The sequence below is a fragment of the Venturia canescens genome, chromosome 4 (genome assembly GCF_019457755.1).
Source record: "Venturia canescens isolate UGA chromosome 4, ASM1945775v1, whole genome shotgun sequence".
In the NCBI taxonomy this organism is placed as follows: Eukaryota; Metazoa; Arthropoda; class Insecta; order Hymenoptera; family Ichneumonidae; genus Venturia; species Venturia canescens.
The window spans coordinates 1,373,005-1,868,221 of record NC_057424.1 but is presented as its reverse complement, the minus strand read 5'-3'; the positions used below and the strand labels follow the sequence as shown (position 1 = coordinate 1,868,221).

At 35.9% G+C, this 495,217-nt stretch overlaps 12 protein-coding genes, 3 long non-coding RNA genes and 2 pseudogenes across 29 annotated transcripts; 9 read left to right on the top strand and 8 right to left on the bottom strand.

The window, feature by feature from the left end:
• Positions 1-10,324: 10,324 nt before the first annotated feature.
• LOC122410259 (E3 ubiquitin-protein ligase MIB2-like) lies at positions 10,325-13,942 on the top strand (annotated as a pseudogene).
• A 7,993-nt stretch (positions 13,943-21,935) lies between these two features.
• LOC122410257 (E3 ubiquitin-protein ligase MIB2-like) lies at positions 21,936-26,223 on the bottom strand (annotated as a pseudogene).
• A 13,871-nt stretch (positions 26,224-40,094) lies between these two features.
• LOC122410255 (uncharacterized) lies at positions 40,095-45,375 on the top strand. The gene is made up of 3 exons (XM_043418398.1): positions 40,095-41,062; positions 41,206-41,376; positions 41,454-45,375. The coding sequence occupies exons 1-3, from the start codon at positions 40,665-40,667 to the stop codon at positions 42,772-42,774; spliced, it is 1,890 nt and encodes a 629-aa protein (XP_043274333.1). The 5' UTR covers positions 40,095-40,664; the 3' UTR covers positions 42,775-45,375.
• LOC122410256 (uncharacterized) lies at positions 42,893-45,052 on the bottom strand. 2 transcript variants are annotated; one of them, XM_043418400.1, is made up of 3 exons: positions 44,928-45,052; positions 44,614-44,833; positions 42,893-44,421 (listed from the first exon to the last, which is right to left on the bottom strand). In XM_043418400.1, the coding sequence occupies exons 2-3, from the start codon at positions 44,821-44,823 to the stop codon at positions 43,222-43,224; spliced, it is 1,410 nt and encodes a 469-aa protein (XP_043274335.1). In that variant the 5' UTR covers positions 44,824-44,833; positions 44,928-45,052; the 3' UTR covers positions 42,893-43,221. The 2 variants fall into 2 exon arrangements, with proteins under 2 accessions (XP_043274335.1, XP_043274334.1); XM_043418399.1 differs by lacking the exon at positions 44,928-45,052 and having other exon boundaries at positions 44,614-44,847.
• Positions 45,376-62,462: 17,087 nt separating the features above from the next.
• LOC122408788 (uncharacterized) lies at positions 62,463-78,082 on the top strand. 4 transcript variants are annotated; one of them, XR_006260534.1, is made up of 5 exons: positions 62,463-62,504; positions 74,753-75,643; positions 76,312-76,734; positions 77,358-77,644; positions 77,877-78,082. It is a non-coding gene; the product is annotated as an uncharacterized lncRNA (long non-coding RNA). The 4 variants fall into 4 exon arrangements; XR_006260533.1 differs by lacking the exon at positions 62,463-62,504 and having other exon boundaries at positions 75,098-75,373; positions 75,470-75,643; XR_006260535.1 differs by lacking the exon at positions 62,463-62,504 and having other exon boundaries at positions 75,099-75,643; positions 76,312-76,486; positions 76,554-76,734.
• Positions 68,878-74,697, bottom strand: LOC122408783 (BTB/POZ domain-containing protein 1-like). The gene is made up of 6 exons (XM_043415820.1): positions 74,270-74,697; positions 72,032-72,718; positions 71,781-71,940; positions 71,122-71,279; positions 69,533-69,767; positions 68,878-69,231 (listed from the first exon to the last, which is right to left on the bottom strand). The coding sequence occupies exons 1-6, from the start codon at positions 74,509-74,511 to the stop codon at positions 69,070-69,072; spliced, it is 1,644 nt and encodes a 547-aa protein (XP_043271755.1). The 5' UTR covers positions 74,512-74,697; the 3' UTR covers positions 68,878-69,069.
• A 1,068-nt stretch (positions 78,083-79,150) lies between the features above and the next one.
• On the bottom strand, positions 79,151-90,618 carry LOC122408789 (uncharacterized). 7 transcript variants are annotated; one of them, XR_006260541.1, is made up of 11 exons: positions 89,961-90,618; positions 89,508-89,851; positions 88,454-88,635; positions 85,632-85,875; positions 83,894-84,100; positions 83,506-83,689; positions 82,666-83,044; positions 82,360-82,554; positions 81,116-81,378; positions 80,317-80,432; positions 79,151-79,314 (listed from the first exon to the last, which is right to left on the bottom strand). It is a non-coding gene; the product is annotated as an uncharacterized lncRNA (long non-coding RNA). The 7 variants fall into 7 exon arrangements; XR_006260536.1 differs by having other exon boundaries at positions 80,317-80,435; positions 89,961-90,617; XR_006260537.1 differs by having other exon boundaries at positions 80,317-80,435; positions 82,898-83,044; positions 89,961-90,616.
• Positions 90,619-91,001: 383 nt separating this feature from the next.
• Trs23 (trafficking protein particle complex subunit 4-like protein Trs23) lies at positions 91,002-92,154 on the top strand. Its single transcript, XM_043415825.1, has 2 exons — positions 91,002-91,265; positions 91,573-92,154. Exons 1-2 carry the CDS (start codon positions 91,091-91,093, stop codon positions 92,049-92,051), a joined length of 654 nt encoding a protein of 217 aa, XP_043271760.1. The 5' UTR covers positions 91,002-91,090; the 3' UTR covers positions 92,052-92,154.
• Positions 91,982-451,487, bottom strand: ry (xanthine dehydrogenase rosy). 3 transcript variants are annotated; one of them, XM_043415814.1, is made up of 23 exons: positions 450,975-451,487; positions 450,822-450,896; positions 400,121-400,266; positions 397,274-397,331; positions 396,859-396,955; positions 396,538-396,773; positions 326,211-326,461; positions 151,093-151,234; positions 150,846-151,013; positions 150,616-150,692; positions 149,781-150,172; positions 149,587-149,700; positions 148,903-149,044; positions 148,527-148,823; positions 113,510-113,632; positions 109,985-110,340; positions 95,710-96,076; positions 95,277-95,422; positions 93,535-93,841; positions 93,198-93,440; positions 92,702-92,956; positions 92,385-92,552; positions 91,982-92,263 (listed from the first exon to the last, which is right to left on the bottom strand). In XM_043415814.1, exons 3-23 carry the CDS (start codon positions 400,235-400,237, stop codon positions 92,219-92,221), a joined length of 4,101 nt encoding a protein of 1,366 aa, XP_043271749.1. In that variant the 5' UTR covers positions 400,238-400,266; positions 450,822-450,896; positions 450,975-451,487; the 3' UTR covers positions 91,982-92,218. The 3 variants fall into 3 exon arrangements, with proteins under 3 accessions (XP_043271749.1, XP_043271751.1, XP_043271748.1); XM_043415816.1 differs by having other exon boundaries at positions 451,026-451,487; XM_043415813.1 differs by lacking the exons at positions 450,822-450,896; positions 450,975-451,487 and adding an exon at positions 429,788-429,812.
• On the top strand, positions 233,640-236,632 carry LOC122408786 (uncharacterized). 2 transcript variants are annotated; one of them, XM_043415822.1, is made up of 5 exons: positions 233,640-233,748; positions 233,971-234,022; positions 234,439-234,575; positions 234,661-235,847; positions 235,929-236,632. In XM_043415822.1, the coding sequence occupies exons 4-5, from the start codon at positions 235,514-235,516 to the stop codon at positions 236,630-236,632; spliced, it is 1,038 nt and encodes a 345-aa protein (XP_043271757.1). In that variant the 5' UTR covers positions 233,640-233,748; positions 233,971-234,022; positions 234,439-234,575; positions 234,661-235,513. Both variants share the same exon structure in this region, with proteins under 2 accessions (XP_043271757.1, XP_043271758.1).
• On the bottom strand, positions 250,946-273,532 carry LOC122408782 (uncharacterized). Of its 2 annotated transcripts, none has more exons than XM_043415819.1 (2): positions 272,827-273,532; positions 250,946-253,000 (listed from the first exon to the last, which is right to left on the bottom strand). In XM_043415819.1, exon 2 carries the CDS (start codon positions 252,998-253,000, stop codon positions 251,066-251,068), a length of 1,935 nt encoding a protein of 644 aa, XP_043271754.1. In that variant the 5' UTR covers positions 272,827-273,532; the 3' UTR covers positions 250,946-251,065. The 2 variants fall into 2 exon arrangements, with proteins under 2 accessions (XP_043271754.1, XP_043271753.1); XM_043415818.1 differs by lacking the exon at positions 272,827-273,532 and adding an exon at positions 256,668-256,917.
• LOC122408781 (uncharacterized) lies at positions 421,665-425,699 on the bottom strand. The gene is made up of 5 exons (XM_043415817.1): positions 424,841-425,699; positions 424,550-424,736; positions 423,723-423,859; positions 422,450-423,637; positions 421,665-422,368 (listed from the first exon to the last, which is right to left on the bottom strand). The coding sequence occupies exons 1-5, from the start codon at positions 425,208-425,210 to the stop codon at positions 421,665-421,667; spliced, it is 2,586 nt and encodes an 861-aa protein (XP_043271752.1). The 5' UTR covers positions 425,211-425,699.
• On the top strand, positions 431,646-435,565 carry LOC122408929 (uncharacterized). Its single transcript, XM_043416057.1, has 5 exons — positions 431,646-432,011; positions 432,103-432,230; positions 432,320-433,526; positions 435,094-435,185; positions 435,415-435,565. The coding sequence occupies exons 1-5, from the start codon at positions 431,646-431,648 to the stop codon at positions 435,563-435,565; spliced, it is 1,944 nt and encodes a 647-aa protein (XP_043271992.1).
• Positions 436,119-440,568, top strand: LOC122408926 (uncharacterized). Its single transcript, XM_043416051.1, has 5 exons — positions 436,119-436,296; positions 436,568-436,687; positions 436,887-436,903; positions 439,889-440,272; positions 440,353-440,568. The coding sequence occupies exons 1-5, from the start codon at positions 436,119-436,121 to the stop codon at positions 440,503-440,505; spliced, it is 852 nt and encodes a 283-aa protein (XP_043271986.1). The 3' UTR covers positions 440,506-440,568.
• Positions 440,659-445,795, bottom strand: LOC122408784 (zinc finger MYM-type protein 1-like). Its single transcript, XM_043415821.1, has 4 exons — positions 445,777-445,795; positions 442,077-444,692; positions 441,482-441,919; positions 440,659-441,386 (listed from the first exon to the last, which is right to left on the bottom strand). The coding sequence occupies exon 2, from the start codon at positions 444,485-444,487 to the stop codon at positions 442,724-442,726; it is 1,764 nt and encodes a 587-aa protein (XP_043271756.1). The 5' UTR covers positions 444,488-444,692; positions 445,777-445,795; the 3' UTR covers positions 440,659-441,386; positions 441,482-441,919; positions 442,077-442,723.
• Positions 445,800-449,781, top strand: LOC122408790 (uncharacterized). Its single transcript, XR_006260543.1, has 5 exons — positions 445,800-446,105; positions 446,224-447,457; positions 447,613-448,186; positions 448,336-448,619; positions 448,742-449,781. It is a non-coding gene; the product is annotated as an uncharacterized lncRNA (long non-coding RNA).
• Positions 451,488-474,648: 23,161 nt separating the features above from the next.
• LOC122409511 (uncharacterized) lies at positions 474,649-475,331 on the top strand. The gene is made up of 3 exons (XM_043417142.1): positions 474,649-474,780; positions 474,879-474,965; positions 475,055-475,331. The coding sequence occupies exons 1-3, from the start codon at positions 474,703-474,705 to the stop codon at positions 475,265-475,267; spliced, it is 378 nt and encodes a 125-aa protein (XP_043273077.1). The 5' UTR covers positions 474,649-474,702; the 3' UTR covers positions 475,268-475,331.
• The last annotated feature ends 19,886 nt before the right edge of the window (positions 475,332-495,217 follow it).

Sequence of the window (495,217 nt, the reverse complement as noted above, 5' to 3'; positions counted from 1 at the left end):
AATGTTTTGATAACTTTTTGACTTTCGATCGAATAATCTATACCCGAGCTTGCCAAAGTACTTTTTTAGTCCTTGAGAGCGATATTTGCATTTAATACAGCAGTAAGTTGAGTAAACATTTCAAATCGTATACTTTTCAGAACGCCTTCGAAAAAATCGTCCAAGTTTCGCATCAGAGTTTTAAACAATCCTTCAAGTGATATTTATGGCAAGAGCCTGAGCCTTTTCTGGGGATTTCTTTTAAAAATCGAAACTTACGAAATAACTAGAACATAAGATCGTTTTCCTCACTCCATTGATTTCAGTCTCAGTGTTTACCGAAGACTTACCAAACATGGCTCATGATAAAATTCATCAACGGGAATGAATAATACACCGAGCGATACGACAATGATCGTTCATTGTATATCCATTGTCAAGCATTCTCGTAAACGAATACAGGATTGATAGGTACGACAAACGAGATTTACGCATAATCGAATTTAAATAATTACTATTCCTGATTTATTATTTAACATAATAAAAAAACAATTATCATATTGTATTTTCATCGTTGTGTTTTGTTGGGTTCAACCGCTTTATTGATAAATAATTTATACAATGCGCAACAAAGATCACCGCTTCCCAATTACACTTTTCACGAGCATTCATCGTCGCTAATATTATCAGTATTACTATATATATTGCTTGAAATTCTTTTCTGATTCGAATGCACAGCTGTGGCCTCGTATTCCGGATGCCCGGAATCCGCTACCCGAACTAGTCAAATCAAGTACACCTTCGGGTATCTCCGTCGAATCTACTATTGTCAGATTATCGACAAAACAGCGGTGGCGCTATCTTACATCACTTTCAAGAGTTACACGATTCTCGCTTGTTTTTTGGCTCAAATGATTTTGGCTCAAATGGTTTTGGCCCAAACGAGCTGTAACCAAAATGAGTCGTACTGTAATTAAAGAGTCAAAATATCAATGTACTACTTGTCTCGAGACTCTACCACTCTATCGTGTTTTTTGATACTTGAACGCGATGTGAAAAACATAAATTTTATAATCATAGTGAAACGTGGACTCGCATCTTAGCTGTCCAAATATTCTAGACGGTTGTTTTTTTCGACGGTAAGTAACGCATTTAGTTTATTTTGCACATGTGCTATAATGACTACATATTCAATGGAAAAATCCTCGAGTGAATGCCTACCCTTGACAGGCTTCTAACAAAAAAGAAAGAGACTTTAGGATGGATAATGGAGTATTTACCATGTGCACGTTAGTCTAACCATGCAACGAATTCAATATTCACTTTTTTTTCTATTTTGGGTTACAGTTTGATTTAGTATCATTAACCTAAAAATTTTGGAAGGAGGCTCAATTAATTATTGATTCAACTTTTATCAGTTAAATCAATAAATTAAATTGAATGTTGAAGTTATTGTTTCAATTCAATCATTATTGAATGACACGTTCATATGATGCTGAAAAACCGGCTGAGATAAGGTAGTTTGTCATTTTTTTACAGCTTTTGTATTGACCATAAAATAGAAAATAAAAATGAAAGAATTCATTAACTCATCGCTCATTAATAACAGATTATATTATTAAATTCAACATTCTAGTTCATGAACTTTTGAAGGGAAAAATGTAAAATTTTTTTTATAAATTACTCCCCTGGAAATTTCAAAAAACATTTCTTAAGGTGATGAGCTACTAGTTTTGTGTCTGTAATAAAGTAGATTGACGGTTTTAAACTTTTTTTTTCCCCTGGTACCAAGTATGTTTGAAAAATTGTGCACCTATTTGCTTGTTTCACTCACACTCACACGTCTAATAGATCACCTTTAAAAATGTAAATTCTAAAGTGCGATCAATACTTTTTTTCAACCAATTTCTAATTGACCTGAAAACTTTTTTGCAGGCTGTTATTTACAGACTCAGGGGCAATCCAAATCCTTTATTCATTGATCTGAATATGGCCATTATGGGTGGATTCAAAGAGCCAATTTTCCATGGGCTTTGTTCTTTGGAATTTGCTGCGAATCATGTTATTTGCAAGAATCAAGCTCCATATAGATCCCATACACATACTGTGGCTGAAAAACTCATATGTATCAATCAGATTCAGGATTCTGAGATGTTCAATGGATGGATTTTGTTTCTTCATGTCATCTTCCGTTAATAGCTTCTGGACTGATTAACAATGTACCACCTGAACAAAAGTAAGACTTTTTCTCCTTATGTATATCTAAATTGAAGTGGGACACATTCAGAAAAAAAGTTGACATTACCCATTTATCAAATATAATGTATATGATAGTATTCAACAGAGTTAAGAATACAATTTGTTTTATATCGCTCCGGATGGACAATTTTGATGTAGAATGAAGCAGAGAACAATTGATATATGGGAAAAAGATTCTCAATCATTAGGAACTCATGTATTTTATAGATATGCTGGGAGTATGTAGCTGGAATTGAACTTTGTTTAGATTCATAAGATTGGCGAATAATATACACCGATATCTTGTGAATCTAAACAAGGTCCATGATATATACGCTGTATATCTTATGGACCAAGTGATTAATAGGACATTGTAAAAAATGCCCGGGCAGTTTGAAAAATGCTCAATATGAAAGAGCAACGTAATAATAAATATTGAAATAATCAAATTGTCCGGGCATTATTTATAATGTTTATCACTTACGGAGCAGATTAATAAAAATCAGGTTTTATTACTGTTATTTTTATTTTTTAAACTTCGACTTAAACTTAAAACTAATCAAAAACAAAAGATCCGATTGACGTTCGCTCGTAACCGTCGCAGGCTGTGATTGGTCAGCGTGTGTCACGCGTAAAAACTGGACATTATGAGAAATGTCTCAATTTATTACTCGGTCCATAACATGTATATGTGTCATTCCCTGTACATTCAACGACGTTGCGACGGTGACCCCTTCGATTTTTTTTATTTTTTAATACGTTTTTATACATGTAAAAAGAAGTCTTTAGTTACATTTTTAGCTCGTTATCTACACCCATTCCAGAATTATCGATTTTTGCTTAAAAAATGTATATATTTGACTATAATTATGATAATGTCACTTAATACTGATCATTTTTTTTAATTTTTAACGCTCTTTCTAACTAAAAATTAAAAAACGGAAAAATAGTTTGTTTTTATGCTTTTTCGGTTATTTTTAGTCAAAAAGTTGATTTTTCGTTCAATGGAACACTTTTGACTTTTTTTCAAAAAAATTCACAAAATTCTACTTTAAAAAACAAAATTTTTGAGCTTCAAATAACTTCTAGTATAAAAAAATTAAAAAACATTTTTTTCTGTTTTTCGAGTTGTTTTTTTCTAAGATCACACAATGCCTTCAATCAGTCTCAAAATACATAACTTTGCTCTTAAATTTTACATCTTACTTCATTCACTATCATTACTGACTTTCTTTTTTTCTTATTATTTTGAATACAATGCGCTTTTATTTCCGTTGATCTAAAAAATCTTTTTAAATTAATTGTGTTATCAGTATTCGGTGGGGCAGGATAAATTTGTAGTGTGTTGGATATGGATTTAGCACTTGTAAAAGAATTCAACCATTTTTTTCAATTGATTGATACTCAGTTTTAGACGAAAATTTAACTTCAATTTAGGAATTACGTGATCTTAGAAAAAAAACAAATCAAAATGACAGAAAAAAAATAAATTAAAAAATCTTTTTGACCAGAAACTATTTAAAGCTCATTTAGCAATACGGCTGAAAAATTCTGTTTTTTAATGAAGAATTTTGGGACTTTTTTGAAAAAAATCGAAAGTGTCCCATTGAACAGAAAACCAATTTTTTGACTAAAAGTTGCCGAAAAAGCTTAAAAAAGAATGATTATTCCGTTTTTTAATTTTTATTTAGAAAAAGCGTTGAAATTTTTTTTAAATGACTCGTATTATGTGAAATTATCATAATTATAGTCAGAGATCAAGAGACTCGGTAGAGTCTCGGGACAAGTACATTGACAGCCCTGTCTGCTGGCCCGAGGCTCTCGCCGAGTATACTTTCTTTGAATAAAACGATTCGCCGTGGTGGGGGGTAAAATTGGCAAGTGATTTTTTTGAATTACCGAAGTTATGAGTCATCTGAGGCTTTGAAAATTGAACTGAAGATTAATTTATAAATTCTCTTTCGATTCCACCCAAAATAAGCATGATCAGTGGCGTAATTGCTGAGAAAAAACTTTGTACGGGCTTAAGATTATGCAAAAGTTACCAACACATTCAAGAATTCATGCGTCTGTATTTATAAACACCATCAAAGGCACTTTGATGCTCTTGAGTTTCTGATTCGTTGGATCTGACGACATCCATTTTTAGACGTTGTGATTGGTTGTTGAAATTAGTTGCTGATGATTGGAAATCTGACGTCAACTTCAGAACGTAGAACACGGCGCAGCACAGCTGGTACCAGCAGTCATAAATTCGATCGATATACATATAGTATGTACAAACCATGTGTCAGTTTTTGATCGTATGAACAGAGTTTCGACATTATGAAGTGCGTGCGGGATAAATAAAAAAATAACTTTCGTCATCTAAAGAAGGGGGAGAGTACAATTTCCGAGGCGCCAAGATTTGACGATTGATTCTTTATATTTTGACCATTCTAAAACGAATTACAAGAATAAAATTTTTGCGTATTCGGCTTCCTTAAGGAGTTATGACCATTTGAAGTTGAAAAAAAGTGTTTTTTTGGCTATTGCTATATTTTTTCGAAATATAAAATAGAACTAGGGAAAAAAGGTTGGGACAAGTACATTGATGGTCTCTTGTTTCTGGATGACATAGAAAAAAGATTCAGAACCAGGAAAAAAATTCTATAGAAATAATAAACGAAAAATTGAAAAGTTCAAAAAAATTCAACAAAAATATAAAACAATCGAAAAAAATTCTGTAAAGAAAAATAAAAAATTAAAAAGAAAAAATCATAAATATTGAACAAATTGAAAAATGTACTATCCACGTTACATGCAGTATAAAAATGTATGATATCAATTGGAGGCCAAGTTTTTATTGATAATTTGGAATATTTATCGGACAAATTGGAAACTTTAATGAAATTCATGATGATTATTTTCACGAAAAAAGTTAATGAAAAAAAAGTCATAACGGAAGTTACGTGCAGTACTAAAATGTATTATATCAATTCGAGGTCAAGTATTTATCAGTTATTCGAAATATAATCTCCGGCGACAAATGAGCGTTGAGAATCCTTGTCGGGCTCACAACGTTTTACCAAAATTACTAAAAAATTAATGGAAATAAAATCATTAAAAATTCACATGAAAGTCATTCGTTACTTCAACAAGGTACACACTTTACAGAATCGATTCCCCTCCGACTTTCAGGATCTCCTGGTATTATTCAAAACATTCAACTTCGATTGGATCGGTACAAATTATGTTCAAATACGTCTTAAACGTACTTGTTCGACCCATCACTTTTTATTTAAATTGCTCATTCGAAAACAAATCAAAAACGAAGTTAATGCATGTGTTAATATTAAGAAACAGTAATTCCCGAGAAAATAATTTTCCTTCGAATCGCTCTTGTCAAAATGAAACGAAAATGAAAGATGAAGTTGATTAATACATTTATATTATATGGAGTCATAATTCACAACAAAATCATTTTTCTGCAAATTCCAGGAATCCACGTGTCGTACTCGACTAGTGATATTTATCAAAATGTGTACGTGACTATAGAAAAAAAACATTGCATGGCTGAGTAGGTTCGAAAATTTCTAGTAATGCGCCTGATTATTTCTCATTTTCATTGGTTCTTACCGAATGGTATGTGTTCACTGAAGAAAATGAGAAGTGGATATTGCTATACGAACTTGCGAACAATCAAGTTCAAATTACTTGGAGATATTATATTTATTTTTATCCATTTTATTATATTTGTCATTATAGAAGAGCCCTGATTTTTTGTCGAATGAGCAATTTGAATAAAAAGTGATGGGCCGGACAAGTACGTTTAAGACGTATTTGAACATAATTTGTACCGATCCAATCGAAGTTGAATGTTGTGAATAATACCAGGGGATCCTGAAAGTCGGAGGGGAATCGATTCTTTAATAAAGTGTATACCTTGATGAAGTAACGAATGACTTTCATGTGAATTTTTAATGATTTTATTTCCATTAATTTTTTAGTAATTTTGATAAAACGTTGTGAGCTCGACAAGGATTCTCCACGCTCATTTGTCGCCGGAGATTATATTTCGAATAACTGATAAATACTTGACCTCGAATTGATATAATACATTTTAGTACTGCACGTAACTTCCGTTATGACTTTTTTTTCATTAACTTTTTTCGTGAAAATAATTATCATGAATTTCATTAAAGTTTCCTATTTGTTGGATAAATATTCCAAATTATCAATAAATACTTGGCCTCCAATTGATATCATACATTTTTATACTACATGTAACTTGGATAGTACATTTTCAATGTCTTCAATATTTATGAATTTTTTTGAACTTTTCAATTTTTCGTTTATTATTTTTATAGAATTTTTTTCCTGGTTCTAAATCTTTTTTCTATGTCATCCAGAAACAAGAGACCATCAATGTACTTGTCCCAACCTTTTTTTCTCTAGGGGAAGTTTATGGTTTGATATCACGCCTTTTTTCTCAAATGTTCCTCATTTATGTTATGACGGTTATAGGATTTTAGTATAAATTTCTATGAATTATTTGCTTAGTACATTTTTATAGATTTCATTCTCATACGAACATTTTTTATGGGATAATCTTTTGCATGAAATTATCAGCAAATAAGGGACCATCAATGTACTTTTCCCAATCTTATTTTCCCTAGGTATGATGTTCGACTTATAAAGTTGGTTTCCACCATAAAAGACCAATTTTTCGTAAAAATTGTATTGAAAATATTTCGTCACAAGTCTGCTCTTGAACTTTGGCGATTTTTTTCCTTATACTCTAATATGTTATGCCTATTAGGAACTAAACAGCATGGAGGAATCCGGGATGAGGCCCGCGAAATGAATTTCGGTTTATAATGTTTGTTTCCACGTAAAAGACCAATTTTTCTTCAAAATTGTACTGAAAATATTTCGGCACTGGTTTGGTCTTGGACTTCGGTGATTTTTCTCCTTGTCTTCTAATATGTTTTGTCTATTGGGAATCCAAGAGCATGGAGAAATGCGTGTTGTGGGCCATAATATGATTTTCGGCTTATAACGTTGGTTTCCACGAAATAAGATCTATTTTTCGTTAAAATTGTACTGGAAATATTTCGTCACAGGTCTGTCTTTGGACTTTGGCGATTTTTTTCCTTGTACTTTAATATGTTTTGTCTATTTGGAACCCAAGAGCATGGAGAAAAGTTTGTTGCGGGCCGAGATATGATTTTCGGACTATAACGTTGGTTTCCACGAAAAACAACAAATTTCTCGTCAACATTGTACAGAAAATATTCCGTCACAGGTCTGTCCATGGAGTTGGGCTATTTTTTTTCTTCTACTCTAATTTTCTATGGTTATTGGGAACCCAAGAGAATGGTAGAAAGCGGGTTGGGGACCGAGATATGATTTTCGGCTTATAACGTTGGTTTCCACGAAAAAGGACCTATTTTTCGTCAAAATTGTACTGGAAATATTTCGGCATTGGTTTCTTCTTCCACGTTGGTGATTTTCCCCCTTATCTTCTAATATGTTTTGTGTAATAGGAACCCAAGAGAGTGAAGAAATGCGTCTCGTGAGCTGTAATATGATTTTCGGCTTATAACGTTGGTTTCCGCGACAAAAGATCTATTTTTCGTCAAAATTGTACTGAAAATATTTCGTCACCTGTCTGTCCTTGGCCTTTGGCGATTTTTTCCAAGTCTTCATACCAAGAAAGGACTGATGTAAAGATTTCCTTAATAGAACAGATTTTATTTATCCCTTTTCTTCAAAATTCAAATGAAAGATAGATCAAATTCAAGACACGAAAAATCCAACAGATTTGCCCACTTTAAATGTCGCTTTTGCATTCTGAATCTAGAGATTTCATTTCATCCAAAACGTGCCCTTAATCAAATATATTTCCAAAGTTTGTAAGTGGCCGCTGAGGTCTAATTATCCACAGTTTGATAGTTGCTGAAAAAAAGTACCCGAAAACTTCTAACATTTATTATGCCAGAACTCAAAGCAGCAAAAAAAACTAAGCGAACTTAATTCAACAAAGCAACAGAATTCCAAGACGTTTAAGGTGCCTGCATTGGTTTTGGAGAAAAACCATTTCAGGACAATTCAGAAATTAATTTAGAAATTCGAAAACTCACAATGGAGTAGAAAAAGGAAAATTGAAGTATCTAGAAATGCGGAAGACTTTTGTGATGAATTTTCTAGATTACATGATACGGTTGAAGGAAATGATTTGAATGATTGGCACACATGCTGCAACACAGAAATATCAAAGTTTGGAAGTATTTGCTGTATATCAGTCATACAAACTTCAATACTATTTGAAAAGGAACACTTAAAAACTTGCCGAACCAAGTTCCATTACATATTACCATAATCAAAGATAAGGGGTGATCCGTCGCATATATATTTATCCACAGAAATTTCAGAGTTCGCCGGTATCTGCTGCGGTTCAATGTATCTGCGCAATAAGCTTCGAAGACAGCAATTTCCAATCTATCCATAAATGAGCAACTGAAGACTTTTATAATCAATTTTTTTCTTCATATAGATGTTACAGTTAGAGTCAAAATGTAAAATGAATGGCACAGTATTTAAATTGTATAGTTTACAGATTTTTGCAGTATTTTAATGATCCGAATCTACAGCATTATAATGAAAAGTTGTCAAAACTCATGATGTTACATTAAAATGACATAGCGCACATTGCATTCAGTAATTCTGTAAGTTTCTCGGGATGTTGGTAGGCATCATATTTGATCGCATCCAAAACTGAGCAACAGTAGACTTATCGGAATGAATTTTTTTTATAATAATTCCATATTTGTAGTTTGCAAAGTGGAAATACTCAACATACATGTCATTCTATAAGTTTTGTTATCAAAATTTGTGTTTGCATACCGCATTCCTAAGATACGACTTTTCATATCATTAGCAAAAAAAGCATCCAAAGGCTTTCTGGAAAAGTTTCCAAATTTATCACTCGACAGACCTAATGGGAAAAGAATAACTACACACTATACCAAGACCAGATTTTTTTTTGAAAATCTGATTTACAAAATGTGCAATTCAAGATCATGGTTAGAAACCTCTTTAATCATGTTACCACAATCATCATGAAGGAGTAGAAAATCATAGAACACATATTAGGGAAGGAATTAATAATATGAATCGATCCGCTGCAAACTGAGCGGGTGAAAACAAGGATTGGAGAGGGCAGAGCCAAACTGAATATCAAGCAAAATATGGGGATGTTTAAAAATAATGACGACCCAAGAAATAAATTAGAAAACATTTATTCAATTAAAGTTTCTAATATCATTCTAACAGTTGCGTGTATTTTTGTTCTATTTATTCGTATATATAACCTATGTACACATGATATTTAACCACGCCACTGACAATTTATTCGCACTGGACAATATTTCTGGTACTCTGGTTTAATTGAAGGATTATTTCAGTTAACACTTATTTCCAATCGAACGAAATAATGAAATCTTGAAGTTTCGTTGACATATATGCATCGCGCATTTTTTATATTCTTTTTCACACACACATCACAGACTACATTTACGCGGCCGCTTTGATACCGGTTTAATATATCACAAATAACAAAATAAATAGTAATATGCACTTCTTTAGATGACGAAAATTATTTTTTTTATTGATCCCGCACGCACTTCGCAATGTCGAAACTCTGTTCATACGATCAAAAACTGACACATGGTTTGTACATATATATATGTATATCGGTCGAATTTATGACTGCTGTTACCAGCAGTTCTGTATAGTTAGCGGAATAAAACAACAATTCTTATTTTTTATTGTTGCTATATCTTGGGAATTATTCTCGCAATTTTTTGCCGTTATTATTATAACGTTCAAAAAATTATTTTATTAATAGTAAATTAAAAAAGATTGGGCGTATAGTTGGCGGAAAGTAACTTGAAAATCGTTTATTTTTTACAAAATCAACCAGAAATTATCTGGGAAATGCATGTGTAATATTGAATAATTTATGAAGTGATTTTTTTATCACAATAACGCGAAAATTGAATCATTGAATCAATGGATTTTTCTGGTGTACCCAGCTGACCCATCTTCCATATTGGATGTACGTGTAGGATGCGCGCACTAGTATGCGTGTTTCTTTAACTCGCCATTTAATACCGCTCATACATTAAAACTCACTACTCAGTAATCGATTCGGAATATATATTGGTGGAATGGCGGATTAGAATATCAATTAAATAATCCCTCTTGGTGTGAGATTCGAGCTTACAAACTTTATCTCTACGTACGTAGTCATACTCGAAGAAATAAGCATCGATTATTCACATATTTGACATTTTTGTACCGTGACTGTAGACCGTGCTGCGTGCTATAGACGATAATCCGAAAGCTGTTCAGTCATAAAGTGGTCATGTGCAACTTAACTTTTAAGCGTATCGTCGTATCAAGTAATATTGTGTTATGCTGTAACTAATCATCGAGCATCGAATCAACAAAAGGTAATAATTTTGTAATGTATGCTATTGATATATGATTTCAAATTAAATGAGCGATATTTCAATTTGTTTCCGGATAGCAATGTGCTCCGAAAATATACAGAGAAGATTGCTGATTGAAAATTCTCCGAGCTAGTGTTCCGAAAATATCGACCGCATGGTCGACACTTTCGAGCTAGTGCTCCGAAAATTTTCAATCAGCAATCTTCTCTGTTTTATACATTTTCATGAAAATTAATGCATCAATAGTTAATTATAGTGTCGCTAACGAAGAAAGCAATTCAAAATATGGAATAAATAGCATATCAATATTGCGTAAGAAGTGTAATTGAATATGTAAACTTGGTGTCGAGCCGCTACCACGTCTTTTGATTTCATGATCAAAATGTGTATTTTGCGAGCCCATTATTTATATTATAAAAATGCTACATATCTATTTCAATTTTTATGTAATTATTTCATTTTCTAATTCTTGACTTATCCTCTTCATCTAAGATTATAGTCCCTGCTAATTGAATTAACAGCGAGAACATTTCAATCATTCCCATAGCTGTATGAATTTGACTGGAAAATCATAAAATCCTGTTTAGATCCTCTACACGAGAACTGGTTTTGGTTACCATGAAGATAGGCTGCATCGTCCAAGATAAAAAATGGCATTTTGTATCCTGAAATCACTCATGGACACCAGTCTTTCCGAATGAAGAGACATGTATAGAGAGTAGCATAAAAATGCCGAACACAAAGGTAAGTACTGTAAATCCATTCGGGGTGGTCTTCGCGGACACAACAAACTCCTTAACTGCTAAGTGTTATCTATAAGAAGTGATTCAACATAAAGATATCTTGTCAAAACCTGTCAAAGAAGAAAAATTAGTGTTGGGCATTGGGGGTCCTAAGCTTGGGGCCACTATAACCGAAGCTTTGGTCCAGAATTATAACTGGGGCGCTGACATTTTTTTTGGCAAATGCATTACGGGGAAAAGTTATACTCAAATTCAAAAATCACCCACCTCCTTGACGGAGGTGGCTAGTTTCAATTTTATCAATTGACAGAGGTACTTTATATTAAGATAAAAGCAGTTCCTGAGTAATATTTTCACTGTGCAAATATCTGATAGACTCTGGGGTAAAACAAAAAATAAAACTACAATGAATGAGTTTGTTGTATTTTCAAAAAGAATTTTGGACCATTCATCTAATTTGCATTCTAGGTTCTTGGAAAAACGGAGAAAGTAATCAAGATTTGTCCTGACGGCCATTTGCGAGTTACTCTAGACGGTCACACAGGGACATTTAATCCATTGAGCTTTATGCGTGTCACTTCGAACAGTGAATCAGGCAATATATCCAGTGCAGCGAGTAAAGCAGGTCGTGAAAACCTCTCAGGTAACATGGATGAAAGTCATACACAAATTTAAAAATTTTGTATTCATTCATTCATTTATTGAAGAACGCGTGCATGAACTCATGTTTTTCAGGTGGTTCCTTATTTCCATTTAAACGTGCTGCCCGAGAAATGGAAAAGCTGATGAAAGATACGGCGAAAGGGGAAGCCAGAGTTTCAGCACTTCGTGAATACCTTCGAAAATATTCCGGAAATGTAGACGCAAGACCCAGCAGTCTGAATGGTGAAAAAGAAACGGCTCTACGAGTTGGAGCCCATCAAGGGCATCGTGAACTTTGCGTGATATTACTGGATGGCGGGGCGTCCTTAAGGGTCGTCGATGAAGACAGCGAGCCTCCTCCATTTCATTATGCAGCGTTCGGGTACGTTTTTCTTCGTTATATATAATAAAATCGTTATGAATTCTTCATTTACTTGTATTTTCAAGAAAATATATGAAAACATTTTTTTTTCAATTTTTCCAGAATAATTCGAAAAAAAGTTCAATTTTTATTTCTTTATAATCGGATATAATATTTCACTGAATTTTAGGACTAAAAAATATAGTTGTATCGTTTGGAAATAACTTTTTGAAATATGTGTAGAAATGAACCGGAAGTGATGGAATTTTTACTGTCTCCTGGTGCGCCGAACGATGCGGTTAACAACGGTCGCTGCAGTTCCCTTCACGTTGCCGCTAATAAACAACATTCCGGTTGCGTTCGTGTTCTACTGTGTCACGGCTGCGACGTAAATCTTCAGGATTCGTATGGCGATACGGCTCTTCACGATGTTATTGGCAATGATACGCTTGACATAATAGATGTTCTATGCTCTTGTGAGAGAGTCAACTTTACGTTACGCAACAAACGTGGCTTTAACGTTCTGCATCCCGCCGTTCTTGAAAAAAATTCTCAGTAGGTCGAACTTAAATAACTTGAACGAGGAAACATAAGAATTTGATATTTTTCTCCATTTATCAATGATTTGTAATCGAAGAACTTGGGTTTTTGTAATTAGAAAAACAATTCATATATTGCGCTTAGTCAACAAAATTGTATCATCCGAGAGAGGAAGAGAGAGAGATCACAATTTTCGATGATCTGTCGTTTAATTGTCCATTTTTTAAAATAATTTTGATGAAATACAATTTAATTATTTATGAAAGCTCATAAAAATGTATGGTAATTATTATTTGCAGTGCAACGGAACGGTTATTGGCGCGATGTCGATATCTCGTCAACGTTAAAGAAGAAGATGGTTTCGCGGAATTGCATTTAACCGCTCTGAATGGACACTGAGGAGTTTCAGCACTTTCGCTTTTGAAAGGTGATGGTGGAGTTCGTGTCGATTTGCGTAACAATTGACATCAAACCCCTCTTCATCTTACCGTTTCTCAGAGTTTCGTTAAATTGTTGCTGAAACACAAAGCTGACATATCGAGTACAGATGAGGAAGGTGATACGTTTTTTACACACATAGCGATTGAAAAAAGTCGCCATCAACATGCAATTCTTTTCCAGTACCCGATGGCAACAAAGAAACAACGGTGATTTACGTTGTATGAATACTTTTCAATTGGTCCCATTCTTCGTCCAAATTGGTTTTTTATATTCTACTTTTTAGTTTTCAAAGTTCATGAAACTGTTCGTTGAATGTCTTAGAACTTTGATAACGTTATATTAATCCTTCCAAAAGTGCTAAACGTTCCACTGTACAATACTGCAATATTTATGAGAACCCGGTACCTTAAATTTCAGAAAAGAAAATTATGAATAGTTGACAGATTATTCGTTACTCCCTTGCAATATTTTTTTTATCTCTTTTTCTATTTGTATGATTTATTTCGATAGATTTGACAAGAATTATTGAGACGAAATGCGTCAACGGAATCGGCACTAGCGTGTTTTGTGGTGAGCATCGACATGAGCGGTCTTCTCCTCGAACGTGTGAATTTCAAGGAGAAAATACCGTCGAATCTCTTGCCTCCGGAGCAGCATACACCCGGAATTAGTAAGCTTCTAATATGATCATTTCGTCACTGGCGAGAACGGAAGCCAGAATCTCAGTCATTCGTGAATACATTCGAAATTATTCCGGAAATGTAGACGCAAGACCAGCGGTGTCTGTGTGGTGGAAAAAAACGACTCTATAAGTTGCATCCCATCAAAGGCATCGTGAGTTTTGCGTGATGTTACTGCATGCCAAACACAAAGGTGAGTACTATGAATTCATTAACTTTTTTTCGATTCTGCCTTGCCAAAATTCAGTAAGAAAGAAAAATTGTAATATTTTAGAAAGAAGTAAGAAAGTGGTATGTACTGGGGATCCTAAGCTTGGGGCCAGTATAACCAAAGCTTTGTATATTTAATAATGCGATCATACCGCGACTTTTTCGAAAATCATTTGAGGAATTTCGAAACAATTTTCACCACTTGCTCAAAGACTTGACTGCCCAGGGCTTTCGCATTGCTCAACTCTGATTTCGCTATAGTTAATATCCAGAGCTATGGTCAAGTCCAATGTCAGCTGTGTTGACAACATGATTATGCAGAGAATTACCCTCTTGGAGAAATTCGACAAAGATGAAAATGCATTTAGCATGCGTATAGAAAAAGATGTTTACATTGCTCTTCGCACTTGAAAGTTTCCTTGCTAGTGTATCTATAAAAGGTTTTTTTTTTCAATATATGTCAAATGTTTTCTAGAACATGAATATATAAGTACCAGCATTTTTTTTAACAATCAAATAATTTATTTGTATTTTTTTTCAAAAATTATTAAATTGTTTGGAAATAATTTTGAAGATCTACAATTTCAAAAATATCAATCTTAACAAATCAACATAATAATTATTTACTGAAATGTGCACGGTAGATTTTGTAAGGTTAGGGCGGGAAAATGTAACAAGATTCGATAGAATTCGATGTTTTTCGTGGAAAAAACAATACAACATTGGGGCCGCGGTAGTTCAGTGTTTTTCGTGGAAAATATATATATACTATACAATGGTGGCTACGGCAGTTCGCTGTTTCTTGTCGAAATACCTGTAACTGAAGGGTAACATTAAAATTGCTTGTGATTCGTACGGTGAACGTGGATTATGGATTGTAAATCGTAGAAAAACAGATTGTGTAATTACGAAAAACTGTCATTCTTTTATGATCATAATTAAAATGATGAAGTGTGCAAGTGTGTCAATTTTATATTGCGTTCCAGTAGCAGTGTATTTCCAAATGCTGGAGTCTCAAGCAGGTCGTGGATTACATTTTCAGAAAATCTGAAAACTCCTCACCGATAGCAAAACTGTCTCGTCTTCTCAATCTAGTCAAGAAGCAAAAAAGGTGAGAATTATTTCTGACATGAAGTTATTAAAATATGCTCATAATTTTGAGACCTGTTGATATAAACATGCAATCGGCAGTAAATTTTCTTTTGAGACGGTAAAAATTGGATTTTTCATAACCAACATTTTTGTTATGGATATATGAAAAATAATTATAATTGAAATAGTGCAGTGTTGCATTGTGTAAGTGTGTCAATTTTATATTTTGTTTCAGTACCATTGTATCTACAAATGCTGGAGTTTCAAGCGGGTCGTCGATTAGATTTTCAGAAAATCTGAAAACTCCTCACCGATAGCAAAACTGTCTCGTCTTCTCAATCTAGTCAAGAAGCAAAAAAGGTGAGAATTATTTCTGACATGAAGTTATTAAAATATGCTCATAATTTTGAGACCTGTTGATATAAACATGCAATCGGCAGTAAATTTTCTTTTGAGACGGTAAAAATTGGATTTTTCATAACCAACATTTTTGTTATGGATATATGAAAAATAATTATAATTGAAATAGTGCAGTGTTGCATTGTGTAAGTGTGTCAATTTTATATTTTGTTTCAGTACCATTGTATCTACAAATGCTGGAGTTTCAAGCGGGTCGTCGATTAGATTTTCAGAAAATCTGAAAACTCCTCACCGATAGCAAAACTGTCTCGTCTTCTCAATCTAGTCAAGAAGCAAAAAAGGTGAGAATTATTTCTGACATGAAGTTATTAAAATATGCTCATAATTTTGAGACCTGTTGATATAAACATGCAATCGGCAGTAAATTTTCTTTTGAGACGGTAAAAATTGGATTTTTCATAACCAACATTTTTGTTATGGATATATGAAAAATAATTATAATTGAAATAGTGCAGTGTTGCATTGTGTAAGTGTGTCAATTTTATATTTTGTTTCAGTACCATTGTATCTACAAATGCTGGAGTTTCAAGCGAGTCGTCGATTAGATTTTCAGAAAATCTGAAAACTCCTCACCGATAGCAAAACTGTCTCGTCTTCTCAATCTAGTCAAGAAGCAAAAAAGGTGAGAATTATTTCTGACATGAAGTTATTAAAATATGCTCATAATTTTGAGACCTGTTGATATAAACATACAATCGGTAGTAAATTTTCTTTTGAGACAGTAAAAATTGAATTTTTCATAACCAACATTTTTGTTATGGATATATGAAAAATAATTATAATTGGAATAGTGCAGTGTTGCATTGTGTAAGTGTGTCAATTTTATATTTTGTTTCAGTACCGTTGTATCTACAAATGCTGGAGTTTCAAGCGGGTCGTGGTTTACATTTTCAGAAAATCTGAAAACTCCTCACCGATAGCAAACATGTCTCGACTTACTTCTCAATCCAGTCAAATAGCAAAAAAGGTAAGAATTATTTGTAAAATCGAGTTATAAAAATATGCTGATAATTTTGAGACCTAATGTTATGTTAAAAACATATAATCGGCAATACATTTTTTTTCGAGACGGCAAAAATCGTATCTGTCATAAACAAATTTTTTGTAATAGATAAATGAATGAAAAAAAAATAATGGATAAATAACTGAACGAAAACGATGATAGCATATGTTTCAAAGTTTACTTTTAATAGAAATATAAGATGAGATTCTACAAATATTAGAAGGCATGATTTTATTTTCAAGGGTCGACCGCCTAGCGTTTCCGACGAAAAGATTATTTTATTAATCCAAAAGTACATACAGTACTTTTCAACAAACACTTTGCCGTCCAGTTCTGCACAAGTATGGAAAGACATGAGCAACGAACTCATGGGGAAATGGAAACCACACTCCGTATATACGCACGTCAGAGACAACAAAAAAGGACATCTTGACATTGCTCGGGAGAATTTGAAGGTCCACCTAAAATACGAAAAGCCAAAGACTGTTCTGATCAACTATAATTGCACTGATGAACTATCGGAGGATTCTGATGATGAATCAGATGAATGTTATATCCCCGACGACTACGTCAATTCTGACCCTGACCGTGAGCAATTCTGTTTAGTTTTGTCACAAACAGAATGGGAACAAATAAAACCGGATGAGACTTCCAAAAGCCAGGTCAAATTAAAACCCTGGGTATGGGCTAATGTTATTTTCAAAGCATTTTGGATTCAATATAAATTGCCTTGTGCGTTTCTTGGGCGAGATTCGTATATAAGGAAAGGTTTTTTCGACCACAATGACAATAATATCGCAGGCTCCGGTGAATTTTATTTAAAATTTATCGGGTATTGCAAACTCAAAGAATGTGGCAACAAAATTGTTGGCATTGCTCACGAACAACCAATCAACGGCAAATTAACCCTGATCGTCGAGACGCGAGATACTCGTAAAACATACCACGACGTCGCCAAAAGGCCTTTGAATGGTCCCGAAAGGGTACGTACTGGACGCGAACTCAAGCGAAAAATGCCTGTTGGGCATCGTCAAAAATTACTAGCAGAGACAATGGAATATGGTGAAAACGAACCACCATGGATTCAAAAATCTAACATCTATAGACAATCGAAAATGGAATATAACCAGCAAGAACTTGGCAATAAGAATGCTGTGAAAACCGATATGATTACAAACATCCGCAATATGCTGTTGAATCGTTTGTACAACAGTGCTATCCGCGAAATAGGAGCTAAAACCTTTTACGTTTTTTATTGCACTCCCGAACAAGTTTTCGTCGAAAAGGAGTATTGCCGAGTGATGAAACGATTTTCGAAAGTTTCCTTGGATGCTACGGGTAGCGTGGTTAAAAAATTTGAAAAATATCCTGGGTGCAAAACTGGCCACATATTTTTGTACACGGTGACAATCAACTTTGAAGGCAAAACTCTTCCCGTTTGCCAAATGTTATCAGAAAGACACGACGCACCTTTTATCACGTTTTGGTTGAAAGATTGGATACGAAGATGTGCGGCTACCATACCAAACGAAGCTGTGTCTGATTTGGGGCGTGCATTGTTGATTGCCATGGCCGACGCTTTTAATCGCATGACACTGAAAGAATATATTGACGTTCTTTTCAAATGGGCAATGCTAGACCACGAAGGACCGCAACCGTTCAATACATTCATCAGAGGGGATGTTGCTCATGAAATGGCGGCTGCCACCAGATGGGAATGCATAAAAGCTTTACGTCATCCAGCAATTAAGAATTTCTATCTTCGTACCATCGCACTTATGATCGACTGTCAAACGGTATCAGATTTTGAGTACGTCTTTCGGCTCACTTGCATCGTTGCTTTGCATCAGAATCTAAACAACAGCATAGATCTTTACGGAAAAAAAATATCAATTCTTGAAGCAAGAAGTTTTTTGGAAGATTTGATGTCTGAGCGAGGAGAAATCATCAATAAATTGGAAACTTCGGCAGGAAGCTGTGACTTTGAGGAGGACGTTGAAAAAACTTTTAATGCTGACGACGAAAATAACAAAAATTTGAGTACAACTCATCAATGGATAAAAACCTTGATCGAGCAATCCACACCTCAAATTCAGCAAAGTATCAGCTGCAAAGATGTCAATGGTTTTTATTTTGCGGAGTTCGTATCTCCGCTCGAACGATTTGGCAAAGAATTTCCCATTTTGACGGCAGCTTGCCTTCCTGGTAAACAGACTCATGCATCATCGGCATATCAAGAAAGATATTTCTCGGAATTGAAAAGAAGAATTTTTGAAGGGATTCCTTTGCCGTGTTCCGTTAACAGATTTTTAAAAGAGCACATTGATGATTTACAGTCTGGAGCTAACGAGGTAGCCGCTAAATTGAAGCATTTCAATCATAAAAACACACCATCGCAGTATCCAAATCGAATGGAAAATCAATTCGAACTAGTTTCGAAAAAACCAGCTTATACTACTCGATCATCTGATACAGAATCATATCCAATCCCTAGAGAAATTGCTCCAGTTTCATGTTTCACCGAAATTTCTGAAGAAAATAAATCACCTGCCTTGTCTTTTCTTGTAAATAATTCTTGCTTTCCCGTGCAAAACTCAACTCCGGTTACCTCTGGAATAAGTGAATCAATTACAATTGATCCAAGCTCAACTTCAGGATTGGTCAATTTAAATCTCGGCACAATGAGTCCGTTGTACAACAAAGCTAGCACTGTAAATGATTCAGACTTACAAAGTCGTGAAACATGGAAAGGGCTTTCCAATGAGGATAGTTTTATGAAGCATTTCCAAGGATTTGAAAATCTAGAAGAATTCACGGATATTGAAAACATTGCCTCTGACGTATTCAATCCTGAAAGCAATATTGACGAAAAATTTCATCTGGATGATTTTTCAATTAATCCACAAAACTCAGAGAAATCTCTAACGCTGGACACATCACTCCTCGACCACGACTATTCTATTCCAACGCCCGAAAAAAAATCGATTGAACTTATTGACGAGCACAAGTCTCCAAAAGCAGCCAAACAAAATAAACCAAAAAAAAAGGGATTTTATTTTGAACCAAATTTGCACATAAAATTCCTCAATGCAAATTACGAACTTGGAGGAAAAAAAGGTTTTTTGTTGAGAAATGGAACTCAGATAGGAGTAATGAAGATTGATAAAATCGCCGTAGATCTTCAACAAACCTGTGGATTTGATGCCATCGTGCATATTTTACAGTTTGGCGCGATCTTCAATCCAAAGTATCATCAGACGATTAGGGCATCTAATAATTGCGCAATGCAATTTCTCTGTAAATTCATCGAGAAGGGCCCAGTTGTAAAGGTTCTTCAAGATCGCGTCAGGCTATTGACTGAATTTTACCCACTCACAAGACATCCTGAAGCTCCGTCGATAGTCCCATTCAAGCTGGATGCCGAGGATTCCATCACAACGATATGGAAATATCTTTTTTGTTCTCGAGAACCCACCGAGCCCAGCGCAACACAATTTGGGGAGTGCAACAACCCATCTTGTATCCGATCGATACCCAGCGATCTCCCATATATCAGCGTGAACAGCAAAACGATTAATAATTCAGGCATTGGAAGATTGCAGGAAGCAATTTCATTCCCTAAACATTATAATATTACCTGTCGACAAAAAGGGTGTAAAGGAACGGTTACGGAGACGATACGCCCAAATTTCCACATCTTCATTGATCTGGATACGAGGACTACTCTGGATCCGGATAAGAAATTGAAATGTCAATTGGTGGACGTCCCAATATCTCTGACGTTGAGTAAACGTGATTATCGGTAAGTTCAATAATATATTTAGATATCGTTTTACTTGCTGATTAAAAATACATGAATATATGTTTATTTTTTTCAGGTTGATCGGTATCATCGAACACATCACTCATCACTTTATCGCCTATTGCCGAAAACCGACAGGTGAATGGATCGAATGTGACGATATGGAAGTCAGTTTCAAAGGGAGTGACGGGACGAAAAACGTAACACCGGTTGGCGCAATTTACATTGCGATTTGAATTTGACTCCTCCTATCCCAACAGTTCGAAAGTTGGGGTTTCCGATCAATAGAACAAATCAAACTATTCAACGATAACGCCAATTGGTTCCACATGGGCAGACGCAGATTTAAATATCGATCTCAATAATCTTAAAAATGCGCATAATTTTCGATACTTTGTGCGGTCTACTATTTAATTTGTTGTTTTCTTTTCAAATTCAACTATTGTACGATATACACAGTATTGTACAGTTAATCGTTATTGTTATTCGTACAGTTATCATTTAATTGAGAGCGCAAACAAACCCAACAAACTGCGATAACAGTGAAAGTATGAGAAAAAATAGTAAATTGAATGAAATAGGTTAAGAAACGTGAATTACAAACATGCATTCACCCCGTAATGTTTACATTTCCTGTAAAATCAGTTACTCTGGTTCAAGTAGCTGCGTTATATATTTCTCGTAGGTTGTACATATTGAAACTGCAAAAATGAAACAGGAAAAAATGGGAAACAGGAAAGCGAAGGAAAAGAGGAAATAATGTCAAAGAAAGAGTTCCGTTTGATCCTCAGTTGAAACATTGCGCTTATGTACGTTCAACATAAATTTTTCATCCTTCTCCTCAACAGTTCAAAAACACCAATGAAGCAAAACAAAAACGCAAGAAAATCGATTAACGAAAAGAACCCCGTTTTCACATCCATGATAGTTTGCACATTTTGTTTGCGGTTTGCGGTCAAATCGAGCGCGTATCAAAAACGTGTACAGTGTACTCATAATCACATAAGTGCAATTAATCAAGGTTATCGTTGTCAGCGCCATTAGAAATTTTTCTACTTTTACATGTAAGAATAAGAAACAGAACCCAAAAGGAAGGAGAACAACAATGATAAAGCAGACGAAAGCATGGATATATTCGGAACTAATAATAATCAAGACGTGAAATATCGTACTTGATAAGTCAGGTGTAACGAATACAAAAAAACAAAGCGCAAAAAATTGATGAAATGAGCATGGGCTGTACGAAACAAAAATACAGAGCAAATAAAAGAAAGAAAACAATAATATACAGTTTAAACATTAAATATTTTTAATGATCTTGTACTTATGGATAAACATGTAAATACATTAATAAATTATCGTATAAATATGTTGGAGTCTCTATAATTTTTTTTCTTCATTAAATGCTCATTGATATTAGAAATAAAATAAGTTTATATTATTCCATCCCGATCCCACACATTATGAAGCAAAAATAATAACAAAAAAAATTAAGGGAACTTTTCCGCTAATTCACTCTTGCATATGAATGATACGACGTGTTAAATACGTCCTCACTTATTTAGAAAGATCTCTGAAATTGACTAGACTACCGATCAGTTTCATCAACGAGACCGCACAGACTCGAGACGAATCTTCATCCACGGAATTCCTTGAGGTCTCACTGGAATCATCTTCAGCATTTGGAGTCTCCTTGATCGTCACAGCTTCGATCCGATTGTTGAGAGTCCTCCATCCATTGCGTTGTTTTGTTTGCTTTTGGCAAAAAATGATCGTATAAGCTCACTAATTCCTGATGTCTGCTACGCTGCTGGCAAGAAATTGAACGGTATTTTCTCCTTGGAATTCACACGTTCGAGGAGAAGACCGCTCATGTCGATGCTCACCACAAAACACGCTAGTGCCGATTCCGTTGACGCATTTCGTCTCAATAATTCTTGCCAAATCTATCGAAATAAATCATACAAATAGAAAAAGAGATAAAAAAAATATTGCAAGGGAGTAACGAATAATCTGTCAACTATTCATAATTTTCTTTTCTGAAATTTAAGGTACCGGGTTCTCATAAATATTGCAGTATTGTACAGTGGAACGTTTAGCACTTTTGGAAGGATTAATATAACGTTATCAAAGTTCTAAGACATTCAACGAACAGTTTCATGAACTTTGAAAACTAAAAAGTAGAATATAAAAAACCAATTTGGACGAAGAATGGGACCAATTGAAAAGTATTCATACAACGTAAATCACCGTTGTTTCTTTGTTGCCATCGGGTACTGGAAAAGAATTGCATGTTGATGGCGACTTTTTTCAATCGCTATGTGTGTAAAAAACGTATCACCTTCCTCATCTGTACTCGATATGTCAGCTTTGTGTTTCAGCAACAATTTAACGAAACTCTGAGAAACGGTAAGATGAAGAGGGGTTTGATGTCAATTGTTACGCAAATCGACACGAACTCCACCATCACCTTTCAAAAGCGAAAGTGCTGAAACTCCTCAGTGTCCATTCAGAGCGGTTAAATGCAATTCCGCGAAACCATCTTCTTCTTTAACGTTGACGAGATATCGACATCGCGCCAATAACCGTTCCGTTGCACTGCAAATAATAATTACCATACATTTTTATGAGCTTTCATAAATAATTAAATTGTATTTCATCAAAATTATTTTAAAAAATGGACAATTAAACGACAGATCATCGAAAATTGTGATCTCTCTCTCTTCCTCTCTCGGATGATACAATTTTGTTGACTAAGCGCAATATATGAATTGTTTTTCTAATTACAAAAACCCAAGTTCTTCGATTACAAATCATTGATAAATGGAGAAAAATATCAAATTCTTATGTTTCCTCGTTCAAGTTATTTAAGTTCGACCTACTGAGAATTTTTTTCAAGAACGGCGGGATGCAGAACGTTAAAGCCACGTTTGTTGCGTAACGTAAAGTTGACTCTCTCACAAGAGCATAGAACATCTATTATGTCAAGCGTATCATTGCCAATAACATCGTGAAGAGCCGTATCGCCATACGAATCCTGAAGATTTACGTCGCAGCCGTGACACAGTAGAACACGAACGCAACCGGAATGTTGTTTATTAGCGGCAACGTGAAGGGAACTGCAGCGACCGTTGTTAACCGCATCGTTCGGCGCACCAGGAGACAGTAAAAATTCCATCACTTCCGGTTCATTTCTACACATATTTCAAAAAGTTATTTCCAAACGATACAACTATATTTTTTAGTCCTAAAATTCAGTGAAATATTATATCCGATTATAAAGAAATAAAAATTGAACTTTTTTTCGAATTATTCTGGAAAAATTGAAAAAAAAATGTTTTCATATATTTTCTTGAAAATACAAGTAAATGAAGAATTCATAACGATTTTATTATATATAACGAAGAAAAACGTACCCGAACGCTGCATAATGAAATGGAGGAGGCTCGCTGTCTTCATCGACGACCCTTAAGGACGCCCCGCCATCCAGTAATATCACGCAAAGTTCACGATGCCCTTGATGGGCTCCAACTCGTAGAGCCGTTTCTTTTTCACCATTCAGACTGCTGGGTCTTGCGTCTACATTTCCGGAATATTTTCGAAGGTATTCACGAAGTGCTGAAACTCTGGCTTCCCCTTTCGCCGTATCTTTCATCAGCTTTTCCATTTCTCGGGCAGCACGTTTAAATGGAAATAAGGAACCACCTGAAAAACATGAGTTCATGCACGCGTTCTTCAATAAATGAATGAATGAATACAAAATTTTTAAATTTGTGTATGACTTTCATCCATGTTACCTGAGAGGTTTTCACGACCTGCTTTACTCGCTGCACTGGATATATTGCCTGATTCACTGTTCGAAGTGACACGCATAAAGCTCAATGGATTAAATGTCCCTGTGTGACCGTCTAGAGTAACTCGCAAATGGCCGTCAGGACAAATCTTGATTACTTTCTCCGTTTTTCCAAGAACCTAGAATGCAAATTAGATGAATGGTCCAAAATTCTTTTTGAAAATACAACAAACTCATTCATTGTAGTTTTATTTTTTGTTTTACCCCAGAGTCTATCAGATATTTGCACAGTGAAAATATTACTCAGGAACTGCTTTTATCTTAATATAAAGTACCTCTGTCAATTGATAAAATTGAAACTAGCCACCTCCGTCAAGGAGGTGGGTGATTTTTGAATTTGAGTATAACTTTTCCCCGTAATGCATTTGCCAAAAAAAATGTCAGCGCCCCAGTTATAATTCTGGACCAAAGCTTCGGTTATAGTGGCCCCAAGCTTAGGACCCCCAATGCCCAACACTAATTTTTCTTCTTTGACAGGTTTTGACAAGATATCTTTATGTTGAATCACTTCTTATAGATAACACTTAGCAGTTAAGGAGTTTGTTGTGTCCGCGAAGACCACCCCGAATGGATTTACAGTACTTACCTTTGTGTTCGGCATTTTTATGCTACTCTCTATACATGTCTCTTCATTCGGAAAGACTGGTGTCCATGAGTGATTTCAGGATACAAAATGCCATTTTTTATCTTGGACGATGCAGCCTATCTTCATGGTAACCAAAACCAGTTCTCGTGTAGAGGATCTAAACAGGATTTTATGATTTTCCAGTCAAATTCATACAGCTATGGGAATGATTGAAATGTTCTCGCTGTTAATTCAATTAGCAGGGACTATAATCTTAGATGAAGAGGATAAGTCAAGAATTAGAAAATGAAATAATTACATAAAAATTGAAATAGATATGTAGCATTTTTATAATATAAATAATGGGCTCGCAAAATACACATTTTGATCATGAAATCAAAAGACGTGGTAGCGGCTCGACACCAAGTTTACATATTCAATTACACTTCTTACGCAATATTGATATGCTATTTATTCCATATTTTGAATTGCTTTCTTCGTTAGCGACACTATAATTAACTATTGATGCATTAATTTTCATGAAAATGTATAAAACAGAGAAGATTGCTGATTGAAAATTTTCGGAGCACTAGCTCGAAAGTGTCGACCATGCGGTCGATATTTTCGGAACACTAGCTCGGAGAATTTTCAATCAGCAATCTTCTCTGTATATTTTCGGAGCACATTGCTATCCGGAAACAAATTGAAATATCGCTCATTTAATTTGAAATCATATATCAATAGCATACATTACAAAATTATTACCTTTTGTTGATTCGATGCTCGATGATTAGTTACAGCATAACACAATATTACTTGATACGACGATACGCTTAAAAGTTAAGTTGCACATGACCACTTTATGACTGAACAGCTTTCGGATTATCGTCTATAGCACGCAGCACGGTCTACAGTCACGGTACAAAAATGTCAAATATGTGAATAATCGATGCTTATTTCTTCGAGTATGACTACGTACGTAGAGATAAAGTTTGTAAGCTCGAATCTCACACCAAGAGGGATTATTTAATTGATATTCTAATCCGCCATTCCACCAATATATATTCCGAATCGATTACTGAGTAGTGAGTTTTAATGTATGAGCGGTATTAAATGGCGAGTTAAAGAAACACGCATACTAGTGCGCGCATCCTACACGTACATCCAATATGGAAGATGGGTCAGCTGGGTACACCAGAAAAATCCATTGATTCAATGATTCAATTTTCGCGTTATTGTGATAAAAAAATCACTTCATAAATTATTCAATATTACACATGCATTTCCCAGATAATTTCTGGTTGATTTTGTAAAAAATAAACGATTTTCAAGTTACTTTCCGCCAACTATACGCCCAATCTTTTTTAATTTACTATTAATAAAATAATTTTTTGAACGTTATAATAATAACGGCAAAAAATTGCGAGAATAATTCCCAAGATATAGCAACAATAAAAAATAAGAATTGTTGTTTTATTCCGCTAACTATACAGAACTGTTACCAGCTGTGCTGCTGCGCCGTGTGCTACGTTCTGAAGTTGACGTCAGATTTCCAATCATCAACAACTAATTTCAACAACCAATCACAACGTCTAAAAATGGATGTCGTCAGATCCAACGAATCAGAAACTCGAGAGCATCAAAGTGCCCTTGATGGTGTTTATAAATACAGACGCATAAATTCTTGAATGTGTTGGTAACTTTTGCATAATCTTGAGCCCGTGCAAAGTTTTTTCTCAGCAATTACAACACCGATCATGCTGATTTAGGGCGGAATCGAAAGAGAATGACCCAATTGGCTTAAACTTCAATTTTCAAGTTGCTAAATGGCTCCTGAGCTTCGTAATTCAATAAAATCACATGCCAATTTTACCCCCACCACGGCGAATCGTTTTATTCAGAGAAAGTATAGTCTCGGCGAGAGTCTCGGGCCAGCAGACGACAGGGCTGTCAATGTACTTGTCCCGAGACTCTACCGAGTCTCTTGATCTCCTGTTTCAATTTGCGTTCATTTGTTTATTTGGCAGTATAAGCGAACATTGTTACAAAATATAACTTCAATTCATTGGGGAAAGTACGATTTCCGATGCGCCAAGATTTAACGATTGATTCCGCACACACATCGAAAGTGCTTCAAACCCACCCAACTATTCCGTACACACACCGAAGGTGCTTTAAACCCACCCAACGATTCCGCACACACATCAAAGATGCGTCGAATGGAGAAATGAATTTCAACATTTTTATAAATTAAAAAAAATGCGCCTCAACGTTACAAACCCTATTGAGTGATGTTCCGGACCCACCCAAAAATCAAAAACAGTATTTCTAACGAGTTTTCGACAAATTTTCAAAGGATTGTGATTCGATGAATTGTGATTTGACGAATTGTGATTCGACGAATTGTTTTCGACGAATTTTCCCCAAATCACCGTTCCACCCCCTTAAATTTTTTATTTTTTTTTAATTTTGATTTTCATTTTACTGCAAAATAGTATCATTTCCGATAAAAAAAAGGGCGCTACATGGTCCAAATTAGGGAGCATACACATCATAATGATACTTCAACTTTCAACCCCCCGTTTCACCCCCTTAACCCATTAACGCCTGACTTGACCAAAATTCTTCGCTAGTTTTGGCCTAATATTTTGCATCGAAAAAAAATTCTAAAAATTATTGCAGCCATCTTTCCTAATGTTCTCAGATCCGCTCTAACCGAATCCGCGATCAGATTGACATAAAAAACAGTTTAAACAATAGTTTTTTAATGTTTTTCAACAAAAAACGTGAATTTTGCTGGTCTATTTTTTTTCGAAACGTCAATTTCACTCCGATAAAACTGTAAAATAATGCTTTGAACTATCCTATCGTGGTCATCGATAGTTGCTCTTGAGACATACGTGGTTGAAAATTTTTTTCCGGTCTCAAAAATAAATATTTTTGCGACGTCATTCGCGTAACTCGTTACATGTATTTACTCGTCAAGAATGCATCACAGGAAAAAAATAAAAAGTACAAAAGTTGTTTTATTTGTTGAGATCTTTTCAATGATTGTCCCAAAAATGGGGCCCGATAAAATTTTGGGTCCGGTGAGGCCCAAATCACGATTTTTCATAAAAAATACTCAGATTTCATGAAAAGTAAGTTTCACATTACCCGGAGCTCCCCTGTTGGTGGTCCCAAAATTGGGCCTGCTATGAATATTGGGGCCTGTAGGGCCCAAATAATGTTTTATATGCCAATTTTATTCCTATTAACGTAGAACTTGACTTTTCGCATGATTTTTTGTTCTACAACTATGAAATACGAAAAGGTAGTCCATACTTCTCCTAATTCAGAATTTTTGAATGCTCTTAGCCGTTGCTGAATATAACGTTGCCCGGTTTTCACCACGTGGAGGTGAGCATTCGTTGAAAACCTTCGTTTTTTTTGTTTTTTTTTGTTATTTTTTGTTTTTTTTTCCTATTTTTGGATTTTAGCTTATCATTTTCCGACTTTTCTCTTGAAGAAAAGAACCATTAGTGTTTTTTTTTGAAACAACAACAAAAACAAAAAAAACGAAGGTTTTCAACGAATGCTCACCTCCACGTGGTGAAAACCGGGCAACGGAAACTTTAATGAAATTTTAATGAAATCGGAAACTTTAATGAAATTCATGATAAGTATTTTCACGAAAAAAGTTAATGAAAAAAAAGTCATAACGGAAGTTACGTGCAGTACTAAAATGTATTATATCAATTCGAGGTCAAGTATTTATCTGTTATTCGAAATATAATCTCCGGCGACAAATGAGCGTTGAGAATCCTTGTCGGGCTCACAACGTTTTATCAAAATTACTAAAAAATTAATGGAAATAAAATCATTAAAAATTCACATGAAAGTCATTCGTTACTTCAACAAGGTACACACTTTAAAGAATCGATTCCCCTCCGACTTTCAGGATCCCCTGGTATTATTCACAACATTCAACTTCGATTGGATCGGTACAAATTATGTTCAAATACGTTTTAAACGAACTTGTCCGGCCCATCACTTGTTATTCAAATTGCTCATTCGAAAGCAACGCAGGGCTTTTCTATAATGACAAATATAATAAAATGGATAGAAATAAAAATATCTCCAAGTAATTTGAACTTGATTGTTCGCAAGTCCGTATAGCAATATCCACTTCTCATTTTCTTCAGTGAACACATACCATTCGGTAAGAACCAATGGAAATGAGACATAATCAGGCACATTACTAGAAATTTTCGAACCCACTCAGCCATGCAATGTTTTTTTTTTCTATAGTCACGTACACATTTTGATAAATATCACTAATCGAGTACGACACGTGGATTCTTGGAATTTGAAGAAAAATGATTTTGTTGTGAATTATGACTCCATATAATATAAATAGATTAATCAACTTCATTTTTCATTTTCGTTTCATTTTGACAAGAGCGATTAGAAGGAAAATTATTTTCTCGGGAATTACTATTTCTTAATATTAACACATGTGATAATGAAAACCTGCGGGCTGAGCTCTATTATTACCGCGTATCACTTGTAACATTTTTATTTATTTTTCGGTATTTCTTCAGCATAACATTTAAAAAGAAACGAAGGATGGCGAATAACAGTTTTGATTCAATTATATTTTCTTATTGTCCTCGATTAAATATTCCAAGCGATCTCACATAAATTAACCGTCGGATTCACACTCTCACTCCTCACACACACATATAGACACGCCTCACAATACTCGTGTTCGGGATACAAGTTTATAATTCGGAGAGAAACTTATCTTAATGTATCGCTCTCGGTGAATCGTTGGCTCCTTCCACTCCGGGACTCGGAAAAACCTCGATGACAGTAAAAATAGGCAGGATCTCGGAAGGATCGATCTCAGTTGATTTTATAGGCTGGCCACACCCGATGTCTTACGTCTTGGATATTTCGTCCTTCGTCAGACAATCCTGTATTGTACACGTTAGTCCGATGACGGTCCCGGAGCGAAAGAGGACGAACGCTCGCTTATTCTCATTTTCTCGATGGGAGAGGAGCGCTAGCTTCCCCATTCTCATCTCAATGACGAGAACAAGATCAATACGATCGATGTCACAAACATCGATCAAGTTCAATGGGTCGAAACGTCGTCTGGCGCGAATACAAAATTTTCACATCTCACAATTTCCCCCCTTTTCGAGAGAGAGTCTCCCAGATAAGAACGAGAAAACTTGCAACTTATTTCGTTACTCAATTACATCAATTCATTACAACTTAATATCGAACTTCGGACGGTCCGAACCGGACGGGTCACTCGTCATTCATTGTCACACTCAACCACACAAATACACACATAAAATCACAATGCTTAAACAAACTTTGAATCGCATACTTTTGACGTCATTCTTCACGAAATAATACAATAAACTTTCGTCGTAGGAGATCATCCATCATGAAACCCAGAGTGGAACCATCTCTAAAAGAAAAACTAAAACTTATGATTCAGATCATTGCACATCAACATCAATCATGGAGAATGTTCACGATACTTACGAAGATTCCACCGATTATAAGTTCCAATTTCTTGTAAATTTCTTTTTGGATCAGCGAGAATAAATGCATTCTCACCCATCTTTCAAATAATTTTATATGGCCCCTCATAGAGATGGAAAAATTTCTTCGTGACGCGATCTAAGGCGTTAGACAAGTGTCGAACACGCAGTAGGACAAGGTCCCCTACGTCTAATACGATTTTGGACACGGGTCCTTGTTGCTTTGACCTGTTTCGGAAGGCCTTTGTCAAATTTTCCCTAGCTAACGTAATTAAATATTCGTAAGAGCGCTCAGGAGAGTCAGGAAAACCCACGATTTTTGCAATTCTGTCTTGCACCGGTCTTCCGAAGTGCAATTCAAGAGGAGAAATTCCGGTACTCTGATGAACCGTTATGTTAAGAATTTCTTCGATTTTTGGAATAAATTCTACCCATTTTATGTGTTTCTCGGAACACCACGTACGAAAGAGCCGGCCTAACTCCCTCATGACTCTCTCCGTGGGATTCGATTGTGGGTGACGAATCGAACTGTACAAAACTTTAATTCCTGCCTGTTCAAGATCCCTCATCCAAATTCCGGAAGTAAATTGGGTACCGTGATCCGAGAGAATTCGATCCGGAGCCCCGACTTTCGGGACGAAATCCTTCAAAATTTTGTTTACGCACGTTTTAGCCGTTGCTTTTCGAATCGGATAAAGTTTGACATATTTAGAAAAAACATCCAACGCAACAAAAACGTATTGCAACCCTCCTCGTCCAGTGGGAAGGGGACCATAAATATCCACGCTGATTAAATCCAGCACACCTTTGGAAACAACGCATTTATGCTCTCCTTCCATGGAAAACGTCAAATATTTGACGCGTTGACATAGGTCACATTCCATAACAAATTTTTTTATATGAATTCGCATTTTTTTCCAATAAAAGAATTGCTTTATATACGACAACGTTTTGAAGACTCCCGGATGTCCTAGCTTTACATGAATCTCCTCGAGGAGCATTTGCTGAACCTCCTTCGGGATCACGATCCTCCACGACGTCTTTTCATTCTCACGGTGAAACAATATATTATGGTACATAAGAAAATTGGATGAAGGAGCTCCAGAACGACATTTCTTAATAATTTTCACCAGAGCGTGATCTTTGACCTGCCATTCGCTCATTTTTTTGAAAATACGAACGAGACCCGAATCGTAGTCCAGCATGGCAACTGTGACTAGCAATGTCGCTTCGTCGTTTTTCTCAGGCAACAAATATTGAGATAAACTCGCAACAGTGAGCTTTCGCTCCTCTTCTTCATGGAAAGATCCATCCGGATTTCTACTGAAAAAATCCGCGACTACGTTATCCACCCCGCGACAGTGAGATATTGTAAATGAAAATTGCTGTAGAAATAAACACCATCGAGCGATACGTGAATTGCTAAAAGATATGGAATTTAGAAATGTCAGACACTGATGGTCTGTTATAATTTTAAAACTAGTTCCAATAAGATAAACGCGAAATTTGTTTACAGCGTAGACGATAGCAAGGAGCTCCTTCTCTGTCGTGGTGTAGTTCACTTCACATTTTGTAAGGCAACGCGAAACTACACTCACAACATTATGATTTCCTGCATCGTCAAGCTGATAAAGAATGCCGCTAATACCACGATCACTTGCATCTGTCTGAACTCGAAAAGACGAGTTCGGAAGGACATGTTTAAGCGCAATACATTTCGTAAAATCCGCTTTTAAATTCTCAAATGCGTTCGCATGAGAAGGGGTCCAATTCCACTCGACATCCTTCTTTAGCAATTCTCGCAACGAAGCGAGGGATTCACTGTGGCGAGGGTTGAACTGGCGGTAATAATTACAAACACCTAAAAATTGTTGTAAATGACGTTTGTTTTTCGGTTCCGAAAATTGAAAAATGGCAGACAATCGCGATGGATCAGGAACTACCCCACGTTCCGATAATATAAAACCCAAAAATGGAATTGATTCACAAAAAAATTGACATTTTGACATTTTCAACGTAAAATTATACTTCAACAACCGCGTGAAAATCTCTTTTAGTACTTCGAGATGTTTTTGTATCGTTTTAGTTCCTATCAGAATGTCGTCGATATAACACGAAATATTTTGATCCAAGTCTTTACCCAACGCGAAACTTAGCGATCGAATAAATCCACTTCCCGCCGTCTTAAGACCGAATGGAATTCTACAAAATTGATACAGGTTTGATCCAAATAAAAACGCGGTATAGGGCCGAGATTCCACATGCAACGGCACCTGCCAATAGCCATGTGTGAGATCAATTTTTGAAAAATACTTTGACCCATGGAATTTTTGTAACAATTCTGAAACTAGTGGCGGAGACTCTTGATCGTCGTTTATTACTCTGTTTAAATGTCGTGCATCAAGACAAATCCTCACTGACCCGTTGTCTTTTTTGAAAATTCTAAGCGGGTTACAAAATTGACTCGCCGTCCTTTCAATAACGTTATTTTTCAGTGTCCGGTAGCGCGAACCCGTGTGGAGGTCTGGTCTCTGGACCGCCTGTATTTGTTGTCCAATAAGGATTATCGCGTCGCCGACTACGTCGCCTGTATCTTTCCTCTCTTGTTTTTCTGTCTTGGAATCTATTCGAATATTCGTTTGTATTGATGCTGTTTACTTTAATTTCGCCGTTTGGCCTGTGATAATAATTATTTCCCGCTCTTTTATTCTCACGATCTCTATCCCTACGTAAGACATCGAGATTTCCTAGAGTTTGTATAATCATATTAGTATCTGTAAAGTTTAGCGTTGCCAACGTTTCTTTTACCCACGGAGGATACTGTTGGACGATGTTATAATTAATCTCAAATTCTGAAAGTTTCGGGATGAAAAAGCGAGTTTCGGCCAGCTGTTCGTAGAAATAGGCTTGCAAAGATTTTATACTACTATCGCATCTTTTTTCAGACCACTGCTTTTTGAATCGTACTCGGATCGGAATTGAATAAAATTCCTCCAAAAATTTAGCTTTAAATTCATCAAAGTTTTGAAAACTCTCCTGCAATCTGAACCACGAGGCCGCCTTTCCCTCCAACGCATGCTCCACGAATACCATTTTTCGCCCTACTGGGACATTTTTTACCTTTAGAAATTTTTCCATATCCTCTAAAAATTGTACCAGGTGCACTTCTATTTCATTATCGAATTTGGGAATTTTCATATCAACTTGTATACTGTGAACATTACTCACGATCGCGCTGATGCCTTCCGTCATGCTTCGTGCGTTATTTTGAACTTGTTCTTCGTTTCTGACGGGAGTCGTTTGTTGTTGTTGTTTTTGAGCCTCTAGGGTCGCCTTTAACTGTTCCAATCTTAACCTTTCTTGATGGATTTTCTCCCATTCGATCTCAATCTCATTTGGTTGAGATGAGTCATCTCGCCGTTCTCTGTCTTCACGCATTTTCTTATTAGCTGTAAAGTTCAATGAATTAAATTTTCTTTTCGACGCACGACCGGAATTTGTTATATAAATCGTGTCCGACGTATCTTCCATCAACTAAGATACTACTTTGTCGGTCTGTAACACTGTACTCTCATTACCAAAAGAAACCAAAAAGGAAACGAACGACGTAACGAACTATCTACTACATTAATTGACTTTTTACTGATTACTTGAACTGGTGTTTTATTATTAATTTCGTGAGGATTCAGGCCTCATTGTTGGGCGCCAATTGTAACATTTTTATTTATTTTTCGGTATTTCTTCAGCATAACATTTAAAAAGAAACGAAGGATGGCGAATAACAGTTTTGATTCAATTATATTTTCTTATTGTCCTCGATTAAATATTCCAAGCGATCTCACATAAATTAACCGTCGGATTCACACTCTCACTCCTCACACACACATATAGACACGCCTCACAATACTCGTGTTCGGGATACAAGTTTATAATTCGGAGAGAAACTTATCTTAATGTATCGCTCTCGGTGAATCGTTGGCTCCTTCCACTCCGGGACTCGGAAAAACCTCGATGACAGTAAAAATAGGCAGGATCTCGGAAGGATCGATCTCAGTTGATTTTATAGGCTGGCCACACCCGATGTCTTACGTCTTGGATATTTCGTCCTTCGTCAGACAATCCTGTATTGTACACGTTAGTCCGATGACGGTCCCGGAGCGAAAGAGGACGAACGCTCGCTTATTCTCATTTTCTCGATGGGAGAGGAGCGCTAGCTTCCCCATTCTCATCTCAATGACGAGAACAAGATCAATACGATCGATGTCACAAACATCGATCAAGTTCAATGGGTCGAAACGTCGTCTGGCGCGAATACAAAATTTTCACATCTCACACACTCCAGCGCATAGGTGTCGCGCCGACAGGCGCCTGGGGCTACACTGCCTCACGTGGGACAACGTCGCCGAACGAGAAAGGAGTAGTGCGTTTCGGGTCTCGGCAAGAGAGGACACGTATGGCCTTGAGGTTCCGGTTGTGTGTGCGACAAGGACACGTAGTGAGTGGGTCGTATCTGGGTGTGGGTGGCGGTTCCGTGGCACCGACGGTTTGTCCGACGGTATAGGCTGTGTGCCTGTTGCATTAGGGCCACGCGCTCGGTATACTGACTCTAAATAGTGTACGCGTCTGTGTGACCGTCCGCCATCTTGCGAAGCGCCGAGTCGCCATGCGGTACGCGAGGCGTCTTCTCCGATTCACATCTCAGCTCCGATTCTCTCTCTTTCGCGGTGAAATTCTACTATGTCATCTAGGCATTCTAATCCAACCTTTATATTATGTAATTTAGCAAATAAACTACTGATTTTCACGTATCCGCTTAAGAACCTGTACTATTTGTTCCTTATTAAAATCAGAAGTGGGATGATTTCCCGTGTACGGGGTCATCTGAATGCCGAGTGAGAGAGAGTTCGAGAGATTTGCGGCCGAACGTTATTCGACAATGGGACTCAACCGCACGAACGGTACGCCGAGTCGGTACGCGCCGGGTCGAGGGACATTTCGCGACGATTCGACACAGGTGAGAATGCCGGGACAACAAAATGGCGCTCCGGAAGTGCGTACAGGTGTGGCCGGGCAAGCTCGTCTCGACGACACGGCGAGTGTCGTTGGCTCCGACGCCTCCACGCGGGGTGCCCGCCCGAGAAGTCAGGTGGAAGGAGCCACCGAACGAGACCGGCTTCAGAATCTTCGTGATGAAGTCGCAAATATGGGCGAACCGCAGGCGCACGAATCCAGCAGAGAGTCAGAGCTACGAACCGATCCCGCACCACCAGCCGGCCAATCATCGATAAACGAGGGCTCTACACAGCCTCAGTTGATACAAGCGGTGGAACGGTTAGTTGCCGACGGGCATATGGGCTCAGTGGCACAGTTAATTGCGTCGCTACTTACCGTACACGGCCAAGGCGTACCTATGGCCGCAAATGCCGCCGCAGTGATTCCATCTTACCATGTAATACCGGACCTGTCTGGAGACTTGGACAAATTTTCAGGTGAGGACGACGGCATTCGGGCAAAAGAATGGCTCGAGAACTTGGAAGCGATGGGAGATTTGCATCACTGGCCGGAGGATTATCGGCTGGCAGCCGCTCGACTAAACTTGCGGGACGGAGCTCGTGATTGGTCGAGAGCGCGACTGGCAGAGTTGAGAACGTGGGGTTAATTCAGGGAGGCTTTCTGTGACACGTTTATTACCCGCGAAAATCGATCTGCCAAGTGGGCGCGTATGCAAGCACGAAAGCAAGAACGCAATGAATCCCTCACGATTTATTTTCACTCGAAGGTGAAATTATGCAAAGCGCTGGATCTCACCTTCCAAGATCAAAAGGAAGAAATCTTGGCTGGGTTACAATCTCGAGAGTTGTTCCAAACAGTGTTACCGGGAATGCACGCGAAACGGAAATCGTAAGTGCTACAATTGTAAGAAGCCGGGTCATATAGCGCGCGCGTGTACTGAACCCAAGGTCAGAACGTGCTACACGTGCAAAAAACCAGGGCATTTGAGCCCACAGTGCCCCGACAAACCTAGTGAGAATCCGGGAGTGAAAACGGTTAATCGCGCTAACGACTTAACGGCGCGAAAATATTTGAAAAACGCAATGATTAACGGACGAATGTTAACGGCGTTTATTGATGCCGGGAGCGCAGAATGTACCATTCGCTCGTCAACAGTGGTACGCGAAAATCTAACCGTGACGCCATCCGCGATTTCTCTACAGCCATTCGGGCCGCCGGAAAATGTGGTGTCAAGCTTAGGAATGGTGAAAACAAACATGACAATCGACAATGTGGAAGTGAAAGATATCGCAGTGCAAGTGGTGCCGGACGACCATCAAGTCGTTGATGTTCTTGTCGGAAGACCGTTCACGGATCACGAAACTGTGAACTATTTTAAAGTTGGCGATACGTTAACGTTCTGCTATGCAAGGAAGGAGGAAAACAACAATGAAGTGCTGGAATCTCCGATCGCGAATTTAATGACAATAGACTCAGTGTCGATTCCCCCGAATTCGATGTGCTTCATACGAGTGCGCGAGCGAGACACGGAATACTCGCTACCGGTAACCAACGCGAGTGCAGTCGAGCGTGTGATCAGAGAGGGGGTTACGACGGTGCGAGGAGAAGTGTCGCGCGTGCAAATGGTGGGGCGACAACGAGCAAACCCGCGAGATATCACGACTGACCTGTTGCAAGTGGGAGAGGGGCAATCCGGACGAAATGCGACAAGCTCTGTGCTCCTTATTGCGATAATTTCGTGATTGTGTAGCTGTGGGGTTACGTGACCTCGGGTGCGCGACGAATGTGGAGATGACAATTAAACTCAAAGAGGGGGCACAACCGGTGTGTAGTAAGCTGTATCGAACGTCGGACGGGGAACGGGCGAAAATCAGGGACATTATCAGCGAATGGAAAGGAGCGGGTATAGTGACCGAAACGCAATCACCGTACGCAAGCCCCGTGTTATGGCGTTAATGGCGAAGAAAAATGGAGAGTCCCGCCTCTGTGTGGACTTTCGGAAACTCAACGCGATCACGGAGCGGGTACATTTCCCTCTTCCTAATATCGACGATCACCTGGCACAAATACGAGACAGTAAGCTGTTCATTGTTCTGGATTTGGCCCACGGATATCTGCAAATTCCGCTGACGGCAGAGGCGAGGGAAAAAACAGCCATCATCACCCCCGAGGAAGCCGTGGAGTTCACCAGAATGGTGTTCGGTCTAATGAACGGCCCCGCTTATTTCTCCAAAGCGATGCAGCAAGCTCTGGGACCACTGCGAGATAGTGTTGCCCTATTCTACTTAGACGATATCCTAATTCCAGGAAATAGTTGGACAGATCTGGCTCCGAATCTTCGGCAAGTGTTATCGGCGCTTCGTACCGCCGGGTTTACAATCAAACTCGAAAAATGTCGGTTCTTGTTCGATAAGGTGTCGTACCTCGGGCACGAAGTTTCCGCAAATGGCATTGAGCCCGGACGAGAAAAGGTGGGAGCAATCCGTGAGTTCCCTGCACCAACGAGTGTGCATGAAGTTCGTCGATTCCTCGGACTCACAAGCTATTTTAGGAAGTTTGTACCTCGATTCGCACAGATTGCCCAGCCAATATCCAAACTACTTAAAGCGAACGCTCCGTTCGTATGGAAGGACGAACAGCAACGTGCGTTCGAAACACTAAAAGCCAATCTAACGAAGCCACCGGTTCTGCAGACGTTCGACCCAAGGGCCGAAACGGAGCTTCACACGGACGCCAGTGCAGCCGGGCTGGCGAGAATGTTGCTGCAAAAGGACGCAAAAGGAAGTATGAGGCTGGTGTACGCGGTTAGTCGAAGAACTTCGGTCCCGGAGAGTCGGTACCACAGCAGCAAGCTCGAGTTGTTGGCAATTGTGTGGTCGGTGACGCGGCTCCAGTCGATGCTGGCGAACCTGAGCTCCACCATTGTGACGGATTGTCTGGCTCTCAGCTTCCTGAATACCCAAAAGTCATTGAATCCACAGATCATCCGATGGAACGACCTCCTCAGTGAATATGACTACAAAATTGTGCATCGTGCTGGAACAAAGCTAGCACACGTGGACGCGTTGAGTCGAGCTCCCAGCCAAGCCTCGGAGGAAAATTATGCACTTGGTGTGTTTTCGATCCACCGCGAGGAGGATATCGTGTGTATATACCAAAATCTGGACGAACAAGTGAAGCGCAAGAAGGAAATACTAGACAAGCCCGTGTCGGCGCGGACTCGAGACGGAAAGGGGTCTGTCGCGGATTATGAACTAGTGCAAGGAGTGCTCTATAAACGAAAGGACGCTAAATTACTTTTCGCGGTGCCGAAAAGTATGCGTAAGAGCTTAGTTGTACGTTTCCACGATTTGAAAGGACATCAAGGTACGGAACGTACCGCGGCAAGAATTCTGGAACATTATTATTTCCCAGGATTACGATCGTACGTGAAACGGCATATTCAGTCGTGTTTTCAGTGTATGGCGGGGAAAGCCCGACCAGGGCCCCAGCCTGGAGAACTACATCCAATTCCACCCGGATCACGTCCGTTCGCCATAATACACGTCGATCACCTGGGCCCATTCGTAACTAGTGCTAAGGGAAACAAATACGTGCTAGCCATTGTGGACAATTTCGCGAAGTTCGCGACTATACATGCGGTTCGGGACACAAAAACCGCGAGTGTGTTGCGAGTGTTACGGGAATTCGTGAGTGATTACGGGCCGCCCGATCGGATAATCTCCGATCGAGGGACAGCGTTCACGTCGAAAGCATTCGTGGAGTATTGTCGGGAAGAAGGTACCAAGCACACAATGAACTCGCCTCGACATCCGCAGGCCAACGGCCAGGTCGAACGCCTAAACGCGACGCTAGTACCGGCCATTCGAGCCAGTTTAGAGGAAAGAGATGGACGCACCTGGGACAAGAAACTTCGGGAAATCGAAAACGCGTTGAACGAGATGAGGAACGCGAGCACAGGAAAGAGCCCGTTCGAGGTCGTGTACGGGTACGTCCCACGTCGACATGAGGGTGAGTTAAAGCGTCTACTCCCGGAAGTTGACAACTATCGCATGCCACAAATAGTGCAGAGCGAGGCTCGAGAAAACATTCTACGAACCCAACGGACAATGAAAAAGCGATACGATGCCGGTCGTGCGCGTAACGTCCATTTCACTCAAGGAAATATTGTTTTCATGAAGACCGCTCCTGTTCAAACGGGCGAATCAACCAAGTTACATGCCAAATATAGAGGGCCACTCGTCATCACGGATTGCTTACCGGGGGACACCTTCCGCGTCGCTGACGTCCAAAGTAATGGACAGGGCCGACGATATGCGTCGACAGCGCACGCGTCACAACTTAAGTTGTGGCTACCGCATCAATCAGACTCAGGCTCAGAGAACAGTGACACCGACGACGTATCGGCGGACCAGGAGCCCCCGCGACCTGTCGAACCAACGAGCAACGAACATCACTCCGGGCTCGGAGTTAGTGTAACCGCGCGATGTGAGCGAGTGTGCGACCCTAGTGAATCAAGTGCGGCGTTCGAATCGGATTACACGATGTCCCCGACGTCTAGAGGACTTTAACGAACTTAGCGAGTAATGACCGAAACGAAGCGGTCAATAGTCATAGTCACAATTCATTCATTCCTTTTTTTTCTCGTTTTTTCTCCTCTTGGGGAGAACTCACAACATTGTTCTAGTTTACATTATACAATCGGAAAGAGAGATAAATACAGTATGCCTCCCTTAGCGTCGCAATTACGGCGCGGGATAAAGTGTGGCACGAGAGTAAACAACGACGAGTGATCATCATGAGAACTTAATCAAGGGACCTCCGGGTGGCCTCAACGTGTTTGGACGCTCTCGAGGACGAGCGCGAGGTAGCGTGGGCGAGTGATAATGAAAACCTGCGGGCCGAGCTCTATTATTACCGCGCATCACTCCAGCGCATAGGTGTCGCGCCGACAGGCGCCTGGGGCGACACTGCCTCACGTGAGACAACGTTGCCGAACGAGAAAGGAGTAGTGCGTTTCGGGTCTCGGCAAGAGAGGACACGTATGGCCTTGAGGTTCCGGTTGTGTGTGCGACAAGGACACGTAGTGAGTGGGTCGTATCTGGGTGTGGGTGGCGGTTCCGTGGCACCGACGGTTTGTCCGACGGTATTCGCTATGTGCAAAGGGGCGTCAAAGTGGGGGAATAAGACTCACAGCGCTCGGGGTGGTCACATCGTGCGATTTTTGCACTTAAGTTTGACGTTATTTGTCATTGCAAGAGTATCAAATATCATTTTAAGTGTTATAATGGCATCAAAAAAGGTACCCGGGTGTACTTGTTGCGTAGTTGGTTGCAAGAACAATTCATTGAATGCACCAGACACGCATTTTTACGTATTTCCGAGTGCGCCGCACAAAAAGCCTCAACGAGATAAGTGGATCAAAGCGGTTAACAGAAAGAGGTTAAGTGTTTGTTGAAATTTAGCCCAATTCGTTGCGCGACGAATCGTCATGCAATCGATCCGAAAAAAATTGAAATAAAATCCTGTATTATTTTCTCAAGATTTTTATACCTTAGCCTATCAACAATTTTATATGCTTTTAGTTTGGATAGCTCTGAATGGCGACCAAAAAAGCACACTCGCATTTGTAGTCAACACTTCATAGGCAGTAATAAATCGGACCATCCGTTGAGTCCAAGTTTTGTTCCATCAATCTTTCCAAATTCCCAAAATGGAAAAAATGAAGAAAAAACTTTTGCAAGCGCAGTACGAAGGTATGCAATACAAATTATATAATAAAATTAGATCTGTGTGTAAAAGTTCAATTTCAGTGATTCATTGTTATTGTCAGGTTTGATCGGAGTCTTCGACGTCAGATAAAATCAAGAAGCAAGCAATCTTCCAATCCAAGAGCGGAAGGATCCGGAACCCAGAATTTTGAAAATGAAGAGTTATCACTATCAAACAAGCTGAGCGATCATTCAACATCTTTGCGAACGGATCAAGAAACTCAAGTAGATTTTCTGGAGCTGTCGTCTACTTCTTTTACATTTGTGTATAATCATCATGCATCAACAAAACCCTATTGCAGCGAAGCTGGAGTACAAGTTAGCATCCCGCTGGTTATAAGTAAACAAAATTACAGTTCCGCTGGGAAAGAAAAGAAGGATTCATGTTGTGGAACCGATATAGTTCAGAAAGATGTTTGTGTCGGACCAGACACTGTAAATAAAAATCTGCAAGTAAAATGTGATTCAGGGTTCCATGGATTTTCTTCTATCACCAGCAATCAAGAGTTACTTGATCTCGCTGGTGTAACATTTGACACTTTTAATTTATTGTTAAAAGTTTTAGAGCAGAACCGATTGAATAATCCAAAAATACTCAACGATTCAAGAACACCATTGAGGGATCAGCTATTGATTTTTTTATTAAAAATGAAATGTGGGATTACATTCTCGGCATTGAGTGTTCTTTTTAAGGTGCATAGAACCACGGCTTCTAGAATTTTTTTCTTCCTTTTACGTCATTTAGCCCATTCTTGTAAAAATTTTGTGATTTGGCCCTCTAAAAAAATTGTGCAGTCCACAATGCCTACGGATTTTAAAGAAAATTACGGAAACTGTCGCGTTATCATTGACTGCACAGAGTTCAGAGTAGAACAACCTTGTACAGTTGAACATCGTGTACACTTGTATTCACAGTATAAAAAGGGTTTCACAGTAAAAGTTTTAATTGGATGTACACCCGGCGGCTACATTTCATTTGTCTCGAAATGTCATGGAGGAAGAACGACTGATGCGCAAATAACCACTGGAAGTGAATTTTTAGAATTACTCGAACCAGGTGATGTAGTTTTAGCTGACAAGGGCTTCCCAGGAGTAAAAACAGCATTAGATGCAAGTGGCAAAGGAACATTACTTGTAATGCCACCGTTTCTCCATAACAATCATTTTTCTGCTGAAGAAGTTGCTGAAACGTATAAAATCGCTCGCCACAGAATTCATATCGAGCGGATTATGCAAAGAATTAGGATATACAAAATATTGGACAAATTGTCTTTGAGAATGCTACCGCATTGTGACGACATAGTTTTCATGTGTTGTGTCTTGGTTAATTTACAGCCTCCGATTTTGAAACCAAGTGACGATGAAGAAACTCTTCAAAAGTAAAATTTCGTGTAATAATAATTGACAATAATATAATTGTCAAACATGTTAAATTTCATGACGAATTGTAAATACATTAAAAAAAAAATACAAACAGTTGTTGTTCAATAAACTCCGGATGTTTTTCTTGTACCAACGCGATTTCTTTAATTTTATTGCATGTTATTTCATGTTACAGCAAAGTCTTTGGTTAGTTACTCAGTAACAGATTACAAAAAATACGAAAAACCGAAATAATTTTGTTGCATTATATCACTAGATTTTTGAATGTATGCATAATACTTATTCTGAACTATTTTCTCATCACAGTTCAAGCCTTACACATTATATAAATAAAACTATCAGGTAATATTTTTCTCTCATATTGAACTTTCTAAAAATATATCTTTGGGTGATACAATATAAATATTTTTGTTTGGTTTGATAACAGCTTTACGTCGAGAAATGAAGCTATTTTGGGTTGATATTTTCTTTGTCGCTTTCACACAATTTTTGTAAATAGTGGTTGAAGTAAAATGAATGTAGTTTCGGTATCAAACCTTTTAAAAAGGAATCATCTCTTGACACAGGAACAACACAACCTTCCTTTGGTGACCATACAAACAAATCACAATGTGACAATCCTGTTACGTACATTTGCATTTGGCACTGTGTATAGTATTGGTGTGTTGATTTCAATTCTACGTTATTATTCACATCAACCAAATATGGGACATTGAAAGTGTTTAAGATTTTATCATAAACGGGTACATTTTTGCACGAATAAGGACACTTGATCTCTACTAATTTCGTTATACATCCATCTTCTATCACAACTCCGTCAGGAGACGCACTTAACCATGGCTGAGCCTGTAAAACAACTGTACCAATGATTAAAACCTGAACATTTAATAATGTTTCATAATGCTCTCGAGCAATTTTTTCCATTTTTTGGCCATATTGCATCGCGGCGTACGATTTAGTGTGAACTACATTTAAAAAAGCCTCTATCATCTTAACAAGATTGCGTTTTGTTCGTGTTTTGATTGCGTGAGCTTTACTACTCGCAGTTATTCTGAGTTTTCTAGCCATGAACCAATCAAAGCAATTGCTTTGATCAACAGTTCTAATGCACAGCTCAATGATTTCTTGTTGACTTAATTGAATATATTTTTCATAAAAAGATTTCACTGCGATGCTTGAAAAGAAACATTCTTGGACGTATAATTCACTCTCTTCTGCAAATATGATTAAATTCATAACGCAAGTTTCCCAAGATAGCTCATTATTTAATGAAGTTAACCGAGTTACGTTACATAACATCGTTTTCTCATTAATCGCATTGTCTTTCAGACGCTCTTCAGCGGCTAAGATCAAACCCAATGCACAAGGGTGCGTTACATCGGATAATTGCACTACATACGGAGAAGCGTCTACTAGTTTCATGACGTTTTTAGTTTTAAACTGCTCCGTGATGATAATTCCTTTCGCATACATTTCTTTCCCGAGTTGATTTCTCGAAGGCCTTCCCCATTTTTGGTTCAAGCTCGTTTGTGTTGCACTTCGATCCGAATTAATATAACATATCAAAGCGCAAATATGTTTACATTTTTTCCCAGCGGCTGATACACAATCGCACTCGACGTTTGTTATATTGCGATTATTGTCAATCTAAAAAAAAATAAGTATTTATGAGCGTGCGAATTAGCTGTAAGAAATATAAAATTAGCAATTAGCATTAGCAAATATCTGTTAATGAGATGTAAATGCGAGTATATAAATAAAAAAGTTTAACATTAGGAATATCATTTTCAAGTAATATTATATAGTGAATAAATCAGGAATTTAGAAGAAATATCTTACCTCTAATTGCACCTTATATGGAGGTAAAGTAACAGAAGTCTGGCGGATTACGTTACACCGTATGATGGATGAATTTATTTCGTGGTAGAAACATTCTTCCACCTGGACCACGTGCGTTGATGTGAGGGCAGAACCTTTTTTTAATGTTGCTGGATTAAAGTCGATATAATGTTTGATTGTCTGGAACCCTATCCGTAGACATAAATCCATGACTAAGTAGCTGCAGACACACATCGAGGTTATGGTTAGCTGTCAATATTCAATAAGCAAAAATCACATGAAAGCAGCCCTTGAAAAGCAAAAAAGGTACTTACTTTTTTTATTGAAAAGTGCCAGAATCTTTTTTGTTTTACTAATTTGCTTGACATTCACTACTTTTTTAAATATTGCACTCTAAATATTTATTTGCTCAATTTCCCCATACAAACGAACGCAGTGGCCGGCGTTACGAAAGTATACATAATTCTCACAACTGCCACTAGCAGCGCTGCCCTCCCTTTGCACATAGCGAATAGGCTGTGTACCTGTTGCATTAGGGCCACGCGCTCGGTATACTGACTCTAAATAGTGTACGCGTCTGTGTGACCGTCCGCCATCTTGCGAAGCGCCGAGTCGCCACGCGGTACGCGAGGCGTCTTCTCCGATTCACATCGCAGCTCCGATTCTCTCTCTCTCGCGATGAAATTCTACTATGTCATCTAGGCATTCTAATCCAACCTTTATATTATGTAATTTAGCAAATAAACTACTGATTTTCACGTATCCGCTTAAGAACCTGTACTATTTGTTCCTTATTACATGCATTAACTTCGTTTTTGATTTTTTTTCGAATGAGCAATTTGAATAAAAAGTGATGGGCCGGACAAGTACGTTTAAGACGTATTTGAACATAATTTGTACCGATCCAATCGAAGTTGAATGTTGTGAATAATACCAGGGGATCCTGAAAGTCGGAGGGGAATCGATTCTTTAAAGTGTGTACCTTGTTGAAGTAACGAATGACTTTCATGTGAATTTTTAATGATTTTATTTCCATTAATTTTTTAGTAATTTTAATAAAACGTTGTGAGCCCGACAAGGATTCTCAACGTCATTTGTCGCCGGAGATTATATTTCGAATAACAGATAAATACTTGACCTCGAATTGATATAATACATTTTAGTACTGCACGTAACTTCCGTTATGACTTTTTTTTCATTAACTTTTTTCGTGAAAATACTTATCATGAATTTCATTAAAGTTTCCAATTTGTTCGATGAATATTCCAAATTATCTATAAAAACTTGGCCTCAAATTGATATCATACATTTTTATACTGCATGTAACTTGGATAGTACATTTTTCAATTTGTTTAATATTTATGATTTTTTTTAAAATTTTTTATTTTTCTTTAGAGAATTTTTTTCGATTGTTTTTTATTTTTGTTGAATTTTTTTGAACTTTTTAATTTTTCGTTTATTATATCTATAGAATTTTTTTCCTGGTTATACGAGCTAAAAATTTATCTGAAGACTTCTTTTTAGATGTATAAAAACATTAAAAAATCAAAAAATCGAAGAGGGTCACCGTCGCAACATCGTTGAATTGACATGCAATGACCGATATACAGATTATTTGAAATCTTAGTATTTTAAACGTAAACCCTACAACAGTGTTAACAATGACTTCAACAATCTTGTTAGCACACTATTTTAATAATACATTACGTACTCAATTTCTGGAGAACAGAGAGCATGTTTTTCTCATGAGGGAAACGTTCATTTAATAAAAACCTCAAAACGAAGAAATCTTTCAAGATACGCGTTCTTGTAGGATAAGGCATATGGGACACCTTAACTTTTATGATAAATTACAGATTACGTTATAAATACGTTGGACAATCATCGATACTAAAATTCAAATTGTCCTAACTCATAGTAAAACTAACGGGATTTTTTTCTTCGGGCGCTAAAAAAGGATATAACCTGAATCATAAATTGTACGTATTTTAAACTCTTCCTGTTTAATAAAACTCAGAAATATTTTTAGAACATTTTTTCATAGCGCCGAGTATTATTTAAGTTTATTAAGACCGTATGACGCATCTACATTCTTTTCTATATTCAGTGGCTTGTAACTATCTAGATACCACATACCTCCCGCCAAAAAAATCTGTTCGGTAAAACATTGTTGCATTTTTCCGCATCGTGTACAAGACTAGAAGTGTTCGTGTTCTACAGTATTTTAGTTCTCAATTCTACGAAATGCTTTACGAGATATAATTTTAATCGATTCATTAGTCGGATATTCGCTTGTATAAGAATGTATATATATCAAAATCTGTTGTATTTCTTGAAGTGCTTATCCCACATTGTTTACTTCTAAAGATTTGACGGTACGAAATAATTTTTTCTTAAACGCGATTAGCGGCTCGGACAGAAAATATGCATCATAAATAAATGTTTCATTAACAACATTATTCAGTTTGAATTCAACGGTGGATGGAATATTCGACTCACAAAAACGGATTTGAGGAGAAATGTGATTCTATATCATGAACCACTGCCTAAAAGATAACGTGGTGTGGATTCTGGTGTACATAAAGAAAAATATCGTTTAAACCGTGTATAGCAAGTATTATTGATGTTTCAAGTTTTTATTAACAATGTCAATTTATTATAGAGTTTTGTTTTGTTCTTTATACAAAAGATATTGAAAAGATACATCACCGCATATACAATTCTACAAAACAAGCAATAAGATAAGAAAGACATCAAATGTAATTTTTTCATTGCGATCAAAATCTGTTTGAGGAAAATAATTTTTAACGTGTATACACAATGAAGAGTGTGTTCTTTTTGAAAACAAAAAAATGTCTACTATATCAGTAGCAGTAATTGTTGCATTGCTTTTTCTGAATGCTTCAGATCTTTTAGTGCATATTTATTGTACATTAGATGTTGACAATGAGATAAAATATACATAACCATTCTAATTAACGAACATGCATATACTCTTAAATATCCACACCAAAATTTATCAAATCAGAAAAGACAATATTATTTCGTTATCGATGAAAGTAGCAACTGAGTTCAACAATTCCACACTCATGTGATCTGTATCAAAATGTGTTTATCGACATTATTAAGGAGTTTCAGTACAGAAGTCAAAATATTAAGAAATTGATGAAATTTGGTGATAATGTTCTTCAACATCAAGTGCGAAAACTCAAATTTTTTCAAAATTTTCTTCTACTTAGTTATCGAGTAATTACGCATTAAAGCAGATTTCTCATGCCCGGAATGTATACCTATATATATGGAAACGCTATGCTTATACACGTAAACTTTAGTGATCAATTACTCGATAACTGTGTAGAAGAAAAATCTTAAAAAATTTGTGTCGTCAAATTTGGCACTAAAGAATATGTTCACCAAATTTTATAAAATTCTGAACTTTTTGAATTTTTTAATTTTTTTAGCATGGATTAGCATGGCAACATTGTATCGCCTGTACCGAAACTCCTTAATGTTGTAATTTTTTTCAATTGATTAAATTATTTCATCCATAGTTTTGATCGATCCTATTAATACAAAGGAAACTTGGAATTTGCATGCAGTCTAGCCTATTTATTTTCGTGTTTTTTTTTTTATTATAGGAAAATGCCACCTCAAAATCGTATACCAACATAGGATGCCATCAACTTGATCATCAAATATATTGACCACTTTCGAACTGATCAATTTCCTGCTTGGTCCAATGATATCTGGAAACAAATGACTAGAGACATAAATGGAAAATGGAATGCGGAATCTGTGTACACGAACGTTCGTAACGACAGAAGAAACATTTTGACGGAAGCTAGGAAAAAAATGAATATTACTATTCAGATAAATGCTAAGCAGAGCAATTATTTCCGTTCATCCGCAGAATCTGAAAGTATCGACACTGAAACCAATAGTGACAATTCAGTATCAGAATTCCTTGAAACGGAAATATTCGACTTGGTCCTCACGGAGGAAGAATGGATGGCCATAAAACCAAACGATGAAGAATCCATCGTGCAAGCTTCATCTAAAAACGTGAAACCCGCGTTAAAACCAAGGGTATGGACAAATATAATTGCAGAGGCATTCTGGCTCCAATATCGAATGCCCTGTGCTTTTGTATTCAAAAGAGCTGATGTTGCTTTATCGCCATTCGGCGATTCATATAACATTAAAACCATAAAAAAAAACTTAGAAACCGATGCCTGTTTCTTCTTATTTGATTCGAACAGCGAAATCAATTGAAAAAAAATTCATCTTATTTACGTGCAGCATTAAAATTTATTATATCAATTCGAGGCCAAGTATTTTCTAATGAATTAAAAAAAGTTACCACTTAAATTACGTGCAGCACTAAAATTTGTGATATCAATCGGTGGACAAGTATTTTATTAGTAACTCCAAAGTTCAACATTATGGAATTGTTCTAAGAAGCTTTTAAATCCAAGAATATCACATGCAAGCTAATCATTTCTTGCTCTATGGTGGCAGAGACTTATAAGAAAATCGATTCTTTTCAGACTTTCAGGAGCTTCTGATATTATTCACAATATTCGACGTCGATTGGATCGTTACAAATTATGTTTAAATATGAGTTAAAAGTACTTGTCCGGCCCATCACTTTCCATTAAAATTGTTTATTCAAATAAAAATCAGGGCTTTCCTAGAACTGATGGAGCACAAATATTCATGCAGAGGGAATTTAGAAAGTTATCTTCAAGTAATTTTCCCTCAAGTGCACTAATTTAATAAGAATGGAAACGAATTGTCCTGTATTATACAAGGGATGTTTTTGTGCATCGATAAATAAAAAACATTTTGCACATTAAATATGTTCAAGTTTCCAAAAATAAGTCACCAGTTTGTATTGGAATGACGGCAATTTTTACTTCTCACTTCTTCCAGCGAACGAATTTCATTTGGTATAACTAACCTATACTATTATTAAGAACATTAAACTAATAATAAATCGCATTTCAATACATTTTTAACCGGATTCTGCCGTACAATTTCGTTTTTTTATGATTGATTTTTATTTCAATAAATAGTGTTGGGCCGGACAAGTACTTTTAACTCATATTTAAACATAATTTGTAACGATCCAATCGACGTCGAATATTGTGAATAATATCAGAAGCTCCTGAAAGTCTGAAAAGAATCGATTTTCTTATAAGTCTCTGCCACCATAGAGCAAGAAATGATTAGCTTGCATGTGATATTCTTGGATTTAAAAGCTTCTTACAAGGAAAGGTTCTCTGCTGACGTCCTTCGATTTTGATGAAATTTAAAAATGTTATTCTACATCAAAATCTAAAAGACACGTATTTTTTTTTTATCGGCGGAAAAACGTTTCTAGGGGTTGAAATCACCCTTCAAAGTTGAGACCTCCGAGGGGTACTTTTCAGGTTTCACCTATTTTCACCTGAGATAATAGAATGCACCCAAATGGATAATTATCTTAATGATAAACGATGAAAAATGCAACTGGTTTCATATCGGAGGGTTGCATAGGAAAAAAGTTATAGGGGTTGAAATTCACAAAATCGTTATAACAAAAAAAGTATTGCACCTATCTCGATGAACTTAATTGCATTTCGAAGAGGGCAAAAAAATAGTAGATACGGGTTTTTGCGTTTTTCTCGCAAATCAAGTTAAGGGGGTGAACTACCCCTATATATGTTTACATCAAATCTCAATAAAACGGCAGTAATTTTTTGTTTTCCTTATTTCCTTTGGTCGTGATACGTTTTTCCTTATTGATAATTCTGACTGATTTATATTTGGCAATGAGGTAACACAGGCATACGATGAGAGCTTACACATATTCGTTTCGGTAGATAAGACCAAGATTTGGGATGACGCATAGAAAAATTGCGTAGTCAAGTAAAAAAAAAGAGAGCGTACAATATGCTTATACCTTTTATTGATAATATGTCAACAGCAATAAATAGAAGCGAATATATAATCGTATGCTCTATTAGCCGTTGTAAGTACTGCAGTAATGATAGTCATCGAAAAAGTGTTTAAAACATAGCGACTTTTTACACCAGGAACAGCGAACAATAGCAACATTTTCACATCCTGGAACTTCACAATGTGAGTTGCAAGAATCTCCAAATGCAAAGTCTACAGGATTTTCAAAATTGGCTGGTTTTTCTTCAATATAACCACTTTTGTACCAAGAATATTTGAAAAGATCGATATAACGTGGTGACGACAGTTGGTTATGAACGAGTGACTGCAGCTTTATGATATTATTTCTCAAATGCAAATCAATATTATAATTCATCAATAGACAAGTATCAGAAAAATGTCTAACAAAATTTTTCCATACTCGGAATCCAAAAACATCGAGGGGTTGGATTTTTCCGGTAGTTCCTTTAGGTATAATCATTACTTTGACATCTCTATTTGAAGGTTTTACATCAAGTACAGCTTGGGGACAGTGTCCAGTCCAAGAATCAATCAGTAATAAAGATTTCGAACCAATTTTCGGGAAAAACACATGCTGCAACCAAATTTTGAAATGATCTGAAATTAGAAAAACGTATTTTTTTCATTCGAAAAAATATCTATACACAAACAGTGGGTGTAATTTATACCTGAAGTAAGCTTCCCAGACTTGGATACTTCTATGTACACATTATCTGGTCTGAAAAGCGTTTTCTCCACTATTGGACCAATCTTGCCGGTTGGTTCTTTTAAAACCAAAAATAGAGGAGATAGCAGTTTGCCGTCAGCTGATATAGTCGGCTGAATCGTATAACTGTGGGTCGTAGATGAGACTGATTGTACAAGACATTGTACTTGCTTTTCTCCTTCGATTGCTAAAGTTCTTCCGGAATGCATTTCTAGCTGGAAGCCACTCTGATCTGCGTTGAATGTATTTGACAATTTGTATGTTGCAATATTTTGCTTTACGTCAAAGACAAATTTTTGAATTTGTTGTTCCAAGATTTCTCCATCTTCAATTGTTTTGGATGTAATGAACTTATTAATTTTTCTCGATACGATACGATGAGCCGCTTTAAATGATTTTATCCACTTAGGAGATGCTTTGAAACGAAAATCAGAATGCCCTATTTCTTTTTGAGCATGTAAGGCCCATTTTTTCAAATCGGAATCGTGCACTATTAAACCAGCATCCACAGCAGCTTTGAAATTTTCCAAAGTGTAACTACAAATTCGTGCTAATTTTTCTTTGTACGTCCCACCCTTGTTCGAATTGTGTGCCCACCGCTGCAACTGTCGTATAAACTTTTGTTTAACACTGCCCAGACTTAAATTTCCTTTCTTCCCGCTGCGCCAATACTGAACGGCCCTTAATTTGTACTCGTAAGATAAATCTTCGTCATCACGAGTGCATGTATCAGGCGGAAGTTCTGGTTCATGCAAGGCGTTTGCCCACTCCTTATCTTCAACAATTTCCATTTCCCAATCCTTGAACGGTTCTTCAAAATCCAAAGAATTTTCTTCTACCATTTCAAAACCACTGTATTCGTTCATTGCAGTCAACAAAATATTTTCAAAGTTTTCTTTCAACTGTATTTCATCGTTATTCACTGGCGAATCCGGTAAATGCATGACTTCAAAAGTTGCGAGAAGCATTCTAATAACGTTCAAAGGATTTATCTTCATTTTGATTAATACTTGCAACTTCGTTTTAAATAGTCTCGAATTGTAAGGCACTTCTTTCGTGTAGAATAAAAATAACCGACTGTGGTGAATATATTCCGCGATCGCAGTTTTATCACTGCTTCCGCGTCGTATTTCAAATCTAATTTTGGGAGCGAGTCACAGACTGAACAGAGATGACTTCCAAATAACACCGTCAAGTAAAGGGACGGGGGGGGGGAGTTGATGATAACTTGAATTGATGATAACTATAGAAATGTGTCAATATTTACCGAATTTTTGTGAAAAACATAAGGAATAGATATTTTTGGAATTTGTCTTGGGGGTTATTCAATATTAACTAATAAAAAAAATTGTTATCTGTAGAAGTTATCCCATTTTTCTTGCTCAATTAGGTAAAATCCATTGTTTAAATAAATTTTGAATAGAATCTTCTAAGTATAACTAGAAGAGTCAGATTGCCTTCAAATGAAAAATAAACCATAAGGATTGGACGCATACTTTAGGTTCTATAACTTTCACTAGTTATGAAAATGTAATTTCGAGAAAAATCTATCCATCATTTAAGATGTAAATATTGAAAATGTGAAGGAAAAACGTATCACGACCAGAAGAAATAAGGAAAACAAAAAATTACTGCCGTTTTATTGAGATTTGATGTAAACATATATAGGGGTAGTTCACCCCCTTAACTTGATTTGCGAGAAAAACGCAAAAACCCGTATCTACTATTTTTTTGCCCTCTTCGAAATGCAATTAAGTTCATCGAGATAGGTGCAATACTTTTTTTGTTATAACGATTTTGTGAATTTCAACCCCTATAACTTTTTTCCTATGCAACCCTCCGATATGAAACCAGTTGCATTTTTCATCGTTTATCATTAAGATAATTATCCATTTGGGTGCATTCTATTATCTCAGGTGAAAATAGGTGAAACCTGAAAAGTACCCCTCGGAGGTCTCAACTTTGAAGGGTGATTTCAACCCCTAGAAACGTTTTTCCGCCGATAAAAAAAAATACGTGTCTTTTAGATTTTGATGTAGAATAACATATTTAAATTTCATCAAAATCGAAGGACGTCAGCAGAGAACCTTTCCTTGTTAGAACAATTCCATAATGTTGAACTTTGGAGTTACTAATAAAATACTTGTCCACCGATTGATATCACAAATTTTAGTGCTGCACGTAATTCAAGTGGTAACTTTTTTCAATTCATTAGAAAATACTTGGTCTCGAATTGATATAATAAATTTTAATGCTGCACGTAAATAAGATGAATTTTTTTTCAATTGGTTTAGCTGTTCGAATCAAATAAGAAGAAAGAGGCATCGGTTTCTAAGTTTTTTTTATGGATGGAATTATCAGCAAACACGACACCATCAATGTACTTGTCCCAACCTTTTTTTCCCTAGGGGAAGTTTATGGTTTGATATCACGTCTTTTTTCCCGAAAGTTCCTTATTTATGTTTTGACGACTATATAATTTTAATTTTAATTTCTATGAATTATTTACGATTTAATACTTATAACATCGGTTTCCACGAAAAAAAGACCTATTTTTCGTCAAAATTGTACTGGAAATATTTCGTCACATGTCTATCCTTGGACTTTGGCGATTTTTTTCCTTGTACTCTAATATGTTTTGTCAATTAGGAACCCAAGATTGGAGGCCGAGATATGATTTTGGCTTGTAACATCTGATTCGTCGAAAAAAGACTGATACCGCACACTCAGTATACTAGTGAAGAGTATTATACACGAATGCTGTAGGATTGTAATATATTTGATATTTTCTTACGGTTCGAAATCATTTTCGTTGTGTGACTTAAGAAGTTTTGTTTACATTTTTTGTGGTGTAATAAGAAAACGGGCGATCATCAATGTAATTGTCCAAATTTTTTTTCTCCGAGTGAGGATTTTTACGGCTTGATATCAAATCTTTTTTCTATGGCAGTTCTAAACGACAAAAAATATTCTTAAATAAGATTTTCTAAAGTTAACCAATGTTTCTATTGTGATATTTAAAAATAAGTTTTCCAATGATTTTCTTTAAGTTTTGTATAATTTATAACAGTTTGATATTCTTCGAATGTTTGAAGTGATACCCTCAATTTTGCAACCATTTCGAACGTGTCCATAATTTTGTGGGATTAAAATCATATTCCGTAAGGTTTTTCAATATTTTGTATCATTGTGGAATTTTCCCCCGTCATTTATAAATTTTATTTTCAATAGTTTTGATGAAATCATTGTGAATAAAGAAAATATAAATATTTTTCAATGAAACGAATTTTTTGATTGATTTTCCTTAAAATTTGACAGAAGGAGAAAGAAAAAAATATATACAATGTTCACCAAGTCCACCAGAATTCGCAATTTTCACATATGTTTATTGAATTCTAATGCTAGCAATTTTTGTTTCATTAAAAAATGTGCTTCCAAGGACTTTTTCAAGCAATCTTTTTCATTCGTATTATCATACCCAGAGATAAAAGTTGACACACCCACGTTGATGCACAAAATTTTTAAACTCTGCATGTAGCCACCAAGGGTCAACCGGACAAAAGACAAACTATGAAGGGCGTCAAGACCAACAGAATTGTTTATTTATTAATATGTCCATTGCATTTTGAAAACATAACTTCTTATGTCATTCATAAATAGGCCATCGCTGACTTCTTGTATCATTTATCATTATTTTGAGTTATTTATTACTAGTAATCCATATCGTAATTCTATAATTCTTCTACAATTTTTATTAATTGTAAGTATCCATATTTCATAATCAAAAATAGGAAATGCTAATACCTAGCGTGCATGTCAATACACAGAATTTTCAAAGTTTGCAAGTATCCGCTGCGATTTATTCATCTACATTTTGATACAGAAAGAAAAAATTACCACCGACTCATAAAATTCATTATGCCAAAACTAAAAGGAAAAAAGACAGCGCACTTCAAAGTGAACAGAACTCAAAATTGTTTCATGTATCTTCGTTTATATATTGCAGTCGGAACCAAAAAGTGAAAAGATTGGCACACCTACACTTCACAGAAATATCAAAGTTCATAGGTATTCGCTGCATGCCAGTAATACAAACTTTGGTGCTATGGGGCAAACCACTTCAAAATTCCATGAACCACATTCTTGAAACTTATTATGTCACATTCAAGAAAAAAAGTGACAGATACGCTGCATGTTGAAGCAAGCAAAATGCTGTATTTTTGTATGTCTCCATGGTTATACGCAGACAAAATATTTGATCACATCCAAAAATTATCAGTAGTAGACTTACACACATGAATTTTTCAACCCATGATGCCAATCGCAAACATTGTCTGGAAATACTCAACATACATGTCGCTTCATGACTTTGTCGCACTTTAGAGGTGTTCATTGCATTTCGAAGATACGAATTTTGATATCATGAAAATTAACCATAATAAATTTCCAAATTCATTATGCAATAAGTCAAGTGAATATATCCATGCACTTACATGGCCCAAAGATTTTTCTAAAACTCGGGTGTATAAAAACAAGGAATCATGAAAACTTTTTGTTATGAATTTTCCAATTTATTGAAATCAATATGAGGAAATAGATACGGAAGTCACTCGAATTGTCTAGAGAATGAATAGAAATTGGTATGGATATACTGTAAGCTAAGGAGGTGGGAAAAAGGGCCCGGTGAACACAGCCAAACGAAATGAAAGAAAATATGACAACAATACATTGAATTAGACACTTTTACTTGACCAACGTTTTTCAAACTTTATTTGCATTCATTTACATACAACCACGCATATTTTTTCTATAATGTAATTACACAACATAAATTTTCTGTTTGGAAAGAACGTTTGAGAGGTTATAATGAGCGAAAGTTTATTTTTCTCACATAACTCCCGTTGAAAATGTTTAAAGAACCAGAATCAGGATTGCAACAAAATTATGTCATAAATAAACGTAAAATCAAAGAATTTGTACAAGGAGAAATTTCCCAATACTAATATATGTCCTATATAACAAATACTCGCGAACCGATTGCGATGAGGGTAAACTAATACCCACATGGTTTTCACAAAACTTACATAACATTTTTTTTATAGTCATATAAGAATTTTGAATCGAATTCATACAGATCGCACTGTTTCTCCGAAATTTTATCATTTAGATCGCTGTTGCTATTAATTTGATCATACCATCAAAAACTGACAGATGGTTGAACAATATATCACGCCATGAAGTCACTATATATCTGGTTTTCGTAATGCACTGCATGTATGACACCACATACCACTATTTTGAATAAAATAAATACATATTGAACACTTGATTAAATGAAAAATATTTTTTTTTTCACCCCGCACTTCGTAATGTCGGAAATCCGATTATTATAACATCAAAAGCTGACAGCTGACTGATGGGCCTGATGGGATTGTATATACAGTGAACGACAAAAGTATTCATACAGGGGATAAATTTTTAAAAAATAAGAAATAATTTTTCAAATTGATATATTTATTCAGATGTGTGATATCCCATTTCATGTCCTGATAGTAACGCTAACATATGTATAAAATCGAATTTTTTATCTGGCGTTTTGTAGCTAATATTTCAAAAAGTTACCATTAGCGCGAGGACAAAAGTATTCGAGCACTATAAGTTTATGATGCAACATTGTAAACAATCACGTTCGAACAGGATTTTTCGGCATGGACTGGGTGTCAGTGAAGATTCTTTGTTCAGTATTAAACGCATTGTCCGTTTAACGATCAGTTTCATCGTTCTAACTTCGAAGTATGGGGCGAAAAAGTAACGAAACGAGTTTAAGTGAAAGAAAAATAATAATGAATTTATATAAACAAAACAAGTCTTATGCAGACATTGCAAAGATCGTGCAGAGAAGTTGATCAACAGTGCAAAGTATAATAAAAAAAATTTTTGGATACGGGAATATTGAAAAATTTACACAGAAGTGGCCGACCACGAAAACTGTCTTCCCGCGATGAACGAAAAATTGTGCGACGAGTAGAAGAAAACCCCGCAATAACTGCATCAGAACTTGCGTCGGAGATCGAAGAATATGATGGAAAAAAAGTACATCCTAAAACCATTTGCAAAATTATACGACGAGCCGGGTACAATAGTAGAATTGCTAGGAAGAAATCCTACGTTAGCGAGGTGAATAAAAAAAAAAGACTAGCCTTTGCCCAGGAGTTTGTAAATTACGATACAGAATTTTGGAATAATGTAATATTTTCGGATGAATCAAAATTTAATATTTTTCACTCGGATGGTCGTTTGAAAGAAGTGAAGAAAACCCAACACTGAATTGGATTCAAAGCGTACGAAGCATACGATCAAACATGGTGGTGGGAATGTTATGGTATGGGGGTGTATCGCAGCATCAGGTGTTGGAGAATTAGTTATCATTGATAAAATTATGGATAAACAGTTGTACCTCACAATCTTGAAAGAAAATTTGAAAATAGCTGCCGATAAACTAGGAATGAAACCGGGATATTATTTCCAACAAGATCAAGACCCCAAACACACGGCTTACATAGTGCGTACGTGGCTTCTATATAACGTTCCTTATATTTTGCCAAGTCCACCACAATCACCGGACTTGAATCCAATAGAGCACGTGTGGGCTGAACTTCAAAAACGTGTACGAAAGCATCACATTACATCCAGAAGTCAACTAATAGAGATTTTGAAAGAAGAATGGCACAAAATCCCACCTGAATTTATCAAAAAAGTAGTAAATTCTATGCCTCGAAGGTTGCAAGATGTTATCAAGCAAAAGGGCCTTTCCACAAAATATTAATAATGTGTTTTTCGTAAAAGTTGCTGAAGTACGAATACTTTTGTCCTGGTCGTTATAACTTTTTTCAGTGCTTACGCCTTATTAAAGAGGAGTTGAAAGATTTTTCACACACAGTAAATTATGTCAGAATATAAGTAAAGAATAACACTGCACACATTTGAATAAATATAAGAATTCAAAAAATTATTTCTCATTTTGTTTAAATTTATCCTCTGTATGAATACTTTTGTCGCTCACTGTATAGGTATATATTCATAAACTTTATTCCGCTGGAACGGTACAGCGAGTATCCTGACCAATCACAACTCATTATTTCTGTAGCTGGGATCCCGGGACTCGAGCTTCCATAGAAATGGGTTATAGCTGGCATCAAGAGGCCTTTGATGGTGTTCTGTACAGACACGGTAAATCCATAAATGTGTTAGTAACTTTTGCATAATCTTGAGCCTGTGCAAAATTTTTTCTCAGCATTCACGCTACTGATCGTGTTGGTTTCGTGCTCATTCGAAAGGGATTTTGAAAATTAGTCTCCAAACCAATTTTTGATTTATAAAAAAATCTCCTGAGCTCTGCAATTTTAGAAAATCACATGCCAGTTTTACACTCACCACCGCGAATCGTTTTATTCAGAGAAAGTAACTCGGTGAGCCTCGGGCCGGCAGACGACAGGGCTGTCAATGTACTTGTCCCGAGACTCTACCAAGTCTCTTGATACGTAGGAAATGCAAATGTTCATCATGCGGAAATGATTTTCATGGGTATGCCGAAAAAAAGTTGAGCGAGAAGGGGATAACAATTCAAGTAAAAACACGAGACACGCGTATGAATTCACATAAGATGACAAAACGATGAATGAACAGCGTCGTGAAAAAGTGAAAAAAGAATTGAAAAATGAAAGCTCTTCAGTATGGAGGAAACGTTACGCGAGAGAACATATGCGTGTTGGCGAGACTGAGCCTTTACAGTTACCTAGTGAAAATGTTGTACGTCAAGCGAGGAAAGAAGCGATTGATGATCAATACGGTATAAAAAAGTCTGATAGACAAGACATCATTAAGACAATTAAAAACATCACACAAACTCCAGAATACTATGGCTTTATTCGCAATCTTGCACTTGATCCGTTCTTTATGTTCTACAGGACACCAGCTCAACTACACGCATACAAAGAATGTCACCGAATTAATAAGAAAAACTCATTAATTAAAGTAAACGCAACAGGAAGTGTCGTTCGTAAAGTGGATCATGAAGACGGTACACGGTCCGCTCATATTTTTCTCTATTCTATTGTCATCAATTTCGAGGGAACCACGATTTGTGTTGAGCAAATGCTGTCGGAGCAGCACAATGAGCCGTTTGTCGAATATTGGCTGAAAAAGTGGGTGCTGAGCGGAGCGCCTTGTCCAAACGAAGCGGTGTGTGACTATTCCCGAACTCTACTATCTGCTCTTTGTCAAGCATTTAACGGAGAGTCATTAAAAAAGTATATTGCGAAACATTTTGATGCCATGCTGAATGATCTTCCTGGAACAGTGAGGCCGACAACGCTTTGTCGCATTGATGTCGCCCATGTCATGTGTGCAGTGCGTCAATGGCCGTGTTTTCACAAAAGAGCTCTGCTTGAAGTAAAAGGATTCTACCTTTTTTGTGTTGGACTTCTCATAGATTGTAAAACTTTGAACGACTTTGAAGAAATTTTGACTTTGACTTGTATCGTGGTACTTCAAAAACACGACGACGGCGGCATCAATCTGAGAGAAGCAAAAACAACGAAAGAGGCTCGGCAAAAGCTTGAAGATCTCATTGCTTATCGAGATATAGTTGTCAAGGTTCAAACAGTGACTCAGTGCGAATCACAAACCAAAAATGAGTGTAAGACTGAAAAAAAAGACATGGTTGAACCAGAAAACGTCAGTGAGTTCGATACATCGTCCAATACTGGAGATCGCCTCAACGCTTGGCTCGACAACATTGTTTCTAAAGCAAAAGAAACTATGCACGGCGGAAAAGATTTAAACTCTTTTTATCAACCGATGTTCCTTGAAAGTTTGGTGAAACTCTGTAGAGTATTCCCATTGTGGAGCAGCGTAGGATTAGGCTACAACGCATTTCGCGCCTCCTCGAGTCATGCTGAGGGATACTTTAACGACCTGAAAACTAGGGTGTTTGCAGGCTTGCTTCCTCTTCGAGTCGACAAATTTATAAAACGTCATTTAGACGACATAAAAGGAGCAACTTTGCTTTTTTCTCCGAACATCATTGCTTTTTGTAATACACAAGCAAGTGAATCACCAATTACTGAGTTCGGTGCTCCCGCCACAAAAGATAGCATCGACAACATTGTTGAAATCACCACAAATGATTTAGGGCAACCTCTAATTGATAAAAAAAAGAACTGTTTAAAAACTGAAAAAAAGAATTGATAAAAAAAAGAAAGGCCTCAGAAGAGCGATATGCACAGCAAAAATTCAATGATTCCCACGAGGTTCCCAGTGATGAACTTCTTGAAATTGATTCAACCACAGTGGTTGAAGAGGAGAGCATCTCCTCGACAGGAGAAATTGGTTTCCTCAAACACGATCACTTGTACAGCAAATCAGAGGAATTAGAAAATACACAAAGCGTAAACAAAAAGCTTGACCACGACGTTTTCATATCAGAGGTACAATTGACGTCGATTGAGTCTCTGGAAGAAGAACAAAAAAGTAAGGAGGGCCCAAAAAGCAAGTCGGTAACAGCTATTGTGGATGAATCCTCGAATGTCAAAAAAAAGGAAAGTATTTCAACAACTGCCCGGAAATTCGGCAACGTAACAAACTGCTGGGAACATCAATAAAGCCGTCGATTTTATTGAATGGTTTCATTTGTCCACAAGTCAAAATCGAGGCAAAATCGTATTTTATTCAAAATACCTGTGCTTTCGATTCAATGATTCACATATTAATGACGGCTGCAATCGATAACACGCAATATGCCTATTTTCTAAAAAAACTCAAAAAACGCCACTCTACAATTCGTGCATTTGTTAATCGAAGAAAGTATCTAGACGGCAACTTTCGTTAACAGAGCACGGATATTCCAAAAAATGTCAAAAGTCGACATACTTATGAAAACGAATGAACGAGTAATATCGTACAAGATCGATGCGACAACTAACATCGCTAATATGGCTCAAAATCTATTAGCTTCCGTCCCCAGTATTTCGAGGACGATCCTATGTCCTAGCTGCGGAACGTATCCAAATTCGGGTATATCGATAGCACCAAATCATCGAATTATTTTAAGGCAAGATTTCGGGGCCCTCGAAAAAACTTTGGACTTTCACTTCACACTTTTCAACGTTTCCTGTCAAACTAATGGATGCACCGCAAAGACAACGGTTACAAGCGAAATGAATGAACACTTATTCATCGAGCTAGACATTCGTGCGAGTGTTAAGTTTTCAGAAGGCTTACATTGCATGTTAAAAGATATGCCATACAAACTTCAATTCCAACAGCCGAATAACGTGATTTCAAACTACATGTAAGCTAAATCAACAGGTCTAATGAATACCGTTGAATGTTTTCTGTAGGTCATTCACTTGTGTGATTGTGTCTTTATTTACTTTTCAGACTCGTTGGAATCATGGCTTATTTACCCGGTCATTACATAGCGTACTGTCGACGATCTGCTGGACACTGGCAGCTGTTCAACGATATGAACGACAAGAGCAAATCTATTATTGCTTGTAAATCCAGTACGGACAGTGAGCCTCATTACGCTGTGTACATCCATTCGAACGAACTGAGGGAAAAATAATTCTCTGTCACCGTGGAGTAACGAATGACTTTAGCTTTCATGTGATTTTTTTGGATTTAAAATCTTCTCAGAACAATTTCATAATGTTGAAATTTGGAGTTACTCATGAATTACTTGTCCCCGAATGATATCATGAATTTTAGTGTTGCACGTAACTCAAGTGGTAACTTTTTTCAATTTATTAGAAAATACTTGGCCTCGAATTGATATCATAAATTCTAATGCTGCAAGTAATTTAGATCGAATTTTTATTCGATTGATTTTCTTGTTAGAATTAGATAAGAAGAATGGAGCATTGTTTTTCAAAATGTTTTCAAGTGCGATATTTCGGTTTTTTATTTCTCATATTTTATTTGAATTTTTTTCACTTTACAAAATAATTATAGATTCGTATTTTTTTTTCAATGTGATGTTTTTTCAGGGTTTGTGAAATTTTTTTCGAATTGTTCTGTTGAAATTATTTACAGTTGGTTTCATAATTTTTTTAAGGATTTTTTTTACATTTTTCGTTTTATTCAGAGATAATATAGTCTCGGCGAGAGCCTCGGGCCAGCAGACGACAGGGCTGTCAATGTACTTGTCCCGAGACTCTACCGAGTCTCTTGATGTACTTGTCTCAGAGTCGCTGCCGCGTCTCTAGAAACGCTGTCGCTCCGGTAAAGAGTCTCTGGCAGCAAACTTGTCATATATATATGTCGTAGTATGCATGATAAGCATCATTTGATAGAAAAATAATTGAATGAAGCGTCGAGCGAGATTCGAAGAGCATTGAAATTACGTTGCTAAGCAACGAAAAATAGAACGCTCGAGTGAAATCAAAGACGTTCGAGAACGAATCGAACAGCCGTCGAGATCACTACGCTTCATAAATAAATAAAATGTTTAATTGAGTTTGTTTATCGAAATGTAAATCAATAAATTTAATTATAATAATTTCAAATAGTGACTGAATTATAATACTTCAATAAATAAGTGAACAAATTACGTGAATGTGATATTTATTTTTGTGCCATTCTCCGACATCAGAAGTGGGATACGCATCTCCTCTCATACAAGACAATGACTAATAAAGAAGAAGCAAGATGGAGAATGATATTAGAACAACAAAATCAAAACTTTTTGGCACTGTTAGAAGCAGTGAAAAATCTAACAACAAACAACCGTATTTTTTTACCGGAATTCAACCCTGATGTTCCGAATACTGATGCTCAAGCATGGATTTCAACCGCTGATATATGCATCGCAGATAATCCTCTTCAAAGCGGACAATTAATGATTGCACTCTCTCGAGCCTTAAAAGGACAAGCTTCAACTTGGTTATCACAAGTTTCGTTTCCTGGGATAACATGGGATGAATTCAAAGAAATCTTTAAAGCACGGTATGATTGTCCCCAAACTACAGCATCATTTTTAATTAATTTACAAAATGGAAAACCTTCTGAAGGCGAGTGTCTCGCGGCTTACGCTGCTTCTCTGATGACATCATTAATGTCTCGTTGGAAGAATATGTCAAACGAACAAATTGCTGTATCCACCGTCCTAGCTCACATCTCTCAATTGGAACCACGAGTTCAACGTCTTGCTTATACAACGGAGATTGAAACAAGAAATAAATTACAACAAGAATTGAAAGCAATATCGTTCATCAAACGAAAATCATCAACATCACCTATCGAACGTGAAGGATTTGAAAACAAACGAACTAAATTCACACCATCGACTTCAATCATCAAATGTTATACATGTGGAAAACCAGGCCACAAACCTTCGACGTGTCGTATGAAAAACATCTACCGAAAAGAAGATCAGCGACAAAGGACTTCACAGATCGAATCATCTAACAAGAACACGAACGACAAGACAACCATCACATGTTTTAAATGTCAAGCCATCGGTCATTATGCTTCGTGGTGTCCTAAAACCACCAATCAACATAATAACACTGTTACTGGAAAGACTACTGAACGACGAATAGATATGTGTAATATCAATGGATCTTCAAGCAATCTACGGCATTCGAGTGAGAATTTTTCATTTCACTACGATTCAGGTTCAGAATGTTCGCTTATTAAACACTCCATATCATGTCAATTTAAAGGAAAAAGATTTAATAATGTTGTTAATATGACTGGAATTGGACAAACAAAAGTTGAAAACACTTCACAGATATTAAGTGTAGTTGAAATAGATGACATAACTGTCGAGATTCTTTTTCACGTTTTACCTGATCATTATCTACGTCACGATATTATGTTAGGTCTAGAAATTTTGAATCAGGGATTATCTATATATATGACATCTCAACAATTAAAAATAATGAGAGCCCCTACTGTCAATATGTGTAATATCATAAAAAATGTCGAAATTAATTTTGAAAATATTGATACAGACATATCAGAACAACTAAAACCAAAATTGATTACAATTTTCCAAAAATTCGAAATTTTTTTTATTAATGGAACACCTCGTCAACCTGCTCAGACTGAACCAATGCAAATACGGTTGAAAGACCCAAATAAAACAGTTTTTCGACGTCCTTATAGATTATCAACAGAAGAACGATCGATTGTACGTAACAAAATTAATGAACTCATCGATGCAAACATTATTCGTCCTAGTTCTTCTCCATTTGCGAGTCCCATATTATTAGTAAAAAAGAAAGATGGTTCTGATCGAATGTGTGTCGATTATCGTGAATTAAATGATAACACTATTCCAGATAGATATCCACTTCCTCTTATATCAGATCAAATTAATAGATTACATGGAGGTAAATATTTCACAAAGTTAGATATGGCTAGTGGATTCCATCAAATTCCTATTCATCCGGATTCAATTGAACGTACCGCGTTTATAACACCAGATGGACAATTTGAATATCTCACTATGCCATTTGGACTTAGAAATGCACCTTCAGTATTTCAAAGAAACGTAAATCAAACACTAGGAGAACTAAAGAATACTTTCGTAGTTGTATATATGGATGATATTCTTATAGTTGGAACGACTTTTGACGAATCTTTAGATAGATTAAATCAAGTCCTTGATGTTTTAACCAAATCAGGATTTTCACTGAACAAAAAGAAATGTTCATTTTTAAAACAGAAAATAGAATATCTTGGTTATGAAGTAAGTAATGGCGAAATCGGACCTAATCAAAAGAAAATAGAAGCGCTCATAGCCTTACCTCCTCCTCAAACTGTGACTCAATTACGTCAATTCATTGGTCTAGCATCATATTTTCGTCAATTTATTCCCAAATTTTCTCAAATTATGGGTCCTTTATACGCATTGACAACAATTAAAACAAAAAATCTTGATTGGAAACATTCACATGAAACTATCAGAGAAAAGATCACATCAATTCTAACTAATGAACCAGTTTTGATGATTTTTGATTCTAATCTTTCCATTGAATTGCATACCGATGCTAGTTCAATAGGTTATGGTGCAATTTTAATGCAGAAAAAAGATAATAGATTACATGTTATCGCTTATTTCAGTAAACGAACAACAATAACGGAATCAAAATACCATTCGTATGAATTAGAAACTTTAGCGGTTGTGAACGCAATAAAACATTTCCGTCATTATTTATACGGACGCTCATTTACTGTAATTACAGATTGCAATTCATTACAATCATCACGTAAAAAGATAGATCTCACTCCTAGAGTACATCGATGGTGGCCCTTCTTACAAGCATTTGATTTTGAAATAATTTATAGAGATGGAAAATGCATGAATCACGCAGATTTTCTTTCAAGAAACCCCTTACCCAGTTTATCGAATCAAACTTTTGAAAAAATTATAGAGAAACGAGTAGATATTAATACTCTTTCAGAAAATTGGCTATTAGCAGAACAACAACGTGATCGTGAAATTACACAGATAATCAAAGATTTGAATGATAACAAAATTAATGAAGAAATAGCTAAAACATATGAACTACGCTCAGGAATTTTACATCGTAAAATCCAGAGAAACGGTAAAACACGATGCTTACCCATAGTACCTCGAGCATTAAAATGGTCAGTTATTAATAGTATACACGAAAGTATAATGCATCTTGGCTGGAATAAAACACTCGAAAAAATTTATGAACAATTTTGGTTTGAAAACATGTCCAAATATGTTCGAAAATTTATTGATAATTGCGTTCCATGTAAAATTTCGAAATCACATTCAGGAAAAATTGAAGCTGAATTACACCCTATTCCAAAAGTCCCAATTCCTTGGCACACTGTGCATATTGATGTTTCAGGCAAACTGAATGGGAAAAATGAAAAAAAAGAATACGTTTTTGTTTTAATCGATGCTTTCACGAAATACGTGATTTTAAATCATACATTACGAATTGATACTAATAGTAGCATTGGAGCATTAAAAATGAGTATCTCAATGTTTGGTCCTCCAACACGCATTATTGCCGATCAAGGTCGCTGTTTTGCAAGTACAGAATTTCGCGAATTTTGTAACAATCGCAACATAAAATTACATCTAATTGCTACAGGAAGCTCTCGTGCTAATGGACAGGTGGAACGTGTTATGGGAACCTTAAAAAATATGTTAACTATTGTAGAAGTGAAAGAAAATCATTCTTGGAAAGATGCCCTCCCAGATATACAATTAGCACTCAATTGTACAATGAATCGAGTCACTAAATTTAGTCCCTTAGAATTAATGATCGGTAAAGTTACTAGACCATTAAACCTAATGTTGTCTGATATTGACGAAGCAGAAATCGATATTACCGAAGCAAGAACACAAGCTGTAAATAATATTAAAAAAATATCGCAATATGACAAAACTAGATTTGATAAAAATAAATCAAACGTAAATAAATTTTCAATAGGTGATTTTGTTCTATTACAAAATGAAGAACGTAATCAAACTAAACTCGACGCAAAATACAAAGGACCTTACAAAATTATTGAATTATTAGAAGGAGACAGATATGTTTTGAAAGCTCGTAATTCGAATCGGACGTATAAATATGAGCATGATCGAATAAGAAAGATGCCTGAAGGTTATGTGTTTGAAAAAGAAGATGAGATTGATAAAGTGTAAACTACATGCATTGCTCAAATTAATAAAAAAAAAAAGAGTATTGATGACACAGTTTGTAGCCGTAGCTCAATAGAAATCGGTATCTCTTCAATGTAGACCGTGAGTGCGCGGTGTGCGACTGTAAATCAGTTAGACAAAAATAAAAGTTGGTATCACTGGATGGAAGTGATTGTTGATGATTAATATTACTGGATGGAAGTCTGGTAATAGTAATTCGAAATGTTTAAAAAAAAAAAAAAAAAAAAATGAATTTTAAATAGTCGCCGGATAAAAGCGATTTACATATTAATTGAGCCATTTGTTTAGTGTAATAAATGAAATATTCAAATGTAAAAATATAAAATTATGTATAAAACGTTGCTTATTACATTATAAAAAAAAAAAGTTTCATTTATTTTGTCAGGATGGACGAAGAATTCGATACTCTCGCTTAATTTAATTTACAGATAAATCACACGAGGACGTGTGAACTGTCAGAATGGCCGTGTCGTAGTATGCATGATAAGCATCATTTGATAGAAAAATAATTGAATGAAGCGTCGAGCGAGATTCGAAGAGCATTGAAATTACGTTGCTAAGCAACGAAAAACAGAACGCTCGAGTGAAATCAAAGACGTTCGAGAACGAATCGAACAGCCGTCGAGATCACTACGCTTCATAAATAAATAAAATGTTTAATTGAGTTTGTTTATCGAAATGTAAATCAATAAATTTCATTATAATAATTTCAAATAGTGACTGAATTATAATACTTCAATAAATAAGTGAACAAATTACGTGAATGTGATATTTATTTTTGTCCCATTCTCCGACATATATATAAATGTACTCGTCTCAGAATCGCTGCCGCAACTTTAGATAATTCGAATTATCACTGAATACTTAGCCTCGAATTGATATCATAAATTTTAATGCTGCACGTAACCTAGATGGAATTTTTTTTTTCAATTGATTAGCTGTTAGAATAAGATAAGAAGAAGAGGGTATCGGTTTCCGAAATGTTTTCAAGCGCAATTTTTCGGTTATTTATTTTTCACGTTTTATATGAATTTTTTTCACTTTCAAAATAATTACAGATTTGTATTTGTTTAAATGTTTTTTTCATGCTTTGTGAATTTTTTTCGAATTGTTGTATTGAAATTATTTACAGTTGGTACCATAATTTTTTTTTTACACTCTTCGTGATATGATTTATTTATTTGTCTATCAGAATCAAATTAGGAAAATGGGAAATCGGTTTTTAAAATGTTTTTAAGCAAGATCTTCGGGTGCTGTCGAGTTGTAATGTATTTGAATTTTTTTTTGAATTTTCATTGCGAGGTTTGAGAATTTTTATTCACATTTTTGAGGTTAATGCGAAAACGGGCGATCATCAATGTATACTCATCCGATTTTTTTTCCCGAGATGAGATTTTCATCATTTCAATAATTCATATTCTAAATAATTCTAAATTTCTTATACAAACTATCATACAGATAGAAAAATATGTAAGGAATCCATAGCGACAATAAAAATAAAGCATTACTGAAGCTTTTACCTTTTACTATATAACCGCGATTTCTCAGAGGTCTGGATCAGTCCAAATTTCGAGTGTCCTAATTTGCGCCACTAGACAATACAGTCAAGCTATGGGAAAACCTCAGCATTTCAAATTACCTTGCAAGAGCCCTGAAATCGTTCAATCATTCGAGAAAATTTCAACACATTCTTATAAAAATTGTAAATTACTAGCCACAAACGCGCAGACAATAACGAAAAAATTTTCTTATTTTTCAGAATCGAAACGTGAATAAGCATAATAATAAACTTTGTCTAGCAAAATTTGTAAATATTCAGAATTTTATAGTAAAGTAGTCCGAGAAGGAAACAAACGAAAAGGATAATCAAAAGATTAATGTATGCACTTCAAAGACTACTTTATTCAGAGTTGAGAACAATTACAATATATACTAGCTCGTCTTCAACATTTTGGCCGTTGCTCCCATGGATAACTCGTACAATTAAATATTCAACCACAGGATATTTACAAATTAGACAGGAATGCATTTTTTAGCGTTTCATTATTTCTTCGAATGGGAAAATTCACATCCATCACGTGTAAAATATCAGTTCTGGTATTTGGCCATCTTCTAGTGAGGTCCCATTGTTATCACCAGCTGCGAAACTGAACTGGAATCTTAATTTTTCTTTTCCTGAATCACAGTCCACGGTCACGCGACGCAAACCCTTCGTTCCGTAGTGAGAATCTGGACCCTGTTTCAACAATGATTAAGTTCCCTCACAACCTTGAACGATTTTTGAACACATTTCGAGCCCAATTACAGGACTACTATATATTTTTAGCATGTTTATTTGGGTTTGTTTGGACTACTATATATTTTTAGCATGTTTATTTTAGATCGTTTCTGCACAAAAATGAATACGATAACGAACACAAAAATAAACCATCGTCATGATCAGAATAACATTCAAGGATGACTAGGCTTCGGAAAATAAAAAATCGAAACGTTCTGCAGTAACAGAAATTGCTATGGACAATTAACGTCTAACAAACCTTGAATTTCGCGGAGGCAGTGTAAATGGTGTTCGCTATAATTTCGACAGGTTCCTTGAACGTCAAACGATACGTATAGTTCGATCCATCACAACTAAAACTCGTTGCATTCGTAGCAATAATTTTCCCCGAGGCCGTGTGAATGAGCTCTATCAAAACTTCATATTCTGCGGGTCCGTATGCACTTCCGTAAACACCGTAGCCAATCAGAAATATCCTTCTATCTACGCTGAAACTAGAAAAAGTACTAATAATCATTCATGAACGAATAAAATATCAAATACGTACAGCGTTAAAATATACACAAGCCAAAATCGCCTTTAATTCCTTTCTTTAAATTTGCTCTAGCAAATTTTTCTTTTGCGTTTTCTCAAAACTTCCTGTAATTTTTCCGAGTTTTCATGATCAGATATGACTATGCACCACTGGGTGGTCCTTATTTTGGGTTGAAATTTTTTTTTTCGAATTCAACCCCCAGTTTAACTCCAAATTAATAAAAAAAAAGATGTGAAAAAGCTGCGGCCTGTGAGTTGACGGAAAGGGATGCCGGCAAGCACGATTTGAGGAAGAAAAAGCAATTCATGTTACAGTGACGTTATTTTTCCATGTGCAAGTAGTTTTTTTTGTACAAACTATTTAGTTACTCTTGTAGTAATGCAAGGTTATCGAAATCATCAATCAAATACGTCAGAAATCAAGAATTTATCAAAACCACAAGATGAGGTGTTAAGATTTTAAAGCTAAACTGATTAGAAAATCACACGTATAAGTGTATGATTTTTTTTCCGTGAAATTTCTTTCACAATAATATCTTTGCAGGAAAATGAAAATTTCAATACAAGAGCAAGACGATGAATAATTCTTCAACTTTCGAATATTTTTATTTTCCGAACAGTAAGTTAAGTTTTTTTCGCTAGGCTATTTCGTTTTCAATTATGCTTCGATACTTCAGCTATTTTTCATCTTCTTCTACTCACCTGGATGTACCAAAATGGTAATTGTATGAAACCCTAGTGATAAAAAATGGAAAACTAGCATTTATGAGAAGTTTGATTCAACGATTCTCAAAAATTTCATATAACGAAAGAGTAAATGTTTTATGTCTCAACAAATATTAATCTGAGCGATTGAGTTTATGAGACTTTTTTTGTAATAAATTGAATTTCCTACAAGTTCGTCATTCACATTTTTTTCATAAATCCAGTCACTTATGAAATAACGTCAAAAAAATGAGAATTTTTTGCAAAAATCAGATTTAGCAACCTGTACCATCTTACAGGCGCAGATTACAGCTACGTCATCATAGGCACTTTTGTAGAGTATTCAATCCTGAGTAAATCGCGCCTTGATGCAATATATCATACAACGCCGCTGAGATATAGATATTTCAAAAAATGAAATCAAAGTTTTCACATTTTTTCTTTTATTCATTTAGAGTCGAACTGGGGGTTGAATTTAAAAAAAAATTCAACCCAAAATAAGGACCACCTTAATGCATCACTCATCATTCTCTTAACTAGGGAAGAACGAAAAAATTTGAAGTTGTATGTATCCTTGGGCTGAATACTAATCATATATTATTTACGAACCGTATTCGGTCACTTGTACCACTATATCCCCACCGACGATCTGTATGTTGAAACCTAGATACTGTCAATTCTTTGCCTAACCGTCGACATCGGGGCATAGCTTCGAACCCGACTGGAGGTTTCGGATTCACAGTAAAATATAAAAACAGCGAGACTACCTGCGGAAAGACAATATTTATTGATATTTCTCATATATAAACAGAGTTTAAAGAATTGGACATTTAAGGGATTTCAAATGTATAATGAATTGCCCGAAAATATAAAAAATGCAAGAAATTTAGAAACTTTTTAATGACTGATGATAAAATGTGTGAAAATAGAGGAAACGCGAGAAAAGAACCAATATTGAAATTGAATTGAATGGAAATAAATATTAAATAGATATCTACATAATATGTATTCACCAGGGAGTACGCTGAATAAATTCAATTAATCAATCATTGTAAGGAGTATGTTTTTGAGTAACTGTTATTGGTGGTGGCGATTTCGAGGTTTAAGATTAAAAATAAAAGCAATTACGTTTTTGTTATCCTGCATCATGACACTAACCCAAAATCTTTTATTTAGATAAGTAAATAACTTTGGAATTGATTAGATGCTGTGAAAAAGCTGTTTTCGAAAGTAAATGATCATTATCACTGTTTATTGTAGAAAATTACTTCTCTGTCGGTAAGTAACCCGCTCTGTGCTGGACCAGCAGCAAATTCTTCAACAGACATAAGTGGGAATCGAACCAGAGCTAAAGCTCGCCCGAGAACGGATCTCTGGTTTTCAGGAGTCACAGGCAATTGTTGTCTCACACATTCAGCTTCTGACCACCTGAGAATATCAATAATGCAGTTGAAACCTGTACTAATTTTCTTGACAACATTGGTAGGCATTCAATTACCAATATTACTATTTTCCTTACCTCACAACAGCTTGGAAAATTCTGGATTCTCTAATTCGTAAAGTGTCTCGTTCGAGGACAACCATCAACGTATCTATATCAATGTCAGTGAATCCATCAGCGTTCAGAGCATCAGTTGTGAATTTGTCAATTGTATCCAGGCATACAGAAGCAAGTTGAGGCTCGTCAAAGAGTCGAGCTTGCGTCAGAAGCATAAAAGCATTATCGCTTGTTAAATTACTGCGAAGAAACTCAACACAGTGTTTTTCCAATGGAGACACAGCATATTTCTTAGCTGTGTACAAAGTGGTCATAACAGTTTCTGGGCCAATATGCAATTCATCAGTGTATAAAAAAAGCAACACAGCTAAAAATGCAATGGGCTCAACATCAGGAACTTCAATTTCTGGTGATGCAGTGGCCAGTGTTCCATTGAACATTGCATCAAATACAGCGCTACCCGAAGACAGAACCAATTTGTGTGCTGGTATATGCTGCTGCTGAGATCCTCGTCCAACGAGAAATTGAACATCTGATAGAATTTTATTGTTGAAGAGAAACGCAAATCTTTCCTTTATGGTAGCTTTGCTACCTTGCCAATTGTAAACTGCCACATCAGAATAATGAACTTGAGCATTTTCCAGTGGTAATTCATTGGAAGAACGTGTCTCCGGATGCAGAGTATTTATGGAATTACTGGGTGGGCGGCTGAAAATCAATTTTACTCATCATCATAATCTGGCAATCTAGGAAATGAGCTGTATAATAATAATTTATATCAGAAAGAATAATCTGAACAATAAGTTAAATTTTACTGATAATACTACAAATTTTACTAACTAAATAAGTTAATTTTACTAAAAAGATGTTACTGAGAGTAATTAGTTATGGTGATTACTCATCATTTGAAGAATAGCATTGGAACAATTATTTCTAACCATAAATTATTTTTGAATAGTCACTCTTAAAGCCCATTTGTTTCGTTAAACAGATAGATTGGATAGTCAAGTTTCATTGTTTGTCTCTTGTTCTGATATTATTCAAATTACATAATGTAAGTTACAGTTTCTGTAATCGAAGATTTTGGTTCATCATCTTGATTTGACAATTTGTTGAGATACCCATTTCTTCTCTAAGTGCTTCCTTCATTCAAACTGTAGTTGGTTTTACCCGAACTTTGAACATTTCCATCTAATAATTAGAAATTGATAAATTCCAACCCAAAAACTGGAAGTGATGTCAAAGTTCTTACCAAGACTGAAAGCGTTATTTGGGCAAAACCAAACTTTCAGTTTAGGTTCAAACTGTGACATCACTTTCAGTTCATGGACAGATCAACTGAAAACTTGGGTTGGCGTTTATGAATTCCTATCTAATTTTCAGTGGTATATGGCTGCCAGGATCGTTATAGTAATTTGAAAAAGAGACTATATTCATATGGTCATTGTATATTTACCATCAGGCTATTTGTTCAGATTTTATATTGCTGACAATTTTTATTGTGTGTACTTTGGTCATTTGACATTGGTTTTGACAAATTTATTTCATGTATATTCATTTCTCGCTATCATGAACAGTTTTTATGAATATTACTTGCAATAGTTGACAATTTATATAAATATCTGCTTTCCTATGAATATGAAAATACATCATTATTTCAGACGACTATATTTATTTTATTAGTCTGGTTATATTGTTTTTTGTCTTTGCATTGATTTTATCTGGATGACTAAATTTATGTTATTTGTCCAAATTTGATTTGGACTGAAACAGTATAGTACTATTTAGTATATAAATTGTCAACTATAGCAAAAGAAATATTCAAAAAAGTTGTTTACTGTTGTGAGAAATGAAAATGCATGAAATAAATTTGTCAGAAGCAATCTCACATAACAAAAGTACACACAATAAGAATTATCAGCAATATAAAATCTGGACAAATAACCCAATGGTAAATATACAGTAACTGGATGACTATAGACATAGCCTTTGAAAATTGTATTAATTTAAGGTGAAATACTTTTTTCAGAAATAAATTCACTCGAATTCGTTATCTTAAATAGGAATCATTTTTGGATTGAAAAGAACTGAAATTAATTTTTCTTGATATATCAAATTTTTATTTTCACCAAAATAAATGGCCATACAGAGCATGAACCCGAATCTTATTCAAAATTTACAGTAGTCCTTAAAAAACGAGTCTACAATTCGAACAGTGAACATTGAAAAGTTCACAACCTAATACAAAAATATCCTTACCTGTCAGTGCTTGTTGAAGGGCATTCTCCACCTCTTCCCAAAGATGAGGATGTGTGATCCTCATCCGTTCCAAACAGAAGGGCTCGTCTTGCTCGAGAAAAAACAAGTATATTTTGTAAATTTTGAGGTGGCGGAGAAACGTCGTCCCCGTCGCTCTGATTTCCGAGATTTCCCTCGGGCTGTCCCAGAGTAAGGTCCTGAGTTCTTGTTACAAGATTTGATACATCTTCACCGGAAGACATTTTTATCCACACTTACAACGATATTATTAAAAAATCTAGGCTCTCCCATTTAACCGTTGAATCGATTCTACAGTGATTTTTTTGTTTGTTCAATTTTACATTATTTTGCCTCCCAATCAAAAACGAACGGTGAGGAGGCGAAATGTGTTGCTGAATTGAGAATGTATACATAAGTCAAGTTCTATCAGATCAACCTCCGTGAAGTTGGCCACACCGTCGATCAGTTGTATGGTGTGACGAGACCTCCGTTAACTTGGCCCCCCCATTTAATTATTTTAAACTTTCGTTAATGCAAATCGTTTGAGAGTCGTTAGAGAGAGTATGAGAGAAAAGAAAAATTGTTTGAGAGTAATTATTTTTTTGGCAAAAATGATTTTATTTTTTGGCGTGAAGCTGGCCCCCATTTTTTTTATCTCCTAGAATAATGGACTTGGACGTTTCATTTTTTTTTTAATCGCTTGAAAATCGTTTGAGAGAGATTGAGAGTGAAAGAAAATCGTTCGAGAGTTAATATTTTAATTGATATTAAATTATTTATAATTAGTTGATTTAACCTAGGGTCCCTAGAACGACGCACTTCCGGTGTGCGCAGTGAGTGTGCGCAGTGCAGTGCAAGAAAAAAATTTCATGCTGCAGAACGCAGATATCGGCAACGAATATTTCCATCTAAAATGGATGAAAATACAGACTACAGACCCGGGAATAGTCGTTTTTCATAAACTTTTCAAATTCAATTTCAATATTTTTACGCAGTTCCTGACTCGATCTGACTAAGAATGCAGCAAGTGCATTTGCGTGTAAGACATCTGCGTCCCAGCGTGCTCGCCGCAATTTTAGCTCCCCACGCCAGGGAAGCCGAGTGGTACCGAATTAATCATCATGCCTTTCGTTGCGAATATTCTCCGAGCTACGCTGGCAATTCATGAGTTGCCTAAAGACTATACAGGTCTTTTTTTAGGATGTAGCAACACCGATTGCCCTTCCAACAAAGCTCTCTTGAATGAGTGTTGTGACAATCCGTGCGTTGTGAAAATTCATGCATTGGACAACTCGAATTCTCGACTCGATTTACAATCATGTGCTTCTGATCCACCTGGATACATCGGTGATATCGATTCTGGCTGTACACCAGGTGAAAAACAAAACATTTAATAAATTGATTGGCTTTGCGCTCATGAACTTGGATTAGTCGAAAGAACTAGACTTTTTGTTAGGAGGCAAGAGCAAAGTTTGTGGAGTAATATTTTTATTCAATGATAAATCGTTTTTTTGCCTCGAGCGGCTCTTGATAATTACAAATTTTAGATTAGAAAATCATTGGATATGAAACAAGATGTTCAAGTGGTTTGTCTCATAAGCAGCCACAGGTTGGGAGAGGAGCAGGTTATATCAATAATTCAATAAGTTTGAGTCGGAGCTAAACGGTAGATTATTACATGTAACGTGGAAGCAAGCAGTCTCTTGGTAAATAAGCTCAAAAGTCTTTCAATCACCCCTGTGTTGTTTCGCAAACCCGATCAATTTTGTCCCCCCCCCCCCCCCCCCCCCAGTCTCCCAGTTTTCTCTCTTGCTCTTTGCACGTATGTACAGTGTAATATTGAATTTGCACAATTGAAATGCCATGAAACTCGACGTTTTTTTTTCGAATAAATTAAATTGCAAAGACCATTTGCAATTTAATGTAAGAAAACAGTTTATTGTATTCAATTAACTTTCAAACTTGAGAACAATGATGACAAATAGCAGCAAAACATACCAAAATTTGGAAACTGAATTAATTGTGAGAATTTGGTTTTACAGGTGTGAGAAAAAGCTCGTTACTGCTGAGGTTTGCGGACAACACATTCAACAGTAGTTACCTAACGATGATAGATGTTGACATCAAAATAAGGACTATAGAGGTTAAAGGAGACAGGGTGAAGCTGTAGGTATGGGACACCACAGGACAGGAGGAACTCAGGACAATAACGTCAATGTAATACAGGGGTACGCATGGCGTAATATCATTGGTTACGACGTTACCAGAGGTGACTCGTTTGCAGATGTCAAACGATGGCTACACAAGATTGACCACAACTGCAATACAGTCAATAGGGTTCTCGTGGATAACAAAATCGATGCTTCTAACCAAAAAGTTGTACTGACCGAGGATACTGAACGTTTTGCCACTCTTTGAGAGAACTCTTTGAGATCTCTGCTAAAGGCAACATCAATGTTCAAGAGGTATGTATATATTGAATATGTATATATTTTGTCATTTTCTCGCTTTTTTCGAGATAATCTTTTCTAGGCTGTTGTATGATCGTATAGGATTTTTTTATGAAATGTCCTGCAGTCGTTTATGTTAAATTGATCACAATCAGAACCGATGATAAAAAAAGTGAACTCGAGTTTCGAACAGAATTTCAAATCAATAATTTAACTAATACTTTTTTACTTGTATGAACTCAAATCAAAACTTTTGAAGATGGAGAAAAAGTTGTGGCATTTGCTGTAACTCTTGAAGGCAGATTGAAAAAAAAAACTGGATTTTCGTTCCTGAACTTGACTTTCTTTTTTGTTGATTCAAGATTTTTTTCATCAGTACGCTCTCGGCCTGGCATAAGTAGAATGTTTGCTAATTCATTTGTCAATCGGATCGATGAGAAAAAAAATAGTATAAATATAGACCAAGTCCGCGAGATTTGGCGAAGCGCTTGAAAGCGCTCCAATTGTTCGATGAAATAATTAAATGGCATCCCAGATGCGAGGAATCCGACGAATCAGCTGAATAGCGGCTGTTATACCGTACAAATGGAACAAGACGATCGGCCAAAATTCATATTGACATTTCATGATATTTCCAGGCGATCCAGAGTAATTCGACGACGACGTCACTATAACAGCGGCAGAGTTATCGGCGACTCCAACGGCAATGAGAACCGCGAGTGGTTGGACCGGTGGCTCAACGAGATTCAATCCAGAGCAAAATGCAAAAGCCGCGACGACGGGGAAAAACGGAGCTCGAGGACGAGGGAGTTATAGAAACAGGAGTCGGAGCGAGAGAAAACAATACACGGAGACGACCTGAACGACGAGCCAACGAATCCCATTGTCGAGCGGAAAGACAGAGAGGAAAAAAAATGATAAAAATGTAATATAATTTTTTCAATATTCGCGCATATCTTACATATAATGTATAAAAATTCATACGTACATAAATAATTGATCAACGGGTATAAATAACTCTATCTGAGTTATGTCATCGTTCCGAAAAATGCTGCTCAGCACTCGTCTTTCATATACCAATATCGCGAGCAAAATTCAAGATACAGTTGGACAGCTTCTTATGGAAAAATTCACGTGAAGATTTTTTTGTGTTTCAGGATGCGAAGCACTATGACACATTACGAAAAATGTATTCACCTACGAGAAAGTCACCGAAAATAATACCGATGGATACTCCAGTTGATGCGCAAGTGATAGACGCGTCAGTGGGGGCAATGGAAACTTGAGATCGACAACTTTTTTCCTTTCGATTCTATGAATATGGATTGATCTGTATTTTTCAATAAACTTGTAATTCATCGTATTGATACATATAAAATCATAACACCGTTCCCCTTCCTCTGTCGTTTGATCTTCCAGCGAAAATTCATTCGAGAAACAAATTCGATATAACAAGACTGAACTCCAATGACGGAAGTGAGTCTCATGCGGTGACTTGTTTGCACGATAGAAAAACTATTTTTTTATAATTCAAATAAAAACTTATTTTAAAAACTAAACTAAAAATTGCGTTTTCACACCTGATCCAAAAACCACTTTCTAACATATACAACTCTCGAAAGTTTTATTCGACTTGAATATTTTTAGTTAATGCGTAAAAAAGCATTTCTACGTTCCGTTTTTCACTCAACCACCTCGTCCAACGGTTTCAAACTATCAACTGAGCCTCAACGTGCTGAGAAAACCTGGAAACCCCCAAGAAAGAAAACAAGAAAAATTATAGAAATATTGCGCAAAGGGAGTCGTTTGAAAAGTAAATTGGAATATACGTCTCCAACATCAATTCGCAGCGCGAAAGCTTCAGGAAGTTACGGTATGAAAGATAATGAGGAAACTATAGGAACGAGAAGAATTGCGAGGTTGAGGATAGCTGTACATTTTTATCTATAGACTCTCAATTAACAATTGAGTGAACTTTTCAGTGTGAATATGAGATTCCATATCGGAACTTAAAACTTCAAATTCCATTCAATCTGGATTTTAATTACATGTAATTTAAAGTGAACGTTGCTCGAGATTCTCGGAGGAAAACGTTGAATCATACCATCCCAATAAAAATCATAATGTAGTCGTCTTGAACAAGTGCTAACGAATTCCAGGCCAAATAAATTGCTCTGCACGGGAAATTTTAGTGCGGTGCAATTTAGAGGCAGGGAAAGTCGATGCATCGAATTACCAATGCAATTTGGCTGAAAGTAGCCGGAAATTTTTTCGCCCTTCAAAATAAAGCCGAAGCCGATAAAGCAGTATGAAAAATGAAACAAAATCGAGTAGATCGACTAATCGTTAAGCAACTGATGCCACAATCACTTCGCTGATGTAAATTTGGATTTAAAAAAAATATAATTCTGAGAATAACTGAAATAAATTATTAATTTCTTTTATAATTTATTTGACCCTCTGTAGTGCCAACGTGAGCCGTAATTATTCAAATCCAGTCATACGATTTTTCTTACAGAAATAAACTGGTAGTAACGGCGGTGAGTTTGATTCAGATGAAAATCCGATGGTTTCGTGGATCCGGATGAATTGAATCTAAACAAATCGAAAAGAAAATGAATTAGAAATTAGAGAAAAAATTTTTCGTTTATTTTATAGAATTCGTCCTAAAACTAAACAAATACAAAAATTATTTATGGCGTGGTTGAAAAAACGCGACGTATTAACAATTCTTTTGTTCCGAAATTATTATTAAATATAACATTTTTCAAATGACTTATAGCGTCGAATTGCTTAATTTAAGGTACATCCAACACACCCGCATCCACCCTCTATCAAATACATCGGAATACGATTCGAAGTATTAAAAAAAAAAAATTATCAATGTCCAAATTTCAATGTTTTAATAATGGAAATCTAGATACTCAGAAAAGATTGAAATGATCCGCGAGAATGAGAACTTTGCAACGAAGTCAATTGATCGCTATTTGAGAAATCTCAGAAATTGACAAAATAAGAAGGTGGAACAGAATTCCGGGAAAAAATATGCAACGACTCAAAAAGCTATGTATATATATATATAACATTCAATATATACTCCAACTCTCCATGCACCCAACGCGAATTCCCTAAAAAATCGTTTTATCGCAAGCGTTTTCGCCGAATTGTACGATACATTGTATGGTGCACCACATACACCCATCTCATCGTCGAGGCGAGCTCATTCTCATGCCTCCCGTTGCACAGTTAACGGCTTAGCTTCTTTCAATTTTGTGATTTTCTGATTCATATCCATTTTTTTTTTTAAATTATTTTCGTGCTTGAACTTTTTATTTGTGATTTTTATTGTTTCGTGTATGGTGCACCAGTGTTCGTACTCGCGGTTGGAACAAGCGAATTTGCAATGCCACGGAAAGCCGCTGTCACAGTGGAAGAAGCTGTAGACAGCTTAAAAAAATTTATTTCATATTTTTCAACAACCACCCTTCCTGCATATAGTTCATCAGTATGGACGGAAATCAGTGACAATTTGCAAAAAAAGTGGACTCCCCATCATGTTTACAACAGTGTCGTACAAGATCGTCGTAAAATACTCACAATTGCACGAAGTGAAATGGGCATTTCGATTCCGTCGTACAACAATTGCACGACTGAAGAATCCGATAATGGTTCTACTTTAGAAGAATCCTACGAGTCTGAAGTAGATTCTGAAACTTCTGAAAGTGAACGCGAAAATGGACAAGTTTTTACCGTATCATTAACCAGCGAAGAATGGCACACAATGAAACCCAAAGGTATGCATCCACTTCATGTTAATATTACTTTAAATTTAAGTTCAATGACGGAATCGAGGGCTCTAGATATTTGGAAAAAAATAAGATTAAAAGAAATATTTTGAAAACAAAAAAAAAAGCAAAAACTTTCCGCGAAACGAACTTTTCGGAGCCGATTGGAGGGAGGTAGGTCAAGTTTTGGCACTGTGTGCGAGCAGGACGCAAAATGTAGTTTTCATCCAAGAGTTTTAGTTCGCGATAAAAATTTCAGGCGCACATTTACAAATACGAATCTAATCCGGAATAAGCAAACGCGTATTGATGCGCGTCGGAACTTGATTTTCATTTTCCTTTTCTCAATAATTTTTAACCAAAACAGTTTCAATTCGAAAGGCTGTACTTTCGCATAGCTGTTACCTTCAATCTAGCTGAAATTTGGTATGGAACTTCTTTCGTATCTTAGCCTTGACCATTCAGTGTTTTGTTACGATAAAATATTGAACAAATTATTATTTGGCGAAAGCACATCCTTACAGAAAGTTTGAAATCGGAAGAAAAAAGGAGGAGCTGAAAATCTAACAAGAGAAAAACCACGTGGTGTAAGAATTTCAAATGTACATTACCCAAGTTTTGGTGTTGGTGAGAGCACCGGCATCCACATCGTAGATAAATTCTTTCGCTGGTCCAGTAACCGACGCCCATAATAAAGGCTCCTTTGACCTATCCCAAATCACTTTCTGAGTTGAGGTTAATTCCCGCGTCTTCAATTACGACGACTCTTCGTATGATATGTTGACCCGTGAACACGTTCAACCCGACTTCTGCTACGATCGCGCCGTAGATCGGGTATGGCTTCAGTTCGAGCTCCTTCGTTGCCGGCGCTATCCTGTAATGAGATTTACCGAATATTTTATCTCGCAATAATTCGTCGTTCCTCGTATGCGCATTTTTGTGCTTTTTCCAACTCTCATTTGTGACGAGAAATAACGGGTTTCAAACGAGTATGTCGGTGGTTTCTCATAAAAATCGTAAAAATTGAGAATCGACAAACCAGAAAATGACGAAACGTATATGTAACGAGCGTACAAATCTACGTCGGCCGCATGAGCGGCCATCATCAACACCATCCAACTGGCATTTTTCTATTTTCAGTCTGATGGACTCGAGTCGTTTCAAAATTTCTTTGTATGCCATCATCGTTGTCTGGGATAGAATATATACGACGGGTAAAGAAAGCATGTTAAGGTGCTATGAATAAGCAGACAGCAAGTAAACCCGCAAGAATGAATAACAACGTTAATAATGAATGAATATATACATTGGTGCATAATTCGCTCGTTAAACTTCCTCCTGTCACTGAATTTTTCGGAATTATCATGTTATTAGTGGGTTTAACGGAAACTATGCACAGATCAATCCTTAAAGTATGAGCGGCGATTTGGGCAACCTTGAAAGAAAAAAAAATGATACTTTTATTACAGAATAATAAAATTGGAACTGATCTTACATGGGGGTGCATCATTTATTCATTTATCTTGATATCTTCGTACGAATTCCCTAACCACATTCTAGACCATCATGCACCACCGAATATCATTGAGTAAAATTATCTTCAAAACATCAGAGGATCCTTCATCACTGCGAACGGTATTCTCTTCTTTTTCCAACGATTTTTTTATTGTAGGGAGAAGAGAATGAATCTTTTACTCGCTCCTCTCGCTAAAAAACTTTCCGCTTAAACCGATATTTTTTTTTCTAATAATGTATGAGGTTAGAAGTTTCAATTCTCCAAGATATGTATACTCTTTGAGGTTTGCGATTATAAAAACTGGAGAGCGGCGAGAGGTATAGGAAAAGAAAGACATACACTGTTCAAAATTTCAACTGCTCGCTTGCGAACTTCGTAACCTGAAGATTTCTTCATATCCTCGATCATGGATAGTAGAGCTTCCTTATCCACCGAATTCATGTTCAATATGCGCACTTCCAACGGATTTTTTTCCAATTTTTCGAACTATATATTCTATTATGCTCTTTGCCATTGCGGCTCCCTCCGTAGAAGCTGAAAAGAGCAAAGTCTCACTAGATCAATGAATAATTAATCAATAGACGCGCGGATGATTTGAAGCGTGTTGACAATAGACAATAAACGAATGAAATATTGAGTGCTAACCAGGTGCTCTTCGAAAGATATTGGATAGTATCCTGATTTTCACTTCGCACTCATCATAGTTACATGTTTCGAAATAGTAGCAAGTGTAAAAGTGATAAACGAGAAATGGTGCGTGTAACTCGTTTAAAGAATAGCCGGCATTTCCCCAATGCACCGAATTGAGATATTGTATGAGGCGGTTGTCGTCAACGCCGACCTCGCAATCCTGTTTCATCGAGTAAAATTTGCCCACCTTGTCCACCGTTACTCGATTGTCATGATGAACCGAACTGGTCGTTTCAACAGGTGCCCTACAAGTGCGCACGCGCACGATTCTTGAGTCGATCGCGAGGTCTTGACGTCGTAATCGCCCTCCAAACGCATTACGTTGACGTTTATGCTAAAATACGTTTTTTTTTATATATGAGTATAGGTCGAAATGACACTTGATGCGGCCGCTTGAAAATTTTGGCCGAACAATTTTGATTTTTATTGTTTCAATAAAAAATACGGCGTTGTTCGTTCCGGTATGAAACAAAAAATGAGCACGAATTGAAATATTGATTGCGCAAGAATGAATGAAAAAACTAGCTGACATATTTATCAAACGGTTCGCAATTGATTATCAATGGTTTGGTGAAAACGATGTTGAACCATTCGATGGAACAAAGTCGATTTGTCCGAGTTCACCATAATATTTCATCATAATCATTTTCCATCAAACGATACTTGGTTCGATAATAATATATGATGATAACTTGGTACACGTATATATATATATACACACATATACTTGTCAGCCAGATCGACGATGACTAAAAAGCAAAAACGGGCGGTCATATTATCAATAGAAATAGCTACCTGTTGTTTCGAACAGCGAGGCAAGAAGCTGTCGAACCTTTAGTTAAATCGAGCCACTGCGAAGCGGGATAAACGTCAATACCGTCTTCCGTCGGTATGCAAACGCAACTCTGCGGCTCCATCGTGAAGTGACACTGAGATCCTACCTCGGGTGTACCCTTGATAACGTGCTTTGCATCGTTCCCTGTGAATGATAAATCAAATTTTATCATTTGCCAAAATCATATGGTGATGCGAGCGTTATTCGAGCGTTTGCCAAAAACAATCGAACGAAAATTATGATGAAGCAAGCGAAACAAAAAAACTGTTGCAAACTTTGGAATACGTGAGGCAGGCCTTGATAGAGAATACGAAAAGTACAAAGAAGAGAAGTAGAAAAAAATGAGACCTTTTCGCTTCGCTGACATGTGTGCAGTTTGGAACAGTCGAGTTTTATCACCCGAAGCAATAGCGTCCTTAATTGTTACAATCGCTTTTTTTTATTAGTGTCTCTGAATTTGACTGACTTTGATTAGTTTCGTAGCCTCGTTCGCGAGCGCCTGAGTTTCGGCGACTACAACACCGATCGGTTGACCCGCGTACTCGATCTCCTTATCTGCAAACAATGGGAAATAAATGAATCAACAGTTTATACAATTTATATACAACAAGACAAACTATGGAAATTTAATTTCCATTCGCGATTCAATTTTTTTCGATATATTTTTAGTATGTTTTTTTTTTTAATACATTTTTTGTATAATTTTTTTAGAATATTTTTAAATTTCAATTGAGCGAACAGTATGGAATAATTTTAACGTTAGAATCTGGACCTATAATATTCATGGCAAATTGACATGAACAGATTATTATGTTCAAGCAATGAATTTATTCGTATTTGTTCCCAATTGAATTGACATTATTTTCAACCATACACAAATGATTAAACCTAAGATCATTTTATTTGAATCTATGCAATCATTTTTCTGTTGTAGATTCTTCCTCCACAACTAATAGTAAACGCAGTTTGCGGAAAAAAGTCTGGACGAATATAATCGCAGTTGCCATATCGCGACAAACAAAAATACCGTGTGCGTATGTTTTCAAACGAGCCAGAGTTTCGTCGGCTGAGACGGGTAAAGCAAATTTCATTACCATTTGGGGTAAATGTAAGGGGAAAGTCTGCCGAAATGAGATCAAAGGGATCGTTGAAAACGAACCGGCTGACGACGAAGAAGTTCTCCTGAAAATCTACACGCGAGACACTCGCAATGAGAATAACATTCACGAATCGGTTAAACGTCCGCTGAATGGAATGCGGCGTATCGACGTTCAAAGAGATTTGATCCACGAAGGAGCATCGAATTACCGAAAACGCCAGGCAAGGGAAGAAATGGTACTCGGGGATGCAGAACCTCCCTATCTTCCAAATGCAACTGTATTGCGACAAGCTGAAAAACAGTGCGTCGATAGAAATTTAGGAATTGACCCACTTGATCGAAGAGATCTCATAGGAGCAATAGAAAAGTTGTCAGACCGACCAGAATTCGCAGGAGTCATAAAGGATATTGGGTCACGACCTTTTTATGTCATGTATCAGACTCCTTCCCAGTTACACGCGTACATTGAATATTGTAAAAATAACAAAGACAGCACTGTGATCATTGATGCAACAGGTAGCTTGGTAAAAAAAATTGATCACAATAACAATACCAAATCTGGCCACATTTTTCTATACAGCATGGTGATTAATTTTGACAAGCTTCCGGTATATCAGATGTTATCAGAGAAGCACAAAGCAGGATTTATCCATTATTGGATCTATGTATATGGAAGCGACCACTATTAAACCAAAAATAGCAATTTGCGATTTTTCAAGAGCTCTACTTCTTGCAATGTGTCTTGGCTTCAATAACATAACTCTAAAGAGCTACATTCAACAATGCTTTGAAAGCTTACTTGCAAACAAACTGTTTCGGATTGCAACTTATATTTTTGTGGATGTCGCACACATTTTACACTTCATTGCTGGATGGGAATGTTGGAAGACTGTCGTACACTTAGAAATTAAGCACTTTTTTCTGAGATGTGTTGGATTAGTTATCGAAACGTCCGACTTGAAGTCGTTCGCAAAAATTTATACGTACCTCTGTACAGTAGCTGCACAAAAATTTTCTGACTCCCTAGTCAACATTTCGATCAAGAATGATATGCCAGCAGCAGCCGATTTGACGAGTGTATTGACAATCAGGAACTGCCTTGAAGATTTAATTGGAAACAGGACTGATCTCAAGAAACTTGAAGAACCACATGCACCTGAGAAGTCCAATTATGTCCAGTTGGATGAAGATGTTGAAGAATTTCCAGGTGATGAATCCAATCCTGAAGAAACTGAAAGCATTTCAACATGGATTGAAAAACTATTGACGATAGCCACAAATGCAAAAAAAGTAGGCACCGAGATGAATGTTTTCTATTTGCCTAGTTTTGTAGCATCGTTGAAAAAAATTGCGGTTCTTTTTTCCATTTGGACAAATGTTGCAATGCCTGAACGCAGAAAAAAACATGCATTGTCGGCTTGTGTTGAAAGCCACTTCAGTGACTTAAAAACTAGAGTATTCCCCAGTGGACCACAGCGGGTAGACAGTTTTATTGTCACTCACATAAGAGATATTATTGGTGGAACGCTTCTCTTTGTTGCAAACACCCAAAAATATCAAAAGAAGTCACAGGTATTAGCGGACATGGCTATTCAAAATGTCTCCACCTTTTCGGAGGTCGACTCTCAGGATCCAATCAACAATTTCAATGACTCCGATTTGATGACCTATGAGGATTGGAGAGGAAAGGCATCGAAAAGTGAAGTGATCACTGGTGACGACAACGATGAAGAGCTGAATCACATTGAAGAAGTGATAGATAAGTGGGATCACTCTTACAGCAAGATCGACGTAGACTCTTTGGATAAATCCAAAACAGAGAATCCAGAAATGCAAGCAGCTAATGAGAATGACGAAAAACAAAAAGGAACTTATTTCACATCATTCCCGGAAATTAAATATGTCAATAGCCAAATCAACCACAAATCTATGACTAGACGTTGGAACAAAACTTTTTTCAGAAAAATCGTATACACACCTCGGGCAGGAAAAAGTAAAGCCTCAGACCACATGTTTGTCAGCCTCGGCCGACAATTACATGTGATCTGAGACTTTCCTTATTTTCCTGCCCTAGGTGTGTAATATACTATTTCTTGGAAAATGGTTCGAAGATTCAACAGTCGGTGAAAATGGACGGCAAATGTTACTTCATCGAATCCACCTGTGGATTTGATTCATTGGTGCAAATTTTAATCTGCGGAGCCATAGACCATTCCAGTTATGCATCGTCGATCCGGAACTCAAAGAATAAAACACTTTCCTTCGTTTCACAAATTTTAACAACTGGTATAACTAAAAATACCTATGTCGACCGAGCAAGACTTCTTTCTCAGTGGTACGCGGCAACACTGAAAGTTCAAACCGAAAAAAGTATCATCTCGTACACAGTGAGTGCATTTGACAGCATTGACAACTTAGTCAAAAAGGCCATGTCGTGCGAACCGAGTGTGCGTGTGATCGAACGGTGCAACGAATGTTTCGAAAACTCAAATTCCAGTAGTCAAGATCAATCATTGGTGTCGATTTCACCGAATCATAACGACATAAAAAAAAGTGGGTTCGGCGTCTTGGGAGCAGCTCTTCGCATTTGCCCGCAGCTTTCGAAAAAATGTCCTGATGAGAATTGCTGTGGAATAATCCACACTTCGAATCGAATGGGGATCCGCGTTTTTATTGAAAGCGATGTTCGAGCGATCTTAGAAGATCCGCGTGGAATAAGATACAAGCTGACCAATATTCCGAAATTTATTCAAATTCCTGATTCCAACGGAAATCAGGTGCAATACCGGTAAGAAATTTTGTTATATAAAAATGATAATATTATCCCTAACATGATTTTATCCCACTTAATTTAATTTTGATGTATTTCAGACTGATTGGTATTGTTGCGTACGAACCAAACCATTTTACTGCGTACTGCCTCCGAAACACATCAAAATGGGAACTGAACGACGATTTACAAAAAGCTAAAATTAATAAACCGCCGAAAACAGAAATCGAGCCACATTTAATCATTTATATTCCGACGGAAGTGTAATTCGTCCGCAAAATAATTTGGGTAATTCGATAATTTTTCAATATTTTCATTGGATGAAAGTACTTAAAAATTTCGATTCAATCTCAATTCTCTTGATTAAATAATACATTAATTAAACGAGATTTCGACTAATTTATTTGGAAAATATTTATGTATGTTAATGTAGAACCAAAGTTTCATTGGCTTCGTCGTGGTTGATAAGCGAGTTGCAGCCAGCCGAAGGGAAGAATTACGTGCCTTTATGCTCGAATCAAACATTGGATACCGGAGCAGTACATTCATTTGTCGAACAACGCCGATTACATAAAGTGATATTTCATTGACCAATTGGAGCGCTTAGCCAAATCTCGCGGATTTGGTATAAATTTATACTATTTTTTTTCTTATTGGCCCGATGAATTAGCGAACATTCTACTTATGCCAAGCCAAACATATGGATGAAAAAATTCTTGAATCAACAAAATAGAAAGCCGAGTTCAAGAACGCAAATCCAGTTTTTTTTTTCAATCTGCTTTCAGGGTTACAACAAATGCCACAATTTTTTCTTCATCTCCAAAAGTTTTGATTTCATACTGGTTCAAAAGTATTAGTTAAACTATCGATTTGAAATTCTGTTTGAAACTTGAGTTTACTTTTTACCATCGGTTTTAATAGTGGTCATTTTCACATAAACGATTGCAGGACATTTCATAAAAAATCCTGTACAATCATGCATGCCTAGAAAAGAATCTCGAAAAAAGTGAGGAAATGACAAGACAAGACCAGATAATACCTATTGAATATTGGTAATGCCAAAGAGTTAAATATCTATTTAGGTGGGAAAACGTTCAGTATCCTCGGTCAGTACAACTTTCTGGTTGGGAGCATCGTTTTTGTTATCCGTGAGAACCCTACTGACTATATTGCAGTTGTGGTCAATCTCGTGTGGCCATCGTTTGACATTTGCGAACGAATCTGAAATACAAAAAACGATCTTTACGTAAATTTTCCCATAATAAACAATTCAATTGCATTTTTAATTCTTTTCGCAATGTTCATTATTTCATTTACTTTCAAACGGTTTGTAAATGATGTTGTCAGAGTTTTGGTGCAGCTGCAATCGTATTTCAATAATGAGAAATATCGAAAAATGTATTATTTATTTTTACATAACATTATTATATACCTTTAGAGTATTGCTTTTTAACGACTGGATTAAAAGCTTTAGGCTGTTTTGAAGGTAATACCAAAAAATAACGATATTTCTCAAGTTTAATTCAAATACACGTAGTTTGACTGAAAAATTAACTTTTAAATGTGTGACAGAGACAAAATTCATACTTTGAAATCATTGAATTTTCTTTCGCCGTCTTCCCTCGTTTTTTCAATTGTTTTCGAGTGTTTTATGATGGGAGAGATCAGGATATAGATGGGGAAAAGAAATTCTTTCCATGAGCTTACTCTCAAAGTATCATATAGAACAAAAAAAAATGATTTCATAGAGCGGATGAAGATAAAAAAAAGGATGCACGATGTTTGTGATCAGTATGAGGTGCTCAAGCTGTTCATCGAGAAAAATTTCAACTTATGAAAGAGATAGAAAAAAAATTCAACAAGGAAAAACATAAAAAATCAATCGTACGTTTCTCAACTAAATCCTATAAAAACGAAGGATTTGAAAAGTACAGATTATATCGGGAACGTGTAATTAAGTAATGACTTTATCGAATAAACACAAAGAATTTGTCTGATTGTGCGTATGACAATAATTCCTGTCTCATTATCGATCCGGAAAAAAGTTATGGAATTATATTTTATCAGTGATCGAAGAGGTGAAAAAACCTTACCTTTCTCGGTGGAGGTACAGGATTGCCGGCAATACCATGATCGGAACACATGGAGCTCAAAGATTCGTTGTTTCAACCGTTGCTCCATCTCGATGAGTTTGACATCAAAGGCACTGGTGGTGGTGGGTTTCGTAGCCTCTGTAGAGTCGAGCTGTTAACTTTGTCCATTTCTGAGTAAAAGTGAAACGTTGCACTTAGTCCGCACAAATCCACAGCGAGACTAACAATTCGATCGTTGATCAGTCAACATCATAATAAATAATGAGTGTACTATGACTGCTGGTAGAAGAATCTCCGCTGGGTAATCTTTTGTGAGGTTAATGCAATAACGTTCCACCAATGTCCTGAGGCGGCAATATAACGATAATAGTAAATTAAAAAAAAAATAAAATAAAATGAAAAAAAAATAAAATTCTGCGTAGACGAATAATAAACGTTTTAATTTTTACTCACCGAAGTGGGAAGAGGTGTTGCAACGTCGACGTTTCTCGCATAAACTTGCAGCAATTGTTGCAAATCACGATTGTTTACCGCATGCTCGAGATCCGAGAGAAGATCGTGCTCGTTGGCACACGTTTTCATTACGTCTTACCCTTTTGTCCACGTATTTCACGTAGATAAATTGATTTCAACCGTCCCTCCTTTTCCATTTTGTCAGCATTTTTAGCGGGTGTAACTTGCGAGTGGATGAGGCCAGCCTCTGCGTACTTGGTGTTGCTTCTTTTCCTTTTCGATTCGCGTACTTGGTCTCGTAATCTTTCGATGCTTTTTTAAACGGCTTTTTCAAGTCGCCCTTGACGCCTCTCAAATCCCCTTTCAGCACAGAGTTCAGTGGGAACATGAAGAGTTGGAGAGGCGAGAGGGTTAACATAAACAGCGGAGACGATACAGATATAAAATTGTACAGGTTCAGAATACAATATCAGATGATTTGCGTAACGAGTTTATCACGAACTCAATAAAACGCGATATGCTGACGTAGCTAATTCGCGCGTCATGATTAATGAGTAATATACCAATAATGGGCGATAAATGCACTGTATTGACAATTGACATCCACAAAAATATAAGTTGCAATCTGCCGGTGTTCACTCTCTGCGCACACTCACTGCGCACACCGGAAGTGCGTCAGTTCTAGGGACCCTAGGTTAAATCACCTATAATTATAAATAATTTAATATCAATTAAAATATTAACTCTCGAACGATTTTCTTTCACTCTCAATCTCTCTCAATCGATTAAAAAAAAATGAAACGTCTAGGTCCATTTTTAAAGGAGATAAAAAAAATAGGGGCCAGCTTCACGCCAAAAAATAAAATCGTTACTACGAAAAAAATAATTACTCTCAAACAATTTTTCTTTTCTCTCATACTCTCTCTAACGACTCTCAAACGATTTGCATTAACGAAAGTTTAAAATAATTAAATGGGGGGGCCAAGTTAACGGAGGTCGTGGCGTACCCTCAGCAATCTAAAATCATTCGGCCAAGTTCATGGAGGTGTCTTCGCATGGCCTCTAAATAGAGAAGAAGTATGTTCACGAATGTTCAATAGTTCAATAGGTTCAATATAACAATAAAGACAATGGTAATATACAGTGTTTATATAGTTTCAAAATCAGGAGGTTTGATATTTAATCATGATCACAATGTGCCGAAAGTCGAAAACGAAAAAGTATTTTCGTATCCATTGGATATCAAATTGGCCTACGAGAATAAGAAGATTGTCGTTGCTTTTGGACAAAGAGATGGAATAAATGGTATATCGAAATATTTTTATTTGCGTAAATTCAAATTATCGAAATCCGTAACTTTCAAAAGTCTGATGCGATCCAATTCCCGGTTAGAAATACTGTCAATTGACAAAGAACTCAAGCTATCGGAATTAAATACTCAGACCTTAACCTCTATCCAAAATACAAACTTTCCAGGTTCGAACTAGATTTTTTGACATTTAACTGTTTAAAACTCAAATCATCAAAACTCCACGTTTCACGATTCGTTGGACACGTTAACGTTTGATCCGTTAAAAAAAAGTCCAGATAAATGAAATCTTTTTATTTATAGTTGGTCACGTATTAACAGCCGTAAATGGGAGTCCTGTAATCAGCCGTGAGCTTGAGGATGGAAAAGATGTACTGGAAATGTTGGAGCAGCAGAAAAATTTTCCAATTACATTGAGATTTTGTCGAGCAAAAATGACCACCAATGAAAAAATATTTCTTGCTTCAATGTTCTATCCATTATTCGCAATAGCAAGTCAATTGAGTCCTGAGCCACGGTGCTCCGGAATCGAAGTACTGGAGTCTGATACTTTCAGACTGTATTGTTACCAAACCTTGACAGGTGTAAAATTTATGCTTGTCGCTGAACCATCGCAGTCTGGTATGGAAATTCTCTCCAAGAGAGTTTACGAGCTTTACGCGGATTATGCATTAAAAAATCCATTTTATTCATTGGAAATGCCTATCAGATGTGAACTTTTCGAAACGAATTTGCAAGCTTTATTGGATACAGTAGAGAAATCTGGTATAAGTAGTGTTTAATCGTTGCATACTTCATTAAGTAACAAAATCCATAATTATAAACGCATAATTCAAATTTGTAATATATATTTGAAAAATATATTAACTAGCTACGATAAAATAATATTTTGTACAGCAACGCTTAACTATACAAAAATGTGATTTGTTTTTCCCCAACTCATTTCAACTCAAGGGATAATGTTCCAAGATTTCTTGTTATCTGGTACCGGAAACTGTTGTGAAAAGACAAAAATTAATGAGAATACTCATTCAGAAAAAAAGTAATTCCAAATCTTCTCTGATTGATTTCGTATTGAGATGTGTTTTAATACAGAGGTACCAAATTTGTCTCACCTTTGTTGTTAAATGGTCAGTACATCCCATGCGAATACGGGCAGCAGTAGCCGGGGAGTCTAATCTAAAGAGCCTTGTAATGTTTGCGTCGTTTCGAGCTGCTTTGATTGCTTCCTTAATGGCAAAGAATGCTGAACATGCGAGAAATAGGGGAGGTTCTCCGACAGCCTGAAATAAGTTTGATGCCACTCATTTTCAATTTTTTTTTATGTCCACTCTATGGCTATAGTTCATAGAGATCAAGAATTATAAATGTTTTCATAAAAAATTTCCACTGACTTGTCTAACAAATTTATTATCGACACTTTTTTTTATACCTTTGATGAATACACAGCTCGTGGATTTGAAGCATTTTTCAACAGAGAGACGTTGAATTCTTGAGGTATGTCTGTAAAACCAGGAAGCTTGTAAGCTCCAGGTCCTCGACTATACATTGTTCCTGTTGGCGAGTAAATAAGCTCTTCAAGGGTAAATAATCCGTAACCCTGCATGAATCCACCCTCAACTTGGCCAATGTCTATTGCCGGGTTCAGGCTGTTCCCTAAATCCATTACTATATCGGTCCGCAATACCTACATGAAACAAATTCCCGAAAACTTTCGGATTACCATAAATCACAACTTCCTAAGAATAACTAACAATGGTGAATTCAAAACATTCAATTGTTATGCTTCAAAAAAATTAATCGTTCCGTTGAAACTTGATTCAAGCTACCGAAACTATTCAGTTTAATTACAAACATAAAAAATGTTAATTTTCTCAATAAAGCAATGCTGCACACAATGTAATACAATTTTTTGGGGAACTCCAAACCTGGTGATCCCCAGTCAAACAATCAATCTCAACTTCGGTGCAGGCTACTCCATAAGTGTAATAATTGAAAGGATGTCCAGAATTTGTTTCAAAAGAATATCCAATATCGGGTGTTTTATAAAAGCCGGTTGCTGACAGACCGATCCGTTCGAAGTATGCTTTCGAGACCCACTGTTCCCAAGTATCGTCTGGACTAGCATCGATTATATGTTTTATCCGTTTCATTATTTTGTTACAGGCATTCTGAATATTTGAATCATAAAAAGAAAAAAGATTTAATTCATTTCAAATATTTTCTTGCAATAAAAAGTGTTTTTTTCATGCTTTTTCAATTTACCATTACAGCCATTCCGTTCAAATCTGATCCAGCACTCGCTGCAGTTGCTGAAGTGTTTGGTACTTTATCAGTCGCAGTTTCTGATATGTGAATTTTGTCAGGATTCACCTTCAGTATTCTACTCGCTACCTGTATCATTTTGGTATGCAAGCCCTGTCCCATTTCCGTTCCTCCATGACTTATCAACACAGAACCATCCGTATAAACGTGCACAAGAGCCCCACTTTGATTCAAGAATAATGCTGTAAAAGCTATTCCAAATTTCGTTGGTATTACTGCAATTCCCTTTTTCTTGTAACGATGCTCTCTGCAAAAAAGACAAATTCGTCGTGGCTTAATATTCCTATATACTAGAGTGATGCCAAAATATCGATATTTTTTTTTCAATGGAATTATATTGGAAATTACAAATGAAATACTTGTCCACTGATTGATATCATAAATTTTACAACTGCACACAATTTAGATGGTAATCTTTTTGATTCACGAAATTTTTCTCAAGTTCCTGATGTGTCTTATAGAAGTTCCGATATATTAAATACTTGTCCTCGAATTTATATTATTGATTTTAATGCCGTACGTAATTCAGATCGCAACATTTTCAATTTATTTAGTTATTCTTTTATTAGAATGAGATGGAAAGAATGTGGCATCGGTGTTTAAAACGTTTTCAAGCGAGATTTTTTTATTTATTACATTTATAATGTTTCTGACGAGTGGTGTCTTTGACGTTGTTAACATTTCATTTGAATTTTTTTTCTGTATAATGTTTTTTTCTGATTTAGATTTTTATTTTAATAGAATGTTTTTTCCTGATTTTTTTTTATGAAATTTGATTTTTATTTTTATTTAATTTCCTTATTTGTAAACTTTTTTCTCAATTGTAGTGTTGAAATAATTTTCGGAGGGTTTATAATTTTTTTTATTCAATAATTTTTTTCATAATTTCTATAAAAACTTTTTGATAGTTCGTTGGATTCCACGAAAAAAGACCTATTTTTTGTCAAAATTCTACGTAATTTTAGCGTAATTTTTGTGAATATAAAATAAATGTAACTTAGAAAATTGTAATAGGTTTATTCAACAAAATGGTCATCCTGTACAAAGGTAAGTAGCGCTGGGAAGTTGAAATATCCTCGAGTTACTTACTGGGAATTTTCTGTATTTGGCATAAATGGAAGTTAGGCGTGTTGAGAAGTTGCACAAAGGCAAGTTACACCGGGCAGTTGAAACAAAGAGTTTTTGAACGGTGTCGACTTGCTACCCTCCCACTCATAGACTTTAATTATGAACTCATACATCAATTAAAAAAAGCGACCTCGAAAATAGGAAATGATACATGAAATGATATTTTCCATATTCTTATGGAAAATAAAAATATGCGGTGGGCCGGCCGAAATTCTTTTATTTCGGGCTGTCCTTTCGGCTAGCTTCATCATTTGGCATAATAAGAAGAAAAATGCTTGTAGAGCCCGAAAAAAAATATCGATTTATTTCGACACACCCTAGTATAGATATACCGTTGACGACTATAAAATGGCGAATATATCTATATTTTATGCTAAATGACACGATGGAGAATCGCCCGGTGTCCTAGTGAAACTCTGCCGCCTCTGAATGCCAAATATTGGAAATCAGTTTTCATCGTTCAAAGATATTCCATTTCGGTTCTGATATTTTGGGAAACAGACAAAACCTCAGTATCATTGATGAATAAACCTTGATTTACGAAGCAGACTTACTTGTTGTATACTTTTATCGCTGCCGATCTCTCAGCATAATTGGCCGATGATATACACTCGATCCAACACTCTTTTAAATGGCAATTTATAAGAGTTTGATTGTAGTGCGTCGTGTCACCTTCTTTGTAAAGATTCAGCTCTGACAACTACAGAAAAATAATTATGATGAAAAATGAAAATTAGTGGGAATAATCATTAAAATTTTGATAGTTCGACTTATCAATCCATCTTATCTTATGGATTGATAATTCGAACAAATGAAAAGTTTGTACAGTTTATATAAATATTTGGGAGCAAAAAAGTTTAGACATTGAAAAAAAACAATTAAAGTTTATAACTCTGATCGTTCAAGAAATGAAAAAAAAAATTTTATCCCACAAAATTGTTGATTTTTCATAAAAAAAATAATGGTTTTTTTCTGTATATGACCTACTTTTGCCATTTCAACTCCAAGATAATTGGCAACATCCCACATGATATTTTCAGCGGCGAACATTCCTTGAGGTCCTCCAAATCCCCGAAAAGCTGTGTTCGATGGCAAGTTGGTAATGCATCCATATCCGTAAACATTGGAAACAGGTACTTTGTAGGCGTTCTCAAAGTGGAACATAGCACGTTCCAAAACCGAGTGTGACAAATCCATGGAGTAGCCGGCATTATTGTATATATAAATTTCGACAACTTTGAGGAGACCCTCCTTGGTAAAACCCACTTTATATTTGAACATGAACGGATGTCGTCCACCGCTTATCATCATATCTTCATCCCGGTCCAACATGCAACGTACCGGTCTTCGTAATCTATTCCACAAATCCATTATGCCATTATTTTTTAAACCTTTCTTGAGACATACACTCCCGTCCAAAAGTTTGGGTTCATTAGTCGAAATTTTTACCCACACTAAAAGTTCGATAGTTCTGTCAAACATCAACGCAATCGAATTTAATATACGTCATTTTGAAGGGAATAAATTGAGCTTCAATTTACGACCTCTTAAGTTTGTTTACGTTTTTTTTTCAGCTGGCACGTGCTTTAGAACAGAGCTGTTTTTTGAGACATTTTTGGCCTTTGTAAACCGGCTGCCAATGTAGTAGAATTTTTTTTTTGCTACTTTTCTCTATGACAGCTTTGAAGGGGATAGAAAAAGCTTCATTTTTGTTTTTTAAAAAATATCGTACGATCTTTTTTCGCACGGTTATCTTAATTTCAGCAAAAAATGAGAAGTTTCAGAAATTGTGGCGTATTTCGAAAATTTTCGGGGTTTCGAGAAAATGTCAAGAGGGTAAAAAGTTGTGTCGATTTATAAAAATCTTGTTCTAATTATTTTAGATTTCGTTTTTGAAATTTTTGTTTTTAATTTTTTTGGTCAGGTCTCGACTGATAGTAACTCGAGAAATACGGGGATTGGGATAAAATTTTAGTAGGGAAGAAAGTTTCAATTTGAAATTTTGAACTCACTGAAACTTTTTTCAAATTTTATTGTCGATTTTTTCAAAACAAGTGAGGTACTTTTTTTTAGATTTCATCGCGATCCCCATATCATTTCGATAGAAAATATTATTCTCTCAGTCTCTTACCGTATTACACCTGTTTCTTATCGAAAAAGCCGCTTTTGGCTTTGAGGACTGCGTTGACGAGTCGGGGCATTCGCTCGAACAATGTGGTAATTATGGCTCGATCCAAACCGCCCAATCATCTTCAAGCTTTCACCACAAATCGCTGGCAGAAAAAGGGCAGGTTGTTCTAACTTTTCGATCAAGCCCCTCCCATAGAAGCTCGATCGGTGTATCGCAGTCCTCAAAGCCAAAAACGATAAGAAACATCGATAAGAAACAGATGAAAATAAGGTAAGAGACAGAGAGAATAATATTTTCTATCGAAATGATATGGGGATTGCGATGAAATCTAAAAAAAATACCTCACTTGTTTTGAAAAAATCAACAAAAAAATTTGAAAAATATCAGTGAGTTCAAAATTTCAAATTGAAACTTAGAGCATGGATCAGTCGCCTAACCACACTTGGAGTTTTCGAAATCGAAATTCTTTGACACAGCTTGACAGATTAAAAAAAGGCTCGGTCAGCCTACGCTGAATGATGGCAAAAATCGACTGACAGAGCCTTTTTTGAATCGGTTAAACTGTGTCAAAGAATTTCGATTTCGGAATTTGCAGCTATCTCTCTCGCACTTACGGTTGCGATATACCGACTGATCCATCCTCTTAAAATTTTATTCCAAACCCCGCATTTCTTAAGTTACTATCAGTCGAGACCTGACCAAAAAAATAAAAAATAAAAATTTCAAAAACGAAATTTAAAATAATTAGAACAAGTTTTTTATAAATTGACACAACTTTTTACCCTCTTGACATTTTCTCGAAACCCCGAAAATTTTCGAAATACGCCACAATTTCTGAAACTCCTCATTTTTTGCTGAAATTAAGATAACCGTGCGAAAAAAAATTGTACGATATTTTGTAAAAAACAAAAATGAAGCTTTTTCTATCCCCTTCAAAGCTGTCATAGAGAAAAGTAGCAAAAAAAATGTCTATTACAAAGGCCAAAAATGTCTCAAAAAACGGCTCTGTTCTAAAGCACGTGCCAGCTGAAAAAAAAACGTAAACAAACTTAAGAGGCCGCAAATTGAAGCTCAATTTATTCCCTTCAAAATGACGTATATTAAATTCGATTGCGTTAATGTTTGACAGAACTATCAAACTTTTAGTGTGGGTAAAAATTTCGACTAATGAACCCAAACTTTTGGATGGGAGTGTATATGGGATAATGTCCGAATTGGAGTGGGCGTGTAATGGCAGCGTTAATACTAGTTCCATAAAATAATACATTAATTAAGGTCTAGTTTGATTTTTATTTGAATGAGCAATTTGAATGAAAAATGATGGGCCCGGCAAGTACTTTTAGCACATATTTAATCATAATTTGTACCGATACGAAATCGACGTCGAATATTGTGAATACCAAGGGATCCTGAAAGTCTGAGAAGAATCGATTTTCTTCTAAGTCTCTGCCACCATAGAGTAACAAATGACTTTTCCCTTTGATGCGATTTTTTGGTAACTTTTTGATTCACTCGAACTTTCTCAAGTTCCGGGTGCTTCCCGTAGGAATGAATTTCTCACGTTCTATTTGAATTTTTTTTTCCTTTACAATATAATTACGGATTTTTATTTTTTCTAAATATAATATATTTTTAATGATTTGTGAAAGCTTTTCTTAATTGTATTTTTGAAATTATTTACAGTTGGTTTCGTAATTTTTTTTAATACATATCATTATGTTTGTAATTTTTTTCATTCGTCATCCGATATACTCGTCACTTTTGCATTTATTTGACAACGTTTTGTTCATTTGAACCAAACGTTTTTGATACATGAACAAGATTTAGCAGATTCAATTTTTTTTATTCATTCCGTTTGAAATGGTTTTTTTTATAACCTTCAGTAATAAATTGGCCATTTGAAGCAAGTTTCGAGAGAATAGATCAAACAACTTCTTATAATTTTATATTACGAGGTGCGGAAATGGGGGTTTTGTGTACGCGAACCGTACGCAAAAACGTCCATTTACGTACCGCGTGATATGAAAAATTTTTTTAAAAATTATAAAAAAAATTATTTTATAAAAAAAAATACAGAACAATTCGAAAAAAATTTCACAAATCTTGAAAAAACTTTATCTTTAAAAAAAAACTAATCTCTATCTATTTTTTAAAGTGTCGGAACTATCAAATAGCAAGTAAAAGTAAAAAACCGAAAAATGGCGCTTAAAATCATTTTGGAAACCGATGCCTCATTCTTCTTATTAGATTCGAACAGCTAAATCAACTGAAAAAAATTCCATCTAATTTACGTGCAGCATTAAAATTTATTATATCAATTCGAGGCCAATTATTTTCTAATGAATTGAAAAAAATTACGATTTCATTTACGTGCAGCACTAAAATTTATGATATCAATCGGTGGGGAAGTATTTTATTAGTAACTCCAAATTTTGACATTATTAAATTGTTCTAAGAAGCTTTTAAATCCAAAAAAATCACATAGAAGCTAGTCATATGTTACTCTACGGTGGCAGAGACTTATAAGAATATCGATTCTTCTCAGACCTTCAGGATCCTCTGGTATTATTCACAAAATTCGACGTCGATTGGATCGATACAAATTATGTTTAAATATGTGTTAAAAGTACTTGTCCGGTCCATTACTATTCATTTAAATAAAATCAATCGTAAAAAAGTGGAATTGTATGGCAGAATCCGGTTAAAAATTTGTTGAAATGCGATTCATTATTAGTTTAATGTTCTTAATAATAGTAGATAGATACGGCCATTCTTTCATGCCCATACGCATTCTAATTTATCCACGCGTCCCTTTCACTCGTTTGTCAGAACACTCATTTTTTTACCAAATGGGCAGATAATTGGATGAATTACACAAGTACTGAAATGGATGAACAAAGAAGTAAGCTGTGTAAACATTGAATTGAGAAAAGAAAACGCGTTGAATAGGAAACATTTGAAGTAATGAATTTATCAGTCGAACTGGTCGAGAATGAATATTTTTCTCTGTGTACACAGCGCAAGATCTCACGTCGAACTACTCAATAAAACAGTTGGATGGAAAAGGGATGGCAAATTAAAAAACAATTCCATTAGAGGATCATCCAGTTTTCTTCAAATATATGGACGGATGAGGCATTCCTTCGCCGAGCTTCCATTTGAAAACCATGCACGCCAAGCTTGTGTGTAATGTTGAAAATGAATTTGTGCAGTACATCGTATAGATACAATGCATGCACTTGTACGCGTATTTATGCTTTTCTTTATAAAAGGTTCTTGTATCATATTGTGTAAAACGTTTTAAGTTTATAACCCCAGCTAGCATAAAAACAGATGATAATCTCTTAATAATTGCAATTCATTCACTGTACTTGGCTACGTTAGAAAATGATCTAATTTTTTTTTATTTTCAAAATTCAGAATTCCTACAGGAAACATAATTCATTCACTGTATATGTTACAATAGATTTCATATTTTTTCACAGTTAAATTTTTTTTAAATTTATTCATTGACAATGCAAATATAGAAAATCATTTAAAATAACGGTCACGACCTTTTAATACTTGGCGTGCCTTTTTTACTTTTCGAAGTTTTAATATTTATTGATTTCACTTCTTTTTGCGAGCCGTGACAACTATATAGGAATCGTATTTCATTCACTGTATTTGTCAACTTCAGAAAACGAATATATATTGAAAAATATGAAGGCATCCACTTAGACGTCGAAAACCCTATAGTCGCCAACCTAGACATGGAATACAATAAAGCCGTCAACCAGATATCGAAAACCATGCAGTCGTCAATCTAGACATCGAAAACCATGCGGTCGTCAACCTAGATATACTTAGAAAAACTCACCGCCCCATCGGAAACTATGGAGCCGTTGACCTTTATACCGGAAACCATAGACAAATTCACCTCAACATCGGAAACTATGGAGCTATCAACCGGGATAGTGAAAACTATGAAGTCGTCGATCTAGTCCACGAAAACAATGGGGAAACATACCTGGACATTGAAAACTGCGGAGCCGTTGATCTAGACCTCGAACAGCATGGAAAAACATACCAAGACGACGAAAGCCATGAAGAACTATTTCCTAGCCATCGAAAACCATAAAGATGTCGACGTAGCCATCGAAAACAATGGAGCCGTCGACCTAGACCATGAAAACCATGGAGAAACATATCCAGACATCAAAAACTATGGAATTCCTGACTTCGCATCGAAAATCATGGCGGAATATACCTGGACCACGAAAACCATGAAGGAACATACCTGGACATTAAAAACTATGGAGAAATATACCTGGACATCCGAAACCATGGAGAAATATACCTAGGCATTGAAAACTATGTAAACACATACCTAGACATCGAAAGTTATAGATCACGGAAATGATGGAAAAATATACCTAGAGAAAAAAAACTATATAAACACAGACCTAGCCATCGAAAACTGTGGAGTCGTCAACCTAGACCACGAAAACCATCGAGAAACATACCTAGACATCGATAACGATGAAGCCGTCGACCTCGACCACGAAAACTATGAAAAAAAAACGAAAACCATGGAGGGATATACCTAGACATCAAAAAATCATGGAATAATACACCTGGACATCGAAAACTATGTACAAACTGTGACGGGGTTTTTCGTCACTGCTGGCTGAAATGGTTAAAAATAAAAGGGGAATAAAAATGAAATAAATAAGGAATCAGTATTTAGTAGAAAAAAATGATAACAAAAAATAGGCTTTATTTCACCAATTTGGGCGCCAGTTAGTTTTTACAAAAAAGTAACAAAAATAAATCAGGTCGATCTCTTCGGATCTCGAATGTTAACAACAGAGGACTCAACTACTACGGCTAATGCGGGGGGAAACGTACAGAGCGGGGCTAGCTCGGAGAAAGAAAAAGAAAACGGTGGAAAATGGCTCAATGCTTTTGAGACTCAAAATCTTCGGGTCGATGGGCACTTGTCGCTCAGGCGTCTTACATATACCCGTGAGGTTGCAAACGATAAAAAGAAACAATTACAATAATGGTTCGGCGAAATACGATGCGCGACTCGACGACAAAGCCGGTGGGCTAGGAGCGGGGGGGGGGGGGGGGTAGATCACGCTAAAAAGGGGCTTAATACTAGCACCACAGCACTCACTCGCATTTAACGCAAAAAGAATAATCTCCAAGATAAATCACAACCAAGGGAGAATCGATCACGAGCCAGAAGGGCTCGGGGAAAATTCGACCATGAAAACGTGACCGGCGAAATCGAGACGCGATCTACGACGAAGATGGCGAAACAACCACGTGTCTTCGTCGCAGAGTCAAGAGAGTGAAAACGACTTACTTGGCGCTGAGATTATGCGTCGTACGGTTTTTCGGGCTCAAGATTGCCGCTATGGTCTCCAAGGATCAAGCCGGTGGTCGTTGGGACAAAATAACTGGGGTCGAACGAAACAAAACTACAAGTCAGATTGAAAGTACTGGGAACTGGGCCGTGGTACGCACGCCGGAATCGTGATGGAAGTGAGTGATCTCCGTGCTCGCTCGTCGTTCTTCCTCGTTGCGCATAAATTATTGATTATTGATCCTTGCGCGCGCCGATGATCATCCAATCGGACTTTTCTATCTCGCGCAGGAGTAGCGACTCGGTGACGAGGGAGGGTGATGAAGGAAAAGGGCTAACGACGAGGGCTATCGATTGGCGATTGATTGCTTGACGGCGCGGTGCTGTTATCAGCCGGCTCGATCGATGGCGCCGCCTGGACGAAGCTCGGCCTTGGGCGCGAATTTTCGGTTCACTAATTCGTGATAAGAGCGGGGCTGATGCGTACCGGCCGGAGTTAACTCGGCTCTTGCTCGGAACCTCGACGCCAGGGAACTCGTACGATGATTTTCTCGAGTTGGAGACAATTCCTTCTCGAGATGACGTTCGATGATATTGATCGGTCCCATGACTCGGTTCTACTAGCCTTTATCCGATGTTTCAGCCTCTCGGGATTCGGGGAAGGGCTTTTTACAAGTGGGAGGGAATTGCTCGGGGCAGGGTTTGACGGGGACTCTCGTTCAGGAGGAAAGGGGGATCGTAGTCGGTGAATTTCACGAGTAGACAATTGCGAGCGAGTGCCAAGACGGCCGAAGAACTTATGGCTAATAATAATGGCGATACAGAAAAATGACTGATTAAAATAACATAAGAATATGGTGTGATGCGCAATTAGTTGAAAATGCCAGAAAAATATAGCGATTTTTGACGCTTCAAAAGTGAGTGAGCGGTGTGGTGGATTCCACCACGACGCGGGGCGTTGCGGCTCTGCCACAATGTCACAAAACATACCTAGCCGACGAAAGCCAAGGAGAAGCATACCCCGCAAATGAACAGTATGAAGCTGTCCACGTAGGCATCGAAAACCATGTAGCCCAGGCAACGAAGCAAAAATAAAAATAATAAATTCGAAAGCGTTGAAATTTGGTGACAATGTTTGTTTTGGCTTACTATTGAACGTGTTAAAAGTCCTAAAAAATTAAGGGTCCGCAATCGCCGCCAGCTTAGAAAAAAGGTGCATTTTTTTGGTTTTTTTTATATAACTCCTTAATTATCGTATTTATTGAAAAAATTGTTATTACAAAAGTTGGAGAGCATGAAATTTCCTTTAAAAAAGGTTTCATTCATTTTTCCGTCAAACTAATATTTTTCCGAATAAATGGACGACGAGCGTTGAGCACATGGATAAGTTGCTTAAAAAAACCTCTCTGCGAACGTACACTTACAACGGAAAAATCCTAATAGCATGTGCCATGAAAATTTCGATTTTCAGTCAGATTTCAAATCGTTATGGTCTGCTGAGGGTACTGTCGTATGTTTTTGTATATATATATATATATATATATATATATATACCTATATATAACCGGTGGCACAGGTATACGAGCATGATCAAAATATAATAATAGTATAACATCGAAGGACGACTCCAAACGTTTCACGGTCGATCAATTCTCTCCAACTTTTGTAATAACGATTTTTTCAAAAAATATGATAATTAAGGAGTTATACAACAAAAACAAAAAAATGCACCTTTCTTTCAAGATGGCGGCGATTCCGGACCTTCAATTGCTCAGGACTTTTAACACGTTCAATAATAAGCCAGAATGAACATTGTCACCAAATTTCAAAACTTTCGGATTTATTATTTTTATTTCGTGAAATTTGGCATTCGTTGCCTGGGCTAATGGAGGAATCTACCTAGACGACGAAAACCATGGAGAAACATATTCAAACATGGAAAACCATGGAGGAATATACCTGAACCACGAAAACCATGATGGCACATGCCTAGACATTGAAAACCATGGAGAAATATACCTAGACATCGAAACCTATGGAGGAATTATCCTAGACCACGAAAACCTGAGAGAAACATACCTGGACATCAAAAACTGTGGAGCCGTCGACCTCGACTGCGAAAACCACGAAGAAACATACCTAGTCCACGAAAACCATGGAGGAATCTATCTAGACCACGAAAACCATGGAGAAACATATGCATACATCGAAAACCATGAAGGAACATGTCTAGACATTGAAAACCATGGAGGAACATACCTAGACATCGAAAACTGTGGAGCCACATCATTCTCGACTGTGAAAACCATGAAGAAACATACCTAGACCGCGAAAACCATGGAGGAATCCACCTAGACCACGAAAACCATGGAGAAACATATCCATACATCGAAAACCATGGAGGAATATACCTGGACCACGAAAACCATGAAAGAACATGTCTAGACATTGAAAACCATGGAGAAATATACCTAGACATCGAAATCGATGGAGGAATTATCCGAGACCACGAAAACCATGGAGAAACATACCTGGACATCGAAAACTAAGGAGCCGTCGACCCAGACCTCGAAAACCATGAGAAAACATACCTAGACGACGAAAGCCATAGAGGAATATGTCTGGACATAAAAAAACTATGGGGTCGTCGACCTAGACATCGAAAATCGTCGTCCAGGATTTTATATTTTTCTATTTTTATTATTTATTATTTAATTTTATTTTTATCATTATATTTTTTATTTTATTATATTATTATTATATTATATTATATATTAATGATAATAAAATATTAATTATAACAATCCTTTATTATTAATTAATATTGTAACGTAACCTCCTCCTGAGCGACCGAATCGACTCGAACCCGAACATAACCTCAAAAAGGGGCATCGCGACGCGGCGCGATGTTTTGACCGAGCGCGTACAACGACCGATGAGACGCGTCACTGTTGGCCGGCGGCGGCCGTACTGGAGGGCAATACAAAGGCCCGATACAAGCGGCGGAGCACGACACTAGCGGCGCCGCGTATTAAAAACTCGAACTATTATATTTTTTTGTTTTGTTAATTAAAATTCAACGCGATTTCGTAAAATATTGTAACTAGGCTCAAATGAAGCGGAAAATTATAACGAATCGAAGAAAAATAAGGAAAAGATTATTTCTTTTAGAAAATTGGTGTCAATTCAAATAAAACAAGACGCGTGTTTATGACGCATGCGCGGATAGAGCGTTAATGGGCTATAGGACGCGTACGTGACTTTTAGCAATTGTAATTATTCGAATCATATTAAAACAACTAACAATGTTAAAAAATGAAGAAAATTAAATAATAACGGATCAAATCGAAGTTTTTGTTATTGAAAATCGGAACAAGCTGAAAATCATAAAAAGCGGTAGTCCGCGCATCGTATGTTAGCCCGCGCAACCAACGGGCGGGCGTGAATCATGGCAACGGGCCAATCAGAGAAGGCGTTAGAAATAGATGCGCAGAACCGATCCAAAAACCGAAAATTCGGCGTTTGATGATTTTATGGTGGGGACACGGTTATAAGAAGCGCTGCGCGACTCATTCGGCAGGCAGTCCTTCCTCAAAATTCTGACTCGGAACAAAAAGGCTGACCTCAAACATCCTTCTTGATTTTGGCAAGCAACCTAACCTATTATCCTAATTTTTCCTGGATGCCTGGAATCTCGGAGAGATTCGGTGACGTTTCAATCCCAGAGTCCAGGGTCCGCACCTAACCTCTAAACTTTCCAAATTTCCGTTGCACGGGATCTCGGAGCGATTCGGTGACGTTTCAATCCCAGAGCCCGTGGACGGTAAATAACCTAACCTTGCAGATGCTCAGGATCTCGGAGCGATTCGGTGACCTTTCAATCCCAGAGCCTGGGGTTTGTTCCTTAACTTAACCAATTTTTATTTCTTTTTGCTTGCTAGAATCAGGGATGATTTTTCTTGTAAATTGATTTGTAAATTTGTAAATTCTCTTTTTAAATTCAAAGTGGAAACTAATCGAGTCCGAGTCAAACAAAACCGAGATTTCTGTAAAATTTGTAAATCTTGTAAATTTTAAATAATTAAAAAGGCCGCGGTACGAATTTGAGGTTATATCGCGTCAAACCTATAATAATTTCTTTTATTGTATAAAATCGAAACACGATGGAATTATCGAAACTATTATTTTGAAAATAGGCGAAAAACGCGTAAATTAAAAATTGTTTGAAACGGCGAGTGAAACAAAATTTTTCACAATTGGCGAGCGCGAACGCGAACATTTCACGACCACAAATCAAAAAACGAATTTATCCTGTGAAATCAATCAAAATTGAATAAATCGGAATTGTTAAATTCTTCAAAATCTAAATTCCGCGTTCTCACGTTTCTTTCATACCTACTCCTTTTAAAATTAAGGTAGCTCGAACCGACGCGTGGCGGCGTTCAGGCCAGGTCGGCAAGAGCGTTACGTTACAATATTAATAAATAAAATATATTGTAACAGAACAATCACACACACGCACGAGCCCCGCGATCCCCACCACCGAGCACGTACACACCCTCCCGTACGCGCTATGCTCAGCGCGTCAGCTCATCGTTGCCCAGCAACGAGAGAGATGAACGATCCGAAAATCCAGATCGATCTAGATATCGCCGCCAAGAAGACACTCGATGTTGTTCATCACGGATATAAAAGGCGAGCAAACTGGACATACAGGAAGTCAAAATTCCATAATTCCAAACTACATAGTCTCTTTATGATCACTGCGTATCAGCATTGCGCCTGACGCCTAGTGAAAGATTCCTCGAATTCCAAATGCCGAGTGATCGTATCGCACGATTGCCTCGCACCGTCCCGTCCTGTAGCATCGCCGAGTATTGTACTAGCATCGCGTCTAGCGCATATTCGGTGCTCTAAAGAAAAAGGAGCAAGTATTGCACGATTGCCACGTTCTGTTCTATCCCTTTAGCATCACCCGCATGTGCAAGCATTGCGTCGAGCACATACCGGGTGTCCCGAAAGTGATAGGGTGCACGTAAGCGTGTAGACGATTACGAGCACCGACGCTTTTTTCCCAGGATACGGATTTTATCATCTTGTAAGGTGTTAAAGGATCCGAGGGTCCACCTGTGTTGTCCCCTGAGCACGCCCGGCTCATAAAATCGAAAAAACTCGATTCCGTGTACTGGCATAGCGTCCAGCGCAGGAGGAAAGTTCTAACGATATAACTTAGAATTAACGAGGCCTAGAGGACAGCGATTATCCTGTAGAGATACACGGTAAAAACTCGACCTCGGCCCTTATGCAACTAACTAAAAAGATATCATTTTCTGACAAGAGTATCTCCGTCTTTGGCCGCTACGGACCGGCGAAGTCCCGCTTAGATGAATCTGGATCTTAAATCCCCAAAGAAAAATATTCCCATCTCTTTATTTTGACTTTTGTCTTTGGCCGCAGTGGACCGGCGAAGTCCCCATTTTCAGAAGCTATCAAGCTACCAATCAAATTTTCTACGAGGCTCGCCTTTCGCAGCCCTCGCACTCAGTAATCCATTCGTATTTTTTCAGATTTCAAAAAAAAAAGCCGATGATGAAACTACCCAAAGAAGCGTTTATTCGTGGAAAGGGAATCTGAGGCATCAAAAAAAAAAAAAATTTATTATTAAATTAATTCGAATAATAAATCAGTCAAATCTAACGATAAACGCCCACACACCTAAAACAAAATACCCCCGTCATAACGATAGAGTCCAACACACGAAATCCCGTACTTCACTTTCACTCATAAACTCGAGAAAAAACGTAAAACGTTTCAATATATTATATAAATATATATATGTTATGCGTAAACCAGGTGCTGGTATTGCCCCCGCTGTGCGCACTTTCTCTGTCTCTCTCGCTCGGCGACGCGCAGGAGAGGGGGTAGCCGCGTTCAGCGTACTGTGTGACAGGAGAGCCGAGAAATGTATACCAGGCTTGCAAAGGCCGTAAGTCCGAACGTAAACATGCTCAACTTACGCCTCTCTGTCTCTAAGAAACAAAATTTATCGTAAAGCGTTCGGTTTCAATTTTCTAAAGAGACATATCTCGGGAATGGCTGAATGGATTTACTCCCAACAAAGACCAATGGAAAGGGAAAAATCGAAAAAAAATTCTCACCAATTTTCAGATTTTTTAATAATATGGTTTGTCCGCAAGCGCCGTTTGAAAACTCTGTGACGTCATAAATCGGCATATTCGCGTATATAAGAGTGCGGCAGGGCTCGCGCTGGCTTTTTCTTTACGCGCTGCTGTTTTTCCTTTTAATACTTGGCGTCGAGCCGCTACCGCGTCTCTTGATACGTCAAATCCTGAATGTGTTAGTAACTTTTGCATACTCTTAAGCCCGTGCAAAGTTTTTTCTCAGAAATTACGACACCGATCATGCTGATTTTGGGCTCATTTGACAGAGAACTTCTTAATTAGCTAAAAGTTCAATTTTCAAAGCCGTACATAACTCATGAGCTTCACAATTGAAGAAAATCACATGCCAATTTTACCCCCACCACCGCGAATCGTTTTATTCAGAGAAAGTATAGTCTCGGCGAGAGCCTCAGGCTAGCTGATGACAGGGCTGTCAACGTACTCGTCACGAGACTCTACTGAGTCTCTTGATATATTCTGAACAGTCAAATTGAGAAATAAGAATATCAGTATTATTGATAATTTCGCATCTTCGTACGCTGTTTTTTCTCCCTTTCGCTCTACCTTCTCCACAATTTCGATATCCACACGCTCGAAGTAAGTCCCAGGGCTTCGACGTGTCCATTAATGTACCTTTCGACATCGAGCACACTCTATATCTTTTGTTCTTTATTCTTCAGTACTACACTTTTTCCACAGCACTACACTGTACATCCCTGCACAACAAGACTTTCCCTTAAATCTATTACATATACAAAATGTCACTTTCTATTATGCTTCTTCGTTTTTCTTTCCAGAAACTAATGATTGCGCACATTTCGATAAACTAAATAAATTTTTAAAAGCTTCTTACTCCTTTATTTCATGATCGATTTTCATGCAACAAGGCTCAAAATGGGTGTTTTTTTCATTTCTGTTGGGCTGACATTCGCGAAATTAAGATTAGATGGATATTTACTGAGTTATTCTGCAATTACTCAGATGGTAATACGAAATGCAAAAAAAAATCAATATTTCAAAAAACCCTCATGTTCTTTTTTCAAAGAACAACCTTAAGGACCGATCGAAAAATTCGAATGTGCTAAGAATTTTCGAAAAAAGGGTTAGATAAATCGAATGCTCTAAGTAGTTGTGACGGGATCATCGCATTAGCTGATGTTTGAATTCCTAACCGCTTTCAATCTGTCATATCAATGCAGAAGATTCAAATACAACCCATTGTTACTAACGTTACTCGACAGATCAATGCCTCCCACGCGAAAGTCGTGCGACATTGACTACAAAACAAGCGACAAAAATATTTTAGCTCTGAATGCGAACGAGAGCCCCATCTTAGCTCTTATGTCAGACAGCATTGAGACGGCGCACATCATCGTAGCGGGCTACCTTCTCATTAACTTAAAAACTCAATTTCAGCTAAAAACTATGACTGCCTGCATTGGCCGGGTAATGTAGGCGGTCATTCGCAATTTCTCTTGACGCTCGTATAAATGCAACACTGCCGTACATTAGAAAAGAGTAGTCATGGGCAACACGTGAAGGAAGGGAGTGAGGAAAGTGTAAATGAGATCAAATCAGTGAATCAATATGACAAACCGGTGAGCAGCGAAGGCAGCCGGTAGAGCGACCAACATTCCCCTGGATTCTTTGCCTCCGAAACCGCCGCCAAGACGTTTAACACGAACGTTAATCCTGTTGATTGGTATATGAAGTACATGGGAAATCAATTTTTGGATTTCCGATGGATGCTGAGTGGACGCATATACTTCCAACTCGTCAACTTCTTTGGGAATAACGAGAGATGAATGGGTTTCGAGATAAAAATGTTCCTGTCCACCCATCCGTACTTCGTTTTCGAGAATGTGATCCGATTCAGTGAAAGCTTTTTCAGTGTCTCCTTTTACGATTCGTCTTGGTGAACCAGGAATAAAAGAACTTGCTTTTATGGCATCCTAGTCAAATATTGTCCACAAAAAAACATTTCAACTAACGTCAATACTTCGATATGAGTAAACAAATAACTCTGCAAACTTAAAAACATTATATAAATATTATCTAAATCGAAGGTAATTATGCAGTTTGGTTACTTTCCCGAAAATCGATGCAACAATTATTTTTTTCTCGAAGTTGTTGATTGGACTATAAACCCATTAACGCCCAAGCGTCCCGATTTTTTACCAAACTTTCAACGCGATTATTTTTTATATTATCTGCGTTGAAAAAATTATGTTTTCAGATATATCGACGTAGAATTTTATGCTCTTTTAGAATATTGGCTCAAAATTCTGATTAGACATGAAGAAAAAAAATATGGTCGATTCAAACGTGAAAAACGTGAACGTCTTTGAAAAAAAACTTTTTTTGTATTTTTTTTGCAATGTTACTACAAAAAATTCATACTGTAATCATGAACAGGGGTGATCGCGATAGTTGAAGTTTAACAGGAAATGTTCATGTAATCATTGAACCACTCCCTTTTACAATATGGCGGTGAGAACGCAAATATTCTACAAACACATAAGAATTGGTTAAAGAATACTCTCAAATTAAAAAAAAAAATTTAGAGATGATTTCTGGTGTTCCAAAATATCAAAAAAATTAAAATTGCCAATTTTTTTTTTCTTAAAAAATTTGAGGGTATTCTTTAACCAATTATAAGATACTCTTGTTCCCAGATAATTTGTGCAAAACTCAATAGTTTCCGAGAAAAAAAATTAGTTTATTTTTGTTGCATACTTACGTTCTTGGCGTCATATTGTAAAAAGGAGTGGTTCAATGATTACACGAACATTCCCTGTTAAACTTTAACTATCGCAATCGCCCCTGATCAAGAGACGCAGTAGCGGCTCGACGCCAAGTATTAAAAGAAAAAACGAGAGTTCATGATTACAGTATAAATTCTTTGCAGTAACATTGCAAAAAAAATACAAAAAAAGTTTTTTTTCAAAAATGTTCACGTTTTTCACGTTTGAATCGGCCATATTTTTTTTTCTTTGTGTGTAATCGGAATTTGAGCCAATATTCTGAAAGAGTGTAAAATTCTACGTCGATATATTTGAAAACAAAATTTTTTCAACACAGATCACATAAAAAATAATCGCGTTGAAAGTTTGGTAAAAAATCGGGCCGCATGGGCGATAATGGGATAAGTGATATTCCGTCGGGGGAGGCTAACATTTCCCATAAAAACTATAAGTTATGGAATTTTGAAGTTATTGAAAAAATATGATGAAATAGAGCATATTTGAATACTTTAGAGTTCACAACAGGAGAGGTGGATACACACACATGCGCACACGCATGGCGCGCATTGTTTGTTTTTGGAAGCGAGCTATGGTGCTGTTGAATGAAAAGAAGGCGACAAACAGTGTATATATGTCGAATGATAAAGTTTGTTTTGATTTTGACACTTACAGCAGTCTTTTCTTGCATTAATATTTTTTAAATAGATGACTATCCTCAATTTTCTTTCTATCGTAAACATTATTACACGTAGCTTGAAAATGAATTGCGTCAATTGCTCCTACGGATTACGTCAATTTCATCGATTGTGCGAGAATTCCGAACAATTTTTACAAGCACATGGTGCAGTGTTTCGTGATATGAGGTATCCGGCTTGTGGTAATTTGGAACGCCGAAACTTTAATTTGTCGATGTCAAAAGAAACGAAAAGTTTCGAAAGGATTTTTCCTTTCGTTTATTACTAAGTTTATTACTAAGTGTTTATCACCAAGTGCGATTTTTTTATCAATTCGATTTAATACGTGTTTTCAAAATATCACTCTTTCTCTGGAGGAAGCCTGCGTCTTTATCGGTTATTTTATATCATTAGAATCCCTCCGACAAGAATTTATCGAAAGAGAAATGAATATGAGCAGCCACACTGTTGTTGACTGGTCGAATTTTATTCAGGAGGCTTTACTATATCGACAATTACTATATACTATATCGACAATTCCGAAAAGGAGCAGGTATCACGGTTGAAATCGATGAGGCGAAATTCGGCAAGCGAACACACAACCGTGATCGAATCATAAATGGTCAGTGGATTTTCGGTGGATTCGAACGTGAATCACAGAAGATATTCATTGTTGCTGTTCCAGACAGGACTGCGACGACGTTACTGAAAATGATAAACGAACATATTTTCCCGGGAACCACCATCATATCAGGTCGCTGGGAGGCTTACAATTATCTGTCATCGGAGAGTATTAAACACCTTAAAATGAATCACTTACTAAATTTTGTTGACCGCGACACTGGCGCTCATACCCAAAATATAGAGCGCACGTGGAGGAAAGTTCGAGCAAACGTCCCACGATATGGCTGTGTGAATATCACATGGACGGATATATTGCAGAGTTTTATTCCAAATGGCAATTTCCAGACCATCGTGATCAATTCCAGGCATTTTTTAAAATGATTTGGTGCGAAATCATCATCGTTTAAATACAACGGTCTTTTTTAAGGCCACATGTATTAACGTACTGCAGTTCAGAACACTTTTGGTGCGCGCGCGCGCGCGTATGTGTGTGTGTGTGTGCGTGCGTGTGTGTGTGAAAAATCGTTGAGTGGGTTCAGAGCACTTTCAACGTGTGTACGCGCCCGCGCCCGTGTGCCCACTTGTTCTATCATGAACTCCAAAATATTCAAATATACTCTTTTTTTATTACTTTTTTCGAATAACTTCAAAACCCCATAATTTATGGTTTTCATGGGAAATATCAGCCTCCCCCGACGGAATTTCATCAATAGTAACTAATTGAAGCAATTTATGCTAAACAAAAATTCGCAGCATCGATTTTCGGAAAAGTAACTAAACTGCATAATTACCGAAAACAATATTTCGTATGCAATAGCAAAATATCAAATAATTTCTATATTAAATTTACCTAAAAAATTCTTCAACTGAAATCTCATAAAAATCGATCAACTGAAATGATCAAAAATCATTTCAGGAAAATGATAGTTACCAGGAGAAAATGTTATAGTCAGAGCATGAATTTCCATTGAAAGAAACACATTGAAAAATCCATTAGAATTGATAATGAGATATTCTTCTTGCATTATGTTCGAGTTTACGATTTCATAATTATTTGATTTTTAAAATGATAAAAATACCTCAATCGTGACGATGATGGGTTGAAGTTCTTCGTACTCGACATGGACCATTCTCGCTGCTTTCTGTGCAGTAGATTGATTAACAGCCACAATAGCTCCCACGGATTGTCCTTGACTCGTGACCTGAAGATTGTTAATTTATCGCTCCCTTTATAATGTATTTCCTATAAACTCGTTTTTCCATGCATCATAAAGTTTTATCAGGTTATAACAGGCCAGTATACATTAATGTGGCCGCAATTCAGGTCACATTATTTTTAAGAATTCCTTTGCGAAAACATCATCAACATGAATGAAAAAAAAATGTATACCAAATTTGGAAGCGCTAGAACAATTTCAACGGCGACCTCAAAGATTTCAGGTTTTAAGCGCAGAACATATGTACTTATTGAACTTGTTACTTAATTTTACTTTCTGCCTCACATAAGAATCACGATACAAATCTGAAATTTAAGACACTCAATGTTTCTATTTAAGGGTACGAAACGGAATTTTCAAAGATTTTTCCGAAGATTATTTCTGTGATTTTAACCTTTCAAAGGTAACCATATTTTTTATTTTTTTAAGTACTTTTATCACTATCAATTGAAGCACTTTTAAACGTCACTTCAATGCATCTAGACAACTTTTGATCCGTAATCAACAGTGTCCACTTAACAGCAACTCATCCAAATCCGAAATTGCGTGACATTTCATCGATGAAGCGGTTCAATCAAAGTCCCTCTGCCAACCAATTATGACAAAAAATGAAAATTTTGAACATGAGATCGGATTGAAACTCGAGAAGTGGTTTAGAAATAGCTGTCTAGCAGAATTCATACGTGAAAAACACATTCAGCGAACTTTTCATGACACTTTTTTCAAAAAATTTTGTCGTAATTTGTTGTTCTTGATTTGGATTTAGAAAAAACAGACCTTAAAAATTGCTACTTTTTGCCTAATTTTGAAAAAATACTGATAAAAAAGGGTCTTTACTAAATTTTAATGGCACGATTGAAAAGAGCGACTTCATAAATTGTAGATAAGATACGTTAATCATCAAGCTGTCGAAAGTGTTTAAAAAACGTATCCCAACGTTGGCAGAGGGCCGTTGTTCGAACCGTTTTATCGATGAAATCTCACATAACTTCGGATTTGGATGATTTGTTGTTAAGTGTACACTGTTAATTACGGCTTGAAAATTGTCTAGATGCATTAAAATGATGTTTAAAAGTGCTTCAATTGATCGTGATAAAAATACTAAAAAAAAAGTCAAAAATATGGTTACCTTTGTAACGGTTAAAATCACAGAAATAATCTTCGGAAAAATCTTAAAGAATTCCGTTTTTTATAATGATTATTATGTGAGGCAGTAAATAAAATTAAGTGACAAGATCAATAAGTACATATATTTTGCATTAAAAATTTTTAATCTTCGGGGCATCCATTTAAATTGTTCCAGTACTTTCAAATTTGGTATACATTTTTTTTATTCATATTGATGACGTTTCCGCAAAGGAATTTCCAAAAAAGTGACCTAAATTGCGGCCTCCCCCCCTAGCATACATGAGATTTTTTTCAGATTTTTCAGATTTTGGGATATTCAAACACAGTTAACAGAAAAATTTGACTCGCTCTGATAGTTTATAAATGTATCGTAAACGAAGTCAAAAACGGCAAATCCAAAAACTCTGGTGATCGGTTGATAGCTACTGGGGTTATATGTTATCTGAGTTTTAAGTTCTACGGACAGGAAACGAAGGGTTTATTTTTGAGAAAAATACTATTCGATAACCGCAAGTGGCATCGCACGTGGAATGGTCCCCTGAACTTACAATTAATTAAATAGTTTGGACACGAGATTCGTAATTTTTTTTTTAAGGAGTTTCGGTACAGGCGATACAATGTTGCCATCCTAAACCATGCTAAAAACATAAAAAATTTCAAAAAGTTCAGAATTTTATAAAATAAGGTGAACATATTCTTTAGTGCCAAATTTGACAACACACATTTTTAAAGATTTTTCTTCTACACAATTATCGAATAATTTATCACTAAAGTTCACGTGTATAAGCATAGCGTTTCCATATATATAGATATATATTCCGCGCATAAGAAATCTGCTTTAACGCGTAATTACTCGATAACTAAGTAGAAGAAAATTTTGAAAAAAAACTGTGTTTTCGCACTTGATGTTGAAGAACATTATCACCAAATTTAATCAATTTTTTAATATTTAGACATTTGTACCGAAACTCATTAAGTGGGTTTTTTTTTACTACGATTTTCGAGCGTTACGAAAACGATCATCAGGTGAGGCGAATGGTCAGGATACGTAGTAGGGGGAATTAGGAGCCATGTTAGTGGCGAAGCCTCTTATAGAATGAAACGATTCAAGTTCTTTTATTTCAAGAATATAAAAGGTTTTATTCTAGATTTGGAAGTTGGTTCGTGTGCTGGACTCTATCTTGTACCAGACGGGGAAAACACGAGATAGTTCTCTCTGTGGCTTAGATTTATTATATATATTTTTTTTTTGCCTCAAGCAGAACCAGAAATATTCATTGTTATTTAAAAAAGTTATAAACAATTAAAAGTGAAAAAAAAAGTAAAAAAAATTCAAAAGTCCGCCAATTTGTTTTTTTTCATTGAAAATGTTTCATTCTACTTGAGGCCATAGCCAATTCAATACAGAACATGAAACCGTTTTGTTTTTTGCTTTCAGATAATTCTTTTCTAAGAAATGATGTCATCCATCTACGAATCAGACGAGTTTCAGCAGCCATTTTCAGAACCGCCATTTTGAAAAAAAAAAAAATTTTTTTCAAGTAATTTCATGTATGTGCTTTCATATGTAAAAAAATTGATTACTCAACGTGTTTTGTACTATAAATAAAATGTATTGAAAAAAATTACGTTTTTTGGAGTAAGCTGGCCTTAATTATTCTTGTTTTCTTAGTCTTCGTACATGTTTCAAAAACTTTTATGGTTAAAATCAATTTTCAAAATTATAGTTGAGCAATTGAGTTGTCTCATACATATCAATGTGCCGATAAAAAAAAAACTTTTAGACTCTATATCGGTAATATAACTACTTTTCTACTCGGTGGAGTTATCGATGAAGTAGTTTAGTTTGTTGATTCTTGTAAAAATAGATATTGGTGTTCCTCAGTGTGTATTGTTTTATTGAAATATGATTTTCATCAAATACTGAAAGTTATTTTTAATTTTTTTTCTCAGAGTTTCGCTGGCCATATTATTACAAAAAATATGAACAAATATTCTTTAACAGACTAAATTTAAGATAAACACAAATTTTTCGCCAATCTTTTCCAATAAAACCATTAAATCCGCTATAATGTACTGAAAATGGTCAAATTTGCGATAGATTGAACTTTGACCTCTAATAAATTTGAAACTATTAAGTTTAACGAAAAATCATAGGAGACCTTTTTTGTAGAGCGTGCAATTTTATACAAGAATATGTGAAGACACTTTTTATAGGACGCACGATGGGCTTGCAGTAAGTATCAGAATGTGCAAAAAAGAAATTTCCAATGTTATTCTTATGGAAAATAGAAAAGACACCAAAAAAAAACTTTTAAGCCTGTTTGCAATGGAAAACAAAAAAAAATTTTTTTTTGAAACGCCCTAATATATATTGAAGCGAAATACACTATTAGAACACTTTATTTCTTTCTTTACTTGACCACATGGCGCTTACGAGTGTTTATATCGGCGGCCATGTTGGAAAACTGTCACTTTGCGAAGCGGCGCTCGGGAAGTGAGGCGCTCAGCGCTGCCAACTCAATTTCGCTTCACCAAAATTCCCTACACTCGCAAAATTCTTGATTTTATTCAATTTTAATTAAACAAACCTTTTCTTGTTCAGAAAATTAATGCGGATTCTTAGAAGAACTTATTTTGAACAAATTGGTGAAGATTTCAGAGTAAAATCATTTAAAAATTTAAGAAAACTTTTCTTTAATAGCTCGAGCGTGCACAGTGCGCATGCGCGATGACCTACTTTCAACAGGCACGTGCAATAAACGTAGTCGGGAGCAAACAATGAATTAAAATAAAATAAAAGTGTTGTTATTCACAAAATTAATAGAGAATGAAACAAAATAATGGGGAAAGTTATAAAATGAATTAAAATTAATCAAAAAACTGTTTTATTGAATTATATTGAATTCTTGCACATGCGCAGTGTGACTACAGCTCGACTCGGCAAATTGGGACCCACGCGGGGGAGTTAGCGCACCAATCACAGAATTTAGAGTGGGAGTCCCTGGTTCGAGATTAAGTCGCGCAGCGAATTAGAGAAAGGGATAAAGTCCAAAAATATTATTATTATTATTTCCTTTGTTTCAGAGAGTATAAAAACCCGAGCGCAGAAGCTCTGGTAGCCAGTCTCGTCTCGAATCTCGCCACGCTAGACTCGCTTACGCAATAAGGCTCTCTGAGCTAACAAAGAGCCAGTTTCGTCTCGAATCTTGTAGAGCTTGACTCGCACTCGCAAATATCAAACGCCAGTCTTGCCTCAGGATCTCGCCACGTAAACTCGCCATAATAGAAGCGAGAATAAAGAAACATAAAAATTTTTGGCTCATTTCATAACAGCTCTAAAAACAAAGAGCAAAATAACATCACTAAAACACCACTCAGAACTCAAAAATAACACCTTTCCTCTCTCACGCTAAGAGGGCCGGGTTCATTCGATTTCGTTTGAACTCAAGATTCTTAGGTGAGATTTTCCGATCTATCCAGGAGGGCCGGGACAGTTCGATTCCGTTCTGTCTCAAGATTCCTGGTAGATTTCCAATCCTTTTTCTATCCAAGAGGGCCGTGGCCGTTTGATTTCATTTGGACACAAGATTCTTGGGTAGGACTCCTACCTTTCCACGCCAGAGGGGCCGGGACAGTTCGGCTTCGTTCTGCCTCAAGATCTCTGGGTGGATTCTTTTCCATCAACGAGTCATTGTTTTCTGAGTGGTGATTCATTCAACTAATCAAACTAATTCATTTTCAATCAAATCTGAGCATTTTCTTTATTCTCAAAACGAGACAATTTCGAGTCAATTATTATTTTGAACTACTTAAATTATTCAAAACCAATTTAATTCACTGAAAACAATTTATTTGAATTATATTGAGTCAAAAGAGTGAAAAAGCAAATAAAATTCACTCGTCACACTCAATTTGTATTGTATAGAGTCAAGAAGTGAGTTCATAAAATTAAAAGCTCAATAAAAATAATTATTTAATCGATCAAACAAGCGTTGGCGAGATAATAGTCATTACAATTTCGAAAAATTAGATTATTGCGAAATTTCAATAAAAATCAAGTATTGTCAAGAAAAATACCGGAAACAAAATTTTCATGCAGAACAGAATTCATTTATTTTTGTAATTTGATCCGTGAATATTCAAAATTCAATAAATAATTTGTTATTTTCAATTTAATTTCATCACACTTTTGTTTTTCTTTCATGCCCGCTCTTCTTTATCATAAAATTGCTCGAATCCACGCGTGACGGTGTGCACTAGCACAAACGTACCGTTACAATATATAATATATATATATACATATAGTCTGGCAGTGAATAGCGAAGCCGGCATTGGGGGGTGGGTGAGGAGGAGGCTCGTAGCTTATGAGGGCAGGCCATGGGAGGTGCATTAAGTTACATGTTCCCGCTTAACATGCTTATTACGATGCGTCATTTCAGGGCAACATTTTTTTTCAGGTGCTCACTCAAAAATCTTCAGTTTATACATAGAAAAAAATTGTCGCGAAAGGAGAACGTTGTTAAAAAATATTTATAGGTTCATCATTGGCCTTATAGTTTTCCCATTTAAATAACATTGAAAATGTGTTTTCTTTCATTGATGTCGATATTTCTCAGTCCAATTTCATATTGTGGGGTTGTGTGGGTGAGTTTTTGTAGGAAATTGAATTGGCTGCAAAAAAAGTCCTTTGAGAAAAAACGTTCAAGTCAACTGTTTCCGAACTATTACTATTCAAAGCGAATTTTAGATAAAAACATCTGTTTAAATCTACTTCGCGACTGATTTTTCAAAGATACCGTAAATGAAAATTTTATATGAAATTGAATTTCCTTTTGAGCAAGTCACGTGAATTAAATTTTTCGATTCAACCTTTCACCACTGACGTGAGCTCAAGATATATTTTACGGATAAATGTTCTAGGAAATTTTTCCACAGTCATAGAATTTTGTTTTAATACCTATTATAATGTTAAGAATATTGAATGTACGGTCTTGTAATTCTGTTTTAATCCAAATTTTTAATTTCAGATTCAGATTCGTAGTTAGTTACCCGAAAAACTTTTAAGTATCCAGTTTCACAATCATCAAAAAAACTCTGTTTTTTGTTCACCATATTATATCGGTGAACTGGAGTTTCCGAATTTTTAATCTTAATCTCTAATGAGCAAAACCAAAAGTCTTCGAGTACTGAATTTTATAAAAATCATCAAGAAAATTTCTGTATTTTGCACTGTCGCATAGCAGCGCTATCCTGCAGTACGCCGCACCCAATTTACTCGTAGAGCAGCGCTAGTTTAACAAGTGAGTGCAACGCGAACTGTGCGACGCGAGCGTCCCCAATGGAAAGGATTTATATTAAAAATATATCTAGAATTGTATGAAAAATGTATTCTGCATATATAAAAAATATATATTTTTTTAACTTTCATACAAACGAATATATGAATCATGTATTTATTTTATCGATGATTTCGCTGATTTCAGTATATTAATTATGTTTTTTGAATATATTCCGTTGCTATAACTGATAGATTTTTTTTATACTAAATATATATTTTTGATAAATTTGAAATACATTTTGTTTTCATTCTGAATGAATATTTTTTACATGAAAATGACTATAATAATCTATCGAAAATACGTTTTTTTTATACAAAAAATAAATTTTTTTTATATTGAAATTGCATTTTTATTCTATTGAACTTATATTGATTATATATCAAATATATATGATCAATGTACAAATAATATATATTTTTGATATTTACATACAGTTTATGGTGGCATGTTAATTTTTATACAAATCACAACATTGAAAAGAAATGTCCACAAATTTTCAAGCTTAGGCAGTAATGAAAAAACATAACATCTTGAATACACTTGAAGCAAAATATAACTTTATTCATAAATAACTTTTTTTTCCAATACGTATTTTTAGGATCAACTGAACGGAGAACTTTACACAAACATACAATACCATTATAATTTTTAAGACAATCAATATATTTACCATATAACATAACCCTAGGAAAAAAAGGTTGGGACATGTACATTGTTGGTCCCTCGTTTGCTGATATTCCATCATGTCGCGTCCGCCCTTCGATACACGGACGGATCATATATTTAATATTAATTTTTTATCGCCGGTTCGGGGTGAACTCGTGCGACCGCGGGCTTTTTGATGTGTAGAGCTTGGTTAGGTTGTTCTCAAAATAAAGACTCATTCGCGAAGCAAAGCGACGGGTTTTTTATTGTTTTTATTAAAAGATGCGCTGCTGCGGATCACACAGAAGCGCGTGACAATACAGGGATTATTGTAAATGTGCTTGAAAAGAAAGTAATGCCAAGCGGCGTGCGTGAGATAGAGCCGAGCGGCTAGTCGACGCGTAGAGCTGCTTTTCGTACTTATGCAGAGAGAAGACTAACTGTAACGCAAAGAGAACGAAAAATTGGGAAAAACGCGGGGAGACAGAGGTGAGCGGAGAAGAAAGGATATAGGTGGAATTATCGCCGATAATACTCGTAAGGAGAGGCTTCGGGCGAGACACTTTGTTTACATTTGGCCAGCGTGACCAGAATGCGAAGAAATGAGAGCGCTTGGAGTTTAACATAGAGCACGAAAAATTACGCGCATTAATAGTTTTTCTATTCAAATTCGAATATACATCCCACCTCGTTCCGACGGAACGAAAAGAAATTTTGAGGGTATAATTTTCAGAGTGACCCAGGAGTTACATAATTCTTTGCCCGACATAGTGAACGAACTTAAAGCTAACAAAATGACATGAATTCCCGACATTCGTATTCGGACTTAAAACTAGTTTAACGAAATGAATACATAATATTTGTTTCGAACTTATAATATAAATTTTACAAAAAAAATAATACCCGACATTATTTGCGAGCTTAAGGGCAAAATAAACGAAAGATAAACGCGAGGTAACGCATTACGCGGAATCGCTCGCGTGCAGAAGGGGACAGACTTTAGCGATAGGGCGCTTGAGCTGGGTCTTCGCGGTTTGCAATGTGACGACGCGTACGAGACCGTCGGGGCCCGGATGGGTAGCGACAACCCTGGCTAACTCCCAACAGCACGGGGGGAGCTGCTCGTTTTTTAATAGGACAAGTGCATCGACTTGCACAGATCGCGATGCTTTTTGCCATTTTGCGCGTTGCTGTAGCGTATGTAAATAATCGTGGCTCCAGGCCTTCCAAATGTGTTCGCGCATGGCGAGGACCTTTTGCCAGCGAGACAAACGATTTTCATTGAGTTCGAGCAGCGATGGCTCGGGTACGCTAAGTAAGGGTCTACCGATTAGAAAATGACCTGGAGTGAGCGCGTCGAAATTGTCCGGATTGTCGCTCAAAGGCGCGAGGGGGCGTGAATTTAAACACGCTTCGATTGCGCATAATAACGTGGAAAATTCGAGTTGAGAAAGCGTGTGAGCGCCGACAACTCTTTTCAAATGATGTTTGAAGCTTTTGACGCCAGCTTCCCAGAGGCCGCCGAAATGAGGCGCGGAAGCGGGGATGAAATGCCAGCGGATCCCGTCCGTTTCGAATTTTGCATGTAAATCGGGATTTTTAAGTGTAGAAAGGAAAGCGCGACGTAGTTCATTGTCGGCTCCTTGAAAGTTCGTACCGTTATCGCTGTACATGTCGGAGGGAAGACCGCGCCGGCTTACGAAGCGTTGAAAAGCGGCAATAAAGCCGGAAGTCGTGTAATCGTCGACGTATTCGAGATGAACTGCGCGTGTTGCGAGACATACGAACAGTGCAACGTAGTACTTGCGCGATTTTTGTCCGCGTCCGACAAACGGAGTAATGTGAAATGGGCCAGCGTAGTCCACGCCGCAATGAGAGAATGGCGGCGAGGGGTTGACACGTGGGGACGGAAGGTCGCCCATGAGTTGACTGGCAGAGACGGTGCGTTCGCGAGCACAGTTTAAACATCGGTTTATTCGAGATTTGACGAGGGATCTCGCGCCGAGAATCCAATAATTTTGTCGTAAGAGACAAAGGGTCAGCTGTGGACCGCCGTGTAATGATCGCGAGTGCGTTTGGTCGATAATTAATTCGCTGACATGATGACGCGGTAAAATCAGCGGATAGCGCTCGTCATACGATAAGAACGAGTGGCGCAACCGCCCACCAAGACGCAACTGGCCCTTTCCGTCGAGGAAAGGGTTGAGAGCTTTAAGATCGGTCGCGCGAGGCAGTGGCTCTTTTTCCTGTAGGGCGCGAATTTCCGCGGCGAAATGTTCGTTTTGAATTTTTCGTATCGAAAAATCGCGCGTGGCTTGGACACTGTCGGTAAAATTCGCTGGGGGTACGCGATTCGGATCGCGTTTTTGTGCTCGAAATTTGTTGAGCCAGAAAAATAATAAGCCGGTGACGCGGAGAAGTGTGCTCCAGCTTGAGAATTTTGATGAAAGGTCCCATTCTTCTCTTTCGTGAGCGACATGTATCGTCGCGGACGCGCGCTGCTCGCTGAGCGCGAACTTTTTATCGACTGCGCGTCCGGAAGCACAAGGTCGAGCGCTTGGCCAATAGGCCGAATTTTGACGAAGCCACGAAGGGCCTGACCACCAGAGTGGGTGATTGATTAATTCGGAAACGGGAATGCCCCGAGAAGCGCAGTCTGGGGGTTTTCGCCCGATGAGACGTGATGCCATTTTACTTCTGGCATTTTCGTTTGGATCTCTGAGACCCGATTCGCGACATACGGCTTCCAACGCGACGGATGCTGCGTGAGCCAGGAAAGGGCGACGGTGGAATCGGTCCAGCCGTGCATCGGAATTTTTTCGATTTTGAGAGCTTCCCGTACGTACTCGAGAAGCCGAACGAGCAATACTATTCCGTTCAATTCTAGTCTTGGAATAGCAACGGTTTTTAAGGGCGCGACTGTAGATTTTGCCGCGATTAACGATACTGAAGTGTCGGTTGGCGATTTTAGAACGCGTAAATAGACGACTGCGGAATACGCGCGTTGCGAAGCATCCGCGAAGCCGTGTAGTTCCATCGCGCAGTGAGATTGGGTTAGTCCGATCCAGCGAGGAATTTTTAAGTTTGAGAGATCGGGAAGCTCATGGCAATAACGCTCCCAATCTTCTTGAATTGATTGCGGGACATCGTCGTCCCAGTCGATTTTTGCAAGCCACAAATCTTGCATGAGTAGTTTGGCCTGGATAACAACGGGTGCAGCCCACCCGAGGGGATCGAATAGTCTCGCAATTAGCGAGAGAATTGTGCGTTTTGTTGTGCACGATTTCGGTACGGTACCGACTTGAAAACTGAATGCGTCTTCTTTCGGGGGCCAGGTAATACCGAGGACCTTGAGAATGGCCGAATCTTCTTTCGAGAGATCAATTGCGAGTTCGTGTCCGGTTGACGGAATATCGGATAATAAGTCGATATCATTTGCTGCCCACTTGCGTAAATTGAACCCACCGCGGTTTAATAGCGAGACGATTTGAGAGCGAATCGTTCGCGCCTCATCTTGATCATCTGCTCCAAACAGAACGTCGTCTACGTATGGCGAGTGTCGAATAACGTTAACCGCCTCGGGAAACGACTGACCTTCGTCGTCGGCTAATAAAACGCGATTAGCGAGAAACGGAGCGCAAGCGGTACCGTAGGTGACAGTGAGAAGCCGATAACTTTCGATTTGACTGGATTCCTTTGGGTGCCAGACGATATGCTGATAATCGACGTCGTCGCGATGCACGATGATTTGTCTGAACATTTTTTCGATGTCCGCGAGATAAACAAATCTGTATCGGCGCCAGTTGCATAGGACGGCGCCTATTTCACGTTGTAATTTTTGACCGATATGTAAATGGTCATTGAGGGACGTACCGTTTGACGTTTTGCTTGATGCGTTAAAGACGACGCGTACGCGAGTGGTCGCGCTGCCTTCGCGTATTACCGGATGATGCGGAATATACACGGGTTTGTCAATTTTGTCTGGGCTGTTAACTCGCTCCATATGTTTCGTCGATTCGTATTCTTCTAGAAATTCTAAATAAGCGAGTGCGAGTTCCGGTTTTTTCTGTAACCGTTGCTCATGCTGAGCGTATCTTGAGAGAGCGATATGGTGACTGTCGCCGATATCTGGAGTAGACCCGGTACGAAAAGGCAGGCGAACGATATACCGACCTCTTTCGTCGCGCGAGTGCGTGTTTACGAAATGAATTTCGCATTCGGTTTCCTCTGGCGTGAGGAAGGTTTGAGTGGGAATTTCTTCTATTTCCCAAAATTTACGTATGAGGGCGTCGCTGTTCGGCTCGATTGCGCAGTGTATTGCGGAGGAACGTGGCGTTGAATGAACGTGAGCGCTCCCGATTGGACCGGAGATTATCCAACCTAACGTCGTGAGTTGCCCCGTGGGGGAACCGTGAGGACTTTTGCGTAGTGGCCCTAGTAACAATTGTCCGTAGAGATCCGCACCGATTAAAATGTTTATCGGCTCCTTGCTTGCGGGATTGGGATCCGCAAACTGGAGGTCCTTGAGATGAGACCAAGAACTGATTGCACACGAAGAGTTCGCGGCGTAGCTCGTGAGACTTGGGAAAATGAACGCGATCATTTTCAGAGATGGCGAGTTTTGTCCGTAACATGATTCGAGCGAAATATTCACGTAGGACGTGGCGCGAGTCGTTCGACCGTTTCCGAAAACGGTGATCTCGAGATCGGCTCGATGACGCGAGGTGCGTAATTTTTGAGCGAGCGACTGAGTTATGAAGCTGTGCGACGAGCCTTGATCGATTAGAGCTAGTGCCTTGATAATTCGACCTTCCGATGTTCTGAGTCGTACCCAGGCGGTAGCGAGAAGCACGGAAGTGAGGTTGTGTCGAGAGGTACACGTGGTGGCTCTGACGGTTCGTTCGCTCGGTAGCGATGACGATGCGCCTTGCGGCGCGTGAGTACGGATTGACCGCGACGAAAGAGTATTAACGCTTGCTGCGTTATTTTGCGAAGTGTCGGTCTGAGCATCAGACATGACTGTAGCCTTGGAGCTACCTTGACCGGCGCGATGCAACGAGGTGTGATGCGCTTTTTTACATTCTTTACAGCGATATGAGCTCGGACACGTATTCGGAAAATGCCCGCTCTTTAAACAATTGAAACATAATTTTTTGGTTTTCGCGAACGTGAATTTTTCGTCGAGATTTTTCTTTTGCCACGTGGGGCAGAAAGAAAGCGTGTGTTGTCCCGAACAGTCCGGACATTGTCTGGCAGCGGCAGTATTTACATTCGCTTTGTCTTTCGACTTGGTCGAGTTACTGGGCGTATTATTCTTACTGTTGTCAGTTTGAAGGGGCGCTGCGAGGCCGCGTATTCTTTCGGTTAAGAAATCTTTCAATGTTTTGTACAAAGGAAATTCGGTTGACGCGCCGAGACACTGGTTCCATTCGTTACGCGTGCGAGTGCTGAATTTTTGCGAAAGAATATAGACTAACAGATCGTCCCAATGTTCGATGGGGCGTTTCAAATTTTTCAAAGCCGCTAATGACGCATTGGTAGTATCGCGAAGCAACTTGAGAGTAGTCTCGTTTTCGACTTTCATGACAGGTAAATTCGTGAAAGCGTGAATATGCGCGAGAATTAAGGCGCGGTCGTTATCGTATTCGTCTAAGAGTATCTGCCAAACGCCGTCGTAATTGGCGTCGGAGACGGTTATATGCTCGATCATACGAGCCGCTTCCGCTTCAAGAAACGAATTTAAATAATGAAATTTTTGACTTGCGGCTAGGGACTCATTATCGCCGACCAACGACTTGAAGGAATCTCGAAATCCTTCCCACTTTGTAGCCTCGCCGTTGAACTTCGAGATCTCGAGACGGGGAAGAACGAAGGTGGATGTCCTATGATGCTCGCAGGTGATCGTTGACTCGTTCGCCTTCGATTGTTGAGAACGACTGGCGTTGGTTTGCTTATCCAGGAGGTCCGTGAGTTGGTCCAGGGACTCGTCGTGATCGTTTTCTGCTTTGAGCAGTTCCCCGTCCAGAAAATAAATGTGCTTGGACGTTGTTTCGTCGGCCCATTGATGAAGTCGTACGTCCAGATTGTAGCATCTGGACCAGATCTCTTTAAGAGATGCGATGCGCATTCGTGTTTTGCTCGCAGTGAAGCGATCTTTGCCAATCTTGCGGTAATTGGGCACGATTCTTCGAAGTTGTTCGAAGTTCGCCTGTTGTTCGACTAATAATTCCGCAAACGAAGACATGGTGAAAATGTTCAAATTCGAATAAATGTACGAATTATTCGAGCGTCCGGTTTATTTAAGCGTTGTATGTAAAGCACTTTACACAAACGTGGTGATGCGCATACGCGAGAATGTTCACGGTAGCGCGATGTACAAGCGTACAAAGGCTCGCAATGCGTGCGAGAGAAAGCCAGAGTTCGTCGCGATGAGCGCGAGCGAGGAAGAAAGCACAGAGGTTCACTTTAGTACCCGTATTGTCGTTGTGTCAAGATCGTAGAGCACTGTACACTCGCACGATTCCTGAAAAGTATGAAATTTTATTTTCTCGAGCTGAGAAAGCGTCGTTGTTCCCGAAACGAGTGCCGCGTACAGAGTTGAACGCGAGATGTAAACAAAGTCAACCTTGAACGCGTACGTACGATTGCCAAATAAAGAGTCCGCGAAGAAGCACGTTTCACGAAATCGAAGTGATCCGGCTCGAAGGACCTTAAATATGTCGTGTCCGCCTTTCGATACATGGACGGATCATATATTTAATATTAATTTTTTATCGCCGGTTCGGGGTGAACTCGTGCGACCGCGGGCTTTTTGATGTGTAGAGCTTGGTTAGGTTGTTCTCAAAATAAAGACTCACTCGCGAAACAAAGCGACGGGTTTTTTATTGTTTTTATTAAAAGATGCGCTGCTGCGGATCACACAGAAGCGCGTGACAATACAGGGATTATTGTAAATGTGCTTGAAAAGAAAGTAATGCCAAGCGGCGTGCGTGAGATAGAGCCGAGCGGCTAGTCGACGCGTAGAGCTGCTTTTCGTACTTATGCAGAGAGAAGACTAACTGTAACGCAAAGAGAACGAAAAATTGGGAAAAACGCGGGGAGACAGAGGTGAGCGGGGAAGAAAGGATATAGGTGGAATTAGCGCCGATAATACTCGTAAGGAGAGGCTTCGGGCGAGACACTTTGTTTACATTTGGCCAGCGTGACCAGAATGCGAAGAAATAAGAGCGCTTGGAGTTTAACATAAAGCACGAAAAATTACGCGCATTAATAGTTTTTCTATTAAAATTCGAACACATCAATAAAAAAACTTTGAAAAAAATTATTTTTAAAAATTGTAAAAATTATTATTTTATAAAAAAAAATACTGAACAATTCGAAAAAAAATTCACAAATCTTGAAATAACATTATGTTTAAAAAAAAAAAATCTGTATCTATTTTTTAAAATGTCAAAAGAATCAAATAACAAATAAAAAATAAAAAACCGAAAAATCGCGCTTGAAATCATTTTAGAAATCAAGGCCTCATTCTTCGTATTTGATTCGAACAGCTAAATCAATTTAAAAAAATTCCATCTAATTTACGTTCAGCATTAAAATTTATTATATCAATTCGAGGCCAAATATTTTCTAATAAATTGAAAAAAGTTACCACTTGAGTTACGTGCAGCACTAAAATTTATGATATCAATCAGTGGACAAGTATTTTATTAGTAACTCCAAATTTTGACGTTATTAAATTGTTCTAAAAAGCTTTTAAATCCAAAAAAAATCACATGAAAGCTAGTCATTCGTTACTCTATGGTGGCAAAGACTTATAAGAAAATCGATTTTTCTCAGACTTTCAGGATCCTTTGGTATTATTCACACAATTCAACGTCGATTGGATCGATACAAATTATGTTTAAATAAGTGTTAAAAGTACTTGTCCGGCCCATCACTTTCCGTTTAAATTGTTTATCCAAATAAAAATCAGGGCTTGTCTAGAACTGATGGTTCACAAGTCACAAGTATTCATGCAGAGGGAATTGAGACAATTATCTTCAAGTAATTTTTACTTAGTTGCACTAATTTAATAAAAAACGGAAACAAATTATTCCGCAATATACAACGGATTTTATTCTGCATCGATAAATGAAACAAATTGTACATAATATATATGTTCAAGCTTCCAAAATAACTGTCCAGTTTATATTTAATGATGTCAATTTTTACTTCCTACTTATTCTTCCAGCGAACGAATTCCATACGGAATAAGAACTAACCTATACTATTATTAAAAGCATTAAACTAATAATGAATCGCATTTCAACAAATTTTTAACCAGATTCTGCCGTACAATTTCGTTTTTTTATGATTGATTTTTTATTAAATGAATAGTGATGGGCCGGACAAGTACTTTTAACACTTATTTAAACATAATTTGTATCGATCCAATCGACGTTGAATTGTGTGAATAATACCAAAGGATCCTGAAAGTCTGAGAAAAATCGATTTTCTTATAAGTCTTTGCCACCATAGAGTAACGAATGACTAGCTTTCATGTGATTTTTTTTGGATTTAAAAGCTTTTTAGAACAATTTAATAACGTCAAAATTTGGAGTTACTAATAAAATACTTGTCCACTGATTGATATCATAAATTTTAGTGCTGCACGTAACTCAAGTGGTAACTTTTTTCAATTTATTAGAAAATATTTGGCCTCGAATTGATATAATAAATTTTAATGCTGAACGTAAATTAGATGGAATTTTTTTAAATTGATTTAGCTGTTCGAATCAAATACGAAGAATGAGGCCTTGATTTCTAAAATGATTTCAAGCGCGATTTTTCGGTTTTTTATTTTTTATTTGTTATTTGATTCTTTTGACATTTTAAAAAATAGATACAGATTTTTTTTTTTTAAACATAATGTTTTTTCAAGATTTGTGAATTTTTTTTCGAATTGTTCAGTATTTTTTTTTATAAAATAATAATTTTTACAATTTTTAAAAATAATTTTTTTCAAAGTTTTTTTATTGATGTGTTCGAATTTTAATAGAAAAACTATTAATGCGCGTAATTTTTCGTGCTTTATGTTAAACTCCAAGCGCTCTTATTTCTTCGCATTCTGGTCACGCTGGCCAAATGTAAACAAAGTGTCTCGCCCGAAGCCTCTCCTTACGAGTATTATCGGCGCTAATTCCACCTATATCCTTTCTTCCCCGCTCACCTCTGTCTCCCCGCGTTTTTCCCAATTTTTCGTTCTCTTTGCGTTACAGTTAGTCTTCTCTCTGCATAAGTACGAAAAGCAGCTCTACGCGTCGACTAGCCGCTCGGCTCTATCTCACGCACGCCGCTTGGCATTACTTTCTTTTCAAGCACATTTACAATAATCCCTGTATTGTCACGCGCTTCTGTGTGATCCGCAGCAGCGCATCTTTTAATAAAAACAATAAAAAACCCGTCGCTTTGTTTCGCGAGTGAGTCTTTATTTTGAGAACAACCTAACCAAGCTCTACACATCAAAAAGCCCGCGGTCGCACGAGTTCACCCCGAACCGGCGATAAAAAATTAATATTAAATATATGATCCGTCCGTGTATCGAAAGGCGGACACGACATATTTAAGGTCCTTCGAGCCGGATCACTTCGATTTCGTGAAACGTGCTTCTTCGCGGACTCTTTATTTGGCAATCGTACGTACGCGTTCAAGGTTGACTTTGTTTACATCTCGCGTTCAACTCTGTACGCGGCACTCGTTTCGGGAACAACGACGCTTTCTCAGCTCGAGAAAATAAAATTTCATACTTTTCAGGAATCGTGCGAGTGTACAGTGCTCTACGATCTTGACACAACGACAATACGGGTACTAAAGTGAACCTCTGTGCTTTCTTCCTCGCTCGCGCTCATCGCGACGAACTCTGGCTTTCTCTCGCACGCATTGCGAGCCTTTGTACGCTTGTACATCGCGCTACCGTGAACATTCTCGCGTATGCGCATCACCACGTTTGTGTAAAGTGCTTTACATACAACGCTTAAATAAACCGGACGCTCGAATAATTCGTACATTTATTCGAATTTGAACATTTTCACCATGTCTTCGTTTGCGGAATTATTAGTCGAACAACAGGCGAACTTCGAACAACTTCGAAGAATCGTGCCCAATTACCGCAAGATTGGCAAAGATCGCTTCACTGCGAGCAAAACACGAATGCGCATCGCATCTCTTAAAGAGATCTGGTCCAGATGCTACAATCTGGACGTACGACTTCATCAATGGGCCGACGAAACAACGTCCAAGCACATTTATTTTCTGGACGGGGAACTGCTCAAAGCAGAAAACGATCACGACGAGTCCCTGGACCAACTCACGGACCTCCTGGATAAGCAAACCAACGCCAGTCGTTCTCAACAATCGAAGGCGAACGAGTCAACGATCACCTGCGAGCATCATAGGACATCCACCTTCGTTCTTCCCCGTCTCGAGATCCCGAAGTTCAACGGCGAGGCTACAAAGTGGGAAGGATTTCGAGATTCCTTCAAGTCGTTGGTCGGCGATAATGAGTCCCTAGCCGCAAGTCAAAAATTTCATTATTTAAATTCGTTTCTTGAAGCGGAAGCGGCTCGTATGATCGAGCATATAACCGTCTCCGACGCCAATTACGACGGCGTTTGGCAGATACTCTTAGACGAATACGATAACGACCGCGCCTTAATTCTCGCGCATATTCACGCTTTCACGAATTTACCTGTCATGAAAGTCGAAAACGAGACTACTCTCAAGTTGCTTCGCGATACTACCAATGCGTCATTAGCGGCTTTGAAAAATTTGAAACGCCCCATCGAACATTGGGACGATCTGTTAGTCTATATTCTTTCGCAAAAATTCAGCACTCGCACGCGTAACGAATGGAACCAGTGTCTCGGCGCGTCAACCGAATTTCCTTTGTACAAAACATTGAAAGATTTCTTAACCGAAAGAATACGCGGCCTCGCAGCGCCCCTTCAAACTGACAACAGTAAGAATAATACGCCCAGTAACTCGACCAAGTCGAAAGACAAAGCGAATGTAAATACTGCCGCTGCCAGACAATGTCCGGACTGTTCGGGACAACACACGCTTTCTTTCTGCCCCACGTGGCAAAAGAAAAATCTCGACGAAAAATTCACGTTCGCGAAAACCAAAAAATTATGTTTCAATTGTTTAAAGAGCGGGCATTTTCCGAATACGTGTCCGAGCTCATATCGCTGTAAAGAATGTAAAAAAGCGCATCACACCTCGTTGCATCGCGCCGGTCAAGGTAGCTCCAAGGCTACAGTCATGTCTGATGCTCAGACCGACACTTCGCAAAATAACGCAGCAAGCGTTAATACTCTTTCGTCGCGGTCAATCCGTACTCACGCGCCGCAAGGCGCATCGTCATCGCTACCGAGCGAACGAACCGTCAGAGCCACCACGTGTACCTCTCGACACAACCTCACTTCCGTGCTTCTCGCTACCGCCTGGGTACGACTCAGAACATCGGAAGGTCGAATTATCAAGGCACTAGCTCTAATCGATCAAGGCTCGTCGCACAGCTTCATAACTCAGTCGCTCGCTCAAAAATTACGCACCTCGCGTCATCGAGCCGATCTCGAGATCACCGTTTTCGGAAACGGTCGAACGACTCGCGCCACGTCCTACGTGAATATTTCGCTCGAATCATGTTACGGACAAAACTCGCCATCTCTGAAAATGATCGCGTTCATTTTCCCAAGTCTCACGAGCTACGCCGCGAACTCTTCGTGTGCAATCAGTTCTTGGTCTCATCTCAAGGACCTCCAGTTTGCGGATCCCAATCCCGCAAGCAAGGAGCCGATAAACATTTTAATCGGTGCGGATCTCTACGGACAATTGTTACTAGGGCCACTACGCAAAGGTCCTCACGGTTCCCCCACGGGGCAACTCACGACGTTAGGTTGGATAATCTCCGGTCCAATCGGGAGCGCTCACGTTCATTCAACGCCACGTTCCTCCGCAATACACTGCGCAATCGAGCCGAACAGCGACGCCCTCATACGTAAATTTTGAGAATAGAATTTTGGCCTCGAATTGATATAATAAATTTTAATGCCGCACGTAAATTAGATGGAATTTTTTTCAGTTGATTTAGCTGTTCGAATCAAATAAGAAGAATGAGGCATCGATTTCCAAGTTTTTTTTTATGGATGGAATTATCAGCAAACACGATACCATCAATGTACTTGTCCCAACCTTTTTTTCCCTAGGGTATAGATATACAGAATGCCTGTTCGCTATTTTAGGCCTTCTAACTCTTGAGCCCCACTCGCGGTCGGCCTAGCAGCTGGAGGAGCCGACATCGTTGAGCCAATCAGAATGCGTAGAGGCACAACTCTACTACCACTAACTACGTCAAAACGCGTATACGTATACGTCGAACTCGTGATGTGTCGGTAACTTTTGCATAATCTTGAGCCCGTGCAAAGTTTTTTCTCAGCAAATACGCCACCGAGAATGCTGATTTTGGGCTCATTCGACAGAGAACTTCTTAATTAGCTTAAAGTTCAATTTTCAAAGGCGTACATAACTCATGAGCTTCGCTATTAAAGAAAATCACATGCCAATTTTACCCCCACCACCGCGAATCGTTTTATTCAGAGAAAGTATAGTCTCGGCGAGAGCCTCGGGCCAGCAGACGACAGGGCTGTCAATGTACTTGTCCCGAGACTCTACCGAGTCTCTTGATATACTTGCAACAAAGACCAATAGAAAGGGAAAAATTGAAAAAAATTCGTTACCAATTTTCAGGTTCTTTGACGAAATGGTTTGTTTGTGAGAGCCGTTTGAAAATTCTGTGACGTCATAAAACCGGCATATTCGCGTATATAAGAGTAGCGGCAGGGGTCGCGCTGGCTTTTCTTTTGCGCTGCAGTTTTTCCTTTTAATACTTGGCATCGAGCCGCTACCGCGTCTCTTGATATCATTTTCATGTTTTTCCAATAATATGACTGTCTTATTCGCTCGTAGGTTTTTGTCTCTCCTTTATGTCCTCCATTAACGGAGTCATGATTTTCAGCTATGATCAAAGGACGTTCTGTTTCAGGTGTGACTGTTCCGGCACAAACAGTTATCTGATAATCTTCCTTTCCAAAGTAAGCACGAAATATTTTCTCAATTAATATCCATGAGAAATTTCCTAGTCCATTCCCAATTTTCGATATACTGAAATTCTTTACATTTAAAGCTTTAGTAGCTTGTTTCTGAGCTTCTACTGCTAATTCGATATTTTTCATGAAAATTTTATCATCGAATTTTTCACGTATGAATAGGTGAAAAATATAATTTTTCTTGTTTCTAGTTACTACTACTTGACCTAATTCTGGTTCCTCTGCTTTCAAAGTCTGCAAGTGGAATTCTCCTGAATTCATCAAATCTCTTCCAACAGCAGTTGTCAAAATACAATCTGCAGAAATGAAATTTATCTTGTTATCATCTCTCATCATTATAGTATCAGTGCTATTTTGGATAATGGGTCTCAATATTGATCTAGGATTTGTGATTAGAATAGGAATTTTTTTAGGAAAACGTGGTCCATTACACAATTCTTTCTTTACTTCTGTAAAACTTTCGTTTTCTGCAATTCATCTCTTTCTTGTCTTTGTCAAATCGTCTTGGCCAATTTCACATTTCTCACACTCAATACGTGGTGAAGTCACGTCTTCCCGGGGCATCGATCCTTTCCATGTTGCGTCTGGACCCAAGACGTTTATACTTCGCAAGAGGCCTGCGTTCCCCTCAACGGAACTGCTCCCATTAGGGTTCGCTCCTAGAGTTGATACGCTTCCTCTGCGCGCACCTGTCCGAAGGATGTGCAACTTGAGGTACACACTTCCCTGTGAGCGGGCTTCACCGCCGCAACACAACTTTCCCCAGGGGGAGCTCTCATACATTGAGATATATAACTACTCGCTGAGGCGACCGAACCACTCGCATTTGAGGGTATCACGCGTCCCTCAAACGAGCCTCCATTACGGGAGCTTTCTTTGTCCGTCAAGTCACTGTTACTGTCCTTTATCAACTCAAAATTTCTCACTTTCTCTTTACACAGGAACACACGTTCAACCAAAAGGTCGTCTTCAGGGAGTTCGGATTCTACAGCGGGTAACGGATCATGCACGATCAGCACCCGATGATCAGTTTCCTCAGGATATTCAGTGGAATCTACAGGATTTCTTGAAAGTGCGTCAGTATTTGCATTTAAAGAACCAGGCTTGTAATCAAACTCATAATCGTACTCACTGAGCCATATTTTCCAACGAGCAAGCCTTGAAGCAGGGTCTTTGAGATTATGAAGCCAGGTTAATGAACGGTGATCAGTAATCAAGGTAAATGTACGACCAAAGTCATAAGGAAGAAACCGTTTTACAGCGAACACTACAGCCAATAATTCCTTTTCAGTGGTGGAATAGTTCATCTCTGCGGCATATAAGGTACGGGATGCATATGCAATCGGGAGATCTTTACCTACAGGTCCTTGGCTCAATACAGCGCCCAAGGCATATCCGGATGCGTCTGTTGTGATAACAAATGGTCGAGTTAAGTCAGGGTACTGCAATAATGGTTGAGAGCATAGAATCTTCTTTATTTCGTTAAACGAATTTTCTTGTACCTCCCCCCCACTGAAATTTAGTCGTCTTTTTCAACATTATCGTTAAAGGTTTTCTAATTGTGGCAAAATTTGGAATAACTCGTCTGTAATAACCGGCTAACCCCAAAAGCTGTTTAACATTTTTGCAGGTTTTTGGACTAGGGAAATTCATTACTGCTTCGACCTTTTCCGGATCTGGTTTAACACCGTCTTTTGTAATAATGTATCCAAGATACAAGACTTCTTTGCACAAAAATTTACATTTCTCTGGCTGAAGGACAAGTCCAGCATTCTTTAATCTTTCCAACAACCTTTTCAGTTCTTTAAGAGAATTTGCATAAATAACAATGTCATCCATGTAAACAAATAACTCACTACCCTGCAGTCCTGACAAGACTTGATTCATCAATCTTTGGAAGGTAGCAGGAGCATTCTTCAAGCCGAAGGGCATCCTGTTAAAGTGAAAGTGACCGTATGGGGTAGAAAAAGCTGTTTTAGGTCGATCGGCTGGCTCTACTTCAATCTGGTGAAATCCAGAAGCGGATGAGGCATTCCTTCGCCGAGCTTCCGATTGAAAACCATGCACGCCAAGCTTGTGTGTAATGTTGAAAATGAATTTGTGCAGTTCATCGTATAGATACAATGCATGCACTTGTACGCGTAAACTGTTTTAAGTTTATAATCCGAGCTAGCATAAAAACAGATGATAATCTCTTAATAATTGCAGAATCATTCGAGAAACCTTTGTTGCTCTGTGACGTTTGCTGGAAAATTTTTCTGAATAAGTGAGGGATTAGGGCTAAAAGTGTACACGAATGAATTCCACAATAACCTTAATTCATTCACTGTACTTGGCTACGTTAGAAAATGATCTCATTTTTTTTTATTTCCAAAATTCAGAATTCCTACAGGAAACGTAATTCATTCCCTGTATATGTTACAATAGATCTCATATTTTTTCACAGTTGAACATTTTTTTAAATTTATTTATTGACAATGCGAATATAGAAAATCATTTAAAACGACGGTCACGACCTTTTAATACTTGGCGTGCCTTTTTTACTTTTTAACCGTATACTTGTTCGACTATGGCTTCACCAAGAAAAATTCCTCTACCAATAAATAAGTATGGCAGATACCCTACTTTTAAATCCCTGTTCTCTATGGGCACAGAAATAACTTGACACGTTCGAGGTTCGATGCGAAAAATCTTATACGTGCGAAAGGGAAATGTTCCCAGCTTCGTCTCTATAAATTCTTCATTTATGCGGATTACCGCGTCATAGTCTTTCAAAAAGGTCATTCCTAGCAATCCATCCTGTCTGATACCAAAGTTGTCTGGGACTACATGGAATTCGATGACTGCATCTCTAATTTTTACTCGAATGGAACCTAGTGTTTCAACAATTCCAGGGCCTATGCCACATAAATCGATTATATCATTTTTAATTTCCACGAGTGGGTTAACATTTTTCTTTTTGATCAAATTAACTTGGGCACCTGTGAAATCTTCGCTATTCAAGGTTACAATGGGTGTCGAAGCCTTTTGTGCGTTAATTGTCAATATAACCATTTTAACGAGCGCATTTGGTTTTGTTTCCTCGAAGTCGCGCTGACTCTTCGAGTTATTTTCTAGTTTAAAGGCTCCTTTGGGTTCTTCGATTTTCCGAATTTCATAGTCTGTTTTACTTCGGACCGGTTAAGTGATTTCTCTTCTACGCTTTCTTCGGTTTCACGTTTTTGAATTTTATTCTGTGGTTTATTTCTATTGTAACAATCGCGAGCAAAATGACCTAACTTCCCACAAACATAACATTTAGTTTGGTTATTCGAAATTTTCTTCAGACATCCGCGAGCAAAATGGTTTGTTTCCCCGCAAATATAACAACCTGGAAGGCTCTGCTGAGTTTGACCGTGTTCTGATGATTGGCCTGTTTGTTTTGGACCGCGTCCCATATATCGATGTGACCCACGAGACGATTCTCCGGCATGCTCTGCTTCACAAGAAAATACGCGTGAATTTCTTTTCGAACGGTAGGTATTAAATCTATCCTGAGATGGAGTTTTAGTATTTTTCTTCGTTTCCTCATTATCTGTCAAAGTATTATCGCAACGAAGTCCCTTTTGGTAAGCAACCTCCCACTCTACTGCTTTCGCAAAACTCATGGCTTCTTGAAGGGTTTTTGGATTTTTTATGTGAACTCTTAACTCAAGGTCTCCTTTCAAACCACTTAAGAAATTGACAATTGCGGACGCTCGAGCTGCGTGAATCATTCCAAATGAAATTTCTGGGGCGTTATCATGCTCAATCGCGGTGACCAGTCTATTCAAAATTTTCCGTACGCGAACCCCGTATATTTCAGTAGTCTCTTCAGTTTTCTGTGTTACGGTAGACAGCATCGCTGTGAGGTCCTGAACGTTTTCGTGAGGTGAAAATACGGCTTTTAAGTCATTCAAAAGGTCTTCTAATGAATTGATCTCTTGGTCTTGTAAATATAGGTCCGCATCACCACGCAATCGAGATCTTATCATACGAACCAGTAGGGGCCTTTCTCTTTCTATGATAGATTCTTGCGCGAATAAACAATCACGAGTAAATTTTGAAATCGGAATATTCTGACCATCATAAAATTACGGTAAAAAGTCTAAAGCAGATTTGAAACTCATATGACTTCCGTTTGATTCAATTCCAGGAAAAGAGTGAGTTAGCGACGAACTCGTTGAAAGTTGAGAATTTCGGTAAAGGGGTTGGACATTCCGATCATTCGTCGAAACGACTGGTAACATAGTTCTATTATTCGACATTACGCTGTTTCGTGTGTTAGGAATCATGTTCAATCTACCCTGTTCACCGTTTGTTGGTACCAAATCTGATGTTAGATTTAATGGAACATTTTCTATTTGATTTGCGCTACCGTTACTATTATTCGAAGTAATATCACCATCTACACCACTTTGCGAGTTCTCCGATGCATTAGTGTTATCTCTACCTAATGGTTCTCCGTTATTCGTACTTCCATCGATATGATCGGTTATTTTAATGATTGTTTTCTTAACTGCCAATTTAATGCAATAAACGGAATGAATTTACTTTGCTCTTTGTAATTATGGCTGTCAAAATTTCATCAATTGCAAATTCGAGAGGAACGCGTTACATCAATCGACTTGGTGACACACTACTTCAGATGATACAGTGATTTAGAGTCGAATTCGCTGCTCTTCCTCTCGTGTTGGTAATTCAGGCCTCTGCGTCGATTCGGTACATTTTCAGCCCAGCTATTCGTGTCTTCCTTCCTCTCGTACTGAAGTTTCAAGCCTCTGCCTCACTTGCTACGTCGTTGGTCCAGCTAGGTGTCTTCCTTCCTCTCGTACTGATGATTCAAGCCTCTGTCTCACTTTGATACGTTGTCGATCCAGTTACGTGTCTTTCTTTGTCTCGAACTGATGCTCGTATTCTCGTTCTCTATCCAATTCCAATAGTAGACGGTAAGCGTATTTTCCGTCTCTTTTCTACGCGTGTGTCTACGGTTGCGTAAGGGTATTTTTACGTGGTCCTTCTCTGCACCGTGAACAACCTCGGTATATATATACACTCATATACCCTCTGCCTCCGGGTGAAAAACCATGCCTAAACCCTGGAGGAAGGTCGCGGCAATTCAACTTCGATAATCAGCGGTAAAATTGTTCGTATTTCTGATTCGATATCTCACAGTAATGTCCGTATGAATAACAATAACGATTTAAATGTCACAGTTCTTACAATTATCGAATTAGTCACAATATTTGCATGTCTATTTCCTATATCTTTCACTTGATCCACTTTAATTCAGTTCAGTCACTCCGAGCGGGAACGCTCCGAGCGGGAACTATAGTAACTATTATTTCGAATGATTTAGTTTTGGGTGGGTTCGATTGATAAGGAGTTGAAACTCGCCTTGCGAATTTCTCTTCAATAACTCAAGACAAAGATTTAAATGTTTGATGAATATATTGGCAAAAATATGGATCTTGACTCTTCGGCTGACAACAATGTTCTTTCTAATTCTATTCCGTTCGACTTTTAGTCTCATAAATCTTTTGGTTCTCACGCGCAGATTCTGTACGCTCCGCTCATACGCGGACCAATCACGCTGGTTTTCATCCTCCCACTCATTCAATTCTGGAGTCTCGCGACCCACGCTTCGGTTTCACACGCTCGCTTCGCAACCACACAATGCCCTTATTATTCTAGGTCCTTAGCATAAGAGTGACGAAGGATATGTCCTAGCCTAATATTTATAAGATGGAAGTGGGTAAAAGTATCGTATTGGGATATTAAAACTATTTATATAAGAAATCAAAGAAAGCCTTATTTCGATACATTTCAACGTATGGAGGTTATTATAATGTAAACTATAAGAATGAGTTAGTCAATACGTTCATATTTCTTATCGACTGGCGGTTATTGTTTATAGTATACTTATATATTAGTCACCCAAGTCCGTCACGTTCCTCTCATTTATTAATATTGCGATGATCAAATTATCAAATCAGTATGAAATGCTAAAGTACGAAATTCGCAAATTTGCGGTCCTTACCGCAGAAATCAGAGCACTCTGGTGACGAATTACGCATTCGTCACAACACGGAATTCGGGCGCGATCGACGCGACGTGTGGCGCATGCCCACGGCGCGTCTTCATCGATCTCCATATTGATTCATTAGTCTTTGATCCGGTCGTTCAGCGTGCTGACGTGCTCCGTGTTCTTCATATTTCCCTTTGGCAACATTTCACTCATTTCGGATTCTTTTCTAAAAATATTGTGCTCATCGCATTCGGAACATTATCGGATACAATTTGACACGTTTTTTGGGACCTCTAAACACAGGATTACTCATATATTTTGGGATTATCTTTCGGGGAAGCGCGAGCACGCGTCGGCTTTCCTTTCGGCATCGTCGAACGTGTGTTCGATGACGACGACCGGGTCACTTCTCACTTGTTACTTTTCACCGGGCTAATATTTCGGGCCTATCATTTATTATCGGGACATTCCTTCACTGTTATTTTACGATCGACATCAAATAAAGCACCATCTTGTTACACATTTTACACCGACCTGCATTGCGTCATTAATTCCCCCACCAACCCCAGATCTTCACGCAACAGATAGAAACTTTATTGCCAAATGACCATTCATTTTTTAACTGATGGAGGAGATATTGTGTTGTGTCCGCGAAGACCGTCGCGAAGGGACGAGTTATCAAGGACGAGTATTTAACCTTTGAAGCGGCAATGACGCCATGTGGCGCACATTTTTTCTGGGCCCAAAGCGGCAATGACGCCATATGGCGCACATCGATTATCTCGTGATTAAGTCAATCAATTATCACCAAATTTGATATTCGGGGGTTTCTGGGATCGCTGATTACGAATCCGCTCTCAAAATTTCGAAATTCAAAATGGCGGATCCAATATGGCGGCCGAAAATGCAAAAATTCATTCGAATCGGATAAAAATTGGTACTCGGGGGTTTTCGGGGTCGCTGATTACGAATCCGCTCTCAAAATTTCGAAATTCAAAATGGCGGATCCAATATGGCGGCCGAAAATTAAAAATTCATTTTAATCGGATAAAAATTGGTACTCGGGGGTTTTTAGGGTCGCTGATTACGAATCCGCCCTCAAAATTTCGAAATTCAAAATGGCAGATCCAATATGGCGGCCGAAAATGCAAAAATTCATTCGAATCGGATAAAAATTGGTACTCGGGGGTTTTCGGGGTCGCTGATTACGAATCCGCTCTCAAAATTTCGAAATTCAAAATGGCGGATCCAATATGGCGGCCGAAAATGCAAAAATTCATTCGAATCGGATAAAAATTGGTACTCGGGGGTTTTCGGGGTCGCTGATTACGAATCCGCTCTCAAAATTTCGAAATTCAAAATGGCGGATCCAATATGGCGGCCGAAAATTAAAAATTCATTTTAATCGGATAAAAATTGGTACTCGGAGATTTTTAGGGTCGCTGATTACGAATCCGCCCTCAAAATTTCGAAATTCAAAATGGCGGATCCAATATGGCGGCCGAAAATCCAAAAATTCATTCGAATCGGATAAAAATTGGTACTCGGGGGTTTTCGGGGTCGCTGATTACGAATCCGCTCTCAAAATTTCGAAATTCAAAATGGCGGATCCAATATGGCGGCCGAAAATTAAAAATTCATTTTAATCGGATAAAAATTGGTACTCGGGGGTTTTTAGGGTCGCTGATTACGGAGTATACAAATTGAAAATAGAAGATTCTCTATGACACATATGAATTGATCATGTAAAATTTTTGCAATGGCACCTTTCTCTTCATATTAATTTTATATTAACCCTGAGTTTTTCAAGTTTTATATGTGAATAAATGTAACACAAATACTATTCAAAATTGACCCGTGCATGGTCGGCATATGAGATATTAATTTCGAATTATAAATTTTGAGGGCGGATTCGTAATCAGTGACCCCGAAAACCCCCGAGTACCAATTTTTATCCGATTCAAATGAATTTTTCATTTTCGTCCGCCATATTGGATCCGCCATTTTGAATTTTGAAATTTCGAGGGCGGATTCGTAATCGATGACCCCAAAAACCCCCGAGTACCAATTTTTATCCGATTCAAACGAATTTTTTATTTTCGGCCGCCATATTGAATCCGCCATTTTGAATTTCGAAATTTTGAGAGCGGATTCGTAATCAGCGACCCCAAAAACCTCCGAGTACTAAATTTCGTAACAATCTGAATACTTTTTTTTTCCCGCATTTTGAGCACTATGAGGCGAATTGGTTCTGCCGCTTAAAAGGTTAAGGGATTTAGGCCAAAAGAGCTGAACTCCAACTCGATACTTTTACAACAAGTTAATAATAAGTTTATTTAAGAAGTTACAAATTCGAGGTTTTATTGCCTCGAGACCAATCATTACAATTCTCGTCAAAGGCTGTCGAATTTTGGGTTAGTCGATAATTTTGTAGATTTGGGGGTTTCCCCTTCTCGTGCGAATATAACCTAGATTTCCTTCTGGAAGTTTCGATGTTGACATCGAGGGTCGATGCGCTCGTTCGGGAGCATCGATATTTCACCATTGCTGCGTTTGCGCTGAGAGTGCTTAATTTGTTTTAATGAGTGCGATGTACGGGCACAACAATTGCCAATTGACTAAAATTTTTCAATTGATCCAAAATGTTCTGTCCATTGACCATATATCAAGAGACTCGGTAGAGTCTCGGGACAAGTACATTGACAGCCCTGTCGTCTGCTGGCCCGAGCTCGCCGAGACTATCTTTTCTCTGAATAAAACGATTCGCGGTGGTGGGGGTAAAATTGGCATGTCATTTTGTTTAATTACGAAACTCCTGAGTCATCTGAGGCTTTGAAAATTGAACTGGAGATTAATTAATAAATTCTCTTTCGATTCCACCCACAATCAGCATGATCGGTGGCGTAATTGCTGAGAAAAAACTTTGCACAGGCTCAAGATTATGCAAAAGTTACCAACACATTCTAGAATTTATGCGTCTATATTTACAACACAATCAAAGGCACTTTGATGCTCTCGAGTTTCTGATTGGTTGGATCTGACGACATCCATTTTTAAACGTTGTCATTGGTTGTTGAAAAATTAGTTGTTGATGATTGGAAATCTGACGTCAACTTCAGAACGTAGCACACGGCGCAGCACAGCTGGTAACAGCAGTCATAAATTCGATCGATATACATATAATAATGTACAAACCATGTGTCAGTTTTTGATCGTATGAACAGAGTTTCGACATTACGAAGTACGTGCGGGATCAATAAAAAAATAATTTTCGTCATCTAAAGAAGTGCATATTACTATTTATTTTGTTATTTGTGATATATTAAACCGGTATCAAAGCGGCCGCGTAAATGTAGTCTGTGATGTGTGTGTGAAAAAGAATATAAAAAATGCGCGATGCATATGTCAACGAAACTTTTCAAGATTTCATCATTTCGTTCGATTGGAAATAAGTGTTAACTGAAATAATCCTTCAATTAAACCAGAATACGAGAAATATTGTCCAGTGCGAATATATTGTCAGTGGCGTGATTATATATCATGTGTACATAGGTTATATATACGAATAAATAGAACAAAAATACACGCAACTGTTAGAATGATATTAGAAACTTTAATTGAATAAATGTTTTCTAATTTATTTCTTGTGTCGTCATTATTTTTAAACATCCCCATATTTTGCTTGATATTCAGTTTGGCTCTGCCCTCTCCGATCCTTGTTTCCACCCCATCAGTTTGCAGCAGATCGATTCATATTATTAATTCGTTCCCTAATATGTGTCCTATGATTTTCTACTCCTTCATGATGATTGTGGTAACATGATTCGAGAGGTTTCTAACCATGATCTTGAATTACACATTTTGTAAATCAGATTTTCAAAAAAACATCTGGTCTTGGTATAGTGTGTAGTTATTCTTTTCCCATTAGGTCTGACGAGTGATAAATTTGGAAACTTTTCCAGAAAGCCTATGGATGCTTTTTTTGCTGATGATATGAAAAGTCATATCTTAGGAATGCGGTATGCAAACACAAATTTTGATAACAAAACTTATAAAATGACATGTATGTTGAGTATTTCCACTTTGCAAACTACAAATATGGAATTATTATAAAAAAAATTCATTCCGATAAGTCTACTGTTGCTCAGTTTTGGATGCGATCAAATATGATGCCTACCAACATCCCCAGAAACTTACAGAATTGCTGAATGCAATGTGCGCTATGTCATTTTAATGTAACATCATGACTTTTGACAACTTTTCATTATAATGCTGTAGATTCGGATCATTAAAATACTGCAAAAATCTGCAAACTATACAATTTAAATACTGTGCCATTCATTTTACATTTTGACTCTAACTGTAACATCTATATGAAGTAAAAAATTGATTATAAAAGTCTTCAGTTGCTCATTTATGGATAGATTTGAAATTGCTGTCTTCGAAGCTCATTGCGCAGATACATTGAACCGCAGCAGATACCTGCGAACTCTGAAATTTCTGTGGATAAATATATATGCGACGGATCACCCCTTATCTTTGATTATGGTAATATGTAAGGTAAATGCAAGTTTTTAAGTGTTCCTTTTCAAATAGTATTGAAGTTTGTATGACTGATATACAGCGAATACTTCCAAAATTTTAAATTTCTGTGTTGCAGCATGTGTGCCAATCATTCAAATCATTTACTCCAACCGTATCATGTAATCTATAAAATTCATCACAAAAGTCTTCCGCTTTTCTAAATACTTCAATTTTCCTTTTTCTACTCCATTGTGAGTTTTCGAATTTCTAAATTCATTTCTGAATTGTCCTGAAATGGTTTTCCTCCAAAACCAATGCAGGTACCTTAAACGTCTTTGAATTCTGTTGCTCTGTTGAATTAAGTTCGCTTAGTTTTTTTTGCTGCTTTGAGTTCTGGCATAATAAATGTTAGAAGTTTTCGGGTACTTTTTTTCAGCAACTATCAAATTGTGGATAATTGGACCTCAGCGGCCACTTGCAAACTTTGGAAATATATTTCATTGAGAGCACGTTTTGGATGAAATGAAATCTCTAGATTCAGAATGCAAAAGCGACATTTAAAGTGGGCAAATCCGTTGGATTTTTCGTGTTATGAATTTGATCTATCTTTCATTTGAATTTTAAAGAACAGGGATAAATAAAATCTGTTCTATTAAGGAAATCTTTACATCAGTTCTTTCTTGGTATGAAGACTTGGAAAAAATCGCGAAAGGCCAAGGACAGACAGGAGACGAAATATTTCCAGTACAATTTTGACGAAAAATAGATCTTTTGTCGCGGAAACCAACGTTATAAGCTGAAAATCATATCTCGGCCCCCAACCCGCTTTCTACCATTCTCTTGGGTTCCCAATAAGCATAGCATATTAGAGTAGAAGAAAAAAAAAAGCCAAAGTGCAAAGACAGACCTGTGACGAAATATTTCCAGTACAATTTTGACGAAAAATAGATCTTATTTCGTGGAAACCAACGTTATAAGCCGAAAATCATATTATGGCCCACAACACGTATTTCTTCATGCTCTTGGATTCCCAATAGACAAAACATATTAGAAGACAAGGAGAAAAATCACCAAAGTCCAAGACCAAACCAGTGCCGAAATATTTTCAGTACAATTTTGAAGAAAAATTGGTCTTTTACGTGGAAACCAACATTATAAACCGAAATTCATTTCTCGGGCCTCATCCCGGATTCCTCCATGCTGTTGAGTTCCTAATAGGCATAACATATTAGAGTATGGGGAAAAAAATCGCCAAAGTTCAAGGGCAGACTTGTGACGAAATATTTTCACTACAATTTTTACGAAAAATTGGTTTTTTATGGTGGAAACCAACTTTATAAGCCGAACATCATACACAGGGAAAATAAGATTGGGAAAAGTACATTGATGGTCCTTTATTTGCTGATAATTTCATGAAAAAGATTATCCCATAAAAAATGTTCGTATGAGAATGGAATCTATAAAAATGTACTAAGCAATTAATTCATAGAAATTTATACTAAAATCCTATAACCGTCATAACATAAATGAGGAACTTTTGAGAAAAAAGGCGTGATATCAAACCATAAACTTCCCCTAGGGAAAAAAAGGTTGGGACAAGTACATTGATGGTCTCTTGTTTCTGGATGACATAGAAAAAAGATTCAGAACCAGGAAAAAAATTCTATAGAAATAATAAACGAAAAATTGAAAACTTCAAAAAAATTCAACAAAAATAAAAAACAATCGAAAAAATTCTGTAAAGAAAAATAAAAAATTTTCAAAAAAATTCATAAATATTGGACAAATTGAAAAATAAACTATCCAAGTTACATGCAGTATAAAAATGTATGATATCAATTGGAGGCCAAGTTTTTATTGATAATTTGAAATATTTATCGAACAAATCGCAAACTTTAATTGAAATTCTTGATAATTATTTTCAAGAAAAAAGTTAATGAAAAAAAAGTCATAACGGAAGTTACGTGCAGTACTAAAATGAATTATATCAATTCGAGGTCAAGTATTTATCAGTTATTCGAAATATAATCTCCGGCGACAAATGAGCGTTGAGAATCCTTGTCGGGCTCACAACGTTTTATCAAAATTACTAAAAAATTAATGGAAATAAAATCATTAAAAATTCACATGAAAGTCATTCGTTACTTCAACAAGATACACACTGTAAAGAATCGATTCCCCTCCGACTTTCAGGATCCCCTGGTATTATTCACAACATTCAACTTCGATTGGATCGGTACAAATTATGTTCAAATACGTCTTAAACGTACTTGTCCAGCCCATCACTTTTTATTCAAATTGCTCATTCGAAAACAAATCAAAAACGAAGTTAATGCATGTGTTAATATTAAGGAACAGTAATTCCCGAGAAAATAATTTTCCTTCGAATCGCTCTTGTCAAAATGAAACGAAAATGAAAGATGAAGTTGATTAATCTATTTATATTATATGGAATCATAATTCAACCTTTTTTTCCCTAGGTAACATCCAATTCTAGAAAAATTTTTGGCCAATTAGTGGATCGTGCATTGGTGATCCGGGCGATACCAGCGCCTGATTTTGATGGTCTTCGAAAACCATGGAGTCGTCAACCTAGACATCGAAAACCATGGACCCGTCGACCTAGATATAGAAAACCATCGAGCTGTCGACCTAAGCGTCGAAGAAGATGCTCACGGACGTATCGCATTCTATGTATGCGTAAATCAGGCGCTGGTATCGCTCGAATCACCAATGGACGATCCACCAATTGGCCACAAATTTTTCTAGAATTGAATTTTATATGGTTAATTGACAGAACATTTTGGATGAAGTGAAAAATTTTCAATTGACAATATCTCCTCCATCAAATGGAAATTGGTTGGTCAATTGGCAATATTTCCTCCACCAATTGAAAATTTTTCGTCAATTGTAATATCTCCTCCATCAATTGGAAAGTGGTCGGTCAATTGACAATATCTTCTCCATCAATTGGAAATTTTTTGTCAATTGGTAATATCTTTCCATCAATTAGAAATTGGTTGGTCAATTGACAATGTAATTTGTAATAATTAATGATTTTTAATTAATTAATAATAATAATTTTTGCAATGTGTATTTTTATCAATTTAAAAATGAAAAATGAAAAATTTTTTTTTGCCGATCTCTGCTCTTACTGTTGTATTCAAAATGAGTACGACAATTTACATTAGTGTATGAAATTTCAAATAAATCGTAGGATATCGCCTTTTCGGAATTACACCTCATTATTGTTGATTACTATGAGTATAAGCACGAGAGAATTGAAAAACGAATTGAGAGAATCGTTTTTTGGTTTTCGGGAAATTTTATTTTTACGAAATTATTTTTCTGAACAAATGTTGTTTCAGGAAATTATTTTCGGGGACATGTTTTGTCGGGGAATTTTATTTTCGGGAAATTGTATTTTTGGGACAATGCTTTTTCGGGAAATTGTATTTTTGGGACAATGTTTTTTCGGGAAATTGCTTTCGGGAAAATGTATTTTCAGGAAATTGTATTTTCGGGGAATTGTTTTGCAGAGGTCACTGATTACCTTCGAAAAATTCGTAAAATTGTATAGTTCGGAATTTTACATAACCTTAGAAAAAAATGTTACTGATTTTTGGTGGAACTTAGTTTTATAATAAAAGGAAACTTCTGAAAAAAATGATTAATTCGGAACGGGTTGGTTTCAACCATTGGTCGATTCGACATGGAGTCGAATCGACCTTACATTAGCGTCTATTACATTATTTGAGTTAAGTAGGCGATTTTTTTCAGCAAGGCTGGATGCTCTGGAAGTCGACCAATTTCAATTTGTCAAACTGATTTTTACAGTAGAAGTGTTCAGCCACGAAACGTGGATCTTCGTTTTTTGTCCAAATGATGAGATATAGGTAAAAATCGGGCGTAAAGATATGAGCAAAACGGCCGAGCACATTTTTCATCTATTGTCAACGAGATTTAAAAATGTAATTTAAAAAAAAATCTCATGATCCTGAGATAATCTTTAACCCTGATAAAACTTTTTAAAGTTAAACAATTACCGTTTTCGAGACGAAAACTTCTTCGTCGTGCATGACAGGACCGACCCATCTTTGACGTTCTGGAATATCTTCAGCACTAAAAAATGCCACGACGCCTTCAACGGCCAATGCTTCCGAGGGATCGATTTTGACTATATTCGCATGTGCTTTGGTCGCCAGTACAAGTGCCATGTACAATTCGTCAGTAAATTGAGGAATATCGTCGCAATAAACTGCCTCACCTGTTGCCTGCTTGTAAGCACTAGCGTGCACGATTGGTCTTCCAATCAAATCATCAGGGTTTTGGTTCTTTGATGACTGGTTATGAATTAATCATTATTATCATTATGAAGGACTTATAAAGAAAATTTTTCACTTTTCTCGTTCCTTTACGTACCACTTGATAATATTGCGAGCTTTTCGGTATCACGTAATGAAAACTTTCCGAAGCTGAAATCAATTCCCGAGGCAGTGGTTGAAGTCCCGGTAAATTTCGATGCATTTGCTTCATTATTTCAATAAAAGCCTTGAAGAATAAACTGAAAGAAATTATATTTCCTTGTTTATCGGCCAAGAATGAGAAACAAATCGAATTCCCATGAAAATTTTGTAGACAAACAGAAAAATTCTAGAAAATCAAAGAAATGTTTTTCAATAAATCTGCTGAAATGAAGTTTTTTTTTGGTCTTCATTTTGTCAAAACTTGTAAAAAATCCCCAACAAATAAATTTTACTGTAATTAAATTTTTCATTAGTTAAGATGATGGATCAGTCGGTAATCACACCTCGAATTTTTTAAATTGAAACTCTTTGACATCGTTCGTCCGATTAAAATAATAAAAATGTCATCGTATGCAGCACGATCGCAAAAATCCGATGACATTTTTATTTTTTCGATCAGACGAACGATGTGGAAAAATTTCCTTTTCAAAATTTGCAGCTATCTCTCTCGCACTCACGGTTGTTATTACCGACTGATCCATCATCGTCTCTCCACCAGGAGAGACAAAGTCATCCTCGCCTCATTTTTTTCTTCATTATCATGTTTTTTATTTTTTTTTTATAATTTCACATTCATAACCTGAGCGTCAAGGAACGACGATAATGAACTTGTCCTCCTGGAACATTGTCAGGCAAAGGGAATTCTTCGACTAGTGACTGGTAAGATGATTCCAACATTTCATTATCCCATTTTCTGAAAGAATATGGAAAATAACGATAATAAATTAGACAGCTCGGACGGTTTTTTCCGATTTTTTAAAAACTTTCACGTACTTTCCGACCATTTGGCGACACGTCTCAACAGCCAATTTGGTTGTGGGTGCCATCCCGCCATAAGCCAATCGAGCTTCCACGATTTCATTCGTTTCAGGCTTAAAAGTTACGTTCAATGCCATGTTAACAATTGCAATATCATCGTCGCGTCTTTTAGCTTGTTTGTAAGCAACAAAATATTGAGAACTGTTGGTATATGGAATTTCAATGGAAACCAATATCTCGTCCGATAAAGCAACGTTTCGACGATAACCCACGAAAAACGTATGGTCTAATAAAACTGTTCTCGTTTTTCGAATTAGACTCGAAAAAGTCAATTTTGCATTCGCAGCCATCAGCACAGGAACTTGATCGGATATCGGACTTCCGGTCATTATGTTTCCTCCAATCGCCTAGATTCACATTTACTTTATTTTACTCATGAGTTAATTGATTCAAATTATAATTTCAATGAAAAATCATTCTTTCCGCAATGTGAATTTCACCTGAAATTATATTTACTTCGCTTTGTTTATAATTTCATTAATGAAAATAGAATTTTCGAATGAGAAAGTTAATTTTTCATCAATTTATAAAAGTAAAAAATTTCGAAGGAGTATCAAGATTTGCAAATTTGCTTTCGTCTACTTAAGAGGATGGATCAGTCCGTATATCGCAACCGTGAGTGCGAGAGAGATAGCTGCAAATTTCGATTTCGAAAATTCCAAGGGGGGTTAATCGACTGATCCATGCTCTTAATTCTGAATAATTAACAAAAACTCCAACAATCATTAAAATGCACGGCTCCTTCAACATTTTTTAAATATTGATGGATTCTAGGATAGGTTATACTTACTGCCACGTTTCTGATTTGCTTTCCAGCAAACCAGTGCATCATGTTCGCCACTTCCAAAAATATTCTTGTTCGAAATTCTACAAATTTAAAGAAAATCATATTCTTTGCGTGAATAGAATATAGCAAGAATCGCAATTTATTTCAGTCGCTATATTTATCGAATGACTTGAAAAAAAATTAATAAACAGATGCAAAGAAAAGCGATGGGAAGAATGTTCATCTTTTTTAACCTGGTTCTATTTGTACTTGTTTTCTGAGCGCTTCTTCCATTTCCGTAAGAGTGACGCTTGCACCGATATGTATTGCATTGCTGAGTTTCGTAATTTCTCGCATTTCCTGGACTTGCATAGGATTTATCAATATCGGATACGTTAAATGTTTGAATTTTACTTCAACGCCTACAAAATAGAAAACTCATGTAATCTTTCAAATGACTTTCATACAATGAGTTGAAGAATAGGAAAAAAGTTTATTTACCAACTTCTGTGTTTCCAACGATCACTTTTGCATTCGGATATTTTTTCTTCAGAAGTAAAACTTGTTCGAGTATTGTTGGTCTGTACCAAGTAACCTGTTTTCCTTTGATAACGAGATATTGACCATCTAATTCCGATGAGAGCTAAAAATGTATATTTTTACCATTACGATCTCTTTTTATTATCCGTGTAATCGAATCTCGACATGCCTCAAATTTAAAACAACGTTCTGGTGAATCATGATGTGATAGACATGAAAAGAACATTGAAATTCTCATAGTTCGATTACGACAATCTCTTTTTTACATTTTATCAAAGCTTCTTGTGTCATAAGCAGAGATCGGCATCAATAATTTTTTTGCCACTAATTTTGATAATTATTGTCAATTGATTAAAAATCAGTAATTATTTCAAATTACATTATCAATTGAACAAGTAATAGGAAATTGACAGAAACTTTATTGCCAAATGACGATTCATTTTTTAATTGATGGAGGAGATATTACCAATTGACGAAAAATTTCCAATTGATAGAGAAGATATTCTCAATTGACCAACCAAATTCCAATTGACGGAGGAGATATTACCAATTGACGAAAAATATCCAATTGATGGAGAAGATATTCTCAATTGACCAACCAAATTCCAATTGACGGAGGAGATATTACCAATTGACGAAAAATATCCAATTGATGGAGGGGATATTGCCAATTGACCAACCAATTACCAATTAATGGAGGAAATATTGCCAGTTGACGATAATTTTTCAATTCATCCAGAATGTTCTGTCAATTGGCCATATAAAATCCATTTCTAGAAAAATTTTTGGCCGATTGGTGGATCCTTCATTGGTGATCCGGGCGATATCAGCGCCTGATTTACGCATGCATAGAATGCGAAACAACGGTGAGCATCTTCTACGACGCTTAGGTCGACGGCTCGATGGTTTTCGATGTCTAGGACGACGGCGTCATGGTTTTCGATATCTAGGTCCACGGATCCATAGTTTTCGATGGCCAGGCATATTGTCTGCATGGTTTTCGATGTCCAGGCATATTGCTCCATGGTTTTCGATGTCCAAGTATATTCCTCCATGGTTTTCGATGTCCAGGCATATTGCTCCATGGTTTTCGATGTCTAAGTATATTTCTCTATGGTTTTCGATGCCCAAGCATATTGCTCCATGGTTTTCGATGTCTAGGCATATTTCTCCATGATTTTTAATGTCTAAGTATTTTTCTCTATGGTTTTCGATGTCCAAGCATATTGCTCCATGGTTTTCGATGTCCAAGTATATTCCTCCATGGTTTTCGATGTCCAGGCATATTGCTCCATGGTTTTCGATGTCTAAGTATATTTCTCTATGGTTTTCGATGCCCAAGCATATTGCTCCATGGTTTTCGAAGTCTAGGCATATTTCTCCATGATTTTTAATGTCTAGGTATACTTCTCTATGGTTTTCGATGTCCAGACATATTGCTTCGTGGTTTTCGATGTCTAGCAAGGAAAGTCACCTTAGTGTACCCCCACAACCTGGGTTGAAAAAATTACATTTTGTAGTTCACATCAAAGTATAAACCGTCACAAAAAATTAGCTGCCCACTCGCATATTTAAGGGGTGAAATAATTCCTCAAAATCGATCGTTTTTTCGTTTTTCGTTGATATCTCCGTAACTAAAATAGATACGGCAAAAGTTTAAATGGCAAATTTATTCATTTTTTAGTGCTTTGCAATAATATATAATCGTTAATTGTATAGCTTTTTATATTCATTTTAATTTCATAAAAAAACGTGTTTTTTTGTACATTTTTCTCTACTTTTCCATGGTAAACCTAATTATTCCGATTCGAAATTCAATCATATCAATCTACATTGGTTTTTTTCCGACACAAGCGCTCATTGAAAGGAGTCAATTTTTTCAAACGCAACATTTTTTATCAATTTCAACTTATAACATCTTTTCATCAAACTATGAGGTGGGTTTCTTAAAATACGTTTTATTTTTCTATCATATCCTATCTATTGTGTTAAACAGTGATACATCAGTAAAAGATAAGGCTCTATATAATCTCATTGTTATCACATTTAAGTTAGTTTTAAAGCGGTTCCCGTTCACTAAAATTCTCTGATCATAGGTATGCATTATTGAGTATGTATTGAATACTACGAACTTTTATAAAAATGCATATCAATCCAATGAATGTCATACATATTTTGTCGACTTATTTTATGATGATGAATTTGCCCGAAACACCGGTGAATGAAAGTGAAATGAAATTAGCCAATACCATTAAAGAGTTTTTAATTGAAATCATAAACGAATACACGGGAATCGAAATTGAAGAAGACGAAACTCTAAACTTTCAAGAACAATTCAAACCCCGTGAGCCTGAAAGTGTAGAAGATAGTGAATTGGAATGGGATTCAATTTCATTCAATGAAGCCGATGGATCTCATTGTACAAAAAATGAAGATGAACTCCCATTTGATTACAAGAAGAAAGCTGTGGAGTATTGGAGAAGTCGAAAAATAAAAAATTTAAATATTCGTACGGTGGCACATCGTTTAAGAAAAGTAATTTCTAAAACACAATTAAAGCATTGAGCTCATCAAATAAATAAAGCTGGGACTTATAAAGAAAAATTGAATGAAATATCTCAATATACTTTAAATCGCTTCATTAAAGCAACTGAATGTGGCAAGTCATTAGGGTGCTTTTTTTTTCAGCAACATTTTTTTTTTTCACTCCTATCTCGCCTTTTTGTAGGGAATACCTTAAAAAAAAATCCCTGAAAATTTGAGCCCTTAATATTAATTTTAAGTACTCGACCAAGGCGTACAAAGATTTCCCCTTTAAAATACACGTAAAGTTCGATTTTTCTTCTTAAAAGTTCTACAGCTCAGAGGCATTTAATGGTACAACCTTGGTCGATGAGCGGATTTATTCAGAATTAAATGCTCCACAAAAGTGTCCATTGTGGCGTAAGTGTAACTCGAACTGGCGAGGTCGTAGAGGTCACTCAACCCAATTTTTTCATGAAATTCTCGTTTTTTTGCCTCTATCTCGTAAATGACAAGAGCTACAGAAAAAATGGGAATGACAAACTTGGAGGAAATTCAATTTCCTACAAAAAAGTATTCAAGCACCAAATCGCTAACATCGATATTTCTTGAGATATTGGGCTTTTAAGTTGAGGTAGTATGGAATTTTCATGAATTATTGAGCTAAATTGTATAAGTTGTTAATTTATTATTCTTTATTGTCACTTAAATCATCAAATATTTATTTGTTAAGTTGCAAATGATTAAAAAGTTGAATAACTCAACGTTTTGAAACTGAAATTCGAAAAAAAAAACATTTTCAAAGTGCTTAGATTTTTTTTTTTACTTTTCACGAATTTTTCAATTGATTTTCCCCTGATTCTTCGAATTTATTTACCAGTCATTGAATACCGATAAAGTTCTAGTTGAAAATATCTTATATATAAGCAAGACAAGATATATAGATATAAAATAATATTGAAATATTTTGCGTATATACAACATATTTTCAACTAGAACTTTATAGGTATTCAATTACTGGTAAATAAATTAGAAGAATCAGGGGAAAATCAATTGAAAAATTCGTGAAAAGTGAAAAAAAAATTTTTAAGCACTTTGAAAATGTTTTTTTTTTTCCGAATTTCAGTTTCAAAACGTTCAGTTATTCAACTTTTCAATCATTTGCAACTTAACAAATAAATATTTAATGATTTAAGTGACAATTAAGAATAATAAATTAACAACTTATACAATCCAGCTCAATAATTCATGAAAATTCCATACTACCTCAACTTAAAAGCCCAATATCTTAAGAAATATCGATGTTAGCGATTTGGTGCTTGAATACTTTTTTGTAGGAAATTGAATTTCCTCCAAGTTTGTCATTCCCATTTTTTCTGTAGCTCTTGTCATTTACGAGATAGAGGCAAAAAAACGAGAATTTCATGAAAAAATTGGGTTGAGTGACCTCTACGACCTCGCCAGTTCGAGTTACACTTACGCCACAATGGACACTTTTGTGGAGCATTTAATTCTGAATAAATCCGCTCATCGACCAAGGTTGTACCATTAAATGCCTCTGAGCTGTAGAACTTTTAAGAAGAAAAATCGAACTTTACGTGTATTTTAAAGGGGAAATCTTTGTACGCCTTGGTCGAGTACTTAAAATTAATATTAAGGGCTCAAATTTTCAGGGATTTTTTTTTAAGGTATTCCCTACAAAAAGGCGAGATGGGAGTGAAAAAAAAAATGTCGCTGAAAAAAAAAGCACCCTAGCAAGACATACATGATATTGATTTGCAACGATGGACTTTGACCGCACATAAAGATTTCATGAATTCCGATGCACGATTCAAAGCAAAACTTTAGAACTTTAGAAAACTTTAGAAGACTCAAAAAATCTTGCAAAAACGGTTGAAGAGTTTATAAATAACGTTAAATCTGTTATCAACGACATTGGTCTGGAAAACGTTTACAATTCGGACCAAAGTGGATTCCAATTTGAAATGCATTCCGGTCGCACTTTTGCAAACCAAGGATCAAAAGAGATTGAATGGGTTGTTCAATCCATATCTTCGACAACCCATTCATACACAATTCAACCAATGATATCGGCCGATGGAAAATTACTTTCACCGTTTCAAGAGACTCGGTAGAGTCTCGGGACAAGTACATTGACAGCCCTGTCGTCTGCTGGCCCGAGGCTCGCCGAGTTATAATTTCTCTGAATAAAACGATTCGCGGCGGAGGGGGTAAAACTGGCATGTCATTTTCTAAAATTGCAGAGCTCAGGAGATTTTTTATAAATCAAAAATTGGTTTGGAGACTAATTTTCAAAATCCCTTTCGAATGAGCACGAAACCAACACGATCAGTAGCGTGAATGCTGAGAAAAAACTTTGCACAGGCTCAAGATTATGCAAAAGTTACTAACTCATTTAAGGATTTGCCGTGTCTGTACAGAACACCATCAAAGGCCTCTTGATGCCAGCTATAACCCATTTCTATGGAAGCTCGAGTCCCGGGATCCCGGCTACAGAAATAATGAGTTGTGATTGGTCAGGATACTCGCTATACCGTTCCAGCGGAATAAAGTTTATGAATATATACCTATATATACAATCCCATCAGTCAGCTGTCAGCTTTTGATGTTATAATAATCGGATTTCCGACATTACGAAGTGCGGCGTGAAAAAAAAATATTTTTCATCTAATCAAGTGTTCAATATGTATTTATTTTATTCAAAGTAGTGGTATGTGGTGTCATACATGCAGTGTATTTGACTTTGGCGTGATATGTTCAACCATCTGTCAGTTTTTGATGGCATGATCAAATTAATAGCAACAGCGATCTAAATGATAAAGTTTCGGAGAAATAGTGCGAGCTGTATTCAAAATTCTTATATGACTATAAAAAAAAATGTTATGTAAGTTTTGTGAAAACCGATGTGGGTTAGTTTACGCTCATCGCAATCGGTTCGCGAGTGTTTGTTATATAGAACATATATTAGTATTGGGAAATTTCTCCTCGTACAAATTCTTTGATTTTACGTTTATTTATGACATAATTTTGTTGCAATCCTGATTCTGGTTCTTCAAAAATTTTCAACGAGAGTTATGTGAGAAAAATAAACTTTCGCTCATTATAACCTCTCAAACGTTCTTTAAAAACAGAAAATTTATGTTGTGTAATTACATTATAGAAAAAATTTGCGTGGTTGTATGTAAATGAATGCAAATAAAGTTTGAAAAACTTTGGTCAAGTAAGTGTCTAATTCATTGTATTGTTGTCATATTTTCTTTCATTTCGTTTGGCTGTGTTCACCAGCCCCTTTAATTTTCCCACCTCCTTAGCTTACAGTATATCCATATCAATTTAATTCGAGTGACTTTCGTATTTCTATTCCCTCATATTGATTTCAATAAATTGGAAAATTCATAACAAAAAGTTTTCATGATTGCTTGTTCATACACCCAAGTTTTAGAAAAATCTTTGGGCCGTGTAAGTGCATAGATATATTCACTTGAGTTATTGCATAATGAATTTGGAAATTTATTTCAATAAGTCATTGGGTGGTTAATTTTCATGATATCAAAATTCGTATCTTCGAAATGCAATGAACACCTCTAAAGTGCGACAAAGTCATGAAGCGACATGTATGTTGAGTATTTCCAGACCATGTTTGCGATTGGCATCATGGGTTGAAAAATTCATGTGTGTAAGTCTACGTCTGATAATTTTTGAATGTGATCAAATATTTTGTCTGCGTATAACCATGGAGACATACAGAAATACAGCATTTTGCTTGCTTCAACATGCAGCGTATCTGTCACTTTTTTTCTTGAATGTGACATAATAAGTTTCAAGAATGTGGTTCATGGAATTTTGAAATGGTTTGCCCCATAGCACCAAAGTTTGTATTACTGGTATGCAGCAAATATCTATGAACTTTGATATTTCTGTGAAGCGTAGGTGTGCCAATCTTTTCACTTTTTGGTTCCGACTGCAATATATAAACGAAGATACATGAAACAATTTTGAGTTCTGTTCACTTTGAAGTGCGCTGTCTTTTTTCCTTTTAGTTTTGGCATAATGAATTTTATGAATCGGTGGCAATTTTTTCTTTCTGTATCAAAATTTAGATGAATAAATTGCAGCAGATACTTGCAAACTTTGAAAATTCTGTGTATTGACATGCACGCTAGGCATTAGCACTTCCTATTTTTGATTATGAAATATGGATACTTACAATTAATAAAAATTGTAGAAGAATTATAGAATTACGATATGGATTACTAGTAATAAATAACTCAAAATAATGATAAATGATACAAGAAGTCAGCGATGGCCTATTTATGAATGACATAAGAAGTTATGTTTTCAAAATGCAATGGACATATTAATGAATAAGCAATTCTGTTGGTCTTGACGCACTTCATAGTTTATCTTTTGTCCGGTTGAACCTTGGTGGCTACATGCAGAGTTTAAAAATGTTGTGCATCGACGTGGGTGTGTCAACTTTTATCTCTGGGTATGATAATACGAATGAAAAAGATTGCTTCAAAAAGTCCTTGGAAACACGTTTTTTAATGAAATAAAAATTGGTAGCATTAGAATTCAATAAACATATGTGAAAATTGCGAATTCTGGTGGACTTGGTGAACATTGTATATATTTTTTTCTTTCTCTTTCTATCCAATTTTAAAGAAAATCAATCAAAAAATTCATTTCATTGAAAAATCTTCATATTTTCTTTATTCACAATGATTTCATCAAAACTATTGAAAACAAAATTTATAAATGACGGGGGAAAATTCCACAATGATACAAAATATTGAAAAACCTTACGGAATATGATTTTAATCCCACAAAATTATGGACACATTCGAAATAGTTGAAAAATTGAGGGTATCACTTGAAACATTCGAAGAATATCAAACTGTTATAAATTGTACAAAACTTAAAGAAAATCATTGGAGAACTTATTTTAAAATATAACAATAGAAACATTGGTTAACTTTAGAAAATCTTATTTAAGAATATGTTTTGTCGTTTAGAACTGCCATAGAAAAAAGATTTGATATCAAGCCGTAAAAATCCTCACTCGGAGAAAAAAAATTTGGACAATTACATTGATGATCGCCCGTTTTCTTATTACACCACAAAGAATGTAAACAAAACTTCTTAAGTCACACAACGAAAATGATTTCGAACCGTAAGAAAATATCAAATATATTACGATCCTACAGCATTCGTGTATAATACTCTTCACTAGTATACTGATTGTGCGGTATCAGTCTTTTTTCGACGAATCAGATGATACAAGCCAAAATCATATCTCGGCTTCCAACCTGCTTTCCACTATGCTCTTGGGTTCCTAATTGACAAAACATATTAGAGTACAAGGAAAAAAATCGCCAAAGTCCAAGGATAGACCTGTGACGAAATATTTCCAGTACAATTTTGTTGAAAAATAGGTCTTTTTTCGTGGAAACCAATCTTACAAGCATTAAATCGTAAATAATTCATAGAAATTAAAATTAAAATTATATAGTCGTCAAAACATAAATAAGGAACTTTCGAGAAAAAAGACGTGATATCAAACCATAAACTTCCCCTAGGGAAAAAAAGGTTGGGACAAGTACATTGATGGTGTCGTGTTTGCTGATAATTCCATCCATAAAAAAAACTTAGAAACCGATGCCTCTTTCTTCTTATTTGATTCGAACAGCTAAATCAATTGAAAAAAATTCATCTTATTTACGTGCAGCATTAAAATTTATTATATCAATTCGAGGCCAAGTATTTTCTAATGAATTGAAATAAGTTACCACTTGAATTACGTGCAGCACTAAAATTTGTGATATCAATCGGTGGACAAGTATTTTATTAGTAACTTCAAAGTTGAACATTATGGAATTGTTCTAAGAAGCTTTTAAATCCAAAAATATCATATGCAAGTTAATCATTTCTTGCTCTATGGTGGCAGAGACTTATAAGAAAATCGATTCTTTTCAGACTTTCAGGAGCTTCTGATATTATTCATAATATTCGACGTCGATTGGATCGTTACAAATTATGTTTAAATATGAGTTAAAAGTACTTGTCCGGCCCATCACTTTCCATTAAAATTGTTTATTCAAATAAAAATCAGGGCTTTTCTAGAACTGATGGAGCACAAATATTCATGCAGAGGGAATTTAGAGAGTTATCTTCAAGTAATTTTCCCTCAAGTGCACTAATTTAATAAGAATGGAAACGAATTGTCCTGTACTATACAAGGGATGTATTTGTGCATCGATAAATAAAAAACATTATGCACATTAAATATGTCCAAGTTTACAAAAATAACTCCCCAGTTTGTATTGGATTGACGGCAATTTCTACTTCTCACTTCGTCCAGCGAACGAATTTCATTCGGTATAACTAACCTATACTATTATTAAGAACATTAAACTAATAATAAATCGCATTTCAATACATTTTTAACCGGATTCTGCCGTACAATTTCGTTTTTTTTATGATTGATTTTTATTTCAATAAATAGTGATGGGCCGGACAAGTACTTTTAACTCATATTTAAACATAATTTGTAACGATCCAATCGACGTCGAATATTGTGAATAATATCAGAAGCTCCTGAAAGTCTGAAAAGAATCGATTTTCTTATAAGTCTCTGCCACCATAGAGCAAGAAATGATTAACTTGCATATGATATTTTTGGATTTAAAAGCTTCTTAGAACAATTCCATAATGTTCAACTTTGAAGTTACTAATAAAATACTTGTCCACCGATTAATATCACAAATTTTAGTGCTGCACGTAATTCAAGTGGTAACTTATTTCAATTCATTAGAAAATACTTGGCCTCGAATTGATATAATAAACTTTAATGCTGCACGTAAATAAGATGATTTTTTTTTCAATTGATTTAGCTGTTCGAATCAAATAAGAAGAAAGAGGCATCGGTTTCTAAGTTTTTTTTATGGATGGAATTATCAGCAAACACGACAGCATCAACGTACTTGTCCCAACCTTTTTTTCCCTAGGGTATCTTGTTTAAAAAGAAATCGGTGGTGACTTTGGTCCACGCGTAGAAAAAACGTTATTTAAACCCAAAAACGTTTTTGTTTCGACATCAAAATCGGGAAAGTTAACATCAGGTACGAACTATTCAAATGATATATTCGGGCCGCAAATTAAATATAGCAAACCAAATCATACTAAATATTTCGTTTTATCGACAGATCATTTCAAACAGTGGCTAACAGAAATTTATTTTCCGAATGTTGGTGACAGCAGCGCGCTCTTGATCGACTCTTGGAGTGGACACTGTCCAGGGGTAGTTAATGAAGTAACTCCTCTTCATAAAAAATTGTATTAGAAATTATTTCAATAAGAATAACAGGACAAATACAACCATTAGATGTGTTTGGTTTTCGAATATGGAAAAATTTGTAAGGCACTTTTCAGACATATCTATTCTTTCCGGTAGCGATATAAATCTACATTTAAGGAATAACATTATTAAACTGCATTTAAACTTTTTGTTTTTCCACTTCTCCAATACTCCACAGCTTTCTTCTTGTAATCAAATGGGAGTTCATCTTCATTTTTTGTACAATGAGATCCATCGGCTTCATTGAATGAAATTGAATCCCATTCCAATTCACTATCTTCTACACTTTCAGGCTCACGGGGTTTGAATTGTTCTTGAAAGTTTAGAGTTTCGTCTTCTTCAATTTCGATTCCCGTGTATTCGTTTATGCTTTCAATTAAAAACTCTTTAATGGTATTGGCTAATTTCATTTCACTTTCATTCACCGGTGTTTCGGGCAAATTCATCATCATAAAATAAGTCGACAAAATATGTATGACATTCATTGGATTGATATGCATTTTTATAAAAGTTCGTAGTATTCAATACATACTCAATAATGCATACCTATGATCAGAGAATTTTAGTGAACGGGAACCGCTTTAAAACTAACTTAAATGTGATAACAATGAGATTATATAGAGCCTTATCTTTTACTGATGTATCACTGTTTAACACAATAGATAGGATATGATAGAAAAATAAAACGTATTTTAAGAAACCCACCTCATAGTTTGATGAAAAGATGTTATAAGTTGAAATTGATAAAAAATGTTGCGTTTGAAAAAATTGACTCCTTTCAATGAGCGCTTGTGTCGGAAAAAAACCAATGTAGATTGATATGATTGAATTTCGAATCGGAATAATTAGGTTTACCATGGAAAAGTAGAGAAAAATGTACAAAAAAACACGTTTTTTTATGAAATTAAAATGAATATAAAAAGCTATACAATTAACGATTATATATTATTGCAAAGCACTAAAAAATGAATAAATTTGCCATTTAAACTTTTGCCGTATCTATTTTAGTTACGGAGATATCAACGAAAAACGAAAAAACGATCGATTTTGAGGAATTATTTCACCCCTTAAATATGCGAGTGGGCAGCTAATTTTTCGTGACGGTTTATACTTTGATGTGAACTACAAAATGTAATTTTTTCAACCCAGGTTGTGGGGGTACACTAAGGTGACTTTCCTTGTAGGTATATTGCTCCATGGTCTTCGATGTCTAGGTATATTTCTCCATGGTTTTCGATGTTTAGGCATTTTGCCCCATGGTTTTCGATGTCTAGGTCGACGACTCCATGATTTTCGATGGCTAGGTGGGGGGATCCATGGTTTTCGGTGTCTAAGTATACTTCTCCATGGCTTTCGATGTCTTGGCATAGTTCTCCATAGTTTTTGCTGATTAGGTGTATTTATCCACGGTTTGCGATGTCTAGGTCGACGAATCCATGGTTTGCAGTGTCTAAGTATATTTCTCCATGGTTTTTGACGTCTAGGTATATTCCTCCATAGTTTTCGATGTCGTGGCAGAGTTCTCTATGGTTTTCGATAAAAACGTATACCTAGACATCGCAAACCATGGAGCTATATACCAAGACATTAATAACCATGGAAAAATATACCTAGACATTGATAACCATGAAGCAATATTTCTGGACATCGAAAATCATGGCGCCGTCGCCCTAGACATCCAAAACCATGGAGCCGTCGACCTAGACAACGAAAACCATGGCGCTGTCGACCTAGACATCGAAAACCATGGAGCCATGTTTCTGTATATGGAAAACCATGGAGAAGTATACCTAGACATCGAAAACCGTAGGGAAGTATACCTAGAAATCGAAAAGCACGGGGCAATATGCCCGGACCACGAAAACCATGGAAAAATATACTTAGACATCGAAAACCATGGAGAAATATATCTAGAAATCGAAAACCATGAATAAACACACCTCGACATCGAAAACCATGGAGAAATATATCTAGACATCGAAAACCATGGATCCGTCGACCTAGACATCGAAAACCATGAAGAAATGTACCTAGACATCGTAAATCATGGAGCCGTCGACCTAGACATCGAAAACCATGGACCCGTCAACCTAGATATAGAAAACCATCGAGCCGTCGACCTAAGCATCGAAGACGATGCTGACGGACGTATCGCATTCTATGTATGCGTAAATCAGGTGCTGGTATCGCCCGGATCGCCAATGGATGATCCACCAATGGGCCAAACATTTTTCTAGAATTAATTTTTATATGGTTAATTGACAGAACGCTTTGGATCAATTGAAAAATTTTTACTTGGCAATATCTCCTCCATTCAATGGAAATTGGTTGGTCAATTGGCAATATCTCCTCCACCAATTGGAATTTTTTTGTCAATTGGTAATATCTCCTCGATCAATTGGAAATTGGTCGGTCAATTGACAATATCTTCTCAATCAATTGGAAATTTTTCGTCAATTGGTAATATCTTCTCCATTAATTAGAAATTGGTTGATCAATTGACAATGTAATTTGTAATAATTAATGATTTTTAATCATTTGATAATAATAATTTCTTGCAATGTGCATTTTTAATCAATTTAAAAATGAAAAATGAAAAAATTTTCTTTGCCGATCTTTGGTCATAAGAATCATCGAGCTCTCATAACCACCTTGAAATTGAGACTTGTGTCCGTCGTATAGTGGAGTATTCCTATGTAATGGCGATCACTATAATATCACAAGTCAAGCAAAATTTCGGTCAATCTTAAGTCGAGGTGGGGCGTTCCACGTCAAATCGAATAATTTTCAAATTAGTATTTTTTATTTGATCCATTTGTTTGGTTTTAAGAGGTCATTCTCCGGAACTCATGTGATTTATTTCAAATTTTTATCTGAACATTTCTGTCAGCCAAAACTTTGTTAAAAATATCGCAATTTCTTTCTTGAGTTAGACACTAACGAAAAAAAATAGGGGGTCAACACATTTTTCCTAATTTTTAGTGATTTACCAAAATGTTGCATCGCAGTGAAAAATGGCCGTATCTAGATTTAACAAAAAGCTTTTTGACGCGTAATTATTCTACTTTCAAGATCTTGTGTCAAAAAATTATGTGGAGCTACTGGGTCTGCGTCACTTCAAGAAGTAGTGTGAAAGAAAAATTTGAAAATTTGTATGGTTCATTTTTTTGAGTTCACGCTTTGCGTGGCTAAAATGCGGCCTTAGGTCATGCAGTGCTATAAAATAATTAAAAAAGTATCACGGACGGGATTTGAACCCGGAGCCATTGGGGCAAGAGTCTAGCTTGTTTACCTCTGAGCTGGCACCTATATATTGGGTAATTACATTAAAAGTCGCTGTTTTTTAATGTTTTTTAAACGTCTATTTCTATGGTAAAAATTGAAATAATTTGAATCAAAATATACGCCCTCGGCAGCTACCACCTTCTCCCACTTTTCTGGCAACAATTGAATTCCGCGGCGAAAGAAAGCTCTATTCTTTGAGGCTATCCAATCAGCAATCCATTTTTGGACTCGTTCATAATTTTTGAAATGCCTGTCTTATAAATCTTGCTGCATCGACCGAAACAGATGTTAATTCGATGGAGCCAGGTCTGAAGATGGAGAATACGCTGGGTGGGGGAGGGTTTCCCATTTTAACTTCATGAGTTTTTGTTTGACCTTCAAAGCAATACGAAGTCGAGCGTTATTATGAAGACGAATCACTTTTTGTCGGTTCAATACAATCGATGGTCTGTTTTTCATCAAATTTTTGTACAAATTCTCCATCTGTTGTTTATAACGCTCATCGATGATTATTTCATTCGGCTTTGACAATTCGTCAAGCGCGGATATCCCGCTTTGGAGTCGATGCTGTGAATTAGCCAGGATCAACCCATGATTTTTTTCGTTTTGGATTCTCAAAATAGATCCATTTTTCATCTCCGATCACAATACGCCATAAAAAACTCTTCTTTTTTGCTTTGCACGTAATGAAATGCAGATGTTTAGCCGAGTGGCAATAGTACTGTCGGTCATTCAATGTGCCAGCCATTTTCCTTCTTTTTGTATTTTCCCAATGGCATGCAAAAGTCGTGATACCGTTGATTTATCGACTCCAAGTTGTTGAGCTAATTCTCTAAGATATTGGTTGGGATTATCGTCCAATAACACTTTTAATTCCTCATCTCCAATTTTTTTCGGTTGGCTTGGCATTTCTTTGTCATAAGCATCACCACTTTTAAACCTTCTAAACCAATCTCTTCATACTGTTTCGGACGAAGCAGATTCCCCATAAGTTTCTGCGAATAATCGGTGAGCTTCAGCTGCACTTATTTTCAAATCAAAATAATGCAGAAGGACACATCGGAAGAACAACTTATCGTGATCCATTTTTTACTGTATATATCACTTAATGAATATAAAAATGATGATTGTTGATTAGATTTTATTAATACACCTTCAAGCTTCAAAAATGTACTTGTCACAGTATTTATAGTTCAGTGTAAACATTGCTAGCCCCATCTATATGGTAACAGCGGAAATTTATGCAACCACCTAATACAATTTTGGGGTTTGGTTGGTACTCCCCCTCCCCCCGCATTATAAGCACGTGAAGTGGGAGTCCGTAACTCGATGCACCTCCTGCAGCCTTCCCTCGTAAGCCATGGTATAGATCATATGGCTTGTTTCTCTAGCTTCAATTTACTTTTATTGAAATCTCATTACGACCACTTTTTGCTGGAACGTTGAACTTCAAACGAAAAAGGACCCTTTTGTTTTTGATCGATGATATTCTAGGAACCAATGGTCATACAGAAAATTCACGGAGAGTTCAGAAAACCGGAATGAATGCCCTACAAGGTTCCACTGCGACAACAAAGGTAATTTGTGATTTTTCGGAAAATCTACAATTTAAATGAAAATAATCATGAAATGACCAATGTTGAGCATGAATTTCACAGCTGAAGATTCCCTCAATATCTGAACAAAATACATTCTGATCCAACGAAACGTTTCCTCGCTGCAACCAGTTGAATTATTCAAAAAATTGAAGGGTCATGTGTTTATACTTGAAACTCGTCATATATGACTAAAATGGAGAAAAAAAATTCTCTAGCTTTTTCTAAATTTTTTTCACAGATAGCCAACAGGCGCATTATGAAGAAGATGAAGGTGAGTCGTATGATCCTGGAATAGCAGATAAGCTCTAAATATGATTTTTTTGTATCAATAACAATTAGATCAATCATTTTATCTTTGACGCGTTTTTATTCAAACTACATTTTTCATATTTGCTGGTATTGTACCTCGAAGACAAATCGTCGGACCATTTTGATTTTTTAAAAATTATTCTGTATATTAGGGTGCTACAAAAAAATGGTAGAGACACACAACACACACACAAATGGTTCGCATACATATCGAAAGTGTTCTGATCCCGAAAGGAAGACGGTAAATTATGTTTTGGCGCCGTCGTTTTGGCGCGGCCGTTTGGGGGCGAGGACAATTTGGCACTGGGGCGTTTTGACGCCAGGACGTTTTGGCGCCAGAACGGGTTTTGGCACTAAAGAATATGTTCAGCAAATTTTAATAAATTCTCATCATTTTGAAATTTTTAATGTATTTAACATGGTTTAGCATGGCAACATTGTATGGTCGCTATCCACCCTCTTTAAAATACTATGGCGAAATAATCGAAAAATTGATTCATGGAAAAAATTGTACTGAGAACATTATCCGAGAAAAAGAGACTTGATTTGAAAGACTTGTGTGATGGGACCAAAAGGATTATTATTAGAGAATGAACAGTGTTTATAATGAATTGTTCTTTACTGAACGACTGGGATTTTTGAGTGAGAGAGAGTGCAAGTTAATGGTTCGGGAGATGGAAATGAACTGGCGTGTATTAAGATGCTTGCCGGGCAGTCGAAAGTAGGACTCTTTGTCCATACATTAATAGTATCACTCCGCGGAGTGATACCGAGGTGGCCGGCGCGTGATAAGCGTACGACGGTTGTCGTGAGCCGCGGGACTGCAGGTGAGGAATGCGCTGATTTGGGAATGATAGTGCATGGGAAAGAGTTGTTTTAGGGATAGAGCGGATATGAGGTGTCGGTGTGGGAAAGGATTCAGGGGTATGGGCCGTTACACTCCGCCTCTTACAAAAACGATGCTCCGCATCGTAGGTTACAACTTTTACATTAATTTTTCCCTCTCTTTTGTGATTTTATATAATTTCATATATTATTTGTGTTCGTGGGGTGTGTATAGCGTATGTTAAAAGTTGACTTGTTAATTGGTTAAGTAAGTTTTTGCTACGATTGATTGTTGGGCTTCAGTAGATTGGTTAGTCGGTTATCCGGATTATTTAGCGATATGGTATTTTCCGTTTTCCATTGTTTTCTTTCATTTCCTTATCTCAATTGGTCGTTCTTTGATTGGATTGTTTTGTTTTACGTTACGTAGGATCTGAAACAAATTCTAAGTTTTTATTAGTTTGATGTTAGTGTGTTTGGTTGAGTTATGAGGACAGGTAGGTTGATGGAGTTCGCTAAAGTCACAAAACAAAAATTTTGTCCTGCTTGTTATTCGTGAACTTGTAGGTTTATTTCCTTTCTCTTTTCTTTTTTTTTTTGAAGTTTTATCATTTCCTGGGTGTTTTAACTGACGTTTATTTGTGAAGCTTCATCAACGCTTATTCCCGTTTTGGCTTTGTATTTTATTTATTATGTTTCATATTTGATTGTTGATCTGAAACATTCTGATTTCTGTTTAGTTCTTGTTTTAGTTAGTAGGAGTGACTTGTTCTTGAGGATTCGGTTATTTTTGGAAGGATTTATTATTAACTACGTTATGTGAAGCAAATTTAGCAATGAAGCATTTAACAATTAAGTTTGTGGAAAAGTAAATGAATTGTTCATTTTTTCCTATATTTCATGATTTTAGTTTTTATTGTTTCGGGTTAATGTGATTTATTTGTCGTTTACAAGTATCATGAGGAAATTGAGATGCAATATGTTATTCGGGAACGAAATAATTGCAATAGATATTTCCACGTGATTAATGTTACGTATTATACTAATGCAATCAAACTTGAACTCGTGGGAATTGTTTGGCGTGATTGAAATTTTTCTTCCCGCTAAATTGTTTTTCATCTCGAATGACGATTCTAGACAAATCAGACATCGATATTATTATCTCTTATTGTTTGTTTGTAAATGGGAATTACTGCGTTATTCATGCTCCTTCAAACAGAATTGATAAGTTCTGGTGTCAGTTTTGACAGAAATTGATGACGTGATTTGTTTTCTTTTTCTTATATCTTCCTATTATGGTTTCCTTTTTTCTCTGTTGTTCATTGTTTCACTGGGCTGACACATAGGGTGTGAGATATGCAATTTTTTGAGTTTTTTTGTTCGTTTTTTTGTGTGTAATGGTGTGTTTGAAATGGATGTAAAACATATCTTATATTTATTTTCTTAATTTCTTTTTCTGCTACTTGTATTTTCCAGGCTTAAGATAGTTTTAGACCACTCGAGTACTGTGAAATTTTCTCTTTACTATAGGTTTAGATAGAGAAGCAATGGGCGTTGAATTTGTTATAATTGTTGTTAGATTGATGTTTAAAATTTGTTGTTTATTGCTGTAACTGTTTTGTTGAGAGACGGTAAGTTCGATGTTAAAACTTTGCACTTCGAATTTCGGAGATTCACCTTAAAAATAAAATTTTCCAACACTTTTACACTGAGAAATTTTTACACAAATATTGAAAATTTTTGTGGGACGTGATTCGATCCTACTTCTGACGCCAATTTGTGATAGGGCCGAAAGGATTATTAGAGAATGAACAGTGTTTATAATGAATTGTTGTTTATTGAACGACTGGGATTTTTGAGTGAGAGAGAGTACAAGTTAATGGTTCGGGAGATGGAAATGAACTGGCCTGTGTTAAGATGCTTGCCGGGCAGTCGGAAGTAGGACCCTTTGTCCATACTGTGACGGATTTTTCCAAGCCCCGAAAAATGCCACAAAAGTCTGGCTCTCTTTCCCGTCGATTTTAAACAAAATCTAAGATGGAAATTTTAAAGTTGGGCGCCAGTCGCAAAGCGACTCGACGGCAAAGAGAGAGAGACGTAAAGTTGACCAGCTTGCGATCAGCGGGATGGGCGAGGTGACCTCGAGAATAATTAAAACACAAAAATTACGTTTGGAAATAATAATAACAAATTTAATCTTAAAGTCGGAAATTATAAGAAAAATGACAACAGCAATACGCACGCTCGGGATAAGTTCCAGTCGCAAACAGATTTACATTATTTCACTCAAGAAAAGAGTTTATCCAAATTTAATTTATCGAAAGATTTAACACGGGAGAACGAAAATATAACGATCACGCGTCTCTACTGAACCACGGGGGAAGAATCGCGAACTCACACACTCAAAATTCTCGCACGCTCACACACAAAATTGGTCGGGATCCTACATCCTCTACAATCTAAACCGAGCTCGAATTTATTCTCTCCGTGGATCTACTCACGGTCGAGAAAATAAATTTTAAGATGAAAACGAAATTGTCGATGTTTTATTCGCAATACCGAGCCCCCGATATTCGGTTACTCGGTCGAGCTATCGAACGTTGTTCGCGTCAAATCATCCCGACCCAGTCACTCACACACGCACGCAATTACACAATTTTGCGACCCTTCAGCCCGGGAAACAACTTACGCCAATCGGGAACAATTATTTACCAAACGCGAAATTTGGAAACACGAAACACGAAAATTGGAGATCTCGAGTACGGCCACGATTACTCTTCGACACAAAATTTTACTTTAACTAACACGAAACGCTAAACGGGCGACCGCGGGAACAAAAATCAAAAGAGCCGACAAAGAAACGCGTGACAGAGTCGTCATCGTGACCAAATTTCTCTCAACACAAGAGAAGGACGGTAATTCTTTTAATTATGCACGATCACGAAAAATATGACCCGGGAAAGATGTTCGAGGGCCCACCAACCAAACCAGAAAGTGACAAGGAAGGAACTCACGGTGTTTCTTCCCATTTTCGCGACACGTCCTCTCTGCTCGATACTTCACGAGAATCTCCTCGAGAACCAGAACGTTACGCGTAACGAGGAATTTGTCTCCCGCCCTTCTCCTAATTTCGAATACTCCCGAAAATTATTGACAGGTCCGGCGCAATTACAAAATTGGTCCAAGCGTTAGACAGGGCCCCAGAATGAGTTTGAAAATCGGGAAATGCTACACACGATGTCAATGCATTTTACCCCTGGCTCGACCATTATATTTTTACGCAAGAAAACGGACCGTGGAGTTCGCATAATTTACGGGACCTCGCGAGAATGATGCGATGATCGTCGTTCGATGATTGTCGACGGGAGAATCCGGCGGGTACGACGGCCCTGGCGTAACGATGGAAAAACAACCAAGTCCTCGATGCCAAACGAATATTTTCCAACTCGAATATTCTCGAGCCTTCCGTGAGATTTCCGTTGCCTCGTCCTTGTATCAACAACAGAATGCGAAGTCCTTTCTCTCTCTCTCTCTCTCTCTATCTTTCCCGGGATCACTCACATGAAAAAATATATTCCAAGACGCAAATTAATAAAATATTAACAAAACTATCGCCCTAAGCAAGCCCTGTGAGATAATCGTGTGGCCGAAGTATCGAGCAGGAGCTATGGGAGTGCTCTCCTTCCGATACTCTATGCTTTAGTGACGGTCAAAAATAAAAAACCGTCACAATACATTAATAGTATCACTCCGCGGAGTGATACCGAGACGGCCGGCGCGTGTTAAGCGTACGACGGCTGCTGTGAGCTGCGGGACTGTATGTGAGGAATGCGCTGACTTGGGAATGATAGTGCATGCGAAAGAGTTGTTGTAGGGATAGAGCGGATATGAGGTTTTTGGTGTCGGTGTGGGAAAGGATTCAGGGGTATGGGCCGTTACACTTGGACAAGGAAAAAAAGAGATAATATTTGATAAATTGATGATCAATTTGAAATTTTAATAGTCATTCTCGGGGGGCTCCACCCCCCAAACCCTCCGCTGGGGGCTCTGCCCCTCGATCCCCATCGCCCACGTTCAAATCCTATACGGGTATTTAGCATGCAATAAAATATGGGGGTAGGCGTAGATGAGACCCGATTTCATTATTACGCGAGGACCAAAATCGTCTCGTGCAAGAATGTCCTCACGCCGAAACATCTCCGCGCCAAAACGTCCTCGCGCCCAAACGTCCTCGCGCCAAAACGGCCGAGCCAAAACGGTCGCGCCAAAATGGCGGTGCCAAAACGTACTGCTCCCAAAGGAAGATGTTCTGAATGCGCGATGTACAGGGTGTCCCATTTTAATCTTACACCTGACTTTTCTCGACTTTTTGATAAAAATTGGTTTGTGGATCCAAAATTCAAAATGGCGGCGTTAGAATGGCCGAAATGTTTTTTTCGAATGGAAACATAACTTTTTTTCATCACCAAAAAATTTTTCAGCGCAAAACCAACAACTTTTGTTGGAAAAATTTTTTGATTAAATTCATATTTTTTAAGTGAGAACATCATTTTCAACTATTTTAGAGGTATCCAGGATGTACCGCGAAAAGATCTTTAACGTACCAAGTGCAAGTGCGTTTGCGTGTAAGGAGCATATCAACGATTTCGTTGGGACTGAAATCAGCCATTGTTGCTAATTTTCAGAATTTTCCTCTAATTTAAGAACTTTTAAAAATTTCGAGAATCAAGGATTTTTCTCTGATTTCAGAACCTTTACAAATTTTCGATTTCGTCTCTTGATAATGGCTGCGGAGTCAGAAGATAAACGTTTCAATTAATTTTTCATCTGTGGGCGATCACAATGACTTCTAAAATAAAAAATTCTTCTCTGATTTGCAACTCAAAAGTAGACGTAAGTCTCGCTTACGTGAACTTATCTTTAAGCGTAAGCCTCGCTTGCGTGTACTTATCTTTAAGCGTAAGTCTCGCTTACGATTAAAGGTAAGTTCACTTTGTAAGAGATTAAAGAAAACATCATTGGTAGTACTGACGTAGTCTGACTTTGCGTAGTTCTCTTACTTTAAAGTTTTAAATCAGAGAAGAATTTTTTATTTTAGAAGTCATTGTGATCGTCTATGGATGAAAAATTGATTGAAACGTTTATCTTCTGACTCTGCAGCCATGAGCAAGAGACGAAATCGAAAATTTGTAAAGGTTCTGAAATCAGAGAAAAATTCTTGATTCTCGAAATTTTTAAAAGTTCTTAAATTAGAGGAAAATTCTGAAAATTAGCAACAATGGCTGATTTCAGTCCCAACGAAATCGTTGATATGCTCCTTACACGCAAACGCACTTGCACTTTGGTACGTTAAAGATCTCTTCGCGGTACATCCTGGATACCTCTAAAATAGTTGAAAATGATGTTCTTACTTGAAAAATATAAACGTAATCAAAAAAATTTTTCAACAAAAGTTTTTGGTTTTGCGCTGAAAAATTTTTTGGTGATGAAAAAAAGTTATGTTTCCATTCGAAAAAAACATGTCGGCCATTCTAACGCCGCCATTTTGAATTTTGGATCCACAAACTAATTTTTATCAAACGTCCCCCTTCAACCCCTAAAAGTTTTGTTCCACACAATATTTGATCCGAGCAATATTTTCCGAGAAAAGTCAGGTGTAAGATTAAAATGGGACACCCTGTATGTGCGTGCGTGCGCGCGCGCGTGTGTGCGTGTGTTTTTGTCGCGACATTTTTTTTATTGAATAAAAATTGAAAACCTGAAATGGTAAGAGCGAGGAAAAAAAAATTTATTTTAAGCACCCTGCTGTATATATACTTTCTAGGCAATGACCCTCCAATTTTTGATTGTATGAAAAATGTCATTTTGGCGGGACTAAAATTATCTAATTTCCGAGCGAAGTTCGACATTTCAGTTAAAAACTGCCATTTTGCAAAATTTCAAATTTTTCCACAATCGCAGGTCGTTGTAGGTAATACCTTATAGTTTACTAATCGCTATGATTGTGTTGATTTCAGCCCTGGGGAAGGCTGCAGCATTGGACAACCCTTTTTTGTGACCTGAGAGATAGCCGATAACAGGCTCAAAATTAAATTTTGTCATTTGAAAATCTTACTGTAAATTCTTCATTAATGTATATCTTCCCCAAAAATATCTCATACAGGAGTTTTCTTTGAAAAAATTCACAAAAATCGATTTTCTTTTGCCTGTCTCACTCGGTGGACCAAGTGTGACAGTATATTTAAATGAAAGTTTTGACAAATTTTGAGCTTCTAACGCGTTCGCTTTATTGAATTTGTAAGCACTTTACAAATAATTAGCATTGAAACGACATTATTATTATAAAAAATATAGTACGGAGCATTTTTCCACGAAGAAACTAGGCTTAAAATTCATTTAAAAAAATGAACGTTTTGTATAATAAATTACAAAGAAGATCGAGTGGGACTTTTGAAAAACAAAAATTCTGACTTAAAACAGATGAAATTGTTTGAATCAATTCGTCAATTTTCTATGACGTATCATCAAATGGAGTTCATTTAAAAAAAACTTTAACCTCCCAGACATTAGTTTTCCTTAATTTTTTACTGACATGGAAACATAAGGAGGTCGAACACTCCGATTTTGATATAATTTTAATATGTTGTAGTACATCGAAAACTAAAGACACGTATTTTTTTTTATCGGCCCATAAACGGTTTAAAGGGGTGAAAACAACCCCCGAAGATGAGCACCTCACGGGGTGGTTTCTCAGTTTTGCATATAAACGTTTTATGTATTCGAATGAAACCAACGCCAAAATATGAATATTTATAAATCGTCGAAAACGCACCCAAAGCTTTCTAGGGGAAAGGGTTTTTAAGGGGTGAACAACCCCTAATTCGAAAATTTTATTTTGTACCATAAAAACTATTCTTCCGATTCGAACGGTACCAACTGCATTTTGTAGAGGTCGAAAAATTAGTCGATACGTGTTTCGGGGTTTTTCGGAAAAGCTCGCTTTTAAGGGAGTAAATCATCCCTTTCGTCGTAATAGCTTATATCATTATAAAAACATTTTTATTCTTAATTATATTGTTGTACGGTAGTACAACCACTTATATGCATTATTGGAAAGTTTTCAAACTCGAAAATACATATTCAACTACCATCATAATACGTTAATATAGTTTTCAGATTATTATTAGTTTTTATAATCCGTGCAGTAATAGTATTCATCAAAAAAGTGTTGCAAGCAAAGTGACTTCTTACATCACGAACAACTTATTATTGCCACTTTCTCACAACCTTGAACCTCACATTGAGGTCTCGATGATTGTCCGAAAGCAATTTTGTTACCTTTTGGTATGATCATTGATTTGATGCTTTTTCCAATAGGTGTAACCTGCCTGACTACTTGTGTGCAATGTCCACTCCATGAATCTTTTACAAGTACGCTTTTTGAACCGATGTTAAGGAAAAAGACCTTTTCCAGCCACATCTTAAAGTGGTCTGCAAAATTTAAGATAACGTTTGTTTTAATTTTTCTTTGGATATGTAGGATTGACAGATTTTGAAACAATTTTTTTTTCTTATAGCGGAAAATACAAAAGAAGGTAAGGTATACAAATACCTGAAGTGAGTTTTCCTGACTTGGAAGTAGTTAAAAAGATATTACTTGGTTTGAATAAGGTCGTCTCTACAATTGGTCCTAATGTTCCGGAAGGTTCTTTCAAAACAATGAAAAGTGGCGATAGTAATTTTCCCTCTGCAGATAGTGTGGTGTATAGTGTAGCTGTGAGTTGTCGAAGACACTGACTGCACAAGGCACTCGATCTGTTTTGTGCCTTCTACTGCCAATGTTCGTCCTGAATGCATTTCTAATTGAAACCCACTTTGGTCTGAATTGTATATGTTTTGTAAACCATATTGTTCAAGAAGAGATTTAATTTCATTAACGAAGTTATCTGCATCTCTTTGCAAATCTGCTCCTTCCTCTATAGTTTTTCGGGTTACGAATTTATTAATTTTTCGAGATGTTATATGGTGAGCTTTCTTAAATTTCAACAACCACTAATCGGAAGCATTGAATCGAACGTCTTCAAATCCCATCTCTTTTTGTATTTGTTAGGGCCCACCTCCGAAGATCCACATCATGAACAATTAAGCCAGCATCAATAGCACTCTTCATATTTTCCAATGTATATTGAGAAATGCGAGCTAGTTTTTCCATGTACATATTTCCATGTACATTTTCCATACATATTCTCCTGAAATTGTTTTTCGCCAAAACCAATGCAGATACCTTAAACGTCTTTGAATTCGGTTGCTCTGTTGAATTAAGTACCTTCAGTTTTTTTTGCTTCTTTGAGTTCTGACATAATAAATGTTTCCGGGTGCCTTTTTTCACCAACTATCAAACTGGATAATTGGATCTCAGCGGCCACTTGCAAACTTTGGAAATATATTTCATCGGGGACACGTTTTGAATGACACGAAAATGTCAAGATTCAGAATGCAAAAGCAACATTTAAAAAGGGCCAATTCTGTTGGATTTGTTGTGTCTTGAATTTGATCTATCTTTCCTCTTTTCCTTTCTTTTTCCTAACGTTATCAGCCGAAAATCATATCTCGGCCCGCAACACGCATTGCTCCATGCTCTTGAGTTCCCAATGGACGAAACATATTAGAAGACAAGGAGAAAAATCACAAAAGTCCAAGACTAAACCTCTATCGAAATATTTTCAGTACAATTTCGACGAAAAATAGGTCTTTTTTCGTGAAAACCAACGTTATACGCCGAAAATTATAAACAATTCATAGAAATTTAAACTAAAATCTTACAGTCATCTGAACATAAATAAGGATCTTTTCAGAAAAAAGACGTGATATCAAACCATAAACTTCCCCTAGGGAAAAAAAAGGTTGGGACAAGTACATTGATGGTCCCTCGTTTGCTGATAATTCCACCCATAAAAAAAACTTTAAACAAATTTTTTTTTTAATTGTAAAAAAAATTATATCATAAAAAAAATACAGAACAATTCGAAAAAAATTTTACAAATCTTGAAAAAACGTTATATTAAAAAAAAACTAATCTGCATCTATTTTTTAAAGTGTCAAAAGAATCAAATAACAAGTAAAAAATAAACCGAAAAATCGACCTTGAAATCATTTTGGAAACCGATGCCTCATTCTTCTTATTTGATTCGAACAGCTAAATCAATTGAAAAAAATTCCATCTAATTTACGTGCAACATTAAAATTTATTATATCAATTCGAGGCCAAGTATTTTCTAATGAATTGAAAAAAATTACTATTTGAATTACGTGCAGCACTAAAATTTATGATATCAATCGGTGGACAAGTATTTTATTAGTAACTCCAAATTTTGACATTATTGAATTGTTCTAAGAAGCTTTCAAATCCAAAAGAATCACATGCAAGCTAGTCATTTCTTACTCTATGGTGGCAGAGACTTATAAGAAAATCGATTCTTCTCAGACTTTCAGGATCCTCTGGTGTTATTCATAAAATTCGACGTCGATTGGATCGATACAAATTATGTTTAAATATGTGTTAAAAGTACTTGTCCGGCCCATCACTATTCATTCAATAAAGAATCAATCATAAAAAAACGAAATGGCACGGCAGAATCTCGTTAAAAGTTTGTTGAAATGCGATTCATTATTAATTTAATGTTCTTAATAATAGTATAGGTTAGTTCTTATTCCGAATGGAACTCGTTCGCTGAAAGAATAAGTGGGAAGTAAAAATTGCCGTCATCGAATGTAAACTGCAGAGTTATTTTGGAAGCTTGAACATATACATTATGTACAATTTTTTTCATTTATCGATGCACAATAATATCCCTTCTATATTGCGGAATAATTTGTTTCCGTTTTTTATTAAATTAGTGCAATTAAGTAAAAATTACTTGAAGATAATTCTCTCAATTCCCTCTGCATGAATACTTGTGATCCATCAGTTCTAGACAAGCCCTGACTTTTATTTGGATAAACAATTTAAACGGAAAGTGATGGTCGAATATTGTGAATAATACCAGGGGATCCTGAAAGTCTGAGAAGAATCGATTTTCTTCCAAGTCTCTTCCACCATAGAGTAACAAACTACTATACCTTCGATGTTTTTTTTTGGATTTCGAGCTCCTTGAAACAATTTCATAATGTTCAAACTCGAAATTACTCCCAAAACGCTTGTCCTCCGATTGCTATCATAAATTTAATTCGACATGTAACTCAAATGGTAACTTTTTTGATTCATAAGAATTTTCTCAAATTTTGATGATACCCGTAATTATGAATATTCTGAATTATCATTAAATACTTGGCCTCGAATTGATATCATAAGTTTTAATGCCGAAGGTAACTTATAGATGGAAATTTTTTTCAATTGATTTTTTTAAATTTTTCATTTTGGTTTTTCGTTTTTTTTCTTACGTTTTATTAAAATTTTTTGACACTTCAAATAATAATTACAGATTTGGATTTTTTTTATTGTAATGTTGTTTCATGATTTGTGAAATTTTTTTCGAATTTTCGTGTGGAAATTATTTACAGTTGGTTGAATAATTTTTTTAATGCAATTTTTTTTCACATTTTCCGTGATATGATCAGGAAACGAGGGACCTCAATGTACTTGTCCCAACCTTTTTTTCCCTAGGGGAATTTTTCAGATTTTATATCACGTCTTTTTTCTCAAAAGTTCTGCAATCTTGTTTTTCGGGTTAAAAGCTGAGCTTACCATGCACAATCACGCTGAGTACGAAAAATAAAAACTATATACTCTACGTTCAGAAAATTCAAAATTTGATTCAAGTAAAAAATGTTCACATACGAGACAAAAGTACTCATCACATCGATATATTCTTGTATCTCCTTACCTATTTGTTTTCCAAAATTGAGAAAAAAATTGGCCATTAGTACGCAAGAAAAAGTCGTAATAGTGAAAAATTCTCTTTTATCTCACGTAACTTCCTATACTGATTAACTCAAGAAGAAAAGTCAACAGAGTGTGGAATGCGAAATTGAAACATTGGTCCATCTATCGAGGAATACTCTGTCATATATGCTGGAATAAATGAAAGTTTCGTAAATAATATTTTTCTCATTCTTTTTAAATAATAAATCTAAAGCCGAATTATGACAAATAATTATAGTCATCAATTTAAACCATGGCGATGTTTGTTTTATGTGTTCAATGCTTGAAATTCGATTGAAAACTCACATTAACGTTGAAAATACCGCATAATCGGTATATAAGTAGATAATATTATCCACTAATTAATATTAATACTAATGCTGTAGAATTGTAATGAATTTGAATATTCCTCACGGTTTGAAATAATTTTTATTGTGAGATTTAAGAATTTTTGTTTACATTTTTTGTAGTATAATGCAAAAACGGGCGATCATCAATGTACTTGTCCAAATTTTTTTCCTCCGAGAGAGGATTTTTGCGGCTTGATATGAAATATTTTTTCTCTGGTAGTTCTAAACAACCCAAAATATTTTTAAATAAGGTTTTCGAAAGTTTTCCAATGTTTCTATTATGATGTTTAAAAATAATTTCTTCAATGATTTTCGTTAAGTTTTGTGCTATTCATAGCAGTTTGATATTCTTCGAATATTTGAAATGATCCCCTCAATTTTCCAACGATTTCGAATGTGCCCACAATTTTGTGGGATTAAAATCATTTTCCGTAAGGTTTATAAATATTTCGTATCATTATGGAATTTTCCCCCGTCATTTATAAATTTTTTTTTCAATCTTTTTGATGAAATCATTGTGAATAAAAAAGGTATGAAGATTTTTCAATGAAACGAATTTTTTGATTGATTTTCCTTAAAATTTAACAGAAGGAGAGAAAAAAATATTTCTAACGTAGCCAAGTACAGTGAATGAATTAAGGTTCTTGTGGAATTCATTCGTGTACACTTTTAGCCCTAATCCCTCACTTATTCAGAAAAATTTTCCAGCAAACGTCACAGAGCAACAAAGGTTTCTCGACTGATTCTGCAATTATTAAGAGATCATCATCTGTTTTTATGCTAGCTCGGGTTATAAACTTAAAACACTTTACGCGTACAAGTGCATGCATTGTATCTATACGATGTACTGCACAAATTCATTTTCAACATTACACACAAGCTTGGCGTGCATGGTTTTCAATCGGAAGCTCGGGAAGAGACAATTATTCAAATTTACTATGAAAACAATAATTAATTAGAATTGTATGAACGAGTGTGAAAAAAACCGATCCCCCAATAAAATAAGAGGGGCCCTGTTATATAATGATTTGGTAAACAATACAGATGGGAGAAATTTGTGGATAAAATTGAACAATTAAACGAACGGATAAAGAAATGAAATTAATCAATCCCTTTATATGCCTTTATCTTGTACGGATAGATACGGCCATTCTTTCATGCCCATACGCATTTTAATTTATCCACGCGTCACTTTCACTCGTTTGTCCGTACACTCTTTTTTTTACCAAATGGGCAGATGATTGGATGAATTACACAAGTATTGAAATGGATGAACAAAGAAGTAAGCTGTGTAAACATTGATTTGAGAAAAGAAAACGCGTTGAATACGAAACATTTGGAGTAATGAATTTATCAGTCAAACTAGTCAAGAATAGATATTTTTCTTTGTGTACACAGCGCGGGATCTCACGTCGAACTACTCAATAAAATAGTTGGATGGAAAAGGGATGGCAAATTAAAAAACAATTACATGAGAGGATCATCAAGTTTTCTTCAAATATATGGACGGATGAGGCATTCCTTCGCCGAGCTTCCGATTGAAAACCATGCACGCCAAGCTTGTGTGTAATGTTAAAAATGAATTTGTGCAGTACATCGTATAGATACAATGCATGCACTTGTACGCGTAAAGTGTTTTAAGTTTATAACCCGAGCTAGCATAAAAACAGATGATGATCTCTTAATAATTGCAGAATCAGTCGAGAAACCTTTGTTGCTCTGTGACGTTTGCTGGAAAATTTTTCTGAATAAGTGAGGGATTAGGGCTAAAAGTGTACACGAATGAATTCCACAAGAACCTTAATTCATTCACTGTACTTGGCTACGTTAGAAAATGATCTCATTTTTTTTTATTTCCAAAATTCAGAATTATTACAGGAAACGTAATTCATTCACTGTATATGTTACAATAGATCTCATATTTTTTCACAGTTAAACATTTTTTAAAATTTATTTATTGACAATGCGAATATAGAAAATCATTTAAAACGACGGTCACGACCTTTTAATACTTGGCGTGCCTTTTTTACTTTTTGAAGTTTTAATATTTACTGATTTCACTTCTTTTTGCGAGGCGTGACAACTATACAGGAATCGTATTTCATTCACTGTATTTGTCAACTTCAGAAAACGATGTCATTTTTTTTTATATTTTGAAGTTTTTTATTGATAATGCAGATATAGAAAATTATTGGAAACTACGGTCGCGACCTTTTAATAATTGGCGTTCTTTTTTTACTTTGTCAATTATTTTTTTTCTAATTTAGCTTATTTTTTAGAGGCGTGACAATATTTACTTAAGAAAAAAAATATATTCCTCGTCTTCGACGAAAATTTTTAAAACGATTTGTTTCAAGTTGAGTGTTTTTCTCTATGTGCCAAAAGCAATCGACACAGCCAATTTTTCTATGTAGACGGACGAAAACTGTGCTTTTATGTTCATGTGAGTTGAAACCTTTTACAAGCAATAATGGTGACGATTTTGATTATCCATTCAGCAAATCGAATTTTCCAATGAAAGATTGGGAAATTCCTATGCAATGGGATGATATTTTCATTTTCTATTCCTTTTTTTGAAAAGCTCCACTTGTTTACTTGGAAAAATGATTTTTGAAACTATCTTCTTTTCATTCATGGATTCCATGTTGACATGGACACTGTCAATGGTTTGCAATGTCCAAGGAGATGTTTCCATGGTATTCAATGTCTAAGACCACAGCTTTATGGTTATTGGTGTCCAGTGATATTTTTTCATGGTCTTCTGTAACGTCTAAACCTGCCTCGTCAATGCAAACTATTAAATCGCAGATCTAGATATCGATAACTATGAGGAAATATATCGTAAACCATTGCACCGTTTACCTAAATATCGGGAAATATAAAATTGTCGAATATATATTGAAAAATACGAAGGCATCCACCTAGACATCGAAAACCCCATAGTCGCCAAACTAGACATCGAAAACTATAGAGCCGACGACCTAGATATCGAAAACCTTAGAAAAACTCACCACACTATCGGAAACTATGAAGCCATTGACTTTCATATCGGGAACCATGGACAAATTCACCTTAACATCGGAAACTATGGAGCTATCGACCGGGATAGTGAAAACTATGCAGTCGTCAACCTAGTCCACGAAAACAATGGGAAAACATACCTGGACATTGAAAACTACGGAGCCGTTGATCTAGACCTCGAAAAGCATAAAAAAACATACCAGGACGACGAAAGCCATGGAGAAATATACCTAGCCATCGAAAACCATGGAGCTGTCGACGTAGACATCGAAAACAATGGAACCGTCGACCTAGACCATGAAAACCATGGAGAACCATAACCAAACATCGAAAACTATGGAATTGTTGACCTAGCATCAAAAGCCATGACGGAATATACCTGGACCACGAAAACCATGAAGGAACATACGTAGACATTTAAAACTATGAAGAAATATACCTGGACATCCAAAACCATGGAGGAATATACCTAGACATTGAAAAATATGTAGACACATACCTAGACATCGAAAAGTATGGAGTCATCGACCTAGATCACGGAAATGATGAAGAAATATACCTAGAGAACAAAAACTATGGAAACTCAGACCTAGCCATCGAAAACTGTGGAACCATCAAATTGGACCACGAAAACCATGGAGAAATATACCCAGACATCGAAAAACATGCAGGAATATACCGGAACCACGAAAACCATGATGAAACATGCCTAGACATTGAAAACCATGGAGGAATATACCTGGACGACGAAAAACATGGAGGAATATACCTGGACCACGAAAACCATGAAGGAACATGGTTTTCGTGGTCCTTCATACTTGGTCATTGAAAACTGTGGAGCCGTCGACCTCGACTGCGAAAACCATGAAGAAACATACCTAGACCACGAAAACCATGGAAGAATCTACGTAGACCACGAAAACCATATCCAGACATCGAAAACCATGAAGGAATATACCTAGACATCAAAACCCATGGAGGAATTATCCTAGACCACGAAAACCATGAAGAAACATGCCTAGACATTGAAAACCATGGAGGAATATACCTAGACATCGAAACCCATGGAGGAATTATCCTAGACCACGAAAACCCGAGAGAAACATACCTGGACATCAAAAACTGTGGAGCCGTCGACCTCAACTGCGAAAGCCATGAAGAAACATACCTAGACCACGAAAACCATGGAGGAATCTACCTAGACCACGAAAACCATGGAGAAACATATCCATACATCGAAAACCATGGAGGAATATACCTGGACCACGAAAACCATGAAGGAACATGTCCAGACATTCAAAACCATGAAGGAATATACCTAGACATCAAAACCCATGGAGGAATTATCCTAGACCACGAAAACCATGTAGAAGCATACTTGGACATCGAAAACTGTGGCAACGTCGACCTCGACCGCGAAAACCATGAAGAAACATGCCTAGACATTGAAAACCATGCAGGAATATACCTAGACATCGAAACCCATGGAGGAATTATCCTCGACCACGAAAACCCGAAAGTAACATACCTGGACATCGAAAACAGTGGAGCCATCGACCTCGACTACGAACACCATGAAGAAACATACCTAGACCACGAAAACCATGGAGGAATCTACCTACACCGAGACAACCATGGAGGAATATACCTGGACCACGAAAACCATGAAGGAACACGTCTAGACATTGAAAACCATGAAGGAATATACCTAGACATCAAAACCCATGGAGAAATTATCCTAGACCACGAAAATCATGGAGAAACATACCTAGACATCGAAAACTGCGGAACGGTCGACCTCGACCGCGAAAACCATGAAGAGACATACTTAGACCACGAAAACCATGGAGAAATATACCTTAGACATCAAGCACTATGGAGAAATACACCTGGACATTAAAAACAATGGTGAAATACACCTGCACATCAGAAACCATAGAGGAATATACCTAGACATCGAAAACCATAGAGGAATTATCCGAGACCACGAAAACCATGGAGGAATATATCTGGACATCGAAACCTGTGGAGCCGTCAACCTCGATCGCGAAAACCATGGAGGAATATATCTGGACATAAAAAACTATGGGGTCGTCCACCTAGAAATCGAAATTCACGATAGAATGTACCTAAACCTAGTCCTCCAAAACCCATGATCTATCGCCTTAGACATCCTCGAAAAATCCAGCGGCGTCGACCAGAATTTTATATTTTTTTATTTTTATTATTTATTATTTAATGTTATTCGTATTATTCAATTTTTTTGTTTCATTATATTATTATCATTTTATATTATATTATATTATATATTAATTATAATAAAATATTTATTATAATAATATACATATTTTATGCGCAAACCAGGAGCTGGTATTGCCCCCGCTGTGCGCCCATTCTCTATCTGTCTCGCTCGGCGACGCAGAAAGAGAGGGGGTAGCCGCGTTCAGCGTAGTGCGTGACGTAGAGTGTGACAAAAGTAAGAAATCGTGCAAAGGACGGAAGTCCAAATGTAAACAAGCGTAACTTACGCCCCTCTGTCTCTAAGAAAATGAAAATCCCGAAATGATGGATTTTAAATCACTAACGTTACATATCTCAGGATCTACTGGACGGATTTACTTGCAACAAAGACCAATGGAAAGAGAAAAATCGAAAAAAAATCGTCACAAATTTTCAAGTTCTTTTATGAAATGGTTTATTTGTGAGAGCCATTTGAAAATTCTGTGACGTCATAAAACCGGCATATTCGCGTATATAAGAGTAGCGGCAGGGCTCGCGCTGGCTTTTCTTTTGCGCTGCAGTTTTTCCTTTTAATACTTGGCGTCGAGCCGCTACCGCGTCTCTTGATATATAATGCTCACCATATCTACCAGAATTCACAATTCTCAGATATGTAGTTTATTGAATTCTAATGCTAGCCATTTTTATTTCATTGAAAAATGTGCTTCCAATAACTTTTTGAAGCATCATTTTCTATTCGTATTATCATACCCAGAGATAGAAAGTTAATGCATACATGTCGATGCACAAAATTTTTAAACTCTGCATGTAGCCACCGAGGTTCAACCGGACAAAAGAAATAGTACGAAGTGCTTCAAGACCAACAGAATTTCTTATTTTTAAATAAGACCATTGCATTTTGAAAACATAACTTCTTATGCCATTCATAAATAGGCCATTGCTGACTTTTTGTAACATTTATCATTAATTTTTATTATTTATTATTTATGATCCATATCCAAATTCTATAATTCTTCTATAATTTTTATTACTTATATATATTCATATTCCATAATCAAAAATAGGTAGTGCTAATACCTGGTGCGCATGTCCCCAGATAGACAGTTTCCAGCACGGTGACGGCACGGTGACTGCGCGGCACGGTACGCGTGCCGTTACATACGCGTTCTGTCTGTCCGAACATGACTGATTTCTAACGCCACGGCGTAACGGCACGGCGTGCTTATACCGTGCCGTTACGTGCTGCATTCGCATACACTTCAGAAGCGGCACGGAAACAGCACACAAGCGTCACATGATGCAAGCATAGATGTTGCCGAGACTGCACAGTGCCGGCACGGTGTGTACGCTCTGTGGCATCGAACGCTACAGCGCTGAGCCTAATCGGTGCTGCTACCGCCCATCATCTAATGCAATGCAGCGCTTCGCTGTCTGCAGGGTCGTTGAATGGTTAAAATCATTATTTAAGTCTCCATTCTCCATACGAGTCAAATGATAAAAGTTCTAAATCGATCTATTCGATTATAATTTCATTATACAGTATCAATTTTTCATTTATTGATTGCAAAAAAAAAATTTTTTTTATTTCAATGCTATGTAAAAATTTTTTTTTTCGGTTGGTTGATCAAACTTTTCGAGAACTGATAGATAATTCACTAATTTCTTCGGATGAATGAGGCATCGGAATGCCGTAACCAACGACAGAAATAGTGCCAGACAGCTCTGTCGCTTAATACATAAGTCTTACTCTATATGTATCGTGGCAAAATTTGCTCTTGCTCTAACAATCAGCTTCAAAATGCAATTTGCCATTGAGGGATTCTTTGTCGAACTAAAACTTACTACTACTCTATGTAAGTTATTTCAGATTTTTAAATTCATAATATCAGAAAATACCGTTTTTTTTCAAATGAATATATCTCAGAAACTTGGAGTAACTAAAAGAAAATTTTTTCACATAAAAGTTGTAGTTTTATTCGTGTCAGCTTTTCAGCGGACGACTAAAAATAATTTTTACGTTCTAGTAACTATGATTTTTTACGAAAAAAGGGAGAATTATTTTTTTTTATTCAGAAACAGTCATTTTTTTGGCTGAAAAAATTACAGAGTTTTCCAATTTGTTTGACGATATTGCAAAATAATCGCCAGAGTGGCACGGACAGAGGCTCTAGGGTAAAAAATGAAATCACACAAATTAATTTTTTCATACCGGTACTTTGATCCGCACCACTCTGGCGATTTTTTCGTGAGTTCATCAAAAATACTGAAAGACTCTGTAATTTTTCCAGCCAGAAAAAAATGGCTGATTCTGAATAAAAAAATAATTCCCCCTCTTTCAGTAAAAAGTTATCGTTACCACAACGTAAAAATTATTTCGAGTCGTCCGTTCGAAAGCTCACACGAAACTACACCTTTTATGTGAAAACTTTTTTTTTCAAAAGTTTCCGAGATATATTCATTTGAAAAAAAAACGGTATTTTCTAAAATAATGAATTTAAAAATCTGAAAAAATTCACATAGAGTGCCTTTTAGTAGTACTTTGATATAACCCGTTATGAGGTAGATCTGAGGTGATCGAAAAAAGTAGCCGGTTTGACAGAGAATTCCTCCATTACAGCCTTGATAAAAAAAATTAAACGCCTAGAAATTGATTGGTGAAAAATCGTAACGACATTGAACAAAACACGATTTCAAAACTGACAAATTCAGCATACTTATATATACTTACGTGATTTATTAGTTTTTTTCCCCATCGAGCGATCATTTTAAATGATAGCCGTTACTGATCATTTTTTTGGTCGAACCACAGATTGAATTGAGATCTTTGATCTCATGAAAAATTTATCGTAATTTGTATAGTACAGATTTCTACTAAAAAAAACAAACATTTTTTTCAGAACCGGTTCATATTCGTAAAGATAGAGGAAATGAACATAGAAATTTTCTCGATTTTTTTGACTTCCTTTCGATTTCTGATTTGAATTTCCAGGTTTGTTTTCAGAGAAATTATTTTGAAACTAGAACGTGAAAATATCTGAGTGAGGACTGTTTCTAATTCAGAATGAGTAGTACTAAAAATTGGTTTTGTTCTTCCTTCAAGCTTGCTGCAATGGTATGTGATTTTAGATTTGTTCGTGAGCTTTGGATGGGTTGAAGTTTTTATAAACCAATTGGAGAAGGTTGACAGCATCGATTGAAAATGCTTAATTATAACGACCTATCCCGGGGCTCGTATTATTGCCCAGTAAGCTGGTCGTTGCAATTAAATATTCGTTGAATTCTGCCAATGAGATGCTACCGTGCTTTGACGAGTTCCAGTTTATTCAACGGTTTAAATCATGACTGGAGTGTTACTGTATAACTTTCCAAAGAGTTTCAGCCTTTAGAATTTCGTGAAATTAAATAAAATATTACTATAAATAAGAGAAAACTTCAACCATGAGATGCTGTCGAATCTGTACGTGTTCCAGTTTATTCAATTCTTCTTTATAGAATTATTAAAATTATCGTCGATGATAAAAAGAAACTTTAACCATGAGATGTTGTCATAATCGTACGAGTTCCAGTTCACTCAATGGTTCTAGCCTCCAGCGCTTTATGGAATTATTAAAATTATTATTATTGATAAAAAGAAACTTCAACTATAAAATGCTGTTATAGTCTAACCAGTTCCAGTTTATTCAATGATTCTGAAGAATGACTGGAGTGTTTCTGTATAACATTTCAGAGAGTTCTAGAGTTTAGCATTTCGTAAAATTGAATAAATGATTATTCCCGGTAGAAGGATACTTCAACTTCGAAACATATGCCAGCATTTTATGGTTTTGAATAGTGACTGGTGTGTATTCTAGTCTTTGTTAATTCCGTGAAATGTACTACATTATTGTTGTTAATTAAAAGAAACTTCATCCATGAGATACTGTCGTATTCGTACGAGTTCCAGTTGATTCAATAGTTCTTCATGATGACTGAGGTGTTTTTGTATACTCTTTCAAAGAGTTCTAGCCTCCAGCACTTTATAGAATTATTAAAAGTACACCGTCACACAAAAAAAAGTGGTTAGTACCTAGAACCAGACCCATCAATATCTATATATTTTGCCCGCTGAATGCGAATCCGGAACCGGATTGGCCAATATACCTCCAAAATTTTGAGTAAGTTCCAAAAAACCGCAAAAATGGCGGAAAACCGCTGTTAAAAGCATGATAAAAGTTGTCCTCGACCTTACTCGGAGATGTTCTTTATGTAATTTGATGCGCTGAATCTGAATCTACGGTTAGATTGGCCGATGCACTCCAAAAATATTGAGTAAATTCCAAAAAACAGCAAAAATGGTGGAAAATTGCTGTTAAAAGCATAATAAAAGTTGTCATCGACATTAATCGGGGGTGTTTTTATGTAATTTGATGCGCTGAATCTGAATCTGGAGTCAGATCGGCTGATATACTACTTCCACTTCACATTAAGTTTGTTCTTATAACGCAGTATGTAAAAGCTCTGAATAAAGATGGCAATTGTTTCCAGTATTTGAGAGAAAAGTTACCCGCGATGTGGGATGCGGAATTAGGGGGGTATATTTGAAGGACCAAAAATTCGTAGTTTGTTTGAAGACGAAAATTTCATAAAAAAAAATAAACGATACTGAGAAAACAGCTTGGCAAAGTTTCAAAAACGTTTCTCAAAACTTGCTGGGAAATACGAAAAGTGACAATTATCAAAATTTAGTTGAAGAGTTGTTGGAAAATTTGAGAAAAGTGGGCTGGTTGATGAATATCATTCTGCACTTTCTACACTCCCATCTCGACTATTTTCCTGAAAACCTTGGAGATCTAAGTGAAGAACAAGAAGAAAAATTTTATAAGACATATCAGTGAAATGGAGAATCGGTATCAGGGAAGGGGGAATATCAATATAATGGCATATTTTTGCTGGACGCTAAAGAGAGAAAGAAGAAGAGAAAGCCGCTACATATGTCGATCGAAGAGAAAAGAATCCGTTAACAGAGAAGAACGCGGTTTAAGATCGGTGATAATTTGTATCTTCTCCTGTTACTTACAGAAAATGAAAAAAAAAAATCAATTACGCAGAATTCAAACTAAAGAACAATCATGCCTGCGGTAATTTTATGTTCAACTTTTTTATACTATCTTCCCCAGTTTCCAGTTTATTGAATACAGATTATATAGATCTTTTTTTTGTGTATGATTCAAGATGAATCATTCATGTTTAGAACATTTAAAAAACTATTTTTCTTGCTCCCCTAGCCGAAAGTACGCACTTTCCGGCCGCATTTCAGGCCGGGAAGAGCATTTTTCGTGGCCGGCTAACTCGGCTAACTTCAGTGCGCTCTGACGATATTTTTGCGGCCGGTGATCCTTTAAGGAGGGTGGATCACGAAATAAAAATAATAAGAATTGACTGAAAAAAAAATATGATGTTCATGAATAATAACAAAAGACTTGTGCAAAATTTCAGATACTTTGACCACGTAGTTTTTCAGTAATTAATTGTTAAAATTCCGCTGTTATACATTAGCTCTTATGGCAATCGCAACACGAACACGCATATTTCAAGAAAATATATTGAAGAAATAATAAGATATTCGTGCAAAATTGACCATAGAAAGAATGCACTTTTAGAAATGATTTGATACTAGATATATCTTTCCCCACCACATAGTTATTAAGAAATTAATTAAAACTCTCGATAAATATCAAAACTCGATGCTTACATTTCCATATCGTAAGAAATGTGGCAACGCAGCGCGGGAATTTGAATGTGTAGTGTGCATGCGAGAGCAAGAGTATGTATGAGCACGAAACTCGGTTGAAGCCGATGTGAGCCGAATCAACCCGAACGACCGAAAGTACAGTATAGATGGAACATGAGAAAAAAATAAAGTTAGCAATAAACAACAATTGATAATTTTAAGAGATTCTTTTATTATTTAACATTGGTTTCAGTTTTTGGTATATTTTCATCTTTGAAGATGAATTTTCTACGAAATCTACATGTGACTTAGGCAACTCTTAGAACATAGTAACACATTTCGTATAAAATCTCGTATAGATTAAACTGTGAAAAAATATGAGATCTATTGTAACATATACAGTGTATGAATTACGTTTCCTGTAGGAATTTTGAATTTTGGAAATAAAAAAAAATGAGATCATTTTCTAACGTAGCCAAGTACAGTGAATGAATTCAGGTTCTTGTGGAATTCATTCGTGTACACTTTTAGCCCTAATCCCTCATTTATTCAGAAAAATTTTCCAGCAAACGTCACAAAGCAACAAAGGTTTCTCGAATGATTCTGCAATTATTAAGAGATTATCATCTGTTTTTATGCTAGCTCGGGTTATAAACTTAAAACAGTTTACGCGTACAAGTGCATGCATTGTATCTATACGATGTACTGCACAAATTCATTTTCAACATTACACACAAGCTTGGCGTGCATGGTTTTCAATCGGAAGCTCGGCGAAGGAATGCCTCATCCATCCATATATTTGAAGAAATCTTGATGATCCTCTCATGTAATTGTATTTTAATTTGCCATCCCTTTTCCATCCAACTATTTTATTGAGTAGTTCGACGTGAGATCCCGCGTTGTGTACAGAAAGAAAAATATCCATTCTTGACTAGTTTGACTGATAAATTCATTACTCCAAATGTTTCGTATTCAACGCGTTTTCTTTTCTCAAATCAATGTTTACACAACTTACTTCTTTGTTCATCCATTTCAGTACTTGTGTAATTCATCCAATCATCTGCCCATTTGGTAAAAAAATGAGTTTACGGACAAACGAGTGAAAGTGACGCGTGGATAAATTAGAATGCGTATGGGCATGAAAGAATGGCCGTATGTATCCGTACAAGATAAAGGCATATAAAGGGATTGATTGATTTCATTTGTTTATCCGTTCGTTTAATTGTTCAATTTTATCCACAAATTTCACCCATCTGTATTGTTTATCAAATCATTATATAACAGGGCCTCTCATATTTTATTGGGGGATCGGTTTTTTTCACAATCGTTCATACAATACTAATTAATTATTGTTTTCATAGTAAATTTGAACAATTGTCTCTTCCCGAGCTTCCGATTGAAAACCATGCACGCCAAGCTTGTGTGTAATGTTGAAAATGAATTTGTGCAGTACATCGTATAGATACAATGCATGCACTTGTACGCGTAAACTGTTTTAAGTTTATAACCCGAGCTAGCATAAAAACAGATGATAATCTCTTAATAATTGCAGAATCATTCGAGAAACCTTTGTTGCTTTGTGACGTTTGCTGGAAAATTTTTCTGAATAAATGAGGGATTAGGGCTAAAAGTGTACACGAATGAATTCCACAAGAACCTTAATTCATTCACTGTACTTGGCTACGTTAGAAAATGATCTCATTTTTTTTTATTTCCAAAATTCAAAATTCCTACAGGAAACGTAATTCATACACTGTATATGTTACAATAGATCTCATATTTTTTCACAGTTAAACATTTTTTAAAATTTATTTATTGAAAATGCGAATATAGAAAATCATTTAAAACAACGGTCACGACCTTTTAATACTTGGCGTGCCTTTTTTACTTTTTGAAGTTTTAATATTTACTGATTTCACTTCTTTTTGCGAAGCGTGACAACTATATAGGAATCGTATTTCATTCACTGTATTTGTCAACTTCAGAAAATGATCTCATTTTTTTTTATATTTTGAAGTTTTTTATTGATAATGCGAATATAGAAAATTATTGGAAACTACGGTCGCGACCTTTTAATAATTGGCGTTCTTTTTTTACTTTGTCAATTATTTTTTTTTCTGATTTCACTTATTTTTTAGAGGCGTGACAATATTTACTTAAGAAAAAAAATACATTCCTCGTCTTCGACGAAAATTTTTAAAACGATTTGTTTCAAGTTGAGTACTTTTCTCTATGTGGCAAAAGCAATCGACACAGCCAATTTTTCTATGTAGATGGACGAAAACTGTGCGGTTATGTTCATGTGAGTTGAAACCTTTTACAAGCAATAATGGTGACGATTTTGATTATCCATTCAGCAAATCGAATTTTCCAATGAAAGATTGGGAAATTCCTATGCAATGGGATGATATTTTCATTTTCTATTCCTTTTTTTGGAAAGCTCCATTTGTTTATTTGGAAAATTGATTTATGAAACTATCTTCTTCTTCTTCTCTTTCAATGGATTCCATGTTGACATGGATACTGTCAATGGTTTGCAATGTCCAAAGAAACGTTTCCATGCTATTTAATATCTAAGACGACAGCTTTATAGTTATTTGTGTCCAGTGATATTTTTTCATGGTCTTCTATAACGTCAGAACATGCTTTCTCAATGCAGACTGTTAAATCGCCGATCTAGATATCGATAACTATGAGGAAATATATTGCAAACCATTGCACCGTTTACCTAAATATCGAAAAATATAAAATTGTCGAATATATATTGAAAAATATGAAGGCATCCACCTAGACGTCGAAAACCCTATAGTCGCCAACCTAGACATCGAAAACAATAGAGCCATCGACCAAGATATCGAAAACCATGCAGTCGTCAATCTAGACATCGAAAACCATGCGGTCGTCAACGTAGTCATCCTTAGAAAAACTGACTGCACCATCGGAAACTATGGAGCCGTTGACCTTCATACCGGAAACCATAGACAAATTCACCTCAACATCGGAAACTATGAAGTTATCGACCGGGATAGTGAAAACTATGAAGTCGTCGATCTAGTCCACGAAAACAATGGGAAAACATACCTGGACATTGAAAACTGCCGAGCCGTTGATCTAGACCTCGAAAAGCATGGAAAAACATACCGAGACGGCGAAAACCATGAAAAAATATACCTATCCATCGAAAACCATAAAGCTGTCGACGTAGCCATCGAAAACAATGGAGCCGACGACCTAGACCATGAAAACCATGGAGAAACATATCCAGACATCAAAAAGTATGGAATTGTTGACTTAGCATCAAAAACCATGGCGGAATATACCTGGACCACGAAAATCATGAAGGAACATACCTAGACATTGAAAACTATGGAGAAATATACCTGGACATCCGAAACCATGGAGGAATATACCTAGACATTGAAAACTATGTAAACACATACCTAGACATCGAAAGTTATAGAGCCATCGACCTAGATCACGGAAATGATGGAAAAATATACCTAGAGAACAAAAACTATGTAAATACAGACCTAGCCATCGAAAACTGTTGAGCGGTCAACCTAGACCACGAAAAATATCGAGAAACATACCTAGACATCGATAACTATGAAGCCGGCGACCTCGCGCACTAAAACCATGAAAAAAAAACGAAAACCATGGAGGGACATAGCTAGACATAAAAAAAATGATGGAATAATACACCTGGACATCGAAAACTATGTAGAAACATACTTAGCCGACGAAAGCCAAGGAGAAGCATACCCCGCAAACGAACAGTATGGAGCTGTCCACGTAGACATCGAAAACCATGGAGGAATCTACCTAGACCACGAAAACCATGGAGAAACATATCGAAACATCGAAAACCATGGAGAAATATACCTGAACCACGGAAACCATGATGGAACATGCCTAGATATTGAAAACCATGGAGGAATATACCTAGAAATGGAAACCTATAGAGGAATTATCCTAGACCACGAAAACCCGAGAGAAACATACCTGGACATCAAAAACTGTGGAGTCGTCGTCCTCGACTGCGAAAACCATGAAGAAACATACCTAGACCACGAAAACCATGAAGGAATCTACCTAGATCACGAAAACCATGGAGGAATATACCTGGACCACGAAAACCATGGAGGAACATACCTAGACATCGAAACCCATAGAGGAATTATCCTAGACCACGAAAACCCGAAAGAAACATACCTGGACATGGAAAACTGTAGAGCCGTCGACCTCAACTGCGAAAACCATGAAGAAACATACCTAGACCACGAAACCATAGAGGAATCTAACTCGACCACGAAAACCATGGAGGAATCCACCTAGACCACGAAAACCATGGAGAAACATATCCATACATCGAAAACCACGGAGGACTATACCTGGACCACGAAAACCATGAAGAAACATGTCTAGACATTGAAAACCATGGAGGAACATACGTAGACATCGAAATCCATGGAGGAATTATCCTAGACCACGAAAACCCGAGAGAAACATACCTGGACATCGAAAACTGTAGAGCCGTCGACCTCGACTGCGAAAACCATGAAGGAATCTACTTAGACCACGAAAACCATGGAGAAATATATCTTTACATCGAAAATCATGGAGGAATATACCTGGACCACGAAAACCATGGAGAAACATGTCTAGACATAGAAAACCATGGAGGAACATACCTAGACATCGAAATCCATGGAGGAATTATCCTAGACCACGAAAACCCGAGAGAAACATACCTGGACATCAAAAACTGTGGAGCCGATGACCTCGACTGCGAAAACTATGAAGAAACATACCTAGACCACGAAAACCTTGGAGGAATCTATCTAGACCACGAAAACCATGGAGAAACATATCCGTACATCGAAAACCATGAAGGAACGTGTCTAGATATTGAAAACCATGGAGGAACATACCTGGACATCGAAACCCATGGAGGAATTATCTTAGACCACGAAAACCCGAGAGAAACTACCTGGACATCGAAAACTGTAGAGCCGTCGACCTCGACTGCGAAAACCATGAAGGAATCTACTTAGAACGAAAACCATGGAAAAACATATCCATACATCGAAAACCACGGAGGAATATACCTGGACCACGAAAACCATGAAGAAACATGACTAGACATTGAAAACCATGGAGGAATATACCTAGACAGCAAAACCCATGGAGGAATTATCCTAGACCACGAAAACCATGGAGAAACATACTCGGACATCGAAAACTGTGGAGCCGTCGCCCTCGACCGCGAAAACCATGAAGAAACATGCCTAGTCCACGAAAACCATGGAGGAATATATCTAGATATCAAGAAATATGGAGAAATTCACGTGGACATTCAAAACCATGCAGGAATATACCTAGGCGTTAGTGGACTATGGAGAAATATACCTAGACATCAAGAATAATAGAGAAATACACTTGGACATTAAAAACTATGGAAAAATACACTCTCACATCAGAAACCATGGAGGAATATACCTAGACATCGAAATCCATGGAGGAATTATCCGAGACCACGAAAACCATGGAGAAACATACCTGGACATCGAAAACTAAGGAGCCGTCGACCCAGACCTCGAAAACCATGAAAAAACATACCTAGACGACGAAAGCCATGGAGGAATATATCCGGACATAAAATACTATAGGGTCGTCGACCTAGACATACTCGAAAAATCCTTCGGCGTCGACCAGGATTTTATATTTTTTTATTTTTATTATTTATTATTTAATTTTATTTTTAATATTATATTTTTTCATTTTATTATATTATTATTATATTATAATATATATTGTATAATATAATATATATATTGTATTATACATTAATTATAATAAAATATTTATTATAATTTATTTTATTATTTATTAATAAATAAAATATATATTATATAATAATACGAGTTATGCGTAAGCCAGGAGCTGGTATTGCCCCCGCTGTCCGCACATTCTCTGTCTCTCTCGCTCGGCGACGCGCAAGAGAGGGGGTAGCCGCGTTCAGCGTACTGTGTGACAGGAGAGCCGAGAAATGTATACCAGGCCTTCAAAGGCCGTAAGTCCGAACGTAAACATGCTCAACTTACGCCTCTCTGTCTCTAAGAAATGAAATTTATCGTAAAGCGTTCGGTCTCAATTCTTTAAAGAGACATATCTCGGGAATGGCTGAATGGATTTACTTCCAACAAAGACCAATGGAAAGGGAAAAATCGAAAAAAAATTCTCACCAATTTTTAGATTTTTTAATAATATGGTTTGTCCGCAAGCGCCGTTTGAAAACTCTGTGACGTCAAAAATCGGCATATTCGCGTATATAAGAGTGCGGCAGGGCTCGCGCTGGCTTTTTCTTTACGCGCTGCTGATTTTCCTTTTAATACTTGGCGTCGAGCCGCTACCGCGTCTCTTGATGAAATCATGAAACAAACTCATAAAATTTGAGTTCAAACAGCGAATGTATGATCAAATATTGCCTCAATATTGACCATAAACATTGTCGATAGAAACATCTTTTTCTTATAAATCTAGCAAATATTCTAGAATAGAATAAAAACATTACTGCAGCTCGAAATGTGTTAAAATCTGCGACAAAATTTTTTTGTTTTTATCACAGTTTTCTTTCCATTGACCTTTTTTTCGAGAAACTTCGTGATTTCCATTTCTCCTGCATGGTATTTATCCAACAAATCATTGTAATTTATACCTTCATCAGCCATTCTCGACCTTATTTGTTTGGATATGCAAGCCTTCAGAGGTTCCAGTGAATTAAAATTCTTTGGACCTTCGAGAAACTTTGTGAAACTTGTCTTCTTTGCTGTCAGTTCATCGAATGTGAAATTATGGAAAACTATATTTTCCAATATAAGCACATCATACAATGCGTCGTGAGTTTTTGTCACATTTAAATGAAATATTTTAGCAGCCAGTATGCTTAGATTACATTTTTCTTTCGGAAACTTTTTCCTAAATAGTGGCAGAGAATCAACGAAGCTCTCAATTTCTTTCGAAAATTCGTCTTGAAGAGATGTTTCATTTATGATCCGAACAAGGCGTGGAGCATCGAACGCACAATTGTGTGCGACTAAAATACACTGCTTCCGAAGATCAGTCAAAAACTTCAAAAGTTGTCCCATTACAATTCGCAGAGGTTGCGAGAATACTTTCTTACCATTGAGATACATATCGCGTCCACTATTAGTAATTCCATGTACTTTAGTTGCTTGAGGTGGAATTGGCTCCGTTGGTTCAATATATTGCGCAAATGATACTTCTCCACATTTCATGGCGATCTGTATAACATCGGAATTGGATTTCAAACCTGCAGTTTCCAAATCGAAAAAGACCACTGCTACTGACTCATCGCGGAAATGAATATTAAATTGTAAATCCAACAGGTTACTGGTTCCAATATTATTTTCAGGGTTGTCGGTGGTAGGGATTGCGAGTAAAAGTCAAGACATGTTGCACATAACCCTCTCCTTTATTTTTTTGGCCCACTGCGCATGCAAATCGAAAGTCGGATGACTCTGACAAAGAATAGCATATAGCTTTGGGTGCTTTCCCCGACATAGTGCTGTTCAAACTTTCATTAGCTTGACTTGATGCTGGACACGAAAATTTTTCCGCGTTGTTTCCCAGTTTCTCAAAAATTGATACCAATTTTTTGAACAAATTGTCATTTTTTAATTGTTTGCTGAGAACAGTTGTGTGTTGATAATTTTCAGGATCTTCTCCGTATCCACACCATTCTCCACAATTGTCATGCATATCGAATGCATGATATGGAATATTTTTCACAGCTGCTGACATTTTATCGCTATTTCCTTCGTTCTGTGCAAGTGCATAAACGAAACAACGATGTAAATAGCTGATTGCATCGGTAGTCAAGCCTCTGATTTCTTTTTTATTGGCGGTTTTGTACAGCAAACTTTTGACTCCTTTTGTTGTATGATTTCTATCCGACTGTTTCACGATAGTATGATCGCTCGCATCTCTAACTCCTCGAATACTACTGCTATCGTTGTCACTTATGAAAACTCCGACTTGTACATTTTTTTCACGCAATATACGACTACCGGTAGCCAATTCAATAGCAGCATCTGCCTCCATCGCCTTGGCACTGCCGTGAAAGTTGAGACGACAATCATGTGTATTTTGGTCATAGCCCAAATCACACAGGCGACATTTTCGATTTCGAGTCGTATAATCTAAAATGCGTCCAGATTGTGAACCAATTATTGCAGCATAGCCGTTTAGACTGTCGTATTGGTGCCCGGAGCCTCTCTTACTATACCCCATATGGTATGAAACGAATAATCGCACTACGTCTTCGAAGCTTATATCAGTTGATTCGAGTTCTATTGCTTTGAGCTGTTGTTCTACTTCAAAATGTTCTATCTTTTCAGCGTTTGAGCGTTCATGTGCCGTTTCTTGAGCCAATACATCTTGTTCACGATTAAATTGCGAAGTTTTTCCACGTTCGAGTAGTGACGTGGAAGCATGTGAAATATCAGGGATGATATGGTTCTCCGCGCTCTCATGCGAAGTATCAGGGATGATCTGGTTCTCCGTGCTCTCATGTGAAGATATCAATGCAGCCGATTTCTTGATTAAAAAATTACTCTGTAATTCTTGAGGCCTGTATGAACGTAAAAGTAAAAAAGGGATAAATGTGCAATGAAATTGGAACAATGGGAGCAATAATGAGTGAATATTATTAACAATATAAAATATTCTTATGAGGTCATATTTATTGTTTCATTCACATGGATAACATTCGCTATCATGAATCTCCCGTCAAACAATTCTTTGTCGAACCTGATGATTCAGTGGCAAAATTATAATACAAATTCTATTTTCAACAATAAACGCTCCTTGGTATTATATACAATTCCAAGAAGATTTGTAATTTTATTCAATCAAGCTTACAAACTTTTTTGTAAGCTCTCCAAGTTTTTAATCGTCAATAATCTTTCCAACTCCGTAGCCTCTTCACAACTCTCTGTGGCAACGTTTTCCATGGCAGGACCAATTTCTCTCTCATATCGTTTGAACGTGGAGGCAGTCATAAATGGAATGTTCAATACTTGAAAGAGCTTATTGGTCGAAGTGTATCCCAAACCGGCATGCAGAGCGCCTGTTGAGAAATACTATACATATTAATCAAATTTCAAACATTGATTATTATCATTTTTTGTATTAGAAATATGAAGCTGAAAAAATGGTATATTACATAAGAAAATCAAAGAATATCATCACATAGATCTAATTGTTTGACACTTACCCAGAGCAACTTTGCTGTTCACGTCAAATATCTTTTGTGATTGTCCAATATGTTGTGATCCAGAAGGCACCAACTTGACGAGCAAACAATTGTGACAGCGAATATAGAACGTCGATCCCAAACCTTTTTGAATTTCTTTCTCAATATATTGCAGAGGAAGTATTTCTTTGCAACCAGAGCAATACAAGTGCGCTCCCATAACCTCTAAATCCACGACTCGCCGCTTCGTCTCCACACTACCATCGTTTTTTTGCACTTCTTCATTCACTTCTTTTTTTTCCGTTTTTTACCTAATACCACTTGTTTCAATTATTTCTCGTACTTTTTTTCTGTTATGAATTGTCCTTTCCACCGAAACTTCGACATTTTCTCTCAATTTCTCGCGTACTCAAGACGTGGAGAATACACAGCTGATACAAACAGTGCTGGCAACATCCGAAAACGAAATTTGGCGTTGCCGCGTTTCAACAAGTCACGCAAATGAATTAAAATTTGTTTATGATTGATTTTTTAAAATAATTTGCGATGTAATTCATCTCATATAACTACATAATTATAGAATATATATATTTTATCAAAGTGCTATGTAGAAAATTGACGTTTGCAACTCAAAAAATTTAGATTTCAACAGTTGGTAATAAGCTTGGATTAACGTGCATAAGCATACCCATTTCCCTCTCACCGCCTGCCCCGCACACTCGTGATCCACCCTCCTTAACATTTCGATATATGAATGTGAAGCCTGTATTCGTTGCCATGATTTTGTTTATTCGTTGCCAAGCATCATTATTATTTGCTTCAAGCGGGCGCGTATAGCGTAGCTTTTATCATTCATGTTATGCGCTACACTCATGTAGTTCAAAACACGAATGCACGATGATTTATAAGAAGTTGTTCGATCTGTTCGCTCGAAACTTGCTTCAAATGAGCAATTCATTACTAAAGGTTATAAAATAAAACCATTTCAAACGCAATGAATAAAAAAATGAATCTGTTAAATCATGGTAATGCATGAAAAACGTTTGGTTCAAAGGAACAAAACGTGGTCAAATAAATGCAAAAGTGACGAGTACATCGGATGACGAGTGAAAAAAATTCAAAACATAATGGTATGTAAAAAAAATTACGAAACCAACTGTAAATAATTGTAACAAAACAATTAAGAAAAGCTTTCACAAATCATGAAAAAATATTATATTAAAAAAAAAAACAAATCTGTAATTATATTGTAAAGGAAAAAAAAAATTCAAATAGGACGTGAGAAATTCATTCTTATACGGGAAGCACCCGGAACTTGAGAAAGTTCCAGTGAATCAAAAAAGTTACCATCTGAGTTATGTGCAGCACTACAATTTGTGGCATCAATCGGAGGATAAGTATTTTATTAGTATATAATACATAATTTTTCACAATATGAAATTATTCTGAGAAACGTTCAAATCCAAAAAAAAAATCGCATCGAAGGTAAAAGTCATTTGTTACTCTATGGTGGCAGGGACTTACTTAGAAGAAAATCGATTCTTCTCAGACTTTCAGGATCCCCTGGTATTCACAATATTCGACGTCGATTTCGTATCGGTACAAATTATGTTTAAATATGTGCTAAAAGTACTTGTCCGGCCCATCACTTTTCATTCAAATTGCTCATTCAAATAAAAATCAGGGCTCTTTTAGATCTGATGGATCACATCTATGCGTACAGAGGGAAACAGAAGGAATTAAAAAAATTACCTCCAAGAGATTTTAACTTAATTGCATTCATTATAAAAAAATGCAAACAAATTTTTCTGTAATATCCAAGAGATATTATTACGTATTTATGAAAAAGTATCCTTCGCACGATAAGCATTGTCCGGCTTCCAAATTAACTCCCCAGTTTATATTGAAATGACGGCAATTTTTACTACACGTTTTCTTCTTTAAACGAATTTTATTCGTTATAGCAACTAATCTATTCTATTACTGAAGATATTCAGCTGATAATAAATCGCAATTCAATAAATTTTCGAGCAGATTCGTCTGTACAATTTCGTTTTTTTATGGTCACGTACACAATTGCACTTTGTTGAAATCAACATTAAAAAATGAGTGCGATACGGGCATTTCTTGAAATTCGATGAAAAGTGATTCCCTAGTGTATTACTATATATCCTTTCTTAAAAAAAAATTTTCCATATATCGGAATGTAAAGCCTCTATCCGTTGCAATGGTTTTGTTTACTCGATGCCATGAATTGTTGCGAAGAGATAGTTACCGCCGAGCATATGTGGAATGATGTCCAAATTCAAGTGGGCGTGTAACGCCAGCGTTAATGCTAGTTCCATAAAAATAACGCAGAAATTAACGTCTAGTTTGATTTTTATTTGAATGAGCAATTTGAATGAAAAGTGATGGGCCGGACAAGTACTTTTAGCACATATTTAAACATAATTTGTACCGATACGAAATCGACGTCGAATATTGTGAATACCAGGGGATCCTGAAAGTCTGAGAAGAATCGATTTTCTTCTAAGTAAGTCCCTGCCACCATAGAGTAACAAATGACTTTTACCTTCGATGCGATTTTTTTTTGGATTTGAACGTTTCTCAGAACAATTTCATATTGTGAAAAATTATGTATTATATACTAATAAAATACTTATCCTCCGATTGATTCCATAAATTGTAGTGCTGCACATAACTCAGATGGTAACTTTTTTGATTCACTGGAACTTTCTCAAGTTCCGGGTGCTTCCCGTAAGAATGAATTTCTCACGTCCTATTTGAATTTTTTTTTTCCTTTACAATATAATTACAGATTTGTTTTTTTTTTAATATAATATTTTTTCATGATTTGTGAAAGCTTTTCTTAATTGTTTTGTTACAATTATTTACAGTTGGTTTCGTAATTTTTTTTACTTACCATTATGTTTTGAATTTTTTTCACTCGTCATCCGATGTACTCGTCACTTTTGCATTTATTTGACCACGTTTTGTTCCTTTGAACCAAACGTTTTTCATGCATTACCATGATTTAACAGATTCATTTTTTTATTCATTGCGTTTGAAATGGTTTTATTTTATAACCTTTAGTAATGAATTGCTCATTTGAAGCAAGTTTCGAGCGAACAGATCGAACAACTTCTTATAAATCATCGTGCATTCGTGTTTCGAACTAGATGAGTGTCACATAGGTTTTCACTGAGACTACTGTCCAGGTGACATCAAACATAAATGTACTTGTCTCCAATTTTTTAACAGCATTCGTGCTGTTACTTATAGTTTGATTTGATTACTTTTTGTGCACTGTGAATTTGAAAAAGTTTTACAGGATATTGGAAAATCAAATTCTTCATGTTAGGGCACAATATAGATGACATTCTGTTATTGTTAATTCATTTTTTGTTCGTACCAAGAAATGCACACTACATGTATGAGTAACATATATGTAGGGTTTATTCACTGAGACTACCGTTCAGATGTAATGATCATATTATCACCCATCAGAGTGTACTTGCGAAAAGACATTTATTGAAAAATTTTTTAATTAAAATTATTCCTTGTCTCATTGAAAGAGATATCAAAAAAAAGGAAACAAAAATTTTTTAATCAAGTTACGGCTAATTTATTTAAAAACTCAAAAAATTAAAACGAATAATAAATTTCAATGTCGTTAAATAACGACAGGATTTCAATGACTAAGGCACTCGAATCTTTTTTCAAGATAACGCGATATTGATCGATTGGAATAATTAAATCCAACATAGGGGGTCACCCCGCATGGCGGCCGAATTTTGTAGGGTTTTTTCGCAATTTTCTTGCGGCAAAGAAAAAAAACATAGACTTTTGAATTTTAAAGGGTTTATTCAATGGTATTTCAACTCGATGGTAGAATTTTTTAACTCTGATATCTCTGGTAGATTCGGTGTAAAGCTACTCCATAGGAACGTATATGTTTCTTCATAGTCTCCACGATTCCAGGGGATCGGTTTATCTGAAATCAAAAAACCAAGGAGCCTTTGGATTAGTAAAGCAGTGGTTATCACCTGAATTAAAATTATACAGAAATATTAAACATTGAAGGATTTTTTCGTTTAGAAAAATCTTATTTCAATTTTTCAAAATGTTGCATAGCTCAATAATCCTTCAATTTCGATATTTCTGTATGATTTTAGTTCAGGCAATAGCCCACTGCTTTACAAATCAAAACGCTCCTCGGTTTTTTGATCGCAGATAAACGGGACCCCCGGGAATCGTGGACACCATGGAGACGCATATGGGATCCTGTGGATTAATTTTACACGGAATTAACTCGAGACATCAGAGTTAAAAAATTCTATCCTAAAGTTGAAATACCAATGAATAAACTCTTTAAATTTTAAGTCTGTGTTTTTTTCTCGTCGCAAAAAATAGAGGAAACCCCAAAAAATGCGGTTGCCATGGGGGGTGACCCCCTCAAGCCGAATCAGTTTTTTTGAAAATAAAAATCGTTTTATTATGCATGCAAGTTGTTTTAGGTATTTTAATACCCACTAGGGTGGTAGTTATTTGGGATCAAATTTATTTTACCCTTTTCGCCCCCTAAATTGGTTCGAAATACATAAAAAGTAATGCTGTAATTTTGTCAGATTTGTAGAACAATGCTCAACCCTCGACCATGGGGGTTGAAGTTTTCTGTTCATAATACATGGAATTTTTCTGCGTTTGTGGTCACGATTATACTGTGGGCCTCAATACATTTGGAAAATCTTGAAATTTCCATAAATTGTTTTACAAGCATGTTGCTACACGAAAAAAATTTTCAAAACTCTTACCCTTAAAATGTTGTATGCTATTAATACTATTAATAGCTGTGACGTGACATTTTGCCCCGCCACTCGTGCGAACCGTGTCGACCAGTGGACCGGGTTTGCGGCCCATTTTGACGCCACTTCGACTCGTCGGGCGCTGTTCGGAGCGAGACTCACCGCTACGTAATGTTAAGATTTATTTTAATAATTCGCGCCTATTATCTGTTGCGCGACAATTACCTTTTGTTTTACCTATTCCCGGCCCGTGTCGGGAAGAGAGAGAAAGAGTTCAGTTTCGCGGGTTACTTTGATTCCAATATTTCAGAAATCTACTGTAGTTTCCGAGGTTTGGCCCCGCCTCCGCCACGATGGACCGAGCGCATCGCTAATTTATACCACCCGCACTACCTTGCTGTTCAAACCGATCTCGCCCGCGGGGAGCACTCTTCTCACATCGTCTTCGAGCTTCGAACATCACTCTCGACCTGCGGACGGCTGAGAGGACACGCTGGCATAGGCCATCCGTTGAACGCCGCCCGTGCCTCTCCCGCCGTAGCAACCGAGAGTTGCACCGTCCGCACAGCTGTGAATTCGGGTGCCACGGTCCGTGCAATACGGCGCCTCGGTCGGTGGGGTTCGGGGGAGTTTCCTGGAGGAGAGGTGCTGCAATTGCCTGGTGGCTTATCGTCGTGGGCCCACCGTGACTTCATGACGTCTGGAGTCATGAGGGAGGCCTCCCCTCTGCCTTTTCAGAGATGCCCGCCGGATCCCCAAGAGGAAAGGCACTCGGATCACAGCCATTTAGTCGGGAGGAGCGTTTCACGTGGGCGGAAGAGGCGAGAGCAGCAAGGAACATCATGCAATTAAGCCGGGAATGGAAGCGGTGCAGTAAGTCATTTCCGTGCGCGCTTCCCTTTTCGAATTTACCGCGAATGCGCGAGCCGGGAGGCCGAACGCTAGTTCGCGCCCGGCGTGTGAGCGCTGCGGTGCTGGGTCCGAGTGGTGGGGAGAGCGCCGAACACCGAGGACCGCTCGCACGCACAATCAGTCTAATTCCGAGCACCGTACTGACGAGTCTGCGTTCCGGCGAACATCACCAAGCCTTTCCTTTGTGCAGCGAGTTGGATCCCTCGGTAAGTCCGTTCTTTATCTCCCCGAATCGTTTGTCTTGTTGAGCTTTTTCATGTTTTCTTTTTCGGAATCTAGTTCCGGGTTTTAGTTCAGATTTATATGGCGTTTCGAGAGACTTACGAGTCGAAGTATCGTGCGAGATTGCGGCCGATACTTCCCGGGTCTCGAATTTTGAGGATGTAACGCTCAACTAGACAAATCGATTCCCTTAAGTTGGTTCAATCATTTCATAAAAATTGTCGTTATTAGAATTATATCTTTTGAGTTTTCGTAGTGTAAACGCGCTGAGTATAACGCGCAATATCTTTCGAGTATCTCGGTCTCTCTCTCCTTGCACGCGCCGAGGGCTCTAGCGAGCGCGCCCGGTTGCGCGATGTTTTCGTGCCTTCTCTCTCGCACTTGTTGTCGCGCTACGGATTATACGGCGGTTAGTAGCGTCTTCGTTTATTATTATATTTCGTTCCTTTCTTCTGTATCGCGTATTATTATTCTCTCGTAGTTGAACCGGCGTGCAGCGTATTGCCGCTCTCCGATACCTTATTCTTTTATTATGTTAACTGTTACTTAAATTCTTTATCATTCGGTCGTTACCTTGTCGCTCGCATTTTTTTCACACTCGTATTTTACCTGCGTTTTACCTACAGTCCTCGCGACTGATTAGCTTTACCTGTAGTCCTCGCGACTGACTAGCTTTACCTACAGTCCTCGCGACTGATTAACTTTACCTACAGTCCTCGCGACTGATTAATTTTACCTCCAGTCTTCGCGACTGATGAATTTTACCTACAGTCCTCGCGACTGGTTAATTGTACCTACAGTCCTCGCGACTGATTAACTTTACCTACAGTCCCTGCGACTGATTAATCGTACCTCCAGCCCTCGCAGCTGATGAACTTTACCTGCGCATTACCTACGGTACTTGTTACCGGTTACCTTTTACCTACAGCCCTCGTGGCTGATTAATCGTACCTCCAGCCTTCGCGGCTGATGGACTTTACCTGCGCTTTACCTACGGCCCTCGCGGCTGGTTACGTGTTACCTGCGTTTACCTGGGACACTCAATTCGTGGGTGTCGAATAACGATTGTGAGGCGTGCGAATATGCGAAGCGACAGATCAGTCTATCAATTTCATTATCCAGATTCTACCCGTCACTTGTATTATATCGTTTGAAACTAGGTCCGATCCTTAAAATTTACCGAATCTCGTATTTTATTATTTTGTTCTCGATTGTGTACGGCAATCCCCAGTAATGTTTCTCTTGTAACTTTACGCGTCGTCACGGAGTTGAATAAATTGTGAATAGTTTGTCAAATTACTATCTTGTGTCGATTATGTTATTTTGCGTCCCTGATTGCTACTTTTTCCCCAAGGATCCCCCCCTCTACCTTCTGTATCTCAGTTTGAGCTGAGTAGCCGGACCGTCCTCGGTCACTCGTGTCTCTCGCGCACTCTGAGTATCGTGATCTGTTGGCGTTACCATCGTAGAGAGTGAATAAAATTAAAGTCGAGTAATCGACGGTACTCCGTACCTGGCGCCCAATTCACTCTCGTGGCCGGAGAGTCGTGCGAGCCGACGAGACGGGTGAGCCGAGAAGGGACCAATCGTACCCTCGCGGGGAAAACTGCGTTACATAGCATACTATTAATACTATTAATACTATAATACTATAATACTATAATACTATAATAATACATTAATAGTATTAATGTATAGAACCCATTAATGCGCAAAACGACAATTTTGGACACACAATTTCAAGTACGCAGTTTTAACTAAAGAACAAAATCTGATATAGGGGGTTTTTGAGAGTGCTCTTTCAGAATCTTGCATTTATTTCGTAAAATTAAATCAAAATCTTCATTATTTATTCGTTTTCAATTGAAAAGTCAAGATTTTCTAACATTTTTTTTTTCAAAGCGATTTCCCTTACTGTTTCTGCTCTCAAATAACCATATTATCGGCAGCAAAGATGTTCTTAAGGTCTGACGAGTCCAGAACACTGGTTATAAATACTTTTTTCTTACTCAGTTTTTGCATAATGGTGGCTTTTGCAAAACAGCATGATGAAAATCTGTATGATTTTTTTTCTCGAAAGTCTTGACATAACAAAGAAATGTTCCAGAACAAAAAGTATTGAGAATCTTCTAAAGAATACGTGTGATTTTTTTCAAAAATTTTCTAGCTATTTTTGTATTTTTCAATTTCGATAAATTTTTAAAATATTTAAAATCTTTGAAAAGATTCACATTCTTTGGATGATTCTAAACAATTTTTGTTATATAATTTTTTTTTTAAGTTGAAACTTTTTAAGAAGAAAATTATGAACCTATTTATTATTCGATGAAAAATAATTTTTTTTTCAAAAAGTTTCAACTTTACAAAAAAATAATATAACAAAAATTGTTTAGAATCATCCGAAGAATGCGTGTGAATCTTTTCAGAACTTCAAAAATTTTACAAAATTAATCGAAATTAAAAAATACAAACCTAGCTAGAAAATTTTTGAAAAAAATCAGGCGTATTCTTTAGATGATTCTCAACACTTTTTGTTCTGTTACATTTCTTTGTTGAGTCTTTCGAGAAAAATTCTGGTTATAACCAATGTTCCGGAAAGGTCAGACATTGAAAACACTTTTGCTGGCCTTAATATGGTTATTTGAGTGCAGCAACAGTAACGGAAATCGATTTGAGGGAAAAAAACGTTCAAAATTTTTTACTTTTTAATTCAAAACGCAAAAATAATGAAGATTTTGATTTAATTTTAAAAAATAAACGCCAGGTTCTGAAAGAGCACCCTCAAAAACCCCCTATATCAGATTTTGGAGAATTTTTCTTTTGTTTTTCAGTCAAAACTGCGTACTTGAAATTGTGTGTCCAAAAATATCGTTTTGCGCATTAATGGGTTAGTATGATGATGCTATACAACATTTTAAGGATAGGAGCTTTGAAAATTTTTTCCGTGTAGCAACATGCTTGTAAAATAATTTCTGAAAATTTCAAGGTTTTCCAAACGTATTGAGGCCCACAGTAAAATCGTGACCACAGACGCAGAAAAATTCCATGTATTTTAAACGGAAAACTTCAACCCGCATGGTCGAGGGTTAAGCATTGTTTAAAAAGACCCCAAATAACGACCACCCTAATACACACATATACACACACGCGGACATATTGTAACGAAACGCTCTTGCCGACCTGGCCTGAACGCCGCCACGCGTCGGTTCGAGCAACCTTAATAATAAGGAGCAGGTATGAAGGAAACGCGGACACCGTTAATTTTGTGAAAATAATAAAATAATCGATTTTATTCAATTTTGATCGATATTTAACAAAAATAAAGAAGATTTAGCACTTTGGCTCGTGGAAAATAAAATTTGTATTTTGATTTTAATATTGTCTTGCTTTGTTTAAGCGGATCTGGCGAGAAAAAGACCCGAAAGACCCGAAAACGTTGCAAATTCTCTGTCTGAGATAATTTTAATTTCTCAATTTTCGAATTTTAATTGTACAAAAATGATAATTAGGAATAAAACAATTTTAAAATTAATGGTCGCGTTCGTTCTAGTCTCTCGACACGCCTCGAGCTTAAAAACCTCTCGATTCAATGCTTCGAGCTATTATTCGTTTGACGCGGTTTTTCCGATGTCCTGTTACGCTTGTTTTCTCTAAAAAAATATAAATGAATCCAAGAGGATCTCTTCGCTTTTACAATTTTTCAATTTTGTTTTGACTCGATATAATTTTAACTCGATCTATCGCCTCTTGGATTTTTTTCTAAATGGGTCTAGATCTCCCTACCTGGACCACCTCGGACAATGTTTTTCAAACGTGAATTTAATTTTTGATAATAAGATGAATTTTTAATTCTCCTCAACAATACGAAAGAAATAAAACGTTAAAAGGTAGGATGCAAACCACGGGCTATGGGATAGAAACGTCACCGAATCCCTCCGAGAGTCCGTGCATTTACAGGGTAGAGGTAACCCTCCGTCCACGTGTTATGGGATCGAGACGTCACCGAGTCGATCCGAGAACTCCGTGCAACGGAAAGCCGGAAAATTTTTTTTAGAGGTTAGGTGTGGACCCTGGATTATGGGATCGAGACGTCGCCGAGTCGCTCCGAGAATCCAGGCATCCAAGGAAATAGGCAATTCACCGTCCACGGGCTATGGGAACGAGACGTCGCCGAGTCGATCCGAGAGTCCGCGCTACGGGAACCCCAAATATTTTGAGGATAGGTGTAGTATTGTTGAGGCTGATGTACTGAGAGAGGTCCGAGTTGATTCTTTAGCCAGGGAGAACTGTCTACCGAATGAGTCGCGCAGCGCTTCTTATACCCCGTTCCCCACCATAAAATTCTCGAGCGCCGAGAATCTCAGTTTTCGACCGGTTCTGCGCATCAACTTGTTACGTCCTCTCCGATTGGCCCGTTGCCATGATTCGCGATCTCCCATTGGTCGAGCGGGCTAGCATACGATGCGCAGACTACCGCTTTTTATGATTTACAGCTTATTCCGATGTTAAACAATAAAAACTTCAATTTGATCAATTATTACTCAATTTCTTCTTTAATTTGGCATTGTTATTTGTTTTAATATGATTCGTAAAATTATAATCGCTAAAAGTCACGTACGCGTCCTATAGCCCATCGACGCTCTCCCCGCGCATGCGTCGTAGTCGCTTTTTACATTTTTCATTGTGATCAGTTTTTATGTTATTAATTTGACTTGTGATCATTTTTCTTCAATTCGTGTTATTTTTCTGAAAATTTTGATCATATTCACGTGCTCGGGCGACTTAAAATAAAAAAAATACAAAAAGAATTAATCTCGATAAAATATAGCGCGGCGAAGTTCAGAGCGGCGCCGGTAGCCCCGCTCGGGCTCATGCCTACCGGCCTAAGATGGCCGCCACCTGTCAACAACGACGAACGTGGTCGCCGCGATGTTTTGTCCGCGATCTAAAGATCGCGGAGTTTCGTTCGTTTCGACGGGCTCGGGCCGTCGCGCGTGTGTTTCGCTACAATATTTTATTTCGAACTTAAATTTTACTTTGTTGGAATTGAAGTGAAAACTCTCTGTGATTATCAATTTAGTCTTTTTGATGAAAAAATTTCCACCAATGCAAAATGAAAAAAATACTGATTGCCTCAGTTTCGATTTGCCAATAGAAATTTTGTAATCAAGCACTTTCGAATAGTCTGTTATACGTTTACAGACAATGCGATTATACTGCCTTTCTATATTTTTGTAGTCCCTGGCTCTTTTCCGTCATTCCTGTTTTGGGTTATTTTATTACAAGATGATGCCGCATCTTTAGATATTCTGCAATAACAAACATCGACAAGTTTGATGATACAATCAGAGAGAGCTGATGAGAAAGAGCGGAGGCATGGATTTTTATTTCTAATGTTTCAGAATCCGGACTACATCTCAAGATATATATAGAAAAAATCTCTAACCTTTCTAAATATTTTTACCATCAATCCGAACGTTGTTGACAATTTTCGTTTTTTTTTCCATTACACAACACTCTTGGATTCCTCGGTCTTTATCTCTTTCTTCTTCACTTTTTTCTCACCACTTTCACTAAAACATTGTACTGCTTTTATTTATTTTCTACAGAACCGGAAAAAATTGGAACAGTTTCGGTGAATTGTAACATTCGCGATCTTTATAACCTCATTTAGTTAGCATTGAAATAACACACCATACGTCATATCATAACGGAAATATATAGGTATATACTTGTACTACCGACCAGGATATCGGTGAACTGTCAAATTCGCGATCTTTATAACCTCATCATCTATCAGCATAAACAACACACCATACGTCATACGACACGAAAATATATAGGTATATATTGGTATTATGGCACCAGAAAAAAAATATATCGGTATATAAAATGTATTATGGCACCAGATTTGTCACTAGATATAAAACAAATAAACATCAAAAATGTGTGCGAAAATCCGACCTATTTTTTGATGCAATTAAAAAATAAATAATTAATATCTCTTCAACGCGTCAAGCTACAGAGTTCGAAGAGGTCGCAATCGAAAGAATAAAAATAATAAAAAATATGTCAACGTATAATATTGTCCGAAATGATATATTTAATTAATTATTGAAAAAACAAATTTTGAAAATTTTCGAAAACAATTGGAAACGCTATCGCTCCGGTAAAGAGTCTCTGGCAGCAACTCGTCATATCTTATAAATGCACTTGTCTCAGAGTCGCTGCCGCGACTCTAGACCGGTAAAGAGTCTCTGGCAGCAGTAATATACTATTTTTACGTTTTTTTGCTATTTTTGGTTATTTTTCATGAGCGGAAGTATCCATTCTCGGGACTACTAGCAACCGCATTCGGATTGAGTTGCTCGAAATTCGTAAAGAACAATTTTAGCCAGTTTTTTCCTAGGAAGCAAAATTTTGGAGAAGTACGAGTTAAATAGATAACCAGTTTCGGTTTCAGCGCATCAAAATACAAATGCAGCGTACTCGATCTGCATCACTAAAACTTTTTCCATACCCATGTTAGCGACTTTAACCCATTTTTAGCGATGTTTGCATTTTACTCACTATTTTGGGGTGTGTGGGCCAATCGAACCTCAGATACAAATTCAGTGCGTCAAATTACATAAAAAACACCACCGTGTTAGATTAAAGACAACTTTTATTATGCTGTTAACAGAGATTTTTCGCAGTTTTTGCTGTTGTTTAGAATTTACTCGAAATTTTTGGGGCGTATCAGCCAATCCAAGCTTAGATTCAGATTCAGCGCATTGAATTACATAAAATGCATCCCCGATTAAGGTCGAGGACAACTATTGTCACGCTTAAAACAGCGATTTTTTCCTATTTTTGCAGTTTTTTGGAATTAACGCAAAGTTTTTAGTATGTATCGGCCAATCCGACCTTAGATTCAGATTCAGCGCATCAAATTACATAAAATGCATCCCCGGTTAAGGTCGGGGACAACTTTTATCACGCTTGAAACAGCGATTTTTTGCCATTTTTGCAATTTTTTGAAATGTATTCAAGTTTTTGGTATGCATCGGCCAATCCAACCTTATATTCAGATTCAGTGCATCAAATTACATCAAGAGACTCGGCAGAGTCTCGGGACAAGTACATTGACAGCCCTGTCGTCTGCTGGCCCGAGGCTCTCGCCGAGACTATATTATCTCTGAATAAAACGATTCGCGGTGGTGGGGGTAAAATCGACATGTCATTTTCTTGAATTGCGAAGCTCAGGAGTTATGTCGCAATTTGAAAATTGAACTTTCAGCTAATTAAGAAATTCTCTTCCGATTGCGCCCAAAATCAGCATGATCGGTGGCGTAATTGCTGAAAAAAAACTTTGCACGGGCTCAAGATTATGCAAAAAGTACCAACACATTAACGCAGCTGATGTATCCGTATATGGGTTCAGACCGATACATACAAGGGCTTCTTGATGCCCATCATAACCAATCACCGGTGAGAATCTATCCGTCTCGACCAATCGCCGATGAGAAAGTTTCTGATAGTCCTCAATGTTTTCTTGTATACCGTCTGTTATCGTCTGTTATGTTATTATAAAGTGATTGCGATCGTAGCCCCGTGGATCAACGGTGCAAGATTTGCAAATTTCGTTTAAATAAATAAAACATTATTGGAAATAGCAGTGGATATAATCAATTTTATTTTTTTCATAAAAGAAGTTTCAATAAGTTTCGAGCCCAATTCACGACAATAATATCTATAATAAATAAAACCTCAAAAGTGGATTAATTGATCTCATACAGTGTACTGAGAGTGAGTAAAATATTGAGAAGTGAAAACGTGAATAATGTGTATCGTGAAAATTAAGAATTATCTGTTCTACTTCGATATCGTAATATATACATAGATAGCAAATTTGCGAGATTTCGCGTCATGTTGACGTTTGGGGTTATGACCGCCGGAGTGCTGTTGCGTGCAGAGTGTAGAAAAATAAAAGTGGTTATTGAAAAGTGGAAGGAATCGATATTATTAATGACGTGACTAATTAGTGTTGAATAATAATAAAACCGGGAAAAAAATTCTATAGAAATAATAAACGAAAAATTGAAAACTTCAAAAAAATTCAACAAAAATAAAAAACAATCGAAAAAATTCTGTAAAGAAAAATAAAAAATTTTCAAAAAAATTCATAAATATTGGACAAATTGAAAAATAAACTATCCAAGTTACATGCAGTATAAAAATGTATGATATCAATTGGAGGCCAAGTTTTTATTGATAATTTGAAATATTTATCGAACAAATCGCAAACTTTAATTGAAATTCTTGATAATTATTTTCAAGAAAAAAGTTAATGAAAAAAAAGTCATAACGGAAGTTACGTGCAGTACTAAAATGAATTATATCAATTCGAGGTCAAGTATTTATCAGTTATTCGAAATATAATCTCCGGCGACAAATGAGCGTTGAGAATCCTTGTCGGGCTCACAACGTTTTATCAAAATTACTAAAAAATTAATGGAAATAAAATCATTAAAAATTCACATGAAAGTCATTCGTTACTTCAACAAGATACACACTGTAAAGAATCGATTCCCCTCCGACTTTCAGGATCCCCTGGTATTATTCACAACATTCAACTTCGATTGGATCGGTACAAATTATGTTCAAATACGTCTTAAACGTACTTGTCCGGCCCATCACTTTTTATTCAAATTGCTCATTCGAAAACAAATCAAAAACGAAGTTAATGCATGTGTTAATATTAAGGAACAGTAATTCCCGAGAAAATAATTTTCCTTCGAATCGCTCTTGTCAAAATGAAACGAAAATGAAAGATGAAGTTGATTAATCTATCAAGAGACTCGGTAGAGTCTCGGGACAAGTACATTGACAGCCCTGTCGTCTGCTGGCCCGAGGCTCTCGCCGAGACTATACTTTCTCTGAATAAAACGATTCGCGGTGGTGGGGGTAAAATTGGCATGTGATTTTCTTTAATAGCGAAGCTCATGAGTTATGTACGGCTTTGAAAATTGAACTTTAAGCTAATTAAGAAGTTCTCTGTCGCACGAGCCCAAAATCAGCATTCTCGGTGGCGTATTTGCTGAGAAAAAACTTTGCACGGGCTCAAGATTATGCAAAAAGTACCAACACATTTACGCAGCTGATGTATCCGTATATGGGTTCAGACCGATACATACAAGGGCTTCTTGATGCCCATCATAACCAATCACCGGTGAGAATCTATCCGTCTCGACCAATCGCCGATGAGAAAGTTTCTGATAGTCCTCAATGTTTTCTTGTATACCGTCTGTTATCGTCTGTTATGTTATTATAAAGTGATTGCGATCGTAGCCCCGTGGATCAACGGTGCAAGATTTGCAAATTTCGTTTAAATAAATAAAACATTATTGGAAATAGCAGTGGATATAATCAATTTTATTTTTTTCATAAAAGAAGTTTCAATAAGTTTCGAGCCCAATTCACGACAATAATATCTATAATAAATAAAACCTCAAAAGTGGATTAATTGATCTCATACAGTGTACTGAGAGTGAGTAAAATATTGAGAAGTGAAAACGTGAATAATGTGTGTCGTGAAAATTAAGAATTATCTGTTCTACTTCGATATCGTAATATATACATAGATAGCAAATTTGCGAGATTTCGCGTCATGTTGACATTTGAGGTTATGACCGCCGGAGTGCTGTTGCGTGCAGAGTGTAGAAAAATAAAAGTGTTTATTGAAAAGTGGAAGGAATCGATATTATTAATGACGTGACTAATTAGTGTTGAATAATAATAATAATAATAACAATGAGAAAAAAAACGTTCGTTCATTATAACCTCTAAAACGTTCTTTCCAAACAGAAATTCTATGTTATGTAATTACATTAAAGAAAGAGGTGGATGGTTGTGTGTAAACGAATTCAAATAAATTTTAAAAAACTTTGGTCAAGTAATTCAATGTGTTGTTGTCATAATTTCTTTCATTTAGTTTGGCTGTGTTCACCGGTCCCTTTTTTCCACCTCCTTAGCTTACAGTGTATTGTCATACCAATTTCTATTTGTTCTCCAGACAATACGAGAGATATTCATATTTCTATTTTTTTTATATTAATTTCAACAAGATAATTTGAAATATTTATAACAAAAAGCCTTCATAATTGCTTGTTCATACACCCAAGTTTTGAAAAATCTTTGAGCCATGTAATAATGTATAGATATATTCACTTGAGTTGTTACATGATAAATTTGGAAATTTATTTCAATAAGTCATTGGGTGCTTAATTTTCATGTTATCAAAATTTGTATCTTCGAAATGCAATGAACACCTCTAAAGTTCGACAAAGTGATGAAGCGACATGTATATTGAATATTTCCAGACCATGTTTGCGATTGGCATTGTGGGTTGAAAAATTCATGTCTGTAAGTCTACACCTGATCATTTTTCGATGTGATCAAATATTTTGTCTGCGGATAACCATGGAGACATACAAAATTACAGCATTTTGCTTGCTTCAACATGCATCGTATCTGTCACTTTTTTTTTGAATGTGTCATAATAAGTTTCAAAAATGTGGTTCATGTAATTTTGAAGTGTTTTTCCCTATAGCACCAAAGTCTGTATAACTGGTACGTAGCAAGTACCTATGAACTTTGATATTTCTGTGAAATAGCAGGTATGCCAATCTTTTAGCTTTTTGGTTCCGACTGGAATATATTAACGAAGATATTCATTACTAAAGTCTTCACCTACTTATTTCTGAATAGATCTGAAATTACTGTCTTCAGAAACTAATGCACAGATACATGAAACAATTTTGATTTCTGTTCTCTTTCAATTGCGCTGTCTTTTTTCTTTTTAACTATGGCTCTGCTCTTTCCGATCCTTGTTTTGACTCCATCGGTTTGCAGCGGATCGATGCATATTATTAATTGCTTGCCTAATATGTGTCCTATGATTTTCTACTATTTCTTCATGCTGATTGTGGTAACGTGATTCAAAAGGTTTCCAATTATGATCATCAATCACACATTTTGTACAACAGATTCTCAAAACAGTTTCTGGTCTTGATATAAGTGTAGTTATTCTTTTTCCACCTGGTCTGTCGAGTAATAAATTTTGAAACTTGTTCCAAAAAGTCTTGGGATGCTTTTTTTGCTGATAATATGAAAATTTGAATCGTCGGAATGCGGCAGGCAAACACAAATATTGACAACAATACTTATGAAATGACGTGTATGTTGAGTATTCCTATTCTGCAAACTGCAAATGTGGAATTATTGGTGAAAACATTCATTACGATAAGTGTACAGTTGCTCAGTTTTCGATGCGACTAAGTATAATACCTGCCAACATCATGGAAACCTACAGAATTTCTGAATGTTATGTGCGCTATGTGATTTTAATGTAACATCATGACTGCTAACAACTTTCCACTCTAATACTATAGATTTGGATCATTGAAATACAGCAAAAATCTGCAAACGATAAAATTTATATACTGTGCCATTCATTTTATTTTTTGACTCCCACCGTAACATAAATATGAAGTGAAAAATTCATTACAAAAGTCTTCAGTTGCTCATTTATGGATGGATTTGAAACTGCTGTCTTCCAAACTCATTGCGCAGATACATTGAATTGCAGCCGATACCTGCGAATTTGGAAATTTCTGTGGATAAGTATATGTGCTAAGTATCACCCCCTATCTTTGATTATGGTAATATGTAATGGAACTTTGTTCAGCAAGTTTTAAAGTGTTTCCTTTCAAATAGTATTGAAGTTTGTATTACTGCAGTATGGAGCGAATACCTTCAAACTTTGATATTTTTGTGTCGCAGCATGTGTGCCAATTATTTAAATTTTTTACTCCAACCGTAACATGTAATTTCAAAAATTCATCACAAAAGTTTTCAGCTTTACTAATTATCTTAATTTTCCTTTTTCTAAATTCTATGCTAAATTTCTGAATTTCCTAATTTATTTCTAAATTATCCTGAAATGAAATTGTTTTCCTCCACAAGCAATGCAGGTACCTTGAACGTCTTTGAATTCCGTTGCTTTGTTGAATCAAGTATGCTCAGTTTTTTTTACTTCTTTGAATTCTGACATAATAAATGTTTCCGGGTGCCTTTATTCTGCAACTATCAAACTGTACATAATTGGATCTCCGCGGCCACTTGCAAACTTTGGAAATATATTTCATCGGGAGCATGTTTTGGATGACACGAAAATGTCTAGATTCAGAATGCAAAAACGACATTTAAAATTGGCCAATTCTGTTGGATTCGTTGTGTCTTGAATTTGATCTATCTTTCCTCTTTTCCTTTCTTTTCACTAACGTTATAAGCCGGAAATCATATCTCAGCCCGCAACATGCATTGCTACATGCTCTTGAGTTTCCAATGGACAAAACATATTAGAAGACAAGGAGAAAAATCACCAAAGTCCAAGAACAAACCTCTATCGAAATATTTCCAGTTCAAATTTGACGAAATTTAGGTCTTTTTTCGTGGAAACCAACGTTATAAGCCGAAAATCATATCACGACCTACAACCTGCTTTTCACCGTACTCTTTGGTTCCTAATTGACAAAACATATTAGAGTACAAGGAAAAAAATCGCCAAAGTCCAAGGAGAGACCTGTGACGAAATATTTTCAGTTCAATTTTTACGAAAAATAGGTCTTTTTTCGTGGAAACCTACGCTATAAGCCGAAAATCATATCCCGGCCTCCAACCCGCTTGCGGCCGTGCTCTTGGGTTCCTAATTGACAAAACATATTAGAGTACAAGGGAAAAAATCGCCGAAGTCCGAGGACAGACCTGTGACGAAATATGTCCAGTACAATTTTGACGAAAAATAGGTCTTTTTTCGTGAAAACCAACGTTATAAGACGAAAATCATAAATAATTCATAGAAATTTAAACTAATATCCTATAGTCAACTGAACATAAATAAGGAACTTTTGAGAAAAAAGACGTGATATCAAACCATAAACTTCCCCTAGGAAAAAAAAGGTTGGGACAAGTACATTGATGGTCCCTCGTTTGTTGATAATTCCATCCATGAAAAAAACTTTAAAACAAAATTTTTATAAAAAATGGGCAAAAAAATTATTTTATAAAAAAAATACAGAACAATTCGAAAAAAATTTCACAAATCTTGAAAAAGCATTATCTTTAAAAAAAACTAAACTGTATCTCTTTTTTAAAGTGTTAAAAGAATCAAATAACAAGTAAAAAATAAAAACCGAAAAATCGCGCTTGAAATCATTTTGGAAACCGATGCCTCATTCTTCTTATTAGATTAGAAGGGCTAAATCAACTAAAAAAAATTCCATCTAATTTACGTGCAGCATTAAAATTTATTATATCAATTCGAGGCCAAGTATTTTCTAATAAATTGAAAAAAGTTACCATTTGAGTTACGTGCAGCACAAAAATTTATGATATCAATCGAAGGACAAGTAATTTATGAGTAACTCCAAATTTCAACATTATGGAACTGTTTTAAGAAGCTTTTAAATCCAAAAAAATCACATGCAAGCTAGTCATTTCTTACTCTATGATGGCAGAGACAATCGATTTTTTTCAGACTTTCAGGAGCTACTGATATTATTCACAATATTCGACGTCGATTGGATCGATAGAAATTATGTTTAAATATAAGTTAAAAGTACTTGTCCGGCCCATCACTTTTCATTTAAATCAAATAAAAATCAATCATAAAAAAACGAAACTGTACGGGAGAATCCGGTTAAAAATTTATTGAAATGCGATTTAGGTTAGTTATGCCGAATGAAATTCGTTCGCTGGAAGAAGTGAGAAGTAAACACTGCCGTCATAGCAATACAAACTGGGGAGTTATTTTGGAAGCTTCAACATATTTAATGTGCAAAATGTTTTTTATTTATCGATGCACAATAACATCTTTTGTATATTACAGGACAATTTGTTTCCATTCTTATTAAATTAGTGCAATTAAGAGAAAATTACTTGAAGATAACTCTCTAAATTCCCTCTGCATGAATATTTGTGCTCCAACAGTTCTAAAAAAGCCCTGATTTTTATTTAAATATAATAAGTTTAATGGAAAGTGATGGGCCGGACAAGTACTTTTAACTTATATTTAAACATAATTTCTATCGATCCAATCGACGTCGAATATTGTGAATAATATCAGTAGCTCCTGAAAGTCTGAAAAAAATCGATTGTCTCTGCCATCATAGAGTAAGAAATGACTAGCTTGCATGTGATTTTTTTGGATTTAAAAGCTTCTTAAAACAGTTCCATAATGTTGAAATTTGGAGTTACTCATAAATTACTTGTCCTTCGATTGATATCATAAATTTTAGTGCTGCACGTAACTCAAATGGTAACTTTTTTCAATTTATTAGAAAATACTTGGCCTCGAATTGATATAATAAATTTTAATGCTGCACGTAAATTAGATGGAATTTTTTTTAGTTGATTTAGCCCTTCTAATCAAATAAGAAGAATGAGGCATCGGTTTCCAAAATGATTTCAAGCGCGATTTTTCGGTTTTTATTTTTTACTTGTTATTTGATTCTTTTAACACTTTAAAAAAGAGATACAGTTTAGTTTTTTTTAAAGATAATGCTTTTTCAAGATTTGTGAAATTTTTTTCGAATTGTTCTGTATTTTTTTTATAAAATAATTTTTTTGCCCATTTTTTATAAAAATTTTGTTTTAAAGTTTTTTTCATGGTTTATATTATATGGAGTCATAATTCACAACAAAATCATTTTTCTTCAAATTCCAGGAATCCACGTGTCGTACTCGACTAGTGATATTTATCAAAATGTGTACGTGACTATAGAAAAAAAAACATTGCATGGCTGAGTAGGTTCGAAAATTTCTAGTAATGCGCCTGATTATTTCTCATTTTCATTGGTTCTTACCGAATGGTATGTGTTCACTGAAGAAAATGAGAAGTGGATATTGCTATACGAACTTGCGAACAATCAAGTTCAAATTACTTGGAGATATTATTTTTATTTCTATCCATTTTATTATATTAGTCATTATAGAACAGCCCTAATTTATTTTCGAATGAGCAATTTGAATAAAAAGTGATGGGCCGGACAAGTACGTTTAAGACGTATTTGAACATAATTTGTACCGATCCAATCGAAGTTGAATGTTGTGAATAATACCAGGGGATCCTGAAAGTCGGAGGGGAATCGATTCTTTACAGTGTGTATCTTGTTGAAGTAACGAATGACTTTCATGTGAATTTTTAATGATTTTATTTCCATTAATTTTTTAGTAATTTTGATAAAACGTTGTGAGCCCGACAAGGATTCTCAACGCTCATTTGTCGCCGGAGATTATATTTCGAATAACTGATAAATACTTGACCTCGAATTGATATAATTCATTTTAGTACTGCACGTAACTTCCGTTATGACTTTTTTTTCATTAACTTTTTTCTTGAAAATAATTATCAAGAATTTCAATTAAAGTTTGCGATTTGTTCGATAAATATTTCAAATTATCAATAAAAACTTGGCCTCCAATTGATATCATACATTTTTATACTGCATGTAACTTGGATAGTTTATTTTTCAATTTGTCCAATATTTATGAATTTTTTTGAAAATTTTTTATTTTTCTTTACAGAATTTTTTCGATTGTTTTTTATTTTTGTTGAATTTTTTTGAAGTTTTCAATTTTTCGTTTATTATTTCTATAGAATTTTTTTCCTGGTTCTGAATCTTTTTTCTATGTCATCCAGAAACAAGAGACCATCAATGTACTTGTCCCAACCTTTTTTTCCCTAGGGGAAGTTTATGGTTTGATATCACGCCTTTTTTCTCAAAAGTTCCTCATTTATGTTATGACGGTTATAGGATTTTAGTATAAATTTCTATGAATTAATTGCTTAGTACATTTTTATAGATTCCATTCTCATACGAACATTTTTTATGGGATAATCTTTTTCATGAAATTATCAGCAAATAAGGGACCATCAATGTACTTTTCCCAATCTTATTTTCCCTGTGTATGATGTTCAGCTTATAAAGTTGGTTTCCACCATAAAAAACCAATTTTTCGTAAAAATTGTAGTGAAAATATTTCGTCACAAGTCTGCCCTTGAACTTTGGCGATGTTTTTCCTCATACTCTAATATGTTATGCCTATTAGGAACTCAACAGCATGGAGGAATCCGGGATGAGGCCCGAGAAATGAATTTCGGTTTATAATGTTGGTTTCCACGTAAAAGACCAATTTTTCTTCAAAATTGTACTGAAAATATTTCGGCACTGGTTTGGTCGTGGACTTTGGTGATTTTTCTCCTTGTCTTCTAATATGTTTTGTCTATTGGGAATCCAAGAGCATGAAGAAATACGTGTTGTGGGCCATAATATGATTTTCGGCTTATAACGTTGGTTTCCACGAAATAAGATCTATTTTTCGTCAAAATTGTACTGGAAATATTTCGTCACAGGTCTGTCTTTGCACTTTGGCTTTTTTTTTCTTCTACTCTAATATGCTATGCTTATTGGGAACCCAAGAGAATGGTAGAAAGCGGGTTGGGGGCCGAGATATGATTTTCAGCTTATAACGTTGGTTTCCGCGACAAAAGATCTATTTTTCGTCAAAATTGTACTGGAAATATTTCGTCTCCTGTCTGTCCTTGGCCTTTCGCGATTTTTTCCAAGTCTTCATACCAAGAAAGAACTGATGTAAAGATTTCCTTAATAGAACAGATTTTATTTATCCCTGTTCTTTAAAATTCAAATGAAAGATAGATCAAATTCATAACACGAAAAATCCAACGGATTTGCCCACTTTAAATGTCGCTTTTGCATTCTGAATCTAGAGATTTCATTTCATCCAAAACGTGCCCTCAATGAAATATATTTCCAAAGTTTGCAAGTGGCCGCTGAGGTCCAATTATCCACAATTTGATAGTTGCTGAAAAAAAGTACCCGAAAACTTCTAACATTTATTATGCCAGAACTCAAAGCAGCAAAAAAACTAAGCGAACTTAATTCAACAGAGCAACAGAATTCAAAGACGTTTAAGGTACCTGCATTGGTTTTGGAGGAAAACCATTTCAGGACAATTCAGAAATGAATTTAGAAATTCGAAAACTCACAATGGAGTAGAAAAAGGAAAATTGAAGTATTTAGAAAAGCGGAAGACTTTTGTGATGAATTTTCTAGATTACATGAGACGGTTGGAGTAAATGATTTGAATGATTGGCACACATGCTGCAACACAGAAATTTAAAATTTTGGAAGTATTCGCTGTATATCAGTCATACAAACTTCAATACTATTTGAAAAGGAACACTTAAAAACTTGCATTTACCTTACATATTACCATAATCAAAGATAAGGGGTGATCCGTCGCATATATATTTATCCACAGAAATTTCAGAGTTCGCAGGTATCTGCTGCGGTTCAATGTATCTGCGCAATGAGCTTCGAAGACAGCAATTTCAAATCTATCCATAAATGAGCAACTGAAGACTTTTATAATCAATTTTTTACTTCATATAGATGTTACAGTTAGAGTCAAAATGTAAAATGAATGGCACAGTATTTAAATTGTATAGTTTGCAGATTTTTGCAGTATCTTAATGATCCGAATCTACAGCATTATAATGAAAAGTTGTCAAAAGTCATGATGTTACATTAAAATGACATAGCGCACATTGCATTCAGCAATTCTGTAAGTTTCTGGGGATGTTGGTAGGCATCATATTTGATCGCATCCAAAACTGAGCAACAGTAGACTTATCGGAATGAATTTTTTTTATAATAATTCCATATTTGTAGTTTGCAAAGTGGAAATACTCAACATACATGTCAATTTATAAGTTTTGTTATCAAAATTTGTGTTTGCATACCGCATTCCTAAGATATGACTTTTCATATCATCAGCAAAATAAGCATCCATAGGCTTTCTGGAAAAGTTTCCAAATTTATCACTCGTCAGACCTAATGGGAAAAGAATAACTACACACTATACCAAGACCAGATGTTTTTTTGAAAATCTGATTTACAAAATGTGTAATTCAAGATCATGGTCAGAAACCTCTCGAATCATGTTACCACAATCATCATGAAGGAGTAGAAAATCATAGGACACATATTAGGGAACGAATTAATAATATGAATCGATCCGCTGCAAACTGATGGGGTGGAAACAAGGATCGGAGAGGGCAGAGCCAAACTGAATATCAAGCAAAATATGGGGATGTTTAAAAATAATGACGACACAAGAAATAAATTAGAAAACATTTATTCAATTAAAGTTTCTAATATCATTCTAACAGTTGCGTGTATTTTTGTTCTATTTATTCGTATATATAACCTATGTACACATGATATATAATCACGCCACTGACAATATATTCGCACTGGACAATATTTCTCGTATTCTGGTTTAATTGAAGGATTATTTCAGTTAACACTTATTTCCAATCGAACGAAATGATGAAATCTTGAAAAGTTTCGTTGACATATGCATCGCGCATTTTTTATATTCTTTTTCACACACACATCACAGACTACATTTACGCGGCCGCTTTGATACCGGTTTAATATATCACAAATAACAAAATAAATAGTAATATGCACTTCTTTAGATGACGAAAATTATTTTTTTATTGATCCCGTACGTACTTCGTAATGTCGAAACTCTGTTCATACGATCAAAAACTGACACATGGTTTGTACATTATTATATGTATATCGATCGAATTTATGACTGCTGTTACCAGCTGTGCTGCGCCGTGTGCTACGTTCTGAAGTTGACGTCAGATTTCCAATCATCAACAACTAATTTTTCAACAACCAATGACAACGTTTAAAAATGGATGTCGTCAGATCCAACCAATCAGAAACTCGAGAGCATCAAAGTGCCTTTGATTGTGTTGTAAATATAGACGCATAAATTCTAGAATGTGTTGGTAACTTTTGCATAATCTTGAGCCTGTGCAAAGTTTTTTCTCAGCAATTACGCCACCGATCATGCTGATTGTGGGTGGAATCGAAAGAGAATTTATTAATTAATCTCCAGTTCAATTTTCAAAGCCTCAGATGACTCAGGAGTTTCGTAATTGAACAAAATGACATGCCAATTTTACCCCCACCACCGCGAATCGTTTTATTCAGAGAAAAGATAGTCTCGGCGAGCTCGGGCCAGCAGACGACAGGGCTGTCAATGTACTTGTCCCGAGACTCTACCGAGTCTCTTGATAATAAGCCGAAAATCATATCTCGGCCTCCAACCCGCTTTCCATCGTGCTCTTCGGTTCTTAATTGACAAAACATATTAAGGTACAAGGAAAAAAATCGCCAAAGTCCAAGAACAAACCTGTGACGAAATATTTCCAGTTCAATTTTTACGAAAAATAAGTGTTTTTTAGTGGAACCCAACGTTATAAGCCGAAAATCATATCCCGGCCTCCAACCCGCTTTCGACCGTGCTCTTGTGTTCCTGATTGACAAAACATATTAGAGTACAAGGAAAAAAATCGCCAAAGTCCGAGGATAGACCTGTGACGAAATATGTCCAGTACAATTTTGACGAAAAATAGGTCTTTTTTCGTGAAAACCAACGTTATAAGACGAAAATCAGAAATAATTCATAGAAATTTAAACTAAAATCCTATAGTCAACTGAACATAAATAAGGAACTTTTGAGAAAAAAGACGTGATATCAAACCATAAACTTCCCCTAGGAAAAAAAAGGTTGGGACAAGTACATTGATGGTCCCTCGTTTGCTGATAATTCCATCCATAAAAAAAACTTTAAAAATATTTTCTTTTTAAATTGTCAAAAAAATGATTTTATAAAAAAAATACAGAACAATTCGAAAAAATTTTCACAAATCTTGAAAAAACATTATCTGTAAAAAAAACTAATCTGTATCTATTTTTTAAAGTGTCAAAAGAATGAAATAACAAGTAAAAAATAAAAAACCGAAAAATCGCGCTTGAAATCATTTTGGAAACCGATGCCTCATTCTTCTTATTTGATTCGAACAGCCAAGTCAATTGAAAAAAATTCCATCTAATTTACGTGCACCATTAAAATTTATTATATCAATTCGAGGCCAAGTATTTTCTAATGAATTGAAAAAAGTTACCACTTGAGTTACTTGCAGCACTAAAATTTATGATATCAATCGAAGGACAAGTAATTTATGAGTAACTCCAAATTTCAACATTATGGAATTGTTCTAAGAAGCTTTTAAATCCAAAAAAAATCACATGCAAGCTAGTCATTTCTTACTCTATGGTGGCAAAGACTTATAAGAAAATCGATTCTTTTCAGACTTTCAGGAGTTTCTGATATTATTCACAATATTCGACGTCGATTGGATCGATACAAATTATGTTTAAATATGAGTTAAAAGTACTTGTCCGGCCCATCACTTTCCATTAAAATTATTCATTCAAATAAAAATCAGGTCTTCTCTAGAACTGATCGAGCACAAATATTCATGCAGAGCGAATTTAGAGAGATATCTTCAAGTAATATTCCCTTAATTGCACTAATTGAATAAGAATGGAAACGAATTGTCCTGTACTATACAAGGGATGTTATTGTGCATCGATAAATAAAAAACATTTTGCACATTAAATATGTTCAAGCTTCCAAAAATAACTCCCCAGTTGGTATTGGAATGACGGCAATTTGAACTTCTCACTTTTTCCAGCGAAAGAATTTCATTCGGTATAACTAACCTATACTATTATTAAGAACATTAAACTAATAATAAATCGCATGTCAATAAATTTTTAACCGGATTCTGCCGTACAATTTCGTTTTTTTATGATTGATTTTTATTTGAATGAATAGTGATGGGCCGGACAAGTACTTTTAACTCATATTTAAACATAATTTGTATCGATCCAATCGACGTCGAATATTGTGAATAATATCAGAAACTCCTGAAAGTCTGAAAAGAATCGATTTTCTTATAAGTCTTTGCCACCATAGAGTAAGAAATGACTAGCTTGCATGTGATTTTTTTTGGATTTAAAAGCTTCTTAGAACAATTCCATAATGTTGAAATTTGGAGTTACTCATAAATTACTTGTCCTTCGATTGATATCATAAATTTTAGTGCTGCACGTAACTCAAGTGGTAACTTTTTTCAATTCATTAGAAAATACTTGGCCTCGAATTGATATAATAAATTTTAATGGTGCACGTAAATTAGATGGAATTTTTTTCAATTGACTTGGCTGTTCGAATCAAATAAGAAGAATGAGGCATCGGTTTCCAAAATGATTTCAAGCGCGATTTTTCGGTTTTTTATTTTTTACTTGTTATTTCATTCTTTTGACACTTTAAAAAATAGATACAGATTAGTTTTTTTACAGATAATGTTTTTTCAAGATTTGTGAAAATTTTTTCGAATTGTTCTGTATTTTTTTTATAAAATCATTTTTTTGACAATTTTAAAATACATCCCCGATTAAGTCCGAGGACAACTTTTAACATGCTTGAAACAGCGATTTTTTTCTATTTTTGCAGTTTTTTGGAATTTACTCAAAGTTTCTGGTATGTATCAGCCAATCCAATATTAGATTTAGATTCTTCAGACTAAATTACGAAGAGGTTGATGGGTAAGATTCTAGGCACTGACCAGTTTTGTTTTGTGTGCCGGTGTTATTATTGTTGATAAGATAAAACTTCAACCGAGACATTCTATTGTACGCAGATGAGATAGTGACTGGAGTATTCCTGTATAATTTTCCAAATTTCTAGCCTCCAGCGCATCACAGAATTTTTAAAATTATCGTTGGTGATAAAAAGAAACTTCAACCATGAGATGCTATCATACTCGTAGGAGTTCCAGTTTATCCAACGGATTCTAAATGATGACTGGAACGTCATGCTGTCATATTCTAATTAGTTCTAGTTTATTTAATGGTTTGAATAGTGACTCGAGTGGTCCTGTATAACTTTTCAACGTCTTCTAGCCTTGAGCATTTCATGCATTTTAATAAACGATGATTATAAATAAAGGAAAACTCTAACCACGAGACGCTGTCATACTCTTACGAGTTCCAGTTTATCTAATGGTTATGAATAGTGACTGAAGTGTTCTTGTATTACTTTTTAAAGTATTCTAGCTTTTAGCATTTCGTGATATTTACTACATTATTGTTGTTGATAAAAAGAAACTTTAATCATCATGAGATGCTGTCATAATCGTGCGAGTTCCAGTTCACTCAATGGTTCAGAATGATGACTGGACTGTATCTGTACCAACGCTTTTTGGAGATATATCTTCACAAAGTTCTAGCCTCCAGCGCTTCATGGAATTATTAAAATTACTATTTTTGATAAAAATACTTGAACCAAGATGCTGCCATAGTCTGACCAGTTCCAGTTTATTCAATGGTTCTGAAGAATGAGTAGAGCGTTTCTGTATAACATTTCAGAGAGTGGTAGAGTTTAGTATTTCGTGAAATTTAACAAATGATTACTGTAGGTAAAAGGATACTCCAACTAAGAGATGCTGTCATATTCTAATGAGTTCCAGTTCATTCATTCGTTCTGAACAATAACTATAGCGTTTCTGGATAACATTTCGGAGAGTTGTACCGTTTAGTTCTTCGTGAAATTTAATAATGATTAATGTAAGTAAAAAAAAACTATAAAATGTTGTCGTAGTCTGACCAGTTTCAGTTTGTTCAATGGTTCGGAAGAATGACTGGAACGTTCCTGTATAACATTTCGGAGCGTTCTAGCGTTTAGCAATTCGTAAAATTTAATCATTTCAGTTTATTTTCCATTTAGGTAAAAGGATACTTCAACTATGAGGTACTGTCATATTCTAATGAGTTCCTGTTTATTTAATGGTTCTCAATGATGTCTAGAAAGGTTTTGTATAAATTTACTAATTGTAAAAGCCTTTAGCGTTTCATGAAACTCAGTAAGTTATCATTGTTGAAAAGAATTAACTTCAGCCACGAGATACTTTCCTACTCTGGCGAGTTCCAATCTACGGAATTGTGCCGAATGATGACTGGAGTGTTTCTCTACATCTTTCTGAAGATTTTTAGCCTCCAGCGCCTCATGGAATTATAAAAATATTTGTTGTAGATCAAAATAAACTTCAAATATAAGATGTTGTCGTAGTCTGACCAGTTCCAGTTCATTCGTAGATTCTAAATGATGACTAGAGTGTTCCTGTATAATTTTTCAAATAGTTCTAGCCTGCAGAAATTCGTGTAGTTTACTCATTTATTAATGTAGAGAAAAGGAAACTTCAACCATGTGATGGTGTCATACTCATTTCTAGTTTAGTCAATAATTCTGAATGTTGACTCGAGTGTTTCAATATATCTTCCCAAAGCTTCCAGTGCCTCATAGAATTATAAAAATTTTTGTTCCAGATAATAAAAAAGTATAAGATGGTGTTGTAGTCTGGCCAGCTCCAGATTTTTCGACGGTTCTGAACAATGACTGGAGCTTTTCTGTATAACATTTCGGAAACTTCTAACGTTTAGTATTTCGTGAAAGATTTATATAGCATTCATCGCTTTTGAAAAAACCTCCAGTCATTATTGTTTCCAAAATAGATCTCCAACTAACTAAGAGATGTCGTTTTACTCTGACAAGTTTTAGCTTACATCATGTACGTATGAATACTAAACTCTGCTCAAATAAACACCATCTTATTTTCAACTTTCAAGGGCTTCTACTATTTTTTCATTATACATTGAATATATATATATATGAGTAGATCCATTGGATTTCGCCCAATTTCTCGGGAGGGGTCTTTCGATTTTTCTCAAACTTAGGTACTTTGAAGTACCTTAAAAACTATCCCCAAATACCAAATTTCAAGTCTCTAAGTGCTCAAGGTCACGAGAACGAACCTTATAAATATAAAAAAATGACCATTTTTTGCCTTTTTTTAAGATGATGGTTCACAAAAACTTTACGTTCAAGTCAAGTAATACTGGTTCCATTTCCTTTAGTATACCATCTAGATTATAAAAAAACGTGGTCCAGTGAAAATTTCAATAAAATGACCATTTTCAAATTGATGCTACAGGCTTGTTTCTAGCTTAAATGACTTCTAATATGGCTCATTTTTTTCATTTTTTATACCTTTCAAGCGAGTCATGCCAAAAATTTGGATTGCGCGAAGAAGCCTAGAGAGATATCATTCCAAAGTTGGTCTTTTTCGAAATTTTACGAAAAATCGCGAACTTTGACCGTGCACCACAGATTTCCATCAACTCCGAAGTTCACAGAAATTTAGGTGAGAGTTGTTCTTGATATCTAGAAAGACACGCTTGGGGAATTTCTTGGCCCGAACTTCTATCACTCTTTACAGCCTGCCGAAGATCACACAACTCCAAGTGCTTTGACATTGAAAAATGTATGATGCAGTGTTTCTAATTTTTTTTTAAGGCTATTTTACGAAGTTTTCAGTACAGTTGTATAGAATCGAACATATATTTACCATGTAAACAGCAGTACATTTTTTGAAAAATGGAATCATAATCATGTTCGTAATCCGATGTACTTGGCAACTTTCGTATATATTTGAAAACGTTTTCTTTCTTGAATGAAAAGTCTTACAATCATTGATTTCCATGATTTTACAGGTGAATGCTCAAAAAACATAAATGTACTTGTCTCTAGCTTTTAACAGCATTCATGCTGGTGATGTCAGGTCTAAAACATGCTTCAAATAACAAACTTCAAGTAACATGACTTCCTTCACGCACACCCAAACTGCGATAAAAACCTATTACTCGTGAATTAATCTGACTTAATAATTATAATTAATTATACTACAAATAGAATTTTTTATACCTAAAAAAACATAAAGAATTCCAGACTATATATCATGTTGTGGAGCATTATTCAGGCATCACGTATCCATTATGCTCATTTTAAGGTTTATAATTCGTATTGGATTATTCGAAAATCATGAACGAAATTAAATTGTGCACCAAAATATTTCAGTATCGGCTGAGGGTGAACTATTTGGAAAATTTCTGCTATTTCAAGAACGTTAATAGCTTGTAAAACACCGAAAAAATAATCTGCCCACTGCGGGTGATGGCTTAAAATTTTTTATAAACTATCACGGTGTTTTTAGAACTTTTTCAGATTTGTAAAACATGACGTTTTTTATCGAAAAATTTTTTGTTCAGAAATGCCCTCATTTCTGAACAAAAAATTTTTCCGAACCTCCCTAGGTTCGGAACACTTTAAAACTACGATGAGGATGTTTTTAGGACTCAATGTGAGCATGTAAAAAAATTCAAAGAAATCCGAAAGGGTCCAGGGTCACGGATTTACACATTTGGACTAGAATACCTCATATATTTTAAGAATCTTTTTGGTTTTCCGTCCTGAGAAGTTCCATTTATGAGATTTGTTGTCAACACCGACTCCAGGAGTGCTATTTTCAACATACCATTATACAAAAAAATACCATGAAACTAATTAAAAACAAAATTTTTCCAGTACTTCTGAGTGTGTAAAAGATATGTACAAGGTTTTATTTAAACCCATCTAACCAAATTTTATTTATAAAATAAAATTTAAAAAAACCTAAAATTCCAACTTTCACACTGTTCATAGTCCTTCAAGTGGTCTTACACCCTCATCCTTGCACCGTTATTGTTACCATACAAAGAAATGAGAAGATATTAACGCACCTTTTAATATTTCATATAAGCTCAATTCAAACTACATTATACACGATTGAAAAATGATTAAGTTTCACGTAATGAAAAAAAAAGTATTAAACCAAGTCCAAAGATGAAATTCATAAAAAGTGAAAGCTGGTTCAACACAATTGAAAATAGTTCTTTTGAATGAGCTGAAAATATTTTTTTCTTTAAAAATTATATTTTTAAATACGAAAATTCATATGGAAAGGCTTTGTACAGCATGTGCTTCTATTTTTCAAAAAATGTGCTGCTGTTTGTATGGTAAATATATATTCGATTCGATACGACTGTACTGAAAACTTCTTAAAACAGCCTAAAAATAAAATTAGAAACACTGCATCATACATTTTTCAATATCAAAGCACTCGGAGTTGTGTGATCAACGGCAAGCTGTAAAAAGTGATGGAAGTTCCGGCCAAGAAATTCCTCGAAATGGGTCTTTCTAGATATGAAGAACTACTCTTACCTAAATTTCTGTGAACTTCGGAGTTGATAGAAATCCGTGGTGCACGGTCAAAGTTCGCGATTTTTCGTAAAATTTCGAAAAAGACCAACTTTGGAATGATATCTCTCTAGGCTTCTTCACGCAATCGAAATTTTCGGCATGACTCGCTTGAAAGGTATAAAAAATGGAAAAAATGAGCCATATTAGAAGTCAATTAAGCTAGAAACAAGCCTGTAGCATCAATTTGAAAATGGTCATTTTATTGAAATTTTCAATTCATTTAAGGTGGTTCCTCCACGAGACAGTTAAATTAGGAAATTTTTTAAATTTGGCATACGTATTGTTTAACATATGAACAACACCTCTCTAAAATTTTAACAAGCTTCACCATCCCGAACCCGAGATATATGTAATTGAAGTTGACTCAATTAACACGTAACATATGGACCATGCATAGGCAAACAGTACATTATTAATTCTACCGCTAGTACTAAAATTAGGAAGTTTATAAAAAACGAGGAGGAGCTAGAGCAGGATATCACAGATATTGTGAAAAAAAATCAAGGTGATTGATCATCTAGTTTGACAGATATAGTCTCGAGAAGTACGAAGGTTTAGGCTGCATACGATATATTTTGCAAGCGAACAAGCGAATGTCGTCTGTATAGGAAACCTTTTCTGTATGTTGAAGCGTAGCCCGGATGGTTCCGTCAAAAAATTTACTCGCGATGTCAGATCAAAAATACTTTTAGAATAAATTTTACGAAAGCAAATGATATTTTTACTATATCTGCTGGCACCGAGTACGTATATAGGCTCTTTACAAAGTTATTGATTACGATCCGAACAAATTATCAACCCTTTTAATATGCAAACGGTACATAACTTTTGGTTGGGGCTGTCGCAGGGGATCGACCTTAACGTGATCACAATGAAAGGCCTCTTGATCTGGACGCCTGGACCACGTTTTTCTATAATCTAGATGGTATACTAAAGGAAATGGAACCAGTATTACTTGACTTGAACGTAAAGTTTTTGTGAAGCATCATCTTAAAAAGAGGCAAAAAATGGTCATTTTTTTATATTTATAAGGCTCGTTCTCGTGATCTTGAGCACTTAGAGACTTGAAATTTGGGGATAGTTTTTAAGGTGCTTTAAAGTACCTAAGTTTGAGAAAAATCGAAAGACCCCTCCCGAGAAATTGGGCGAAATCCAATGGATCTACTCATATATGTATTCAATGTATAATGAAAAAATAGTAGAAGCCCTTGAAAGTTGAAAATAAGATACATAATTGTAAAAAAGACCACTTTTTGTAATTCTCTGGAATGTTAACGTGATACTGCAGTGAAGATGCGCATTGGTGGTGATAACTTCCAATGTTTATTACGATCTAACTCGAAGAATATACAACTGTACCTTAGGGTGTGCGGAAAAAAAACGATATTTTTTTTTTACTTTGCATCCAGCCGGAAAAGGTGATTTAAGGTGAAAAAAAAGAATCTCAGAAGGAGAGCTCACCAAAAATTTTTTTCGAATGGCGCTTCGCGTTTGAAGATTTTCCATAAGAATAACCCAGGAAATTATTGAGACCTCCGATCATTGCATCATAACTCTTCAGGAAAAAATCGTACAAAAACGATAATGATATATTTTTATAGAAAATCGATTCCCCCACAAAAAATGTCCTTATGAACATTCAGCTTGGAGCAACCATTCTCGTGCTATCACCCTTCGAAGTTGGATCGATAGAAAAGAAATTTTCATAAAACTGTCGAAATCAAATTTTTCGTTTCACAAACAAACTTCTAGGAATTTTTCGTAGAAAATTACTTGCTCTTTTAGAAAATCGTTATTATTATTCGAACAATGCACTTTTCGACAATGCTGTGCCAGTGAGTGTGAAGGCTAAAATGTTGCAATCTCGAGCAAAATCTAAAATTCCTTCAGAGCGAGTAATCATTGAAAAAAGCGATTCCAAAACGTTGCTTTCAAAGGATATAAGTTATTGCATCACACAAGAATCCTTATTCCTTTTCAACCAAATTAATTTACCCCATGACTTTCTGAGGGTAAATATGGACTTATGGCCTGAAAATGCCAGTTATTTAAGGTAACTACTGTAATCCAGTGGAGTCAAATCACAGTCCGTGAAAAAAAAATTCTATAAATCCGTAAAAAATGTAAATGTAGTATTTACGAGCTCCAGAGACTTTATTGTTTTCAAAAAAATATCTTAATGTTGGTTTATTAGTCAAATCTTAGAGGAATAATTAATAAAAAATTCTCATTTTTGCTATTGCCAACTGTTGAAATCGCCGAAAATAAAGCTTCACGAATGAATATAAAGTTGCTTGCGCGATTTGGCAACGTTGGAATATTCACTAGTTGGTAATGTCGTTTAACACTTCACGAATAGCGTTGTCACCGAACGCTCAGTATTCAAAAAATGGCGACGCCTGAACCGCGTGTGCGTGATAAACAAGGCCAATTCTCGACAAAAAGAAAAGAAAAGTGGAAAGAAAATTTAGTTGCTGCCTGCAAACGGAGAAAAGTGCAAGAGGAGTTTCCATATGAAGTGCCTGAGGGACGTCGTATCATTGACATTGGTGTTTTGGGTTGTGAAATGTGGTGTCGTGAGTGCAACGTACCACTGTCGTTTCGGTACATAGCTGATGAAGCAAAAATCGGTCTCGCGAGTGTTTTTAAAATACGATGTCATGTATGTTTGATTCTTCGAGACGTGCATACATCAAAATGGATTTTTCGAAGCGATACCGGTGCCAGACAATACGTTGTAAACGTAAAAGCTGCTATTGGTAAGTTTATAACCTAAAATTCATATTTGATTCAAACCGACTACAGAATGCACACAAAAAAACCTTTTTTAAAATTCATTATGTTTTGAAAAATCTATTCTTAGGTATACTGGATGGTGGAATTGGTGCAACTCACTTGAATACCATTCTTTCCGAATTGAATGTACCACCCATTGATGACGGTACAATCAAACGTCATGAGCGATACGTGGGGAAAGCGATTGAGAAGACTGCAAAAGAAAGCTGCAGAAATGCCTTACGACAGGAAAAAAAATTATCCCAAACAGAATGGTAGGATAACAGTGTTTGTTTTGTACAAAATACAATTTTATGGCCCCTTAAATACTTAACATTAATGAAATATTTAAAATTTATGCATAAAGTATCAAGCTGTTAATTATCCTTTTCATGTCGTAATTTATGTCATTGATAGAATTTGATGATTTTTTTTATGAATACGCTAATCAACACCTTTTTCTATTGTTATAAATAACTGAGTTTCTGTGTTTTTAGATTGCCGCTCTGCGACTTCTGGATAGATGAACGATACATCGAGAAACTACAAGTAATATTCAGAAAGAAAGAGTGCTCTATTTTTGTTTCAGTTTTTATTTTCCACGCTGGGCTGTATTTTGATGTAACTATATTTTGGAGTGGACCCGATTTTACTTGCTCGTTCGGAATGGTTATTTTGACGACTATTTTTTCAGCATATAAAGACGGCGGTTGTGGCAACATATTCTTATCTCTGTTACTTAAGCACGGGTTACAAATCGCAAATTATTTTATTAACAGTATTAACACTGATTATTGTGGTGACATTTGGTACTATTGGAATTTATATGTGCTTGATATTTGCTTTTGAAAATAATATGCGAGGCGTGTGAACTGCGCATGTGGCTTGATTTACTATTTTCAACACTGTCTCGCTTTTTAAAATAATTTTCTGCACATTCCCTCTACACGAATTTTTTCCCACAGTTTCGACAATGCGGAAGAGCATAATGAAAGGCAACATGATCTGAAAGAAGTTCCACGTTCTCCAACGAAGATAAAAGTTTCGTTTGATGTCGGTTGGCAAAAAAAAGGGTCCGGTCGCTCTTACAATAGCTCCACAGGTGTTTTTTGACGTGACATTTCAATCTCGTTATCAGAATTCCAGAATGAAGATTAGATTCTATATTGCTATTTTGGTCGTTACAGGACACGGAATTGCAATTGGGTCTTTGAGCGGCAAGGTTGTGGGATACGCTACACGAAATAAACGCTGCGTTCTTTGTCAAAAAGGGCATAATCGGACTGATCACGATTGTAGAGTGAATCACTCAGGCAGTTCTAAATCGATGGAGCCAAAAATAGTAGTTGAAATTATTACTAAAAATCCGATGTTGAAAGAAGAGCGTGTTCAAATTAGCACAATTATTGGGGACGATGATTCGTCTACTATTGCCAATGTACGACGTGAAGCGGAACATCGCATCGAAAAAGAATCGGATATAAATCATGCGACGTGCACTCTCTCTAAAGATATGTGGAGTATACGAATTCCCAGTCAAGTCATCGCTTATATGAAATATTGTTTCGGTTGCGTATTAAAAAAAAATAAGAACAACGTTGAAAATGTGAGAGCGGGTCTTCTTACAATTATTCCGCATGCTTTTGATGATCACGACAACTGTAGCAGAACATGGTGCAAGTACAAAGATGATCCGGCTAAGTTCAAACACAAGTTGTTACCGGGAGGAAAAGGTCTTACAGATCCGCAAATGAAGGCCACGCTAATAACGATCTTCAACAAATTCGTCGCCAATGCCGAAAAACTCGCACCATGTGGCTCCACCCAAGCTAACGAAGCTTTTCATACAATTGTCGCGAGTAAAGCTCCAAAATCTCGACATTACGGAGGATCTGAATCGAATGATTTTCGTGTTGCTGCTGCCGTTTGCCAGAAAAATTATGGAACTGGTTACGTCGTTAATATCCACAAGCAACTTGACATCTCTCCAGGGAAGAATACTGAAGAATTTCGAAAAAAAAAGACGAGAAGCGGAAAGCCATGAATGAATTTTCGAAGACAATCCCAGCTAAAAGGAGACGACGACAATTATTCCAGGCTCGACAGAGAACAAATAACAGCGCTGAAAATAAAGAAGGCATTACTTATTCATCTGGATGCGGGCTGAGCGCAATCGTTGACGTTGACGATTGTGTACCTCTACGAGACGAAGTAATCCCCAATGGAAGCACCTTTATATATTTTGACCTTGAAACAACGGGCCTCAACAAGTCCTCTGAAATAATTCAAATATCAGCAAAACGTGGTTCCGATGAATTTAATGAATATATTCTCCCAAGTAACGACATTTCTCGAGCGGCATCTATCATCACTGGTATGAATTTTTCGTTAATGATTTTTGTCGGCATTGGTATTGAATTTTACTTATTTTTAAACAAAATTTTGATTATTTTAGGGTTGACTGTTGAAGGTGGTGAATTGCATTTACACGGACAGCAATTAGCGACCGTACCACGAAGAATTGCAATGCAGCGATTTCTAAACTTTTTGATGCCAGGTCCAGTAATACTCGTAGCTCATAATGGCCATAGATTCGACACACCCAAGCTACTTGGAGAAGTACAGAATCTTGGATTTTTGTCAGAGCTTCAAAAAATCGTTTACGGTTTTTGTGATAGCCTGCCGGCGTTAAGAAAAAAGCTTCCGGAAAGGGTTAAATTGAAGCAGTCCTTCCGATTATCAACTTTGGCCGAAGATTTAATAGGAGAACCTGCTTCTACTGGATCCCATAATGGAGCTGTCGACGTAAGAATGTTGGAGGAAATAGTTCGAGTTTCAGGCATTACTAACGAAGAACTGCGAGCCGAAACAAAAACAATTAACACCATTTTTTTTGCTGAGGCGCAAACTGCAAAAATAAAATTAAATAAAAGTAGTTTTGAGTGCATTACTGAAGGAATTTCTATGGGAATGAAAACAAAAATGGCTAAAGCTGGGCTGTCAATCGAGCACTTGAAAAAATCTTTTTCCGAAGGTGGTGAAGAAGCTATAAAAGTCCTCTTGGCATCAGATGTTTCTGGCTGCCCTCGTGTAACAAAAAATAAAAAAGTTATTGAAAATATTGCAACACAAATAAAAAAATTATTTGATAAACCGTAATCAAAGTTCTTCATTAATTTCCTTTTTCCTATTACACTTCGGATGGGGCTCAAAAGTTAGAAGGCCTAGAATAGCGAACAGGCGTTCTGTATATCTATATATGCATATATAGATATACAGAATGCCTGTTCGCTATTTTAGGCGTTCGAACTTTTGAGCCCCACCCGTATTCATGTAGTATCATGTATATAATTGGGTACTTCACCTACTGCAATGGAAAATATTCATAAAAATTATTCAAAATGACCGCCCGAAATGAGGTTATGAGTCGTCTCTCCTATGAAAGCGCTGTTGCCAAATTTCAATGGTCGACTAGTCGGAACGAACCTTTTACTGGCACTCTACGTACTTTATACTCGAATATCTCATTTACCCGATGGTGAACATACGTTTTTTTTTCACACCGTGTTTCTCATATAACAACTAATATAATAAAAATATTTCTGACATGAAATCTTTTCTGTAAAGTGCTTGAAAAGTCCTCTTATTTACAAATATTTTGGTTTCCCTATGTGTTTCCGTGCAAAACGAAAGAATTTCGAATAATCATATCTCCGTTATAAAATGGTCAATATTCTTCAAATTAATTGAGAACACGCATAATATCATGTAAAATGACATAGTTCGGTTTCAAAAACAAATCTTTGGTTTCGCTCATACAGTATGTACCTTAAGCTGCTTAGATTTTTTTTTTTTAATTTGAAAATTGTCAATGACATGGCTAATGGCATCGCTTTGATAAAAGCCTACAACGGTTCATTGACCAAAAATGAAGAGCAGTTACAATATTTATTGAAAATAATGCAAGCTTATCGTCAAAAATACTCCAATTGCAATAAGGGCACACTTAAAAATAGCAATGGGTATTATTTAATCTCACCTCGTGTAAGCAAAAGGGTTAATTACCCTCATTTGTAATTTTTTGTTTGATACCGGGTGAAAAAAAATCGTGGCAAAAAGTAAAAACTTTTGAAACCTGATTATTGATAAATGTCGTTTCTTTTATTATTTCTTTTCATACCCAATTGTAATGAAAACGAGATGGAAAGTTTATTTTTAAGAGTTTTTTAGTGGTAATCATTGTTATCCTATGGAAACCAAGCACGAAACATGTTTACAATAATTTCATGAAAATCATAAATAATCAGTAAATTTATTCAAATTATAAAATTCGAATAATAATAACGATTTTCTAAAAGAGCAAGTAATTTTCTACGAAAAAGTTCCTAGAAGTTTGTTTGTGAAACGAAAAATTTGATTTCGACAGTTTTATGAAATTTTTTTTTCTATCGATCCAACTTCGAAGGGTGATAGGGGAGAATGGTTGCTCCAATCTGAATGTTCATACGGACTTTTTTTGTAGGGGAATCGATTTTCTATAAAAACATATCATTGTCGTTTTTGTGCGATTTTTTCCTGAAGAGTTATGATACAATGATCCGAGGTCTCAATCATTTCCTGGGTTATTCTTATGGAAAATCTTCAAACGCAAAGCGCCATTCGAAAAAATTTTTTGGTGAGCTCTCCTTCTGGGATTCTTTTTTTTCACCTTGAATCACCTTTTTCGGCTGGATGCAAAGTAAAAAATAAATATCTTTTTTTTTCCGCACACCCTAATGGATATACATACTATTCTTTATAATTCAATCTAATTTTCTACATTTTTCTGAACGTGGCGTCAAAGGTAAATTTATTTTCGAGTTTGAACACATTCCAATAATATATATAAGTGGTTGTGCTACCATACAACAATATAATTGAGAATAAAAATGTTTTTATAATGATATAAGGTATTACGACGAAAGAGATGATTTACTCCCTTCAAAGCGAGCTTTTCCGAAAAACCCCGAAACACGTATCGACTAATTTTTCGACCTCTACAAAATGCAGTTGGTACCGTTCGAATCGGAAGAATAGTTTTTATGGTACGAAATAAAATTTTCGAATTAGGGGTTGTTCATCCCTTAAAAACCCTTTCCCCTAGAAAGCTTTGGGTGCGTTTCCGATGATTTATCAATATAAATATTTTAGCGTAGGTTTCATACGAATACATAAAGCGCTTATATGCAAAACTGAGAAACCACCCCGTGAGGTACCCATCTTCGGGGGTTTTTTTCACCCCTTTAAACCGTTTATGGGCCGATAAAAAAAATACCTGTCTCTTAGTTTCCAATGTACTACAACATATATAAATTAGATCAAAATCGGAGGGGTCGACCTCCTTATGTTTCCTTGTGAGATATATATAATTAAAAAAAAAAATAAAGATATTTAAAAAATACCGCAGCTTACAGAAATGTTTAGAATGAAAATTGAAATAAATCAGGTGGGTTCCTTGGAGAGAGCTCTTTTTGAGGAAAAGAAATGGCTCCAATAAAAAATGCGTGTTTGAAAAGTGTTTGATTTGGCGTCGAACGCCTCAAATACACTGCACGTCTTCAGTTTCCCTGCCAAACATTTACTTTTTAATACTTGTAGTCTAAGAGCTCACCACCGGAATGGCCAGATAATTTTATTATTGTTAAAATTCAGACATTAACTTACCAGAAGTATCCTTATAAGAAAACTGTTAACCTTGCAAGGTGTTACTGATGAATTCAGGTATTATGGGAGGGGAGAAAAAACATTTAAAAGTATCATAATTAAGCTATGTTGCAAAGTGTTGAGCTATGTTAATAATGTACCCAAAAAATTTTTTCTGTCCTCCGGGCCGAAGTTGCCGCATTCGACCTGCGTCGGACAGAAAAATCGTATACACTCCACGGGAGTGAAATTAGACCACCTCAAACCGCGTGCTTATCATCCTCGCCTTCGGCTCTGGCGACAATTCTGCCCGCGGTTTGAAGTAGTCTATTTTCTCTCCCTAGGTGTGTAATATACTATTTGTATCAATCGGTTGGTAAAAACACGTTAAAAATACTCCTAACACTTATATATCTATACATTTTTCCACCGATCTTCATTATGCTTTGGATCCTGTTCACATGCCCAAAAAAGCAAGGAAAATGTGGTTGCGTGAAATAAAAACTGATGATGATACTTTTTCTTCTATTTCCTCACCCCATAACACCTGAATCCACCAAGTGTGACCTGCCAAGTCGGCAGTTTTCGCATAAGAGTTCTTCAGGTAAGTTAATGTCTGAGTTTTAACGATGATAAAATTACCTGATCATTTCAGTCATCAGCTTTTCGACTATTGGCGTAAGAGCATAGATCAGTAGGTATATCGCAGCCGTGAGTGCATGAGAAAGAGAGGCTAATTTTGAAAATGCAATTTTTGCACACCATTTGCTCGATCGAAATAATAAAAATTATAACCCATTTTTGCCGTCGCCCCATTTTGTCGTCTCCCACGATAAATCACTACCCCGTAACAACTCTACCAAAATGAATATAATTCATTTTATAAATTAAAAAACCACGTACCATCTCTACCAGAAAACATTTTCACCACATAAAATGTTTATCCGTGTACATCACAATCTCCACTTTTGTTGGTAAGGTAGGGTTTTCCAGGTCAACACCTTTCATAAAAAGATAACTATATTAACCGTGAAAATTGAGCTATTAAAATCGTTACCAAAAATAAAAGTCCATTCGGCCACAACTCTACCACAAAACTTCATAATATGATTACATTTCTGCCATTAAAAAATCTCTAACCACATAACAGCTATATAAAATTAGCCCCTCGATTTTGACTTCTGCCATTTTTTTAAATTCAGTATGAATGTTTGTCGTTAGTTTGTAAATGTTTGATTAATTTAAACGATTGATAATATTTTTTGACAAACAAACGAAACAAAAATAGCGTTAAATTAGCCACCACTGTTCCAAAATTGATTTTTTCAAACGCCAATCGAATCGGAATCGTTTGTTTGAAACAAATAATATTTTTTGAACATTTGTTTGATTATTGTTTATCCGAGAAATGAATAAATCAAATGTTTTCAAAATCCCGTTGTGACGCTTAGCGACGAACATAACCTATATATAATTCATGTTGTGAGTGTGACAAGTGACAAGACCAGACAAAACAGAATTCAAAGAAATTTTAAGAGGACATATAGTCACGAAGAAACCGAATCCGAAACGTTTCGTCTCATTATGAAAAAAATATGCGGAAGCATCACTTCCAAGTTCGAACCCCAAAACAAATTACTGTGGTTTACGCTTCTTATATCCAGAGCAATGGCGACATTTTCATTCAAGTATTCCTAATTATTTTATTACTTTTATGCATGGAAGTACATTTTTGGGTCTGTGGAGCCCAGAACGACGTTGTAAGCATAGGAGATGAGGAAAGAGAAACACAGAAATCGAAGAAATCGAAGTTTGACAGCGTTCCATCGAACCATCAAGTCGCTTACAACCAAGAAAATTTCCTGGGGAGCACACATCGAAATAAATCAATCACGATCTCGTAATTATGGCAAAAGTTCACAAAGTGTCTTATCTTCCTCAACAGTCTTGTATTGAGACCATCCCGGATGTGTTTACGACTGGGAACTTTGAACTTATCTTCGGGACAAGTACATTGACAGCCCTGTCGTCTGCTGGCCTGAGGCTCTCGTCGAGACTATCAAGAGACTCGGTAGAGTCTCGGGACAAGTACATTGGCAGCCCTGACGTCTGCTGGCCTGAGGCTCTCGCCAACGAATTCAGACGTACATAGAAGTCCAGTTCTTACGGGCGGCTTGAAGACAAACTTTCTGCCACTCAATCCGTCGCTTGGCGGCGTGAAGTTCGCACTGCGACGTCACCGGTCATTGCGGTGTTTCCGCTCGAGTCATATGGGATCGGGTCATCGAGCGAGAGTTCGAGCCCTCATTGTTTAGATGTTTTTTTGTTTTTTATCGGATCAAACCAAAAATGTTTGACATAATACTTTGAAGCCTAAAAGAGACTTCAATATGTTCGTATTAATTCTATTCAGATTATTTCAATTTAAACAGTAAGCGTTGATTCACAATTTAAATGTAGATTTTGTGGTTCAGAGTTTACGGTTTAATGGTAGTGTCGTGGTTATGATCAGTGCACCGTAGCTAGAAATCTCGGGTTCGATTCTTGTACTGAACAAATTTTTTTTCTTCATTTCTTCAACAGCTTATATTCATTGCGAATTGAAAGAATTTAAGGAGGGTGGTTACACTCGTCAAATGATAAGAAATTGATCAAATTTGGTGATAATGTTCTTCAACATCAAGTGCGAAGACACAATTTTTTTCAAAATTTTCTTCTGCTGAGTTATCGAGTAGTTACGCATTAAAACAGATATGCCCGGAATGTATACCTATACCCCGATAGCCAAACGTGGCGTTGAAAAGAGCCGAACGCCAAGATGGCGCTAGAGTAGCGTCATATTTTGCAATTCTGTGGCGTTAGAAACGCGATGGTTGCCGGACCATATGTCTGCGTTCTTTGCGTTACAACGTGGCGTTAGCGCGTGGCGCATTAATTGCACAAAGATGGCGTTACTCAGAGCGGTCGTTCGAACAGCATTCTAGCGTTAGGTTGTGGCGCAAATCTGGCGTTAGTTTTGACCAGCATTCTAGCATTAGTTTGTGGCGTAAATCTGACGTTACTTTTGACCAGCATTCTAGCGTCAGGTCGTGGCGCAAATCTGGCGTTGTATTTTAACAACATTCTAGCGTGAGATTTCATAAATATCTCGGATTCATTTTTAACAAAAATTTAACTACTTAAACCTGATAAATTACGAGAATGTGAGGTGAGAAGGAGATAACAATACGCGTTAAATATTGATCTCGGATTCGTTTTTAACAAAAATTTAACTACTCAAACCTGATAAATTACGAAATGTGAGGAGAGAGGGAGATAACAATACGCATTAAATATTGATCTTGGATTCGTTTATAACAAAAATTTAACTACTGAAATGTGATAAATTACGAGAGTGTGAGGTGAGAAAAGAAGATAACAATAAGCGTTAAATATTGATCTCGGATTCGTTCTTAATAAAAATTTAACTACTGAAACGTGATAAATTACAAGAGTGTGAGGTGAGAAGAAGATACCAATACGCGTTAAAGATTGATATAGAAATCTGCGTGTCAAAGTATTAATAAAAAAATTTGCAAATGCATTATTTGCAAATTCATTAGTAGTTTATTTAAAACGACGCCGGCTGAAATTCATAAAATTGAGGAGTGGGGAATTTTTGCTTCATTCTAAAAATGCGAGGCATCCGAAGAACTGAAAAACAGTACCGGCAATGCCTTTCGAGAGTAACCGAAAAATGTTACAAAGGTGTTTGAACATTTCGCAACAAAGTTCAGCACTCTCTCGTGCGTCAAAAACTCGTAAGAATTTTTGACAGGGTACGTGGTGGTCGGCCAGAAGCCAGACAACTCAAGCGAATCAGCGTCGACAATATATAACCTGTAGGGGTACGATGCGCGTACGAGAAACGCCTCTACTCTGCGCGGTGCTGCGGCCGAAAAACGAAGCTCGACGTCCGTGCTCGCTCCACCGCCTCCATCGCAAGTGAAGCATCATTGCGCTAGATTTGCGCACTCACGTGGCGTTCGCCTATAACGTCACGTTGGTGCAATTTTGCCGCAATTTCATTTTTTTCGACCGTCATGGATGAAGCATATCGACTTTTTCGTGATTTCACCGTGACGTGCAAACCAGGCTAAATGATGATTTTATATTTAAAAAATCCAGAAACCCGTGAGCTCGTTTATAATGCTCTTCTTTCCTTTCCAATCTTTTTCATTATCATCTTTTCCAAAACGATAACATATTTTCAAAATAATATTTTTTATGGTTAAGGTTCATTCGTTTCGGCATGTCTCCCTCAATGATACTTTGCAGAATTGTGTCAACAAACGTAACTGACACGTGAGAATTAAAAAAAAAAATGCACGTTTCTCACCAAGGATCGAACATGGATCATCGTACGTCACGAAGCTCACACGCTACGACCTGCGTTATCTGAGCAATTGGGTGAGTGCAAACACTTTCGAATATATGACTTTTAATTTTAATTGCATTATTCGTGATTATCTTACCAGTAAGAACGAGAACAACGAATCTGTTTCGTTTTCGAAGTTGACAAAATTATTATTCAAATTATTTCAAATATTTCGTTATATATCGATGCCAATAATTTTAATAATTACTCTTTGAGGGTTCTATATATTTACCTTTCGAACTTTCCATTCGATAAGTCAATATTATTTTTTGGCCTCTTTAAAAAATATGACATTTCCACGTTTTTTCATAAAAATTTCACGCAAAATTCTTATGAAATATACACTTGCATTGTAAAAAAAAAAAATCATCTCGAAACTTGTGGACAAGATATAACTCCTCGTAAATTTTTTTATAGAAATTTTTATGGTGCATAATCCCCCAAAACATAGGGTAATGGGAAACGTTGTTGTGCCATTATCAGATTCATTTTCAATTGGTTTTTTATCGTCTTGTCAGTTGATATTGTACAAATCCTGTCAGATTTTTACAATGTTTGCAAAGAATGAAGTCTTCACGGGCATTTTCATCGAAAAGTCGTACATATGGGAAATTTTTTACCAATATTGATATTTTGTCAGAAATTTCCTTTTATTATAAAACGAAGTCCCAGCATCGAGGAAAAATTGAAAAATTTCTCTTCGAGGGTAACGTAAAATCCCAAACTTTACAATTTTATGAATTTCTCACGATTGTTTTTTAATATCTCGAAAACCATTTTAGTAACAAAATTGGAATTGAGTCTATAAATTGTGTAAAAAATATAATACTGAATTTTCATTTTTATGATTTCGCGAATTCAAAAATTCTGCAAATTCATTATTGTTTGAAAATTTCTTGCACAATATTTTTTTTCCATAGCCCCAAATACCCCCTTCGAAATAGACCCAATCCCATTTTTGTCACTAGAATAGTTTTCTTGGTATTCAGAAAACAACCTTGAAAAATTCGTAAAATTGTAAACATTGAAATTTCGCATAACCTTCGAAAAACCAATTTTCAATTTTTTCTTTTTGGCAGGACTTTCTTTTATAAAGGAAGGAAACGTCCGACAAAAAATCAGCCAATTCGGAAGAGATCGATTCCAATCATTAATATATAGATTTGACACGGAAATGCCAGTTCACCACGTAGTATTAATTCTAAATTACCGAATAGTCGACGATTAATTTAAAGGTGTTCACTAATTTTATTCCAGTCAACGGCCACATTTTTTTCTATTTGCTTTCGGTTTTGTATGGATATTAAATAAAATGTTATAGCAAACAATGCCAGACCGCAACAATGATACCCATTTTCGACAACCTCATGATGAAAATAATTGGTCGTTATGCCATTGTATAAACGGAATATGCCAGCAACGCAGAGCATTGTCGAATTTCCCAACATTCTCGATAACGATATTTAATTTCGAACATACTTCTTCCTCTTTTCAAGACAGTTCGAAAGTATTATTTGAAAGTATGGGGCATTCCATATCAAATTTATCTATGACATGAATTTGCATCTGCAATTTCGTTGCAATTAGGATATGTTTCAGTACTCATCAAGAAACACTTCTGTGATTTTTGTTCTTTTTTTATTTTTCTGGTCGATAGTTGCTGAGATTGTTTTTTTCAAATTCGACGATTTTTATTCCAATCATCCATAAAATTTCAAAAAATTGATCCATTTGGACGGTCTTTTCATCTTTATTGTTGCAATATGTTATTTGAAAAAAATCTTTCCTCATGACGTCGTCGTTTTTTTAATTCAATTTTGTGTTGAAACTCTATTTTCAAGCATGTGTGGCTTCTTCCATTTTTTTTTTATCTCAACAAAATATTTACTCAATTCCGAATTTTTTAGGCTTATTCTCATCGCGGGCCAATTACTTTTACTATTTTTTCCGTATTTTTCAAATATTCGAAAATTCTTTATTTTGTTAATGGAAACACATATGTTCATCAATTTTTTTTGTCGTTCAAATAGTAGATGTATTTATTCTTCATCGAAAATTAATAATCGCTTTACTATAATGGATTTTTCTCCGTTCAGAAAGACTCAATTGAATTTCCGAGTCCTACTCAGTGGCTTTACCCGTATATGTCAGGATTGTAGTTTGTTTGTTTTTCTTAATATATATTTCTCAAATATTTTCTTCGATAATGAAGTATGAAACAAAATACTCTGCAGTCTTTATATTTATGAGCAAGAACAGTAAAGGGAATTAAAAAAATTGCATTGTGTAATTCACCACAGAGATGAATTCATCAAAGTGAAGCAATTTTTAGCCACCGATGACGAGCAATTATATATACTATTTCAACGACAAAGAAGGAGTTAATAAATATTAGTATTTTGAATAAAAATTTTTTCATGGAAATTTATTTATTTTCCAATAACCTCGTGTGGTACCTTCATAATACTTTCCACAGTATTTCCAAGAAAATGAAGATTTTTTGAATATTTCATAAATGCGCATAAAATAATAGAAATAGTCGGCCCACCATATATGATACTAGGTCTAAAAATTCTCGAAATAAATCGAGTTTTCGGAGTAAAAAAAAATTTTGAAGTACCCGCAGGTGCTTAAGAACGGGGTTTCAACCCAAAATTGGATAAAAAACGAAGATGATTCCAGAAAATACTTGTTTCAATTTTTTTTTTGAAAACTACATCTTATAACGAAGAATTAAAACATTAAAACAGCCAAATCAATCAATTTTTCATAATGTTAAGGACAATTAAATAAAAAATAAAACTTGAAAAAATCGATAACTCAGAAAATACCGACCAAAAAATTGCAAAAAAAACATGAGTGTTTTGTAATGGGTACTACAACATGTGCTCATTGCAACGAAGTCACAAATGCAAATATATTGCACAGGGAAATCTTATAATAAGGAGTGCCTCATATCATTGTACACATCAGCAAAGTGTACACCTTATTGTAACAGAGAGTACAATACCCTACATAACGAGATTAATTTTCAGAAATCTCCCTACTCCTAATCGCGTTGGTTGGCATTACTTTTGCGATATGAGCAAGCGGGCTCGCGAAAATTCCGAACCGCAAATAGTGACACTTCAAGTCTCTCTGTCGTGCCATCTTACGCTAATCCACAATTAGTCCCTGTCTCTTTCTGTGTGTGTGTTTGTGTGTGTTACAAGTACCGGACAGTGTGAATTCTTGGACATACATTGAATTTTTCATTCATCAAAAATGAGGTAAGTACAACGTTCTTCTCACGTAATAGAAAACGACAGGCATAGCTGTCAATGTACGTGTTCAAAGACTCTATCGATTCTCTTGATCGCAAGAGTTTCACACTGTTATTTACACTCGAAATCAATTCGTTGGAAATATCTCGAATTTTATATACCACTACACTGAGAAAAAAAAGTAATTGATCCAAAAAAATATAGCATACAATTCAATAAAATCAGTAATTCAATAGCGCCACCAAAATGTAAGATCGTTACAATCATAATGAATATAAAGCCAAATGTAGTTCATTAATTTTCATATTTTTTTCATTAAATAGCAGATGTTCTTGTCCGAGTACTTGATATTATTAATCGAACAAAATAATTGCTCATAAGGACAGAATCTGTATTCGGTACGATAACGCTGAGCACTGAAACAAACGTATATTAGATTGAATCAAATAAATATCTATTTCAAATGAATAAATATGAAGTTCACACTATATTTGTATATACTTCGATCAATTATCAAATCGCATAAATAGAATAAGTGAGATAATTTAAAAAAAAAATTGATTGTATAACAATCAAAATGTGATTGGATTGAAAAATATGATGTAATTCATTGATATATCTATGTGGTTACATCAACCAAACGGGCTTTATTATATCAACTATTACGTGTTCAAGTTTAACTATAAATTTGATCAATTTCAACACGCATTTTCATTTATGGCATTCGGTGAGTTTGAATTACTAATTTTTTTTTTCAGTGTATAAGTTCTAAAAAAAAAAATTGATTGTAACAATCGATTTGTGATTGGGTTGAAAAAATATTAAGTAATCTATATAAATCGAATTATGTAGTTACATTAACCAAATCGGTTTCATTAGATCAACTATTGCGTGTTCAAAGTGCACGACAAAATTATCCATTTTCGTGGTTTAATGATATTAATGTTTATCTAGAGACGCGGCAGCGTCTTTATGTAGTATAACAGTAACAACTATACAATTTAACATTTTCAATTGATAACACATTCAATTTTTGTGATGAATAATGCTATCAAAAAATTGATGACTTTGTTTATCAAATGAATTAATTCAATGAAAACATTTATTAGATCCGAAAAACAATATATTTCAAGCCCGATTAGAGCTATTTACTTGGCTGAATCATGCATGTGTTGTTATTCCAACAACATATTTTTTTATCACGTGTTCGAATTTAAAATCACATACTTTTTGAAACAACTCAATATTTTATTAATTCATCTACATATGTTATTCAATAGACAAAATGTCTGGTTGAATCAATGAAAATTTTTAATATCATCGTGCTATCGACAGTAATTACATTTGCTTTGAAGCAATATTTAATTCATTTCGATCGAAAAACCTTTGTTTGAATGAATCAATTTTTTTTTTTCAATAACATCAATGTTATTGAATCAACATTATTTTTTTCTCAGTGTATAAGCCGTTAAATCTCAATTGTGACACATCTCAGCTCCAAAATATCTCTCTCCCCCCATTTCCATACTCTGACACATTTCTATTCGTACGGAAACAATTGAAAAGCAAAGAGCTCGATACTATGATAAACTGTCCACGGTCGATAAAATGAAATATCTATAAATTTTGATGATCGGAACGGGGAAAATTGACGTGTAAGTATATCGTAGTGATACATTTGTGTAGTAGACATTTGTGTATAATTTTGCAAGGATCATCCGTGCTAATCTCACTTGCAACAATATTTTTCCTGTTTTTTTGAGATTTAATGCAAACGAGTGAGATTATTAGACGACGGATCTGGTTCCCATGCATCGAAATACGTGAATTACATGCATACTTGTCCCACATCTAAAAAAGTTTTCTCATATTTCTAACTGCGATTTTTTTGCTCATTTTTCCCATTCCTAACCCTTTTTTTCAAGTTCGATAAAATTTTAAGAAATACGGGCCCAAGACACTAGTTCACATTCACCACCCAAAATACCCAAGGAACATACTTCACGTGGATGAGTATAACTTTTTTCATACTCAAAATAGCGATTTTTCGGAATTCCCGACCATTGGCTTTATTCTGTAGAGTCTGTAGATTCGCCAAATTTTAAGTAAATGGCGAGAAACCGCTAAGAATCGTTGAAAATAACGGGAAATGCTATTTTAAATACGGAAATAGTTATATTGACCTAGGTCAAATACGTTTTTCGTGTATTTCGATGTACTGGATCTGAATCTGGAGTGTCATCAGCTTGTAGATTCTTGAATTTTATCAAATTGGAAATAACGAGTAAAATTTGCAAAAAATCACTTTTATTGGTATGAGGAAACTTTTTTAGAATTTGGTCAATTATGCATGTAATTCACATTATTCGATGTACAGGATCCAGATCCGTTGTCTAATAATCTCATTCGTGCATACATTTGTATTCAACCTCAAAAAAACAGGAAAAATGTTCTTGTAAGTAAGATTAGCACGCATGAGCCTTACAAAATTATATACAAATGCCTACAATAAATTCTACATGCAATGAATTGGCAAATGGAAAAAAATGGCACGAAAAACTGCATAGTGAATCTATCATAGACATGATTTCGCTCAATTTAGATTCAGGGCATTAAAATACGCGATATCCATAGAGATAGATGGACCGGTTCAAGAACAAATCACTTTTTTTTGCACGGGTGTGTTTGTCAAATCTTATAAATTCTTATTTTACAAAAATAATTACAAGAAATCCTTGGCAAGTTTATTTCTATTATGTTTTATGTAAATTTTAACATAATTATGCATGAAAAGAAGACTGTACGAGCTTTGAAATTACTGGAAAGCCGAGTAAAATTTTTTTTAAATATTTCTTAATATTTTCCAAAATTTAGAAGGAAAATACATATTGCAAATTGACGGTAGTGCACTCAACTTATGAAGCGATTAGAAATATTCGAACTATTCGAATAATATGATTCAAGTTGTCTGGAAGAATTTGTAAACTCGAACTATCGCACACCCTTACTGATTTTCATAACGATTCCTTTAAAGAGAACAGCCTTTTTTCAACCTTTTCAGTGACGTAATTTGAATTAAGAAATATCGTTAACATATGTGGGTGCTTTCTTCACATCTATTTTTGTTTTGTCGTTCCCCAAGCAAAATTTTGTTGAAAATGTTGAAAAAAATTCCCTTGAAATTTTAGTCGTTTATATTGACTTCAAATACTTTCCCAGCGCATGGAAATATTTTATATTGAAAACAAACGTTAACTTTGATTTCTTTTTCAAAAGTCTATATCTCAGCAACATTTTATGACATCATATTGCACCAAGACGTCATTTGCTCATGATTAAATTCACTACAAAAGTTTCCATCGTCACGCAGCTGTAATCTGTACCTGTAAGATTGTACGGGTCGCTAAATCTGATTTTTGCTGAAAATTTTCATTTTTCGACGTTATTTCACTAGTGAATGAATTTTTGCAAAAACAGTAAATGGCAAACTTGTGAAAAACTAATTTCCTGCAAAAAAAGTCCTACCAAACCGAATCGCCCAGTATGATATTTGTTGAAATATAAAACGTTGACTCTTTCGTTGTGTGAAATATTTGAAAATTGTCGAATCGAAATTTTTCATGAATACTGGTTTTTTCGATTTTTTATTACTACAGTTTCATGTAATTACCTTTTTGCCGTAGCCGAGTGAGTAGAAAAATGAACCAAAAAAATTGCCAAAGAAGAAAAATTGGATACAAGAAATTAAAACCACAAAAAATACAAAGCCAAAACATGACAAAAACGAATTACGACCGAAAAAATTGAAGACACAAAAATTGAAAAAAAAAAAAAAAAACGACAAAAAAAAATATAAACGTAAAAATTGAGACAAAAAAAATTCAGCCGTTGTACGTGACTTTTCACTTGACTTTCGAATACATGAGTATAAGATACAGGTAAATTACATGATATTAGGGTTATTAGGGAAAACTATAGGAGTAAGGATAAAGGGTTTGAAAGGAAAAATATCTTTTCGCTTTCAAGTTCATTACCGATGAGAATATTTTGCGAGTTTACAGATAAAATCGTTTTTACGGTAGAATTTGAAAAAAAAATAAATACAATCAATTTGAAAGATCGGTTGATAATGTATCGTATTGAATCACAATTCCACCTCTACATAGCTCCAAATCATTTTTTTACCATTCCTCATCGCTTATGTTTAAACAGAAAATGAGATTCGAATCGCTACTTATGAGTAGAATTGTTCGATTGATGTAGTGGGCACTTGTTTATTCTCGGTGTTGGAGAACTTTGGTATTTCTCCAGGTCCATTCCACGTTCGACGTCATCTGATACGTCTTCCTTGGGTTGCCGACCGAGATGAATTAACAAATTCGTTATCGAACTCCATACAGCTCCGAGCAGATAAATTGACCACCCGTATACTGTATGCAAAGCGTATCCATGTACGATGGTATCCACGATAAGCTTAATCGCTCGAAAAATGAGTAGAATTCCAATGAATCCGGCACTAGCGGTGCCGAATTGGATAAACCGCCCCCACGTGTGCTTCCATGCTGATTCCGCAATATGTTTTATCGAATTTTCGTCCAAAAGATTGACAAACCGTTCGCCTTGGTTTACGGTTGATTCGCCGTTGATACCTCGGACAATGTTATCGATCACTACCGGTTTCTCGAGGGGAAACATTATGCGTTGGCGTAAATTATCGGTATCCTCTTTCGTGTATATTCCACTGGCCGCGAGTGATGCCGGATTTGTATATTTCCATGTTTGTTTCGTGGTTGGCCTCATAATTTCAGGTGGCAAAGCTGCTTCCGGAATCGGTGTAAATTTATACCATGCATCTCCGAAAAGATAATAGGGTGGCAGTAATCGGTTGCACGTTGTCTGAGTTCCTTTATGCGACAAGATATGTGTACGTGGGGTAAGAAAAAAAGTTTCGTTTCCACGTGCAACTGGTAATTGATTATAGCATTCTTCAAGGCGCAATAAAGTTACTTCTACGGGAATGCACTTAACAATATGCACAACTTCGCCAGCCACAAGCGCCATATAGCCTGGTCCTTTCATCAGTCTAAATGCAAACTCGTCTGGAGCTTGACTCGCGATAGCTAAACTATTTTGTAAAATCTGCCTTTCTCTGTCGCATTGTCGTTTCAAAACATCATGGTATAGTGACTTCATTTGTTGCCTGATATGTCTTTCTACGTATAAAAATTTCGAATTGACGTACGCAAATATGTCCAAGTTAGCTACCGAAACTTTTCCATGAACAGCAAACGAGGTTCCCGGTGTCGTTTCAAATATAAACAGCTTAGGATGTTCGGTACTAACAACTTCATAACCGCAGATGTTATGAGTTTCTCTACTCGTCAATGCAAAAGTTACATCCGTTGTAGTTACGGAGTAAAGACTACGCGATACGTCCGAATCAACATCTCTTATCTTTTTCGCAATGCCATCGAAGAGAATTCCATAGCGATCAAATTTACAATTGTCGAGCGGTCGCGAATCCCAAAAAGTGTTTCCACCGTCAGCATCCTGGCAATTTGTTTCGAGCAGCGCGCATACAGTTCCGGAGCGTAAATAGATTTGGTTCGATTCCAAACTAACTTGAGCCATATAGTTTCGCAAGGAGATTTTTACGGTACCCTGTACAACCACGTTATTCCAAGATCCATAAGGGTCAGCATACGATGCACCATAGCATGTCCCGTCGTTTTTCACGGAGCCAGCAAAAGTTATACTAGTCCTCGTTGTTCGATTGGGTTGTATTCCGGTTATAATCGTTTGCCCTATCATTGCTTTTCCGAATTTGTGCATGTCCTTGCATGCATCACGGCTTACCATTTCGATATATTCCAATTGCGCGTTATCCACGGTTGCAATATGAGAAGACATACCACAATAAAATATAACGCGAAAAATTTCGATTTTGCATTGCAACACTTCCGTTTCCGCGAATTCGTTGAGTTGCAATAATTCAATATATTGTTCATGGACTTCCACTTCTGGACTTGGTATGTTGCATTCTCCGACGGTCAACAACGATACAGTTGTAATATTCATTGCGCTCGATCCGCAATCGTATCCCACCATGGAAAAAACGGGATGGGCGAGAGCTGCGATCATCACCAGCGCGAGATAGGCCAACATCTATAAATGAAAAATAAACAATCAATGTAAAATAATCGTAGAAATCGGTATCGAGAACAAAAAAATATAGTTTTGCAAATGAAGTTGGTTGAAGGTTATCTTGCACCATTGAAAGTCTGAAAATAATGTTCAACTCCACAAATTATTACAAGGACCCGTTTGCAAGAAATACCTTTAAATTGTCAACAGTGAAAGTTAGGTTAAAAAATTTTGCAGTTTTTATGCAGAATTCAATAAAACCTTTTTCAATGTAGAGAATAAAGAATGTTGCAATCCATTGAAGTTAGAAAACCATGGTGCAAGGAAGGTACGAAAATATGTTCCGATAATATTTCAAAAATTGTTATATATGGGACATTCCATGCCAAGTCGGGCACTTTTCAAATTCCCATTTTTTATTTGATAGATTTTTTTTTCTCAAAAAGAACTCCGTCACAGGAACTCACCTGATTTATTTCAAATTTTTATCTGAACGTTTCTGTCAGCTACGAATTTTTAAAGAATATTGCAATTTTTTCATTTGACTATATAACTTTGTGAAAAATCAATTGAAACTAATGCATCAGGGGGTCAAAATCTTTGTTTTAGGATAACCTTTCATTTGATAATAGGTTAAAGATCATAAAGGAATCGATCCAAGAAAATTGATCTGTTTTGAGACACAATTTTCTTTTTTCACGGTGTTAGTCCCCCTCAATTTTCTTCGTAATTTTTTATAGAAAACGTTTATTTTTTTGATGAATTTTAAGCTTAGTTACATCGTGGGAAAATCCTTCGTTATATTTTTTTATAATTGTAACGATGGTTTCATTTCCAATTATATTGTAACGAGTGGAGATGAAGGAAGCAATGAAAAAAAGGAGGGTGCGAGGGGAGAAAGAAAAGAATGGGAGTGGAGAGACAACGAGGAAGGGAAGTAGACTTGTCTGCCAAAGTTACGAGTATATTTAATTATCGGAGTCCGGATTTCCACTTTTATTTGTAACAATATGCAAGGCGTTCATAAATTAATTGAAGCGAATGCATGAAAGACTTAAAACCTATGATTCAGAAAGTACTTTTACTCGAACATACGTGAGCAATTAAGTGCTCAAATTTTAACTGGTGTCTTTTTACACCAAAAAGAAACTTTTCATCCCATTGGCAATCAAAAACAAAAAAAATTTTTTGAATCACCCTAATATATATATTAGGGTGTGTCGTTTTAGGGCAATATTTTTTTTTTTCAATTGTCACATCAACAATTTTTAGTTCATGCTCAAAAACAAAGCCTCGCGCAAGGAGACTGTTGTTGAACAATATTTAGAGGTCCCTCATCGACCTTGAAGTTTTTCCATTTGATTAAAATTGAAAATTCGTTGATTTTCATTGTTTTAGATTCTTTCCAGCCTGGATCCATCCCACGACTTTTACCAAAACGAGTGATTTCTACATACTTATCGTTTTTCCTTCTTTATGCACCGATCTCTTTGACGATGTATGATTCAATTCAATTAATTTTCTGAACGTAGAGTAGACTATGAGATATATCATTAAATCTATATTACCCTGTATCATGAAATCTTGACATAATATTTTCGAAACGAACGAATTTTTCACAAAAAAGAATCGTCGTGAACAGAATTTCTTCCATAATTGTTATATGAAATTTTTTCATACAAAATTGAGTTTGATCATTAATTACTCGAAAATAGTTGTTTTTTCAGAGTTCGATCAAGAAACTTTTTTTTGTATAGAGAAATTTTGTATAGAGAAAGCCGTGGGATGGATCCAGGCTGAAAAGGATCTAAAACAATGAAAATTAACGAATTTTCAATGTTAATCAAATGGGAAAACTTCAAGGTCGATGAGGGACCTCTAAATATTTTTCAACAACAGTCTCCTTGCGCGAGGCTTTGTTTTTGAGCATAAACTAAAAATTTTTGATGTGACAATTGAAAAAAAAAATATTTCCCTAAAACGACACACCCTAATATTGTATATACGAAAGCTGAAAGAATCAGCTTCAAGAAACTATGCGTAAATCTCAAAAATATTGAGCCGCTTACAAGTATTTTCATATTTGCCGAAAACTAAAATTTCCCCATGTCAATTAAACAGAAAATTCGAGTGAGATTAGCGACCTCTAACAAATGGATTAGAGGGCTCATTTTTGACAGGATTTTTTTTTCATCGAATACTACAATGTGAAAGGGTAAGAGCGAGAAAAGAAAAAATCAGATTTCTTTTTTGAAGCACCCTAATATATATATATTTGTTTTTATTGACTTTCACTGGTCTCACACTTTATGAATTTTTAAAAAATTTGAGATTAACAAATAAATTTTAGATGTGGTCGTTCAAATAACTTATTTTTTTTTTAGGCCATATCATCTTATAGGTTTTTAGTATATATAGGTGTATAAAATTCTCCAGCGAAGGGAGAATTTTCTAACTTTTACAAGTCAATAACTTGTAAAACATAGAAAATACAATCTGCCCACTATGGATGATGGCGAAGTTTCCATCGGTGGAAAATGACGAAATCGAAAATTTATCAGAATTGTCACGCTATCTTTTTTATTTCATAGATCAGTTCGAATGGTCATAGAAATGAGATGGACAAAGTTTGGCAGACTTTGAACTTCCGGAAAAAATTATTTAAGGGGGTTGAATGATTGAGTAATTTTTATCACTCGCCCTATGGTTTACGCTATTTTTTTTTATTTCACACAAGGTTAGAACACCTCAAGCTGCAGTTACTATGAAATAAAAAAGATAGCGTGACAATTTTGAAAAATTTTCGATTTCGTTGTTTTCCAACGATGGAAGCTTCACCATCATCACTATGGGTGATGGCTCGAAAATTTTAAAATCTCAAAATTTTCCCTAGGGGAAAAACAGTTGGGACAAATACATACATTGTCGATCCCTTGTCACCTGATCATATCACGATAAATGTAAAACAAAAATTCATAAAAAAAAATTATTTAACCAACTTTAAGTAATTTCAAGACAACCACTCGAAAAAAATTTCACAAATCATGAAAAAATATTATATTTAAAAAATTTCAAATGCTAAAATGACCCGATGGATAAATAATTAGCGGAGAAAATAGGAAAAAGAACCTAAAAAAATGCTGGTTTAAACATTGATCTCAAGCGAAATTGAAGAAAAGATAAAAATTAAATTCTCATTTTTTTTATTATATCTATCGCTTGTCGAAAAAAGATATGCCGAATTTTGTCAAAAAAAAATCATTCCCAACACCCCGTTGATGAAGGTTGAATTTTCGATACAGCCGTCTCAAAAACTCGTAATATAAAACGCATGAACATCACGGCAATTGAGAAAAAAATCGATATTCTTGCTTGCTCCATTTTTTTCTACAATTTTTTTCGAATTCTCGTTAGTATCTGCATATAGAAAAAAGATTCGCGTTGTGTTGCGGGTTGATATGTTAGATTTTCGTGGGAAAATTATTTCGCCAAAATTGGATTCGTAAAAAAGTTTTGAGAGCCTCCAATAACGTTCAAATGTTTCTTTATTTATTTTTTTTAAGAATTTTGGGTAAAAATTGAGATATTAAAAAGTGAGTTACGGCTCATGGAAAGTTGAAAATTAAGACGATCAAACAGTAGGAATTTAGTAAATAACATTGATTATTGGGTTTTTTTTTGCTCTTACCTTTGAACGGAAATTCAAATCGATAACTTCACTGATGGCGATGAATGTTGGTGGCGATAGCTGGTGTCTCGTAGCTGTTGACCCAAAGTTTCCAATCACAATCACTATATCAAAACTTGAAATGAAGATTATAAAATGAAGGCCGGGAATGCAATCAACTTTTCGCTCGGACGACACCTTGAAGAATAGCGCTCTCGATATTTTTGAAGTGACCCGTATAGAGTAATTTTTAACCGATCAGGGTGGGAGTGAAAGTAGGAACCTCTTGGATTACTTGGCAAAATGGTGAGGGCCTACTCCGGTCCTCATTGGTTCAGAAAACAGTAGAAGGGTGTGTGTAGTCAAATTGTATTTTCCCGAAATGGGATTGGTTCTTAAAAATTGGTGCTCCGTAGCATTTTCGTAAAGTTTGGCAGATAAAATGCTGATGAACTCTTGAAAGATTCGAAAATTTGAACATAATCGTATGAATAACCGTATGAATAAACAATGAAAAATAGTACTTTTTTGGGAGCGTTTTATAAAGTTTCAAATGAATTATTCTTGAAAGTACGAGGGACCTTTTAATATTTTTTTTATAAAATTTTGATTCACAAATAGTTCTTCGAAACAAAACAACATATTTTTCCCGGAGCAAATTAAAATTTTTGTAAAAAATTTTTAAATGCATTCATTTAAAACCTGATGAAGCTCGTATAATTTTATGAAAAACAAACACACATGATTAAATCAATCAGGATCGGCCATTTAGGAGTAAAAAATAAGTTAATTAGCAAACAATCCAGATAGTAGATGACAAGATCATAATTGCCGAATTAAGCAAAAAAACAACCATTCTTAAGTGTTCTTTTTCATTGATCGATGATATTACTTATTTATTCTCTTTTAGCACGAATCCCTCCTCCTCTCGCCCATCGCGGACCACCCAACCCCCTGGGTGGTTCTCGCAAATGGTGGTGCAGGCCTCAACATCTTCCGATGAAATCGAGGAGAGAAGGAGGCCATCGCAGCTCAGTCTTCAGACTCAGCTGGAAAACTTAAAAAAAATAATGGAAGAACACACAGACGATTTGGGAGAGACACAAACGGGACAAAATAACAATGGGACAGAAAATAACAACGGGACAGACGATACAAATAACAATAACGACGGGACAGAATACAATAATGACGGAACAGACGCTGACAATTTGGGCGGAACAGGACATGACAACAACGGGACAGAAGACCGAAATGACTCTGAAAACGAGACAGAACGAGACCGTGACGTTGACAATGAAAGGGGACACAGGCAACCAGCGGCGGAATCCGTCGACAAAAAAATAAAAAAGTTGTCGAAGGAAGTCAGGTATGATTAACTGTGGGGATATTACGATATCTGTGGCCCCAAGTTTTGGCCATGCAGTCTTTATATTTCACCGAAAAAATAAGACTTTTTTGTGGAGTAAAAAAGATCGAAATTCGGCTTTTAAGGATTTTGCACCCATTTCAAAAAATATATTACTTTTTTCGTGATCTCGCACTAAAAATTATCGTAATCTCCAGTTTTTCATTGAAAACGATAGAAATGTTCATGCGAGCCTTTATGTATTGTCGATTGGACATTTTCCGACGTATCATTAATTTAGACAAATAATCAGTGTTGGAACGTATCGAAAAATGTTGTAAAGTACACGAATAGCTGAAAAGTTTTCTCTGATTGCGTACTATTGGCGAGAAAATATTGGAGTAAAATCGATCATAGCCGGAGTAACAGTCATGGAATATTGTTAATTGATGTTATCCAGAAAATGTACTAATAAGTTTGATGGGTTTGTTTCTCTGTCTCATATGAATATAGTCAAGCAATCATAAGTAGATTGCTGGAAATTTGAAAAGTGCTTGAAGTAAAGTTTTATAATACAGAGCTTGAGCAGCACACGATCGCCCGGACGCCGGCTCGGCTAGACACTTATAAATACAAGGTGAGGCTATTATTTGCAAACGAGGTGTTTTCAAATTTAATTGTTTCATTAATCTTATGGAAAATCTATTACAAGAAACCAAAGATTGTCGGTCTTGCAACGTATTGGGTAATAAAATACATTTATTTTTCGGCCAATTCATGGAGACTGTTTTAATTTTCAAGCCTACCGACAGACAGTTTATTCAAAACAAAAATAAAGATTTCGTTATCCTCATTATTCGCCATGGAAAAAAAATTCCCCGAGACTAAGGGAAAATGTGTTCTGGAAATACTTCTCTTTCAAATTTTACCCCAATCGTATAATAAAAGCTTTTAACAAATAAGGTTTTTGAAAGGGCATTAGAACTGCTTATGGCGGTTTTCCCCGACGCGGTTCAAACTCAGTTAAATTTTTCTCATATAGTTTCGAGCTAGGATAGACCGGGTTTAAAATCAGATTAATGTTGGAGAAAACGGACATTAGACTTGCATATCAACTGGGATTAACCGTTGCAGGTCTACCGCTCGGCGACCTTATTGTACTGCTTAAACAGTATGAATGGCGTATAAAGCAATTTACCCCAAACCTTCTTTTTGTAACCATTTCCTCTTCTGAATTTTTTCGGGACATGTTGAATCAGACCATTACTTCGCCATGAATAAAATTGAAATCAACATTAAATGGAATATCTAACTATGTGGAGTTTAATTAATAGATTTTTTTCATAGTACCAATGTCAATAACGAGTAGAAGCAAAATTACGAAGAAAAAATCAATCTTTTGATTCATTTCTTGTACTTTTCAAATCTGCTCGCAGCACGATTAAGGAGCTACATATATCAGTGTAACCCATGAAAAATTTGGCGATTTTCAGGATTTTTTTTAAAAGAAAGTACTATATAGAATGTTTTGAAGTTTTTTGAACATAATAAGGTATATTTTCAGCTGTATTTTCAGATTTTTTTTTTTACAAAAATATTGAAAAATAACGGAGTTGTGCTGTCTTCGGAGGTGCCAAAAAAAAAGTTCCCCAACTAACTGACATGTTTCCAGCCGAATGAGTAGTTAAAACAAAAAAATTCAAAAAGGTTATTAAAGTTGGGGTATTACGATTTTTTAAAAATATAAAAAATTAACAAAATGGCGTAGTTTTGAAAAAAAGTGTCGTTTTTTGGAGTAAAAAAATGGTCGTTTTTTTAATGCCAAATTGACAATTTTCAACCAATCAAAAAGATCGTAGGTCATTGTATAGTAAATATATTCAAGAATACTCAGTTTCAATTTGAAGTCGATTAGTCGATATCTCGTTGAGTTAACATGTCAGCAATTTTGAAAAATGTCGTTTCGAGAAAAACGCGTTTGAAGTTCCAGTTAGCGGCTAATACCTGCGAGCGGTCGCTCTTTAGAACGCTGCCATTCAAAAACTATTCAAGATGCGACTTTGCCGCTTTCACAGGATATTTTTGAAAGTAAAAACTATCGAATAATCCAAAAAAAACGATTTGAAAGTGTCACACTGGTATAGCTTCTTAATAATTTTCTTACGTTCTGGGCACAACAATCAAGTCATATCGAAAAACTACCGCAAGACGTTGATATCTACATTATTAATTGTGCCGACAACTTTGCAAGAACATTTCAGGAAATCCGTTTGAGAGCACCAATCTAATGTTGAAGAATTATAACCAGAGCGTTCCCACCATGAATTCCCGTTCAATTGGAAACAGCATATATATTCTTTTGTTTCCTGGCCAATACGAAAAGAAAATTTGACTCTTCACCCCTACCCTAGTCATTCAAAAATTACTCCAGGTAGATGAAATCCTGAGCAGCTTTCTTCGGTATTTTCATCGAGCAAACAGTTGGACGAAACACCTCTAAGCTTTGCGATCTTTGTGAAAAATATCAATTAAGAATTGTGATTATCATCATTCGATCGACCGCTACCACAATATTTCGCCACCAACATTGATCACCGAGTCAAATTGCAGTAAAAAGGTAAGAAACATGAATTCAGCATTATGTATGTGATCTACGATAAAAGTTCCGTTATTACTGAACGGACGATCGATACGGAGCATTCCGTGCCAACGCAAGTGACGGTGAAAATTCAATTTCTATTTTGGTTTACATTTTATTATCTAGAGTAGCGGCAGCGACTCTGAGACAAGTACATTTATGTTATGACAAGTCGCTGCCAAAGAGTCTTTACCAGAGCGATAGCGTTTCGAATTGTTTTCAAAAATTTTCAAATCTTTTCATACTCTGTGAGAAAGAGGCTTTTCAATTGTTTGTTTTTTAATTTTTTTGTCAAACCGTTCGCGAAATATGGATAATAAAAAATTGTAGTGTTTTTTTTTTCAATGCCCATAACTCGTTCGAAAATACATGAAATTTATTATTATTCCAAACTTGTGTGTTTTCTATACAAAACAATATCATCGAATTGTTTTACTCGATTTCCTTTATTTGCTTTTCCGAAATCTTTCTCTTGTCCGTTTGGATCGTTCGATTTTTTTTTTAATTGTCATAAACTTCACTTCTCATTAAACGGATTTTGAGCCCGTCGTAAGAAAATAATCCTTTCTGTCTATTCTGTAATTTCCAAGAATATAGAATGTCAATTTTTTCCCATTTGGAACTTTGAATATGACTTTCACATCTTGCAAAAAGAAAAATCAATAAAAAATTGTAAATCAAAGCAATAATCAATTTTAGAAAAAATGAACCTACAAGTGCTTCAAGCTCTCAATCGAATATTGATGAAAAAAATTTTTTTTTTCAATAACTGTTACTCCACGGTGTTTAAAAATCCCATAAAATAAAAAATACTAAGAATCAGTGTTTTGTATTCACAATTTGGGGAAATTTTAAAAAATAAAATAGCAAGTGTCTTTCTTTGAGAAAAAAAATATTTTTTCATATTTTGTCCTGAAACAGATGTTCCACTTAATGAATTCAGAATAAATTTTTTTCAAAAAGGTCATAAAGATACGCACATTTTCGTTTTCCATAAATGTAATTACGTCAAGATTTATCAAAAATACAGTCATTTGAATGAAAAAATGTTAAAAATGATGATCAACGAGAAAAACGGCGATTTTTTTCTTTGCCACTCGGTGAATGTTTTTCGATGAAGTGACTCGATTTTTTAAATATTTGTAGAATTTTTTTTTCCGTGGCTGAAGTGACATGGAATGCCCCATATATATGTTTACCCTGAGTTCAGTGCGGACATGAAAAAACAGTCGAGCGTCGAATAATTATGAATTGGTTTGGTAAATTGAAATCAGTCGACTCCCAGAGGATCCCGTCTCACTGAAAAATATGGCACTCAAAACTTCTAAGTGCAATTACTAAAATACCAATCATCTGGAAATGCCTGAATTTTGCACACCGAAGTATCTATCAATGTATACCATTGGGAACGAACACTTTAAAAATCGCAACGATACGAATGTTTAAAGAAGCGTTGTTTTTTAGATTTGCTCCCATTTTCTCTGCTAATTATTCATTAATCAGGTCGTTTCTGCATTCATTCTCTTGACATTTTCATTCTCAACATTTCGTATTATGATTTATTTTTCATAGCTTTGTGGGTTTTTTGTTTTACGAGCAAAAAACCGAAAAAAATGCATTTTTCATTAATTTGTTGATGAGAAAAAAAGAATTGCTAATTTTGCGTCTAATATTGATCATTTCATATACGGGGACCTTTCATTACTTATTACTTTCGTCAAAATCTGATGATCTTAGAACCCCGTTTGTTGGCCCGTTGTCCGCCTGTGCGAATTGCTCCGAACAGAAAATGCAAGGTTTTCATTTTTGTACGATCTTTTTTTTGCCATGCGTCCGTTTGGCTTGCCTCGAGGATCTCGAGACCGCTGCTATATAAAACCTACAAAAGCGTTTCGGAGTCCACTCTTGTACATGTATATATATTAGGGTGTGCGAAAAAAAACGATATTTTTTTTCCTTTGCATCCAGCCGAAAAAGGTAATTCAAGGTAAAAAAAAAAAGAAATTTGATATCGACAGCATTATGAAAATTTTTTTTCTAACGATCCAACTTCAAAGGGTGATAGCATCGGAATGGCTACTCCGAGCTGTACGTACATATGGACTTTTTTTGTAGGGGAATCGATTTTCTATAAAAATATATCATTGTCGTTACTGTGCGATTTTTTCTGAAAAGTTATGACACAATGATCATAGGTCTCAATCATTTCCTGGGTTATTCTTATGGAAAATCTTTAAACGCAAAGCACCATTCGAAAAATTTTTTGGTGAGCTCTCCTTCTGGGATTCTTTTTTTTCACCTTGAATTACCTTTTTCGGCTGGATGCAAAGGAAAAAAAATATCGTTTTTTTTCGCACACCCTAATATTATATACACATATTATATATAAATGTTTCAATTTAACTAACGGCGTTTTAAAGAAGAAAAAGTTACCTTTATATATATCCCTTTCCAAGTGTAATTAGGATTTTTTTATAGATGCGCATTTTCTGGAATGGTTGGAAATTTTTCTCGCTAAATTTCCTCTGATAACCTGATTCAAAGGAGCAACAACTTTAATTTCGTTAGTAAAGGCGTTTCATGTTATTTTTACCGCAGAGTTACCGTATTTTTGCCTGAAGAATATCATTTCTGGAAAATGTAGTAAAACTGGAAAATTTTAAAATATCAGTTAATTTTTCAAAGAGGAATTATCATAAGGATAAACTAGAAAACCATTGGGACCTCTGATCATCGTATCATAACTATCCAGGAAAAAAAAACGTGCAAAAATTCAATAATACGTTTTCATAGATAATCGATTTCTCTGCAATAAAGAATTATCTCGGAGAAAACGTTCTAATGCTATCACTGTTTGAAGTTGAATCGAAAATAATACACAAATACTTGGTGAAAGTACGAAAACATTCACATTTATCTTCCAGTAATTCGATTCACCCTGAGTTTCTGGTAATGTTAGTAAGAAAACACACGTTTTTTGAATCGACTAATTTTTTTTTATTCAACTTCAAGTGGTCGCTAATGGAAAACGGGTATATCTTGAAGATTGAACAAAAAGTATACGGAATTATCAAGAAAACCCTTATTCGATGACTTTGTTGATTTTTTCTCACGATGCAGAAAATGCTTCACGGCAAATTATCAGGAGTTTTTTTTTGTCAAATGAAAAATATGACTTCGACAGAGTTTGGGAAAAAAAAATTTTTCAACACAAGTCCTTGTTTTATAGGGAAATCAATTTTCTATAAAATCATATGATTGAATTTTTGGGTGATTTTTTCCTAAAGAACTGATTATCCTTTTTCCTGAATTTTTCCTAAAGATACAATGATCGGAAGTCACCATACTTTTCTGGATTATTTTTATGGAAAATCTTCAAATACGGTACCCCGTTCGAAATGATTTTATAGTGTGCTCTGTTACTGGAATTTCTTTTTTCACCTTTGTTCAACTTATTCTGTTATATCAAAAATTATTCTGCAAATAAAAAAAATACCATTTTTTTCCGCACTCCCTAATTGTGTGTGTGCGTGCGTGCGCGCGTGCGTGTGTGTGTATGTGTGTGTGTATTTGAGTACTCGAAAAAAAAAAAATTTCCTATCAGCTGAGTAGTTTCGAGAAGGTAAAAAAAAATCTCCCGCAAGGGTATCTCCATTATTTGATTGTACGAGACGCTCAACGAATTTTCGTTTTTTTCATTTAATTAACACTTCAAAATGGTTTTTCGTTTTCTTCGAATAAAATGATTCGTAAAGGTTTTCTTGCAATTCCGACGCACGTATCTAGTTGTATGCAGCTGTTGTTGTATGTCACTGAATCTTAGTGTAATTCAAATTTTATAAAATTTTTAAGAAAAATCTTAAAACTTGTTTATAAATCGAGAACTCGAATGAAAAAAGACTATCTTTTAATATACTTGAATTCAAACCTCATGGTTGTCGAGTTGCAGACTCCAATCTGTAGAGTTTCGACTAGAAATGACGTAGAAAAAAAATTCGAACAAAAATTGTAGTCGCCCAAAACATTCTTAAGTATATTTTTTCTATTTTAAAAATTTCACTTCAACTTTGAATTTTTCGAACTTAGCCGTATTTTCTCAACATGGTCTTTTTCATGCGAAAATAAGAAAATCCTGAGAGAAAAAATTGCACAAGACTTTTTCCAAAATGAAATTGAAGCTCTTGCTTTCTCTTGCAAAGTGGTGATGAAAAACAATTAGCGAGAAAAATTTCCAAAAACCATGCCTCCGATTATCTGGAAACCATATCTGGAAACCGACCGGAAAACGGCTATTTTCAAAAAAATGTGCCAAATAAAAAAAATCACAAAAAATGTTTGGAAAATGAGATCTGAAGGTATATTTGTCCTCTTCAAAACGCCGTTTACTAAATTGATATTTGTTGATTTATCAAAAAGCTATGAAACTTGATGCGGCTCGAATTTTTGTCTGGTGATTTCATACTTTTCATATTAGATTCCATTTCATACAGGTTCATTAAATGTCATCCTAATGATCCTGTACTTTCATCTAAATTTTTATTCCTAAACGGATGTTATTGTTTTTCTTTTTCTTCGTCCTTTCACGCAATGGATTTTTTGTGTGCCTGTGATAGTCTCCGTTGAAATGTTGACGATTTCATTGAAACAATTTCTAAATATGCCAGAAATATATATCTCTACTCTGATGAAGCCCCACAACAGTTCAAATCGTACCCAGACTTAATAAATCTTTATCATCACAAAAAAGTTTATACCGAATAGCTTTTCCTCGCGAGCCATCATGGTAAAAGATTTTGCAATGGGCTTCGTTGCCATTCAATCGACAAATTTTAACCCATTAAGAATCATAGGAATGAGCTAAAAAGTCGTGCAATTTACCAAACGTTTAAGTGAAATATTCATCAATTGAGAAAAGATGGATTTCTCATTACGGGACTGATTTTTAGTGCAAACGAGCCTCACTCATGTAAAAGAATTTTACTGTAAAGAAAATAAAAAGCAATATCCGTTAACGTTTAAAAATTATAATAAAAATATAGGTCTATTATTTTTTAAACTGTATGCAAATGCGCGGCTCTACTTTGATTCACAATAATTCACCGATATATTATTTTGTAGGATTTGAAAGTCATATTTTGCATGGAATTCTTGGAAAGTCTATTGAATAACACAATATGAAGAAAAAAAATCAATTTGATATATTTTCAAACGTTATAAACATTTGAAAAAAAACCACGCCAATTTTCAAAAAACCGTACTTTGTCAGCGACTTAATAAAACAAAAATCGAAACAATCGTAAGCCTCCTTTCCAGAATATTAGAGCCCAGCATAAACTTTTCAAAAGTGAAGGAAGAACACAAATGATTGAAAAGTCGCAACCTACTGTATAAAGTTGTTACTCGAAATTGTTGACATCACTTCGAAATAAAAACTGTTTCGTAACATCCATTGTTTTTTTGTTCGGAAAAGAAACCTCATATCTTGCTAATCAAGCCATGAACGTGTGATTGTATTATTCAACTTTTTTCTTGAAACATGCACAAAAAAATGTTTAATTATTGAAAAAAAAAATTGACGTTTATGATTTTTCAAACGTCATTTGCCTTATTTTGAAAAATCATGCACTCCAAATTTTTGGGCAATAATAATTTGAAACTTATATATTGAAACGTAATCGAGCTGACGTTTCGTGTTTAAATTATATAAAATTGAAGTTTTTCATATGGGTCCAAAAAACATTGATGGAGCAAAAACTTATTACTCGTTGTTTAAATATCACGAGACTGTTTTTCGTTAATTCGAAAAAATGGAACAAAGATTTACAGCTTATTCTCATGCCATTAGCAAGTTTTACTCAAATCATTTCCGATTCTCAGAGAAAAATAATGTTTCTCGAATTCAGTAGTTATGGAATGATGAAAAGTGCATGGTGTTATTTGGATCAACTAGCAATAGCTGTTAAAAAAAACCTATAACATAATTTTGTTGATCGTAACAATTTATAATAATTTTAGGTATTGATCATCAGTGATGGCAAACATGGAAGGAAAGCGGAAAAAATTATTCGGTTGGAGACCGCGGTTGTTTAAACAAGTGGTGACCACCGATCCGGAGATAAAACTGAAACATACGCGAATTCGGAAACCTATCCGTCAGCTGGGCAGAAGTCAATTAAACGTTCTGGCGAAAGAACGCAGGGACCATGTGAAAAAAATGCAAAAAATTGATGATAAAATGGAGAAATTGGTTTGCACTTGTGAGCACGAAAATTCTGAGGATGAAAATGAATATGATCTCGTCCAAAGATCTGAATTGTCTCGCGACGTTGATTTAGTTTCGGCGAATGAAGAACCCACCAACGATTCTTTTGAATCTGGATCACCCGAACGGAATAACTCGCAGCTGGATGAAGCAGCAACATCTCCGCTACGAGATCCGAGTGCATTATTGGGCTCAGAAGCTTCTCTGTGCCATCAAGCGAATAACGACTCCAGCAATTTGGAAGAAAATAGCGAGGACGAGTATGATAATTCATTCAGCGATTGCTCCAGCGTCGATGATGATGATGATGACGATCTTTCAGAAACTGCTGTGCCATTTCGTGACCTTCTTGCGTCTTGTTTTGTAGAAAATAACATCAGCAATAAGGCTATTGACAGCATACTCAAAGTCATGAGGAAGCACCGTTGCTTCGAGAACTTGCCCAAGTGCGCTAGAACGCTTTTGCAAACTCCTCGGCGACCTGTTCCAATGACACCTATAGAGCCTGGCTGGTATCTGCATTTCGGAGTTCACACAGCGATTGTATCAATTTTGAACGGCGTCGAAATGAATTCAATCCCCGAAAACCTCGAGATAGATTTTAGTACGGATGGTGTAAGTCCGGATAAGTCTGGCAATAATCAGATGTGGCCGATTCAGTGTCGGATCGCCAATCTATACCCTAGTAAAACAGAGGTAATAGGCGTTTATAGGGGAAACGGAAAACCGAAGAGTGTGAGCGAATTTTTTCGTCAATTTATCGACGAAACGTTGGAAATCATAGGAGACGGCGGTATCAGTTTCCATAACCATAAAATTCCTATAACTTTGAGATGTTTTATAGCCGACGCTCCAGCGCGAGCTTACGTATTAAATCATAAGGGCCACACTTCGTATCAACCCTGTTCGAAATGTAAAGTTTTGGGAGAGTATTTTGAGAATCGAATGGCTTACCAGAGCATTGAAAGTGAGAAGAGAAGAGACGAAGAGTATGTCAGAATGGTCGACGAAGATCACCAAAATGGAGAAAGTCCACTTTCCCGTTTGCCATTCGGACTCGTTACTCAAGTTCCTTTCGAATACATGCATCTTGTGTGTCTTGGATTGAAACGATTGCTCTCCGCTTGGACAAACGGGAAATTCTCGCATCAAAGTCAATTACCAGCTCGGTTAATTACTCTTGTATCAAACAGACTGAAGCTTTTGAGAGATTGGTATCCTCGAGAAATGGCGCGGTGGCCGATCACACTCGAAGACTTCCAACAGATGAAAGCTTCGCAGCTTCGTCAGATTTTATTTTACAACGGACCTGTTGTCTTGTATGGAATTTTATCAAAAGACCTTTATGATCACTTTCTGCTTCTTCACGCAGCTGTTCGTGCTGTCAGTATCCCCTCTGCGTCAAGAATACTATTGGAGTTTGCAAGACTTTCGTTAATCTTGTTCGTCCAACATTGTCCAAACCTTTACGGACTTCATTTCATGAGTTACAACATTCACGGATTGCTTCACATAGTAGAGGATGTCGAACGGTTTGGTCCGCCTGATAACTATTCGGCATTCCCATACGAAAACAACATGAAAATCTTCAAGCAGTATTGTAGGAAACCGCACCTGCCGTTACAGCAGATAGCAAACCGAAGAGCAGAACGGGCAAATGTGCAACTTGCTGTGCTGAAACGAAAGACAAGCGTTCGAGTAGAAACCCTACAATTACACTCGACTGGGCCTCTTCCAGCAAACGTCCGCGAACGAACGGACGTTTATCAATATCGCCGTTTGAAATGTCCAAATTTTACTTTGACCGCTCTTCAGCGGGATTGTTGCGTCATTTTGAAAAACAACGACGTTGGCCTCGTCCGTAATATTGTGGTTATTAGAGGTATCATTTACTTGGTACTGCAAAAGTTTTTAATCGTGCAGCCATTTTACAATGTCGGAGTGTCGTCAATAATGTTAGGTTTTTACGAATGTTCGGTTTTGCAGGATGAACTAATACTATCTAAGTTTGACGAAGTAAATTCTAAAGGCTATAGAATGCCGTACTGGGATCCACGTGGCATTGATATGCCCGATGAACAACCGTTGAGAGATCGATACATTGTCGGAAGTCTGTCAAACACCGTCTATTATTAAGGAATAATTGAAAAAACAGCGAATCTTTAAATAAATGTTTTGCTATGTATCATGAAAATTCTAACAGTTTGGTTATTCTTTGGACTCAGTATCAAACTTTCCTCTAGTATTTTTAATTTATTTGCGCACCTATATCGACAGCTGCGAGGGATCATTACACAAACATACAAAATATATAAAATAATTTTCTTCTGAATTATTTGAAATGATTTTTATGAGGTAACATTCAGTCGCAATGATATGTATCGGCCATTTCAGGCCTAATCGACCACTTTTGAACCCAAACCCTTTCGCGCGATTTGATAGATAGAACAAAAATTTCTCTAATATTCAAGAGCACAGAATATGTAAAATATTTAAGCGCCGAAGAAACGCAAAATAAATTTTTTTATAAAATTAGTCGTATAAAAAAACAATTGGTTAATCGTATCACCCATAAAATCCGTATCATATATATCACGAAATTAGATTATTAATTAGGTATGAAATATCTTTGAATCATATACCACGATTGATTTGATATGGAATAAAATTTTCAAATGTAAAGGAGTTGAAAAGTAACGACGAATGAAATTTTTTATTTCGATCAAATAAAACAAATAGAAAAACATTCGGCCGACTAAGCCAAAAGCGGGGTTATTTCTGAAGTAAATTGAATTTTTTTGCGAAGATAAAAAAAAATTCAAAGTGGTGGACTCCAAAAAATTGTTGGCTTTTTTTTTGAGAAACAGAAATTTTTCATAGAATTTGACTACCGAAATTATTTTTGTTTTTTTTTTCTGAAAAGTTCATTTAAGAAAAGAAGTGTGTCATTTTTATCAAAAAAACTTGTGGCTATTAAAAAAAAACAATTTTTTTGAAAAATTCATAACGGTTTTGGATTGTATAAAAAAAATATTGTAATATCCTATTTCGTTGAACGTCAATAATAATAACGAATAAAAGAATAAAACGAGATTTAATTGATATATGTATACGATATCAGTGAAGACGTCTGAAAAAAAATGCTGCGTGATGTTTATAGCGAATTGGTAGTATTCGTTATCAGTCAGATGAGACATTGCAATTTGTTTTCTATAATATATATGAATTACTGCCGTACAACATTTTCGTGTGCAAAACAGCTTGAAATGTAGCATATTAACCGGATAACATGTTATTATTTCAATAAAATTGAAACAGTTTTCTTCGGTATAATGCGTTTGCAAAGAGCAATCCATAAAAGTGTTTTTTTTTCGCATAACAACCTGCACCACGGCAACTAAAACATGAAGTTGAAAAATTCTGTTACTGTGCTATTTATAAGATGATTCAAACAACAAAATATAAAATCACAGTATTTGAAAAGCAAAAGCAGTCGAACAATCAATTGGAGTAAATTTTAAGTGTTTAAATAGGTAATTGAAACTTTTTTCTATCTCGAAATTTTATAACAAAACTGATGGTTGTAAAGTTATGGCAATCAAATTTTAAGTTTTAACGAAGCAAAGTTGAAAAAAACGAAACTATTGTTTTTTCTTGATTGTGAAAATATGCTCGGGGTTGAAAAAATTATTCTCTTTAAATCTATTTTTCTAGCTCGGAATGATTTTTGATAAACTTCTATGGGGGACTGTTGTCTATGACTTCATCCGCAATCGGAACAAAAAAATATAATTGCCGATCCGGTCATTAGAAACTATAACTTATAGTCATCTATGATCTCCTACTATAATCGAGCTGAAAATTTTTTTTATGAATTTCCATAGAAAAAAAAAATTTATACCTCGCGTTATTATGGTAGTGCATAACCAAAAAAAAATGAAATCAACGAAAAACACCGGTTCTAATATTTTCAAAAATTTGTTTTACAGAATTTCACGAACGAACACACATACGCATTATGCAGAAGTGTGTGTAAAATAGCTCAAAAAATTTGTATGCATTCAGAACTATACTATGGCATGGGAATATGTATTTTATGGTGGCGGAAGGTGACTAAAATAATTTAAAATCCTATAATTTGCGAATTTATGGAATTATGAGAAATTCTGATAAATTCGTACTTGCAATCAGAACCCTAATTCAAATGAACGTCAAAATTCGCGTGACGATCACTCCAGTCTAAATTTATTCTATCAGAGAATGTTTGTGCATAATTTTTTGTAATAATAAGGCCAGCGAAACTGTTTGAGAAAATGTTTAATATCAATGAGCTTCAAAATCGTAGTACATTTCTTTTTTTCAACCTAACGGCAAAAAATTTCCTTCTAGTTATTTGAAATACTTACGTGAGGTATAATGTAGTAATAATTGAATTTGTTTAACAAAGAATTTATTTATTTTACTTATACTTACAAATTTTTTTGAATGAACTTATTCATAAAGTTACTTTAAATTATTAATATTGGAGATTTTCTTTCAAATAGTCTGGATAATGCAGCCGATGCTTTCGAATTATTTGTAACAAATTTTGCAGTTTCTCTTCATCTTTGGTGCGGTAATTGCTACAATCTTCAATTAACGCCACTCCTCTTCCGGCTACGTCATTTGTTACTTTTAATGTTTTAAAAAATACAGGATTTGTTTTAAATAAAAAATTTTCGAAATTTCTACTAATAAGTTTTTCTAAACTATTCCATTTTTTTTGTATTAATTGTAAAATGTGAAATTTTTTACCGTTAGATTGTAAAAAAAGAAATGAACTACGTTTTCGAAGCTCATTGATACTAATCATTTTCTCAAACAGTTTCGCTGGCCTTATTATTACAAAAAATTATGAACCAACATTTTCTGAGAGACTAAAGATGAACACAAATTTTTCCAATAAGACTATTAAATCCGCTATAATGTACTGAAAACGGTCGAATTTGCGATAAGATGAACTTTGACCTCTAATAACTTTTTAACTATTAGGTTTGATGAAAAATCATAAGAGACCTTTTTTGTAGAGCGTGCGATTTTATATGAGAATAAGTAAAGGCATTTTTTTATGACAGACGATGGGCTTGCAATAAGAAGTAGAATGTGCAAAAAAGAATTTTTCAACGTTATTCTTATGGAAATTAGAAAAGTGTTTGCAATCAGAAACAGAAAAAATTTTTTTTTGACGCATCTTAATAAATATATTGTAAAAACACTTAAAATGTATTTCTTTATTTCAATTGTGTACTACACTAATATAAAAAAAGTTATTCTCCATTTATGTTTGTTAAATACTGTATGTAGTTAAATAAAGGTGTATAATTTCTATATTTTTTTCGCCCGCCTTTGCAGCTGAATGTAAACAAAAAATAATTTTTCCTTTTCATTAGAATTATTTATCGAAATTTTGATGGGACCTTTACTTTTCAAATTCACGAACTGTGTGGTTTAATGTGGCCATAAAAACTACTGGCCGACCCCAAAATTATTTCGGGTCAATATACTGATGATTGGGTATATGAATTAAAAAAATTAATTGGTTTTTGGAGAGAATGATAAATAAAAAGGAGCGGTGGTTCATCTCCTGATGTAATGCTTGCAATAACAATGATACGGTGTTGTGAGAAAAAATGAATTTTGGGTATAATCGTTTAGAGGATGTATATAAAAAATCAACAATTCTATTTAAAATCGAAAAGTAGAAGAACCCTCAAAGAGTAATTATTAAAATTATTGGCATCGATATATAACGAAATATTTGAAATAATTTGAATAATAATTTTGTCAACTTCGAAAACGAAACAGATTCGTTGTTCTCGTTCTTACTGGTAAGATAATCACGAATAATGCAATTAAAATTAAAAGTCATATATTCGAAAGTGTTTGCACTCACCCAATTGCTCAGATAACGCAGGTCGTAGCGTGTGAGCTTCGTGACGTACGATGATCCATGTTCGATCCTTGGTGAGAAACGTGCATTTTTTTTTTTAATTCTCACGTGTCAGTTACGTTTGTTGACACAATTCTGCAAAGTATCATTGAGGGAGACATGCCGAAACGAATGAACCTTAACCATAAAAAATATTATTTTGAAAATATGTTATCGTTTTGGAAAAGATGATAATGAAAAAGATTGGAAAGGAAAGAAGAGCATTATAAACGAGCTCACGGGTTTCTGGATTTTTTAAATATAAAATCATCATTTAGCCTGGTTTGCACGTCACGGTGAAATCACGAAAAAGTCGATATGCTTCATCCATGACGGTCGAAAAAAATGAAATTGCGGCAAAATTGCACCAACGTGACGTTATAGGCGAACGCCACGTGAGTGCGCAAATCTAGCGCAATGATGCTTCACTTGCGATGGAGGCGGTGGAGCGAGCACGGACGTCGAGCTTCGTTTTTCGGCCGCAGCACCGCGCAGAGTAGAGGCGTTTCTCGTACGCGCATCGTACCCCTACAGGTTATATATTGTCGACGCTGATTCGCTTGAGTTGTCTGGCTTCTGGCCGACCACCACGTACCCTGTCAAAAATTCTTACGAGTTTTTGACGCACGAGAGAGTGCTGAACTTTGTTGCGAAATGTTCAAACACCTTTGTAACATTTTTCGGTTACTCTCGAAAGGCATTGCCGGTACTGTTTTTCAGTTCTTCGGATGCCTCGCATTTTTAGAATGAAGCAAAAATTCCCCACTCCTCAATTTTATGAATTTCAGCCGGCGTCGTTTTAAATAAACTACTAATGAATTTGCAAATAATGCATTTGCAAATTTTTTTATTAATACTTTGACACGCAGATTTCTATATCAATCTTTAACGCGTATTGGTATCTTCTTCTCACCTCACACTCTTGTAATTTATCACGTTTCAGTAGTTAAATTTTTATTAAGAACGAATCCGAGATCAATATTTAACGCTTATTGTTATCTTCTTTTCTCACCTCACACTCTCGTAATTTATCACATTTCAGTAGTTAAATTTTTGTTATAAACGAATCCAAGATCAATATTTAATGCGTATTGTTATCTCCCTCTCTCCTCACATTTCGTAATTTATCAGGTTTGAGTAGTTAAATTTTTGTTAAAAACGAATCCGAGATCAATATTTAACGCGTATTGTTATCTCCTTCTCACCTCACATTCTCGTAATTTATCAGGTTTAAGTAGTTAAATTTTTGTTAAAAATGAATCCGAGATATTTATGAAATCTCACGCTAGAATGTTGTTAAAATACAACGCCAGATTTGCGCCACGACCTGACGCTAGAATGCTGGTCAAAAGTAACGTCAGATTTACGCCACAAACTAATGCTAGAATGCTGGTCAAAACTAACGCCAGATTTGCGCCACAACCTAACGCTAGAATGCTGTTCGAACGACCGCTCTGAGTAACGCCATCTTTGTGCAATTAATGCGCCACGCGCTAACGCCACGTTGTAACGCAAAGAACGCAGACATATGGTCCGGCAACCATCGCGTTTCTAACGTTCAAAAATGAACGGCACGTGGCGCTGCGAACGCAAACTTTGTGCAATTCTAACGCAATTTGGTTATCGGGGTATATATGGAAACGCTATGCTTATACACTTGAACTTTAGTGATCAATTACTCGATAACTGTACAGAAGAAAAATCTTAAAAAAATTGTATTATCAAATTTGTCCCTAAAGAATATTGTTCACCAAATTTTATTAAATTCTTATCATTTTGAAATTTTTAATGTATTTAACATGGTTTCCCATGGCAACATTGTATCGTCGGTAGCCACCCGCCTTAAAAAAAATAAATTTTTTACTAAGATGAAAAAGATTTATCACAAAAAATGTGAGAACAAAAAAGAATCACCCTCAGTGCGGAAATCTATAAGAGCGAAAAGGATGCCATAATGTCCCCAAGGCATAACAGCTATGAGAGCAAAAAGGACGTCCAGTGTCCCTAATGAATAACAGCTATGAGAGTAAAAAGGACACCCTATGTCCCCAGAACAAAACAGCTGTAAGAGCAGAAAGGATGCAATGATGTCCCCTGCATATAAGCCTACGGTAGAAAGTGAGAGCGAGAGTGAAACGCGCCACTAGCGCCGGCGCATTTCAGAACTAACGCTGGGGACATGTCCCCACTTAAGGAGGGTGGATCACGAGTGTGCGGGGCAGGCGGTGAGAGGGAAATGGGTATGCTTATGCACGTTAATCCAAGCTTATTACCAACTGTTGAGATCTAAATTTTTTGAGTTACAAACGTCAATTTTCTACATAGCACTTTGATAAAATATATATATTCTATAATTATGTAGTTATATGAGATGAATTACATCGCAAATTATTTTAAAAAATCAATCATAAACAAATTTTAATTCATTTGCGTGACTTGTTGAAACGCGGCAACGCCAAATTTCGTTTTCGGATGTTGCCAGCACTGTTTGTATCAGCTGTGTATTCTCCACGTCTTGAGTACGCGAGAAATTGAGAGAAAATGTCGAAGTTTCGGTGGAAAGGACAATTCATAACAGAAAAAAAGTACGAGAAAAAATTGAAACAAATGGTATTAGGTAAAAAACGGAAAAAAAAAGAAGTGAATGAAGAAGTGCAAAAAACGATGGTAGTGTGGAGACGAAGCGGCGAGTCGTGGATTTAGAGGTTATGGGAGCGCACTTGTATTGCTCTGGTTGCAAAGAAATACTTTCTCTGCAATATATTGAGAAAGAAATTCAAAAAGGTTGAATGAACCCCAAACTGTCGGGGAATTCATCGATAAAAGTACTGGCCAGTCTCTGAAGATTCTCAACCCGACGTCTCTTCACCATCGAACTCCACCTTAGTCCCAGGGCAAGAGCCATCGAGAGATACCAGCGTTACAGAGATAAGTCATTATATAGATCTCCCGAATATTGTTCACCATATGAATTTGTTTTTGTTTGTTGTAACCGACGTAGAAAAATCTTCCGAATTTTTCATATCGATAATTTGTGCATATCGATAACTTTTGACGATTACGAATATGATCACTATCTCTGAAAATATAAATAAATAAAATTGAAATGTTACAATTGGCGCCCAACGTGGGGCCCGTCTCGATTAGAAAATAATTTTCATACTATAAAATCTAGTCGAGAACGTGAACCTGAGCGAAATCATGTATATTTGAACTGAGTGATTGATGAAGGTATGTTATTGTAAGGGGATTAAGATGCTGTGTTGATATTTTTCTCTGTGCCTGTCTCTGTCGCTTCATTCGTACTCGAGTGAGAATCGCGTATAGTGGATGGAAAATACAGCCAATATTTATATAACGAAGTCTGGTAGACAATCTAAACCAATTTTGTATAATTATAGATCCGTATCTGTGAGCCCGTTACAATCAAAGAAAAACAAAATGCCGGTGTTACCAGACGAATCTGCAAAAAGCAATGAAAGAGTGCGTCGTGCCGAAATTGACGCGGAGCGAGCGGAGTTAGATCGCCAGCGACGTGAATTCGAAAAATTAAGAGATTAATTAAATGCTCGAGAAGCGGCACAAGAGCAGCCGCAACGAAGGATCGTGGAAACCGAGCGTAATGGGATTACTACGGAGGATTTATCAGTGATTGTGAGCAAGGTACACAATTTTCATATAGAAGTAAAATTACCGAAATTTAATGACGAAACTGAAAAAAACCCCGTAGAGTTCCTCGAGGAGATCGAAAGATTTTTTAAAATAAAACACGTGATAAAGGAAAAAGAGATGATTATGATCAAGCAAGCTTTAGAGGGTCGAGCTAGATTTTGGCTTGAAACAAAAAATGATCAAAATAATTATGAACAATTCAAAAAAGAATTTTTGGACGAATTTTATTCGATACCGATCAGAGTCCGAATAAAGAATTCGTGGAACGACCGAAAGTATAATCCGTATCAGGAATCGTTACAAACATCAAGAGACTCGGTAGAGTCTCGGGACAAGTACATTGACAGCCCTGTCGTCTGCTGGCCCGAGCTCGCCGAGACTATCTTTTCTCTGAATAAAACGATTCGCGGTGGTGGGGGTAAAATTGGCATGTCATTTTGTTCAATTACGAAACTCCTGAGTCATCTGAGGCTTTGAAAATTGAACTGGAGATTAATTAATAAATTCTCTTTCGATTCCACCCACAATCAGCATGATCGGTGGCGTAATTGCTGAGAAAAAACTTTGCACAGGCTCAAGATTATGCAAAAGTTACCAACACATTCTAGAATTTATGCGTCTATATTTACAACACAATCAAAGGCACTTTGATGCTCTCGAGTTTCTGATTGGTTGGATCTGACGACATCCATTTTTAAACGTTGTCATTGGTTGTTGAAAAATTAGTTGTTGATGATTGGAAATCTGACGTCAACTTCAGAACGTAGCACACGGCGCAGCACAGCTGGTAACAGCAGTCATAAATTCGATCGATATCAAGAGACTCGGTAGAGTCTCGGGACAAGTACATTGACAGCCCTGTCGTCTGCTGGCCCGAGGCTCTCGCCGAGTATACTTTCTCTGAATAAAACGATTCGCCGTGGTGGGGGTAAAATTGGCAAGTGATTTTTTTGAATTACCGAAGTTATGAGTCATCTGAGCCTTTGAAAATTGAACTTTCAGCTAATTAAGAAATTCTCTTTCGATTGCGCCCAAAATCAACACGATCGGTGGCGTAATTGCTGAGAAAAAACTTTGCACGGGCTCAAGTTTATGCAAAAGTTACTGACACATCACGAGTTCGACGTATACGTATACGCGTTTTGACGTAGTCAGTGGTAGTAGAGTTGTTGCCTCTACGCATTCTGATTGGCTCAACGATGTCGGCTCCTCCAGCTGCTAGGCCGACCGCGGGTGAGGCTCAAGTGTTAGAAGGCCTAAAATAGCGAACAGGCATTCTGTATATCTATATATGCGTTATACAGAATGCCTGTTCACCATTTTAGGCCTTCTAACTTTTGAGTCGTACCCCGACCACGCTCAGACTCCATGGATATTATATTATATATATATATATATAAACCACGCGTCAGTTTTCGATCATCGTATAAACAAACGGAGTTTTGACATTATGAAATGCGTGTGGGATAAATAAAAAAAACTTTCGTCATCTAACGAAGTGCATAGTACTAAAACCTGTGGAATGCTAAACTAAACCGGTATAAAAGCAGTCGCGTAAATGTAGTCTGTGATCTGTGTGTGAAAAAGAATAAAATAAAAAAATACGCGGTGCATGTCGACGAAACTTTTTAAGATTTCATTAATTCGTTTGACTGAAAATAAGTTTATCATATATCATTTGTAAATAGGTTATATGATATCAATACATCGATACGCACATCCGAAACCACCCGAGACTTGTTTTCGTACTGAACGTCATTTTGACAGGTGAGGTTATGATCCCCAAAGTGCTGTTGTGTGCGGACTCTAATTAATAAATGAAAATGGTTAGTGAAAATTGGTTAATGTATATTTTGTTAAAACTTGTGGTATACTAAACCGGTATAAAAGCGGCCGCGTAAATGTAGACTGTGATCTGTGTGTGCAAATAAAACATATAAAAAAATGCGCGATTCATATATGTCAACGAAACTTTTCAAGATTTCATTATTTCCTTCGATTGGAAATAAGTGTCAACTGAGATAATCTTTCAATTAAACCAGAGTTCGCGGAATATTGTCCAGTGTAAATATATCATCAGTTGTGTGATTACATATCATGTGTAATAATGTAGGTCATATATACGAGTTCCCTTTGATAGCTGTGTGGTAACGAACCGGCCGGGGTTTGACGTTACGAAGTGTGGGACAAATGTAACAAACGTTCGCATAGTTAGTGAATAATATAAATAAGGCAAATCAGTTTATCAAAAATAGGTCTGGAAGTTGTAAGAAAAAATGTTCGTCAACCTATAACGTCAAATTTTCTTTTTGCGATCTGAAATATTATGGTTGATAATTAATAAAACAAGAACACACGGAACTGTTAGTATATATAATGTAAGAAACTCCAATCGAATAAATGTTTTTTAATTTCTTTCTTGTGTCATCGGTATTTTTGAATATTCCCACATTTTGCTTCCTATTGAGTCTTTCCGATCCTTGTTTTGACTCCATCGGTTTGCAGCGGATCGATACATAGTATTAATTGGTTGCCTAATATGTGTCCTATAATTTTCTACTATTTCTTCATGCTGATTGTGGTAACATGATTCAAGTGGTTTCCGACTATGATCATCAATCGCACATTTTGTATATCAGATTCTTAAAACAGTTTCTGGTGTTGATATAAGTGTTGTTATACTTTTTCCACCTGTTCTGTCGAGTAATAAATTTTGAAACTTCTTCCAAAAAGTCTTTGGATGCTTATTTTGCTGATGATATGAAAAGTCGTATCTTGGGAATGCTGTATGCGAACACAAATTTTGATAACAAAACTTATGGAATGACATGTATGTTGAGTATTTCCACTTTGCAAACTACAAATATGGAATTATTATAAAAAAAATTCATTCGAATAAGTCTACTGTTGCTCAGTTTTGGATGCGATCAAATATAATGCCTACCAACATCCCCAGAAACTTACAGAATTGCTGAATGCAATGTGCGCTATGTCATTTTAATGTAACATCATGACTTTTGACAACTTTTCATTATAATGCTGTAAATTCGGATCATTGAAATACTGCAAAAATCTGCAAACTATACAATTTAAATACTGTGCCATTCATTTTACATTTTGACTCTAACTGTAACATATATATGAAGTAAAAAATTGATTATAAAAGTCTTCAGTTGCTCATTTATGGATAGATTAGAAATTGCTGTCTTCGAAGCTCATTGTGCTTTGCGCATTGCGAATACATTGACTCTGAAATTTCTGTGGATAAATATATATGCGACGGATCACCCCTTATCTTTGATTATGGTAATATGTAATGGAACTTGGTTCGGCAAGGTTTTAAGTGTTCCTTTTCAAATAGTATTGAAGTTTGTATGACTGATATACAGCGAATATTTCCAAACTTTGATATTTCTGTGTTGCAGCATGTGTGCCAATCATTCAAATCATTTCCTCCAACCGTATCATGTAATCTAGAAAATTTATCACAAAAGTCTTCCGCTTTTCTAAATACTTCAATTTTCCTTTTTCTACTCCATTGGGAGTTTTCGAATTTCTAAATTCATTTCTGAATTGTCCTGAAATGGTTTTCCTCCAAAACCAATGCAGGTACCTTAAACGTCTTTGAATTCTGTTGCTCTGTTGAATTAAGTTCGCTTAGTTTTTTTTGCTGCTTTGAGTTCTGGCATAATAAATGTTAGAAGTTTTCGGGTACTTTTTTTCAGCAACTATCAAACTGTGGATAATTGGATCTCAGCGGCCACTTGCAAACTTTGGAAATATATTTCATTGGGGGCACGTTTTGGATGAAATGCAATCTCTAGATTCAGAATGCAAAAGCGACATTCAAAGTGGGCAAATCTGTTGGATTTTTCGTGTCTTGAATTTGATCTATCTTTCATTTGAATTTTGAAGAAAAGGGATAAATGAAATCTGTTCTATTAAGGAAATCTTTACGTCAGTTGTTTCTTGGTATGAAGACTTGGAAAAAATCGCCAAAGGCCAAGGACAGACCGGTGACGAAATATTTCCAGTACAATTTTGACGAAAAATAGATCTTATTTCGTGGAAACCAACGTTATAAGCCGAAAATCATATTACGGCCCACAACACGCATTTCTTCATGCTCTTGGGTTCCCAATAGACAAAACATATTAGAAGACAAGGAGAAAAATCACCAAAGTCCAAGACCAAACCAGTGCCGAAATATTTTCAGTACAATTTTGAAGAAAAATTGGTATTTTACGTGGAAACTAACATTATAAACCGAAATTCATTTCCCGGGCCTATCATCCCGGATTCCTCCATGCTGTTGAGTTCCTAATAGGCATAACATATTAGAGTATAAGGAAAAAAATCGCCAAAGTTCAAGGGCAGTCTTGTGACGAAATATTTTCACTACAATTTTTACGAAAAATTGGTCTTCTATGGTGGAAACCAACTTTATAAGCCGAACATCATACCGAGGGAAAATAAGATTGGGAAAAGTACATTTATGGTCCCTTATTTGCTGATAATTTCATGAAAAAGATTATCCCATAAAAATTGTTCGTATGAGAATGGAATCTATAAAAATATACTAAGCAAATAATTCATAGAAATTTATACTAAAATCCTATAACCGTCATAACATAAATGAGGAACTTTTGAGAAAAAAGGCGTGATATCAAACCATAAACTTCCCCTAGGGAAAAAAAGGTTGGGACAAGTACATTGATGGTCTCTTGTTTCTGGATGACATAGAAAAAAAACTCAGAACCAGGAAAAAAATTCTATAGAAATAATAAACGAAAAATTGAAAAGTTCAAAAAAATTCAACAAAAATAAAAAATAATCGAAAAAAATTCTGTAAAGAAAAATAAAAAATTTTCAAAAAAATTCATAAATATTGGACAAATTGAAAAATGTACTATCCAAGTTACATGCAGTATAAAAATGTATGATATCAATTGGAGGCCAAGTTTTTATTGATAATTTGGAATATTTATCGAACAAATCGGAATCTTTAATTGAAATTCATGATAATTATTTTCAAGAAAAAAGTTAATGAAAAAAAGTCATAACGGAAGTTACGTGCAGTTCTAAAATGTATTATATCAATTCGAGGTCAAGTATTTATCAGTTATTCGAAATATAATCTCCGGCGACCAATGAGCGTTGAGAATCCTTGTCGGGCTCACAACGTTTTATCAAAATTACTAAAAAAATAATGAAAATAAAATCATTAAAAATTCACATGAAAGTCATTCGTTACTTCAACAAGGTACACACTTTAAAGAATCGATTCCCCTCCGACTTTCACGATCTCCTGGTATTATTCACAACATTCAACTTCGATTGGATCGGTACAAATTATGTTCAAATACGTCTTAAACGTACTTGTCCGGCCCATCACTTTTTATTCAAATTGCTCATTCGAAAACAAATCAAAAACGAAGTTAATGCATGTGTTAATATTAACGAACAGTAATTCCCGAGAAAATAATTTTCCTTCGAATCACTCTTGTCAAAATGAAACGAAAATGAAAGATGAAGTTGATTAATCTATTTATATTATATGGAGTCATAATTCACAACAAAATCATTTTTCTCCAAATTCCAGGAATCTACGTGTCGTACTCGACTAGTGATATTTATCAAAATGTGTACGTGACTATAGAAAAAAAAACATTTCATGGCTGAGTAGGTTCGAAAATTTCTAGTAATGTGCCTGATTATTTCTCATTTTCATTGGTTCTTACCGAATGGTATGTGTTCACTGAAGAAAATGAGAAGTGGATATTGCTATACGAACTTGCGAACAATCAAGTTCAAATTACTTGGAGATATTATTTTTATTTCTATCCATTTTATTATATTTGTCATTATAGAACAGTCCTGATTTGTTTTCGAATGAGCAATTTGAATAAAAAGTGATGGGCCGGACAAGTACGTTTAAGACGTATTTGAACATAATTTGTACCGATCCAATCGAAGTTGAATGTTGTGAATAATACCAGGAGATCGTGAAAGTCGGAGGGGAATCGATTCTTTAAAGTGTGTACCTTGTTGAAGTAACGAATGACTTTCATGTGAATTTTTAATGATTTTATTTTCATTATTTTTTTAGTAATTTTGATAAAACGTTGTGAGCCCGACAAGGATTCTCAACGCTCATTGGTCGCCGGAGATTATATTTCGAATAACTGATAAATACTTGACCTCGAATTGATATAATACATTTTAGAACTGCACGTAACTTCCGTTATGACTTTTTTTCATTAACTTTTTTCTTGAAAATAATTATCATGAATTTCAATTAAAGATTCCGATTTGTTCGATAAATATTCCAAATTATCAATAAAAACTTGGCCTCCAATTGATATCATACATTTTTATACTGCATGTAACTTGGATAGTACATTTTTCAATTTGTCCAATATTTATGAATTTTTTTGAAAATTTTTTATTTTTCTTTACAGAATTTTTTTCGATTATTTTTTATTTTTGTTGAATTTTTTTGAACTTTTCAATTTTTCGTTTATTATTTCTATAGAATTTTTTTCCTGGTTCTGAGTTTTTTTTCTATGTTACATATAATAATGTACAAACCATGTGTCAGTTTTTGATCGTATGAACAGAGTTTCGACATTACGAAGTACGTACGGGATCAATAAAAAAATAATTTTCGTCATCTAAAGAAGTGCATATTACTATTTATTTTGTTATTTGTGATATATTAAACCGGTATCAAAGCGGCCGCGTAAATGTAGTCTGTGATGTGTGTGTGAAAAAGAATATAAAAAATGCGCGATGCATATGTCAACGAAACTTTTCAAGATTTCATCATTTCGTTCGATTGGAAATAAGTGTTAACTGAAATAATCCTTCAATTAAACCAGAATACGAGAAATATTGTCCAGTGCGAATATATTGTCAGTGGCGTGATTATATATCATGTGTACATAGGTTATATATACGAATAAATAGAACAAAAATACACGCAACTGTTAGAATGATATTAGAAACTTTAATTGAATAAATGTTTTCTAATTTATTTCTTGTGTCGTCATTATTTTTAAACATCCCCATATTTTGCTTGATATTCAGTTTGGCTCTGCCCTCTCCGATCCTTGTTTCCACCCCATCAGTTTGCAGCGGATCGATTCATATTATTAATTCGTTCCCTAATATGTGTCCTATGATTTTCTACTCCTTCATGATGATTGTGGTAACATGATTCGAGAGGTTTCTGACCATGATCTTGAATTACACATTTTGTAAATCAGATTTTCAAAAAAACATCTGGTCTTGGTATAGTGTGTAGTTATTCTTTTCCCATTAGGTCTGACGAGTGATAAATTTGGAAACTTTTCCAGAAAGCCTATGGATGCTTATTTTGCTGATGATATGAAAAGTCATATCTTAGGAATGCGGTATGCAAACACAAATTTTGATAACAAAACTTATAAAATGACATGTATGTTGAGTATTTCCACTTTGCAAACTACAAATATGGAATTATTATAAAAAAAATTCATTCCGATAAGTCTACTGTTGCTCAGTTTTGGATGCGATCAAATATGATGCCTACCAACATCCCCAGAAACTTACAGAATTGCTGAATGCAATGTGCGCTATGTCATTTTAATGTAACATCATGACTTTTGACAACTTTTCATTATAATGCTGTAGATTCGGATCATTAAAATACTGCAAAAATCTGCAAACTATACAATTTAAATACTGTGCCATTCATTTTACATTTTGACTCTAACTGTAACATCTATATGAAGTAAAAAATTGATTATAAAAGTCTTCAGTTGCTCATTTATGGATAGATTTGAAATTGCTGTCTTCGAAGCTCATTGCGCAGATACATTGAACCGCAGCAGATACCTGCGAACTCTGAAATTTCTGTGGATAAATATATATGCGACGGACCACCCCTTATCTTTGATTATGGTAATATGTAAGGTAAATGCAAGTTTTTAAGTGTTCCTTTTCAAATAGTATTGAAGTTTGTATGACTGATATACAGCGAATACTTCCAAAATTTTAAATTTCTGTGTTGCAGCATGTGTGCCAATCATTCAAATCATTTACTCCAACCGTCTCATGTAATCTAGAAAATTCATCACAAAAGTCTTCCGCTTTTCTAAATACTTCAATTTTCCTTTTTCTACTCCATTGTGAGTTTTCGAATTTCTAAATTCATTTCTGAATTGTCCTGAAATGGTTTTCCTCCAAAACCAATGCAGGTACCTTAAACGTCTTTGAATTCTGTTGCTCTGTTGAATTAAGTTCGCTTAGTTTTTTTGCCGCTTTGAGTTCTGGCATAATAAATGTTAGAAGTTTTCGGGTACTTTTTTTCAGCAACTATCAAATTGTGGATAATTGGACCTCAGCGGCCACTTGCAAACTTTGGAAATATATTTCATTGAGGGCACGTTTTGGATGAAATGAAATCTCTAGATTCAGAATGCAAAAGCGACATTTAAAGTGGGCAAATCCGTTGGATTTTTCGTGTTATGAATTTGATCTATCTTTCATTTGAATTTTAAAGAACAGGGATAAATAAAATCTGTTTTATTAAGGAAATCTTTACATCAGTTCTTTCTTGGTATGAAGACTTGGAAAAAATCGCGAAAGGCCAAGGACAGACAGGAGACGAAATATTTCCAGTACAATTTTGACGAAAAATAGATCTTTTGTCGCGGAAACCAACGTTATAAGCTGAAAATCATATCTCGGCCCCCAACCCGCTTTCTACCATTCTCTTGGGTTCCCAATAAGCATAGCATATTAGAGTAGAAGAAAAAAAAAAGCCAAAGTGCAAAGACAGACCTGTGACGAAATATTTCCAGTACAATTTTGACGAAAAATAGATCTTATTTCGTGGAAACCAACGTTATAAGCCGAAAATCATATTATGGCCCACAACACGTATTTCTTCATGCTCTTGGATTCCCAATAGACAAAACATATTAGAAGACAAGGAGAAAAATCACCAAAGTCCACGACCAAACCAGTGCCGAAATATTTTCAGTACAATTTTGAAGAAAAATTGGTCTTTTACGTGGAAACCAACATTATAAACCGAAATTCATTTCTCGGGCCTCATCCCGGATTCCTCCATGCTGTTGAGTTCCTAATAGGCATAACATATTAGAGTATGAGGAAAAAAATCGCCAAAGTTCAAGGGCAGACTTGTGACGAAATATTTTCACTACAATTTTTCCGAAAAATTGGTTTTTTATGGTGGAAACCAACTTTATAAGCCGAACATCATACACAGGGAAAACAAGATTGGGAAAAGTACATTGATGGTCCCTTATTTGCTGATAATTTCATGAAAAAGATTATCCCATAAAAAATGTTCGTATGAGAATGGAATCTATAAAAATGTACTAAGCAATTAATTCATAGAAATTTATACTAAAATCCTATAACCGTCATAACATAAATGAGGAACTTTTGAGAAAAAAGGCGTGATATCAAACCATAAACTTCCCCTAGGGAAAAAAAGGTTGGGACAAGTACATTGATGGTCTCTTGTTTCTGGATGACATAGAAAAAAGATTCAGAACCAGGAAAAAAATTCTATAGAAATAATAAACGAAAAATTGAAAACTTCAAAAAAATTCAACAAAAATAAAAAACAATCGAAAAAATTCTGTAAAGAAAAATAAAAAATTTTCAAAAAAATTCATAAATATTGGACAAATTGAAAAATAAACTATCCAAGTTACATGCAGTATAAAAATGTATGATATCAATTGGAGGCCAAGTTTTTATTGATAATTTGAAATATTTATCGAACAAATCGCAAACTTTAATTGAAATTCTTGATAATTATTTTCAAGAAAAAAGTTAATGAAAAAAAAGTCATAACGGAAGTTACGTGCAGTACTAAAATGAATTATATCAATTCGAGGTCAAGTATTTATCAGTTATTCGAAATATAATCTCCGGCGACAAATGAGCGTTGAGAATCCTTGTCGGGCTCACAACGTTTTATCAAAATTACTAAAAAATTAATGGAAATAAAATCATTAAAAATTCACATGAAAGTCATTCGTTACTTCAACAAGATACACACTGTAAAGAATCGATTCCCCTCCGACTTTCAGGATCCCCTGGTATTATTCACAACATTCAACTTCGATTGGATCGGTACAAATTATGTTCAAATACGTCTTAAACGTACTTGTCCGGCCCATCACTTTTTATTCAAATTGCTCATTCGAAAATAAATTAGGGCTGTTCTATAATGACTAATATAATAAAATGGATAGAAATAAAAATAATATCTCCAAGTAATTTGAACTTGATTGTTCGCAAGTTCGTATAGCAATATCCACTTCTCATTTTCTTCAGTGAACACATACCATTCGGTAAGAACCAATGAAAATGAGAAATAATCAGGCGCATTACTAGAAATTTTCGAACCTACTCAGCCATGCAATGTTTTTTTTTCTATAGTCACGTACACATTTTGATAAATATCACTAGTCGAGTACGACACGTGGATTCCTGGAATTTGAAGAAAAATGATTTTGTTGTGAATTATGACTCCATATAATATAAATAGATTAATCAACTTCATCTTTCATTTTCGTTTCATTTTGACAAGAGCGATTCGAAGGAAAATTATTTTCTCGGGAATTACTGCTCCTTAATATTAACACATGCATTAACTTCGTTTTTGATTTGTTTTCGAATGAGCAATTTGAATAAAAAGTGATGGGCCGGACAAGTACGTTTAAGACGTATTTGAACATAATTTGTACCGATCCAATCGAAGTTGAATGTTGTGAATAATACCAGGGGATCCTGAAAGTCGGAGGGGAATCGATTCTTTACAGTGTGTATCTTGTTGAAGTAACGAATGACTTTCATGTGAATTTTTAATGATTTTATTTCCATTAATTTTTTAGTAATTTTGATAAAACGTTGTGAGCCCGACAAGGATTCTCAACGCTCATTTGTCGCCGGAGATTATATTTCGAATAACTGATAAATACTTGACCTCGAATTGATATAATTCATTTTAGTACTGCACGTAACTTCCGTTATGACTTTTTTTTCATTAACTTTTTTCTTGAAAATAATTATCAAGAATTTCAATTAAAGTTTGCGATTTGTTCGATAAATATTTCAAATTATCAATAAAAACTTGGCCTCCAATTGATATCATACATTTTTATACTGCATGTAACTTGGATAGTTTATTTTTCAATTTGTCCAATATTTATGAATTTTTTTGAAAATTTTTTATTTTTCTTTACAGAATTTTTTCGATTGTTTTTTATTTTTGTTGAATTTTTTTGAAGTTTTCAATTTTTCGTTTATTATTTCTATAGAATTTTTTTCCTGGTTCTGAATCTTTTTTCTATGTCATCCAGAAACAAGAGACCATCAATGTACTTGTCCCAACCTTTTTTTCCCTAGGTATTATTATCAACAAGTCAAACACGCACGATTCTTTATTCCGGCAATGACGGAATACGAAATAAATTATAATATCGTCCAACAATTTACACTTTGGGTAAGAGAAAATTTGGCCTCCATAAAATATAATGATAACTCTTTGATCGGTCAGACACTTGCTAGCTTAGATCAGATACAAAACGAAAAATTCAAGGTCAGAGAAAATAGATCCCAAAATAACAATAATAATAACAGATCAGCAACACAATCCATACGGAATATACAAGTCAACGGTCCCGTAGACAGAAATAAATCTCACCCGGTGAGAAGAAACGGACAATATAATTAAAACAATAATAGCAACGGTCGGAATAATTATCGGCGTAATAATGGAAATAACGGTACATACTGGGACAATCAATTCACTATGCCAGATACGCGGTATCCCCCACCGAACTCGGCGTACAATCAAACTTCGAATAATATCAATTTAAACTAAATTCCGACGCGCTGTATAAAGAACTTCAAAAGGTAAAAAAGGCACGCCAAGTATTAAAAGGTCGTGACCGTTGTTTTAAATGATTTTCTATATTCGCATTTTCAATAAATAAATTTAAAAAAATGTTTAACTGTGAAAAAATATGAGATCTATTGTAACATATACAGTGTATGAATTACGTTTCCTGTAGGAATTTTGAATTTTGGAAATAAAAAAAAAATGAGATCATTTTCTAACGTAGCCAAGTACAGTGAATGAATTAAGGTTCTTGTGGAATTCATTCGTGTACACTTTTAGCCCTAATCCCTCACTTATTCAGAAAAATTTTCCAGCAAACGTCACAGAGCAACAAAGGTTTCTCGAATGATTCTGCAATTATTAAGAGATTATCATCTGTTTTTATGCTAGCTCGGGTTATAAACTTAAAACAGTTTACGCGTACAAGTGCATGCATTGTATCTATACGATGTACTGCACAAATTCATTTTCAACATTACACACAAGCTTGGCGTGCATGGTTTTCAATCGGAAGCTCGGGAAGAGACAATTGTTCAAATTTACTATGAAAACAATAATTAATTAGTATTGTATGAACGATTGTGAAAAAAACCGATCCCCCAATAAAATATGAGAGGCCCTGTTATATAATGATTTGATAAACAATACAGATGGGTGAAATTTAGTCTAGTCCACGAAATCTAGTCCACGAAAACCATGGAGGAATATATCTAGATATCAAGAAATATGGAGAAATTCACGTGGACATTCAAAACCATGCAGGAATATACCTAGACGTTAGTGGACTATGGAGAAATATACCTGGATATCCGAAACTATGGAGAAATACACCTGGACATCAGAAACCATGGAGGAATATACCTAGACATCGAAACCCATGGAGAAATTATCCTAGACCACGAAAACCATGGAGAAACATACCTTAGCCATCGAAAACTGTGGAGCCGTCGACCTCAACCGCGAAAACCATGAAGAAACATACTTAGACCACGAAAACCATGGAGAAACATACCTGGATATCGAAAACTGTGGAGCCGTCGACCTCGAACGCGAAAGCCATGGAGGAATATACCTAGACATCAAGAATAATAGAGAAATACACTTGGACATTAAAAACTATGGAGAAATACACTCTCACATCAGAAACCATGGAGGAATATACCTAGACATCGAAATCCATGGAGGAATTATCCGAGACCACGAAAACCATGGAGAAACATACCTGGACATCGAAAACTAAGGAGCCGTCGACCCAGACCTCGAAAACCATGAAAAAACATACCTAGACGACGAAAGCCATGGAGGAATATATCCGGACATAAAATACTATAGGGTCGTCGACCTAGACATACTCGAAAAATCCAGCGGCGTCGACCAGGATTTTATATTTTTTTATTTTTATTATTTATTATTTAATTTTATTTTTATTATTATATTTTTTCATTTTATTATATTATTATTATATTATAATATATATTGTATAATATAATATATATATTGTATTATACATTAATTATAATAAAATATTTATTATAATTTATTTTATTATTTATTAATAAATAAAATATATATTATATAATAATACGAGTTATGCGTAAGCCAGGAGCGGGTATTGCCCCCGCTGTCCGCACATTCTCTGTCTCTCTCGCTCGGCGACGCGCAAGAAAGGGGGTAGCCGCGTTCAGCGTACTGTGTGACAGGAGAGCCGAGAAATGTATACCAGGCCTGCAAAGGCCGTAAGTCCGAACGTAAACATGCTCAACCTACGCCTCTCTGTCTCTAAGAAATGAAATTTATCGTAAAGCGTTCGGTCTCAATTCTCTAAAGAGACATATCTCGGGAATGGCTGAATGTATTTACTTCCAAGAAAGACCAATGGAAAGGGAAAAATCGAAAAAAAATTCTCACCAATTTTTAGATTTTTCAATAATATGGTTTGTCCGCAAGCGCCGTTTGAAAACTCTGTGACGTCAAAAATCGGCATATTCGCGTATATAAGAGTGCGGCAGGGCTCGCGCTGGCTTTTTCTTTACGCGCTGCTGATTTTCTTTTTAATACTTGGCGTCGAACCGCTACCGCGTCTCTTGATCCGATAGCGGGTCGAGATAATTTTGATTTCGTCGAGGAATTATCCAAGGAAATTCAGGAAGATAAGGATCTGACAGAAAAAAGTACCGAAAGAGGTTTAGGCAGTTGCCCGCATATTAAAGCCTCAATCGGAAAAGTAGTGAGAATAATATTATTAGACTCCGGCAGTCAAGTGACGGCCGTTTCAGAAGCTTTTTTTGACGAAATATCTCGTTCTCAAAGTGTGGAAGTACTGCCTATATCGAACTTAATGATAACTACCGCAATCGGGAAAAAGGCTACTTCAATAAAGCGGCAGGCATTTATAAAAATCCTAATCGATGATATTAGTTATCAATACCCTTGTTTAATAATACCGGGGTTGTCATCACCAATAATATTAGGAAGTGATTGGATGTCGCGCCATGATGTTATTATAAATTATAAAACACAAATGATCGAAATAGCTGGAAAAATTCTCTTCAAATCGACAGCGTTATTCGAGCGAGGTGCCCCTGAGACTCTGTTTTGCTCACAAAAAGGGAATGATATATATGTGTATGTGTTAAAAGCTAATGAAATTTTACCCGAGACAGAACAGGAGTCTGAATCTGTTTTTGATGAAAAATCGGGGTTAAGTAATAACAAAAAAGAAGACAAGATGATAGAAAACAATAATACTGAGAATGATGAGTGTCGAAGAGAATCTCAGGGACAACCCCGAACGGTCGCGTGTAAACTAATAGCACTGTCTGACGAGGAGAATAAAGAATTTGAAAATTTGCTACAAAAACACCAAAAGCTTTTTTCCGACAAACCTGGGTGTAGTAAAGGCTACGAACACAGCTTAAAACTAAAATCTGAAAACCCGAAAATCAAAAGTTCGTATCCAATACCCATTCAACTTAGAGAGGCCACAAAAGAAGCAATAGATAATATGGTCCAGGACGGTATCATTGAACGGGCGGCTAGTGCCTACTGTAATCCGCTGAGAATAGTAAAAAAGGAAGATGGATCGGTTCGAGTATGCCTGGATGCGAGACAACTTAATAATGCGATTGAGGAAGACCATGAGTCACCTCCTTTAATACACGAGATTTTACAAATGTTTCACGGTGCTCGATATTTTTCCAAATTAGACCTTACTCAAGGTTATTGGCAAGTGCCACTCGAAAAAAATTCAAGGCAATATACCGCTTTCCTGTTTGATTCAAAATTATATCAATTTCGCAGAATCCCATTCGGGATAAAGACCGCGGGGAGCGGATTTATTCGTGCGTTAAGCATGGTCTTAAAAAATGATTTTGAAAGGTTTACGTCTTGTTATATTGATGATATTTTAATCGGGACCGCTACTTTAAAGGAGCATTTTCGTGTGTTAGATGATCTTTTTCAAAGGCTCAATGAAAATAATTTTACCATCCGATTTTCTAAATGTCTATTTTTAAAAGAAGAAGTCCCCTTTTTGGGATTTATCGTCTCGCACCGAGGTATTAACCCAGATCCCGGAAAGCTCGAAGCTATCATGAACTTTGAACGACCCCAAAATACAAAACAATTACAACAATTCCTGGGTATTTGTAACTACTATAGGCAATTCAGCGCGCGGTATAGTCGATCCGTGGATACCCTACGAAACCTACTCATGAAAGACGTTTGCTGGGAGTGGACCCCAGAACATACAGAAGCTTTTGGTGAAATTAAAAATAACTTTCGACAATACGTCACCCTTAGTCACGTCATACCCGACAAGCCCTTCCGATTGCAAACCCATGCGAGTGATCATGGAATCGCGGGAATCTTGTACCAAATAGATGATATGAAAGATCACCGGGTGATCGGTATCATTAGTCGATGCTTATCTCGAGCAGAACGCAATTACAGCACAACTGAGAAGGAATTACTTGCGGTTGTCTATGCGGTCGATAAGTTCCGAATCTACCTTGTTGGCATGCATTTTACCGTGATAACTGATCACCAATCTTTAATTTTCTTACAGTCCACGCAGTTTCAAAACTCTAGAATCACACGATGGAATCTGTTATTACAGCAGTATTCATTTACGGTGGAGTATTGTAGAGGCATTGATAACAAGGTGGCGGATTTCTTTAGTCGTAATCCAGCCGGAAAATTCACGGAGGAAATCCCAGAACAATTAGTCATCTCAGCTTTGCATGAGTGTTTCTGGCCCATTTTTGAAACCGACGACTCCATGCTGTTGCCGATGGCGTTGATGAATGTTGAGAAAGATCTCGTAAGAGCCTTCCGAACATTATCGGCGCTGCAAAGTGAGGATTCGCTGATTCAAAGTATGGTTGATCGTCATAGTAAACGCAGTATACCGGTTGAGATGCAATTATATCGAAATATATGGTTTGTCAAAGAGAAATCGGATAATAACTGGAGAATTCTCATCCCCAAGGTGATTCAACTTAAAGTAATTGTCGTAATACATGAGAAGCTTGGACATCCCGGAGTATTTAAGACAATAAGCCATTTAAAAAAATTTTATTATTGGCGGGGAATGGCCAAGGAGGTGAAATCGTTCGTGAATTCTTGTGATTTGTGTCAAAGGGTGAAGTATCTGACGGTCTCTATGGAGGATGAATATCAGCCAGTCTTATCTTCAGAACCTAACGATCTCGTAACGGTAGATTTCTATGGGCCCCTGCCTCGTGCGAGGGGGGGAGCCCAATATATTTTCGTATTTTTAGATGCTTTTTCAAAATATGTAAAATTATACCCCATGAAGAACGCCACCGTTCGAGTTGCGTTAAATAAGGTTTTGAAAGAATATATCCCTGAAATGGGAAAACCAAGAAGAATATTGTCTGATCACGGCACGCAGTTCACCTCCCATGCCTGGCGAAATGCCCTCGAACAAGAAAATATTCGTGTCTTATTCAGTTCAATCCGGCACCCTCAATCAAATCCGACGGAAAGGGTAATGCGAGAGCTCGGTCGATGTTTTCGGACCCTCTGTGCCGAGCGGCACACTAAATGGGTACAATTTTTGCCCCAAATCGAGAAAATGTTAAACATGACCGTTCATCAAAGCACAGGTGTGTCTCCGTCGGAGTTGCATTATGGGCGCCCGGTTACCGAGGAATTGCATAAAGTTATTGTGTTTCCTGAAGTTGAAGCTCGAACACATGAATATCTTTTATCTTTCGCTAGAGAACAAATGGAGAAGGCTTTCAATCAACGAAAAAAATCACAAAAATCTCACTCTCGAATCCCCCTGGATGTGGGAGATTTAGTCCTTCTCCGTGTTCGGCATCTTTCGAACGCCCTAGATCGAGTCATTAAAAAATTCTTTCATCTCTATGAGGGGCCTTACCGTCTTATTCGTAAAGTTGGCGAAAACGCTTTTGTATTATACGATCAGAAAAAGCAGAGAGAAATAGGAACTTACAATCGCTGTAATCTTCGTAAGTATGTTTCCAAAGTCTAATATGAACGAAATTGACGAAATATTATATGTCCAAGGTTGCCAATCTAACTCCCTCTGCTTTATCGTCACGTTTGAAAAGTCTGTGGATCTGCGGAACATTCGCACTTGATGTTGAAACATTTGGGTTGTTTTTGTTGTTTATTCGCGAAAATGCGAGGTTATCTATATATCTATATATGTCTATTGTTATTTAGACTAATGTACTTCGAAGATTGTGATATAGATAAGGTGATTATAAGTTGACGTTGTCATAAAGTCTACCGATGAATTGTTTTTATATATTTTGCGATCTTATAAGAATGGAGTGAAATGACGTATGTATGGTATTTATTGGGCGTGAGTGCGGCTCGTTTACGAATCGTCGAATTATGAACGTCGACCTCCTCTTTTAGCTTTTCTTTCTCATCTTCCCCATCCTTTAGTGAGGATGATAAAGAAAAAGGGGGGCATTGTGAGCTCGTCGTTAATTCCGCGTTGAATTTGCGCAAGTATCGTTGACGCCTAGCGCCCAAGCGCCTAATTTTCCGAAATTATTATTTGCGGAGAGGGGGAATAACCCTCTCATCGTTGCTCGATAACACGCGCTCGCTCTCTTCGCTCTGGGACGTCAACGAGGTTGGACGCAACGAGGAACTGTCGGGGAATTCATCGATAAAAGTACTGGCCAGTCTCTGAAGATTCTCAACCCGACGTCTCTTCACCATCGAACTCCACCTTAGTCCCAGGGCAAGAGCCATCGAGAGATACCAGCATTACAGAGATAAGTCATTATATAGATCTCCCGAATATTGTTCACCATATGAATTTGTTTTTGTTTGTTGTAACCGACGTAGAAAAATCTTCCGAATTTTTCATATCGATAATTTGTGCATATCGATAACTTTTGACGATTACGAATATGATCACTATCTCTGAAAATATAAATAAATAAAATTGAAATGTTACACACCCAAAGCTATATGCTATTCTTTGTCAGAGTCATCCGACTTTCGATTTGCATGCGCAGTGGGCCAAAAAAATAAAGGAGAGGGTTATGTGCAACATGTCTTGAAAAAGGTTGGAATGAGTCCTGGTTCCCAATTATCAAAGCATGTCGAACGTACCATGAAATCTCATTATCTCAAGTCAATAAAAGCCAAACAACCTGAGTTCAAAGCTAGACGCCAATTTTTAAAAAAGATGAGAACCCATCTTCGAAATTCCAAATCCCAAATAGAAGATCATACTTACAAACGCCATATGGACTTACTCGCAATCCCTACCACCGACAACCCTGAAAATAATATTGGAACCAGTAACCTGTTGGATTTACAATTTAATATTCATTTCCGCGATGAGTCAGTAGCAGTGGTCTTTTTCGATTTGGAAACTGCAGGTTTGAAATCCAATTCCGATGTTATACAGATCGCCATGAAATGTGGAGAAGTATCATTTGCGCAATATATTGAACCAACGGAGCCAATTCCACCTCAAGCAACTAAAGTACATGGAATTACTAATAGTGGACGCGATATGTATCTCAATGGTAAGAAAGTATTCTCGCAACCTCTGCGAATTGTAATGGGACAACTTTTGAAGTTTTTGACTGATCTTCGGAAGCAGTGTATTTTAGTCGCACACAATTGTGCGTTCGATGCTCCACGCCTTGTTCGGATCATAAATGAAACATCTCTTCAAGACGAATTTTCGAAAATAATTGAGAGCTTCGTTGATTCTCTGCCACTATTTAGGAAAAAGTTTCCGAAAGAAAAATGTAATCTAAGCATACTGGCTGCTAAAATATTTCATTTAAATGTGACAAAAACTCACGACGCATTGTATGATGTGCTTATATTGGAAAATATAGTTTTCCATAATTTCACATTCGATGAACTGACAGCAAAGAAGACAAGTTTCACAAAGTTTCTCGAAGGTCCAAAGAATTTTAATTCACTGGAACCTCTGAAGGCTTGCATATCCAAACAAATAAGGTCGAGAATGGCTGATGAAGGTATAAATTACAATGATTTGTTGGATAAATACCATGCAGGAGAAATGGAAATCACGAAGTTTCTCGAAAAAAAGGTCAATGGAAAGAAAACTGTGATAAAAACAAAAAAAATTTTGTCGCAGATTTTAAAACATTTCGAGCTGCAGTAATATTTTTATTCTATTCTAGAATATTTGCTAGATTTATAAGAAAAAGATGTTTCTATCGACAATGTTTATTGTTCCAAGAATTGCCTAAGTCACATGTAGATTTCGTAGGAAATTCATCTTCAAAGATGAAAATATACCAAAAACTGAAACCAATGTTAAATAATAAAAGAATCTCTTAAAATTATCAATTGTTGTTTATTGCTAACTTTATTTTTTTCTCATGTTCCATCTATACTATACTTTCGGTCGTTCGGGTTGATTCGGCTCACATCGGCTTCAACCGAGTTTCGTGCTCATACATACTCTTGCTCTCGCATGCACACTACACATTCAAATTCCCGCGCTGCGTTGCCACATTTCTTACGATATGGAAATGTAAGCATCGAGTTTTGATATTTATCGAGAGTTTTAATTAATTTCTTAATAACTATGTGGTGGGGAAAGATATATCTAGTATCAAATCATTTCTAAAAGTGCATTCTTTCTATGGTCAATTTTGCACGAATATCTTATTATTTCTTCAATATATTTTCTTGAAATATGCGTGTTCGTGTTGCGATTGCCATAAGAGCTAATGCATAACAGCGGAATTTTAACAATTAATTACTGAAAAACTACGTGGCCAAAGTATCTGAAATTTTGCACAAGTCTTTTATTATTATTCATGAACACCATATTTTTTTTTCAGTCAATTCTTATTATTTTTATTTCGTCATCCACCCTCCTTAAGTTTTGTACAATTTATAACAGTTTGATATTCTTCGAATGTTTGAAGTGATATCCTTAATTTTTCAACCATTTCGAACGTGTCTATAATTTTGTGGAATTAAAATCATATTCCGTAAGGTTTTTCAATATTTTGTATCATTGTGGAATTTTCCCCCTTCATTTATAAATTTTGTTTTCATCTGTTTTGATGAAATATCATTGTGAATAAAGAAAACATGAAGATTTTTCAATGAAACGAATTTTTGGATTGATTTTCCTTAAAATTTGACTGAAGGAGAAAGAAAAATATATATATAATGTTCACCAAGTCCACCAGAATTCGCAATTTTCACATATGTTTATTGAATTCTAATGCTAGTTATTTTTATTTCATTAAAAAACGTGCTTCCAAGGACTTTTTGAAGCAATCTTTTCCATTCGTATTATCATTCCCAGAGATAGAAAGTTGACGCACCCACGTCGATGCACAAAATTTTCAAACTCTGCATGTAGCCACCAAGGTTCAACCGGACAAAAGAAAAAGTATGAAGTGCGTCAAGACCAACAGAATTGCTTACTTTTTAATATGAGCATTGCATTTTGAAAACATAACTTCTTATGCCATTCATAAACAGGCCATCGCTGACTTTTTGTATCATTCATCATTATTTTTTATTATTGATTATTATTTATAATCCATTTCCAAATCCTATAATTCATATATAATTTTTATTATTTGTAGATATCCATATTCCATAATCAAAAAAAGGAAGTACTAATACCTGGCATGCATGTCAATACACAGAATTTTCCAAATTTGCAAGTATTCGCTGCGATTTATTCATCTAAATTTTGGTACAGACAGAAAAAATTACCACCGATTCATAAAATTTATTATGCCAAAACTAAAAGGAAAAAAGACAGCGCACTTGAAAGTGAACAGAACGCATAATTGTTTCATGTATCTCATTCATATATTACAGTTGGAACCAAAAAGTGAAAAGATTGGCACACCTACCGCTTTGCAGGAATATCAAAGTTCATTGGTATTCGCTGCGTACCAGTAATACAAACTTTGGTGCTATGGAGCAAAAACTTTAAAATTACCCGAACCACACTTTTAAAACTTATCATGGCATATTCAATAAATAAAGTGACAGATACGCTGCATGTTGATAGTGTAAAAAGTGACAGATACGCTGCATGTTGAAGTAAATCAAATAGTGTAATTTAGTATGTCTCCATGGTTATACACAGACAAAATATTTGATCACATCCAGAAATGATCAGGCATAGACTCACACACATGAATATTTTAATCCATAATGCCAATCGTAAACATGGTCTGGAAATACTCAATATACGTGTCGCTTCATCATGTTGTCAAACTTAAGATGTGTTCATTGCATTTCAAAGATATAAATTTTGATATCACGAAAAATAAGCAACCAATGACTTATTGAAATGAATTTCCAAATTCATCATGCAACAATTCAAGTGAATATCTATGTATTTACATGGCCCAAAGATTTTTAAAACTCGTGTTTGTAAACAAGCAATCATGAAAACTTTTTGTTATGAATTTTTCAATTTATTGACATCAATATGAGGAAATAGAAATACGAATGTCACTCGAATTGTCTAGAGAATGAATAGAAATTGGTATGGATACACTGTAAGCTAAGGAGGTGGGAAAAAGGGTCCGGTGAACACAGCCAAACGAAATGAAAGAAAATATGACAACAATACATTGAATTAGACACTTTTACTTGACCGAAGTTTTTCAACATTTATTTGCATTCATTTACATACAATCACGCATATTTTTTCTATAATGTAATTACACAACATAAAATTTCTGTTTGGAAAGAACGTTTGAGAGGTTATAATGAGCGAAAGTTTATTTTTCTCACATAACTCCCGTTGAAAATTTTTGAAGAACCAGAACGAGGATTGCAACAAAATTATGTCATAAATAAACGTAAAATCAAAGAATTTGTACAAGGAGAAATTTCCCAATACTAATATATTTTCTATATAACAAACACTCGCGAACCGATTGCGATGAGCGTAAACTAACCCACATGGTTTTCACAAAACTTACATAACATTTTTTTTTATAGTCATATAAGAATTTTGAATCGAATTCATACAGCTCGCACTATTTCTCCGAAATTTTATCATTCAGATCGCTGTTGTTATTAATTTGCTCATACCATCAAAAACTGACAGATGGATGTACTATATATCACGTCAAAGTCACTATATGTCTGGTTTTCGTAATACTGTATGACACCACATACCCCTATTTTTAATAAAATAAATACATATTTAACACTTTATTAGATGAAAAATATTTTTTTATCACCCCGCACTTCGTAATGTCGAAAATCCGTTTGTTATAACATCAATAACTGACGGCTGACTGATGGCCTTGTTATATATATTCATAAACTGTATTCCGCTGGAACGGTACAGCAAGTGTCCTGACCAATCACAACTCATTATTTCTGTAGCCGGGATCCCGGGACCCAAGCTTCCATAGAAATGGGTTATAGCTGGCATCAAGAGGCCTTTGATGGTGTTCTGTACAGACACAGTAAATCCATAGATGTGTTAGTAACTTTTGCATAATCTTGAGCCCGTGCAAAGTTTTTTCTCAGCAATTACACCATCGATCGTATTGATTTTGGGCGCAATCGAAAGAGAATTTCTTAATTAGCTGAAAGTTCAATTTTCAAAGCCGTACAGAACTCATGAGTTTCGTAATTAAAGAAAATCGCATGCCAATTTTACCCCCACCACGGCGAATCGTTTTATTCAGAGAAAAAAATATAGTCTCGGCGAGAGCCTCGGGCCAGCAGACGACAGGGCTGTCAATGTACTTGTCCCGAGACTCTACCGAGTCTCTTGAACAATTCCGATTTGATCAATTTTTATCGATTTTACATTATCATTTTTTTTTTTTTTTTAATTTATTATTGTGATTGCGTTCTCCAATTGGGGGAAATTTGATTGCGCTCGCCGTTTTCGAATGGATCAATTTTTAAATAACACGTTTTTCGCTCGCTTTTAAAAATAACAGTTTCGATAATTCAAAAGTGTTTCAGTTTTATAAAAGAATTTATTAAAGGTTTGACGCGATATAACCTTGAATTCGCACCGCGCCCTTCTGAATTATTTAAAATTCACAAGATTTCTCGGTTTTGTTGACTCGGCCTCAAATAATTTCAATTTTTTAATTCAAAATGAAAATTTACAGAATCTACAAATTTACAAATTAATGTACAAATACAAAATCATCCCTGATTCTAGCAACGCAAAAGAAAAAGAACAAAAAAAATGAAGGTTAGGTTTAGGATGTGGACCCCAGACTACGGGATCGATACGTCGCCGAGTCTCACCAATATCTTGAGCATCCGCGAGGATAGGTAATTGATTGTTCACAGACCACGGGATGAGAACGTCGCCGAACCCCTCCAATGTCCCGTGCAACAACAATTCGGAAAATTTTTATAGGTTAGGTGTGGATCCTGGACTACGGGATCGATACGTCACCAAGTCTCACCAATATCTCAGGCATCCAAAGAAAATAGGTTTGGTTTTATAGGTTTAGGTTGCTAGTATCAGGGAGAATAGTTGAGGTCAGCCTTTTTGTTCCGAGTCAGAATTTTGAGGAAGGACTGTCTCCTGAATGAGCTGTGCAGCACTTCTCATACCCGTTTCCCTACCATAAAATTATCAAACGCCGAATATTCGGTTTTCGGATCAGTTCTGAGCATTGTTTTGTAACGGGCCTCGTTATTGGCTCGCTGCCGTGATTCGCGACTTCCCATCGGCCGATCGTGATTTTGCCCGATGCGCCGAAATCTGCTTTTCATGTTTTTCAGCGTTCTGTTTTATTGAAATGATAAAAATTTAATAAGAATCATTATCATTTAATTTTTTGATGCATTTGGCTTCGCTATTTCATTTGACATTGTTTGAATTGATTTTACTCGAAAAATCGAAAAAAGTCACGTTCGGGTTCCTATAGACCATGAACGCTTATCCCCGCGCATGCGTCGTAAACACGCGTCTCATTTTAATTAAATGTACACAAATTTTCTAGAAGGAATAATCTTTTTATTATTTTTCTTTGATTCCTTATAATTTTCCGCGTCTTTTGAGCCTAGTTACATAACTTTACGAAATCGCGTTGAGTTTTTATTAACAAAAGAAAAAAATATGATTATTCGAGTATTTAATACGCGGTGCCGCTAGTATCGCGCTCCACCGCTTGTATCGGGCCTTTGTATTGCTCACCAATAGGGCCGCCGCCGTCCAGCAGTGACGCGTCTCATCGGTCGTTGTACGCGCTCGGTCATAACATCGCCTCGGATCGCGATGTTTTTCGGAGTTCGCTTTCGAGTCGATTCGGGTCGTTCGGAAAAACGTTACGTCACAATATATATTTAAAATCTGTCGATTTTGTTGGATTTTGTGAGCATTATAAGTGTGCTCTCTCTCTCTCTTTCTGAACATTTTGGAAAAAAACAATCTAAAAAATTTGTTTTACTGAAAAGTCTTCATGTTCTTTTTATTAACAAAAACAAAAATTTATCAACAAGGGGAACAAATTCAACGATGATGGACAAAAATCATAAACCTTATGAAGAATAATTTCAATTTCACAAAATTATGGAAACATTCGAAATTGTTGTAAAATATTGAGGGGTTCACTTCAAATATGCAGAGAATATCAAAATCGTTATAAAATGTACAAAACTTGACAAAAATCATTGGAGAAATTATTTTTTAACACCACATGAAAACATTCAAAAACTTTAAGGAGGTTGAAGCATATATTATGTTAAAACTATTTTCCAACTTTGCACATTAAAATTTTTTAAACAGAAAGCTTAAGACAGTATTAAACCGCTGGCGGGATATGCCGGAGATTCACCGTCGTGAAATTGAGATATTTATTGTTGAAGTTAGCAGTTTTTTGAAAGCTTCCATAAGAGCCCATTTTCAACAATGAATATCTCCATTACCAGGCGGTGAAACCTCTCCTAATTTTTCACACATAATTAAGCGCTGTTCAAGAAGATGCACGTAAATTTTCAATTCATTAATTTGGAATAATAAAATCTAATGTATTTTTCGTATGATGTCCTATATATATCGCTTCAACTTCCTTAAGAAACCGCAATGAAAAACATTCCATATCGATTAAAACCGCAGAAAAATAATTTGATATCAAACTATAAATATCGCTTCTCGATGAAAAAAAAATTCAGATGAGTACATTGATGATCGCTCGTTTTCACATTAAACCTCCAAAAATGTAAACTAAAATTCTCAAACTTCGTAATGGAAATTATTTAAAACCGTGAAAAAATATCAAATATATTACCATTCTATAGCACCCGAATACCTTACTTGTAAACATTTTAAAAACTGATGCTCCATCCTCCTAATATTATTTTGATAGAGAAATAATGATTAAAAAATGAATTGGGACAGATTCCATCTACGTTGCGTGCAACACTGAAATTTATGATATAGCTTTGAAGCCAAGTATTTATTGGTAATTGGAATATTATAATGAAAATCCTATAGCCAACGAAACAAGATTTGTGATTCTTCGGTGTTTCCTGATCATATCACGAAAAATGTAATAAAAATTCCATAAAATAAATTATGAAACCAACTGTAAATAATTTCAACAGAATAATTGGAAGAAAATTTCACAAATTTTGAAAAAAACATTACATTAAAAACAATACAAATCGGCAATTCCTTTGTAAAGTGAAAAAAATTCAAATAAAACATGAAAAATAAAAAACCGAAATATCACGATTGAAAACATTTTGAAAAACGATACCCTATTTTTCTTATCTTATTCTAACAACTAAATCAATTAAAAAAAAATTCCATCTAACTTACTTACAACACTAAAATTAATGATATCAATTCGAAGCCAAGTATTTTCCAATAAATTGAAAAAAGTTACTACTTGAGTTACGTGCAGCACTAAAATTTATGATATCAATCGGAGAACAAGTAATTTATGAGTAACTCTAAATTCCAACATTATGAAATTGTTCTAAGAGGTTTTTAAATCCAAAAAATCACATGAAAGCTAGTCATTTATCACAAGTATATTTCTAACCTTTATCATCATTTGTCGATACATAGTTCTTATCTAAGAATATATTTAAACACAGAGCGTATCCAGACCATCCATAACAAATGCATCCTGCGAGACACTCGGCGCTCGTACATATTTTTTTCCTCAACTGTCCATTCTATAAACACGCATAACGCGCGCCCTAGACTCTCCCCGACATTCCGGCGCCATAAATAATCCTACAAGACGAGCACGGAAAATCACAAATGAATATTCCAAGACCGATTCCCTATCCTTGAATTTATTATAAATGCAACGTTTCTTAAATCCACACAAAATTCCAGAGCCGCGTTTCAAAACTGGTGTTTCCCACGAGTCCTGAAAACACACGCTCTTATCTCGAGTGCAACACGTGCAGATCCCCGAAACTCCCCTTAACACACTTTCCCTAATTCCGAGAAAACCTCGCGCGACTTTTCCTCCAATGATATCTCCGGAAAAGTCTCCCCCATATTCAAATCCAATCACCAAGTCAGCTCACCCACCTAATCATATATTATCCAATCCAAACTAAAAAACCACAGAGAATGACTCCCCTCTACAGCATCCAACCCCCAAAAAATGCATCTTATCCTCTAACTCGGATCTACTCAAAAAACTCTAGTTGTAGTCAGTTAGCAGCGAACCTTCAGAATATCAAGACTGAAAACTAACCCAAAAACTCAAACTCTTCAGTTAAATCACTAACTCCTAAAGTTATAATATTCATCATCAATCGTATATAGTGTAAATAAGTGTAAACTTCAATCAATAAATTCATCGACATATTTTGTAGTAAACAAAAAACTTCAAAAAGTAAAAAAGGCACGCCCAGTATTAAAAGGTCGCGACCGTAATTTTAAATGATTTTCTATTTTTGCATTGTCAATAAAAAAATATTAAAAAATTATTAACTATGAAAAAATATGAGATCTATTGTAACATATACAGTGAATGAATTACGTTTCCTGTAGGAATTCAGAATTTTGGAAATAAAAAAAAATGAGATCATTTTCTAACGTAGCCAAGTACAGTGAATGAATTAAGGGTGAATGATACAAAAGTCGAAATAATTAGAAATTGATGAAATTTGGTGATAATGTTCTTCAACATCAAGTGCGAAAACACAAATTTTTTCAAAATTTTCTTCTGTTTAGTTATCGAGTAATTACGCATTAAAGCAGATTTCTTATGCCTGGAATGTATACCTATATATATGGAAACGCTATGCTTATACACGTGAACTTTAGTGATTAATTACTCGATAACTGTACAGAAGAAAAATCTTAAAAAATTTGTATTGTCAAATTTGGCACTAAAGAATATGTTCACCAAATTTTATAAAATTCTGATCATTTTGAATTTTTTAATGTTTTTAGCATGGTTTAGCATGGCAACATTGTATCGCCTGTGCAATATATCCTTAAGGTTCCTGTGGAATTCATTCGTGTACATTTTTAGCCCTAATCACTCACTTCAGGAAAATTTTCCAGCAAGCGTCACAGAGCAACAAAGGTTTCTAGAATGATTCTGCAAATATTAAGAAATTATCATCTGCTTTTATGCTAGCTCAGGTTATAAACTTAAAACATTTTACACAATATGATACAAGAACCTTTTATAAAGAAAAGCGCAAATACGCGCACAAGTGCATGCATTGTATCTATGCGATGTACTGCACAATAAATTCATTGCCAATATTATACACAAACTTGGCGTGCATGGTTTTCAATCGGAAGCTCGGGAAGAGACAATTGTTCAAATTTACTATGAAAATAATAAATAATTAATTAGTATTGTATGAACGATTGTGAAAAAACCGATCCCCCAATAAAATAAGAGAGGCCCTGTTATATAATGATTTGGTAAACAATATAGAATATAGATGGGTGAAATTTATGGATAAAATTGAACAATGAAACGAACGGATAAAGAAATGAAATACATTAATCCCTTTATATGCCTTAATCTTGTACGGATAGATACGGTCATTCTTTCATGCGTATACGCATTCTAATTTATCCACGCGTCACTTTCACTCGTTCGTCCGTACACTCATTTTTTTACCAAATGGGCAGTTGATTGGATGAATTACACAATTACTGAAATGGATGAACAAAGGAGTAAGCTGTGTAAAAATTGATTTGAGAAAAGAAAACGCGTTGAATAGGTAATGAATTTATCAGTCGATTTAGTTGAAAATGGATATTTTTCTTTATGTACACAGCGCGGGATCTCACGTCGAACTACTCAATAAAATAGTTGGATGGAAAAGGATGGCAAATTAAAAAACAATTACATTAGTGGATATTCAAGTTTTCTCCAAATATATGGTCGGATGAGGCATTCCTTCGCCGAGCTTCCGATTGAAAACCATGCACGCCAAGTTTGTGTATAATATTGGCAATGAATTTATTGTGCAGTACATCGCATAGATACAATGCATGCATTTGTGCGCGTATTTGCGCTTTTCTTTATAAAAGGTTCTTGTGTCATATTGTGTAAAATGTTTTAAGTTTATAACCTGAGCTAGCATAAAAGCAGATGATAATTTCTTAATATTTGCAGAATCATTCTAAAAACCTTTGTTGCTCTGTGACGCTTGCTGGAAAATTTTCCTGAAGTGAGTGATTAGGGCTAACAATGTACACGAATGAATTCCACAGGAACCTTAATTCATTCACTGTACTTGGCTACGTTAGAAAATGATCTCATTTTTTTTTATTTCCAAAATTCTGAATTCCTACAGGAAACGTTATTCATTCACTGTATATGTTACAATAGATCTCATATTTTTTCATAGTTAATAATTTTTTAATATTTTTTTATTGACAATGCAAAAATAGAAAATCATTTAAAATTACGGTCGCGACCTTTTAATACTTGGCGTGCCTTTTTTACTTTTTGAAGTTTTAATATTTACTGATTTCACTGCTTTTTGAGAGACGTGACAACTATATAGGAACCATATTTCATTCACTGTATTTGGCAACTTCAGAAAACGATCTCATTTCTTTTATATTTTCAAGTTTTTTATTGATAATGCAAATATAGAAAATCATTGGAAATTACGATCGCGACCTTTAAACACTTGGCGTTCCTTTTTTACTTTTTTAATCATTTTTTTTCTGAATTCACTTATTTTTAAGAGCCGGGACAATATTTATTTAGGAAAAAAAATACATTCCTCGTTTTCAACGAAAATTTTTTAAATGATTTGTTTCGAGTTGAGTGCTTTTCTCTATGTGACAAAAGCAATCAACACTATTGTACAGCCAATTTTTCTATGTAAACGGACGAAAACTGTGCGGTTATGTTCATGTGAGTTGAAACCTTTTACAAGCAATAATGGCGACGATTTTGACTATCCATTCAGCAAATCAAATTTTCCAATGAAAGAGTAGGAAATTCCTATGCAATGGGATGATATTTTATTTTTCTATCCCTTTTTTTGAAAAGCTCCATTTGTTTACTTGGAAAAATGATTTTTTTGAAAATATCTTCTTCCTCTCTTTCAATGGATTCCATGTTGACATGGATACTGTCAATGGTTTGCAATGTCCAAGGAGATGTTTCCATGGTATTCAATGTCTAAGACGACAGCTTTATGGTTATTTGTGTCCAGTGATATTTTTTGATGGTTTCCTGTAACGTCTGAACCTGCCTCGTCAATGTAAACTATAAAATCGACGATCTATATATCGTTAACTATGAGGAAATATATCGGAAACCATTGCACCGTCTACCTAAATATCGGGTAATATAAAATTGTCGAATATATATTGAAAAATACGGAGGCATCCACCTAGACGTCGAAAACCCTATAGTCGCCAATCTAAACATCGAAAACTATAGAGCCGTCGACCTCGCCCACGAAAACCATGAAAAAAAACGAAAACCATGGAGGGACATATCTAGACATTAAAAATCATGGAATAATACACCTGGACATCAAGAGACTCGGTAGAGTCTCGGGACAAGTACATTGACAGCTCTGTCGTCTGCTGGCCTGAGGCTCTCGCCGAGACTATATTTTCTCTGAATAAAACGATTCGCCGTGGTGGGGGTAAAATTGGCATGCGATTTTCTTTAATTACGAAACTCATGAGTTCTGTACGGCTTTGAAAATTGAACTTTCAGCTAATTAAGAAGTTCTCTGTCGAATGAGCCCAAAATCAGCAGGATCGGTGTCGTAATTGCTGAGAAAAAACTTTGCACGGGCTTAAGATTATGCAAAAGTTACTAACACATTCGGGATTCGACGTATCTGTATACGCGTACTCTGACCGCTACAAGCATAGGCTCCTTGGCCCCCATGATCACCAATTACCGGTGAGAATATTCTTGTTCCAACCAATGAGCAATGAAAAAAATCCTGGGCCAATTACATCAAAGTTTGAAATGGCATGCGCAAGCATATAGCATGTGCATTTCAGTTCTGACTATGAATGTACAATATATATGACGTCAACTTCAGAACGTAGCACACGGCGCAGCACAACTGGTAACAGCAGTCATAAATCAATCAATATACATATATATATGGGTACAAACCATGTGTCAGTTTTTGATCGTAAGAATAGAGTTTCGACATTACGAAGTGCGTGCGGGATAAATAAAAAAATAATTTTCATCATCTAAAGAAGTGCAGATTACTATTTATGTTGTTATTTGTGATATATTAAACCGGTATCAAAGCGGCCGCGTAAATGTAGTCTGTGATGTGTGAGTGAAAAAGAATATAAAAAATGCGCGATGCATATGTCAACGAAACTTTTCAAGATTTCATTATTTCGTTCGATTGGAAATAATTGTTAACTGATATAATCCTTCAATTAAACCAGAGTACGAAAAATATTGTCCAGTGCGAATATATCGTCAGTGGCGTGGTTATATGTCAAGGTTATATATACGAATAAATAGAACTAAAATACACGCAACTGTTAGAATGATATTAGTAACTTTAATTGAATAAATGTTTTCTAATTTATATCTTGTGTTGTCATTATTTTTAAACATCCCCATATTTTGCTTGATATTCAGTTTGGCTCTGCCCTCTCCGATCCTTGTTTTCAACCCATCAGTTTGCAGCGGATCGATTCATATTATTAATTTGTTGCCTAATATGTGTCTTATGAATTTCTACTCCTTCATGATGATTGTGGTAACATGATTCAAGAGGTTTCTAACCATGATCTTGAATTGCACATTTTATAAATCAGATTTTCAAAAAAAAATCTGGTCTTGGTATAGTGTGTAGTTATTCTAATTAAAAAATTGATTATAAAAGTCTTCAGTTGCTCATTTATGGATAGATTTGAAATTGCTGTCTTCGAAGCTCATTGCGCAGATACATTGAACCGCAGCAGATACCTGCGAACTCTGAAATTTTTGTGGATAAATATATATGCGACGGATCACCCCTTATCTTTGATTATGGTAATATATAATGGAATTTGGTTCGGAAAGCTTTTAAGTGTTCCTTTTCAAATAGTATTGAAGTTTATATGACTGATATACAGCGAATACTTCCAAACTTTGATATTCCTGTGTTGCAGCATGTGTGCCAATCATTCAAATCATTTACTCCAACCGTATCATGTAATCTAGAAAATTCATCACAAAAGTCTGCTGCTTTCCTAAATACTTCAATTTTCCTTTTTCTACTCTATTCTGAGTTTTTGAATTTCTAAATTCATTTCTGAATTGTCCTGAAATGGTTTTCCTCCAAAACCAAGGCAGGTACCTTAAACGTCTTCGAATTCTGTTGCTCCGTTGAATTAAGTTCGCTTAGTTTTTTTGCTGCTTTGAGTTCTGGCATAATAAATGTTAGAAGTTTTCGGGTACTTTTTTTCAGGAACTATCAAACTGTGGATAATTGGACTTCAGCGGCCACTTGCAAACTTTGGAAATATATTTCACTGGGGGCACATTTTGGATGAGATGAAATCTCTAGATTCAGAATGCAAAAGCGACATTTAAAGTGGGCAAATCTGTTGGATTTTTCGTGTTCTTTCATTTGAATTTTGAAGAAAAGGGATAAATAAAATCTGTTCTATTAAGGAAATCTTTACGTCAGTTCTTTCTTCGTTCAAAGACTTGGAAAAAATTGCCAAAGGCCAAGGACAGACCGGTGACAAAATATTTCCAGTACAATTTTGACGAAAAATAGATCTTTTATCGCGGAAACCAACGTTATGAGCCGAAAATCATATTACAGCCCACGAGACGCGTTTCTTCACTCTTTTGGGTTCCTATTACACAAAACATATGAGAAGATAAGGGGGAAAATCACCAACGTGGAAGAAAAAACCAGTGCCGAAATATTTCCAGTACAATTTTGACGAAAAATAGGTCCTTTTTTGTGAAAACCAACGTTATAAGCCGAAAATCATATCTCGGCCCCCAACCCGCTTTCTACCATTCTCTTGGGTTCCCAATAAGCATAGCATATTAGAGTACAAGAAAAAAAATAGCCCAAGTCCATGGACAGACTTGTGACGGAATATTTTCTGTACAATGTTGACGAGAAATTTGTTGTTTTTCGTGGAAACCAACGTTATAGGCCGAAAATTATATTACGGCCCACAACACGCATTTCTTCATGCTCTTGGGTTCCCAATAGACAAAACATATTAGAAGATAAGGAGAAAAATCACCAAAGTCCAAGACCAAACCAGTGCCTAAATATTTTCAGTACAATTTTGAAGAAAAATTGGTCTTTTACGTGGAAACCAACATTATAAACCGAAATTAATTTCTCGGGCCTCATCCCGGATTCCTCCATGCTGTTGAGTTCCTAATAGGCATAACATATTAGAGTATAAGAGAAAAAATCGCCAAAGTTCAAGGGCAGACTTGTGACGAAATATTTTCACTACAATTTTTACGAAAAATTGGTTTTCTATGGTGGAAACCAACTTTATAAGCCGAACATCATACTAGGGAACTAGGGAAAATAAGGTTGTGAAAAGTACATTGATGGTCCCTTATTTGCTGATAATTTCATGAAAAAGATTGTCCCATAAAAAAATATTCGTATGAGAATGTAATCTATAAAAATGTACTAAGCAAATAATTCATAGAAATTTAAACTAAAATCCTATAACTGTCATAACATAAATGAGGAACTTTTGAGAAAAAAGGCGTGATATCAAACCATAAACTTCCCCTTGGGAAAAAAAGGTTGGGACAAGTACATTGATGGTTCCTTGTTTCTGGATGACATAGAAAAAAGATTCAGAACCAGGAAAATTTCTATAGAAACAATAAACGAAAAATTAAAAAGTTCGAAAAAATTCAACAATAAAAAACAATCGAAAAAAATTCTGTAAAGAAAAATATAAATTTTCAAAAAAATTCATAAATATTGAACAAATTGAAAAATGTACTATCCAAGGTACATGCAGTATAAAAATGTATGATATCAATTGGAGGCCAAGTTTTTATTGATAATTTGGAATATTTATCGAACAAATTGGAAACTTTAATGAAATTCATGATAATTATTTTCACGAAAAAAGTTAATGAAAAAAAAGTCATAACGGAAGTTACGTGCAGTACTAAAATGTATTATATCAATTCGAGGTCAAGTAATTATCAGTTATTCGAAATATAATCTCCGGCGACAAATGAGCGTTGAGAATCCTTGTCGGGCTCACAACGTTTTATCAAAATTACTAAAAAATTAATGGAAATGAAATCATTAAAAATTCACATGAAAGTCATTCGTTACTTCAACAAGGTACACACTTTAAAGAATCGATTCCCCTCCGATTTTCAGGATCCCCTGGTATTATTCACAACATTCAACTTCGATTGGATCGGTACGAATTATGTTCAAATACGTCTTAAACGTACTTGTCCGGCCCATCCCTTTTTATTCAAATTGCTCATTCGAAAACAAATCAAAAACAAAGTTAATGCATGTGTTAATATTAAGGAACAGTTATTCCCGAGAAAATAATTTTCCTTCGAATCGCTCTTGTCAAAATGAAACGAAAATGAAAGATAAAGTTGATTAATCTATTTATATCATATGAAGTCAGAATTCACAACAAAATAATTTTTCTCCAAATTCCAGGAATCCACGTGTCGTACTCGACTAGTGGTATTTATCAAAATGTATACATGACTATAGAAAAAAAAAACATTGCATGGCTGAGTAGGTTCGAAAATTTCTTGTAATGTGCCTGATTATTTCTCATTTTCATTGGTTCTTACCGAATGGTATGTGTTCACTGAAGAAAATGAGAAGTGGATATTGCTATACGAACTTGCGAACAATCAAGTTCAAATTACTTGGAGATATTATTTTTATTTCTATCGATTTTATTATATTTGTCATTTTACAGCAGCCCTGACTTGTTTTCGAATGAGCAATTTGAATAAAAAGTGATGGGCCGGGCAAGTACGTTTAAGACGTATTTGAACATAATTTGTACCGATCCAATCGAAGTTGAATGTTGTGAATAATACCAGGGGATCCTGAAAATCGGAGGGGAATCGATTCTTTAAAGTGTGTATCTTGTTGAAGTAACGAATGACTTTCATGTAAATTTTTAATGATTTCATTTCCATTAATTTTTTAGTAATTTTGATAAAACGTTGTGAGCCCGACAAGGATTCTCAACGCTCATTTGTAGCCGGAGATTATATTTCGAATAACTGATAAATACTTGACCTCGAATTGATATAATACATTTTAGTACTGCACGTAACTTCCATTATGACTTTTTTTCATTAAATTTTTTCTTGAAAATAATTATCATGAGTTTCAATTAAAGTTTCCGATTTGTTCAATAAATATTTCAAATTATCAATAAAAACTTGGCCTCTAATTGATATCATACATTTTTATACTGCATGTAACTTGGATAGTACATTTTTCAATTTGTTCAATATATATGAATTTTTTTGAAAATTTATATTTTTCTTTACAGAACTTTTTTCGATTGTTTTTTATTGTTGAGTTTTTTTGAACTTTTCAATTTTTCGTTTATTATTTCTATAGAATTTTTTTCCTGGTTAGAAAACTATGTAGAAACATATTTAGACGACAAAAGCCAAGGAGAATTATACCTAGCAAATGAAAAGTATGGAGCTGTTCACGTAAACATCGAAAACCATGGAAGAATCTACCTAGACCACGAAAACCATGCAGAAACATATCCAGACATCGAAAACTATGAAGGAATATACCTGAACCACGAAAACCATGATGGAACATGCCTAGACATTGAAAACCATGGAGGAATATACCTGGACCACGGAAACCATGTAGGAACATACCTAGACATTGAAAACCATGGAGGAATATACCTAGACATCAAAACCCATGGGGAATTATCCTAGACCACGAAAACCATGAAGAGGGGCCGGGTTGAAGTTCCGAACTGTGAGAAATCAGAAGGCTGAAAATTCCGAAAATCTCCCTAGTGCGATATATCTATATATATTTAGTCCCAGCTAGATTTTCGGAATTTTCAGCCTTCTGATTTTTCGCAGTTCGGAATTTCAACCCGACCCCCTGGACATTGAAAACCACGGAAGAATACACCTAGTTATCTAAACCCATAGAGGAATTATCCTCGACCACGAAAACCAGAGAGAAACATACCTGGACATCGAAAACTGTGGAGCCGTCGACCTCGACTGCGAAAACCATGAATAAACATACCTAGACCACGAAAACCATGGAGGAATCCACCTAGACCATGAAAACCATGGAGAAACATATCCATACATCGAAAACCACGGAGGAATATACCTGGACCACGAAAACCATGAAGGAACACGTCTAGACATTGAAAACCATGAAGGAATATACCGAGACGTCAAAACCCATGGAGAAATTATCCTAGACCACAAAAATCATGGAGAAACATACCTAGACATCGAAAACTGTGGAACCGTCGACCTCGATCGCGAAAACCATGGATGAATATACCTAGACATCAAGAACAATAGAGAAATACACGTGGACATTAAAAACTATGGAGAAAGACACTCGCACATCAGAAACCATGGAGGAATATACCTAGACATAGAAATCCATCGAGGAATTATCCGAGACCACGAAAACCATGGAGAAACATACCTGGACATCGAAAACTAAGGAGCCGTCGACCCAGACCTCGAAAACCATGATAAAACATACCTAGACGACGAAAGCTATGGAGGAATATATCTGGACATAAAATACTATGGGGTCGTGAACCGAGACATCGAAAATCGCGATAGAATGTACCTAAACCTAGTCCTCCGAAACCAATGAGCTATCGACCTAGACATACTCGAAAAATCCAGCTGCGTCGACCAGGATTTTATATTTTTTTATCTTTATTATTTATTATTTAATTTTTTTTTATTATTATATTTTTTCATTTTATTATATTGTTATTATATTATATTATATTATATTATATTATAAATTGTATAATATAATATTTATTATAATATATTTTATTATTTATTAATAAATAAAATATATATTATATAATAAATATATACGAGTTATGCGTAAGCCAGAAGCTGGTATTGCCCCCGCTGTCCGCACATTCTCTGTCTCTCTCGCTCGGCGACGTGCAAGAGAGGGGGTAGCCGCGTTCAGCGTACTGTGTGACAGGAGAGCCGAGAAATGTATACCAGGCCTGCAAAGGCCGTAAGTCCGAACGTAAACATGCTCAACCTACGCCTCTCTGTCTCTAAGAAATGAAATTTATCGTAAAGCGTTCGGTCTCAATTCTCTAAAGAGACATATCTCGGGAATGGCTGAATGTATTTACTTCCAAGAAAGACCAATGGAAAGGGAAAAATCGAAAAAAAATTCTCACCAATTTTTAGATTTTTCAATAATATGGTTTGTCCGCAAGCGCCGTTTGAAAACTCTGTGACGTCAAAAATCGGCATATTCGCGTATTTAATTAATTCAATTAAAACACTCTTATATAAGAGTGCGGCAGGGCTCGCGCTGGCTTTTTCTTTACGCGCTGCTGTTTTTCCTTTTAATACTTGGCGTCGAGCCGCTACCGCGTCTCTTGATATCACAATCAGCATTTATTCAAGAAGCCTTCGACACCGCTCAACAATTGGAAAATCCTTCCAATTCGCGGGCACAACCCCAATAAAAAGGTCATGTATACCTGAAAATACAGTATATGTTCTCGGGCCTCGCACAAGTCGCAAAGAAGACTCACTGCCAGATGTACTCAACGTACACTCTGCTTCTCTAAATCGGCCACTGTGTGACCCCAACTAATCCTCCCTCCTGGGACGTAACACTTCTCAGACTTTCAGGATCTTCTGGTATTATTGACAAAATTCGACGTCGATTGGATCGATACAAATTATGTTTAAATATGAGTTAAATGTACTTGTCCGACCCATCTAGAGTCGCGGTAGCGACTCTGAGACAAGTACATTTATGTATGACGAGTCGCTTCCAGATAGTCTTTACAGGAGTGAGGATGTTTTTCAGCGGTTTTCGATAACTTTCGAAATTTATTTCTTCAATGATTTAATAATTATAGTGTTTCAGTGAATTATACCAGTTGACATATTTTTTATTTTTTTTCTCTTTCGATCGCGACCTCTAGGAACTCTGTAGCTTAACGCATTGAAAAGATATTAATTATTTATTTTTTAATTTCATCAAAATATGTTGCATTTTTTCGCACATATTTTTGATGTTTATTTGTTTTTTTTTTAGTGTCAAATCTGGTACCATAATACATTTTATATATCTATATATTTTTTTCTGGTGCCATAATACAAATTGTATATCGATATATTTCCATGAATCTGTTCATGTTTCAAAAATTTGGAAAGTGACAGTTCCCCGTTGTATTCAAAATTTAAGCTGTCAATTTCACGAAATGTTATCGAATCATTCGGGGATTAAAGGATATGTGACATACCACATGTTCGTTTTTCCAAGAAATGTGAGTCACGTATTGTGGCCGAATCTTTTTTTTAATGTCCTTTTAGTAGGTGTGATGCTATCGTTTAATGTTCTTTTAGTTGGTATGATGCTATTGAGTAAATCGTTGGATTGGGCTTTTTTTTACTCGTGCTTATCGTTGGTAATAAGCATTGGAGTGAATTTAAGTGAAAAATGCGCCAAATGTACATTCGTACATACTTTATTTTTTGTATGAGCAAAGCTTGCAGGAAAAAAATAATTACGCGCGGCATCGTACGAGGTTAGAATGATGTGTCGGTGCATACGCAGAAGAGAAACGATCTCGACCCCTTTTCACCAAGGGCACAAGCAAAATCCATCTCTCGTCGGTGGCTTTATAGTTTTCGATTTCTAGGTCGACGGCTCCGAAGTTTTTGATGTCAAGGTCGATGGCTCCATGGTTTTCGATGTCTACGTATATTTCACCACGATTCTCAATGTCTAGGTCGACGGCTCCAAGAATTTCGATGTCTAGGTCGATGGGTCCATAGTTTCCGATGTCTAAGTTGTGACGTGACATTTTTGTCCTGCCATTCATACGAATCGTGTCGACCAGTGAACCGGGTTTACGGCCCATTTTGACGCCGTTCGACTCGTCGGGTTTTGGTCGGAACGAGACTCATCGTCACGTAATTATAAGTTTTATTTTAAGAATCGCGTATAGTAGTATCTTTCGAGCGACAATTTACTAAGTCTAATAACCGTTACCTTTTACCGCCGTGTGCAACGAGGAGAGAGAATTTTTGATTGTTTAATTTTGAGTTCTGATGAAGTTTCCCTTTGACTATTTCGTTTGTTGTTGAGAGATTTGGTGTTACCGTCACCACATTTAGCCTCGCCAGCATTATTCATTTGGCGTTACTTTCCTGCTGTTCGAGCTGATTTCGCCCGCGAGAATCATTCCTCTCACGGCGTCTTCGCGTACCGAAGAACATTCTCGACATGTGGGCGGTTGAAAGAGCACGCTGGCATAGGCCATTTATTGAACGCCGCCCGTGTCTTTCCCGCCGTAGCAACCCAGAGTTGCACCGCCCGCAATACCGTGAATTCGGGTGTCACAGTCCGTGTAAACCAGCGCCTCGTCAGGTGGGGTCTGGGGGAGTTTTCTGGAGCCGAGGTGCTATTCTTGCCTGGTGGCTTATTGTTGTGGGCCCACCGCGACATCCGGAGTCGTGAGGGAGGCCTCCCCTCGGCCTTTCAGAACTGCCGACCGGATCCTCAAGAGGAGAGACACCCGGATCACGGTCATCTAGTTGAGAGGAGTGTTTCGAGTGAGCGGGAGAGGTGAGAGCAGCAGAAGAGTAACTATCGCGATATTCTTTAAAGAAGCGTGACGGGAATTATCCTCCGCACACGCTTCGTTGTTTTGAGTTTCCCGCCAAAGCGCGAGCAAAGAGTCCGTACTCTGGTTTGTGCCTAGCGCGTGAGTGCTGTCGTGCATGGGCCTAGTAGTGGGGAGAACGCCGAGTCTGGAGGACCGCTCGTTCGCACAATCAGTCTTCTTCCGATCGCCTCACCGGCGAGTCACCAATACCTCCCGATCATCGAGGTTCCTTTGTCTTTCAGCGTGCGACGAGCTGGTTCCTCGGTAAGCCCTTTTTCTTTCTCCCCAAATGATTAATGGAGTTGAGCATTTTGAGTTTTCGGAATTTAGTTCCGGTTTATTTAGCGTTTCGGGGAACATATTGAGACGATCCAGACGGGTCGATAAAATAGTTATCGGACGGACCGATAAAGTAGAGCGCGGTGCGACAATCAATCAATCGAGGCGCCAGCGCCTGGGCTCGCGTATCGACCCACCTCGAATCGATCATACACGTTAACTATCTCTTTAAAATCCACTTCAATAACTTCACTCGTTTAACATGAAAATATGTGGAACTTACGAAATGATTAAGGAAAATTAGGAAGGGGGAAATCTCACAAGAAAATCACTTGCAAATTAAAAAGATTTTATAACAGCAAATAACTCGTGTAAATTCAAATTCAAATTTATTTCGCGCGGCTCATAGAACAAACGCACATTCGCCAATCAAGAGATCCGACCAATGCAAGAATTTCACGAACAACGAATAAAGTAATCAGCCATCAACAATTGGCCCGTCAAAGTGTCGCGTTGGCGCATCGCCGGATCTCCGGAAAATAGGCATTGGTCCGAGCCAATCAACCAATAACGACACAAAACTTAACCAATCGGGTATTTTGAGAAGGCCTGAGATTAACTTGATTGGTGAATGGGCGTGATTGTCGCAATGCGACAAAATTATTATGATGGTTTGGCGTTGTTTCACGCGAATATAAAAAGGCAATGGAAACTAGCCTGAGTAGCCAGTCTAGTCCTCATCACGCTAGACCCGCTTTCACTAGCCGATCTCGAGATTCGCAACTCGGATCCGCATTACGCAAACTAGCCGACTCTGGCCTAGGAAACCGGAGCCCGCTTTACGCATTGAAAGAAAAAAGAAATATCGCTCAGGAAGCAACCTTTATCATATACCACCGACTCATGCTGACAGGGTGGGCCCCATTCGATTTCGTTTGGGTTCAGGATTGTCAGTGTGGGGCACCGATCTAGTCAGGAGGGCGGGGATGGTTCGATTTCGTTCCGTCTGAAGATTTCTGGCTAGATTACCTATTCCTTGTCTGCCAAGAGGGAGGTGATCGTTCGGCTTCGTTCGATCAAAAGATTCTTGGTGGATTCCTCTCACTCATGCCAGGAGGGCGGGGACAGTTCGATTTCGTTCTGTCTGAAGATTCCTGGGTGGGTTCTAATCCGTGAATAAACCCTTTTGTGGCTTCCTGAGCTCAAGTAAAGTCCATTGAAAAGTTGTTGTACAAACATTTTTTTTACGAATCCAAATTATATTGCGAATTTAAGATCCTTTGCGATAAACGAAATAATTGGAAAATTAGTTTGTGAATCTAAAATCCTTTGCGATAAACGAAATTGTTAGAAAATTAGTTTGCGAGTTTAAAAATTATTTTGACTATAGAAATCATTTAGAAGCTATTGGCGAAAACATTAATTATCAAGAGCGATTGATGAGGACCGAACTAACTTTAATTGCGAACCTTGTGCGAATCGAGAAAAATCATTTATGCGATCAAATTATTTGGCGAAATTTGAACAAAAATTACTTGCGAGCATCGAATTAGAGATTATTTCTTTTATTTTGTTAAATTATTATGCGAATCAGAAACTATTTACGCACAGTTCATTTGGAAAATTGTTGCGATTTTGTACTCAAACAGTCACCAAACACAACAAATATTGAATAAAAGCTTTCTTTTGTTTATTTTCACATTACTTTGAGTTAACTCTTGTTTTCCTTTCATACCTGCTCCTTTTATTTATAAGAAGCTCAAATTCACGCGTAACGGGGTGTTCTGCCACCATCGTACCGTTACAATATGTGTCGAAGTTTCGAGCGAGATTGCGGCCGATACTTCCCGTGTTCCCAAATTTTGTAGTTTTTGCGGCTCAGCTCCACTAATCGATTCGATATTAATTTGGGTCCATTCAGTATAGTTCATTTGACGTAATTCTATTGCGCAGTAATTAAATAAGTTAGAGTTTCGTAATGTCGAATTTTTGATATCGAATTTTGGTAGTACGCGCTGGAATATTCCACGCAGCTACGTTTCTCTCTCTTCCTGCACGCGTTGAGGCTCTGGCGAGCACGATCGTTCACGTGATGTTTTTGCTCCGTCTCTCTCGCACTTATTGTCGTGCGTCGTCTATACGGCGATTTATTCTGTCTTTTGTATTGCGTATTTTTCAGCCGTTCCTTTTGCGTTCGTATTTATTTCCTTTTATCTATTTCGTGACGATCGTATAATTTTGCGTTTCTTTATGACGAATTATCTTACGGCACTCTTCCGTTACCTATGTTACCTCTTCCAAGATTATCTTGCTATTAGTTTCTATGATTTATTTTATCGTATAACGCCGCTACCTTCGTATTACTGTACTGATCGTTCGGGAATTTCGGTGTTACCTCGCGCTTAGCCGAAAATCGCTTCATTATTACCTTCGATAACCTTTCGTCGCGTATCTTCGAGTTTTTCTTGCGGCTGAGAACTCATGTAGGGCCTGGCGTCAATTACCTTGCCTATGTTGCGTATGACGCTCTCGCGAACTACTTTAGGGTTACCTGGTGTCGATTACCTTTTAGCTTGAATTACCTAAGACACCGGTTGTTCTGGCGTTGGTTACCTTTTACTTGTTACCTAAGGCATCTGCTGGTCAGATCGCTGATTATCTTTCACCTACGATGCCAGAGCGTCGGTCGTCGATTACCTACGACACCCGTGAATTTGCGATGCGATTACCTATTACCGAATTACCTGTTGAATTCGAGTAAGCCGCGCACGGAAACCGCGTTGTCGTCCGATAGGTGATGCCCATGCGATTCTAGCGAGCCGAAATTGAATTTCCTTTCCCACTCTTATTTTATATAGAATCTAATCTCGCGAGTATTCATCTTTTCTTGTACTTTTGTTTATTTGAATAAATTGTTAATCTTTCCTGAATCTTCTGTCTGTGTCGATTATTTGCTTTACGTTGTGAATTGCTACTTTTCCCCAAGGATCCCCCCCTCTACCTTTTGTATGTCAGATGAGCTGAGTAGTCGGACCGTCCTCGGTCATTCGTTCCCCTCGTGTACTCTAAATTCTAGTTGCGTTGCGTTACGATCGCGAGAATCGACGAAAATAAAGTCGATTAATTCGACGGTACTTTGTACCTGGCGCCCAGTTCATTCTCGCAACCGGAGAGTCATACGAGATGGAGCGGGTGAGCCGAGAAGGGACTGGATCGTACCCTTTCGGGGAAAATCTACGTTACAAAGTATATTTCTTCATGGTTTTCGATGTCTGGGTATATTTCTTCATGGTTTTTGATGTTTAGGTGTGTTTCATGATAGTTGTTGCCATTCACATCGACGGCTTCATAGATTTCGACCCTAGGCATATTTCTTAACGGCTTTTGATGTCTAGGTCGATGGCTCTATGGTTTTCGACGTCTAGGTCGAAGGCTCCGTGGTTTTTTATGTCTAGGCCGACGGTTCCATGGTTTTTGATGTCCAGATCGACGGCTCCATAGTTTTCGATGTCTAGGTCGACGACTGCAAGGTTTTCGACATTTAAGTCGGCGCCTCCATAGTTTTCGATGTCCAGATATATTTCTTCATGGTTTTCGATGTCTAGGTATATTTTTTTCCACTGTTTCCGTTATCCAGCCGAGGTATATGCCGAGGTATATTTCTTCATGGTTTTTCATGTCCAGGTATAGTTCTCCATAGTTTTCGCTATCCCGGTCGACGGTTCCATAATTTTCCATGTCTAACTATGTTTCTCTACTGTTTGCGATGTCTAGGTTGACGGATCCATGGTTTTCGAAGTTCGGGTCGATAGCTCTATAGTTTATGATGTCCAGGTCGACGGCTCTACAGTTTTTGATGTCTAGGTATTTTCCCCATAACTTTCGATGTCGAGGTCGATGACTCAATGGTTTTCGATGTCTGGATATATTTCATCATAGTTATCGATATCCTGATCGAAGACTCCATGGTCTTCAAGAACAGGGGAGATTTCAAGAATCCAGAATATCGTGAATAAATATCATCGGACGCTGATAACCATGAAACTGTCAATCTAGATACTGGAACCTAATAAAACATGATACGAGATGAAAAAGATAATGAAACATGGAAAAATCCTCTCAAACATCGAAAAACAATGACAATAACAGTGTTAACATGGTAACCATTGAGAGATTGTTCTTGACCCCATAAACTATGGCGACCTAAGTATCGAAAACTATGGAGCCGTTGATCTCGACATCGAAAGTCGTAGAGAAATATACCTAGACATCAAAAACTCTAGAGAAATATATCTGGACATCGAAAACTATGAAGCCATCTCCCTGTACTCCTGTTTATTCTTATTTAACTGCTTCAAGATTGGTGGGTTTGAAGACGCTGTTGCAATAAAAGTAGCGCTGCAGCACTACAAGAAAACTGTTCACACGCTTAATCGCACGGAATGCACCCTAGTTCGGAATAAATTTTCAAATAAAATGTATTGTGTATGATATAAATATTGAATCGAAACGGAAATGTATAGAATTGAATTGAATATTGTAGATGGGTATATTTGTTGAATATATCTATTTTTACAATAATTCAATTTAACACATTACATTTTTGATTCTTTATTGAATTCTCATGGAAAACATTTTATTTAATAACAAATGAAGTATTTATATTCGTCTACGATATTTGTTTGATTATATTCTCAGATTTCAATTCCCGACACATTTCATTTTCGCTTCAATTGTTATATCATATGGAAAACATTTTATTCAAAAATTCACGAGAAATTGGTTTTTAAATATCCTTTTAAATATTATAGGATATTTTTTTAAACAAATAAATCCATGCCTCTGCATCTTTGTTATGGCTACAATTTTCATCAGCTCTCCAAAATTGAATATTATCAGACTTGTAGATGATCATTATCATTGTCATTATGCTATTTTATCAAAAATTGGATAGTTTCCATTGAAAAATATAAATAAAATAACCCAAGATAGGAGTGTCGAATAAGATCAAGGACTACAAAAATATCTACTGAAGAAGCAAACGCATTGTATGGAAAAACACTAAGAAGAAAGTTTAATTCTAGTCAAGGGCTCGATGCATTAAGAAAATTTCTGGTGGTCTGAGAAAATCATGATAGAGATTTTGCGAATGTAATTGCATACGTACAGGCTGGTGATAATGGTTTTGAAATTCTCAGACTTTTGGATACTTCTATAAAAAAAATGTTAATAATGCCTGTGCTGTGAGTTCTACCATGTAGTTTATAGTTGTCAAGTAAACAGAAAAATGTTCATTATTGACTTGAATTTAAAGAGACCTTTTAAAAGTCTTACGACTATTGGATGGAATCAAATCATTTGAAATGTCATTTATGATTAAAAGATTTTCAGATAAACGTTTTTTCAAAGCAAAACAGTAATTGCATGTTTTCGATTGCAGAATCTTGTAACAATACGAGCCGCTACCGCGTCCCTGATCCCCTGTGCTGATAAATGTGGAAGAGGCTTGTCGCAGCTTCACTATTTCTCATTCGTCATTTATTCATGGTATGTTATCAAGTCAGAGCAATGCCAGGCACCACGAAGTTGTTCTGTCAATTGGCATCGATGGTTCTGCTTGGGGTATTTTTCATTTCACACAGAAGTTTTGGAGACTTGGTCGTAACGAACCAAGCTTATGGATTCCCAAAGTATTAGAACTTGTTACTTGTGGAAGGTCATTCCTCGGTCATTCGAGCCTTACTCGACGGACAGGGAATGATTTCTTCTATTTTCTTCGAGTTGACATATGATTCTCACACCACTGTTCATCTCGTCCTCGACACCGCGAAATCTTGGGTTTTGGAAAATTCGGCCACAGCAAAACTAATGCGTATTTTTTTTTCGATTCCGGTCTTGTAGAGTCTTGTTCTGCGGTACAATAGGAAGGGACCCGAAAATTTGCCTGGTTCAAAAGCAAAACAGGCAAACGAACCGGCAAAGATTTTGTTGATCCGAAAGAAGAGATGATAACAAATTTTTAATCATAACCTTTTGATAAAACATCCTAAAACAGAATATAAACTGCAAAACTAATAAACTCGTTTAGCGTCATGTTCAATTTTAATTAAAATTCTACAGTCAATTGATTTCTGAAGTAATATTCAAGTTTCAATTCGATTTTTTGACGTCGATAGATTGTGCAGTGGAAAGGGTGCACAATTTCCTAATAATACTTTTAACTTCAAACTGATACGGAGTGATTTTCTACGATTGCAATATTGGTGCATCTGTTCGGAAGAACAAAATCAATTGGTCAACACGGTTTTACAAAGTCTCGGGCGCCTCATGGAAATATTCCAAGCTTTTGGACCTCATAATAAAAATTCTCATCGCTTGTCCAGATTGTGTGAAATCTCAACTGATTCATACTGAGACATTCCTTGAGCCAGGGGCTTCAAATATATAAGTGGATACTGGCAATGAGATTCATGGGTCACTTGTGAGAATCGAAAAATCCGGAATATTGTCTGAAACCTTGTTTATCAAAACTTTCGAAAAACACGAGAAACATTCTCGAATTAGGTCAACAAAATTTTGCTCAATGACCATTTTTCGCAATTTTCACCTATTTTCATAGTATTTTGGAATTCGGTTTCCGCATGTCAAAATAAATATGTCACACCCGACATTAAATTTTTATTATGTTATTTTTCTTTTGCAATTTAACTAAAACGAACTCGAACTAAGTGCGCATATCACCTAATCGAGACACCGAATATAACGCGTAAACATATCATTACCAAAGACACGTGCCTGACACAAGTGTTCAAGGTTCTACGAAACTCCCATCCGAGCACTACTGCCCTAAATTTCGGGGATTGATCAATTGATTAAACAGATGTTTTCTCCTTATAAGGACCGAAAAATAGAACTCTGAACACTTGTGCTCGAGATAACGATAACAAACCCCACCTATTTGACCCAAATCTAGCTCTATAAAAAGGCCAAGATTTGTGGTACAAATGCATTCCGTTCCGTACCTAGGGTCGCGTTTATACTGTTCGCAGTAGTTCGGTTGTCATTCGGTTAGCCCTCTTATACTTAACCTCTGGATGAACTCCAGGTCTTCCGTAGAAGAGAGCGAGTCAACTCCAGCAACGAAGGTGTTAAGGTATTTTACTCCGATTCGAGACTTTAAATATTTCCCCAATCACCTCGACTTGTGACTTCGAATATTTACGATCGATCGCGAAATCTAATAACGACCGCGTATCGACGAGTTGAAGACACCTCTCCGGTAACGTACCACGTATCATACCGAATCGTATCACTTATTGTAACTTACGCAATATCCAGAATACATAGACAATCCTAGATCCCTCTATCATATTCTGCAATTGTACTTTACTAACACCTTACCTTGTATCACGAACATATAGAGAATCCTAGATCCCTCTATCATGTTCTACTACTGTATTTTACTAAAAATCTATTTTCATTAAAGAGTGTATAAGGAATCCTAGATCTCTTTGTGCACGACTTTTAATACCTTTCCTCAATCGCAACTAGACAAAAGCAAGATTTCTCGAGGTCTCTCAGCGTGCGCCCACGATACTCAAACGAGTATATCTATATAATAACGCTCTGCGTATACATGCTGAATGGAAAAGTCTATGGGACATAGCGTTTGCCGCTCGACGCTCAAACACCCGAACCTTTCCTTCACGCCCCTCCGGACGTGACAAATATATAGAGAGAGATGGGTGTAGGTAGATGAATATATAAACTGCTTTATTAGGTGATCAGATGTTTCAATTTTATGATCATTATTTCAATTTTTCAATATATCCCATAAAATTTCAGATTTCGAGTACACAAAAAGTCGTCAAATAAACCTGAAAAACAGTACGAATGTTGTAAAAAAAACTAGAGACAAGTACATTTATGCCCTCTGGGAAGTCATCTGTAAAATCATGGAAATCAATGGTCGTAAGACTTTAAATCCAAGAAACAAAACGTTGTCAAATAAATGCAGAAGTTGCCGAGCACATCGCAGTACGAACAAAAGAATTACAAAAGAAGAAAAATAGGACAAAAAAATTACAACCACAAAAAATACAAAGACAAAACATTACAAAAACAAATTGCAACTAAAGAAAATTAAGATCATAAAAATTTAAAAAAAATAACCCACGGAAAAAAATTATATACCAAAAAATTGAAACAAAACAATTTTGGCCGTTGTACTTGGCGTTTTACACGACTTTCGAATTTGTGAGAATAAGATACAGGTAAATTAGATAATATTAGCTAGAAAAAAAACATACAGACACAAAAATGCACTTCCATGAATAGAAGTAATAAAATAAGTAGGAATATTTAAATGAAAACGTCTTCCTTGCTCTGGATATGAGAAGCGTAAACCACAGTATTTTGTCTTGGGGTTCGAACCTGGAAGTGATGTTTTCGCGTATTTTTCTTATAATGAGACGAAACGTTTCGTTTTCGGTATCTCCGTGACTATTGTGTCCTCTCATAATTTCTTCGATTTCTGTCTTGTCTGGTCTTGTCACTTGTCACACTCACAACATGAATTATATATAGGTTATGTTCGTCGCTCAGCGCCACATCGGGATTTTGACAATATTTTATTTATTAATTTCTCGGATAAAAAATGATCAAACAAACGTTCAAACGATATTATTTGTTTCAAACAAACGATTCCGAATCGATTGGTGTTTGAAAAAATCAATTTTGGAACAATGGTGGCTAATTTAACGCTATTTTTTGTTTCGTTTGTTTGTCAAAAAATATGATCAATCGTTTAAATTAATCAAACATTTACAAACTAACGACAAACAACCATACTGAATTTAAAAAAATGGCAAAAGTCAAAATCGAGGGGGTACTTTTATATAGCTCCACATAACATCTCTTATAAAAGTTGTTGACCTGGGAAACCCTACTTTACCAACAAAAGTGGAGATTATGATGTATACGGATAGACATTGTATATGGTGGAAATGTAGACATTTACAAAATGAATTATATTCATTTTGGTAGAGCTGTTACGGGATAGAGTTTTATCGTGGTAGAAATGTTTGAAATTTTACGGGACTTGTTTTTTCGATAGACATGAATTTTGGTGGAGATGAAATTGATAGTATTGAATTTTGGTAGAGATGTTTCTGGTAGGGTTGTAAATGTGCCGAGTTGTTACGGGGTAGTGTTTTATCGTGGTAGAAATGTAACGAGACTTATTATTTGGATAGACATGAATTTTAGTGGAGATGTGATTGATAGCATTGAATGTTGGTAGAGGTGTTTCTCTACCGACATTCAATTCATTCAACAAAGACCGACACGCATTTTTCATTATTTTCATAGGAACGAAAGTATACCCAAGACTAAAAATAGATCGCACCCGGAATTGTATAATACAAACGGACTTATTGATAGTTTTTATGTCTAAACAATTCCGATATCGACGAGAAATCCGGAATTTACGATTGTTAGTTCGTTTTTTTGGCTCCTGGCTCTACGTATACTATTCCCCGATGACTCAAGTTTTTTTAATTGAATCTCCACAGTGAGGATTGTTTTTTGTATATTGTTTATATCGCATGTGGAGAACATTTTAGTGGAGTAAAAATAAATAATTAGTGATCGAAGTCTTACTGATAATTTCGGAGGAAATATTGCTTCTTGCGTTGGATCGTAGGGACAGAATTCTTTCACATTGAAAACCTCTGTAGGCTCAGACGTGAATGCTTTTTTGCAACAAGCATCTCCAAGAGCACACATCTTCGTTCCATTATCGCATTCTCTTCCGATAAACTTCGATGACAATTGTGAAAGTTCCCAATCTTCCGTAAACGTTTTGAATCCTTCGATGATCGGTCTGTAGCCAGTGCATCGACACAAATTTCCTGGAAATTTTTTTCTTATTATTCTTGCTAAATAATTGAGCCTTAGGTTACGTGACGCAAGAAAAATTGTGGTAAATATTCGGAAGTGCGGCTTTTCCTAAAAATGGTGATAATTTTTTTTCATCTGGATTGCTTCAATTAATCTCCACTAATAACACACACACACACACACACACACACACACACACACACACACACACACACACACACACACACACACACACACACACACACACACACACACACACACACACACACACACACACACACACACACACACACACACACACACACACACACACACACACACAGCGAAATTTTTGGACACGCAGATGGTTGGAAGGTCTGGAAAAACTTTGAACATGTGCGCAAAATCATTAAGTAGGTTCCAACATCTTTGGATGCAGGTGCGGGATCGTTGAGTGGGTGCGCAATATACATCTTTGGATGAGGGCGCAGAATCGTTAGTCGCAACATCTTTGGCTATGTATGCAATGTCCCATTTTCCATTACTACTTATAAAAAATTTTTTGTTATAGTGTTGGAGCTTATTCTCCACTGCCATAATATCTCATCAAGAGACTCGGTAGAGTCTCGGGACAAGTACATTGACAGCCCTGTCGTCTGCTGGCCCGAGGCTCTCGCCGAGACTATACTTTCTCTGAATAAAACGATTCGCGGTGGTGGGGGTAAAATTGGCATGTGATTTTCTTTAATTGCGAAGCTCATGAGTTATGTACGGCTTTGATAATTGAACTTTAAGCTAATTAAGAAGTTCTCTGTCGAATGAGCCCAAAATCAGCATTCTCGGTGGCGTAATTGCTGAGAAAAAACTTTGCACGGGCTCAAGATTATGCAAAAGTTACTGACACATCACGAGTTCGACGTATACGTATACGCGTTTTGACGTAGTCAGTGGTAGTAGAGTTGTGCCTCTACGCATTCTGATTGGCTCAACGATGTCGGCTCCTCCAGCTGCTAGGCCGACCGCGGGTGGGGCTCAAGAGTTAGAAGCAGAGAACATAGATTTACATGGAACAACAGGCCATATGGGCGCATTTGGCTGGGGTCGCTTAGTACTGACCCCGGCCACCGTGGCGCTGTTCAATATACGTGAGCACGCATACACTGACGCTGGGGTCATAGCGCGCGCTTTCTCGTACCCAAGCGTTCAGCCATGCTTGGGGTACTATTGCCCTCTTGCTCGCACCCATAAGTTATGGACCCCACGCTTGGGGTCTCAATGCTGTTAAAACATTTAACATGTTGCAGTCATTTTTTTGCATAAAAAATCAAAAACAATAATTCAACCATTCAACAAAATCAATTGAATTTGTTTAGTTTCGGCTATAATTTTAAAAAAACTGTCTTTGATGGAAAAAAAAACACGACCAATCTGGATTTGAACTACTATCTCCAACCTTATGAGAGCGACATCGAACCACTATACCATATAAACTTTTGATCCCTAAGCGGCAGAAAATGCTACTGGCTTATCCGGGCCGCTTAATATGTTGAAGTTTTATGAAATAGTAACTGTGGTCGCAAGAGCTATAGTTATCAATATAATTTCCAAATATTCATAAATATCATTAAAAAAAAAATTAGGGCAAAAAAAATTTCTTTCAACATGAGTATACCTAGGAAAAAAAAGGTTGGGACAAGTACATTGATGGTCCCTCGTTTGCTGATAATTCCATCCATGAAAAAAACTTTAAAACAAAATTTTTATAAAAAATGGGCAAAAAAATTATTGTATAAAAAAAATACAGAACAATTCGAAAAAAATTTCACAAATCTTGAAAAAGCATTATCTTTAAAAAAACTAAACTGTATCTATTTTTTAAAGTGTTAAAAGAATCAAATAACAAGTAAAAAATAAAAACCGAAAAATCGCGCTTGAAATCATTTTGGAAACCGATGCCTCATTCTTCTTATTTGATTCGAAGGGCTAAATCAATTTAAAAAAATTCCATACAATTTACGTGCAGCATTAAAATTTATTATATCAATTCGAGGCCAAGTATTTTCTAATAAATTGAAAAAAGTTACCATTTGAGTTACGGTTTACAGCGGATCGATTCATATTATTAATTCGTTCCCTAATATGCGTCCTATGATTTTCTACTCCTTCATGATGATTGTGGTAACATGATTCGAGAGGTTTCTAACCATGATCTTGAATTGCACATTTTATAAATCAGATTTTCAAAAAAAAATCTGGTCTTGGTATAGTGTGTAGTTATTCTAATTAAAAAATTGATTATAAAAGTCTTCAGTTGCTCATTTATGGATAGATTTGAAATTGCTGTCTTCGAAGCTCATTGCGCAGATACATTGAACCGCAGCAGATACCTGCGAACTCTGAAATTTTTGTGGATAAATATATATGCGACGGATCACCCCTTATCTTTGATTATGGTAATATATAATGGAACTTGGTTCGGCAAGCTTTTAAGTGTTCCTTTTCAAATAGTATTAAAGTTTATATGACTGATATGCAGCGAATACTTCCAAACTTTGATATTTCTGTGTTGCAGCATGTGTGCCAATCATTCAAATCATTTACTCCAACCGTATCATGTAATCTAGAAAATTCATCACAAAAGTCTGCCGCTTTCCTAAATACTTCAATTTTCCTTTTTCTACTCTATTCTGAGTTTTTGAATTTCTAAATTCATTTCTGAATTGTCCTGAAATGGTTTTTTTCCAAAACCAATGCAGGTACCTTAAACGTCTTTGAATTCTGTTGCTCCATTGAATTAAGTTCGCCTAGTTTTTTTGCTGCTTTGAGTTCTGGCATAATAAATGTTAGAAGTTTTCGGGTACTTTTTTTCAGCAACTATCAAACTGTGGATAATTGGACTTCAGCGGCCACTTGCAAACTTTGGAAATATATTTCATTGGGGGCACATTTTGGATGAGATGAAATCTCTAGATTCAGAATTTGTACCGATCCAAACGAAGTTGAATGTTGTGAATAATACCAGGGGATCCTGAAAATCGGAGGGGAATCGATTCTTTAAAGTGTGTACCTTGTTGAAGTAACGAATGACTTTCATGTGAATTTTTAATGATTTCATTTCCATTAATTTTTTAGTAATTTTGATAAAACGTTGTGAGCCCGACAAGGATTCTCAACGCTCATTTGTCGCCGGAGATTATATTTCGAATAACTGATAAATACTTGACCTCGAAATGATATAATACATTTTAGTACAGCACGTAACTTCCGTTATGACTTTTTTTTCATTAACTTTTTTCTTGAAAATAATTATCATGAGTTTCAATTAAAGTTTCCGATTTGTTCAATAAATATTCCAAATTATCAATAAAAACTTGGCCTCTAATTGATATCATACATTTTTATACTGCATGTAACTTGGATAGTACATTTTTCAATTTGTTCAATATTTATGAATTTTTTTGAAAATTTTTATTTTTCTTTACAGAATTTTTTTTGATTGTCTTTTATTGTTGAATTTTTTTGAACTTTTCAATTTTTCGTTTATTATTTCTATAGAATTTTTTTCCTGGTTCTGAATCTTTTTTCTGTCATCCAGAAACAAGAGACCATCAATGTACTTGTCCCAACCTTTTTTTCCCAAGGGGAAGTTTATGGTTTGATATCACGCCTTTTTTCTCAAAAGTTCCTCATTTATGTTATGACGGTTAAAGGATTTTAGTTTAAATTTCTATGAATTATTTGCTTAGTACATTTTTATAGATTCCATTCTCATACGAACATTTTTTTATGGGATAAACTTTTTCATGAAATTATCAGCAAATAAGGGACCATCAATGTACTTTTCACAACCTTATTTTCCCTGGGTATGTTGTTCGGCTTATAAAGTTGGTTTCCACCATAGAAAACCAATTTTTCGTAAAAATGGTAGTGAAAATATTTCGTCACAAGTCTGCCCTTGAACTATGGCGATTTTTTCTCTTATACTGTAATATGTTATGCCTATTAGGAACTCAACAGCATGAAGGAATCCGGGATGAGGCCCGAGAAATTAATTTCGGTTTATATTGTTGGTTTCCACGTAAAAGACCAATTTTTCTTCAAAATTGTACTGAAAATATTTAGACACTGGTTTGGTCTTGGATTTTGGTGATTTTTCTCCTTGTCATCTAATATGTTTTGTCTACTGGGAACTCAAGAGCATGAAGAAATGCATGTTGTGGGCCGTAATATGATTTTCGGCCTATAACGTTGGTTTCCACGAAATAAGATCTATTTTTCGTTAAAATTGTACTGGAAATATTTCGTCACAGGTCTGTCTTTGGACTTTGGCGATTTTTTTCCTTGTACTCTAATATGTTTCGTCTATTTGGAACCCAAGAGCATGGAGAAAAGTGTGTTGCGGTCCAAGATATGATTTTCGGCTTATAACGTTGGTTTCCACGAAAAACAACAAATTTCTTGTCAACAATGTACAGAAAATATTCCGTCACAGGTCTGTCCATGGAGTTCGGCTATTTTTTTCTTCTACTCAAATTTGCTATGCTTATTGGGAACTCAAGAGAATGGTAGAAAGCGGGTTGGGGGCCGAGATATGATTTTCGGCTTATAACGTTGGTTTCCACGAAAAAGGACCTATTTTTCGTCAAAATTGTACTGGAAATATTTCGGCACTGGTTTTTTTCTGCCACGTTGGTGATTTTCCCCCTTATCTTCTCATATGTTTTGTGTAATAGGAACCCAAAAGAGTGAAGAAATGCGTCTCGTGGGCTGTAATCAAGAGACTCGGTAGAGTCTCGGGACAAGTACATTGACAGCCCTGTCGTCTGCTGGCCCGAGGCTCTCGCCGAGACTATACTTTCTCTGAATAAAACGATTCGCGGTGGTGGGGGTAAAATTGGCATGTGATTTTCTTTAATAGCGAAGCTCATGAGTTATGTACGCCTTTGAAAATTGAACTTTAAGCTAATTAAGAAGTTCTCTGTCGAATGAGCCCAAAATCAGCATTCTCGGTGGGGTATTTGCTGAGAAAAAACTTTGCACGGGCTCAAGATTATGCAAAAGTTACCGACACATCACGAGTTCGACGTATACGTATACGCGTTTTGTTGACGTAGTTAGTGTAGTAGAGTTGTGCCTCTACGCATTCTGATTGGCTCAACGATGTCGGCTCCTCCAGCTGCTAGGCCGACTGCGAGTGGGGCTCAAGAGTTAGAAGGCCTACAATAGCGAACAGGCATTCTGTATATCTATATATGCGTTATACAGAATGCCTGTTCGCCATTTTAGGCCTTCTAACTTTTGAGTCTTACCCCGACCGCGCTCAGACGCCGTGAATATATATATATATATATATATATATATATATAAACCATGTATCAGTTTTCGATCATCGTACAAACAAACGGAGTTTTGACATTATGGAATGCGTGTGGGATAAATAAAGAAAACTTTGGTCATCTAACGAAGTGCATAGTACCACTTCGTTAGATGAGATAGTTTAGCATTCCATAGGTTGCCTGTCGAAAACCTGTGGAATGCTAAACTAAACCGGTATAAAAGCAGTCGCGTAAATGTAGTCTGTGATCCGACGTGTGTAAAAAAGAATAAAATAAAAAAATACGCGGTGCATGTCGACGAAACTTTTTAAGATTTCATTAATTCGTTTGACTGAAAATAAGTTTACCAATTATATCATTCGTAAATAGGTTATATGATATCAATACATCAATACGCACATCCGAAACCACCCGAGACTTGTTTTCATACTGAACGTCATTTTGACAGGTGAGGTTATGATCCCAAAGTGCTGTTGTGTGCGGACTCTAATTAATAAACGAAAATGGTTAGTGAAAAGTGGTTAATATTTATTTTGTTAAAACTTGTGGTATACTAAACCGGTATAAAAGCGGCCGCGTAAATGTAGACTGTGATCTGTGTGTGCAAATAAAAAATATAAAAAATGCGCGATGCATATGTCAACGAAACTTTTCAAGATTTCATTACTTCATTCGATTGGAAATAAGTGTCAACTGAGATAGTCTTTCAATTAAACCAGAGTGCGCGGAATATTGTTCAGTGTAAATATATCGTCTGTTGCGTGATTATATATCATGTGTAATTATGTAGGTTATATATACGAGTTCCCTTTGATAGCTGTGTGGTAACGAACCGGCCGGGGTTTGACGTTACGAAGTGCGGGAAATATGTAACAAACGTTTGCATAGTTAGTGAATAATATAAATAAGGCAAATCAGTTTATCAAAAATAGGTCTGGAAGTTGTAAGAAAAAATGTTCGTCAACTTATAACGTCAAATTTTCTTTTTGCGATCTGAAATATTATGGTTGATAATTAATAAAACAAGAACACACGGAACTGTTAGTATATATAATGTGAGAAACCCCAATCGAATAAATGTTTTCTAATTTATTTTTTGTGTCATCATTATTTTTGAATATTCCCATATTTTGCTTCCTATTGAGTCTGGCTCTGCTCTTTCCGATCCTTGTTTTGACTCCATCGGTTTGCAGCGGATCGATACATATTATTCATTGGTTGCCTAATATGTGTCCTTTAATTTTCTACCATTTCTTCATGCTGATTGTGGTAACCTGATTCAAGTGGTTTCCGACTATGATCATTATTCGCACATTTTGTATATCAGATTCTCAAAACAGTTTCTGGTGTTCATATAAGTGTAGTTATACTTTTTCCACCTGGCCTGTCGAGTAATAAATTTTGAAACTTGTTCCAAAAGTCTTTGGATGCTTTTTTTGCTGATAATATGAAAAGTTAAATCTTCGGAATGCGGTAGGCAAACACAAATTTTGACAACAATACTTATGAAATAACGTGTATGTTGAGTATTCCTATTCTGCAAACTGCAAATGTGGAATTATTGGTGAAAACATTCATTACGATAAGTCTACAGTTGCTCAGTTTTGGATGCGATTGAGTATAATGCCTGCCAACATCATGGAAACCTACAGAATTTCTAAATGTTATGTGCGCTATGTCATTTTAATGTAACATCATGACTTCTAACTCCCTTTCACTATAAAACTATATATTTGGATCACTGAAAAACCCTATGTGACACTCATGTAGTTCAAAACACGAATGCACGATGATTTATAAAAAGTTGTTCGATCTGTTCTCTCGAAACTTGCTTCAAATGAGCAATTCATTACTAAAGGTTATAAAAAAAAACCATTTCAAACGCAATGAATAAAAAAATGAATCTGTTAAATCATGGTAATGCGTGAAAAATGTTTGGTTCAAAGGAAGCATATGGGATCCTGTGGATTAATTTTACACGGAATTAACTCGAGACATCAGAGTTAAAAAATTCTATCATAAAGTTGAAATACCAATGAATAAACTCTTTAAATTTTAAGTCTGTGTTTTTTATTCTCGTCGCAAAAAATAGAGGAAACCCCAAAAAATGCGGTTGCCATGGGGGGTGACCCCCTCAAGCCGAATCAGTTTTTTTGAAAATAAAAATCGTTTTATTATGCATGCAAGTTGTTTTAGGCATTTTAATACTCACTAGGGTGGTAGTTATTTGGGATCAAATTTATTTTACCCTTTTCGCCCCCTAAATTGGTTCGAAATACATAAAAAGTAATGCTGTAATTTTGTCAGATTTGTAGAACAATGCTCAACCCTCGACCATGGGGGTTGAAGTTTTCTGCTCATAATACATGGAATTTTTCTGCGTTTGTCGTCACGATTATACTGTGGGCCTCAATACATTTGGAAAATTTTTAAATTTCCATAAATTGTTTTACAAGCATGTTGCTACACGAAAAAATGTTCAAAACTCCTACCCTTAAAATGTTGTATAGCATCACTATAAGAACCCATTAATGCGCAAAACGACAATCCATCCATAAAAAAAACTTAAAAAAATTTTTTTTTTTTAATTGTAAAAAAAATTATTTTACAAAAAAAAATACAGAACAATTCGAAAAAAAAATTTCAAATCTTGAAAAAACATTATCTTTGAAAATAACTAATCTATATCTATTATTTAAAGTGTCAAAAGAATCAAATAACAAGTAAAAAATAAAAAACCGAAAAATCATACTTGAAATCATTTTGGAAACCGATGCCCCATTCTTCTTATTTGATTCGAACAACTAAATCAATTGAAAAAATTCCATCTAATTTACGTGCAGCATTAAAATTAATGATATCAATCGGTGGACAAGTATTTTATTAGTAACTCCAAATTTTGACATTATTAAATTGTTCTAAGAAGCTTTTAAATCGAAAAAAATGACATGAAAGCTAGTCATTTGTTACTCTATGGTGGCAGAGACTTATAAGAAAATCGATTCTTCTCAGACTTTCAGGATCCTCTGGTATTATTCACAAAATTCGACGTCGATTGCATCGATACAAATTATGTTTAAATATGAGTTAAAAGTACTTGTCCGGCCCATCACTATTCATACAAGTAAAAATCAATCATAAAATAACGAAATGTTTTTTTTTCTATAGTCACGTACACATTTTGATAAATATCACTAGTCGAGTACGACACGTGGATTCCTGGAATTTGGAGAAAAATGATTTTGTTGTGAATTATGACTCCATATAATATAAATAGATTAATCAACTTCATCTTTCATTTTCATTTCATTTTGACAAGAGCGATTCGAAGGAAAATTATTTTCTCGGGAATTACTGTTCCTTAATATTAACCGAAACGAAATAATTGTCTACCAGCGGCTTCACGGGTTTGGGGAGGCCGACTTTTATTTCTATTTCTTGTGCTGGCCGTCTGATCTGGGGTTAATGACCGGCTCAGCTGTGTGGATCTTCGGACAGGCAGATAAGAAGGAGAGGGACAGAGATAGGAACACAACCTTAGGAGCGCGTTGGCTGCCGTGTTTACATACGGAGCGCGATGGCTTACCTTTTCATCATCGGTTAGGACGAGGATAGATGTCTTGGTAATCTGGAGGTGGGGGCTTGGGAATTTCCTTTATTGTGTGATGGTCAGGCGCTATGCTGAGAGACACGACAATAAAGGAATTCTTCGAACGATTTATGTGTCAAAGGATGATCGAACGCAATGTCGAGAAAATTTTAACACATAATTCGGTTTGAGATCTCTGATCTGTAGGGTTGCTTACGAGAGGCGTTGGGATGATACTCGATTTAGTGTGTTCGAAGTGATAAAATAGATTCTGCGTTTAGAGTGGTATGGGCTATACCGAGGACTTAGTATAATAACGAGGCATGAGAGAGACACTTGTCATGGAGATCTTAGGGTGATAGGATTGGAGTTTTTGGATCAAATGATAGGTAATTGGCCACGGAGGTGTCGCCTTATATAGTGTCTACTCCGTGGTGCGGCGAGGCACGCGGCACGGGGTTTCCCTCGCCGTGGTGGGGCGTCGGACTCGACTGTTCCTACGCACACGGGCGCTTGCCATGTGTGTGTGTGTGTGCGTAACGTGTATCGTTACATAACACATGCATTAACTTCGTTTTTGATTTGTTTTCAAATGAGCAATTTGAATAAAAAGTGATGGGCCGGACAAGTACGTTTAAGACGTATTTGAACATAATTTGTACCGATCCAATCGAAGTTGAATGTTGTGAATAATACCAGGGGATCCTGAAAGTCGGAAGGGAATCGATTGAAGTTGAAGTAACGAATGACTTTCATATGAATTTTTAATGATTTTATTTCCATTATTTTTTTAGTAATTTTGATAAAACGTTGTGAGCCCGACAAGGATTCTCAACGCTCATTTTTCGCCGGAGATTATATTTCGAATAACAGATAAATACTTGACCTCGAATTGATATAATACATTTTAGTACTGCACGTAACTTCCGTTATGACTTTTTTTTCATTAACTTTTTTCGTGAAAATAATTATCATGAATTTCATTAAAGTTTCCAATTTGTTCGATAAATATTCCAAATTATCAATAAAAACTTGGCCTCCAATTGATATCATACATTTTTATACTACATGTAACTTGGATAGTACATTTTTCAATTTGTTCAATATTTATGATTTTTTTTGAAAATTTTTTATTTTTCTTTACAGAATTTTTTTCGGTTGTTTTTTATTTTTGTTGAATTTTTTTGAACTTTTCAATTTTCGTTTATTATTTCTATAGAATTTTTTTCCTGGTTCTGAATCTTTTTTCTATATCATCCAGAAACACGAGACCATCAATGTACTTGTCCCAACCTTTTTTTCCCTAGGGCAAGTTTATAGTTTGATATTGTTACATCCAACTCCTATTAGATTCAACTAATTAATAATAACTACTTAGTCCAATCACAAATAATAATCATAATAACAAGAAGAATCAGAGTATTGATCGGAACCTCTCGAAGGGATTCCGGGGGCCATAAAACTCAAACCAGCTATGCGAACTGCCATGAAAATTAGCCCCAAATCTGTAATCAAGGGGGACAATAGATGATTTTCTACTACCCCATATATCAGAAGAATCGGGCTACTGTGACTCAGTCATCACTCCAACGCAACACGGTCATTAAACGGCAGGCGACACACAGGCGTGACAGGACTAGAGCAAAGAGATGACGTGATCCGCTATTTCCCTTAAACATTATTTTCCTTAACAAACTATTTTCCTTAACACCCCATTAACTTTTCCACTCCAATAACTACAAGTGAACAAATTCCTTGTTGGGGGATGAGAACGCTGGACGATGCGCACCGCTGAGAACGCAGCTTTATAACTAATTCACAAATCAGTGGACAAAGCCATCTCCCACTCCGAAGACGAAGGACCAACGTCAGAAATGAGCCAGATCGCGACTCGATTTAACGACTTATCAGCAAACCAAGAATCAAAAAACCCCTCCTTACACCAGAGAGAAAGGGATGGAAACAAAACTAGTCACAACAGGGCTTGATCCGCGCATCCGCGGACAGGAGCCTTCTCCTCCACCAAAGGAAAAATGGGCTGTACCAAAAATTAGTCATATCACGCAACTCAATCAGCAAATCTACGTTTAGGAATCTTTTCCCACCACCGAAGAACAAAAAAAGGAGTAGGAATCTTCAGAGGCACCCTTGGAGGGGATTTCAAGTATAAAACTGACCACCCTGGACCACCGGAGCGTCTTCTACTTCAAGTCAGCGTATCTGCCAGAGGCTCTGCTCCACCGATACCCGGTTCACCATACTTCAAAATCTCAGTTGGGACTTTGTCATTTTCGCGAAACACCCCAGTTCGGACTTTGTCATTTTCGCGAATCACCTCAGTTCGGACTTTGTCATTTTCACGCAACGTCCCAGTTTGGACTCTGTCATTCTCGGGCAATCCATCGAATCTTGAACTTTGTCGTTTGTAACCATTCCTGGTAGACTTCGCCAGTCACCACAACCCGATACTAAACCCCGCGAATATATATATATTTTCTAACTCATTTGTTCAACGATAACCTACGATTTGTACCTGAACTACGATTGTACCTCATCCGTCAGAATAATATCGCCGTACTTAACTTATATCAAGAGACGCGGTAGCGGCTCGACGCCAAGTATTAAAAGGAAAAACTGCAGCGCAAAAGAAAAGCCAGCGCGAGCCCTGCCGCTACTCTTATATACGCGAATATGCCGGTTTTATGACGTCATAGAATTTTCAAAAGGCTCTCACAAATAAACCATTTCATAAAAGAACTTGAAAATTTGTGACGATTTTTTTTCGATTTTTCTCTTTCCATTGGTCTTTGTTGCAAGTAAATCCGTCCAGTAGATCCTGAGATATGTAACGTTAGTGATTTAAAATCCATCATTTCGGGATTTTCATTTTCTTAGAGACAGAGGGGCGTAAGTTACGCTTGTTTACATTTGGACTTACGTCCTTTGCACGATTTCTTACTTTGGTCACACTCTATGTCACGCACTACGCTGAACGCGGCTACCCCCTCTCCTTCTGCGTCGCCGAGCGAGAGAGACAGAGAATGGGCGCACAGCGGGGGCAATACCAACTCCTGGTTTGCGCATAAAATATGTATATAATTATTATATAATATATATTTTATTTATTAATATTAATTAATAATAAATATTTTATTATAATTAATATATAATATAGTATATATATTATATTATACAATATATAATATAAAATGATAATAATATAATAAAACAAAAAAATTAAATAATACAAATAACATTAAATAATAAATAATAAAAATAAAAAAATATAAAATTCTGGTCGACGCCGCTGGATTTTTCGAGGATGTCTAGGGCGATAGATCATGGGTTTTGGAGGACTAGGTTTAGGTACATTCTATCGCGAACTTCGATTTCTAGGTGGACGACCCCATAGTTTTTTATGTCCAGATATATTCCTCCATGGTTTTCGCGATCGAGGTTGACGGCTCCACAGGTTTCGATGTACAGGTATGTTTCTCCATGGTTTTCGAGGTCTCGGATAATTCCTCTATGGGTTTGGATGTCTAGGTATATTCCTCTATGGTTTCTGATGTGCAGGTGTATTTCTCCATAGTTTTTAATGTCAAGGTGTATTTCTCCATAGTTCTTGATGTCTAAGGTATATTTCTCCATGGTTTTCGTGGTCTAAGTATGTCTCTTCATGGTTTTCGCGGTCGAGGTCGACGGTTCCACAGTTTTCGATGTCTAGGTATGTTTCTCCATGATTTTCGTGGTCTAGGATAATTTCTCCATGGGTTTTGATGTCTAGGTATATTCCTTCATGGTTTTCAATGTCTAGACGTGTTCCTTCATGGTTTTCGTGATCCAGGTATATTCCTCCATGGTTTTCGTGGTCTAGGTACGGTTCTTCATGGTTTTCAATGTCTAGGCATGTTCCTTCATGATTTTCGTCATCCAGGTATATTCCTCCATGGTTGTCTCGGTGTAGGTAGATTCCTCCATGGTTTTCGTGGTCTAGGTATGTTTCTTCATGGTGTTCGTAGTCGAGGTCGACGGTTCCACAGTTTTCGATGTCCAGGTATGTTACTCTCGGGTTTTCGTGGTCGAGGATAATTCCTCCATGGGTTTGGATGTCTAGGTATATTCCTCCATGGTTTTGGATGTCCAGGTATATTTCTTCATAGTTTTAAATGTCTACGTATGTTCCTTCATGGTTTTCGTGGTCCAGGTATATTCCGTCATGGCTTTTGATGCTAGGTCAACAATTCCATAGTTTTCGATGTTTGGTTATGATTCTCCATGGTTTTCATGGTCTAGGTCGACGGTTCCATTGTTTTCGATATCTACGTCGACAGCTCCATGGTTTTCGATGGCTAGGTATATTTCTCCATGGCTTCCGTCGTGCTGGTATGTTTTTTCATGCTTTTGGAGGTCTAGATCAACGGCTCCGTAGTTTTCAATGTCCAGGTATGTTTTCCCATTGTTTTCGTGGACTAGGTTGACGACTTCATAGTTTTCACTATCCCGGTCGATAGCTCCATAGTTTCCGATGTTAAGGTGAATTTGTCCATGGTTCCCGATATGAAAGTCAATGGCTCCATAGTTTCCGATAGTGTGGTGAGTTTTTCTAAGGTTTTCGATATCTAGGTCGTCGGCTCTATAGTTTTCGATGTCTAGGTGGATGCCTTCGTATTTTTCAATATATATTCGACAATTTTATATTTCCCGATATTTAGGTAAACGGTGCAATGGTTTACGATATATTTCCTCATAGTTATCGATATCTAGATCTGCGATTTAATAGTTTGCATTGACGAGGCAGGTTCAGACGTTACAGAAGACCATGAAAAAATATCACTGGACACCAATAACCATAAAGCTGTGGTCTTAGACATTGAATACCATGGAAACATCTCCTTGGACATTGCAAACCATTGACAGTATCCATGTCAACATGGAATCCATGAATGAAAAGAAGATAGTTTCAAAAATCATTTTTCCAAGTAAACAAGTGGAGCTTTTCAAAAAAAGGAATAGAAAATGAAAATATCATCCCATTGCATAGGAATTTCCCAATCTTTCATTGGAAAATTCGATTTGCTGAATGGATAATCAAAATCGTCACCATTATTGCTTGTAAAAGGTTTCAACTCACATGAACATAAAAGCACAGTTTTCGTCCGTCTACATAGAAAAATTGGCTGTGTCGATTGCTTTTGGCACATAGAGAAAAGCACTCAACTTGAAACAAATCGTTTTAAAAATTTTCGTCGAAGACGAGGAATGTATTTTTTTTCTTAAGTAAATATTGTCACGCCTCTAAAAAATAAGCTAAATTAGAAAAAAAAATAATTGACAAAGTAAAAAAAGAACGCCAATTATTAAAAGGTCGCGACCGTAGTTTCCAATAATTTTCTATATTTGCATTATCAATAAAAAACTTTAAAATATAAAAAAAAAATGAGATCGTTTTCTGAAGTTGACAAATATAGTGAATGAAATACGATTCCTATATAGTTGTCACGTCTCGCAAAAAGAAGTGAAATCAGTAAATATTAAAACTTCAAAAAGTAAAAAAGGCACGCCAAGTATTAAAAGGTCGTGACCGTCGTTTTAAATGATTTTCTGTATTCGCATTGTCAATAAATAAATTTTAAAAAATGTTTAACTGTGAAAAAATATGAGATCTATTGTAACATATTCAGTGAATGAATTACGTTTTCTGTAGGAAATCTGAATTTTGGAAATAAAAAAAAATGAGATCATTTTCTAACGTAGCCAAGTACAGTGAATGAATTAAGGTTCTTGTGGAATTCATTCGTGTACACTTTTAGCCCTAATCTCTCACTTATTCAGAAAAATTGTCCAGCAAACGTCACAGAGCAACAAAGGTTTCTCGAATGATTCTGCAATTATTAAGAGATTATCATCTGTTTTTATGCTAGCTCGGGTTATAAACTTAAAACAGTTTACGCGTACAAGTGCATGCATTGTATCTATACGATGAACTGCACAAATTCATTTTCAACATTACACACAAGCTTGGCGTGCATGGTTTTCAATCGGAAGCTCGGCGAAGGAATGCCTCATCCGTCCATATATTTGAAGAAAACTCTCATGTAATTGTTTTTTAATTTGCCATCCCTTTTCCATCCAACTATTTTATTGAGTAGTTCGACGTGAGATCCCGCGCTGTGTACACAAAGAAAAATACCCTAGGGAAAAAAAGGTTGGGACAAGTACATTGATGGTATCGTGTTTGCTGATAATTCCATCCATAAAAAAAAACTTGGAAATCGATGCCTCATTCTTCTTATTTGATTCGAACAGCTAAATCAATTGAAAAAAATTCCATCTAATTTACGTGCAGCATTAAAATTTATTATATCAATTCGAGGCCAAGTATTTTCTAATGAATTGAAAAAAGTTACCACTTGAGTTACGTGCAGCACTAAAATTTATGATATCAATCAGTGGACAAGTATTTTATTAGTAACTCCAAATTTTGACATTATTAAATTGTTCTAAGAAGCTTTTAAATCCAAAAAAAATCACATGAAAGCTAGTCATTCGTTACTCTATGGTAGCAAAGACTTATAAGAAAATCGATTTTTCTCAGACTTTCAGGATCCTTGGTATTATTCACAAAATTCAACGTCGATTGGATCGATACAAATTATGTTTAAATAAGTGTTAAAAGTACTTGTCCGGCCCATCACTTTCCGTTTAATTTGTTTATCCAAATAAAAATCAGGGCTTGTCTAGAACTGATGGTTCACAAGTCACAAGTATTCATGCAGAGGGAATTGAGAGAATTATCTTCAAGTAATTTTTACTTAGTTGCACTAATTCAATAAAAAACGGAAACAAATTATTCCGCAATATACGAGGGATTTTATTCTGCATCGATAAATGAAACAAATTGTACATAATATATATGTTCAAGCTTCCAAAATAACTCTCCAGTTTATATTCAATGATGTCAATTTTTACTTCCTACTTATTCTTCCAGCGAACGAATTCCATACGGAATAAGAACTAACCTATACTATTATTAAAAGCATTAAACTAATAATGAATCGCATTTCAACAAATTTTTAACCAGATTCTGCCATACAATTTCGTTTTTTTATGATTGATTTTTTATTGAATGAATAGTGATGGGCCGGACAAGTACTTTTAACACTTATTTAAACATAATTTGTATCGATCCAATCGACGTTGAATTTTGTGAATAATACCAAGGATCCTGAAAGTCTGAGAAAAATCGATTTTCTTATAAGTCTTTGCTACCATAGAGTAACGAATGACTAGCTTTCATGTGATTTTTTTTGGATTTAAAAGCTTCTTAGAACAATTTAATAATGTCAAAATTTGGAGTTACTAATAAAATACTTGTCCACTGATTGATATCATAAATTTTAGTGCTGCACGTAACTCAAGTGGTAACTTTTTTCAATTCATTAGAAAATACTTGGCCTCGAATTGATATAATAAATTTTAATGCTGCACGTAAATTAGATGGAATTTTTTTCAATTGATTTAGCTGTTCGAATCAAATAAGAAGAATGAGGCATCGATTTCCAAGTTTTTTTTTATGGATGGAATTATCAGCAAACACGATACCATCAATGTACTTGTCCCAACCTTTTTTTCCCTAGGGGAAGTTTATGGTTTGATATCACGTCTTTTTTCTCGAAAGTTCCTTATTTATGTTTTAATGAATATATAATTTTAATTTAAATTGCTATGAATTATTTACGATTTACTGCTTATAACGTTGGTTTCCACGAAAAACGACCTATTTTTCGTCAAAATTGTGCTACTTTGGCGATTTTTTTCCTTGTATTCTAATATGTTTTGTCAATTAAGAACCAAAGAGCATGGTGGAAAGCGGGTTGGAGGCCGAGATATAATTTTCGGCTTATAACGTTGGTTTTCACGAAAAAAGACCTATTTTTCGTCAAAATTGTACTGGAAATATTTCGTCACAGGTCTGTTGTTGGACTTCAGCGATTTTTTTCCTTGTACTCTAATATGTTTTGTCAATTAGGAACCCAAGAGCACGGTGGAAAGCGGGGTGGAGGCCGAGATATGATTTTGGCTTGTAACATCTGATTCGTTGAAAAAAGACTGATACCGCACAATCAGTATACTAGTGAAGAACATTATACACTAATGCTGTAGGATTGTAATATATTTGATATTTTCTTACGGTTCGAAATCATTTTTGTTGTGTGATTTAAGAAGTTTTGTTTACATTTTTTGTGGTATAATGCGAAAACGAGCGATCATCAATGTAATTGTCCAAATTTTTTTTTCTCCGAGAAAGGATTTTTACGGCTTGATATCAAATCTTTTTTCTGTGGTAGTTCTAAACCACAAAAAATATTCTTAAATAAGATTTTCTCAAGTTCTCCAATGTTTCTATTGTGATATTTAAAAATAATTCTCCTTTCTCCAATGATTTTCTTTAAGTTTTGTACAATTTATAACAGTTTGATATTCTTCGAATGTTTGAAGTGATATCCTCAATTTTTCAACCATTTCGAACGTGTCTATAATTTTGTGGGATTAAAATCATATTCCGTAAGGTTTTTCAATATTTTGTATCATTGTGGAATTTTCCCCCTTCATTTATAAATTTTGTTTTCATCTGTTTTGATGAAATCATTGTGAATAAAGAAAACATGAAGATTTTTCAATGAAACGAATTTTTGGATTGATTTTCCTTCAAATTTGACAGAAGGAGAAAGAAAAAAATATATATAATGTTCACCAAGTCCACCAGAATTCGCAATTTTCACATATGTTTAATGAATTCTAATGCTAGTTATTTTTATTTCATTAAAAAACGTGCTTCCAAGGACTTTTTGAAGCAATCTTTTCCATTCGTATTATCATTCCCAGAGATAGAAAGTTGACGCACCTACGTCGATGCACAAAATTTTCAAACTCTGCATGTAGCCACCAAGGTTCAACCGGACAAAAGAAAAAGTATGAAGTGCGTCAAGACCAACAGAATTGCTTACTTTTTAATATGAGCATTGCATTTTGAAAACATAACTTCTTATGCCATTCATAAACAGGCCATCGCTGACTTTTTGTATCATTCATCATTATTTTTTATTATTGATTATTATTTATAATCCATTTCCAAATCCTATAATTCATGTATAATTTTTATTATTTGTAGATATCCATATTCCATAATCAAAAAAAGGAAGTACTAATACCTGGCATGCATGTCAATACACAGAATTTTCCAAATTTGCAAGTATTTGCTGCGATTTATTCATCTAAATTTTGGTACAGACAGAAAAAATTACCACCGATTCATAAAATTTATTATGCCAAATCTAAAAGGAAAAAAGACAGCGCACTTGAAAGTGAACAGAACGCATAATTGTTTCATGTATCTCATTCATATATTACAGTTGGAACCAAAAAGTGAAAAGATTGGCACACCTACCGCTTCGCAGGAATATCAAAGTTCATAGGTATTCGCTGCGTACCAGTAATACAAACTTTGGTGCTATGGGGCAAAAAACTTTAAAATTACCCGAACCACATTTTTGAAACTTATTATGGCATATTCAATAAATAAAGTGACAGATACGCTGCATGTTGAAGTAAATCAAATAGTGTAAAAAGTGACAGACAGATACGCTGCATGTTGAAGTAAATCAAATAGTGTAATTTAGTATGTCTCCATGGTTATACACAGACAAAATATTTGATCACATCCAGAAATGATCAGGCGTAGACTCACACACATGAATTTTTTAATCCATAATGTCAATCGTAAACATGGTCTGGAAATACTCAATATACGTGTCGCTTCATCATGTTGTCAAACTTAAGATGTGTTCATTGCATTTGGAAGATACAAATTTTGATATCACGAAAAATAAGTAACCAATGACTTATTGAAATGAATTTCCAAATTCATCATGCAACAATTCAAGTGAATATCTATGTATTTACATGGCCCAAAGATTTTTTAAAACTCGTGTTTGTAAACAAGCAATCATGAAAACTTTTTGTTATGAATTTTCCAATTTATTGACATCAATATGAGGAAATAGAAATACGAATGTCACTCGAATTGTCTAGAAAATGAATAGAAATTGGTATGGATACACTGTAAGCTAAGGAGGTGGGAAAAAGGGCCTGGTGAACACGGCCAAACGAAATGAAAGAAAATATGACAACAATACATTGAATTAGACACTTTTACTTGACCGAAGTTTTTCAACATTTATTTGCTTTCATTTACATACAATCACGCATATTTTTTCTATAATGTAATTACACAACATGAAATTTCTGTTTGGAAAGAACGTTTGAGAGGTTATATAATGAGCGAAAGTTTATTTTTCTCACATAACTCCCGTTGAAAATTTTTGAAGAACCAGAACCAGGATTGCAACAAAATTATGTCATAAATAAACGTAAAATCAAAGAATTTGTACAAGGAGAAATTTCCCAATACTAATATATGTTCGATATAACAAACACTCGCGAACCGATTGCGATGAGCGTAAACTAACCCACATGGTTTTCACAAAACTTACATAACATTTTTTTTTTATAGTCATATAAGAATTTTGAATCGAATTCATACAGCTCGCACTATTTCTCCGAAATTTTATCATTCAGATCGCTGTTGCTATTAATTTGCTCATGCCATCAAAAACTGACAGATGGCGATGTACTATATATCACGTCAAAGTCACTATATGTCTGGTTTTCGTAATACTGTATGACACCACATACCACTATTTTTAATAAAATAAATACATATTTAACACTTTATTAGATGAAAAATATTTTTTTGTCACCCCGCACTTCGTAATGTCGAAAATCCGTTTGTTATAACATCAATAACTGACGGCTGACTGATGGTCTTGTATATATATTCATAAACTGTATTTCGCTGGAACGGTACAGCAAGTGTCCTGACCAATCACAACTCATTATTTCTGTAGCCGGGATCCCGGGACCCGAGCTTCCATAGAAATGGGTTATAGCTGGCATCAAGAGGCCTTTGATGGTGTTCTGTACAGACACAGTAAATCCATAGATGTGTTAGTAACTTTTGCATAATCTTGAGCCCGTGCAAAGTTTTTTCTCAGCAATTACACCACCGATCGTATTGATTTTGGACGCAATCGAAAGAGAATTTCTTAATTAGCTGAAAGTTCAATTTTCAAAGTCGTACATAACTCATAGGCTTCGCAATTAAAGAAAATCACATGCCAATTTTACCCCCACCACCGCGAATCGTTTTATTCAGAGAAAGTATAGTCTCGGCGAGAGCCTCGGGCCAGCAGACGACAGGGCTGTCAATGTACTTGTCCCGAGACTCTACCGAGTCTCTTGATCTATTCTTGACTAGTTTGACTGATAAATTCATTACTCCAAATGTTTCGTATTCAACGCATTTTCTTTTCTCAAATCAATGTTTACACAGCTTACTTCTTTGTTCATCCATTTCAATACTTGTGTAATTCATCCAATCATCTGCCCATTTGGTAAAAAAAAGAGTGTACGGACAAACGAGTGAAAGTGACGCGTGGATAAATTAAAATGCGTATGGGCATGAAAGAATGGCCGTATCTATCCGTACAAGATAAAGGCATATAAAGGCATTGATTGATTTCATTTCTTTATCCGTTCGTTTAATTGTTCAATTTTATCCACAAATTTCACCCATCTGTATTGTTTACCAAATCATTATATAACAGGGCCCCTCTTATTTTATTGGGGGATCGGTTTTTTCCCACTCGTTCATACAATTCTAATTAATTATTGTTTTCATAGTAAATTTGAACAATTGTCTCTTCCCGAGCTTCCGATTGAAAACCATGCACGCCAAGCTTGTGTGTAATGTTGAAAATGAATTTGTGCAGTTCATCGTATAGATACAATGCATGCACTTGTACGCGTAAACTGTTTTAAGTTTATAACCCGAGCTAGCATAAAAACAGATGATAATCTCTTAATAATTGCAGAATCATTCGAGAAACCTTTGTTGCTCTGTGACGTTTGCTGGACAATTTTTCTGAATAAGTGAGAGATTAGGGCTAAAAGTGTACACGAATGAATTCCACAAGAACCTTAATTCATTCACTGTACTTGGCTACGTTAGAAAATGATCTCATTTTTTTTTATTTAAAGATAATACGTGTCTGTGTAAATTTGTAATCAGCTTGTGTGACCAGTGGACAATAAATAACCACAAGGACAAATAACCGACGTGAGTAACAAATCCTCTTTTTCCATAAAACCCCTCATTATATCCCACCACCCGCGGCTTCTCGGACCATCGGCCCCGACATTCTCTCCATACCAAGAGACGAGACTTCCGTCCCTGGGTAAAGGACTTAATTGTCTTGACCCGAAAGAGAAGTCATACCCGTGTTGCGTCCTCTCCAATTCCGATAAGCTCCCGGGGACGTAACAATATCACGCCTTTTTTCTCAAAAGTTCCTCATTTATGTTATGACGGTTATAGGATTTTAGTATAAATTCCTATGAATTATTTGCTAGTACATTTTTATAGATTCCATTCTCATACGAACATTTTTTATGGGATAATCTTTTTCATGAAATTATCAGCAAATAAAGGACCATCAATGGACTTTTCCCAATCAAGAGACTCGGTAGAGTCTCGGGACAAGTACATTGACAGCTCTGTCGTCTGCTGGCCTGAGGCTCTCGCCGAGTATACTTTCTCTGAATAAAACGATTCGCCGTGGTGGGGGTAAAATTGGCATGTCATATTATTCAAATACGAAACTCATAAGTCATCTGAGACTTTGAAAATTGAACTGGAGATTAATTAATAAATTCTCTTTCGATTCCGCCCAAAATGAGCATGATCGGTGGCGTAATTGTTGAGAAAAAACTTTGCACGGGCTCAAGATTATGCAAAAGTTACTGACACATTACGAGTTCGACGTATACGTATACGCGTTTTGACGTGAGTTAGTGGTAGTAGAGTTGTATCTCAACGCATTCTGATTGGCTCACTCCATCTGACAGACCACGTTTAAACTCCATAAACGTATCCACGGTCACACTCCATGAACGTAACCACGCTCAGACTTCGTCAACGTATATATGTACAACCATCTGTCAGTTTTTGATAGCATCATGAACAAACGTAGTTTCGACATAATAAAGTGCGGTCTAAATTCAATTTTAAAAAATGTTTGTTGTTTAGTAGAGTGCATAATATTTATTATTTTAGTAAAAATAGTGATGTGGTGTCATAATATTAAGAAAACCGGTCTTTTAGTGAATTAAACCGGTATAAAAGCGGCCGCGTAAATCTAGTCTGTGATCCGTGTGTTTTTGGGTGATGCAGATTTTATTATTTCGTTCGATTGGAAATAAGTATTAATTCCTTCAATTGAACCAGTGTGCGAGGGATATTGTCCAGTGTAAATATATCGTCAGTTAAAGCATGGTTATATGTCATGTGTGTAATTAGATTATGTATACGAGTTCGCTTTGATAGTTGTGTGTTAACGAATCAGCCGGCGTTTGACGTTACGAAGGCGCGACAAATGTAACGAACGTCCGTATAGTTGGTAAATAATATAAACTTTCTAAGTCAAATCAGTTAATCGAAAAGAGTTCTAAAAGTTCAAAGTTGTGAGGAAAAACGTGTGTCAACCTATAACCTCAAATTTTCTTTTTGATCTGAAATGACATGGTTGATAAATAATTAATAAAACAAAAACACACGGAACTGTTAGTATGATGTTAGAAACTTCAATTGAATAAATGTTTTCTAATTTATTTCTTGTGTCATCATTATTTTTGAATATTCCCATATTTTGCTTCCTATTGAGTTTGGCTCTGCTCTATCCGATCCTTGTTTTGACTCCATCGGTTTGCAGCGGATGGATACATATTATTAATTGGTTTCCTAATATGTGTCCTAAGATTGTCTAATATTTCTTCATGCTGATTGTGGTAACGTAATTCAAGTGGTTTCCGACTATGATCATCAATCACACATTTTGTATATCTGATTCTCAAAACAGTTTCTGGTGTTGATATAAGTGCAGTTATACTTTTTCCACCTGGTCTGTCGAGTAATAAATTTTGAAACTTGTTCCAAAAAGTCTTTGGATGTTTTTTTTGCTGATAGTATGAAAAGTTGAATCTTCGGAATGCGGTAGGCAAACACAAATTTTGACAACAATACTTATGAAATAACTCGTATGTTGAGTATTCCTATTCTGCAAACTGCAAATGTGGAATTATTGGTGAAAACATTCATTACGATAAGTCTACAGTTGCTCAGTTTTGGATGCGATTGAGTATAATGCCTGCCAACATCATGGAAACCTACAGAATTTCTAAATGTTATATGCGCTATGTCATTTTAATGGAACATCATGACTTTGAACAACTTTTCACTATAATACTATATAGATTTGGATCATTGAAATACAGCAAAAATCTGCAAACTATAAAATTTATATACTTTGCCATTCATTTTACTTTTTGACTCTCACTGCAACATAAATATGAAGTGAAAAATTCATTAGAAAAGTCTTCAGTTGCTCATTTATGCTTTGAAATTTGATTTGAAATTGCTGTTTTCCAAACTCATTGCGCAGATACATTGAATTGCAGCAGATAGCTGCGAACTTTAAAATTTCTGTGGATAAATATATGTGCTAAGTATCACCTCCTATCTTTAATTATGGTAATATTGAGTATTCTCACTTTGCAAACTACAAATGTGGAATTATTAGTGAAAAGATTCATTACGCTAAGTCTACAGTTGCTCAGTTTTGGATGCGATCAAATATAATGCCTGCTAACATCCATGGGAACATACAGAATTTCTGAATCCAATGTTCGCTATGTAATTTCAACATAACATCATGACTTTTACCAACTTCTCTCTATAATACTATAGATTTGGATTATTGAAATACAGCAAAAATCTGCGAATTCTAAAATTGATATACTGTGTCACGCATTTTACTTTTTAAAACTAACTGTAACATATATATGAAGTAAACACTCATCACAGAAGTCTTCAGCTGCTCATTTATGGATAGATTTTAAATTGCTGTCTTCAAAATTTATTGCGCAGATACATTGAATCGCAGCAGATACCTGCGAACTCTGAAATTTCTGTGCATAAATATGTGTGTTAAGTATCACCCCCTATCTTTGATTATGAGAATGAGTAATAGAACTTGGTTTAGTAAGTTTTAAAGTATTTCTTTTTAAATACTATTGAAGTTTGTATTACTGCGGTATGAAGCGAATACCTCCAAACTTTCATATTTTTGTGTCGCAGCATGTGTGCCAATCATTTAAATTCTTTACTCCAACCGTAACATGTAATCTCAAAAATTCATCACAAACGTCTTCAGCTTCTCTAAATTCCTAAATTTTCCGTTTTCTATTTCATTCTGAGTTTTTAAACTTTTAAATTCATTAATGAATTCTCCTGAAATTGTTTTTCGCCAAAACAAATGCAGATACCTTAAACGTCTTTGAATTCGGTTGCTCTGTTGAATTAAGTACGCTCAGTTTTTTTTGCTTCTTTGAATTCTGACATAATAAATGTTTCCGGGTGCCTTTTTTCAGCAACTATCAAACTGGATAATTGGATCTCAGCGGCCACTTGCAAACTTTGGAAATATATTTCATCAGGGACACGTTTTGAATGACACGAAAATGTCTAGATTCAGAATGCAAAAGCAACATTTAAAAAGGGCCAATTCTGTTGGATTTGTTGTGTCTTGAATTTGATCTATCTTTCCTCTTTTCCTTTCTTTTTCCTAACGTTATCAGCCGAAAATCATATCTCGGCCCGCAACACGCATTGCTCCATGCTCTTGAGTTCCCAATGGACGAAACATATTAGAAGACAAGGAGAAAAATCACAAAAGTCCAAGACTAAACCTCTATCGAAATATTTTCAGTACAATTTCGACGAAAAATAGGTCTTTTTTCGTGAAAACCAACGTTATACGCTAAAAATTATAAACAATTCATAGAAATTTAAACTAAAATCTTACAGTCAACTGAACATAAATAAGGATCTTTTGAGAAAAAAGACGTGATATCAAACCATAAACTTCCCCTAGGGAAAAAAAAGGTTGGGACAAGTACATTGATGGTCCCTCGTTTGCTGATAATTCCACCCATAAAAAAAACTTTAAAAAAAAATACAGAACAATTCGAAAAAAATTTTACAAATCTTGAAAAAACATTATATTAAAGCAAAAACTAATCTGTATCTATTTTTCTAAGTGTCAAAAGAATCAAATAACAAGTAAAAAATAAAAAATCGAAAAATCGGTCTTGACATCATTTTGGAAACCGATGCCTCATTCTTCTTATTAGATTCGGACAGCTAAATCAACTGAAAAAAATTCCATCTAATTTACGTGCGGCATTAAAATTTATTATATTAATTCGAGGCCAAGTATTTTCTAATGAATTGAAAAAAGTTACCACTTGAATTACGTGCAGCATTAAAATTTATGATATCAATCGGTGGACAAGTATTTTATTAGTAACTCCAAATTTTGACATTATTAAATTCTTTTAAGAAGCTTTCAAATCCAAAAAAATCACATGAAAGCTAGTCATATGTTACTCTATGGTGGCAGAGACTTATAAGAAAATCGACTCTTCTCAGACTTTCAGGATCCTCTGGTATTATTCACAAAATTCGACGTCGATTGGATCGATACAAATTATGTTTAAATATGTGTTAAAAGTACTTGTCCGGCCCATCACTTTCCGTTTAAATTGTTTATCCAAATAAAAGTCAGGGCTTGTCTAGAACTGATGGATCACAAGTATTCATGCAGAGGGAATTGAGAGAATTATCTTCAAGTAATTTCTACTTAATTGCACTAATTTAATAAAAAACGGAAACAAATTATTCCGCAATATAGAAGGGATATTATTGTGCATCGATAAATGAAAAAAATTGTACAAAATGTATATGTTCAAGCTTCCAAAATAACTCTGCAGTTTACATTCGATGACGGCAATTTTTACTTCCCACTTATTCTTCCAGCGAACGAGTTCCATTCGGAATAAGAACTAACCTATAATATTATTAAGAACATTAAATTAATAATGAATCGCATTTCAACAAACTTTTAACGAGATTCTGCCGTGCCATTTCGTTTTTTTATGATTGATTCTTTATTGAATGAATAGTGATGGGCCGGACAAGTACTTTTAACACATATTTAAACATAATTTGTATCGATCCAATCGACGTCGAATTTTGTGAATAATACCAGAGGATCCTGAAAGTCTGAGAAGAGTCGATTTTCTTATAAGTCTCTGCCACCATAGAGTAACATATGACTAGCTTTCATGTGATTTTTTTGGATTTGAAAGCTTCTTAAAAGAATTTAATAATGTCAAAATTTGGAGTTACTAATAAAATACTTGTCCACCGATTGATATCATAAATTTTAATGCTGCACGTAATTCAAGTGGTAACTTTTTTCAATTCATTAGAAAATACTTGGCCTCGAATTAATATAATAAATTTTAATGCCGCACGTAAATTAGATGGAATTTTTTTCAGTTGATTTAGCTGTCCGAATCTAATAAGAAGAATGAGGCATCGGTTTCCAAAATGATGTCAAGACCGATTTTTCGATTTTTTATTTTTTACTTGTTATTTGATTCTTTTGACACTTAGAAAAATAGATACAGATTAGTTTTTGCTTTAATATAATGTTTTTGCAAGATTTGTAAAATTTTTTTCGAATTGTTCTGTATTTTTTTTTAAAGTTTTTTTTATGGGTCTTATTTTTCCTGAGTATGATGTTCGGCTTATAAAGTTGGTTTCCACCATAAAAGACCAATTTTTCTTCAAAATTGAACTAAAAATATTTCGGCACTGGTTTGGTCTTGGACTTTGGTGATTTTTCTCCTTGTCTTCTAACATGTTTTGTGTAATAGGAACCCAAAAGAGTGAAGAAATGCGTCTCGTGGGCTGTAATATGATTTTCGGCTTATAACGTTGGTTTCCACGATAAAAGATCTATTTTTCGTCAAAATTGTACTGGAAATATTTCGTCACCTGTCTGTCCTTGGCCTTTGGCGATTTTTTCCAAGTCGTCATACCAAGAAAGGACTGACGTAAAGATTTCCTTAATAGAAGAGATTTTATTTATCCCTTTTCTTCAAAACTCAAATGACAGATAGATCAAATTCAAGACACGAAAAATCCAACAGATTTGCCCACTTTAAATGTCGCTTTTGCATACTGAATCTAGAGATTTCATTTCATCCAAAACGTGCCTCCAATGAAATATATTTCCAAAGTTTGCAAGTGGCCACAGAGGTCCAATTATCCACAGTTTGATAGTTGCTGAAAAAAAGTACCCGAAAACTTCTAACATTTATTATGCCAGAACTCAAAGCAGCAAAAAAAACTAAGCGAACTTAATTCAACAGAGCAACAGAATTCAAAGACGTTTAAGGTACCTGCATTGGTTTTGGAGGAAAACCATTTCAGGACAATTCAGAAATGAATTTAGAAATTTGAAAACTCACAATGGAGTAGAAAAAGGAAAATTCCATTTACATATTACCATAAACAAAGATAAGGGGTGATCCGTCGCATATATATTTATCCACAGAAATTTCAGAGTTCGCAGGTATCTGCTGCCGTTCAATGTATCTGCGCAATGAGCTTCGAAGACAACAATTTCAAATCTATCCATAAATGAGCAACTGAAGACTTTTATAATCAATTTTTTACTTCCTAATATAGATTTTACAGTTAGAGTCAAAATGACGAGACAGAGAATGTGCGCACAGCTCCTGGTTTGCGCATAAAATATGTATATATTTACATATAATATTTATTTTATTTATTTATATTAATTAATAATAAAATATTATTATAATAAATATTTTATTATATTATACAATATATAATATAAAATGATAATAATATAATAAAATAAAAAAATTAAATAATACGAATAAAATTAAATAATAAATAGCATAAATAAAAAAATATAAAATTCTGGTCGACGCCGCTGGATTTTTCGAGGATGTCTAGGGCGATAGCTCATGGGTTTTGGAGGACTAGGTTTAGGTACATTCTATCGCGATTTTCGATTTCTAGGTGGACGACCCCATAGTTTTTTATGTCCAGATATATTCCTCCATGGCTTTCGTCGTCTAAGTATGTTTTTTCATGGTTTTCGAGGTCTGGGTCGACGGCTCCTTAGTTTTCGATGTCCAGGTATGTTTCTCCATGGTTTTCGTGGTCTCGGATAATTCCTCTATGGGTTTTGATGTCTAGGTATATTTCTCTATGGTTTCTGATGTGCAGGTGTATTTCTCCATAGTTCTTGATGTCTAAGGTATATTCCTCCATGGTTTTCGTGGTCCAGGTATGTTTCTTCATGGTTTTCAATGTCTAGGCATGTTTCTTCATAGTTTTCGTGGTTCAGGTATATTCCTCCATGGTTTTCGATGTATGGATATGTTTCTCCATGGTTTTCTCGGTCTAGGTAGATTTCTCCATGGTTTTCGTGGTTTAGGTATGTTTCTTCATGGTGTTCGTGGTCTAGGTATGTTTCTTCATGGTGTTCGTAGTCGAGGTCGACGGCTCCACAGTTTTCGATGTCCAGGTATGTTGCTCTCGGGTTTTCGTGGTCGAGGATAATTCCTCCATGGGTTTCGATGTCTAGGTATATTCCTCCATAGTTTTCAATGTCTAGGCATGTTTCTTCATGGTTTTCGCGGTCGAGGTCGACGGCTCCATAGTTATCTATATCCGGATATGTTTCTCCATGGTTTTCGTGGTCTAAGTTGATGGTTCCACAGTTTTCGATGGCTAGGTCTGAGTTTACATAGTTTTTGTTCTCTGGGTATATTTTTCCATCATTTCCGTGATCTAAGTCGATGACTCCATACTTTTCGATGTCTAGGTATGTGTCTACATATTTTTCAATGTCTAGGTATATTCGTCCATGGTTTCGGATGTCCAGGTATATTTCTTCATAGTTTTCTTCTAGGTATGTTCCTTCATGGTTTTCGTGGTCCAGGTATATTCCGTCATGACTTTTGATGCTAGGTCAACAATTCCATAGTTTTCGATGTTTCGATATGGTTCTCCATGGTTTTCATGATCTAGGTCGACGGCTCCATTGTTTTCGATGTCTACGTCGACAGCTCCATGGTTTTCGATGGCTAGATCAAGGGCTCCGTAGTTTTCAATGTTCAGGTATGTTTTCCCATTGTTTTCGTGAACTAGGTTGACGACTTCATAGTTTTCACTATCCCGATCGATAACTCCATAGTTTCCGATGTTGAGGTGAATTTGTCCATGGTTCCCGATATGAAAGTCAACGGCTCCATAGTTTCCGATAGTGTGGTGAGTTTTTCTAAGGTTTTCGATATCTAGGTCGAAGGCTCTATAGTTTTCGATGTTTAGTTTGGCGACTATAGGGTTTTCGACATCTGGATGGATGCCTTCGTATTTTTCAATATATATTCGACAATTTTATATTTCCCGATATTTAGGTAAACGGTGCAATGGTTTACGATATATTTCCTCATAGTTATCGATATCTAGATTTGCGATTTAATAGTTTACATTGACGAGGCAGGTTCAGACGTTACAGAAGACCATGAAAAAATATCACTGGACACCAATAACCATAAAGCTGTGGTCTTAGACATTGAATACCATGGAAACATCTCCTTGGACATTGCAAACCATTGACAGTAGCCATGTCAACATGGAATCCATTGAAAGAGAGGAAGAAGATATTTTCAAAAATCATTTTTCCAAGTAAACAAATGGAGCTTTTCAAAAAAAGGGATAGAAAAATAAAATATCATCCCATTGCATAGGAATTTCCTACTCTTTCATTGGAAAATTTGATTTGCTGAATGGATAATCAAAATCGTCCCCATTATTGCTTGTAAAAGGTTTCAACTCACATGAACATAACTGCACAGTTTTCGTCCGTCTACATAGAAAAATTGGCTGTACAATAGTGTTGATTGCTTTTGTCACATAGAAAAAAGCACTCAACTTGAAACAAATCATTTTCAAAATTTTTGTTGAAAACGAGGAATGTATTTTGTTTCCTAAATAAATATTGTCCTGCCTCTTAAAAATAAGTGAACTCAGAAAAAAAATAATTGAAAAAGTAAAAAAGGAACTCCAAGTATTAAAAGGTCGCGACCGTAGTTTCCAATGATTTTCTATATTTGCATTATCAACAAAAAACTTGAAAACGTAAAAAAAAATGAGATCGTTTTCTGAAGTTGCCAAATGCAGTGAATGAAATATGGTTCCTATATAGTTGTCACGTCTCTCAAAAAGCAGTGAAATCAGTAAATATTAAAACTTAAAAAAGTAAAAAAGGCACGCCAAGTATTAAAAGGTCGCGACCGTAATTTGAAAAATGATTTTCTATTTTCGCATTGTCAATAAACAATATGAAAAAATTATTAACTATGAAAAAATATGAGATCTATTGTAACATATACAGTGAATTCGTTTCCTGTAGGAATTCCGAATTTTGTAAATAAAAAAAAAATGAGATCATTTTATAACGTAGCCAAGTAAAGTGAATGAATTAAGGTTCCTGTGGAATTCATTCGTATACACTTTTAGCCCTAATCACTCGCTTATACAAGAAAATTTTCCAGCAAACGTCACAGAGCAACAAAGGTTTCTCGAATGATTCTGCAATTATTAAGAAATTATCATCTGCTTTTATGCTAGCTCAGGTTATAAACTTAAAACATTTTACACAATATGATACAAGAACCTTTTATAAAGAAAAGCGCAAATACGTGTACAAGTGCATGCGTTGTATCTATGCGATGTACTGCACAAATTCATTGTCAATATTACACACAAACTTGGCATGCATGGTTTTCAATCGGAAGCTCGGCGATGGAATGCCTCACCCGACCATATATTTGGAGAAAACTTGAGTATCTACTAATGCAATTGTTTTTTAATTTGCCATCCCTTTTCCATCCAACTATTTTATTGAGTAGTTCGACGTGAGATCCCGCGCTGTGTACATAAAGAAAAATACCCATTCTCGACTAGTTCGGCTGACAAATTCATTACTCCAAATGCTTCCTATTCAACGCGTTTACTTTTCTCAAATCAATTTTTACACAGCTTACTCCTTTGTTCATCCATTTCAGTACTTGTGTAATCCACCCAATCATCTGCCCATTTGGTAAAAAAATGAGTGTACGGCCAAACGAGTGAAAGTGACGCGTGGATAAATTAGAATCCGTATGCGCATGAAAGAAAGGCCGTATCTATCTGTACAAGATTAAGGTTGTTGTGGGGCCAGCTCAAAATGCTACCACTAAGCTGAAATTTTTTCTGTGTGTTTATGACCCCTTCGCTGAACACTCTGTGCAATTTGAAGGCGATTCACAGTACCGTTCTTGAGAAAAAAATTCGGAAAGTCAAAGTGTTTAATGCACGTTTTACATTATGCTTATGGGAACATTCCGAACATTTTTCAGTTTTCAGATATATTTCCTAAAAAAATGGTACCACAGAACTAAAAAAATTGGTATGGTTTGATGAAATATCAGATTATCTTGTAGCATTTTCGAAATTAGAATTTACAGCACCATTTTAGAGTTATTCAAGTTTTTAATCGAGAATTCGCTTTAAAATGGAGTACGCAAAATATTACGCCGTGGAACACGGCAACAGCGTAGACGGCACGGACGCTCCCTACTTTACCCATATACTCACAATCGGTAACCCTGTACAAAAACCATCATCCTAAAAATATCATAGCAAAATGTTCGGTTCGAGAAAAAATATTTATTTCAACTTTTTCATAAGCAAATAATATTTACGAATCAGTCAGATTACATTTAATGAACAAATGCATTATATGTACGGATCACAGTCATATAACATAAAATAAAAAACTAATTAGAACGACAAAATCTTTCTTCTTAACCATCACTCAAGAGTTTCACAATTTCCACAATGAAATCTGTTAATTGATCGACCGTTGAAGCTCTATTTGTAATTCGAGGGTTTCCGTTGAGAAGCTGTGTTAATAGTGATCGCACACCGTCAACTTTATCACAGATGTAGGTATCGACTATTTCTGAAAAACTAATATTGGCGATTGCCATTTTTTTGATCATCGCATCTGATAAAACATTTCGCAAAGGAAGCAAACTTTGTGTCATATTTTGTACTGTTTCGGACGCAATATTTTTGGCTATCATCGCTTCGAATGTCACCATTTTGGACACGAGGAGTTCATTCGTAATGTTCAGACGATGGAGCAGCAATTGTAGAATCTCTACATCTCGCCGTGCATTATGAGCCCCGTCATCTGAAATATTGAGGAATTCGGCAGCCAAATCTGTTCGCTTACAACCATTCCTTCGATTCAGCAGTTGTCGTACGATCGGAAGAGTATCTGCAAATCCTGCAATTACGCTTTTAAATTGCGTAATCATAGACGTTTGATTAATTGCCCGGAGCAATCGGTCACTGTCAAACAAGCCATTATGCGCGGTGAGGACGCACCGTTTATTTTTTTTTAATTAAAAATTGACGAAAATCTTCCAACGCAATTTGAAGCGGGCTCGATGGAACTACTACTCCATGCAAAAAGAGCTCTTTGTTGATCTTCACGAGACCGTTGATTGCCGATGCTGCAGGAGGGATAGGTCGTTTCGGAGTAACGTAAACATTGAAAAACTCCTTTTCGCATAGTGCTCCAATTTGCAATATTTCGGCCGTCTTCGATAAACCAGAAGTTTCCAAATCGAAAAATACGATCTCGAAACTGAGAGAATCTTCTGTTTCTGTTTGCATACAGCACGATTCAAGCTCTTTGTTGATCTCATGACTGATTGGAAGCGGAAGTGCCGAGCTATTGAGGAGACCCATACCAGTTTCGTATGTGACTCCTTCCCGAATCTCTTTTCTTGTTCGCAACAGAGTTCGATATTTTTTCAGAAGGTTTCGCCTGCTATTAAAAGAATGGCTTTGAATTTTCTTGGCACGAGTTTTATTGTATTTCGATACGATGTCGATATACTTCACTGTGTACACTCGAGATGCAATTCCCATAATTGATGTAACTTTTTAACGTACGCTTCACCTATGTTTTTGTTTGCAATGGCGGCTGCAAATCGGTAATCGCTTGAAGCACTCATGCTGTAGCATCGCGCCTTTGGTGCCTTGCTAGCCATCATAGCATTCAAATTTTCATTTAAATTACTCGATACACCGTGTGAAAATTTATCAGAATTCTCAGCCAACTTATCGAATATCTGAACGAGGTCGTGGTAAAGCTTCGCGTCATTAAATCCGCCAGGTATCGTGCTGTGTTCATATTTATCTGGGTCTTGTTTCGACCCACACCATTCTCCACAATTAAAGTGCTTATTAAAGGCATGGTGCGGGATCTGTCGAATCGCAGCAGCCACAGCCCCACTGTCTCCCTTATTTTGCGCTATCGCGTACGAAAAGCACCGGTGCAAATATTTTATCGCTTCACCCGTCAGTTCCTTATGCTGATCGTGAATTCCGTACATTTTTTTCGTAACATTTTTCGAGGTGTGATTGGTATCCGACAATTTGACAATTGTATGATCACTTGAACTACGTATTCGAGCAATGGTGGAACTATCGTCGTCGCCAATGAAAACTCCTATTTCGCAGTTATTGCTCCTCAAAATCGAACTGTTATTGACGAGCTCATTCGCCAGATCGTTCTCCATGTTCTTTGCACTACCCGCGTAGTCATCTACAGTCATGATTATCCGAAGAATGACCCATATCACACAATCGACATTTGCGATTCCGTGTGCCGTAGTCCAATACTTTTTTTGTATTGTACCCAATAAGCGCGCCATACCCGTTGAGGCTGTCGTAGGCTCGACCGGTCCCTCTCTTACTCCAGCCCATGTCGAACGATGCAATCAACCGAACTATATTTTCCGAATTAGTTGATGATTTGTCGACTACTATGAAACCTGGTTCCAATTCCTTCGGCCTGCGAAAAATTGAAAGGGCATATCCGAATAAGGTTTATAGCGGCAACAAAATGTATGTCATTTTACGATATAGATTTTTTATTGTCAACGTAGCCGATTTTTAATTCTCAATATTGTGTATGTCATATTATACATATTGTACATATATATATATATCGTATATCTAAAGGTGTATTTCTATGATTGATTGTAAACAGTCCCATTTGGGACCATTTAGCAGTTGTTTAATCTGTAAAAATCCTGCTGTTCATTTTTCTCCAATATAATTGATTTTTTGAGAGAAAAGAAGTTTCACATTGTTCTCTTTTCATAACTGAATAGGTGCAACTTGTCTTCTCCCCAAATATCAAGCATTTTCGAGAAAAATGTAATTTAAATTACTTTATAAAAAAAAAATTTCAATATAATTGGCAAATTTTATTCGTTTTCAATCACTGTAAATTAATGTAAATATTACAAAATGTAAAAATTCTATATAATGTAAATATTCTAGACTGTAAATGTTCTATAATGTAAATATTCCATAATGTAAATATTCTATAACGTAAACATTCAATTTAATCATGTATGAGATTTTTGCAACTGTGGTATCGATGGCCACAGTACACACTTGTAACTCAATTTTTGTTTCGCAGAATCCTCAGTTGTTGCTTTGCGTAGCTTCATAAAAAAACAATTGAAAATGCGATGGCTCCTGTAAATAGTCTCTGGCAGCGAACCCGCTTCCATAAATGTGCTTGTCTCCAAGTCGCTATAATGACTCTAGATATACAGGGTGTCCCATTTTAATCTTACACCTGCCTTTTCTCGGAGAATATTGCTCGGATTAAATATTGTGTGCAACAAAACTTTTAGGGGCTGAAGGGGGACGTTTGATAAAAATTGGTTTGTGGATCCAAAATTCAAAATGGCGGCCTTAGAATGGCCGACATGTTTTTTTCGAATGGAAACATAACTTTTTTTCATCACCAAAAAATTTTTTAGCGCAAAACCAACAACTTTTGTTGGAAAAGTTTTTTGATTAAGTTAATATTTTTTAAGTGAGAAAATCATTTTCAACTATTTTAGAGGTATCCAGGATGGACCGCGAAGAGATCATTAACGTACCAAGTGCAAGTGCATTTGCGTGTAAGGAGCATATCAACGATTTCGTTGGGACTGAAATCAGCCATTGTTGCTAATTTTCAGAATTTTCCTCTAATTTAAGAACTTTTAAAAATTTCGAGAATCAAAAATTTTTCTCTGATTTCAGAACCTTTACTACAAATTTTCGATTTCGTCTCTTGCTGATGGCTGCGGAGTCAGAAGATAAACGTTTCAATCAATTTTTCATCCGTGGGCGATCACAATGACTTCTAAAATAAAAAATTCTTCTCTGATTTAAAACTCTAAAGTAAGAGAACTACGCAAAGTCAGACTACGTCAGTACTACCAATGACTTTTTCTTTAATCTCTTACAAAGTGAACTTACCTTTAATCGTACGCGAGGCTTACGCTTAAAGATAAGTACACGCAAGCGAGGCTTACGCTTAAAGATAAGTTCACGTAAGCGAGACTTACGCCTACTTTTGAGTTGTAAATCATAGAAGAATTTTTTATTTTAGAAGTCATTGTGATCGCCCACGGATGAAAAATTAATTGAAACGTTTATCTTCTGACTCCGCAGCCATTAGCAAGAGACGAAATCGAAAATTTGTAAAGGTTCTGAAATCAGAGAAAAATTCTTGATTCTCGAAATTTTTAAAAGTTCTTAAATTAGAGGAAAATTCTGAAAATTAGCAACAATGGCTGATTTCAGTCCCAACGAAATCGTTGATATGCTCCTTATTTTAGGGAGGTGTCGGGGCAATTACTTCCGAGCTGAAAATTTGTATCGACGTGAATCACGAGAGAACATGAAGGAGCGGATAAGAGCTGCCTGCCGTGCGATCCCGAGAGATGTTCTCCTACGCACAGTTGATGGTTTTGAGAGAAGAGTTCAGGCATGTTTAAACATGAATGGAAGGATCTTTGAACATCTCTAGGGAGGGATCAGAGTACACTCACAAGGAGGGTTTGGAGTCCAAAAACACTGCGGTAGTGACGAAGCGCAGAGACCTAATCCTTGTGAGCTCGTACCTATCGGCATAAAGGCATTGCATGCCCCTCTTTTTAAAAAAAGTTGAAAAATAAAATGAAAATGAAAAACACACACACATGCACCTGCACTTATGCACGCATATGCAAACGCACACGCAAACGCACTTGCACTTGGTACGTTAAAGATCTCTTCGCGGTGCATCCTGGATACCTCTAAAATAGTTGAAAATGAAGTTCTCACTTAAAAAATATCAACTTAATCAAAAAATTTTTTCAACAAAAGTTGTTGGTTTTGCGCTGAAAAATTTTTTGGTGAAGAAAAAAAATTATGTTTCCGTTCGAAAAAAATATTTAGGCCATTCTAAAGCCGCCATTTTGAATTTTGGATCCACAAACCAATTTTTATCAAACGTCCCCCTTCAACCCCTAAAAGTTTTGTTCCACACAATATTTGATCCGAGCAATATTTTCCGAGAAAAGTCAGGTGTAAGATTAAAATGGGACACCCTGTATGAACAATGATTAGTTACAGCATTGTCTGGAGCTCCGTTGCATTCTCAACCATCAACTGTTTTTCAGAAGCCGTTGCACTTTCACAGGATTCCTTCGCTGCCATCTCAATGCACCAACCAACCTCCTGCTCATACCGCTTAAATAAATGTGGATCCATCGATGGAATATTCAAGCAACTCAAAATTTTGTTGATATGGGTTGTGACGTGACATTTTTGCCCCGCCACTCGTCCGAATCGTGTCGACCAGTGGACCGGGTTTACGGCCCATTTTGACGCCGTTCGACTCGTCGGGTATTGGTCGGAACGAGACTCATCGTCACGTAATTATAAGTTTTATTTTAAGAATCGCGTATAGTACCTTCGAGCGACAATTTACTAAGTCTAATAACCGTTACCTACCTCCGTGTGCAACGAGAAGAGAGAATTTTGGATCGTTTAATTTTGAGTTTTAATGAAGTTTCCTTTTGACTATTTCGTTTGTTTTTGAGAGATTTGGTGTTAACGCCACCACATTGGTCCCCGCGAGCATTAGTTATTTGACGATACTTTCCTGCTGTTCGAGCCGATCTCGCTCGCAAGAATCATCCCTCTCACGCTGTCTTGGAGTACCGAAGAACATTCTCGACCTGCGGGTGGTTGAAAGAGCACGCTGGCATAGGCCATTTATTGAACGCCGCCCATGTCTTTCCCGCCGTAGCAACCCAGAGTTGCACCGCCCGCAATACCGTGAATTCGGGTGTCAAAGTCCGTGTGAACCGGCGTCTCGTCAGGTGGGGTCTGGGGAAGTTTTCTGGAGGCGAGGTGCTATTCTTGCCTGGTGGCTTATCTTGTGGGCCCACCGCGACATCCGGAGTCGTGAGGGAGGCCTCCCCTCGTCCTTTCAGAGCTGCCTGCCGGATCCTCAAGAGGAGAGACACCCGGATCACGGTCATCTAGTCGAGAGGAGTGTTTCGAGTGAGCGGGAGAGGTGAGAGCAGCAGAAGGGTAATTATTGCGATATTGTGTAAAGAAGCGTAACGGGAATTATCCTCCGTACACGCTCCCTTGTTTTGAGTTTCCCGCCAAAGCGCGAGCAAAGACTCTGTACTCTAGTTCGCGCCTAGCGCGTGAGCGCCGTTGTGCATGGGCCTAGTGGTGGGGAGAACGCCGAATCTGGAGGACCGCTCGTACGCACTATCAGTCTTCTTCCGATCACCTCACCGGCGAGTCACCAATACCTCCCGATCATCGAGGTTCCTTTGTCTTTCAGCGTGCGACGAGCTGGTTCCTCGGTAAGCCCTTTCTATTTCTCCCCGAATGATTAATGGAATTGAGCATTTTGAGTTTCGGAATTTAGTTCCGGTTTATTTGGCGTTTCGGGGAACATGTGTGTCGAAGTTTCGAGCGAGATTGCGGCCGATACTTCCCGTGTTCCCAAATTTTGTAGTTTTGCTGCGGCTCAGCTCCACTAATCAATTCGATATTAATTTGGGTCCATTCAGTATAGTTTATTTGACGTAATCCTGTTGCGCATGAATTAATTAAGTTTCAGTTTTGTAATGTCGAATTTTTGATATCGAGTTTTGGTGGTACGCGCTGGAATATTCCACGCAGCTACGTTTCTCTCTCTCCCTGCACACGTTGAGGCTCTAGCGAGCACGGTCGTTCGCGTGATGTTTTCGCTCTGTCTCTCTCGCACATATAGACGACGCGCACTTATTGTCGCGCGTCGTCTATACGGTGATTTATTCTGTCTTTTGTATTGCGTATTTTTCAGCCGTTCCTTTTGCGTTCGCATTTATTTCCTTTTCTCTATTTCGTGACGATCGTATCATTTTGTGTCTCTTTATGGCGAATTATCTTGCGGCACTCTTCCGTTAACTCTGTTACCGTTTCAAAGATTATCTTGCTATTAGTTTCTGTGATTTATTTTATCGTATAACGCTGCTATCTTCGTATTATTGTACTGATCGTTCGGGAATTTCGGTGTTACCTCGCGCTTAGCCGAAGTCGCTTCACTATTACCTTCGATTACCTTTCGTCGCGAATTATTTTAGGGTTACCTAGCGTCAATTACCTTGCGTATGTTGCCTATGACGCTCTCGCGAATTATTTTAGGGTTACCTAGCGTCAATTACCTTGCCTATGTTGCCTATGACGCTCTCGCGAATTATTTAGGGTTACCTAGCGTCAATTACCTTGCCTATGTTGCCTATGACGCTCTCGCGAATTACTTTCGGGTTACCTGGTGTCGATTACCTTTTACCTGAATTTACCTAAGACACCGGTTGTTCTGGCCTTGGTTACCTTTTACCTGTTGCCTAAGGCATCTGCTCGTCAGACCGCTGATTATCTTTTACCTACAATGCCAGAGCGTCGGTCGTCGATTACCTACGACACCCGCAAAATTGCGATGCGATTATCTATTACCTGAATTACCTGATGAATTCGAGTAAGCCACGCGCCGAAACCGCGTTGTCGTCCGATACGTATTGGCCATGCGATTCTAGCGAGCCGTAAATTGAATTTCCTTTTCCACTCTTATTTTATACAGAATCCACTCTCGCGAGGATTCATCTTTTCTTGTACTTTTGTTGATTTGAATAAATTGTGAATCTTTTCTGAATCTTCTGTCTGTGTCGATTATTTGCTTTGCGTTGTGAATTGCTACTTTTCGCCAAGGATCCCCCCCTTTACCTTTTGTATCTCAGATGAGCTGAGTAGTCGGACCGTCCTCGGTCATTCGTTCCTCTCGTGTACTCTAAATTCTAGTTTTGCGTTGCGTTACGATCGCGAGAATCGACGAAAATAAAGTCGATTAATTCGACGGTACTTTGTACCTGGCGCCCAGTTCATTCTCGCAGCCGGAGAGTCATACGGGAAGGAGCGGGTGAGCCGAGAAGAGACTGGATCGTACCCTTGCGGGGAAAATCTACGTTACAGGGTATTGCCGATACCACTGTGCAAAGCCCCTGAAAAACAATTAAATTAACACTATAGGTTTGATGTTAACGTTTTTTTATAATTTTAGAGTAATCTTATGTGACTTTGAATATTGAAATTTAGTACATCAAGAGATGCAACAGCGACTCCAAGAAGGCCACTTAATGAAAAAAAATTGAAAAGAGGAATGTAAAAATATCTTTCAAGTACTGTACTGATTACAAACTTGAATGTGATGATTTTTTAGATCATATTATTTATCTATCTATACAAAGTTTTGAGTACTCACCGAGAACAGCTTTAGAATTTACATCGTATAAAACTGTCTTTTGCTCGACATTAATAGCATTGTGCTGCTCGCTAGTTGGGACGCGATTCTCAATTAAACAATTTTCACAGCTTATAGAAAACACCGATGCCAACCCTCGCTTTTCTTCCTTTTTGATATTCGCCAAAGACAAAGGCATGGTACACGATGTACATTTCATGTAGCTCACGAAAGTACTCATATCGATAACTCGGCATCCTTCAATTTTTGGATTCGAGTACTCTGGCTCGTCTTCTACATTTGTGCGAAGTTTTTTGGATCTCTTTTTTCCACCTTCAACTTGAGCACTTCGCTTATTGTACATTGCTTCACTACACACTTTTCCCTTCCAGCGAAAGAATTTTTTGTTCGGACCGATGTTCATCGTTGACCAGTTAGTTCTGTATAGTTTTATATTATTTATTGTTTATGATCGTTGACAAGTGTTGATGTTGATTATGAGGTTATGTATGGGGCGCGTACTCTAAAGCTCGGCGACACTGCCGCCAATCTGACCGCTATCGTATAACGTGATTTGCGCCGTTGCCAATTCGTATGACGCAAATTGAGGTATAAAAAATTATGGAAAATAATTTTCTAAATTAATAAGAATATTTCCTGAGATCGTCAATTTGTTAAAAATGCATTTTTTTATAGTTAGACGTGAAAAAACTGTCCAAAACAATATATTAATTATGACGATTATTTCATAGTGATAGTTGGTAACGATCAGTCGGCCCCATGTATAAGCATAGGGCGCCCCCCTTTTACTTCACCCCCGGCGGCTAGACCCCACAACAACCTTAAGGCATATAAAGGGATTAATTCGTTTCATTTCTTTATCGGTTCGTTTGATTATTCAATTTTATCCATAAATTTCACCCATGCATCTATATTGTTTACCAAATCATTTTATAACAGGGCCTCTCTCATTTTATTGGGGGGATCGGTTTTTTCACAATCGTTTATTCAATACTAATTAATTATTATTTTTATAGTGAATTTGAACAATTGTCTCTTCCCGAGCTTCCGATTGAAAACCATGCACGCCAAGTTTGTGTGTAATATTGACAATGAATTTGTGTAGTACATCGCATAGATACAACGCATGCACTTGTACACGTATTTGCGCTTTTCTTTATAAAAGGTTCTTGTATCAAATTGTGTAAAATGTTTTAAGTTTATAACCTGAGCTAGCATAAAAGCAGATGATAATTTCTTAATAATTGCAGAATCATTCTAGAAACCTTTGTTGCTCTGTGACGCTTGCTGGAAAATTTTCCTGCAGAAGTGAGTGATTAGGGCTAAAAGTGTACACGACTGAATTCCACAGGAACCTTAATTCACTCACTTTACTTGGCTACGTTAGAAAATGATCTCATTTTTTTTTTTATTTACAAAATTCGGAATTCCTACAGGAAACGTAATTCATTCACTGTATATGTTACAATAGATCTCATATTTTTTCATAGTTAATAATTTTTTCATTGACAATGCGAAAATAGAAAATCATTTTTAAAACTACGGTCGCGACCTTTTAATACTTGGCGTGCCTTTTTTACTTTTTGAAGTTTAACCTATATACACATGATATATAACCACGCCACTGACAATATATTCGCACTGGACAATATTTCTCGTATTCTGGTTTAATTGAAGGATTATTTCAGTTAACACTTATTTCCAATCGAACGAAATGATGAAATCTTGAAAAGTTTCGTAGACATATGCATCGTGCATTTTTTATCTAGAGTCGCGGCAGCGACTCTGAGACAAGTACATTTATAAGATATGACGAGTTGCTGCCAGAGAGTCTTTACCGGAGCGATAGCGTTTCCAATTGTTTTCGAAAATTTTCAAAATTTGTTTCTTTAATAATTAATTAACTATATCATTTCGGAGAATATTATACGTTGACATATTTTTTATTATTTTTTTTCTTTCGATTGCGACCTCTTCGAACTCTGTAGCTTGACGCGTTGAAGAGATATTAATAATTTATTTTTTAATTGCATCAAAAAATGGGTCGGATTTTCGCACACATTTTTGATGTTTATTTGTTTTATATCTAGTGACAAATCTGGTGCCATAATACATTTTATATACCGATATATTTTTTTTCTGGTGCCATAATACCAATATATACCTATATATTTTCGTGTCGTATGACGTATGGTGTGTTGTTTATGCTGATAGATGATGAGGTTATAAAGATCGCGAATTTGACAGTTCACCGATATCCCGGTCGGTAGTACAAGTATATACCTATATATTTCCGTTATGATATGACGTATGGTGTGTTATTTCAATGCTAACTAAATGAGGTTATAAAGATCGCGAATGTTGCAATTCACCGAAACTGTTCCAATTTTTTCCGGTTCTGTAGAAAATAAATAAAAGCAGTACAATGTTTTAGTGAAAGTGGTGAGAAAAAAGTAAAGAAGAAAGAGATAAAGACCGAGGAATCCAAGAGTGTTGTGTAATGGAAAAAAAAACGAAAATTGTCAACAACGTTCGGATTGATGGTAAAAATATTTAGAAAGGTTAGAGATTTTTTCTATATATATCTTGAGATGTAGTCCGGATTCTGAAACATTAAAAATAAAAATCCATGCCTCCGCTCTTTCTCATCAGCTCTCTCTGATTGTATCATCAAACTTGTCGATGTTTGTTATTGCAGAATATCTAAAGACGCGGCATCGTCTTGTAATAAAATAACCCAAAACAGGAATGACGGAAAAGAGCCAGGGACTACAAAAATATAGAAAGGCAGTATAATCGCATTGTCTGTAAACGTATAACAGACTATTCGAAAGTGCTTGATTACAAAATTTCTATTGGCAAATCGAAACTGAGGCAATCAGTATTTTTTTCATTTTGCATTGGTGGAAATTTTTTCATCAAAAAGACTAAATTGATAATCACGGAGAGTTTTCACTTCAATTCCAACAAAGTAAAATTTAAGTTCGAAATAAAATATGTCCGCGTGTGTGTATATGTGTATATTAGGGTGGTCGTTATTTGGGGTCTTTTAAAACAATGCTTAACCCTCGACCATGCGGGTTGAAGTTTTCCGTTTAAAATACATGGAATTTTTCTGCGTCTGTGGTCACGATTTTACTGTGGGCCTCAATACGTTTGGAAAATCTTGAAATTTTCAGAAATTATTTTACAAGCATGTTGCTACACGGAAAAAATCTTCAAAGCTCCTATTCTTAAAATGTTGTATAGCGTCATCATACTAACCCATTAATGCGCAAAACGACATTTTTGGACACACAATTTCAAGTACGCAGTTTTGACTGAAAAACAAAAGAAAAATTCTCCAAAATCTGATATAGGGGGTTTTTGAGGGTGCTCTTTCAGAACCTGGCGTTTATTTTTTAAAATTAAATCAAAATCTTCATTATTTTTGCGTTTTGAATTGGAAAGTCAAAAATTTTGAACGTTTTTTTCCCTCAAATCGATTTCCGTTACTGTTGCTGCACTCAAATGACCATATTAAGGCCAGCAAAAGTGTTTTCAATAATGTCTGACCTTTCCGGAACATTGGGTATAACCAGTATTATAAAAGTATGTATAAATACTTTTTTCTCATTCAGTTTTTCCAAGATGGCGGTTATTGCAAAACAGCATGCGTGATTTTTTTCTCGAAAGACTCAACTTAATAAAGAAATGTAACAGAACAAAAAGTGTTGAGAATCATCTAAAGAATACGCCTGATTTTTTTCAAAAATTTTTTAGCTATTTTTGTATTTTTCAATTTCGATTAATTTTGTAAAATTTTTAAAGTTCTGAAAAGATTCACACGCATTCTTCGGATGATTCTAAACAATTTTTGTTATATTATTTTTTTGTAAAGTTGAAACTTTTTGAAAAAAAAATTATTTTCCATCGAATAATAAATAGGTTCATAATTTTCTTCTTAAAAAGTTTCAACTTAAAAAAAAAAATTATATAACAAAAATTGTTTAGAATCATCCAAAGAATGTGAATCTTTTCAAAGCTTTTAAATATTTTAAAAATTTATCGAAATTGAAAAATACAAAAATAGCTAGAAAATTTTTGAAAAAAATCACACGTATTCTTTAGAAGATTCTCAATACTTTTTGTTCTGGAACATTTCTTTGTTATGTCAAAAAAAATCATACAGATTTTCATCATGCTGTTTTGCAAAAGCCGCCATTATGCAAAAACTGAGTAAGAAAAAAGTGTTTATAACCAGTGTTCTGGACTCGTCAGACCTTAAGAACATCTTTGCTGGCGATAATATGGTTATTTGAGAGCAGCAAGAGTAAGAGAAATCGTTTTGAAAAAAAAAATGTTAGAAAATTTTGACTTTTCAATTAAAAACGAATAAATAATGAAGATTTTGAATTAATTTTACAAAATAAATGCAAGATTCTGAAAGAGCACTCTCAAAAACCCCCTATATCAGATTTTGTTCTTTAGTTAAAACTGCGTACTTGAAATTGTGTGTCCAAAATTGTCGTTTTGCGCATTAATGGGTTCTTATAGTGATGCTATACAACATTTTAAGGGTAGGAGTTTTGAAAATTTTTGTCGTGTAGCAACATGCTTGTAAAACAACTTATGGAAATTTCAAGATTTTCCAAATGTATTGAGGCCCACAGTATAATCGTGACCACAAACGCTGAAAAATTGCATGTATTATGAACAGAAAACTTCAATCCCCATGGTCGAGGGTTAAGCATTGTTCTACAAATCTGACAAAATTACAGCATTACTTTTTATGTATTTCGAACCAATTTAGGGGGCGAAAAGGGTAAAATAAATTTGATCCCAAATAACTACCACCCTAGTGGGTATTAAAATACCTAAAACAACTTGCATGCATAATAAAACGATTTTTATTTTCAAAAAAACTGATTCGGCTTGAGGGGGTCACCCCCCATGGCAACCGCATTTTTTGGGGTTTTCTCGATTTTTTGCGACGAGAAAAAAACACAGACTTAAAATTTAAAGAGTTTATTCATTGGTATTTCAACTTTATGATAGAATTTTTTAACTCTGATGTCTCGAGTTAATTCCGTGTAAAATTAATCCACAGGATCCCATGTGCTTCTCCATGGTGTCCACGATTCCCGGGGGTCCCGTTTATCTGCGATCAAAAAACAGAGGAACGTTTTGATTTGTAAAGTAGTGGGCCTGGACTAAAATCATACAGAAATATCGAAATTGAAGGATTATTGAGCTATGCAACATTTTGAAAAATTGAAATAAGGTTTTTCTAAACGGAAAAATCCTTCAATGTTTAATATTTCTGTATAATTTTAATTCAGGTGATAACCACTGCTTTACTAATCCAAACGCTCCTTGGTTTTTTGATCTCAGATAAACCGATCCCCTGGAATCGTGGAGACTATGAAGAAACATATAGGTTCCTGTGGAGTAGATTTACACCGAATCTACCAGAGATATCAGAGTTAAAAAATTCTACCAACGAGTTGAAATACCATTGAAAAAACTCTTTAAATTTCAAAAGTCTATGTTTTTTTTCTTTGCCGCAAGAAAATTGCGAAAAAACCCTACAAAATTCGGCCGCCATGCGGGGTGACCCCCTATGTTGGATTTAATTATTCCAATCGATCAATATCGCGTTATCTTGAAAAAAGATTCGAGTGCCTTAGTCATTGAAATCCTGTCGTTATTTAACAACATTGAAATTTATTATTCGTTGTAATTTTTTGAGTTTTAAAATAAATTAGCCGTAATTTGATTAAAAAATTTTTGTTTCCTTTTTTTTGATATCTCTTTCAATGAGACAGGGAATAATTTTAATTAAAAAATTTTTCAATAAATGTCTTTTCGCAAGTACACTCTGATGGGTGATAATATGATCATTACATCTGAACGGTAGTCTCAGTGAATAAACCCTACATATGTTACTCATACATGTAGTGTGCATTTCTTGGTACGAACAAAAAATGAATTAACAATAACAGAATGTCATCTATATTGTGCCCTAACATGAAGAATTTGATTTTCCAATATCCTGTAAAATTTTTTCAAGTTCACAGTGCACAAAAAGTAGTCAAATCAAACCATAAGTAACAGCCGAATGCTGTTAAAAAATTGGAGACAAGTACATTTATGTTTGATGTCACCTGGACAGTAGTCTCAGTGAAACCCTATGTGACACTCATGTAGTTCAAAACACGAATGCACGATGATTTATAAGAAGTTGTTCGATCTGTTCTCTCGAAACTTGCTTCAAATGAGCAATTCATTACTAAAGGTTATAAAAAAAAAACCATTTCAAACGCAATGAATAAAAAAATGAATTTGTTAAATCATGGTAATGCGTGAAAAACGTTTGGTTCAAAGGAACAAAACGTGGTCAAATAAATGCAAAAGTGACGAGTACATCGGATGACGAGTGAAAAAAATTCAAAACATAATGGTATGTAAAAAAAATTACGAAACCAACTGTAAATAATTTCAACAAAACAATTAAGAAAAGCTTTCACAAATCATGAAAAAATATTATATTAAAAAAATACAAATCTGTAGTTATATTGTAAAGGAAAAAAAAATTCAAATAGGACGTGAGAAATTCATTCTTACGGGAAGCACCCGGAACTTGAGAAAGTTCAAGTGAATCAAAAAAGTTACCATCTGAGTTATGTGCAGCACTACAATTTATGGCATCAATCGGAGGATAAGTATTTTATTAGTATATAATACATAATTTTTCACAATATGAAATTGTTCTGAGAAACGTTCAAATCCAAAAAAAAAATCGCATCGAAGGTAAAAGTCATTTGTTACTCTATGGTGGCAGAGACTTACTTAGAAGAAAATCGATTCTTCTCAGACTTTCAGGATCCCCTGGTATTCACAATATTCGACGTCGATTTCGTATCGGTACAAATTATGTTTAAATATGTGCTAAAAGTACTTGTCCGGCCCATCACTTTTCATTCAAATTGCTCATTCAAATAAAAATCAAACTAGACGTTAATTTCTGCGTTATTTTTATGGAACTAGCATTAACGCTGGCGTTACACGCCCACTTGAATTTGGACATCATTCCACATATGCTCGGCGGCAACTATCTCTTCGCAACAATTCATGGCATCGCGTAAACGAAACCATTGCAACGGATAGAGGCTTTACATTCCGATATACGGAAAATTTTTTTTTAAGAAAGGGTATATAGTAATACACTAAGGAATCACTTTTCATCGAATTTCAAGAAATGCCCGTGTCGCACTCATTTTTTAATGTTGACTTCCACAAAGTGCAATTGTGTACGTGACCATAAAAAAACGAAATTGTACAGACGAATCTGCTCGAAAATTTATTGAATTGCGATTTATTATCAGCTGAATATCTTCAGTAATAGAATAGATTAGTTGCTATAACGAATAAAATTCGTTTGAAGAAGAAAATGTGTAGTAAAAATTGCCGTCATTTCAATATAAACTGGGGAGTTAATTTGGAGGCTGGACAATGCTTATCTTGCGAAGGATACTTTTTCATAAATACACAATAATATCTCTTGGATATTACAAAAAAATTTGTTTGCATTTTTTTATAATGAATGCAATTAATTCAAAATCTCTTGGAGGTAATTTTTTAAATTCCCTCTGTTTCCCTCTGTACGCATAGATGTGATCCATCAGATCTAAAAGAGCCCTGATTTTTATTTGAATGAGCAATTTGAATGAAAAGTGATGGGCCGGACAAGTACTTTTAGCACATATTTAAACATAATTTGTACCGATACGAAATCGACGTCGAATATTGTGAATACCAGGGGATCCTGAAAGTCTGAGAAGAATCGATTTTCTTCTAAGTAAGTCTCTGCCACCATAGAGTAACAAATGACTTTTACCTTCGATGCGATTTTTTTTTGGATTTGAACGTTTCTCAGAACAATTTTGTTACACGCTAATGTGACTGGAAGCGTGCTACAACAGTTGTGACCCATGTTAGAATTTGTTGGCCCTGAGAAGGGCCGTTGGTTGGATCGTTTAGATCAATTTGATCCGATTTGACCGTGGTGTGGCGTTTCGTTCCTTCAACCGCCGGATGATGGCCGAAGGAGACGCGCTCGTTGGTGTTTCGAGGTTCGGTCGTTTCCTGGGTGAGATGGCGATGATCTGTCTGATTTTCCTGGCCGCGGCAGCCAGTGGTTTAGGCCGAGTGACGACCCTGGAGGTAGCCTTCACCACGTCCGGATGGGGGACGGCTGTTGCTGGCTTCCGCGCGGTGGGCCGAGCGATCCCGGCCGTGTGTTGAGGCTGTCGCTAGTCTCGACGGTAGGTTGGCTGGTCTTGGGGCGTGGAGACCCTACGTCAACTGCAGGTGTTGGCGCAGTGGATGGTGTAGGCGGAAGGGCCCGACGTGGCTTCCTAGCCGCAGCTCGCTTTTTTCGCTCGAGCTCTACCCGCTCCTCTCGGCGACGGTCGAGGCGACGGAGATACGAAGCTGTTTTTCGGCGTGGCATGGCCTTGTCCAGAGAAGATCCGAGGTGTATCGCTACTGGATGGGAAATGAGTTTTCCATCGTGGTTGGCTCGGGTCTTGCCACCCGGCTGGCAAAGAAGGGGGGGGGGGAAGCAACGGTCTGCGAAGCCCGGTGATTGGTGCGCTGGTGCCGAGCGGCTCGGAGATTGGTGCGCTGGTGCTGAGCGATGAGTAGCCGAATGGAATTGACGCGAAAATAATGCGGTATCGAGTGGGCTTGCGTTTCGGGCCCTGGAGAACGGTCGGGCTTCTCAGCTACCAGACCCGCCTCCTGTGCTGACCCGAGAGCCCGAGGAAAAGGAGGGCGAGGGGGTAAAGGTGAAGTGTAGTCAGAATGGTGCTATTGTGGCGGGAAGCGCCTGAATTAGTGGAGCGGTCACCACACTAAGTAGTGACCGTATGGCGTTAAGCGCGTGAAGGCGAGAAGCGCCTGAATTAGGGGAGCGGTCACCACACCAAGTAGTGACTGTACGGCGTTAAGCGCGCGAAGGCGAGAAGCACCTGAATTAGGGGAGCAGTCACCACACCAAGTAGTGACCGTACGGCGTTAAGCGCGCGAAGGCGAGAAGCGCCTATGCTACGAGCGCGGTCACCGCACCAAGTGGTTACCGTAGGGAGTGCGCCCACAAATCGGAAAGCCTAAATCAATGGATTGCCTGGTGCACCGAGACCGGGAACCGCGGGTGGGCTTTGCAGCTACCGGACCCGTGATTCCTGCACTGGCTCGGTGACACCCTCGATTATCAGGCAGTAATTGCCGCTACGTTTCGAGGAGCCCTGAAAAGGACTGAATTTCTGGAGATCTCTTGTAGTCGAATCCCCGAAGCTGAGAATCTGCGCTGGTTATTCGCAACTGGACGGCTGGATACTGCCACACGTTGAAGGAAAAATAAATGGTTTGAAGTCCCAAAGCAGTTTATACGTTTATTTCCAGAGTAGCCGGTGAGGTACAGTAGTGGGAGGTGTTGCAGCAGGAAGAATGATTCCAACAAATCCGATGACATACAAGGCTGAGTCTCTGGAGGCACCTTCGCGGCGCTCGCTCCATGGTCGAATGCCTGTGGCTCTGCGGGAGCCCGATACTTATACACTAATCGGCCTCGCCCAGATTGGCTGAGGGCCGTAGAGTGGGAAGCGCGAGGTGACGCTACGCGTAGTTTGTGCGGTGGGGGAATCGCGGTGAGCCGTGATTGTTGCGCTGGTGCTTTGCGAAGCCCTGATTGGCGCGCTGGTGCTTAGCGAAGCTAATTTTCTTATATTTAAAGTCTTAACTCTAATGTTTTATATAGCTTTTCATATTAATTGCGGGGATTTTTTGGGGTTTAATGTTGTATTTTATCATAAAAAAAATGCAATGTTACCGGAAAAAAAACGCGGATGAAATACGTGTAACAATTTCATATTGTGAAAAATTATGTATTATATACTAATAAAATACTTATCCTCCGATTGATGCCATAAATTGTAGTGCTGCACATAACTCAGATGGTAACTTTTTTGATTCACTTGAACTTTCTCAAGTTCCGGGTGCTTCCCGTAAGAATGAATTTCTCACGTCCTATTTGAATTTTTTTTTCCTTTACAATATAACTACAGATTTGTATTTTTTTTAATATAATATTTTTTCATGATTTCTGAAAGCTTTTCTTAATTGTTTTGTTGAAATTATTTACAGTTGGTTTCGTAATTTTTTTTACATACCATTATGTTTTGAATTTTTTTCACTCGTCATCCGATGTACTCGTCACTTTTGCATTTATTTGACCACGTTTTGTTCCTTTGAACCAAACGTTTTTCACGCATTACCATGATTTAACAGATATTCTTTATCACACACACACATCACAGAATACATTTACGCGGCCGCTTTGATACCGGTTTAATATATCACAAATAACAAAATAAATAGTAATATGCACTTCTTTAGATGACGAAAATTATTTTTTTATTGATCCCGCACGCACTTCATAATGTCGAAACTCTGTTCATACGATCAAAAACTGACACATGGTTTGTACATATTATATGTATATCAATCGAATTTATGATTGCTGTTACCAGCTGTGCTGCGCCGTGTGCTACGTTCTGAAGTTGACGTCAGCTTTCCAATCATCAACAACTAATTTCAACAACCAATCACAACGTCTAAAAGTGGATGTCGTCAGATCCAACCAATCAGAAACTCGAGAGCATCAAAGTGCCTTTGATGGTGTTTATAAATACAGACGCATGAATTCTTGAATGTGTTGGTAACTTTTGCATAATCTTAAGCCCGTACAAAGTTTTTTCTCAGCAATTACGCCACCGATCATGCTGATTTTGGGTGGAATCGAAAGAGAATTTATTAATTAATCTTCAGTACAATTTTCAAAGCCTCAGATGACTCATAACTTCGGTAATTCAAAAAAATCACTTGCCAATTTTACCCCCACCACGGCGAATCGTTTTATTCAGAGAAAGTATTCTCGGCGAGAGCCTCGGGCCAGCAGACGACAGGGCTGTCAATGTACTTGTCCCGAGACTCTACCGAGTCTCTTGATACCATTGAATAAACCCTTCAAATTTCAAAAGTCTATATTTTTTTCCTTGCCGTAAAAAAATCGCGAAAAAACCCCACAAAATCCGGCTCCCATACGGGGTGACCCTCTTATGTTGTATTTCATCATTCCAATCGAACAATATTGCGTTATCTGAAAAAAAGATTCGATCGCTTTAGTCGTTGAAATTCTGTCGTTATTTAACGACTTAATCTCAACATTAAAATTGATAATTCGTTACAATTTTTTGAATTTTTAAATATATTAGCCGTAATTGGATTAAAAATTTTTTGGTCCCTTTTTTTCGATATCTCTTTCGACAAAGCAGGGAATAATTTTGATTAAAAATTTTTTCAATAAATGTCGTTTCGCAAGTACACTCTGATGAGAGATAATCGTTACCTAACATGAAGATTTCGGTTTTCCCATATCCTGTAAAAATTTCTCAAATTCACAGTGCACAAAAAGTAGTCAAATCAAATCATAAGTCACAGCACGATTGCTGTTGAAAAATTGGAGACAAGTACATTTATGTTTTATGTCACCCGGACAGTAGTCTCAGTGAAAGCCTATGTGATACTTATGTAGTTCAAAACATAAATGCAGGTTGATTTATAAGAAGTTGTTCGATCTATTCTCTCGAAACTTGCTTCAAATGAGCAATTCATTACTAAAGGTCATAAAAAAACCATTTTAAACGTAATGAATAAAAAAAATTGAATCTGCTAAATCTTGGTAATGTATGAAAAACGTTTGGTTCAAATGAACAAAACGTTGTCAAATAAATGCAAAAGTGACGAGTACATCGGATGACGAATGAAAAAAATTGAAAACATAATGATATGTATTAAAAAAAATTACGAAACCAACTGTAAATAATTTCAACAACACAATTAAGAAAAGCTTTCACAAATCATGAAAAAAACATTATATTTAGAAAAAATCCAAATCCGTAATTATATTGTAAAGGAAAAAAAAAACAAATAGAACGTGAGAAATTCATTCCTACGGGAAGCATCCGGAACTTGAGAAAGTTCTAGTGAATCAAAAAGTTACCAAAAAATCGCATCAAAGGTAAAAGTCATTTGTTACTCTATGGTAGCAGAGACTTGGAAGAAAATCGATTCTTTTCAGACTTTCAGGATCCCTTGGTATTCACAATATTCGACGTCGATTTCGTTTCGGTACAAATTATGTTTAAATATGTGCTTAAAGTACTTGTCCGGCCCATCACTTTTCATTCAAATTGCTCATTCAAATAAAAATCAGGACTCTTCTAGATCTGATGGATCACATGCATGCCTACAGAAGGAATTGAGACAATTATCTTCAAGAGATTTTAACTTAATTGCATTCATTATAAAAAATCCAAATAAATGTTTCTGTAATATACAAGAGATATTATTGTGTATTGATGAAAAAATACTCTTTAGACGATAAAAATTGTCAAGCTTCCAAATTAACTCCGCAGTTTATATTGAAATGACGGCAATTTTTACTTCACATTTCCTTCTTCAAACGAATTTTATTTGTTATAGCAACTAACCTATTCTATTACTGAAGATATTCAGCTGATAATAAGTCGCATTTCAATAAATTTTCGAGAGTATTCGTCTGTACAATCTCGTTTTTTTTTTATCATCACGTACACAATTACACGATGATGTCCGAATTCAAGTGGGCGTGTAACGGCAGCGTTAATACTAGTTCCATAAAAATAACACATTAATTAAGGTCTAGTTTGATTTTTATTTGAATGAGCAATTTGAATGAAAAGTGATGGGCTGGACAAAGTGATCGAATATTGTGAATACCAAGGGATCCTGAAAGTCTGAGAAGAATCGATTTTCTTCTAAGTCTCTGCCACCATAGAGTAACAAATGACTTTTACCTTTGATGCGATTTTTTGGTAACTTTTTGATTCACTAGAACTTTCTCAAGTTCCGGATGCTTCCCGTAGGAATGAATTTCTCACGTTCTATTTGATTTTTTTTTCCTTTACAATATAACTACAGATTTGTATTTTTTTAATATAATATTTTTTCATGATTTGTGAAAGCTTTTCTTAATTGTTTTGTTGAAATTATTTACAGTTGGTTTCGTAATTTTTTTTAATACATATCATTATGTTTTCAATTTTTTTCATTCGTCATCCGATGTACTCGTCACTTTTGCATTTATTTGACAACGTTTTGTTCATTTGAACCAAACGTTTTTCATACATTACCAAGATTTAGCAGATTCAATTTTTTTTATTCATTACGTTTAAAATGGTTTTTTTATGACCTTTAGTAATGAATTGCTCATTTGAAGCAAGTTTCGAGAGAATAGATCGAACAACTTCTTATAAATCAACCTGCATTTGTGTTTTGAACTACATAAGTACCACATAGGGTTTCACTGAGACTACTGTCCAGGTGACATAAAACATAAATGTACTTGTCTCCAATTTTTCAACAGCAATCATGCTGTGACTTATGATTTAGTATATTACACACCTAGGGAGGGAAAGTAGACTACTTCAAACCGCGGGCAGAATTGTCACCCGAGCTGAAGGCGATTGATAACTTACCTACCATCAATCAATATTAACCATAGGAATCGAATCTCAAGCGAGTAGTACCAGAGATCCTAGATTTACATGGAACAACAGGGCCCATGTTAGCTTTTGGCATCGAAAATGTAGTTCCACTTATGGGCTGTAGAGCGCACAGCGACATATTCATGTGTTTCACACATTCAAAGTGTCAGCTGACCGCCCCCCTCTCATATATTACTGCTAAGGAAGCCATAGCGTCCAAGAGATTACCGGTTCATTTACTCATGTTGAAAGAAATTTTTTTTGCCATAATTTTATTTTAATCATATTTATGAATGTTTGGAAATTATATTGATAACTACAGCTCTTGTGACCACAGTTACGATTTCATAAAACTTCAACATATTAAGCGGCCTGGATAAGCCAGTAGCATTTTCTGCCGTTTGAAGATCAGAAGTTTATATGGTATAGTGGTTCGATCTCTTACTCATGAGGTTGGAGATAGTAGTTCAAATCCAGATTGGTCAGTTTTTTTCCATCAAAGATAGGTTTTTTTTTAAATTATAGCCGAAACTAAACAAATTCAATTGATTTTGTTGAATGGTTGAATTATTGTTTTTGATATTTTATGTAAAAAAATGACTGCCACATGTTCAATGTTTTAACAGCATTGAGACCCCAAGCGTGGGGTCCATAACTTATGGGTGCGAGCAAGAGCGGAATGGTACCCCAAGCATGGCTGAACGCTTGTGTGTGAGAAAGCGCGCGCTATGACCGCAGCGTCAATGTATGCGTACTCACGTATATTGAACAGCCTGATCCAGTTCTGACCCCGGCCACGGTGGAAATATAGGTAAGCTAACATAGGTAGGCTAACAAGGAAATATAGGGAGGTGGACCCCTCCGATTTTGATCTAATTTATATATGTTGTAGTACATCGAAAACTAAGAGACACGTATTTATTTTTATCATTATTCTATCCTATTATTAAGAACATTAAATTAATAATGAATCGCATTTCAGTAAATTTTTAACCAGATTCTGCCGTACAATTTCGTTTTTTATGATTGATTTTTTATTGGATGAAAATAGTGATGAACCGGACATGTACTTTTAACACATATTTAAACATAATTTGTATCGATCCAATCGACGTTGAATTTTGTGAATAATACCAGAGGATCCTGAAAGTCTGAGAAGAATCGATTTTCTTATAAGTCTCTCCCACCATAGAGTAACAAATGACTAGCTTTCATGTGATTATTTCGGATTTAAAAGCTTCTTAGAACAATTTAATAATGTCAAAATTTCGAGTGACTAATAAAATACTTGTCCACCGCTTGATATCATAAATTTTAGTGCTGCACGTAATTCAAGTAGTAACTTTTTTCAATTCATTAGAAAATACTTGGCCTTGAATTGATATAATAAATTTTAATGCTGCACGTAAATTAGATGGAATTTTTTTCAATTGATTTAGCTGCTCGAATCAAATAAGAAGAATGAGGCATCGGTTTCCACAATGATTTTAATGGAAGGAATGTAGTGAAATTAACTTGTTAACTATTAGATTTAGGGCTAATGCAGGTCTATACTTTTTCACTTAGAATTCGATACCCTACCATATTTTTATATAGAAAATATAGCATTCCGCTTAAAAAAATAAAGTTGACGACATCCATTTTTAGATGTTGTGATTGATTGTTGCAATTGGTTGTTGATGATTGAAAATCTGACGTCAACTTCCGAACGTAGCACACGGCAGCACAGCAAACATTAAAAAAACGTAGCACAGTAACAGCTGTCATAAATTCGACCGATATACATATATTGTAACGGTATGCTTTTAGACGTTCCCCGCTACGCGTGTGTTCGAGCTACTAAATTTTTAGGAGCAGGCATGAAATGAACGAGAGATCAAGAATTTGTGTGTGAAAATATAATGTGTTTATTCACCGTAATTTTGGTGAATAAAAGAAAATGTGATGCAAACCGTTGGTGTTTCGCGGTATAAATGAAAATTTTTCCCTAGTTACAATAAACTTGCCTAATTTACGCGTGGTCTCAAGAAACTCGTCCAATTCCTAATTTCGCTCTCTTTTGCTTATTCTAGTAAATTCTTATCTGTGAGCTCAGAAATTAATTCCTATTTTTCTCGATTTTCAAATTTAATCAATCCGATTAACTCTGTGCTTCTATACAATTCTTAAATAATATTTGTGGACTAGCTCGATATAAATCAACTGAGATTGATTACATTTTTGGACAATCAAATTAATTTGTATTTTAATCAAATGTTTTAAATAATTTGGATAATTGAAACAGTTCGCGCTTCAAAGAGGATAGTGGAGGCTTATGCTCTTGAAATTAATTATCTATTGCTTCCAACAAAATAAATCAAAATGGAGTAAAGGTAAAGGGCCTATGCCAAGAATCTTCAGACCCCACGGAATCGCAGGATCCCCTCCCTCTTTAGCATAGGATGACAAAGATCCGAATTGAGAATCTTCAGACCCAACGGAATCGCAGGATCCCCTCCCTCTCAATAAGGAATGGAAAGGTTATCACCCTCGAACATTTGGCCTGAACGGAATCGCTCAGTCCCTTCCCTCTCGGCGTGATCGGAAAGGAATTTCACCCTTGAATCTTTGGCCTGAACAGAATCGCCCAGTCTCTTCCCTCTCAGCGTTAAATTTGGAATAATATGGGTTGGTTGTTCGTTGGAGCTTGTTTTCCAGAGTTACTACCTCTGTACTAAAGCGAGAGCTGATTCAAGAATAAGCTGCCGTGGCTGCTCCGCTCGGCCTTTTATACTCGTTTGAACAAAGGAATAATAATGATAATTTGGTTTAAAAATAACTTGAACTTTGATTCGCTTAGAGAAATAATCTCCAACCAGAATTTTGCTCTCTAAATTCATTGATTGGTCGGCCAATTTATATTCCTACGTGGTTGGACAAGATTGAAGTTGATTTCCCTCGCTTTTGAGAAATTAATGATTCCTGAGTAAAAATGAATGTTTTCATCAACCAAAAATCATATTTTACTTTTTTAAAATTAAATAAATCAAATTTTCTTGTTGCCATCGTTAAATTAATAAATTATTGTCAATTTGAGTCATTATTCCCCCTGGAAAGAAGTGCTTGTTTGTGACTGGCCATTTCCATTAGATCCATCATGCAATAGGACTTTTTCTGGACAAGTTTTCTCTGGACACTCTCAATTGCCTTTGACACTGAATGTTTAACTTGTTTTGTATAATTGAATCTTGCCTCGTATCAAAATGAAATTAATTGTGTCATTTAAACCATAAAATGAAAGTAATTACGAGAGAAAAGAGTTTTTCTTAATACCTAGCCTTTACACCGAGCCACGGAGAGTCGCGTCGAGCGGCTGAGTACGAGCTCGCGTGGCGCGGTGTTCAAATGTGATATTTATATGATTTAAAAGGGAGTGCCGTTTCAATATTTGCAAAAATATAAAAATATTCATATCTCGGTCTGTAATAGAGATATTGCGACTTTTTTTTTAAATTGTTCGTTTTTCAAAAACGCATCGAATAGGCCAAGATTTTTCCGAATATCTTTGTAACTTTGTCCAGAATTGCTATTTGTTTATAAGCAAAATTTTTAAAACGTCAAAAAACACGTCGATTACACCGGCACACAAAAAAAAAGTGGTAAGTACCTAGAACCGGACCCATCAATCTCTACGTATTTTGGCCCGCTGAATCCGAATCCGGGGTCAGATTGGCCAATATACCTCCAAAATTTTGAGTAAATTCCAAAAAACCGCAAAAATTGCGGAAAATCGCTGTTAAGAGCATAATAAAAGTTCTCTTCGCCTTACGCGGGGATGTTTTTCATGTAATTTGACGCGCTGAATCTGAATCGAGGGTTAGATTGACTGATACATCCCCAAAATTTTGAGTAAATTCCAAAAAACTGCTAAAATTGCGGAAAATTGCTGTTAAAAGCATGATAAAAGTTGTTTTCAACCTTACGCGGGGCTGTTTTTCTTGTAATTTGCTACGCTAAATCTGAATCGAAGGTTAGATTGACTGATACATCTCCAAAATTTTTAGTAAATTTCAAAAAACCACAAAAATAACGGAAAATTGCTGTTTAAAGCATGATAAAATTGTCTTCGACCTTAATCGGGGGTGATTTTTTATGTAATTTGATGCGCTAAATCTGAATCTGGAGTCAGATCGACTGATATACCCGCAAAATTTTGAGTAACTGCAAAAATCTCTAAAAACGGGTCAAAATCGCTAGCATGGGTAGAAGAAGAGTTTTATTGATCTAGATCGAGTACGCTCCTTTTGTATTTTAATGCGCTGAAACCGAAACCGGGCGTCTATTTAACTCGTACGTCTCTAAAATTTTCCTTCCATGGAAAAAACCGGCTAAAATTGTTCTTTATGAATTTCGAGCAGCTCAATGCGAATCCAGTAGTTAGTAGTCGCGATCATACATATTTCGGTCGAAGATCGAAAATAACAAAAAAATAGCAAAAAAACGTCAAAAATAGTTTTTTAAACGTTTGGCATATGCATGACTCATCTTAAACTGTACACAAACAAAAAGATGTATATATTCTGTATGCAATAAACTAGAAACTGGGGAAAATTGTATAAAAAACTTGAATATAAAACTATCGCAGGCATGATTGTTCTTTCAATTCTGCTTAATTGATTTTTTTTCACTTTCCACAATAATATGAAAATAAAAAAATTTTCATCTATCTTAAACCGTCCTTCTCTTGTAACGGATTCTTTTCTCTTCAAACGACCTATGCAGTGGGTTTCTCTTCCTAATTCTATCTTCTCTTCCTCTTTCTGTCTTTAGCGTCCAGCAAAAATCTCCCATCATATTGATATTCCACCTTCCCTGATACCGATTTTCCATTTCGCTGATGTCTTGATGAAATCTTTCTCCTTGTTCTTCACTTAGATCTCCAAGGTTTTCAGGAAAGTAGTCGAGGTGGGAGTGTAGAAAGTGCAGCTTGAGATTCATCAGGCAACCCAAGTTTCTAAAATTTTCCAACAACTCTTCAACTAAATCCTGGTAATTGTCAATTTTCTCATTTCCCAAAAAGTTCTGAGAAACTTTTTTGAAAATTTGCCATGCTGCCTTTTCAGTATCGTTCATTTTTTTAATGAAATTTTCGTCGCCAAATAAACTACGAATTTGTGGTCCATCAAATATATCCTCCTTTAATTTTGCATCACTCATCACGGGAAGCTTTTCTCCCATATATTAGAAACAATCGCCATCTTTGTCCAGTGCTTTGACATACTGCTTTATAAGACCAGGCTTAATGTGGAGTGGTGGTAGCAGATATTTCGAAGGATCGATCAATGATGTTCGTATGATGTTATTACGGACTAGATCGAAGTTTGTTCTTGTTGGCCACCCTTTCTGAACATAGTGTTTTTGTCTGTCTCTACTGTCCCATAAACATAAAAAAGCAGGGATTTTCTGTGAACCCCGATTGTTGATCTAAAAGCAGTGTTGCAATTTTAAGATCACCACAAATTTGCAATTGATGTTCCGAATACTTTATTTTCTCCAATACCAATTGTAAATTTTCGTAATTTTCTTTCAGCTTGGTCGAGTGAGCTATTGGAATAGGAGCATATCCCTTAGGGAAAAAAAGGTTGGGACAAGTACATTGATGGTCTCTTGTTTCTGGATGACATAGAAAAAAGATTTCGAACCAGGAAAAAAATTCTATAAAAATAATAAACGAAAAATTGAAAAGTTCAAAAAAATTCAACAAAAATAAAAAACAATCGAAAAAATTCTGTAAAGAAAAATAAAAAAGTTTCAAAAAAATTCATAAATATTGAAGTCATTGAAAAATGTACTATCCAAGTTACATGTAGTATAAAAATGTATGATATCAATTGGAGGCCAAGTTTTTATTGATAATTTGGAATATTTATCCAACAAATTTTAAACTTTAATGAAATTCATGATAATTATTTTCACGAAAAAAAGTTAATGAAAAAAAAGTCATAACGGAAGTTACGTGCAGTACTAAAATGTATTATATCAATTCGAGGTCAAGTATTTATCAGTTATTCGAAATATAATCTCCGGCGACAAATGAGCGTTGAGAATCCTTGTCGGGCTCACAACGTTTTAACAAAATTACTGAAAAATTAATGGAAATAAAATCATTAAAAATTCACATGAAAGTCATTCGTTACTTCAACAAGGTACACACTTTAAAGAATCGATTCCCCTCCGACTTTCAGGATCCCCTGGTATTATTCACAACATTCAACTTCGATTGGATCGGTACAAATTATGTTCAAATACGTCTTAAACGTACTTGCCCGGCCCATCACTTTTTATTCAAATTGCTCATTCGAATACAAATCAGGGCTGTTCTATAATGACAAATATAATAAAATGGATAAAAATAAAAATAATATCTCCAAGTAATTTGAACTTGATTGTTCGCAAGTTCGTATAGCAATATCCACTTCTCATATTCTTCAGTGAACACATACCATTCGGTTAGAACCAATGAAAATGAGAAATAATCAGGCGCATTACTAGAAATTTTCGAACCTACTCAGCCATGCAATGTTTTTTTTTCTATAGTCACGCACACATTTTGATAAATAGAACCAGGAAAAAAATTCTATAAAAATAATAAACGAAAAATTGAAAAGTTCAAAAAAATTCAACAAAAATAAAAAACAATCGAAAAAATTCTGTAAAGAAAAATAAAAAATTTTCAAAAAAAATCATAAATATTGAACAAATTGAAAAATGTACTGTCCAAGTTACATGCAGTATAAAAATGTATGATATCAATTGGAGGCCAAGTTTTTATTGATAATTTGGAATATTTATCGAAAAAATTGGAAACTGTAATGAAATTCATGATAATTATTTTCACGAAAAAACTTAATGAAAAAAAAGACATAACGGAAGTTACGTGCAGTACTAAAATGTATTATATCAATTCGAGGTCAAGTATTTATCAGTTATTCGAAATATAATCTCCGGCGACAAATGAGCGTTGAGAATCCTTGTCGGGCTCACAACGTTTTATCAAAATTACTAAAAAATTAATGGAAATAAAATCATTAAAAATTCACATGAAAGTCATTCGTTACTTCATCAAGGTATACACTTTAAAGAATCGATTCCCCTCCGACTTTCAGGATCCCCTGGTATTATTCACAACATTCAACTTCGATTGGATCGGTACAAATTATGTTCAAAAACGTCTTAAACGTACTTGTCCGGCCCATCACTTTTTATTCAAATTGCTCATTCGACAACAAATCAGGGCTCTTCTATAATGACAAATATAATAAAATGGATAAAAATAAAAATAATATCTCCAAGTAATTTGAACTTGATTGTTCGCAAGTTCGTATAGCAATATCCACTTCTCAATTTCTTCAGTGAACACATACCATTCGGTAAGAACCAATGAAAATGAGAAATAATCAGGCGCATTACTAGAAATTTTCGAACCTACTCAGCCATGCAATGTTTTTTTTTCTATAGTCACGTACACATTTTGATAAATATCACTAGTCGAGTACGACACGTGGATTCCTGGAATTTGTAGAAAAATGATTTTGTTGTGAATTATGACTCCATATAATATAAATAGATTAATCAACTTCATCTTTCATTTTCGTTTCATTTTGACAAGAGCGATTCGAAGGAAAATTATTTTCTCGGGAATTACTGTTCCTTAATATTAACACATGCATTAACTTCGTTTTTGATTTGTTTTCGAATGAGCAATTTGAATAAAAAGTGATGGGCCGGACAAGTACGTTTAAGACGTTTTTGAACATAATTTGTACCGATCCAATCGAAGTTGAATGTTGTGAATAATACCAGGGGATCCTGAAAGTCGGAGGGGAATCGATTCTTTAAAGTGTATACCTTGATGAAGTAACGAATGACTTTCATGTGAATTTTTAATGATTTTATTTCCATTAATTTTTTAGTAATTTTGATAAAACGTTGTGAGCCCGACAAGGATTCTCAACGCTCATTTGTCGCCGGAGATTATATTTCGAATAACTGATAAATACTTGACCTCGAATTGATATAATACATTTTAGTACTGCACGTAACTTCCGTTATGTCTTTTTTTTCATTAAGTTTTTTCGTGAAAATAATTATCATGAATTTCATTACAGTTTCCAATTTTTTCGATAAATATTCCAAATTATCAATAAAAACTTGGCCTCCAATTGATATCATACATTTTTATACTGCATGTAACTTGGACAGTACATTTTTCAATTTGTTCAATATTTATGATTTTTTTTGAAAATTTTTTATTTTTCTTTACAGAATTTTTTCGATTGTTTTTTATTTTTGTTGAATTTTTTTGAACTTTTCAATTTTTCGTTTATTATTTTTATAGAATTTTTTTCCTGGTTCTATTTATCAAAATGTGTGCGTGACTATAGAAAAAAAAACATTGCATGGCTGAGTAGGTTCGAAAATTTCTAGTAATGCGCCTGATTATTTCTCATTTTCATTGGTTCTAACCGAATGGTATGTGTTCACTGAAGAATATGAGAAGTGGATATTGCTATACGAACTTGCGAACAATCAAGTTCAAATTACTTGGAGATATTATTTTTATTTTTATCCATTTTATTATATTTGTCATTATAGAACAGCCCTGATTTGTATTCGAATGAGCAATTTGAATAAAAAGTGATGGGCCGGACAAGTACGTTTAAGACGTATTTGAACATAATTTGTACCGATCCAATCGAAGTTGAATGTTGTGAATAATACCAGGGGATCCTGAAAGTCGGAGGGGAATCGATTCTTTAAAGTGTGTACCTTGTTGAAGTAACGAATGACTTTCATGTGAATTTTTAATGATTTTATTTCCATTAATTTTTCAGTAATTTTGTTAAAACGTTGTGAGCCCGACAAGGATTCTCAACGCTCATTTGTCGCCGGAGATTATATTTCGAATAACTGATAAATACTTGACCTCGAATTGATATAATACATTTTAGTACTGCACGTAACTTCCGTTATGACTTTTTTTTCATTAACTTTTTTCGTGAAAATAATTATCATGAATTTCATTAAAGTTTAAAATTTGTTGGATAAATATTCCAAATTATCAATAAAAACTTGGCCTCCAATTGATATCATACATTTTTATACTACATGTAACTTGGATAGTACATTTTTCAATGACTTCAATATTTATGAATTTTTTTGAAACTTTTTTATTTTTCTTTACAGAATTTTTTCGATTGTTTTTTATTTTTGTTGAATTTTTTTGAACTTTTCAATTTTTCGTTTATTATTTTTATAGAATTTTTTTCCTGGTTCGAAATCTTTTTTCTATGTCATCCAGAAACAAGAGACCATCAATGTACTTGTCCCAACCTTTTTTTCCCTAAGGGAAGTTTATGGTTTGATATCACGCCTTTTGTCTCAAATGTTCCTCATTTATGTTATGACGGTTATAGGATTTTAGTATAAATTTCTATGAATTATTTGCCTAGTACATTTTTATAGATTCCATTCTCATACGAACATTTTTTATGGGATAATCTTTTGCATGAAATTATCAGCAAATAAGGGACCATCAATGTACTTTTCCCAATCTTATTTTCCCTAGGTATGATGTTCGGCTTATAAAGTTGGTTTCCACCATAAAAGACCAATTTTTCGAAAAAATTGTAGTGAAAATATTTCGTCACAAGTCTGCTCTTGAACTTTGGCGATTTTTTTCCTTATACTCTAATATGTTATGCCTATTAGGAACTAAACAGCATGGAGGAATCCGGGATGAGGCCCGCGAAATGAATTTCGGTTTATAATGTTTGTTTCCACGTAAAAGACCAATTGTTCTTCAAAATTGTACTGAAAATATTTCGGCACTGGTTTGGTCTTGGACTTTGGTGATTTTTCTCCTTGTCTTCTAATATGTTTTGTCTATTGGGAATCCAAGAGCATGGAGAAATGCGTGTCGTGGGCCATAATATGATTTTCGGCTTATAACGTTGGTTTCCACGAAATAAGATCTATTTTTCGTTAAAATTGTACTGGGAATATTTCGTCACAGGTCTGTCTTTGGACTTTGGCGATTTTTTTCCTTGTACTCTAATATGTTTCGTCTATTTGGAACCCAAGAGCATGGGGAAAAGTGTGTTGCGGGCGGAGATATGATTTTCGGTCTATAACGTTGGTTTCCACGAAAAACAACAAATTTCTCGTCAACATTGTACAGAAAACATTCCGTCACAGGTCTGTCCATGGAGTTGGGCTATTTTTTTTCTTCTACTCTAATTTGCTATGGTTATTGGGAACCCAAGAGAATGGTAGAAAGCGGGTTGGGGGCCGAGATATGATTTTCGGCTTATAACGTTGGTTTCCACGAAAAAGGACCTATTTTTCGTCAAAATTGTACTGGAAATATTTCGGCACTGGTTTGTTCTTCCACGTTGGTGATTTTCCCCCTTATCTTCTAATATGTTTTGTGTAATAGGAACCCAAGAGAGTGAAGAAATGCGTCTCGTGGGCTGTAATATGATTTTCGGCTTATAACGTTGGTTTCCGCGACAAAAGATCTATTTTTCGTCAAAATTGTACTGAAAATATTTCGTCACCTGTCTGTCCTTGGCCTTTGGCGATTTTTTCCAAGTCTTCATACCAAGAAAGAACTGATGTAAAGATTTCCTTAATAGAACAGATTTTATTTATCCCTTTTCTTCAAAATTCAAATGAAAGATAGATCAAATTCAAGACACGAAAAATCCAACAGATTTGCCCACTTCAAATGTCGCTTTTGCATTCTGAATCTAGAGATTTCATTTCATCCAAAACGTGCCCTCAATCAAATATATTTCCAAAGTTTGCAAGCGGCCGCTGAGGTTCAATTATCCACAGTTTGATAGTTGCTGAAAAAAAGTACTCGTAAACTTCTACCATTTATTATGCCAGAACTCAAAGCAGCAAAAAAAACTAAGCGAACTTAATTCAACAAAGCAACAGAATTCAAAGACGTTTAAGGTGCCTGCATTGGTTTTGGAGAAAAACCATTTCAGGACAATTCAGAAATTAATTTAGAAATTCGAAAACTCACAATGGAGTAGAAAAAGGAAAATTGAAGTATCTAGAAATGCGGAAGACTTTTGTGATGTATTTTCTAGATTACATGATACGGTTGGAGGAAATGATTTGAATGATTGGCACACATGCTGCAACACAGAAATATCAAAGTTTGGAAGTATTCGCTGTATATCAGTCATACAAACTTCAATACTATTTGAAAAGGAACACTTAAAAACTTGCCGAACCAAGTTCCATTACATATTACCATAATCAAAGATAAGGGGTGATCCGTCACATATATATTTATCCACAGAAATTTCAGAGTTCGCCGGTATCTGCTGCGGTTCAATGTATCTGCGCAATGAGCTTCGAAGACAGCAATTTCAAATCTATCCATAAATGAGCAACTGAAGACTTTTATAATCAATTTTTTTCTTCATATAGATGTTACAGTTAGAGTCAAAATGTAAAATGAATGGCACAGTATTTAAATTGTATAGTTTACAGATTTTTGCAGTATTTTAATGATCCGAATCTACAGCATTATAATATAAAGTTGTCAAAAGTCATGATGTTACATTAAAATGACATAGCGCACATTGCATTCAGCAATTCTGTAAGTTTCTGGGGATGTTGGTAGGCATCATATTTGATCGCATCCAAAACTGAGCAACAGTAGACTTATCGGAATGAATTTTTTTTATAATAATTCCATATTTGTAGTTTGCAAAGTGGAAATACTCAACATACATGTCATTCTATAAGTTTTGTTATCAAAATTTGTATTTGCATACCGCATTCTTAAGATACGACTTTTCATATCATTAGCAAAAAAAGCATCCAAAAGCTTTCTGGAAAAGTTTCCAAATTTATCACTCGACAGACCTAATGGGAAAAGAATAACTACACACTATACTAAGACCAGATTTTTTTTTTGAAAATCTGATTTACAAAATGTGCAATTCAAGATCATGGTTAGAAACCTCTCGAATTATGTTACCACAATCATCATGAAGGAGTAGAAAATCATAGAACACATATTAGGGAACGAATTAATAATATGAATCGATCCGCTGCAAACTGAGCGGGTGAAAACAAGGATCGGAGAGGGCAGAGCCAAACTGAATATCAAGCAAAATATGGGGATGTTTAAAAATAATGACGACACAAGAAATAAATTAGAAAATATTTATTCAATTAAAGTTTCTAATATCATTCTAACAGTTGCGTGTATGGTTGTTCTATTTATTCGTATATATAACCTATGTACACATGATATATAACGACGCCACTGAAAATTTATTCGCACTGGACAATATTTCTCGTACTCTGGTTTAATTGAAGGATTATTTCAGTTAACACTTATTTCCAATAGAACGAAATAATGAAATCTTGAAAAGTTTCGTTGACATATATGCATCGCGCATTTTTTATATTCCTTTTCATACACACATCACAGACTACATTTACGCGGCCGCTTTGATACCGGTTTAATGTATCACAAATAACAAAATAAATAGTAATATGCACTTCTTTAGATGACGAAAATTATTTTTTTAATGATCCCGCACGCACTTCGTAATGTCGAAACTCTGTTCATACGATCAAAAACTGACACATGGTTTGTACATATATATATATGTATATCGGTCGAATTTATGACTGCTGTTACCAGCTGTGCTGCGCCGTGTGCTACGTTCTGAAGTTGACGTCAGATTTCCAATCATCAACAACTAATTTCAACAACCAATCACACCGTCTAAAAATGGATGTCGTCAGATCCAACGAATGAGAAACTCGAGAGCATCAAAGTGCCTTTGATGGTGTTTATAAATACAGACGCATAAATTCTTGAATGTGTTGGTAACTTTTGCATAATCTTGAGCCCGTGCAAAGTTTTTTCTCAGCAATTACAACACTGATCATGCTGATTTAGGGCGGAATCGAAAGAGAATTACTCAATTGGCTTAAACTTCAATTTTCAAGTTGCTAAATGGCTCCTGAGCTTCGTAATTCAATAAAATCACATGCCAATTTTACCCCCACCACGGCGAATCGTTTTATTCAGAGAAAGTATAGTCTCGGCGAGAGTCTCGGGCCAGCAGACGACAGGGCTGTCAATGTACTTGTCCCGAGACTCTACCGAGTCTCTTGATGTGTTTCCGTTGTGGAGTAGAACGGCTTTGAGACTTCTCTTTGACGAATCAATGAAGAGTCTCCACTCGACGTTTTTGTACATGTTAGGTTTGAATTTATCCATTAAGCCTTTCACATCTGAACAGAACACAGAACACCAATGAATTCTCTTCGTCGTTTGTGAAGAATTGCCGAAACTCTTTCTCCTTGTCACGATAAAAATAAGCCGATGTTCCTTTCGATAGCAAGTTTTTCTTTTTCAATGCTGCCGCCAAGTATTCAGCTCCGTCCTTCGGTAATCCTAAATCTCGTATGAGATCATTCAATTCTTCTTGGTTGAAGGTTTGGGGAGCTTTTCTTTCATCATCTGGGAGGGAATCGTCATCTTCGGAACTTTCTGCTTGATAGATCTCGGCAACATCCATGACTATCTCTTCATCAAAAAGCTCCACATCCATCGGTTCGGTAGTTCTGATTTCATCCACGCACACTATTTTTGCTGGTTTCTGCACTGATGAAACATTGGCATATACAATTTTACTTCTGGAATTTTTCGTGAAACCAGTGATGTCGGTCATACAAACATAGCAATTCCCTTGACCTATCAGTGCAGATAGTATCATAGGTTTTGTGAATTGCAAGGACTCTTGCTTTCTGGACTTATTCCATCGTATTAACATTGTCTTACACCGACCACAAACTGTATGTGGTATCCAATTCGCACTCCAGTCTATTATTTTAATACCAAAGCAAACCTCATAAAAGAATTTTAATCATGCCTGCGATAGTTTTATATTCAAGTTTTTTATACAATTTTCCCCAGTTTCTAGTTTATTGCATACAGAATATATACATCTTTTTATTTGTGTACAGTTTAAGATGAATCATGCATATGCAAAACATTTAAAAAACTATTTTTGACGTTTTTTTGCTATTTTTTTGTTATTTTCGATCTTCGACCGAAATATGTATGCTCGCGACTACTAGCTACTGGATTCGCATTGAGCTGCTCGAAATTCATAAAGAACAATTTTAGCCGGTTTTTTCCATGGAAGGAAAATTTTAGAGACGTACGAGTTAAATAGACGCCCGGTTTCGGTTTCAGCGCATTAAAATACAAAAGGAGCGTACTCGATCTAGATCAATAAAACTCTTCTTCTACCCATGCTAGCGATTTTGACCCATTTTTAGAGATTTTTGCAGTTACTCAAAATTTTGCGGGTATATCAGCCGATCTGACTCCAGATTCAGATTCAGCGCATCAAATTACATAAAAAAACAACCCCGCGTAAGGTCGAAAACAACTTTTATCATGCTTTTAACAGCAATTTTCCGCAATTTTAGCAGTTTTTTGGAATTTACTCAAAATTTTGGGGATGTATCAGTCAATCTAACCCTCGATTCAGATTCAGCGCGTCAAATTACATGAAAAACACCCCCGCGTAAGGCGAAGAGAACTTTTATTATTCTCTTAACAGCGATTTTCCGCAATTTTTGCGGTTTTTTGGAATTTACTCAAAATTTTGGAGGTATATTGGCCAATCTGACCCCAGATTCGGATTCAGCGGGCTAAAATACGTAGAGATTGATGGGTCCGGTTCTAGGTACTTACCACTTTTTTTTTGTGTGCCGGTGTTATCAACAAAAACGATTTATTTTTTTCAAAAAGTTTGTGCACGGTGACAAGCTCCTCGATTTTTTTCTACGCTGTAGGCCTTCATAGCCAAATTCTATGGGATGTCAAAGTTTTTTCGAAGATCGCAAATTGTTGCTAAACAATATCTCACAGGTTAATGAATCTGGCACCATTCTCTTGGGCATTGAATTCCCTACATTTCATATGAATTTCAAACCGATAACTCTACAAACAAACGATTGTAGCAGCGAAATCAAAGTTGTGATTTTTTTGTCTTTACTTGCAATTAACTACTTATTTAATAATGATAGCGCCTTTTTGTATAAGACCTTTTTTATAGAGGACGTTATGCCGAACAACTTTCATGTGTTAAGTTTTTCGATCAGATACGTTCCCTGAGCACCAACTCAAAAAATCGATTTTTTTTTCAATAATTTTTTATTGCAAAAGTGCAAGTCGGATTTGTTCGAAAACTCAGGGCTATATTCCTGTAGGTCCAAACAACCTATAAAAAAAATTTGCTAACCTCTATGTTTCTTGAAAAGAACTTCGTAAAATATGGCGTAAGGTGACTGGACTATATATATAATATTGATAAAGTTTACACACTTGGCTACTTGGCCACTGTCGAGTTGAGACGTGGTTGAGACATTCTGGTTTTCCAATATAAAAAACGAAATGTTTCAAAAATAACTTTAAACAAAATGTTTTAAAAAAACACCCAAACAAACCCAAACAAACCCAAAATGTTTTAAAAAAACATTTTTGTATTATAAAATTCATCCCAGAGTCGCTTCAATTTTTATGGAGCTCTGTTGTTTTGAAAAACATTCATGTATCAAGTTTTTTTTGTATTTATTTTTGTTTTGTATTTAAACAAATGATAGGAAATTTTGTTGTCTAATAAAATTTTCACATGACTTTAAGAGGTCATGTGTGTTTGTACGCGTGCGTGTGTATGTGCACCTGTCCTGTTGTGAACTCTAAAATTTTCCAATATTCCATGTTTCATCATATTTTTCCAACAACTTCAAAACCCCATAACTTATCGTGTTTATGGAAAATATCAGCCTCCCCCGACGAAATATCATCAATGGTAACTAATCGAAGCCGTCCATGCTAAAAAAAAATTTCTTCCGTTGATTTTCGGAAAAGTAGCCAAACTGCATAATTACCAAAAATTGACTTCTTAAGAATTTCAAAAAATTCTACGGCCGTCAAAATTTCATGAACTGACTTCAAATTTGCAGGATCTTTTATATAACTTCTTACCCCTTTTTTGAAAAAACATCGGCAGTCAAATCGTTGACTTAAGCGCGCAGGCTGTGGTCGAAAAATAACGGATGTGTCCTTTATTTTTTAAGTATAGGGTGTTCCCAGATAAGAATACCGTTTGAATGGAAGTGAATTACAAACTTTTGAAAATGATTAAAAAATCAATCTTTTTGAAATTTCAAAAGAATCAACAGCAAAAACTAATATCTATATCGCTTGAAAAACAGAAAAATGAAAAAATCTTATTGTCGGTTTTTTACATAAAATACTGTATTCTATGAAACTTTTTGACTTCCCCCAACTGATTATCATTATTGAACATGACTATTAACTGATAGAAACAAAAAAATTTATTGCCATTTTTGGGAAAAGCCGTACTTCCAAATATTTACCAAAATTGTATTACTCGAAATTATTCGTGTTATTTTCTAAAATTTCTTGGCTGTAATTGATTTATCGAAATTTTTTCAAATATTCATTATTTTCTTTAACTCTGACTCAATATTCCGACTTTATAATTTTTTAATAATTTACAGGAAAAGTCTCGTGTCATACTGCTTCAATTCCACGTTTTTTTATTTATTCATTTATTTATTTGTGAACGAAAAATCTACCTTGAAACGCGATTTCCAGATTTCCCATTGTAGGTTTTGGAATCGAACGCAGTAAAGCGTACATCGACATTACAATACCAGGAGTACAAAAACCGCATTGTGAACCGTGAGCTTGCGCTATTCTCTCTTGTACCGGATGTAACTTTGTTCTGGTACTGCCGATTCCTTCGACCGTCGTAATCGCCATTCCATGAAAACTGCAGACGGGTGCAAGACATGCATTCACTGCTAAATGACTGGATTTTATAGGTTCAGGAAGAAACGTAACGAATGTCTATACGATTATTAACTATTCATATGTTATATCAATTAAAAGGATACAAAATTTTCCCAGTGGTACGATCAATTCGTGACACCATGACGGTACAAGCCCCACAACCTCCTTCTGCACAGCCCAATTTCGTGCCGCACAGCCGTACTGTTCCGTAAGTGAAGAAGAACATATATGATGTTGAAAAATATGCTTTCAAATTTCCCTCTCTCCAATATATTGACCACTTACGCGCTCTGCTGACCCTTTTTTTCTTTTGTAAACTCCTCTTAAATAAATTCTCATATACTTGTTGTTCTGCTATCCTTGCTATACAAACGTATTTCACTGTGTCTCTTTATTTATTTATTTGATTACATCATATGATATCATTGAAATAACTACAAATCTCAACTTTTTAAATCCTGACCATTCTTTCTGAATAACCTGACGACTCTGCAACGAAATTTCCATTCAAAAGGATACGTTTATTGCGGAGATAATGAAGCAGAGTCCACTCAGGCTCCACCGCGGCATCCACGATCTATTTTTTTTTTAATTACCAATCAAATTACATTGTATCAGTATAACTTTTGGAGAGCCGGATAAATATGAAGATGAAAAAATGTAAAAAATAACTATGATAATATACAGCATTGTAGCAAGTTGTTCTTTTAAGGTATTCCTTTCGCAGGATCGTATTTTGGACGCATAAATATGGGGCACTCGAAATTTGGACTGATTCCTAACCTCTGAGAAGTCGCCGTTATATGGGAAAAGATTCTGGTTCTGCCATTTTTTCGACTTCTATCGTTAATATCTCTTGTAAATATTCGATAACCCTCCATTTTTATCGTCACTATGGATTCCTTACATTTTTTTCTATCTGCGAGACAGTTTGTATCAGGAATGTAGTCTTATTTATGTTAGTATATGAGTTATTCAATAGAAATGTAGTGATGATGGAATCTCCATAAGCTTCCGCAAAAATTTTATGATTTTTGAAGTTTTAATTCTTTATCAAATGTTCGATAACTAGACCTGAAATTTCGCCAATCTTTTTGCCTCCCTCCAATTCAGACAAGATTTATACCAAATTTGAATTTACGATTTTAATTAATCAAAAAGAATTCCAGCTCTGCTCTTAACAATCATAAAAATAAAAAGATAAAATTTTACGTGAAATAGGCAAGGATAGCGCAGATCACAGGCTCTGGGATTGAAACGTCACCAAATCGCTCCGAGATTCCAGGCATTCAAGAAAATTTAGGAAAACGGAGTTTATGATTTTTCGAGCAGAGTTCAGAGTCTACACTGTTCAAGAGATCTGAGCTGGTCTTGTAGGCAGGGAGAACTGACTGCCGAATTAGTCGCGCAGCGCTTCTTATACCCCGTTCCCCACCACAAAATTCTCGAGCGCCGCGAATCTCAGTTTTCGATCGGTTCTGCGCACCTTTCAGTAACGCCTTCTAGGATTGGCCCGTTGCCATGATTCACGCTCGCCCGTTGGTTGAGCGGGCTAACATATGATGCATGAACTACCGCTTTTTATGTTTTTCAGCTTTGTGTGATTTTTAACAACAAAAACGTCCATTTGATTAGTTCTTATTTAATTTTTTTCATCTTTTAGCATTGTTAGTTGATTTAATATGATTTGAACAATTATAATCGATGAAGTCACGTACGCAGTCCTATAGCCCAGTAATGCTCTGCTCGCGCATGCGCCGTAATCGCTTTTACATTTTTCATTATTGATTTGATTTTATATCATTAATTTGTTTCGTGATCATTGTTCTTGGATTCATGTTATTTTTCCGATTATATTGATCGTTTTTACTATCTTATCCGACTTAAAATAATAAAATGCGAGAAGAAATAATTTTCGTAATAATGTGGCGCGGCGTAGTTCAGAACGGTGCCTGTTGCCCCGCTTGGGCCCATGCACAGCGACCCAAGATAGCCGCCACCTGTCACCGGCGTGCGTAGTCGTTACGATGTTTTTGTCCACGATCTTTAGATCGTGGAGTTTTCCGTTAGTTTTGACAGGCTCGGGCCGTCTCCCGGAGTGTTTCGTCACAATTTATCATTGGTAGATTTGTATTTTCTGCTTTCACAAAACCGTCTTCCATGATGCGATTTTAATCAAATGAATGATAAAAGTCCCCCAAACCTGCATAATAACTCATAAAATTTCAAAATAACACAGAGCGCACGATAAGAATCTAGATTGTTTACTATCGGAGTGAAGTCACTTTGGAATCCAAGATGGCGGATAGCGTTTTTAACATTTGAAAAACGGATGAAAAAAGACGATTTTAAAAATTGAATTATAAAATTGATATTGCATTTTTATGAATAAATATTCACGTTTCTCGTTTACTTTTTACGAAATGTGTTATAAACATGAATTTTGCTTTTTCATAGAGGAAGTTATATGTAATGGTGAAAATTTTTTTTCTAGTTTTTCATGTCAATGTGCTCAAAATGTCCCAAAATATCGAAAAATAATATCTAGGAAAAATGTCGGGATGTGTGCGTGTGCGTGCGTACGCGAGCGCGCGCGTGTGTGTTATGGCACTGCAAAATTAAAACGGTTAGAACTCGAAAACCTACAGTTTTGTAGAGATGTTAATCTATACAAGCTCTTTATTCTCTGATAATTTTGTCAGAATTTGTAAAAAAATACGAATCCTACGACGTTTTGAAATTTTTAAAAAAAGGGTGTTGACGCTCTAACTTCCGAAAATTTTAATATTTATTGCTGATTTTTTTTTAATAAATAGATTATCATAATAGGAAGGTTGGTATTGAATTTGAGAAATATCGGTTGAGCGGTTTCAATTTTATGGTTTTTGGAATTTTACGAAAATATGATTTTTTCGAAAAATTGTCTAAGCGCTTTAATTTTTGGAAATTTTGTGAGATATTGTGTATAATACTTCCTCTATAATTTCCAGCAAAGTTGTCGAAATTATTTAATTTAAATGTAAATAGCAAAACTATGAAAATTGAAAGTTGCAAACTGTTTTTTCTGATGGCTCGTCATCCAGTTTTGGGAGCAGTATATAAGCCTAAAAAAGTAACAAATTGTTTTCTCAAACTTTTAGAATAATGCTGAAAGCTTCTTCTATGAGGAAGCCAAAATGAAAAATATAGCACCTCGTAGAGTACGATTTGATCATCGTGCATCTTAAACATCGTGCATCTTGACCATCTTGAGGAAGCAATTTGCCAATTTTAATTTTCAACATTTTTATATATTTTTATACATGGTGTAAAATGCCCTATTTCAAATTTACTAACCAAATTAAGTAATACTATATATAAACGTACCTCTTGGCCATTGACGTAAAATACTAGGGTATGGAATTCTTTCAATTCATGAAACGTTTGTTCGCTTTTACCACTTGCCTCCATTTCTCCACTGGCTTCGGTTGTCAATCCATTCATTTTTATGTTTTCCGTTTTGTTTCCAATTCCTGGAATAAATATAAGATTTTTTTTTCTTATTTACTTCATTCAGCACAATAAATCGTGGACTCGAATTTTTGCAGATATATCAATAAATTACTTCGAAATTTCAACTGTTATTAGGGTTTGAAATTTTTTATATCTGGGCAGATCCATTACTTTTTGATCGCAACCTGCGAGCTTAGGTCAGCGATTTGACTGCCGATTTTTTTTCTAAAAAAGTGGATTATTAAAGAAGATGATCCCCCAAATTTGAAATCAATTCATGAAATTTTGATAGCCGTAGAATTTTTTAGCCATTTTCACGATTTTTTGCCTCATACGAGACTTAAAGACTCGTATGAAGCGGCATTTTTCTTCCTCAGTCTTCCGCTTTAGAGATAAAAATGGTTTTTCATTCTAAACGAAAATCTGGTTGAATTAGCACCCTGTTCTTAAATTACTATTTTTACAAAATTCCTCGTATTTCTGGAACGCTACAATAATGTTGCAAGTAGTTGGCTTTGAGACGGCTCAAATTTTTTATGTAGATTAGATATAGTTGGTTTTTTTACAATAATAACTTATTAAACGCCACGAAATGCTAAAGGCTAGAACTTTTTGAAAAGTTATACAGAACCGCTCCAGTCATCATTTGGGACCGTCAAATAAACTGGAACTCGTCAGACGACGATAGCATCTCATGGTTAAAGTTTCTTTTTAGGAACAATAATCATTCAAATAATTCCATGAAGTACTGGAGGCTCGAACTCCTTGGAAAGTTATACAGGAATACTCCAATCACCATTTAGAATAATTGAATAAACTGGAACTCATTAGAGTATGACAGCAACTCATGGATAGAGTTTCTTTTATCTACAATAATACTTTATTATATTTCACGAAATGCTAAAAACTAGAACTTTTCGAAAAGTTATACAGAATTACTCCAGTCATTATTTAGAATCTATGAATAAATTGGAAAACTCGTCAGACTACGAAAGAATCTGATAGTTAAAGTTTCTATTTATCAACAATAATAATTTAAATAACTCCATGAAGCGCTAAAGTCTAGACCCCTTTGAAAAGTTATACAAAAACACTTCAGTCGTCATTCAGAACCATAAAATAAACTGAAATTCGTACCAGTACGAGTTTTAGTTTTCAGTGTTGTTTTATTGGATATTTGGCACAAAGAAGAGAATGCACTCGCCGATTAAATTAGATTTGCATTTATTACAGAAAAAACAAAGAGCCTTTATTATACTTGGCAGAGTCGAACAATAAGCAGAAGTAAGAAGAGGACAGTGTGGGAAACATAAAAACAAAAAAAAATAAAGCGAATGGAATACAAAACAAAATAATTCCTTAGAAGAAGGAACACACAGGCAGTACAAGCTTGCCCAGTTGTGGGCTCCCGAAGCTTCTCATCACCACCACTACGCGGCAAATCCGTCGAGACAGTTTCTCATAAGCGGATGGTTAGGTCTGCGTTTCAATATAATACGCATCGCTCTATGCCTCAACATCCTCAGCGCGTCTAGGGTACGGTATGAGTTACTCAGCCCTACTGATGAGTCTGTGACCGTACCGAAGACGAAACGCAATGATCCCATTCTTTTCCACCGCTACGCACTTGCCTAGGGATCTTCAACACCAACCTAACCATCCTTTACTTATCCAGAAACTCCTCAACTTTCCACAACTATGTAGACTCTGACCTGATCGTCCCCACGGATGCCTGGTGCAGTAGTTCTCTATACAGTCTACAGCCCAGCGCCGCCTGTCGGTTTTTTATTGAGCCAACTGTATGAATGATTTATTACAACACTTACTCCCACTTGGGATCGACAATTTCAAGCTTTGGCGACTCCCACTTTTTCACGTAAAAACTCGAATCTTGACTTACTGAGCGGCTTTCTACATATATCGGCGATTTGGTACTCCCAATCAAGAAACTTGGTAGAATCTCGGGACAACTACATTGACAGCCCTGTCGTCTGCTGGCCCGAGGCTCTCGCCGAGTATACTTTCTCTGAATAAAACGATTCGCCGCGGTGGGGGTAAAATTGGCAAGTGATTTTTTTGAATTACCGAAGTTATGAGTCATCTGAAGCTTTGAAAATCGAACTTTCAGCTAATTAAGAAATTCTCTTTAGATTGCGCCCAAAATCAACACGATCGGTGGCGTAATTGCTGAGAAAAAACTTTGCACGGGCTCAAGATTATGCAAAAGTTACTGACACATCACGAGTTCGACGTATACGTATACGCGTTTTGACGTAGTTAGTGGTAGTAGAGTTGTTGCCTCTACGCATTCTGATTGGCTCAACGATGTCGGCTCCTCCAGCTGCTAGGCCGACCGCGGGTGAGGCTCAAGTGTTAGAAGGCCTAAAATAGCAAACAGGCATTCTGTATATCTATATATGCGTTATACAGAATGCCTGTTCGCCATTTTAGGCCTTCTAACTTTTGAGTCTTACCCCGACCGCGCTCAGACTCCGTGAATATTATATTATATATATATATATATATAAACCATGTGTCAGTTTTCGATCATCGTATAAACAAACAGAGTTTTGACATTATGGAATGCGTGTGGGATAAATAAAAAAAACTTTCGTCATCTAACGAAGTGCATAGTACTAAAACTTGTGGAATGCTAAACTAAACCGGTATAAAAGCAGTCGCGTAAATGTAGTCTGTGATCTGTGTGTGAAAAAGAATAAAATAAAAATGAAATGCATGTCGACGAAACTTTTTAAGATTTCATTAATTCGTTTGACTGAAAATATGTTTAAACCATAAACTTCCCCTAGGAAAAAAAAGGTTGGGACAAGTACATTGATGATCCCTCGTTTGCTGATAATTCCATCCATGAAAAAAACTTTAAAACAAAATTTTTATAAAAAATGGGCAAAAAAATTATTTTATAAAAAAAACAGAACAATTCGAAAAAAATTTCACAAATCTTGAAAAAGCATTATCTTTAAGAAAAACTGAACTGTATCTATTTTTTGAAGTGTTAAAAGAATCAAATAACAAGGAAAAAATAAAAACCGAAAAATCGCGCTTGAAATCATTTTGGAAACCGATGCCTCATTCTTCTTATTTGATTCGAAGGGCTAAATCAATTTAAAAAAAATCCATCTAATTTACGTGCAGCATTAAAATTTATTATATCAATTCGAGGCCAAGTATTTTCTAATAAATTGAAAAAAGTTACCATTTGAGTTACGTGCAGCACTAAAATTTATGATATCAATCGAAGGACAAGTAATTTATGCGTAACTCCAAATTTCAACATTATGGAACTGTTTTAAGAAGCTTTTAAATCCAAAAAAATCACATGCAAGCTAGTCATTTCTTACTCTATGGTGGCAGAGACAATCGATTTTTTTCAGACTTTCAGGAGCTACTGATATTATTCACAATATTCGACGTCGATTGGATCGATAGAAATTATGTTTAAATATGAGTTAAAATTACTTGTCCGGCCCATCACTTTCCATTAAACTTATTATATTTAAATAAAAATCAGGGCTTTTTTAGAACTGTTGGAGCACAAATATTCATGCAGAGGGAATTTAGCGAATTATCTTCAAGTAATTTTCTCTTAATTGCACTAATTTAATAAGAATGGAAACAAATTGTCCTGTAATATACAAAAGATGTTATTGTGCATCGATAAATAAAAAACATTTTGCACACTAAATATGTTGAAGCTTCCAAAATAACTCCCCAGTTTGTATTGCTATGACGGCAGTTTTTACTTCTCACTTCTTCCAGCGAACGAATTTCATTCGGCATAACTAACCTAAATCGGATTTCAATAAATTTTTAACCGGATTCTCCCGTACAGTTTCGTTTTTTTATGATTGATTTTTATTTGATTTAAATGAAAAGTGATGGGCCGGACAAGTACTTTTAACTCATATTTAAACATAATTTCTATCGATCCAATCGACGTTGAATATTGTGAATAATATCAGTAGCTCCTGAAAGTCTGAAAAAAATCGATTGTCTCTGCCACCATAGAGTAAGAAATGACTAGCTTGCATGTGATTTTTTTGGATTTAAAAGCTTCTTAAAACAGTTCCATAATGTTGAAATTTGGAGTTACGCATAAATTACTTGTCCTTCGATTGATATCATAAATTTTAGTGCTGCACGTAACTCAAATGGTAACTTTTTTCAATTTATTAGAAAATACTTGGCCTCGAATTGATATAATAAATTTTAATGCTGCACGTAAATTAGATGGATTTTTTTTAAATTGATTTAGCCCTTCGAATCAAATAAGAAGAATGAGGCATCGGTTTCCAAAATGATTTCAAGCGCGATTTTTCGGTTTTTATTTTTTCCTTGTTATTTGATCAAGAGACGCGGTAGCGGCTCGACGCCAAGTATTAAAAAAAAAAAACGAAAGTGTAAAAGAAAAGTCAGCGCGAGCCCTGCCGCACTCTTATATACGCGAATATGTCGATTTATGACGTCATAACGTTTTTCAAACCGTTCTCACGGATAAACCATTGTAGTTAAAAATCTGAAAATTAGTGATAATTTTTTTTCGATTTTTCTCTTTCAATTGATCCTTATTGCAAGTAAATCCGTTTACTCAATCCTGAGATATGATGATTTAAGCAATTAAAATCGAATGTTTCGGTACGCTCTAGTCGCTTGGAGTCAGAAAGACTTAAGTAGCGTTTGTTTACCTTTGGACATACGTCCTTTGCACGAAACGTTACTTTTGTCCCGTTTCGTTTCGCCCAGTCCACTGAACGCGATATCCCCTCTACTCGCGCCCGATCGAGCGCGAGAGACAGCGCGCGAAGACTCGTTCCCTCTCTCTCCCACTCGTCGTAACGTGGCGAGAGATCTATACGCATATCCAAAAATGTTCTCACGTTCTTTTTAATGCTACTGCACCGCTGGTTTAGATATTTGGATGCAACAAGGCGTATTTTGAAGAGAAGACATTTAGCTTTACTTTGGTGTATTCGAAAAGTCTCTACGACTTTCATTACGGGTACTACATCGTTTCAACAAACATTGATATTTTCGTTCGTTTGATTTCTTTTTCAACTGGGCCGCAAGTTCACATAAAACAATTTGTCTCCTCAATTTTCGATATATATTTTTTTTTATTTTTCAGCGGAACCTCGAGTACATTGATTGTGGTAACTGTAGTAAAACAATGGGGTTTTTTGGAAAATTCGGAGAGAAAAAATTTTACTTCTTCAATTCCAACACATTCAAATTTTATCAGATTTTTTTGCTAATTTTTGTCAACCAAAAATTTCTACATGGTACGTTAATAAATTGATCTGGAATTTTCGAGAACTATGGAGCCGTATTAGAATATACAGAGTGGAAAAAATTTCATTTCTACTTTTGATTTTTTATTATTAACCGGTTGACTAGTAAGCTTTTTTTTCTGGTTTTCGTGCCAAAACTGGCACGAGTCAATAAATTACCGAAATACATGAAAATTTGTTTCTTGGGATTTTCGAGGTTGCTGATTTCATTCCCAATCTTAATTTTCATGTAGCTACCTTCGAAAAGGATGAAAATAAGGGTTGAAAGTGAATATTTCTGATTTGCTAGCGGCATGTTTTTATGTTATATTAAATGGAAAATCCAAATTTTTTAGGATGAAAATGAATAAAATTCACTATCCCCGAGGGGGTGAAACATGAGGGTTAGAGGTAAAATTTTCAGATTTTTCAATGGGAAATTTTTGCGTTATATTACATATAAAATGTTCGTTTTTGAGGGTACCAGATTCTTTCATCAAAGTAAAATAAAATTCGCTACCTGCGAAAGGGTGAAAAATAAGGTTTGGGGATGAATTTTTTAGATTTCTTATTTCTGAGTTCTTATTTCTTCTGAAATTCTGAGTTTTTTAGAACACTAGACTCTTCTATTGAAATGCACCCCCAACCCTCATTTTTCACCCCTTGACAGATCCGGAGTTTTGGTTTATTTCGACAAAGGACGTTCATGCTCTACAAAAAACATACAGTTTCTATGTGGAAAAGCATAAAATTTCTCGTTGAAAAATCTGGAAATTTCACCCTCAAACCTTATTTTTCACCCCTTAGGGAATAGTGATTTTTTTTTCATTTCAATAAAAGAGTTTCGTGTCCTAAAAAACTTGCAATTTTCATGTAATGTAAAAAACTTTCACATTGAAAAATCTGAAAATTTCACCCCCAACTCTTTTTTTTCATCCTTTCGCGGGTGGTGAATTTTATTTTATTTCGATAAAAGAATCTGGTATCCTCAAAAACGAATACTTTTTATGTAATATAGCATAAAAACTTCCCATTGAAAAATCTGAAAATTTCACCCCAACCCTTATTTTTAATTTCTTCGGGGATAGTGAATTTAGTTCTATTTCTAAATTCTATTTCTAAAGAGTCTAGTGTGGAATTTTCGGGTAATATCGCATAATAACTTTCCATTGAAAAATCTAACAATGTTAGCCTTAACGCTCGATTTTCACCTCTTTCAAGGTGAAAATTAAGCCCGGAAGTCGATTCGGCAACACAAAAAATCCTTGTAAACCCTTTTTCATCCCAATCGGTTGAAAATTTAAAACAAGATTTCAATATGTACGCATATCATACATTATTACCAGAACTAACCCGACTTTTTTTGTATATACCAGTCAACAGGTTATTCGCTCCGTACGCGTAAAGTAGTGCGCTCGTACTACTTTGAAAGTGCGAGCGTGTGTCGTGTATACGTGTTCCCCCAAAAACGCCGGAGTTCCATTTACGGTGGTGCTGGCAGTATGCATGAATACACTAATACTATTAGTGCAGTAGTATTAGATTTTTGGCTCCGCCCACGTACACAGAGCGAATACGTGGTATGAGATGCCAATGCTCGTTTTTTTAAAAACTTGTGAATTTCGTGAATTGTGAAAAAAAGTGCTGTACACCAAAGGTAGTTTCTTTGATATGAGACAAACATTTTATGAGTACTTTTTACACAATTCACAGTATTTTTTCTATGAGTTTCTCAAGAATGCATTTCAGTGTTTCGTGCCATGTCTTATTATAAAGAAATCGATCAATAAAAAATTCAAAAGCAAAAATGACACTTTTTCTACGTTGAATATTCTAATACGACTTCATGATTCTCGAAAAACCTAGATCAATCCATAACTGTTTGAATGAATGAGCTGAAATTGAATAAAAGGTAAAACTTTTCCTTCAAATTCCATTAAAAAATCTCATTGTTTCAGAGTTACGACAATCGAGGTACTTGAAGTTTCACTGAAAATTGCATGGCGGAAAATGTTAAAAAAAATTTAGTGAATAAACAATCGCTGACGCGACTCTTTTTACGCTTGAAATATCGTGTGAAATTTAATATTTCTCGCGATACGCGGGAATTTTCAAAATTTTTCTTTTGCTAAAAACGCGATGATTGAGCGAAAAAATCGTTTCCAATAAAAAAATTGAATCTAAAACCTCAACTTTTGAGGATTCGCTCGTAGAATTGAGGAGAAAAAATTTCATGTGAAAACGCGGTCCAATTGAAAGGGGAATCCAACAAACCAAAAATCAACGTCTTTCGAAATGACGTAGCACCCGTAAAAAGGGTCGTAATGACTTTTCGAATAAACCAAAGTAAACCAAAATAAACCAAAGTAAGCTCTTCCCTTTAAAATCCTCCTTCTTGCATCCGAGATCTAAACCAGTGGTCTAGTAGAAGAAAAAAGAGGGCGGAACATTTTTGATCTTTTATTCGGAAATTTTTCCTCGGTAGTGAAAACACTTGAAAAAAAGTAAAAAAAAAGCGTGACAAATATTGAAAGACCGCAACCTTAGTTTTGAATGATCTTCACATATTATCATTGTTAATTTGAAATTTTCTTCCTCATTATTTGTTTCATGATAGGGAAAAAAATATAAGACCATTCTAATATAGACAAGATTTACATCATTTGAAATTGACTAAACAGTTTTTGTCCGTCAACATAGAAAAAATAAATATTTAGTAGCGTTGATTGCTTTCGCCATCTGAAGGTAGTTATTCAACTTTAAACAAATCATTTGTAAAAAATTTTTTGGAGATAAGAAAAAATGTATAATTTTCCAAAATATTTACTAATTGTCACTCTTCTAAAAAAAAAGCGAAATCACTATAAAAATACTTCAAAAAAGTAAAAAAAGAACGCCAAGTATTAAAAAACCGCCCCTCTAGTTTCGAATGATCTTTACTATATTTTCAGTAAATGAAAAATTTCCTTACCCATTATTTATTGCTAAAATGACATAGTAGGATGATCAAGATAAGAAAAAAAATATGAGATCATTTTAGCATAGCCAAGGATTTTGAATATATTTCGATTTCTGCAAAGAATCATGTTACACCTCCAACTGTACTGGCTAAAGAGTTTTGTGACTTCAAGCGTTCCCAGAATGATTTTGCGATTAAGATATTGTTATTCTAATTTAATGCACAAATTCACTGTCAAAATTACACACAAACTTGGCGTGGATGGTTTTCAAATGGAAGCTCGGCGAAGGAATGGTAATGCTCCATCCGTCTGCATCTAGAGCGAATTTCAATGCCCACTAATTAATTTGTTTCTTATTTCGTTATCCTTCATCCAGCCACGTATGAATTTTTTACTTGTCTACCTATCCATATACTGGTTCATCACAAGTATTCTGTATCCCATTCTCTGATTCATTCACCAGATTGTCTATTTCTTTTATTCCTAAAACCATACTTTCTCCACATTCTATTCGTTTGTTGATTCAATAATTTAAACCATTCGCCTGGATATTTATTGTGTAATAATTCATTAAATCATTCATATTTGCTAAGTATTTTATTTTCTTCATTAATCTCTTTCATCTATACACTATCTCAGGAATCTATTTTATTCATCAAACCATTAATTTTGAATAGTATATTTGATCAATCGTGTCTTCCCGAGCTTCCATTTGAAAACCATCCACGCCAAGTTTGTGTGTAATTTTGACAGTGAATTTGTGCATTAAATTAGAATAACAATATCTTAATCGCAAAATCATTCTGGGAACGCTTGAAGTCACAAAACTCTTTAGCCAGTACAGTTGGAGGTGTAACATGATTCTTTGCAGAAATCGAAATATATTCAAAATCCTTGGCTATGCTAAAATGATCTCATATTTTTTTTCTTATCTTGATCATCCTACTATGTCATTTTAGCAATAAATAATGGGTAAGGAAATTTTTCATTTACTGAAAATATAGTAAAGATCATTCGAAACTAGAGGGGCGGTTTTTTAATACTTGGCGTTCTTTTTTTACTTTTTTGAAGTATTCTTTTAACACTTTAAAAAATAGATACAGTTCAGTTTTTCTTAAAGATAATGCTTTTTCAAGATTTGTGAAATTTTTTTCGAATTGTTCTGTTTTTTTTATAAAATAATTTTTTTGCCCATTTTTTATAAAAATTTTGTTTTAAAGTTTTTTTCATGGATGGAATTATCAGCAAACGAGGGATCATCAATGTACTTGTCCCAACCTTTTTTTTCCTAGGGTCCGTTTTATTTGATAAGAATTAGTTTAGGAAGCGTTCACACGGTTTTGTAGCTGTCTCAGCAAAAGTGACCGTGAGAGGCCGACCGTACTACGCTCGACCACCGCACGTTACCCACGCGAAGTAATACATAATAGCACTAAGATAGATTTTTATAAGCGTGCGAAGTTTAGTTTTAAACACTTCTTCGACTTGGTACGATCTCGAGAGACGTAACAGACAAGAGCCGAAGTTCAGAACAAAAAACTTGTGAATGTTTTATGATTCAGTGAAGAACAGTAATAAATTTAAGTTTTAATCATAAAAAACAATTTAATGAATTTTTATTCCGACGAAAAATCCGTGGCATAACAATATACAGGGTGTCCCATTTTAATCTTACACCTGACTTTTCTCGGAAAATATTGCTCGGATCAAATATTGTGTGGAACAAAACTTTTAGGGGTTGAAGGGGGACGTTTGATAAAAATTGGTTTGTGGATCCAAAATTCAAAATGGCGGCGTTAGAATGGCCGACATGTTTTTTTCGAATGGAAACATAACTTTTTTTCATCACCAAAAAATTTTTCAGCGCAAAACCAACAACTTTTGTTGGAAAAATTTTTTGATTAAGTTCATATTTTTTCAGTGAGAACATCATTTTCAACTATTTTAGAGGTATCCAGGATGTACCGCGAAGAGATCTTTAACGTACCAAGTGCAAGTGCGTTTGCGTGTAAGGAGCATATCAACGATTTCGTTGGGACTGAAATCAGCCATTATTGCTAATTTTCAGAATTTTCCTCTAATTTAAGAACTTTTAAAAATTTCGAGAATCAAGAATTTTTCTCTGATTTCAGAACCTTTACAAATTTTCGATTTCGTCTCTTGCTAATGGCTGCGGAGTCAGACGATAAACGTTTCAATCAATTTTTCATCCGTGGGCGATCACAATGACTTCTAAAATAAAAAATTGTTCTCTGATTTAAAACTCTAAAGTAAGAGAACTACGCAAAGTCAGACTACGTCAGTACTACCAATGATGCTTTCTTTAATCTCTTACAAAGTGAACTTACCTTTAATCGTACGCGAGGCTTACGCTTAAAGATAAGTACACGCAAGCGAGGCTTACGCTTAAAGATAAGTTCACGTAAGCGAGACTTACGCCTACTTTTGAGTTGTAAATCAGAGAAGAATTTTTTATTTTAGAAGTCATTGTGATCGCCCACGGATGAAAAATTAATTGAAACGTTTATCTTCTGACTCCGCAGCCATTAGCAAGAGACGAAATCGAAAATTTTTAAAGTTTCTGAAATCAGAGAAAAATTCTTGATTCTCGAAATTTTTAAAAGTTCTTAAATTAGAGGAAAATTCTGAAAATTAGCAACAATGGCTGATTTTAGTCCCAACGAAATCGTTGATATGCTCCTTATTTTAGGGAGGTGTCGGGGCAATTACTTCCGAGCTGAAAATTTGTATCGACGTGAATATCCTGATCGTCGTCACCCATCACGGCAGATAATCCGAACCCTTGAGCAGCGGGCGAGGGCAGGTCGGATGATCCGCCACCGTCGACATTTCCCAAACGTCAATAATTTTGGTGGATTGCATGAAGCCCGAAACATGGCTATTTTAGCCATGGTAGCAATTGATCCTCATTTGAGTACCAAAGTGATCTCGGAACGTCTGGGGTTTCCCAAATCGACAGTGCATCGTGTATTGAAAGGTGCGAAACTTCACCCGTACCGACTACAATTCCACCAAGACACTCCTAATCCAGATCCGTTGCGAAGGGTAGCGTTTTGTCGGTGGGCGTTGAGACAAATCGAGCGATCCAGGGACTTTTTTCGATACGTTATGTTCAGTGATGAATCCAATTTCAACAACCGTGGTCAAGTGAACCGATGGAACTTTCGGTATTGGTCTGATCAGAATCCACATTGGTTGAGACAGATCGATCACCAGCATCGATGGAGTCTGAACGTATGGTGTGGTATTGTGAACGGGCAATTAATAGGTCCCCATTTTTTCGAAGGGAAATGTGAACTCTGTCCGTTACCTTGATTTTCTACAAAATGAACTGCCTCTTTTGCTAGAAGATCTGGATTTGGAAACACCTCAACAGATGTGGTTTCAGCAAGACGATGCACTCGCTCACTGGGCTCATGTTGTTCGAAATCATCTGGATACAACATTTGGTCAACGGTGGATTGGTCGAGACGGTCCTGTAAATTGGCCTCCAAGGTCACCAGATCTTACCTCTCCTGATTTCTTTTTGTGGGGGTACTTAAAAGACGCTGTCTACCGTCAAGCTCCAACAACACGAGAGAACATGAAGGAGCGGATAAGAGCTGCCTGCCGTGCGATCCCGAGAGATGTTTTCCTACGCACAGTTGATGGTTTTGAGAGAAGAATTCAGGCATGTTTAAACATGAATGGAGGGATCTTTGAACATCTCTAGGGAGGGATCAGAGTACACTCACAAGGAGGGTTTGGAGTCCGAAAATACTGCGGTAGTGACGAACCGCAGAGACCTAATCCTTGTGAGCTCGTACCTATGGGCATAAAGGCATTGCATGCCCCTCTTTTTAAAAAAAGTTGAAAAATAAAATGAAAATAAAAAACACACACACATGCACCTCCACGTATGCACGAATATGCAGACGCACACGCAAACGCACTTGCACTTGGTACATTAAAGATCTCTTCGCAGTGCATCCTGGATACCTCTAAAATAGTTGAAAATGATGTTCTCACTTAAAAGATATGAACTTAATCAAAAAATTTTTCCAACAAAAGATGTTGGTTTTGCGCTGAAAAATTTTTTGGTTATGAAAAAAAGTTATGTTTCCATTCGAAAAAAAACATGTCGGCCATTCTAATGCCGCCATTTTGAATTTTGGATCCACAAACCAATTTTTATCAAACGTCCCCCTTCAACCCCTAAAAGTTTTGTTCCACACAATATTTGATCCGAGCAATATTTTCCGAGAAAAGTCAAGTGTAAGATTAAAATGGGACACCCTGTATATATATCGATCGAATTTATGACTGCTGTTAACATGCTACGTTTTTTTAATGTCTGCTGTGCTGCCGTGTGGTACGTTCTAAAGTTGACGTCAGATTTCCGATCATAAACAACCAATTTCACCAACCAATCACAACGTCTAAAAATGGATGTCGTCAGATCCAACCAATCTGAAACTCGAGAGCATCAAAGTGCCTTTGATGGTGTTTATAAATACAGACGCATAAATTCTTGAATGTGTTGATAACTTTTGCATAATCTTGAGCCCGTGCAAAGTTTTTTCTCAGCAATTACACCACCGATCATGCTGATTTAGGGCGGAATCGAAAGAGAATTACTCAATTGGCTTAAACTTCAATTTTCAAGTTGCTAAATGGCTCCTGAGCTTCGTAATTCAATGCCAATTTTACCCCCACCACGGCGAATCGTTTTATTCAGAGAAAGTATAGTCTCGGCGAGAGCCTCGGGCCAGCAGACGACAGGGCTGTCAATGTACTTGTCCCGAGACTCTGCCGAGTCTCTTGATATCCAGAATTGCACATAAATTACTCCAAACTACAAATGTATCGCAAATTTTGTTTATTTCACAATAAGGTTATGGCACAATGTTTGCAGCACGTTTTCCGGTTTCTCTCATATGAAATGCCGACAGTGACATATAGCGGTGAAAAAAATCCGACGCTAAGACGACCACCCCCACCACTCAAAATTGGTCGAGTTGCAAGACCTGTATCAAGGAGACTATAGGTAAGGAGTGCAATCTCCGTATTGGGCGCCTGTTAGAAAAACGTCCGTAAAAATGTCGGGCAACCCGGGTTCGAGGAACGGCCACTACGCGTCGCATTGTCGTTTGGTACGGCTATATATAAATCCGAAAAAAATTTCACAAATCTTGAAAAAACATTATGTTTAAAAAAAACTATTCTGTATCTATTTTTTTAAGTATCAAAAGTATCAAATAACAAGTAAAAAATAAAAAACCGAAAAATCGCGCTTGAAATCATTTTGGAAACCGATGCCTCATTCTTCTTATTTGATTCGAACAGCTAAATCAATTTAAAAACATTCAATCTAATTTACGTGCAGCATTTAAATTTATTATATCAATTCGATGCCAAGTATTTTCTAATAAATTGAAAAAAGTTACCATTTGAGTTACGTGCAGCATTAAAATTTATGATATTAATCGAAGGACAAGTAATTTATGAGTAACTCCAAATTTTGACATTATTAAATTGGTCTAAGAAGCTTTTAAATCCAAAAAAATCACATGCAAGCTAGTCATTTCTTACTCTACGGTGGCAGAGGCTTATAAGAAAATCGATTCTTTTCGGACTTTCAGGAGCTGCTGATATTATTCACAATATTCGACGTCGATTGGATCGATACAAATTATGTTTAAATATGAGTTAAAAGTACTTGTCCGGCCCATCACTTTCTATTAAAATTGTTTATTCAAATAAAAATCAGGGCTTTTTTAGAACTGATGGAGCACAAATATTCTTGCAGAGGGAATTTAGAGAGTTATCTTAAAATAATTTTCCCTTAATTGCACTAATTTAATAAGAATGGAAACGAATTGTCCTGTAACATACAAGGAATGTTATTGTGCATCGATAAATAAAAAACATTTTGCACATGAAATATGTTCAAACTTCCAAAATAACTTCCCAGTTTCTATTGCAATGACGGCAATTTTTACTTCTCACTTTTTCCAGCGAACGAATTTCGTTCGGCATAACGAACCTATACTATTATTAAGAATATTAAACTAATAATAAATCGCATTTCAATAAATTTTTAATCGGATGCTGCCGTCCAATTTCGTTTGTTTATGATTGATTTTTATTTGAATGAATAGTGATGGGCCGGACAAGTACTTTTAACTCATATTTAAACATAATTTGTACCGATCCAATCGAAGTTGAATGTTGTGAATAATACCGAGGGATCCTGACAATCGCAGGGGAATCGATTTTTTAAAGTCTGTACCTTCATGAAGTAACGAATGACTTTCATGTGAATTTTTAACGATTTTTATATGTTCAGGTTAAAAAAAATGGGTTGATATCGTTCTTATTATTCGAATGAAAGGTTCTACGATTTTTTATTTCCATTAATTTTTTAGTAATTTCGAAGAAACATTCTGAGCCCGACGAGGATTCTCAACAGTCATTTGTCGCCGGAGATTATATTTCAAATTATTGATAAATACTTGGCCTCGAATAGATATAATCAATTTCAGTACTGCACGTAACTTCCGTTATGACTTTTTTTTCACGCACTTCTTTTTTCTCGAAAATAATTATTATGAATGATTAGTGGCTCCTATGCATAAAACGTCAATTTTTCAATGAAAGTTTCCAATTTGTTCGATAAATATTCCAAATTATCAATAAAAACTTGGCCTCGAATTGATATAATACATTTTTATACTGCATGAAACTTGGATAGTACATTTTTCAATTTGCTCAATATTTAGGAATTTTTTTGAAAATTTTTTATTTTCCTTTATAGAATTTTTTTCGATTGTTTCTTATTTCTGTTGAATTTTTTTGAACTTTTAAATTTTTCTTTTTTTACATCTATAGAATTTTTTTTCCTGGTTTTGAATATTTTTTCTATGTCATCCAGAAACAAGGGACCATCAATGTACTTGTCCCAACCTTTTTTCCCTAGGTGAATTTTGGGGTTTGATATCACGTTTTTTTTCTCGACTTCCTCGATTTCATTTTGATGGCTATAGAATTTAAATTTCGATTTCATGTGTTATTTTGTTAGTATGTTTTTTAAGAATATTATTTTGTTAGTGCATTTTCAAAGATTTTAAACACGCACGATGATGATATGATACTGTGATCTCTTTTCCGCACCACCGTAGGGGTAGAGTTCCAGGCGCGTTTTTTTTTACGTCACGTTATGTCCATTAGGAACCCAAGAACATGAGGAAGTTCATGTTGGTGGCAGGAATATGATTTTCGGCTCTTAACGTCGGATTCCGAGAAAAAAAGACCGATTTTTCGTCAAAATTATATTGAAAATATTTCGTCACAGGTCTGTCCTTGGCCTTTAGCGATTTTTTCCCTTTACTCTAATATATTATGGCCATTAGAAACCCAAGAGCATGGAGAAATCCGGGATGGGTGCCGAGGTATGATTTTCGGTTAAAAATTTTGGTTTCCACGAAAAAAGACCAAATTTTCGTCAAAATTGTACAGAAAAAATGTCGTCTTAAGTCTGTCCTTAGACTTAGGCGATTTTTTTCCTTGTACTATAATATGTTATGCCCACTGGGAACCCAAGAGCACGGAGGAATGCGCGTTGGAGGCCGAGATATGATTTTCGTCTTGTAACTTTGGTTTCCGCGAAAAAAGACAAACTTTTCGTCACAATTGAACTAAAAATATTTTATCACAGGTCTGTTCTTGGACTTTGTCGATTTTTCCCTTCTGCTCAAATATGTTATGCTTATTAGGAGCCCAAGAGCACGGAGGAATGCGCGTTGAAGGCCTAGATATGATTTTCAGCTTGTAACTTTGGTTTCCACGAACAAAGACCAACTTTTTGTCAATGATGTACTGAAAATATTTTGTTACATATTTGTCCTTGGACTTTGGTGATTTTTTCCCTTGTACTCTAATATGTTACGCTCATTGGGAACCCAAGGGCACCGAGGAATGCGCATTGGAGGCCGAGATATTATTTTCGGTTTGTCACTTTGGTTTCCATGAAAAAGGGCTTACTTTTCGTAAAATTTGATGTAAAAAATTATCGGCACAGATCTATCCCTAGACTTTGGCGATTTTTCCCAAGTCTTCATACCAGGAATGAAGGGATGTGAAGACTTCTTTCATAGAACAGATTTTTTCGATCCTTTTTCTCCAAAATTCAAGTGAGAGATAGATAAAATTCAAAAAAAATCCAACAGAATTGGCAGTTTTGAGATATTATATACAGGGTGTCCCATTTTAATCTTACACCTGACTTTTCTCGGAAAATATTGCTCGGATCAAATATTGTGTGCAACAAAACTTTTAGGGGTTGAAGGGGGACGTTTGATAAAAATTGGTTTGTGGATCCAAAATTCAAAATGGCGGCGTTAGAATGGCCGACATGTTTTTTTCGAATAGAAACATAACTTTTTTTCATCACCAAAAAATTTTTTAGCGCAAAACCAACAACTTTTGTTGGAAAAATTTTTTGATTAAGTTCATATTTTTTAAGTGAGAACATCATTTTCAACTATTTTAGAGGTATCCAGGATGCACTACGAAGAGATCTTTAACGTACCAAGTGCAAGTGCGTTTGCGTGTGCGTCTGCATATGCGTGCATACGTGGAGGTGCATGTGTGTGTGTTTTTTATTTTCATTTTATTTTTCAACTTTTTTTAAAAAGAGGGGCATTGCATCCTTTATGCCCATAGGTACGAGCTCACAAGGATTAGGTCTCTGCGGTTCGTCACTACCGCAGTATTTTCGGACTCCAAACCCTCCTTGTGAGTGTACTCTGATCCCTCCCTAGAGATGTTCAAAGATCCCTCCATTCATGTTTAAACATGCCTGAACTCTTCTCTCAAAACCATCAACTGTGCGTAGGAAAACATCTCTCGGGATCGCACGGCAGGCAGCTCTTATCCGCTCCTTTATGTTCTCTCGTGTTGTTGGAGCTTGACGGTAGACAGCGTCTTTTAAGTACCCCCACAAAAAGAAATCAGGAGAGGTAAGATCTGGTGACCTTGGAGGCCAATTTACAGGACCGTCTCGACCAATCCACCGTTGACCAAATGTTGTATCCAGATGATTTCGAACAACATGAGCCCAGTGAGCGAGTGCATCGTCTTGCTGAAATCACATCTGTTGAGGTGTTTCCAAATCCAGATCTTCTAGCAAAAGAGGCAGTTCATTTTGTAGAAAATCAAGGTAACGGACAGAGTTCACATTTCCCTTCGAAAAAATGGGGACCTATTAATTGCCCGTTCACAATACCACACCATACGTTCAGACTCCATCGATGCTGGTGATCGATCTGTCTCAACCAATGTGGATTCTGATCAAACCAATACCGAAAGTTCCATCGGTTCACTTGACCACGGTTGTTGAAATTGGATTCATCACTGAACATAACGTATCGAAAAAAGTCCCTGGATCGCTCGATTTGTCTCAACGCCCACCGACAAAACGCCACCCTTCGCAACGGATCTGGATTAGGAGTGTCTTGGTGGAATTGTAGTCGGTACGGGTGAAGTTTCGCACCTTTCAATACACGGTGCACTGTCGATTTGGGAAACCCCAGTCGTTCCGAGATCACTTTGGTACTCAAATGAGGATCAATTGCTACCATGGCTAAAATAGCCATGTTTCGGGCTTCATGCAATCCACCAAAATTATTGACGTTTGGGAAATGTCGACGGTGGCGGATCATCCGACCTGCCCTCGCCCGCTGCTCAAGGGTTCGGATTATCTGCCGTGATGGGTGACGACGATCAGGATATTCACGTCGATACAAATTTTCAGCTCGGAAGTAATTGCCCCGACACCTCCCTAAAATAAGGAGCATATCAACGATTTCGTTGGGACTAAAATCAGCCATTATTGCTAATTTTCAGAATTTTCCTCTAATTTAAGAACTTTTAAAATTTTCGAGAATCAAGAATTTTTCTCTGATTTCAGAACCTTTACAAATTTTCGATTTCGTCTCTTACTAATGGCTGCGGAGTCAGAAGATAAACGTTTCAATTAATTTTTCATCCGTGGGCGATCACAATGACTTCTAAAATAAAAAATTCTAAAAGGGGGACGTTTGATAAAAACCAATTTTTATCAAACGTCCCCCTTCAACCCCTAAAAGTTTTGTTGCACACAATATTTGATCCGAGCAATATTTTCCGAGAAAAGTCAGGTGTAAGATTAAAATGGGACACCCTGTATATTGCATTCAGAAGATAGAAATTTTTATTGCATTTAAAATGAGCTTTCCAATGACTTTTTGATGAATTCACTTTTATTCATATCACTATAGCCAAAGATGCAAAGTGAATGCACACATGTCGATGCACAAAATTTTCAAATTCTGCATGTACCCACCGAGTTTCAATAGGAGCAAGAAACAATATAGTGTGTCTAGACCAACAGAATCGCTTATTTTTTTATGTATGCATGGCATTCTGAAACCATAAAATGTTATGCCATTCTTAAATCAGCCACCGCTGACTTTTTGTAACATTTATGATTATTTTTTTATTATGTTTATTTACTTATTATTTATATATATCCATATTTTATATTTCTTCTGTAATTTTTATTATTTATTTATGTCCATATTCCATAATCAAAAATGCGAAGCGATAATATCTGACGCATATGTTAATACACAGAATTTTCAAAGTTTGCTAGTATCCGCGGCGGTTCATTCATCTTCATTTTCCTACAGACCACAGATTCATTAACTGAATTATGCCAATACTGAAAGTAATAAAGACAGTACGCTTAACAGCCAACAGAGCTCAAAATTGTTTGATGTATCTGTGCATTGGCTTTCGAAGACAGCAATTTCAGACCTATTCAGTAATAAGCGACTGAAGACTTTAGTAATGACTTTCTCTGTTTATATACTACAGTCAATACCAAAAAGTGAAATGATTTCCACACCGGCTGCTTTACAGAAATATCAAAGTTTACAGGTACTCGCTGCATACTGGTAATACAAACTTTGATACTATGGGGAAAAACATTTCAGAATTTCCTGAACCACATTCTCGAAGGTTATTATGTCACATTTGAGAGAAAAAGTGAAAGACATGGTGCATGTTGAGGCAAGCGAAATGGTGTACTTTTGTATGTCTCCATGGCTATTCGCAGACTAAATATCTGATCATATCCAAAAATGATCAGGCGTAGACTTACAGACATAAATTTTTCAACCCATAATGCCAATTGCAAATATGAAGTAGAAATACTCTCTATATATGTCCTTTCATAACGTTCTTCAACTTTAGAGGTGTCCATCGCATTTCAACAATACAAATTTTAATATCACGAGAAATAAAGCACCCAATAACTTTTTGATATAAATTTCCAAATACATCATGCAACTCAAGGGAATATCTATGCATTTACTCGGCCCAAATTGTATAAACTAGACTCTTCGTTCTATATTTTTCATATTATGTTGTTGAAATCATTACGAGGAACCCACAACACACGTATTATCTAGAGAATAATGAATTGAAATTGGGTAGGGATATTCTGTAAGCTAAGGTAGAAAAAAGGGAGTGGAGAGCACAGCCAAACTCAATGAAAGAAAATATTAGAATGCACTAGATTAGACACTTTTATTTAATCAACATTTTTTTTAATTTAAATGATTTCATTTATATACAACCAATTTAGCGAGTTTTTTTTCAATATAATTGCATGACATACAATTTAGGAAGGCACACAGTTTGGAAAGAGCGTTTGAGGTTATAATGAACGAACGTTTTTTTTCTCGCAACTCTCCTGTTGAAAATTTAACCAAATAAGAACAAATGATTGCAAGAAAATTATGTCACAAAATAAACGTAAAAGTTAAAGTGTTTATACAAGGAGACATTTCCCAACATTAATGTTTATATATTAACAAACACGTGCGAACACATAGCCATGAGATTGATTGATCTAAACCGCACTGTTTTCACGAAATTCGCATAACACATTTTACTGTTATATAAGAACTGTGAATCGAATTTACACATCTCGCACTATTTCCCCGAAATTTTATTATATGGACGATGAACGAATTTACGCAGACGGTGACCGAAAGAAATTATTTTGACAGTAGATATAAATTATGTGACACGAAGGGTGCGTTCGACTTGGGCGCTTACACGCTTTCAGCGTCCGAATGTAGAGTATCGTAAAACAAACATGGGAACGATGATGTTACAAGAAGACTGACGGTGTGAAGATAGACGACAGGACCATTGAGAAGTTTTCTAATCGGCGATTGGTTGAAACCGGTATTTTCTCGGTGCGGATTGGCTATGAAGGGCATCAAAATGCTCTTATATGTGTCGGTCAGAACGCGTATACAGATACCTCCAGTTTATAAGTGTGTTAGTAATTTTTGCATAATCTTAGGCCTGTGCAAAGTTTTTTCTCAGCAATTACGGCACCGATCACATTGACTTGGAGCTCATTCGAAAGGGATTTTGAAAATTAAGGTAGATACTGTATGAGCGAAAACAAAGATTTGTTTTTGAAACCGAACTATGTCATTTTACATGATATTATGCGTGTTCTCAATTAATTTGAAGAATATTGACCATTTTATAACGGAGATATGATTATTCGAAATTCTTTCATTTTGCACGGAAACACATAGGGAAACCAAAATATTTGTAAATAAGAGGACTTTTCAAGCACTTTACAGAAAAGATTTCATGTCAGAAATATTTTTATTATATTAGTTGTTATATGAGAAACACGGTGTGAAAAAAAAACGTATGTTCACCATCGGGTAAATGAGATATTCGAGTATAAAGTACGTAGAGTGCCAGTAAAAGGTTCGTTCCGACTAGTCGACCATTGAAATTTGGCAACAGCGCTTTCATAGGAGAGACGACTCATAACCTTATTTCGGGCGGTCATTTTGAATAATTTTTATGAATATTTTCCATTGCAGTAGGTGAAGTACCCAATTATATACATGATACTACATGAATACGGGTGGGGCTCAAAAGTTCGAACGCCTAAAATAGCGAACAGGCATTCTGTATATCTATATATGCATATATAGATATACAGAACGCCTGTTCGCTATTCTAGGCCTTCTAACTTTTGAGCCCCATCCGAAGTGTAATAGGAAAAAGGAAATTAATGAAGAACTTTGATTACGGTTTATCAAATAATTTTTTTATTTGTGTTGCAATATTTTCAATAACTTTTTTATTTTTTGTTACACGAGGGCAGCCAGAAACATCTGATGCCAAGAGGACTTTTATAGCTTCTTCACCACCTTCGGAAAAAGATTTTTTCAAGTGCTCGATTGACAGCCCAGCTTTAGCCATTTTTGTTTTCATTCCCATAGAAATTCCTTCAGTAATGCACTCAAAACTACTTTTATTTAATTTTATTTTTGCAGTTTGCGCCTCAGCAAAAAAAATGGTGTTAATTGTTTTTGTTTCGGCTCGCAGTTCTTCGTTAGTAATGCCTGAAACTCGAACTATTTCCTCCAACATTCTTACGTCGACAGCTCCATTATGGGATCCAGTAGAAGCAGATTCCCCTATTAAATCTTCGGCCAAAGTTGATAATTGGAAGGACTGCTTCAATTTAACCCTTTCCGGAAGCTTTTTTCTTAACGCCGGCAGGCTATCACAAAAACCGTAAACGATTTTTTGAAGCTCTGACAAAAATCCAAGACTCTGTACTTCTCCAAGTAGCTTGGGTGTGTCGAATCTATGGCCATTATGAGCTACGAGTATTACTGGACCTGGCATCAAAAAGTTTAGAAATCGCTGCATTGCAATTCTTCGTGGTACGGTCGCTAATTGCTGTCCGTGTAAATGCAATTCACCACCTTCAACAGTCAACCCTAAAATAATCAAAATTTTGTTTAAAAATAAGTAAAATTCAATACCAATGCCGACAAAAATCATTAACGAAAAATTCATACCAGTAATGATAGATGCCGCTCGAGAAATGTCGTTACTTGGGAGAATATATTCATTAAATTCATCGGAACCACGTTTTGCTGATATTTGAATTATTTCAGAGGACTTGTTGAGGCCCGTTGTTTCAAGGTCAAAATATATAAAGGTGCTTCCATTGGGGATTACTTCGTTTCGTAGAGGTACACAATCGTCAACGTCAACGACTGCGCTCAGCCCGCATCCAGATGAATAAGTAATGCCTTCTTTATTTTCAGCGCTGTTATTTGTTCTCTGTCGAGCCTGGAATAATTGTCGTCGTCTCCTTTTAGCTGGGATTGTCTTCGAAAATTCATTCATGGCTTTCCGCTTCTCGTCTTTTTTTTTTCGAAATTCTTCAGTATTCTTCCCTGGAGAGATGTCAAGTTGCTTGTGGATATTAACGACGTAACCAGTTCCATAATTTTTCTGGCAAACGGCAGCAGCAACACGAAAATCATTCGATTCAGATCCTCCGTAATGTCGAGATTTTGGAGCTTTACTCGCGACAATTGTATGAAAAGCTTCGTTAGCTTGGGTGGAGCCACATGGTGCGAGTTTTTCGGCATTGGCGACGAATTTGTTGAAGATCGTTATTAGCGTGGCCTTCATTTGCGGATCTGTAAGACCTTTTCCTCCCGGTAACAACTTGTGTTTGAACTTAGCCGGATCATCTTTGTACTTGCACCATGTTCTGCTACAGTTATCGTGATCATCAAAAGCATGCGGGACAATTGTAAGAAGACCCGCTCTCACATTTTCAACGTTGTTCTTATTTTTTTTTAATACGCAACCGAAACAATATTTCATATAAGCGATGACTTGACTGGGAATTCGTATACTCCACATATCTTTAGAGAGAGTGCACGTCGCATGATTTATATCCGATTCTTTTTCGATGCGATGTTCCGCTTCACGTCGTACATTGGCAATAGTAGACGAATCGTCGTCCCCAATAATTGTGCTAATTTGAACACGCTCTTCTTTCAACATCGGATTTTTAGTAATAATTTCAACTGCTATTTTTGGCTCCATCGATTTAGAACTGCCTGAGTGATTCACTCTACAATCGTGATCAGTCCGATTATGCCCTTTTTGACAAAGAACGCAGCGTTTATTTCGTGTAGCGTATCCCACAACCTTGCCGCTCAAAGACCCAATTGCAATTCCGTGTCCTGTAACGACCAAAATAGCAATATAGAATCTAATCTTCATTCTGGAATTCTGATAACGAGATTGAAATGTCACGTCAAAAAACACCTGTGGAGCTATTGTAAGAGCGACCGGACCCTTTTTTTTGCCAACCGACATCAAACGAAACTTTTATCTTCGTTGGAGAACGTGGAACTTCTTTCAGATCATGTTGCCTTTCATTATGCTCTTCCGCATTGTCGAAACTGTGGGAAAAAATTCGTGTAGAGGGAATGTGCAGAAAATTATTTTAAAAAGCGAGACAGTGTTGAAAATAGTAAATCAAGCCACATGCGCAGTTCGCACGCCTCGCATATTATTTTCAAAAGCAAATATCAAGCACATATAAATTCCAATAGTACCAAATGTCACCACAATAATCAGTGTTAATACTGTTAATAAAATAATTTGCGATTTGTAACCCGTGCTTAAGTAACAGAGATAAGAATATGTTGCCACAACCGCCGTCTTTATATGCTGAAAAAATAGTCGTCAAAATAACCATTCCGAACGAGCAAGTAAAATCGGGTCCACTCCAAAATATAGTTACATCAAAATACAGCCCAGCGTGGAAAATAAAAACTGAAACAAAAATAGAGTACTCTTTCTTTCTGAATATTACTTGTAGTTTCTCGATGTATCGTTCATCTATCCAGAAGTCGCAGAGCGGCAATCTAAAAACACAGAAACTCAGTTATTTATAACAATAGAAAAAGGTGTTGATTAGCGTATTCATAAAAAAAATCATCAAATTCTATCAATGACATAAATTACGACATGAAAAGGATAATTAACAGCTTGATACTTTATGCATAAATTTTAAATATTTCATTAATGTTAAGTATTTAAGGGGCCATAAAATTGTATTTTGTACAAAACAAACACTGTTATCCTACCATTCTGTTTGGGATAATTTTTTTTCCTGTCGTAAGGCATTTCTGCAGCTTTCTTTTGCAGTCTTCTCAATCGCTTTCCCCACGTATCGCTCATGACGTTTGATTGTACCATCATCAATGGGTGGTACATTCAATTCGGAAAGAATGGTATTCAAGTGAGTTGCACCAATTCCACCATCCAGTATACCTAAGAATAGATTTTTCAAAACATAATGAATTTTAAAAAAGGTTTTTTTGTGTGCATTCTGTAGTCGGTTTGAATCAAATATGAATTTTAGGTTATAAACTTACCGATAGCAGCTTTTACGTTTACAACGTATTGTCTGGCACCGGTATCGCTTCGAAAAATCCATTTTGATGTATGCACGTCTCGAAGAATCAAACATACATGGCATCGTATTTTAAAAACACTCGCGAGACCGATTTTTGCTTCATCAGCTATGTACCGAAACGACAGTGGTACGTTGCACTCACGACACCACATTTCACAACCCAAAACACCAATGTCAATGATACGACGTCCCTCAGGCACTTCATATGGAAACTCCTCTTGCACTTTTCTCCGTTTGCAGGCAGCAACTAAATTTTCTTTCCACTTTTCTTTTCTTTTTGTCGAGAATTGGCCTTGTTTATCACGCACACGCGGTTCAGGCGTCGCCATTTTTTGAATACTGAGCGTTCGGTGACAACGCTATTCGTGAAGTGTTAAACGACATTACCAACTAGTGAATATTCCAACGTTGCCAAATCGCGCAAGCAACTTTATATTCATTCGTGAAGCTTTATTTTCGACGATTTCAACAGTTGGCAATAGCAAAAATGAGAATTTTTTATTAATTATTCCTCTAAGATTTGACTAATAAACCAACATTAAGATATTTTTTTGAAAACAATAAAGTCTCTGGAGCTCGTAAATACTACATTTACATTTTTTACGGATTTATAGAATTTTTTTTTCACGGACTGTGATTTGACTCCACTGGATTACAGTAGTTACCTTAATCTCCAAACTGATTTTCGCTTTACAACAAATCTCCTGGGCTCCGCAATTCTAGAAAATCACATGCCAGTTTTACCCCCACCACCGCGAATCGGTTTATTCAGAGATAATAATAGTCTCGGCGAGCTCGGGCCAGCAGACGACAGGGCTGTCAATGTACTTGTCCCAAGACTCTACCGAGACTCTTGATAATAGTCTCGGCGAGCTCGGGCCAGCAGACGACAGGGCTGTCAATGTACTTGTCCCGAGACTCTACCGAGTCTCTTGATAACAAGTAAAAAATAAAAAACCGAAAAATCGCGCTTGAAATCATTTTGGAAACCGATGCCTCATTCTTCTTATTTGATTCGAACAGCTAAATCAATTGAAAAAAATTCCATCTATTTTACGTGCAGCATTAAAATTTATTATATCAATTCGAGGCCAAGTATTTTCTAATGAATTGAAAAAAGTTACCACTTGAGTTACATGCAGCACTAAAATTTATGATATCAATCGAAGGACAAGTAATTTATGAGTAACTCCAAATTTCAACATTATGGAATTGTTTTAAGAAGCTTTTAAATCCAAAAAAATCACATGCAAGCTAGTCATTTCTTACTCGATGGTGGCAAAGACTTATAAGAAAATCGATTCTTTTCAGACTTTCAGGAGCTTCTGATATTATTCACAATATTCGACGTCGATTGGATCGATACAAATTATGTTTAAATATGAGTTAAAAGTACTTGTCGGGCCCATCACTATTCATTCAAATAAAAATTAATCATAAAAAAACGAAATTGTACGGCAGAATCCGGTTAAAAATTTATTGACATGCGATTTATTATTAGTTTAATGTTCTTAATAATAGTATAGGTTAGTTATACCGAATGAAATTCGTTCGCTGGATAAAGTGAGAAGTAAAAATTGCCGTCATTCCAATACCAACTGGGGAGTTATTTTTGGAAGCTTGAACATATTTAATGTGCAAAATGTTTTTTATTGCACAATAACATCCCTTGTATAGTACAGGACAATTCGTTTCCACTCTTATTCAATTAGTGCAATTAAGGGAATATTACTTGAAGATAACTCTCTAAATTCGCTCTGCATGAATATTTGTGCTTGATCAGTTCTAGAGAAGCCCTGATTTTTATTTGAATAAACAATTTTAATGGAAAGTGATGGGCCGGACAAGTACTTTTAATTCATATTTAAACATAATTTGTATCGATCCAATCGACGTCGAATATTGTGAATAATATCAGAAGCTCCTGAAAGTCTGAAAAGAATCGATTTTCTTATAAGTCTTTGCCACCATAGAGTAAGAAATGACTAGCTTGCATGTGATTTTTTTGGATTTAAAAGCTTCATAGAACAATTCCATAATGTTGAAATTTGGAGTTACTCATAAATTACTTGTCCTTCGATTAATATCATAAATTTTAGTGCTGCATGTAACTCAAGTGGTAACTTTTTTCAATTCATTAGAAAATACTTGGCCTCGAATTGATATAATAAATTTTAATGCTGCACGTAAAATAGATGGAATTTTTTTCAATTGATTTAGCTGTACGAATCAAATAAGAAGAATGAGGCATCGGTTTCCAAAATGATTTCAAGACCGATTTTTCGGTCTTGAATTAAAGATAGGAAGTGATAATTAGCACATATATTTAGCCACAGAAATTTTAAAGTTCGCAGCTATCTGCTGCAATTCAATGTATCTGCGCAATGAGTTTCGAAAACAGCAATTTCAAATCATTTTCATTCAATTTCAAATCAAATTTCAAAGCATTAATGAGCAACTGAAGACTTTTCTAATGAATTTTTCACTTCATATTTATGTTGCAGTGCGAGTCAAAAAGTAAAATGAATGGCAAAGTATATAAATTTTATAGTTTGCAGATTTTTGCTGTATTTCAATGGTCCAAATCTATGTAGTATTATAGTGAAAAGTTGTTCTAAGTCATGATGTTACATTAAAATGACATAGCGCACATAACATTCAGAAAGTCTGTAGGTTTCCATGATGTTGGCAGGCATTATACTCAATCGCATCCAAAACTGAGCAACTGTAGACATATCGTAATGAATGTTTTCACCAATAATTCCACATTTGCAGTTTGCGGAATAGGAATACTCAACATACACGTTATTTCATAAGTATTGTTGTCAAAATTTGTGTTTGCCTACCGCATTCCGAAGATTCAACTTTTCATACTATCAGCAAAAAAAACATCCAAAGACTTTTTGGAACAAGTTTCAAAATGTATTACTCGACAGACCAGGTAGAAAAAGTATAACTACACTTATATCAACACCAGAAACTGTTTTGAGAATCTGATATACAAAATGTGCGATTGATGATCATAGTCGGAAACCACTTGAATTACGTTACCACAATCAGCATGAAGAAATATTAGAAAATCATAGGACACATATTAGGAAACCAATTAATAATATGTATCCATCCGCTGCAAACCGATGGAGTCAAAACAAGGATCGGATAGAGCAGAGCCAAACTCAATAGGAAGCAAAATATGGGAATATTCAAAAATAATGATGACACAAGAAATAAATTAGAAAACATTTATTCGATTGGAGTTTCTCACATTATATATACTAACAGTTCTGTATGTTCTTGTTTTATTAAATATCAACCATAATATTTCAGATCGCAAAAAGAAAATTTGACGTTATAGGTTGACGAACATTTTTTCTTACAACTTCCAGACCTATTTTTGATAAACTGATTTGCCTTATTTATATTATTTACTAACTATGCGAACGTTTGTTACATTTGTCCCGCACTTCGTAACGTCAAACCCCGGCCGGTTCGTTACCACACAGCTATCAAAGGGAACTCGTATATATGACCTACATTATTACATATGATATGTTATCACGCAACTGATGATATATTTACACTGGACAATATTCCGCGAACTCTGGTTTAATTGAAAGATTATCTCAGTTGACACTTATTTCCAATCGAACGAAATAATGAAATCTTGAAAAGTTTCGTTGACATATGCATCGCGCATTTTTTTATATTTTTTAGCACATACAGATCATAGTCTACATTTACGCGGCCGCTTTTATACCGGTTTAGTATACCACAAGTTTTAACAAAATAAATATTAACCACTTTTCACTAACCATTTTCATTTATTAATTAGAGTCCGCACACAACAGCACTTTGGGGATTATAACCTCACCTGTCAAAATGACGTTCAGTATCAAAACAAGTTTCAGGTGGTTTCGGATGTGCGTATCGATGTATTGATATCATATAACCTATTTACAAATGATATAAATGATAAACTTATTTTCAGTCAAACGAATTAATGAAATCTTAAAAAGTTTCGTCGACATGCATTTCATTTTTATTTTATTCTTTTTTACACACGACAGATCACAGACTACATTTACGCGACTGCTTTTATACCGGTTTAGTTTAGCATTCCACAGGTTTTAGTACTATGCACTTCGTTAGATGACGAAAGTTTTTTTTATTTATCCCACACGCATTCCATAATGTCAAAACTCCGTTTGTTTATACGATGATCGAAAACTGGCACATGGTTTATATATATATATATAATATAATATTCACGGAGTCTGAGCGCGGTCGCGGTAAGACTCAAAAGTTAGAAGGCCTAAAATGGCGAACAGGCATTCTGTATAACGCATATATAGATATACAGAATGCCTGTTCGCTATTTTCGGCCTTCTAACACTTGAGCCTCACCCGCGGTCGGCCTAGCAGCTGGAGGAGCCGACATCGTTGAGCCAATCAGAATGCGTAGAGGCAACAACTCTACTACTACTAACTACGTCAAAACGCGTATACGTATACGTCGAACTCGTGATGTGTCAGTAACTTTTGCATAATCTTGAGCCCGTGCAAAGTTTTTTCTCAGCAATTACGCCACCGATCGTGTTGATTTTGGGCGCAATCTAAAGAGAATTTCTTAATTAGCTGAAAGTTCGATTTTCAAAGCCTCAGATGACTCATAACTTCGGTAATTCAAAAAAATCACTTGCCAATTTTACCCCCACCACGGCGAATCGTTTTATTCAGAGAAAGTATACTCGGCGAGAGCCTCGGGCCAGCAGACGACAGGGCTGTCAATGTACTTGTCCCGAGACTCTACCGAGTCTCTTGATAGTAAAATTAAAATAAAAATGTTTATAAATTAGTTATATATTTTTTAAAGAATTGGGCACCAAAAGTTTTGCTACGCCCCTACCTGCACACATTAATATCGGACGTATACGTATGCTCGTATCCTAATGTCCAACACTCAGTGGTATAGACGTGGCAACATCGCTGGTTACTGACGCTATTTTGTCGTGTTGATATACACGCTGCGTGAGTCTATCTTCGTCCACACTACCAAAATGGCATAACAAGATTGGGCGAAAAAAGATTTGGAAGATTTGCGCGAAAAAAAGCGATTGACAAACGAATAAAAGCCCTTTTGGGAATGAAAAGATACCGCGAAGAGGTTAGAACGAAGAAAACCAAGTGTAACACAAATGATGAGTTGAAAGGTGTGCGTCTAGTGCAATGGGACGAATTGTGCAAAAATTTCAAGTGTGGTCGTTGTAAAAAGACGCTCAGTCTCGATAACATTCAAAAAGAAATACGCGCCGGCTTGACTTCATATTGGAGGTTTTATATGTTGATTGTTGCATAAAAACTCAAGTTCCAACAGGGCGGTTCCACATAACCAAAATTAACGAGAGACATTCGGACATCACCACTGGCATCGTCTTCGGTAATTGTTTTTTTTCTAACTCACTCATTAATTAGTCATCAATATCCAGTACAATAATCATATAAAAATAATTTTTTTAATCACATATTCTTTTTATTTACTCGACAGGGGCTGTGCATGCAGGTATCGGTTGCAGTACGTTAAATAAGCTTCTAGCTTGTGCTGATATTCCTACCATCACGGACAGCTTATTCAAACGTTATGAACGTGAAATAGGACCGATGATTGAGGAAGCTGCTAAAGAGAGCTGTAAGCGAGCAGCTGCAGAAGAGCGAGAGCTCGTTTTAGAAAAAATGGTTCAGTTAGCGCAGGAGTTATAAGCCTTCTTTTTTTGATATCATGAAACAATCATTTTGTTAAAAAAGTTCTATCGTTATATCATTTTCTTAAAATTTTGCTGAAAATTTTGATATTTATAGGTAAAACATAAAAATTCTCAATAGTCTCTCAAAAGAGTGCTTGTTAAAAGTAGCATTTTCATCAATAAATATTTTGACTTCTCATCAGTGCCTTCTTAAACTTTGCATACATTTTTATGAAATATTAAAGAAACAAGTTATTTTTTCAAAAAAATGTAAAGAAAAATTTTTCCGCAATTTTTGTAATTATACAGCAAGTATTTACTAAATTTTTTGATTTAAATGTCACGATAGAACTACCTCAAACAATTTACACGTTTATTTGGTTTCAAATATTACGGGTTTTTTGACTCAAAAATATAGTATATATTTAAAATTTTAAATAATATAAATATAGTGTATACTTTAAATAATAGAATATGTTTTAAATAATATAATTATTAATTCGAAGAATTGTGGGATGTCGAAAAATATAATTACTTTATAATTATAGATATTTTATATAAGTAGTTATTAATCCGAAGAATCATGGAATGTTTTAATTAATTTTTTCGCAAAAATATTTTTGTATTTTTTCTACAAGAAAGATTTTGTCATTTTGTTTAATCCGAAGAATCGAGAGATGTTTTGTTTATTTTATCGAAAAAATATTTTCGTGTTATATTTCGTGTTATATACTTAAAATATTTGCATCGTCAGTTGATGAATAAATTGAACCAGAAACAATTGGTTGTTTATTTCTTTTTCTTTTTTTATACTATTTTCTTTGCTATTTTCTTTCCTTTTTACCTGTCCTATTTATATTATTATTTCGACCTGAAGAGTTGAGGCACGAGGTGTATCCGAAAGAACAAATTCTGCGAACATCGATGTACTATGGACCAGCTAACAAGGATTTTGAAGACCGAAATAATAGAATATTTTATACAGCCTTGTTGGATGTCGTGAACATTTTGGTTTCATACGACATGGGTTGGAGTAGGCGTGGGAATGGTCGAAGCTATAATAGCTTGAATGGCTACGGTGCGATTATTGGCTTCTTAAGCGGAAAAGTGTTGGATTTTGCAACACGAAGTCGCAAGTGCAAACGCTGTGATAGTGGTATCACTCAAGAACATCACGATAGCCGGTTAAATTTTACTGGAAGTGCCAAAGCGATGGAAGCCAGTGTTGGTGCAGAGCTGGTCAATAACAGCACAATATTAAAAGAAGCCAAGCTGAATGTTCGTGTACTCATTGGGGATGATGACAGCTCCACGATAGCTGCTGTCCAACGAGGAAACCCTGAAACGATTTTTAAACTCTCTGATATGAATCATCTTCGGAAGCACTTTGTAAACGATTTATAAGACCTCAAAAAAGATTATAGAGAGATGAGAGCAAAGGAAACAATTCCACATCTAAAGAAATGTTTTGGTTATGCAGTTAAGCAAAACCAAGGTAAAACAGCGGATTTGGCAGCTGCCTTACGCAATATTCCTGATCATGTTTTTGGAGCGCACGAGAATTGTGGACAGTGGTGTCGCGGATCCCAAGGACGTCACGTCATTCAAGTAAAAGATGAGAAATTGAATGAAAAATTGATTCAACTTTTTGAGAAATATGCAAAAAATTCTCACAAATTTTCAATGGCTGCTTCCAGTCAAAGCAACGAGAGCTTGAATAATATAATGGCTCATAAGGCACTAAAAAATCAATGTTACAGCCTCAGTGAATCAGCTGATTATCGTATGGCGAGTTCTGTGATTGCGAAAAATGATGGAGAAAAGTATATATTGAATGTCCGAGAAAAACTATCGATGCCAAGTGGAATACATGCGTCACGTCATGCAGAAAGTCGAGAAAAAATCAAACAACGAAGAATAGTTAAAGCTCGTTTACCATCAACCAAAATTCGGCGAAATTTGTTGTCTCTGAAACGAGATTCGTGGAGAAAAAAGAAAGAAGAAATCGAAGGCGTGCAGTATCAGTCAAACTGTGGTATGGATCTTGATACAGAGGATTTGGATTCTATTATTGATTCACCTTTCATTGTTAATGATCTACCGACTATTTTCTTGACAACCGAAAGTTGTAATATCATTTTCTTTGATCTGGAGACGTCGGGTTTAGCGAGTACTAGCGATATTTTGCAAATTGCTGCCAAGTTGGGAGAGCACACGTGCAATATCTACATAACTCCCACGCAACCAGTAGACCCTCGTGCATTCATGGCTACAGGGTTACAAAATGTCAATGGAAAGCTGTACTGTCGCAGAAAACAAGTCAACTCTGTTCCTCTGACAGACGCATTGATTCAATTTCAGCAGTTCTTGAATTTATCTTCCATGCCCTGCATACTTGTTGCCCACAATTGCAAATTCGACTCTTCTCTTTTACTTAAGGCAATAATACATAATTCAATGGTAGAGCAATTCGCAAAAATCGCTGGTTTCTGTGACAGTTTAAATTTGTTAAAAAAGCGTTTTCCCAATCGCAAAGGTAAAGGTTTGTTTAAATTGGAAATTTTAGCCAGAGATTTACTTCAGGTTCAATTAAACAACAAGTTTCACGAAGCTACGTATGACGTACAAATGTTGGAACAACTAACGTCTACCTTTCTTTTAAAATCAGATTTGATCGCTAATTGCAAGGATTACAAAGCGTCTGTCTCATCAAAACTAATGCAACCCCACTTGAGTAACCTCAAAAACGTTGTATCCCCTTCGATCTTGAACAAATTAATCACAGCAAGATTAACTTACGGGATATTGAAAAAAGTGTACGCAGAGCAAAACCGCGAAGGTATCGCGATATTATTATCTAAAAAAGATGCTAATAATAAGACAACCGTTACCAAAGACAAAAGGGTGATAGAGAGAAAATTGTTAATCAACTACAAAAAGACATTTAATTTTATGGGTTGTTATTTATTATGAACCAATAAAGGACTGGTATTTACAGAGTTACAGAGTAAATGACCTAGCTTTGCTATCCAAAATAATTTCATTATCTGAAACTCAATTTTAATTACTACAAAAAATGAAAATTTTGTTAATTTTTGTCGTTATCATTTCACTAAGTGTTAAGGTTATTTATCACTTGCGTGAGTGCGAGAGAGATAGCTTCAAAATGGTTACACGGTTCACTCGGACACCCTTGATTTTTTGAGAAAAATAAAAGTTACACCTCTGATAAAATGAGAGTAGCGTGTAACTCATATTTTCTTTCAAATATCAAGCTACTTGGAATAAACCGTGCAACAGGTTTTTTACCGACTGAACAAGTGATAGATCGCCAATTAGCCATTGTGTAGTTGAATTATCGTCGTCCAGCTTCTAAAAATCGACAATAGAGGCGCTTCCAATGCATCGCTATTCTTTATGGTTATTTTACTTACCTCAAACAAACGTATACAAAACGTCGATTGTTAAGTTGATTTTTTGAGGTTAGTTTTCTTTTGTCGTCGAAGATTCTTTTTTGTTATTGAGTTTAATGTAATTATTTATTAAATTCCATGAACATTTTTAAATACGAGAATCATGACGGAAAAAATAAATAATAAAGTATTTAATTATTTAATGGGATTTGAATCTAGTGAATTAAATAATCAAAAACTGCCAACTTATCGTGATGTGATCAATGTATTCATGTCTAAGCATCGATTTCAAAAATTAACAATCCGACAAAGCTCTACTACCTCCGTTAACTTGGCCCCCCCATTTAATTATTTTAAACTTTCGTTAATGCAAATCGTTTGAGAGTCGTTAGAGAGAGTATGAGAGAAAAGAAAAATTGTTTGAGAGTAATTATTTTTTTGGCAAAAATGATTTTATTTTTTGGCGTGAAGCTGGCCCCCATTTTTTTTATCTCCTGGAAAAATGGACTTAGACGTTTCATTTTTTTTTTAATCGTTTGAGAATCGTTTGAGAGAGATTGAGAGTGAAAGAAAATTATATGATATTTTAATTGATATTAAATGATTTATAATTAGGTGATTTCACCTAGGGTCCCTAGAACTGAGGCACTTCCGGTGTGCGCAGCGGGTATGCGCAGTGCACTTGCGCAAAGCACATGCTGTACATGCACGTGGGATCAGCTGATCAGCAGCTACAGCAGTCGACCTACATTTTTATACTAATATATTTTAACGTTTTCCAAGCAAACTATCGATCAGATAAAATGAACTGCCGGACTGAACGATCAGTACGAAAGATTAAAAATTTTATCCCTTTTCACCAGCCAAGATGCTATGAGGATTGATTAAAATCAGATATAAGGTAAGTAAGTTTTTTATTTTATTTCCTTTTTGGAACAGCTTACCAGCTGTTTTCTCCAAACTCCTGCAGTTTGCTCATTATCGTCTTTCTTTGAGAAAATTTCAATCGTGAAATTTTGAAAAAGCATTCGAGGAAATCGATGGTCGTGCATTTACAGGCACGAAAACGTAGGCGAAAAATACTGGAGCAAAATGCAGGATTACGAAGCCAGCATGCCCGCGTTTCGCTCATCAGCTGGTCTACGACTACGTGAGAAAAATTTACTATTTGTTCGGAGGGACAGCATCGAGGCTCTCTAGTATCTTCAAAATGAAGTTTCCGATATCATCGATCACGATGACGACGAGGAGCAAACCAAAGAGGTTTTTTTATTTATTAAATAAGCGATTTTACTGAAAATGCAAATTTTCATATTCACTAATTTCATTATTTATAACATTTAGAGTTGATCAAAATTGTATCTTTTTTTCCAACACAGTTTCAACTACTCGCATCCGTCATATTCCGGGAACAGGAGTCAGCCCGAAACATCGATTTATCGTCGTCTTCGAGCACCGAGGATTCCGAAACATTTGAAAAAATTGCAAGAAAACTTCACGTCCGTCGAGCCGAATTGTATGATAAGTTGACGGAATTTTTTTCCGAATCGCTCACGCAGCCTCGAGACAATTTAATTGCTTTATTGCCATTATGATGAACGAGTGAAACCGGTGAGATTTTTTATCAGCCATTTTCTCGCTTCTCTGCCTTCACTTTCAAAGAAATATAAATCTCGAGTACAAAATAAAATGAAAAAGACAGAAAATCCTGCATGTAAGAGAAGCAAAATTGTAAGGACACGAGAGCTTTTTTCTTCCAAAGCAACGTTGCTTCACATGATTTTAAGCGAAAAAAAAGAAAAACAGTATAAATATTTGATAATTCAACAATACAACATCAACTGGTTATCGTAATATTCGTTCAATCATTTACTAATATCTTTCGTCGTACTTGAAGAAGAAACTAAAAAATTTGAATTCGAGTCAAAAAAATTCTCATTTCTTTTCGCTGGGCTACTCGTTTTTTTTTTTTTTAATTTTGTAAAGACGAAAAATTATTGGAATACATTTATATTTTGGACTTATCATTCAAAAAAGAATTTTCTTCTAAATAGGGTAGTCGACAACTCATTGTTGATTGACAATGATACTCCCAATCGAATTCGGAGTAGAGGAAATTAGTGAGCGGTTCAAAAGAAGCAGTCACTGCGTGGCTCAAGAATGTCCAAATTTGTTGCGTAAAGGTCTTCTGGAGTTGTTCCCTGGCTGTGTCGAAGTGACCTCACCGCAGTTTACCATTATAACTCTTAGTCAAAAATTAAGTGATAAAAGTCACCCGTGGAGCAGGGAAATGGAAACTGAGAAGCTGGCTATATTCGTACGTTTTTCCAGTTGTTACCAGCTTACCAGCGGTTTTCTCCAAACTCCTGCAGATTGCTCATTATCGTCTTTCTTTGATAAAATTTCAATAATTCATCGTGAAATTTTGAAAAAACACTAACTTTGAACAATTGAAATATAAACTATTCTTATATGCATTTTTTTATTTTTTACACAGTTACATAAATATTCTTGTGATTGGTGAAATTTCAGCTGTGTTTTGCACCGTTCCAAGAGTTATAGCAACGCAACTGGGCGAGGTTCGTTCGGGGCTGGTTTTAACAGCGGCTGTTACATCCGATCAAGAAACTGGAGAACGCAGGTTGGAAGCTGGTGCTATGGTTTTTATGATTGCTGTAACTGCCAACCATTGAATAACGAAGATGCACAATCCGAGGTTCAGCCTCCACCCTTCTACAAGGACGTTTCATCGTAAATCAAGCTGGTATAATTGAATATTTTATTCTGGAACTTCTTTGTTCATTTTTCAATGATGAATTCTCATTGATAATCTGAAAAATTATTCTTAAAGTTCTCCCCACGATCCAAGTACGTTGAACAAAAATTTAAACATTTTTGAACCACCTTTTTTTAATATTGTTTTCAATTTTTGTGATTATTGGATAAATACGGACCTCCGTGCTGTTGGCATGGACTGAAGCGATTCACTTTGTTGGTAGGAAAATAATTTTAGAGTAGAGATATATGATAGTGAATTTATACGGAGTGACGAAATGAAGAGTAGAATTGTACAGTACTTTCTAAGATATTGAGAGCACAATTTTATTGAGACCCAAGAGGCATGCTTAAAAATTTGATGTTCTGTACAGACTGGGCAGCTCTGGGAACAATCAGTAGTTGGAAGAATGTTGTTGGTTATCCAATCGTTAACGTGAAATCCGTACCCTGTTTTTATCAAGGAATGGAATGCATTGATGAGGAATTCATGCAGAACTTTTTTTTAGAGAAACTTAAACTTGTTGAATATAACCTCAAAAATTGATATTCCATTTTACTGAATGCATCGCAGTAAAATACTAAAGAGAAATTACATATCACACCTGTCAGCTTAGTCAGAGATGAGTCTGAGTTCTTTGGCTTAGTATTGTAGGCTAAATATTCTCGACAAAGCGCTGAAAACACCTGACAATTCGTACGAACTCATCAAATCCGATACGCGAGCCTCTGCGTGGTAAATATCAAGAGACTCGGTAGAGTCTCGGGACAAGTACATTGATAGCCCTGTCGTCTGCTGGCCCGAGGCTCTCGCCGAGACTATACTTTCTCTGAATAAAACGATTCGCGGTGGTGGGGGTAAAATTGGCATGTGATTTTCTTTAATTGCGAAGCCTATGAGTTATGTACGACTTTGAAAATTGAACTTTCAGCTAATTGAGAAATTCTCTATCGAATGAGCCCAAAAACAGCATTATTGGTGGCGTAATTGCTGAGAAAAAACTTTGCACGGGCTCAAGATTATGCAAAAGTTACCAACACATTCAAAAATTTATGTGTCTGTATATTATAGTATAACACCATCAAAGGCACTTTGATGCTATCGAGTTTCTGATTGGTTGGATCTGACGACATCCATTTTTAGACGTTGTGATTGGTTGTTGAAATTAGTTGTTGATGATTGGAAATCTGACGTCAACTTCATAACGTAGCACACGGCGCAGCACAGCTGGTAACAGCAGTCATAAATTCGATCGATATACATATATATATGTACAAACCATGTGTCAGTTTTTGATCGCATGAACAGAGTTTCGACATTACGAAGTGCGTGCGGGATAAATAGAAAAATAATTTTCGTCATCTAAAGAAGTGCATATTACTATTTATTTTGTTAAAATTTGTGATATATTAAACCGGTATCAAAGCGGCCGCGTAAATGTAGTCTGTGATATGAGTGTGAAAAAGAATATAAAAAATGCGCGATGCATATGTCAACGAAACTTTTCAAGATTTCATTATTTCGTTCGATTGGAAATAAGTGTTGACTGAAATAATCCTTCAATTAAACCAAATTACAAAATATTGCCCAGTGCGAATATATCGTCACTGGCATGGTTATATATCATGTGTAAATAGGTTATACATACGAATAAATAGAACAAAAACACACGGAACTGTTAGAATGATATTAGAAACTTTACTTGAATAAATGTTTTCTAATTTATTTCCTGTGTCAACATTATATATAAACATTCCCATATTTTGCTTGATATTCAGTTTGGCTCTGCCCTCTCCGATCCTTGTTTTCACCCCATCAGTTTGCAGAGGATCGATACATATTATTAATTCGTTCCCTAATATGTGTCCTATGATTTTCCGGATTCTGCCATACAATTCCATTTTTTCATGAATGATTTTTATTTAAATGAATAGTGATGGGCCGGACAAGTACTTTTAACACATATGTAAACATAATTTGTATCGATCCAATCGACGTCAAATTTTGTGAATAATACCAGAGGATCCTGAAAGTCTGAGAAGAATTGATTTTCTTATAAGTCTCTGCCACCATAGAGTAACATATGACTAGCTTTCATGTGAGTTTTTTGGATTTAAAAGCTTCTTAGAAGAATTTAATAATGTCAAAATTTGGAGTTACTAATAAAATACTTGTCCACCGATTGATATCATAAATTTTAATGCTGCACGTAATTCAAGTGGTAACTTTTTTCAATTCATTAGAAAATACTTGGCCTCGAATTGATATAATAAATTTTAATGCTGCACGTAAATTAGATGGAATTTTTTTCAATTGATTTAGCTGTTCGAATCAAATAAGAAGGATGAGGCATCGGTTTGCATAATGATTTCAAACGCGATTTTTCGGTTTTTTATTTTTTACTTGTTATTTGATTTTTTTGAACTTTAAAAAATAGATACAGAATATTTTTTTTTTAAACATACTGTTTTTTCTAGATTTGTGAAATTTTTTTCGAATTGTACTGTATTTTTTTTTTATAAAATAATTTTTTTGACAATTTTTAAAGAAAATTTTTTTTAAAGTTTTTTTATGGTTTGACTTTTGCAAATCAATTCGAACTTCTCTACACGATATTTCTCTTTTTGAATTGCGATAATCATATTCTATTACTTTGTAAAATATTATTCAATTGTGTTCCTATATATATGATGGAATTAAAAATCGTAATTGTATCTTCGTAACCAGATTAGAAAATTAGGTTATGCTTTGGAGCTTCGCTGTGCTCTACCATTTTTTCTTTCTTTATTTCGGGGACTATTTATTATCTTCTTCGGAAAAGCGGAACTCAATTATCCGAAAAAAATAATTCGTAGTACATACCCATATTTTCGGTAAAATAGATGAGTTAAGAACAAATAAATCGTACCATAAACTATATTGTTTGTGAAAGGGAATCGTTAATGAGATTTATTCTGTGTCGGTATTTTCAATGTTCAAAAATGTAATAGCAAAAGTTTAATGCCACTGGGATCTGAAAAGAAGCTCACCTATTTGGTTTTGATTTGTTACATACAAAAGTTTGAACGTTGTTACAGATCTGGATAACACGAGCTGGCGTCAATCCAAATTGGGAACTTATAGCACCAAAAGGATTTAGATTTTATATGCCAATAAGGAGTGCAGGTCGTGGATGGTTAGATGCAACCACAACAGCATATGTCGAAAGTCGTTCTCCGTCTGTCAGTGGTGACAATGAGTTGCCAACCGAATTGGCAGTAAAGGAAATTAGTGAGCGGTTCAAAAGGAGCAATCACTGCGTGGCTCAAGAATGTCCCACATTGTTGCGTAAAGGTCTCCTGGAGTTGTTCCCTGACTGTGTCGAAGTGGCCTCACCGCAGTTTACCATTATAACTATTAGTCAAAAATTAAAGTCATCCATGGAGCAGAGGGAAATGGAAATTGAGAAGCTGGCTATATTTGTATGTTTTTCTCTTTTTTTTCGACTTATTCCAGCAAATTTTATAAAGGTTTCAATATCAAATTCTTTAAATTATTACAGGTTGTTCCGACAGCATCTGACATCTGCACGCAGTCAAAGATGGTCGGTTATTGGGCTGATTCCATAAATCCTTTCAGCGGACAACCCTATCTCAATCCCCTCAAAATTAGTTTAGTTAATTTCGTTTTTTTGAAGTTAATCGTCAACTCATGATCCTCGATAATGTTCATTTTCTTGATCGCCGAGCCAATAAAGCCTCTCGTTCACACTGATAAACCTATTTTTCTTTTATTGTCCTTCTCATTATGTTTCGATTCATCGTTCAATTTAAATTAAGCATTCATAGTAGGGCATCAAAGAATTCAATTTTAAAGATTTGTGAAATTTTTTATTTGACATGACGTCTAACAATTTAGACAACTTTAAACGTAATTGAAATGTTTTGTAAACACTAAAATCAACGTTGTACATAATCTGATATTTCTTAATATTCAACATCTTTTAAACTCTTATAGCTATTCATTTTTTTTGCATTCAAAGGTAGCATAAAAAAAATATATAAATACGTTGAAAACAAGAATATATATAGTGCGTCGAACGGAAAAATCAGAAATATTCTTTTTTTCTTTCTTTCAATTCTTTCACCGTTTTTGCGTGACTCGTAGAAAAGCACTGTCGATGTATTGCCATGAATCAACTGTATAACTCTATAATTTACCATTTTATAGATATATTTACACCTGATATGAGATGATATGAGAGGATATAAGGAATAAGGCATTAATTGCTATCACAGCAAAGAGATCATTGATAAACGAGGGAAGTTGATTATTGTACACGAAGGCTATGGACTTGGAGCCCCATGAAAGAAAGTATGAGATACGAGACACTTTTAGCTCGAGTAATGCTCTACACTCTATAGAAATCACATTTCTGTTGTTCTAATGTACAAGATGAGATGCGGTAAGACATCTGTCTTAGCCGATGCAGGTGTTGTGTTTTGCTCCAAATCGTTAGAGCACTCCCATTTCTTCATGTTCCGAAATGAATATCCGGTGAAATGGTTTGCCATGTAAGCAACTATACCAATCAATCTGGAATGAATAAAATAATAGTGTACAAGATGTCAAATTACTCTATTTATTATATATAACTCAAACTCTTGATGTGGAGTACTAAAAATTCTCACCGGTACAGGACTTCATTTTCTTCATCATCTTTCAGTTTTAAAACGGTTGGAAAATTTTCCAGATTAGATCGCACGCCGTGCAAGTCTGTGGTACAAACGCGAACATCTGCATCAATGAGCAAATGCACACCCAGTCGATTTATTCGGGTCATTTTCCCAGGGCAATCCTTGTTGAAACATGGTAATTTTGTGAGTTGCGGCCAGAAGTTGAGAGCATTTTCCAAGGCACTGTACCCAAATTTTTGTATGATTCTGTGATTTGGTGACATCACTACCAATGAGTAATCTCGCTTGCACGAACGGGTACACTCTTTAAAGATATGCAAACTGGGTTCCGTTTTCATAGCTAGGTTTAGGAAGTTGTAAATGCTATCATACGCACTCAGTGCGTACGAGACCGTCTTATTTACCGTTTGCACTTTTGGTTTCGGTGTATACCTGTTGAAACATATATTATAAAAGATAGTTAAACACAATACATTTATGTTGAAGGTACGACAGTCTTTCGATATATACGAGATTCTCTAAACTGTCATCAAAAAGAATAAAACTAATTTACGTTGTAAAAAAAAAGTGTTTGAATAATTCTTCTTACAGCTCTTGTTTTGTTGCTTTATTCCAAAGCGTTGATTATGCCCGGGAGAAAACAAAATAGAAAAATAAACTATACTGTTGATATCAGGGGCGGATTTGATACGCTGGCCACCCTAGGCCTATGTAAAATTGGCGCCCTCCCCCCACCCCCACTCCCTGTAAAGCACGAAAAATTGAATAATAATATGAATATGTAAGAACTAAAATTCAAAAATAACGAAAGTATCTGTAAATGATAATATTACCTCAATCAGTGTCTTTAGATACTGATGTATACCATTTTTATCAGTGAGTAGCAAAATTAATGTTAATCAAATCATCACAATCCAATGATCGTAGCAATTCCGATTCGATGCAAAGGATAGCCAGAGCATTCAGCCTGCCCTCGTTCATTTTAGAGCGCAAATAATTTTTCACTCGCCGCAAACACGAGAAACTTCGTTCACCGGAACAGTTCGTAATTGGGATACAAACACACATGCGTAGAGCTATATCAACGTTAGGATAAATGCTGTAGAGATCGTCATCATGAAGCCATTTTAATAATGTCATCGGCGTGTCAATTTGGCTTTGGCTCGAAAAACACTGGCAGCGAAAGTGCAGGCACTCTTCTACAAAATCCTCTTCAAGATCAGAAGCGTAAATATTTTATAATGCTGCAGCCCTCTCTTTTACTTCAGCTGGGCTTAGATTCGTCAGATTTGTAAGAAACGAAAATTTGTCGTGAAATTGCTGATATGCCTGTCGTCGTTTTCGAAGCTCGCAAAGAAGTTTATCTATGATGACCAAAAACGTGGAGACCCGTAATTTTTCCCGACCACTCATTTCCGTTTGTTCGGCCGACTCGTCAGAATGGAGTTTTCGTTTTCTTTTGCGCTTCAGTTCTTTTTCATATTCTCCTGTTTCAGACAGGTTCAGCGCTTTTTTCTCATATTCATCGAAGTTATTCCGAGTTTCGCACATGAGACCGATTAATGAGTCGTAAATCTGAATAGCGGTAAATATGTCAACGTTTACAGCCTGCAATTTTCTATTAGCAATATTCAACCGATTGAGTAGGAAACCCCAAAAAACGGTCATGAATGCCGTCTCCAATCGGTCCAATTTCAATCGAATTCCTTTGGCTTCAGATCGACTGATCGGTTTTTCGGTTGAATCATTTTCGAAGGTGTACAGCGCTGTATAAATTTCGTGCCAAGACTCCAACAAACTTTTGCATGCATCTGCACGAGCAGACCAACGAGTTGTCGACAAGCTTTTTACGGTACTTGTCCCTGATCCCGCTTTCAACTCTTCTTTGGAGTGACGTTGAGCTTTTAAGATCTCCCAGCGATGTGTTGATGCAGTAAAAAAATTGTACACTTCTTGCAGAAGTCCGAAAAACCAACAAGCTTCTTCGCAACTTTCTGCTGCCGATTGCCCAACAAGATTTAGCGAATGAGCTGCACAGGGAATATACGCTGCTTCCGGGGACAGTTTTTTTATTTGTGCCTGCAGTCCGTTGTAAACGCCGGACATATTGGAAGCATTGTCATATGACTGACCACGACAGTTCGAGATTTCGATTTCAAATTTTTTCAGGGCTGAAGTGACAGCGTCTGTCATCTCTTGCGCTTTATGACCTGTATTGGGGATAAATTGAAGGAAGCGCTCGATCGGCGAACCATCATTTTGAACGTAACGGATTACGAACGTTAACTGATCAACATGCGATATGTCTGGTGAAGAGTCTATGATCATGGAGAAGTATTTCGCTGACTTGATCTCACTTACGATAGTACGAAGCACTGTATCGGCCATTAGTTTGATAAATTCATCGCAAATCGTCGACGACATATAACTTGTACGTCCACTACCCGGATTGCCATACCTCGAAATATGATCAGCCAGAAATGGATCAAATTCAGCCAGTAGCTCCAGAGACATCAAATAATTTACATTATTTGCCGAACCGAACTTTTCGTCATGACCTCTGAATGGTAGTCCTCTAGATGCTAAAGCTTTTATAGTTGCCGCTACACGTTTTAAAACATTCCTCCAATACGTTGTTTCCTCATTAAGCTGTGCTGTGAGCCGCTGATCGATTCGACCGAGAACATTTCCTCTCTGCTTCATTTTCAAAATGCACGATTTATGGGTTGAGGAATTCTCGTGTTGCGCGACCCGACTATGAGCGTTTTTCCAATCATTGAACCCTACGCTGCCAAACTGGGTAGCACCATCAAACGCAAGACACGGCCCACAATAAACTCGACCAGTGCTTGGAGAATAAATTAACCAACTTCGGTTTGCTTTCTCTCCATTCAAAAGTTGCCGTTCAAACAATGACTTCGATAAATGACGCGTGCGGTCTTCGTACACGCGGTGGCTTTGGGCAAAATCGATATTCATATTTTGCTGCACTCCGTTCATCGCTATCCAGTCTCTGGTCTTATCGTTTATAAGCCATTGAGCTGGATCTTCGCTAACTCCAAACGTATCATTTTTCTTTTTCTGGTTATCCAACGATTCTGCGAAAATCTCGGCTGTAGAAGCAACGTGAGCTGTCGTGACTTCGAGCTGGTTACTGAAGGTACTTGTACTGAGTTGTTCCGGTTGTTCGGTATTTTCACTGTCACTAATTTTAGTCATCGTACACGGAGAAGAAAAATCATTATCAGGGTCAGTCATACTTGCCGCCGGCTTCTTGAAGAACGCCACTAATTTGTTCATTTTTTTCATGACATCATTCTGTTTGTCCGTCTTTTCTTTGGCTCGCTTCCTGTACTCCGCTCCACTTAATTTTTTCCGCCCATCACTCATATTTGCAATATTAAATACTAAACACCTCTTTTTTGAAATATAATATATATTTGATCGGGATAAAACACTATATAAACCACTAAAATATTCGCAGATTATGAAGTAAACACAAATATTGTTGCAAATCATGCACACTCGTTATTACTTTTACACTGAACACTCACTTTTCACTAACAGAATAGGTTTGGATCGAATGAAGATTCTCGAAAAGTCAAGAGCAGAAAGGACCCGAGCATGTTGCAGCACGTTTGCACAACATAGTATGTTATGGTTGTTAATATACAATGTTGCTGCATGTCAACGAGCTGCAATTCGCTGAAGCCTGCTCTTTGCTCTTGGCTCTTCGAAAATCTTGATGATTCGACTTAATCCTACTCTGTGAGTGAAAAGCCAGTATTCAGCGCAAAAATAATAGCAGAAGTATGTGATTTGCTAAAATAATTCTATCAATTCCTTGATCTGCTCGACTTTTGTTGATGCAATAAGATTTATTCCGATCGAACAGGTATTACGGTTTAAAAAATGTTGTTAGTTGTTACGTATTTGATATTGCAAAGTGAGTATTAGGAGAAAAAAGTTAAGCGGAACGACATACAGGAAGCAAGCAAAACAGATCTAGAAATAAATTGATATGGTTGAAAAAATTAACGAATTAAAGACGCTTTTTAGAAGGCCTGCGGGCGGGAAGCGGTGGTAATATTTTGGATCCCAGGAATGGTTATTCTTCTCCTCCATCGTATACAAAAACTAATACTGATGGCAGAAAAAAAATCAAATGATCCAGTACTAAATATCTGTGTCATACAGCAAAGAGAGAATGATATGCTTGAATTTGGAGTAAACCAGTGAGCGAAAATCCAGTTCGATGATCCAAACTTTCATAATAGTAATCTCCTTACATGTCATTTTTTTTGCGAGGTACTATGGACACATTTTTGAATTTCTATGTGTTAACGTATAAGTTCACAGAGAGCGTGACTGCTAAAAAAAAAATAAATTTCGCCAAGTTCTGCCGCCCCTCAAATTTAGTCGCCCTAGGCCGGGGCCTATTTGGCCTATCGAGAAACCCGCCCCTGGTTGATATAGTTCTAAGAAGTACACGAGAATTGAGAGTTCGAGGGGCATCCGCGGTCGCGGCGATGTAAAAATTTGACATTTTACATTTCGAGGTTACGTTCGGGTTCATCAGCTGACCCAGCTGACTGCAACACTCAACTAAAAGCACACGGTAATATTCATGTATGCGCACGGCACGGGCGCACGGTTACAGCGTCCACCTTGAGCGCTACCATAAACCTAGCCGTACAACTTTGATTTTTTAATGTTTCAAATATTCATTACTCTAGGTGCTCTCGTAGACCAGCTGATGAGCGAAACGCGGGCATGCTGGCTTCGTAATCCTGCATTTTGCTCCAGTATTTTTCGCCTACGTTTTCGTTCCTGTAAATGCACGACCATCGATTTCCTCGAATGCTTTTTCAAAATTTCACGATTGAAATTTTCTCAAAGAAAGACGATAATGAGCAAACTGCAGGAGTTTGGAGAAAACAGCTGGTAAGCTGTTCCAAAAAGGAAATAAAATAAAAAACTTACTTACCTTATATCTGATTTTAATCAATCCTCATAACATCTTGGCTGGTGAAAAGGGATAAAACTTTTAATCTTTCGTACTGATCGTTCAGTCCGGCAGTTCATTTTATCTGATCGATAGCTTGCTTGGAAAACGTTAAAATATATTAGTATAAAAATGTAGGTCGACTGCTGTAGCTGCTGATCAGCTGATCCCACGTGCATGTACAGCATGTGCTTTGCGCAAGTGCACTGCGCATACCCGCTGCGCACACCGGAAGTGCCTCAGTTCTAGGGACCCTAGGTGAAATCACCTAATTATAAATCATTTAATATCAATTAAAATATCAACTCTCGAACGATTTTCTTTCACTCTCAATCTCTCTCAAACGATTCTCAAACGATTAAAAAAAAAATGAAACGTCTAAGTCCATTTTTCCAGGAGATAAAAAAAATGGGGGCCAGCTTCACGCCAAAAAATAAAATCATTTTTGCCAAAAAAATAATTACTCTCAAACAATTTTTTTTTTCTCTCATACTCTCTCTAACGACTCTCAAACGATTTGCATTAACGAAAGTTTAAAATAATTAAATGGGGGGGCCAAGTTAACGGAGGTAGCTCTACTGATGTAATAAAAGGTGTGATTGATATTTGGAACAATTTCTCCATTCCGACAAGTCGCATTCAACACATCATTAAGAAATTCGAGAAATTTTATGATCAATACAAAAAGTTTAAAATTGATCACAAGAAAAAAAATAAACCACCAGCACAACAACAAAGAATTCAGAATTTTACACAACAGTTGGATCAATTATTTGACATAGCTAATTGCGAAGAAACTATACATTTACCAGAGTATTTACAAGTCTATTTAACGAAATGCCGAGAGAAAGGTACCAATAATAAGTGTGTACCACTTGAATGTATGTCATTTGAACAGTTGACTATTGGCAATCAGCTATATGTTGCAGAAATAACAAATGAAAATAATAATACTGGGGAAATTGGTGAGTTACAAACTTATTAATAAATATTACGGTCAATTAATGAATATTTTGTACTTTTAAATAATTCTTTAGGTAGTTGATGAAGTTAACAAAAGATTTCTTAACTTTTTTTCATAGCATTTTATTTATTAATATTACAAATAATTCTTTTGCAGTTTCAAGTCAAAAATCAGTTCAGTTCTCATTGTCAGATATTATTGGTAGTCAGTCGTCGAAAGGCAGTGATTTTAAACGTGATCATTCGGATTTTGAAGATGAACTACCTGAAGTAAAAATTAGGAAGACATCCATCATAACACCTGAGCTTGTTTCGGCATTAGACCGTAATCAAATCAGCACTAGATCAGCAATGCATGTTATATCTGCAGTACTTCTCAGTCTCGGATTAGACATCAATGACTATAATCTAAGTTATTCAACGATATATAATGCTCGCAAAAAATTCAGAGAAGAGATTGTGGAGAAAATTAAAAATGAGCTACAACTGCCTAGATGTTTAATTGTCCATTGTGGGATGGAAAATCATTGCCTACTGATTTCTGCAAAAAAAAGTAGAGCGACTTCCTATTGCTGTCACTGGAGTAAATACTGATCAACTCCTAGCAGCTCCAATGGTTAATGAAGCAACAGGAATCAAAGAAGCTGAAGTTGTTTTTGAAGTTTTGAACCAATGGAATATCATTGATAGCATAAAAGGAATGTGTTTCGATACTCCAGCCGTAAATACTGGTAAATATTTTTTACGTTAATTATGTTATTATTGAATTTTGTGATCTAGAATAGATTCTTTTATCCCTTTTTATCTTTTTATCGTTTTTGCATCTACATTATCTATACCTAAGATTTGTAATTATTGTCATGTATTTACTCGGATATAGGTATTAAAAATGGAGCATGCACTTTGTTAATGCAAAAATTACAAAAGGATTTATTGCATTTGGCATGTCGGCATCATATTTATGAAATAATTCTAAGAAACGTGGTGGAAGTCGCTTGGCCAATTACATGCGGACCAAATGTGATGATTTTCAAAAGATTTCAAGACTATTGGGATAAAATAGACATCTCTCAATATGATATTGGAATTGATGACCCTGAAATAAAAAATATCCTGGATGGGATAAAGAATGAAAAACTTTGTTTTATTCAAAGTCAATTAAAGGTAAAACTTTTACTAGTCGAAATATAATTTTGAAAATGTAAGAAAATTTATATCCTTTGTTAAGTTGAAAATATATATTTACTAGTAATAACTCAATATTTATGAGAGTTCTCTTTCCTTAGAATCATCAACCGCGAGACGATTATCGTGAGATTTTGACCCTCAGCTATATTTTTTTGGGTGGTATTCCAAATGGAGGTATCAAATTTCGAGCTCCAGGGGCAAATCATCACGCAAGATAGCTATCTAAAGCATTGTATTGTCTAAAAATATATATGTTTCGAAAACAGTTCGAAATATCTAAAAGCGATGTTAAGGCACTTCGAGAAATTTGTGTCTTCCTGATTCTGTTTTATATTGAAAGATGGTTCACAGCTCCAGATGTGACTCAAGCTCCTTATGGTGATTTCAAGTTATTTTAAAATTTGTTAGCGTACAAAAAAATTCATCCTAGGATAGCTTCGGCTGCACTTGAAAAATTGTGTCTTCATTTCTGGTACTTGCACGAACACCTTGCTGTTTTAGCACTATTTGACCGATCGGTACCACGTGAGCAAAAATTGAAAATGATCGATTCACTTAAGACCAAAAACTTTTCAAAACTTCCCGCGAAACGTATCACAGTAAAAAATAAGAAAGATTATGTTTCATTCGCAAAAAAAGAGATTAGTGAGTTTGTCAGTAAGGAATCATTATTTATTTTCAAGCAGTTTGAGTTATCTTGGGACTTTATTGACATCGATCCTGAGTCGTGGGATTCGAACGAGAGTTATAAAAAATGTTTCGAGACATTTAAACAATTACAAGTTGTCAATGACACCGCGGAGCGAGGAGTGGCATTAATTGAAAAGTACAATAATTGTTTAACTCATGATGAAGAACAGCGACAATATATTCTCCAAATCGTTCAAGACCACAGTAAAAAATATCCATCGGGTAACAAACAAGAGTTTGTATTACCTGATGCTTCACTATAAGTCTATTAAATGATGTTAAAAATTTAAGTCGCAAAATTGATTACGTATTTATGAGAATATTGAATAAAAATTTTTTCCATTCTAATAATAATTATTATAACTTTATTAATGATATTACTCTCAGTAGTATAAGAAATAAAACAAAATGATTTTAAAATCTCAATGTATGATTTATTGATTCCATTTTTTATCAAAACTAGAGCAAAATTCAATTATTTATGTCAATCAATATAATTAATATCATATTACGTTTTCCATCAATTATAAAAATAATATTTATGAGAAAAAAATTTTTTTTTGAGCGTTTTTGTGATTTAAAAGAAACAAAACTAGCAATTTTATCGATTTTCAGCTAATTATTTTTTTAAATCTTAAATATCTCTTAAACTATCGATTGTATTCCGTACATATATCAAATCTTTTTTGTAGGAAATTAAATTTCCTAAAAGTTCATCATTTACATTTTTTCTGTAGCTCTCGTCGTTAACGAGATAATGGCTAATCTCATGATAATCTCATGAAAAAATCAGTTTTAGTGACCCGCAATAACTCACCAGTGTGAGCCACGGTTTCGATGCAATAGGGACTTTTATAGAGGGTTCAATTCTGAAGAAAACATATTTGTGGGTATGATGATACCATCAAATTCCGCAGAGTCATAAAAATTAAAGAAAAAAAAATCGAAATTCACGTGTATATAAATGGGAAATCTTCAAAATTGAAAAAAAAGTACTTAGAATTAAAATTCAGAGCTCCCCTTTGGACAGGGTCTTTTTTTCAGCGTAAAGAATGATATTTTGTTAAAATCTTCGCTTAAAACGAATCACCCTAGTAACACATCAATAAATAAACGTATAAACTTTTATTTATCCATTCGTTATGGCCTTGAACGTCCGTACACTTACAGAACGCTTATAATTTATATAACGGAATATATCTCTCTGTTACCTCGATCCCCATTTCAATATAGTGAAAGCATCATCGTGTGAAAAATCCGCGTATGTTTTCGTGTATGGGTTACGGAAAGAAAATACCAGTGCTTTCAAATCAATCCATTATTATCGATAGTACTAAAAACCTTTTTCATTTGTTACATTTTGAGAAATTTGGTTATCCACTCAACACTTATTTGATGTACTTTGTTATAAACAGTCAAAGCATGTAATCGATCATTATTTAGAGTACGAATGACAAAAACTCGAATGGAAATGAAAAATAAACGCACCTTTTTCAATTTTCAAAATCTGATGAGAGTCCCTCTCGTTGATTTATAAAAACACTTTGAGTTGCTCACTGAATCCTGAAAGCATTCGGTTTTATTCATTAAAACATTTTTAATTGTAATGAATAATTTAGGATAATAAGAATCGTTCGTTACAATCGGGGATTTTGGTTGATGAACAACCGTAAATTACAATCGATCACGCACTGCTGAATTAACTCGTTGGCAACAACTTTTGTAATGAATGTTAACACACGAATAAACACAATTCATGAATAAACACAATTGTTCCTCAATGATTGTCTCCAGAGCACTCATCACATGTTAAACGAACCCAATCAAAAACGGAACGAATGATCCAAGTATTACATAGGTTCAGACGTTTCGAAAGAGCCTGTACCGGAAAAAATATTGAACATAAAACATGCATTCGCACGATTGGATCTGCGCAGTTGATCGGATTGACGAGTCCCAGATATGCTCCCTTCCTCGGAATCTCAATTTTTCACATCTCCCTTCACAATCTTTTTAAGAAAACACATACGTAACAAATGTGATTATGAAACATATGCAAGGTCATAAGACTTTTATCACTGGAAACCGTAGCGAACAAACATTTGTCAACGCAACACACGCACTCTGTGTGTAACTCAGAATATACTATAAACTCTGTCGCACGAACGAAAGGCCGAGACGCGTGTGGAGAACTAAGCGTCTCTCAATTTTTCTCTTCACTCATGGGTTATCAAATGCGATACACTCTACGCTGCTTTCTGACGTATCAGCATTCAGAGTTTCCCGCATTGAAAGAAAAAAAATATAGGATAAGCAAAATTTATGGTGTGTTTGTAACAAAGGATAGAAAAGTTGAGAAAGTTGTTAAACCAATAAACTTTTCTTCGTGTGTTGAATTACGCGCAAAACGGCCAGAAGCAGACTATTTTTATTTTTAAGCCCCAGAGATTTATTTTTCAAGCTAAAACAAAGAATATACTAAAGAATATGAATTTTTAGGGCGCTGGAAATGAACCTCATATTGTTAAAAATGGATGAATCGTGTTTCTATTTAATTCTAAATAAATCATGTTTCTACTTAAGTACGAATAAAAATTGATTTTTTAGTTGTTATAATGTATTTCTAAAAAGGCTACATCTTCGATTGATTTGAATATTCGTATAAATATGTTATTTGATACGCTGGTTATGAATATAATAATGAAAACACTCATCAATTCGATTCCTAAGGTCAAACCTCAGAAAAATTGTTTTTACATTTACGCTCCCGTTCAAAAGTTTAGATTCATCGAAAGAAATTTTTACCCACACTAAAAGTTTGATAGCTCAGTCAAAAATCAACGGAATCAAGTTAAATAAATGTTATTTTAAAGGCGATAAATTGAGCTTCAATTGAGCTTCAAATTGAGCTTTTTAAATTTGTTCAGAATTTTTTGTTAGCTTACACGCGCTTTAGAACAGCGCCGTTTTTCGACAAATTTTGAGTCTTCGTAAAGCTACTGTGAATACAATAGAAATTTTTTCCCCTACTTTTCTCCATAATAGCTTTGAAGAGAATAAAAAAGCTACATTTTTGTTTTTTTAAAAAACATCATACGATTTTTTTCACAAGGTCATCTTAAGGAGTTTCGGTACAGAAATCTAAAGCCCTAGGGAAAAAAGATTAGGACAAGTACATTGATGGTTCCCTTGTTTTCTGATCATAACGCGAAAAGTGTAAAAAAAATTCCATAAAAAAATTATGAAACCAACTGTAAATAATTTCAACCGAACAATTGGAAAAAATTTCACAAATTTTGAAAAAAACATTACATTAAGAAAAATACAAATCTGCAAGTATTTTGTAAAGTGAAAAAAATTAAAATAAAACATGAGAAAAAAACCGAAATATCGCGCTTGAAAATATTTTGAAAAATGATGCCCCATTTTTCTTATTTTTTGCTAACAACTAAATCAATTTAAAAAAAATTCCATCTGAGTTACTTACAGCAATAAAATTAATGAAAACCGCTGAAATTCGCTTAGGGGAAAAAAGGTTTGGACAAGTACATTGATGTTTCCGTGTTTCCTGATCATATCACGAAAAATGTGATAAAAATTTCATAAAAAAAAATAATGAAGGCAACTGTAAATAATTTCAATAGAACAATTGGAAAAAATTTCACAAATTTTGAAAAAAAACATTACATTAAAATAAATACAAATCTGTAATTATTTTGCAAAGTGAAAAAAATTCAAATAAAACATGAGAAATAAAAAACCGAAATATCAAGCTTGAAAACATTTTGAGATACGGTGCCCCATTTTTCTTATTTTATTCTAATAAAAAAATCAATTAAAAAAAAATACATCCAAGTTACGTACAGCGATAAAATTAATGATATCAATTCGAGGCCAAGTATTTTGTAATAAATTGAACCCTAGGAAAAAAAAAGTTGGGACAAGTACATTGCGGGTCCCTCGTTTGCTGAAAATTCCATCTATTAAAAAAACTTTAAAATAAACTTTTTTAACAAATTGTCAAAAAAATTATTTTATAAAAAAAAATACAGAACAATTCGAAAAAAATTCCGCAAATCTTGAAAAAACATTATCTTTAAAAAAAACTAATCTGTATCTATTTTTTAAAGTGTCAAGAGAATCAAATAACAAGTAAAAAATAAAAACCGAAAAATCGAGCTTGGAATCATTTTGGAAATCGATGCCTCATTCTTCTTATTTGATTCGAACATCTAAATCAATTAAAAAAAATTCCATCTAATTTATGTTCAACATTAAAATTTATTATATCATTTCGAGGCCAAGTATTTTCTAATAAACTGAAAAAGTTACCATTTGAGTTACGTGCAGCACTAAAATTTATGATATCAATCGAAGCATAAGTAATTTATGAGTAACTCTAAAATTCAACATTATGGAATTGTTCTAAGAATCTTTTAAATCCAAAAACATCACATGCAAGCTAGTCATTTCTTACTCTATGGTGGCAGAGACTTATAAGAAAATCGATTCTTTTCAGACTTTCAGGAGCTTCTGATATTATTCACAATATTCGACGTCGATTGGATCGATACAAATTATGTTTAAATATGAGTTAAAAGTACTTGTCCGGCTCATCACTATTCATTCAAATAAAAATCAATCATAAAAAAACGAAATTGTACGGCAGCATCCGGTTAAAAATTTGTTGAAACGCGATTTATTATTAGTTTAATGTTCTTAATAATAGTATAGGTTAGTTATGCCAAATGAAATTCGTTCGCTGGAAGAAAGTGAGAAGTAAAAATTGCCGTCCATGCAATAAAAACTGGGGAGTTATTTTGAAAGCTTGACCATATTGATCGTCCAAAATGTTTTTTATTTATAGATGCACAATAACATCCCTTATATATTACAGGACATTTCGTCTCCATTCTTATTAAATTAGCACAATTAAAGAAAAATTACTTGAAGATATCTCTCTAAATTCCCTCTGCATGAATATTTGTGTTCCATTAGTTCTAGAAAAGCCCTGATTTTTATTTGAATAAACAATTTTAATTGAAAGTGATGGGCCGGACAAGTACTTTTAACTCATATTTAAACATAATTTGTATCGATCCAATCGACGTCGAATATTGTGAAAACTTTAAAACAAAATTTTTAAAAAAAATGGGCAAAAAAATTATTTTATAAAAAAAATACAGAACAATTCGAAAAAAATTTCACAAATCTTGAAAAAGCATTATCTTTAAAAAAAACTAAACTGTACCTATTTTTTAAAGTGTTAAAAGAATCAAATAACAAGTAAAAAATAAAAACCAAAAAATCGCGCTTGAAATCATTTTGGAAACCGATGCCTCATTCTTCTTATTTGATTCGAAGGGCTAAATCAATTTAAAAAAATTCCATCTAATTTACGTACAGCATTAAAATTTATTATATCAATTCGAGGCCAAGTATTTTCTAATAAATTGAAAAAAGTTACCATTTGAGTTACGTGCAGCACCAAAATTTATGATATCAATCGAAGGACAAGTAATTTATGAGTAACTCCAAATTTCAACATTATGGAACTTTTTTAAGAAGCTTTTAAATCCAAAAAAATCACATGCAAGCTAGCCATTTCTTACTCTATGGTGGCAGAGACAATCGATTTTTTTCAGACTTTCAGGAGCTACTGATATTATTCACAATATTCGACGTCGATTGGATCGATAGAAATTATGTTTAAATATGAGTTAAAAGTACTTGTCCGGCCCATCACTTTTCATTTAAATCAAATAAAAATCAATCATAAAAAAACGAAACTGTACGGGAGAATCCGGTTAAAAATTTATTGAAATGCGATTTAGGTTAGTTATGCCGAATGAAATTCGTTCGCTGGAAGAAGTGAGAAGTAAAAATTGCCGTCATTCCAATACAAACTTATTTTTGGAAACTTGAACATATTTAATGTGCAAAATGTTTTTTATTTATCGATGCACAAAAACATCCCTTGTATAGTACAGGACAATTCGTTTCCGTTCTTATTAAATTAGTGCACTTGAGGGAAAATTACTTGAAGATAACTCTCTAAATTCCCTCTGCATGAATATTTGTGCTCCATCAGTTCTAGAAAAGCCCTGATTTTTATTTGAATAAACAATTTTAATGGAAAGTGATGGGCCGGACAAGTACTTTTAACTCATATTTAAACATAATTTGTAACGATCCAATCGACGTCGAATATTGTGAATAATATCAGAAGCTCCTGAAAGTCTGAAAAGAATCGATTTTCTTATAAGTCTTTGCCACCATAGAGCAAGAAATGATTAGCTTGCATGTGATATTTTTGGATTTAAAAGCTTCTTAGAACAATTCCATAATGTTGAACTTTGGAGTTACTAATAAAATACTTGTCCGCCGATTGATATCACAAATTTTAGTGCTGCACGTAATTCAAGTGGTAACTTTTTTCAATTCATTAGAAAATACTTGCCCTCGAATTGATATGATAAATTTTAATGCTGCACGTAAATTAGATGGAATTTTTTTCAATTGATTTAGCTGTTCGAATCAAATAAGAAGAAAGAGGCATCGGTTTCTAAGTTTTTTTTATGGATGGAATTATCAGCAAACACGACACCATCAATGTACTTGTCCCAACCTTTTTTTCCCTAGGGGAAGTTTATGGTTTGATATCACGTCTTTTTTCTCGAAAGTTCCTTATTTATGTTTTGACGACTATATAATTTTAATTTTAATTTCTATGAATTATTTACGATTTAATGCTTATAACATTGGTTTCCACGAAAAAAGACCTATTTTTTGTCAAAATTGTACTGGACATATTTCGTCACAGGTCTGTCCTCGGACTTCGGCGATTTTTTCCCTTGTACTCTAATATGTTTTGTCAATTAGGAACCCAAGTGCACGGCCGCAAGCGGGTTGGAGGCCGGGATATGAATTTCGGCTTATAGCGTAGGTTTCCACGAAAAAAGACCTATTTTTCGTAAAAATTGAACTGGAAATATTTCGTCACAGGTCTGTTCTTGGACTTTGGCGATTTTTTTCCTTGAATCTTAATATGTTTTGTCAATTAGGAACCAAAGAGCACGATGGAAAGCGGGTTGGAGGCCGAGATATGATTTTCGGCTTATAACGTTGGTTTCCACGAAAAAAGACCTAAATTTCATCAAAATTGTACTGGAAATATTTCGATAGAGGTTTGTTCTTGGACTTTGGTGATTTTTCTCCTTGTCTTCTAATATGTTTTGTCCATTGGAAACTCAAGCGCATGTAGCAATGCGTGTTGCGGGCTGAGATATGATTTCCGGCTTATAACGTTAGTGAAAAGAAAGGAAAAGAGAAAAGATAGATCAAATTCAAGACACAACGAATACAACAGAATTGGCCATTTTTAAATGTCGTTTTTGCATTCTGAATCTGGACATTTTCGTGTCATCCAAAATATGCCCCCGATGAAATATATTTCCAAAGTTTGCAAGTGGCCGCGAAGATCCAATTATATCTACAGTTTGATAGTTGCAGAAAAAAGGCACCCGGAAACATTTATTATGTCAGAATTCAAAGAAGTAAAAAAAACTGAGTGTACTTGATTCAACAGAGCAACGGAATTCAAAGACGTTTAAGGTACCTGCATTGCTTGTGGAGGAAAACAATTTCATTTCAGGATAATTTAGAAATAAATTAGGAAATTCAGAAATTTAGCATAGAATTTAGAAAAAGGAAAATTAAGATAATTAGTAAAGCTGAAAACTTTTGTGATGAATTTTTGAAATTACATGTTACGGTTGGAGTAAAAAATTTAAATAATTGGCACACATGCTGCGACACAAAAATATCAAAGTTTGAAGGTATTCGCTCCATACCGTAGTAATACAAACTTTAATACTATTTGAAAAGAAATACTTTAAAACTTACTGAACAAAGTTCCATTACATATTACCATAAAAATAGGGGGTGATACTTAGCACATATACTTATCCACAGAAATTTCCAAATTCGCAGGTATCTGCTGCAATTCAATGTATCTGTGCAATGAGTTTGGAAGACAGTAATTTCAAATCCATCCATAAATGAGCAACTGAAGACTTTTGTAATGAATTTTTCACTTCATATTTATGTTACGGTGCGAGTCAAAAAATAAAATGAATGGCACAGTATATAAATTTTATAGTTTGCAGATTTTTGCTGTATTTCAATTATCCAAATCTATAGTATTAGAGTGGAAAGTTGTTAGAAGTCATGATGTTACATTGAAATGACATAGCGCACATAACATTCAGAAATTCTGTAGGTTTCCATGATGTTGGCAGGTATTATACTTAATCGCATCGAAAACTGAGCAACTGTACACTTATCGTAATGAATGTTTTCACCAATAATTCCACATTTGCAGTTTGCAGAATAGGAATACTCAACATACAACTTTTCATATTATCAGCAAAAAAAGCATCCAAAGACTTTTTGGAACAAGTTTCAAAATTTATTACTCGACAGACCAGGTGGAAAAAGAATAACTACACTTATATCAAGACCAGAAACTGTTTTGAGAATCTGTTGTACAAAATGTGCGATTGATGATCATAATTGGAAACCTCTTGAATCACGTTACCACAATCAGCATGAAGAGATAGTAGAAAATTCTAGGACACACATATTAGGCAACCAATTAATAATATGCATCGATCCACTGCAAGCCGATGGAGTCAAAACAAGGATTGGAAAGAGCAGAGCCATAGTTAAAAAGAAAAAAGACAGCGCAATTGAAAGAGAACAGAAATCAAAATTGTTTCATGTATCTGTGCATTAGTTTCTGAAGACAGTAATTTCAGATCTATTCAGAAATATGTAGGTGAAGACTTTAGTTAATGAATATCTTCGTTAATATATTCCAGTCGGAACCAAAAAGTTAAAAGATTGGCATACCTGCTATTTCACAGAAATATCAAAGTTCATAGGTACTTGCTACGTACCAGTTATACAGACTTTGGTGCTATAGGGAAAAACACTTCAAAATTACGTGAACCACATTTCTGAAACTTATTATGACACATTCAAAAAAAAAGTGACAGATACGATGCATGTTGAAGCAAGCAAAATGCTGTAATTTTGTATGTCTCCATGGTTATCCGTAGAAAAAATATTTGATCACATCGAAAAATGATCAGGTGTAGACTTACAGACATGAATTTTTCAACCCACAATGCCAATCGCAAACATGGTCTGGAAATATTCAATATACATGTCGCTTCATCACTTTGTTGAACTTTAGAGGTGTTCATTGCATTTCGAAGATACAAATTTTGATATCATGAAAATTAAGCACCCAATGACTTATTGAAATAAATTTCCAAATTTATCATGTAACAACTCAAGTGAATATATCTATGCATTTACATGGCCCAAAGATTTTTCAAAACTTGGGTGTATGAACAAGCAATCATGAAGGCTTTTCGTTATAAATATTTCAAATTATCTTGTTGAAATTAATATAAAAAAATTGAAATACGAATATGTCTCGTATTGTCTGGAGAACAAATAGAAATTGGTATGATAATACACTGTAAGCTAAGGAGGTGGAAAAAAGGGACCGGTGAACACAGCCAAACTAAATGAAAGAAATTATGACAACAATACATTGAATTACTTGACCAAAGTTTTATAAAATTTATTTGAATTCGTTTACACACAACCATCCACCTCTTTCTTTAATGTAATTACCTAACATAGAATTTCTGCTTGGAAAGAACGTTTTAGAGGTTATAATGAACGAACGTTTTTTTTCTGATTGTTATTATTATTATTCAACACTAATTAGTCACGTCATTAATAATATCGATTCCTTCCACTTTTCAATAACCACTTTTATTTTTCTACACTCTGCACGCAACAGAGCTCCGGCGGTCATAACCTCAAACGTCAACATGACGCGAAATCTCGCAAATTTGCTATCTATGTATATATTACGATATCGAAGTAGAACAGATAATTCTTAATTTTCACGACACACATTATTCACGTTTTCACTTCTCAATATTTTACTCACTCTCAGTACACTGTATGAGATCAATTAATCCACTTTTGAGGTTTTATTTATTATAGATATTATTGTCGTGAATTGGGCTCGAAACTTATTGAAACTTCTTTTATGAAAAAAATAAAATTGCTAATATCCACTGCTATTTCCAATAATGTTTTATTTATTTAAACGAAATTTGCAAATCTTGCACCGTTGATCCACGGGGCTACGATCGCAATCACTTTATAATAACATAACAGACGATAACAGACGGTATACAAGAAAACATTGAGGACTATCAGAAACTTTCTCATCGGCGATTGGTCGAGACGAATAGATTCTCAACGGTGATTGGTTATGATGGGCATCAAGAAGATCTTGTATGTATCGGTCTGAACCCATATACGGATACGTCAGCTGCGTAAATGTGTTGGTACTTTTTGCATAATCTTGAGCCCGTGCAAAGTTTTTTCTCAACAATTACGCCACCGATCATGCTGATTTTGGACGCAATCGAAAGAGAATTTCTTAATTAGCTGAAAGTTCAATTTTCAAATTGCGACATAACTCCTGAGCTTTGCAATTCAAGAAAATGACATGTCGATTTTACCCCCACCACCGCGAATCGTTTTATTCAGAGATATATAGTCTCGGCGAGAGCCTCGGGCCAGCAGACGACAGGGCTGTCAATGTACTTGTCCCGAGACTCCGCCGAGTCTCTTGACAAGGCCATCAGTCAGCCGTCAGTTATTGATGTTATAACAAACGGATTTTCGACATTACGAAGTGCGGGGTGACAAAAAAATATTTTTCATCTAATAAAGTGTTAAATATGTATTTATTTTATTAAAAATAGTGGTATGTGGTGTCATACAGTATTACGAAAACCAGACATATAGTGACTTTGACGCTATATATAATACATCCATCTGTCAGTTTTTGATGGCATGAGCAAATTAATAGCAACAGCGATCTGAATGATAAAATTTCGGAGAAATAGTGCGAGCTGTATGAATTCGATTCAAAATTCTTATATGACTATAAAAAAAAAATGTTATGTAAGTTTTGTGAAAACCATGTGGGTTAGTTTACGCTCATCGCAATCGGTTCGCGAGTGTTTGTTATATAGAACATATATTAGTATTGGGAAATTTCTCCTTGTACAAATTCTTTGATTTTACGTTTATTTATGACATAATTTTGTTGCAATCCTGGTTCTGGGTTCTTCAAAAATTTTCAACGGGAGTTATGTGAGAAAAAAAAACTTTCGCTCATTATAACCTCTCAAACGTTCTTTCCAAACAGAAATTTTATGTTGTGTAATTACATTATAGAAAAAATATGCGTGATTGTATGTAAATGAATGCAAATAAATGTTGAAAAACTTCGGTCAAGTAAAAGTGTCTAATTCAATGTATCGTTGTCATATTTTCTTTCATTACATTTGGCTGTGTTCACCGGGCCCTTTTTCCCACCTCCTTAGCTCACAGTGTATCCATACCAATTTCTATTCATTCTCTAGACAACTCGAGTGACATTCGTATTTCTATTTCCTCATATTGATGTCAATAAATTGGAAAATTCATATCAAAAAGTTTTCATGATTGCTTGTTTACAAACACGAGTTTTAGAAAATCTTTGGGCCATGTAAATACATAGATATTCACTTGAATTGTTGCATGATGAATTTGGAAATTCATTTCAATAAGTCATTGGTTGCTTATTTTTCGTGATATCAAAATTTGTATCTTCCAAATGCAATGAACACATCTTAAGTTTGACAACATGATGAAGCGACACGTATATTGAGTATTTCCAGACCAAGTTTACGATTGGCATTATGGATTAAAAAATTCATGTGTGTGAGTCTACGCCTGATCATTTCTGGATGTGATCAAATATTTTGTCTGTATACAGGGTGTCCCATTTTAATCTTACACCTGACTTTTCTCGGAAAATATTGCTCGGATCAAATATTGTGTGGAACAAAACTTTTAGAGGTTGAAGGGGGACGTTTGATAAAAATTGGTTTGTGGATCCAAAATTCAAAATGGCAGCGTTAGAATGGCCGACATGTTTTTTTCGAATGGAAACATAACTTTTTTTCATCACCAAAAAATTTTTCAGCGGAAAACCAACAACTTTTGTTGGAAAAATTTTTTGATTAAGTTCATATTTTTTAAGTGAGAACATCATTTTCGACTATTTTAGAGGTATCCAGGATGTACCGCGAAGAGATCTTTAACGTACCAAGTGCAAGTGCGTTTGCGTGTAAGAAGCGAATCAACGATTTCGTTGGGACTGAAATCAGCCATTGTTGCTAATTTTCAGAATTTTCCTCTAATTTAAGAACTTTTAAAAATTTCGAGAATCAAGAATTTTTCTCTGATTTCAGAACCTTTACAAATTTTCGATTTCGTCTCTTGCTAATGGCTGCGGAGTCAGAAGATAAACGTTTCAATCAATTTTTCATCCGTGGGCGATCACAATGACTTTTAAAATAAAAAATTCTTCTCTGATTTAAAACTCTAAAGTAAGAGAACTACGCAAAGTCAGACTACGTCAGTACTACCAATGATGTTTTCTTTAATCTCTTACAAAGTGAACTTACCTTTAATCATAAGCGAGGCTTACGCTTAAAGATAAGTACACGCAAGCGAGGCTTACGCTTAAAGATAAGTTCACGTAAGCGAGACTTACGCCTACTTTTGAGTTGTAAATCAGAGAAGAATTTTTTATTTTAGAAGTCATTGTGATCGCCCACGGATGAAAAATTAATTGAAACGTTTATCTTCTGACTCCGCAGCCATTAGCAAGAAACGAAATCGAAAATTTGTATAGGTTCTGAAATCAGAGAAAAATTCTTGATTCTCGAAATTTTTAAAAATTCTTAAATTAGAGGAAAATTCTGAAAATTAGCAACAATGGCTGATTTCAGTCCCAACGAAATCGTTGATATGCTCCTTATTTTAGGGAGGTGTCGGGGCAATTACTTCCGAGCTGAAAATTTGTATCGACGTGAATCACGAGAGAACATGAAGGAGCGGATAAGACCTGCCTGCCGTGCGATCCCGAGAGATGTTCTCCTACGCACAGTTGATGGTTTTGAGAGAAGAGTTCAGGCATGTTTAAATATGAATAGAGGGATCTTTGAACATCTCTAGGGAGGGATCAGAGTACACTCACAAGGAGGGTTTGGAGTCCAAAAACACTGCGGTAGTGACGAACCGCAGAGACCTAATCCTTGTGAGCTCGTACCTATGGGCATAAAGGCATTGCATGCCCCTCTTTTTAAAAAAAGTTGAAAAATAAAATGAAAACAAAAAATACACACACATGCACTTCCACGTATGCACGCATATGCAGACGCACACGCAAACGCACTTGCACTTGGTACGTTAAAGATCTCTTCGCGGTACATCCTGGATACCTCTAAAATAGTCGAAAATGATGTTCTCACTTAAAAAATATGAACTTAATCAAAAAATTTTTCCAACAAAAGTTGTTGGTTTTCCGCTGAAAAATTTTTTGGTGATGAAAAAAAGTTATGTTTCCATTCGAAAAAAACATGTCGGCCATTCTAACGCCGCCATTTTGAATTTTGGATCCACAAACCAATTTTTATCAAACGTCCCCTTTCAACCCCTAAAAGTTTTGTTCCACACAATATTTGACCCGAGCAATATTTTCCGAGAAAAGTCAGGTGTAAGATTAAAATGGGACACCCTGTATAACCATGGAGACATTCTAAATTACACTATTTGATTTACTTCAACATGCAGCGTATCTGTCACTTTATTTATTGAATATGCCATAATGAGTTTCAAAAATGTGGTTCGGGTAATTTTAAAGTTTTTTGCCCCATAGCACCAAAGTCTGTATTACTGGTACGCAGCGAGTACCTATGAACTATATTCCTGCGAAGCGGTAGGTGTGCCAATCTTTTCACTTTTTGGTTCCAACTGTAATATATGAATGAGATACATGAAACAATTATGCGTTCTGTTCACTTTCAAGTGCGCTGTCTTTTTTCCTTTTAGTTTTGGCATAATAAATTTTATGAATCGGTGGTAATTTTTTCTGTCTGTACCAAAATTTAGATGAATAAATCGCAGCGAATACTTGCAAATTTGGAAAATTCTGTGTATTGACATGCATGCCAGGTATTAGTACTTCCTTTTTTGATTATGGAATATGGATATCTACAAATAATAAAATAAATCCAAAAAAAATCACATCAAAGCTAGTCATTCGTTACTCTATGGTGGCAAAGACTTATAAGAAAATCGATTTTTCTCAGACTTTCAGGATCCTTTGGTATTATTCACACAATTCAACGTCGATTGGATCGATACAAATTATGTTTAAATAAGTGTTAAAAGTACTTGTCCGGCCCATCACTTTCCGTTTAAATTGTTTATCCAAATAAAAATCAGGGCTTGTCTAGAACTGATGGTTCACAAGTCACAAGTATTCATGCAGAGGGAATTGAGACAATTATCTTCAAGTAATTTTTACTTAGTTGCACTAATTTAATAAAAAACGGAAACAAATTATTCCGCAATATACAACGGATTTTATTCTGCATCGATAAATGAAACAAATTGTACATAATATATATCCATCCATAAAAAAAAACTTGGAAATCGATGCCTCATTCTTCTTATTTGATTCGAACAGCTAAATCAATTGAAAAAAATTCCATCTAATTTATGTGCAGCATTAAAATTTATTATATCAATTCGAGGCCAAGTATTTTCTAATGAATTGAAAAAGTTACCACTTGAGTTACGTGCAGCACTAAAATTTATGATATCAATCAGTGGACAAGTATTTTATTAGTAACTCCAAATTTTGACGTTATTAAATTGTTCTAAAAAGCTTTTAAATCCAAAAAAAATCACATGAAAGCTAGTCATTCGTTACTCTATGGTGGCAAAGACTTATAAGAAAATCGATTTTTCTCAGACTTTCAGGATCCTTTGGTATTATTCACACAATTCAACGTCGATTGGATCGATACAAATTATGTTTAAATAAGTGTTAAAAGTACTTGTCCGGCCCATCACTATTCATTTAATAAAAAATCAATCATAAAAAAACGAAATTGTACGGCAGAATCTGGTTAAAAATTTGTTGAAATGCGATTCATTATTAGTTTAATGCTTTTAATAATAGTATAGGTTAGTTCTTATTCCGTATGGAATTCGTTCGCTGGAAGAATAAGTAGGAAGTAAAAATTGACATCATTAAATATAAACTGGACAGTTATTTTGGAAGCTTGAACATATATATTATGTACAATTTGTTTCATTTATCGATGCAGAATAAAATCCCTTGTATATTGCGGAATAATTTGTTTCCGTATTTTTATTAAATTAGTGCAATTAGATAAAAATTACTTGAAGATAATTGTCTCAATTCCCCCGCATGAATACTTGTGACTTGTGAACCATCAGTTCTAGACAAGCCCTGATTTTTATTTGGATAAACAATTTAAACGGAAAGTGATGGGCCGGACAAGTACTTTTAACACTTATTTAAACATAATTTGTATCGATCCAATCGACGTTGAATTGTGTGAATAATACCAAAGGATCCTGAAAGTCTGAGAAAAATCGATTTTCTTATAAGTCTTTGCCACCATAGAGTAACGAATGACTAGCTTTCATGTGATTTTTTTTGGATTTAAAAGCTTTTTAGAACAATTTAATAACGTCAAAATTTGGAGTTACTAATAAAATACTTGTCCACTGATTGATATCATAAATTTTAGTGCTGCACGTAACTCAAGTGGTAATTTTTTCAATTTATTAGAAAATACTTGGCCTCGAATTGATATAATAAATTTTAATGCTGCACATAAATTAGATGGAATTTTTTTCAATTGATTTAGCTGTTCGAATCAAATAAGAAGAATGAGGCATCGATTTCCAAGTTTTTTTTTTATGGATGGAATTATCAGCAAACACGATACCATCAATGTACTTGTCCCAACCTTTTTTTCCCTAGGGGAAGTTTATGGTTTGATATCACGTCTTTTTTCTCGAAAATTCCTTATTTATGTTTTGATGAATATATAATTTTAATTTAAATTGCTATGAATTATTTACGATTTACTGCTTATAACGTTGGTTTCCACGAAAAACGACCTATTTTTCGTCAAAATAATACGATCAAACGAGCCCACCGAAGGCGGGCGAAGTTCGATCGATATTATATGAAGACGTCTCGTTCTCGATGATTTACATGTAGTGTTAGCTATGCTTCAATCCACAACGTTTAGAGTATAAAAAATTTGACATTCGCGCCTCTTCCATCTGAAGGTCTCTCCGCAACATGCCGTTCATCGTTTGTCATTTAGTTTAGAGTTTAATCTCAAAAAAAAAATTTTTTGTCCGATGATTACGGGATATCGGGTCCCAATAAGGGGTGGGAGGTAATCATCTTCGAACGAGACGTCTTCATATAATATCGATCGAACTTCGCCCGCCTTCGGCGGGCTCGTTTGATTGTATTATTATACTACGACGTCTCGTTCTCGATGATTTACATGTAGATGTTCAGAGTCTACAAAAAAAATTTTTTGACATTCCTTCTTTTTTTTTTTTATTTTATTAACATCCAGATAATATAAAGGAAACAGATAATTATTTATTTTTCAGGATCGACAGAGCAAATGTGTCATTTTGATCCATTATAGGCCTATTATAGAATTTCGCAAACGCTGACGATTTTCTTGACCAACCAGCCGTGCGTTTGATAGTATCTACACTTAAACCCTTTGTTAATGCCTTAGAAACGGCGGCATGTTTGGTGCTGTAAGCCGTAAACGCATTCGTATTTATTCCTGCTTTTTTAAGAAATGACTTTACCCAATGTCCCAGAGTTTGGGCACTCACTGGTTTATGAGGCTTCGCTATAGAAATGAAAACAGCTTTCTGTTCTCCTCGTAAACACTTTGTCTTATCCATGTATTGCAAAAAAGTTTTTGCAACACATTTTCTTTGAAGAAAGGTAATATCAGGTTTGGTTGATTGGCTCCAAGTCTCGATGTCTTTATTTGTTCCGAAATTCTTATTTCGATTCCAGCTTGAGTTTGGTAAATATTATCTATGTAGATTAATGACATCGTCTGTAACCGATGAGCTGTGGTAAGTAACATTAGCGTGATTGTTTTTTCTGACAGAATCCGAAGATCAATCTTATCTTTATCTGATATTTTATCTATGTATTGGAGAACAATATCAACATCCCACGTGGTATCATATTTAGGACGAGTCGGTCGACTTTTGTATACTCCTCGCATAAATCTCGACATCAGCTTTTCACTACCGACATCTGTAGAGGCAATTAGACCTATTGCTGCTCTATCTGAATTTAGTGTTCCATATTTGGCACCATTATTATAACGTTTTGTGAGAAATTCGATGATTTTTAACTCATCTACGTTATATGTATCATAATTTTGTTCTTTGGTGAATTTCCACCATTGCCGTAAGGACGACTCGTATTGCTTTTGCGTGGATTGGGCGATAGAATTAATCATTATATTTGTCGTCTCTTGTGAAAATCCTTTATTCAAAAAAGCCTGCCTGATAATTGTCCTGCCACCAGGGAAAATGTTTGCGCCAATGGATGTGTTAGAGTCCTGCAAGGAGACATTAATAGTCTTTTATGTGGTTGAAAAATAATTGGTGTTCCCCTAAACAAGGACTGAAACATGGGAAACCAAGACTGTGTTGGCCAATTTGGCACTACAACAATACCATCTGCTTTGTCTGTAATGATCTTCTTTAATGTCCGTAAAATCAAAGCAAATGGGGGAAAGGCATAAAAATTTTCATTTTTCCATGACAAGGTAAAAGCATCTACCTTATACACTTCAGGATTTGGAAATCTTGAGCAATATTTATTAACTTTTTTATTTAAATTTGATGCAAAAAGATCAATCGTTATCGGGCCAAATTGTTTTGATATTTTATTAAAGGCTTCCTGTGATAATTCCCATTCAGTGTCCATGTTCGTAATTCGCGAGGCAATGTCCGCGTAAACGTTTTCTTTGGAAGAAATGTACGATGCAAATACCCAAATCTTTCGCTCTTCTAGCCATAACCAAATTTCTCGAGCCAACTGATTTAATATTGGATACTGAACTCCCCCTGCTTTATTTATATACGCAATCGCCGTTGTATTGTCCACTCTAAGCAAAATTTCACAATTTTGTAGAGTTGCTGTAAAACCTTTCAGAGCAAAAAATGCTGCTAGCAACTCAAGATAATTAATATGGTATCTCCTCTGAGCGTCATTCCACCATCCATTAATAGATTGACCTTGACAATGTGCCCCCCATCCTGTTAAGGAAGCGTCTGAAGATAGTTCAAGTGCGTATTTTCCTGTTCTTATAGGGTTTTTTCCTATTTTGCTATTTAGTCTCCACCATGTGATATCTTTTTCCAATTTATTTTTTATCATCATTTTTCCATCATAATCTCCATCGTTGGTAATCAATGCCAACCATTTTTGCCTTTCTAATAATTTACAATGTGCATGGCCGTACGCTACAGCTGGAGAAGCCGCATTCAAAACACCCAAAAAAGTGGCAAAATCACGAATTTTACAGGATTGCCCAATTTTCATATTATCAATTAAGTGATCTATTTGTTTTTTCTTCTTATCTGTGAGTTCAATATTGTATTCCACAGAATTAATCACAAATCCTAAGAATTTGCATCTTTGAGATGGGATCAAATTACTTTTTTCATTATTTATGACGAACCCTAACGTTTCTAAAAAATATTTGGACTCCAATGTGATATTTTTGCAACGTTCAAAGTTTTTTGCCATAAAAAGTATGTCATCTAGATAAATCGTCGTCACAATCCCTTTAGTCTTCAATACATTCATGACTGGCTTCATTATTTTAGTAAAAATGTAAGGACTGGTACACAAACCAAAAGGCAGACATGTAAATTCATATATAATGCCTTTGAAAATAAACCTCAAATATTTCCTACAATTTTTGTGTACAGGAACTAGAAAATATGCATCTTTGAGATCGATGGAAGCCATAAATGATTTTGGAGTCAGTAAATTCTTTGCTGTTCTAATATCCTCCATTTTAAAATGAGGAGGATCTATGAACTTGTTTAAACCTTTAAGATTCAAAATGAACCGGTAACTACCATTTGGTTTTAAAACCAAAAAATATGTCGATATAAATTGACCTCTACAGCTTTCACATTTTTTTATTGCATTTTTATCGAGTAGATTCTGAATTTCAATCTCAATCGCCCTTGCTTCTTTATTCGACCACCTTTTTTGTTCAGGAATATGACTTTGATATGGAATCTCATTAAAAAGAATAGAATATCCCTCTATGGCATTCAAAATGACATTATCTGAAGTTATTTTTGTCCATTTGTGGATAAATTTAGAAAGTCTGCCTGCTATTGATCGTACCGAATTTATTTCCTCGATCGATCCCTCGCATGTCGATTTTTGTCGCGATTCGATGTTTGATTCGAACGATACTGAGTCCTCGGTTTGAAGTGGAAGAATTGTTTCTTCTGGTGAGATGTGCCCGCCTGTTTGTTGACAGACGGGCTTTTCCAGTTTCCCTGATATTGACGCTGGAAAGGCTTCTTCGTATTTTTTTCCAGTGCTTTCAGATTTTGACATGCATTTTCAATAGTTTTGGCCTCTTTTATCTGATCAGCAAGCTTTTCTCCATATAACCATTCGCTGGAATGCAGTGACTCTACCAAATGCTTCACATTTTTATTCATTATAGGTGTAATGAACGACTTTCTTGCCAAGGATTCTTGGTAAAATACATCTGATAATAGTTTTCCCGTATCAGACAAATATTCTAATAACTTAATTTGATCAATTCCCTCTTCTTTTTCCTCGAGTAAGAGAGACATAGCCGCACCGATAGATATAACAGCTGTTCCAATGCATTGCTGAGTACTAACAAAATGTTGGTCACGTTTTCTAGCAATCTCAGACATTGCTGCTGCGATTTCGAGATTGATTTTTGGAGGTTCGGTATACAACTCTCCCTTACGTGGATACTTTTTTAATATATTTTTTCTAACCTCTTCCGGTAGGCCCTCTTGCAACCAAATCTTCCAGCGATTTTTTACCTCGACATGAAGGTGGTGCGAGTCGTCTGATTGCTCATTAGGATCTTCTCCCAAAAGTTGAAGAATTTCTGTGTCTAAAACAGATTCCTTGAGAACACTTCGTTCCTCTTCCTTTCCAACTATTGATTGTTCGCTATTTGCGCAATCTGACGAGTCATCTAATTTTTTGGCATTATTTGCCTCATTTTCCTCGTTGACATGATCGTCTGAGAAAAAAAATATCATACTTACATTAAGAGAATTCTCTAACTGCTTTCGACTCCCCTTTTTGGGTGCACAATTCGTGTGGAATACGTGCCGTGTTTTTTCGTGTGGAAGAAAACACGTAATTTTGAAATTTGATACCAGTGACATTTACCTGCAACTGCATCGTTATCACTTTGGATTGATGCAACCTCGTCAATAGCTTTTTGCTTCACAAAGTGACTGAGGAGGGTTGTCAGATTATCCAACTGATTCTGCATTTTTTGCATTTTCTCCATGGTTTCTTCTTCTCTTCTTTTCTTATCTCTTGAAGGAGATCTCGAGCGTTTACGTTTTTTCTCCTTACCCATACTTAATAAACAAAAATTATTTGATGAATTTTTTCTCCGCGCGTGTGGATCGTTGAGCACAACGAATAACAATGACAAACGATGAACGGCATGTTGCGGAGAGACCTTCAGATGGAAGAGGCGCGAATGTCAAATTTTTTATACTCTAAACGTTGTGGATTGAAGCATAGCTAACACTACATGTAAATCATCGAGAACGAGACGTCGTAGTATAATTGTGCTAGAAATATTTCGTAACAAGTCTGTCCTTGGACTTTGGCAATTTTTTTCCTTGTATTCTAATATGTTTTGTCAATTAAGAACCAAAGAGTATGGTGGAAAGCGGGTTGGAGGCCGAGATATAATTTTCGGCTTATAACGTTGGTTTTCACGAAAAAAGACCTATTTTTCGTCAAATTGTACTGGAAATATTTCGTCACAGGTCTGTTGTTGGACTTCAGCGATTTTTTTCCTTGTACTCTAATATGTTTTGGAAATTAGGAACCCAAGAGCACGGTGGAAAGCGGGTTGGAGGCCGAGATATGATTTTGGCTTGTAACATCTGATTCGTCGAAAAAAGACTGATACCGCACAATCAGTATACTAGTGTTACGTCGCGGGTTTGTGTCCACCAGAAACGGATAGACTAAGAATCGACCAAATGGCGAATTAACCCAAGTAACGGTTTATTCGAGGTCCCTGTGTTTGGAAGGGGGTTTTCCCCTCCGGGATTGGAACCGCTTGCGCTGCCGATCTGCGTTGGCGATAGGGTTGGAAAAGGCGAAATAAATTAAATGGCGAAGTAGCGAGCACTTACCTTTTCCTCGTAGCGGTAAAGCGTTTAGGGTGTAAAGCGACTTACGGAGTGTCCGGGGGAGTCTCGATTTCAGGGGGTTCGGGAGTGCGAACCCTGATTATTGTTGACGCCTCCGAAGAGACTGGTGATACAGCACGATACAATTTGGGCGTGCCCTCGATGTTCTGGCTCAAAAGACGCCCGGTTGGGTACTCCTTGCTGATCACGTATATTTTGCAATGAAGAGTGATTTGAGAAATAATCTTGACGGATGGTTTCGATGGTCGTTCCAGATTTACGGATTTGAGTTTTGAAGAGCTTATTATTTTCAGAGTTCTGGGTAAATGAGAAATAAACAGATGATTCGAGTTTGACGAAAAGAAATACGCTCGTTCCCTTTTATTTAGTAAAGAGTTCGGAATTACAGGACGGCGGACGAACCGTTGTAACTTAATTAAAACGCGAAGAAAAATATGATTTTTACAATAGGTGTACGCGGTGAATTTTTGGCAAACTTGCTCGAGAGGTTTTCTCGAAACGCGCGAATCGAAGCAACCCGAATACCGGGAACGCGTATCGCGGTCCGTATTCGCTTGACGAGTCGAACAAAACAGAATTTCCGGAGTTTATGCGCACAAGAATTTCCGTAGTGGGGAGACACACTAATAATTTATCGGATGAGTCTAAATTTAAATTTAATAAAATTGAATTGAATTGATTGATTGATTAATTAACTGAATTTGGTTGATTGGTTAATTAATTTAATTGGTTAAAACGGGACTATTCGAGATTGATTTGTAAATTATTGAAATTTTGAAGGTAAATTTAAATTTTCGAAATAAGATTATTTGGGCTCGAATTCTTGGATTCACGTGGGGTGATTCAAAAATAAAGAAAAACGCGGGATTAAATTTGAATCGCTGAAATGATTTCAAGTTGTGATCGAAATTTAAATGTTGAATTGACAAAAATAAGTTAAAATACAAAATCGTGGAAACTATGTGAACCTGAAGTTTGAGTTTCGAATCAACGAAACAAACCCAAGATCACAGTTACCGATTCGAACTGTTAAAGCAAGCTTGTGGTTTGGAATTCGAATTAACGAAATAAACGCAACTTTGAGATTTTTAAATTTGAATTAATTATAAAAGATGGTGAAACGTAAGTTTGTTTGGATAAATTGAGTCAATACGGATCAATGTGCTGTTGTGTCCGCGAAGACCGTCGCGAAGGGACGAGTTATCAAGGACGAGTATTTAAGGGATTTAGGCCAAAAGAGCTGAACTCCAACTCGATACTTTTACAACAAGTTAACAATAAGTTTATTTAAGAAGTTACAAATTCGAGGTTTTATTGCCTCGAGACCGATCGTTACAATTCTCGTCAAAGACTGTCGAATTTTGGGTTAGTCGATAATTTTATAGATTTGGGGGTTTTCCCCTTCTCGTGCGAATATAACCTAGATTTCCTTCTGGAAGTTTCGATGTTGACATCGAGGGTCGATGCGCTCGTTCGGGAGCATCGATATTTCACCATTGCTGCGTTTGCGCTGAGAGTGCTTAATTTGTTTTAATGAGTGCGATGTACGGGCACAACATCCCTCCCCCCTTTGGGAGACGAAATTTATTTCGGCTATTTCTCGCACGGAATTAAAATAAACAAATTTGTGTGACGCTTAAATATGTTTTTCCTTTTTTTTTTTTTTAACTTTTAGTAGGATTATGTTTAGGTTATAATGAAGCGTTTTGTGTGGCATTATTTTTGTTTTTTGGGCGTGCCTTAGTTATGTAAATTTTATCATCAGTAGATCTAGATGCAAGTTCTTCTATGATTTTTGGTCTTGCCACGAAAGTCGGGGCTAGTTCAATATCATTAGTTTGTTGTATTAATCGAACTCTTTGACAATGGTTAGCTTTAAAAATTGTTAAAATGATAATTATTATGATGATCAGAGTCATGCTAATGGCACTTAGAGAGTAATTTCCAATTATGTGATAAGGATGTGCCCAAATATTCGGTTCTTCTTTTAGTTTTTGCTGAAGAATTTCAATTCGTTCGCCTAATTTATTCGTTTCCAGTGGATTAGTAATTATTTTTGATGGTACGCTGTAATTGAAAATTGGGTGATTAGCGTTTACCATTCCAATCGTATTTGTTAGATTATATAGTGGTATAAATGTTATAAATTCGTGTTGTCGTAGTTCGTTTAAAGATAACAATTGAAAATTTATTGATGTGGCGGAACATTCTCCGTCCAAAGCCAGTAATCCTGTATTGTGGATTATTTCGTGTGTCGTAGATTTATTTTTACAATCTATTCTTACGCTTTCGGGTTTTGGGGCTACGAATAGCCATCTACCTTCTTTTTCCAGTGCGATTATTAATGTTTTCTCGAGTTTTACAATTCGTTGATTACATAATAGTTTTTCGGGATTATTTCCTAAATAAATCGCTATTTCGCATGGCGTATTGCCGTTTATTGTTTGTAGTGACTGTTTCGGTTTGTAATAATAGATATTGTCGACTTTTCTGGCTTTGTTTAAATCTTCTTCGGACATTGTTATGTACATTCTTTTGTAGTTGTCAACCATTATTATTTTAGATGTGGTTTCTATGAATTGGAATTGATTTTCATTGATTTTCGTAGGTAGTGGGTATACTTTGTTGACTTTCAAAATTGAATTTTCGATTAAAGGGAATTTTATGATTAGAACAAATCGTAGTTTTGCTGTGTAGCTAGTAATTTCTGCTGTTTTCAGTAAGTTAGTCATTTCGCTACTCTTGACGTTCGTTGGAAAGTTTAATCCTTTAGGAATGTAGGGAGTTGCTTCTATTAGATAGTCAGCCAACTGCTTGGGTGAAATTACCGTAGGATTTATTGTTCCTTTGTAAATTTCTGTTAAAAAATTTGCTAGTTGGTTTACGTCGCTTGTAAAAGCTTCGACTGTCGTTGTAAATGTGTTTATGTTTTCGTCTATCATTTGTTTCCTTTTTATTGTTGAAAATTGACCTTCTACCGTGTTTTTAATTCTTTCTATCATATGCATTAAGTTGTCCATTTTGTCTATTATTTCGGAAGTAGATTCGTTATAGAGTTTTAGTGTAGATTGTAGAATTTGTACATTTTCCTTTAACATATCTTCGTCAGTTTTTTGTCTTGTTATTATGTCGTCAATGTTTTTGTCTATTTTTTCGGCGTCATCTTGGTCGAGATTCCCAGTTATTGCTTTGATTACTGTTCCTAGACCGTTAATTAATCCTCTTTTGTTTCTACTTTCTCCTGTGCCTACGAAGTTGTATATCGCTGTTATTGAGGAACTGACTTTCTTCAATAACGGTTTTAATGTGCTGTCTACGGTGGAGCATAGTGAATCGTCAGTCGTTTTGTTGCATAATTTTTCCAGGGTTTCTAGTGTTTTGAATAAAACGTCTGCTTTTCTTTCCATATAGTGTAGATCCATGTGGATTACTAATTTCCATGTTCCTTTTACCAAATATAATGATCCTATTTCCTCGAAGTATATTCCTGGCGATGTTTGAAAATTGTTGATTCGATATTCATTGATTACCGATGACTCGATCCCTCCTACGACTGCTATTGCGCTCGCACACCTGTAATGGGTTGTTTGAGTTAGTCGCTAGTCGGTCGGTACGGTAGAAATCGACTTATCTCGATGTCGGTAAGTGCGTCGGGTGGTTACTGTTTTGAAAGGATTTTGACCTTATTTTTTTTTTGTTTATTTTTTTTTTTTTTTTTATTTATTTTCTGACTACTTATCAATTCGCTGAATCTGCGTTTTGAGTTTTCATTTCACCGCGAATGTTTCTCGTATTCTTAGTATGCTATCGTCTTTGAGTGTGTTTCATTTGCGAGTAAAATATTATAATGGCGACTATTGTCCACGTTAATTTAAAAGAGGCAATGTTTTTTATCGTGGCGGAGACCCGCCGTAAGGAGGTGTCGGTGAGTCTAGATTAAAGTTATAGATATATATATAACGGGTGGATCTATACAATGAATTTGTTTTCATGAATCTATATTTTTCCTTTTTAACTTTTTAGCGCGTTTTGTACGGGCCCCCTTTGCCGAAACGGCGTCGTGGCACCACGCTAGAGTTTGCAGCGCATGTTTTCCGTGAGGAATTTATTGTAAGTTATTTTCGTTTGTTTTATTTATTTTTATTTGTATTTTTCTTATTTCTTATTTTATTTAATCCCCTCTCTCTTTTTTGTTGCAGGAATTTATTGAGGATTTTGCCGAGTACCGTCGGTATTGTCGGGCCGAGCCCAATGACGAATTTGGTCGGCCGCGGGGTACCGAGGGGTTCGACATCGGGTTTATTCGATGGATGTTCGAGGGGAGGTGGGGCCAGCTCCACCCGGAAGACGACTGGGATCATCCAGCTTGGTCCCACCCTTTAGGCGTCGCCTCCGCATACGATGCGGATTAGATTGTATAAAGATGTATTTTGTTTTATATTTTTCTGTGAAATAAATCGACCCGTTTGTTTTGTACTTCGGATGTGTTGGTCCCTTTATTTCCTTTTATGCGTATATTCTCTTCATATTATTTTATTTTTTTACCTTATATAATTTTTTTTTTTTTTTTTTTTTTCTTCGTGTTTATGTGCTATATATTTTGCGAGAAAAAGATTTTGTATTTTATGTTTCGCGTGTGCTGTAACACCGGCGAGGCTTACCACGGCTAGTCGGTAACGTCGGCTAGTGGGTCGGCTAGTGGGTAACGTAGGGCTTGATTCGCTCCACGTGGACTCGAACAGTTTTGCGTCCCCTGCTGATACTGTAGTTCACTGATGAATCCTTACTTTTTATTTCAAATGGTCCTGTCCATTTTGGTGTTAATTTTGCTGATCTGCCTCGACGAACTGTTGGGTCGAGCAGCAGTACCTTATCGCCAACGCGGTATTCGGTGTTTTTTGTTGTTTCCCATTGTTTTTCCGCTATCTTCTCCTTTTTTTCCATTAATTTTTCTCTCGCGACTTGCCAAGTCGCCCGGAGTCGTTCCCGAAGTTCGGCTGCATAGTCGTCGTACGAGTATGTGGTTCTCGGCGGCTCTTTGAGTGCAGTCGGTAAAACAGGTTTTTGACCATACCTCAATTCATACGGGGTGAATCCTGTAGATGAGTGAGGTGTTGTATTGTACGTATACATGGCGTATGGTAGCTATAAATCCCAATCCCTTTGATCCTCTTGAACGAAATGTTTTAGATATTCTGCCAGAGTGCGATGGGATCTTTCCAATGCTCCGTTTGATTGCGGATGATATGCGGTTGTTTGAATTTTTTTGATGCGTAATAATTTGCACGTTTCCTTAAAAACGTTGCTCAGAAAATTCGTTCCTTGATCGGAAAGAATGGTTTGAGGAGGTCCATGTTGGCAAATGATCCGAGTGGTCAATGCCCTTGCTACTTCTTGTGCCTCCTGATTTTCCAATGGAATTGCTTCGGAAAATTTTGTTAATAAACATTGTGCTGTTAGAATATATTTATTTCTCCGGTCGGTTTCGGGTAGAGGTCCTACTATATCGACCGCGCATTTTTCAAATGCTCTTTCTGGAGTGTCGGTGATAATCATCGGTGCTCGATTTAGCTTCGTTACTTTATTCTTTTGACATTTGTCGCATTTCGCTACGTATTCTTTTATTTCCTTTTTCATTCCCGGCCAACGATACTTTTCTTGAATTCGTTGAGTCATTCTTTTTACTCCGGGGTGTCCTCCGAGAGGCGTGTCGTGATACTCTCGTAGTATTGTTTTTCTGTCTTTCTCTGACAGGTCCGTCGCGTCGGAGTCGAGGTGTTCGGTTTCACTCTCGCTATCTCCTTCGTCGCTGTCCACTATATGCGTCTCATTTTTATCTTCAGCCACACTCGGCTGATTATCAAGTCGGCCATTATGATTAGGGCTGGACCGATTGTCCGAGGAGGCTGGTGTTGTTGAAGAAGATGGAGTCGCGTCGGCTCTGATTTTTCGCGGCCTTCCTCTTCCTTCTTTTTGCAGCTGATCTGTGTTTTTGTTTTGACTGCGCGTGATTGCGTATATGCGGCTCAGTGCGTCAGCATTAGTGTTCTTTTTGCCTTCTTTATATTCAATTTTGTATGTGTATTCTTCTAATTTTATTCTCCACCGCATTAGTCTGGAGCCTGGATCTTTTACGTTGAATAACCAGGTGAGGGGTTGATGATCGGTAACGATAGTGAATTTCGTTCCATAAATGTACGGGCGAAACTGATGTACAGCCCAAACTATTGCCAGCATTTCCTTTTCCGTTGCTGAGTAGTTTCTTTCCGCTTTGTTTAGCGTTCTGCTCGCATAACAAATTGGTAGATCTTCCCCTACTTTTCCCTGTGATAAGATAGCTCCGATTGCCTTGTCCGATGCGTCGGTGGTGACGACGAACGGCTTCGTGAAGTCGGGATATTGAAGTATTGGTGCGGTGCTGAGTGTTTCTTTTAACGTCTCGAACGCTGCCTGCGTATGCTCGTTCCACTCGAATTTTCTGTCCTTTTTTATCAGCTCTGTTAATGGTTTTGCGAGTTTTGAAAAATCTTGAATGAATTTTCTGTAGTATCCTGCGAGTCCCAGGAATGATTGGACTTCTTTAACATTTTTTGGTGAAGGAAAATTTTTTACAGCCTTGATTTTCTCCGGATCGGGTTTCACTCCCACTTCTGTGATGATGTGACCCAAATATTGCGTTTCTTTTCTCAGAAATTGGCATTTCTTCGGTTGCACTTTTAATTGAGCTTCTCTCAACCGTTTGAAGACATCTCGTAGTCGTTCGTTGTGTTCCTTGAAACTTGATCCGTGTATTACGATATCGTCCAGGTAAACGTAACATTTGAGACCTTGAAGACCTGCTAAAACAGCATCCATCAATCTTTGGAAAGTCGGTGGTGCGTTTTTTAGTCCGAAAGGCATTCGATTGTATTCGTAGTGGCCCAACGGAGTTGAAAAGGCAGTTTTTTGTTTGTCTTCTTCCGCCATCGGAATTTGATGAAATCCAGAGGCAAGATCAAGTGTGGTGAAGTACTTTGCTTTTCCCAATTGATCCAAGATCTCTGTGATATTGGGCAGAGGGTAAGAATCTCCCTCGGTGACCTCGTTCAATTTTCTGAAGTCAACTACGACTCTCTTCTTGACGTTACCTTGAGCGTCTGCTTTTTTAGGAACGACCAGTAATGGCGCGTTCCACGGACTTCTGCTTGGCCTAATTATTCCGGCTTTAAGCATTTCCTGCGTCTGAGTCATCACTTCTAGTTTGTGATTCTCGGGCAGTCGGTACGGTCGAATATTGACTGGTACGGTGTCCTTTTTCGTGTAGATGCGATGTTCTACTAAGCTCGTATTTCCTAAAGATTCTCCTTCCAGGTGGAATACATCTCCGAATTCCTGGCAAAATTCTTGTAGAAATTTTTCTTCCTCTTTGTTGAGGTGCGAATGTTCACCAATTTGCATCATTATTCGACTTACTCTGTTACCTTTTTCTTCGGCGTTGGTGACGTAGATTTCTTCCTTGGCTGGACCGCTCGCCGTTTCGCCTGTTTTCGTTTGATTTTGTTCTTGGACGCTTCCTATTTCTTCGATTTCGACCATCGGTCTTTCGATCGAGACTTCCTGGTCTAACGTGTTTAGAAAAAAGATGGGGAAAATCATACTTTTTTCGTGAACCGTCCCTTGTCCTATTTTTATTCCTTTTTCGATTTCTCTGGCTGCTACGCATCCGATTGCCAGTTTTTTTGCTTTCACGTAGTGAATACTCTCGGAACGGGGGGGTAATTTTAATTTCTCCGAACCGTTCACTAAAGGCTCGACGTGACCATATATTTTGATTATACGGCCACCCAATATGTCGACCTTGTGTTTTTTCATGAAATCGAGTCCCAGGATTCCGTCTGTTTTGATTGGAACGTCGTTGTCGACGACGAAAAATCCGTGAAGAATGTTGACGGCGGGCGTTTCGATCTCGAGTATGACTTTACACAGGGCGTTGAAGGCTTGTCCTCCGACGCCAGTCAGTGCGACGGTTTCGTCGATTATTTCGGTATCTTCTTTTAGAGCGCCCCTTTTAATTATGCTGCATTGGGCTCCCGTATCAGCTTTCAAAAGGAGAGCTGAATTTATTGCGTGCGGTGACGGGATATAAAAATCGCTAGCCATTCCCCAGGAACCGAAAGAATTTATTTCTAGTTTTATTCGCGTTTGGTTTGCCTGAGGTGTGGGTGAGCCTGTAGCTCGCTCGGCCTCCAAACAGCTGACGAGCGCGTTCTTTCGCTCGGCCGTACGTGCAAGGAGACTGAGGTTCAGCGACCCTATCGTTTTCTTTTCTTCCGCGTTACCTGACTGATTTTGATTTTGATTATTTTGATTATTATTTTGACCGTTATTCGGTCTATTATTTTGATAACCTCTGTTTTTACCCCTGTTTCCTTGATTTTCGCGATTATTTTGATTATTATTATTTCCTCTGTTTCCTTGACTTCTATTTTGGTTATTCCGATTATTTCCTCTTTGATCGCCATTTTTATTTTTCCTATTCCAGCAGTCATCATAGACATGACCTGGTTTTTTGCAATAATTGCAGAAGACTGAATTTATGCTTTTATTTTGGTTAGACTGATTGTAGTTACCATTATTACCGTTATAACCGTTTTTATTCCCTGAGCTTCTACAGTGGCGCGCAAAGTGACCCTTCTTATTACACTTACTGCAAATAGTCGTGTTATTTCCAGGTTCTCTTCGAGTTCCCTGTTGTATCTTTTCTTCGTCAATCGCGGCTGTGATTGCTTCATTAAGTGTTGGATATGCCCTAGCTTTAATAATTGTTTGATATTCGCGTTTGAGACCTTGAGTGAAACTCGAAAGGGCTACTTCGCGTATGTGTTTTTCTACCGCCATTTGTTCGATCATTGTCGAGTGCTTTTTTGTACTTGCATCAATTAATTCCATCATTGTGTCTTCTACTCTTCTTCCGAATTCTTTTACTGTTTCGTTAAATTTCTGTCGACAAGAATACAGCTCTGTTTGAAGGGCTCCTACGGTTCTCGTACCGCAGAATATTTCTAGCATAACGGATTTAAACGTTTCAAAATCTGGAATATTTTTATATCGTACTTCTGCTCGAGCTTTACCAGTTAATTTAGTAGTTAACACTGATTCTAGGAGAATCTCTTGGTCCTCTTCTAAAATATGTTTATTGACATGAGCGAAAGAGTCTACAAGTTCTCGCGCTTCTTCCGGTTTTGAACCGTCGAATCGAGGAATTAAACTACGCGCTTCTTTAAGAGACATTGAGCCTCGAAGCCTGTTAGTTCGCGAGTGATTTGGAGAGGAATTTTGAGAACTATTTCCTCTATTATTTTCGCCATTATTTCCAGGGTTTCCGGGATTATTATTTCGACTATTTCCGGGATTTCCGGAATTCTGATTATCTCCCGTTGTGTCTAAATTTACTGTTTCGACCATTGTTGATACTAAAGGATCTGTTGTTTCTACTACCGAATTTTCCGGCGTATTTTCCGCGTCTAAATAATCGTCTTCCGATGTCGGAGATCGATTTAAAGATTGGGCGCTACTTCATCGCCTTCTACTTTGCGAGGTGATTTCGTTTTTTCTTTCGCGATTGTAGTCGAGTTTATCGTCGAAAAATGAATTGAGCGAACGCGAAATAGTGCTTACGCCCGGTAATTTGAGACGTTCAGCGTACTCGTCGTCTGACATATAAATTTTTATATACGATCTGGCTTTGGCGGATTACAATGTTATTTAGAAATGTTCCGTCACTTACAGTAAGATGATCGCTAACATGATGTCCAGATTTGTTGTAGTGTTGAATTTCTTCCGCTCTGGTTCCAGTCGTATTTTGGGTTGAATCTTGACGTAGATCGGTCTGCCTTGGATGCGATGATCGGTGATCGAACGTCCGTTCGATATATCGACTTTTCTAGAATTATCGGTCCTCCTCAGCAATTTGAATTCCTTCCGTTTGACTGTCGTAGACGTGTCAGGTTTCTCGAGTAGTGGCTATCCCACCGCTGCCACCAATGTTGTGTCCGCGAAGACCGTCGCGAAGGGACGAGTTATCAAGGACGAGTATTTAAGGGATTTAGGCCAAAAGAGCTGAACTCCAACTCGATACTTTTACAACAAGTTAACAATAAGTTTATTTAAGAAGTTACAAATTCGAGGTTTTATTGCCTCGAGACCGATCGTTACAATTCTCGTCAAAGACTGTCGAATTTTGGGTTAGTCGATAATTTTATAGATTTGGGGGTTTTCCCCTTCTCGTGCGAATATAACCTAGATTTCCTTCTGGAAGTTTCGATGTTGACATCGAGGGTCGATGCGCTCGTTCGGGAGCATCGATATTTCACCATTGCTGCGTTTGCGCTGAGAGTGCTTAATTTGTTTTAATGAGTGCGATGTACGGGCACAACAGTGCCGACTCTTGAATTATTAGATGGTTTAATTTAATAGAGTGGACTTACTCGAATATTCGAAGGCAAAAGGGGTGAACTGGATTTTTCTCGTGGCGCACAAACTTTTACAGAATCGAAACACTTGATTCTGAAAGTGACACTCGCGAACGCGATATGCAGGTTGCTAGGATTTTATTTGGAAATACAAAATTATGGAAAAAAAAAACAAAATAAGGCAGATTTGAGCCGGTACCGACACTCAAACACACGCGCTTCGCGAAGCTCGAGAGTTATGACCACAACCGACGCGATTAAAAATGAATTTGCTCGGACACGAATATACTCCGAAAAAATTGAGTGAGCGAAGCGGGTGAGTGAAGATCGAAGACTGACTGACTCCTTGACACTTTTCGACTCCTCCGATTCGCGAATGGAGGGGGTCCAGGCATTAATCTTTCGCTAAGTGTCTCACGGTAACTGGAGCTATAGGGCCGACCATGCACGTAGACCGGATGCTAGCAGTGCGAAAAATATCAGTAGAAACTCCACGTGCGTCGCTCTAGACTAAACCGAGGCGAGCTCGGACGCCCGGATGGAGATAAGAGATTCGCGTCGCCTCTCGGCAGAAGTTTGCTTCGCGTAATCAGAAACTATGGGAAGGTATTCGTGCAACTTTGACTTATACAGGTCGGCTCGGAACTCTCCCGTTACCGTGAGAAACTTTATTTTGGAACGGTCTTGCGTTTTCGCTATCGCTGCGAAACATTATTTTTATAGTACTCCCGTGGTATTAATATAACAAGTATTTTTTAAAAATCCCCAAAAAAATAAAATTCGTTTACGGGGTTGAACCCGAGGACGTAACACTAGTGAAGAACATTATACACTAATGCTGTAGGATTGTAATATATTTGATATTTTCTTACGGTTCGAAATCATTTTTGTTGTGTGATTTAAGAAGTTTTGTTTACATTTTTTGTGGTATAATGCGAAAACGGGCGATCATCAATGTAATTGTCCAAATTTTTTTTCTCCGAGAGAGGATTTTTACGGCTTGATATCAAATCTTTTTTCTGTAGTAGTTCTAGACCACAAAAAATATTCTTAAATAAGATATTCTCAAGATCTCCAATGTTTCTATTGTGATATTTAAAAATAATTCTCCTTTCTCCAATGATTTTCTTTAAGTTTTGTACAATTTATAACAGTTTGATATTCTTCGAATGTTTGAAGAGATATCCTCAATTTTTCAACCATTTCGAACATGTCTATAATTTTGTGGGATTAAAATCATATTCCGTAAGGGTTTTCAATATTTTGTATCATTGTGGAATTTTCCCCCGTCATTTATAAATTTTGTTTTCATCTGTTTTGATGAAATCATTGTGAATAAAGAAAACATGAAGATTTTTCAATGAAACGAATTTTTGGATTGATTTTCCTTAAAATTTGACAGAAGGAGAAAGAAAAATATATATATATAATGTTCACCAAGTCCACCAGAATTCGCAATTTTCACATATGTTTATTGATGCTAGTTATTTTTATTTCATTAAAAAACGTGCTTCCAAGGACTTTTTGAAGCAATCTTTTCCATTCGTATTATCATTCCCAGAGATAGAAAGTTGACGCACCCACGTCGATGCATAAAATTTTCAAACTCTGCATGTAGCCACCAAGGTTCAACCGGACAAAAGAAAAAGTATGAAGTGCGTCAAGACCAACAGAATTGCTTACTTTTTAATATGAGCAATGCATTTTGAAAACATAACTTCTTATGCCATTCATAAACAAGCCATCGCTGACTTTTTGTATCATTCATCATTATTTTTTATTATTGATTATTATTTATAATCCATTTCCAAATCCTATAATTCATGTATAATTTTTATTATTTGTAGATATTCATATTCCATAATCAAAAAAAGGAAGTACTGATACCTGGCATGCATGTCAAAACACAGAATTTTCCAAATTTGCAAGTATTCGCTGCGATTTATTCATCTAAATTTTGGTACAGACAGAAAAAATTACCACTGATTCATAAAATTTATTATGCCAAAACTAAAAGGAAAAAAGACAGCGCACTTGAAAGTGAACTGAACGCATAATTGTTTCATGTATCTCATTCATATATTACAGTTGGAACCAAAAAGTGAAAAGATTGGCACACCTACCGCTTCGCAGGAATATAGTTCATAGGTACTCGCTGCGTACCAGTAATACAGACTTTGGTGCTATGGGGCAAAAAACTTTAAAATTACCCAAACCACATTTTTGAAACTCATTATGGCATATTCAATAAATAAAGTGACAGATACGCTGCATGTTGAAGTAAATCAAATAGTGTAATTTAGAATGTCTCCATGGTTATATACAGACAAAATATTTGATCACATCCAGAAATGATCAGGCGTAGACTCACACACATGAATTTTTTAATCCATAATGCCAATCGTAAACTTGGTCTGGAAATACTCAATATACGTGTCGCTTCATCATGTTGTCAAACTTAAGATGTGTTCATTGCATTTGGAAGATACAAATTTTGATATCACGAAAAATAAGCAACCAATGACTTATTGAAATGAATTTCCAAATTCATCATGCAACAATTCAAGTGAATATCTATGTATTTACATGCCCCAAAGATTTTTTAAAACTCGTGTTTGTAAACAAGCAATCATGAAAACTTTTTGATATGAATTTTCCAATTTATTGACATCAATATGAGGAAATAGAAATACGAATGTCACTCGAATTGTCTAGAGAATGAATAGAAATTGGTATGGATACACTGTGAGCTAAGGAGGTGGGAAAAAGGGCCCGGTGAACACGGCCAAATGTAATGAAAGAAAATATGACAACAATACATTGAATTAGACACTTTTACTTGACCGAAGTTTTTCAACATTTATTTGCATTCATTTACATACAATCACGCATATTTTTTCTATAATGTAATTACACAACATAAAATTTCTGTTTGGAAAGAACGTTTGAGAGGTTATAATGAGCGAAAGTTTTTTTTTCTCACATAACTCCCGTTGAAAATTTTTGAAGAACCCAGAACCAGGATTGCAACAAAATTATGTCATAAATAAACGTAAAATCAAAGAATTTGTACAAGGAGAAATTTCCCAATACTAATATATGTTCTATATAACAAACACTCGCGAACCGATTGCGATGAGCGTAAACTAACCCACATGGTTTTCACAAAACTTACATAACATTTTTTTTTTTATAGTCATATAAGAATTTTGAATCGAATTCATACAGCTCGCACTGTTTCTCCGAAATTTTATCATTCAGATCGCTGTTGCTATTAATTTGCTCATGCCATCAAAAACTGACAGATGGATGTATTATATATCACGTCAAAGTCACTATATGTCTGGTTTTCGTAATACTGTATGACACCACATACCACTATTTTTAATAAAATAAATACATATTTAACACTTTATTAGATGAAAAATATTTTTTTGTCACCCCGCACTTCGTAATGTCGAAAATCCGTTTGTTATAACATCAATAACTGACGGCTGACTGATGGCCTTGTCAAGAGACTCGGTAGAGTCTCGGGACAAGTACATTGACAGCCCTGTCGTCTGCTGGCCTGAGGCTCTTGCCGAGACTATCTTTTCTCTGAATAAATCGATCAAAAAAATTCAACAAAAATATAAACAATGGAAAAAAATTCTGTAAAGAAAAATAAAAAATTTTCAAAAAAAATCATAAATATTGAACAAATTGAAAAATGTACTATCCACGTTACATGCAGTATAAAAATGTATGCTATCAATTGGAGGCCAAGTTTTTATTGATAATGTGGAATATTTATCGAATAAATTGGAAACGTTAATGAAATTCATGATAATTATTTTCACGAAAAAAGTTAATGAAAAATAAGTTATAACGGAAGTTACGTGCAGTACTAAAATGTATTATATCAAGTCGAGGTCAAGTATTTATCAGTTATTCGAAATATAATCTCCGGCGACTAATGAGCGTTGAGAATCCTTGTCGGGCTCACAACGTTTTATCAAAATTACTAAAAAATTAATGGAAATAAAATCATTAAAAATTCACATGAAAGTCATTCGTTACTTCAACAAGGTACACACTTTAAAGAATCGATTCCCCTCCGATTTCCAGGATCCCCTGGTATTATTCACAACATTCAACTTCGATTGGATCGGTACAAATTATGTTCAAATACGTCTTAAACGTACTTGTCCGGCCCATCACTTTTTATTCAAATTGCTCATTCGAAAACAAATCAAAAACGAAGTTGATGCATGTGTTAATATTAAGGAACAGTAATTCCCGAGAAAATAATTTTCCTTCGAATCGCTCTTGTCAAAATGAAACGAAAATAGAAGATGAAGTTGATTAATCTATTTATATTATATGGAGTCACAATTCACAACAAAATCATTTATCTCCAAATTCCAGGAATCCACGTGTCGTACTCGACTAGTGATATTTATCAAAATGTGTACGTGACTATAGAAAAAAAAAACTTGCATGGCTAAGTAGGTTCGAAAATTTCCTAGTAATGTGCCTGATTATTTCTCATTTTCATTGGTTCTTACCGAATGGCATATGTTCACTGAAGAAAATGAGAAGTGGATATTGCTATACGGACTTGCGAACAATCAAGGGTAATTATGTAGTTTGATTACTTTTCCGAAAATCAACGAAAGAAACTTTTTTAGCATGGACGGCTTCGATTAGTTACCATTGATGATATTTCGTCGGGGGAGGCTAACATTTTCCATAAAAACCATGTGTTTGAGGTTTTGAAGTTATTGGAAAAATATGATGAAATATGGTATACTTGAATATTTTTGAGTTTTACAACACGACAGAGCGCGCGGGCACACACACACACACACACACACATCAAAGGTATTCTAAACCCGCCCAGCAATACCACACAAGCATCAAAAATGCTCTGAATACACCTACCGATTTCGCATAAACATCGCATATGTGTATCCGGAACAACTTTTGATGTGTGTGCGAAATCGTCGTATTGGTTCAGAAAACTTTCGATGTGTGGGTGTGGTTTCGCTGGGCGGGTTTAGAGCAACTTTGGTGTGTGTGTGTGTGCGCGTGCGTGCGTGCGTGCGTGCGTGCGTGCGTGCGTGCGTGCGTGCGTGCGTGCGTGCGTGCGTGCGTGCGTGCGTGCGTGCGTGCGTGCGTGCGTGCGTGCGTGCGTGCGTGCGTGCGTGCGTGCGTGCGTGCGTGCGTGCGTGTGTGTGTGTGTGTGTGTGTGCGTGTGTGCGTGCGTGTGTGCGTGTGTGTGTGTCCACCTGTCCTAATGTGAACTCCTAAATAGCCTGATATACGCCAAATCCCCGCATTTTTCCAACAACTTCAAAACTCCATAACTCATGGTTTTTATGGAAAATGTTAAGCCTCCCCCGACGAAATATCACTTACTATAGTTCAATCGATAACTTCGAGAAGAAGAAAAAAAAATTCCATTGATTTTCGGAAAAGTAATCAAACTACATAATTACCCAATCAAGTTCAAATTACTTGGAGATATTATTTTTATTTCTATCCATTTTATTATATTTATCATTATAGAAAAGCCCTGATTTGTTTTCGAATGAGCAATTTGAATAAAAAGTGATGGGCCGGACAAGTACGTTTAAGACGTATTTGAACATAATTTGTACCGATCCAATCGAAGTTGAATGTTGTGAATAATACCAGGGGATCCTGGAAATCGGAGGGGAATCGATTCTTTAAAGTGTGTACCTTGTTGAAGTAACGAATGACTTTCATGTGAATTTTTAATGAATTTATTTCCATTAATTTTTTAGTAATTTTGATAAAACGTTGTGAGCCCGACAAGGATTCTCAACGCTCATTAGTCGCCGGAGATTATATTTCGAATAACTGATAAATACTTGACCTCGACTTGATATAATACATTTTAGTACTGCACGTAACTTCCGTTATAACTTATTTTTCATTAACTTTTTTCGTGAAAATAATTATCATGAATTTCATTAACGTTTCCAATTTATTCGATAAATATTCCACATTATCAATAAAAACTTGGCCTCCAATTGATAGCATACATTTTTATACTGCATGTAACGTGGATAGTACATTTTTCAATTTGTTCAATATTTATGATTTTTTTTGAAAATTTTTTATTTTTCTTTACAGAATTTTTTTCCATTGTTTATATTTTTGTTGAATTTTTTTGAACTTTTCAATTTTTCGTTTATTATTTCTATAGAATTTTTTTCCTGGTGCTGAATCTTTTTTCTATGTCATCCAGAAACAAGAGACCATCAATGTACTTGTCCCAACCTTTTTTTCCCTAGGGGAAGTTTATGGTTTGATATCACGCCTTTTTTCTCAAAAGTTCCTCATATTATATATAACCTATAATCCTATAACCGTCATGTTGTGACGGTTATAGCATTTTAGTAAAAATTTCTATGAATTATTTGCTTAGTACATTTTTATAGATTCCATTCTCATACGAACATTTTTTATGGGATAATCATTTTCATGGAATTATCAGCAAATAAGGGACCATCAATGTACTTTTCCCAATCTTATTTTTCCTGGGTATGATGTTCGGCTTATAAAGTTGGTTTCCACCATAAAAGACCAATTTTTCGTAAAAATTGTAGTGAAAATATTTCGTCACAAGTCTGCCTTTGAACTTTGGCGATTTTTTTCCTTATACTCTAATATGTTATGCCTATTAGGAACTCAACAGCATGAAGGAATCCGGGATAAGGCCCGAGAAATGAATTTCGGTTTATAATGTTGGTTTCCACGTAAAAGACCAATTTTTCTTCAAAATTGTACTGAAAATATTTCGGCACTGGTTTGGTCTTGGACTTTAGTGATTTTTCTCCTTGTCTTCTAATATGTTTTGTGTAATAGGAACCCAAGAGAGTGAAGAAATGCGTCTCGTGGGCTGTAATATGATTTTCGGCTTATAACGTTGGTTTCCGCGACAAAAGATCTATTTTTCGTCAAAATTGTACTGGAAATATTTCGTCACCTGTCTGTCCTTGGCCTTTGGCGATTTTTTCCAAATCTTCATACCAAGAAAGAACTGACGTAAAGATTTCCTTAAAAGAACAGATTTTATTTATCCCTTTTATTCAAAATTCAAATGAAAGATAGATCAAAATCAAGACACGAAAAATCGAACAGATTTGCCTACTTTAAATGTCGATTTTGCATTCTGAATCTAGAGATTTCATTTCATCCAAAACGTGCCCCCAATGAAATATATTTCCAAATTTTGCAAGTGGCCGCTGAGGTCCAATTATCCACAGCTTGATAGTTGCTGAAAAAAAGTACCCAAAAATTCTAACATTTATTAAGCCAGAACTCAAAGCAGCAAAAAAAACTAAGCGAACTTAATTCAACAGAGCAACAGAATTCAAAGACGTTTAAGGTACCTGCATGGGTTTTGGAGGAAAATCATTTTAGGACAATTTAGAAATGAATTTAGAAATTCGAAAACTCACAATGGAGTAGAAAAAGGAAAATTGAAGTATTTAGAAAAGCGGAAGACTTTTGTGATGAATTTTCTAGATTACATGATACGGTTGGAGTAAATGATTTGAATGATTGGCACACACGCTGCAACACAGAAATATCAAAGTTTGGAAGTATTCGCTGTATATCAGTCATACAAACTTCAATACTATTTGAAAAGGAACACTTAAAAACTTGCCGAACCAAGTTCCATTTACATATTACCATAATCAAAGATAAGGGGTGATCCGTCGCATATATATTTATCCACAGAAATTTCAGAGTTCGCAGGTATCTGCTGTGGTTCAATGTATCTGTGCAATGAGCTTCGAAGACAGCAATTTTAAATCTACCCATAAATGAGCAACTGAAGACTTTTATAATCAATTTTTTACTTCATAATATAGATGTTACAGTTAGACTCAAAATGTAAAATGAATGACACAGTATTTAAATTGTATAGTTTGCAGATTTTTGCAGTATTTCAATTATTCGAATCTACAGCATTATAATGAAAAGTTGTCAAAAGTCATGATGTTACATTAAAATGACATAGCGCACATTGCATTCAGCAATTCTGTAAGTTTCTGGGCATGTTGGTAGGCATTATATTTGATCGCATCCAAAACTGAGCAACAGTAGACTTATCGCAATGAATTTTTATTATAATAATTCCATATTTGTAGTTTGCAAAGTGGAAATACTCAACATACATGTCATTCTATAAGTTTTGTTATCAAAATTTGTGTTTGCATACCACATTCCTAAGATATGACTTTTCATATCATCAGCAAAAAAAGCATCCAAAGAATTTTTGGAACAAGTTTCAAACTTTATTACTCGACAGACCAGGTGGAAAAAGAATAACTACACTTATATCAAGACCAGAAATTGTTTTGAGAATCTGATGTAAAAAATGTGCGATTGATGATCATAGTTGGAAACCTCCTGAATCACGTTACCACAATCAGCATGAAGAAGTAGTAGAAAATCAGAGGACACATCTCAAGCAACGAATTAATAATATGCATCGGTCCGCTGCAAACAATGGAGTAAAAAACAAGGATCGGAAAGAGCAGAGCCAAACTCAATAGGAAGCAAAGTATGGGAATATTCAAAAATAATGATGACACAAGAAATAGATTAGAAAACAATTATTCAATTGGAGTTTCTCACATTATATACTAACAGTTCCGTGTGTTCTTGTTTTATTAATTATCAACCATAATATTTACCATTTATCCTTACAACTTCCAGACCTATTATTAATAAACTGATTTGCCTTATTTATATTATTATTCACTAACTTTGCGAACGTTTGTTACATTTGTCCCGCACTATTCGTAACGTCAGACTCCGGCCGGTTCGTTACGACACAGCTATCAAAGGGAACTCGCATATATAACCTACATTATTACACATGATATATAATCACGCAACCGACGATATATTTACACTTGAAAATATTCCGCGCATTCTGGTTTAATTGAAAGATTATCTCAGTTGACACTTATTTCCAATCGAACGAAATAATGAAATATTTAAAAGTTTCGTTGACATAAGCATCGCGCATTTTTTTATATTTTTCATTTTCACACACAGATCACAGTCTACATTTACGCGACCGCTTTTATACCGGTTTAGTATACCATAAATTTTGACAAAATAAATATTAGTATACACTTTGTTAGATGACGCGAAAATTATTTTTATTTTCCCGCACGCACTTCCTAACATCATAACCCCAAACGTCAACACGACGTGAAACTTCGGCTGGTGACTTTCGAGTGATTAGTGATTTCGAGCTCTCGAGCTCCTCAGCTTTCCGCCAAACTTCCTTGCTTTTTTTATTGAATGTCATTGGCCCAAAAATTCTCTCACCCTTCATTGGTTGCAGCAAAATTTCTCTCACCAGGGATTGGTGATCATGGGGGCCAAGGGGCCTATGTTTGTAGCGGTTGGAGTGCGCGTATACAGATGCGTCAAATCATGAATGTGTTAGTAACTTTTGCATAATCTTAAGCCCGTGCAAAGTTTTTTCTCAGAAATTACGATACTGATCATGCTGATTTTGGGTTCATTCGACAGAGAACTTCTTAATTAGCTAAAAGTTAAATTTTCAAAGCCGTACATAACTCATGAGTTTCGTAATTTAAGAAAATCACAAGCGAATTTTACCCCCACCACCGCGAATCGTTTTATTCAGAGAAAGTATAGTCTCGGCGAGAGCCTCAGGTCAGCAGCAGACGACAGGGCTGTCAATGTACTTGTCCCGAGACTCTACCGAGTCTCTTGATTCGCGGTGGTGGGGGTAAAACTGGCATGTCATTTTCTAGAATTGCGGAGCTCAAGAGATGTTTTGTTAAGCGAAAATTAGTTTGGAGACTAAATTTCAAAATCTCTTTCGAATGAGCCCGAAACCAACACGATCAGTAGCGTAATTGCTGAGAAAAAACTTTGCACAGGCTCAAGATTATGCAAAAGTTACTAACACATTTAGAAATTTGACATGTCTGTATATAATACCATCAAAGGCCTCATGTCCCTCCCTCGGTCTAACTTCGCGGCGGTGTCGCGGACTAACGTCACATGCCGAGAGCTCGAAAGTCACCAGCCGAAGTTTCACGTCATATTGACGTTTGGGGTTATATGATATGTTATGAAGTGCGTGCGGGATAACTAAAAATAATTTTCGTCATCTAACGAAGTGCATATTACTATTTATTTCGTTAAATTTTGTGATATACTAAATCAGTATCAAAGCGGCCGCGTAAATGTAGTCTGTGATATGTGTGCGAAAAAGGATATAAAAAATGCGCGATGCATATGTCAACGAAAACTTTTCAAGATTTCATGATTTTGTTCGACTGGAAATAAGCGTTAACTAAAATAATCTTTCAATTAAATCAGAGTGCGAGAAATATTGTTCAGTGTAAATATATCGTCAGCAGGCTAGGTTATATATATGAAGGCGTCAGATTATATATATGAATAAATACAACAAAAACACACAGAACTGTTAGAATGATGTTGTAAACTTTCATTGAATAAATTTTTTCTAATTTATTTCTCATGTTTCCCATATTTTGCTTCATATTCAGTTTGGCTCTGCCCTCTCCGATCCTTGTTTTCACTCCATCGGTTTGCAGCGGATCGATACATATCATTAATTAATTGCCTAATATGTGTCCTATGATTTTCTACTATTTCTTCATGCTGATTGTGGTAACGTGATTCAAGAGGTTTCCGGCTATGATCATCAATCTCACATTTTGTACATCAGATTCTCAAAACAGTTTCTGGTCTTGATATAAGTGTAGTTATTCTTTTTCCACCTGGTCTGTCGAGTAACAAATTTTGAAACTTATTCCAAAAAGTCTTTGGATGCTTTGTTTGCTGATCATATGAAAAGTCGAATCTTTGGAATGCAGTAGGCAAACACACATTTTGACAACAATACTTATGAAATGACATGTATGTTGAGTATTCCCACTTTGCAAACTATAAATGTGGAATTATTAGTGAAAAAATTCATTACGCTAGGTCTACAGTTGCTCAGTTTTGGATGCGATCAAATATAATGCCTGCTAACATCCATGGGAACATACAGAATTTCTGAATACAATGTTCGCTATGTCATTTCAATGTAACATCATGACTTTTGCCAACTTTTTTCTATAATACTATAGATTTGGATTATTGAAATACAGCAAAAATCTGCGAATTATAAAATTGATATACTGTGCCACTCATTTTATTTTTTAAAACTAACTGTAACATATATATGAAGTAAACACTCATCACAGAAGTCTTCAGTTGCTCATTTATGGATAGATTTGAAATTGTTGTCTTCGAAGCTCATTGCGCAGATACATTGAACCGCAGCAGATACCTGCGAACTCTGAAATTTTTGTGGATAAATATATATGCGACGGATCACCCCTTATCTTTGATTATGGTAATATATAATGGAATTTGGTTCGGAAAGCTTTTAAGTATTCCTTTTCAAATAGTATTGAAGTTTATATGACTGATATACAGCGAATACTTCCAAACTTTGATATTTCTGTGTTGCAGCATGTGTGCCAATCATTCAAATCATTTACTCCAACCGCATCATGTAATCTAGAAAATTCATCACAAAAGTCTGCTGCTTTCCTAAATACTTCAATTTTCCTTTCCTACTCTATTCTGAGTTTTTGAATTTCTAAATTCATTTCTGAATTGTCCTGAAATGGGTTTCCTCCAAAACCAATGCAGGTACCTTAAACGTCTTTGAATTCTGTTGCTTCGTTGAATTAAGTTCGCTTAGTTTTTTTGCTGCTTTGAGTTCTGGCATAATAAATGTTAGAAGTTTTCGGGTACTTTTTTTCAGCAACTATCAAACTGTGGATAATTGGACTTCAGCGGCCACTTGCAAACTTTGGAAATATATTTCACTGGGGGCACATTTTGGATGAGATGAAATCTCTAGATTCAGAATGCAAAAGCGACATTTAAAGTGGGCAAATCTGTCGGATTTTCCGTGTTCTTTCATTTGAATTTTGAAGAAAAGGGATAAATAAAATCTGTTCTATTATGGATATCTTTACGTCAGTTCTTTCTTCGTTCAAAGACTTGGAAAAAATTGCCAAAGGCCAAGGACAGACCGGTGACAAAATATTTCCAGTACAATTTTGCCGAAAAATAGATCTTTTATCGCGGAAACCAACGTTATAAGCCGAAAATCATATTACAGCCCACGAGACGCATTTCTTCACTCTTTTGGGTTCCTATTACACAAAACATATGAGAAGATAAGGGGGAAAATCACCAACGTGGAAGAAAAAACCAGTGCCGAAATATTTCCAGTACAATTTTGACGAAAAATAGGTCCTTTTTTGTGGAAACCAACGTTATAAGCCGAAAATCATATCTCGGCCCCCAACCCGCTTTCTACCATTCTCTTGGGTTCCCAATAAGCATAGCATATTAGAGTAGAAGAAAAAAAATAGCCCAAGTCCATGGACAGACCGTGACGGAATATTTTCTGTACAATGTTGACGAGAAATTTGTTGTTTTTCGTGGAAACCAACGTTATAGGCCGAAAATCATATTACGGCCCACAACACGCATTTCTTCATGCTCTTGGGTTCCCAATAGACAAAACATATTAGAAGATAAGAAGAAAAATCACCAAAGTCCAAGACCAAACCAGTGCCTAAATATTTTCAGTACAATTTTGAAGAAAAATTGGTCTTTTACGTGGAAACCAACATTATAAACCGAAATTAATTTCTCGGGCCTCGTCCCGGATTCCTCCATGCTGTTGAGTTCCTAATAGGCATAACATATCAAGAGACTCGGTAGAGTCTCGGGACAAGTACATTGACAGCCCTGTCGTCTGCTGGCCCGAGGCTCTCGCCGAGACTATATTATATCTGAATAAAGTAAATTTCGGTGGTGGGGGTAAAATTGACATGTCATTTTCTTGAATTCCGAAGCTCAGGGGTTATGTCGCAATTTGAAAATTGAACTTTCAGCTAATTAAGAAATTCTCTTTCGATTGCGCCCAAAATCAATACGATCGGTGGTGTAATTGCTGAGAAAAAACTTTGCACGGGCTCAAGATTATGCAAAGTTACTAACACATCTATGGATTTACTGTGTCTGTACAGAACACCATCAAAGGCCTCTTGATGCCATCTATAACCCATTTCTATGGAAGCTCGGGTCCCGGGATCCCGGCTACAGAAATTAGTCCAGTCATTACGTCGGAAAAAACGGGTTAGAAATGCAAATGAACCAAGAAAGCTAAATTTTTGATATGTCGTGGGGGGGGCCTAGAAAAGCTTAAGTTCAAATTGTCGACCAAGATTTCCTATGTGCATTTTGCGCCACCTTAAAAAAAGGGTTGAAATCAGTTTTTTTACAATAACTCGGTTTTCTGTTGAGATACGAGAATTTTGAATTCATAGTTTTTTGTTGCTTTTTTTGTGCTCTACAATTAAGGTCCTATACATTTTTCACCTATTGTTTATATTTTTTGAGATATCGATCGAAGAAGTCAGAAATTTAGGTAATGAAATTTGTTTTTTGCTATTTTCTCTTTTCTCGCGATAGATATCGAAAAATTGTCTATTATAAAACTTGTAGAGCGTGTTCAGATCTACAATTTCGTTTTTCAAATTTTTTCCTCCGACCAAAATTATGACCTCCAGCGCGCCGCAAAGTTGACCACAGCGCCGCCCGACGCTATAAAATGTGCGTCCCGCCACCGAGCGCGCCAATAGAGCGACCGTTGGAATTTGAGAGGTCAGGTATAACAGACCCTTTTTCGTTTTCGCGCCGAAACATCTGCTCTTTTTCATAGCATTTCGATCAGTTGTCTCGAGTCATTTGGAGCAAGCATACATGTTTTATAAATCTCGTGAACATGGGTGATTGTTT

Coding starts and splice junctions, on each gene's coding strand:
- LOC122410255 (XM_043418398.1), top strand. CDS start 40,665: ATGGCCTTGAGGTTCCGGTTGTGTGTGCGACAAGGACACGTAGTGAGT. Junction 41,063..41,205: donor AAAGCGGTTAACAGAAAGAG/GTTAAGTGTTTG, acceptor ATATGCTTTTAG/TTTGGATAGCTCTGAATGGC. Junction 41,377..41,453: donor TTTGCAAGCGCAGTACGAAG/GTATGCAATACA, acceptor TGTTATTGTCAG/GTTTGATCGGAGTCTTCGAC.
- LOC122410256 (XM_043418399.1), bottom strand. CDS start 44,847: ATGTGTGTCTGCAGCTACTTAGTCATGGATTTATGTCTACGGATAGGG. Junction 44,422..44,613: donor CATATAAGGTGCAATTAGAG/GTAAGATATTTC, acceptor ATTTTTTTTTAG/ATTGACAATAATCGCAATAT.
- LOC122408783 (XM_043415820.1), bottom strand. CDS start 74,511: ATGTCTTCCGGTGAAGATGTATCAAATCTTGTAACAAGAACTCAGGAC. Junction 71,280..71,780: donor GGTTACTTACCGACAGAGAA/GTAATTTTCTAC, acceptor GTCTTTCCGCAG/GTAGTCTCGCTGTTTTTATA. Junction 69,232..69,532: donor CTGCCTCCGCGAAATTCAAG/GTTTGTTAGACG, acceptor TTGTTGAAACAG/GGTCCAGATTCTCACTACGG.
- Trs23 (XM_043415825.1), top strand. CDS start 91,091: ATGGTAATATACAGTGTTTATATAGTTTCAAAATCAGGAGGTTTGATA. Junction 91,266..91,572: donor ACAAAGAGATGGAATAAATG/GTATATCGAAAT, acceptor TTTTATTTATAG/TTGGTCACGTATTAACAGCC.
- LOC122408786 (XM_043415822.1), top strand. CDS start 235,514: ATGAATGAATTTTCGAAGACAATCCCAGCTAAAAGGAGACGACGACAA. Junction 235,848..235,928: donor AGCGGCATCTATCATCACTG/GTATGAATTTTT, acceptor TGATTATTTTAG/GGTTGACTGTTGAAGGTGGT.
- LOC122408782 (XM_043415819.1), bottom strand. CDS start 253,000: ATGTTGGCCTATCTCGCGCTGGTGATGATCGCAGCTCTCGCCCATCCC.
- LOC122408781 (XM_043415817.1), bottom strand. CDS start 425,210: ATGGCGACGCCTGAACCGCGTGTGCGTGATAAACAAGGCCAATTCTCG. Junction 423,638..423,722: donor CTCTTACAATAGCTCCACAG/GTGTTTTTTGAC, acceptor TGGTCGTTACAG/GACACGGAATTGCAATTGGG. Junction 422,369..422,449: donor AGCGGCATCTATCATTACTG/GTATGAATTTTT, acceptor TGATTATTTTAG/GGTTGACTGTTGAAGGTGGT.
- ry (XM_043415813.1), bottom strand. Junction 326,462..396,537: donor TCTGGAAATCGCGTTTCAAG/GTAGATTTTTCG, acceptor AAAAATTTCCAG/GAAATTTGTGTCGATGCACT. Junction 149,045..149,586: donor CGTCGTTCCTTGACGCTCAG/GTTATGAATGTG, acceptor AATTTCTTTCAG/TTTATTCTTCAAGGCTTTTA.
- LOC122408929 (XM_043416057.1), top strand. CDS start 431,646: ATGGGTTGGAGTAGGCGTGGGAATGGTCGAAGCTATAATAGCTTGAAT. Junction 433,527..435,093: donor CCGTTACCAAAGACAAAAGG/GTGATAGAGAGA, acceptor GTGCATTTACAG/GCACGAAAACGTAGGCGAAA. Junction 435,186..435,414: donor ATCAGCTGGTCTACGACTAC/GTGAGAAAAATT, acceptor TTTCCAACACAG/TTTCAACTACTCGCATCCGT.
- LOC122408926 (XM_043416051.1), top strand. CDS start 436,119: ATGATACTCCCAATCGAATTCGGAGTAGAGGAAATTAGTGAGCGGTTC. Junction 436,297..436,567: donor AACTCTTAGTCAAAAATTAA/GTGATAAAAGTC, acceptor GTGAAATTTCAG/CTGTGTTTTGCACCGTTCCA. Junction 440,273..440,352: donor TTGAGAAGCTGGCTATATTT/GTATGTTTTTCT, acceptor AAATTATTACAG/GTTGTTCCGACAGCATCTGA.
- LOC122408784 (XM_043415821.1), bottom strand. CDS start 444,487: ATGAACGGAGTGCAGCAAAATATGAATATCGATTTTGCCCAAAGCCAC.
- LOC122409511 (XM_043417142.1), top strand. CDS start 474,703: ATGGCGACTATTGTCCACGTTAATTTAAAAGAGGCAATGTTTTTTATC. Junction 474,781..474,878: donor CCCGCCGTAAGGAGGTGTCG/GTGAGTCTAGAT, acceptor TTAACTTTTTAG/CGCGTTTTGTACGGGCCCCC. Junction 474,966..475,054: donor TTTTCCGTGAGGAATTTATT/GTAAGTTATTTT, acceptor TTTTTGTTGCAG/GAATTTATTGAGGATTTTGC.